The 576716-nt window shown below is 40.6% G+C and overlaps 22 protein-coding genes and 2 long non-coding RNA genes across 52 annotated transcripts in view; 13 read left to right on the top strand and 11 right to left on the bottom strand.

Annotated features, from left to right (window-relative positions):
• Window positions 1–26623, bottom strand: part of dock8 (dedicator of cytokinesis 8) — a 56888-nt gene extending 30265 nt beyond the window's left edge. For 4 of the 5 annotated variants that reach the window (XM_013271849.3, XM_005452124.4, XM_005452125.4 and 1 more), the window contains exons 1-8: window positions 26319–26623; window positions 13857–13956; window positions 9318–9493; window positions 8771–8842; window positions 8469–8577; window positions 4765–4974; window positions 3929–4014; window positions 3331–3397 (exon numbers count right to left, since the gene is read on the bottom strand). In XM_013271849.3, the coding sequence (XP_013127303.1) occupies window positions 3331–3397; window positions 3929–4014; window positions 4765–4974; window positions 8469–8577; window positions 8771–8842; window positions 9318–9493; window positions 13857–13956; window positions 26319–26371 (873 nt within the window). In that variant the 5' untranslated portion in view covers window positions 26372–26623. Of the gene's footprint in view, window positions 1–3330; window positions 3398–3928; window positions 4015–4764; window positions 4975–8468; window positions 8578–8770; window positions 8843–9317; window positions 9494–12018; window positions 12163–13856; window positions 13957–26318 lie in introns of those variants that run through there. The other variant, XM_013271850.3, reaches the window with a different exon arrangement.
• A 2780-nt stretch (window positions 26624–29403) lies between these two features.
• cbwd (COBW domain containing) lies at window positions 29404–47410 on the top strand. 3 transcript variants are annotated; one of them, XM_005452127.3, is made up of 16 exons: window positions 29404–29587; window positions 30639–30762; window positions 30920–31006; window positions 31402–31498; window positions 33325–33416; window positions 35228–35287; window positions 37725–37762; window positions 38929–38975; window positions 40454–40540; window positions 40634–40678; window positions 41237–41293; window positions 44110–44161; window positions 45801–45869; window positions 45963–46028; window positions 46148–46274; window positions 46918–47410. In XM_005452127.3, the coding sequence occupies exons 2-16, from the start codon at window positions 30657–30659 to the stop codon at window positions 46989–46991; spliced, it is 1104 nt and encodes a 367-aa protein (XP_005452184.1). In that variant the 5' UTR covers window positions 29404–29587; window positions 30639–30656; the 3' UTR covers window positions 46992–47410. The 3 variants fall into 3 exon arrangements, with proteins under 3 accessions (XP_005452184.1, XP_025752860.1, XP_013127305.1); XM_025897075.1 differs by having other exon boundaries at window positions 30616–30762; XM_013271851.3 differs by having other exon boundaries at window positions 29405–29587; window positions 30613–30762.
• Window positions 47411–48665: 1255 nt separating this feature from the next.
• On the top strand, window positions 48666–50086 carry foxd5 (forkhead box D5). Its single transcript, XM_003446073.4, has one exon. The coding sequence runs from the start codon at window positions 48808–48810 to the stop codon at window positions 49852–49854; it is 1047 nt and encodes a 348-aa protein (XP_003446121.1). The 5' UTR covers window positions 48666–48807; the 3' UTR covers window positions 49855–50086.
• Window positions 50087–50982: 896 nt separating this feature from the next.
• pgm5 (phosphoglucomutase 5) lies at window positions 50983–81812 on the top strand. The gene is made up of 11 exons (XM_003446072.5): window positions 50983–51606; window positions 53126–53288; window positions 53704–53850; window positions 54059–54184; window positions 54281–54471; window positions 56627–56781; window positions 64375–64490; window positions 69458–69593; window positions 70962–71145; window positions 77743–77880; window positions 81515–81812. Exons 1-11 carry the CDS (start codon window positions 51349–51351, stop codon window positions 81602–81604), a joined length of 1704 nt encoding a protein of 567 aa, XP_003446120.1. The 5' UTR covers window positions 50983–51348; the 3' UTR covers window positions 81605–81812.
• A 1188-nt stretch (window positions 81813–83000) lies between these two features.
• On the bottom strand, window positions 83001–86638 carry LOC102077824 (transmembrane protein 252). Its single transcript, XM_013271847.3, has 2 exons — window positions 85205–86638; window positions 83001–84917 (listed from the first exon to the last, which is right to left on the bottom strand). The coding sequence occupies exons 1-2, from the start codon at window positions 85474–85476 to the stop codon at window positions 84659–84661; spliced, it is 531 nt and encodes a 176-aa protein (XP_013127301.1). The 5' UTR covers window positions 85477–86638; the 3' UTR covers window positions 83001–84658.
• Window positions 86639–107752: 21114 nt separating this feature from the next.
• Window positions 107753–157132, bottom strand: LOC100703710 (zinc finger SWIM domain-containing protein 6). The gene is made up of 14 exons (XM_003446071.5): window positions 155870–157132; window positions 130279–130635; window positions 128704–128852; window positions 126893–127043; window positions 125206–125385; window positions 123352–123522; window positions 123057–123203; window positions 122287–122433; window positions 121342–121602; window positions 120002–120137; window positions 112451–112608; window positions 112139–112302; window positions 111104–111185; window positions 107753–110991 (listed from the first exon to the last, which is right to left on the bottom strand). Exons 1-14 carry the CDS (start codon window positions 156300–156302, stop codon window positions 110126–110128), a joined length of 3402 nt encoding a protein of 1133 aa, XP_003446119.1. The 5' UTR covers window positions 156303–157132; the 3' UTR covers window positions 107753–110125.
• A 2996-nt stretch (window positions 157133–160128) lies between these two features.
• smim15 (small integral membrane protein 15) lies at window positions 160129–163528 on the top strand. The gene is made up of 2 exons (XM_003446070.5): window positions 160129–160234; window positions 162852–163528. Exon 2 carries the CDS (start codon window positions 162879–162881, stop codon window positions 163101–163103), a length of 225 nt encoding a protein of 74 aa, XP_003446118.1. The 5' UTR covers window positions 160129–160234; window positions 162852–162878; the 3' UTR covers window positions 163104–163528.
• Window positions 163529–164439: 911 nt separating this feature from the next.
• ndufaf2 (NADH:ubiquinone oxidoreductase complex assembly factor 2) lies at window positions 164440–178315 on the bottom strand. Of its 2 annotated transcripts, none has more exons than XM_003446069.5 (4): window positions 178089–178315; window positions 169411–169500; window positions 168328–168368; window positions 164440–166215 (listed from the first exon to the last, which is right to left on the bottom strand). In XM_003446069.5, exons 1-4 carry the CDS (start codon window positions 178201–178203, stop codon window positions 165970–165972), a joined length of 492 nt encoding a protein of 163 aa, XP_003446117.1. In that variant the 5' UTR covers window positions 178204–178315; the 3' UTR covers window positions 164440–165969. The 2 variants fall into 2 exon arrangements, with proteins under 2 accessions (XP_003446117.1, XP_013127316.1); XM_013271862.3 differs by lacking the exon at window positions 178089–178315 and adding an exon at window positions 174575–174877.
• On the top strand, window positions 178096–191302 carry ercc8 (excision repair cross-complementation group 8). Its single transcript, XM_005452121.4, has 13 exons — window positions 178096–178231; window positions 178653–178755; window positions 179207–179302; window positions 180595–180696; window positions 181960–182083; window positions 183317–183398; window positions 184110–184178; window positions 184269–184335; window positions 184914–185017; window positions 185693–185817; window positions 187936–188133; window positions 190055–190150; window positions 190954–191302. The coding sequence occupies exons 2-13, from the start codon at window positions 178679–178681 to the stop codon at window positions 191017–191019; spliced, it is 1206 nt and encodes a 401-aa protein (XP_005452178.1). The 5' UTR covers window positions 178096–178231; window positions 178653–178678; the 3' UTR covers window positions 191020–191302.
• A 588-nt stretch (window positions 191303–191890) lies between these two features.
• elovl7a (ELOVL fatty acid elongase 7a) lies at window positions 191891–197471 on the top strand. The gene is made up of 8 exons (XM_003446137.5): window positions 191891–192039; window positions 193854–193943; window positions 194037–194227; window positions 195136–195216; window positions 195333–195389; window positions 195482–195587; window positions 195695–195831; window positions 195937–197471. Exons 2-8 carry the CDS (start codon window positions 193880–193882, stop codon window positions 196183–196185), a joined length of 885 nt encoding a protein of 294 aa, XP_003446185.1. The 5' UTR covers window positions 191891–192039; window positions 193854–193879; the 3' UTR covers window positions 196186–197471.
• An 8754-nt stretch (window positions 197472–206225) lies between these two features.
• On the top strand, window positions 206226–404750 carry pde4d (phosphodiesterase 4D, cAMP-specific). 9 transcript variants are annotated; one of them, XM_003446136.5, is made up of 17 exons: window positions 206226–206368; window positions 229669–229767; window positions 249277–249515; window positions 381566–381757; window positions 384402–384438; window positions 384522–384598; window positions 384967–385016; window positions 389095–389207; window positions 397553–397646; window positions 397749–397924; window positions 398044–398142; window positions 398262–398426; window positions 398662–398761; window positions 400431–400585; window positions 400718–400840; window positions 400955–401137; window positions 401227–404750. In XM_003446136.5, exons 2-17 carry the CDS (start codon window positions 229723–229725, stop codon window positions 401734–401736), a joined length of 2358 nt encoding a protein of 785 aa, XP_003446184.2. In that variant the 5' UTR covers window positions 206226–206368; window positions 229669–229722; the 3' UTR covers window positions 401737–404750. The 9 variants fall into 9 exon arrangements, with proteins under 9 accessions (XP_003446184.2, XP_005452165.1, XP_005452166.1 ...); XM_005452108.4 differs by lacking the exons at window positions 206226–206368; window positions 229669–229767; window positions 249277–249515 and adding an exon at window positions 258726–259111; XM_005452109.4 differs by lacking the exons at window positions 206226–206368; window positions 229669–229767; window positions 249277–249515 and adding an exon at window positions 306371–307448.
• On the bottom strand, window positions 311044–320681 carry LOC102076212 (uncharacterized). The gene is made up of 3 exons (XR_266180.3): window positions 320500–320681; window positions 317212–317423; window positions 311044–316444 (listed from the first exon to the last, which is right to left on the bottom strand). It is a non-coding gene; the product is annotated as an uncharacterized LOC102076212 (long non-coding RNA).
• A 2709-nt stretch (window positions 404751–407459) lies between the features above and the next one.
• On the bottom strand, window positions 407460–419349 carry rab3c (RAB3C, member RAS oncogene family). 2 transcript variants are annotated; one of them, XM_003446067.4, is made up of 5 exons: window positions 419181–419349; window positions 417284–417505; window positions 413627–413745; window positions 410026–410150; window positions 407460–409835 (listed from the first exon to the last, which is right to left on the bottom strand). In XM_003446067.4, exons 1-5 carry the CDS (start codon window positions 419196–419198, stop codon window positions 409645–409647), a joined length of 675 nt encoding a protein of 224 aa, XP_003446115.2. In that variant the 5' UTR covers window positions 419199–419349; the 3' UTR covers window positions 407460–409644. The 2 variants fall into 2 exon arrangements, with proteins under 2 accessions (XP_003446115.2, XP_005452164.1); XM_005452107.4 differs by lacking the exon at window positions 419181–419349 and adding an exon at window positions 418531–418783.
• A 420-nt stretch (window positions 419350–419769) lies between these two features.
• si:dkey-190g11.3 (protein N-lysine methyltransferase FAM173B) lies at window positions 419770–424141 on the top strand. 8 transcript variants are annotated; one of them, XM_003446135.5, is made up of 7 exons: window positions 419770–419910; window positions 421866–422039; window positions 422207–422215; window positions 422818–422922; window positions 423021–423161; window positions 423239–423289; window positions 423387–424129. In XM_003446135.5, the coding sequence occupies exons 2-7, from the start codon at window positions 421872–421874 to the stop codon at window positions 423573–423575; spliced, it is 663 nt and encodes a 220-aa protein (XP_003446183.1). In that variant the 5' UTR covers window positions 419770–419910; window positions 421866–421871; the 3' UTR covers window positions 423576–424129. The 8 variants fall into 8 exon arrangements, with proteins under 8 accessions (XP_003446183.1, XP_005452163.1, XP_025752677.1 ...); XM_025896892.1 differs by having other exon boundaries at window positions 419806–419910; window positions 421598–422039; XM_019365895.1 differs by lacking the exon at window positions 419770–419910 and adding an exon at window positions 419917–420291 and having other exon boundaries at window positions 423387–424141.
• A 1554-nt stretch (window positions 424142–425695) lies between these two features.
• On the top strand, window positions 425696–430874 carry plk2b (polo-like kinase 2b (Drosophila)). 2 transcript variants are annotated; one of them, XM_013271868.3, is made up of 14 exons: window positions 425696–425925; window positions 426028–426135; window positions 426235–426351; window positions 426665–426794; window positions 426966–427149; window positions 427366–427564; window positions 427663–427834; window positions 428036–428130; window positions 428423–428555; window positions 428717–428797; window positions 428930–429089; window positions 429240–429369; window positions 429521–429631; window positions 429798–430874. In XM_013271868.3, exons 1-14 carry the CDS (start codon window positions 425740–425742, stop codon window positions 429987–429989), a joined length of 1998 nt encoding a protein of 665 aa, XP_013127322.1. In that variant the 5' UTR covers window positions 425696–425739; the 3' UTR covers window positions 429990–430874. The 2 variants fall into 2 exon arrangements, with proteins under 2 accessions (XP_013127322.1, XP_005452157.1); XM_005452100.4 differs by having other exon boundaries at window positions 425697–425925; window positions 427687–427834.
• Window positions 430875–467167: 36293 nt separating this feature from the next.
• LOC109204539 (uncharacterized) lies at window positions 467168–476128 on the bottom strand. The gene is made up of 3 exons (XR_002064033.2): window positions 476051–476128; window positions 469903–470006; window positions 467168–467295 (listed from the first exon to the last, which is right to left on the bottom strand). It is a non-coding gene; the product is annotated as an uncharacterized LOC109204539 (long non-coding RNA).
• A 6798-nt stretch (window positions 476129–482926) lies between these two features.
• mier3b (mesoderm induction early response 1, family member 3 b) lies at window positions 482927–496864 on the top strand. Of its 4 annotated transcripts, XM_013271879.3 has the most exons (14): window positions 483516–483631; window positions 484443–484467; window positions 484671–484816; window positions 484971–485093; window positions 485249–485372; window positions 487259–487332; window positions 487447–487519; window positions 487664–487812; window positions 487985–488066; window positions 493152–493246; window positions 493344–493471; window positions 493582–493736; window positions 493822–494223; window positions 496043–496864. In XM_013271879.3, the coding sequence occupies exons 1-14, from the start codon at window positions 483623–483625 to the stop codon at window positions 496066–496068; spliced, it is 1611 nt and encodes a 536-aa protein (XP_013127333.1). In that variant the 5' UTR covers window positions 483516–483622; the 3' UTR covers window positions 496069–496864. The 4 variants fall into 4 exon arrangements, with proteins under 4 accessions (XP_005452155.1, XP_003446114.1, XP_013127333.1 ...); XM_005452098.4 differs by lacking the exon at window positions 483516–483631 and adding an exon at window positions 482927–482981 and having other exon boundaries at window positions 493822–496405; XM_003446066.5 differs by having other exon boundaries at window positions 483465–483631; window positions 493822–496405.
• elac1 (elaC ribonuclease Z 1) lies at window positions 495971–502321 on the bottom strand. The gene is made up of 5 exons (XM_003446133.4): window positions 502037–502321; window positions 501485–501691; window positions 500148–500206; window positions 498736–498946; window positions 495971–498553 (listed from the first exon to the last, which is right to left on the bottom strand). The coding sequence occupies exons 1-5, from the start codon at window positions 502257–502259 to the stop codon at window positions 498075–498077; spliced, it is 1179 nt and encodes a 392-aa protein (XP_003446181.2). The 5' UTR covers window positions 502260–502321; the 3' UTR covers window positions 495971–498074.
• Window positions 502322–503943: 1622 nt separating this feature from the next.
• Window positions 503944–518311, bottom strand: me2 (malic enzyme 2, NAD(+)-dependent, mitochondrial). The gene is made up of 15 exons (XM_003446132.5): window positions 518158–518311; window positions 514655–514826; window positions 511462–511595; window positions 511210–511359; window positions 510551–510626; window positions 510221–510382; window positions 509891–510104; window positions 509249–509346; window positions 508850–508963; window positions 508590–508701; window positions 508238–508380; window positions 507833–507935; window positions 507633–507703; window positions 506791–506889; window positions 503944–506553 (listed from the first exon to the last, which is right to left on the bottom strand). Exons 2-15 carry the CDS (start codon window positions 514766–514768, stop codon window positions 506392–506394), a joined length of 1752 nt encoding a protein of 583 aa, XP_003446180.1. The 5' UTR covers window positions 514769–514826; window positions 518158–518311; the 3' UTR covers window positions 503944–506391.
• A 1103-nt stretch (window positions 518312–519414) lies between these two features.
• On the bottom strand, window positions 519415–538352 carry mapk4 (mitogen-activated protein kinase 4). 2 transcript variants are annotated; one of them, XM_003446131.5, is made up of 9 exons: window positions 537633–538352; window positions 534478–536136; window positions 534001–534176; window positions 526531–526675; window positions 525101–525183; window positions 524505–524583; window positions 524062–524281; window positions 523663–523828; window positions 519415–523087 (listed from the first exon to the last, which is right to left on the bottom strand). In XM_003446131.5, the coding sequence occupies exons 2-9, from the start codon at window positions 534842–534844 to the stop codon at window positions 522116–522118; spliced, it is 2208 nt and encodes a 735-aa protein (XP_003446179.1). In that variant the 5' UTR covers window positions 534845–536136; window positions 537633–538352; the 3' UTR covers window positions 519415–522115. The 2 variants fall into 2 exon arrangements, with proteins under 2 accessions (XP_003446179.1, XP_019221368.1); XM_019365823.2 differs by having other exon boundaries at window positions 534478–536133.
• A 5689-nt stretch (window positions 538353–544041) lies between these two features.
• On the bottom strand, window positions 544042–550203 carry tspan36 (tetraspanin 36). The gene is made up of 7 exons (XM_003446065.5): window positions 549981–550203; window positions 547003–547194; window positions 546680–546754; window positions 546436–546534; window positions 545856–546005; window positions 545466–545549; window positions 544042–544869 (listed from the first exon to the last, which is right to left on the bottom strand). The coding sequence occupies exons 1-7, from the start codon at window positions 550032–550034 to the stop codon at window positions 544795–544797; spliced, it is 729 nt and encodes a 242-aa protein (XP_003446113.1). The 5' UTR covers window positions 550035–550203; the 3' UTR covers window positions 544042–544794.
• Window positions 550204–553210: 3007 nt separating this feature from the next.
• On the top strand, window positions 553211–554063 carry LOC100701823 (protamine-like protein). The gene has a single exon (XM_003446064.5). It carries the CDS (start codon window positions 553298–553300, stop codon window positions 553856–553858), a length of 561 nt encoding a protein of 186 aa, XP_003446112.1. The 5' UTR covers window positions 553211–553297; the 3' UTR covers window positions 553859–554063.
• A 5699-nt stretch (window positions 554064–559762) lies between these two features.
• Window positions 559763–564249, top strand: LOC100697252 (macrophage-expressed gene 1 protein). The gene is made up of 2 exons (XM_019365984.2): window positions 559763–560241; window positions 562140–564249. The coding sequence occupies exons 1-2, from the start codon at window positions 559789–559791 to the stop codon at window positions 563796–563798; spliced, it is 2112 nt and encodes a 703-aa protein (XP_019221529.1). The 5' UTR covers window positions 559763–559788; the 3' UTR covers window positions 563799–564249.
• Window positions 564250–570550: 6301 nt separating this feature from the next.
• On the top strand, window positions 570551–574075 carry LOC100697517 (macrophage-expressed gene 1 protein-like). Its single transcript, XM_019365985.1, has 2 exons — window positions 570551–571000; window positions 571350–574075. Exons 1-2 carry the CDS (start codon window positions 570551–570553, stop codon window positions 573003–573005), a joined length of 2106 nt encoding a protein of 701 aa, XP_019221530.1. The 3' UTR covers window positions 573006–574075.
• Window positions 574076–576716: the final 2641 nt, after the last annotated feature.

Genomic DNA, 576716 nt, shown 5'->3' with positions numbered 1-576716 from the left:
ATGATAATGATGACTTCTGGCATATTTCCATGCTTGTGTAACAAGCCAAAAGGACAAAACTCGGCACAGATTCTGAGACGGAAACGACCCAGTTAACTTAAAAAAAAGAAAAAAAGAGCCACACTCTACCTCTTACTGAAAAATGACTTCTTGGAATCAGAGAAATAATCTCGGTAATCAAAGCCAGCTGACTAAAATATCCTCTGCTCATAAAGAAAAATAAACCGGTCAAAGGACGAGTGTTAAATGAGTTAACATTTTCAGTAAATCATAATAGCATTCATTTGAGAAAACTTACAATTTTGATGTAATGAGACACAAGGAATGTAAAACCCCTCTTCAACATGATATTTTTAAACCCCAAACACCATGTCCGTGACTGACTGACACACACAAACACTAGCACACACTGTTTCAGGACAGATGATTAACATTTTCTGATGGGGAGCACTTGCAAACACCCTGTGCTGCCAATTTAGCAGCTGGACGCTACAATGACTCCTTTCGCAGCTTCATTCAAACACGGATCTGAATGGCAAATGTTCAGGCAGACATCTGACAGCCGCTTCCTTTACAAATATTAGACAATATAGCTCCATAAATCCATTAGACTGTTTACCAAGGCCTCTGCTTTTCTGAAGTCTTGCCAACTGTGGTTTCATTATTGCGTCCTCCCACTTGGCTCCAGTCAGTCGAGTAAAATGTGGCTTTACTTGTGTTGCAAAGTAACACCAAGAAAACAAACGAAGAAAAAAACCTAATGGATATTCCTTTTTGCTGAAAGGACATAATGTTTTGTTTTTTGCCTGCTCATAAACCTCTGCTTATATTCATGAATATTGCATCATAAGTAGGCCACTTGTTAGGTCAAATCCCATGTCTGCAACTTGGCTGATTGACCAGAGAGACGTCGATTTATATGAACATCTGCACAGATGTGAAACAATGAAAATGATGTTAACAAAACCAAACAAAACCTCCGTGACGCAGGGAGGGATGCGGGAAAACGAAGAATGGCAAGTAAGAAAACAGAAGATAAGACTCTCATAAAGAAAACAACTTGCACTGAGCACTGCAGAAGAAAGAGAAACCAAACAAGATAAAGTAAAACTGAACAGTTCAGAGATTAAAAAAAAAAAAGAGGCCTTAACAACGACTGACAAAACAAGCTTGACAGTTTCTCCTTTGTTCACAGACGCACTTTGTGTTTACAGTTCAAATTCATGTTTGCAGACACAGTTCATTAACTAGTGTTTAGTGAGTGTAACAAGCTGGAAGTTGTACTAACCTCTGCAAGAATACACTTCAGCTCAGCACATAATAAAAATCAGTCACCTTTAACAAAAATGCATGACACTGTCACACTTCAGCGCTGCCCTTTACGTCTTTCAACAGAACCAAAAACAAACCTCGTTTACGTCATATTCTTATGTATGTTTCATTACATGAAATATTTCATACACTGATTCTGACCCAAGACCAGGTTAGATATGGCCCAGTTTTGAAAATTGTGATGTATTAAATTGCCCTATCTCACCCAACAGAGTATCTTAGAGCTATTAGTCCTCCAGGCAAGCCAGAGTAAAGCAGGGCAGCACAGATGAGAGGGCAAACCCGGTGGCTAAAACCTCGTCTTATGTGAGAGATCCACGAGCACTTAATCCTTCCAACCCCTACTACTATCCAGCTGTGCAAATCCACAAAAAACAAACAAACAGCCACAGCTCAGAAATGCTTCACTGCAAAAATAATGTGCAGTATTAGTAGATACAAGGCCAAACATGACGACCCCCGAGGCTATAAATTCGTGAGGATGATGAGACATAAAACCTTATAGATTACAGTGATCCCTTACTACATGGCAGAGCTGATTTCCAAGGCCACTACAAGACCGCGCCAGATCAACAAAATGCAAATAATATGTAAAAGCTACCTTTAAAACTGTGATTTTTATTAAGTATACAATACTTGTAACTACTGGTTTTTGATATTCAGTCATGTTTTGTCCAGCTCGTGTTTTGTGAAAGTAGACCGTCTATCAATGTTGAGGACTGATATGTGACCAATAATGTTTTATTAAACATTAGCAGCAGGATTGTTACGGTGGTTGTTTTTCGTGTGATATCAAGCAGTCCCCAGCAGTGTGGCAAGTTACATTAGCAGTCTCTAATTTTATGGTAGTTTCTTTATTATTGGAAAGAGACAGAATATCAACCAAAAACCCAGAAAAAAACCCCCACATTACATAAAAGTATAATACGTATCAACCTATATTATCAATTATTGATTGAATAGCATGAGTAGCTATTGAGCATTGAGTGAAATAAGTATTTGATCCCCAAGCAAAACATGACTTATTTCATGGTAAGTTGTAAGATATTTCTTAAAGTAGGTCACCAGGTGTGCACTCAGGAGCGAAACTGGACCACTCCTCTTACAGTTTCCTGGCTTTCTCCAAACACAACGGTTTGAGCTGATGCCAAAGAACTCTAGCAAAGTTCAGAAGGCCTGTACATGTACGACCCCTCATGAGCAGAGGGACCTTGCAAGTGCTACAAGATTTCAATAGATTACGCTGTAGTTTGTCATCTGTGGTGTTCATGGTGCCTTCAGACCATTAACACGCAAGGAGCGTGTTTTGGCAGTTTTGGCAGTTCCACCATCTTTCTCACGATCATCATTAACCTGTGAGGAAAGATTTCACTTGGAGCTTCAGACTGAGGGTGATTGATGGTTATTTTATATTTCTTCCCTTTCCGAATCATTGCACCAAGGGTTGTCACCTTCTCACCGAGCTTCTTGTTGACAGCCTCATAGTCCATTCCAGCTTTGTGAAGGTCTACAGTCTTGTCCCTGACATTCTTTGACATTTCTTCGGTCTTGCCCAATCGTGATGGAGAGGTTGGAATGGAAGAAGCTGATTTTGTGGACAGGTGTGCTTTATACATATAACAAGCAACAGATGTAATGGACTGGTTGACTGTGGGAGCAGAATTCTGTCAGTGTGAGTTTCTTTTTTTTTTTTCGGGGGGGGGGGGATTTTTGGTTGATATTCAGTTTCTCTCCTAAAATTAAAACTAAAATTAAACTATCATAAGAATTAAAGATATCATTGCTTTTAAAGTGAGTAAACTGCTGTGTGTGAAAATGCTAAAATACACAGCAAGTATCCAAACAAGCAGAGAGTCCCAAGACTGAGGAAAGTGCTTTTTACTGTTATTGTTTGTTGTTTATCACACACACACACACACACACACACACACACACAAAATTTTATACAACATTTTAAAAAAAAATATGTGAATTTGACAGTGAAAAAAGTTTGCTCACCTTTTTCTTCTCTTTCAGATCATACAGTGCCATGGTGGCAAATATGGGTTCAATTTCTATTTCAAACCTATAAGGCCACACAAAGGAAAATTAAATTAGGAGTTTTATCGCAGGAGAAGATACAAATCCTGAATACAAATCCTCATTTTTTTTTCCTCAATTAGCTTTCCATCAGTTTTTGATTCTACTGATTTTTCAGGGATTTTCATTCCTGTTAGACCCAAGTTAGTTGGAGGAAGTGATGATGTGCTTGAACTGAGGGTTAAAAGGATTAGAAAAGTTGCCAAACCACTGCAAGCAGTTCAACTCAAATATTTGGCAACTGTACGAGTTATACAAGGATGACGAAGATCAAGACTGTAATGCAGGAAAAGTGCATTTGCGTGTGTTCGAATGAAAGAAGGAGCAAAAGAGATAGACAGAATCCCACAGAGAAAGGGAGGGACGGAGAGTTTCTGGAAAACAACCACCGCCGAGCAACACTCCTCCACCCTCACATAATCCTCCATCCATCACTTAAACAACTACTCAGCTATGCAGCTGTTTAAACTACAGGACTATTCTGCCTACTACAGTATAATGAAAACATATGACATACTTTATAGACAGGCATCTGATCATAACGCGCTCTCCAATGTGTTCTCTGGGGCAGTCGGGAACAGGACGGATTTCCACTGTATCATCCTGTAAGATATTTACAGAAATATGTCTTTAAAAAAAAATAAAGATTTAAATAAGCACAGATGTTTGTGGATGGAGAAGAAGTGATATTAAGCACACAAGCCGTGTCCACACAGGAAGCGATTTGCAGCAATGTAGCAACCAGAGACCATAGAAAGTCAATGATATTTGTGAACTTTAAGCAACTACAGGCAACTTCCCGGATAAACTCTTCTCAACCTCGAGACGGGGAACTAAAGTTATTACCAATGAGTGTGCAGGATACACTGATCATCATATAACCTGGTAGTAAATACACTAGAGAGTTACCTAGGCAACAGAGACCTGGAAAGTCCCCAAGCTCATTGCATATTGCTCCCTGTGTGGGCACTTTAGGTTTCAGATGTGTATTTAATATATTATGAAAAACAAGAAAGGGTTGCAACCCTTATTAGTTTCATTATAGATTATTTGTAACTTGCAGTCTATAAAATCTCAGTGAAAATGTGCATTACAATTTTCCAGAGCCCTATTTGATTAGTTTTTGTATTATTTATGAATTTGTGTAGTCAAAAAAACAAAACAAAAAACAGAGTAAGATATTCAGTTTTAGATGTCTTTAAAAAAAAAAAAAAAAACTTTCTATTTACTATCAGAAAGAAGTGGTTGTACATCCGTTAAATCTTTGGTAATTTTTTGCAAACCCCAACTATCATAAAGGCAAATGCAGCAGCTGAAAATATTAATGGAAAAAAAACAACTTTTATATCTCACCTCATCAGGTGGTGGGTAGAGCGCAAACAGCTCAGGGTGTCTGTTCCCTTGCCGTGTTTCCTGGTTGAAACGATCCAGCTCTTCATGGCTGCTGAAAGCCAGAAGACCCTCAACTCTCTTGTCTGGAGTCAGGCACCGCAAGTTAAAGTCAGAGGAGGTCAGCGTGTGGCCAGAGTCATCAGTCAATGTTGCTAGAGTTGGTGACTTGACCTGGAGCAATGACAGAATAAGAGCAGGGGTAAGGGTCATGTCATGGCCAGGAGGAGGGGAATTAAATAAAATGAAAACACAAGGAAGTGAAAAAAAAAGCAGGAAAGCAAAAGGAAAGGCAAATTACGGGGCTATAATATCCAGAGGGACAAGATTAGTAGTTCACTCTTGGTTTAAAGAAAAAGACAACCATGCATTTACCTCAAACCTTGTTTCTAACAACAGCATATCAACACCATGCTGGAAAAGCATTTTATCAACCATCATCAACATGCACTGTATTAAAAATAGAGCTTCCACTATTACGTGGTCAGCGGACACAACAAAACAGGCATTTAGTCAGTCTAGACAGCCTCTGTTTTAGATTGAGACAATGACAGGCTCTTGTACTTTTCTAAACAAGGCTTGCTCAGTGTAGAAGACACAGCATATAGCTATGCTTATGGTCACTGTATTTAAAAGAGAGTAAAATGACTTGAGTTACTTCACAGTATTCAGCAGGTGTGTATATCTAATCCTTAATTTTTTTAATGAACAAGAAGCTTTTGTTTGTTTTGTTTTTTTAATATTTGATACATAAAAACTGACCAGCCAATCAGTAACAAAGGGCCACAAAGTAATGAGGTATGAGTTACTCATCACTACTGATATGATATTGACATCATTTTACATGAGTTCATCAAATTCTGTAATCAGATCTCCCAACAGGCCTTTGGGTTTTTCAACAAAAGTGAGAACAGCAAAGAGGGTTGAGCTAACTGAGCTAACCCAGAGCTAGAAAAAGCGGCATAATTTTGACATGTAGATGTGATGATTCATAAATGTGCTCAGAAGCCTTTTGAAAAACCAGCATCTGAATATGTTGTCTCATTTTTAAAAAAAAAAATGAAGTGTATTAAAAATAATCTGATTTCAAAAGTGCTTTAATCCCGCCACCATTGACTAGTAATGATCGAAACACGTACTATCAGAACGAGTGGATTCTGGTAGATGGCATAAAAACAGCAATGGCTCCACTGACACCAGACTTGCTCACAAAAGTGTGTGATGAATTTGACTATTGTATGGACATATTCTGTGCATCCAGAGGGAGACCTATTGAGTAGTTGTGAGCAATGTTGTATGTAAAACTTTATATTCAGTCAAGTATTCTAAAATGTACCGCAAGCTTCTTCGTTTATTACTCCAAAAAGGGTCAACCTTGTTATGGTTTTTGTTTTTTAGCTGTTTTAATTGAAATATAAAAGATTCTTACATGTTAAAAACTCTTTAGGCATCAATGCGTCCAACTAAACCAGAATCAGAAAAAAATAACAAAAACAACCTGACTGCACAAGGAGATCACATGATCAGATTTTTTTCCCCCATTGAAATCATGTTTTTTGATCTGCTGTTATGGTTCAAGTAAGAAATCATAAGTGGGAGGTCTCTCAGAAAGGCACTGCACAATGAGGAAGTCCACCTACAAAAGTAACTAAATTTGGCGTATAACCTCTTCCAATGTATCAAATTCAAATCCAAATGTATCAATGACTTAATTTTTTTTTTTTTAAACCCAAAGAACTGAAAAAAAGCAACAACACAAGAACAACAAAAACAAACAATAAAAAACCCTGTTGCCAAGTAAATAACTGCAAAGAAATCAAATTTCCTAAAAGTAGCATTAGAGTGCCCGGGATATGAATCACTGCCTGTAGTCGGAATATTTACAAAAAAAACAGGATGGTGGGGCACCGCTGTAGCTAACTCAGTTGAGCAGGCAACCCATATGTCAAAAATCTGCAAGGGGCCTGGGTTTCATTCCACCCAGAACCATTTCCTGTGTCGAGATTTGTGAATTGTGCTTTTCACCTTGAGTTGAAGTGATAGCCTTTGTATCCAGGCAAGCACGTATGCACAACCATAATTATAATGACACGAGTTCAAGATTCTAACCCTAAAGATTGTCATATGACCCCTTAGCCAGATTGCAGGTCATAACCTCACTGCTCCCAAGCTGCATCCTGATCTGAACAGTCCCTCTTGCCACTCGCTCTCCTTGTCTCTTTCACTCCTATCATCCATCAAATTCATATCCCAGCTCTCACACCACAGGCTAGGACTGACTGAGTTTCCAGTCTGGTTAAGCTTCACAATGTTGAGGCTCCAAGAGTCCATCACGCCATGATTCCCGGGGCTATTGTTAAAGCAGACTGGTCCATAGAAGAGAACTATTAAGTGCTGAAGGACAATAGAGCTGTTCTTCCCCTCTCTGTCACTCTCATTCTGGCATGTAGATCATGGGAAGCTTACAGCAGTAATGAGGGCCTTTTGGTTTGGGTAATTAGTCAGAATTGGCAGGATGAAGCAACAAGAGACTGGCTGGTGCTAAGGGATGGCTGGGCCAGGAACTGGGAGTGGCACTGGCTGGGACTTGGATTGGCCAGGACTGTGTGATTCTGGGAGCTGGGATTTGGCCACTATAAGACAAATAAGCGACTGAGAGGGCACAGAGAGGATGTGAACTTGGCTCAGTGAAGGACTGAGGCAAGGATCCATAATGAAAGATCCAAACACTTGGATGGCAGCTACTGATCTGAAAAATGCTGAATATCATACAGGTTACATACAACAGGGCTGTGGTGCACTAAACTTAAAAGAGCCACTGTGTAGGGTAAAAAAAAAGAGTGATGTGAATAACAACACACTGTTGTGTTCTCTATTAAAGCAACCCCCACCCACCCCCCGCTCAGTCTCCCAACCCAGTCTCCCCCAGCCTCACATTTCACACCAACAATTGTCTCTCAAGCCTTAATCAGTATGTACTACCATACTGCTCTCACTACAATGTCTTTGCCTCACAGAAGTCACTTTATCTGAGTTCCAACACACTGTCATTCAAGGACAAGTTGTGGCAAGTAGCTTTTCTTGTAGTTCTGCTTAAAAATAGAGTTAAGCTGTTGGGGAAATCCACTTATTCCATTTCTTGTCAGTATTTAGATTGGAAAGTCATTAACTTTCTCGTATTCTAGCTTAGCTAGACAAAAACACAAAAACACCCACTAAACTAAACCATCTCTCACTGCTGGCTATTGTTCACCAAATAATAGTTACATCACAACTGCAGATAGACAAATTACACAGTTGTTCTGACCCTCTAAAGTGGTAATAACCAACAAACCAAAACAACACCATCTAGTCAAAAAACAGTTTCTACAATAACAAGCAAAATCAGATGTGACAACCTGACTGTAAACTGAGACTACAGCAACAATGCATGTGTGAAGCATCACACTGCACACAAGAGGCCGAAGAAGGAAATCAGTGAGGACTTGTTTCTTCATAGTATGCTGCACGCAACACTGAACAAGAGGAAGGCTCTTTCATTGAGTAACAGGGTGGTGGTTAAGACACAGGCTAAGTAAAAGGGTACTTACACTCAATATTTATTGGGTTATTTATCCAAACCTCTAAACTAAAACTTTAGCAGATGACTGTGTGTTTGTGTTTCTTACCGTTTTTTCTTGATTTTCTGGCTGAAAATCCGACTCAAAGGTCTGTTTCCGAAGAAGTTTGTGTAGGCCAGTTCGCTCTGAATACACACTCCAGCCATCCCCCTGGCATCTTCATGCATACACATAAGACAGAAAAGACACAAACACAAAAAAGGTCATTCATGGTTAACTAAAAGACCTCTGAACCAGTCTGGATAACAACACTGAAGCATTATGCAGTGCATGTGTGCAGTGTATATGCGAGTCTTTGTAGGAAACATGCAAACATAAGAATGTATCAGATAGGACACGCAGTCTTTTACCTTCTGGAGACGACAAGCCACGGCTGGGTGTAACTCTTTATGCAGTCTCTTACATGTGGATCTAGTTCCACTCTGTTAAGAGATAAGGATGAGGACAATGAGATATGCAGACACATGCAGGCAGCTGAAAACTTGGAATTCTTCTCCTGTTTTAATTTGCACTTCATGGTCACGTTGTGAATACTCTGAATAAGCAAAGATAACGTGCAGAAAGTTGTTTTACAATGAATTTGGGGAGACAGCCTAAATATTTATTTTCTTGATTATTCGGACACTGAATACCTTCTCCTAACTTGCATTTAAACCGACAGAACTATAGACCATTAATTGGACATGAATACAAGACAATCTGCTAAACTTCTTTGTAAGATGAATAAAGGCTTGTGACCAACCTCTGAACATCAGTTTAATCAATATTTTAAGACATTCAGAGAAACCTGTTAGTAAAAAAACACCATCCTTTTTGGCTTTTTGTGAGCTCTATAAAACCATGCAAATTGACTCATATATTATCCTCTTATTTAACAATCATTGGCCTGTAACATACCCATCCTCTGGGACAGAGTGTCGAATAGTGCGACACTCCTTTTCCACCTGCTCCACCTTCAGGTCATCATCAGGAAAGTCTCCAAATTCTTGCATCAGGGCAGAGTCTCCACTTTTTAACTGTGACATGAAGAATTCCTCCAGATCCAAGGGCTCCACTGCATCATACGTCTGAGGCTGGAGAATCGAAGAATGATGGAGAAATATTGGGAAAAAACATTAGAATTAAATATCTAGAAAATATCTAGAAAATACTGGCAACCACCAGTGCTACCCTCACAGTCTCCTAGTAGACACAGTATCCTACATCTCTGCATTCAAGTTATTGTATCCACAAACTTTTCATAAAACCTAACCTTTCACCTTGACCTTGAGGTCGAAGTCACTGAGATTTGAACTCGTCCAAGGTTTTTTGTAGCTGCACCTATGGTGTCAATTTGCCTCATGCACTTTATATTGTAAGGTAAAGACCCTACAATAACAGCAAATCACAACAATCAGATGACCCCAATAAGAGCAAACAGTTGGCAATAGAGGAAAGGAAAAACTCAGTTTAACAGGAACAACCTTCCGACAGAGCCAAGCTCAGGGACGGGCAGCCATCTGCCACAATAGGTTGGGGTGAAGGGAGTGAGACAAGACAAAGGGGACACTATGGAAGAGAGCCACAAATTAATAATAACTAATGATTACATGCAGAGTGATGTGTAAACTTATAGAGAGTCCTATTGCAGGAATACTGCAGTGCATCTAAACACTGGTTCACGGTTACCTGATCCAGCCCTAACTATAAGCTTTTACAAGAAGCAAAATGGAAAACCAAATACTTTTCATTTTACAGTTTATACAGCCATTCATCAAATTCAGACACACTACAGAGAAGAAAAAAGGGAAGCATAACCAAACATGTTGAATCATGAATATTTTCTAATACCTCATACCTGTCTGAGAACAAAAGACACAGGGACTTACATAAGTGGAAACCGGAACAAGCTGGCATTCAAGCTGTTTGTGTGTGTTTTTTTAAATCCTATTTTTAGACAGAAACTGTAACTCCATCTCTACTACATCAGATCATCACAAAAGCAAAGCTGTAGTGGTTTCAAAGTACAATATAAATGGGTTGAAAGTTTCATATTTAAGCCTTTTAACAAATCCCTACTCGGACACAGATGAGGTTTTATAATCATTAGAAAGTGTACTAAAAGGAAAAAAAAAGAAAAAGAGCACAACTGATGAGATAGCGCACCACACATCCTTTTTTATTGTGCATGGCTGACTGTGGTTGTTAAAAAATTTTTTTAAAAAAAAACAAAAAAAAGGAACCTGCATGGAGCAGGTGTCACTACAGCAAACTGGGCAGACCTCCAATCTGATAATCTGCAGGGGTTAGCTGAGGTAGGACAAAAGTTTAGAACCGTATCCTATAATGGCTACATTTTCCAGACCAATATTAAGCGTAGTCCTAGACGTAGCCTAGCCTAGCCTTTTTTTTTTTTCTTTTTTAAATTGAAATATTTTTAGTGACTGGGCTTAATCTGTGCCATGGAAATGGACTCAATGTCATAATGAAAAATTACTAAAAAGAAAAAAAAACCCAAAACTGATGAACAATAAAAGGAAGCCATCCTAAGAGATACAGTAAAAAGTATTAATAGCATGCATTTGAACTAGAGCAGTCAGACGTTTTTTAGAAGAATATTTCAGGTTTCAGTCACGTGGAGTGTCCCATACAGGTAAAATACAGATAGCCTGTAAAAAACTGTGAGAGAGTGTGTCTTCAGGTGACAGACAGGAAACAAGGAGTCAAACCAGCCACTGGCATTAGACAGTGAGATAGTATGTATACACACAAGAGGTGGAAATACCTGCAGAAAAACACGAGTCACTGCTGTGCTTAACTTTTAAAAGCTGTACAAATTCCATTTGCCTTCAGACATGTTTTTGCACATCAACCCACCCTAAGGGATATTTTTCCTCCACTAAGCAACGACGAGCATGTTGTTGCACACGGCCGATTATTAATGCTTAGCATGCAACACATGACAAAAGAATACACAGACAGCCAGAAGGAAACACTAACTCCTCCTCTCTACAGAGGAGAACCTCAGTAGTGCCATTATAGTAGCAAACTTCATCTTACTCCATGTGCATTTCTCTGGCTGCATGCCTCAAAGTTCAAAGAATCATTGTAACATGGCCTCTTTTTCTTGTTTGGTATGGAGGCTAACAAAAACAAATGAATGCAAATCTATGCATGCCTCTGATCAGTGCCTGCTGCTCTGTGGAGTCATCAGAGGTGCCAGCAAGAATCCATCTTTCCTTCCAAAGCCAACAGCCACCAGACGTTTTTGACAAACTTGCTCACAGGTGCAATAATTGCAGTGAAAAGCATGAACGGTTGGAAGATGTGACAAAACTCAATGAAGAATGTGCATAAATGATTAAATAAGACAAGCTTTTTTTAAAAAAAAAACAAATGTTCTACCAATTACAGTTTGTACAGCATTTTCATGTAAAAATGACCAATTTTAAAAGCACATTACTGCTGTCGATATACAGGAGGAACACAGAAAAAAAGTAACAGATGTAAAGAACCCAAGCGAAAATAAAGCTACAGTAAACATGACAGAAGATATGTGAGCAAAATCTCACTCTAGTCTGTCAAAAAGACTGAGCTCAAGCCGACATCGCAAACTTACCCTGCTGAAAACTGAACACCATAAAAAGGAAGTGTACAAAATGGCGCACTCCGGATATGGGGAACCTACACTGTGTACCTACTGGCGCTCAGTGCTTTTGAGTGAAACTCAGCCACAGTGCAATGCACAGAACCCCTTTAAAGTGGGCTTCATAGACCTAGAAGCTAAAAGGAAAGCATCAGCATTAGCAAAAATAAATCAGAAGCCACAGAGTCAATGCTTTAATTGGAGCCTGACTTTTTAGAGACCCACAAAAAGTTTAGACATCAGTTTTAGACATTACAGTTCTCAGCTGAAAGGGACAAAACCACAAAACATTGAAGGAAGTGACATCAGCAAGGCGTCCCTCCATCAACTGGTGTTTCAACAGACAGGAACAGAAACTACAGATACGCACATGTGCATGCTGCTCACACACACACACACACACACACGCACACGCACACGCACACAGACTGCAAGCTTTTATTTTTGTTAATGTCTCTGACCAGGCAACAGTTTGAATTTCAGGTTCAGTCAATATTAATGTAGTGATCCGCATCACAACTGCAGCAACAAGCACCCCTCCCTCATCCCTGTGCTAGACGGGACTGCTGAATAATGTAAAACTATCATCCCAGAGATTATAGTATTAAAAACCCTCTCCCGCATCCCAAATCCGGACATATTGAAGATTTGCCTGGGTAAGCTGCAAGGTAGGCAGCGTCCATCCCAGTGCCTGTCAGTACCCAAAGCACTGACCCATTTCTCAAGCAGGTTAGAGATTAACCATGCTGCATGCTACAAGCTGGGTTGGGACAGCTGGCTCAAGTACTTCTCCTCAAGGCCTGTCAGCCAAAAAGCTCAAGGATCATTACTAAAAAATAAATAAATAAATAAAAACAGCCCAAAAAAAAACATTATTGAAGGGTTTAAGCTCTGTCACTCAAACACAAATATATGTCACAAGACTTAACAACTGCAAGCTTTAGAGAACTTTACATGAGAGAAATGTAGGGCGACACAGAAGAAAAGATGCGAGGAAAAGACAGAAATAGAAGAAAAGCGAGAAGACTGAGAGCAGAACATATAAAGCTGGGAGGCAGAGACAGAGGTTCAGAGGGTACTACAGAGAGAGTGCAGTGGGAGCAAATCCCTGCAAAGGATTACTGTGCATCATTCTGTCTGTAGGCATTGGAGGGCAGGGATCGTTCTCTGTCACGCTTCAAATGAGGAGAGTAGAAAACAACCTGCCATAATGACATTCAAGTCTTTTCAGTATCTGCTACGTTTTTCAACGCATGTTAAGCCAAAGAGCAGCGTCAGGCCGGTCTAAACGGCTATGCAGGCAGCTCTCTTTGCAAAAGCAGCAGCTCATGCCGTAGAGGAACTGTTTCAGGATTCAAAGCATAATCTTCAAGGTGAGACACCACACTGAGTCAGACATTCCCAGAGCTAATGACAGCAAAGGCAGGATGTGAAAATGATACACTTATAACTCTCCAGTGGTATAAGCAGAAACACTAAAGCAGCATTAGAGGAAGCCACTCCACTGATGTTTTAGTCACAGCATGATTTTTGCCCCCTTCAACTAGGATTTCATCACTACTGCTCTGGTACAAGGGAAGTAATAATATATAGATGTAATATTACAGCACCCTTAACACGTTACGCATTTGAATAAGGAAATATGAGCATAACTGGGAAAAAATACTTAAAAAATTTTTTCGTATTGCTTACATTCCTTTCCTGAGACCTGCCTGCATTTCAAATCTGGATGATGTGACAATTTCCTGCTGAATAAAACAAAAGACTAAACTCCAAAAGCAAAAGCATTCTTTTAACAGAAGGAAACTCACCACAGTAAGCCACACTGTGGCCGAAGCGTTAGAGTTGGTTCGGCTGTGATGCAAGCCATGGTTCCCACTAAAGTGTTTTCTGATCTCTGCAGAAGAGTGCCTGAAACAAAATGTTAGAAAACACAGATTCATAAGGTTTTGTGTTCATGAGATTCATAGTGAGTATCATATTTTTGTGCTATTTTAAAGGGAATGTTTGCTTTAAAACAAGCATTAAAAACTCTACAACCTCATCTTCTGTGTATAATTCCAACCACATGCACACATAGTGTATCTTAATGACAGATGCAACAGCACCAATTCCGCAATTGTTCTTAGTCGAATTCATTTGAATTGGCCAGCCATGGTGTTTCTATTCAACTATTGTTCACTCTCTACAGAAGCCCACCGCTGCTGGCTGTGTAAAGGCTTTGTCATGCTTGCGTTGAATGATATGGTGTCCCGCTGTAAGGGTCAGACCAAGCAGGAAATCAACATGACACAAGAATGGAGTGCTATTCAAATATGTTGGGTAGATGGTGTTTGTGTTTGTGATTGCCTGTAGATTTTACCAATAAGAAGGGAGAACAGTGCCCCGATTTTTTCCACACATTCCATCTCCATGATACTGCCTCTAATACACTAGTGTGTGTCTTCTGTTAAATTTACTCAATTTTCTGTGTATTGTTGCATATGCAAGCGTCAGAAAGAGTTTATTGTAACACTGACGCACAGGGAAGCGTTAGAGGGCAAAGACTTGAGCAAATGGGTCACATTCCCGACTGCTTCGCCTGTGGTCAGTCTCACGGGTTCACTTAGTCCCCTTGGCCATTGTTACAACATCGCTGTTACTAATTATCACCGCAAACTAATAGCAAATGCTGTAAAGGAATGCCAGTATGTCAAAACCACTGAAGCTACAGAATCATGGAGCATGCACAATCTGATGAGCACTTTCATAGAAATATGGAAAAGAATTACAAAACAAGTAGAATTTTCAAAGCTTAAAAACAAACTGGCATAATATGAATACTAACAACACAGTATTGTGCAAAAGGCTTGAGCCAAGCCCCATTTCTTTATATTTCCTCAGAAAATGCAAAATGGGTGCAGGGATGTACTGAAACACATAAACATGCATGTAAATACAGTACATAAGGCAAAATCAGAGCTTGTACAGTTCTAATAAGCTTAAAAATCAATACTTGGCATGAAAACCTTTACTCAATAATGTTGATGTCTCGGCATTGGGGAGGCCAATCCATGACTGATGATGTTCTGTTGTGTATTTTTCTATCCATGTATGCTTTTACTATACTGGCAATGCATTTCATTGTGATCAAAAATGAAGTTGTTGCCAATCATATACTTTCAAGATGGCATTACATGATGGATCAAAATCTGATGGTACTTTTCTGTGTTCATAATTCCACCCCCAACACCGTGGCTGAAAAGCAACTCCAAACCATGACAGAGGCATCTCTCAGCCCCTCTTTGAGATCTTTACTAGATTTTTTCAGATTTCTTAAAGGAATGACTTTCAGATACTGTTCATCTGCTGCAGGTATTTCCCCCTAGGCCTGCCACTTCTTCTTTTGTCCTCCACTTGTCCAGTTTCCCCAAATATTTTAAGGAGGCGATGCACAATATGCCAAGCAACGCAAAAACTAAATTAATTTGTGATTCATCTGGTTTCCCCATCACCATCCCACTGAAAATCATCAGGTGGAAGCACTAGACTAAAAATGACTGCAAAACCAGACAATGTCCAACAAAAAAAACTTGGACAGCCTGGAGAACTATTGCTCAAGATCACTTTAAAAGTTACAAGAAAGTCTGGCTGCTTGGAAATAAGGGGCGGATTAAGACTTTTGAACTGTACTGAGCTAACAACATGACATACTATGATTATGAATGTGTTTACTATACTTGAGCCAGCCTGTTTCAGTCATGCTGTTTATAACACGTTCTCCTCCCCCTCTAAATCACATAATATGCTGAGTCAATAAAATAACTGAATGCCAGAAAAGGTCACGGCATGGGTGGGAAAACAGTATACAAATTTACACAAAGGCCAAAGTCCAGCACTGCAGCAGCATTTTTATTTAAAGCTATAGCTAGCTGCTCACAGTCATTAAAACAGAGTTTTAAGAAAGTGGTGCTGCACAATAAGTAAAAAAAATAATTGTGTACATTAAAAAACAAACACATATTGCAGCAATATGCTTGTAAAACAATCATACGAGGCAGATTAGAGGACACACACCCACACGAACAGGTACAGCTGATCAATTGACCAGATTAGCAACATCAATGAAATGCAAAAAAAAGCTTTGCATTCATGGTTTAAAATATATTTTAAACCACTATGCAAGTCAAAATACAGCTGCGGCCTGATTATAGCCTACAAAGTTACACACACATATCATAAAAACGCTCACACCTCATGTCTGCTCAGTATACGCACACAATCATATGGTGCTATCTACTGAACAAGTGTAGAGCAGTATGTTTGTCCCTCGCAAGATAACATGGTGGACACTGGTTGTGGAGGACTCTCGCATACACACCTTTACCCTGTACCTCCATATCAATAAACTAATCTCTGTTCGCTCTCCTTAAAGGGAATGTGCCAGGTTACAGTTTTTATTATGTAATGTGTCAGAACTGCATACACAGATGGGGTTTAAAAGGGGCTGCAGTATAATAAGCTTTAAAGAAAAAAAGCTCTTTGTAGAGACCTAAGTGACACACACACAAAAAGAAATCACCCACCTCATATGCCTCTTCTTCTGTCATGTTTTCTCTTTGAAATCAGAATGAGACACTGTTGAGATTTTCATGACTGTGAAGCACTAACAATACAAAACTAATAAAATCCAATAAGGCTAAGGCTTTTTTGTCCAAAAGCAGATTGTCTGGTGGGTGTATTGAGTTTATACCCAAGACAATATAAACTCTGTAATAACCCTTCTCATTACATGACACTTTATAAAGACATGCCCTTAACCACTCTAACTTGTGCCATTTCTACACATCTTCCATTGGTACTTTCTAGCTCATACAACCTAATAACACATACTGTACATAAAGTATATATGCACATGGGTCCATCTGCTACTACGCATTCACCGATACAGATTAAGTGCCCATCTATAAAAAGACAAGGCAAGTAAAACAGTATTCAGATCCAAGCAGGCATTTTTTTTTTTTACCACTACACAAACAGCTTGACACAGCAGACAGCATCTGTGTCTCTCTTCAGTGGTGATGTGTCTTGGCATCCTTTGCTACATAAAACCAAAGCTGCTTTTGTTAGGAAAGACAAAAACAGAGCTTTGGATTTTGGTCATTTAAGCAAAATAACACCAAAAACAGCTTGCATCACTGATCTAGCAAAAACTGGTATCTGATTGTGGTTTTAGTAAGAAGTCATAAAGACACAATTCCTGGAAAAAAGAATGGCTTTTCGTGGATCAACCCAGAGACAAAACTTCAAAAAGGGACAAATATTTGGTACTAGAAGCACTGCAAAGTTCATGAACAGGGTTGAATAAAAGTCAAGACTCTAAGAGCAAAAAATGTTCACTGTAGGACCTTTCATCAAATCTATCAGATCCTGCTGAGTAAAGAAAAGTACTGAAATAGCTTTGGTTTAAACCAGCTTCTCATACAGAACTGCAAGTCTGAGATCTCTGAGAATACCAACAGTGGTACTGCCAAACTTCCACTGTGCTCTTATGTCTTGCCCTAAAACAGTAACCAGACACTAGATCATCTTTAGACACTTTGTCACTAGCAGCCTATCATACAAACACATCATTTTTGCCCATTTTTTTGTGGAATCTATGGAAATGCCAAAAAATAAATAAATAATAGAGTTTGACGGGCAAAAAAAAAGGTATTTTCTTACTAACAACATGGTTCTCAAATATCCATTAGCTAAAAACCTGGCATATCAGTATGGTGTGCACTGTACTCTTAAAAGGAATTGAGGAAACTAGACAATTGGAGGACAAATGTGGCAGACATAAAACTACAACAGATGAACAGTATCTAAAATTCATGTCTTTAATAGGACTCAGACTATATCCGATGAAGCCGACGCGCCATCAGAAATAGTCTCAGTGGAAAAGTGACTGACAATCAGTGATGACAGGTTTTTATAAAGTTCTGAATGCATAATAATGACTTTTGGTTAAAGTCATTGTCAGTATGTACAGAGGAGGTGAGGAAAAAAGTAGATGCTAAGTGTCTACAGCCATCTGTATAATACAGTGCAGACTCTGTCATGGTTTGTGCATTTCAGCTAATGGTGCGAGATCTTGTCAAAATTATTGGGATTATGAACTCAGAAAAGCACCATCAGATTTGATCCACCGTGCAATACCAACAGGGAAGCATCTGATTGGCAACAGCTTAATTTTTTTGATACCAATGTAGGTTGCTAAATTAGTGTGGCCAAAATCTGCCCTAAGATGCAAGAAGAGTGAAAGTGTCTGCATATTGTGTGCTTATGTTTTATGTTGATGTGATTATTTTTATGTGGTGTGTACAAATGTCTGACTTCCACTGCAAGCCAATTTCCTCATAGGGACAAATATATGTATTACTCGATCAGAGCCCAAACCTCAACATTACTGAAGCAGTGATGATGGCTGAGAACGGAACAACAGGCAGCAAAGATGGTCATATCAAATATTGACTTTCCAAGTTCTTAGAATTGTACAATATGTTTATTTGCAGATGTTTCAATAAACCTCTGCACCCATTTCCCATTTTCCTAGTAAAGTTTAAAGAACTAAAGGCTGATTCAAGACCTTTCCACATTACTGTATATACCTACTTTTAACCTTAGCTAGATCTTTACAATACGTTTTCATTCACCTACTCACACAAACTCTCAGCCACCACCATCATGTAAGGTGCCTAGCTCCTACTGGGATGAATTTGTGGATGCCAGGAATCAAAAGCATGCAAAAACATGTCCAAAAATCACTCCAATGTTTAATCTTTCACCATTTCCTATTTAATCCACTCTTGGAGACATCACACACCTACAGTGGTGTGAAAAAGTGTTTGCCCCTTCCTGATTTCCTCTTTTTTGTATGTTTGTCACTCTTAAATGTTTCAGATCATCAAACAATACATGGGCCTGTGTGGAAAAAAGTGATTGCCCCCTAAACCTAATAGCTAGTTGGGCTACCCTTAACAACAACAACTGCAATCAAGCGTTTGCAATAACTGGCAATGAGTCTTTTACAGAGCTGTGGAGGAAATTTAGCCAACTCATCTTTGCAGAATTGTTGTAATTCAGCCACATTGGAAGGTTTTCGAGCGTGGACTGCCTTTTTAAGGTCATGCCACAGCATCTCAATCAGATTCAGGTCAGGACTTTGACTAGGCCACTCCAAAGTCTTTAATTTCTTTTTCTTAAGCTGTTCAGAGGTGGACTTGGTGGTTTGTCTTGGATCCTGCTGCAGAACCCAAGTGTGCTTCAGCTTGAGGTCACAAACGGATGGCCAGACATTCTCCTTCAGGATGTTTTGGTAGACAGCAGAATTCGGCAAGTCTTCCAGGTACTGACGCAGCAACACAGCCCCAGACCATCACACCACCAGCACCATATTTTACTTTTGGTATGATGTTCCTTTCCTCAAACCTTCCACAAAGTTCTGCTTTTTTTTTGTCAAATGTGAAACAAGCCTTTGTGTTCCTTTTGCTCAGCAATGTTTTGCGTCTTGGAAGCCATTTTTCCTCAGTCTCTCTCTTTTTTTCTTTTTTTTGTAAATTGTGGAACTATGAACTCTGACCTTAACAGATATGTGAAGCCTGCGGTTCTCTGATGTCATTCTGGGTTCTTTTGCAACCTCCTGGATGAGTCGTCATGGTCTTGGAGTAATTTTGGTAGGCCGGTCACTCCTGGAAAAAGCTTCACCACTCTTCCAAGTTTACTCCATTTGTGTATAATGGCTCTCACTTTGGTTCAATTGAGTCTCAAAGTTTTAGAAACTGATTTGTAACTCTTTCCAGACTGATAGAGAGTGACTTTGTTTCTCAGGTCTTTCTTCAGATCGTGGCATGATGTGTTGCTTTTCAAGATCTTTTAGCTTGTTTCACTTTGTCAGACAGGTTCTCTTTAAGCGATTTCTTGATTCAGCAGGTCTGCCAGTAATCAGGCCTGAGTGTGTTTAGGGAAACTCAGCCTTACAAAAATGTGGTTAATCAAATTCATGATTTAACAAGAGCGGGAGTTACTTTTTCACACAAGACCAGGTAGGTTTGGATAACTTTTCTCCCTTAATTAAATCATCATTTAAAAACTGCATTTTGTACTTACTCTGGCCATCTTTGTCTAAAATTTGTTTCAACTCAATTTCAATTCAATTCAATTTTATTTACAGTATTTAAGGCAGACCCTACAATAATAATACAGACAGAGAAAAGCCCAACAATCATATGAGCAAGCACTTTGGTGACAGTGGGAAGGAAAAACTCCCTTTTAACAGGAAGAAACCTCCAGCAGAACCAGGCTCAGGGAGGGGCGGCCATCTGCCGCAATCAGTTGGTGTGAGAGGAGGAAGACAGGACAAAAGACATGCTGTGGAAGAGATCCAGAGATTAATAACACCTACGATTCAATGGAGAGAGGTCTATTAACACATACTGAGCGAGAAAGGTGACTGAAGAAGAAACACTCAATGCATCATGGGAATTCCCCAGGAGCCTACGCCTTTTGCAACATAACTAAGGAAGGATTCAGAGTCAGTCGATCCAGCCCTAACTATATGCTTTATCAAAGAGGAGAGTTTTTTGATAAGCCTAATCTTAAAAGTAGAGACGGTGTCTGTGTCCCAAATCCAAACTGGAAGCTGGTTCGACAGATGATCTGAAACAAGTATGACAAATATGCAAAACACTAAGAAATCAGAAAGGGGGCTAATACTTTTTCACCACTGCTAATTTTGTCATCATTTTGCATAATTTTTGGCAACTCTGGGGTCATACACCTCCTTTACTCCACATTTCATTGTGTAATTATAAGCAAAAATGAAATAGAAAGCATTTCAGCTACAATGCAGTATAAAAAGCAGCAAAAAAGCAAGGTGGCAACTTTAAAAATAATTTAAAATATTATTTTTTTTTTAATCTAAAAGTAGCCTATGACTTCACCATTATATTGCCTGAATTACTGTATATATATTCAGTTTTACAATAACCAGGTTACCACAGTGCATATGAAAACATTGTTTGAGTTTCTATGTAACTTAATATCTTTGAGTAACCTTATTGTGTGTGTTTGTAGTGGTACTGACGGACACATAAAACATGCTTATGGGCTTTTTAGATCACGCTAAACCTCAATTAAAAATTCTCATAAATTCTCCTTTTGGGGACATGACATTTGAATCACTATTAAGAAAGCATTTTCCTAGCTGAACACAAAGCCCAAAGACAATCATTACCAGTAGTTTTCTTTGCCTGTTTTTTCTCCCCAAGTGATAATTTTAGAAAATTTAATCAACACTGATGAGGATGGCACTATCAAAACAGCTGCTCCCCAGGAGTCAACATGAAGCCACTGTTGAACTGCTGATGAGAGATCAGGTTCAGTGCTAAGACACAACAAGCCTCACACTATTCAGCACCATAATCATGTTATTTGTTAGTAAAAGGGCTTAAAATGCCTCACAAGTCATACTGTGCAGATGAAATAGTCCAATTACAATAAAACCCTAGCTTACCATCATTAATCACCTTTGATATTTTTCAATTATAAACACAGTTGATTAGTTCATACCTTATTAGACAACAAATTGGTGAATGATAACATGCTTGAATTATTAGACATTTATGTTCCTTGATGGATCAGCTGTTATGATATTGTCAGCATTATTTTCACTATCACACTATGACAATTACAGCGTTCATAAGAAAAAACATAAGAATCTCCTTTTCAAAGACACTGAGACTGGACAGCAAGGCTAAACATCTGATCATTTATCAGATGTAAATTATCAGGCGTTGTTGAAACTGCTTTGTGGGTTAAATATATACACAAGATGTCAGGTACGCCCCTCATTGGTCAGTAAACAATGGGTTAATTTTATCAGATGACACAGCGGAATTAGAAAGTACTGTAAAAAGTCTCGGGCTGCCCCTGTTTTCTTTATATTTAGCTTCCAAGGAAGCAGACTTTCTTGCAGTTTTTTTGAAAGTCGTCTTGAAAAATAGCTCTAGGCTTTCTGAAGGTCTTTTAAACCTTTTCTTTGGACATTATCTGCTTTTTCACCAGTTTTCAATCTATTTCTTGTATCTGAACATTTTCAGCAGAAAGTTTTATTTGTTGACCCACTTAACACTGATGTATGAATCATTCAAACATAAAAACATACCTAACTCAAGAGACCTTAAGTTGTGCCTTCACATAATAGACAACTTAGGAAAGACTCAATTTTAAATTGTATCTTTTGGGTTCTTTATTACTCACAGCCTGTCTAAAAAACAAATTTTTTCCAGTTCTTTAGTTGAATCTCTCAAAAGCATAACAGAAAAAGCATTTAAAACTGTTTAAGTCCTTGAGTAATAGGAAATAAAATTCAGCAGTCAAGAAGTCATTCTTAAGGAAGGGAAACAAGGAGAAAAGGCCAAGTGATGACTCTAGGTTTAAAAGGTGTGGTTCAAATTGTCAATATGCACAATATGTACAACAGTGAGTGTCTGTAAAACATGGTGGAGGCTCTGTCATGATTTGGGGCTGAATTTCAGCTGGTGTTAGAGATCTTGTCAAAATTGATGGAATTATGAACACAGAAAAGCCCCATCAGATTTTGATTCACCATGCAGTACCATCTGGGAAGCATCTGATTGGCGACAGCTTGATTTATCAGCTTTGACAATGATACCAAACAAATAGAAAACTCTGAGTCATGGATTGGCCTCCCCAGAGCCCAGACCTCAACATTTTTGAAGCAGTGTGTGATAATCTTGACAAAGAACAGAATAAGAGACAACATCCAAAGAAGAGCTTCGAATGTCCTTCAAGAAGCCTGAAGAACTTTTCCCGAAGACTGCTAAACAAAATGGCAAGAAAGCTTGCTAAAGTAAGTTCAGGCTGTGTTGAAGAATAAAGGTGGACATACTAAATATTGACTTGTTAAGCTTAAGCTTAAATAAATTACTGTCCCCATTTTCCTAGCAAAATGAGGCTTGGCTCAAGACTTTTGTATAGTTATATTAGATCATGCTGTGGGAGAATTTCCTTATCTGTGGGCACAACAGTTGTGTAATTCTTGTGTGGTTCTGAGGTCCAGTGTTTGAAGGGAACCCTCACAAGCATAGGGAGAACATGCCAACTCCACACAGGACAGGTGGTGGAAACCCAGGACCGTCTTGCTGTGAGGAAATACTGTTAATCCCCACACCACACCTACTTATAGAGCAAGAACCCTTTACCCCAAAGAAGTAGGCCCCTTTTTTGTTATATCATACATTGCAGGCCTCCACTTGCCATGTGTGCATATGGTGCATTCCTTCCAGCTTTTTAGAAATCAATACCCAAGTGTTTCTCAGACAGAGTCTGCTTCTACCCCCCTCCTCACAGCAACGTCTCTGATCAATAAGCCCCAGAGATGGCAAATTTATAGGTCTTATCATGATTACTCCCACCAAGCATAAAATTATCTATATTAGCAAGACATAGGTAGATCCTTGAACCTTTAAACCCCTCTCTCTCCTATCAGAGTCTTTTTCCTTAATCTGAGCAGGGGAGGAAACACAGGAAAACAGACAGAAGTGTGGTATAAATGACAAGAGCAGGAAAGCAGACCAAAGGGATGCCCCCAGTGTGCATCTCATACTATCATATGTCTCCAGACTTAATGGGCCTTAGTGCTATCAGCACAATCACGACTCAGCTTCCTGTCAAAGGGAGGCACGCACAAACACAGCAGTCATTTAGCAAGGCTCAGGTCACAGGCAGGCTCAAAGCAAGAAAAACTGGCTGTAAGGAATTATAATTTCCAGCTTAGTCTGACTGCTTTATCTGCACACATTTAGCCAAAGTTTCTAGGAAACTGCTTTCTTTGACACTCCACTGCCTCATAACTCAGTGGCCCACCAACAGACAGGCAGGTTCACAGATGTCATTAGCTAAAAAACCCAGAGGAAATCAGATGAAATTCAATCTAGATCCCCCCCTCCTCACTTAAGAGTATTGAAAGACAGAGGCCCAGCATCTACAGCTGTCCTCACACCTGTTACCATATGCTCTTCAGTCCAATCACATTCAATCTCAGAATATTAAATGTCCGGCAGCTACCTAGAGTCTACGCAACAAAACTGGACACTCAGCTCGTGTTATATTTTTGACTGACATATTTTCACTGCAGTTTTCCATTCCTCTTTTTTATATGCTTATGAAGAAACACACATTTCCTGATTTTAAACTGCCATTGGCAAAAAGTGAAGTAAAACCAGTGAGTGACTTAGTGTTCCCAGTTTGCAGGATTTCCTTCGCACTCCATCCCGATAAGAGGTGCCAAGGAAGGAAGTCTTCATAATTAATATATAAAATACTTGAACTCAGGACATACAAGAACTCAGTAAATATGGATTTGATTTGTTGACATGGAAAATAACAGGTCTTACAGCTTACTATGCGCAGAGAGCATAGACCAGGTTCATCTTGTGACAACTGTTCCTCTTTGTTCATGTGAGCTGCTTATGTATGGACTGTGTTGCCTTGCATGGCTCTCTAGGTTTTTTCCCCTTTGACATCTGACATTAGCTTGCACTTTTCCAAACAAGTGCATTTGAACTTTAATTTCTCCAACAATTGTCCAAACAACTTTAAGTGTCATGGTAGCCACAATTAGAGCAGTAGTTTGTACTCCTTATCAGGTTTTAAAGCCAACTCGATTAGCAGCCAGGATACTTTTAACACAAATCTATGAGGAGCTCAATCTTCATCAGTGTTTTCAGCATTTACTTGCCATCCATTCAAAAGCATTTTCCCCTCATTATGCAAACGATTTTCCACCATTATCAATTTCCATGATCGACTTTGCTGTTCTCTTTTTCACTTGCATTGAGCACCTGTTTAGTCTGTATACTGACATCAGCACCAACTCAATCCCAGTGCCCCCCCTTTTAACTACAAGCACTTGAAAGCAAACATAATAACAGATATTTAAAGTATCTGCATCAGTGCCTTCAGTCTCTACAACAATAAGATTCTTTCAGGAGGATACAACCCTTAAGTATAATATGGGTTATAAATCAATGTGGTTATCATGTCACATTGAATAGCAGCAGAATATCCTAAATCTAATCACAGTGAGTGTTAATCTATTCCATCGTTGCTCTTTTACTATGAAAAGGTGCTACAGTACAGCAGCCACTGATCAGTGCCTCTCTGCTGGCTCATCAGTGGATTCAGGCTGTGACCCAAGATCTCTCACATCCCTTAGCAGCTGAGCTCAGCTCTGCTCAGCACATCACAGCAAGTCGTCATGATTCCTCCTGGCTATTAAAAACAAGAGCATGGATTTTCCTGACTAAGTGACTTATCAATCGACAGTATCAAACATTTGGTGTAACCAGTTTGCTCATCTTCCACAAAATACGTCATACTATATGGCTCTTTAAGCGTTACACATATGAAAACTTCTAAAAGCTGTATATGACCAAAAAAAAAAATTATCTTCCCACCAACTCTGCCCCTCACCACCTTTTCAGGGTTAAACTGATCCACACAAACTGACCTCATCTACCATTTCAAAGGGGGTCCTACAGAACCATATCACAGTAGATAAATAGTGTATTTTTGTTAAATGACCCTACTGCACAGGAGGCATGGTACACAATAGACTTCCATGTACATACTTCCTGCACACCTGCTCAAGTGTCACAGCAGGAACTATGACCACATCCCTAGTCATTTATACAAGCTCTATGAGCTAGTCAGCCCTCCAAAAATACAGGAAATGGTCACATTAGTAACAGCAGATATATATATTCAGCATCCTCACGAGGAGGAAGTGACATAAATATTGTGCAAATCGTTTAGCTTGGTGATAAAAGTTGAGCATGCTGCTCAAATCTGACATGTATGTAAATAAAGAGCAAGAAATAAACAAATTCACGCATGACCGACTGACCACATGGCTGCCACTATAAGCTTAACACAAGTTAATCATAACCCGCCATAAATTCTCTGAGCACTTAAAGTTGCAGTAAAGTTGGCTGTTTATAATCCTCCAGGCTGCCTTCTTTTCTCTTTTTTTCCCCGGGACACAGTGAATCAACCTGCAGCATTGACATTCACAACATGTGGCTGCCTGCTCCACTCTGGATTTCCCTGGAGGGGAAGTAAGACTTCACATTCACTCCTAAATTAAACCAAACCAAACCAAACCAAACCAAGTCAAACCAAGTCAAACCAGTGCTCCCAGTACTATATTATAATTTCTTTACATTTACCTGTTGATTTTCAGAGCGAAAGCCCGCCGATCTGCGCTGCCCAGAGAAGCCATACGCGAGTCTGAAGTCCAGTCCGGCGGCGGCGTCGCTGGTGGCTTTGGTGTTTTCTCGCGGTTTGGCACCGTCGCTCTCTCCGACGCACCGCTCCTCCAGCTTCGCTAGAGCTCAACTGTCACACCAACGCTCATCTTGGTTGCGGCGGCAGCAGCTTAACTGGGTGTAAACTTCCGCATTTAATGAGAGCCATCCCGTGGAGACAGAGGGGAGAGAGAGGGAGGTAGACATCGACGGCGCGAGAGTGGGAGGGGATGTGATGGGACAGGCTGGATGAGGCGCGCGCGCTCCCTCGCTGCCGAGGTGAGCTTTAACAAGCGCTTTCCTTCAGTCCGTGTGTGTGTGTGTGTGTGTGTGTGTGTGTGTTAAATAGAAAAGCGCTGACCACTTTCGGCGTGACACTCAGACTGAGAGAGAAACCAAATAAATACACTTGTTTGATAGGTTGGCTCTGTCTGCCAAAAACGTCAGATTCACTTTTAACCACAACCGTAACCACATGAAGATGCTTCAACCCAAACCCTGGCTGTGAAACCCTGAACCAAACAGAGGTGTAGATGATCTCTGCTATGCATCGTGCCACCAGTATGGTGGTGCACAGATTAGATCATCTGCTAAAAAAAATAGATAAATAGATTGCTGGTATATAAACTGTTATAAATGCCTTGCAGGCCTGTAACTTGTTCAAAAAAAGACCATATTGGTTTTAATGAAGAATACTGAGTAGGGGCAATAATGTAGACTCATAAGGATACAGGAAAAACAAGTCATGCCTTTATATTATGTATAACTCCATAAATCATGTTGATTACAGCCTATTTACCAAAAATGAACAAAGACATTGGACATTAACAAACTAAAAAAAACAAATGTAAACATCAGGAGTTTGGGAGCTAATTAAACAGGTGGGAACAAACTGTTTGATCATTCATTAATTGTCAAAAGTTAAAAAGTCTGCAGACAATGTTTAAAACTAAATAAAGAGCCATCTTAATGAAACCTTAGTAAGTTAAAGAATAAGTTGTTTATTGTGACAGAAAGGGTTCCATTAACTATACTGCTTCAGTGTAACCAAGCTCAGTGCACTGCACCTACTGTTCAAAAAGCAAAAACCCCCAAACAAAAACAACAACAACAAAAAAAACCACTGCATACACTCACATACAAAACAGCAAAAAATAGGACAATAGGTCATGGGTTGACATTCAAAATAAACCAAAATTGTCCATAAAATAAAAACTTCTGCCACCCCACATTATTAGCTTAAATCTGATAACAGTGCTTTTTTTCCAACCTTTTCTCTCCCACTTCTTTCTGAAGTCTTATTGTATATCTCAAGTGTTCCTGAGTAAGTAATCTCTAAAAAGTGTAAAAAAATTTTAACAAGATATTTTTCACTATTCTCCGCGTTTCATGCAGTGTTTAGCCACAAAAACAAGAAATTAATGAACAGCTGAACAACAACAGTGACTGAACACAATCCAGAAGTTATAAGTTCCTATGGGAGTCTATGCGATGGTGCCCTTTTGCTTGGTCTAAGCCTCACAAACACTGGAAAACACATACACACACACACACAAAGAAAAGAAAAGAAAAGAAAATCTAAACAGAACATAACTGTCTTGTTTTGGAGTGTAGCAGAGCTCAGCGGCAGAGTGCAGGAACAAAAGATGAGCTGTTTATTTTAGACTGTTACAAAGCCCATAATAACATAAATCCAAAATGGAAACAAAATATGGTCCACAACTGCCAAGAAACCGACTCCAAACAAGCACAGGGAAACACAGAGAGAAGCAGATGGACAGGTAGCAGTATAAGTACAAAAAGGCTTTAATTATGCATACAGGAGCAATCACAATCAAAGAAGAGGGGAAACACTTGGGTAACCAAAAACAGCTGTTGCTAATCAAGGACAAGAAGCTACAGGAAGTAAAAGTAAATAGAAGAGAGGAGGGGGCGAATCAAAATAAAACAGATACTAATCTAAAAGACATCACTTTTCAAGTGTCTCACACAGACACTTGACAATACAAGAATATAACACAGTGAGACTACACAAAACCATGAATGACTCCCAACCAGAATCAAAAACCAAACTTAGAATGTGAGAAGAATCATAGAAATAAACACTAACAAAACTCAGTCCACACAAGGAATCATAGTTAAGGCTCGGGAATAACAATTAAATATTGTCAAAAAACTCACAATCATGAAATACATACCATGGATTATAACCAAATGAAGAATACTTAACAATAACAAAAAACAAACAAACTCAGGACTCAAAACGGACAACCATGACAATAACTGAAATAGTGAAGACAAAACTACTAAATGAAGTCTTTAGCGTTAAAATTGTGTGTAACTATTGCTTACTGTCTTCAAACAACAGGTAAATTTTGCATAAGAAGAAAGTTTTAAGGTTTAATGATCTGGAGTAGTTAAAGTACTTGTATTGTGGCTTTAAATCTTTAGTTGTAATATCTGTTTTCTGTCGTGTATCTGTAACACAGGGGATCACATTGTGATCCTGGGTGATGTCTGATATTTAGCCTCTCTACAAATTTCACAAACTCATTAGCATTTAGCACATATTTAAATGTCAGACTTATTAAGACAGTTGATAAACGAAAAATAAAGGTGGGAAGATGTTGCAGCTGACTCCATATTCCGTATACAGGGGCCTTTTATAGAAGACTAAAACAGTATTAATCCAATATACAGAATCATAAATGTGTTGCACTGTATTAATGCTACTATTATATGTTATATCTAATAGTTTCCTTTATAAACATCTGCCCATGTGACACGCTTTGCCATAAACTGTTTTTTGTCCCCACCGTGTGGTTGTTTGCCAGCATCAATCAGGACCAGGTCCGTGCAGAGAAACTGCACGTTAGCGTATTTATTTTTATGAAAAAAGTTTTGATTTTTTTTTTAATTTCTTTGTAATTTATTCTTTGTAATTTCCACCTTTAGCGTTTACTCTGCCTGTTGAGCTCATCGCTGGTAGCGAAAGCGGAACTGTTGTCTTTGCTTCAGGATTTGAGCGGAGTGTAGACGGTGTAACACGCTGTCTAAGCAGCAGCAGTGGACAGGAGTGCTTTTCTGAGGAAACTTCAAGTGTTTGCAGTTTTATGAAGAACAGCCTTTTAATTAATTTATAGCAACTTGAAGGAAGTGCGGTTGTTTCTGTTGTCGTTGAGATTCAGCAGGTAGGAGAGACAACGGTTCCTCCTCGTTATTCTTCATTATGTTATACAGGCGATTCTGGTGGCTCGTACAATTGTGGACAGATCCACTCATCATGGGCATGAATGTAGCAGTAATTTTAGATTTTTGATGATTTCTTGGAAGGGTTTTTTGTATTTATTTATTCATTTTTTAAGGTTGAATGATTACACAGCATACGTTTTTAGTAACTTTAACAAAGAACAATTGGTTGCACAAGTATGAATTTATTTGGGATTTTCTCTGATCCACACAAATATATACATGCACTGACTTCAGTCTGTTAGTAAGTTGTGCTGAAGGCTCTAAAATGTCTTAACCTGACCAGACCAAGGCCTGTTAACTTCTCATCAGTAATCATGACTCATTATAAGTGGTAGAAGTGTCAGGAAACCAACAAATTTAAATAAACTGCCAATTCTGCCAAGAAGAGTAGTCAAATATAGGAACTGTGGCAGAACTTTGTTGATGGCTAACAAAAAATCTGGTCAAGTGCAACTTGCTAAGGGTTATTTTAAAATAGTAGTTTGGGTACACGTATATATTTAAATCTATATGTATAATTCTTTTCCCTGTATGGATTTGAGAAATTCCTAAATAAACTTAAACTTGTGCACCTACTTCTTGTGTTTTAAAGTAATTGGTGATGTATGTTGAACAATCATGATGAGCGTATGTAAACTTTTGATCACAACTGTATAATTCAGTGAATGTCACTTTTGCTGTTCTGGTAAAACTGTGGAGAACATTGCATCTGCTGGTTTGTTTAGACTTGTAAACATTTCTCTATTATACAGTAAGTCCTTTTTTAAAAATTTCTCATAGGCCTGTTCAGTCATGTGTTATGACACAACTGAAGAAAATGTGCCTGATTTATGTTTTTATTCATGGATTTCTTCAGCATATTGTTTAACTAATGTCATTAACCTTTTTCTCCAGATGTCCTAAGTTAATATTATTATTTATTGTGCATATCTTCAGCGATATGTGTTTTGTGCTTATTGGTCAGGCCAGATAAACCTTGTGTACCTGTAGACAAACATAATTTCCGGCATGATGTTGGATGAGGATGATGATTGCCCGGAGTTGGTGCCCATCGACACACAGCCTGGTCCTCCTGTAGGGCAAATACCGGTCACTATCATCACAGGCTATCTTGGTGAGCGAGATCTGTATTATGAGCGGCTTTAATGAGCTTATAAAAGAGTTATAATCTGAGACTAAGCTGCAGGGTATTGTTTACTCAGCCTGTGTTGCATCATAAAGATGGTACTACTATCACTCCTTATAGTTTTTTTGTATTTATTTATTCATAGGTGCTGGAAAAACTACACTCCTGAACTATATCCTTACAGAACAACACAACAAGCGGATTGCTGTCATATTAAATGAATTTGGAGAAGGTAAACCGTTAATATGCCTCAGAGAAATCAAAAGCAGCCGTTATTTTTGCCTGTTTTGTTCTGTTTTCTTGGTGACAGGTGAATGATTGTTGTTGTTATTTCCTCTGATTTTCACTAGAGGGCAGCACAGTAACAAACTTTGACTAATATACAAAAAGCCAAAGTTTTTCATCCAGAGTTTAGAAGTTATAAACTGCATTTGAACTGCATTGCCTTCATTTATGTTCAGTCAAGCAGGGGACAGTTTTGTAGTTTAGCCTATTTACATTTCTGTTTTTATTAGTTTGATTGGTGTGGAAACCTCATTTATTTGACATCTTTATAGAGCTTGTAAATGTTGAACGTATTGGTATAAATTTCTAGGTGTGGATCGCTCATCTTTCCTCTTCTTGCAGGCAGTGCCCTTGAGAAGTCCCTTGCAGTGAGTCAGGCAGGAGAGCTATACGAGGAGTGGCTAGAACTGAGGAACGGCTGCCTCTGCTGCTCTGTCAAGTACGTAGAGTAGCTAAAGCCCATTTAGCGTTGTGTTAGCGTTAAGAATATACATTTTGACTCATTCCTATTTCCAATAAGGCATTATAATACTACTACTGTGGTAATAATTAGTGCATTTTTTATGTGGGATTGGAACAGAATGAGATTTCTTTTCAGTGTGACAGCCATCTCAGATAAAACTCATAGTTTCACTCAGATTTTTCAGGGATATTATTATGATCAGGTGCAATGATTTTTAAACACACGTATAATTTCTGGCACTATGGGTCCCACGATCAAAATTATGAAAAAAATAATTATCCTCTCATTCACATTTTGTCAAATATAGAGGAATATACTGAAGATATTGAAATATGAAATACTACAAAGAGAATCATGTCATGAAAAAAGTGTATACGAAGAAAAAATGTTACAAATTTTGAATTTCTGAAGACGTCACCTGTTACATTACATTTAACAGCTTCTTAACCAGCTACATAAAATATTCATAGGAAATAATTACTAGATATGTGCTATATGTAGTTTTTTAGTGTGATTTCTTACGATCAAAATGTTCTTTAGACCATCAGCATGATGTGTGGGTTTACAGCGAACAGCCTTTTTCAAGTTTCCAGCTTCATTAGTCCCCAGTTATTGCAGTCTTAGATCAGAGCCCACATCAATGCCTGCAACGTCCGGTCAGCGTCACCTTAACATAAACTTGCGAGAGGATGCTCTGTGAATCATGCCTTCATCATCAAACTGTCGCAAAGAAACTAGGACATTAGACCTGTGGAAACCTGGACTTTGGTCTGATGAATTACCTTCAGTTGTGGTTTCTTTGTGAGTCACAAAGTGTGCGTTTCCGACCACAAATCGTGAAGGAGGATGTGGGACTGGTTTGTGCGTACAGTGAGGGTATAATTTGAGAGCATCAATTTTTAAATAGGCTAAAACACATCTGTTGTGTCTGTAAAGCTTATTTGACCAACAGGAAGAGTGAGTTGAGACTGAACGCTGTATCACATGACCAGTTTTAATCATTTTATATATTTATTGTTACTTTTTGCAAAAGTATTTATTGAGAGTGACCAACATGGACAGGATTAGGAATGGGTTTTAGAGTTAAAGTTAGAGAGGTGACGCTGACATGGTTTGGAAATGTGCAGAGGAGGGATAGTAGATCTGTTGGATTAAGGATATTGAATTTGTAGCTGCCAGGCAGGAGGAAAAGAGGAAGATCACTGAGAAAATTCATGGATGTAGTGAAGGAGGACATGTAGAGGGTTGGTGTGACAGAGGCGGATGGTAGGGTTGGGTGAGATGTAGGCAGATGATCTGCTGAGGAGACCCCTAAAGGGAAAAACCTAAAGAAGAAGAGGAAGTGATATATGTTTCATATATTTTCTATTTGAACTTACCTTACATCCTACATTCATAATTTTATGTATCTAGTATTGGTCTATAACAGGGGTGTCCAGTGAATTTTCCCAGTTGGCCTCCGTTGGGGCCTGATCAGAGCATCTTATCAGTGGCAGTTTATAAAAAGATAAAATGACTATTGAGCAGAACTGAGTTCCCCATTTTTGGTGTGGCCCTCCACAGCAAAACCCAGTTTCCCATGTGGCTTCCACTGCTCTGTAATGTAGAGACAATTGAAAATATATATTAAAAAAAAATAAACTTAAATGAGCGGGTATTCAGTCCTTGATTTTGGCTGTTTTGTCAAATAAGAGTTTGTATTGTGTTTTCTTAGGTAAGATGATCAGATGTAAGTTGGGATGTTAAATATAAGCTGTCTTTAGTTATTGGTCCTTGGGGGTTTTTTTGTTTTTTGTTTTCAGGGACAATGGACTCAAAGCCATTGAAAACCTGATGGAGAAGAAAGGAAAGTTTGACTACATCTTGTTAGAAACCACTGGACTTGCTGATCCAGGTAACATACTTTTTTCTTTTTTGGATAAGTTAGAATATGTTGAGCAACCACATATATGTGTGTTTGTTTATAGCTGATTTTAATCTGCAGCACAGGGAGCAAACATTCAGTTATTTGCTGGTTCTGTGAAACCTCAGTCACCAGCTGCTCCACCAGGTGGTGTGTGTGGGCTGGAAGCAGTGAGGTGACTTGGTTTTTACAGCCCAACACACACACACTCAAACACACAAACAGATGACATGTCATAAACATCACATCTTACTTTTTCACAGTCTCTGTGTCTGCCAGTCGGTTATTTTACAGTCTTGATTTTTAGCATGAATCTTGAATTCACCATTTCAGCTGCTACGTTTTATATCCTGAATGTCAGAAAAAGTTGAACACACCAATTGAAGTTTTTCAAGTCATCCCTGCTTACAGTTAAAGAGTGGTGCAAACTAGAATCAACAAGTGATGATGGTTGATTCTAGTGTCTCGGCCAGCTCGGGCCTATCTCTGCGGTTTTTGTCCTTCCTCAACTTGCGTGGGTTTCCTCTGGCTTGCACAGATTTATTCTGTGTTTGAATGCACTGTTTGCATGTATGGTTAAATATGGCTTTGGTCAGTAAGGCTAGAGTAGTGCTAAATTAATGCCAGTCTACTTCCAGTACTGTTTTGACAGGCTAAACGATCTGTTTTAGTGAGATGAAATTCTTGCTTAGAAGTTTTAAAATGTGGACAACCTGATTGACATAATGTTAAAATTTCATAGTATTTCCACTGTGGGCTTCATGTAAGTGTTTTCTCATATGAAATTAACCAGGGCCACTAACTATCTGGCACTCAGATAGTAAACATAACGTGAACCATAATTCTTTATTTAGGTTTCTGTGCCGTTATGGTAATAGTGTCTCTCTCTGCCTTCCTACACCACATCTCCTTCCTGATGCAACCCCAATTGAACCAGCTTCTTCTGTTCACCCAGCAAATGTATTAACCACTGCACTAAGACGTTTACTAGGGATGTTCTGACAATATCATCACAAGTTTACCATTTTATAACTAACTGCTGTGATAGTATTGCTATCCATTCATCCCTTAGGCTTGAATCACAAAATCAGTGTTAGGCTATAACAAGGTGAGTGCTATAACATTTGGGATGTGCCACTAAGTGACAGGTGTCACGAGCTAATGGCCTACATAAAAGACAGAACCAACTGAGCACGCTCAGAGTGGGTCCAGGGCTCGCGTCTCTGCCATGTCATTGGCTTGTTACGGACGAGGACAGGTCCGTCATTGGCTCTGGCAGTGCTGTCAGTCATAAAGACTCCCAAGGGGATTATCTCATTTCTTTCAAGAAGAGGCCGGATGAGTTATGTGAAACATGCCACTCAAAAACAGTGTTTTCATTACGCAGCCATCAAATATTTACAATGCTTTCTTATTCTGGCTTGGCACTTAGACAAAGGGAGCTATGTGAACAAGCGGTGGCTGGCATGGTAACAGAGGGTCTTGTAATAACCACGTCCTCAGGAAAATAGAAACAAGTCAAATGTACGAGGAGGACACGAACAACTGAAAGCTTCAGATATTGGTTTTGTTTAAAACACAGACAAAAAATGCATGAAAGGTTTGTGAGAATAATTAAAGTGTTTGCTACATATTTGCTGGTTCTTTTGTTCAAATAAAAGACGTACTATTAAGATGTCTTGGATTTGGGAAAATTGTGATAGCTAAAGTATTTTAAAATAAATCAGAAAGAAAATTGTCAGTGCCAGTGTCAACCCTTGATATCAGACACTTTGCATTTAACGTACCGACTCCTCCGACAGGAGCTGTGGCCTCCATGTTCTGGGTTGATGCAGAGCTTGGCAGCGACATCTATCTGGACGGTAAGAGATATGTAATGATGTGAGTTTGTACTTTGGCGCTTTTGCTGTGTGTGTCAGGTTTTTGACTTTGCAGCTGTAAAGCCCATCACACATCTACTTCCTATGTAGCGATAAACAGAGATAATGGCATCTTTGGCGAGGCGTGAAATCACATTTCAAATGTTTACGTTTTATTGCATCCTTCTCTGGTTGCGTGCACATATTGTAAGTCTTTCCATTTGAATGTGTTTGCCTTTATTGTGTTTGTAAAGGTGGCGGATTAAAAGTATAAAGCAACAGTTTAAAAAACAAATAGTTTAAGAAACATATTATTCATCAGATGTATGCACAGTTGCGTCATGTAAGGTAAATGTGAAAGCCTCCACTCTTAACACTCTTTATCAATTGCAACTTTTTTCACTGCAGAGTTGATTAATTTGAAAATCCCAGCACAAATCGTGTTATTCTGTACAAATAATATGATAATAGTGGTGTCAGTATAAAGATCCTAATGTAAACTCTGGTGTATTTACTCAAGCTTCTCTGGTCCCTTATGTGTATAACGACTACTACTACTACCTGTTCTGTACCATTAAAAACAACATTTGAATGCAATTAAAATAGTTTTAAAGGGCTAAAATTTAGGTTTTCTATTTTGGATCTGTCAAGCTCAAATTGCAGAATAAATTTGATTTTAAAAAACATGATCACACTTGCTTAAATTTTCGTTGTTTTTTTTGTAGCGATGACGTACATTCGACAAACGTATTGGGCCACACCTTTTAATCCTTGAATTCTAGTCTTCTCAGTTCTTTTTTTTTTTTTTTTTTTTTGTACATTCCAATTTCCATTTATTTTATTTTTTTCATTTGATCATCTTTGATACATGCTCCTGGTTGGGTTTTTGGTTGTTACAGAAAGACATAATGACTAAGCATTAAAAGACCATACAGTTGTAAATGTGCACATAAAGCAGCAGTAGCTACATTGTTTTACATTCCCACAGATGAGCTTTTAACTAGATTTGTCAGCTACACTTACAAAACACTAGACTTTAAATAATTCTTTGTGTACTTGAAGAATAAACTGAGCATTTCACATCAAAAGAGTGTAATACATACAGTAATGTATAACAGGTCAGTAAATATTAGATGCATCAGATGAGACAAAATTGACCTAACGGGCCTAATCTTTGGTTTAATCCAAAGGATATGAATTACGGGTGTGAACACAGACCACACATAAGTACATGTAATCGGCAATATTTATTATTATTATTGTTATTATCATTATTATTATTATTATTGTTATTTTATTGGACTTTAGAGATACTAGTCTTCAGCAGTTCTCCACAATGAAAACATAGTTCCTAAAAATACAGTGACTGCTATGATATAGCAAATTAAGAAAACCCTGTTGATGACTTTAACCATTCTGGTCCAGTAGCCGGATTTCTCCTCTTTGCTCCCGTTGCTGTTGAGCAGATTCATCGTTTTCTCAATCTTCTCCAGCTCATCTGAGATCTTTTCCATATCAAATGACACGTCCATCAGTTTGTTGGTGCTACCCTCTTTGGTCACAGGTGGTGCTTCATCAGTAGCTGCATCATAGACAGATGCACAGTGAATGAATTTTGTCATGTATTTCTTCAATAGTTAGATCCGGCATCCACAAAAGCTTGGTAGGAACTAATATATGATCAAGTCCACAGAACTCATCTGGATCCCACCAAATGTGCTCATTGTCCCATCTCAAATAAACCCAAATGTAAGAAATGAAGGTCTGATCAGTTTCTCTCACATCTAGGATGGCAAAAATTTTCATTTCAACAAATATCCATGTAAGATGATTGTGGCGTTTAACAGGCCGGCTCAGAGTGTATTTATGTAGTCTTCTCAGTTCTATTTTCAAAAGTATATAAATATATGCTGTCTGCCTTTACAAACATTAGTGAAAGAATGAGTCGTTCTAAAGAGCGCACTGAATTCATTCATTCATATGTGGTGTTATTGCAAAGTGGAACTGCTTAACAACCACAGCAACTCGTCTACCAACTGGCAGCAGGTCAGCGAGTGCTGAGTTGGATGCAGCCTCAATAACTGACATTAACATCAGCATGAAACCTGTGCACCGGGAGCTTCACGGCATGGGTTTTCACGGGTGAGCAGTTCCTGTAGGTGTTATATTTGGGTGGAGCTGTACTTTTGTCCATGTAGTGTATCTGACTTGGCCAAATTGTGTCTACTTTAAATGGTACCTTGGTTCTCACGCTCAATACTCAGCTGTCTACTCTGTTGTTACAGGCTACAAGACCAAAAGTGTTCTCTAAATAATTCAGAGAAAGTAGCTCAGACAGACAAAACCAAACACCAAAAGGCAGCTGCTGTACAGAGAGGGCAAGCACAAGTTGTGGTTTAACTCACTAATCCTCAATATGTGGTGTTTTTGTCCCTTCTAGGCATCGTCACTGTCATTGATGCCAAGTATGGACTGCAGGTTTGTGTTGTGTACTTTTGAGTAGTTTTGAGACGTTTAGTACTAAAATAATTACTCAAGAGAGACGAGATGTTCAAGAAACGGTCTGCAATGAGAATTTGAGTTTAATAATTTGGGAGATTTTGGACTGTTTAGTAAGTTCACTTTGAATTGTGGGGACATTCTGATTGATCTTTCACATACTGAATAATTAATAATAGGAAGAAAATAACTGTTAGTTGTAGTCTTGACCATGTCAGTTAGCTTCAGTGCAAATTCGCAGTATTGGTTTCTGAGCAGTATGTAAACTCATTTAGTGACTTTTTGGTGCTAAACTTATGCTTGTTAACCTGCAGTAAACAGCAATAGATACGCAGTCACATCCTGCCCCCTTTGTGCTACTTAAAAGGAGTGGGGCAAGTGACATCTAGATAATGGGCTCTAATTTGAAGGTGTCATACTCACTGAGGTGCCACATTTCATGGCCTAGGCACCGTCCTCTCCTCAAAGGCAACGTGAAGAAAATCCTGACAGAAAGACAGGGGATTTAAATCTTAGTGAAAGAGTAATGGATATCAGAGATGTGACCATGTAATAGGAATGTCACATCCACTCACCTGTCTCTCCTTTCATCTATCTCATCAAATATCTGTCTGTCCAAAAATATATCTAAATCTATCTGCCCCTGACTTTTCAGTCCCAGTAGAGAGGATGTCAGATAAAAGCAGCAATTGGTCATTCTATTAGGTTTTATTTAATACATTTTTTGTCATTCGGTCCTCTAGAGACAAAGCTGTGGTGATTCAGCCGATGACAGATTAATGTCAGACTGGCACTAAGGGTCAGGACCCAGATTAACACCGCCTGCTCTCCCTGTTATTACATATTAAACTGTTTTGGAAAATGCAGCACCCCCAGTGCAGTCTTTTGTGTCCCATCCAGCAAGAACGGGACACAAAAGAAATGGAAAGTGATCTCCCGGGGCTCCACGTGTTAAGAAAATCACTTAATTTGCAGCTATTAAACGCAGGCCTTTCTTATCTATCTCAGTTTGACATTTTTGTACATATTAGCTCTTCGGATTCTTTAAAGAACGCGTAAAGCATGAGCAATGCAGCCCCTTTAAATTATTATTATTATTTGTCATTTTGACGTTGCATTTGTAACTTATCTCCACTTTTTGTTAGCAACTAGCAGAGGAAAAAGCAGATGGACTTGTCAATGAAGCAGCCAGGTAAGTTGGCTGTATTTTTTTTTTTAAATAATTTCTTTGGAAGCAGGAGCCATTTATTGTCTTTGCAAAGCTATGCTAACAAGCTTTATAATTACTGTGCAGACATGAATAGGGTGGATTTCCCAAAATTACAGACAGAACCAACCGCACAGTATCGCCATCATCAAGCTTTTATGACTCAATGTGGACTCTGCTCTCGTCGCGGCTCTGTGTTTGTCTCCCAGCTTGTGTCTTACAGCAGCTGTGTGCTGTTGTCGTTGAACAAATATGCTGATGACAAAAGAGCAGTTGCGTGACCTTTTGCATCCTTTGTCTTTGCTTGTGTATTCACCTCTAAACTAAACAGTGCTCAAGTCTCACTTGAGTTTGCTGTGCATTTCACGTTGCTACACATTAAGACTTACTAATACATGCCCATGCTCCTGTATTATTTAGCCTCTTTTTTCCGCTGGAAAATTGACACACTTAATCACAATGAAAAGAGGTGCGGTAGATGGTTGCCAGTCATGTATAACTTAACTTTTGTGGTTGTCAGTGTCGGTTTTATTTCTGTTGCACACTTGAAAGCAACAAGGTTGGTCAAAGTGCTTTACAAGTTAGTTTCAAACAAACAAGATAAAACCACATATCAATAAAATAAATAAAATAAAACAAACAAAACCAGTCAAACGGACTAAAAACAAGTCGGAAAAAAACCCCCAAACGCCACAGCGTAAAACACCTGATGGGAAAATGAGCTTGAAAAAATGCCAAGGTAAAAACATTCATTTTAAGATGGGATTTAAACGACAATATGAGTTTCAAGTGGCGGTTCCAGAGTACAGGGGCTGTGGATGAAAGCCTGATATCTCGATTAGATGTTCTAAATGCTGTTTTAGGATTAAATAAGTCGAGCAGCTTGGTTAAGAAGTAGCACCAAAAGTAAGTAAAAGAATCCTAAAATCAATTAAAAAATGGACAGGGTCCTTTGTAAACCTGCTAAGACTGGAGTGATGTGATCGTGTTAAAGAGATGTGCAGCAATATTTAGGACTAACTGGAAGCAAAGGAGAGATTAGTGTGCACGATCAAATTACAGAGAGTTGCAGTAGTTTAATCCAGAGGTGATGATGCAATGATAAATTGGAGGAAGTTGAGATTTTGCTTTGGCAATTTGAGATAACTAATAAGAACTGGTCTTAACAACTGTGTTGACTTGACTGTCTAAAACTTTTGTAGATGTACATCAAATGTTAATGTTGTGAAAGGTGTTGCAGGTGCATAAATACTAGAAATGCTCTTTTAGCCAGTTGCCAGGCAAAATCATGATTGCATAATATCTGATTATAGATAAGAACCTTCATGGGACTGAGATGTACCTGTGTGTCAGGTTTTTTACACTTCTTTGTGGGTTTTGTTTTGTTTTTTGGATGTTGTTGGTGTCATAGAAAATTTAAAGTGCTTGTTCACTTGTCACCTAAAGTCAGCATTATCTTTCAGACAGATTGCTGTTGCTGACTTGACCATTATCAACAAAACAGACTTGGTGACGGAGGAGGAACTGAAGGAAGTCAAAGACACTGTCAGGTCAGCATCCAATATTTTGTCCTGCTTGTCATCTCCCTGTTTAGGTGTCTGTAGAGTGGATATGTGTAAAGTTTATGGTTTCTCTGACTTCAGGTCTATAAATGGGCTCGTCAAGATCATAGAAACCCAAAGATCAAGGTAAGTGGTACGATATAGGGAATCATGTTGTGAGAAAAGGTTAAGTGGCTTCTCTGTGGCCAGGTCCCCTGCTGTGTTTGGTGTGACTCCTGCTCAGATCTTTGTGTCAAAGATAAAGCTGTTCAGACGTGACTTGCACATGTACAAACACAAACTGCTGTGACCTGAGTAAACACCAAACCCCTGAGTGGTGTCCAGTTTCCCACAAGGCTTTGCTCTCTGACCCCAGCTCTGCATATGTGCGAATGCGCATGCATCCAAATATGTGTGCGCACGCACCCTGCTGTGCGTTATTGAACCCAGGTAGCATCTGGGTAACACAAGCATAACTCCTTCAGAGTTCAGAACTGGGTGAGCAGATGAAAGACGCCGTGCAGCGAGGGGTTAATCGAAAAAACATTGTCAAAACTTTTGGGGGTTTTGTGCCTAATTCAGCTGACTTTGTTACTTTGTTTTAGAAAAGTTTAAATGTCTGGCTTGATTTATTGATTTATTACTCAACTTGGTGTGGATTTTAAATTAAACTAAAATAAAGTAAGTGGTGATTCTTGTCTGCAGGGTTGATCTCTCTGAAGTGTTGGATCTACATTCCTTCGACAGTAAGGACGGAGCAAAGTGAGTCAGTTTAATCTAACTCAAGTTATTATTGAAAGCCAAACATAACATCAGTGTAGATAACTGGTACACATGTAAGTGCTGCATGATTATTGACATCCTCATATGAAGAAACAGATTTTCAAAATAAAGCTCAAACTAAAGATGATACAAGTATTTATATTGAGGTGTTTAAGCCATGTTACTGAGAATAAGAACTGATATGAAACCCTAAAGAAATTCAAGAAAATATTTTGACATAAAAGCATTTCAGAGCTGAAATCTTTCTTTGGCACTTGCATTGTCCAGTTTATGTGCTGCTCACTACTTATATCTGTTGTCCTCATCTCAAAAACTTGCAGTCCAAAGATAAAGAAATAATAATTTTGATTCCACTGATGGCCTCTGCTGCTGCTTTGAACTGTCTACCCAGCAGTCCTGATACTGTGGTGACCATGTTTCTCCCTAATTAACAGACTCTTTTATTGAGCGTCCCTCTGTTACACCACAGGATGATCATCACATTGTATCCCCTGTAGAATTCCATTATAATGAAAAGAATCGGTGTTCATCCCTTCATGTGAATGTGTTAAAGCTCTCTTACATGCCCCGAGTCACTGTCTCTGGGCCAGCTGCAGAGGATTAGAGCTGTGTGTGTCCATTGGCTCCCGAGGAGTTTCCCTTGTCCCAAAAGATAGCTCCTTTCCCCCTGCCTTTGAGATCACGGGCCCCGCCTCCCCTCAATCCCATGCTGGCTGTTTGAAGCGGCCCCCCGCCGCTCAGCCTGTGTGGTACTAACAGCACGCAGGGCTCAAGCAGCTGGACACAACATTTAGCCTCCTTGTGAGGTCAGGGAGAAGTGGGGGCACAAGGGCTGTAGTTTGTTTGGAAGTGTTGGTGGGTGTTCTGTAGGATTTAATTGGCATTTCTAAAGCCTTTGCAAGTCTGTTTAGAGTTGTAATTAAGCACAGCATACATTGCATTATACTTTGAGATCAAACGCAAAGAAGAAATCTCTAAAGTCCACTTCTTTTCTGTAGAAGATTAGGAGGAAACAGATAAAAGTCATCAGTAGGGTCAAGTACATTTGTAGTAGGTTAACCTTTATTTAATAATGAAGGTCATAATGATAATGTTTTTTTGCAATAGGCAGTAATACATAAAAGTGAACATACCACAAAATCAGAATTAAACTTTTCAGCTTTCGAGACAACGAAGATGGCTCATCGCATTTTTCCAGATGCCATTTTTAGATAGAAGCTTAAACCTGTCTGGCTGGTTAACCTAAAAACAAAGCAGTGGCTTCTTATGAGCTCAGCATCAGTGTTTGGTTGTTATTGATCACTCCTGACCAAATCTGGAGGAAAAAGTGAATTCTTTTTTCTGCTTGTTTTTTTTTTATTTTTAATTTTTAATTTTTATGAAATGAAATGAAATAATTCCAGGTATAGCAGCAAACTTCATAACTTGTGCTTTATCTTAAAGTCCATTGAGGGGATCCCGCTGTCCACAGTAAGAAGCACTGCAAAAAGCAATAAACCCCTTAGAATAACTGTTACCAATTTAAAATAATAACAGTGTGAGATCAACACAAACAGGTTCTTAAATGTCCCGCGACGTCAGCTATCAGAGAAGAGGACACACAGTACAAAAATAGTAAAGGCAGCTCCAAAGGCACAAAATGTAATTGGTGGTCAGTCTAACATAACATAATATGCAAAGAGCATACATATATAATTAGATTAAATTAGATATTTTTTTTTTGCAGTTTTGCTTCTGTACACCACCGCAGTGGGTTTTAAATCAAAACAATGGGGTTAAACTATTGCTTTAACTGTTTAGGAATTACAGATATTATTATCCACAATCTCTCATTTTCAGAGGCCCAAATGTAATTGGACTAAGAAATAATTTTTTAAGTAGTTACTTTTTAAATTTTTATTTAACCTCCCAAGACCTGAACTCTTTCATGGCATGGATTTTTAATTTCTCTTTGCTATTTGGGCTGATTGGGATCTAATGAATGTAAAAATAAAGAATTACCTGATATTTGTTTTTTGGGTTTTTTACCAGATTGTTGTTTCTGAGAAAAATGAGATCCACATATGAGGACATTTGTTTTAAATTTCGATAGATATAGGCAGTATAATGTCCTCGTAAGTGGACCTTAGACCCTTGTAGAGCAAAATTTTGTATTTTGGTCTAGACAACCCAAAATGTGATGTCCACATATGTGGACACCAGGTCCTAGGAGGTTAAAGAACACATTTTCTTTGTAGTCAATGACTCCCAACACTGTTTCTCCTCGTGCTCTGCTTACCTTCAGTTGGATTTTTCTGCCTTCAGCAGCTCTGGATGCTCTGTTAGGTTGAAACCAGGTTACTGACATGCACTTTGGACCTCATAGAGTTCCAGTGTACAGTTACCAAGTACCAAAGTTCAACACTTGGAATCATCTTCAGATCTTTTAGCTGCTTAATCTGTCACGTAATAATAAGAAAACAGGTCTCACCTGGCTGTGAAACTACTTGACAGTCCAATTATGTTTAAGCCTCTGAAAAACAGGAGGCTGTGTAAAAAAATAAAAGAAAATAAAAAAAATAAAAGAAAATGTCTGTAATTCCTAAATAGTTCATGATGTAGTTTCTTACACCCTTTGAATCAACGCTGAAAGTCTGCACTTCAACCATTTCATTTAAAATCCAATGGGGGTGGCGTACAGAGGCAAAACTGCAAATACTCTACTGTAATATTTTAAAAATGAGGTTGATTTACTTGATCTGTTTTTTATGTCACAAAAAAATCTATGTAAAACCATAATTGCTCTTATCTCACAGTCTTGCAGAGAAGCTCCAACTTGTCAAACCTACAAGAGCACATCTTGACAAGGTATTGTCTCTTTCAGTTGATTTATTTCCTGTTCTTGAGCTTTGTGCACCACTGGGAGTTTTTCTTGTTTTATTTGCTAATTTATTTCAACACATCATTTCCTACGGGATAAAGAGGGCTTCATTGTCCTCGGGCTAAAACTCTGCCCTGCATTCCCCTGGGCTGTCTCACTGTAGTGAAAAATCCCTCCCCGCAATGCTTTTTGTGATTAGATCAACTTGAGGCTTTTGATGTTTTTTAATGACATTTTAAACAAAGCCTGACTGAGTCATACACAACTTAACATTCACAACTGACAGACTTGCAGTACTGAGCAAAAGTTTAGAGTCAGTCTTTGTTTCTTTATATTTTGGTAGGAAAATCCCACTATACTTTCCTGCATTTGTAATTCCATCAATTTTGACATGATGCCCAACACCACTGGCTGAAAAGTAGCTCCAAACCATGACGGAGCCTCCATCGTGTAAACACTCACTGTTGCACCTCTCTCCTGACCTCTGCCTTATACACTGATGAGAATTTGTACCAAAGCTTCATCACGCCATCAGACCTGTTGCCACTTGTTTTTCAGCCCAGTTCTTTCTATTTGGCACATCACAGCCATTTGCAACCCTTTTAGAAAGCCTGAAGAACTAAATATATAGAGAACTTGAGGGTCGCTCAAGAATTTTACACAATATTGTGTGTTGACTGGATGATCACGACACTGGCAAGAATCTTCTCTGCATTTTGTGGCGTTATAGTTGTTTAAACAGAATCCATTTATGAATCCAGGATGTTGGATATGAATACAAAGTATAGAGTGCAACTCTAATCATAAAATTGTCTCTTGAGCTGATTTCTTTTCATATTAAATAATATTTGGCAAAACTTTGTTCCTTCCAGGATTAGTTTCACATGGATATGCTCATCAGTTAATCGATCGTATGCCTCCTTTAAGCAATTAGGTCTCTTTCTGTTGTCACTTGTGCTTTATACCCATGAACTTTTATCACAGGATGAGGAGAGATTAGGGTTATTCGTGTGGGTAAATCACAGCATTGTTGTCTTTTTCTCTCAGGTTTCCTTTCCCGCATGAAGCTCAACAGACACACTCTCAATCCCCTCCACCTCTTCTCCCCCCATGTTGCTCTTTTCATGTAAATGAGAATGCTCTTATTCTGTTGTTATACTAAAAGACAAGGAAGTATATAACTTTAACACTTTGACACAAAACCCCTCAAATATCTGCAAAGTGCCCTTTAAATGCTGTAAGGAAGTATGGAGGGGAGGGACTGTGTTTCTGTGTGTGAGAGAGAGGAAAAGAGAGGGGGTGGGTGTGGGATGATTTAAAAAAAAAAGGACTGGAGCTGGGTTTCAGGTGCCACGTGGGGTCGTGTTGTTTCTCCCGTTCATTTACAAAGTCATCAGTCAGGGTGCTAGAAAAACACTTCTTTTGTTTAGCTTTCATTACGACTTTGCTAGTTTCAGTAAACTGAAAATTTATGTGAATTTGTGTTTTAAGTAAATCCCATCAGTTCCGCTCAGGGCACAAACATATAGAAACCGAGCATGTTTGAAGTATGTACTTTTAATTTTAAAAGTAATAATATTTTTCTAATTTTATGTTTCATTTTGATATTGTATGTTGTATCCTCAGAGTATTTTAACTGTGACGTTTGAAATTGCTGGGGATTTGTCTGAGGACGCCTTGAACGCCTTCATCCAGGTGAACACGCTCTTCATCATTCATATCTCTGCTGTTATTGCTAATTATATCCAAAACAGCAACGTCCTTTGAATTTATTTCCCTCCGTTTCAGGATCTGCTGTGGGAAAAGATTTTCTGTAACAAAGAAGGGCAGCCGATGAGCGTCATCCGCTTAAAGGTACAGCACAACACAATAGACACCCCGGTGGCGGCAGTGATCAATAATGTCAGCCTTATTAAGTACTGTAATCAGTTCCAAATGTGTGGTTAATGTGTCACTGGTGTGTTTTTTTACAGGGCATAGTATCGTTTGCGGATAAAGGCCACCAAGTGATGCTGCAGGGGGTTCACGAGCTGTACGAGCTGAATGAGACGCAACAGCTCTGGGAGGAGAACCCGCGAATAAACCGGCTTGTCTTTATAGGTGAAGACGCACACACACTTTTTTGTGTTTATGCACCTCGTAGCACTCTGGAACAGTATCACACTCGAGCTGCGTTTGGCTGACTCTGCGGATTGCTTTGAAAAGCTGTAAAAACAACTGAATGTTGAGAATTTTGCTCATAGAAACTATTTTTAAACTACCATTTTACTTTATTCTGTGTTGTAACTTGATTTTGTATTAACAGCACTTTAATTTACTGTGATTCCTCCTGCTTTTGATTTATTTATCTCTATTTTGTTGTACAGCACTTTGACTGCATATCAGTGAAAAACACAATTTTTGCTTGCTTACTACTTAAAATTCAGCATGTTGCATTAAACGATTAAAATGGTCTTTTGTTATAGATTTTTAAACCATTCTCTGTGCCAGTATTGACTACATGGAGATAGTTTACTAACATTTATTCACCATTGTAAAATTATTTTTCTGGTTATAAAAAAAAAAAATCATTATTTTTCTTTGCATCCTAGTTTTCTGTGTAGCTTACTTATTGGTCATTAATAACCAATTTATCTTTATTTGGCATTTTATCTGCTGGGAAAAAAAAACTTCCTACACTTTTCATATCTGTGTGTGGCCAAACTTTATTAAAATGCACTTTGGTCTCCACTCTATTTTGCAGGGAGGAACCTGGACAAGGACATTCTGCAGGAAAAGTTTGTTTCTACAGTGCTACTCGGCTCAGAGAAAAATTAGCTTCAAGGCCTTTTTTCCTCGTCTTCACTTCAGATTTTGACTCTGGAACAAAAGCGTTGGCACTGGCCATCCTGTGATTGTCATTTAGACTCCTTTTCTACATGAAGACTTGGTAGATCAGAGGGCGGATAAAGTGTTTAGGCTCTAGTGTCCATCACAGCCTGCTTTAAAAGCTAGATTGTAGATTCTGACCCTGAAAAATTACCCAAAACAAGTCCAGTAATTTAAATAATCCATAGCATTTTTAGAAAGTGGGATTAATAAAATAAACATATTTACAAAGTTAGGAGCCAACCCAGCAATACACATGCTCTGCTACTTGGGGAATGGATGGTACTTGAAGTGGTCTTACCTATGTTTCCCACTTTGAATATGTGGATTTTAAATTATTCAAAATAAACGTTTGTTTTTCTTCTGAAGGATGTATTCTACTGATTTCCTGATAAACCTACTCAAAACAATTTTTTTTCATCAGTTTGCTAATAAAATGGCATCACTGCTTGTAAATATTGTTCTGAATAGATAAATGTAAGTAGCACGGTTTTCTTTAAATTAATTTCTTTTAAAAAAACACTGTGTCATTTATTTTCTTTTGAATAATGCAGTTATTGGACCTCACAGTATTGTCAAATAACAGCGCTTGCAGCTTTAGTTGATGATTGTAACACTTGACAAATTAGCCCTTGACAAATACAGCTACTCTATTTTTATTTTTTATTTTTGGTATTTGTTACTTAAGCCTTCATTGATACAGGTATATGAGAACCATCTCTTGCGCACACAGTAGGTCCTGTCAGGTAAGGAAATGGGTGGAGTTTCCCCAACGTAGTCATTTGCAATGGAGATGCTACAGCAGCGCTGTTTTAGCACATGTCTGATGTCGGCCAGATTTGCTTTAAGAACGGCTTTGCATTACATTTGTCGCGATTGTAAAACCGAGGTGCGCGCAAACACAAAGCGCACCGTGCAGCTGTGCCGTTTCCGAATGCGATTCTGATGCTGATGGCCTCGTTAAGGCGACTGCTGCAGCTTTTCTTAACTGGCTGCGGGAAGCCCTACCATGGCCATTTTCATGGTCAAACCACCCACGGGCATCCAGAGGTGGCAAACTAAACGAACCCACAGGGGGTTCCGAGTGAGAAAGCCTTGATTTCTTATCACGTGCTAGGCCTGGTGTTAAAATTCTCAAGACCCCTCCCCAACGCACACACACCACTCTGCTGCTGTGCGATTTGTAATATAAAATGTAAGTTTTAACTTGTTATTTGTTTCTTAGAACAAGACAGTTACAGGTCAATGCAGACTCAAAGATTTCGATACCGGCGACCATAAAGCGAAAAAGAAACCCCAAACCCAACAACTAATAAATCGCATGCAATGTTTTTTGTATAAGTGTGTGTGTGTGTGTGTGTGTGTGATTTTACTTGTCTCCGGTTCCAGGATTTGTATAACTGAAATAAAACGCGTAATAAACACAATAACATACTGGCACCGTGGTGTTTCTATGTATTGTATGAATAGGCCTTACGCACATCAGGACCACGCAATCCCCCCTTCCTCATTTGTTTGCTTGCCGGGGCTCCCAGCGGTGTGAGGCTACTCTGATAGGTCCAGAGGGTTAATGGGACTGGCCTGCAGGGCAGCAGCTTACTAGGATATAAAGCCACAGCTCCCATCACGATAGCACAAGAAGTATCAATAGATGCGCTTTTACGCACAGTCGAGGGGCCTGTTGGTTTTTACGCACGGCAAACCATTAAGGCCTCTTTGGCACAGTTGAGTTTTTACGCGTTTGTGAGAAATCTTAGGTGTGACTATGACTCTCTCAAGTGAATTTGAAGCTTCACAACATGCCGGATTGCCTATACAAGAGGATGCGATTGACATAGTAGGCGAGGATGTCCACTATCGAAATGAGTGCTCTACGGGTTCCTCAGCAGAATCTGGTGCGGAATTTGACTCTTCAGAACCAGAATCGTCGGGGGAAAGCGAGAACAGTTTCTGCGCAGACGCACCGCCGTCAAGGAAAGCCCAGAGCAGCTCGGTAAAGCCCCCGTACTCCTACATTGCTCTCATCACCATGGCTATCCTGCAGAGCCCGCTGAAGAAGCTGACGCTTAGTGGCATATGTGACTTCATTAGCAACAAGTTTCCCTACTACAGAGACAAGTTCCCCGCTTGGCAGAACTCGATCAGGCACAACCTCTCCCTTAACGACTGTTTCATCAAGATTCCGCGGGAGCCCGGAAACCCGGGAAAAGGCAACTACTGGTCTCTGGACCCTGCTTCGGAGGACATGTTCGACAACGGCAGTTTCCTTCGCCGGAGGAAGCGGTTCAAGAGAAACCAGCCCGAGTTCGGCAAAGACGGACTGATGTTTTATTCCAGCTTGAACTGCTACCGGCCGTACGGACACCCATATAGCATAACTGGCCAGGTAAGCCCCACGGCTGCCTCTTCTGTTCGTTACATGCCCCTGCAGGAAAGCATCGTGATGCCTTCCTCTTCCTACCACCTCCTACCACAACCCCTGAACAGCCACGGAAAGTGCGTTGGGCCTAAAGACTTCAGAGCGCAGCTTTGCGCAGCAGAACCAGCTGAGCCGAAGTCCGGCCCACAGGCAAAGTGCTCCTTCAGCATCGACAGCATCATGAGCAGACCCTCTTCCATCAGTCAGCACAACTCAAACCGACAGCTAGGCCCGCACGGTGCTCTCGGTTACGGTCAACTCATGCCTGGCCCTGCTGCCTGTTTGGTTCCGACCCTCCTGCAGCCTTCAAGGAATCAGTTCTGCCCTCCTCCCATCCTGAGCACTGCTCCTTTTATAAACGAGCACCTCAGACTGTCGTACCCTCGCTGCTGAACCCTTTGAAAACACTTTACAGTGTCTATATGTTTGGCGTAGCTCATTTCTTAAAGAAATGTTTTTTATTGCATGATATTTATGTGTGTTATGTCTGTAAATAAGATGTGTTGTAATATATTTGTCAAGGTTGCTTCAGGGGAAAACTTCGTCAATGTGAATGTGTTTTTTTATTAAGTAACGTGGCAAAATAAAATGAATATGTGGGAAACGATTGCAAGTTTTGTTATAATTTGAGTCAGTGCACAGTGCTCCTAAGAGCTGTAGGTGGATTTACTCAGAGCAGGAATTATTGTTTGTGTGTAAGTTTGAAAATCACTTAGATTTTCTATATTTTCTGTAGTCTTTATTTAATATTTGTACCTGAAGTACTGGTGATGCCAAACATTTATTTTAGCAACAGCAAAAATGACTTAGTATAATTTCACTGACAGTATTTACTGTAAGGGTTCAACATTGTGTTGGCCTGCTTCCTCTTGATCACCTTAACTCACTTGTAGTCTACAGGCTACAAGAATGATGAAAAAAATCAGATTTTACTAAAGTCATTGTCAAATTATAAAAACACATTTCCAACCAGGAAATGAATAAAAGCTTTACAAACGCAGGCCTTAAACTCGCACTGGCCATTGCTGATTAAATAATGAAACTCACTCAAATGAGAGTGAAGCAGCAGGTTTTAGAAATGAAACTCTGTATCCCTAATTGGTACTCTCACATTTACGTGTTTCATCAAGTATACAAAATAATAATGATAATTAAAAGTCACTTTTTCCATTCTGCCTCAAGGTCGCACTGTTTCCAAAATATTGGAGCAGACGTAAGCGCACTGAAGTTGGTCCGTGTTATGGGATGGGCTACTAAAGAATTTACAGAACACACAGAAGTCAAGATCTATTAAAACATTTTCAGTTCAGAAAATAATAATAGTTAAATAAAAACGGGACACTAAGATACTTCCAGATTTTTGTAACTGACTATAGTAATGGCCTGTGGGTTAGTGTGAAAAGCACACACACACACACAGGCGTGTCCGGTTGCAGACCGGTGCCGACACAATTCCCTTTTGCCATCAGTCAGATGTCTATTTTTGGCCGGAGGCTCAGCTGATTGTGAGTCTTGACGAGTCCACCCCTCCCTGATTCTTTTTCTTCATAGTCAGTTGTTCAGGCTTATTAGAAGAGGGAGTTGTCCGCCAGCAGAGGAGGAGAGTGCTGGTGGCTGCTTAGCTCAGCCAGTACTATAGGATGCGACTCCTGGCTTGGGTCGAGGTGAAAACATTTTTGATTGGCTGTTTCTTGTCACTATAGCCACTTCGTCCCTGCTGTCATCGCTTTTTTCCTCGACGGGGGGGAAAACAACCTTTACTTCACCCTAGACTGACAAATTGCATCTTTGAGCGAACTTATTTTTTTACTCAGTGGTGTAAAATCCTACAAAACAAAACAAAACAAAACAAAAACTCCACCAAACTTGCTTGATCGGTTAAGGAGGATGGAGACGAGCCCGATCCCGGTGGTGACGGTCCAAACCGCCCCCTTCGAGGACCAGCGGCCCGGTACCAATGGACTGCGGAGGAAGACTGCGGTGTTCGAGGGGAAGAAAAACTACTTGCAGAACTACATCCAGAGCGTGCTGTCCTCCATCGACCTGCGGGACCGACAGGGTTGCACCATGGTGGTGGGCAGCGACGGCCGCTACTTCAGCCGAGCTGCAATCGAGGTGATAGTGCAAATGGCAGCTGCCAACGGGGTAAGAATAGGGCGACCACCAGTGTCATGCATTTGTTCCTCTCTGTCAGCATGCAGGAGTCACTTGTAACCAGCAGTAATGTCACTGATCTGCTCTGCGTTGGTGTAAGAGTTACTACAAGCAGGCTTAAACGCTTTTAGAAAAACATTCTTGTTGCAATGGAAGATCAGCGGGTTCATAAACGGAATAATTAATACACTTTACCAACAAGTTCAGGATGTTAATGTGGCCTATGGCTTCTTTTGACCTGCACATATATTTAAATCATTAACACAGAGCTGGAACAATTCACTGGGCTGGGAAATTTAGGGTCATCAGAGGTTATTCTGCTACTTCTGGTGGGACTTTGGGAGTTTTATAATAAACCAGAATTGTGCAGTTGCTTACAGTTGTTTCACATTTGCAGTAATTGTTGATACTGATACATACAAATCTGCTGAGTTGAATTTAACAAGCTGCAAATAGGTTAAAATAAGAGGACAAAGTGAGGCACTGAGGAGGAAAATCCCTGCAGCTCTTAGGCTGTGAGATGTTTGCAGTTGGCTTGAAAAAGTTCCAAAGGAAAATTGGAAAGGAATATAATTTGTTTTGGGGATCAGTGCGTTAAAAAAAAAATTCTTTCTGCTGGTCCAGCCAAATGTCTTCTGGTGTCAGCCTTATCAGCACTTCCATCCATCCTGCTCTATTTTCCTGCCTACGTCTGCCCCCCACCACCGCCAACACACTGCCCACACCTCTCTGTTCAATCTATCAAGGGCTAAGTCTACATGGTGGGGATCCCCTGTCATACTGCAAGGAAAAGAACCAGAAGGATAATAGAAACACTTGCCAACTACCCACCCAGTGCATGTGCTATCCTTCTCGACGCTGGTTACTGAGAAGATTCCATTTGTTAGGGCTTTCCCTCACTTTCTGATCAGTCCTTTATATACACATGCAACATCCCGGATGTTTAGAGGATGCCAGGAGAGCAAATTCCTCTCCAGTGAGGACAATTTTATTTAGAGAAGCTGGTATGCAGGAGAATTATGTTGGTGGTATTACCACTTTAGTATAAATAGAGGCGTAGTTCTGTTATTTAGGCATCCTTCTAGGGGGGGATCATTTGCCTTTTAAAGCAGGCAGCCAATTAGTCGCCCGCAGAATGACAAGATTCTCTGGGACAGGAAGCTTTTGGTCCACTTTTTGCTGTGATTTTTAACTTTTTGAGATCAGGAGAGAAACAAATATGTTGGTTTTTTTTTTAACAACGCAATATCCAAAAAGGTTGCAAAGCTGTATAAAATGTTAATTAAAAACAATATTATGTGGATTTCAAAAAAATTCAAAGCATATGTTTGATTGAAAATGGAACAAAAATTTGTAACTTTTTTACAAATATGTTGCATTCTGTTTTTATAAAGCATTATGACTCTTTTTGAAACACAAAGACATTATATTATATTATGATTTTAGACCAGGTGATATCTGGAATGATATGAAAGCATTAATGCCTCTCAATAATATTGGTGATGCACAGATTGGTCGTCTGGTAATTGGCCACAGTGGGCTCCTGTCCACCCCTGCAGTTTCCTGCATCATCAGGAAGATCAAGGCCATTGGAGGGATTATCCTTACGGCAAGTCACAATCCTGGAGGCCCTGGAGGAGACTTTGGAATCAAGTTCAATGTGGCAAACGGAGGTGAGGATTTAGAAAATATATTTGCTTTTCCATCTGATTCTTATTTAGAAATTTTAAAGTCAAACATAGAAGTTTAAGACAATTTGATTTAAAAAAGTATATATTTTGAGGCAAAAATTAATGCTAATGTTACAACTTGGCTCCTAGGCCATGATATAAAATGGAGTGTGATATCAGAATTGACAAATACAGGTGATTTGTTCCAATCACTACATCCATAAGTTAAAAAATCTAGAGCACCAAATACAACTTTAATAACATTACAAGTTTCTCTAAGCATGCCTTTGTGCCACACCTTCTCGTGGATGGGCAGTTAAGTAAACCCATACATGTATCCAAAGACTCTTGCACAGCCAAGAGTTGTAACACCAGTGAGGGATACATTTTTCATTGTCTTTGTTTCTCTGTCTGGCAGGGCCCTCTCCAGACACAGTGATGGAGAGGATCTACCAGGTGAGCCGGACACTCGAGGAGTACGCCATATGCCCTGATCTCCGCATTGATCTCTCTAGGCTAGGAAGACAGGAGTTTGACCTCGAGAACAAATTCAAACCTTTCAGAGGTACAACATTCGTGCATGTTTAGTTAAAAAGCTTCTCTGCATCATTCTGAATTCTTCAGTATTATCCACAAGCGTGGATTTTTCCCCACATTGCTACAAACCTTCCTGTTGTGTGATGCTAGTAGAACCCCTCTTTCTTTCACTCAAAATGCACAGAAAAAAAACATACTCTCATCCAGTACTAACAGGTTCTTCTGTCTCTATCCAGTGGAGATTGTAGACTCGGTTGAAGTGTATCTACAAATGCTACGAAACATCTTTGACTTCACTGCCATTAAAAGTCTCCTCACAGGACCAGATCAGCTTAAAATACACATAGATGCCATGAACGGAGGTCAGTTCATCATCATACGTCCTGTAAGCCCTGCACTGCAGTTAATGTTATTCATATTATTCTGCTAACTTCTACTCACCTTTTGCTTTGTTACAGTGATGGGCCCCTATGTACGTAGGATTCTGTGTGATGAGTTGGGAGCCCCTGCTAACTCTGCTGTAAACTGTGTACCTCTGGAGGACTTTGGTGGCCGACCTCCTGAGCCCAACCTGACTTATGCCACCTCTCTGGTAGAGTCCATGAAAGGAGGCGACTTTGGCTTTGGGGCGGCATTTGATGCAGATGGGGTAAGCCATTTGCTAGAAGTCCTACTCCAGAATGTGCAATCATTTATTCAAGACATCCATGCTCTGATACTTTTCAAGTGTACCATATAATAGTGGTTTACACATTTTCTTCACAAATGAAAGGGAACAGCCGGAAGTGGCTTTTAATGTAATTCAGTAATCACAGAGTGTATCGTGTACCTCTGTTAATGTTTGGTTACTGCAGTAAACGCTTTATACAAACAAGATTTCCTGTTTCAAATTAAAAGCCCTCTATTATATCAGGAAACAGAAAGGCTTCACTGCTTATATTGTGAAACATGCGCAGGACCTAAAAAACTCAAACTCAAAGTTTTATTAAAGTAAAATCGTAATCTTAAGATTACCTATGCCCAGGACATTCATCCTTTGACAACTGGCTACTAATTTACACTGGAAAAAAGGGGGCAGGGAGAAAGTTACATAACCTTAGAACCAATTTCTTAGGTATAGATAATTATTTTCTGCACAGTGACAAAAGTCTTGTAGGATGTCTTCTGGGCTGTCTTGAGGGGAAAGCTGCTTCAGTACTGTTTGCCTTAAAAAACAAACAACCGTGAAAAACATCAGAATTAAAGCGACATTTGAAACGTTTACACAGACCCCCAAGTTATTCAAAAACTGGATAAAATAACAAATAACTGCAAACACTCTTATTAAGCAGGACAAAGGAAGAAGTGCACAAAAAAGTAAATGCAAAAATTAATAGGTAATACTCGAAATCACTTACTATACATTTTAGGGATGTTTGTCTTTTATTTATGTCTCTTATTAATCTGTACTGCACAGGAGGATGTTCCTAAAGAATATTATGAGCTGTCTGCTGTGAATTGCCCAGTATTCCTTCAACTGGATTTGGCTTAAAAGGAAATTAAAATACAGGGATTGGAAAATGCATTAAGAGATCTTTAGTAACTTAGACTCCTGCAGATGATGGTGATATATATCCTTCAAAATTTGGTTTAATAAGTCATTTAAAAAAATATTTTTAAAAAGAAACAGAAAATACTGACCTATGTGTGCGCTGGGATCATATTTAAGAACATATTTAAGTGGCTGTGGCTGTTTTAGTCCTCATACATCCATAATATCGCTAATAATCCAAAATATTAAATAATTAAATAGATCCTTTTTGTGGTATTTACATACCACGTCGCTCCACAATCTATTCATTCATTTCTTTAAGCCTAGCTGACTTTTATTGCTATAAAAGCTACATCCAAGATATTGACTCCAGCCAGAGACGGCAGAGAAATCCTTATTTATTTTTTATTTGTTTATAATTGCACGTTGATATCAGGAGTGAAGGCAATGGGCGCGAAGTTGCAGTGCATCCACAATAATCCAATGGCCGTCTCACTTTTTCCACAATGTCATCCAATAGACATTTATTCCGCATAAACAGACACAGGCACACACTGTTTGCTTAGTAGTGTAACATCAGGAGAATTACATCACATCTGCTCTGTTTCTCCCCCAAGGATCGGTATCTCCACTGTGATTAGCACCGGTGGTTATTATCATACTGGGTGGATGTTTCTTTTTTGGGGATATATAGTAACCGATATCTTCCACGCTCCCCACAGTAATAATGAATCCTGTGGGGTGGTGGGGGGATTGTACTGAGAATTTGTTACTTGTACTGTTCTGTTTTGTAACCCTCTACTAAAGATCATTTATAGTAACATGAATGTTTGTGTTACAACCACTCTTTGTCCTTAAAGGATGTTGTTTCATATGTTTCTTCATTATCAGTAACGCTCATAAAAAGACCAACAATGTTCTAATCAGTGTCTTAAAACGTGACAGATTCCCTATCCCTTCAGCAGAATTCAGCTCATTACTATTTAAGTCATTATTTGGTGAGTTCAAAAGTATTTACGGCAGCAGGATGGCGTGCTGGGGACTGATTTAAAATAAACTAGAGGGGCTATATTCATTGTAATGAAGGGACATTAGCTTTACAACAACAGTGGTGGCCTGAGGAGGATTAAGCAATTCGTTTTGGTCTTTTTGTGGGGTTTGTAGGCAATACATGTACTATAAAAGGGTTAATTAATGCAGTTAGGCTACATTTAAAGCTATAACTAACTACACAGGACTCACAAAGCACTTTATGTTTTTGTGATGTTCTCAGGACCGATACATGATCCTTGGAGAAAATGGCTTCTTTGTGAACCCATCAGACTCAGTGGCCATCATGGGTGCTAACCTCTCCACCATCCCCTACTTCAGACAGTACGGCGTCAAAGGGTTTGCTCGAAGTATGGCCACCAGTGCTGCCCTTGATAGGTACAACACACACACACACACACACACACACACACACACACACACACACACGCACACACGCACACACACACACACACACACACACACACAAACACACACACACACACACACACACACACACAATCAGTAGATCTAAGAAGTTCTATAACACCGCCCACTCTCTTCCTTCAAACTCCTGCATCGACCCAGTCTCTGGAGAGGGACGACACCCACTATGAATAAAGCTGTGAGATCACCCCCCACACACACACACACACACACACACACACACACACACGCGCGCAGACACCAAAAACACACACCAAACACACACACACATTTACTCACCCCCCTATAAATACTGTGTGTTGCGTAAGAGCAAAGCTAAGCAGAGGGTGCTGAGTGAGAGGACGTGATCACCGCCAAAGTCATCTCCGTTAACATTGTTCCAGCAGGAGAGATCCCGGCACAGCACCTCGCTGACGCTTCTGCAGAATGCTGCTCAAGGGAGCCGTTTGATGAATGATGAATCTACTATAGTTGCTAAAGACTATGTATATGGATGGCAGTCATGACGTTTAGCTGTTCAAAATGTGCTACCTAACTACATTAAAAAATTTAACAGACTGATTTAATATTTTATAAATAATAGACCTTATAGAAGTGCAAAGATTTCATCCTCCCCTTTAGTAACTTTCAACACAACCTCCCTTTGACCCCTACCTATATTTATTTAATCTGACCCTCTGTTTTCTACTACCAGAAGAAGCGTATAGGTGCATATTTATTTGTGTCTATGAACTAGACACATTAAAGATGCACTAATAATAATGGACTTCCAAAAGCATTTGGATGAGATTAAGAAAGTAAATCACTATTTTCCATATTTTACATTATCCAGACGAAGTTACTCTCAGCTCAAAGGACTCCTTCCTAAAAGAATACTTGATGAAGAGAGGCCTGTGGTGGGCAGTGATGTGTCACACTGTCTTCTTAAACCACCATGTGTGATTTAAAATCCAAACAGCATCCGTCAAATTTATTTCAATTATCCATGTGTATCTTTATGTGTGCGAAAGAACTAATCCCTTACTGTTTGTAAGTGCTGGAAGTCACAGAAAGTGATGCTACTACCAACCCTGATCCATCTGAGTTTCACAGTTGTGAGAAATGCTTAGAGGCACTAAGAGAAACAATTATTTGATCGCCCTCCTGAACTTGTAAGTTTGCTCACTTACAAAAAAATGATCTGTCTGTAGTTTTTTTTTTTTTTTTTGGAAAGAGACAGAACATCAACCAAAGATTAATAAAAGGCTTAAAATAAAACTTATAAATGGATTTGCTTGTCATCGAGTTAAATAAGTATTTGATCGCCCTCAACCCAGCAAGAATTCTGGCTCCCACAGATTGTAATTGATAGATTACAATTCATATAAAACACACCTGTCCACAGTTTCTTTGATATCGGCCTCTCAGTCTGAACCTCCATGCAAGATCTTGCCTCATGGAGTGAGGATGATCATGAGAAAGATAATGGATCAGCTCAAACTGCTGGGGAAGACCTTGTTAATGATCTGAAGGCAGTTGGGACCACTGGTAACACACTATGCTGTAATGTATTTAAATCAGATGGCCACCCCTTTCTGACCTGGGTTGTGCCAGAGGTTTCTTCCCCTTAAAAGGGAGTTTTTCCTTCCCACTGTCGCCAAGTGCTTCCACATAGGAGGTCCTCTGATTGTTAAGGTTTGCTCTGTATTAATGGAGGGTGTTTACCTTACAGTATAAAGCGCCTTTAGGCAACTTCTGTTGTGATTTGGTGCTATGTAAATAAAATTGAATTGAATTATATTGAATGTTCAGGTCCATCTTAAGTTTGCCAGTGAACATCTAAATGATTCAGAGAAGGCTTGGAAGAAAGTGCTGTGCTCAGATGAAACCAAAATCAAGCTCTGTGGCATCAATTTAATCTTCTGTGTTTGGAGGAAGCTGAATGCTGAGTGTGACTCAAAGAACACCACATCGGTTCCACAGTCAAGCACGGTGGTGGACAAAATTATGCTTTGAGGCTTTTTCTGCTAAGGGTACAATGGCGAGGCCAATGGAGGGGGGACATGCACTGCAAAATCTTGCACTAGACCTCAACCCTATAGAAAATGAGTGGAGGGAGCTGAACCTGTGAGCTGCCAAGCAGCAGCAAATAAATCTGGTGACCAAAGGTTTCTTCACTAAGTACTGAGTCATTTTTACTTTTGGATAACACTTATTTCACTCAGTGACATTTAAATCAATTTCTAACTGTTATGTAATGCTTTCTTTTCTGGATCTTTGGTTGATATTCTGTCACTCTCCATTAAAATGAAACTACAATAAAAATTAGAGAATGATCATTTTTTGCGAGCAAACTTACAAATTCAACAGGGGATCAAATAATTATTTCCCCATTGTATGCGAATTGGAATGTTACATCACAGAATTGCTGGTTATCTTTATTCACATGGTGCTGTTGCACACTAAGGCAGACAAACACACACACACACAGACTGTATCCCTTGATATTGCACTACTCCTTGCCTAAGGCCATGTCTTATGATGTTGAGCCCTAATAATCACAGTGAATGAGTTGCTTGAAAGGTTTGCGTACACTGGCTCCCCAGTCAGCTTGGCCTCATCACACACATGCACACACACACACACAGGCTGAGACCCAAGACACAAATGTCACATGTCCCACTGCAACCCTGAAGCGCGAAGCAATGCCTCCAACACACGCTTTTCAGTTCTTCTTCTAATATTATCTTTATCTCTCGTTGTCTACTTTCTGAGCACTTGCCCTTTTGTATTGATGATAGTATGCATTTATCTACTGGAAACTCTAATTTAGTTGGGAAGTAGAAGCAACCTTATATATAATACTTAACCCACTGATAATATCATGCATAATAAACTGCATAACACAGGCTTTTCATTTTTTCACGTTTAACATGATTTCAATTCATTACTTGATGCTATGAGGTCCTAAAGTCTTACTACATCTGCAAATCTGTGACCACTTAACTGGTAATTAATGACTAATGTTGCTGAACAGTGTCACTTTGTTCCACTCTTAGTTTCACAACTGCCACTCGTATGAGCGTGACACGAGTTCGTCATGTCACACTCATGTTATGTATATAACGGCATGAACCTGATAAACTCAAGAAAGTGTTGAAGTGCTTAGTAGTGTGAAGTCGGACCCTGGAGTCTGTCCAAGTGTGGGCTGTTTTAGGAGACCGTGTGTATCTGTGTTCTGAGTGTTTAGACTGAGGTTCCCTCCCTGCTATGTGTTTAAAGTCAAGCAAACTGTGTTATAAAAGCTGTGATAAATGCGATGGTGTATATACTCTGTGCGCTGATGTGTATGTTAGTGTGTGTTAACAGAAAAGACAGAGAGAAAGTGAATGCAACTGTTTTCAGATAAGCAAAGGAAACGGACTGGATTCAGGTGGACAGGAGGCTGGATTTAAATCTATCACTTTGGTTGGAGTGTGTGCGTGGGTGATTTTATGTCTCTGTGCACATGCTACGCAAGACGCAGTGAGGGAGGAAGGGAAAGTGGGTGGGAAATGTTGGTAAAGGAAACATCTGCCTCTCTTTTCACAGTTCCAGGGATGGAAGGATGTAGGGTTGAGCCACTGGTGTGCCTGTTACCATCATGAAATGTGAGCTCTTGCACTGATTAGCACGGCAAAGTAGAAAGGTCAAATATTTGATGTTGTGCTGTAGCTAAACAGTCACAGAAAGCTATTAATGACTGTTGGTGTTGTGGTCATCGGGATTGTTTTCATGCTGAGGAAAGAATTAGTAATTAAACCAAGCCACTAATTCTCCCTAGTGGTATTGGATGATGAATAAGAATCTAAAGTGATTAAAACCTTTACGCAGTACCTTTTATATTTACTTTGACAGAGAACATTAGGAGTGATTGACCTCAACGCTGTGCCGGGTAACACCATACAAGGCCACTTAAATCAGGTCAGGCAGGGAGAGCAGCATCAAGAACACAGAACTAGGCAGGCAAAGATAAACATTGCTCTAATAAGCACATTTATCGCCTGATTTACTATGATCAGATAGGAAATATATTCTTGACACAGCTTTGCAAAATCCTAGAAAACTGTTTTGACATTATGTCACAAAGGTATGTTGAGATTGGCACTCCAAAATAGCTATGACCACTTCCAATAATTATGCTAAAATTAATTTTAAAGTATGTTCGGCTCTGACTCGTAGAGAACTTCTAGAAAAATCATGGGATAAAATGCCAAGAGAGGAAGGTAGGGAGAGACAGATGGCTTCAGGGTCGGGGTGGGATTACATCAGGGAGTGACTCAAGATCCCGTCTTGTTTCCAGTGATTATGGACAGGTTGACAGAGAAGGATTCCCATGGACTATGATGTTCACAGATAACATTGTGACTTGCAGTGAGAGTAGGGTGAAGGTGGAGGAGGGACTGGAGGGGTGGAGGTGGAGGAATGAAAGCAACAGAATCTGTGTACAACTGAGACAGAGGAGGGTGGAAACGTGAATATACAGTATGTACTGAGTGTCAGGGGGGATTTATGACTGATAGTAGTAGTAAGAGTGAAAGGGAAGGTTTACAACATGGTTGTAGCACCTACTATGATATATGGTGTGGAGGTGGTAGTGCTGCCAAAAACAGGAGGCAGAGCTGGAGGTGGCAGAGCTGAAGATTCTTAGATTTTTGTTGGGAGTGACCAGGATGGATGGATAGGATTAGAAATGAGTAGATCAGAAAGACAGCTCAGATTAAGTGATTTGGAGACAAAGTAACAGAGCTAAAGTTTAGATGGTTTGAAGATCTGAGAAGATGGACAGTAAATACATTGGACAAAGGATGTCGATAGGCGGAGAAGAATAAGATCACAGAGACGATCGTGTGATTGCTAGGGATAGGGATATGGAAGCAAATGATCTGCTGTGGTGTCCCCTGAAGAGAGCAGCATAAAGAAGAACAAAAAGAAGTTCAGCGTTGACTTTCGTGGCAGCATTATCAGCTATTAACATTGCATTTCTGCTTTGACTACTAAGGGTTATTGGTTCAGGTCAAGCTCAAGTAATACTCCAGCATTGCTGCTCTTTTAGCCTGAGCCCTAAATCCAAACTGAGACGTGAGGGTGCTGAAGGCTATGTTTGGTAAAATGTCAAGCCAAAGCCAAAAGCTGGCCTTATTTTACTTCACGGATGTAGAGAAACATCTTCACTCATTGTACTTTCCCCCTCCGCTGGGATTTACTGAGGTGCAAGACAAAGGTTACTTAGTGGGGTCATATCGTAAGCGTGTGTGCAACAGAGAGGTTCCAGAGAGTTGAGATGAAGGGAAGTGGACATACCTCCTACCTGCTCAGTTATGAAATTTCTTTCCAGCTCTAATCTTGTCGGGGCAGAGCTTCCAAACCATTCAGGATAGACCTGCTCTAACTTTCACATGCTAAAAAGAAGATTTTTAGGTTTGTTCATACATGCAAGGCTGGACTTGCTCATCACTTCATGTGTATTAGAAGATTAAATGTAAGTAAAAGAGAGACAATAAACGTCAAAGTAATCAACATCCAAAAATAGAACTTCCTTAATAACCTAAAGAAGGTATTCACAGGGAAGGATAATATAGCCTTTAATTGATTGATACTAACCATTTAAAAAGACTGTATATTATGTGACCGACTTTAGCTTCCTTGCATGTAAATTGTCAACACTAGTGTGAGAAAATGAACTTTGACTGGAGAGCATTACAGTTTACGGCTCACACCTACACACGAGGGGATTGCAGCCCTAAATAGGCCTTCCAATTTCATTCCTTGTGTCTCCAGACATATTAATCTGCCAGCTTTTTTTTTTTTTGAAATCTCGTCAAAAGAATCCAACATCCTGGTTACCCTGAGACATTTTATTATATCTGTTTAAATATACTTGTACATTCATTCTAGCACTGTGTGTATTTAGTCCCCCTGCTTAACTTCAAGAAGTTTTTTTCTTAGTGGAACTGGAAATTAATACGTTTTGGTCTCAAAACCTGTTCTTGTTTGTGCTGTATCCCTGAGGATGTATGGATGTGAATGCTATGCATGGGTGCGTGTGCAAAGCTCTGTTGGTGCAATCATCAAACTTGAGAAAGCACGATTTGCTTTATTCTCACACTGTTTGGACGCTACATTTCTGCAACGTTGCTTGAAAGCCGAGTACTGCTACAGTCAGTGTCAGTGCTTATGTTGGCCGTGGACGTGCCGTTCAAAACATCAAATGCTTGTCAGAAGTTCAGAGTTTCTGTTTTCTTTTAGGAACGCCAGGCTTTCCATTCCAGCACTTTCTTCCCCAGGGTGGGGGAATAAAGCTGGTTTACTCTTATTTGGTCATTTATCCCATCCTCTTGTAAACAGCTGTGGAGGGCACTGGGGGTTTTATGCATGTGTATATGTATAAAACCACTTAAAAATTTTGAAACTCACCCATATTCACATTTATGGTATTGCACCATGAACTCCCACCACATCCCACAGTACGAGCATTTGAGATGCTGGTGTCCATGTATTTGTTCCCTTGGCTGCAATATCTGTTTTGTTGGTTGAAATATTTGGTTCTGCAGTTTTTAGACTTCTCCTGTAAATTGTTTGTATATTATGCAATGATTGCCCTGGAGATGTTTGTTGCAAACTAAACATTAAAACTAAAACTAAACTAAGCAGGATTGAGCTGGTAACTTTTCTAATATAGGATCAAAGACCGAACCTTTTCTTCATGCGATATTTATATCAAGCTGTAAGCAAGAACGCAAATATTAAATTATCTTAACCCTGCTAACTGAAATGGTCGAATGAAAGCTCAAGGTTCAAAAGTCAGTGTCAGTGTGTCGATCCCCGCCCCCCCAGTCTGAGTGGTAACGCATCCTCGGGTAAGATACTGAACCATGAGTTTAAAGTGCTGTATGAATGTGTAGCAGAAAGTGCTTTGGGTGCTCAAACTGAGTAGAAAAGCAGTGTATAAGTACTGATCCATTTACCATAAAGTGTAAATTTTTCTTCTTATCACATCACTGCATTTCCAGTAAATCAATTAGTTACTCTTTATTTTGTAATCTGGAACTGGGAAGTTTTATTAGACTTTCTCTTTGCTCTTTTCCACTTTGGCTCTTTGCACTCCCTTTCCTCCCACATATTGGACTGTTGGCATCTTTTTTCCCCTCCACGTGACCCCAACATACACATGTATTCACACACACACTCACGCACACACGCACTCCATCTTCTCCTCTCACTATGCTAGCACACGGCTGAGGTTCTAAGTAAACATGAACTAAAAGGTTAACTCACTTTGTTCCTGCTCCCTTTGCCTTATTAAGTTATTGGATGAGCTGCTGGCAGATTGCGCTTGTCATACAGCATTTGGTTTGTTTTATTTCAAAGGTCAGAGTTTTTGTGTGTAAGCTAGTTTCTATATCAGACCTGGGATGTTAGATGTTAGATTTTATTAGATATTAGTTGAATACATTGTGTGTATGTGAGCAAATACATCGCGTGTACAGGCAGTTTTTCTGACTTTTCTCCTCTGCGTGTTTGTAGGGTTGCCAAAGCAATGAAACTGGCCTTGTATGAGACTCCCACGGGCTGGAGATACTTCGGGAACCTGATGGATTCTGGGCGTTGTTCCGTCTGTGGGGAGGAAAGCTTTGGGACAGGTATGACCTAGCACATTCACTCACTATCCAAACAGAAAAAAAGCACTGCCTTTATAAAGAGAGATTTGAAATTGCTGAATATTATGAGTACAGATCTCTACTGAATGCAAATGCAAGGCAGGATCAGCCGGTTAGACTGTGAAAAGAGGATCGCTCATTCAAATCCCCGGACTGTCTTTGAAAATGTGAGTGGGAGTATGTGCATCCTTTCCCCTCAGCAACAACTGGTGCCTGCAAACAAAGCTGTCACTAGAGGACTGCAGTGGCCAGCTGCTGCTGTTACTAAATGTGCAGCGAGAACTTGCTGAAACAGTCACCACCACCCTACGATTTTGGTCTTTTTTGCTACTTTTGTCTGCCAATCGGCTACTATTATAGTCTAAGTTTGCCAAAAAAGCTGAGCTGTAGGAAGTCAACAAAATCCAGACTAACAGGGTAAGACACGTGACACGTTATTACTTTGCATATTTACATTTTTAAGTAAGTCAAGTCAATTAATATTTTTATAATGTTAGGGTTTGTTTAAAAGCTTTATGGTCATCTGGTTCGTAATATTTCTTGCTCTGTATTGTTTTCTTTGTAAGTGTTATTTTTAAAGACGATATTTTTATTTTTTGGCATTTTGGCCACTCCGATGGATGCATCGGGGAATTCATGGTTTAGTAGCTTGCTCAAGGATAATTCAACATGCAGACTGGCGTAGCTGATCTACTAACCTTCTGACTGCTAGACGACCAACTCCCCCTCCTAAGCCATAACAACCCCAGCAGCTCAACAGCTGATTCCTTAGCTTCCCAGCAAACATGGTCGAAGACCAGAGAGAATCTCTCTGGTCAAAACTGGTCGGGGTACGACGTCAAAAACTGAACCTCAGATGGACGCATGTTGACGCTGTTTCCATGTAGAGTAAAGGTTGTGTGTTACAAAGATTAGAAACATAGATCAGATTATTATAAAGAAGAAATTAAATAGATTTGTCTTTGTTCTTTTAAACAGTAACAACTAATATGGCGTGCAAACGGTTTATTAAGTGTTCCTGTATATTAGTTATTACTGTAACACTTTAAAGCTATTTATGGTTTTGCCCTTTTAAATTCAATTTAATTTGTTGCTTGGTGACTTTAGCACATGGGACTCTTACAGTCGTCCCCTCTTTGTTCACAGTGTCCCTATTAAAAACTCAGGAATGCTTTCATTCTAATGTGAAATCAAATCCTCATTGTCACAGCAGGTGGACCCAAACTGCAAAAGTTCTCTTGATAGGAAGTCTAACGAGGACATCCTATAACTCCAACTGATGTCGTGGTAACCTCGGCGACCATGGTTAAGCTTTTATTTTGGAACTATTTTGCTTGCTGGGATGCAACCAAAAGACAAAACACTACCAACCTGTCACCTCTAAGAATAGGTGAACTATTTGTATGAGAGCTGGAATAATATCATCAAATAACCCTGGGTAAAAAACGTGATTTATAATCAGGGGTGCACATAAGTGGTCCGCAGGTGCGCATTCGCTGTCAAAATAAAAGACGCGCACCAGATAAGAAGTTGCAACGCGCGTTTGCGTACATAAGATTTTCTGGAGGAGGACAGACATTTGTTTAGAACTCTTAACGATGTCGAAGAAGCAAGCTCCTTTAAGCAAGTACTTTGGTGTTCCTCCACCTCCAAAGAAATGTCAGGAGTCCGAACCGCAAAAGAAGCGCGTATTCTTGGAAAAGTGGTTGCAGGAGGCGAGTTTGCTTCAAACAAATGATGAACGCACAGAGATGTGGTGCAGAATATGCCGTGAAAATCCCACTCTAGCGGACAAAAACAGTGCCTTGTATATGTACGCAAAAGCGCGTTGCAACTTCTTATCTGGTGCGCGTCTTTTATTTTGACAGCGCATGCGCACCTGCGTACCACTTATGTGCACCCGTTTATAATGTGACTCCAGTTGTCACAACTGTCATTTTTATTTTTATTTTTTGCTGGTTATAAACATGTTTATTTCTTATCTTTTTACTTTTTATTGTTCCTATTGTCTTGGAGCAACCGTAACCACATCATTTCCTTAGGGGTTAATAAAGTATTCTGATTCTGATTCTGATTTAAACATGGGCCTCTGTGGGATTGAAGCACTCAAGTGGACATTACAGGAACTGCAGTTTCTGCCACTGCGTTGGCGTCATTTTTTCAGTCCCTGAGGGTCCTGCTTGGTTCATTCGTTCCAGATCTTTAGTAACTAGCATGCTGTGTGTAATAATATTGATGAGAGATGAGATTGCTTAAAAGGAAACAAACAAAAAGAGAACATTCAACTATTTATGAAATCATCATTTTCCTTTAAAGGTGAAAACCTCTCACTATTTCCCTATTCCGTTCTCTTCCAGTCTGTTCAAGGTCTACGTTTATAAGCAGTGCATCCTGCCTGCTCATAGCTCCATTCAGAGTCAACTAATAGATGAGAGGGCTGTGACCCTGACTGCATGTGTAAATAATCCCCATTCTTCTGCTATAAAAGGAGACAGGGGCTCCCTGAATCACAGCAACAAACCGGCACTCCTCCAGTGGTAGCGTTTTGTGAATACTAATGCAGACACGCACTTACACCAGAAAGTAGAAACAATTCATAAAAATACAGTATGGGCTTGCATTTTAGATGCGTGTCCATCTTGTTACAGTCCGAACCTCACCCAAAGTTTAGTCGTTGTTCTCTAATTCCTTGTGACTTCCTCTGCTTCTTTTTCTTTCAACTACTCAACCCTTTGTATTCACTAGAGAGGACACATTTAACATTTTATAACTTGAAGTAAAAAGAAAACATGCCAATGGGTGTGAACAGAAGAGAAAAGACCCTTGATTGTTGCAAACGGAGGAGAAGATGGCGAGCAAATCCAAATATGAGAAGTATCGACAAGGAGGAGAGAAAGGGAAGGAGCTGAGGCTCAGAGAGGACTATGGGAGCTTACTCGTTATCTATCCATGTAAGGCAAAAAAGCTCAGAGGGAGCCCTGGATAGTAAATCATCAGAGCTGCACACCAGTCTTGCTCTCTCTGAGACACACAGCAAGAACAGTGTTAATTTAGAGAGCTATGTCAAACTTTGCGGGTTTTATTGGTGTCACTTTGAAAACAAAGGCACATCAGGTTAAGCTGTGTTGACATAGATATTAGATGTCTTTTATTAGGTGTCAATCTCCGCCACCTTTTCTGTTAAGATGAATGACGAAGACACAGAGAATGAGGCAGGGACTTAACAATAACAACTGCCAGTTTCCTAATGTGCCTGACATAAAGCTTTAGGTTCTTATTTTTAGTGTAGATGTTGAGAGGAATAGTAAAACAGACGCAGTAATGCTTTTTGGTTTTTATTTTTTTTCTGATTTATAAAATATATATAAATCCAGCTTAAAATAACAGCTCACTTTCCATTTAAAGCTCAAGCAGGGGAACGTTTCTAACACATGCTTAACCTCAACACATACCTTTACAGTGCAGCTGTCTCTGAGAACAGAGCGAAAGCTCCCCAGTGAAGGAGACTGTGGGTGCGATGTGCTCCTCTGTTTGAGTTTATGTTTGCTCTGGGCGGGCAGGAAAGATTGTTTGTCTTGCAACTTTTTGTACGTTTCCAAGAGCCAGCGTCCCGAGGCAACTGTTGTGAATTGGATCTGTGAATGAATTCAGTTGAATGTTGTAGATTAAAATTAACCCACCATTATACATTTACTTTAATAATTGGTCAATACAATAAACCTTCCCTTTAGTTAAATTGCAGATGAAAGTATTGTTCCCTTTCTTTGATAAAGTAACAGTTCATAATTTTTAATTCATCGTTATTGTAACAAGATTCAGATAGTAAAATCAAGTCGAACATGCAGCTATTACTAGGAGATGGTTAGCTGAGGTGGTATAAAAAATGAGAAGCTACAGTAGATGAAACAGCTAGCTTAACTCCAAACTAACATGTTTTTTCTACCTTGGTACCGTATATCTGGATTTAGTGGAAGTCATGTGCTAGGTATTGGCACTTATGTAGGGCTTTTCTACTGAATTTGAGCCTTACATTCTACTGCAAAGCTCATTCACCTAATCATAGAAACCTATTCATATAGCACTTTTATCTATACCTTGAGATTGAGATTCAGCATCTTGTCCAAAGATAAATTGAAACATGTACTGGAGGAGCTGGTGACAAATCTGCCGAACTTCAGCTTGGTAGACCACCTGCGCTACCATACGGAAACGTAGAGCTGCCACCCAGGCAAAAGAAAAAAAGAAGTATATCACGTTATAACGTGAAAAGTTTATTGTTCTAACAAGATACTTTTCACGTTTGTACAATATACTATCATGTTTGTACAATATACTTTTCACGTTTGAACAATATAATATCACGTTATTACAATATGCATAAATATCACGTTCGTACAATATATTTATATTGTACGAACGTGATATTTATATTGTACGAACGTGATATTTATATTGTACGAACGTGATATTTATATTGTACGAACGTGATATTTATATTGTAATAACGTGATATTTATGCATATTGTAATAACGTGATATTATATTGTTCAAACGTGAAAAGTATATTGTACAAACATGATAGTATATTGTACAAACGTGAAAAGTATCTTGTTAGAACAATAAACTTTTCACGTTATAACGTGATATACTTCTTTTTTTCTTTTGCCTGGGTGGCAGCTCTACGTTTCCGTACTACCATGTAAGCCACAGTGCAGAAAATATAAACAACTTCTTATACAGACCCATGCTAACTGCTTATCCTTGTTTCTAGTGTTTGTGTTACGCTGAGCTAAAGGGCTAATCATAATTTCCAAAATTAAAATAATCTTCGATGCCTTGCATGAGGCCAAATTTAGCTCCACTGCAGATTTTCATGGAAGTTTAATCCCAATAACTAAGAGAAGTTTACAAAGAGATGTTGAATTTTGCACGCTTTCCTTCTCTTCCAGGTTCTGACCACATTCGTGAGAAGGACGGTTTGTGGTCTGTGTTGGTGTGGTTGTCCATTATGGCAGCCAAGAAACAAGGTGTTGAGCAGATTGTCAGAGAACACTGGGCCAGGTTTGGGCGTAACTACTTCTGCAGGTAAACGGCTAAGTAATCAAAACATTGTGTATCTATTGAGGTTTCTCATGTGATGTCATGTGCACATTGCTCAAGATTCGTCCGCCATATTATGGTGCGATGCAACCACACGTTGCTATTAAAAAAGGTTTATTCCCCAAGTAGTTGATAGTGGCTCCCGGAGGCTGATGTGGTATTGCTGTCAATGCGATAACTTCAAAATGAGATGATGTATCGTTTTCAAAATGATACCATGCAAATACGTGCATGTACTAAAACTCTGGGGTGAGTTTGAATCTCAGTCACCTTGACCTTAAGAGGTCAGAGGTCAGTTTTTCTGAAAATCTTATGAATGCAATTTCTCAAGAACGAGTCACCTAGGATTTTGAAATTGATAACACATGTGCATCTACTAGAAGGCTAGGGGGCAGCACTGGTAGCCACAAGCATTCTCATGTTGGGCTTTGAATACTAGTAAATTACACGCCAAGCAGTAGTAAAACTTGACAAAGTGTGACACAGAAATAGAGACGATTTGCCTTCAAAGTAAAAGTCGTTTAGAAATCTTTTACTTTGAAAGTTAATGGTTCCTGTTTCCATTTTGCGTTGCATTTTTACAGTTTCACAGCAGCTCAAAAAGTAGCTGGATGGTGTTTGTAGGCAAGCCTGTAACTTCCATTCAGACTACGGACAGCCCACGATGAGTGGTTGATAGATGGTCACCGACTGGCCTCTAAGCCGGTGTGACTGAAACCTTACTCACTTGATCCTACATCGTCACCGTGATTGTCACACATCCAAAATAGCCTACAAGCTAATGCGGTGTGGTTACCTCAAATCTTTTCTCACTCCTTTACTAGTTTTCGTCAGAACCTTCATCATGATTGTGTGAATACATGCTGTCTAACTTCAGTAATAACTTCTCTTCACCTCGTCTTAGTCCCTACCAACTCTGCATATGCCTCGCAGGCTTTCACCTTAATCCACCCCCCTCCCTCCAGTCCTTCTCACTCGTTCTTATTTTAACTTCTCCCCTGTGAGAGGCACAGATAGCTGCCACAGTCAGTCTTCCCACTGATAGCTGCAGCAGTTTTTATGTTCCCACAGAGAGCTTCTCTAAACTGATGTTTCCCACAACACATAAAGTAGATGGACAGGATATACAGGACAAGTCCCCAGAATTTCTGTGGTACATTTGTTATGCAATCAGTCACAATGACAAAGTAGCTTTCTTGCAATTTAGAGCCCTTTTCGGTAACAAAAGTAAGATGATGAGGCATTAGAAAACTGAACATACCTAACATAAGCAAACTCTCCCTTTTCTGCTTTCATGACCCCATTGAGTCTTGCATGTGGTCATGATTCTTGTGTGCATCTTATGATTGTCAGGTTTGACTATGAAGGTCTGGACCCACGTGCAGCCTTTTACCTAATGAGAGATCTGGAGGCAGTAATCTCAGACAAAGCATTCACCAGCCAGAAGTTTGCTGTAGGGGACCACATGTACAGCGTGGAGAAGGCTGACAACTTCGAGTACATTGACCCCGTGGATGGAACAGTGGCTCGAAACCAGGTCAGTGTAAGGAAGGCTGTAACAGCAGGATGTTGCATGACACGTTATTATTTGGCAATTCACACTACAGCCCTTTTCCAAAGAATCCCAAATGGGAATATACAGCCCACCATGGGAAACACTCCAGTAGATAAGGTGTGTACTGACTTCTATCGTCCAGCTGCAGAACAAAGTCCAGCTGTCAGCATAAGCACCCTGAAAAAGGAAAAAAAATATCCAAACAAATTAAACGGCAGCTTCCGTTCAGCTCCCACAGTACCACCACCGTACCATATAAGGTTAATTACACGCTAGGAGGGAATCCCAAGACCAATTTATAAATTGCACACAAGGAAAAAAAATTTCTTCAAGAATTTCCCAAATATGGGATAAATAAAGTGTTTCTTATCTTATCATGGCCCACCAAAGCAGCCAATGCTGGATGTTCTGACAAATGTGAAATGCACGTAACACAAAACTTAACATGGTGACAGCTAGACTTGTAGTCAAGACCGCCTAAACCAAGACCAAGACAATACCAAGACCAAGACCAAGACAGACCGAGTCAAGACCAAGACAAAGTCGAGACCAAGACCGAGACCGAGACAAAAAAGTCTTTAAACTGCAGTTTACGGGTGTCAGGCATATTTATGTGTTTTTGCGATGCACTCGCACAGCCCTCTTCACCGCTGTCTACTGTCTCACTCACTTACTGAGAGGACAGTAGCACGCTCCACTTGACTGTCGCGTCTCTCACCCTCTCTGTTTTTCACATAATGATATTATCCTATATCCTCGCATGTGATTGGCCACAATATGGAGGGATTGAAGCATAGCTGAGCCACTGTGTGAGAGCTGAGCAGCAAAAGGAAATTAAGTGAGGAGCCGGCTCTCGCTCGATGGGAGTAGACTCTTCTGATTCACAACAAAGCACTCTCTAAGCACGGCTCTTAGAGCTGATGCTTTTGCGCATGACACATTATCGAACGTTACGTTGTGTGTCATGGATACTGTTAACTCCAAATCTCCCAACCACTATGTCGATCTGAGACAGCAAGACTGAGACAGCGAGACCAAGACAAGACCAAGACCACGTAAAAGTGGTCTCGAGACCGGTCTCAAGACCAAGATCGGTCTTGAGACATCCAACTCACAGCACAGGCATCACTACAGGTGAAGGGAGCACAGGTCAACAGGAAGGCAGAGTTTAAAAAGCCCTGGGTAACTGGCTAGGTGTTTTACATTATGACCAATCCCACTCTGCTAAACTCAGGACCCGCTGCAACAACGAAAAAGAACATGTCAGGTGACGCTGGCTGTGTGAGGCAGGCAGGACTAGACCCAAAGCGCAGACTCACAGGCAAGACCGAACTTTACAAAAGCCTTATTGTTGAATTTATAGATACATAACAAAACTGAGAAGGCTAAGGGCAGACACTAAACCGACAGTGAGAGATTTATCACAACGGGCAGGACACACGGCAAGAGGGAGTTCACAACACACACAGGACAAAAGACTGTCAAAATAAAACAGGAAGCACAATAAGCACACAATAAGACGCAGACTGACTACTACATGAAAGACGAGAGAGCCGAGGGACAGGAGAGGGCGAGAGAGAGTTAGGGGCGAGAGAGCGAGAGATGAGAGAGACACACCGAGAAACGACTGGGAAAACAGGAAACTAAACTGGGAGTGTGACAGGCAAACAAACATGAGGACAAGACTGACTTAACTGGGAGATGCTGAGGGAAGGACACAGAGACAAGACAAGGACCTAAAAGGGACCACAAAACAAACAAGACAACCTAAACTAGAAATACAGAAAAACTCAAGAGTGGGAGAAAACGAAACTAGGAAGCATAAGTCACACCCCTTCCCTTTCCTAACTCACCTGTAAACCAATCAACATTCAACCAACATAAATTAAGCATAAAAGAACCTTAAGCTGTAACAAGACAGATCAGTAGATCCTTTTGTGCAAAAAAAGATTGTTTTAAATAGTTGCCACTTAGGCTAAAGTTACTCTTAGAAGTTTTCTGTGTTTCAGTATAAAACTGGATAGCTGGATGCTATTAGTGTCCTGTTTGCTTTACTTATCTCTTGAACCTGCTGTTTCTGGTGAGTTGTAATTGTTTTAGTAAAGTACTACACATCACTCGTAACACAGCACTTTACTTAATTACTCGCTGGAGAAAGTGCTTCATGACACTACTGTTTACATCACTTAAGTGTTGGATTCTTCACTGGCTTGGTGTCAGCATGCTGTGCGTGCAGATGCGTGCAAAGAGCAGAAGTTGTGTAGAATGCAGCAGAACATAGTCGTTTCTGTCATGGACTCAATAAGATTAAAAACAACCAGAACAACTTTGAAGTCATTTATTAGTTCCAGTCTCCAAACTGGTTACCTTAAACTGAGATTGACAATAAGTTGACCAACCAAAAACCACAGACCTGTTTGTTCAACCCAACATCAAATTGCATTGCATTAGAAAAGTGACTGAAAAGCTGCTTCACATCAGGTCACACACTCTCTCTTCCCCTTGTTCATATACATGTACTCAGCCTGGTGTAAGCCAGACCACCCACTAAGCTTCAGTCCCGTCTGATCAGCAAGGCTCCATGTTTGGACATGACAGTCTGTCTTCCTTTTGAAATTATAAACATATGCATACAGGCACATAACATACAGCGCGTATCACTACAAACACCTATAACTCGCTAGGTTAATTTAACCTTCCTTCCTTCCCTTCTTCCTTCCTCTTCGTGTCTGTGACTTTCACCCAGCTGACTTTCCTGTCCTGCCCAGAAATTTGTGGAAATTTGTCAACACTTCTTAGCTTCTGCCCCACCTCACAAACACACACACAAACACACACACATTGTGCATTTTGGTGTGTACATCCGTCCAGTTGTCCATGAGCGTAAGTGTGAACACATGCGTACCCTTCCACTGCCGATCCTTGTTCGCACTTGTGTTTTCCACTCTGACCACCGGCTTCACCTTGTCTATCTTAGCACCGTGAAGGAGTCTTTTGTTATCCTGCTGTGACTATTCCACTGTGTCACCATGGATACAGCAGGCCAACAGCTTTTTAGTCAGTCACCCCAAAATACTGATAAATCCTCAGCATCCCAGTCGCCCCAGTGAATGTTATTACAACACACATTCCTCCCAGGACAGAATTATGTCAGCTGTCGTCTCACTTTGCAGTCTCTCCATTGCAAGTGTGTTTGAAGGGGGAAGAGCTGGCACACGAGAGACGCAAACACACTCAAACACAATACACAAACACACAAGACAAAGCTTGGGGGATTTACACAGCAGTGGCATGGCGGCCTTTTGTAGCTGGCTACTGAATACATTCCACGTCGTCTGCATATCAGATGATGGAACAATTTGTGCGCTAAATGTAGATACTGCCTTTTGGATAATTTGGTATTATGTGAAATTTGTTTAGTAAAAGACCTCTACCAACGAAAAGAAGCAAAGGTTTCTGTTAAACTAGTAAGAAACTTGTCTTCTTTATGTTGGTGAAGATTTTTTTTTTTTATCTATGACTGATTTTATAAAATGTTGCTTTAAGTCATACTTATGTCTAAATGATAAAGACGGCAACTCACTAAAAGAATAAATTTGATTGTATCTTTAGCTAAGGCTGGCTGTGGCTGTATCTCCTAAGATAGCTATAGAATTAGCAGTGCCTTGATAGCTTTTTGACTGTAAGTGGCTCAGAGTGTGGAAAGCAGGGCTGTAGTAACACAAATGTTTTTGTTCTAAGATGTCCGCTGTGAGGCACACGTTTCAAGCACTTACACTCGGGAGAGTGTAGATAGACAGACTTTTTAAGATCAAGTCTGATCTACAGTTCTGTGTAAAAGCCTTATCTTTGTTTTATTATTTTATCTTATTTTGTTTTATTTTTAGGAACTAGACTTTAGCGCCTTTTTTGAAATTGGTTTTGTGCAATAGATTTTTATTTTCATGCTTTGTCTTGAAAACTGATTATTTTTTCCCATTTGCTTACTCAAATCTGTTAAGAAATGCCAATGATAACACAGTTTGATAGGCATGAAATTTTGCACTAACAAGGTGATTCTTAAAGAACTATTAGAAACTTGACATATCTCACCATGGCGTGCTGAATATCCTTAAAGAGCTAAAAAATCAGAGGAAACTAGATAAATGGAGGAACAAAGAAGAACTGCCAGGCGTGAAAAATAATCTACAGGAGATAAACAGTATCTGAAAATCATGTCCTTAAGAAATAGGCAGAAATGCTGATAAAGGACCTTAGAGTGTCATCCGATCCTTAAGCTGATGCATCTACTGTTCACTGAAGCCTCATCAGAAATGGCCTCAGTGGAAGGATGGCTGGGAAGAAGCCATCCTTAAATAAGGGAAGCAGGGAGAAAAAACTGAGATAAATTACACGAGAATTGGATTGAAAATTAGTGGCAACAGGTCTTATAGAGTGATGGATACAAGTTTGAAATTTTTGGTTCACATTGTTGTCAGTGGAGGTCAGAGAGGTAAGAGGTAAACAGTGAGTGTCTATACCCACCTGTAAAATATGATGGACGCTCTGTCATGGTTTCAGGCTATAATTCAGTGAGTGGTGTTGAGGATCTTGTCAAAACTGATGGGATTATGAATACACAAAAGTACTATAAGATTCTGATCTACCATGTAATGGTAGGAAGAAGGCATCAGTTTGGCAACAGCTTGACTTTTTGGGAGTGATCTCAAAGACACTCCCTATGCAGGATAGAAAAACACATAGTGGAACACTGTCAGTCATAGATTGGCCTCCCCAGAGTCTCGACAATACTAAAGCAGTGCAGGGTCATTTTGACAAAGAACAGAACAAAAGGCAGCCAAGATCCAGGTTGTGTTCACTATTATTTGCCCTTATATTATAGCCCATATGGCACTGGCAATGTGCTAATGTATGCTGATTTATCACATAGGAACTGACAACAGGACATCCTAACTTTACTGCACTGTTTCAATAACTACAATAGACATATGAGGCTGAGCTAAATTAAAAAAAAAAACCTGATGTGTTTATAAGAAGCATTTGATTACGATGGTCAGTGCTGACCTGCGTAGAGATGCTCTGCTGCAGCTCATTTCATGTGTGAAATCAAAATGCAAATGAAGAGCCATGAGTAGTTTCCCCTCTTGTGTGAGTGGGACTTTATTGTGCTCTGTCTCTATGCACACAGCTCATCTTAACTTTCTTTCCCCACATTTCCACACCAACATTAGTCCATGAATAATTCCACACAGTTGCAGAGCAACAGCAGTTGGCATGGATGCTGGCAGGTGGCAGGGAGGCTCAGACAAAGACCTCTCCAAAATCTCTAAGCACCTTTAGGCTGCTAGATGAACAAATGGATTGATAGATGAATAAAGATGAACACACATGCACGAACTCATGAGTTATGGCTGGTATGTGCTCCACTCGGGGCCTCTGAGCTCTGCATTGGCAAGTGTTTTTAACAAGCATTAGTCAGCCTTCTGATAACTGCCACTCTATTGTTAGAGATGAGTTGACAGACTCGCAGATAGAGAGACAGACAGCTGGACGGACGGACGTCTCTCATTATCGCCGTCTCTCTTCACCTGGACTCTGGCATGTTATCCTTCATTCCCAGAGTGGTCCGGATATTTCCATTTAGTACTGTGTTCTGTAAACAATAATGCTGAGCCACGGTTAACTAATAGGCTCACAGCCATTTGTCTGAGACTGGCTGCTTTGAAACTGGGACAGTGCATCCACTTGACTTTTACTACTATACAAAACTTTTGTTTACTATAGTTGCAATAACATTTGTCAGTATCGAGACATCTAGTACAGCTTAACGCCTGAGGTGGGGATACTTTGACAATACAGTTTGGAGTCCTGTTTTTTCTCATAACATGTTGCTGTCACCTCCCTTGAACTCGCACTCTAATCGAATAATGAAGGAGAGACTGTGGAATTCAGGACAGATAAGCGCTACACAGATGCATTAGTCGAAAAGTTTCTTCCTTACGTCAGTCAGCAGGGGATATATTTGCTTGGTCCCAATGCAGTGATATCCTGGGATTAAGTTTGAAGAGTCACACACAGAGTTTAGTTATGAACCTTAGCGAGAATGTTATCTGCTGTCAGAGTCAGGAGATTCTTGGAAAGTGCAGCTGTAGTTATAACCTTATGCAACTTTATAGCCAAAATCATGAGGAATGTGAGTGCGCTGCATGCATCAAGAGTACAGTTGGAATCATGCGCCAACAAAACACACAGTAACAGTGACATCTAGTGGATGTTGGCCTTTACTGCAACACTAATTACAGGATTGAATGTTTTAACACAGGTCTGATGATACAAGATTTGTACTTTTGTGGGCTGTAAAGTTACAATTTGTGAATTTGTGAATTCAAATGATTTTTATCCCATTTTCGCTCAATTACATGACCATTTATTTGTCTTTTGCTTTTGGCCATTTACTTGTGTTTTTTAAATATGTTTATATAATTTTTAATATTTAAAAGAGTAAGAGAATAGTCAGTCATGAAACGGTAGACAAAAGTCAATTGATAAAAATTAAGAAAATGGTTTCTTTGTTTCCAGGGTTTGAGGATTATCTTTAATGATGCGTCCCGCCTGGTGTTTCGAATGAGCGGGAGCGGAGGAGGGATGGGGACCACCATCCGCATTTATGCTGAGAGCTTTGAGAGAGACCCGGAGAGACACAACAGAGAGACACAGGTACGCAGATGGGTTTGATGGTGTTTATGTACCTTCTTTTCATGATATATATGCTTATATCAATTACCTCTCACCTTTCAGTGGAAAAATCTTGACCTAAATCCCTTCATGAATGGCATCTAACCAAGGTTGAACGTTTGAACCTCTTTGTCTGGCTCTGGGGCCTTTCTGTGTTTTAGTTTCCCTCTGGGTTCTAAAAAGATGCATGTGAGGTTAACTCACAATTCTAAATTGTCCGGAGAGAGTGTGTGGTTGTCTGTCTCTCTGTGTTTTCCCCTGAGATAGACTGTGACTATCCCAGGGTGTACCCACCTCTTTCCCCATGACAGCAGGGATGGGCTCCACCCAAATCACGACCCAAAGAAAATAGAGGACTGTATAGATCCTTATCTTGAACTATGGTGTGGCAATTTGTTTGCCATTGACAAATTCTTCCAGCATTATTATTGTATCATTATTATGTCATCTTTAGCCAGTTTTACCACCACAGGAAAGCTTTGTTAGCAGACATTAGCAGAAATGATGCTTCATGATGAGCTTTTTCAACATATTAAATGCATGATATGTATCTGTGTGATACGTAGAAGATATTCTATCATTTGAATGTTCAGAAACTTTTAATTATATACATATATACTCCTAAACTACTACTTGAGTCTGTGATTTAGCAAACATAAAATGAAATAAAGTCCAAACTTATGTATGCAAGTAAGCGTAATAAAATAGATTAAATATATGCACAAGATGAATGGAGTAATATACAGTCATTGTTGGTACAGAATTAAAATAACCAATAACATAGTTCCACTTTTGGGATAAAAATAGAAGCTCTGAAATTCATCTTATTTCCAGTTGACATCATGTCTTTAAGCAACAAAGAAATGGATGCAGGAATTAGATGACTTGCAGAAGGAGGAGGAGGAAATTTAACAGGGATGTAAAGGAAAATATTTGTGCTGCGAAAGGAACAAGTGGAACCCCCAAAATAGGAATGAAAAGAGCCCATATTTATCCGGGTCCCTTAAAACCTTCAACATAATTATGAAGCAGTCGTTCCAAAACTTGTGACATTTATAGCTGAAATAAAACATATGGCTGAGAGTGCAAGAGGAATAATGTTGGAATACCTTATCTGGACGTTGAGAAACAGACTCTATTTAATATCTTAAACCTAGCACAGGGTGTACCATCGATCTGTCAGCCTGATTACAAGCTCCTGCTCCCAGGCAGTTTTGTTTTTGAGTATTCAGGGCCGCGACTTTTAATTGAGTCTAAAGGCCAGAAGACCGTTCCACGGCTGTTCAGCAGGGAGCAGGGGAAAACGCTCCCGCTGTGGTTTATTTAGTAATTGTTTACATGTTACTTCTGACATACTATAATTCACTACATATTAGCAGAGTAAATACTCAGTAGTGACACAGTGTCTAAGGGTTTCATCACTTGTTGTCTTGAGCTCACTTCTTCAGACAATAATTGATGAAGTATGGTTAAATTTTGATCCGAGGTTTATATCAGGCTGAGCAATTAAAAAAAGGATACAGCCTGTACTGTGGTTGTATTGTGATTATGTATTATAACTTTCATTCAAACTGTTAAAGACGACTGACCTGTAGACTTTGGAGTGTTTAGCAATGAAAGCTTGTTGTGTGGCTACCGATGTTTGGGATAGGTAGTGTACTTTAAACATCCCCGGGAGTTATAAAGCTACCTTCGCAACGGCTTGACAGCCTTATTTAGAGCAGTGTGTGTGTGTGTGTGTGTTGTTCAGATTAACGACATTTCAATTCTTACTTTGCCACATAAAAAAGCAAAGAAAAGCAACAGAGTTTGTATTTGAGAATTACTTTTTGGTCTTTATTATTAAAATGCAGGTGCAGTAATTCAAAACGTATAGGGCAGCATGACGTTATGTCCCAATGTTGCATCCCCCTTTTTATTCATGAAAATAAAAAATCATCCTCGCTAAACTGCTGTTGCGATAAGCATACCTGAACTGTGATTTAGCTGCTGTGTTTATTCAGCCAATAAAAATGTGTTATTTGTAGCGTTACACTGAACCTACACTGAACCCTTGGATCATCCATCATTAGATCATAAATTCAGCATCTAATCATTCTGCCCCCTACCCAGCGCACATGAATTATCAGAGACGACATACATGATTACACGCCATGCTTACTCAGCTAGTTTAGAGGGACAGATTTTATGTACAAGATTCTCAGCCAAGCTGAAAAGCCACATGTTTGTGTGCAGCCTTAGTAAAATCTGTGCTTTCAGTGTAATACATGTTTTTTGCATGTAGCAGTTTTTGGATGAGAATATCATACAATGTAGAGTGTTGTGGAAAAGTCTTGAGATCACCAGAAAATGGTAAATAGTGATTTACTGAAACTCATAAATATACTTGGGAATACAGTTTACAATATACTGCCTTACAATTCTAAGCTTGAAAGTCAATCTTTGATATGATCACCTTTATTCTTCAACACATCCTGAACTGTGTTAGCCAGCTTTCTTATAATTTCTTCAGGAATAGTTCTCCAGGAATCTTGAAGAACACTTTAAGCTCTTCTTTGGATGTTGGCTGGTTTTTCTTTTGTTCTTTGTCAATAATATTGAAGTTCAGGGGAAGAGGAAGTTCCGCTCTGGGGAGGCCAGTCCGTAACTGATTGTGTTTTATTGTGTGTTTATCTATCCACGTATGTTTTTACCGGACTGGGAGTGTATGTCGGATCATTGTCATGCTGAAAAATGCGTTTGTTGCCTATCAGTGGCCTTCCGTGTGGTAGTATGTGATAGATTAAAATCTTTCTGTACTTTCCTGCATTTATAATTCCATGCATTTTGACAAGATCCGGCTGAAATTCAGTGTGTAATTTGGCATACCTCAGCCTTTTCTCCTTGTTTCCCTTCCTTAACAATGGCTTTTTGACAGCCACTCTTCCACTGAGACCATTTCTGATGAGGCTTCAGTGAGCAGTAGATGGATCAGCCCAAGGCTCAGATGCATCTCTCAGGTCCTGTGACAGGTCCTTGCTGGATTTTTTTAAAGACAAGGTTTGGCTACTTTTAACCAAAATATAAAGAAGTGAGGGGTGTCTCAAGGCTTTTGCACGGTGCTGTACATGTCTGCTGTTTTCCATCATGCAATGCTGTGCAGTAAAGGGTTCAAATTAACATTGCCCCAACAGCAAACCTGTGAGTCATAATGTCATAATTATTAAGCAATGTGTACATGTGCAGCGTACACAATCAAAGCAAGTGTCATACTTTTCTCAAAGTTTGTGGCATGTTGTCATTATTTGTTGTCTCATGCTCACTTTGTGTGCATTTTCTGAATGTAAAAATAAACAAGAACTGGTTGACTAACTAGGTTAAAGCTCCTATAAAATCCCCTTGATGTGGATGTTGAAACAGTTTTAAAGGTCTAGACTTACGTAAGTCTAACTCGGTTATCTGCTCTGGAATCTGTTTAAGTAACACGTGATGTCTATAACTGCCAACCTTGCACAGCAAAACCAACCAAAAAGCTCACGAAATTCTCAAGAAGTCGACAATAACTTGAATGCGGAAGATTTAAAGATCTGATTGAGTTTCAAAGCACTGCCTTCAGCTGTCTTTGCTTTGTCTTCAGGTGGTGCTGGGTCCTCTCATTGCCATTGCCCTGAAGATCTCTAACATTCACGAGAGGACAGGACGCCGTGGCCCAAATGTAATCACATGAGCAAGTGAAAAAAACCAACCAACCAAAAAACACTCTCACAGTCATATGCAAACACATGAAAAATATCCTCAAAGCACCCTTTCCTGTACTTTCTTGGTTTCATCTTTAAAATATCTCTGTAGTTTCAGCCTCATTTTTCATTTCTCTTTTGACTCAGATGCTTACTGCTGAAATTCGTCTCTCAAAAATAAAGTTAAAGTCGCATACAGTTGTCTCTGTTCTTTATTGATGACTATCATCAGTCACATATTAAAAATGCTGAATACTTAGTGGGTAAACGTGGCAGGCGTGATTATGTTGTTGATATATAATGAAGAAAAGGTCAACAGCGAACAGATTATGAGCGTGCAAACTCACATTTCAGATTGCTCGAACCTGTCACAGCATGTTTTCAACTATTTGACCTTTTAAAAACCTGAACACGGAAATAATTGCCAGAAAATTCACATTTTTGTGTTTAGTTAACCTTCAGTTTAAACCTTAAAACAAAATTAAATATTGATTTGCATATATCAGGTAAAATTTGCATCATATTTGTCTAAACCTAAACCTAAATATTTGTTAACTTTATTAAAGCCATAAAATTAAAAGATATTTTTTCTATCAATACTTTGTAAGTAACCACAATCTTCTTTGAAACTTACATAAGTTAAAAAGAAAATTGTACTCCAAACAGATTTTCAGCTTTTATTCTTTAATTTAGGATTTGAAAATGTTGTATGATCATGTTTGAATTCATTATTTCTTCTTTTTTTTTAAATCCAAATAAAATATTTGTGTGTAATTCTTGTCCTTTTCATTTAGTCAGATGGGTCTAAGGACAAAAAGAAGAAAAAAAAACAGACTTAGTGAAGTATGTTGCTCTTAGGTGTTTTGTTGCGCTGACACCGTACATCAGCTGATGTATGAATGTCCTTTCGTTATTCGAGGAAAGAGCGTGCTTTTAAGCATAAAGTGTGTTGAGGCTGTTGTGTTGAGACAAAAAAATGAAGAGGGTTGATCTTTATATGGCCTGAATGAGACAAGCAGAACAGGAACTCATAAACAGCCTGATTGGTGTCTTTATCAGTTGAGGATATGCCAGTGGATATCCGTAAGGATGTGTTCACTCAGCCAGCCAGACATTACCAGCCAGCCATAGCAGGTTATTGCCCCATACAACAGTTTTATAGGATCAGGTGTTATTTCTTAAGCTGGACGGGGATAGGGGGCACTTTATCAACTTCGGACAAGTGGCTAAAAACACAATTTAGTTAAAATTGTTTAAGCTTTAGCATATTATTGCTAAAAGCATGATTGCACCAATAAATACCACCAATAGTCTAATTAGAAAAACGGCAACAACCACTCTTTTCCTCTTTATATTGTGTATAAAAATGGATAAGCTGCAATGCTGCAGTTTGTGCTCGACCGGCCTTTTTATTGTGATGAAGTGTGCTGTCAGGTGTACTCTTCATGTGTTGAAATACTTTATTAGGACATCTTACAGTGTCATACACAGAAAGCATGTGCACATTCAGCAAAGGCAGAAAAGACGTAACAGTCAGACAGTATTGGCATTCACAGTATATAGTTAAGTCACATTAATGTACCCAAAGGATTAGACAATACTTTACAGTGCTGAATAATTTGTTAGATCACCTGTCATACAAACAAAAAATATTTCAAAAAACTTGTTTAAAACTAAAACTGATAGTTTTATTTATTAGGCAGTTCTCCAACTTTGAGCTGGCACGCTGGACTTCTCTGAGAAGTCAAAAAATAATTTGTTATTCAGAAATGCAAGAAAAAAACTGTAATTTGGCATCTTAATAAAAAAATAATAATGTTCTTTAATATGTTATTTTTTGTAAAAGAGAAATTTTTTAATTTATGGATAACAGCAATAATTGAATTTCAAAATTAAAAATCCAACTTTGATTAAAGTGCGTGCACACACTGGTGGAATAACTTGCAGAAAGATTAAAAAAAAATGGTCTGGGTAATTACAAACACAATTTAGGGAAGCTGTGGCATAAACCTTACACTGGGTGATGGCATAATAAATTTGTTAAACACTGCAGGTTTGCAGCAAATTAAAAACCACTCATCAATGCACTCTCCATTTTCTGTCCATCTCTGCAAGATGATCTTGCAATCAGTAGATCAGATCACTTAATCCATTTTTTAAAAATGGATTAAGTGGATAAAAGACTTTGTAAAAGACTTTAAATTAATACGTCTTATAAAAATTTCATATGAAATGCAATAATTTTGTAGCGTAAAAACTGTAAAAGTAGCCACGTCGTTCAGCATTGGAATCTACACATTCCAATACTGTTAGGTGAAAAGAGGTTTTCAGAATTTCTATTAAGAGCCCAGCTGAATAAAGGTGATTAGCAAACAACAAATATTTATATAAATTATGGTGGACTGAGATTGAGAGGTAATTGATAACTGGATGTTATTCTGTTTGCAATAGGCAGGGCATTTGTTACTTTACACTGCAGTGTAAATATTGTTAGAAATGTAATAAAGACATTTTATTTCCATGAACAAACACACTATAAAGACAGTGAGCTTACCTGTTTGCTATGCTGAGTAAAGTTCATCCAACTCTGAGAATATATCAGGCTTCAAAGATTAACCTTTAAAAACTAGTTTATGCATTTTCTAATACATAAATCATCCAACACAGTGGCTGTTGGATGAAGGGCAGATAAAAGTAAGTTCTCCGTTTTAAATGAAACCTTCATGTGTCCACCTGGATTAATGCTACCCCTGCTTATTTGTCACAGCTTAAAACTGAGGCTCATTCTGCTCGTACCCGTGTAAAGACTCTCAGGCCTGTCAGACGATAGATGACAGACACTAGGTTGTAGATTCATGGCAGAAGGATGATGTCAGCACATCTCTGCTGTCCATCTTTTGGCACTTGAGCGATCCAGTGACATAAAAACATTTCCAGTTGTTCTGGAACTTTCTCACTCAGCTTGGTGTAGAAGTCATTCACTTCTACAATCTGCATTCCTCCCTTTTTTTCTCTCAACCAGTCAGGCAAAAACTGTTCTTCCCTCAGTGTCCAGACAAGCGCTCCCTCGGCTCCTCTGCATCCATCTGTCCCTGCTGAATACGTTCAACTTCACTGTATGGTGGAGGTTGCTCCCAGCTAAACCTGCAGTCTGGGGCCTCTGAGCTGTCCTGGCTGTACAACGGAGGAGCCAGGCTCATCACCATGTCCGTGCTATCGACTATGACCATAAACTCAGGAGACGCATCAGGGCAGACTCGACTTTCCTGGGACTCTTCATATGAAGGTGGAAAAGAACTCGGTCTGTAAGAGAAAATAGATATTTGGTGTATTGTTTTATGTATATATATATATATATATATATATATATATATATATATATATATATGTATGTACTTATTTATTTTAAAACCGTCATTGTGATTGTTTTAGTTCAAAAAACAAACAAACAAAGAATTGAGATATTGAATATTTAATATTAGGGGATAATGTTCTATGTAAAATTCTACTCAAACACTTTTTATGGTACACAAACATTTTTTTCTGCATTTGTTTTTTGCATTAAATGCTTGCAAAAAACATGGATTTACCTTTCAATAGTGAAGACCTGGATGTGTCGCTCACGTCCAATTCTCTTGGTCTTTATGCCTGAGCAGAGGCCCCAGCAGACCCCAATGACCATAGCCAGAAGGCCACAGCCAATCATGATATAGACAAAAATGACCCTCAGGGCGTCCTCATGCACGTTCTCCTGGGACAACAGGTAGATCCCAGTACACATCAACACAAGTCCCACAGAAGGCAGAAGAAAACAGAATAAGGACAACAACTGCTTCTTCACATTCATGGTCACTTGTTGCATTTTACCGCAGTCCTCTTTGTCTATTCTGTCCTGTGATTGAAAGATGCTCTTTCACAAGTTGTAATGAAGTATCTCTTTGGTGCCTTTCAGGATGACATGCGTGTAGACTTGCCAGTAAAAGAAAAATCCTGACTACGTTTGAGTACTGAAATGTAGCTGAGACTGTCAGCCTGCTAAAGCTGCCCTGCCTCTTCAGACATACCGGGAAGGGCCTGCCCTCCTCTCGGTTGTATATTAACACAGTATTATTCTAAGGTCAGACGAATGAGAGCGATACTGCAGGGCAGGCACACAGCCAGAGGAACGTCTTTTGGCTGAGCTCTGAAAAGACAACAACTGAAGCTTATTAGACAGGTATCAGCACGGCATGTAGACAGGCTTGATTGTGATTCAGGATTGGAGGAGAAGATGAAGACTCGGTGGTTACGTATCATGTAAAAATCTGAGTTACCAAGATGTGTAATGGTATAAACAAAAAAGAAAATGAAAAGCTGCTTTTGTTCTTCTGAAACACCAGATAAAATAGTCCCAGCAAAATATCACAAAATAAAAGGAAAACAAAGACATCAACCCTGTTTCTGAAGCATTTTAAGGCTTTATAAGCTTAAAAAGGTTGTAAAGATAGAACATAATGCATGTGCACACTTAGCAAATGTTCTTTAAAATATGATATATATAAATGCAAGTTAATTCTTCGTAATTATCACATAATTATTAACTGAGCTTGATAAAAATCCTCCAAAATATTGCAGTTAAACACTACCAATGAGCAAATGCAGACATTAAAGAGGCAGTGGTTATTTTCTGATCCCTTTAGATAGTCTGCAAGTAAAAATACACACATAAAAGTACAGTACTCATTTCCTTCATATATTCCGCCTTTCTAAGTGCAGTGGCAGTTTTTAGTACCATTTTTAAGTTTATACCCCGGATGCATAGCTTCAAGGACATTATTTAAAATGCCTGAAACACAAATACTGCTTAACTTTAAATGTTTTGGTTTAGTAAATATAGTTTTTTGTTTACTTTTTAAAAAATTACTATTTAACCTGCTCAACATTGGAGCCAAAAAAAAACTGGATACAAGCCAGTAGTTTAGGTGTTTTTTTTGTTTTACTGTTTTGAAAAATTGTAACAGTGGAATGAAGCTGAAGGGAAAAAAAGCTGTCTTTTAATAAAAATAAAGCTAGTTATAAATCTGAGTCCATTTTGTGAAATAGATTTGTTTGACACACACATAAGAATAAAGATGGTAATTTCCCAATAAACCTCTAGACCTGTTTTTCCTAACTGGAGAACTGATTTACATACTGAATAACCGTCACTCGTGCATTCGTTCGTGTTTCATGTCACTCTATACATATTCATCTTTTATGTTTTTCCTCTCGTTCTTCTTAAATCTGCTCCTGGATAGATCTTATCCTTGAATTCTCTGCATGTGCTTTGGCCTTGTTGCTGACAACATCCTGTAATGTTTAAGCCTATTATAAGAAAATGAAAGTATTAATTCGCTGTCACATAAAGAGGAATAACAAACTCTGTCTTTACAGTTTCTACTGACGCAAAGGCTTTTTTCACTGAAAACAAAAATCTGTTCAAATTTGTGCAAATGCTTACATCCCCAGGTATAAATCCCAGACTTTTTTTTAGTAGCTTTGCTTGTTTTAAATGTGCAAACATTTCAGAGGTAAGAGACAAAGAGAGTTTCATGTTTTGCTATGTGACATTCATGGCTGCCTCTCCTTTCTGTTTGTCCCTGAGCATTGCACCTTGCCCTTGTTTATTTGTCATCATCATCATAAGTCACCTATTTATAAAAGGCACATAAGCTACTTTTGAATGATATTATGAATGAGAGCTGTCCACACCCCCTAATTCTAATGAATGCAGCACAGTCATCAGATCTCTTATTCATACTTTCTGAGTGTAATGGTTTTATGGACCTTATCAGAGTGTCTTATCAGCGCGGCGTTAACTCCCTCAGTTCAACGTGTATCTAGATGTTGCACCACGGCCATGTTTTTGCAACACCATGTTTGTATGTGACGGTCGTGTTATGTATCAGCTTGTTGGTATGCTGGAATTATCAAGTGATCAGCATTCAAAGTGGCTCCTATGAATCAGTAACAGGAATTCAGGATCCTGACACAGGGCCCAGCGCCCTGTGAGATTTCATTAGCAGTACAGAAACTTTACTCTGACCATTTTGGCTGAATTTGGAGAGGATGACTAAAAAAAACTAAGTGTTTACCTCTAACACTATTGTTACAAATTGGCATGACTGATAGTATGAATAGGCTGACCTGCAAGAAATAAATGACACGCAATTTGCCGCCTGTACATAGCAGACAGCCAGGAAATAATCAGGAACAAGTGCTGCTGTGTGTAATTTTCATCTGGGAATGCATCATTGCCCATGGGGATTTCAGTGTCTGTGCCATTACAACAGCTTGACTGTAGGTGAGAAATAATATCTCAGTGTACCTCCAACTTTCTTCTTCTGTGTGTGTACAGTGACACGAAAAGGTATTTGCTCTCTTCCTGATTTCCTAGTTAGTTTTTTTTCCTATTCCTCACATTTATTAGAAAAAATAACCCAAGTAAATACATTACACAGTTTTTAAATGATGATTTCATTTATTACGGAAAAAACAATGCTCACCAAAACCTATCTGCCACCATGTGAAAACTGATCATGCTACCCATGACAGCAAGTACTGCAATCAAGTGTTTGCAATATCTGGCAATGAGTCTTTCAGGCCACTGTGGAGGATTTTTGGCCCACTTTTCTTTGCAGAATTGTTTTAATTCAGCCACATTGGAGGGTTTTCAAGCATGAATGTCCGATCTGGGTTTCAGATCATTGTCCACTGGTCTTTCGGGATTTTCTGGTAGGGAGCAGAATTCATGGTTCCACCAAATATAGCAAGTCATCCTCAAGCAGCAAAGCAGCCCCAGTCCGTCACACTACCCCCACCATGTTTTTTACTGTTGGCATGATGTTGTTTTTATGAAACGCTGTGTTAGTTTAATGTCAGATGTAACGAGACTCAAACCTTCCAAAAAGTTAAGTTCAGTCCACAATACATTTTTCTAAAAGTCTTCCCCTTAATAAAATAGATCACCATTTAAAAGCTGCATTTTGTATTTATTTAAAACTAAAAAATCAGGCAGGGGGCAAATGCTTTTTCACAGCAATATAACACCAGACACAGCATAACAGCTGTTTCGTTGCAAGGGCCCCTATCATTAACTGAGTAGCTGATATTATCTGTTGTCATATTATGGTGGTTCCATGGTAACTACAGTAGCTTTTCACACATTCAGTTATCATTGATCCCTATACCATTAACTTACAGTCATATACGCAACTATCTCTCTCACATGACTGTAAACATTCAGTTCACCCACATTTAAAGAAGGCCAACAGTACTTGTCATTTATAATATACTTTCAGATCAGTAATTGAATGAAGGTTAATCCTAAAACAACATTTCTTCAGAAGAGCTTTAGTAGTCATTTGTGGAGCTGCAACAAAATTCCTCAAAAATATAATCTTTTTGGTGCGGTAGGAGTATAGGTGGAGAGGACGGACACTGATGTGATTATCAGTGGTAAGTGTGCAGGCAGGTTTTGATCTGATGACTTCAAAGGTCAAAGGAACTAAGTTATATCATTTTCATACTGATCAGGAAATTCAGTGATCCTTTCCAACCCTGTACTGAAGCCTCTGTTTTTGTTGCTTCTTCCCTCCTCATCTTTTTGGTCACATACTAGAATTCCCACTATTGATATTTCCCTTCAATGCTCTCTTTTCTCTTTTTCTGCACAGAGTCGACCATCAACTTAGTGTTGAAAACTTCTATTTTTAAAGAGGTGATCACACTTCCCGATGATCAGTTAATGATTATAAACACCTGGCTGCTACTTACTCTTTTTAATTGCCATGGAAGCAGTAAAGGTGTGCTTAGTTTTTCACTAGACTGTACATCTGTAAAGATCATGTAGTCAGTAGTCAGAGGTCGGTGTACTCGTGCAGAAAAATGTCCCCTGTGAATCTCAACAGTTAGTAATCACTGACCCATCGGGGTGTCCGCGGAGGTAAATGTAACTACTTTATATGTGACTTAATATCAGATCTATAAGTTTGTCAAGTTTGTCAAATACAGAGTAAATAAATATAGTTACATTTCATCACATCAAGAGATTTTAGATATGCAAATATCTGATAAACCTCTCTCTTTCACACACACACACACACTGACACACACACACACACAAGCACACACACCTTCTTTTAGATCTCATTATTGAGTGATAATAATAGACAGCGAGACAGAGAGCCATTAGTTGTGAGGGAAGGACTGAAGGGCCGGTTATTAATCAGATGGACTCTGATGAGGACCTGCCATCCCCTGTCATTAATCAGGGTCACGCTGCACACTCAGCAGTACACAACTGCGCTTTTTATACAGTTATTCGCTCAATCAATAATGTTATTATCAATAATAAGACTGTTTTGATGACCCTCCTGAAATACAAGAGGGTAGTTTATGCATAAACAAAAAAAGGTGTGTACTAGATTGACAGTTTGTTGCAGAAGCAGTACCACAACAAGCCCACTGGGGGCAATGCTGTATTATTCTCTATTACCAGAGCTACAGAGTGAAAGTCCTGCAGCTCTGCTTGGTAATCTCAGGATGAAGAAAGGTTTGAAATATATACATAAAAAATCCCTTTCATCTACAAAAACAAATCTGATGGGTTCGTCATGTGGAGCAAATGTATGTCTTATTCCTTTAGTCACATATGTAACTTTAATATGACCCAGCTTGAAGCAGGATGAAGGCTCCAGGCTGCCTGGTTTCAATAACCATGTTGATGCTCTATCACACTGGGGATTGTGGCTAAGTTTCTTTGCTATTTTGTCACAGATTATAAATCTCAGCGAAAAGTTAACGTCTTTACACTGTGAAACCATGCACTTCACTCTTTAGGGATGATGTAATTTTATCCTGTAGACAATGCACGAAAGGAAAAAGTGAACTAAAAGCTTGTTCTTAAGAAAAGTGGGAAAAAAGGGGAAGTAAAAAAGGTGAGGAGAGGAAGGTTTGAAGCTTTTTAAGTGACTCTTTTGCTTCTCTTTTCATGTCGGTCCTCAGCTGTTACATTGTGCTCTTAACCTGTAGAGTTTCACTGCTCTTTCCTGGAGTAACTGTATAAACCCGCACAGTAGTCTGAACCAGCCAAGGCAGGAGGGGATCAATGAGGAGATCGATAGGGTCCCTGAGAGTCCTAATAGCCCTGTTACTGCTCCCTGACTCCCTGCCTGACTGCCCGATATAGCAGCACGGTGGGAGGTGAGAAGTGTGTGTTTCTGTATATGTGTGTGTGTGTGTGTATGTGGCATCCAGATCTTGTCTACCACCCCCCGTTGAGTCTGTACTTACACTTAGGACATGATACAACACAACAAGTTCTGTAATTGTGCCCATCGGTGGAGCTGATGGCTTTGTACGTGCTGGCTTTCTGCCTTGTAAGCTACGAGAAAGTACTGCACTACAATAAATGCCATTCACACAAAAACAAAAAACTGTACATTTGTAGTGTAACTATATCAGTTTTCAGGTACCTGTACTTTATATTTTGGGCAACTTTTCCAATCCCAGTACAGTCTCCTAAAGATTATATTATTGCAATGTATACTATTTATAAAACAAAAAATGTGATGTGAATGTCAAGACCTTTATCCATGAGACTGTGTGCATCAGATTGCAAGCCTTTAATTAGTATTTCTTTTTTGCTGTAACCAAATCCTTTCCCACAAATTTCGAAATGTGTACATTTACATCTCTGTCACTGGCAAAAACATTTGGTCCCTGAATGTAATCCAGTCTTGCAGATGAGTCCAATACTGACGCTCTTATTTGGCAGCAGGCGTGGATTTCATACATGTTAGTCAGTTCACTTGGTTTGGGTGGTGCTTCTCAGCCACAGAAAACAGCTGCTCGGTAAAGAGTTTCTAAGGTCTGAAAGATTATGTCTTGATGTATGCTTTAGAAGCTTGAGGTGTGGAGGCTCAAAGATATACACTGTAGACAGGAAGGGCCTGATGAAACATGTTACTGAGTTGCACGATGGGAATTGCTGGGCCAGCTGTTTTGGAGCATGACTCATACTACTGACTAAAAGTTTGGAGATCTTCATCTCTGCCGTATTGATTTTGACCATTCTGTTTTATTATCTGTCTCTGGTGAGATTACAAAACTTTATAGCAGTATTTGCTGGAGGACCCCTTCAAAGATCAGGTCTGGTGTTATTATTTCTTGCTGTCAACAAGTTTCCCGAAAAGACTGAAGCCAGCAATGTCCAACTCTCTGTACTTTCTGGCTTCTCTGACTTCTCCGTTCTACTGATCCCTGCGGTTCTTATTAAAATGTTTAACACTGGCTCAGTAATCTCTTACAAAAAAATTATCCTTTACTTTTAAGATTTTGTTTTCCAAGATGAGCAAATAATAGATTTTCACATACAATCAGCTGACACTTTATTAGGTACACCTGTAAAGCTGCTGATTAAGAAAAATAGCCAGTCACAGGGCAGCAAGTTAGCCATGCAGACACTGTCAAGACGACCTGAGGATGGTAGAGGAAGAGTGACTGGGATTTTCCCACACAACCATCTCTAAGGTTTATCGAGAAAAATCTGACAGCTGACAAGAAGGCAACAGTAACTCAAATAACCACTCGTTAAAACCAAAGTATGCAGAAGAGCATCTCTGAATGTAAAACTCATCAAACCTTGAAGCAGATGAGCTACAGCAGCAGAGGACCACAACCAGTGCTGGTCTTTGATTTATTAGACTACCAGTACTGGCAACAAAGATCCACCAAACCAGTCTGTCCAGTTCCATGGTGTGTGAATCGGTTTGCTTTCAATAGGTCTTGGATGTTTCTGGTACAGAGAAAGTACACTTTAGATAAACAGTTAAGTTATAAGAAAAAGCAAATATTTTCATCCTCCTGTTTTTTAGGATTTTTTTACTCTTTCTTATAGTTTGCTGCCTTTCAGAGTGTAATATGATGGATTTTTATATGACATACATTAACCTTATAAACTCGATCCACAACATCTGGCAAAATTAGAAACCTGGATCAGCTGAAGCAATACAATATTGTTCATTCAAATTTATGGCCATTTGGGGGCTTTCTCTTGCACTTCTCTTGAACTGCACTAATATCAATTTATTCTCATAAATGGAAAGAACCTAATGGTTGAAACACAAGATTGTTTGTGACTTTGATGTGTAATGCTATTACAGATCTGATTATGTCTGCAGCTTCAAGCCAAATGACACATTTCCAGCTGGATAACACAATTCAGAAAAAGTTGGGATGCTGTGTAAAATCTGAATAGAGGGCCATGTTTACCACTGTGTGGCATTTCCTCAACTTTTAACAATAGTCTGTAAACATCTGGGAACTGAGGAGGCAGCTGCAATGCCTCATTTTTGTCTAATATAGTCCTGCGATTTCTTGGTTAGTTCTGGTCTGTAGGCACTCTAGTTCAACACCTGGATTCTTCTACCAAAAAGCCATTCTATTAAACTAGATGCAGTATGAATATTACAGCTTTGTCTTGCTAAAATATGCAAGGCTGAGGTCACACAGAGATTTCTTCAGATAATCTGAATCTTTTATTTACTGTAGATGATGAGATATTCAAACTCTTTGCAATTTGAAGAAGGCGTTACACCAGTTTTTGCTGATTGGTGAACCTCTGAACCATCTTTACTTCTGAGAAACTCTTGCTCTTATTATACCTATTTAATTTTAGTAAAACTTACTTTCCCAGTCTGGTCCTAACTTTTCTATAATGAGTTGCTGCCATCACACTTAAAATGAGCTAATATTTTTCATGAAAATCTCCCAGTTTAAACACTTGATGTTTTCAGTGTTCTAAATAAGGGTTTATGACATTTGCAAATCATTGCGTTCTATTTTTATCTACATTTTACCCAGCATCTCAACATTTTCAGAATTGGGCTTGTAACTCTACTTCTGGCTCCGCCTGGTGTGCATTTGCATCCACAGAGGTTTCACTAGAGCAGAAGAATTTGTTTCTCTGTCTCTGATATTACAGAAAGATATCTGTAAGGCAAAACTTTTGCAAAACCCCTGAGAAATACTTCTGATTTGCAGCCTAGATGATGAAGTGTGCTGCAGTGTATGTGTCATCCAGTCCTTGTCTATTACCCCCCTCTGTGCCTGCACTGATATTTACACCAAGATTCAGCACAGGTTCTCTCAGCGCGCCCACTCGAAAATGACTTGTGAAAAAGTAGAGTATATCAAGACTGCTGCTATCTGAACACCCTGCTGATTTCTCAGATTATCGAGCTTCACACTGGCAACTAAGTTGTGGTACTAAACATCTGCAGTGACACTGTTGGTGAGGAGAGGAACAATATCAACAGGAGTCCAAACTAAGTGTTTTTATACAGTGCGAATTTCCAGGATTTTGTCATTTGCAAACTCAATGAGAGTGAGCATTTAGTTTAGTAACGTGATTTCTTTGCAGTTGGGTCATTGCTGCATTTTCCCCTAAACATCAAAACCAGATGGGAAGAAAATAAGCATGTGGAAGCTGCTGCTTCTTGGGAAAATGCTCTACAAAATGCAGGCTGCACGCCCAAATACTACATTGCAGATAGTTACAATTGAGGTGCTGTGTATCTTTTGAAGAGCATGCGGTCTAAGTCAGTCAAAGGACTCGGAACAACAGTGGGTGGGTTTCCACTTTAGCATCAGAAGGAATATCCTCTTATTTCAAGTCATGTGGTGATGAGTAATTAAACCTACAGAATATATACAGCATGGCATCCCACACCCGCAGCAGGCGATGTGTCTCTGCAGCCCATTATAGCTCCCCACAAATAAACCAGTGAGCCCAGTCGCACACCACATACATCACATACTGTGAATGTAGAGATCTAAAGTTCAAAGATTCGCAGTGGAGTCATGTTGGAGGCAGATGTTGCGCTATATATCCAGGGTTCCCTATATTACGTTCCTCCTGGGTAAGCCGAGAAGATGATAAGGCCAGGGCCGTCCTGCATAGGCCGGGGGGAGAGGTAATAATCGTAGCGTATAATTCAGGGTAATGAAGGCTCCGCCACGATAGATCAGCCATAAAGAATGATAGGGGAGGCAGACGGGAAGCTGCTCACGCATTTGACCTCCACTGGCATCCCTCCACCTCCTATAAATTTGTGCTGTGGTCTGACTCCAGGCAAGTGGAAGGGAAGGAGGAAAAGACAGGAAGGAGATAGACAGATGTGGAGAAAATAGAGGAGGGGGGGAGAAAAGAGATGAGTGACAGGCTAAATGAGAGAGAAGGACTGCTTGATTTAGCCTCAGCCAAGACACGGAGGTCAAATCTTTTCCTCTGATCTTTAGAGAAATATACTGTACTTCTTGTGTCATTCGGGACTACTGGAGCCAGAACAGTGCTCAATAACGTGTCGAGCAATGTTGGAGCTCCTGTGAGCACAGAGAAAGAAAAAAGAAAGTCTCTTTCTTTTTAATTTTCTATTGATTGCAACAGTTTGTCAGGATTCTGTCGTCTATGAGCGACTTATGAAAACATCCCCAAAAGTAAGCCATAGCATCTATTACAGTCTCCTAACCCTCTCCCAGCCAGTGCATCCCTACCCCTCTCTGTTTTGCCTCCAGTTCATCGGTATGCAGGGAGTGTGGTGGTATATTGTGGGCAGACTGGGCTGCGCTGCTCTCCTCTACATGTCTGCTAAATGACAGTAATTATTTTCCTGGGCTGCAGGCGACTCATGCATGTTTTATTTCCACCTCCACCTCCCCCATCTGCCTTCATGGCAATGCATGGCATACACCGTGGCGGAATGAAAGAAGGAGAAAAAAAAACACAGCAGATAATTTTATTTCTCTCCATACCTTCCGATGGGTCCCCACTGGGTTCTCTAGCCTCAGTTCTTTTAGCGAGGGGGCCCGGTCTTTTATGGTACCCAGGGAGTTTTTGCAGGGACTGACAGATGCTGTAAGCCTGGTCTCATGATGGTCTAGACACAGATAAAGACACCTAATGGTGGCTGCTGGTGCAGGCATTTTCCTTCAAAATGGCTACCACTTTTCAAATGGAGACTTTTCTTTCATAAAAAAAACTAACCAAATGGTTTTTTGATCAAGCGTCTCATTACAACCAGTGGTAAGGCTACACTTCACTGTAACAGCGCCCTAAAGTAGCCATAGTACTTATGATTAAAAAGAATTGTATTGTTAAACCATATGGTCTGCATGGAAGACTGTGGTGTGGATGGATGAGTGGATAAAACACAGAACCTTAACATCAAAAGCCAATGTTCATTTCCTTTTCAAGCTGATAGTCCACGTTACCTTGACTGTGGCCTTTTTGCATGTTTGTTGTCCTAACAATGACAACAAAGTCCCAAACCCTGATCCTTACCTGCACTTAACCTCGGATTTCTATGCCAAATACAGCCAAACAGAGATAGGAAAAATATCTGTGCTATATTTCTAGTAGAGGGCTGGGACACTTTTCAGTAGCTGGTCCACTAGCTGTACTTAAAGTAGCCCAAGCAGACTTCATTTTGCATTGTGGGCTTGTGAGCATCTTTTAATACCTTTAGAATGACTACAAATCGTGGAAACATTAAGGTTAAATGATTGGTTAATTCGAGTGATAGTATCCAGGCTTTTGTTGTTTATTTGCACAGAGCTGAATGAATACAGTCAGCTGGGACTACAAATGACATGTCAAAGCCCAAAATGCTACCAATAACGTGGAAAAACTGGCTTGTTATTCATTCGCCATTTCATGATACTAGCTTGTCACATGAAGCGCAGGTGTTCCCAGGTGCTGGTAGTCGTATCCATCAGTGTACTTCCCAAACAACCTGGCCATACTGTATGTATTCAGCTGTGACTGAACAGTGAATCATTGTTGAAACAAAAGAAAACGAACCCTGTCAGAGCCCAGTCAAGGTTGCCTGATGAATGCATCCTATTAAATCCGGAGAAGGTTGTGTCTTTCCCACCCCCCCCTTCATGGCACCATGTTGTGTGTCACACCATCCTGTGACATGCAGCTCGTTTGGCGCGACTCAGGGGATCTCTAATACCCCTGCAGCTTTCATAATGAACATGTGGCTTCTCTCTCTTGGGCACAATTTAGCGTAATTCATAAGCCGAGGACGGGGCATTAGCCAGATGGTGCTGTGGGTGGCATCCTTTCTCTGGCCATCCATTAGAACTGCGTTGGTGACAAAATTCCAATGTGAGGAGACAGACAAGGTATCCGCTTTCAGTACCCATCCAACTGTTTGTTTTGGTGTTTGTGCAGTGAGGTTGCAATAAGTGGATAACTGAGATCTCTTGAACGCTGGCTCTCTCAGGGGAGACAAGTTAAATTAGAGAAATGAATAAATTCAAGAATATATTTAGATACAGTGAAACTATGCTGAAATTTATGATCAGTTCCTAGCTAACCTACAAAATGTTCCTAAAAGAAAACTAAAGACTGCAAGCCACAGGGACTTAGAGAAAGCTGGAAATATAAATACATATCACATTAATTTGTTATGTCTCCCCTCTTTAATTACTGCAACTAAACAAAAAACAAATTAATCTTTCACTGACCCTTTTTGTCACAGGAATATCTGCATTCTCATAAAGACTTGCAACATTTCTCTCACTAATACAAACAGCAAGCACAATGAGAATGGGATTTGCCAAAGAGCTGATTCGTAATGCTGTGGAAATCAATGATTTCATATGAAAAATAGATCCAAAAAAGTACAAAAAGATCACAAACAAGTGGTAGAGGTCACTCACAGCGATAAACCTTGAGTATTCAGTCAAATCTGCCTATCCCATCCCTTCAGTTCTAATGGATTTGTGTTTTTAAAATCATTGTTCACTTTACTGTTTTGTTAAAATGGGACATAACTACATTCTGAATCGCTTGCTGCACTTAATGATTTGCAGGAATATGATGGTGAATGGCAGATATACATCTCCCCTGCAGTCTGTTGTTAAGGTCAGGCAACAAAAAGACATTAGTCTAAGGTTCTGCAACCAAAGTCCAATCATTCCCTGAAAATTCAAGTGGTATGCTTTCACTGAATATTTTAATTAATTCATCTTTATTATTTCAGACATTTAAACTCATTAAAAACATTGGAAAAGAGTTGTTTTACTTGTACCTTTACTTTTCAGATTGCAGATAAAAAGGATCATACCTGTGTTTTATGATCTCAGAAGGGATCCCCGCGCATCACCAAAGAAATACCATCCTCTTCCTCCTCACCTCACACCTCATCTCCTGAGCTGAAGTCACAGCTGTGATACGTGACAATGTGCATAAACATGCTTATTTATTACTGGTACTCATTACAGTTACTTATTATCAGCAGATTAGACATGCAACCCTCCAGTCTTCAGACTGCTGACAACGAGCTGGCTAAACATCAACAGCTGGTTAAAAGCTAACTTTCCACCATCTAATGTTAACCTTGAGTGTCCTACTGTCTGATAAACAGTCTGATGGCCTTCTCATATTGTATTGTATGAAAGTTTATTTGTAAAATGTCCAAGTCCAACAATGTCAGACCCACTTCAAGGAAAGTTTCACTAGTGCTGGGTAACAGGCTAACAGAGGCTAACACCAACTAACAATAGCAAATAACAAAACGTTCAGGTTATCCCGAACAATTCACCTCAGCATCGTTTTCACTGGTCAGAAATGAACCCTAATGACTCATCAAGGATAAGAAAACAGAATTCAGTCGACTGCACTCTGCAATCTACTAATATGTAAAGGTGAGAGTTTATATAACTAAATTTACTTTGTGGATTCAGTCGCAAATTGAATTATATTTAAATATTTAATTCTAGAAGATTGTTTCATTACCTTTCCAAAACCAAATAACAGCCATACAAAGTTTGATGTTAGTAGAGAAGACAGCAGAAAAAAACCAAAATTGAGGTAAAAGCAAAGTGAACATTGAACTTACATCCTCCAAAGTCAACATGAATAACAATATATAAATATTTCTTGAACACATTAGATATTTAAACTTTATAAAGCAATTTTTTTAGAAACGTCACCAACTCTATGAAAATATTTTGAGACATTATTTGATCATTGTTATTGTCTTAAAAACACTTTAATAACCTGAAAATAAATTGAAAATGTCAGACCTGAGTGAGAAACCTCTTGTACCGTTGCTGTAATAGCTTAAGGCAAAGATCTTTCGGGTGTACTTGACCCTTCTTAGATGTAAAAAGAACCACAGTGCTTTAAAATCCAGGCTCAGACTATACAATATCTATGCTGAGATGATTACAGCCCTGTGTTGATCAGCCCATAACTGGGCTTGTCATTAATCTTGCATTTTACTAATTCATCAAATTTATCTGAACTTCTAGTCTATGTTTGACATCAAATCAGTTTATAAATAATTGACAGGACAGCAGAACAAGAGGGTTGCAACGTTATATTTCAGTGGAAATGAAAAATAACATATTCTAATATTCTAAATATAATGGGCACCTACAGGGTATGTCCGAAATAAGGAAAAAGTACACTGGAAGTACTATGTAAGTACACGGTACCTACCTTTTATATGCAGGTGCTGACTCAGATTGAGTGCTTGTTAAAAAATAATATATTAAGTACGTCTATTCTATTCTATTCTATTGAGTGGCTGACATTTTTAAGTGTAGATTATGACAATAGATAAACATTATACAGCTGAATGAAAAAAGAAAAGTCAAACCTAATCTTTTAGCCAGGCTTAAACTGCTGGTGTAAGACCTGATTTCCTCATTAAAATTAAATGGCATTGCGATTAGTCTGGATTTCACATGGCATTGATAGTTGTGATGAAAGTGCTTCATATGGATAGCTATACAATATCTTTTCCAGTGTTATTTGGGCTTTAAACATATCAAATGTTACTCAAACCTGGTGCCTCTTTATCATTTAAAGTAACTTCTCGACATTAGCATGTCAACTTTGAAATAATTCTATATATGCCATCTGGGTAAGCCCCAATGGGTTTTTTTTATTCACAAACAGTTTTCTCAGTTCAAAAGTTCATTGATGTTTTCCAACCTACGCTGTGATTGCTTACTAAGTGGGTTTGGTACATCTGTCTGTGTATTATTAGCTTAGTTAGACTGTTTGTTTATAAAGTGGTGTAGGTGAAGAGCAACGCTGTAAAATGAAAAAGTCAGTAAAAACACAGTACAATTTCAAAATAAAGGAATTTTATTGCAATTTTATTATGTATTTTTTATGTATGTTTTAACCGTACATTGATTTTTATTTACTATTTCTAGAATATTTTTAATTCAGGTTGCTGGCTGCTAGGCATCCTGATAAGGTCACAGTATCTGATATAGACACAAACCTTCAGGATGTATGTTTTGTCTAAGTTTTAATGCTGAACTCCTGATCGTGTCAGAGAGCCAGTGTATTATAGTAATACACCTGATTGTATTATCCAGTGTGTTTTCAGCTTTGTGATCTTTTCCGTTCATTAACAACTCCTTTGAACACATACTGAAAGTTCCCATTGACAGCTACCAGATATAATTTCAACACTTCTTTTGCTTTGAATGAGAAAACAGGCTGCGTCTCCTAAAAACGTTAATGCAATATTTTGTTGAACACCCTGAATTAAAGCTACAAGTTTTAATCAGATATAAAATAATTTCTTTTAAATCCATTGTGCTGATGTTTAGAGGCATAATCAGTTTTCCCTCTTTTGGATGTATAGAAAAGCCCCCAGTTCTCTCAAACACGTTTGAGAGAATAGATACACATATCAGTAACAAACATAAAGACATTTGTACGCTCACAAAAGACACACACGCACATACACACACACGCATTCTGATCAGCAACTCAGCCTTGCGTGGCTCTCACTTCGTCAGCGGAGGTGTCAGGGTCCCCATGGCAACTGTATAATGGGGCAGGCCTAATTCAATCCCAGGGGCGAATGGTGGGTCTGGCGGGGACGCAGAGGGAGAATTGGTCTAGGTCTGAAACCTATTCAAGTCAGGGCTGATGCACTTTAGCTGCTGCCTGCTCAGTCACCGAGGAGAAAACATTCTGTCGACAACTGCACCCAACTTTTGCATCTACTCTAAAAATCTTTGCTTTCCTCTCCGCTCGTCTTCCTTTCAGCCTGCCTCTAATTTATTTTATTTTTGAACTCCTCTGTTTATTCACTTACTTTTCACCAACTACGCTTCCTTGCTTTTCTCTTCCTCTTCACTTCCCCCTTTATCTTTCTCTTGCTTTGGTCTCTATTCAATCAATACCTCATACACTCTCAGTCCCCCCCGCCCCCTCTCTGACATTCAGGAACCTGATAGGATTTCATTAGTACCTCTGGATCTTGTTGTATTATTGTTATCCCTCCCTGAAGTAGACAGGGATTAGCGCTGGGGCTGGAGACAACTTAAAGTAATAAGCTTGGATCCAGCAGTCCACATTCACACACACACACATGCGCACACACACTCATGCATGCACGACTGCGAGCAGGGAAAGGCTTCACATGCAAAAAAGGCAGAGGGTGGGGGCGTGGGCATCGCACTATTCCCATATTGTTACCATACCAAACCAATCACACAGCTTCATACATGCAGCCCAGAGAGAGAGCGCATGGCTCGCAGCTTGTTACTGAGGGAACTTACAGGGGGGAGAATAGTGTGTAACTCCTGTCACTGGTTCTGCATATAGAAAGGTCTGGGACTGGCCTGGGGCTATCTATGTTTGCAGGTGGGGGAGGGAAGGAAGGAAGTGGGTAGATTTGCATCCCTTTGACTCTATATCTCTAAGAACCGAGTGGAGAAGAGAGGCTGTGTGAAAACACACACACACACCAAAAAAAAAACTATACAGAGAAAGCTGTTGGTAGGTAGGTGTTGCTGATTGGTGTTGTCAGGCTCAACTCATGCAAGCGTTTAATCCAATCTGATTTACATACTGTAGTGTTCACCACAGTTGCACTTGACGTAAAGTGTTTTTCAGTAATACAAGCCCGGCCACACTCATGAGAGGGAAAAATGTAGAGGCGAGGCAGCGCTGTTCACACAACTGTGCACAGGCTCAGAGACTGGCCATTACACTGACTTGAATAGATTTCTTGTGTGCATGAATGGCCCAGTGAGAAGTAAAAAAAAAAAAGTGTTTCCTCTCCATGGGTTCATATTGATATTCATAGTGCCTCTCCACACCGAGAGCACAAATGTCAGTGAAAACGGCCTTGATATATGCTCTAATTCTCTCCTCTTCCTGTCGCTCCATCCTTCTTTTTCTCTGTCTCTCTTCCCCTTCCTTTGTTCCCATTCGCCGGACGCATGGTGCCTGCCGCTGCCGGATAGGGAAAAAAAAAAAATGAAGAAGAAGAAGCAGCAGTGAACGGATGATGGAAGGAGTGGGAACATTATGCTGTTACTCATTTAGGCTTTTAATCAAGCACCAGTGAAATGTTAAAGCTATCTCTTCCTGTGAAGCCTGCCTCACCTTTATGTGGAGTTGTTCACTCTCTCAGCGCGCAACCCCAGATCCTCCGAGCATGTTGCACATCCTATTAAATGTCACATTACCTAGAAGCTGAAACTCTCTTTGGCTCTGAGGGTTTTTTTCCTGCAAGCCCAAAAGAATGTGGCTCAGATTCTTTCCCCTTGGCATCTTTATCAAAGTCTGCACATTTTTCTCCCCCCATTGTGGTACCACTGAATATCCAATTCACATGCCTTGTGAGCATGGTGTCCTCTTACATGTGTGTCTTATGTCAGTGAAATATATAAGAAGAGGAAAAGAGAAGTCAAGTGGGTTTCCCCCCATTTCCCGGCAATCGCTGTGATGTTATAAACACTTTCAGGGAGATTTAGAGCCTTTTGGACAGGCATCCGGCAGAGTGTTGGAAAAAACTGTGAGAACTTAAGGAAAAATATTCCTGGGGTGGGAACAGCTGGGGCACAGGTGCATAAATCTCTGTATATTTGTTAATTGTCTTTGGAAATCACTGGATGACAGCACTTTTGGCTTATTTGTGTTGCTTTGGCTGCCAGGTAGGAACAGTGTTGTTTTTTGTTATCAGTGTGACATTTTGTTTCAACATCCTGACGTGTTCCCAAAAAGCTACCTTAACAGCAACATGTTTGCTCTTAGGTGCTGGGAAAGTTTATCATTCATGAGTCATGAAATGCAATTCAGTAAAAATCATAAGGATAAAACAAACACCAGATGAGGCCCTGCAGAGCAGTTGCATATTCCAGGGCACAGCTTCCCCCAATCTGGTGGTAGTTCAAATGACATTTGGCTGACTTGTTATACATAGCTCAATATATTCCAATAGCTTATAATGATTACCGATATTGGAACCAATAAAACATTTGTGGGCCAGAAATTGTGAAAGAATAAAATTAAATGATGTGTGTAACTTTGTTCTAACATTTTATGTCCCTCCGAGGCTCGTTCCGCTCTGCCTGAAAACGGCGGGAATGTCAAAAGAGGTAAAAAAGATGGCACCGCAGTGTGTGCTCAGGGTGTAAGTTATGGCTGTAACTTTCTCACTCTGTCAGGCGCTTTAACCGTCTGTCCTGGAGGACACATTAACTTGGTATCCTTAAATAAAGTCCTTTAAATAAAGCTGGGGGAGTTAAATAATGAGAAAGCTGCTCCCACTGTCCTTTCTGCTTTTAAATGAACCTCTGCCTTTCTTATTAATGTCCCCTTATCGCTCATCATGGCCACTGACCCGCTGCTGTAACCCCTTCCCACTCAACCACATGAGAAGCTCCGGCAAGTGGTCGGCACAGAAGTAATTGAGGGCAATTTTCAAATTAAAATTTAAACCCCTCGTCCATCTTTGCGCGATGGGAGAGGGGTGGTGGAGGAGAGGGGGTTTGGGGGGAGGTGGTGGCTGATGACTTGATCAGGTTTTGCGAGCCGGGCAGGTACTCAGGCTGGGAGAGGTGGGATGATGAACGAGGGACATTAATCTCTGTGACAGAGAGAGAGGAGTTAGCAGCGGTGATAGCACCGCTAACGGCTTTAATTAGCATTTAATCAGATGCCTCGGGGCCGATGGAGGGGGAGAAGGGAGATCAAAATCCAACGGCCTTCTGTAAGAAGAGGAGGAAAGGAAGTCAGTCCCTGTGGTAGCGCGGCCGATGCTGAAGGCTGTGCTGAAGAACACATGTCTGTGATCCTCTTTTTGTACTCCTGTAATGATGGCAAGCTCAGTGCACCACAAAGGCCCCAGACCCTGTGCAGAATAAGGTAGTGAGTAGGAATACAGAATGCACTCTCATATACTGTAAATGCTCAGCCTGTGAGCTTTTACTAGACAGATGCTGGAAGTGCTGAAAAGATCACGAAAAGCGTACTATTTGCAGAGATATTAAAGATACAAGGATCAAATTCTGGGGGTCTTAAGGCATTTTCATATATCCTTCTGCATGAATGTGCTTTGAGTCACAGATATACAAGCAAATAAAGATAATAAAGACTTGCATAATTTTATGTGACTTTCAGTCTTTCAAGGGCTGGATGGGTGTGAAGCTCAGTTTTCCAATAATGCTAATAAACATTGAAAAGCCCATAAAATGTAGGAAAAATCAAAGATCAAGAAACATTTCAGTAAGAAACATCCAGCCATTGCTTTTGCAGGTCACTTTTAGATCCTGGATGAGTTCTGTGAGTTGAATTGTGAGTTTTGTTGCCTGAGAAATGAAGGTTTTTGAAGCTGCTGCTGCAGCTCCTGTTCACACTCGTTTCTTCTCCATTGCAGTGGTGCTACAAGCTCAAGGATCTTAAAGTGTTCAGAGCCATCTGCAATAGTAAACTATACAACATTTCTGTCACCCACAAAAGTCAACTATGTGCCTGCAAGGATAACATGTGAGGCCAATGGAAAAAACAAAGCAATGCCTTTTAAACCTAATAATATAACAGCATCTTTCCACATCTAAACAGTGCACTCAAAATTATGTGAAAATTCCACGTAAAAGCTGTAGACATAAAGATATAGACAGATTACAGTAACCCCAAATCAAAGGAAAATAACTTAGTTTGGAGCTGTTCACCACGTGCCATTAGAGATGCTTTAGTGTGCTTTTGAAGTGATTCTCTAGTTTTTTTGTGAGGTGTCACGGTGCTACAGTGGCTAGCATTGGTGTCTCAAAACAAGAAGTTCCTGGATTCAACTCCAGGCTAGGGCCTTTCTGTGTTTTGGCACATACAACTGAAAATCCTATAAAATTGTTATCAAACTCATTAAAACTGAAACCATACAATTCATTGAACCTTTCGTGCTTTCTGGATCGGTGCACTCAGATCAGAACGCAAATAAATCATCATAGGAAAAATGTGACTGCCCAGAAAAAATTTGCAATAATTTGCAGTGACTGTTACCTTTAAAGCAGGAGGGAGTAATTCATTTTCCCAAAGGACATGAGAAACTGGGACTGTCGTATAGGGTGTGCACCAATAAACTGAACTCAATTCAATTTACTTTAATTCAACTGTATTTAAATAGTACGAAACAGCAGTCACCTCAACATGGTTTATATTGTAAGGCAAGATGCTACAGCAATATAAAAAAAAACAACAACAACAACAATCGAACATCACTCTATTAGCAAGCACTTGGTGACAGTGGGAAGGAAAAACTCCCCTTTAACAGGGAGAAATCTCCAGCAGAACCAGGCTCAGATAGGGGCAGCCATCTACCACGACTGTTGGGGGTGAGGGGAGGAAGACAGGACAAGAGACACACTGTGGAAGAGAGCTAGTTGTATGAAATACGAATTTATGTCTTATTGGTGCAGCCCAGTTTTTAATGTGGCCTGTTGGGAAAATGAATTGCCCACCCCTCATCTAAAGGAACAACTGGAGGTTGTTCCAGGTTTTCCCTTTATTTTGTCACTTGTCTGCTGGACAACAGGTAAGAAACTGTCCATTTTTCCTACAAGACCGGGATGATTTGTGAGCAACTCATGGTGTAACATGCTGCTGTCAGTGTTCTCTACTGGGAAGCTGTACAGAAGCATCCTTGTCTGCAGGTTACGACTTTAATATAAAGTGTACAATTTTTTGCTTGGCAGCGATCGCCCGCAACTATAAGCTGTCTTACACAGCACATTTAAAACTCAGAAACAGTTGAGGTTTGACTTTCTATAGGTGAAAATATAAAGCATATTGAATTTACAGTCTGACCAAAAAAAAAGCCACGGCCTTGTCAAAGTCTTGATGTGTTGTGAAGTCGTGGCGCAGCGTGTGTGTGTGAGAGAGAGATGGGGAGAAAGACAGAATTAATACCCTAGATGGGATTTTTGATGGTGATGGTGAGGAAGAGGGCTTTTGGCATGAAAGGGGCCAGCGTGTGATCATGATGTCATTAGAAGTATACAGTGAGACAGACTGGAGGAGGCTGCTGTAACGTGCTACACCCAAGGGACGTCATTACCAGCTGAAACTGAGCAGGGACCTGAGCACAGGTCAGGCACACAGGAAGCGTGTATCTCCTACAAACGCATGCAAGCAAGTGTATTCTTACTCGCATGTGTACACACTTGCATGAGTGCGTTTTTCCTTCAGCGCACACACCATTTCTCGCAGGATGGCATCCATAAGATAACAAATGGACAGCGCTGTCTGGCCTCTGACAGCAGACCGGTGCTTTTGTTGGCGAACCTGACGAATTCCTCAATATCTAAGTGGACACCTCTACAGACAAATGCACCTCATTAATGAGCACACACAGATGGACAACACACACAAACGCACACACAGATGCGGACTGCAAGCTCGTGCTGTGCTAAGTTGCAGTGTGTATACCAGTGTAGCCGTCTGCGCTTCATTACTGTTCACACACAGACAGTTGCAGTGTTTTTGTGTCAATGTTTAATGAGGGGCTGGGAGTCTGGGGACCTTACTGCTGTCAGGAGCTCCTGTAGTCTGGAGCTACCACCTGTTCCCATCCGCTCCCTAAAGACCTTAACACACACACACACACACACACGTGCGCACACATGCACATTAAAATACATGCAGACACGCAGAGGCATGCAAACAAGGAGCAGCACACACCAAAACATGCCTGCACAAACGCACACACTTGACAAACTGCATACACTGATTTAGTCATCCTGTGGCACCACTGTCAGTGTTGGATACATGTAAACAGGTTATTGTGGTTGGCTGAGCCTGGCTGCCTGACAGAAGCTACAAAGACCATGGGAATATCAATTGATACATTTCATATTCTTCGTCAGCTCGCCCGGGATGACAGCGTGAAAGCTGCTGCCAGCGAGAGTGATCCCTCTCTGCCTTTTTCTGACATCGCCGTTTGATGGAGATCTGAACCGTCCTGACTGATCGTCTCTCGCCGATACGCCGAGCAGCGCGCGCCGTCAAGCTCAGGGACCGCGTCACATAATGATCTACGACAGACCTTCTCAGACAAAAGTGCAGCTGTAAAAAATAAATAAAAATATTAAAGAAATAGATAAAAGAAATGCTTCCCGTTTTTGGCAGGGTGTATGTATAAAAAAAAAAAAAAATCAACTTTGAGAGGAAATAAATATACATTTCAAAAAACTAACTTTTATTAAAACAAAAAAACAAAAAACAAAAGAATCAATTATTGACTCATTAACAAGATTATAAAACAGTGATTTAGTTACATAAATAAATTGATATCGGTGTATCAAATCTTAATTTCATAAGCATGTATACATGGGTCATTGTAATAAATAAAATGGGAGAGCAGAACATTCCTACACGAACAAAAAAAGAAAAAAAAAAAACCAAGAAAATTAAAATAAAATAAAACAAACAGCTAGAAAGACTCAGAGGAAATTGTTTCTGAAGAGAACAAGAGACACTGGACAACTTTTCCACCAAACACACGTGAGGAATTGCTTTGTTAAAGCATGAGTTACACAGCCATTCACTTACTAATTAAGGACACTAAAGCTGGGACCAAGGTTGGTTGTCTCTCCCCTCTTAGAACGCGTTTGGTTGTTAGATAGATCTTCTGTTTGGTTACTTTAAAGCGTTAAGACAAGGCAAGAGAAAAGGCTGCTTTTATCTTTAATCAACACAAGATAGAAAAAAGACGCAGAGAAAATGATATTAAAAAAAAGAAGAAGAAGAAAAAGAGGGAGAGAGAGAGAAGGTAAAAGGCAGGTAATGATGGGACAGCTTGAACTTTGCAGTGGAGACACTGGAAAATCTGCAGGGAATGAAGGAGAGAGCTGAGGAGACTCATTTGTCCATGTGCAGAATTGTCAAGTTTGATGACTAATAAGTTACTTGCATGGTTATTATATATATTACTGGAACACAAGGCAGGTTCTCAGCAAAATATGTCCTTTTAAATGTACGACTGTAAGGCTGGACACATAATGCACGCTCTGTTCGCCAATTAGCTCCTGTATAAAGCACATTATAGTATTTTTCCAATAGTATCCCATGGAAATCTAGGCTACTACAACAGCTTGCATGCATAACTAAGTATGAAATCACGTATCGAGTTTTTAAACATTTATCCACCACTGGAGTGGAGTAGTCTACCTCTCTTCCCATTCTACACATCGCTCAGCAGGAACAACATTTCTGACAGGATCCAGCGTCTCGTGCGTGAACACATGCGAGTCCAAAAAGCTGTCAACAAGGTCAACAAGGTCAGTCGAGTCCTTCTGATATGTTCTGTTTTTTTGTTGTTGTTTTTTTTAACGAAAGAGCGGAGGGGAGGGAGGAAAGCCCACACCCCCAAAATAAGAAAAAATAAGAAAAAAGAGGGCAAAAAGGGAGAAAGAGATGAAGAGCGAGAGAGGCAGAGAGAGCAAACTACAGCGGCTTCAAGTATTTCACATTACATAGAATACTCTGTATAAATTAGTTAACATATACTTTCAGATCCTCCATATTCAGACATATACTATGGCATATATACAGAGTACAATAAATGCTCGCTCATGTTGTGTCGTGTTTTTGTCTTTTTTTTTCCTTTCTTTCTTTTTTTCCTCGAAGTTCAGTTGTTCGTATGTTCCGCCTTTTTTTGTTGTTGTTTCTTCCTGTGTAGAGAAATCCCTGAGAACGTTCTGGCTGACAATTACTGAAGGTTCCACACAATCAACTATAACAGTAGAAAGTCTAATTTCTATGATTCACATGCACAGAGGGAGGTGACACTGGCCGAGTCGGAAAACACCACGATGATGGCGGCTGTATATAGATGAGAGTGGACTGATATACTGACACATCTTGTGTGTGTGCACGTGTGTGTGTTGAAGCTTTTTGGAGAGGGGGGTGCAAGTACCGATGCCAGGGCAGTGACGTACAGCAGAGCCAAGGGCAGAAACACTTAGCGGGAATCTGAAGCTTCCTCATAACCTCGGTCTCACTGGTGAATCCCCCTGTTTAATTAACACTGTCAGCTATCATAGACGATAACAATCACGATAGCAAATAAAAAAAGAAGAAGAAGAAAAATAAATCTGGGAGCAGTTCAATACCGTATCATGAGGTAGTCGTCTGCCTCTGGGGTTCTGCTTCAGCTTGAAGTAGCTGAAGCTGAAGCTATAACAAGAATACTCATTATCTTTGTCTATAGCGCCTGCATTACTGTCTTCTGTCTGGAACAGGTACTCATTATGGAAGTGGGTGAGATTATAACAATATCAACAACACGAATTAGCTGAGAGCATTGTTGTGTATAATGAAGCTAATGCCTGGAACCCAGAGAAAACTAATGGCTGCTCCAGTGCTGCTGCTTCTGCTGCTACTGCTGCTGTGTCTGGAGAAAATGCTGATGGCGGCTTTTCTTTCAGTGCTAACCCAAGCTGTGCCGAGCCGAGCTAAGCTGTGCAGTGCTGGCCAGCGCCCGCCGGTGAGGGCGTGGACAGAGGGAGGTGCTCTGTGTGTTTTGAGTGTGTTTTTTTAAAGCCTTAGTTTCTCTTTGAGGATACCAAGTTTTCTTTTTCTTTTTTTTGTTGTTGTTGTGTTTTTTCCTCTTTTTTTTCCTTTTTTTTTAAACATGAGCGCCATTGTAGAAGGGCTTCAGCCACTTGACAACATGTAACTCAATATACACTGAAACGGGAGGGGGGGAAAAAGATGCTTTAAATCATTAGAGGAACGAAAAGGAACGGAAAGAAAAAAAAAAGCCGTTTCGCTTTCGTTTTCGTCTCGCACACATGTAGAGAAACACACACAACATTCACAATGTGACAAATTTCCTCTCTTCTGAAAAATAAAAACACTTCTGTACACATAGTAGTAATAATATTATTATTAATAATAATAATAGTAATAATGTTTATGACAATAACAACAGCAAGAACAATAATACCGCGTGTGGCTCTGTTGATTTTTTTGTCATCTTTTCCTTTCTCTTTTTTGCTTCATTCTACAAGTCGCATCCCTCTTTTTTTTACTTGTCTATTTTTAATCAGTCCAAAAAGAAGTTCAAAAGGCAGACTCAAGTTAATAGAAAAGTACTAGAGCGGGAGGAGGGCGGGGAGGGGTGGGCTTTTTCACGACCTCCCCCTCGGCCTCACCCTCAGCCGAACCTCTCCCTCACTAGCATCATTAGTTTCTTTTTGCCCTTGTAGATCTGTTTCAGGTTGTCTATGAATTGGGTGAACTGAATGTGTCCGTCGTGAGCCATCATGAAAGTCTCCCGGGCCTTCCCCAGGAACTCGATGAACTCGCTATAGTGGCGCGGGCTGATGTGCGTGAGCCGTGAGTGCGTGGTGTTGATGTAGGCCCCAATGGTTGCGTCCAGCAGCTGCCTGAGCGGCGCCTTGTCCAGCGACATCAGCTTCCCAGAGTTCCTGCGGCTGTGCAGTGCCGACACCATGCCCGGCGTGGTCAGCGTGCACCGCCGCAAAATGTCAGAGAGCACGGTGGCGCACTTGACGCTCTTGACCACCAGGGGGATTACAGCCGCCAGCTCGTTCTTCCCCAGCGAGTGGCTAAGCGCGCAGGCCCACAGCACGTCGTTGATGGCCGGGTGCGTGTCCTGGTTGTAACTGAGGTTCAGGTGGGCCATCGCTAACGTCGCCAGCTTGTACGCTCTCATTGGATAACCGCGGTGTTCCATGTAGCGTGCAATAGTGAACAGCTGCGTGTAGCTCATTCCTGTCGCCGCCGCGTCCAGTACAATCTGGTAGGCTGTCTCAAAGGCAATGTGGTCCTTTTCGCAGAGCGTGAGAGCGGAGAGGGCGCAGTTCTGGGGGTCCTTCATGGCACACTGTAGGGCGAGGGTGCGAGCAGATGAAGCCAGGTTCTCCTGCTGGTGGCAGTCCAGGTGCAGGCGGACGATAGTGCTGTTGGACATGACAGTGGTGGCCACGATACTGGTGGCTTCCGTGGGGGTGAAGAGGGTGAACCAGCTCTGCATGATGCTGTCCAGTGCATACACACCTGGGGCACACAGAGGCATGAATAGATGTGAAGAGAGATATAGAGCGGAAGCTAAAAATAATAATACTTAAAACAGCTGAAAAACACCAATTAAGCGAACGGCGTGGCTTACCAACTTCAGTGGCACATGTGACTAACCAGCGAACCATCTCTCTCCTCCTCCAGTTTAATGTGGACAGAGTTATTCTCATCACCTGAGGAAGGGGGGAATGAAAGGTGAGTTACTGATCAGACATGTAAAGCATTAAAATGCACAGGGAAGATGAGCTATATCTACTATTACCGCTGAAGAGTATTATAAATATTCCTGTAACCAGTTCAACTGTAACTTCAACGACGCGCTAGAACTGTGGCGGAAAAAGACTGTGGTACATTTTGCAACAGCCTTGGGGGAAAAGGCCCACAGGAAAACCATCAAAGTGAATACCTTTACAAATATATAATCCAAGGTAAATCTGTAAATAATTTATTAAAGTCTGCAAAGGCGAAAAAGGTGAAAAAACATAATGAACAATATTGTGACATTTACCAAGCATCACCTCTCAAAAGCTCATTCTCCTCCCTGAGGTGCACAAAATAAAGGCCCCTTAGAAAGAAAATAGCATTGCAGTGCTGTCCCATCTAGAATTAAATATTCAGGAAGCCAAAGGATCCACAGATACAGATCCATTACAGTATCTTTTCTGATTCCTCTGCAGTCGTCATATAATGGAGCTATTTTACGGGATTAAGAGCACCCTATAGTGTAAATGCCGTTTCCTGGTAATCTTCCTGTATTCCAAGACAATAATGTCAAATTCAGTTTCATGAACATCAGGGTAAAATCCTTTTACTGACCCAAGAGACACCAGCATAACTGAACCCCTGTGATGTACAGGGTAAATGTCGTCCTCCAGAGCTATAAGCTTTTCTTGTAAGAAAATGATCCCATATATCGCTACTCAAAGATACAAGTGAACAGCGGCTTGGTATAAGTAGAATATTAGCTTCACACACACATGCGGATGTATTATTAGGCTTTTTTTTTTTAAACAAAGGTCATGGAAATTTACAACCTGACTTCCACTAAAAGGTGAAAATAAATTCACAGAAGTACACTTTTTCTTTCTTCTTTTTTTTTTTTTTTTTTTTTTTTTTTAATGCATACCTGCAGTCCTAACTCCAGAGAGACTTTGAGAAGTGTTATATCAGGCAGGCTGTCCATGAGCGTGGCAATCTTAAACGCGTCCTGTGCCAGTTTGAAGATGTGAGACGAGGAGTGAATGTTTTTCTGGATGGACTCCAGGACCGTCTCCAGCCTGCGACTGTCGCCTGTGGTACAAACACAGGAATAGTTTAGAATTGCACAGATATTACTGCTACCCCTATCTGTATACATGCAAACGCACGTGTTACTAATAGTACGTCAACATTAGAAAAGTTAATGGCGGGATCTGTAATTGTGCAAATATCTGTGCACCTTTGGCAGCAGTGAGCATGGTAGAGGCCAGCTCACACTGCTGGGACTCTATGTGGCTCAGGGTGAACCAGCGCGGGTAGCGGTTGGGCACTACGGACACGATGTGGTGAGGTCGCGACAGGTCACCGGATGATGCCGTCGACTCCAACACAGGCAACCTGACGGAGAAACAGACCCACAGCACATTAGTAAAGATATTCTGTGGAGAATTATGTACTTCAATTATAAATACATACAGAAATATTAAGTAATGTGCAAAAGTCTTGAGCCATCCCTCATTTCTTTATATTTTGCTTCCAAGGAGCCAGACGTGTAATTTTTCCAGAGTGGTCTTGAGCAATATTTCTCCAGGTTTCTGAACATCTTTCAAAGTTTTTCTTTGGACGCTGGCTGCTTTTTCACTCAAATTTAGTCCATCCTTGTACCCAACCATTTTTAGAAGAAACTTAGCAAAGAGCCAGTTTCAACTGTATCGTTAATCTATTGCAAAAGAACACACAGTGTGTTCACATATCTTTAGTTGAATCTACAAAAAAATATCAAAGTTAAAAAAGTTTTACGGGAACAAAACAGTACATTTGTAGTAACAAGACAATCTGCAAAAAACTTGGCATATATTGGCAAGGAGTACAGTGTGCCTTTAAAAAAGTGGAGAACAATTGAAGAAGCAGTAGATGAACACTATCATCACTGACACGAGACCCAGAGGTGGGTTTCTGGCAGTCACCCTGTCAAGAAGCAATTCCTAAGGAAAGGAAACAGGAAGAAAAGGCTGTTCTTTGCCAAAGTACCAAAGAAGAAGTGGACCAAAAAATCAGTGGCAACAGGTTTTATAGAGCGATGAGTTTCAAATCATTGATGGTATATATGGAGGACAACAGTGAGTCTGCAGCCATCTGTAAAACATGTAGGAGGCTCTGTCATGATTTGGGGCTGCATTTTAGCCAGTGGTGCTGGGGATCTTATCAAAAATGGTGAAATTATGAACACAGAAAAGTACCATCAGGTTTTAATCCTCCATGCAATACCATCTGGAAAGCCTGTGACTGACAGCAGCTTTACTTTCCAGCATGACAATGATCCCAAACACACTGCCAATGCAATAACGGCATGCATGGAATGAAAAACAAACAATGGGACACTATCAGTCATGGACTGACCTCCGCAGAGCCCGGACCTCAACATTACTGAAACAGTGTAGGATCATCTTGACAGAAAACGGACCAAAAGACAGCCAACATCCAAAGAGGAGCTTTGAATGTCCTTCAAGAAGTCTGGAGAACTAAGTGTATTTCAGTTAATTAAGAATATTAAACTCAAAAACATCAAATTAAAGAAATACAAGACAACAAAGGTCTGTGAATCATCATCAGTGATACCCCTTTTTTTCCTCCATACTGTAACAAGCAAACAGAATACTGTACTGAGAGAAAAAAAGGCTTCATTATGAATGCCTGAAAGTCACTTCAAAATCAAAATGACTTCAGTCGACACAGGGGGATTACAGTTAGCCTCTCCCAGCAATTTACTTTCTACCTAGTATTTAATCACCTAGAAACCATGGTATAATTAGTATTTTCTTCATTCTAATTGGTCATAATGAAGTCAGAGCCGTGCAACACCTGCTAGTGGATGGAGGAGCTTCACTAGTTTCTGTCTCTCATTATAATAATACTGACAGGGCCAAGTCTTCACAAGAGCCACGAGCACAACACAGTTACCACTGTGGCCGGCTCATCTCCTATTCTGCTTCACTTCTCTTCCCTCCGCTCCCACCTCAGTTTCAAAGGTCTTCTTTCCTTCAGAAGACAGCGCAACCTGGCCTTCTCTCAGCCAATCACAAAGCTAATTGAGTCCATGGGGAAATTAAGGAATTCACCTTCTAGCCCCGTAAGGCTGGACACACATCAAACAAATACCAACACACATCAATGAAAAAACCCAAAGCATACACATGCACGCGTGCACACACAAGATCAGATACACACACACACACACACACACACACCCCTGCCCTTTTGAAAACACATCAAAGCAGCCCAGTAAAAGCAATGTAATGCTAAATGCCAGTTTCAATTTCAGAGCAAGGTGCATGTGATACTGCTGCCACCCGAGTAAAGGCATGTACAAAAACAGCCTCGTCTTCGCTCCGTTTCGCCCAAGAGGGCACCGGCGGAGCTCGTTTCTCAGAGACAGAAGGTGTCAAAAACCCAGTTGAGATGCGTGCAAGTGTGAACGCTGACACTTGGTGCAAAATGGAGATGTTTGGAAGCCCTAGCAACAGCCGGATTCATTCCACACAAAGCTTAAGAGCTGCTAAAAGCTTTTGCCACACTGGGACCTTCTGGAAGATTCCTGGGGTGCAGCAAAGCAAAGCAAAAAAAAAAAAAATGCCTTGGATAAAGATGGAGGCCTCATCAACATTCCTGCTTTTGTTTGGTGTTCACCAGAGAGCCGAGCACTTGTATCGGATGGGTGCTTGAGGACCTGGATTTGCTGAAGAATACCTCAATGTAGGAGAGGTAAATGAACCCTCATGAACTTCTCCAAAGTATTCAATCCAACCACAAGTACAGTTTAATCCCAGCCAGCTAATATAATTAATGCAAAATGCTACTGCAAAATGCTAAACCCAGCACCAATTTACTGTGTGCTTACAGTATAACAAGAAACTGTAACAAATGGTTCTTTACAGGTTTGTCATGGTTTGAAGTAATTGCGTATAAATATATTATCTAAAAAGAAAGTGATCTGTAAGAGGCAATCAATTCCTGTGAGGGTCAGTGAGAAGGATTTGTCTCTCTGGTGTCAAATGCCTCCTGCGGCACTGTAGCACGCTGTCACATCTGAAAGGGGCAGAAATATGCAATATTGTCAGTGTGGAGGCAGCTGGCAACAGATTACAGAAGAGGAGCCTGTGATGAGGCAGTGATGGGTAAACCAGCGTTTAGGGTCACACATTCACTTGCCCACGTAAGAAGAATGAAATGCGTAACGCTTTGCAAAAAAGCTGCAAGGATACGATGATAAAAAGCAGTGCGAGCAGGTTTTACCTAAATCCTGAGGCCCTTTGGGTTTCTGGTCTGCATCACCATGACTACTGACCTCTTTACCTCTTTCTCTGTTCCCCCTTTGACTGTAAACACCCTTCACTTCCATAATTTATCAAGCGCACATCTATCAGCTAAGTGACACATCCGGTGGAAGACCATACACAAACTCCTGTGGGATAAAACCTGCAGAACACCTGGCAGCAGTGATCAAGTCATACGTGAACGAGATGAGCGGATATTTTAGCCGTCGGGAGCCTAGGATGCTAAAAACGACATTTGCTTTGAGTGATGCTTTTTGAGGAACACGTACTACATTAAAGTCATCACTGTCGCAGTCACATGAAAATCTGTGTTTAAAATATAATTCTCGAGAGGTTTGTTTATTTCCGTGCACTCGAAGGTGCACTTGGATTTTCTGCAACTCACAGACGAGCATGCTTATTTATATTGTTCAATAAATTTCATATAATACAATAAACACATGTGCATGAGCAAAGTGATTGCAAATACACTTTCTGTACGTGTGTAAGAGTTTGTGTAGTGGTGATTCTTTATAGCTTTGTGTGGACAGACAGTAAAATACTATACGCAGAGGTAGAAGGCAACAAGGGACAGACTTAAAGATTTCACTGACTGATAGTAAAATTGTATTGCATAAAACAATATATTTCAAAGGGAAATCAACCCATTACATTACTAGTATTTCTTTTGGCAGTGTGGTTTACGTCCATTTCTTTCACTGGGACCAGCACAATAGTATTGTGCTGTTTACATGTCCCACATCAATGATTCCCAGCATCTTAATTTGAAAGTCATGTAAAAAAAAAAATGAGAGACTAGATAAGGGTTTTACTATGAGACTAAAGAAAAAAGCCACCAAAGAATTGGGTAAGGCACACTAGCTCTTAACAGTAGATCTCAGTGTCACGCGACATCAGCTGATACGCTTCTGTGTGTCCTACTGAAACATCTAGAGGTGGGCGGATCTAACCAAATATCCATAGTATGGTATCGGATCAATACCAGCCATAGGATTAATACTTTGTCTCTATACTCCAAGTTTAGTATGAATTGTGTCATTTAAAAACAACAACAACAACAACAACAACAACAAAAAACCATTCCATCCAACCTTTTTGCGCTGACTGTCAGAAGCAGAAGCTGACCCAAAGTGTTTTAGAGACAGGCACATTCACATTCCAGGTCACAGTCATGATCAGTGCTTTATAGGTTTAAAGTATCGGTAATAGTATCGGCATTGGTATCGGTAATACTGGCCGTGTATTCACTTGTTATCAGACCTATACCAAAATTTGCATTATCACACAGCGCTAACAGAATCTCATATAGGGTATACAATTTAAACTGCTTGAACTTTCTGTCAACTGTTGCTCGTGCAAGCCGCTTTGCAGCCCGCTTTGATCCCAGCTCGTCTTTATCATGCCGTGTCTGACAATGTCATAACACCGATGCCTGCTGTGTTGTGCACCACAGGTCTTTCTCCTTCCCCCGTCTGGAAATGATAATCTTCTTTTGAATGAAGTGGTCCCGACTGAAATGATGGCTGCTACCTGTGTGCACTGGTGATGTATCAGTCTCATCTTATCCTCAGACGGCAATCGTGATATAGAGTACTTTATATTCAAAGATTATGGATTATGCAGAGGATCAAAGGTTGTGGATTACAGCGAAGATCCAGAGTCATTAGCATTGGAAGGCTCATATCTCATATGGAAATCACATATGATAACAGGCGACTGGGATTTGTTTCTTTGGCTTCCAAAAGAGTTGAGATAAGCACCGTCTCTGGAGAGGCAGTGAGCTTCTTCTTCTCCTTCTTCTTCTTCTTCTTCCTCTGTGGCTGCAGTCAAATTCTGGGCAGCCCCTGAACTAGTAGGCAGCTTCTCTGTTTTTGTGTTGGCCGCTCACATCGAGCCATTGCACGGCATATGCTGCTCTTACACACTTTAATTAACCTCATCCAAGACACATAAACTCCCAGGCACTTTAAAATACTCTCATGGATATGCATGCACACATGGAGGCAGTCTGACTTCCTCTCATTTGCAAAAAAGCCGTTTTAAGAGCAACTGTGACAGAGGAGAAAAATCGAGAATGCAAGTAGAAAGAAAAAAGTGTGTGAGAGAGAGTGTGTGTGTACAAGAGAGCGAGAGAGAGAGAGAGCTAGACTTTCTTTCTCTCTCCTTGTATCAATGATAGTGTTATAATAGGTCCATTAAAATAGCCCTGGTTACTTTACCTCCTCCTCTATATTTAACTGTCCACCGTCCCGTGGGAGCGGGGAGGTATATGCTATCACATTACACTACGCTACATTACACACATTCATTATGTGCTGAGTAGACACCCCTGGCTCCCAGGAGCACCCATAAGTGGCCGTATTATTCTAAATCGACGCATTCACGCCAAAGGAGTGAGGATGGAGGAGCAGAGGGGAAGGAAACAAAAAAAAAAAGAGGTGAAGGGAAGTAGCAAGGGAGGGAAGGGAGTGGCTGACTCAGGGAAAACAGGCTTGGGACATGGGTTTAGAGGGAATGGAAGGGACACACCAGCTGGATTTGCAACCTTGAAACCACACTGAGAAATCCAAACCAACTCGTTTTGGTTTTGTAAGTGTGTTATTTACATCCTGACGCCTCCTAAATGGTTAACTGTAGGAAGGTGCAAGGGATGCGCTTCTTGTCTTTTTGTTCTCCGTTCGTCCAACTGTGACACATCACGAGAACCCGAAAAAATTAAAAAGAAGGAGAAGAATCGCTTCATTTTTAGTCGTTCACAAATCATTTGCTAGTTTTACAGTGACGGACTTCGCAAAGCTTAGCTTTGTAGAAACACAACAAACATCTTCCTCCTCTGTGGCCTCTCCCCGTTGGCTCGGCACATGCATGTGTTTGTGTGTGCGTGTGTGTGAATCCTCCTCATTACAGCCACACTAATTATACTCTCATTAATGTAATTAATATTCACTGATCCAGCTCCCACTAGTCACAACATCAAAACACAGCAGCGCAGACTGATTAACGTACATACACATGTCCACATTGTCCACAGATGAATACACACAGGAGCTTAATATAGAGAGATCACACGGACAACGCACAGGCCAGCAAACAGCGTGGCATTCCCTTCAAAACACAGACGCACACTGAGCTGCAGACATTGCAAGCTTTAAAGCTTGAAGACAAGCTTGCACAAATAGGAGAGATCTTAAACTTGGGGAGATTAATTTTTTTTTTTTTTCAAATCGCTTAAATCCTCACTCAGATTTTAAGCGAGGATGACCAAGTCATCTACGAATCAGAAGGTTGGTGAATCGCTGGCTCATGCAGTTTGCATCCTCATATCCTCGGGGAGGTTAGTGAACACCAAATCGCACGTTACAGCTTCAGACTGACAGACCAACAACAGCACAAACAAGAGTATCCTGCAGAGCAGTTACGCCACATATTTTTGACACTGCCCCCATCTGACAACAGATGCTCTATGCAGGTAGACGGGCAGCCAACGCCAATGCACTACCACAGCTGAACCGTAATTTCCCCCACCAGTGTGTGTGTGATCGTCAGACAGGGCTTAGAATAGAGCGCTATATGGGTGTGTGTGTGTGTGTGTGTGAATGGATAAGAGTGGCTTGTAGTAAAAAGTGCTTTGAGTCCGCAGAGTAGAAAAGTGTTACATAAGCATCAGTCCATTTTACCATTTATAAGCCGCACGTAAATATTTTATGGTTATACAGGATGCGAGGATATATCATATAGTGGGTTGGGGCGCGCATACCAATATTCAGCTGTTCACACATTAGTGTGCTGCACAGGTAAGCCCATTTGTTTTTCAGAAATCTGTAAAACACACTCAGGATCATCACTGTTCAGTTGTCTGCACTGGTGGTAACTTTGTGACCATGGATGCTAACATGGATGCTACTGCTTCACGATCACCAGTTTTTCTCTTCCACAACAGCTCCTATTAGAGCGTGAGGCACTGCTCTATCTCTGATTGTTTTACTCATTACTTCATAGTTAACTTATGTGTGGTTATTTTGCTTACAATGCAGCTGATTGTAAGCAAATGATTACCAGATGATTACCAGGAAATCTCCAAAGCTCAAAAAAGTTTTATTTGAGAGTCCTAACAGGGCCTCTCTACATCTAGAGCCTTTTCCTCAATAGTCATAGACCTTAACTACACCTGTAACGTTTCATAGCTGTCCCTTGCATGTTTATGACACCATCATGTTGACAAAACCCATCCACAGACAGACATATAAACACCTGCCAAGCTTTGGTAATAGTTAAAGAAGGTGCCCAGGATCACATTCTGCCATGATGACACACAGACGGAGACACGCACACATGCACGCGCGCAGACGCACAAAGTGAAAACAAAGCGAGACCTGCTGTCACAGCTGGTAAAAATCTGATTTACAAGGTTTTGACATGATTACGGAAACAAGCCCACACAAACACAGGAGACCTACCGCATGGCTCTCAGTGCAATTTTGTACGCCAGTTCAGCGTCGTGAGGTAGGAGAGAGGTGAAGAGATAGCGGGCGAAGGTGTGCATGGGGACACTTTCTCTGTGGACGATCTCTCCGAGGCCAGAGTACGGACCAGCTGTAACAAAAAGCACATGAAAACAATATAAACACACCGAGACAAGTGGGTCCTTTTTAGCTATGGAACACACAGGAGGAAGAAGTGTGTCCTCAAGTTATTATATTTTATAATATATACCATACAATTAACACATTCTGGTATTGCTGCACATTAAGTCATTATTTTCCTGTTGCACACTGACGAGTGATTTATCTGGTCTGTCCCTCGTAGCCAGGAAGCACCGAAGCCACGCGGCATTAAAACAAACTTTGACGTCAAAAACCATATGGCCGTGTGTGCAGCCTTGGCCTCACACTCTTCCTTCCCTCCCCCTCTTCCTGTGCTTCCCCCCTCATCTCTGGTGGGTTATTTTAAACCCCAACAGGCTTCTAAGCCACAGACCACATCACACAGTGGCGCGGCTGCAGTCTCCAGGGACCCGCAGAGGCCTCGGAGCCCGGTGCTCTATTAGTAACGGAGCCAGAGGTGGGTGGTCGCGCCAGGGATGAGGCAGGGTTGGGGTTTGGGTGGGGATTGGAGTAGAGTTTGACTGGGCTGGGCCCTCGGGAATGAGCCACCACCGCACCCCTCCTCCTCTCTTCCTCCTTCTCGTTTTCCCATAACCAAAGCCCATTCTGCCCTAGCTCCACTCCTGTAAATGTACACACTGCTGTGCGTGCACGCATATATGTGTGCTGACACAATACCCCTGGTGTTACTGTGTAAAGAGCTCATTTTGGTCTGGCCCAGGGCAGCTCAGCCTCTATTTGCACCACAAAATGAAAGGATAATAAATAGTGAGACAGAGTCAAAAGTGTTTTTCCTGTTTTAGCAGGAATGTGTAGGCTCTTGGTGTGTGGGAGGTAGAGGAAGAACAGGGAGGAGGTGTGTCTATATATAGATAGATAGATTTAAATATATATTATATATAAAGAGAGAGGGAGAGAGAGAAAGAGAGCTATAGGGAAATATGGTGAAAAAAAAAGTAAACTGTAAACAGGTTACACTTATGAAATTTTAATTGGGGAAGAGCTTTAGACTTTATCTCTCATTCACCCATACAGCATGTTGGAGTTCAGTGCTGCCCCAGCACACTTTATCATGTGGACAGGAGGAGCACACACCCACTCGACCACGCTGGGAGCAACCATTTAAATGTAAATTTGAAAAAAACAAACCAAAACAAAAGTATAGTTGGAATATATTCTGTTATCTCTCTTACCCTCCAGCAAGAAGACGGCCTGTTTACGGAAGATTTTGACCAGGGAGTCGTCCAGTTCCACTTCCTGCAGCTTGGCCAAGAGCTGCTCTTCATTGCGACACACCTTTTCTTGAGCGTACAGCCCATCGGGCATCACCCGCTGCTGGCCTAGGCCGATCAGAGCGGTCTCCACGGCCAGCGCCACGTACGATTCGCCGTCCCCCAGCAATCGCTGCACGGGCATCCGCTGGAGGTCCGCTCGGCTTACGACGCTGGAGCAATCTACGAAGAGGAAAAAGGAGACGACAAAGAGGCAGATGAGAAGTGAGTCAGCATAAACTGGCTGGGAACGTCTGTGTAATTCTCTGAGGCACTGGACAATAGAGGAGTCCGTCTCCTGTGAAAAACACACTGTGTCCGTCACACAGTGCAGGTCTGAATCCAGTGACCACCCAAAATAAAGATCAACCCCTTAGGAGCATTCCTCTGTTCGCTGCTCTTCCTCAGAGGAGTGGGCTATTTCTGTAAGCAGGAGACGCACCGAGGGACGGAGCAATCGCAGAGTAGGCGAGGAGAATTTGAAAAACATGGTGAAGAATAAGACAAAGAGTGAAGGTGAAGCTACACTTAAACTATGCTTTGTATAGACTAAAAATTCCTCTACTATAATCGTTGAGATATAAATATACATGGAGAGTATAAATTTCCTATCTCATGTTAAAAATCAGTCCCATAGAATTGTATAAATCAAACATCTGTGCTAAATTACACAAAAACATCTGTATTTTCATGACTTCTTTGTGTGTAGTAGCTGATTTTTCCACGTAGATATATAAAGACAGACCCATGAATCACTTTGTAAAAGGGTGTGGGATGAATAAAGAATACGATAAAGTTGCATATTGATGTGTGTATGGGGTTTTTTGGAAGCTATTTAAGAGGCCAGTTTCCATAAACCAGCAGTACCTGAGAGGTCTAAGCAGGTGTTAGAGCCCTCCTCGCCCACTCGTCCTGACTCTGTTAGGGTGCTGAACAGGGTGCCAATGGGATCCAGGGGATGTCCCACCCAGCCCTCCATGTTGGTTATGGAAGTGTGGCCTTTATGGAGCAACTCTAGAAAAGGACAAAGCAAACGGGGACACGTCTCAGTGCAAAAACTGACAACATCTTAAAGTAATAATGCACATCATTAGCCTCTGCAAGCTGAACAGCGTATTAACACAAACACAGATACACACAAATAACCACTGTCTGTCCCAGCAAGACCTCATCTTAATTCTTCCACCCCTTAAAGTCGACCCCCTCCGCCAGTGAAATGCGCAAGGGTATGAAAACTAATATGCACAGAGCTGTCATCCATACCTGATTAAGAAACAGCAGCGATAGGCCCCATAAACTACCAAAAATCAATGCCGACCATATCTCAGCGATGGCATGAGTATTTGTCATTTTTCAGTACCTTGCATGAAGTGCTCATCTACTCTGAAGTTTGGTAAGAGTAATGAGATGTTTAGAAGTAACAGTTTATGGATGCAAAAGGATTCACGGGAACTGAAAGCATTTCTGGCTTGTTCCTTTTTAAATGTTCCTTTGAGATTATTAGGCATTATATATTATATCACAGTGAGCTGGTGTTGTTTGGAGGTAATTAGTGAGTTTCCAAGAATGGTTTGCTGCCAAAATGGATTCTAAGAATAAAAAACAAATAAGGCTTGAATACCGCAATTTAGTTTCACCTTTCTTGTGCCGACGAAAGTGCTCCAGTTGCCTCTGCTGCTGCCTTCGTAACGTGTTGACCACGGCGATGGCCAGACGGAGGGCTTCTCTCGGGTAACCGTGGGAACGCAGGGCGTCCACCCTGGCGCAGGCTGTTGGGACATGCTCTGAGGGAAAGACAGAAGTTTTAAAGCCAGCGTTCTTCTCTCACCTCCTGGACAATCTCAGTTCAGCTCACTGTGTATTAATAACTTTTCTGGCACGTGCTCACTCACACCTCCACACACACACACACACACACACACACAGACTCACCGTGCCATAAGGGCCAACCACGTGAGTCGAAGAGAGAACCCTCCTGGTTGTCATGGTAACAGTAGTTGGCGTAGAGGTCACTGGCGATGATGTGCTGGAGGTGTCGGTCCTGCCAGTGCAGGTCGCAGGCCTCGATGGCCCGTGTGAACACAGTCCTGTGGGGGCGCATCTCTGAAGGAGAAGGAAAGGTGAGGTGAGGTGAGAAAAAGATGGATAAAAGCCAAACGCTCGATAATTCGTTGATTTTTTTTGTCTTAAAAGACAGCCCTAGCATTTCAATATCTTAAATTTTTGACATTAGCATAACTGCTCCAAAAAACAACAAAAAAAAAAAACATCACTTGGAAGATTGGCAGCTTGAACTGGCTTGTGTACCACAGAAAATCTGCTGTGGTGTTTTAAAGCCGGAAAGCAAACAGCAATCTAAGCGGCCTCCTCTCGACTCCAGCAGACCGGATTCACACAGCAATTATGTGGGGCAGGAAAATTATTGTGTTTTTGCAGTTGTTGGGTTAATGTATGGAATTGTACTTCTCATTGTTGTGTTAAGATTTATCGTCGATGTGGTTTTTCTCTGTTTCTTTTGTTTTGTCCATCTTGTAAGAAAATAAAATGTGTATGAAAACAAACAGGAAAAAAAGAGAAAAAGAATGGAAATCTGTTGATTTATCTCCGGCACATGCCTGGCTCTTTTAGCTTGGAATTGTTGCCTGTGTAAAATTATCTTTTAGGACAAATACTGGATAGAGACAGACTGATAAGCGAACACACACATACGCCCACCCTGTAGCCAAAGCTCCTGAGCCCTTTCACAGTGAGGCAACAATTCTTTGATTTACAATTTTTAATTCATTTTTAATAAACCGAATATGAGCCGCATCAATATGAAACTGAACTTCTCTGGTGACGTCATGATTTAAAAAAAACAATTATTTTGTTTTCTCGTTCATTTTTGAATCGATCGTTAAAAGAAAGCATCTTCTTCTCCTTGTCCGAATCAGGGTCACGGAGGGGCGAGAGGCAAGGCCGTGTTCATTTTGACAGCAAACTTAAGTTGATTCAGTAAAAAAAGTAAAGTGTAGAATTTTGTCGTGTTTTTATCAGTGAGAGTTGCTCCACACGGTTTAACAAAGCGTCTTATTTGCCTTAACATCTAATGTGGAATGTATCCATATGCCTACTTTTCTCTTCCTTCCAAGTTTTGACATTTTGTGTTTTCATGAAAAACAGAGAACCGTTTCCCACGGACAGATCAATTGTGTGCATCTAACCTCACTGCACCGCAGATCACATTCCTGCCTTTCTAAACAAATTAATTAGTTCTTACTGGATCTCGTCAATGCATTTCAGCATATCTTCTGTCCTTGTGCTTTGATTTCTATGTAATTATTGTCTGAAATACACAAAAAATGAAGGTAATTATTGGTCAACAAAATTAATTAGCTGGCCGCCGGGCAAACACACAGAGGTAGACATCCAGTCACACTCATATTCACACCTATGGCCAATCAGCAATCAGCAACCTAACCCCTTCCCCATGTTTCTGAACTGTGGGAGGAAGCCAGAGAAGAGCCACACAAACATGGAGAGAACACACAAAGGTTGGACTCAAACCTTGGACCTTCTTGGTGAGAGGCGATGTTGCTAACAGCACCACCGTGATTGGACTAAATCTATGGGAAAGAAATGTACCAAAACAGTTCTTTGGGTGCTCGCTATTCATTCCTGCACAGCACATCTTGGAAGTGCCACAGCTGTGACGAGTGTCACCTCTCACCTGCTACAACTGCCAGACACGTGTCACGACCAATAACTACGTTATTGACAGACATACAAAACCTGTCAATGTCTTACCTTGGTTGCCATGGGCGCCCTGAGGCAGTGAGTGGGTGAGGTTGGGCAGCTCGTTGCCATGGTTACCGTCCTCCCAGGGGCAAACATCCACACTGTTCCATCTGCGCAGCTGGCGCAGCCATGATGACTTCTGCTCCGGTTTACAGTGGGGGTTCAGTACGATGCACATCCACAGGGCACCTGGACACACACACACACACACACACACACACACACACACACACACACACACACACACACACACACACACACACTTCAGTTACCTGCCCTACTTCTCAATTTGTAACAGTGATGTAAGCAATGAGTCATACAAAAGCCATAAAGTGTGTCTTTTGAGATTTAAAATACCTTTAATACAGATATCATGTGAGATTGAAAGCTCGGGGCTGTTTTTACACCCTAACACTGTTTCTTGTTCTTTTAGGAGCACATTTTACGTGCTGCCGCCATCTTGCACTGGAATACAAAACTCTGTGAAAACAGAGAACTTGACTAGTCCCGAGGCAACGCTGACTGCACACACATCATTTTAGAGTAAATTGGAACAAACAGAATATGAAAAGTGGCTATGTCTCTGGGGATACAAGCACAATCGGGGATTTTACTCTCCAGACTCCAAGAGATATGTATACACTCACATTGTGTGTGTGTGTGGGTGTGTGAGAGCGAGACTGTGTGCGACTGTATTCTACAGATGCATATGTGTGCAGACAGAGTTTGGGAGGAAGGACGAAGGCAAGGACATAGAATAAGAAGGGAGAAGAAAACAGGGGAGAACAGAGAGAAAGTGTAAAAAGGAGGGGGTGAGGGGAGAAAATGAAATGGGAGCGCGGATGATGTGGACGAGAAGACACGGGTGAGGACAAGTGAATGAGGCAAGGCTTTGTGTCTGGAGGAGAGGAGTAGCTGCAACTCAAAGAGGAGCAAGACAAAAGAGGGAGCGAGGGGGAGAGAGAGCGAGAGAGAGAGAGGGAGAAAGAGAGCGGCGCCAAGAGGCAGCATTTACCACACATCAGGGGGAGTGATAAGGACTTGGGAAGAAGGTTTTGAAGTGTGGACTTCAAAGAGACCGTGCACACACACACACTTCCAAAAATACGTGGGATTGAAACAGATGAGATCACTGCGCTGTCCTCGCAAAGTGCAGAACAAGACCAAAGGGAGAAAACGAACATCATCAACAACAACAAAAACAACAACAACAGCAGCGACCAAGACATTAGAGAAAGAACAACAAAGACGCGGAGACAACACGGCTGCTGTCCTGGTGATGAGCCTGCTGGTTTTGCGGCTTGTGAGGATGTGCTTTGCTGGAGGTACAGCACGTCTGTCAGAAGAACTACAGGCTGTATCAAGCCGAGCGAGAGCACGGCGAGCAGCGCTCTGTCACATCAGCTTAATATGTAATGAGATGAGTCTGAAAACACTGCAGAGGTTATAACATTTAGGGTTTCAGCGCGATGCATTAAATAGCTTGTGATTCACAAAGACACTTTTATACACCACCAGTCACAGTGAGAAAGTGACTGGGCTGTCAGTGACAAGTGTGTGTGGGACAAAAACAAAAAAATAACACCTTTGTGTCGATTTTTGCTAAATCCGTCTAGGCAAAGAGGTGTGTGCATCCGTATATGCGTGCACATTTATAGGACAGCATGTGCGTGTGCAGTGTGTTTCTCGCTCTCACCCAGCTCATCCCAGAGCTGTCTGTACTTGTCGGTCATGGTGGTGCCCTGCTGTCTCCACAGCGCCAGCCGAGGGTCTGCCATGAACTGTTCTGTGATCAGTGTTAACATCCTCGCTCCGTTGGAGTCACGCATCTTCAGCATCTCCCTCACCTAAAGGAGGACACAAGAGGGACAGGCCCGCGCACACATGTAGTTTATAGCAGCTGAGGAACAAAGAGCAGCGATAACATGAGCGGCACGTTGTTCTAACATCGGGGGCGCGCTGAAATATTTATGGCACGTACGCAGGCTTAAATCAATGAAGAAAACAACTTTTATGCCTCGGGATGGCGCAAAACATGTGTAGCACGTTTAAAGATGGCCGGGCATGTTTTCATATCTACTGTGTGTAATCTGTTGATCTTGGTGGCAGAGGTAAATACAGTGGCAGCAATCGTTTCCATTCTAATCTTGCAGCTACTGCATTTGTACTGCAAATCTCACCCTGTCAAATCACGTTTGAGTGTAGCAAACACAGCTGGTCGGATGACGAAATTCCTCTCATTCTCGCCACGTTTTGTTTCCTTAAAACGCTGTTTTAAGTACTTAATGTGCTTGTCCTTTAAAAAAATAAAAAAATAAAAATCCAGTTCTTGACACAGAAACTGAATAATCATGTATGTTTTCTAAATAGTTCTGCGATTTCATTTAGGGGTTTTAATATTCTTCAAAACTAGAGGTCACAAAGAAAATCCATTAATTACATTACATATAATACGGCATCATTAAAAAAATTAAAAAGAATGAGAATCCAACTTCAAGAAAATCAGTTACAAGAAGAAAAATGTAAACATTTTTCCTTGTGCATAAACAGCAGCGAGTGTTTTCTCTTCTCTACTTCACTTTTTGTGAGAAGCGCTAATCACAAGAGGGACTGGTTTATTGTAAACTACGGTGGTCAGCAACTTCTAGAAGGAGGCATAAACACTCTTGGGTTTGCAGGAATATCAAATATTAATCTGATTTGCTACTTCTTTAAAGACAGGGGAGGGGATTTTTCAGTGAAATGCCATAAAAACAGAAAACAGTAAATTTCAACTTTGCTACACGTGCGGAGACAACACTCACGCACACGCACGCACACACATGCACACACATGCACGGACACTTGCAGTAGATTCACAAGTTGAAATGCAGTGGATGTGTATTTTAGATTTAAGGGCAGCTCTGCATAAGCACAAGTGTGTACATGACTCTCGATGTGGGCGTGCACGTCTGTGTAAGCATATACGCGGCTGTTAGTGGGCGTGTGCGCGCACTGAAATGAATATAACAGGCAACAAAGAGCATGAAGCCGAGAGATATTCTAAAAGCCAGGCGGGCTGGATGATAATGGCCTTGGCTTGCAGTCTTTACATAGCACACAGCGCATTAATGCTGGTCTAGCTCTGCCACTGTAATACCAGGCAACGGAGCGAACGGCACGTCTCTCATGTAATCATTTAATCATGGGTACAGAGGAGCATACAGCACGAGCTTTCGCCTTCCGATACCTCTCTCTTTCTTTATCTCACAGTGTCTGTCCCTCCTGCAATTAGCTCAAGCATGACTTTCAGTGTATGTGCTCTCTGTATTATGTTTTTTTACTCCTGCTTCTTATAAATGTTCACTAACAATAGGGAGAAAATATTTATTCAAAGTAGCTGTTTGTTCTTGTGAGAAATACAAAAGGGAGAAACGTGAACGTGTCCGTGACTGGCAGGGCTGGTATGTACTGCATGAGAGCTGGTGTGTTTTGTACGTGTATGTGGGAGTGTTCCTGGGTCTTGACCTTGCTGAAGAGCAGGTTGAGCTGCTTGCCCGAGCCGTGGTATCCTCCCTGGGACAGGAAGAGCTTGACCTGCTCCTGAACCTGCTCCTCATCCAGGTGCCAGCAGTTCTCATCATCCACACTAGCTCCCGCTGTGGGGTCCGGGGCCCCTACACACACACACACACACACACACACACACACACACACACACACACACACACACTTCATAACTTATATGTGCATAAGGCCATAACATTTTTTCCCTTATTATCTCTTATCCTAATTAATACAGTGGCATTATTGGTATAGGATATTTGTGAATATATATTTGTCAAATAAAACCCGTGCAGATTTTATATTCTAGGGAATGAGATGAAAGTCAGTTTAATTTTGTTCATGAAAAGCACAAAAACAGTGCACTTTGATCTTAGCAAACACAGTTAAAAGCTAAGTCTACAAAAAAACATCTCTTTCCAAGTTCGTTTGCCCTTCCTTTTAAGAAAAAGATCAAAAATTTCTCCATAAATAGCCAGGAAATTAAAAAAAAGACTGACAGTGTAACTCATCTTTCTACACCTTTATGTCCTATGACTACGGCAAGTGCACTACTCGTACTGCAGGCAGCAATGCGGTGTTTTGTTTCTATAACATTACCATGAGCACATCAGCAAAGCCATTTAGCTCTTTGATCTTAACAATAGACAAACATGCTGCCATTGCATCTTAATAAAACTAATTTTAATATAACATAACGTCATTATTTCAGTGCCGCCCTCAATAATTAAACTGCATTACTGATTAAGCAAATGAACTGCTTTCACTGAGATTGATTTTTGTTAAAAGCATGCAATAACAAACTGAGTTTTAAAGATGTCTTTCCGAAGACTCGCTGAGGAGACGCTCAAACTGAGAAGCTGAACAGGAGTAACTCTGCTAACAAGAGTTAGTTTACATTTCTAGAGCTATCGATGGCTCGTCGACAGGTCTCTTCATTCTCAAAAGACTCTGTCTCTTCTGTTCTGCGTCTTCTTTTTTTGGCCCTCCTTCTCAGTTTCTTTTGCTCAAGTCTGTTTCCTGTGTCCCGTTATTTTTGGACACCTCTCCATAACTTCTTTTTTGCTTCCTTCATCACTTCTCCAGTTACAAAGCAGCAACACACACACACACACACACACACACACAAAAAAACGCATCCAGACTCTTTCATGCCTTTTTATGCTTCCTGGTTTCCTTGGTTTCTCTTCCCGAGTTGTTTGCCCTTCTATTTGTACTTGCTGCTTACCTCTTCTGGGTAAGCAGCAAGTACAGCATTGATAACAAGAGATAAACAAATCTGTCTAGTAACCTCTTGATCTGTATCTCTGCATTGTTATCTCTCTCTCTCACAGAGGTAAAGAACAGCTCTATAGTGTGGATTGCAGCCACAGAATCTGTCCTTACTGTCTGGCTCTTATTAATGAGTAACATTGATCCTGCCACACTTCACCTTCCCCTCGCAGTCAATACGTGTGCACGTAGAGGCTGTTAAAACCCACATGCGATCTTAAACATGCCCATTACCTCACAAAGACACTAACACACAGGTTTCCTCACCGTGGACCTGATTGATCTCAGAGTTCTGTGACAGAATCTCGTCTGCCAGTTTCTGCGCAGTAGGCAGAACCTCAGTGTGGTGGACTGATATCAGATACTGGACGAACTTCTGCAGCTGGTCTCTGCTCATCTGGAAGAGCGTTTCCGAGATGGGCAGGTGCAGCTTGACCTGTTCCGGTTTCCGTACTCTGTAAAGCGACAGCGCCACTACATGGGCGCAATAGAAGATGTCCTTGTTTCCACAAGTGCACGTTACCGCCGTGATCTTGCAACGATCAAAGCTCACGCTGACGCTGCAAACGAGCTCTGGTGACGAGGGGGTGGCGGGGTCCGTCACTGTGCCGCTCAGGTGGAAGCCTGAAAATGTTAGAAACAAAAGAGAGCGTGCTTTGTTTTAGGAACGTTTTTGTTAAATCCTTCATTTCTTTCCATTTGTCTTTGCAACTAAAACAACAAGTCAAGCTACAGAAACAGCAGACAACTAAGCAACGTCTTATATAATACAGGGACATAACCACCATCAGCCACTAGTTAACAGTGCTTACACTCTTCTTTGTAGAATTGTTTTAATTCAGCCACATTGGAGGGTCTTTAAGCATGAAAGGTCTGTTTAGGGTGACGCTAATAGATCTCAGCTGGAGATGGTCCAGGTCCATGACACTACCACCGCCATGTTTGACTGTTGGTATGTTGCTCTTTTTATGAAATACTGTGTTACTTTTATGCCAGATGTAAGAATATACAAATGAGCACAACTGTTAGCATTGCTGAATCATGAAAGCTGACCTTAACTGAGACAAGTAAGGCCTGCAGTTCTTTAGAGCATACCCTGGGTTCTTTTGTGACCTCCCCGATGAATCATCGATGCACTCTTAGAGCTCATTATGGCCATTCTTGGATAGGTTCACCACTATTCCAAGTTTTCTCTATTTGTGCCTCTCACTGTGGTTCGCTTGAGTAAAAATGGCCAATCTAAGGTAGCCACATGAGGTAGTGCAGCGTTTGAAGCTTCTGCATTGGATTCAGTCAAGAAGGTTGCTGCTTGGTCTACAGATCTACAGACACACAGAGGCAACAAGACGTTTTGTACTACAGCAGCTAGTTCACCAAGTGTGCTCTTTATTAAATGACACTACTGCGCACATTGTCTACAAGAATGAATAAACTTAGGATGGAGTTATGTTAAACAGACTCACTCGGCCGCAGTCACCTGCCAAAGGCCCCGTGTTCTCTTATCAGTATGATCAGGACCAGCTGCAGTCTACTACCATTACTGTGAGTGAGAGTAAATGAGCCTGACAGAAATCTAGATGCAGGAAACTGCTGATCCACGGCAAAAGGAATTGAGAAAGAGATAAGGAAGTGAGCAGCGTGCTTGACTTTTCCAGTATGAATTATACAGGCTCTCATTTGAATATAATGTTTGATCTTGTCCTGACTGCACCATCCAGAGGCGTGGCTAGTCATTATTCGAGAATACATATGAATGAACCAGGTGGGGATTCCCAGCAGTGGCCTAAAACACACACTTATGAGCATATGAAAGAGACACAAGTGTGTGCGTGCACACACACATATTGAGGCACAGCATGCGATCATGCATTTATTAATAATGGGAGTGGTTAGCAGAGGCCAGGAGTAGCTTATGAATGCATTTAGGCGCTCAAGAGAGAACTGTGAAATTCATGTGGACCATGCAAAGACATACATATCTTTAATATGTTTATCAAAGGACCGAGCGCATACATCGATGTGATATCAAGCATGTATTAACGCATATATCAAAGTGTTTTCTGGGCCACTACATTTGGTATGAAGGGAGGGGCAGGAGTTGAATATTTTATAGGATATAGATGGAAATGAGTGGATGATTATTCAGGAAAGCTAAACAGAGGTCAAAATAGACACCCTTCTTTCTTTGTCCTCATTGAGTGGAATAAGAAAGCGGGTGACTAAAATAATGATAGTATAAAATGTCAGCATTGTCCCTAAAGCAGCTTATAGAAAAGCATAGTTGGAAACTTCATTTAAATATCTTGCATATCACAAGACTTTCACTACTTTCCACTTGCCATAGCTATTGCACTCAGCTTATATAGGCTCAGTTATGATTAGTGAACTCTCCCAACTAGTTGTCAATAGCTGTTGTCTTACAGTTTTAATAATTTGCCAACAAGTTTTAGTTAGTCCTGCATTTAATAGCATTTCATACTTGGTGACCACTTTCATTGGTTTATTCCTTCTTTTTAGCCAACAATTTCAAGCATTTATTTATACATTTATATCCTTTTAATAGTTACTATCTTAATAACATGGTATGCTTTCAGCTAGTCATTTTAAACTCTTAATCCAGACATTTTAGTTTATTTCACTTTTATCTCACCATTTCAACTGTTAATCAATACATCTAGCTAAATATTTCAGTAGCAAGCCATACAATTAGCTTCTCATTTCAAAGACTTCATTTACAATTTTACTGAGCTAATTTAAATGTTTATTCATTATTTTTAGTTAACAATTAGCTAACAAACAGTGGATACTTTTCTCAATATTTAAGCTGTTAATATATTAAGGAAACAATTTCAATTGCAACCAATTTTTAACTATTAATTTCAAACTTTTCATTAATTTAGCATGGAATAGCATACTTAGCATAGCATACATACATAGAACAAATAAAAGTCAAAGTATGCTAACAGGTAGCTAACAATTTCACTTACAAGGCATGCCTTTGGGTAATCATTTTAAACCAATTTAAACTATTTAGTTATAGTTTAACAGTTTAAGTAGTGAGAAGAATCATTTTAACAGTTAGCTAACAATTATTTACACAGTTTAACAATTAGCTAACTACAAACTCTTAATTTATAATTTTAGCTAACCATTTATATGAAAAGATAACCTTTTGCTTAACTAACAATTTTATTTCTTTATCTATATTTTTAGTTAACAAACTTAACTTCTAGCTTTACTTTGAGTAAACTTTAGATAACCACTTCACATGTTTATCTAAACTGTGAATAAACTATGTGTTCCTATTTATTTTGACTGTCTGTTTTCTGCTTCACATCCATTAACTTCAATTAGCAGTTAACTTTTCTTCTCAAGCCTCTTCAGGCCCCTCAATTCTTAAATTACTTTGAATTTTTTTCCCCCCCTTTTTGGATTAGTTGAGCATTTGTGTCCATTCAATGCTTGTTGCCTTGGATGAGAATAGTTACAATCGCTTTTATTAGATGGATGCTTAATATAAATCTATCAATACAACATTCAAAAAGCACCATCAGCTTGAATGTAATTGGAGTTTGTAAAACAGAAAGAGCAATGAATTATGATATTTACCCTTTCGCTTAGCATTATCTGCAAACCAAGAAATGCTGGCTGCAAAAACCTAACACTGCCATGGAGATATGCGTTTCCATTCTGAAAGCCAGCTGGCAGAGGAAACACATGTTTGTTAACAATATCCACAGTAGATTGAGTGTGGATCAAATATGGCAGCCACTCGCATCTGCAGTGATCAAAGCCTATATATCTCCAGCTGTGGGAGACTCCAGCACTGAGACAATCTAACTAGACAAAGACGCTGACATGGTGCACCTGGTTGTAGAGCAGAAAGCTAGCTTATTAAGCCGTAAAAAACATACAAATGAGCAAAGGTTTGTAACTCTTGCTGCTACATTTAGTCTGTCGGTACACGTGTGTGTGTGTGTGTGTGTGTGTGTGTGTGTGTGTGTGTGTGTGCGCGCGCGTGCGCGCGCGTGCATGTCAAGCTTGTGTTTCGAGAGCGGCCCCTGGTCCACAGAGGGGGGAGAAAGAGAGAACATCAAAAACATGTGGGGCTTAGAGAGCCCAAAAAAATGAACCTTTGATACAATTGCACACACTCTTACACACAAATTTGCACACACACACACACACATATTTATCAGACAGTTGTAAAACCAGCTGCACTTTAAAAACCAAAACTATTTTTCTTTCTCATAGAGAAAATGAACAGGGATACTTCTTGGATTCAGAACACATGGAGTATGAAACACTGAACAGTGATAAAAGACTTGCGTATTTAAAAAGCTAAATTCTGTCGTGTTTCCCTTGCTTTAATAGGCATTCTCACTCTCTCCCCTTCCAAGCCCTTTTCATCCATCCATCCCTCCCTCCATCCACATTCCCACAGCTCTTTCTCTCTCACTCTCTGACAGATGGGTAGGTAATGAGTTTCGCCTTTCCCCGTCCAATCGTCTGGGCACCAAAACCTGCCCCCCACGCCAAAAATGCCCTTTTAATTTAGCCAAGCGCTGAGTACAGGGATATTACTGTTTAGATACACACACTAACACGCACTAGCACACACACACACATACACACAAACACACCTCCCCTGACTCCTGGTTGGGTGGGTATGAAACCTTCAATGTCTCATGTGCTAGCTATTAAAGAGCCTGGTTTCCCCCTCACCCAGTCCACCCAGCTTTCCTCCCCAAGTGGTACTCAGGGCTCTTTTCTGTGCATGTTCAAGAGGCCAGTGTTGGCTTTCAAAGTAACCATGGCGGCCATTTTTAGAACAAGGCCTCTGTGAGGTTGCCCTAGAAACCCCTTCTGACCGCCCTGGTGAAATCACACTTGGCCCAAAACACAGAGGAAGCAGGCAAGGACAGTGTGTGAAAGAGTGAGTGAGAATGAGTGTGTGTGTGTGTGTGTGTGTGTGTGTGTGTGTGTGTGTGTGTGTGTGTGTGTGTGTGTGTGTGTGTGTATAAAGCTAGCTAGATAGCTAGACAGCTAGATAGATAGATAGATAAATATCCACAAATGACCACCCACACTCTTTGGGTGACCCACATCAAAGCATTCCTTCATATTGCACTTCGATCTTTCATTCTCAAATTGTGTAAGTGCAGATTAGCCATTATGTGACGTCTTGACCAGCTACGACCACTTCTGCTTATTCCAAAAACAAGGGGGCCCCTGAAATGCCAGATTTGTGCTCTTATTTCAGGGAGGAAAGACCTGGGCTAAGACCTGCAACTCCTTCAACGTACGTCTGCTGTGACGGAAGAATGCCACCTTTATATGCTCCCTACGAAACAGGATTTAGCTTCCCACATGAAGGCAGTTGGTGGGGAGAGGGGGTTTGCTTCGCTAAGCACAAAAGTGCCCAGTGTTCCAAAATCAGTGAACTAAATTAGATTGAGCAACATACATATATTTCCGCAATCAAATTAAGATTCCAAGTCAATGGAGAAAATTCAGGCCCAGCAGTGGGAAGGTCATTAAGTTTATTGGCTGAATTGGTCCATGAGTGACTGTCACCTAAATCTAATATGGCACCCTGCAGTTCAGACAGCACTCATCCTTTCTGTGTGTGTGTGTGTGTGTGTGTGTGTGTGTGTGTGTGTGTGTGTGTGTGTGTGTGTGTGTGTGTGTGTGTGTGTGTGTGTGAGAAAGAGTTTGTTTGTGTGTCATTTATTCTGAATACATGATGCATTTGAATGAAAAAACAAAGAACAACAAACAAAACCAAAAAAATAAAAAGAACCAAGATTAAACAAATGGGCCGGTATGAAAGCAAGTCAACAAAGGCAAAGAGGGAGAAACAGCCAGAGCAAATATTTAGGGCCCATTCGCCTGCACAGATTCACTTTAGCCTTGCACATTAATCAAATTACCTCGTGGGCTGTAGACAGAGAGAGAGCAACACCTAAATCCGACTCTGCCCTGCTAGAGCTTCTCTGATCCAGAGGGGACCACCTGCAGCAGTCTGAGCTTTAACATGGGATCCTATTTTATGTTGACCAAAGATAGCCTGCTTAAACCTAACAGAGAAAAGGCTATTGGACTGGAATCCAATCCATTTGGTCGGACTGAACTGAGAGGCCCTGCTGAAAGGAGATCTGAACTGCTACAAGGCTGGAAAAGGGACAAGAACTGATGAGTAACCCCCACCCTGTAACACTCCATCCCACCCACAGCTAAAGGAGCATTTCCTTCGTCGCAGCTCCTTGAACTGGCCCGATTAATAAGGCTACAAAGACGTACACAAGGCTATGCGGCATTTAAAAGGGTAGGTCTGTGTGAGTAACAATAAGTGCATGCGTGTGTGGTCCTATAAGGAAGAACCCATACAGAGACTATAAACAGACATCACAGCTATTCTGCAGGAGACCTTGCTCCAGGCATGTGTTTGTGTTTGTGTGTGTGTGTGTGTCCTAGGTATGGGACAGGCTAGAATAGCACAACTGAGCTCCAGGGGCAGCCATATTCATGCCTTAAACCCACTGGTGAACCAAAAAAAAAAAAAAAAAGTCTTTTTCCTCCCTGGGTGTGTTTTCATCACCCACACATTTACACATGCATATTTGTACGCCAACACACACAAACACACACACACGCTCCCAGTCCGAATGCTTATCCTGACAAGACACACATAAGCATAAATTAATGTTCTGAGATATTCTATGAATTTCAATGCATTTACTTCCGTTTGAGATTCTGACAGCAAAATCTGAATGTTAATCATAGGGACGGGAGGGAAAGTATACGTGTATGTCTGTGTGTTTGTGTCTACGTGCGAGTGTGCGCGCACGCTGACGGATGTGTGGGTGATTGGAGTTGTCATCAGCTGGCGGTTGAAATGACAGTCGACTACTGGGCTGCTGCCACTTCGTTGCCACGCGGTACATCAGGAATGACTTGCAATTTTCTAACTATCACTTTCAAAATGGATTCTAATTTTGCTGGATTGGGCCTGTCAGACAGAGATGGTGTTACTGCTCTGCTGACGGATCCCAAAGGTTGGCGTTCAGGAAAATGACCAGTATAGGAAGACAGTGAAGCCTCTCGTCATGGACGGGCTTGAGACAAGAGAGAAACAAAAAATCAGTTTAAGGGATATTCATTAGAAATTGTTGGGGAACAGGGATAACCAGCTAGCCTGACTCTATATAAAAAGATACATAAAAGTCTGTAAAAGTTTGTTAGGCCTCAGTCACACAGGCCTAGAGACTGATTGACCATCATCTGAGAACCACCAGTTGAGATTGAAAAACCTGGCAACCCAACTGTTTGGTAAGTGGTAGCTGACAGTTGCTAGAAGAGGATGGTCACAAAAACTTGTAATTGCTTCACTCCCTGAAAAGTCACCAGTATTTTGCATGGGAGATGCCAGCTTGACTGCAAATACTCTATCCAACCAGTGGAAGTAGAAGGTACTTTCAGCTACTTCCCACAGCGGATGGATCCACATATCGATTTGGCACAGATTTTATGGCGGATGCTCTTCCTGACACAATCCTCCAGTTTATCTGGGCTTATGATGGGCCACTAGGAGAACACTAGCTGATGGCATCCTGAGGCGTTCATTGCCTTCAGTCAGACCAGAAAGCATAAAAAGTGAATGACGTTCCACGACTTCAAGTTATGGGAAATGAGCAGCAGCATAAACATTGTTGAAATTCCATGCAAACGACTGAAATAATCACTTATAAGAAGAATACAGCCGACTGACATATGATCAGTATTAGGAGGCTGCTTAGGCGACCAGAGCCTGGAATGGAGGCAAGTGACCGGCAGTCAGCTGCAAACCTATAGCTGACAAGCAAATCACCTCCAGTGTGTACTGAGCACAAAAGTTCCTCACAGCTGCAGCTAACACATTTCAAGGGCCACAAATTTTCCTTTGAGGCAAACATTTTCAATTTCCGGTTTGTGTTGCACTTCTCAGTTTCACTACTGCATGAAGACTCGATGGCGAGTGTTTGCAGTCGAGTTAGTGTCTCCCATTCCAAAAATGGGCAACTGAAGCAATCTGCTAGTAATCAAAACAATCATAACTGTACACTGTACACTTCCGATGACCAACAACCTGGTCAGGAAACACATATTTATCCCTAATTACCTGTGGTTGCCAGGAGGTCACTAACCAGTCTCTAGGCCTGGGTGCCTAGGATTTTAGGTATCAGTTTCATAGTGACTACCTGCAACCACTCACCAACTGGTTAGGGAAATCTACATTTTTTCCTTACAACCATTGATTGCCAGGTGAACATGGCTGGCATTCAGACCTGTGTGACTGTGAGAAACTAAAATTGTGGTCTACCAAAACGTGCTAGGTTAGTCGTATTTAAGTATTTAACGCTCAAGTCTAAAATTACTATTAGGTGTAATTTCACCTGTGTGGTATTGGGTGAACTGTTCCTTTAGTTGGTATGCAACAAATTTCTGTCACTTGATAAGTTAGCAGCCTGCTAATTCTTTCTCCCATCTGTACATTAACTATACATTATCCCAATCCATGTGCAAGGTTCATTAGTGTGAATGAAATTACAGATGGCTGGAAATGAATGCGTGTAATTAGCAGAGGTCTGTCCCAGAAGACCCACGCAAGCGATAGATGAAGGTAAAGGGATCCATTGAAAAGCCATTGTCGGCTACTACAGCACTTGAGTATCTTTCTGGTGGCAAACCTATAGAGTACTTTGAGACAATAAAGCGCTAGTCATGTTCACAATGAGCTGGTCTGTTCAGTAGACAAAGTAAAAAGAATAAACGGGGATTATTGTAAAGTGTGTTTTTCATCTTTTATGCAAAATCTGCATGCAGAAACTCCCAGATTGACATGCAAAATAGATTGTAGATGTGTTCGTTCACTTAATCTGAACTTTGACCCAGAAAGTGTTTGGCGATAATGCAGCTTTTAGAAGTTTGTCGAGCCACTAAAGCTCAAATATTAAAATCGATAATAAAAAAAAATTAAAAAAAATGAGCAAGTGTGGTTGAAAAAAAAGATTCTGTAAATGCAGCACACAGACAAAAAGCCACTGTGAAAGTTAATGCTGCTGAAAGTGAACAGAATTTATTTGCATATGAAAATAGCTGGGCACTAATGGCACTGGACTGAAAACTGCAGCATGACTGCGAGCGCACATGCGTGGGTTATGTGTGTGTTTTTAGGTTCACTTCTCCACGCCAGGAAATAACCTTACTCTCTTTACCCTTCCCATTTCATTTGGAAAGTCACCCGACACACACACACACACACACACACACACACACACACACACACAACCCCACCCCTTGACACACACTCATGATTCCTTCATGCATGCACGCATACTGGCTTCAGTGACTCCCTGCAGTCAACCTCCTTCTGCTCACAAACAGCCCCTCCTCTTTCCTTTTTCTCTCTCCAATAACTGACTCCTCCCCTGTTCCCCCTCCCATGACACGCACACTCACACTCACACACACACACACACACACGCAGAATGTTGCCTAGCCCTAAGCTGACCTGTTGTGTGTGTACTGACGTCACACTATAGACAAGGAGAGGCATCATTCCAGACAGACACGAACACGTGCGCACACACACACTCACACATACACACATGCACATACACACAGGCCCCAGCCGAGGGGGAAGCTGCATTCCAGCACAGGCCCACAGACACACAAACACACATCACCACGCCTGGCGGTGGGAAGCATGGGGAGCACTCAGCTGTAGCGGGGAGGAGGGGGAGGATGGCGGGTAGGGGTGGGAGGTAAAGGGGGGGGTTTCAGAGGAGGGAGGAGGGAGTGATGGCTCTGAGCCAGTGTTCCTCTGAGCTCAGCACTTCCCCTTTCAGCTCCAGCCAGCCGCCAGTTTGCGTAACGCAGCCAATGTAGCCATGCTGGCTTTTTTTTAACCCCTTCTTTCCTGGAGTCACTGAGGTCACACTGGCTGTTCTCTGTTCGCTGGCGCGTGCTGCATCCTACCATAAAGCTGCCTCTGCCTGGCACCCCCCACCCCCCATCTCGGACCGTCCTGTTAGAGCATCAGGCCCGCTGGCATGCTACTCGTGCTTCTGCCTTACCTGGCAGAGATGGCAGCAGGTGCACATGTGTGTTAGCGCCACAGTGAAATGTACAAAAAAGTTATTTATCGTCTTCCTGCACAAAGAAAATAAACAAATCTACATGGAACAATTAAACAGGTGGGCAGTCTATCGGAAAGTGACCTGGATTCATCAGCGGCACCCCAGATAAGACAAAACTGTGCAACAGCTACAGCAGTAGTTTTCAAACACCATAACTGACAAATATGTAGCTTCCACAATAACCAGTTTAACCATTAAAAAGGGAAAAACCTGACACAGGTAAGGTGTCTGTGCACTGCATCTATTCCTCTGTGTATCTGCTGACCTTCTCTCCACTCTATACCCGAAGTGATGTGAGGCTTCATGCATCAGATGTGCCGCCTACCCCCCTCCCTAAAAAGACAAAAAAAAAGACCCAGTGGAAAGTGTCATAGCTCACACTAACCACAGCAGACACAGTCCACGGTGGCAGGATGGGCAGAGTGGGGGTTTGGGGAGTGGGGGATGGGACGGAGGAGGAAAGGAGGGGAGGTTCTCTCACATTTAATATCACTTGACACGCGTCATCCAGCATCTCTCAAACAGTAGCTGAGCCTGTGTCAAAGCCGTGGCCCTGTCAAAGATCCTGCGCATACAGGACGCACCTTGTGCTCACACATACACACACACACACAAACACAAAACAAAGGCAACCCAAAGACAAATAACTCAGCCACCTGGCGCCTTGATCGACGGGCTGTTGCAGAGAACGGGAATAGCTAGGATGAAGACAAGTGAGGGAAAGAAGAGAGCGGGCAGGAAGGAGGGGGAGCACGAGAAAGGTTGATGTCTCTGCTGAATCGAGGTGGTCGATTCGCTTGCCTGCGGGCTATTCCTGTAAATATTGACGTTGATGTTAGCACCACTCTCTTAAGGATAAGCTATAAAGCAAAGGGGGGTGGGAGAGAGTCAGATTTACTCTGCGCAAACTGTAAGCATCTGAAATCACACGCTACGCTCGGCCTTCAGAAAGCATGTCGAAGGGGAAAGGATGAGAGACTTTTCAGGGCGAGGACCTGAAACACATGGGGGAACTGAGATCTCTCTCGGTAGGTTTACAACTCACTCCTCTCCCCTCTCTCGCTCGCTCGCTCTCTCTCTGGATGGTTAAGGTTTCCATTCTTGGACTAAAAGCAGGCAGCTGACATCAAAACCTTCAGAGAGACCCTTATTTCCCAGAAACAGCTCTTGTTTCATGTAAATAGCTGCCTTTCATGGCTACATTGAGATAAATTGCACCCTGCTGGACAAGAGGGGGGACAATATTCACCCTGGAGCCTCTTTTGTTGACATCCGTGTGTGTTGCCATGACAATGTGTGTCTGTCCGGTGTTGGGTCTATATGCATGTACATTCAGTGCAAAATATGCAGGCAATAAAAATATAAACACAAGTAGCTTCTTTGTCAAACACACAAAACACCGGCTGCACAAAATATCACAAAGACTAATAACACAAGCGCTACCGAAACACAGTTTCAAGCTAGACTTCACTCTAACCATCATGTCCTTGTGAAGGCCTGTAGGCAAAGAAGTCTATTACTAATCATCCTCACATTAAAAAAAAATGGGAAAAAAACTAATCCAAGAATGACAACACCCTTTCCAAAACCCTCCAGAGGACCTCGTCCAGTTGACTGGGAATTAATCTGCCAGAGGAATGCAATGATGCTTGAATTCATTTTTAGCACATTAACAGACTAATTCTCAGATTGCTCAATAGGCACATAGTCCGTATCGTTCAAACTTTAAAAAATGAATTACTGTGATTGCCAGTACACCCAAAGTACCTCCAGATTATTTGATCGAATTACCTCAAATTAGCATTTTCATAAATGACAGAAGAATAATCGTATCCTTACACAATTATGCTGATTACATCTCTTCAGAGACTAGTGAAGTGAAGCGCTATGTCACCTCTGAGACCACATCAAACAGAGGCCAACTGCTTTGTTTATATTTTACTATGCGCTCGCACTTTGATATCCTCATTATGTTCATTTGGGATGCCAGACTGCTGAAGGAGGAGAGGATAGAAGGGAGTTTGATTGGGGAACAAGGGGGTGAGCTGAGGGGGGTCACTTGCCCACCACCACATTCACTGTACGGGACATCGAGGGGCCTGCATGTTAACCGTAAGGATAGAAAAGATTATGTGTGCATGTGTGTGAGAGAATCACCTCCCGTGGGCAAGTCAGCATTCACCCATGAAGTAGGTCAGTGAAATTTGCCCAAATTAGGTCAGAGGCAGTCAATGGGTGCCATCCTGAACAAGAGAAAGGATAAAAGGGAGGGAGTGAGAGAGACACACACAGAAAGAGAGGGTTGGGGGGGGACGGGGGTCTATAAGGTTAGGAGAGCAGAACCAAGCGGCTTACTTCATCTCAGCTTTAACACTTAGTTAATTACTGTTGCACTGGTCCACACACAAAAAACATGCACACCAAAAAAAGAAAGCAGCCTCAAAGTGAGGGCCCAAAGCAGAGTTCTTCATAACTTCAAGCCTGTCACTATTTCTCTATTCAAACATCGCTGGTATCAGAATCAGTGCACATCAAAAGCCCGTTTTGATTGAAAATGCTCTTGAAAAGCAGTCCGATTCAGTTACAGCGCTTAGGTTTGATTATTTAGCGCCCCCACCTCCTGACTCTGCCCCCTCAAGCTGTTTGGACGGTAGGTTCTTTTGTCATATGCCTCCACGTCTTGCAGCTCCTTCCGCGCCCCACCCGCCCCTGCTTCCCTCCCTGTTTTGAGGAATCCACGCCGGGTTGTTGTGCATTGATGCCAATAAGTGAGGGAAGACAGGAACCTTTGATGTCTGTGGCACTTTGCGATTCGCTTTCATCATCCCGCGTCTGTCAGTCAGCAAGAGAAAACGTGACTCCAAAGGAAACTTTTGCTGCTCTCCCACCCCTCCACCCCCACCCAGCAAATCACTCTCCACGCATACATGCAAAATTAAAACATAACAACAAAAGCTGACAACAAATGCAACAAGAGAGAGGGGGGGGGATGCTGTGGGCATTAGACAGACAGGAATGGGTTGAATAATAAGCGAAGAATGGCAAGTTTTTCCACAGGAGAGACTATTTTTCTTCCTGCCTGGGCTTCACTGGCCCACTTCCACTCAAAGGGAAAGTGTATCCCAGTGTAGCTGCAGGCTGCACTCTGAACTTTACCCTGTCAGTCCCTACAGTCGCCCTTTCAGAATTGCTCGTGTCAGGAAGGAAGAAGCGTATTGGCATGTGTCTTCTGTGGGCAATGTCTGTTCAGAAGAGTGATGATGGAACCTGGGCCTGCACCTAATCACACAAGCCTGCACCCTTCGCTCTGACAGCCTCAGAGGTTAGGGAGGAGGCGGGCGGGGGGAGGGAACAAAGGCTCCCTTTCCCTGGGCAGCGATCAAACTTGAGCCCCCGGCTTGTCTAGAATTGTGACAAGGCCCACTTCCCCTTTCGCTGCTTTTCCCCATCCTCCCCCTACTGCCAATCATGTGTCATATGCTTCACACTCTCGCACGACGCATGCTTTCGTGCGCCTGCCTTGTGTGTCTGTGCCGGGGCCCGAGCCAGAGCCCGTCTACACAACTTAAAGACACGCACGGAAACTGGAGTCGAGGAGACGGAGGAGACACACGACGAGTCTGAGAGCTTCACGGGAAGTGTTAAGCCAGAAACAACCGAATGTACAAGCCGAGTGTGGCTTGGAGTAAAGCGAGCCACATTGAGTTACAGTGACTAACGTTATAGCCAGAGAGAGGAAGATGCCTGGCAATGGATGCTGGGCAAAAGAGCCAGAGAACTGAACTGCAGCCAACCTGGATGAGGCCTCAGTCCAGATATGTTGGGACAGTACCAGGGGCCCAGCTACAGCCTGTCAGAGCAGGGAGGAGGGTGAGCAAATGAAGTAGCAAGAAATACACAATTAAAAAAAACAAAACAAAAAAGACAACACACACACGCGAAAAAGAGAAAGCAAAACAGCAGGCTTATAGGCAAAACAGAGAGAAAGAGAGAGAGAAGGGTTTTGAGGCTTTTCAGCTCCAAAGTGGGATGGAGGGGGATGGTTGGAAGGAACCACTGAGAGTCAGGCAAAACTGGAGCCGAGGTTCAGAGGCAGGGCCAGGGCTGAGCTGGGGCTGCTGAGAGAGGAGCCAGGGCTAGAGGCCAGAGAGAAGAGGGAGGGCTGGAGGAAGGGAAAAGGGGGGGCTGAGAATAGGAGGAGGCTATGGCAGAGCTGGGGCTGGGGCCAGGTCCAGAGCCAGAGCCAGAGCCAGGGGCCCCAGCTTTAGATTTAGTCAGCTGTTCCCCTGGCCAGCAGCTGGAAGGACACAGGGAGAGAGAGGGAGGGGAGGTAGCAAGGGAAGACAGCACAGGGACTTTGCTGGAGAATTTTAACTGGGAAAGTGAGAGATGGAGAGGAATTAGAAAGAAAAAAATGGAGAGAGAGAAAGGGGTAAGAGTAGAGAGAAGGGGGTGAGGAGGGGAGGTGTGGAGGTTTGGAAAGAGGACAGTGGAAAAGCCATTAGATTCCGAGGAGAGAGAAAACAGCACCGAGACCAGACAGACTGACAGAAGGTGGTTAAGGCTCACTGGCTTCGCAACCACTCTTCCCTTCCTCCCTTACTGGTCCTCTCGCTCCGTCATTCCTTTCTTTCTTTCCTCCCTCCATCTATCCGTCCATCCTCCTCCTCTCCTTCCGTCACTGGTGAGCTATTCTCTGGCTACCTCGTTCCCCGACCAGTTGTGCTTCGCCAACAGCTCTGCTATTCATTACGCACGACCTGCAGGCGTGACCCTGAACACACACCGAGATCCCAAACAGGTGCCCCACACACAAAATACACACACGCAGACACACGGCAGCGGCAGCAGCACAGGGATCACACTTAACTAGAGGGGGAAGATATGCAGGGAGTGTGGACAGAAGGGCTGTAGCGGGGAGAGAGAGAGAAAGCTCAGTGTTGCTGCCAGAAAAGCACTGCAGGAGGAACAACATGGAAAGATGGAAAGAAGAACAAAAATATATAGAAAAAACAACAATGTAATTAAAGCTAAGCACACTTTCTTTCCATGAAAGTGGCAAAATGAGATTTGGAGAAGGGTGAGTGAGAGCGAGGGGCAAGGGTTTGCCATGGGGCAAGCAGCCGCTGCTAGCAAAGCACTTTACGGCCTATTATATTCCATTCAGATGGACGAAGCGTCTGGGATAAAAGCATTTAGTCTGTGCGTTAGTGAGTGACTCAGCACTTGGAGCCTTCACAGGTGGACCCCCTCATAACTACACAATGCATATCAATGAAGTGGCCCACTCACTGCATATGGATCGCTCACTCCCACGCCTCTGCCTCTCTCTTTTTTGCCCATCCTCCTCCTCCTCCACCACCTACGTCGCCCTTTTCCTCCTCAACCTTTCACACCTCCTTGTGGAAACACTCTACCTCTCTGTTGTTTATTGTCGGATTGAAGTAATTCCACCTGCTCCTCTATACGAAAGACTTGAATTGGGACTGCATCCAATAAAGCAGGAAATAAAAGGAGCTGCAGAGTTCAAAATAAATAAATAAATCTGTGCATATTTCTTTTGCTGCACTTTCCCCTAAATTATTAGGAGCAATTTCTGCCATGTCTGGAATAGCTGACCCACCTCCTTGCCTGCCTTTTCCCTCTTATTTAGCGCTGATACGGTAGACAGCTACCCCTCCTCCTCCTCCTTCTATTGCTTCCTCTCCATCACTCTCTTGTCTCTCTACAGCTCTACCTCCACCCATCTGCCCTTTCCTCTTAGTTCTACCTCTGCGCCGCTCCATCCCCTGCTCTCCTCCCCTTGGTAGTGGTTAATGGCACAGGGATCCAGCGTGGAATATAGATCAGTGCGAGATGGATGGGGCACCAGGAGCTCCGGCCAGTCCCGTAGGTCCCAGACCAAAGATTAACTAAATATTAGCTGACAGGAAGAGAGAGGCAGGGACACAGCTGCAGCTGCTAGTGCCACTGCTGGCAGAACAAACGACAGAGACCGTTTTTAACCCCTATTGCTCTTGGGAGAGAGACAAACACATGCGATAAACACACCGAGATGCAAAAATACACACAACGCACAGGGCCAAGTGCACCGCCATGCACGTATACACACATGCTATCAGAAGCACCCTGGGAGAAGAAGTCCACTAATCACATTCTCTCTCCCCCCCCCCTCGTCTGCCCTGCCAAGGCGGATGGCGAGGGGGGGGGAAAAAAAGGAATAAATCTTTATTAGGCAATGTGTCCCTGCTTTATCGATCGCTTCGCTCCTTCCCTCCCCTTCTCTCCTTTCCACCCCCTCTCTTTCGCTCCCCTCCTTTTGTTATTTTAGGCGTGTGTCTGCCATCCAGTTCAATTGAGTCGGGGTGTACATCAGAGAGGACCATTACCTATGTCTCCCTGGGCTGGGCTGTCACTGGCTGTGAGGAGGGTATAGGATGAGGTGATGTAGCCACCCAGGAGGGACAGCTAGCCTACTAGCAGCTAGCCAGGCCAGACAGCCAGGCAGACAGATAGTGGAGTCTCAGCTAGAATGCAGACAGACAGGTTGGCAGTGACACACAATGGCATACAATTATCCTCAACAATGCCAGGCAATAATGTTAGCGTCAATACTTCACCCACACTATACCTGTGCCGTTCAATGAGCAGAGCGTGGGACAGGCATAGACCGGTTTCAGTCAAAATAAGATTATTATTTCCACATTTCGCTCTGCTTGGGAACCTGCATCCCATTTCATGTTCAGACATGGAAAGTGGGAAGAGGGGAGAGAAGCGGCAAAAACCCCAGCAGAGAACAGAGCAGGCATCATCACAGCAGATTTGATTGAGAAAGAGCAGTGAAAAGAGGAACTGCAGTGGAGGTGGGTTGCAAAGGAGCTTGCAGATGCCCGCAGAAGTCACTGTGGGTTGTGTAAAGCATCTTAAACAGCACACTGTGTATGACATTTGCCATTTGCATGTGTAGAAGTTTATCAGCTATTGTGGGCTAGCATTCAGATCAGCACATCGCTCAGGATTTTTAGCTAGTTTTATGTTTGTGGCCTGGCAGAAGTGTTGTGATCAGTGCAATAAACAAGTGTCATTCATCAGTGTCGACCTAAAAAGGTTCCAGGATGGTCTGCCATGCCTAAAAAAACAACAACATCAGACTGAGGATCATTTAAAAACTTCAGACAAATACACATCACAGCAAGTAGGCCAAGTCTTGTTTCTCTCATAAATCCTGTAGTAAACAGAGAGCTTGTGAATGTAGAAACAGCGACTGCCCCTGAGACCTGGACGCAGACTGGTAGCTCTAGCAAAGCACAGAGAGGAGGAATTAGAAAGCTTGTTAGCCTTCTTTTGGGACTTTAGACACAGGAAGCTTGATGGAAACATGCTGTATCTAGACAGGAGCTGTGTAAAATACAACATGGGTGTCTTTAGCCTGGCTTGGGAATTGAAACTTGAAAATCAGGAAGTAGAGAAACAGAGACAATGGGAGCTTAGAAGCACAGAGACGGAGTGCAAGTATGGAGGTATGGAGTGTAGAAGACCAAGAAAACAGGCTGGCAAGAAGAAGGAAAACAGGAATGAAATATGAAAAAAAAAAAAACTAAGCAAGCAAAAACAAAAACAAAAACAAAAAGAGCATAGAAGTGAGAGAAAAGAAAGAAAGAAAAAAACCTCTTTAGAAGGGCAAACGAAATTCCATAGTCATTTGAAAGCCTTCTACTCCTTCCCTCTGAATCTCTCTCATTCTCTTTCTTTGTCTCTCTGTCTCTCACGCCTGGAGAGCCTTTCCAGCTCTATTCAGCCCTGCTCTGCCACAAAGCAATGAATGCATGTCTCACATGCCACACCGCCACGACATCGTTGGACCAGGCACAGCCAGAGGCACCTTGCACTCTCAAAACCTCCTCCTCTACATAGCTCACACGGCACTTGAGCCTGCCAGGCAAGAAGAGAGAAGGGGATAACCCCCCTCGTCTCAATCTGGCTCAGATTCCCGATTGTTCCACAAAAGGGACAACAAAAGTGGGCATACTCTTTGTCTCCTCCTGGACCATTCTCTCGGGTGAGAAATTGCTTATTGGGACGTGCAAAAGACGCATGCACACATTCAATCAAGCAAGCAGCCTTTTCCTTTGGTCAGGTGCTATTTATTGGAAAACAATAATGCGAGCAGGGGCCTGTCTTTCAAGGAAGGCAATCAGCCACTGGAGGGACAGCCTGACCAGATTGACCTTTGACTTTGGTAAATCCCTGGAGATCAGATGAAGGGGTCAACACTGGGCCAGCTTAGTGATGGGGGAGGGACCAGTCAATGAGTGAACACCTCTATCAGTATGTATGTGTGTGAGCAACAGGGGTCAGTGGCAGGTAAACCCTCATCCTCTGCTGTTGTTTATTCAAAGGCGCCTAGTCACCGGCACCCCAGCACTGTGAGGTAAATGTGTGTGTGTGCACATGCAAGAGTGGAAACGAGATAGGGTGGGAATGATGACAGACGGGAATGTCATCCACCCTCTTATCATTAACATGCCTCACCTTTATTCAGCCTGACACACACAGCCATAAACACGCTCAGCGAGCCATTAACACACAAAGTCACACACGTACATTCGCCTATTCATACAAAGTTAAATAGACTGAAAGAATCCTGCCTTTACTTATAAGCTGTGCAGGAATTTGGGCGAGCTGTCTCGGAAGTAGCTTTACAAGGCAGATCCACCCGAGTTAAAGTCCAAGTCCAAATCTTTATGGCCTTGACTGCATTCTTATTAGAAAGCCCTGGGCTGTTCGTTTGATATAGACGAACATGATGCAAGAATTATACACTCACTACAAGCGAAAGTTGTGTTATTATTATTATGCTGTGTATTTGTTTAGGATAGACCAAAGTAATTGTTCTTAATATTGGACCGCAGAAGGTAGCTTTCTACTTTCTGAGCAAAGCACACAGTGATTATGTACGCACACAGACACACACAAAAACCCCAAAACGTTTGGCTTCTGAGGTGACAACAGCTGTTGACCAAACCACATGGAGAAGCTTTGGATTGTGGTAACAGTGAAGACGTGTGCAAAGTCTTTAATACAGATGTACATGCATGCATGCAAGGCAGAAAGACAGGCATCCATGCACAAGAAATATATACACATTTAGCTCTCCACTGCAGTAAGCACAGACTTGGACTGCTTTTGTGCTTATTTCAGCAGCACATTGGTGCAAAGTGGAATTCATTAAAAAGAAAAAAAAAAGTGAAAGGGAGAATCAGATAGGATAACGCTGAGTGCTGCATTCCCCTGTTGTTATTATTGCCAAATCGAAGCGAGAGGGGCGGCTGGTAATAAAAGTCATTAAATGAAATAGAAAAAACGTCTTTTAATAGGGCCTTGTCATTGTGGATTTAGTACCCTTTCTATCGCCTGCTCCCTGTGCTTCATTCCCTCTGCTGACAGAGAAGAGAGGGGCAGGATCTGTGTGGAGGAAGGACTGGATTCCTAGACAGAGTCAGCCAGCCGAGGAGCTGTGCTGACGCACACCCAGCAGCCACAGTCTGGGACAGGAGACAAGTCAAGCTGGAACGGGGACTGGGGCAGACGTTACAGAGCTCATGCTGGAACTTTATTACTTTAGCTGGTTTATTTTAACAAGCACCAACACACGCTGATCTTAAACGCTGAGCATCTCTGAATATATGCTTCTATTAGTGTGCAGGGTCATTTTGAAAAGAGGTCTTTGGGCTACTTGCGATAGGTCTGGCAGTGTGGCAGATACAGTGCAGCTATGGTTGGAACTGGGAACGGTGATTTAAGAGGGGCAGGGAGGAAACGGCTATGTCTGGGACTGAGAGTGAGACAGAGGCTGGCTCCAGTCAGGTAGAAGGACTGGAAACAGGGCACACAGACATTAGTCCAAGCTTGAAATGACAGGACTGTCTACAGGTATAGGCATTGGAAATGGGAGGAGCAGGGGGACAGTTAAAGCCAAGTTTAGGAGATGGAACATGGCTGGCTACAGGAAGTTATGGTCTGTGGTGGGAAAAATCTATCTAAAGGCACATCTGGGAACGGGGTTGGTTAGAGTTTGGAGCTAAGGCTGTGACAAGCATTAGGGACCTTCTGGAAAAATCTGACATGATGGGATCGAGGCACAGCTAGCAGAGGAACCAGTGGTCATCTATCACTTAGTGGCTGCAGCATGGCATTGTTTCTTTATAGGGTATATCCTTAAGGAGGCCACCCACATTGCTTTTAAGCGATATAAAGCGGAAACTGAGATCGAGCTGAAACTTATTATTGCAGAATTAAAGTAATTATCATGCAAACACATTTTGGATTTACTGTGACGCTTACGCAACTTTTGCTTTAGATGGAAAATATTCTGCTCAGCTGGAAACATAAAAAAAACAGAAGTAATTTTCCTGGATGCTTTGCCAATCTAGGAATTATCTCTCATCAAGTAATATTATGAAATAAACAATAGCGAGATCAAAAGATAAACACAAAACACAATCTGTTGTCTAACCAAACGACTGCAAAGCCGCATTTGCATGTGCACACACTCACACGCGGAGGTACTAAGCGAACGTGTTTCCATTACACGACAGCTGAAAGGTATCCTATCTTCTTTCCATTCGGCCAACATAATGAGACAAGGCCCTGGAATCTCCTTCTCCCAGGCTCAGATACACAAAGCCAGACGGAGAGAGAGAGCGCTCTCTTTAAAGACTCCACTTCTCTTCACATGGACGCAGTTGCTGCCCCTCTCGCTCCCTCTTGGACAGCCAGATGTTTACACTAGCTCTAGGCTCAGGCATGTTTCCATGACGATACAAGCCCAGGGTTAGTCATATGCCTAGGGGTAGACCTGATGCACCGGATCCTGGATCACTGCTCCCTCGTCGCTATCACCTTCAAGCTTGATCTACAGACATCTGATAACCCTGACTTTCACAGAATCCTCTAAAAGAACTTTTGCTTTATAGGAAAGCACAAAACCTTCACGGGGAATTATTTTGAAAAGCCTCTGAATTCTATTGTGACAGCATTTCTTTAAGTCCGGCATCGCAATTTCTGCCTCTTTACAGCAGTATGGCCTCCCAGAATATTCGAATAATGCTCCGTCTCGCTCTCTCTCTAGCTCTCCCTGTCTTCAGCGGTGGGCATGTGGGCTCATTCTCGACGGGCATTGTAAAAAAGATAAAGGAACTCTCTAACCTAACAGGAAAATAAAACCAGATCCACCCACATGAAAAGAAACAGCCCACACACAAACAAAAAGAATAAGCCCTCACCCAACAAAAACAGCCTTAACGCTCAGCCCGATAGCGTCTCGCAGACGACATGCTCCTGCAAGATTTGCGTTGCGCATCTTAAATTCTGCACCTTTGTGGACAAAATGTTTGAATGCCTGTCGATGTGGGCCCCGAAGAAGCTCTTTGAAAAAGCCTCGTGAATCCTTAGCTCAAAAGAAGTGCAGAGGGGGAAGAAGAAAAAAAAAAGAAAAAAAGATGTGGATCCATGAGTCTGTTCTTGCACAAACAAGCTTGTGTTCCTTCAACTTTGTAAAATATTTCTCCTTGGCATTTTGCACTGACTGCTTTGTCATACCAGCAATAACTTAACAATGTGTGCAAACCTTCATTGTTTTTACCAAGCCTTTTGTTTAAATGCTGTTCTCTGTATGTTGTATTGTTGTCTCATATTGGCCGAATGTTAAATAAAGTTTTCGTGCAGCATCTCCACTAACACACCCATGGTGCACAATAATGGAGCCACACAGACAATTTAAGCAGAGTCTGTGTTATGATTTTCTCCATGTGTCAAATAGGAAGAGGTTTAAAAAAACAAACAAACAAAAAACAGGGAACCACCCGCCTGGTTGTTATTTCACTGTTTCATTGACATCATGATTTATTTATTTTTTTTAAAAGAAGAAGGAAGAAAACGGAGCGTTGGTGAAAGCAGATGACGCAGAAACCTAATTAAGATTCTCCAGAGCGTGAACAAATTAACCTGAGTTATGAGCATGCAGAAGCAAAAGACAAGACACACATATATGCAAACATACCCACAGACACACACACACACACCTAACAGTTTATCTCTGGAATAGGTGGAGTCGGGGAGGATGACATTCACACTTACACCGGCATGATTGCCATGGACACTCAGTGATATTTTTGGCAGGGCCAAGGCAAAATATTACAGGCCATCTAGTCCAATAACACCACCATGGAAAACACACCAAAATGGTCCACAGGTTATGGCGCATCGACTTTCGTTCAACTTTAATTTAAAGCGCCCTCAAAGTGTCCGCCTCATCACTCAGATTTGGGGCAGTAAGGATGATAAAAATGACATGTAGCTTCATGTGGAAGGAAAAAAAATTAGCCTAACAAGCGGAGCTGGATAAACAGGCTGTCCCGCATAGACTATGCTAATGACGACGCAGAGAGCGACATATGCCAGGCATCAGTATGTCACTCCTCGGGGACATGGGGGCTTACGGTAACAGGATAGAAAGGTGGTGGTGTGTACGGTGGTGAGAGTTATGGGGTTTTTCCTTTTAAACTCTTAGCGCAAAGCACTGGAGGCAGACGGGGGTTGGGAGGGTTTAGAAACACAGGGACGAGAGGTCAAGGGAAAGGTGCAAGTCTTGAATAAATGACAGCAGCGGGGATGAACTTGACCCATGCTGGAGGACTAAAACAGGAAGGAGGGTAATGAAGTGCAAACATGCTTTGTCATGCCATGTTACAGCCATAGGATTAGAATTCTATAATTAGAGGATGGGGCACAATAACACTAGCCTTCCTTTTCAGGAAGATGAGCCGCTGAGTCTAAATTACACAAGGGGACCAGAGAACAGATGCTGTGATCAGAACAGGCTGGTCTAGAAGTGTTCTATACCGGTAAATGATGTTCAGTTGCCACACGGTACAGTGTGATTGACAAGCTAAAAAAAGATTCAAAATTTGGCACCACTGGTGAGATTTACTGAGATTCTGTGATCACCTCATGACAATGTAATTTTTTACGACAGACAGCTGCTGTTAGGGGGACTGCTCTCCAAAGCAAGATGCATATTTAATGCTGTTCGTTTGCAGTTTTTCATGTATTATTACACACAGAAGCCTTTAGAGGTTAAGGTTAGGTATGTGGTCCGACACCTGCTCGGTGGCTGACCTGAACATCAGCGAAGAGCGCAAAAGTACCGAAGCTGGGTTGTTATAACGCTGCTATAACCGAGGAGCAGTGGACCGCCAAGATAACGCCTGAATTTCGTATATGAAAATTTATCTCAGAGGCTGGCATTGGAACAGATGAGCCCGCATGGGAGAGAGAGCGAGCCATCCATCTCACTCTCTCCCCCTTTTTCCGCACTTCATTCTTTACTTTCATGCATCTCCCTTCTCTTGCAATCACCATTTCAATGCTTCTTTCCTCTTTTGCATTTTCCACCCACATTTTCCCTCTAGGCTTCCCCTCTTTTTCTTGATATCACCCGATCTATTGCTCTTCCCCTTAAGCGCCATCCCCCTATCCATTCTCTCCATAGCACTGATGTATGGAAAGAGATGGAGGGACTCAAAAAAAAAAGGAAAAAGGCTTGTGATTAATGTCTTTGAGAAAAAGATAAATAATCACAGGAGACTGGGGGCTGGTAGTTGGCCTTAGGGGAGTAAATATGGAGAGTTTTATAGCTGCTCACTTGGGAGAGAGGGAGGTGGAGGACGGGATGGGAGGGGAAGGAGCGGAATACAGCGACAGCAGATCCATTCAAGTATATTAGCTCCCCCCCAACCCCCATACACAATAACCTCTGCATCTATTCTACTGCTCTACTGTCTTTCATCATCAACACTGAATCCCATCCCACTGACAGCACACACATTTGCACACAAGAAGCCACACAAAGTCATGCATGCATATACGCTTGTGTGCGCACACATACACGCCCTAACAGCCACCCTGCACTGTGTTCCAGGCCAGACCCACTGTATGTGTTTGATGGGCCAATACATGTGGTGTGTGATGTGGCTGACAGCCTCCCCCCTCCCACGCTGCCCTGCTTTTAAGCCCTCATCCTCCAGTGGCTGCCTGTCCCCTGGAGTAGATTGCATCTTTTATTTATCATTTTCTCTTCCTTGGCTTTATCTTCCCAAGCTTTAAAAAAATGAAAAAATTCTGGGGCGAAAATTGCAATCAGCATAACATGCCCTCCTCCTGCTGTGTACTCGCCTGTCATTCTCCACTCTCTGTGAGCATGCGGGATGAGACTGACAGCCCATGCAGACTCAGACACACACACACACACACAGAGGGAGAGAGAGAGGGAGAGAGAGAGAGACGCATGTACAATTTCCCTCTGTGTTTATCAAGCCCACACACACACTCTGACACACTTTTCCATCTCTTTAACGCAGACAGAAGCACATGCATGGCCACAGTAAATGACCCCGTTACCCTGCCTGTCACTATTTCTAAGTATTTCCCAAAGCACATGCGCACACACACACACACACACACACACACATTGCTTACATATACCTCGCTGACGCCTCGCGCTTTTTATTTAACCCTGAGCTGAGTGCTTTGCTTCCTAAAGCCCCAAATGACCGAGCCCATAAATGAGACTAATGCTGGGGAATCTGGTAAACAGGCCAGAGAGAGGGAGGGAGAGCTGCCTTCCTGTCTGCCTACTCCATGGCTACTATTGTGCACTGCACATTCTCTGAGCCCACAAGAGCTGAAGCCATCTCCACACAGATTCTTTGGAGGGATAGTAAGCCAAGAAGTGAGAGAGGAAGAGGGAACAAGGAGGGGGAAGAGAGAGAGATGGAGAGGGAGGGAGGGAGGAGGAAGAAGATCATGCATAAAATCTTGTTTGCAGAATGCATTAAGATTCAGATGAACTGGGGAGGGTAATGGGATTAGAATCCTGAACCGTTTCCAAGGGTGGGGAGTCGGATTGACAGCTGAGTCTATTGCACTGACGATTGCAGTGAAATATTGTGGCTCTGGCAAAGGCAGCCAGCCAGCCAGCCAGCCAGGGGGTTGCTGAGCCTATAGCACCTCTAATTACCCCGAGCTTTACCAAAAATAATGCCGCCAAGGGAAAAAACATATTTGTCATTACCCCGTGCATATAGCTTGGGCTTTAAGTGAATATTGGAAAGGCAGAAAGAAAGACTTCAGTCCGCCTCACAAAGGTGTTTGGCAAACAAAACAGAAGCACTGTGGCTTTAAATCACCGTCCCTCCCACCCTTTCTAAATATCGTCTATTTAGCCAGCGGTGAAAAGATATAGGGGGCTTTTGTCTGCGTACCCATCGGTGGGGGCATAGAGAGCTAGAAAGACACAAAAATAGGAACAAAGTGCTAAGCTTCCAATTGGGATGGCTGTGGGCCATTCAATGCGCGCAGCTCAGTGGGTAAAAACAAGAAGAAGTGGGCTACTATTACGGGCTTGTCTGAAAATAGGCTGCTCTCACACACAGCTATAGGGTAGACTGGTGTGGAAATACCCTGCATTGTTTATAATAGACGAGACTAAGGGAGGCAAACACGAGCCCTTTAAAAGTCTGGCATGGCTCCAATGGAAAAGGCAAACAGTGCTAGTTGGGTGTTTTGTTGGTTATATGCTGTTTTCCTGCGTTACTCTAACGCTATGGTCCACTCACCGACTTGCAATACGTTGTCCACCCAGCCACCCTCCAACAGAGTGACACCCCGTAGGAAAGGCAGCTGGGTCTCGTCATTATTGTCCCCGCTAGTTCCACTTTCCTCTCCTCCAGCGTTGAAAGAGGAATACATACAGATCTCCTTCTCGCTTCTCGGGAAAGACCAATATACGATCCTCCGCTGGACGGGCTCCGGGATCCTCTCGAACCGCTCCTCCACCCTCTGGAACGGCCACTTCTCCGCGACTCTGCGAGCCGCGATATCGAGCAACGACTCGGGGTTGTGCGTTTTCCCATTTCCCGACCCTCCCGGAGCGGACCCCGCACCGCCACACAGGACACCTCCAGCCCGCTGCCCCTGCCTGCACGCCGGGTTGTAGCCGGGCCGGCAGCAGAGCCTCTTGGCTGGGGGCTGCTGGACTCGCTCGGCCATGTTCGCACCGCTTCCAACCTGAAGCGCAGTTCCTCTCCGATCATATAAACGGGATAAGGAAGAGAAAAGGGCAATCTCGCACCGATTGTTTGCCGTACATGGAGAGACTGCCCTTATTTGGAAAAGTGGGCGGAGCTTGTGAGTTCCGTGAAGTCCTTTGTGTTGTCAAAGTAACCGGATGGGCGGGATTCTGGAGAGCTGCCAGCGCACGAGTGGCGCTATAAAAGGAACTGGAGGCGGAATTCCCGAACGTCGGCAAATCCTTTGTGAAGCTGTTCGGGAGCGCGAGGGTGGAGCCCCGGCGGCCGACGGCCTTTGAAGTTTCCTTCTTATTTGAGTTTAAAGGCGGGGACTTAATCCAGGGGCGGCCTCGCAGTTTCCCACAGGGGTAAAAGGGGGCAAGAAAACTGACTTTTTTTTTTTTCCTTTGGAGCCTCAGCTACCACCCCGGGCTCCAGCTTCTTCAATAACAACTTGATCGTTGTTTTTGCGGCTTTTTAGTCCAAAAGTGGTTTCAGCTGTCAGGCCGGGAAGGGGAAGAACATATGAAGGTGGACATGCCTGTCCTCTGTAGCCACATCAGCTTTTATATGGTGCAGCCAATTGACAAGTAATCATAGCACTCATGAAAGACAAGCTTTTTGCCTATATTATTTATTTTAAGGGGCGACTCTGTTGATGTTTTACTTGGAGATCAGTATAATTGGTACTGCGTGTAGCTTGGATACATAAAGTCTGAGAAAATAAGTCCAAAAGCTTGGCTGAGGTAACTTGAGATACTACCAGGTATACGGGTCATTGATGTCATCAAGGTAGTGTTTTTAGAGTTATAGTTCGAAGTAGAAGTTTCATCCTGGCAACAGATGTAGTGGTAATTTGGGGCTTTTAACAGTTTCTTTGAACTGTTCTTTTTTCCAGGTTGGAATGATTCCACTGCATGAATCTTTGAAGACTTCAAAACAACAAAAATTGTCTGCTCAAGTTTCAGTTTGTTTTGGATTTTGTCTAATCCACACAGGGTCAAAAGTAAACATAGAGGTTCAAATATATTCATACACTCACATCAATATTTTAATAAGTGGTTCTGAAAGTTCTACAGTGTCTTTTAACTTGACAATTCCAAGCTCTATTGGCTTCTCATTAGTGATCATGATTGTCTACAACTGGTAGTTTCTTTTTGTCTGGATCAAAAGGATTTGTTTGACACAGCAGTACTCAAAACTATAGGAAAGTCCAAGGTCCTCAGTTAATATCCAATTTAAACAAATTGGGAAGGTCTCATAGGGCAATTTCTTAACAACCACAGATGATCCAATGATGATCCAAGATCATCAATTCCAACAACTGTACGTAAGCACAAATTATTCAGACATGTCAACACTTTGTCAAGGACTGGAAAGACCCAAACTGCCACCCTCAGATGGCAGAAAATTTGTTAGGATGTTCAGAAACAACCCAGGAACCACCAAGGCTCAAGCCTGCCATGAACTGGAAACTGCTGGAATACCAGCATCACTGCCCAAAGTGAACCCAGTTTTACATCACTATGGACCACAAGTGCACCGACAAAGAAAGAACTCCCTGTTCCAAAATCTATACCTTCAAGCTTGACTGAAATTTGTAGCTGTCCACATGTCAAAGCACAACAACTCCACAATTACAAAAAGTAGGTTCGCAGAGTAAAGGTGAAACATTCAAACCTATTCACTCTCCCAAGCATGGTGGTAGTAGCATCATGCTCTGGGATGCTGAAGGTGACACTAGTACATTGCACAAAGTGGATGGAATAATTAAGGAGGGCTACTTCCAAATTCTTGAACTTCACCTCAAATCAACAGCTGGACAGTTAAAACTTGCATACAATTGGGTGTTCCAACAGGGCAATGATCGAAAACACAAATCAAAACTGGTTTTGGAGTAGATAAATCAAACTCTGGAATGGCCTTTGTAAGGCCCTGACCTCAACTCTATTAAAAAACTGTGCTTAAAACCTGGGTCTATTCCAGGAAATCAACCAAATTAAACAATCTCTACAAATTCTTTCTAGAAGAGTTGTCAAATATCCACAAAGACTTATACCAGAAGCTTTTTGACAGCTACCAGAAACATCTGCTCAAGGTGCTAAGGGGTATTTCACAAAATTTAATGGCATTAACCCATTAAGGGTTTTGACCCTGTGTGGACTGGAAACAAACCTAAATAATTTCAAACGTGTGCAGTTCTTGTTTTATTCCACCCTGGGAAAAAAGTACAGTTCAAAGAAGTCATTGAAAGCCTCACATTACCAAGACAGCACTGGTCACAACTGTAGTATATAGCTACAGGTATAAATTTTAGGCTTTTGAGGTTTTTTAACGTTCTCGTAGCCCATCATGTTTTCTTCTTTTTACTCTTTCCCGTATTTCAATCTCTCGTTCTGCCAAACAAAAAAAGGAAAAGAAATGCTAGAAAATTCTCACAGCAGAGCCAGACGTAGTGTGTTTCTTTCTTGCAACACTTATGACACATGGATTAGTGGAGCCAGTTAACCACAAACTGTGGTACACTCATTTTTACAGGCCCCCACCCTGTCTGTTGATAATGCTAGTTCCATGTCTGTGTGTCATGAAAGGGGCCCCCCAATTCTATAGGGGTAGAATACTCATCAGGGGTTAGGGTGTGGCTGCTGTTGCCCCCTGGTTTTTCCTGTGTGGTGAGCCACTACAGAAGTTAATTATTATAAGCAAGTAACAAAGAAAAGCTGCCAGGTTGGGGTATGTTTTTCTAAATTGTCTATAAAAGTTGGCTCAAAACTACACTGGTATACCAGAATGTGTGTTTGCAATGTGTCTGCCTGCCGCATGTGTTCCCAGCTGCCCCTCTCCTTCCTCTGTGAGTAAGTCTAAAAGGCTGGCCTTTGAACTGCTCTGAAAGTGATCCATGCCGTATGGACGGAGCAGATGTGGCCTAACCTGATTTGGTTTCAATACTTCCCCACAGGAAGTTCACAAAGCCAGCAGGTCCTCCTTTGTTATGTTAGTCATCTTTCTCAGAGGGCCAATGAAGCCTTTTTTATTTTATTTTATTTTAACACAGTTATCATTTGCTATATTCTCCAGACAGAACAGCTCCACATACAATCAGACATTTCAGCTTATATATATATATATATATATATATATATATATATATATATGTAGGAAGGAGACTATTTATTAAAAATGAAATTGTTATCGCCCTTCTATATTAATTGTTTTACATGTATTTATTGCATAGTCTACTGCGTTTCTGTGTTTCTTGTGAGAAATTTGATACTGATGGACATAACAGGCAACCTCAAACTACAGTATAAATAAGGTAATCTAAACTAAATCTTCCTTAATTTTGTATTAAATATATTTAGATTTTCGAGTCGCTTGATGGTACAGAGGACTACGTATCCCAATATCCAAGGAATCTCGTCATATCCAACCACAAGCGAGAACTCATGGTGCATTCAAATAATACTGATTAAAGTGTAATTTCGAAAACTTCTAGCGGGGAAACAGAAGAAATTACAAATTAGACAATTCCATACCCTTTTTAAGTAAAGATAAAAAAAAAACAACAACATTAAGCTGAAATTACGTTCTGAATTATATTTGAACGATTTGGCTAGTTCTACATAAATTATACCCGTGTATTTTTGGTATTGACCGTCTGCAAACGCAACAAAGAAGGGTATTTATCGTATCTATATTTAGATATTTATTTATATTTGGCATCTAATATTAGTGCAAGTGTTACACATTTAGAATAATTCACGAAGACAAACAAAAACCCGTGTTTTTTTCTTGTTTTTACATTTTGCCAATATGACCTGAATGCCTCATTGCCAAACCAGTTCCACTTCCCGGAACAAGGAGGAGCTGGTAGTTTATCGCGGATACACACAGAAATCTCCGTTCATTTTGGTAAGTTGGTGTATTTTATGCCACTCGGAGTTTTATCAGGACTAACTGTTTTGAAAACATAAATTAGGCGGTTTGTTGCGTTCACTTAGACGGTTGTTTTACTGTTTAACCGAGAGTAAGTGCTCTTGTATCGAAAAGTCAGGCCTTAATGCACGGGTGGGCTAGCTAGCGGCAGTAGAAATGAAACTAAATCTTTCATCCGCGTCTAAGAAATGCATATATGTTCCTATATGCATACACATTAAAATCGCTCTTATAACTTGATGTCTTAAGGTTGTAGCTAGAGACTGTGGTTAGTAAGTTAGGTAATTAGTTAGCCGTTGGTCATTAGCTGCTTGTGTGGCGCTGGTCGGAGCGCTTCACAAATGACTCCTGTTGAATGGCGCCCTAAATCCTTTTCACTGTCATAGGGGCGATACACAAAAACTGTGGGAACTGAAGTCTTTGGGGGTAACTTCAGTTATCTAACTGATCATCTAAGTCCATTTGACGTTTGTAACTGTAATCAGACATTTAAAAAAAAAAAAAAAAGACTTCACTATACTTCCTTGCTCTGAATGATCCTTTGGGGCTAAGCTAACTACAGCCCAGCTGGTCCGTGTGCAGCGAAAGAAGTGCGTCTCTGTTGTCTTGTTTGACAAAGTTCGTCTGTTGTCCTCTTATTTATTATACCGCAATTAAACTAATAATAATGTTGTCATTGCACATGTACAACGAAATCGGGTGCAGTGCAAAGGTCTGAAGGAAAAAAAAAAGGCTTAAAAGTATTCCCATTGAAATTATTTATAAAAGGTCTATAAATACACACAGAAATTTCTAAAAGTAATGATAAAAAAGAAGGTAAAACACACATATCACACATGCAAAACAATTGTCTTGTATTCACTGCAAGGATAGGTTTCAGCAGTGTTTAGTGCTGCTGTAGCTTTTGGGTAAAAGCTTTTTTTCTATGTTTGTTCTTGTTTTCAATGTACTTAAACATCTGCACGAGGACAGCAGTTCAACAGTGTCCAGATGGATCTTTCAGATGTTTTGGGAATATTATGTTAAACAAATGTGTAAGTGAGGTGTTTTTCCACCAAGATCGGACGTGCTTGCGAGGATCGGCACTAAATGAGACTGTATGGTTCCAGTTTGATCTGGTATCAAGCTTAGGATCGCTAAAGTAACAGAATTAGACTTTCCTCCTTATCAGTGTGTTAGAAATATGTAATTCTAGAGCCCTAAATTTTGAGAAACTGTTTTTCTCAAGATAATCAAGTTTGGATAATTCAGTTTTAGAGACGTTAAGTAGTTAAGTATGTAGATAAGATGACTTTATTATCTCCCACAGGAGAAAAATCATCCTGGATCAGGCAACTGTTGCATGAAAAAAAACAAAAAAACCTCAGCCCAGATCACAACAATAAATAACAGTTAATTAATAGTTAAAAACCTCAATAGTTAGGTGTCTGGGCTTATCACTCCCTGCAAATATGTGTGGTGTGTACACATCCTCTGGGACCCTGCAGGTGGATGCTGGGAGGTTGTGTTTGGTATATGACAGGAGGAGAGTGAGACATGTTTTTGTGTTATAATGCAGTTGCTGCTTGAGTTATCTGCTTGAACAAGTCCCAGGTTTCTCTCCATTTATTCAGTTCTAGATTTTTTTTCTTGCTACAATTTTAAAAAGTACCTCACATTGTTAGGTGATATACACTGATCAGACATAACATTATGACCACCTAATATTGCGTTGAGCACCCTTTTGTTGCCAAAACAGTCCTGACCTGTTGAGACCCCTGTGCTGTGGTATCTGGCATAAAGATGTTCGCAACAGATCTTTTAGGTCCCATAAATTACGAGGTGGGGCCTCGAGGTGCAGCATGGATTGGACTTGTCCTGCTTAAAGAGGCCACAGCTGTCAGAGAATACCGTTTCCATGAAGTGGTGTTCATGGTCTGCAACAATGCTTAGGCAGGCGGTATGTGCCAAAGTAACATCCACCCAGTGTTTCCCAGCAGAACATTCCCCACCACTGGTTCACCATTTTTCCTTCCTTGGACCACTTTTGATAGATACTGACCAATGCAGACCAGGAACACCCCACAAGAGCTGCAGTTTTGGAGATGAACTGACGCAGTCGTCTAGCTGTCACAGTTTGGCCCTTGGAAAAAAAACTCGCCCATTTTTCCTGCTACTAACACTACTAACACATAAACCTTGAGGAGACGATGTTCATTTATTCCCTAATATATCCCGACCAACAACAGGTGCCATGATGAAGATGTAATCAGTTTTATTCACTTCACCTGCTAGTGGCCATAATGGTATCCCTGATCAGTGTATTTACTAGTTAATACAACATTTAGTTAATCTTACCTTTCAGAAAATGAAATGATATCTGTTGCTTTTTGGGGAACCAACAGTTTGCAAACCAAAGATATATGATGATATAAAAGAGCAACTAAGACTATAACCTATAAACAATTTTATATTTAACTTTCCTTTAAGTGCATTCTGAAAGTTGTCCATAAAGCATACTCCTCCTTTTGTAGTATTTTAATATACACATGTATGTTTTGAATATGACATATCGCAGATATTCACAGCTTTCTCTCGTGGCCATCTTTCTCAGGTCTGAGCTTCATCGTTCCTGAACAGGATGATCGACGTGCAAGCATGGGCAGAGTATGTGGTGGAGTGGGCTGCCAAAGACCCCTATGGTTTTCTCACAACTATCATACTGGCTCTCACCCCTCTCTTCATTGCCAGCGCTCTGCTGTCCTGGAAGCTGGCCAAGATGATCGAGGCACGTGACCGGGAACAGAAGAAGAAGCAGAAACGTCAGGAAAACATAGCCAAGGCCAAGAGGACCAAGAAAGACTGAGCCGGCGAGGGCTAGGATGGGGGCATTGCAAAGGACGAGCAAACCATCACGCTCACAGGCCTCCTTTTCTAAATAATGACACGGTGCCCTTCCTTGTCCCAGCCCTACTATCAGCACAGGGCCACTATGCCCCATGTCCAGGGTAGGAGGAGGGACGCTGGCCCCACAGACTTAACAGTGCTGATGGACAGTACTGCCCGGAGGAAGCTTGTCCCAGTGGGACTTTGGTCAGCAACAGCACAGTTGTCATCTGTATAACGTTTTTATACAGTGACCTGCTGTTATATCGTGCAGCTGTTGCAACACCTTGCATTCCATTGTTGGCATCCCCGTTTTGCTGAAATGATGACATAATGAGAATAATGGAACTTTTTAAGCTTGGTAACTTGCAAGCTATCCAAATGATTACTTTCTGATCAATAAAATTTTCATGGTTGCTAAGAAAGCTTCTTTTTTTGGATTTAATATTGTGCTGTGTACTTATTTACCCATAAACACTGAATCAGAGGGCTGGTAATAAAATACACTACCACAAATTAAAAAAAGTAGGCTTGCAATGTTCAGTAAGGTGACAGCAAGTGCATTTAAGGGTATGTGCAAGGTCTTATTGTTGATTATGGAGTTCTAAAATATAAAAGCATCCAAACAGATCAGCATGATGTATGGTACAGGAAGGTGAAAAGTAATATTTAACAGGTGTGCCTTTAGTAAATATCAATTCAAAAATAGTAAACCAGGATTACATATTATTACATATTGCACTGTATGCGTTTAATTTGGATGCAGACCTTTGCTCATTTTATTAGACATTTTTTATTGTAGTTTATAAGTAGAAAGTGAATTACCTTCACCTTGATTCAGTGTTGTAAAATAAAACATTCAAAAGTCCACAGGGGTTGGTATTTTTATGGATGGCGACTGACTTTCTTGAGTACTCGTGAGCCAGTAAAGAGGCAGTCAAAGCAGTTTAGTGTAACTGTTTTCTGTTTCTTAGTTTTACTTCCCTGCGTTCAGAGAACTGATGTCTCATGACAGCGTTTAGAATGACAGACATGAGAATGAAGACTGTTTTAAGCTAACATTAGACCTTACTGCTCTTTTAACTAGTACAGTACAGTGCAAAAATCTTGTCTTCCCCTGTCTTTCTCCCCAATTTCCTGTCAATCTCTACTTAGTATCCAATATAAAAAGCAAAAATATATCCCTGACCATTTCAGAGGATTTTTAAAAATTTGGTAAGCCACTGACCACTAACTTAACAACGAACCCTCCAAGCATTAAAAAGACTCCTAACTGTTGTGTCTACACATAACAAAGAAAAAAAAAAACAATTTCAAATTGTACCTCTAGGCACTTTATTACTAGCAGCCTGTCACAAAAATACATAATTACCATTTCTGTAGTAGAATCTATGAAAACTGCCAAAGATAACAGTTTGGAGAGGTGTAAAATAGTATTTTTGCAAGAACAGGGTGAAAAATTGGAATATTTTGGCATGCTGAGCAGTTTGCCCTTAAAAAATTTAAAGAATCTGGACAAAAGAAGAAGTGACAGCCTTAAACAAAACTATCTATCGAAGATGAACGGTATCTGAAAGTCATGTCCTTAAGAAATGGGGAAAAAAAATGCAGCAAAGATCTGACACAGATGCAAAAGTCTCATCATAAATGGTCTCAGTGGAAGGGTGACTGTGAGGAATCTATGCTTAAAGAGAAAAAGGAAGAAAAGGCTGAGTTATTCTACAAGAACTAGACTGAAAATTCAGTGATGAATGCAAATTTGACATTTTTGGGTTAAATCGTCATGAGCATTGTACGGAGGAGGTCAGGAGAGAGATACAACAGTGAACATCTACAGCCATCTGCAAAACACAGCACAGGCTCTGTCATGGTTTGGAGCTGCATTTCAACCAGTGATGTTGGAGATCTTGATAAAACTGATGGAATTACGAACATCAGATTATGATCCTCCATGCAATACCATTGTTCAGCATGAAAATCATCCCAAATGCATTTCAAATGCAGTAAAAATATATGTGGATAGAAAAAACACACAATGGAACAATCTCAGTCATGGATTGAACCTCAATATTACTGAAGCAGGGTGGGCTCATCAGGACAGAAAACAGAACAAAAAGCAGCCAACATCCAAAGAAGAGCTTTAAATGTCCTTCAAGAAGTATTCCTGTAGAATAATTAAAGAAATTACAAGGAAAACCTGCCTAAAAGAGTTCAGGCTGTTCTGAAGAATAAAGGCAGGGATACCAAATATTGACTTTTTTGCCTAGTTTACTGTATTTTTATAGGTTTGCACATTTCAGATAAATTGCTGCATCTATTTCCCATTTTCCAAGCAAAACAAAGAAATCAGGAGTAGCTCAAGACTTTGCACAGAACCGTGTGTCTGCCCAACATATACTGTCAAACTAAGTGAGAGAAGAATGTCTTTAAATCCATAAACTGCAACATTATTATTATTTGTGATCTTCAAATCAATATTCTCTAACAAAGAGACATTAACAGTTCATTTAATGTAACCACATTTAATTAATTATACTTATTTCACTTTCCCTGAAAGATGTTTCTAGTTGTGCTCAGTGCAATTTATTCATTTTGTTTTGTTTCTTATCATTCAGTCTTTCACCAGCACGAACTTAGTTTAATTCAGCTTCAAGATAAGTGATGGATACTCTTGTGTGTGTATATATAATAGAGACACAAGCAGCAAGAAAAGAAGAACCCCCGTAATGCAGTCTGGCAACGCAAACACCCAAAATTTATGGGGACGTTGACTACATTATACTGGAAGGAATTTCCAATATTAAATCTCAAGTAATTTTATTGTAGGGCCCCTTTTGTTGATTGGATTAGTCTTTCTTGGAAGTGGGCATCCAGGAGCCAGGCTGGAACGTGTTTGCAGTGCTGGTTGGTTCTTCGTTGAATTCTTGCTTTCCGAAGCTGGTGGCAGCTGCATGGCCCTTGGCCACAGTCCTCGCAGGAGTCGCCACCAGACCCTCCTTGTACTCTTTAGCCAGCAGAGCCAGATCTTTCTCCTCCACCTCCTTGGCTTTTGTTTTTATCTGCTCCCTGCTGGACTCATTCTTCAGCAGCTCCTATAAAATGCACAAACATACGTGGATACTCAGGGTTTCTGCAGCCATCGACAAATCTAAGATCTTTTCAATGCTGCACACAATGCAGCTGAACACCATTTTAAATGTCACAGAATAATGTAAATCCCATGAGGATATTTCTGACTAATAATAATAATTCAAATAATACTTGTATCAGTGGTTTCTAGATATAGACTATAACAATAATAATTAGAAGCAATAATTCCCCTGACCTGGACTCAGATAAATGTCATAAGCTTATTCATTTATTATATAATTATGCTTTTAGAGAGGCTGAGGCTCCAAGTTTTGTATATGGATAAGCAGTCTGAAGTCTGAGACTGCACTTATGTCTCCATTTCTTACAGTTTTTTTGTGATTCTCGGCTCTCTATGATGTCAGCGAGAGCGGGTATCCTGGATGCAGTGAGTTTAGGCAAACAGCTCTGTCTTTAAGCCCAGAAGCCACAAACACTTTTAACATTTACTTGTTTGCAAGCAGCAACCAATCACAAGAAAGCTGGCTTTAACAAAGGAAATAGATTAACTTCAGTCAACATTTTCAGGACTAGCTGACAAGCAGTGTTTTCTGCAAGTTTCAGCTCAGTGAAACTCAACAGAGAAAGAGAAGATTAAAAATAGACCACTTCTGCTTTGTGAATGTATAACACTGCACTCTTTGGAACCTCTTAACAATAAGTTACAGTGAGCTCCTGAGATCACGAGGGCACGCAACATCTCTGACACTTGATCCATTTGCATCACCCACCCAGCTGGACATTATCTGATTGTGGTGTTGGAAATCTTGAGCTGGCAGTTTCGTGAAGATTGGAAAATCTGAGTATGTCCTACTTGCTGGAAACTCCAAACTCTCCTGCAAAACTCAAGCGGTGATAATTTCCACTCCTTAATCGACTATCTCTGTTTCGTCTTAGAGCATCAGCTGCTCACCAGTCAAAGTTAAAGGAGAAATTAAGCTGCACTGGGAAGCTTCCAGGAACAAATGTGTGCACGTGTCCAGTATGAAGTAGGGCATTCACCAGAAGAATAACAAACGTGTTCAGTTAACCTGGATTGGTCCAATAAAACCTGGTTAAAAATGTAGTACTTGGAACACATCGGTAAGCTAACATGACAGGAGGCATTCGCAATATAAACCACTCCATGGAAACAGTTATAAACTGGTCACAGTCCACTGGTGGAATAGTTACCCACTTGAGCCGCCGTTAGTGTCCAGTGATGTTAGCCTCGCCCTAGCTCAAGGAGCCAGAAAGGAAGGGAGGAATGGGCATAATGCTGTTGTGTGCTGGCTGAAATGAAGGACTGGAAAAGAGAGGGGAGAGCTGTGGCCAAAAAGCCCTGCTTTGGGGAGGGAGACAAACATACTGAGCTGCTTTTCCAGCCTGTTAATGACAGGATTTAATCCAATCAATTTATGTCGGCTTGGACCGGGAAAAGAGGGAGCGTGACAAGGGGTAGGGTAATGTGCTGGGAGTGAAGCCTTGGCCACATCAACACTGTCCAGCTGTCGATGGCAGCTATTGGGCAGACGCGAGGCAGAAAATTGGAAGAGAATGTTCTGGCAGTAGAGGCAGGGGATGGCATTGGCTACTGGCAGGCAGAGTGGACAGAGAGATAGAAAGAGTGCCTGGGTATCGGCCTTCCAAGGGATTTCCTATAGACCTACATTTCACAGGCCAAATAATTTCCAGCATTCTCACATTTAAAGAGCAATAAACCCAGTGAGAGGTACACAAGGGGGAAAAACTGCACTCCTTCACCATTCCCATCTCACAGGCTGCCAGAAATAAAACACAAAAAGGCGAGATGCAGGCTTCTGCTGGAAAAAAAAAGAGAAAGAAAGTAAACTAGGACATGGTGTCAGTGAGCCCCTTGTTCAGAGGCTGATTTTGCTCTCAGCCTCACCATCAATGCACTTCAGCTGCTGTTTATTTTAACACCTGTCCCCCAAAGTTCCCGGATTCAGTTCGAGACTGTAAGATAAAACAAATCAAAGCCGTTCTCCTTCCCATCTTTGCTTCTTTCCCTCCCTTGTAACCAGTCCCCCAGAGTCCAACCATCAGCACAGCGGGGAGGCTGGGTGGAGACGTACCTCGATGGAGGGGGGCTCCTTCCGTCTGCCTCGGATCCAAGCTGGAGGAGAAGCAGGAGGAGGAGAGAGCAGAAATAAGACGAGTGAGAACACCCACACAAACATATGCTGCACAAACACAACCTGCAGTCATATTTAAAAGCTGCAACTATAGCATCACAGAGTTTCAGGGGCACTTCAGTAGCTCAGCGTAACTACCGGGTAACCAAACTAGCTCGGGGACTGTATGCAGGGTTTTTTTTGGTTTGTTTTGTTTCATTTTACTTAGCACACTATAGGGAAAAGATCCAGAGTTATACACATGGCAAACTCAAAACACTAATACTGCTTTAGTGTCGGCAGAACAGGGCCATCGGGCTCTGCGTCTCAGAGGGGAAAGAGGGGATCTGCTCTGATCTTTGAATTTGAAAGTACACACTCTGTCATTCTTCATCAATACCTCTGTCCTTCTTCTTCCTCCCAAGCAGAACTGTGTCTGTCTGTCACCCCCCCCCTCCACTTCTTCTTTTTAAGAAGCTCTATTTTGGCTGAGCTGGCTGCACAGCACAGAAGGGTAAAGGGAGCCAGCAAGAAAGAGCGAGAGAGATTTTGTAACTCTTCCTCCAGCTAGCACGGGGATTCTGGGCCTCTTTTATCCCTTTCTTATTTGCATCCTGATGAAAATGCATGAGGGATGGGGCGAAGCAGGATGAGGGGTTTAAGGTGGATAAAGCCAGTCTGAGACAGAGGGAACAGTTTGTATCCAGTTGTAAGAAATTTGAAACACTACTTTATGGTACGGTTGTATAACACCAGCAGAAGGCATCTTTGATAAACTCATGAATACCCTTTTCACAACCCCGCCCCCCAACTCCATCTTGCAGTTTGGGGGAAAAGAAAAAAACCAAAAAAAACCATGAAAAGCCAGTGGATTAGCCGAGGCCCCAAAAGATGCAACCATGAATATGTCATTCCAGTTTATTTGTGCAGCACTTTTTTCTCTTTTATATAAACTCTGCCGGATAGCTCTTTTGTAAACACTGCCATTTATCCGTCTTAGTGATAGTTAAAATATGTAACAGTGATGCTGCTGCCCAGACTTACCGTCCCACTCCATCGGAATGCTGCCTTCCATATATTCATATTCTTTAGCATTGGCTGCTTCTACTATCCGCTTGGCACGGACAATCCTTCCTGGAAAAAAACAAAAAAACAAAAACAAAGAAAAAAAAGACAGCATGAGGAAACAAGAGTGAGATAGAGACGCCCAATAACGATGCATACAAAACGCGCAGACACAATGCTCTCAGTCTCCTGCTCACGCAGACGCACAGATACAGACAGACACACAAATACGCAGAGGGATGACAGCGCCGTGACAGGCCATGGATGATTACCTCGCGGCCCTCGGGCCCTTCTCCTCAGATCTTGCTGAGTGGCTCCAAATCTGGGCTAAGCCTTTATGCAAATCAGCCTTCCTTTAAACCGACCAACCACAGCCCCCCTCACTGACAACCTCTTCCAATCACAGCTCTCCGGCTAACAATGCCCTCCAAAATCAACATCAAGCCGAGCGGGAGACAAAAGAGGTCAGATATGACAGAGAACAGGAGAGGCACGAGCTGCGTGGAATATTAAGTGCTCCTTTCCCTATCTGTATACAGCACGACGCTCGCTAGCAGCAAGGCCAACGCCAATTATTTTGGACAAATCTGCTGATTAGACAAGTCGGGCTGGCACACAATGACACGGAGATGGTGGCAGGAGCAAAGGAGAGCGATATAGACAGAATAAAAGAGAGAGAGAGAGCAAGAGAATTTAAAAAAAAAAAAAAAAAAAAAAGACCCAGTTGTGTGTTATGTCTTTGGGTGGTGCTACAGAGCGTCACACAGTGTTCACTAATAACAAGCGCTGTGTTTCCATAGTTTCTCCTCACAGGTAGCCGGGTGTCTATCCTATCGCTTCCATCCCTCTGAGAAATGATGAGGCAAAAGAAGGAGGAGGTGGAAGGAGGGAGAGGGAGAGTGATGATGCATGGCAAACATGGCTAGAAGGAGAGAAATGGATGGGCAAGGAAAAACAACACGCTCCAAAACACAGACAATCTGTCAGGAATCCATCACAGTTTCTCCGCAGCTGACTGGACATGGACAAATGGAGGCAACCACCTCCATGCACACTGCAGACTGATGGCCTTAATGTTTACTTCAGCCATAACAGATAGCTATGGCACTGGGACGGATAAATGATGGCATCCTGGAAAAAAAAAAAAAGAGAAAGAAGAAGAAGAACAAAGTGTCGACTGTGTGGTTGCTTCACTTGTGTCACTGAAATGTATTTGTCCCGCTCAAGTTCGTTTTGGGGAAGACAAAAGCATTTTTCATCCATGTTCCCTTCTGTAATTACTTCTTATGAGGATGATTCCTTTCCATACTTTATCCAGCCTATATAGTAATCAGGTCATCTAATTAGGCTACTATTGCGTTGGTTCTGCCTTGGTTCCCACTAGATTGTCACTATAGGGCCCCACAGGCTCCAGTTTTGCAGCTTTATTTTAGTGGTATCCGGGTCTGACAAAACACTGGATACTTTCAACCCCCAAAACTGCAAAATAGGCCGAGCAATGTGCAAAAAACATTGTCACTTATTTACATGTATGCCTTAAAATGTCTTCTGAGAAATACTTTCCTCGAAACCCCCCCCCCCACGCGATAGCACAACAAAAACAACTGCCAGCAAGCAAAAATGCTGTGCTCTCCAGGCAATACTAACAAATGCATTTAACAGGTATGCTAATTATGAACAGATCATATCCATATTTGCATGGGGTGTGGGTGGCAGCAGACAAAAATGGTACAATTATATTACAGTCCCCACAAGCAATGTGCTTAGCTGCAGCTAATGCCTGGCTAATAAGCATAAAGAGAGGCACCCACTTTGTCTCTCTCTGTCTCCATCGCTCTTCACTGGGTTGCATCCTCCCCCTTTACTCTCCGTCACACTCCAACATGGCTGTCCTCTTGTCTTGTTGATTTTTGCAGCATGACTAAACCCTTTCCACCACGGCCTTTATCCCCGCATTTAAATAACAAATACAGTATGTACATATATTTATGAAACACGACCGATCCTCCCACCACATACGCGTTGGGTGGAGGTGTGTCAGTCTGATATGGTGACTCTCCCTCTGTAGGTAATTGCTGTTCTTGTACGGCTATGAAATGAAACATGCACACACACAGAGACACGGGCCCTAACCATACTGCCGTACTGCTTCTACAACAGCTGATATAAGAATACGCAGAATTAGAACTACAATTAGTGCATACAGCCTTACTTTTTAATTAATGTAGCATAACCAAACTGCCAACAACAATGAAAATGACCATATTTACAAATCATCTCTCTTCATATCATCCAAGTCGTTCATATTGTTCTAAAATATCTCAGTTATATATCGTTAGTGTGTGCTTTACTGGAGTCTATAGACTTTAGGATTCCTGACACATACAGTCATCAGATCAGGTGTAAGCCATCTTTCTGCTTCGCACTTCAGCCTTGCACACACCTACTCCCCCACCTTTAGAGAGAGCGAGAGAGCGGTGGGAGAGAGAAAGTGAGGTATGAAGGGTGTTAGGAGCTCTCCATCTCGGCAGGCCCCCTTGTGACAGGTCTGCCTTCTCATCACTCACTAGGGGAAACCTACTTACCAGTCAAATGCGCACACCCACGGACGCGCGCGCATACGCACAACTGGCTGGAGAGCAGGCAGATTAACCTGAGGGACAGGAGCGAGGACGCTGCCTCTTACCGTGAAGGACAAACGCAGTGCTGCGTCGGAGAAGGGGAGGGGCCAGCGGCAACAGGAATGAAATCCCACCGCATAAATATTCATGAGCCATCTCACCTGTCTGAACGCGACTCATCTGTGAGCCTAGCTGTGGAACCTGTGGGGGAGGGATGGGAGAGGAAAAGGAAGGAAGGAAAGAAGGAAGGGAGGTGACAGAGGGGGGTTGCTGTGGCAGCCACACTTCAATCCTTCCCACTCGTTAAAATAAGACATGATGCGCTCTGAGGGCTGCTCTTTGAACCCCGAACACACCCCGCTAAACTCCATCACCTGCTTCAACACACACACACACACCCAACTTCACACATCAGCTCCCAGGTGAGTACCGCTGAGGGCGACCTGAGAGGTTTTTCACCTCCACAATGTCATTCCAGGCATCTTGCGCTGTCGCCTCCACTGCACACTTTTCTCCTGCACTCCGTTTTTCATTACAGACGCGGATGTCAAGGGAACGCACTTCGATCAGCAACATCCGGGTAATGAGAGTCCTTTAACGTAGACAGGATGCAGCTGAATGAGCTCTCTGCATCTGACCCCGGCTTGGTGGGTCTGAATAGATTGCAATGCAGACTTTCAAAGAGGCTTGTTTTTTTTGTTGTTGTTTTTTTCCCTCCTAGTCCTCGTGCTTGTGGGAGGCGAACCAGAGATTTTTAGGCTTGGTTCAGTGCAGAAACAAAAAAAGCCACCCTGAAGCAGCGAGCAGTATTTGAGTCTTGTTTATTCCTCTCTGTGCTGCTGGAGAGGAATGGGCGACCAGTACGTGCATCGTAATGGACAGCTTTATGAAGATGGAGTGATCCGATAAGCATCGGGAATACAAGGGCAAGCAGGTAACAATATGGACAGCCCCCACAACTCCCTCACTCCAATGTCTTTCCCTGGGAAAAAAAATGGAGGGGATGTGTGAGGCCTGTAACCATGGTTACCCATTAGCCCACAGCCAAGTGATGCAGGATGCGGTTTAGAGGGAAAAGGCCAGTCGCTGTTTTGCATCAGTTCTGCTGGGAGGAGGAGCTTAGGTCTAAAGTAGGCTTCCTGCCGCTGCTTTCAGTTCCATTCAGCCCTCGTTCTGTTTGTCCCTGTTGCCGTCGATCCCGCTGAGGCTTGGAGCGCCTCACTGCAGGAACAGGGGAGAACAACTCATATCGAAGTAGTAGCGCTTTAAGAGGAATACTTGGATTTCCCCTGTGTTTTTACTTTTAACTAAAAGCTTAAGGCTAGTGGAGATACCCCGTCTGCCCAAGACCACCCAAATTCAAGTTTCCTTCCTGCCCAGTGGGTTATAAAAAAGGAATGTAGTGAGCCAGGAAGTCAGCGTCCTTTGTGAGGCTGTGGAGCGGCGTGGACCCCCTTGCTACCTCAGCGGCTCCTAAGAGGCCCATCTGTGTGATGTCCATACACCAAGCTGTCCACCCCTTTCTATTCACCTGCATCACTCCCATCCAGCCCCCTTCCTTTTCCCTCCATTGCACCTTGAGTCCCCCCACTGTTTCTCCGCATTAACCTATCCCCACCTTCCCTCTCTCCCCCTCTATCTGCCCGCCTGTTCCACCCACTCATTTCACCCTCTTTCTGTCAGGATACCCTTCTTTCACTTTTACTCTCTCCATTCTCCCCACACTCTATAATTTCACCCCATATGTCAGCTTTCCCTTTGTTCTTTGTCACTCACTTTCCCGTTACCCACCTTCTTCTCCACCCTCCGCGAGTCTCCCTCGCCCTTATCTTTTCTCCCATACTCCTCGCCTTATTTCTCTCTGCCTGTCTGCTTTATTAAAATATTCTGAATTGAATGAGCAGTGGCAGGCTGCTCGTGCGCTGGCCTGTCTGTCAGCCTTCCTGGTTGAGTTTCTGACCGACAAAGACCCCCGAGGTGTCAAAACACCTCGCTGGCTATCTTATCGCCGCGCAGAGCTGTGACCGTGCTGGATGTGAATCACATCTGGGTCATCTGGCAACATTTCTTTAAATCCGTTTTGCTGTCTTTCTTCTTCTGTTGGCAAGATGTCAGTTTGGAAGATGTGAAAACAATGCAATTGATATTCAGACTTAATGTATTACAGATACAGGCCTACTGTAGATAGGCAGTGGTTAATGGACCTGCGAAATGCCACTTAAACCCCTAATATTGGATCGAGGCCCACTTGAAATGTTCCGCCATAGAAAATAAATGTTCCCATCTCTCATTTTCAGCCTCTATCCTTTCAAATGCCTTTTTAATGAAGTAGTTAAGCCACTCCATGATGTACAACCAGATACACATACAAATACACACTTGGCAGCCATTTTTAGAGACATTAAAATGCCTAGAAGGACCCTGCCAGTATACACCAAGATGAGCTAAAGCCTATAATGATTAAACAACCTTCATTTAAACCGCGAGCATTGCAAAGCTGCTGATCAATTAGCGTGATTTACTGTGGCGTCTCTGGACGTAGCTGCACCGTGGCAAACGCCGACTTGGTGTCCTACTGTAGGGTAGACCTTCCTTCATCACACCCTGGGGATGAGTCGTGGCAGAATAAACAGCCATTTGGACCCTCGTCGCTCTCCGCTGTGACTCCTTTCCGTGGAAATATGTGGCTTGAATCAACGCTCTGATGACACACAGCCATCTGTTGTTGTCTTAAGTGTGTTAGGGCATGAAGTGGAGAGAAAACACACAAGGCAGATCTTCTTCTTCTTCTTCCTTTTTTTTAAAAAATACAAAGCTGATAGTACACAAAGTGTGTAGCTGTCATTTCACTTAAAGACATCCACACACAATCAAACACGCGTACGCCAGTGCAAAAAGCGCACACCTCCTCCCTCGGTCCCCAGAGTCGCCCATCCTGAAATAGCAGAACTGAGGCCTTTTCAGTTTTTCACTTCATAGAACAGAGCCGTGGAATCAAATAAATAATAGACAAAGAAAGAGGGATAGTGATAGGACGACAAGTCAATGCATCTTTTCTCTGCAACAGCGTGGCGCACCTCTGAATCTCTTCCATTCTCCGTGCAGCGTAGAGGACCAATAGATTAAAACTGCATGGCACACACTGCGAAAATGAATAGCGCTAAAAATACATCCTTTTCACTGAGACATGAAAGGAAACTGCCTTTCCCCTGTCCAGTATTGAGCAGCCATTGATTCCAAGACAAAGGCTACACCTCCTCAAAGAGGTAAGAAAAATAGCAATCATACAGGCAATTATTTTCAAATGTGCCTGCAGCGGCCGATAATGTCAGCGCGCCTCTCTTACTAAATAAAGGGAGGGAAGGCAGGCGTCAAAGCTGCAGGCCCACTGCCGAAGACAAATGAGCCCATCCACAGAATGCTTTGCTTTCATCTGGGCAGCATGACATGGAGCCCCATGCAGCGTGAGGAAGAGCCAGGCCCGGGGGAGAGACGCACACAGAAAGAAAGAATATAGATTCTCTATTTAGCTCTGTGGAGACAACACCGAAGCAAAGACCTTCTAAGACCAATGGCCAGATTGCCAGTAGCTCTGCCACAGACAACAATCGCTGGGCCTCCACAGCCTATAGCGCATTTCTTTCTATGAAGCAGCAGCACACGGTAGGCCTTTATAGCCCGACCTTTTTTATAAAGACAGAGACTCTCGCTCTTTCTCTCTCTCAAGGCAAGTGCTTCAGACGAAGGCTTTTTCATTTTGATGAAGAGCAGCATCTGAGGAGAAGGGGTTAGAAAGCTCTCTGCTGGGTCTAGCCCTCCTCGCTGCTGAAATACTCCACTGTTTTGAATAGAAATCTTCACTGGAAATACTTCAAAGGAGGAAAAATCCAGTGGCAGCGATGAAAGGGAGGAGCGAGGGAAGGAAGGGCTACGTGAACGCAAATAAGAAGGGCAACCTAAGAAGAAGTTGTTGAAATCAGATAGGACAGATGCACACAAAAAAGACATTGTTTCCTTTTTCTTCTGCGTCTTAGAAACCATTACCGTCCTACTATGTAAACCACCCCTGGCTGTCAGGATTACTTATGCCCCAGATTTCTAAAGATAACAGACTGAGAGAGAGGTAGAAAATGGAACCAGGAAAGCATGGATAAAGGTAGAGGTGGATGGAAAGAGCACTAGGGGTGAACAAAATGAAGCAAAGAGGAAGGCGGAGGATGACCACCTCACCTGCATCGACTGCTACTCATGTGCTGCAGTGGAAAGCCCTGGGGTCCATGCCTAAAGAACCTAAAGCCCATGCTTGGCCTATCAGTTTAAGATCAAAAAGAGCTCGCTTTAGCGAGACATATGGACTGAATAATGCATCTGCTTTAGTTCCACAAGGCTGGACAGGCTGAGTGCCAGAAATAAAAGGAAGCAAATGTGTCTGCCATATATTCCTTTATGTTTATTATGAATGTATATATATGAGACTGTATACGTGCCTGTCTGGCAGTCATGATGGTGTCTGCTAGGGACCAGTTTTCCTATAAGCCAACTAGCCTCTCTACTCTGTCAGTCATTGTGATGGGACAGTGAACACTTTTTCCTGTAGCGTGCCAAAAAAATGGGCTGCTGTGATGTCTCATTTGAATAGTCTGACAGCTGGGGGTAGAGAAGCGGCCTTGTAATGAATTATAAATACAAGGTGGGTGCAGGTTTCCCTGCAAACTGCTGAGAAAAGGTGAAGCACAAAGTCAAGTTCAGTCGAGAAAGAAAGCAGGCTTGCATCCTGCCAGGTATTCGCTCCTCTTCAGCAAAACAAAAAACGCAGACAAACAAGCAGTTCGGGTTTTTTTGTTTTGTTTTTTCTTTACAGCACCTCGGTGTTTAATGACTATTCACCTGCTGCAAGTGAAAGAAAAACTTTATCTAGCCTGTAAAATGTGGGACCAAGAGAGGGAGACAAACACAAGCTTGTGTAGGAGAGCAAATCCTGCTCACATGCAGTGATTCTAGAAAAATCCTTTGGAATCAATAAGCCAGATGTCTGTGATGTTTTATAAGCAGTATCATGTCCAAGGGAGACAAAGGTCCTGCTCTGTGACCTGCAAGGCATGTTGTTGCCCTTTTAAGTCAGTCAGAGAGGGTGTGAAGGACACCACTGGCATCCCACAGGCCTGACACAGTTCTACTGCTTGGCTTGAGCGTTACATACCGTAGAACTGCCACGTCTCAGAAGGGACATATGACCTTATAAATCCTCACCACAGAGTTGAGTAACAATTTCATCTGCAACAGTGGAACAGCCAAAAACCTCACTGCACTGTCTGCCTCGTCTTCTTTTATGTCTTCTTTCGGCCGCTCCCTTCAGGGGTCGCCTCCATTTCATTCTTTATCTAGTAACCTCCTCTGTCACACCACCCCTCACACGAGATCTCACTACCATCTTGTAAACCTTCCCTTTCACGCTTGCTGCTATCCTTCTATCACAAATCAACCCTTGACAGGCGCCTCCACCCATTCCACCCTGCCTGCATTCCCTCCTTCACCTGTCTTGTCCACTGTCCATTGCTTTGCATGGTTGACCGCAGGTATTTAAACTAATCCAGGTATTTAAACCTCATCACAGAAAACTTCACTGCCAAAAAACCTTAAATGCAGTTGCAGCATGGACATCTTCTTTTTCTTCTGCTTCTTTCGGCTGCTCTCTTCAGGAGTCATCACAGCGAATCATCTGCCTGCATCTCACCCAATCCGTAACTATCCTCCACTGTCAACGCATCTTTGTGCAGGTCCTCCACGATATCCATTAAATCTTCCATCCAATACGACAATGTCGTTATTAAGACTGATGCACCATCTAGTGGCAATCGCATGACACTACAGGGCTAACATGCATATGACAAACTTCTCAATACAGAGAAAGAAGACATGTCACATGCAGGGGCACTGAACTAGCATTAATTTATGATAACTATTTAAAAGCAAAAGAAGCAGGGAGGACAGTAGTTTAAGATGTAGATGCTAATGTTAGCACACATGTTAGTTTACCTGTCCATGTCTTCTGCTCTGGGATTAAGTAATATTTGTTCCCCAAATGATCGGTCCCGACGTGCTCGCGTACTACTCCGAAGCCACGCCGTAGGATTGCAGCAATCCTGCTCATCTTATAGGGCTACCCAAAGCCCCTGTGTGTGAGTATGTATATATAAATATAGTTTAATGCAGCTCTGTCCGCTGTTTGTCCTCTCACGGTGGTGGTTTATGCAATGGTTCATGGGTTGGGAACAGAATGAACAAACTATTTTGTGATTGGATGACGGTATCAGACCCACCAATCATCGCATCTGTAGTTGAATACTTTACAATCCAACATGGCGGCGACTTGTTTTGAATTCTTGAGAGGCCACTTGAATTTCTTTGAATTATAAGCAATGAATTGTAAAAATATTGCGATGGAAGTATTTAAGTTGGATATTTTCCGATTTCATATCATGTAATGTTTTACAGGATGTCCCGAGACTTACTTTGGATTAAAAAAGTCACTACATTGTGGCTAACATGTTAGCTTTTGAACTGTAACGCGGTTTAAATACTGGCTAACTGTTAAAACAGAAAGAAGTTATCTTGATGTTGAAGCAATGTTGGGCTTTCTGACAGCCAGGCGGGCTGGTCTGGATGACCCTCTGAGACTGAGACGAGCGGAATCAACGAGAAGGTGAGAGAGGAGCTCTTATAAACATAACTAGCAAAAAGAAGTCCACAGCAAGCTCTGGACTAATAAAACTATGAAATCGAAATTATACCGGTACTATGTGAACATTATGTAACATAACAAGCATCTTAGTTAATACATATACATGAGGTTTTGTTTATAAAATGTGTGTAATACAGCAATGTAATACAACATTGCTGTATTACACACGACTGTGGAATCTGTACCAGACTTATTATGTTTAGGGAATTGCCACAAACTGAAAAGTTATTTATTTTAACAAAAGAAAGGAACACTAACTCAAGATTTAAGCGCCTTAGTCTGGCCAGTGTTTGTTAATTTATCTCTAACGTTTTAGAGTTAACTACCTTGGTTTCACTTTGCCTACATACATTTTTACATTATAATATGTGTGACTCACTTAAGAGACCCAACGATCTCTCTCTTTCCAAAGGGTCCTCGGCCTGCAGTTGAATCCCGACAGAGATGTGGACCGAATCCATGGAAATGGCATTAATACCATTGACATTGAAGCAGTTGAGGGAAGATAGTAAGTCTGTTTGAGTGACATAGTAAACAAAGCTTAATCTATCCATTTTCTTAATCGGTTATATAGTTCTTACATACAAACTCCAGATAGAAAGAGCCCCATTCGGCCAGTGGATTCGAACCCAGACTGTGCCATTCCCATGTGCCATACAGGTTCATAAAATAATTCATTAATATTCCCCCTTGGAATGATAATACTTGCAATATTGCAGTGATTGGGATGTTGCATAAAAACAACAAAAAAATAAACTCTATTGGAAAAATCATGCAGCAAAGTAAAATTATCTGACTAAATAACTTGCTGTCCTGACACAGAGATAAATATCTTAACAATAGGTTGTGAAAGTTGTAATATTTAATTTCTACACACACTTGCGATCTTTCGGAGGACAATTTTTACTGATGCTGATCCCGCTCCCCTCTGAGATCCACCAAACGTCTCTGGACATTTTCATAAAATAGTTGAAATGCCAACTATTCACTGAGGCTTTGACCTTAAACTTTTGTGTGTAAAGCAACCTTGGGTTTTCTGAAAAGGTCTGAGTTATTATTATTATTATTACTATTATTATTATTATTATTATTATTATTATTGTTATTATCATTGTAGGTAACTATCAGAACGATTGAGTACTGAGTTCTTGTATATGTACACTACTGTATATTTTTGAAATGCTGCAGAATCACTGTCAGTGGTTCAATGATAAGTATGTAAGTAAGTAAAAGTAATTTATTTTGGTGCTTTTTAAGACAAGAACCAAAGTACTTTACAGAGGTATTACAAAAGATGGTCAAAATACAGACCAGAATCAAGTAAAACAACACAAAAACATTACTCAAGTGCTTGATGTTTTTAAATCTGTTTAAGGCCTTTGTAGCTGTAAAAAATATAGGTAATAAGTCTTAAGATCCCAAAGGGGCAATTTATTTCAGCAAGACAGATTAACATATAAAAGCAGTGGCAACAAAGCAAAACCCAATAAAATTCCTGAGTAGAAGTAAAAATAACAATGTAAGTATATTTACGTCACATTAAACACTCATTTAACCCTTAGATGAAAGAACAATTATTCATAGTATTGAAACGTTCCTGCACTGTGACTTGACTGCTCTGGAATTAAATTGATATTTTTAACAATTAGCCCCAATCTTTGTTAGTTAGTAGAGTGAGTATGAAGGCAGAAGTCTGGATTCAGAGGCTGAGCTTGATGATTGAATCTATGTGTGTATATTTTACAAGGTTTGTAAGACAAAGTAAAAAAGTATTTCAGATGACATTTTCCTGCTGTTCAGCATGCTGTCTGGAGGTGCAGACGGAGTAATCGTCATCTATGACCTGGAGAACTTCAGTGGGAAACTACAGTACACCTGCAAGGCAGTCTGCACAATAGGAAGGTAAATGTTAGCCCATTTACTAATTCCATCCACTAGAGAGTAGCATTCTGTTGTGGGCTGTACACACAGTTCTGTCCCCAACTACCTACAGCTTTGCGTTTTGGTTATAAAATATACACAGAAACTAGAAGAGATCTACCACAGTAAATCTGAAGTGAAATAATCAAGATGCAATCAAAATGCAGACTTTCATCCATTAACCACTGAGAAATTACAGCTGTTGTTTAATCCCTTCACATAATTTTAGGAGCTCAAATGGATATGGATAAATTAGCGTAATCTTAACTAAAATGAATGAGTGTTGAATGGGCTTTGAGAATGGTTTCCTTTTGTGAAGTTTTGCCAGGCTTTTACAACAGCTGTCTGCAGTTGTTTTGTCTTTAGCAAATAAAACACATCTTTAATTGTGTTGAGATTAGGGGACTCACTTTGCTACTACAGGATACTCCTCTTATAAATAAACTTCCAGCTTGCTTTAATAGTTTTTAGGGAACTGCACATCTGTAACGTGAAGTATCATTGACTTAGCGTTGCTGCATTTGATTTAATCTGAACAGTAATCATATCTGTGCAATACCATTCAAGATTTTATCAATCTGCTTCTGTCTTCAATAAACGCCAATACAGAGTGCTATTGGAAACCACCCATTCCCATGGATCTCACTGCAGAAGTTGTTCTATGCTTCAGATTCCAATACCTACAGAACGTTCTTCTTGCATGAAACTCAGGTTAATCTGAGTTTCATGCTCAGGTCATGAGCATGAAACTCAGGGCCATGCTCATTTGCATAATGAGCATGGCTGGTTTCACTTTCACTGAAAACTATTGAGGCTTCACAGAAAGCCTTGGAGTCAACTTCCCATCTTTTGCCTGCATAACTGATTAGGAAATAAAGACATAGCCTACAGCCATCCATGATACAGGTTTTAAGCAACTTGTTTAATTGTGTGTATAAAAATGTCTATAGTTCTTCAGTCCAACATTTTTATTCATCCATTTCAGTTTAAGGTTTTAAAGTCTGCATTTCAGGTTCATCTTGATTATTTTATTTCAGTTTCAGCTGTTGGAGTTAAGAGCCAAAAATGTGAAAATTGTACCAGCTTCCAAACATTTATAGAACTAACCTTACATGAGAAATTTTTCTCATGTATTACAGAAAACATCCTGCGCTATCTGGTTTTGTCAATCCCAAATCAATAACCTGACACACGTTGGCTTTCACCCTATGTTTTATTTATTTATTTTTTTGTTCTTGTTTTTAGGTCTAGCCGCTATGTCCACAAATTTAGCGTAGAGACAGTCCAGTGGTATCCTTATGACACAGGAATGTTTGTGTCCAGTTCCTTTGACAAGACCATGAAAGTCTGGGACACAGAGACATTAAAGGTAAGGCATATCAACTACTGTATCGCCTGGTTATCAAGCCACTAGGTAAAATGGAGACTGACAGCAGAGGTTAGAAAAATGATGGTTTAAGATCAGCCAGAAGACCAAGAGGAGGTCTTGCAAGGAGTTGCGGCCTTCCCTAAGCTAAATCAGTCATGCTTTTATACATAAGTTAACAGCTGTGGACAGCGAACAGTTAAACACATGTGCCAGCTAAAGGCTCTTGCACTGGCACTGCAAAGCCAGTAGGGGTTGCAGAGAGGCTTTATGCCTTACAAGTTTATTACCTAGCTTAGTTTTTTCAGGCACACCTGTAAAATGTGTGTGAAGTGGCATGAACCAAGATAGAGATACTGGAAGCTTTACAGTGTCACCCAACATAAACTCAGTAATACCAGAGCTAAATCAACACCTCTCTGTGCAGCCTCAATAAATACTGAGTGTTGTATTAAAACTTCACAAAGGTGGGATTTATTGTAGAGCTCACAGAGAGTGTGTTGCATTTCATTATCAAATTCTAATTTATAGCTCCTCCACCCCCCACCCCCGCCTTTTGTTCTTTTCATTTTCTCTTCCCCTCGCTTTCTTATTTTCTGCTTCATGCTTTCTACCTTTCTATGCCACATTGTCCCATATGGCAGGCTCTGAACTGTGCTAGAGTTACACTGGCACCACAGTTGCTTTAAAAGGTCAGGGAAGGGACAGAAAAGAACCTGTCAACCTTTCACTTGGTTTAACCTGTGTGTTTCTGTCTCTCGCACAAACACACACACAGTTGTATCTATTAAATTCCTAATTGCTCATGGCTGTTTGTCCATTAGTGTGTGTTTTGCATTATTGTGGATGCATTTTTATGCAAACAGAGCTTCCTCTGTGTGTGCAGCCAGTGGTTTAGTCCATGCGGGTGCTGGCGCACACTTACAGATGGAGCACAGAGAGGCTTTTTATGTTTGCTGAAGAATTTGCATTGTAACCGCCACTGGTGCTCAGGCGATCTGCCTTCTGAGCTCTGATCTGCATTGCCCTTTTATTTTTACTTAAAGCTGGGAGCTCCTTCCCTTCGCAGAGTGACTTTCTAAAACTGTTAAATGTTAAGACTGTGGTTGTATATTTCTATAGATTGTCACTGAGGCAAACATAAGCAAATACACACAGGTCTAAATATGGAGATTGCTGTATTTCTACCATAACTGGCGTTTTTCTTTCTCTCTGTCTCCTTCTTTGATTATGCAGCCTGCTGAAGTGTTTCAGTTTGAAGGCAACGTCTACTGTCACCACCTGTCCCCAATCGCCAGGAAGCACAGTCTCATTGCAGGTGCGTGCATGATCCCAGTGAGTTTTTGCTGATCTCAGTGACACAGAATAAACCAGCTGCACTAGCTGCTTGCATTTCTGTCATTGTGTTTTCAAAGGCATTGAACAAAAATCTCAGTAGTTATCCTGTCACTGCTTTGTCATACTCAGCAAGGTGCTATGTGCTTTCCCAGGAAAACAACATGTATGAAGGGGGGGTGGGGGTGCATAAGTGGGTCAGCAGAAGTCTTCTTGTTTCACTGAGCTGGACCAACAGGTTGTTAATGCCTACTGGAGAATGTGTTCCATGTCCTTTACACAAATAGTCCCTTTGACACACCTGTTTCTAGTTCAGAGACAATCACAGTGTCAATCTCTTTTATTTTCTTTGGTTTCTTAACAATTCCTTCCTCCTTAGAGGTTTTACGGATGCTCGTCAAACAAGTTTTGAACAAATCCTCTCCCCCTCTTCCCTCCCCCTCCCCCAATACCTTCTGTTTTATCTAGAAAGACACTAACACAGGGGAATCTGTTTTAAGGGAATCTGTTCCTAAACAGCAATATTTACAGTATCATATGCATTCTCTTAGAACCTCAAATTCCTGTTTTCACCCTGATAACGCACCTTTTACACATTGATAACGATAATTGGGGATTTTGTACCCCTATTCACTATTTACATTATCCTTATAAGTCTAATCTTTGAACTATGTCTGTGTCTCTGTGTTTCCAGTGGGCACCACAAATCCTAAAATCCAACTGTGTGACCTCAAGTCCGGTTCACGGATTCATATTCTTCAGGGTTAGTTGATCACAGTGCTTTTACTCTGTTCTGTCTGTTGTTTTCATCCAACCGCGCAAAAGAAAGAAAACAACGTATTTGCCATTGCAGGTCACAGAGCAGAGGTCCTGTCTGTGCGGTGGTCACCCAGATACGAGCATATCTTAGCCACTGCCAGGTAAGCTCTCTTTGCCGCCATTCTTGGCTACCCTAGTTTGCCCTCAGAGCCACATCAAAGTAAAACGCCAGCTACAGGACAATCTCCTCTATGTAATTTCCCAGCAGTTCTTGTCATCTCACTTCCCAGCCATCTGGCCACATCGCAACCCCGCATCAAGGATAATGGCACCAGAACACTACTAGATAGCACTGTGGCACTCTAGCAGGCCTGCCAGTTTAGCATATGGTAGATACAGTCCCCACCTGTTTTATGCCACATTAGACCTGCTAATTAACCCACTGGGATCACTGTGCTTCTGTCCCCAAAGAGTGTAAGTGATTTTGAAAACAACTGGCACGGAGACACACACACACGTGTATGATATTCTAATATGGAGGAGCGTTTTAATTCCCTACAGAAAACTGACCTTTAAAAACAAACACTAGGGTACACAAACCGGCTCGTCTGTAGTGCTTCAGCCTCAGCTTGTATCCTGTTAATGGAATATTTAAACACAAATCATGTTTTTGTTAAGTACCTATATTTTTTGGAGCATAGAAAGTAAACAAGTCATTTCCCTGGTTTTCCTTCTTAAGTGCTGACAGCAAGGTGAAAGTATGGGATGTGCGCCGTGCTTCAGGTAGTCTCTTCACTCTGGACCAACACAATGGAGACAAGTCGAAAGCCTCCTCTGAGGCAGGTATTGTTGGCGTTTTTCTTTTCATTAATTTTTTTTTTCATTTTTCCTGAGTGGAGCTGACTTCAAGGAGATCTTGTTGTGTTATTATGTCATTGACAGAGAAACAGTTCCAGTTCAGTGCCTCAGTACCACATTTATCCATCTTTCGCCCCATAATGTAGTATTTATTGTATAGTGGTGCTGTATATACGGTTTACATGCAGTAGATAAATGGGAGCTGAGGTGTATCCTGTTACTAAACTAGTTCAACGGAAGAATTTTGGATGGGAGACCTCAGAGCTTTGACATGAACCAATCCGATTGCTGATGCTTTAAATTAGAAATAAATTTCTAATTTATATGAACCACGACAGCTTTGTTTTCCTCCGAACTGTCATGTCTAATGACTTCCAAGATATTCAGGGTAGAGCTGAGTTTGGCTCACTTGGGAAAAGGTCAACAATCTGCATAAATAGTATCTGTTTTTCCTGTTTGAAGTGCCTTTGCATTCAAACCAGGGGGTCAGAAGCTCAGAGAACAGCCGATTACAATTAAACCAGTTTTTCTGGGAGACATATGGTTTTGATGGACACTAAAAATTTATCATTGATGGATCGTCACTGTATAAGAAAAATATTTCTTAAAGTCTTTAGGTGACAAATACACTGCTACCATATCTAATCTGTCTTTAACCAGTAAACACCGCCCATAACGGCAGAGTGAATGGCCTGTGCTTCACTGGTGATGGCCTCTACCTGCTCACTACTGGAACTGATGACCGTATGAGGCTTTGGAATAGTGCCACTGGGGAGAATACACTGGTAAGGTGTATGAAGGTTTTGTCCTCACAGCCTGTGTAAAAAAGAACTTCATGTAATGTTGTTACAACAAACCAGTTTGTCTTTTGCTGAACAGAGGCTCAGTCATAATCTAGTCAGGACTATCCTACTACTATATCCTTCCAACCGGTTCCTTAAGGGCTTATCCAGTTTATGGCCATGGAGGGGCCTGAGGCCTGTCCCAGCTTAGCAACATAGTGAGACAGACATTCATGTACTTGCACATCCAGACCAATTTAGCATGTTTTTGAACTGTGGGAAGATGCTCAAGTACCTGTAGAGAACACACAGAAAACACAGAGGCTCAAACTGGTCAGTAGATTTGAACCCAGATCCTTCCTGCAGACAGTGACTGCACCACCGTGCTGCCCTGCAGTTCTTTGATGACACTGATATCAACTGAGCTGCTGAGATTGCGGCTGAGCTCGATAGAAGTGATACTATGCTCAGTTTTAGCTACAAAAGGCCGCATACATGAAGCCGGATATCCTATCAGTGAGCTAAATAACACAACAAATAGTATATCTACAGGCTGGGTGCTGATTATCTGATTATATATTATATCAGTATAATACTGATAAGAATAGGTGTAAGAATTGATGAAATCAATATTGATGACTATTACAAGTGTTCTTGGTTCTTGGCCAGTTGTAGTAACGCCATTCAAAAAGTCAAACTTGAAAGGAGTAAACAGAATTTTAGAATTTAGATCCTAGAAGGGTGTGAATTAAGTTACTGTAGTGCCTTCTCTTCAGGGCTTTCTTAAGACTATGAACTACCTGAGCAAGAATGCTGCTACACAGGCTTTAACTAGAACAGACGCACTTCACGGGCTTTCTTAATGTTTCCACGTCATAAATGTTAGACCCAGTTTTACTAAAATTCAGATCCAAAGATGCTTCAATGGCATCTCAGATTCTAAAAACAATATTGCTGAAGCATCAAAATACAATATAGTGAAACCCAGGTAAACAAACAGATTAAACATTTTCTTATTATAAGTATTATAAATGTTTGTTGTTTATAGGCTACTAAAATTCACATAATGTACTTCTGAAAAAAATCTGTTTTTGAATAATTTGCCTTTTTTGTTCTGTTTTACCCAAAATAATTGATCTGCCAGGAACAATGAACCTGTGCCATCAGATTTTTAAACAGGTAAAACAGGAATCCCTAACAAGTTGACAATCCCCAACTGGTTACCAACGATCAGAAAATGTTAGTGTTTCTAAAGACCAGGTTTACCTGTTAGGTCTCACAGCCTCAAAGATTGAATATTCGACTTTTGCTCTTAGTTTTGCCCAGAAATCAGAGAAATCAGAGCAAAAAAAAGAGCATAAAATAAAAAAGGGGGTTGTTTTTTGCTTTGTTCTTTTCTTTTCTTTTCTTTTCTTTTCTTTTTTTTTTGTCCAGATAAAATGGATACCAGAAAATTGAGTACCCCGGTACTTACAAAAGTGTGTTTGCATGCAAAACTTGTGGAAAAATACAAGTTATTCTCTGCCTTCAAGGAGACATAGCTGCCCTATTTAAAGTTCTGTTTGTCTTCATTTCGGAAACTCTGCCAAGTCCTGGAAAATAGTGACACAGTTATAAAAAAATCTAGCATCTTTTGCAAGAACAAGGATATCAAACAAAAACAGTGTTAAATAATTGAAATAAAATAGCTAATGCAATCAGTTATAAAAGCCTACGATATGAATGAGTTTTATACTGATAAATTAAATAGTTAAATAATTTAGACCAAAAAGCAATACAGAAGAGTCAGCTACATTAATGGAAATGTCATGATATATAAAGCCTTTAAAGGAATTGTGTCCAAGCTTTATGTCCACAGTTAAGCTTTAGAAGCCTTTAAATATTAGTGTCTTTTTAATGGGCTCTTTGGATAATCTTATTTTCATTTTCAAGAATTAATTGAAGTATTTTTTTGTCAAATACAAGTGCAGAAAATGTCTAATCTTCCAGAATGTTTTGCAACATCTTGGCATTCGATTAAAAGTGGCTTAATCCTTATGCAGAAAATGCCTGAGGTTTATGTTTGGACTTTTTATTCGGATGTCATCTGAACCGTGTGCCCCTTCACTTGTTATCCCTCAGGTAAATTATGGGAAGGTCTGCAACGAGAGTCGGAAAAGGCTACAGTTCACAGTGTCACGTGGCTGCAGCCCAGAGTTTGTGTTTGTGCCATGCGGCAGCTCTGTTGCAGTGTACACCCTTCACACGGGAGAGCTGGTCACTATGCTCAGGGGTCACTATAACAATGTGGACTGCTGTGAGTTCCACCCAGACTACCAGGTGAGTTCATCTGATTTATCACCTAACAGTCAAGAGTGGTTTGTCCCCCGCATGCTTACAGTAACGCTGCTGGATTCTCTCTGTTCCTCATATTTTTGTTTTATCTCATCAGCTCTGCAGTAGTACCTGTAAGTAAATTGCAGTCACAATGGTAGTCTCAAATGAGTTACTTCCTCCTGACAGATAGCAGGGTAGAGTCAATACTGACTTGTATAAATGCAAATGCAGGTGTTCCTTTTGTGAAACTCAGGTTTGTGCTCTTAGTCTGCATGTTTACCATGTGTGAAAATTAATGCCATCACCTTTATCTCTGCTTTATCAGATCTAGGAGCACAAGCAGTGAAGTTTGTCTTACTGTTGTTTTGCTGTTGTCTTGTAAAACACTCTGCTTGTGTTGACAGAATTGGAAGCAGCTAGTTACATGTGACATTTGTGCTTTATCACTGCCATCTTGGCTAAATAAATTCTTGACTCTTTAGTTGTCAGTGTTATCAGATATGCTGCAAAAGCTTTTTCTTTCATTTGCGCCTCAATGAATTACGTAATCGAGGCAATGAGTGAATGAAGAGTTTCATGTTAAAGTCTGTGTATTTGGACATATGTGCTAACCAACAGGCAACAAGTGGTTCAGGATTACTTCACAGGTGTCACCGGTCCAAAATGTGATAGAATCATCGACTGTATATAAAAAAGTTATGCATCTGAAAAGTGAACCCATTACTTTTTTCTTAAGGCAAGCAGGAAGTGACACCTCTGGTTGTCAGAAGAAAACAACCATACTCCTATCATGCAGTGGTGGTGCAGTGGTTCTCTCCTCTCTTTACAGTGTTATTAAAGCAGTGTACGCTCTAGCGTAGGGCTACGTTGTGACTGACGGGTTACTTCCTTGTTAGCATGCAACATTGTCGGTTTCTCAGATAAATTCACTCTCCCGCTCAAGTCAAAATGTGACTTCATAATCAATGGGTGATCTCATGGTGGCTATTGTCATCTTTTCTGTACAGTGTGCCTGAGAAGAAACATGTAAATATAAGAATAAATGTACAAAGGTACAGTTATTGATTACATAATATATTTCAATATAATATTGATAAGAATAGGTGTAATATGTGTCAAAGTTCACGCAGGCTCATCAAACTTGGACAATAGAAGACTTGAAAATGCTGTCTGTACTAATGAGTTCTTTGTGATATTTGGATTGTAGGGTCAGAATTTGGTTTAACAACATGAAAGTGTGGATACAATAATCTACAGCTAATGGTTTCCCTGCCTATTCTTTGTGATTCCAGTAACTACATTCTATTTTTGTTAAATAAGTATTAATTGTAAGATTATTCTTCAGATAGGTTGTATTCATTTTATTTTAAGAGTAATATTTTAGTGAAAACAGTGCTTGTTTTCATTCAAGATGGGTTTTTTTTGTTTAGTACTTCAGTTATGTATTTCTACTCCAGTGTTCTTTAATTAATTTAAATCATAGTTTTGTTTATTTAGCCAGTCCTTTGTGCTGAGAAACAGGCTATTATGTATCTGCACAAATGGAGAAGGCCGTCTAACCTGTGCACTCCTTATTAGGAGTTACTGCATCCGGTGACACTTATTTTCTGTGTTTGACAGACATAAGAATGCAGTTTGGCGGCTTGTCACTCTGAAGAGTCCCCGGAAGGGACGCATTGTTCTGAAAAACTTTGTGTTTTATGCTTCCTGTATGATATAATGACCCGCAGTCATTAAACTGTTCCCTGTGACATCACATGTTGTACATGGACAGTTTTAAGTGTGTTCATTACTTTGCTTTTGGTACCAGTTATGCTTGTTGACACTGGTATTCTCCCTGCTCTGATGTCATTGGAAGTACTGTGAGGTTTGCTGAAAAGGTTGATGTGTACATTATTGTCCCTGTTGTTTGTGCTGTATGTAGGAGGTGTACAGTGGAGGTAAAGACTGTAACATTCTGGCATGGGTCCCTGTCCTCCGTCCCTCAGGTGTGGAGGAAGACTCAGACCATGAAGTAAAGGTAAAAGGTCATAACAACAGGAAACTATAGTAGATGGAAGAATCTGAAAAGTTGTGGAATCCAAATACCGTGGAACTTTGCTTCCACCACTGAAAAAAACAAAACAAAATAATAATATAATAATAATAACTGCTATGCATGAGTCAAAATTTTGTGGTATTGTCTCAAAATTGCAGTTTAGATATCCCAGAATTTCAACTTTGAGAGAAAAGTTGAAATTCTGAGATAGCGACCCAAAACATTTGACGATAATCCAATTTTTGACGTGGCTCTACCTGCCTTTTTATTCGGTGGTGGAGAAGAGCTTCCATAAAGTGCCCTTGATGATATAACAGATTTTATCTTTCTTCTTTTGTAGTGGTGTATTTTGTACAGAAAGGCCGACAATGTTACATCATCATACCCAGTGCAAACAAGAATAATGATTATAGTCTGCAAACCTGTTTTAATCTTCATATATATAAATATATATGTTTTAAGCTAATCTTCAATAATTGTGGTCATTTACTATAAATTAACATCCTTTGAACTTTCTGGATTTTTCGTTTTTCCTTCCAGAAACGTGATCATAGATAAGCACGTGTCATCTGAAGAATTTAACTTATGAAACCTCAGTGTTATCTTCATGTTAGTGAATAATGTTTACATAGTTGTCAATCACACTTGATGGAAACTGCGGGTACTTGTATTTTTCCTTAGTTATATAATCATACATGTGACATGTGCATATATATTATGTACTTTTCATAGAAGTGAGTTTTCTTCATTGTATAAACTGAGTTAAATGTTTTGGTCTCTCACAGGGTGCTGCTGGCCAGTCTTCGGTGAACCCTGCCTTTCAGGATGCGTGGAGTAGTGATGAAGACTAATGCTGGATTTGTTTTGAACATGTGGAACAGTAATTGTGATTATTCACAATTACTGTAAAACAAATACTCCAAAAGCCTTAAAACGTAAAGGTGTTAACAACGATATGACTTTGTAAATGTTTTTGTACGTTTCATAAATCATTGTTACTTTTTTTTTTTTTAATTTAAAGTTGTAAAACCAACATGGTTCTTATTTAGTATTTTCAGTAAGTCTCTTTTAGTCTTAGGCAGTATCTGCTATTGTTAAAGGAAGCTGAATAAATCCTTACTGTCACAATGCTGATACTACATTTACATTATTGAAATGAAACCTTTACCTAGACATCTGCAGGCCATTTAAAAAGGTGTGGTTTCAGTCTACACCTGATTTTTAAAAGACCTTACCCATATTGGTTACGTGGGAGTAACCAGGTGGCATTCAAAAACACAGATTGTCCTGTTGTCATTACTAAAAAAATTTGCATTTGTTGTGCTGTCAGGCCTTAGTAAAGAAGCGATGGCGAAACCTTTGTTAGACACACCCCCTACAAATTTTACACATTGGTTTTGTTGCCATATAAACATCTGAGACATCACTGTCATAAACATTAGGGATAATTGTCCGTCTGCTGTATTAAAATCAGAGAAAATGCCACTGTTATTGTGATTATAGTGGAAAATTACAATCTAGCAGTTTTCCAACTGAAACAAATGATTAATTACGTGTAAAGATGGACATGTCTCATTGTTAAAAAATGTGACGTCGCTTCGGATGAGCCATTGCTCAAGAATTAAACTGGGTCCAGTTGAACCACAACTGCTCCAATCAGCGAGCGCGGGGGGCGTGGTGTGAGGCAGAACCCCGCCTCCGGCTCTCCGGCATAAGGGACCGAGCAGCGCGTGCACTGTTAGCGGGTGACAGAAGAGCGAAGCGTACACCTGTTGGAGGGCTGCAGGTGAAAACGGGAGTTTGGATACCAACGGTTCGGCGGTTGAAGGGGGATTGTCGTTGAGTTTCAGCTGCCGTGGCGCTGAGGACTGGTGAGTTTTCTTTCTAATAGGGGTTAAAATACAAAGAGGAAAAGGATGTAAAAACACCGGCGCAACGACCAAAAACCTGCCCATGATTACTTATACATTTCCGGTCACTGTGACACGCATGATAGCTGCTTCTTCTTCTTCTTCTTCTTTTTTTTTTCTTCAGAAAACAGACGAAGAAATCTAAACTTTCCACCTGGATACTTAAAATCTTGAGCTTATAGATATAGAATGTTAAGTATAGGCTATACATTGATGGACGTTTTTATACAGCACATTTTAAACTTGCTGTGATGTTGTTTGAAACGAAGTGGCTATCTAGTAAGTTCATCTTAAGTTTTTTTTTTTTTTTTTTTTAATTGACAACTAAATCCCCGTCTGGGCTTAATACTGTCACTCACTCTATGCGGCACATTTGTTTTCAATATGAATATTATTAAATGTTTTATTTTGTGGTCTATAAAAAGCTAATAATTGAGGGTGGTAGCCACCTCTCACCTGAAAGTGCATTTCTGCCTTAGTAACCTGCGGAAGTTGACGTTGCACAAATGAGGAGCCACGCCATGGGAGTAGCACCTTTCACATCATCATCTCTGACTATAACGTTAATTGGCGTGTCAAGGCTTGCCGTGTCTTGATTAGTGAGGAGAATCCAGACGGCCATGCCTTTTATCACTTTAGCCAGTTACGTTCCTGTGTCACACAGGTAGACACACCTCGAAAACCTGTCATGTAGGGTTAGGTTCCACAGCAGACGAGGGATGATGTGTTTTACTTGTTGCTTTCGCAAATGTATTGCTATTTCTTTACAAACTACAACCAACAGGTTAGCCAACCTGTTGGTTTGTGCTCTACAGTTGGCTCACTTCTGCTTTGTCAGCATGACAGATTGAGCATTTCCCTTTAGCAAACTTTATATAGTATCACTTAGGTTAAAACCTGTCTGATCACTCACTGCTTACCTTCACTTGGTTTAGCACTAGTCCTGAATCCATTGTACAGATGGGATGTTTTCACTCATCAGGAACAGTCTTTAAATACAGTTCAGTGTCATAAAAGCAACAGCGCCCAGTATCTGCATGTAGATTACTGTCAACAATGCCTACTAAGAGTCTGTGTGACATGGACTATGTTGAAGTTGGGTTTTGATTCATTACTGAATGAATTCTGGTCACACAGTGGCCTGTTTTTTGACAAGAGAGAGAGGCTGCTACTCATTGTACTCCCATCACACTCTCGCTTTGTCTGCCTCAGAAGGGCAGCCAAGAATAGCTGAGTGGTCTTTTTTTTTTTTTCTTTTCTTTTCTTTTTTTTCCCCTCCCTCAAACAGTCCAGTCTTTGAGATTTTGTAGTTGACTGTAGTTCAGTGTGCCCTAACCCAAAGTGTAACGGCAACATGGTTCATGGTTTTTTGTTTTTGTTTTTTTATTTTGAACGTGTTAAAGTTTCATCCTGCAATAATGCATCTCGAGGAATTTGTCTCAGTGAGCAGTCCTGTTGCACTTGTTTTTCCTTCTCCCTCCCCCTAGATAAACCGATCTAGTTCCTCTGTGCATTTTGTATAAAACATTCAAGAGGTAGTAACAATTACCACCCTTAATGGCTCTTTTTAAATTATAAAAAAAACTGTTTTAAAATCACTTTAATATTTTTGTTTACTGAAGTCTTCATACATATTCAAAAGCCCCTACATACGTGGGTTGAAGTTGCTAGATACAAATATCACCGAGCCTGCTTCTGTGCTCTGCTTTTCATCCAAATGCCACTGAACTTTTAGTCTAAACTGACACTGTAACCTTTGCCTCTACTCCTTCTAGGTGAATTACAAGCAGCTTGTCTGAAAATGGAGTTTGGAAGCATAAAGTCCACTGTTGGGCTCATTTATGATGAGTTCATGCAAAATGCAGGTGAGTCTTTGACCAAAACTAACTCTGTGCTATCACTTTTGGTTTTCTGTCTGCATATTTTATTTCAAACCACTCTACATGTTTCTTTTGCAGATACACGGACTGCGAATTGGCTGCTCATGTCGTCTCCTCTCCCCCAAACCATCATCATCGCAGCATACATTTACTTTGTGACATCACTGGGGCCTCGAATCATGGAGAATCGCAAAGCCTTTGACCTCAAAGGAGTTCTTGTAGTCTACAATTTCAGCGTGGTGGCCCTGTCACTCTACATGTGCTATGAGGTGAGTCCTCATACTTGTATTTTTTGACTTCAGTTGGTGCTGACGGGAATCTTTAAACTGAAATTCTTTCCTGGAAGTTTTCCACGGCATACCGTACAGGGAGTGAACGTCTTGCATTGTTTCAAATTGCTGTGACACATGCCCTCTTGTGAAATGCACTTTTTTTTTTTTTTTTTTTTTTTTTTTTTTTTTTTTCTCCCCTTCATGGACTGGTTATTTGAGGTTAAACCAGATCAGCAGGTGTCATTTCCTTATTAAAATGCTTTGTATTCAGCAAATGCTTCTCTGGTCCCACATAACTTTGGTTTCACTGCTTTCCAATGAGCCATGAATGAACCTGAGTAACAGAATTTATTTTTACACCAGAGATTAGACACATTCAGGTGAACTTGAAGGAAAACATTACAGCATTGGGTGGATGGAAGCCAACCTCTAAGTTGTAAATTACTTACACTGAATGTTCAGCCACAGACACGCTGCTGTTTGTTGTGTTCATGTCTGTTTGGAAAGCTGTGATTTGCAGCTAGATTTAATTGTAGACATGTGGCGTGCCGTTTGGGTGGAGCAGGTGATGCAAGTCAAAAAATTAACCTGCAGACATGCGATTCAGCAGCATGATTTGAGTTACAGTGAAGGGGAAAAGGAAGGAAGGAAGTAAGAAGAGATGAGAAAGAAGTGGATGAAATGGTTTGGCAGAATTAGAAATTCCAACCGCATGTCCTACAATAGGGTTTGGTTTGGGTGGTGCACACTAGCTGTCAGAACTGCTTTTGTTTCTATTTGTATAAAAATCAGTTTTTAAATGAAAAGGTGGTGGAAAATGAATGACTGTGAGAAGCTGATAAATTGAACTTTCCTGCTTGTCTTGTTTGTTCATGTAACTGAAACTTCCACCGTTTGTGTCATAGTTTGTGATGTCAGGATGGGGAACCGGATATTCCTTTCGCTGTGACTTGGTGGACTACTCTGACTCGCCACAAGCCGTGAGGGTAAGTCACTATTTTTAAGTTCAGATGATCTGATTACATTTTGTAACAAACGAGTAGTTCAAGGTTTTGATGTATGTGGGTGTGGCGCTAAAGTTTTCTCACTTATTCTCCTCCAGATGGCAGCAACGTGCTGGCTTTACTACTTCTCAAAGTTCATTGAGATGTTAGACACAGTAAGTGGGGGGAAAGTTGCATACCTATGTCTTTGTAATATCCACCCAGGCCTCACCCAGTTTATTCTAAAGCACTGTGTGTCTCTTTTCAGGTTTTCTTTGTGCTGAGGAAGAAGAACAGCCAGGTGACTTTCCTTCATGTCTACCATCACTCCATCATGCCATTCACCTGGTGGTTCGGAGTCCGCTTTGCTGCAGGTAAAAACCACCACCTCCTCTTCTTCGATCCATATACTGTCATCCATGACCGTATATGAACTCCTTGACATTTTCTTTCGCAATTCCTCATCCACTCCCTGTTACAGGTGGAATGGGAACATTCCACGCCCTGCTTAATTGTGTCGTTCACGTGATCATGTACACATACTATGGGCTGACTGCCATGGGACCCAAGTACCAGAAGTACCTGTGGTGGAAGAAGTACCTCACAACCATCCAGCTGGTATGTCAAATGGCTTTTTATATTTATTTTTGCTCTTCTTTACAAAGACCTGGGTTAAACTTTGGCACTATAAGTCAACCACTCTATCCTTTATTTGCTTTGTAGATTCAGTTTGTTATGGTGACCAGCCACATCTCCCAGTATTTCTTCATAAAGGACTGCCCATACCAGTTCCCAATCTTCATCTACATCATCGGCCTGTACGGCCTGATTTTCTTGTTTCTCTTCCTCAACTTCTGGTACCATGCATACACTAAGGGCAAGAGACTGCCGAAAGTCCTTCAGGCTCAGACATGGTCGCACCACACCAACGGCGTCATGAATGGAAACGCCAATCATGACAAGGATGAGTGACGCAGCAGCTTCTCAGGGGTTTGGGGTTGAGTAAAATAAGGAAACTACTGTGGTAGTCTGCAATGCAACCCCAGTTTGTCAGGACTTTATATATATTTTTTTATTTTTTGATAACTCCTCTACTTACAAACCGCAAAAGACAATCTTTAAATTATAAGCGAAACTATATTTAAGGTTACTGAACCAAACCGAAAGTTTTAGCTTTTCTGATTTCTACTGAAGGTAAGGCCAAAGTTCTCCCACAGAGATGTCGACACTTAAGAAATGAATAAAATAAAGTCTTAGAAACTGACCACCTGCTCTATAGGGCTCTTCCAGTGAGAGCCTGAGCTGTGCAGGAATACTGGCTTCCTTACAAAGCTTCTAAAACAGATCTTCCTTTTTTCTTTTTTTTCTTTTTTTTTAAGATTTGATCTTACTTCTCAGAATACTTTGTTTTGTTTTGTTTTTTAAACTGTGCACTGAAATCAAGGGTTGTTTATTTCACTCTACCTAAAAGAACGACCGTTCAGAAGCCACGCGTCCTGTTTTTCAGGTCTTTGTTCAAAGGGCTACAAGCAAGCACAACCGGGTTTAGGTTTTTGAGAGCGCACGTCCACTTCTCTGCTGCTTGATTCACAGCTGCTGCTCGTGGTGTAGACATTCATTGAAAATAAAGTCTTTAAACGACATCAGTTTACGCTCCTGACTTGAGTCTCCTACGAACCGTTGCTGTGACACATGCCAGGGAGGGCAGACGAAGTTCTTGTAGGATCCAGAGCAGAGCTTTAGCGAGAGTTTATTTTGCTGCTTCCTTGCAGAGACATAATGCAAAAATTAAGACTATTACAAGACTTGCACAATATGCACAACTTAGCCATTCAGTTGGAAGATATGAGCAGCTTTGCTTGACTGCTACACTTCATGTGTTGAAATTCTGTGGCTAACGGGGTCTTCACATAGCTGGAGTTGGCCTTTTTGGACTTAATTCTTGAATAGTTCTTGTATGTTATGATGACCTTTTAACCTGAAGTGAATATAACACTCTGCGTCTCTGGTGACCGAGGACACAGGATTGAGCTTTGGGTGGAAAGATTTACACTCGTTTTTTGTTTTTTTGTTTTTTTTTGTTTTTTCTCTTCCCCCATGTGCAAACGCACAACACAAAATATTTACAGATATGTAATATAGCTTTTTTCCCCAGACCCCGCCTTGTATTAATGGAGAAAAATGCAACAAAAATGAAATGTTTATATTGTATTTTATATGTATTTATATAAATAAATGATGGACTTCAGAAAATGTAATCTTGCTTTTGGCCTGTTATTTCAACTCTGGATATTTGATACTTCTGACAACTTCATAGATACAACACCATTAACAGGCTAATGTCCCGTTTGACTGTTTCAGATGAGTGAGTTGGCCTTAATTAGGTAGATGGAGGACATCAAGACACAACTACATTTACAGTTAAACTTTTTTTTTTTTAAGGACAAACTCCAGTGTAGATGGTCTCCACACAGACTGTGAAATTGCTTTGGCCAGATTGTAATGAGCAGTTGTCACCAGCAGGGACTGCTGTTTAACTGAGGTTGCCCATGGCCTGTTTGTTTTAATCATATTATAAAACTGACCATCACAGATTTATAATTCAGAAAGATTGACAGGCCCTCCTAAAAGTCCCTCTGAACAATACAGTGGAAAAGTTGAGACAGTCATAATTTCTGTTTTGCATCAAAAATTGACTACATGCATGGAAAAAGCACAAATAAGGCAAAAACTGTTGTACAAAACTAATAAGCTTGAATGTCAGTACTTGGTTTGGTCACCTTTACTCTTTTACTCAGCCTGAGCACTCTCGAAGCTTTCTTGGGATTTCTGAGTAGTTTTCAGGAACAGTTTTCCAGGTTTTAAAGCTCTTCTTTGGCTATTGGTTGCTTTTGTTACTACTTAAAAAAAATGTTGCTGTGTGGGGGCTTGAGGAGGACAATCTGATCGATTTTATTGTATCTAGGTATTCTTTTACTGCACCGATGGTGTGTTTGAGATCATTGTCATGCTGAAAAATGAAATTATTGTTAATGAGATGCTTTCCCAATGGTATTGGTAGATGGTGGGTCAAAATCAGATGGTATTTTTATGGTACTTTTGATCAGTTTTGACAAGATTTATCACCTCTGGCTAAAATGCACTCTCAATGTTGTACTTCTCTCCTGACCTCCATACATACTGATGGCAATTTGAACCTCTGGACATTTTCAGTCCACATTTGTTTAATTTGGCATACCTCAGCCTTTTCTCACTGCTTCCCTTCCTTAAAAATGTCTTTTGACAGCCATCCTCCCACCGATCATTTCTGATAAAGTGTCAGTGAACGGTAGGATCGACTGAAGGGCCAGATGCATCTGTCAGCATAGACCTGTGTCTGGTCTTTGCTGGGGGGTTTTTTTTTTTGTTTTTTTTTTTCTTAAGGGCATGACATTTAGATACTTCTCATCTGCACTTATCTAGTTTCCTCATAATTTTAAAGACATACTGCGCACCACGCCAAGATATGCCAAGTTTTCAGCTAATAGATCTCTGGAAATCATCTTGGTGCCTTTCAAACTGTAGATTAAACTCAAAGTTTGTTATGTGTAGACACTGGTTCCTCCTGTGAGTTGGGTGCCTTTTTTATGATTTAATAGTTCATAAGTCAGTGTCAACAAAAAAAAACATTCTTCTGAAAATGGTCAGATACAAGCCCTGGACTGAAAATAAGTGAAAAAACAACTGCTGTCCAAAGAAAAACTTCGAAATACCATCAAAAAGCCTAAATAACTATTGTTCAAGACTGCTTTAAAAATCCAACAGAGTCCAACTCCTTGGACGCTAAAAATAAAAAAGTAAAGGGTGACTTAAAATTGTATTTTTAACATTTTACTCAGATCTTTGCTTGTGCCTCTGTGTGAGTCTATGCAAGATAACAAACTGTGCTGGGTGAAGGACTCAGTTCTATAAACTGTGTTTCTAAAACAGGAACAGATTTTTTTTCTTCCGCTGACTGACCAAAAAAAGATATTAATGTGCTGCAGCTGAAATTATTGCTGCACTTCAAAAAGAATTCATTCAGCATCTCAATCCAGCCTGTCAGATTTTTAAGAAGCATGCTACGGATGGAAAAAATCCTAAAGTCTGCTGTGCATAAATATGTTTAAAACTGTGGCATATGAGTGCTGAAACAACCCGGTTGAATGAATAAAATGAGGAAAAAGCAGCAGGACAGACCAACGCTGGAAGGCCATGCATGATTGCTCTGCTCTGTGACGATTTCCAACAACCCCTGTCTGTCTCCAAGCCACCCTCGCAGGTCCTTCCCTGGTTTCAGTGTAGGAGACCCTGTGATAGAGGATGACTATGTGAAGTGGCTTATCACTGGAAATGCGTGAAAAAGAAATAAAATAAATCAAGCGTGAGTTATTCCTGTCTTTCACTGCAAGATACAAGCACGAACAATTCAAATTGTTAATTGGTTTAATTAGTGTTGTCATGTTTACTGTTGCATTGAAACACTCATACTCATATTTTCTTAATGAGGAACAACAGAAGTGGAAAAAATAGAATCAGATGTATGGATAGTGTCTGCATTTTAAACATTAGGAATAAAACAAACAAACAAAATCCTGATATGCCCAATTAAACATGGACCATTAAATAACTGTCAGTTAGGTCTGATAATGGAAATGAGCACTCTTCCCAACAACAGTTTTTGTGCCACAGTGGTTTAATATATGAGTTCCAGAAGCTCTAATTGCATCTGTGCAGTGCCACTTATTTTAATAGTATTACATTTTAAATGGATCGTTGAATATGCTATTACAGTCCATCGCTTTGTAGCATTTCTGTCCCTGTTAATCACATAGATGTACAGTAGGCCAGTAAGCAATACATATTAACTAAGTAGTTCCGATGTTATAAAATATTTGTGAAGATTGATTTTAGAAATTAGATTAGTGCATTACTTCTGTCTTGAAGACATAGTGTGTTTTTCCTTTACTGGGCTCTTACAGCCCTGATGAAGCACATGACAAGGATTTTCAAGTTAACCTCTGAATAGTTTAACCATTATTATTATTTAAAGATGCATCCATGCAACATTTTCCACCACTTTTCCTGGTCATCCTTTCTGGGTGCAGCAGTCTAAGCAGAGGCACCGATGCCTCCCTCTCCCCAGCCACCACCTCCAGCTATTCTGGGTGGATACCAAGGTGCTCCCATGGCAGCAGAGAGGCATAATCTCTTCAGCATATTACAGGTTAGTGCCAGGGTCTCATCCCAATTGGACATGCCTGAAACACCTCACCTAAGAGGTGTCCAAGAAGCATCTTAATCAGCTCTCTGGGATTTCTGCACATCGTTGGAGTACGTGAATGGTAAATGGTAAATGGCCTGTATTTGTATAGCGTTTTTACTAGTCCCTAAGGACCCCAAAGCGCTTTACACAACCAGTCATCCACCCATTCACACACACATTCACACACTGGTGATGGCAAGCTACATTGTAGCCACAGCCACCCTGGGGCGCACTGACAGAGGTGAGGCTGCCGGACACTGGCACCACCGGGCCCTCTGACCACCACCAGTAGGCAACGGGTGAAGTGTCTTGCCCAAGGACACAACGACCGAGACTGTCCAAGCCGGGGCTCCAACCAGCAACCTTCCGATTACAAGGTGAACACCCAACTCTTGAGCCATGAAAACATGAAGTCAAATAATTATATAAGAACTGAGTGGGTCTGAACAAGTTTGAGAAGAAAGATTAAGAGATATCTAAAATAACTGAGAAATGCTTAAATGATCAAAAGAGATAAATAATAGTGAAAAGGTGAATGACTACTGTGGATACTACTTATACAGAGAAATTCACATAGATCTGAAACTGAAACTCAGATATTCTTGCCTAAATAGTGTCATAGATGTTGCAGGATAGCGATTTAACTGCAAAACCTCACAGGTGGTGAGCAAGCTGGCTTTATACAACCAGAACACAACCAGCTGGCAACCAGTTGAGTCAAGTCTCCTACTGCAAAGTAGGTGTGTCCACTCGTTGTGCATACTGATTGCAACTGATTGCAGTTTCTTGGCAATCTGTCTGAGAGTGAATCCTGTCAGTCTGAACTGCAACCACATCTGTTTGGAGACAGGTTGTGGAAAAATTGAATGCAGCCGGCAGCCGGCAACCACCGATTTTTTTCTTGGTGCAAGAAGGTTGGTATCCTTTTTTTGCTCTATTGTGAGTTCAGCCATCAAATAAGGTCATGTAGAAGTAGCCAAAAACCTTATAAACAGCTACAATTCAGAAATGTTAAGCTGTAAGTTCTCCAGTTTCAAATGAATTCAGCTGACCTCATATGAACATGAGGTGATTTGAGAGGAAGGATTTTTGAAACCACCAGGCGTGGCTGTGGGGGATATATCCATGTACATAAAAGATGGAGACAGCCACCTTGGATGACACAATGCGGTCTTGCCCACTGCGGTGGTGACTGTCAGGAGAATAACGAGACTTTTATAAAGGCAGAGACTGTAATGGTAACTGTTTTCTTTGTGGGCTCTATAATTCACCAGATCAGGATGCTTCCAGGCATCATGTGCAACAGCAACAAGATCTGAGCATGTCTGCTTTTTTAATGCTAGTCCTGACCACTGTTTGGAAAGCATATAACCCGTCTTCTTCAGGAGCGACAGCACCTTGGAAACTTTCCAGAGGACAACAATGAACAAATAAAAAAAACAAATCGTGGCTGTATCGGGGAGAACAGAGGCTGCTGGAGGGGAGGAGTGACCACAGAAAGAACAAGAGGATGAACAGAAGAGATGAGGCGAAAAGTCACTCTTTGACATAAACCTCTGTGACACGAGAAGTTTATGCGCAGTGCAGTTTAATGAAGGTGAATCAAACCGAGCGATGTGACCGGAACAAATGTGTGTGCTTGTGCGTGCTTGTGTGTCTACTGCTGAGTCTGTCAGCAGAGAGCAGATGGTTCTCTGTCAGTTATTAGTGTTTTGGGTTTTTTTTTTTACTAATTACAACATAATCTTCTCTGCCCCCTTTCCTCATCATCCTAAGCTCCCTTTAGGTTAAAGATAGGTACGATATGGCTGATCAAAATTTAAATAACAGATATAAATGTGCTCTCACCTTTACAGGTTTCATTTGTAATGTTTTCAAACTGATATGCTCATTAAAAATGAAGCCTGGTGGGGGGGTTTGTAACTGATGGAGCTGACAGAGGTGATGCTCTACAGGAAGACATGGTTTTCGACACCTTGTAATCACGTTATGTTTTTAACGTCACTCACCGCAAAGATAATCTCCCGCGATGAAGCTGTCTCTTCAAAGCCAAACACAATGTTTATTTATGTCCGGATCCTTTGTTACTCATCTTTGTCCAAGTATTGGAGAAAAATGACAGCTGATGGAATGATCTCTTGCTTGCATTTAGGAAAACACTGGAACACAGTGTTTACTTTCTTTACTTTCCTCCGTGTGTTTGTCCCCTTGGAAACATTTTTTTTTTTTTTTTTACACAGGACTGAGTCTTAATTCTTAACACCATGAAGAGCACCTTTCCCCCACAGAGATGGTTCCTGTGAACAGCTTTTGCGATACTTCTCCGTGCAATGCAGTGGAACAAATGTGGTGTGTTTTGGCGAGGGGGCTGTTATGCAGTTATGTATCTACTCAGCAGCGGTGTATTACCCATCCCAAAGCAGACTTATCGATTGCCGTTTTGTCTTTCAATAAGGCTTCTGCAGACGGAGTCTGGCACACTGTGTGTGTTTGTCAGCTGCTGCCTCTGTGCTTGTAAACCTGTCATGTCTGCTCAGGGAGAGGCAGCAGAGAATGAACGCTTATTTCCCAGTTTCTCCTGTCTTCAAGGAATTCCCGCTCTTTGGGGTTTACAGGTTAAACTCAAAACAATTTTCCTTTCCTCTGACAAATTGCAGTTGTAAATTTGTGTTCATTTCCTGCTGTTTACTCGGTGTATGATGTTTTGATGCCACAGTGCAAAAGAAGAACAAAGTGTTCACCCTTTGCACAGTATTAGCATAACCCTTCCACTCCCGTGAGTTTGACAAACCTTGGGGCCAGACAGCTTTGTGTAGTAGCACTCTGCTTTCTTTGCTGAAGCCCAGCCTGGATGCCTGGCTGTTCTCTGAGGGCTTGCCAGCTCTGCTGCATGTATCCCTGCCTGCCTTTTTGCATGCTTGTCATAAAACTGAACCGCCATTTTGATATTTACCACAAAGTTACTCCCGAAAGAGAATTTGACTTTTTAGGTAATACATGAATTTTAGTGGAAAGATCACCCGAATGCAAACACCAGAGTAAGCTGCAACTACGGTAATAACCCCCCCCCCAAAAAACAGTTCACATAACTGATATAACAAAACAGAAATCCACTGAGGAGGTTAAACAGAGGGAAGGGGGGGGGAATACATAAACTGACACTGAGAGTGACACTGTTGTACACACACGGCTGATTGGACACAGGTGATAACAGTTGAACACAATGACCCTGCTAAGGGTGGGGTAGATGGTTACAAAGGAAGGAAATCAAAGGATGCAATGTAACAAGAGACAAACCAGGAAAACTGCAACTAAAATACTGGGCGGGAAAAACCACAGGGACACAGAATACAAATTTTAAACAAAGGAAGGCAAAGGTGAGCAACACTGGAAACAAGGAAATATGAAATATGAACATGGAGAAACACGAGAAGGAATACAAGTTCATATCTACTCAACAACATGGATAAATGAAAGTATCATCAGCAATCATACAGCTTGATAGTAACGTGTTGATCTCCCCATTTGCCTACAGAACTGCTTTAATTCTCCATGTCACAGATTCAACAAGGTGCTGGAAACAAGTTAGCGTGCAATGCTAAGATTTTGAGATCTGGTCACCTTGGAGCATTGGCGTAACTTCGTGCTGAACACTGGGGGGGGGGGGGGGTCATAACCCCCTCACCCCCCTGGAAATTACGCCCCTGCCTTGGAGGCCATTTGAGTATAGTGAATGCTCAGTTTGAGCTTGAGATGATTTGAGCTCTGTGCTGTGTTATCCTGCTGGAAGCAGCCATTAGAAGATGGGTACACTGTGGTCATAAAAGGATGGACATATTTCATGTTGTTTACACCAAATGCTGATCCCACTTTCCAAATGTCGCAACAGAAACTGAGACTCATCAGACCGGGCAACATTTTTCTTTCCAAATCTTCTGTACTTCTGTCTTATAAACTATAGCCTCAGTGTCCAAAGGTGGATTATCATTTGTTCCTATCAGCTCAAAGCTGTCTGGCCATTCTCATCTGACTTCTGGCATCAACAGAAATCTGGCACTCACTGGATATTTTTTTTCTTTTTTTCTCTATAGACGGTTGAATGAGAAAATCCAAGGAGATAAGCAGTTTCTGAAATATTCAATCCAGCCCGTCTGTTACCAACAACCACGACACCTTCAAAGTCACTTAAATCCCCTTTCTTCTTCATTCTGGTGCTCGCTTTGATCTCTAGCAGGTTGTCCTGATCATGTCTACATGCCTAAATGCATGTTATTAGTTGATTAGATGTTTGCATTGATGAGCAGGTGTACCCAGTGAAGCTGCTGGTAAAGTGTATGCACTCTATGGCCAGAGTTACACTAAAGGAAAATCTGTCTATAGACATAAAGATCATATTTCAATAGAGAGTCTTAATAGGCATCAAACAAACTGTAGCTTTTAATCATTAATAAAGTCATACCCTCATTTATGAACACAGGCTCGAAGGTGAGACCTGTTTAACCTTAAATAAAAGACTGTGTTTGAAAATGTGTTTTAATATGCATGACTTTCATATGTAATACCATTTTGTTTATGATTTTACTTTTTCTTCCTCTTTTCCATTATTTTCCTGGAATTGCATTCTTTTGGAAATTGAAAAAATAAAGTACTTTCATCTTGCGCCTCAGATGGATGAGACTGGGTGAAAACGCAGTTTGATTCAAATATCATCGTTATTATCTACCCTGTGAAAAAGGACTCTCTGCTACTGCTGCTCATGCTTTTGCCCGAAGACTTGCTGGAGTAAAAGCAACCTGACTAATTCCACCTCTTGACTGAAGTGAGAATCCCTCTTGACCAAACACCATGGCTCCAGCCCCTCGGGGGCAAAAAGAAAGAGGTCTGAGTGTGCATGTTATCAAGTGAGTTGTTATCAGTACCACTGATAGCTAGAGAGGCTTCCGTGGTATACAAGCAGAGCAGATGCTCACTGGCCCTGCAACACAAGCCATATCTGTCCGTGTGTTGTTGGGAGCATTTGCAATTCATGCCTTTCGGAGCATGCTATATATTCCCTCTGGCCACTGAAGCAATAGGGTGTCACGTCATCTGTAGAACTGCAGCTATGTAGTAAAACATGTCAAACACGATTCAGTCTTTGTCGCTGTTTGCGTCACAGTCCTTATTTTCATGTGAACAGATGCTAAAAAGATAAGCAGATAATCTAGCGTAAGGATGGAGTGACCCGTCAACCCCCATCATAATTCTTTTATTACAATCCATGTAATAATTAAACATGTCAGCGCCTGAGCTAAGTTAAAAAAAAACGGAGCAGGATTGTAGGCTACTATTTTAAACTAATAATCCATGCTGATAAATCACCCTTTAAAAAAATAGAAAAGCATCCTGACAGATTAAAACCAACCACTATAATTAATCTCTGGCTTCTTTATCTGTCCACTTGTTCGCCGCTCTTTCGTAATGGAAATCTTCCTCACCGCTGCTCTATTCTTATTCTCTCACACTGTAAATACTACAGTAATTCCTCCTACTCTGTCATACTCCACAACTATGAGTTTGTCCACAATCATGAGAAGCTTCAGCAGCAGGAGGAAGAGGAGGGGGGTCGGGGAGGGCCGGAGAATGAGAAGCACGCCATTGGCCAAGAGTCAGAAAGAGCTTTAACAGGATTGGCTGTAAGCCTGGGAGCTGGCAACAGAGTTCCCTCCTTATCCCAGAGAACATCAGTGAGCAGTGGAGTGGGACTTGCGGTGTGTGAGATGCACACAAGACACTTTTGTTTGTTTTTGATCTTTCATTTGGACTCAGAGAGGAAACAGAAGATTAGAGGACAAATAATCTCTTTCTGGAACTTTCTGAGAAGGATTTAAAGTAAGTTCTCACATTGCCCTGCCTTTTCTGTCTGTCACCCCTCTGTATTGATAACAGTAGCTGTAGGACAGTGGCTTATCTTTCTATGGACTTGGCAGTGGAGCTAAAGTCACACACGTGCGATTGTAATATGACATCAGAGCAAATACTGATACAGTGTGACAGCGGTTATAGTAAACACTCAGACCATCATCACCAGCTCATCACCACAGCTAATCAAATACTAGAAGCCATCTACATGTGTGTCCAAGTAAGTGCGTGCGGTGGATTTATGTGTAAATGCATGCACATGCGCTGGAGCGTATGTACTTAGATTCAGTGTGTTGGAAGGATGCATAGAAAGCAGGCTTGTGCTTTAGGGGAGGGACCGGTGCAGTGCGACTTCACAGTCACCAACCTCATCAGCAAACTTGTCACTGCAATGCTTCGCATTGACAGAGGAGCTCAAGGACTCCCCTCCCAAAATCTCCTGGTGTGACTTTCAGGCTGCGGGGTGGTTGTGGCGGTAGTCGGCTATAAATAGGCCTGCTCCAAATTGTGCTGCAGTCACACATAAATTCAGGGGGGGGGGAGAAAGAACACAGTCATTGTTTCTTCTTCTTCTTTTTTTGTTAGATTTTTTGTTTAGGAAAACTTTGTTCCTTCCAGAATATGATTGATACTACACACTGCAGGATAACCTGTTACCCATCTTTCATCTGTTTAATCATAACAGCAACAGCCTTATGAATGGGAAAAGAAGGAGAGGAAGGCAAACAAACAGTGTTTCCTGACAGTCTGTCTCCCAGTGTGGACTGACTCAGTTAACGCACAGGGTGTGAAAAGTGTCAGAGTTTGTCATGTTAAACTGTCACATGCTTTGCTCTCTTGATTTCCATAGACGTGCCTATCAAATTTCCAGTCAAACCAGCTTGCTATATTGTTAAACAGGCGTGTTAGAGCCTATACAAGGAGCTGGGCTTTGTCTCGGGATAATGTGTGTTCGCTTGTGTGAACACAGGAAAAGTTTCAAAAGTTAGATCATATTCACACAGCGTTACACTTTCATTGGATCCAGGAGGCTTTAATGCGGCACCAGATGACCAGCTAACAAACATGTGGACCTGTTTATGTGTTGTATCTCACAGATGGAGACTGTGATTCATGACCGTGACCGTTGTTGTGATGTCACGGTGACTCTTCAGCACACCTTATTTGTGAAGCCAGTTAAAAGTTGTGGAAATGATGACACTCCTTGTCTCTTTTGTAGTTTCTAACTGGTGCGATTTTTAATACCTTCCTGTCTGTCTGCTTAAGCTCCTTGTTTTTATCGTGCTGAACACAGCGAGCCCTGTGTTGTACCTGACCTCTACTATGCAAATATATACAGCCAGACAACTGGAGAGTGCCGCACTCCACCTCCACATGGATTAATCACCGAGATGCAAGCAACACACTAAGCCCATTGTTTCACCTGTGCAGCACCTGAGTGCGTCGATAGTGGCTGAAACGGCAAGCTAAACTCTGACCTACATATAGGAGTGTTTGTGCTCTTTTCCACTTTGCAGAGATCAGAACAAGTCAGATTAGGATGAATAATGAATAACTGTGCTCACTAGACAATGACTGCGTTAAAACCACCAACATGATTACTGAGCTTACATGAAAATGTTTAATCTTACGAGCCTCTTTCTTTATCCCTGGTGTTATGTTGAGCTGGGTCTCTTTTCTGAATGAGTGCTGCTGCTGCTGCCCAGTGTGAATGCAGAGTAATGAGCTTGGCTCAGTGCACTGCGTGTGTAGTGTGCAGGGACAAGAGGCATCTGCACTGCTGCTGATGTCTTTTGTATCAGTCTTGTAATGAAGGATCTCTGCAGGTGTTGGCGAACTGTCTGCACACACTGCATGTGGACAGCCGTGATGATGCTTAAGACCTTAACTTAGAGTGACATTGTCAACTCAAGTGTTTATCAGACTTTGTTGTTCTCGGATGGCTCAATTAGCATGAGAGGCTTTGAGTTAAATAGCGATGTAAGTCTTGTGAGTTTTCAGAAGTCAGGGGTCAGGGGTCAAGCAATAGCGGAGTACCGCAGTGTTTGTGCCAGTAAAGTCAAATGTCACAGGCTTCCCTGAGCCATTCTTGGCTGTTTATGAGTGGGAGTTAATGGAAAATTATATCATTTGCTTCCCAAAGCATATTCATTATTGTAATAAAGGCAGTGTTTATTTTCTTCTGTTCTACTGGCAAGGAAGAGCATGCTAAAGTCCTCCAAAGCTCTCAAGCAAAAGCACTGCAATATGCATACGTACTCGCTGACACGCACGCAGAAGAACATATAAGCAGGCAAAGCCAACGGCATTTAAGTGCCTTTTTATTGGAAACTGTTTTCTCATAACCATAAGCAGGAAAATCTCTGTGTCCTCTGGATGTTAGGAGTCATTTTGGGACTATCCAGTTTTTTTGGTGGAGCTTGCAGATAGTTAAAGTCAGGTCATAATCTCTCGCCTTATCCTTGTTGTGAGATCACCAGCAAAAAAATAAACTCTCAGCAATTAATGTTACATCTGTTTTCCATTTCAAGGTGACATGACACACGCTTTTTGAGTCATGAATTGTTTGCTGCTTATTCAGAGGGTGTTTCTCTGACTCCAGATGTTTGGCAACATTGTAGCGATTCCAGTACAAAGCGCGCTGTCTGATATTAAGTCCAAGAACAAATGTGACATGTAATAACGATATCCCTTGGCGTGTAAAGACTTAGACAGACACGTGTTTAACAGTGTAGACAGAAACTTACAAGAAGATCGATTCTCCACCATTCGACCTCAATGAAGCTAATAAAAAAAACCAAGAGCATTCAGCACAGCTGGAAAGCACCAAAAGAACCGCAACATAAAGTCTTACTACTAAACCACACTGTTATGACCAGCAGTAGGGCAGATTTAGTCTTTAATTGGAGTCATGTACACAGACATAAGCAGGGACTCACAAACCAGATGACATTTCTTAAGGATCTCTGCCTCTGCAGCTTTTGTGTGTGATGACTTTGCTGCGTTGAACAGGAAGAATGACCTTTGAGGGACACGAGAGAGGAGAAGAAGAGAGAAGCATCTGGGGCCTGCAGCTTGCTTGTACTTCCCTTTCCCTTTGTCACTCTGGAAGTCCTGTCATTGTGCTTGTTGGCTTTCTTTTTTTTTTTAAAATAAAGTTCAAGAGCTTAAACTACTTTTATAGAAACACAACTAGGGATTTGGGAACTGCCCCGGGACTTAATTGTGGAGAGAGTGGGGGTGGTGGGGGTTGGATGGGCTTGATGATGTCTCTAGAGGGTGGTGGTATGTGCTCGTTATGTTTTGGTCATCTCCTTCACAGCACATCCCCGAGCTTTATTTAACAAATACAAAATACTTTGTTTTCCTGAACCTCGGAGAACTTTCCGTAAACAAATGTTGACATTTTCCAGTGTTTGGACTGGGTCACAACGATGCTGCTCCTGGTCCAGGAGACCAGAAAGGCTTTGTGCTTCTGGAGACTTGAATAGTGTTTTCTTTGAAACTCGACTCGTTTTTTGTTGTTATTCCACATTGGGTTGCTGTGTCACACAGACACACACATACACAGAGAGTCTACGTCCAAGATTAACAGCGAAACGAGAGCGTTCAGCATTTAATGATCGTTCCCGTCCCACCACAACGTCTCCAGCACAGTCAAACAACTGGATTGAGTTCCACTGTAACATGTCAAATCGTTTCTCACTGAGAACTGATTGCACTGCTTGGAGTGAGCACAACCCACAGAGTAATTGGAGTTAAGTGCCTTTGACAGCTAGTGTTTGTACAAGGAAGGGATGAATAAACATCAAGGGTGGCAAATGGATTACTTGACTTTTTTTTGTCTGGCAAGAAAACACAAAATGACCCCCTTTAGCTCATAATAACTAGCCTCCACCCACAGCTAAATTATATCTCGTATATGAGCAGCTTATCAGTAGAGATGGCCTGCCAGTTGGTTAGCGAGTTTATAATTGGTCATTTGGTCAGGTGTTGTGTAGTATTTGTCAGGTCATGACCCTGATAAGAATCCTGCTTGGTGCAGGACATTATGAACAGAGTGATATCTGCTTGCCACGATTTGCTTATCCTGCTGCAGCATTTAGCACTGTCTTCACTAAGCACAGCTGTCTATTTAAACTGGCTAAGCTCCACCAAACTGTGTTGGGAACAGTCCAATCATGTTGCAGGACAGAGTAATCCTGTTTTCACTGGGTTCATACGGTTGGTGCATTGAATTCTGCCTCTCCTGCATTAACAGCATGGTATGCTACAATAACACTTGTTATCCAACATTTTCCCACCCATGGAACTTTGGGAATAATGCCCCCATGCAGTCATGAACTCTCAAGTAGCTTGCCTCTTCAGAAGAAAAGTGATAGGAAATAACACGAGTGGTAGATTTTCAGGTTTTGCAAAGTTATAAAAAATTACAAGATAAATTGCGTGTGTGTTGTTTGCTGGTTTCTACTTTTAAACTGTCCATATAAACATTCATCCAATATTTGCTTTTGTACTTATTATATATGTTTATCGTTTTAATGGTTGTGTTAAAATGTTTGTTCTGCAGATGGCTTTGCTTTAAGCTTATGTAAGATCATCTATAACTGTTCAATATTGACATTCATAAAAACTCTTACCATCCATGAGAATATAATTTGTCTTTTGGCGTGGCTTATGGGTAACTAAACAAAACAAAGAGAAAATGAGGCTTTCTCCCCCAAGGCTCTTTCCTTATTCTGGGGAGTGCTTCCTGTTGATACAGCAGGCTCGGGTCAGCAGTGAAGGTAATCTTGTAATTAGGCCATTCGCATTGCAAGAATCTTCCTGTTATATTAGCTTCTTGGGAACTATAACTTGGCTTGCGTCACAGTGATGCATTTTCCTCACTAATCATGTGGAGAATGTTTCCGCGTAGAAGTGAAAGGTTAGTGTGACAGCTTTCTTCTTCTGTTTCGCATCATCGTGACATCCAGTGGGCTGAGCTTTTTGATTTATATTGCTGTTGACACGCTCATTGCAAATATGTGTATTAATATCCATCCATCTGATGTGATGTCACAAGTGGTGGCTGACTTGTCCAACAGGGGTTTTTGTTAGTTTAAACGGAGAAGAAACATTTATCTGTTTTGTTAGTGACATGTGTTAGCCAGCTGAAGCACAGAAGAAGGATTTATGCACTCAGATCAATTGATCTCACTTTGTAGAGCGCTGGGAAATATTTACTGGAGATGAAAAAGTAGACTTCTGCTCTGTACTGAACTCAGTGTCAACTATAGGGACAAAAGTATTGGGCCAGATCTCTTAATCTTTGAAATCAGGTGTTTTCATTTCCATTGTTGCAGGTGTATAAAATCAAGCACCTAACTATGCAGTATGGTTTTGCAAACATTTGTGAAAGAATTAGTTATTTTAGAGCGCTCACTTAATTTGAGTGCGGTACTGTAATAGGAAGCCACAGCTGCAGCAATCAGATTATTAAAGTCTTTGCACAATCTATATATGACCTCGGCAAGTGGGTGATGTTGTTGGCAGCATTAATACTTGTGCATCATAATACATTATATGTTAATTAGCTTGTGGTTGTGTCCTGTTTTTTATATGGATACAAACGGATTAAAAGCTGGGACTTTATTTTCTGCCTGTGTCCCCAACCTTTGTTGTCATCAGCTATTTTTATCTTCATACATCGTCTCGTGCCCATTCTGATTTTGAACTCTTGCTGATATCTGTTATTTTTTTTTATCTAGGCTGTTATTAAAATTCTTTATATTGAGGCAATGATTTTTATGCTGTCACTGATAAATTCAAAATCTGTGTGAAAAAGTAGCTGGAAGTGCACAGGAGGAATCGACAGTACTGAACAGGCCACTCACAGTAGTTTTACAGACTGCGCCGTGCGATGTATAGTTTGGGGAGGTGCACATCAGCCGTAGGTTACATAAGTTTCAGTGGCGTTACTTACAGCGTGTAAACGCCCTGTAATGTAGGTGTAGGCGGTCCAGTACTTAACTTAGTGTATTTTGAGTTACATATTTTTATTGCAAGGGTACTGAGGAACTCAATGTGGTACTCATGTATGCAACATACAGCAAGCTACTCACTTAACCCTCATTTACTCTGGTGAGTGAGTAATTGGAAATGCCAGCTATCAGCTCTGTCACAGATAATCAACTCATGTGAAAACTCTTCTTCCCATGCGGCTGGCTAAAACAGGAGGGTATCCACTAATCTGTTCTCTCTTTCTCCCTCTATGGTGGAGGGAGGCTGGAGCATATTTCAGCTAATTTTGGACATGAGACAGAGTAGACCTTGGACAGATTCATGCTCAGATCCTCACCTACAGGACATTTAGAAACGCTAACATAATATAGATGTCTCCGGATGCAGTTGAAACCCACGAACAGGCCAACACCACAGTCCTTACTTTCTTAATCAAGTTGGGAATCACTCAGTAAGTCACAGTCTTGCTACTACAGTGCAATAGTAAAGCCCCAATAAAACTCTCTATCATTTACAGATATCTGTATGCATCACCGCACTCTTATCTGTCCTCAGCCTATCCTTATTCTAATAGTCCCTCACACAGATATGAGATTGCACTAAAATGAAATGTTCTTATTCCAACAACACGGACTCTCATGCGAAGTAAAAAGCGACATTGTTTATCAGCAGTTTTTCTCTTGGTTCAAATGCTTTCTGTCCTAAAATGTCACTCATGCTTTGCTTTCTCACTCCCACTTTCCTTTTTTTCCCACCATAGTTGGTGGAACAGAATTACATGAAGTCTCAGGGTTTAATGCCATGAGACCGTTTAAGGATGCTGGTTCACAGGTCTCAGAGAGACCTAAATGAATTTCATATCTCACAACATGTTGTCTTATAACATAAAGGTGGGTCACTTATGTAGTTGCAGAGTTTTGAACAGTGAGTTGTGCCAAAAAGTATTGAAATAGTGCTTTGATGCCTGCAGAGGTCAGGCCAGGTGTTTATGACATGTCTATGAAAATGAGCTTTTCTAACTCTTCTGGTCTTGTGTACGATTGGCTTGCTATGCCCCTCTTAAATGGTTAAAAAGAGAATTCAGGGGATTGTGATCAGTCTCTTGTCCTGTTTCACTTTGAAACACCAAAAATGACTTACAGTGTTAATTAATGGCAAATGTTTTCTCTTGATGAACCAGTTGTGTAAGCATATCTGCTGGAAAGTATTTGGGTTCATAGCTGACAGTTATTACGTAGACAATATGGCAACATTTCTCTGTGGTTTTTGGTGCTGCTTCAAATTGGCAAATCTGATTATCACGGGAGGTTTGTTGGAAAAAAAAATATGAGCCCTGCTCTGTATTTCTGCCACTGGAAATGTTTTTATAAAAATAAGATTACAGATATGTAATCAGCTTTCTGGCTCTCCTGATATAATCCAAGGCTAGACTAAGCCTCAGAGGGTGGGTCTTCTTTACATAACATGACGAGAAATCAGAAACACGAAATCACAGCGGAGCAGCAGAATTTTGCTGCTCTCATTGGTTTGCCAGCTATAATTAACCCATGGTGACCTTAACACAGCTTTCCCAAGGGAGGAAACTCCTCCAGTATACAGAAGCCATCATTTCTCTGAACCGTGTAGTTCAGGACAGCTCAGCCGATTAGAATCACTTATTTGTACAATGGTACCACAGAATGCAATTACTTGGAGTAAAGTTTGTAAGAGATTAAATGGTAAATGGTAAATGGCCTGCATTCGTATAGCGCTTTACTCAGTCCCTAAGGACCCCAAAGCGCTTTACACTACATTCAGTCATTCACACACTGGCAATGGCAAGCTACATTGTAGCCACAGCTGCCCTGGGGCGCACTGACAGAGGCGAGGCTGCCGGACACTGGCGCCACCGGGCCCTCTGACCACCACCAGTAGGCAAACATGGGGTTAGTATCTTGCCCAAGGATATTTGGCATGCAGCCAGGAGGCAGCCTGGGATCGAACCACCGACCTTCTGATTAGTGGCTGACCTGATATGAAAGGTTTTGTTGCTGTATATAATTTTTGATATAGAATGCTAGATAATGGTAGATTGAATCAACAGGGGTGCCATGAATAAGATGCAGAAGAGGACTTGTAGATTAAAGGAAGACTCAAAAAACACATAGGATCAAAATGGGGAAAAAAAATGATATCTATACTGATACGGACTGGGTAATGTGTTAGGTACAATGAAAATGATAAACCTACAGACGGCTGACTGAAATCATGCAGCTGGCTAATCCATTTGGGCAAAACTTCATTGCAGCAACTCATAATGGTACTTAGCAGTTTGAATGGCCCCTCGTGCTTGTATGCATGCCTGACAACGTCAGGGCCTGCTTCTAGTGAGATGATAGATGATGTCTTGGAGATCTTCTCTCAGATCTGGACTAGGGCATCCCGTCCTTCTGGACAGTTTGAGGTGCAACCTGGCGGCGTTCTTGGTAGCGTTCTATGGATTTAGGTCAGGCGAGTATGCTCCTACCTGCATATTGAGGTTGGGTGCTGTGGTGCACCAGGAGGATCCCAGGATCTTCTGTATCAGCGTAGGGTCTGACAACAGGTCCAAGGATTTCATCCCACAATTGCAGGGTGCCGTTGCCTAGCCTGTAGAGGTCTGTGCATCCCTCCATGGACATGTCTCCCCAGACCATCACTGATCCACTGCCAAACCAGTCATGCTGAATGATGTCACGGCACCATAATGGTCTTCATGGCTTCATGAGAGTCTTTCACGTTTGTCATATCCGCTCAGGGTGAACCTGTGCTCATCTGTGAAAAGCACAGGGTGCCAGGAGTGGACCTGCAATTCTGGTATTCTATGGTAAATTCCAATTGGGCTCTGGTGCCAGGCAATGAGCACAGTGCTGACTAGAGAACATCAGGCCCTCAGGCTGCCCTCATTAAGTCTTTTTCTGATTGTCTGGTCAGAGGCATTAACACCAGTGATACGCTGGAGATAATCTTCTAGGGCTCTGGTAATGCTCATCCTGTTCCTCCTTGCACAGTGGAGTAGATACCGGTACTTCTGATGGGTTAAGGACCTTCTACGAGCTGGACTGCGTGTCCAGCTCTCCGAGAGTAACTGCCTGGAATCTCGTCCATGCTCTTGAGACTGTGCTCACAGACACAGCAAACCTTACAGCAACAGCATGTATTGTGCCATCCTACCTACCTGTGCTACCTCTTTAGGTTCCAGGTATCCTCTCATGCTACCAGTAGAGACACTGAGCCTAGGCAAATGCAAAAAACAGTCAGAAAAAAATGAGGAGGGAAAAAAATGTTAGTGGCCTTAACCTGTAAACCCATTCCTGTTTTGGGGTTTGTCTCATTGTTGCCCCTCTAGTGAGTCTGTTGTTAATATCATTAACACAAAAGCAGCTGTAACTGATCAACAACCTCTTCTGATACATCATTGACCAGATCAGTATCCCAGAAGTTTAACTGACTTCCTGCTATACTCTGATTTTAAAGTTTTTCTTCCCAGGAGACCTGGTTAACCCAAAAAGAGTAAGATAAATGTAGCTGCAGTAGTGTAGTGGAAGACTACTCCCCCTAGTCCTCAATCTCATTTTGAACATGAACAAGAATAAGCTAGTGAGCTAGTCCATTTAGTCTTTTGTATGTAAGCATGAAAACTTTAAATGCATTTTAAAATCAACTGGGAACCAATCTAAAGACTATAAAATGCAAGCTTGCTTGCTAGAATCCATTAGGATTGTGGCTGCATAATTTCATATTGCTTATAAAGAAAGAAAAAAATGATCATATTAAATTTACAGGTGTTGTATATTTTAACTTCCTTTTAGTGTTACATCTGGCTCTAGACAAAAGTCATTGCTCGATATGAGCGTTAAGCTGTAAAAGCCTTTTATTTCATCAGAGTTTGATTTATGACCGGACCAAATAACAAACGAATTAATTAAATATTGGGAAATGCTGCTGTCATAAGCAGTGTTGGCCAACAAAGGTTTTCCAGTTTAATGTAAACTGAGGGTATATGATTAGCAATAAAGCATGACAACATAACCAAATGTATTTTTGCATGAGGTCAGGGTCAGAATCAGCAAACAAATGTTTCTCCCCAGCCTTACAAAATAAAGGAGCAGATTGGATCACTGTCTTCCTTAAATTATGTAAATAGTAATGAGCACTGACGTAACCTGTAGAGATGGCTGTTTGGATTTTATAGTTTTAACAACCAGTAACAACTGACTGAATGGAGCCAGTGGGGTGATATTTTTAATTGTAAAAATATTTCCTACGATGGCATTTTCCTTTTACACTCTTACTGTCCTACTTTTACTATTTTTACCTAACTTAATTGTTTACTTTTCTTGTACTTTTTATTTCAACTGTTAGTTATTTGTTGTTTATTGTAAATGCTGTAGCACAAAGCAGCGGTCCCCAACCTTTTTTGCGACAGGGACCGGTTTATGTCTGACAATATTTTCACGGACTGGCCTTCAAGGTGTCGTGGATAAATACAACAAAATAAAACCAGTACCAGTACCAGTACCAAAAAAAAGATTTATTCATTACACACGGGAAAAGACCCAGGGAAACCGAGTTAACGATAAAAACAACAAAAAATAACAATAAAAAACGATAAAAACCCTGAAAACCATAAATTTCACAACCGAGCCTCAACTCTTGCAGCCCAGTACCAAACTGGTCCGTGGCCCGGGTGTTGGGGACCGCTGCTCTACAGAAACTGATGTAGCCATTGAAAGTATTCCTGTGTAAAATGAAATTAAAAATGACCTCATTCAGTTATGATAGCTTGGTCACTTGAGGATTAAAGGCATTTAGTGTATTATTTATCACCTGTAGGCCTAACTTGCATCTAGATACACAGGACTACATAAGTGCCATTAGAGTTCACACACACACAGTTAACTCCAGATATTTCTGAATGTTTGCTAGCTAGCTAGTTAGCTAACAAAAGCACTCTCCCCTTCAAAGCTAAGCTAGCACATGAAGAGCAAGTCTTCTCCCTGCAGGCACAAATGATGAAACACATATCACCAAACTCGAGGGAAAAACTATAGTTTGAATTTTAAATGCTCACAATTATGTGTAAAAATTGTGGTACTGTAGGTAGTGTAACTATACAGTCAGTTAGTATATCAGTTTATGGAAACATATGCTAACTCACATGTGAATGCAGTATATAAGGCAAAAATAGAATTTTTACAACTCTTAACAAGCTTGAATGTGCTTTTTGTTCGGTGCTCTGTCAGGATGATCCCACACTGTTTCAATAATGTCGAGGTCTAGACTCTGGGGAAACCAAACCATGACTAACACTGTTCCATTGTGTGTTTTTCTATCCAGGTATTAAAATGCACCATCCTCACCCCACATTAGAAAACCCATAACAGAAAAAAAAATCCTAAATGACATATTTTGTCTGAATAAGCTCAAGTATACATCTGAAAATCAATGATTATCTCCAAACCATTACATGGAACTACAATAGTCAGTCTCTATACAGGTGGTAGGATCTTTAATAAGAACTACAGATGTGGACAATGACAGTTCATCATTGAATCCTTCAGAATACACTGTTTGCAGATGATATATGAAATAGGCCTCCCTATTGTAGAAGTTTCCGTTCCCTATCACCACCCCTTTTCATCAGTGCAGCCACACATGCTGATTTCATTCCCAGCTGAGTGAAAATGTCTGCCTGTAGGGGACCAATCACCATTATTTCTGATATTACTCTAATGCTCAACTCCTTCTCAGTCTAGACCTCAACATAACAAAATCCACAAGGGCATCTGCCAGTTTTGTTTGCTTGTTTTTTGTTTGCTTGCTTTATGGCAATTTTGACCTGAAGCGTTGGAGTGTGCAGAAGACCAGCACTAACACTGCTTAAATTAAGGATCAAGCCAAGAAATTACCAACTAAATGTAATATTGTATATTTTAAAAAGTTTTTCATTTGTACTACAGCTAGAAAAACACAAGCCTAGGCACTCGGCAGAGCTGTGTTCATTCAGTTGGAATAAAAATTGCCTGTTAAAATATTGTGGGGCAGAAAAGGTGTAACACTAACACTGCAGAAATTCGCACGAGATAAAGCTACAGAGCCAAGAGAAATACCATGAAAAGCCTCGGGTGAAAATGCTTTAATGTGCTTTGACACATTTGTTTTCCCCCTGAAGTGTGTATTCGTGCGTATGTGTGTGTGTGGAACAGTTTGTGTATCGCACCTCTGATAAGAAGACTGTCGCCTGTGATGTTTACAGTAAGTGACAATCCATTTAAAGGTTCTTTTAATTAATTGTATGACTTAATAAAATAATTACATTAAAGTACAACAGCTTGCGGTTCAAGTTTAAAATCAACTGGATGTGATTATGAAAGGCTACTCTCATATTTAGCTTGCAGAATTTTACCCATGAGCTCTTGTCAAAGCATGGAAAAAGATTTCCGAGTTGTCAGGCTAGCCGGGTCATTACATGGAAAAAAACCAACAGACACGGGTTCGTGACCTTGCTTCATTTCTTTGTCCAGCTGGTCATCAGCGTGCATATCGAATCACATCTGATGAAAGAGATGCAAGTTGCAATACAGCTCACCACTGTGTGTCTGCTGCTTTTTACTGGCCTGTACCGACAGGAGTGACTCATCACCAGCTCTGCAGGGCCTTCTAATGCCTGGGGTCGATGATGTCATTAGGGCTAGTGCCATGTGTTTAGGGGGGACATTGGATAGCAGACTTTTTAGTGTGCAAGGGTATCACAGCTCAGGGAAAAAACACAAATATTTACAACTCTGCAATTTTATATTAGCAGAAATAGAAGAAGAACATGTTCTAGAAACAGTATATAGTGATTATATATCGCTGCTTTGTATGCAAAAAGCATATTGTTTTGCAGCATGTCTTATAATATCATTAAATTTGTCATTTTAAGATTTATACAGAGTAGAAGGCAGAAAATAAACCTTGGTTCTCTGGGAGCCTCTGCTGGCAGTTTAAGGCAAAACATTCCTTCCATGCATCTGCAAAATTGGACGGTATCAGCCAGTAAAATAGATATAAATATATACACATTTATATACAGAATCTGCAATGATTGTTTGCATAAATGTAATATTATCCTATGCTGTTAATGACACTATATCAATATCAGCCCAGCCTCATTTCATATGTATATATTCTGGCCACCAGGGGTCAGCAAAACAAGCCGCAAACACAACATTAGCACTTAAAGTATACATCATGAAGTTTCTGGTAAACTGCAACTAACAAATGAAGACAAGGGGACAGCAATGTAACAGCAAAGCTGCTTATCAGCAGATTATTTGGGTTTGCATGTGTGTATCTGATAAAGTAGTAGGTTTATTTATATAGTGCTTTTCAAGACAACGAGCAGTCACAAAGTGTTTTATAGATGCACCAATGAAAACCAAAACAACACAAAACAAAACACAAAGACTGCTCAAATGCCCGACTGAGCAAATGAGCCAGGGGTGCAAAGTGTGAATGGTCAGTTGTTCCAAAGTTTTTTAGCTAAGGAGCTTTTAACATGGGTATAGAGAATCAGAAGAAGGCCCTGATCTGAGATCTTGAGAACCTGGCTTGGAGAATAAGTGTGGAGGAGTTTGATAATGTAGGTGGAGGCCTCAAAACTAAGAACCAAGGAGATGAAACCATAGGAAAGCATCTCCAATTCACATTTTAATACAGCAGTCCTGAGATCATCAATACTTTGTAAAGAGAGAAACAAAAGAGTTCTACTGTATTGTACTGTAATCTCCAGCTAAATTTGTCTGAAATAGGATGACATACATTTTATCTGATCCAAGTTTACAGCATGCAAATTCAATACAACACTTTGTAAATACAGTACAGGAAGATAATACTGTCTATGGCAGTAGCACACAAGGGGTTTCTCTGTGCATTATTCCTGACAACAGCTGCCCTCTGAGGCTGTATGCGAGGCTGATGAAAACTGAACCAAGCAGTGAAAGTGCACAAAAGTGCACCGTTCAGTCACTGGTGCATTTATCAGAACGTTTACTCACAAATTTTGACAGAGGACCATTAAACCATTATCTGCAATTGCTGAGAGCAATGGGAAATGTTCTTTAAACATTTATTAAGTCATATACATAATGTACTAATGGGGTACACCACTTGTGCTTACATGAAGCTAATTGACCTGTGATAGGGAGCACGCAAAAAATAAGTCAAGCCAATAGACTCTAAGCTATCCCATTAGTTCCCAACAGTCTCCAAAATTGCTTGACTGCAGCTCTGCAGTTTTACTCAGCATTATCTTCCAATAGACACCACTTACCTGGTAATGGTCTCAGGCTTTAGAAAGCTCCCCTCTGAGACCCAGAACATTTTCTGCTCTTTTCACAAGAATTGCAGTGCAGTGGATAAAACTGAACCTAATGAGCAAAATCCTGTATGAAGAGAGGGGGGGATCAGCCCTCTGATTAGAGTGGTTTAATGAGACGGTTAGTGCTTTATTAACTATGATAAATTGGAGAAGTTGCCAGGAGCGAGAGGTTAGATATGAAAGGTCAAAGGGTTTGAAAACGGTCATGAATTCAAGGACTTCTTAAACTGAAGAGGTGATCTTTGGTGAAAATGGAAGCTTGACAGCAACTGTAGCAGTTTTTCGTTAAAACTGTAAAGTTATATACATTTACAGCACATAACCTTCCACACTGTATATTCCAACTCATGGTTTATAACAGTCTTTAAGGCAGTTTGTGAGGTAAATGGACTACTAATGCTTATAATGCTTTTCTACTGTTTCAATAGAAAGAGCTTTCTTACTACAAACCAAGCACTTTCTTATGCACTTCTAGAGACTTTTAGCCAAGCATTCCCACACTCACATGGGTGCATCAGGGGCAACTCAGGGTTCAGTATCTTGGTGTAGTATGAATAGCAGTGGGGGAGGTCTGTATCAATAGAAAAAACACCTGTAAAAATCATGAAAATATAGTTCAAAGTTCAAAATCTATGCACTTCTTCACACTTTTTAAAGTCTTTCACTGTGTTTGCTCTAATCGATGGATTTTTTTAAAAATCGGTTTCCTGGAGACAAATCTTCCACCTTTAATTTTCCAGGTTTTCCATCCACATTTGGAGTCTGGAGGGCGTGGTGGTGGTGGTGGTGGTGATTGCATCAGTAATGGAAAGGTTTAGCCATTGTTTAGAGTTAAGCAATAAAACAAAATGATTGGTTAGGGTGAGAAAAAATGATCGTTTGAGATAAAACACAACAGTTGCCACTTTTTCATAGCCAGGGTGACGTGTATGTGTGTGTCTGTCCATTAAATTATGGGTCTGCCTGTATACCTGCTATTAAAATACATTCATTTCAAAGTTGTGCAAAGAAAAATCAAAACATATTTTTTCATGACTATTTCATGCTTTGCTATAAGACCAGGTTGTATTTTAGTGCTTTACTAGGAAAGATCTCAATGACTCTAAAGTTGGTCTTCAAATGATCTCGGAAATGCATTGTCTTCTTTTAAGCGTTTAACAATTTTTAAAAATATAACACCAATCAAATTTTTTTTAGCTGTGAGCGATCCAATACGTGTGTCGGAATTGCCTGAAATTGAAGAAAATTCAATCAGATGGCACTTCGTTGTCACGGCGCAGCTGAATATCAAATTGTTTTCGAAATACTCCCACATGTGACGACCTCAATTTCACTACACAACAAGAAAACAGTGTAGTGTCTGAGTCACGCCTGGGTCTGTCAGACAATAGGTGGAATAGAAGACAATTATTTTTAAGGAGGCTTGAGGGGTGAGAGCCAATTTACATTTCAGGTAAAATGTTATTGTATTTTCACGGTCGACTTGCTGTGGAATTGTTTCGAGCTGCCGCAAAGACTTCATCACTGTCAACAGAGCGCTGCAATAATGAATAAAAGGAAATTTGTGCTGTTCTGCCAGATACGGCTTTATTACAGACACTTTCCACTTGTCCGTGCATGACAGTGAATTGGAGCTTTGCATAAGATAAAGTGTATATTTCTGAAGTAGAGAATAAGGACTGTCACAATCCCTCCTAAAGTGGAGAGCCTGTACAAAATGACAGCACACATCTATCATTTGTGTGTTGTGTTCCAAGGGCGGGTGTTTGTAAATCTACAGTGGCATGCCTTTGAGTATAAGAGAGTGTTTGTGTGTGTGTGTGTGTGTGTGTGTGTGTGTGTGTGTGTGTGTGTGTGTGTGTGTGTGTGCGTGTGTGCCCTTCAGTGGTTTGCTCGTAGCTGACATATGTGATGAATGGATTGTTGTGGCAGTAAATGGCTGCCCTTAGTTTAAAGGACAAGACAAGGTCAGGCAAATAAAGGCGTCGCCATCGCCGTTTCCTTACAAGTTCAGCCTCATCTTTTCTGCTTTTTACTGTCATAACTAACAATCAGAGCACCACTTGGAGGAGCCACTGCCATGTTTCAGCTCATGTTTTAGTCAGTGGGTGGGGAGACAGCTGCTTGCTGCTCAGCACTTAGAAGCCAGGCTTCTTCTTCTTCTACTTCTTTTTTTTAAATCTGTTTATTCTTCTGTGCAAGAGCTCATCTTACTTCAAAAGGGGTTCAACAGTGATCTTAAAGCAGCAATCAGTGACCAAAATCAAATGACTAAATCAACAGGATAATATTTGTTTTGCCATCTTCAGATAAGTGGAGGAACTACATGAGGCGGGGAAAAAACCCCTCTCTTCTGTCAATGGCTGAGAAATGAGACCCATAATTGGATGGCATGTGGGGAGCTTTTAGTGCGCATCAAACACGTTTCCTTGCCTATTTACCCAGCAAACACTTTAATGTACCTCATAATGGGTTGTAATTTATTTTAATTTGAAGAGTCTAATATGAAGCTTTGCCACAGCTTTGACTGATTTGTTTACTGATTTGTCCCACTTCAGCGTTTCCCATCTAAGGTTGAATATTAATATTTTATATATGACTTCCCTGCGGCTTCTCGACAAAATATTAGCTTGACAAATTGTACAAAAAGACTGGCGGCTAATAGAGTCTAGGCAGATCAGCCTACAAAGAGAATAAAAGCGACCGGCTATTTCAACAAAAGCCGCAGTGTCTGCTCATCTCAGCTGATTGAACGGCTACAATAAAAGGCTGAGCTACTTTTGAGGGATTATTCAATAAGCGGCTGTGAGCTCTCAACAAGAGAAAAGACACATTTCAAACAGCAGTTAAAATTTAGAGCATATTAGACAGCCGTGACCTTCTACTACTGAGTTGGGTGTGGGGAGGGGGGCCATACAGTACCTCATCGTATTTTTACTCTCTCGCCTAATGTGATCATACAGGATAAACTCTCATTGCTCTCCTAAAGGTGGCAGGAAGTTAATTGAAAAAGCCAACAGAGGATGTATCAAGGGGACATGGGAAGAAATAGCACCAGCAGCGGGCAGTTCTCATGTCTGGATTTGGGGATGTGTAAGTCTAATCGTGCCTTGTGTAACTAATGCTTGAGCTCAGACAGAAATCAGCCCCCTGTGGTTGCGGTGCAGGCGCATGCTCTGCTGCGCTGATCCAGCACTCAGACACACAAGCAAGAAGGGCCTTTTGTCTTCAAAACAAAAATAACAAAAGGATTCGTTTTAATGCACAAACTCTGGCGCTGCTGACTCGCATGTCCGTGAGAGATCAGTAAGACAAGTAAATTGTCGGGGAAGTGTTGCTGTTTCCGGAAGAGAGTGTGCCATTGTTATTATTATTATTTTTGACTTTTTATATACACCCAAAAAAGAGGCTTTCTGTCAGGAGTGCACACATGCATGACCAATCCTTATAGCACAGTTCAGATAACTGTAATTATTGTCTGCACTTTTAATTGAGAATTTACATGCTGGTATTCTTCTCATCCACTTAGTGTAGCTCCCAACAGCGTGTTGTAACAAGGTGAATAATAATAGCTGGCTGAGATGTAGAGTGTGATGCCGTTTATCCTTCTATTTCTCCCTCTGTGTATTTGTAGCTGAGCCATGTCTCCTGTTGATTCAGTTTTTGTTAAATTAGCCCTGTGCTTTCAAGGCTGAAATTCTTCTGATTATTTTGAGGAATCATCAGATTTGGGCTCCCGGCCAGGACCAGAGAGACTTCGAGAGATGGCGAGGGAAGAGAAGTCTGCTTCATTCTCCTTAAGAGCCTCTTCCCCTTAAAAGCTAAAACAGTGCGGCTGTTTTCGACTTGTGTGTGTTGTCATGGCAAAATAAGTACTTTGAAAGATGTACAGATGTCATGTATCTGTGCAGATATTTTTTGTGATTACTGGATGGATGGATTGTCTGACTCATGAGCGCTGCACAATGTCCATATTGCACATGATACAACCTCTCGTGTTTATACAACATCACCAGCAAGGTGGGCATAATGTCACGTGAGAAAACGCCACAGAAATCCAAGTTAAAAAGCCCAAATTTACCTGCCTTGTTGTGGCTGCCTTGTTTGACTGGTGTTCCAATAGTAGCAGCTAGCTAGCTGCTGCAACCTTCAGGGTTTCATATCTCTAGATCACTCTGGATTTCAGAGTACTTTTAATGCCACTATGTGACAAACTGTCAGTACAGAGCTGTGTTACTAATTGGACTAAAGCCCCTTCCAAGAAGTCCAGAATTCCCTTGTGTTGAACATAATTCCAGTATACCCTGGAGCGGCTGGTCCGGCTCAGCTTCGGCACCTGGTGAGCTCATCACTGGACCCACTTCAGTTTGCCTACCAGCCTGGCATTGGAGCGGATGATGCCGTCATTCACCTCCTACATCGTTCCCTCGCTCACCTGGAGACCGCTGGGAGCACTGTGAGAATCATGTTCTTTGATTTTTTCAGTGCCTTCAACACTATTCTTCCCTTGGTCCTGAAGGACAAGCTGGAGAACTCTGGAGTGGACCATCACCTCACTACCTGGATTTTGGACTACCTCACCGGCCGACCACAGTATGTGAGGACTCAGGGCTGTGTGTCGGACAGGGTCGTCTGCAGGATGGGGGCCCCACAGGGAACGGTTCTGGTTCCGTTCCTCTTCACCATCTACACTGCAGACTTCTCCCACAACTCCACCCAGTGCTTCCTGCAGAAGTTCTCTGATGACTCTGCAATAGTCGGCCTCATCACTGATGGGGACGACAAGGAGTACAGAGAACTGACCCAAGACTTTGTGGACTGGTGCCAGCTGAACTACCTCCAGATCAACGCCAGTAAAACCAAGGAGCTGGTGGTAGACTTCCGCAGGCACAAGCATCCTCCACTGCAACCACTGAACATCCAAGGTATGGACATCGAGGCTGTGGACAGCTACAGGTACCTTGGTGTTCATCTGAACAACAAACTGGACTGGACTCATAACTCAGACGCCCTCTACAGGAAAGGGCAGAGCAGACTGTACCTGCTGCGGAGACTCAGGTCGTTTGGAGTAGAGGGCCCACTCCTGAAGACCTTCTATGACTCTGTGGTGGCCTCGGCCATCTTTTACGGTGTGGTCTGCTGGGGTGGCAACCAGGGACAGGAAGAGACTGAACAGGCTGATTAGAAGGGCCAGCTCTGTTCTAGGATGCCCTCTGGACCCAGTGGAGGTGGTGAGTGACAGGAGAATGGTGGCTAAGCTGTCATCCCTGTTGGACAACATCTCCCACCCCATGCAGGAGACTGTGACAGCACTGAGCAGCTCCTTCAGTGGCAGGCTGCGGCACCCACGGTGTGGGACGGAGAGATTTCGCAGGTCTTTCCTCCCCACTGCTGTCAGACTCCACAACAAAGACTTTAACTGATCAAACACACACACCCACACATGTGCAATAATACTAAGTGTAATATTCTTTTTCTGACATAGTTGTATTTTTACTCAGTTGTATAAAGCATTTGCATTCTATTTTTATCCTATTGTATATTTTATTCTATTTATTCTACTGTATATAGTATTTTATTTTATTCTATTCTGTACAGTTGTGTACTGTATTTATTCTTATTGTATTCTAATTTTGCTATATAACTTTTGCACTGTCCACTTCCTGCTGTGACAAAACAAATTTCCCACGTGTGGGACTAATAAAGGTTATCTTATCTTATCTTATCTTATCTTACATATTTAGGTTTTTCACCTCATGTGCACATTGCTCAAGAGCTGTCCACCATATTGAACATGATACAGCCACTGCTTGCTAGGGAGTCGTGTATTGCCCAACTGCTTGGAGGTGGTTCCCGGGATGTTACTGGTTGTCACTGGGTGAAATTGGTTGCAAACTACGCCCTGCACCCAAATCCTCCTACTAATTCCTTTGGTTGCTAGCAAATTGATACCATATATGTACGTACTAAAAGTCTCTGACAAGTTCAAATCTCAGTCTCCTTGTCCTCGAGGTCAAGGTCAGAGGTCAAGTGTTCTGAAAATGTTATGAATGAAATAACTCAAGAACAAAGCAAAGTGGGATTTTGAAATTGATAGCATAGGTGTGTCTGTTAGGCGGCTGAGGGGTAGCACTGGTGGTTCCCAGTATATTTTATATTTGTCTGCAAGCACTTGCTAACTATTAGACGAGTGGTAGTAATACTTGAAAACGTGACTTCAAAGTAAAAGTTGAGTCTTTTGAAACTTGTTGAGTCGAAACTTTTACTTTGAAGTCAAACCTTCCTCGTGTCCATGTTGTTTTGGACTTTTCACTGTTTCACTGCAACACTGCAACACTGTAGACACGTCTGTCACTTCCATTCAAACTGTGATTACAGCAATATACTAACTATCAAAGCAGTCACAAGGAGGTTTTTGGGGGCGGGTTGAGGAGTACATGTTTTAGCATAGGTAGTTAATGACCAGGGTGTTGGTGACCAGCCCGAAGCCCTGTTTGACTGGCACTGTAGCCACTCACAACCTGTCAGCGAATACACATTTTTCCCTCACAACTGGTGGTGACAAGATGGCTAAAGACCGATCTCTAAGCCTCTGTTGCTGTGACTCTACAGATGCATTTAGCTAATTCTCTCATTAAAAAACAAACAAACAAAACCCCAAACAAATTTCTCCACTCAATCTTCATAAACCAATGGATGATGTCACTGTTGCTATCTCCATTTTTAAATACAGGCCCACTTTACATTCTTGCCATACACTCTCTTACATTTGTTATATGAAGTATTTTTTTCTGGTGTGTAAGCACAAAAATAACACAGCTGGTGTGTGTTTGTGCAATAATGGGAAAATCTGGTCCTGGAGACACCCGCTGTTGCAGTGACTACCCCAAAGGCCATTTTGAGCTCTTTGGCAGGTATTTATATGTCTGTCTGTGGATGGGTTTTGTCAGATGATGGTATCTCAACTCTTCAGGTTACAATTTTGAAACTTTACAGAAAGTTTTTGCCAATTTGTCTGTCAGAGTTTTTCCAGCATTGTCAGTCTGGTAGCATTGAGCTGCACTGACTGATAAATAGCTGCATAGTGTTGCCAAACTGCAACGTAAACAAATTCAAAATAATTGACTGGGTTTTCCAGACGGGCACTGGTAGAACATGCAGACAGCATAAACACAGGCGCTTGCATTGTCATGAAAGAGGTGACTGTAGAGGAAAAGTAAAATAAGGGATTCAAACAAATATTTATTTGCATCTTTGTTGTAACAATGAAGTTTATTCATTTATGGCACTGAACACTGAAGCAAAACAGTTGAAATGCATGACCTGTAGTAAATGTGGGGAAGTGTATGGGTTCATAACAGTTAACAAATAAACAAATAGTTGATCATGAGCCTTCGACAGAGGTCAAGGCGGTGGTTTGCCCCGAGGTTGTGTTGTGCTCTCCATGCATTATTATCTGCCTTGTGTGCCTTACAATACATTGTTGTGTGTTTGTTACATCGTTTGAATGCAACTTGTCTATGAAAATGTCTGAGTATTTTAGACATTCTCTTCTCTTCTCTTCTCTTCTCTTCTCTTCTCTTCTCTTCTCTTCTCTTCTCTTCGGAGACTAATCGATGAAGTCCGTCCAGCCCTTCTGTTTTTCTGTCTGTGGTGATTAATTGACCATCCTGTCACTCCACATGTTTTTAGTGGACATGCGCCTGGTCTGATGGACCAGACAGGAGGATAATGTCTGACCTTTTTGGCTGATCTCTCTCTTAGAGTACATCCAGTGTTTCTGCTGAGTCCTGTCAGGCAGGGACAGAATGGAGTTGGTGTTGTACCCGGGCTCGTGGGCCATGGAAACAAAGGATTATATAATAAATAAGAAGTGACGTGCAGGTATATAGGTTGCTTTATATGGCTGATAAAAATTCATTGCTTGGCTGGGTACCACTGATGCGGAACACAGACGGAAGAAGTTGCTGTTGGAGAAATCCACATATGGATTCGCACTAGCCTTGACAGAAATATAGGCAGAACCGCAGGAGAGAGTGAAACGAGGAATTCTGAATTGTCTGATTACTTTCTTGATGCTTCTCGCAGGTTGATAAAAACAAGAGAAGACAATAATGCTAAAACTCAAATAGACTATTTATAGATTATTTATCCATACCAATTAGATTATTCATTTCTTTGAAGCTACACCGGATTTTGTGCATGTGTCAAAGCACTTTAGGCTCTGGGAATGGTTCTGGACATCCATTTAAACACAGTTGGTCCTATCTGTGTGTGTGTGTGTGTGTGTGTGTGTGTGTGTGTGTGTGTGTGTGGCAGAGAGAGAAAGAAAGTGAAGAAGAGAGAGAATGAGACAGGTGTAGGCTCTGGGTTATTAGGCCAGGTAAACAGAAAAGGGTTGTGCAACTCTGGATGATAATTCACTGACCTTTACATTTTACACTCTAATGCATCCTAATAGGCCAGTGGATCCCAGCATGACTCCTTTCTTACCAACACACTCAGGCATTATGTTCCCCATTTACCACGCACACATACATGCACATGTATGCACAAGTACCTGGTTGTCTGGGAGATCAAAGCTTTCATATTCTGAAACCACAAAGCTGCCAGGAGGTGGAAGAGCCTCAGCCTGTCAAATGACTGCTTTCTTACCTGAAAATAATAAGTAGCACATTTTAGAAACTCCACACTCAGCGTATAAATTCTTTAAATATTCATCTGTTTTTTTCCATTTAGTTAAATCTTTACAAAGAACAAGCAGAACTTTGGATTTTTATACCACTTTATATCACCAGTTTGATAATGAGATAAGGTTAATACAAATGTGTGAGATGGGTACAAATAATACTTATATCTTTTTTATTTCTTATTGTTTTGTTAGCCCACTTTCTGATTAACTCTGCGTGACTGAGCCCTGCCAGAGGTGGCCCGCACCATGCAAAAGGATGACCGGTCCGGGGACGACAGCCAGCGGGACAGCGTGAGTAAACACCAGCTTTGTATTGATTTTTTTTCCTTTTTACGTACATTTACATCTCAGTGGTCTTTATTTTCTCTCTTCACAAGCCAAAAACATTCTTATGTCTACAATGTTGTACAAGTTCAGTGTCTTGAAAAACATTTCTAATCTTTGTTTTAAATCCATTTCTTGGTCTATCATTGTTATTTCTTTGAAAAGCCAAATATGTTCGGGAAGTAGTTTTTGGTTAATGGTGGGATTTTGTGCACTTGGAAACCACAGTGTATGCACAGCCTAGCCATCTCTGAAGTTGACCGAGGCTGGGCTATTGGGATTTTCAATGTTGGTATATGTGTTGGAGTTGTTGCTGAAGGTTTGCATCCATGCGAGCACCGTATCTGCTTGTTCTTGGTGCAAATCTGACTGGACAGAGGTATCGAGGTGCTCGAGCCTGTACTTGTGCTATTCTCACTGCAGCACACTGCCCTGCAGCTGTTTCAGCAGGACAGTGCACACCCACATACTGCCAGATCCTTGCTGGATCAGAAGCATAATCAGAGACTTCGTTAGCCTGCATTTAGTCCTGATATGTCCACTATGTTCTGAGCATGCCTAGAACATAGTGGGTCAACATGTTTATCCGAGGCAGCTACTACCATTGCACAGCTGCAGGCTGCACTCGTTCAGGAACAGAGAGCAATTCCTCAACAACAGATCTGGACACGTGTACAGTCCGTGCTCAAATGGGTAACTGCTTGGATCACATTGAGAGGAGGACATACCTCAAATTAAATGTACTAAATATGCACATTTTATACGGTTGGTCTGTAAAATCCAGTAAAAAAAACAAACTTGTGATTTTAAAAAAATAAGAGGTCTATTTTTGTAAGGGTTAGGAAGATAGTGCATTTTATTTTTTATTTTTGAAAACATTTTAGTCTTCATAATGTGTTAATAAAACACAAATTCCCTTGCATGCCCAGACGAAAATGGCATTTTAATGTTTGCTATAAACCTGCAATATGAGCATGATGTCTTTTAAATGAACCTCATATAAAATGTAGTCCAGCCTCAAAGATCTCCATATGTACACCTTTGCCTTCATGTATGTTAACATTAGCTTTATAAATAGCAGAGTCAATGTTTTTCCTACACAAATTAAATCTTTTTGTTCATCACTCGGTGATTAAAGGCCAGTGGTTTCTTTTAGATGATGATAAAGAGCTTGGGTTACTTTAGAGCCTGGGACTGTTATACGTAAAAAGCTGTGCTGTTGACTGACAAATGTTTTTCACCTCGGCAATCATGTTTTTAGGGTTTAATTAGTCATGCAGTCATCATCAGCAGTGACTAATTTTATTTTTAATTTTCCTTGATGATTATTTTCATTCCAAAGTAATTGGTTGGTTCATTGAATGTAAAACCCCCCCCCAAAAAACTCTTCAAGAGCCTGACCTGATGTGACATTTCTCTTTATCCATTACAAAGCAAAGACATACTGTGAGATTCTCTCTTAGCATAACAAAGCAAATTTTCACAAGTGAATATTAATTTAGATTCTGTTTGCAAATTGTTCCTTAAAATGGTTTCAAACCAGTTTTCAGAATATTTGGCAATTATTTTTCCCTCAGTCGACTAACTGATAATCAACTGATTAGTTTTGCACCACTTGGAACAATAAATACAGCACAACTAACAAGCTTACTGCAGACTGGATATAAAACACATTAGTGGTCTTGAGCAATAGTTCTCCAGGCTTGCTGAAGGTCATCCAAAGATTCTCTTTGGACATCAGCTGCTTTTTCACATTTGCTTTTTTTTTCAGTCCACTCCTTGAACCAGACCATTTTCAGGGTAATGTTTTTTTTGTTTGTTTGTTAAGCCATTTAACACCAACCTATGAATCATAAAAAGGCACCTAACAACACAAAGTTGCTGATCTAAAAAACTATCTACAGCAGATGAACAGTATCTGAAAGTCATGCTGTGAAAAGATCCAGCGAAGACCTGACCAATCACAGAAGCTTCATCAGAAATGGTCTCAGTGGAAGGGTGGCTGTGAAGAAGCCATTCCTAAATAAGGGAAATAGGGAGATAGTATGCCAAATGACACAAGCACTGAACAGAAAATCAGTGGCAACAGATTTTAAGAAATGGCGAATCCAAAGTTGGATTTTTGGACACTGTCAGTATGTACAGAGGAGCTCTGGAGAGAGGTACAGTATTAGGTGTCTACAGCCATCATCTCGGACATAGGTTGGGACTGTGTTTCAGCCAGTGTTAGTGTCAAAATTAATGGTATTATGAACATGAAATATAGGGTGAGATTTTAAACCATCATTAAATACCATCATTTTGCATCATGACAGTGATCCCAAACACATTACCAATGCAGTAAAAAACACACAGTGCAACACTATCAGTCATGGATTGGCTTCCCCAGAGCCCAGACCTCAACTTTATTGAAGCAGGGATCATCTTGACAGAGAATGGAACAAAAGGAGGCCAACATCCAAAGAAGAGCTTTGAATCCCCTTCATGAAGCCTGCAGAACTATTCCTGAAGACTACTGAAAGAAATCCCGAGAAAGCCTGTAATAAAGAAAAAAGGTGGTCATACCAAATATTGTCTTTCAAGCGTGTTAGAATGGTACAAACTCTGCTTTTGTCTTATATGCTGCATTCCCATTTATGTTTGCCTGTTTGCAAATGATGGGAGGCTCAAGACTTTTGCACAATACTGTATATGCACACGACATTTGTATTCATTAAGAGAAACCAGCAAATAAGATATAAGCAAATCGATTCATACCTAATGTTTACCGAGGTCATCAAGCGGACAAATGAGCTGCAAGGTCATTTTCCAATAGGCTTTCATACAGTCTGACCTTTTTTTGCAACCACAGGAGTCGCCCTCTGCTGGCCATTACAGAGACTGCAGCTTTTATGATTTTTTTTTGCTTTTCAGACGGAAAAGCTAGGCCCATCTTTTACATACAGCCAGCGAAGCTAACTCATAGCTGTATGCTCTTTGAGCATACATTAAATCCTTATTGGCTGTCATGTATGCTCAGACAGCATCAATGATTTCATTTCTTATTTAGACATCCTGAAGTATTTATACTTTACAACACAAACTCTACACATTTCAAAACTGGAATTTTTATTTCATTGCATATCTCCTTCATCACCCATCCCCCACGACAGCTACACTACCACCTAAACGGAATATGTCTGTGCTCTCACATAATGTTCCCTGAGCTATGTGCAAGCTGCCCATCACTGACCGCTGTCCATCTGGATTTTTAACTGGCAGCTTTCTGGTAATCCTGAAAAACAAGAGAGGTCAGAGATCAGAGATCCCATATAGCAGGAGCAATAAGGCAAGGCAAGGCAAGGCAAGGCAAGTTTATTTATATAGCACAATTCAACAACAAGGTGATTCAAAGTGCTTTACAGAGACATTAAAAACAAAAACAAATAAAAAGCATGATTTAAATTTGATTAAAACAAGCAAACAAACAAACAAACAAACAAACAAACAAAACAGTATATAAAATCAAATATCAAAACAGTAGATAAAATCAGAACAGTAGATAAAATCAGTAGTTAAAAAGTAGGTTTTGAAATTTAAACTTAAGTGTGGATTTGGTGCTTTATTCAAATGCAGCTGAGAACAGGTGAGTCTTCAACCTGGATTTAAATAAACTGAGTGTTTCAGCTGATCTGAGGCTTTCTGGGAGTTTGTTCCAGATATAAGGAGCATAAAAGCTGAATGCAGCTTCTCCGTGTCTGGTTCTGACTCTGGGGACTGATAACAGACCGGATCCAGATGACCTGAGGGATCTGGAAGGTTCATACTGGGTCAGGAGGTCACTGATGTATTTCGGTCCTAAACCATTCAGAGCTTTATAGACCAGCATCAGAACTTTAAAGTCTATCCTCTGACGGACAGGCAGCCAGTGTAAAGACCTCAGAGCTGGACTGATGTGGTCCACTTTTTTGGTCTTAGTGAGGACTCTAGCAGCAGAGTTCTGAATGAGCTGTAGTTGTCACTTGACTGATTTTTTAGGTAGACCTGTAAAGATGCTGTTACAATAATCAAGCCTACTAAAGATGAATGCATGGACTAGTTTTTCCAGGTCCTGTTGAGACATCAGATCTTTTATCCTTGAAATATTCTTGAGGTGATAGTAAGATAGTAATCTTATTAATAAGTAATAAGAGGTTAGATAGCATTGCATAGCAGCAAACAGTAGCAGGATTACCCTCATATGTATTAATGAAATATGCAATCATATAGATGATAGATTGGCTCATATCCTTAAAAATCACAGAGACCTGTGACACTTGTTTTAGTAACAAATTATTTTCTATTAATTTCATTTTTTAAATCAGCCTGAAGATATTTCTCTCTGAATTTTTTCTATTATTGCTGTGTTTGAAAATAAGAAAGAAAAATTACTGATGCTATATATCAAGTCATACACTTGAACTTGGGTTGAGGTTCAAATGTTGGGCCACGTCTTGGCTCTTTAAAACATCAGAGAGGAAAATACAAACGGAACATTTCTCTTCATAAAACACTGTAGTGGGATTATTAGCCAAAATATAAATGACAGGTTTCAGCTGAGTAAAAAAATGATACTTTCATCCCTGTTGTAAATCTGCCACATGGTTTTCATTTCTGTGTGAATCATAGTGAAAGATTAGATAGAAATGTCAAAATGGCTATTACAGCCTGGCGCTTATAGGTTCCCACACATTTCCAATCTGTCTTGGTGTGTATTATTATCTACCTTACAGTTCCAACGACATGATGTGGGCTGCGAATGCATGTCCATAATAAATACAGCTTTCTGCACTAAACTGTGGACTTTAGTCTGCAAACTGCAAGCTTTGCTTCACTTGAAGGTCAGTGCGCTCTGATGAGCTCCCTGCATCTCCTTTTGGGAGATCTAAGGTCAAAGGTCATCATCTTAACAACATCCAAAGGAACAGCTGCCTGCAAGATAGATCGCTCCAACTGATTCATAATATTGTATTGAATCAAGGAAAGCATATTGTCCCATTGGCACACTATTTAAAAGGGTTATTGGAAAAACTGATAATGACAAGAGCAAATGACCTTTGAAATGGAATAAAATAACACTACTAATGGGACAAAAACTGGCTGATGAGTCACATTTGGTGTCTCTGGTGGGGCTGTAAAACTGCGCTTTACTAAAAACAAAAACATATCCAGGGGAAATATGATTAAATTATTTTTTTTCTCCCTTTGTTATTAGTCAGAAAGTACTCCGATGTTATTGCGGTGATTAAATAACCTGTGTGAGATACGTGCAAGGTTTCTAAGTAGCAGCAAGGGACAGGGCGAGATGAGCAAGAGTTCATGTCACATGTGCATGTGATTAATGTCTTCATCAACTGAGACAGAGCGAAGAGAGCAGACCACTGGGTTAGAGACGAGAGAGAGACCGTTGGGAGACGTATGGGTGGGACGTGAAGAGAGGACAGGTAATTAGAGGGGAGAGGTGGGAGGTGAGGTGAAGACAAGAAGCGAGTGTTAAAAACAAACAGAAGCAGAGATGCTTCCTCATCATCCTGAGGGGCATATTGAGGTAGAGCAGGGACACAGGCTGCGCTGATGAATACGTTTTGCAAGGCTCTCGGGGGCTGTCCAATCAGGCGGCGCCATTGATGAATAGTCATGAGTCACCTTATCAGCATCACCATGGTTACGCAGATGTGACTGTGGTCCTGTGAATGTGATGAGGGAATAGAAATGGGCCAAACGCTGCTCCCGTCTCCTTCCCGCGCACATCTTGATCGCCAATTAGAGCCCAGCAGGGGAGCTTCCAGGCCATGTGCTTGTATCGAGGACAAGGTAAACAGGTTTGCAGTGGGGTGAACGGACAAAGGGGCGCGGTGAAGGTAACGGTTAGAAATTTAATGTGTCTGGAAGAGTGGTAACAGGGGAGGGGAGGTACATTTCAATTCAAGCCTAAATCATTTGGCGATTTAAAAAATCACATTAAAGCCAGTTGTCACACAGCGCGTACAGGTGAGAGCTGGCAGGACGAGCAGAGGGGAAGTGGATGACAAGATGTTTAATGAAAAGAGCCGGGAAATTAAATTGAACAGGATCAGAGGAGGAGAAGCGGAAAAGTGACTGAAGGATGAGCACGGCAAGAGACAGCTGCAGGATATGAAATAAAGAAAATGGACAACAATGTAATGGAATAAAAGGATCGGACAGCACGTAATGATTTATTTAATTCTCCGTCCTCTTTCGCCGGCGTCTCACGAAAGGCAGCGGCGCTTTGAAGTGCAGTTTCAAGAGATCATCAGTTGACAAAAGCTGAAAAAACAAAGCCACTGCTCTGACACTTGTTGGAATCCCTCTCATGATTAAAGAGTAGAGGTTACCCACCAAAGTAATTCAAGCAGTGTTTTGTTTTTAATGTTTAGCACATTAGCACAATGGCAGTTTCTCTTTGCGTTTAAACCACTTTCAACAAATATTTTCACTTAAATGAATATTTTATTGCATCATGCACAGCAGGGGTCACTGACACACCTGACACTAGCGGTCTCCTTATCTCTGATTTGTCTGGCCGAGTGCAAACGATGTTAATTGATTTCGAGCCACTGCTTATCTACCTGTTTATTTATTTATGAGCAAGGGGAGCAATCTCCTGCATATTTGAACATGTAATTAGATTAGCAGCTCAATACAAAGGGGACATACTCGAGCACTCAGGGAAATTATGTCTGTTTTCCTCTCAACCCTGCCAAAACTTGGCTTAGGTGAATTTGTTTTATCTGTCTGAAGCCTCATTTATAAAACAGTGCATTGGAAGCATACTAAAAGTGGACATGTGCACAAAAGCTGAAAATGGCGTGCCCCAAAAAGGAATAATCACATTTCTGAAACGTGTGCTCATGCACACCTGCATGCAATGTTCCCTTTATAAACCGCAATCCACCTGGAAATGTGCTCATGTTGGTCCGCCTGATGTTCTGCCTTCTTGATCCCTGTAATCAACCATAAATGGTCAAGGCAAAGCACCTGGTGAATACTGATGAACTGAAATAAGCCTGCTGATCAATGGCTCTTCCAGTTCATTTATACTCCGGTAGTGCCCACGTCCCTCATGCAGCTTTGCAAGCAGTATTTCCAGGTTTATTTATACAGCACCAACTGACAACCATCTTAAGGTGCTTTGTATTATAAGGTAAAAATCCTACAATGATGGAGAGAATCTGATTCTCTGATGCTTTGTGACTAATCACTCAGTGACCGTGGGGAGGAAAAACTTTTATCTAACAGGAAGTGACATCCAATAGAAGCGGGTTAAGAAGGGACAGCCAACTAGTGGGCTGAAGGAAAGGGGAGCAGAGAAAAGAAGATGTTGAAGCTGCAGATTTAGACAATTCATATGTGCATCTACAGGGTGTGGTGACTGGAAGAGGAACAGAGTGTGTCGCAGAGTTTTCAGTGCACTCTGTACGCTGCACGACACAGTTGTGTTTACAGACACAATTTTAAACTCAAAAACTGAGCCACAACTAATCAGACTAGTTATACATGCACAGAATTAGGGGATTAAAGCTACCGAGACTTTGATCTGCTGTTATTTCATGCACTTTCTTGTCTTGAATTTCTACAACTGACAGTCACGAGTTTAAATGGAGTCGGCCTGTGTTCACACTTTATAGGCAAAGTCAGGCAAAACCTTCCTAAATCCACATGCCGCGTCACGCAACTGCAACTGCTCCACAGCTAACCACAGGTGTGAGTGAGGCACCATACAGGCTGACTTGCTCTCCAGTCCTCCGGGAGTGGGAAATGTGATAGTGAGACGGCGCTGATGAAATATTGAGTGGAATTTGATTTGAGATTTCATATATTTTACAGTTAAAAGGTGCTTGCCTAATCCCACACACGCGAATAAGACTGCAGGTTTGACTGTTAAACTGGCTCTGAAGTGACGTGCAGTTAAAAGTGAGACTAAGTGTATGAGTCAGGCTTTTATATATGTGTGCTGATTTCCTTTTATTCACAAATGCACCATCTGCCTTGTCAGTTTCCTCTGCCTCTCAGACATTTGTGCACATGAATGGATCAGAGTTTCCGCCCAGGTGCGCACATTCTCCCATCAAGTTTGGTTTTGTAGGCACCAACATGTGCGTGGAAAGCGGCAATGACACTTTCAGGCCTTGTTTATGTTTTTTTACATTGCATTTGAGGCCTCTGGTCTTTATGTTAGCTAGGCAGGCTTGACATTTATTTAGTCTTCTACACTGTGTGTAAAGAAACATTACCACCTGCTCGCCATTCTCATTTCACAGCCTGTTGACTGCATTTTAAGTGTGATTAATCTTGCATAAGATGTTTGGCAGCGTGCTAGTTCCGGATGTGGGTTTGATGCATGAAGGGTGTATAAACTCTGCCAGGGGAGGTCGGCACAGTGGCTGCATGGAGTGATGAATCTTGAATCTGTTAAGTGTCAAAATTTACCAATATTTAATTCATGGATGACACATTGATCATGTTTGCGTCAAAGAAAACGCTCAAGACATTAATGCTTAATCTTCAGAACAGCATTATTGTGCACAGATACAAAAACTGCAATAATACTCGGTTATATTACTGTAGAGTGACCTTTGCCCTTTGCACAGGTAAGGAAACGCGTTTTGGATTTCAAGTATCTTGACCCTATCTCTTCCAGTTTTCAGTTTTATCAAGCTTTGCCTTCTTGACTTTTCTGCAAAGTTTTCTCCTCCCAGTAGGTTTCAGGCACTTCCAGGGTATTTCATCTCATTTTATTATTCTCAGGCCAGAGCATCACAGAGCCACGCTTGAAGCCAAGAAAAATCTGGTCTTGTCCCTCCCAGACATTTATTCTTCTGCCTTGAGGCTACCAGATAGGGGGCTCTTTGAAACAAACTGATTCATCTCCCTCACCTTCAGGGTGACATGTCAGTACAGCCAGGCTGTGGCTTCTTTATCACCCTCCTTCTAGTTTTCTCTCAGTAATCTTTTTTTTTTTGCACATCCTGTTTTGTCCAAAATGCTGCTGTGATAGCAAGTAAACAAAAGGATGCACCGCTGCTATGTGTCTGTTTTGCTTTTACAACCTACGGTCTTAGTGATGTTGCAAAGTTGTAGACTTGAATCCTTGTGCAATGTCTCAATAAAATATACATGTTTATTTGAACTGAACTGAAATGTTTACTTGAAATAGAAAGAAAAAGAAATCCTGTGGCTTCATGTATGACATGAATGTCTAAGAATAGAAAGACAATTTGCATATAACAGCAGCTGCGGATGCCTAGCAGGGAGGGAGGTGTTTCAGAACTTGCCCCCCGCCACCCTCTTCACAATTGCAAGTATAGTAAGAAGGAGGTATGATGTACTATTAACGCCATCTTTGTGCAGCTGCTTTCACACTCTGCATTTCACAAAGAAATGTCAGTCATTTTCTAATGAGTGATCGAGCCTCAAGGCCTTCACAGAATCCCTAGAGATGTACACATTTTCTCTTTCAATAAAAACCTCGATGTCAGCGTACAATAAAGCACGTCTAGTCTCGAATGTACTCTAATATCCTGGTACTGTAAATCCCCAGAAATCCCATGATGTCACCTGTTGTCTGCATCCAGTTGGAATCCCTTTGTGTTTTGTTGTTTTTCCTTGTGCAGCTTCTTTTAATATTATTAATAAAGGTGCTAAATATAAATAATACAGATTTGACAAGTGTAGACGATCCCAGACCACTGCACCCCTTCTTCATTTTCAGAATATAATACAGGGAAAACTGCTGTGATCACTGTGTACTGTGGAAGATGAACTGAAGTTAATTTTTATTACCCCACGGGATGCTGTGTTTTACAGCTACATTAACCACTAGGCCAAGCAGTAAAAACACACCTGGTTGTAAATGCCAGTAACTCTCACCATGGAGCCAAAGATAAACCTGCGTTGTTACAGCGACCCTTTTACCGAGCAGACAAACCTGTAAGTGAGGCTTTCATATTGTAGAGTAACATACTGTAAGCTGTGGTTATTACAGTATCCAAAATAGCCGCGGTTGCAAACAGTATGCATTCTGCATTCAGAGCCAGAGTAGATAAAACCTTTCTGTTTTTTGCTTCAAATGTGTTGGTGACTTCCTGAAAGCTGAATATGCTTTCAGATAAATTTGAACTTAACTGTTTTTTTGTTTGTTTGTTTGTTTTCTTTTTTTTTTTAACCAGGAGATTTACTGCATCTTCTGCAGATATCTCTCTTCCTTCATCTCCTCTCTCAGTCCCCTGCTCTCTTCCTCCATTTGTGTTAAGTTCTTCCCACTTCTGAGACTTCTCTCATTCCCCTCTGGGCTTCACCCAGAATCCATTTAAGATTTATTCTCCGATAAAAACCAATTGCTAAATTCTGAGCACAGAGATGAATGATGTGACTGAAGATGAGGGGTTGCACATACTGAGTATAGTGCAGGCTACCTCGGGCTTGAAATTGTAATGGCGCATCCCTGTATTTTATTCCAGCTGCTGATCACAGCCGCTTTGTTAAGTACCTTATAGCAAAGCCACTCTGCTGACAACCTAAAGTGCCGACGGCTCTGCGACCCGATTCAAGATCACACACCTGTTATTTTAGCACACATCGTTCCACACGAGTGACCCTTTTTAGTCCTTGAATGTCAAATGAAATAGCATATATTAATAAGCTGACATCGGAAGCTGAAAAGGTAATGACTTCTTCATCTTCTTCTTTTCTTTTAATAGAGAAAATAAGGAAATGGCCCTCAGTTTGCCTTTGGCAATGCTCAGACACTTTCTGCAGATGGTGTTGCAGGAAGACAAAGAAAGCAGCATCAAGGAACAGATGCAAAACAAACTAAATCCACAAAAAAAAAAGAAAAAGGCCTGTTTAGATACCACTTTCAGCTGTTTCTACAAAAGCCATGCCAACTGTTTTTTTGGTCCGTCTTAATCTTCCAAAAAGGTCAACCAATAAAAAAAAGGGAGGCTAATGAAAAATTCTGTTTATGAAAAAGGGATGGCTTCCTGTTTGCTGTGGCCTAATTGACATGTATTAATTAATAAATTATGCACACGAAAGGGGGAGGAACAGTTTGAATCCTCAGTGATGTTACTAGAAATCTGAACTGCATGGAAATGTGTAATGTTTGATGTGCGGCAGGACCATTACTAATATGTAGCAGTGATAAAGAGTCCGTATCATCTGACTTATTCACAGCGCCAGAGGAAAAGACAGGAAGAGGACAGAATTAGCATGAAGGAAATGATATCAAATGAGAGTATGTGGCTATCCTTACGTGAATAAATGAGACTTGCATGTGGGCAAAATAACTGAATAGTGCCAAAATTGAGCCACCTGCATATCTAAGAAGACTCACATCAATAGTCGTCATCAAAGGCTTCAACATCCTGCAGAAAAGATGAGTTTTTCTGTTTTTGTTAGATAAATTTCAATTCACATGCATTTTTGATCATTTCCATAATAAAAAAGCATAAAATCAAAGCAGAGCGTGAGCTGTGTATTCTCGACTATATTGCACAGGATGTTGATTGGTATCCAGATTACCCAGCTGGAGGGATTTCCATTGGTGATACATACTGATGCACCTGTGTGGTCAAAGCATCCTTCAGACTGGATGAACATTTCCTCTGTTTCTTGCAGATAGCTCCTCTGTCAGCTGTAAGCTTAGGGCTCGAGTTGGAATATGACCCATTTTGTATTGATTTTTCTACTCCCTCTGTCACCAAAACCAAATTAAGTGAATTAAGTACTTTTACTAGCAAGAAGAAGGGAGCATGTTACTTTGTCACGAGGCTGAAGTGGGCTGATAAAATATAAGTATTTCTAAGAGTTTCTCTGAATGGGATTTTTTTTCTTATAGTTTATGAAAGAAAGTAAATTTGCCAACTATGGAAATTCAAAACACCTGAACATGTAACCATGCTGATGTAACTATATTTAGGCTGTAGTTTTACCAATCCTCTATCCAAATGAATAGGGAGGTGGGGATAAGTGTAATTTTAGTTAAGTGCCACCACATGGTTGAAACTCAAAAAACTCAAAGTTACTTCTGTAGTATAATTGGCTTATATACACTTATTGAACACTTTGTTAGGTACACTCTTGTACCCTTTGTGCCTTCAGAAATCTTTGTGATAGCTTTATCAAGGTCCTGGAAACACTCCTCAGAGATTTTGCTCCATATTGACACAATAGCGTCACATAAATGCTTCAGATTTGTTGGCTGCACATCCATGATTTGAATCTTCCAATAAATCCCAAAGGTGCTCTATTGGAATGAGCTCTGGTGACTCCGGAGGCCATTTGAGTAGAGTGTCATCTTCAAAAAAATAGTTTGATTTGAGCTTTGTGATAAGGTGTATTTCCTGCTGGAAGCGGCCATCAAAAGATGGGTACGCTTGGGTCATAAAGAGATGGACATGGTCATCAACGATACTCAGGTAGGCTGATGTTCACTTGGTACTAAGAGGCCTGAAGTGCACCTATAAAATATCCCCCTCACCGTTATACCACTAGCCTGAAACGTTGATAGAAGGCAGGATCCATGCTTTCATGTTGTTTTTGCCAAATTCTGACCCTACCATCTGAATGTCAAGGCAGAAATTGAGACTCATCAGACCAGACAGACTAGTCTTTTACTGTCTGGTTCTAATGAAGCTCTTGTTTTCTGTTCTCAGCTGAAAGGAGGCACCGGGTGTGGTTTTCTACTGCTGTAGCTCACCTGCTTTGAAGTTTGACACATTGTGCATTCAGAGATGCTCTTTTGCAAAATTTTGTTGTAATAAGTGGGTTACTATTTCAGTTACTGTTGCCAGCTCGAAGCAGTCTGACCATGCTCCTCTGATCTCTGGCATCAACAAGGCATTTTCACCCAGAGAACCGCTGCTCAGTGGATAGTTCCTCTTTTTTGGAACATGCTCTGTAAACTGTAGTAGTGGCTGTGTGGGAAAATCCCAGTAGATCAGCGGTTTGTGAAATACTTAGACCAGCCTGTCTGTCACCAACATGCCACATTCAAACTCACTTAAATTGCCTTTCCTTCCCATTCTCATGCTCAGTTTTAGCTTTAAGAAGTCATCTTGACCGTGTCTGCATACCTAAATGCTTGCTTCCATGTGACTGGCTCATTAGATATTTAGTTTAACAGCTGAACAGGTGTACCTAATAAAGTGGTTAGTGAGTTTTATATTGACTGATTTTAACTTTTGGCTGGGACAAACATCTTTGATGTTTGATTGGACTTTTAGATACGCACCTTTCCAAGAGCACAGCTGTTACACATGGATTTATGTGCTAACTTTCTGCCTAGACTGCGTCAAATTTACTATGCTTTTCTGCCACTGCTCTTGTTATTAACTCCCTGAGAGAACTGAAGGCTGGAGTAGCGATAGGGTTAGTGGCAAATCAGTTCTCTTCATTATGTATTTACTATCAGACCCCTCATCACCTTCACTGTTTCCTACAGAATGAATTAAAAACCTGGCACATCTTGGTTGTTTACCAGAAACTGTTCACTGATTTTCACACTCAAGCAGTTTGACTTGACCATCAATGGGTTGGCATATGAAGTGTGCAGAGAACCCAGGAGAGTCACAGCAGACCAATTAACCTTTCGCTGATCCCACTTATCATAAAGAGCCACTTCAGGCATCAGGAGAGACAGCACAAGTGACTGAAAATGAAGTACTGTGTCCATAATCATGCACACATGTTTCAAAAGTCTCATAACCTCAGTCACTTTTATACTACCTCTCACCCATGGCTTTTTAATTACACTAAAATCATCGTGATCACTCGTGTGCCCTCCAGTTTTACTTTGAATTTCTCGTCTTCCTTTGTTTATAATTTACACGTTATTTTGTTTCATTTTTCTTTTCTCAGTATTTGTCTGTTTGTCTGATTACACTGTCATGATGAAGATTAACGGTCTTTTAGATACTTGTTGTAAGCATTAGTGACAGCATGTCAAATAAAAAAACAAAAAAAACCCCCAAATACGAATCAAAGGAATTTAATTTCACAGGACTCTGATAGAGCACTACAATAAGGCTGAAGCATATTACATAAAGTGCAAGTGCAAATATAATAGCACTAGACTGTATCGCTTTAACAAAAGACTGAATGACTATTACATAAATTGCTTAAAGGACTCTGAATGTACTGTTGGAGGAATGGTTAATCCTGACTGGACCCCATTGATTCATTTGAGCCTGCTTTACATTTAGCCTGCAGAAAAGTGAGGGTTAAGCATGCCAGCTCCCCTCGTTTCCCTCTGCAAGCCACCGTCTGTGGCAACGAGTCTAATACAGGTAATTATGTAGGAATGAAAGGCTCAATAGCTTCACGGATGAAGATTGGCATCTTGATTAATGCAAGCGTGGACGGGTGGGAGGGTGAGGTGTTTGCGCTGTACACTGGAGGGTGAGGCAGAACAGTCACGACAGAGGTGGAGAGGGGAGTCAACCACACACACACACACACAAGTCACTGATGTGAAAGTTTATTCTGGGGTAATATGTATGTAATGCTTTAGAGCGATCTGCTAGGAAAATGTACTTTTCGTAGTTGAAAGGTGAACATGTGTTTTTATCCAGCAAATTACCTCAGGCTACGTTGAGCAGGGCAAATCAATAAGCTGCATGAAAATCTGCAAAACACACACATAGAATAGGACAAAACAAATAAAAAAGGAATTCATTTGAGCGTTCTGTTATTACATTGGCAATCAGAGGGAGAAAAATCGTGTGTCTGTAGGGAGGGCCGGGGGGGTGTCAAGCACAGATGCAGGACACAGACTAAAAGTTCAAACGACAGCAGCTTCTTTGAAGCCGTGAGGTAATGGAGGGAAGCGGGTAGTGGTGAGTACAGGCAGAGGCCGGGGAGAGCTGGTGGCTTAGAGGGGCTGAGGAGGAAGGCTGGTGGAGTGGGCAGAGCAGGGACGTAGGGAAGAGAGTGAGTGTGGATGAGAGGATGGAGTGGCAGGCAAGCTAGTGGCTGGAGAGGCAGGGCTGAGTAGCGTGAAGGAAGGGAAAGATTAAGTGGCCAGTAAGCAGCTGTTTAGGTAATAGGATGACTTTCTGTGCCAACCCTAACTTTGATATTGGCCCTAAGATTGCTGCAACATCGCATAAACATGCATGTCCTTTTATGTCCTCTGTCACATGTTGTGTTGTAGCTCAGAAAGCATAAGGCTTAGGTTGCATGCAGGTAGATTCTGCCTTGTAATGGGCAGGAACCGAGTCCAAACACAGGACTCGAAAACCAAGTTTAAACTAAAAGACAGCTTTATTGCAGAAGTTATCCAAAGTACAAATTAATCCGGGTCCAAAAAACTAGGAAACCAAACACGGAGTAATCTTAAAGGAACACAAACTGCAAAGGAGGATCCAACCCCGAGGGAGAATACAACAAAGAACAGAAGCAAACTGAGGGTCTAAATAAACACAAGGAGATTAAAGCAGAGTGGAGACACCTGGGAAAACAGCTGAACAGAATCCAACCGGTGAAACAGGGGAAGCAAAACGAAACACAACACACACGAGATGACTATAAAAATAAGATGGGAAAGTAACCAAAAACCACATAACCAGGGAGACAATATAGAATATAGAACCAAGAATAATCAAACATACAAAACCAGAGAAACCCCAAAACATCCCAAAACTCAAAACAGAGACCATGATAGAAATACAGATTTAGTTTATCTCCATCTCCTTCTGCCTCCTAACATTATGGGCAAGCAGGCAAACACACGAAGGGGCACTGGACCGTGCTAACTGAACAAACTAGCCTAGAGTGGGTGGAAATCTGGGCCTGATGTGCTGCTGGGTTCTTTTGATCATCAATCAAAAGAAGTCAGATAGTCTTTTTTTCTGTTTGCTAAGGAAAGCTCCTTACAGAGTTAAATGGCCTGGAAGTATCTAAAGTAGAAGCCATGATTAGCGCTAGTCACATTTTCTAAATGCTAAATAAAGGTGCTGTTAAGCTTCCTTTCCTATCTGTAAGCATAGGCTGCACAGTGCCAGCTTTTATGAAAAGATGGCACTGTGCATCCAGTTTGACCGCAGCCGTAGAGGACGAGAAGAATGCCAAACCGAAAACAGAAATATACAGAGGGCAGAGGAGACACGAGAAAGGGAAGAACACCAGGAATACATGGTGTGAATAAGGACCTCAACAGCTGAATTATTTTAAGTAGGTCTAATTTATTGAGTTCACAAAATGGGCAACTCGCCTCAGGTCTTAGTCCCCATGGGTGCTACAAAAAGCTCCTGGTCTGCTGGTCGAGTTAATTGTTTGATTAGCAGCAAACCTGTGCGGGAATTTTCACAATTAAAGTATAAAATCAGCTAATGAGCATTATTATTAGTTAATTTTATCGCTATGGAAGAAACCCTTCCCCACTAAAACACAAATTTTGGGTTAATTCACTTAAGGAGTACTGCTTGCTCTGGCAAAAGAGAACATCTGCATTTTTTCCTCCTGCTGTTTCTTCCTGGTCCACTTGCAGCTTAACTCAAACATGATACGTTGGCACTCAGGGGCCTTTTAACCGCACAATGATTCTGTGTTGTTCCTGTATAGATGAATGAAAAGTCACGTTCACTTTAAAGGCTTGTAATGTAGGGAGTAATCACCTGTAAAAGAATAATGGCTGACCCTTACTTTAATAGGAAACCCTTGTTATTCATGCAGAGCAAAAACTCCTCGTGGTTGCTGTAAGATTAATGGCACAGAATCAGCCTTGATTTATCATGCCGCCTCACAAACCCACTCTGCGTGTGTGTGTGCAATCAAGTGTGTCGTGTATCAGAGATTGTCCTGGAGCCACTCAATACACAAATAACTGATCACCTCCTTCCTGTCCATGAGGAGAGCGTACCTAAGAAGAATTCAAACTTCTTTAGTGGTCGTGCTTTGTGTTCAATGAGAGGGGGCGGGGGGGAGGCTTTTTCTGCTAAACTCTAATATAGCCGATGATGGTGCTAACCGCTGCAGCTGTGCAACCCAAAATTGATAGCAATATTATTAAAAAAAAGTAATTTGCATGATTTCTTGAGAAGATGGGCTCTAATGCAGGAAAGCTTGCTTAAAACAGTTCTGTTTTTAAAACAGAGGCTCTGCTGCTGCCATCAAAGCAGTAGAATCAACTTTTCTGATAACTCCTTAATGGTACATTGACCACCTGATGTGTTTCCTCCAGGTTAGCTTGCTGCTGTAAATGACTTTCTGTCCCCTCTCACTTCGTCTCACCACAGACACACACAGTTTTTCAGATAGCTCTTGCCCCCCCGCCGAACTTCTTATCAGTTCTTTTTTTCCCTTCTGTCTTGACCCCATGTGCTATGTCATTTTCACTTTGAGCTTCCTCTATTTCTTAAGCGAGCAACTTCCTATTTGAACCTTTGTTAAATCCAACAGATTGCCCTTCAGAAATTGTATTTCATTGTGTTTAATCAATCTTGATTTTTGTTAGATTTTTTGTAATTATAACCTACCATCATGGGGTTTTTTAGGTTTCAGAGAAAGCAATTATTTTTTTTTCACCTCTGTTATGTTTAATACTAAACTAAGAAAACAATTTTCAGAAGTTTGCGGTGGATAAATTAATCATTCAGATGCATTCAAATGTATACTTTTTTTTTTACGCAGAATACAGAAGTGTATAGTGTTATATGAAAACAGACACTGGAGGTCACCTGTATAACAGTAGGAAGTGAGCTCTATTTAACTAAACAAATTTGACTGCAGGTTGCGGTGTTAAATTTGCTAAATTGTTAAGAAAGTGAATGAATGGATGATGGAATTTGGTCCAAATATCCACAGGCTAGTTTATGCAGACCCACAGGAGATATTTAACCCTCCAATAAAAACTATAATAAAAACACAGGCAACAGATCTAAGCTGGCTTTAAGGACTTGGCATATTTATGAATTTGGCTGACAAATATAGGTTCAGTATTATTTCTGTTTTGCCATCACTTCTTGAGAAATAGCCCATCGCTGGGCCCCTGAACGAGTCACGTATTGTGTCTTGAAGTGAACCGAAAGATAAAAAAGGTGACCTGAGCAATGCTTTTCACAAATGACCTAGGGACCTTTTTTTCACACTTGTCACAGTTGAAAAAGCACTGATGGAATTTCTGAAAGCTCACTTCTGTTAGTGTTTCGAGTGAGCCATGACTGTGAGAAGCACACACAAAAGCAGAACCTCTGTAAGTGAAATCAAGCCACCATTAATACACCTGCACTTTCCCTATAATTATAAAACTACTGTTCGCACAGATGTAAACACTACCATTCAATAAACATGCTTTAACTTTAAAGCTCAGCTAGTTAGCATTTTATCAATATGGAAAACCTAACAAGGAGTCCCAAGATATATTCTCCCTATTTACATGGGCAGTGTAGAGTGGCAGGTCTACTGGGGACACCTTTGTTATGGCAGCCGCTTTTCCTCTTTAAACATTTTCTTTTCTTTGTCCCTCAGCCCGGCCTGAAAGGTTAAGTCTGGTTCTCAAAGGGGTTTGTTCCTGCTAAAAGAGAGTTTGAGTCTTTATGATATTGTGAGAAAGTAAGCAAGTAATGTAAATTGCCCTGAGAGAAGACTGCAAACGAACACAAAATGAATAAAAGTGAACTGAACTTTTTAAAAGCTATGGCGTCTGAGAGACTTGTAATAAATTCAGTGTAATCAGTTTTCATAAAAACTGCTAAGAGAGCCGATGATTCAACTTTATGATAATTTTAGAAGCTGTAGTTTGTTGGTTATTGCATTATACTGACTGGAAATTTTATCATTTCTGCCCACCCTCTCTCTGTCAGGGATTAGGATCTATTGCAGGACAGTTGTATTAGACTGCTTTAGGTTTAGCAAAGTGTACTTAATAAAATGTGATTTTTTAAAAGTCAGAGTTAAGGATGCTCTAGATCTCAAGAAAAGCCTGGTTTTCCTTTTTTTTTTTTTTTTTTTTTCCTTATCAGATTGTGCTTTTCATCAATAAACAGTCAAGTGAAAGCTTGTACCAGTGGTGCTGCATGAAAGGTCTGGCCACATATTGAAGGCTTAGAGAGCAAGATGTCTTTTAATGGACTTTTCTGGACAGGAGTAATCTTTGGCTTTGAGCACAAGGCAAAATTGTGCTAAGAGAGGCATCAGAAGGCTAAAACACACAGTACATTGGTTTTTATGCCCTTTGATGGACATAACTACCAACCAAACACTGCACGCCTTAAGTAAAGGAAAGAAAGAGAGATTCTGTATTTACCAAACCACCTGACTGCCATTTTACTCCAAGCTGCTACCAGAATTCAGTCACTCTGTCTTCCCTTTGTTTCTGATCCTGCTTTTCCCTCTTTTTTTGTATTATGTTTCACCCTCGTTAGGATGAACTCTGTTATCTGTGAAGCATTTTCGCAGCATTTTCAATTTACCTGCTTTTCTATCATCCCCCTCCAGGTGTCCGATGACTCGTCCGACTCCCCAGAGCCGGGGCCAGTCACCTGCATGGAGCCCTTCATGGTGCGGAGGCTTTCCTGCAGGACGGTCCAGTTGCCCCCTTTAGCCTTTCGACAGGCAGAGCAGTACTACTGTGATCGCAAGCCGGAGCCGGACACAGTGACAGTCCCACCACGGCCCACAACACTGCCACTGCGCACACCGCCACTCATCGCTATAACCGCGGCTGATACCAGCAGGTAGGACGATGTGGGTGTGCTGCTTTTCCTAAAAGTGTTTTTTTAAGTCCTCCAAGTAACTTCGATTCTACATACAGTTTCAAATCAATGTGTTCAAACTTTACTGGTGGCTGAGCTCTGATCGTTAAATACTCATTGTAAATAATTTACATGATTTAAACCATTTACCAAAGATTTACTCAGTTTTTCAGATTTTTTTGCCTTTGCTTAAAAGTCTGTTCCTGGAAAAATAGTCCCACTTCAGTTAGGAACTTGACAGCTTTATGCCGTGAGTTAAGGGAACTATATCTACCTCTAAAGAGATGCACATATAGCATCAGAAGTTTTATTAGTCACTACAAGCCAGGAATTGTTATCCTCAGACTCAGATAATCAGGGTTGCTAAAGGCCTTTTATGTGGTACAAAAACAGGTTTCAGCAGATACATACAAGTTTTTGCCCACTCATAGACATTACCTGAATGTCTATCAGCACAAGGGCTGTCAAAAGAAGACTGTTGGTGTTAAGACAAGCAGCAGTCTCACTGCCTAACAAGCTCAAATTCTTCAGGTAGGTGAAGAAATACCAGCATTTCACAGATGACTATTTACTGATTAAATAAAGCGTTTGTTATTTACAAATCTGAGGATGTTTTCACTTCTCTGGAGTTGTACACCTGCAATGAGCTAAGTCTACCCAGGCTGAGCTGATGGCACCACTTCAGCCGTCAGAGACAAATCTTTCCAGAGAAGGATTCATGCTCTGCACGGCGAGGACACAAAGATCAAAGACAACTCCTCACCCAACCTCAACCCAGCTGAACTTTTGTGGGGACTCTTGAAGTCTGAGAAAAACCAAGAAGAAAATCTTTGGAATAGTGTTAAATCATGGTGGGTGAACACAGGCAATCAGAGTTTTGCACCGCCACTGAGTTCACGCCAGCTTGAGTGTATGCTGTCATTACGGCAAAGAAGGGCCCGAATGATGGCGAGACATTTTGTGATTTAAGTGTGTTTTACGCAGAGATCCAGCTTTTCACTGAAATTGTCAAGCTAGTATTTGGAAAATAGTCCATCTATTCTCCAATTGAAGGTAGCGAGGAGGGACTACCAGAGGGAAAGACGCAGGGCACACAGCGCTAACGCAGAGACAGACTATCATTGACACCTTTGGGTAATTTAGAATCACCAGTTAACCTAACCCACTAAATACATGTGGGTGCCCCATGTCTTTGTCTGCAAACTCCACACAGAAAAGGCCTCAGCCAGTTGGTGCTTTGAACCCAGGATCTTCTTACTGTGAGGCAGCGTTGCTAACCACTGAGCCACCATGGCATCCCTTTGGAAAACAGTGTTTTATTGTATTTTAGAATCAAATGACAGACATAGTTAAAGTCCTTCCTGTGAAACAGGACTCATATGCTGTAAGTAAAGAACCCAGAGGACAAAAGTAGCTAAAAATAGCTGCTGGCAGTGAGGTTTGTGCATCAATCAAACTGAAAAAGGTTGTCATTGGACAGCCAACTCTCACTTTGTAGATGCCTGTGTATACTAAACATAGCAACAATATGAGCTTTCAGATCAGTCACATTATTTTAGCCTAACTAGATAATATGATAACTATGATAATACAAAAACTAAAGATATGAATACAGCTCCTTATTGTGACAGATTACCTGCTTCTCACAGCTTTAAGGTGTCTTTAAGTTGAGTTTCATGGTGTGGCGAAATGAATAGAAACAATCAGAAAGGTAAGAAATCAAATACAGCATGATTTGGCAGCAGTGCAGAGTGTGCTTGTTGTTTAGTGGATAAATAACATGCAAACCATTGGCATTTAAATTATTCCTGTCGGCTACATGCTGTTAAGAACGTGACTCATCAGACGTCGAGGTCTAATAGAGTTCTGTTTGTCAGCACCGACACTCACTAATCTTAAAAGAGTGAATGTAATTTACCGTGTGAAACATGCTAAACAAGTTAAAAGCAGGGACTGAACCGTGGATTTGATTGATCTATTGTGTAGTGCGCCGAGTCCTTTTAGGTGGCGTTTATTTTTAATCCTCTGTTCTTTAACATATTGTACAGTCTGTAGTGTAGCCTCGCAGCCTCTCCGTGATTGGAAAACAAGATTGCACCACAACTAAGAAAAGAATCGCAGCCTCTCCGGAGAATGTTGGAGAATGAGCGCCTCAGATGAAATGAGGTTTGGCACAGACAAACACCAAGCCTCCAACCAGCTTGCTCTGAGGGGAGAGAGGAACAATGTACCAAACAGCATTCTGTATCAGAGCCAGTGGTCTAGTGGGGAAGTCATAATTTAACTCAGAAAAGGAAATATATTCAGGCAGTTTGAAGAAGCATATAATTTCAGTGGTCAAACCTATCTGTCAGTGGAAAATCCCCATTGTCTTGGGTTAGTATCGCACTTAGAAACGTGACAAGGGGAAAGTGGCACTCTTCTGACTCGTCTTTGATCACCTTGGCATGCTTCACAAAGCTCGGTATTTCACACACACGCATTGTGCTACCTGCATAACATTGTTCGGTGGCTCATCGCATGCCAGATGTGAAAGTAAATGGATCGTCCTGCTCTGATTTTCCCTTTGGTGCCCCTGATTTGTCCTTTTCCCTTTCTCTCTTTGCCAAGTTTGACTCCAAACGACGAACAACCAGCAGAGAAATGAGCAGCTCTTATTAAGCCTAAGATTGAGGAGTTTGTTATAGGGTGCTGTGAACACACTTTAGCAAGAAGACAGTGCCGCTGACTTGTAGACTTCTATTGTAAGGAAGCGTGAGAAGCTGGTGACACTCAGTTGTGTCTAAATTACATTTTCAGGCAGGCAGAGCAATTTTCAAGGCAACTCTGATTCACAATAGTGCTGAAAGGCTTTCTTTATCTTCAAAATTGCTGTTACACGTCAAGAGCATCTTCATTGTAGGAAATACAGTATATTTTTGTTTTTGTTTCTGGCGGTGTCGTCTGCAGCTTGATGTGTCACACATTGTCAGCTGCACTGTATAAGCAGCAGAAACTGCTACCCATAATACAGAAACATAGTCAATACTGAATAATTTATTATGGCACTGTGATAATGCCAAAAAGTGTCAAATATTAGATACAGAGACAGCCTGTCCTCTCTGAATCACGGTCATCAAACTTTTATTTGAACTTCACAAAAGGGCAGACTATTCCCAAGTGTGGGCTGCTGACCACTCTTTGAAAAGCGTGTTGCATTTGTGAGACAGGGATTTGGTATTTTTAAAGATGGTTTGAGTGATTATTATAGAAGACAAAGGCAGGAGGGGGCCTGTCAGCTCTTTTTCTACTTCACGTAGCTGTATTGACTTCTCTGTGCTGCCCCAATGAGCCTTTTCTTAAGGAGAACATGAAAGGGGGAACATTTTTTGTCATCTTTCTGTAAATTAATCTGCCAGCAGTACCAAAAATACTGTTACATGTTAAATCAGTGTTTTGTGGTGTAATATATTACACGCTTGTCAACATTTCGATTATGTTACTGATTATTTTTAAGATTAATTGTCACTCAGCTTTGACCGACTCAAAATCGCAATCCATTATTTTAAACCCATTTCCAGTCAATTTGACTACTTTCACAACTGAACATAGAATGATCAATTAAAGACAAAAAAAAGAGGCATAGGGAGGAAATGGATGCTGGGAAGAGTTTTAACAAAGGTCATATGTCTTAACGTTGCTTCGAGCTCCGTTCATTCATAATTCAGCACAGCAGCGTGGAAGAAATATACAGTGGGGAAGCATTAGGGTTGAAAGGCGTGCCATTTTAAATGCTCCAACTGCAGTGTTTTAGTAAAATTTAGTGACATTAACTTTGTATGCTGCCAAATGAGACTGTCTTCAGTATTAATGAAATGGTCAAAAAGTGGTGCGCTGTCTTTCCATTAGATGCCCTCACATAATTAATATAAAAGACTGATTTCCATGAAACAGTTTCAGTATTTTTGTCTTTGCTTCCCTTCTACGACTAGCAGAACCACCAGTATTTACCTGCTGCATAACAGCTAAAAAATCTGAGTCTCCCCAAAGCCTTGCAATATATAAACACACGCTTATTGTAATAGAGAAGCTGATTTGCTGATATTATAAATAATGTAACAGTGGAAAACAGGGGATGAAAATCTGCTCAGTTTAAATAACAGCCAACAATCTCCAGAGCTGAAAAATTAAGCTGCCACAGAAGCGCCAAAAGCTGCAGTTACTTGAACTGGGCTACTTCATGCATCCTCCAAAAATGAATCATAGACCTGTTGGACTTTATGTTATCTTCATCACAAATATACAGGGTGTTTTTTGTTGTTCTTTTTGAATAGCTCAGCTAACAAGATACAGTGGGTCATCTACTAGGTATCCTTGGGCAAATACTGAATTTCCCCTGATGTATTCATTGGTGTGTGAGTGTGTGCTTACATTTTATACAAGGTGCTTAGGCATAGAATAAAGTGCTGTATGAATGTGTGTGTGATTGGCTGAGTGAGGTTTTTGTGCTCAATCAGCGCTATCCAAATACCAATCCATTTATCACCACTTTGACTGACAGGTGCTACAGGGGGCTTTAGACCATAGCTGTCTGATGTGTCACTTCTACTACTTCCAGTGGCTGGAACTGGAGTTTTTGTCCAAGGAGTAAAGGTAATGAAGTTAGATGAGTTTAAATACCTGGGGTCAAACATCCGAAGCACTGGACAGTGAACAACACAGGAGAAGACCTTGGTGCAGTCAGGGTCCAGAGGGGTGATTTATAACAAAAGGATAGCAAGAGTGAAGGGGAAGCTTTAAATGATGGTTTGGCATCTGCGATGCTAACAAAAAGACTGGGGTACGAGGTGGAAGCAGAGTTGTAGGAGTTAAAATTTTTGTTGGGGGTGACCAGAGTGGGCGGGATTAAAAATGAGTAAGTCAGTGGGACAGCTCAGGTTGAGATGGTTTGGAAATGCTAAGAGGACGGACAGTGGATATATTGGATAAAGGATAAAGGATGTTGAATATGGAGCTCTCAGTCAGGAGAAAAAGAGAAAGACCACAGAGGAGATTCACAAATGTAGTGAAGGAGGACATTTAAAGAGTTGGTGTGAGAGAGGAGGATGCTAGGGTTCGGTTGAGCTGAAGACAGATGATCCCCTAAAGGGAGGAGCTGAAAGAAGAAGAAGAGGAAGAAGGAACCTGAGCTCTTGATTCTCCCTTTTTGTCATGTTGGTGCCTATTGAAGCATTTCAGTTGAGTCATCTGACCAATAATATGGCTTCACATGTGTGGCTGATTGTATTAACACACTTACCAAGAACGCCTCAGTGAGAATTTTATTCGGCTGCTACTTAGCCCTGATTGTCAGTGTGTTATTTTGCAGCAGTTCGGCCCATCTTTTGTATACAGTTTAAATTAAATACAAATTAGTGTGCATGGATTTCTTTCGCACATGAGCCCAATACGTTACGAGCAAATCAACAGAAGAGCTCAAACACCAGCTAACAGGTATTAATTAACTTATTAATATGAGAAAATAAGTGTCTCAAAAGACATTAACTGAGAACAGCAGAACAATAACAGCGCTGGATATTAACTCAATACTGGATCAAATCAGCTACCACTCTATTGATTTTCCAAACACTAAAATGTCATCTCTGGAGTGTTATGTGAGAGATCAGCTGGAAATAAACACTTATTTATTTTTCATTATATATAAACACACACACACACACACACACACACACACACACACACACACACACACACACACACACACACAGGTTATAGATACAGGCTAGAGATTCCACTTTCTCTCCCTTGATAACAATCCAATAGCAGTTCTGTTTTTTTCTTTCTTCGTTAAAAGTCTGTACAGCTCACTGCGAGGAACTGATTGAGTTCATTCTCCTGTATGTGAGGAAACATAAGCCTGCTACTTGACTTATTCCCCCCCCCCAAAAAAAAAAACCATTTAAATGCAAATATTTTTTAGGTTAGCGCCAAATATAGTTATTATAGGAAGCTTAGACAATCGTGTGGTGATTAAAAAAACGACTTAATGTAAATCAGCAAAGTGTGTCTGATAGAATCCTCCAGTACTAATAAGATCAGTATTGGAGCAATCAGGTGTAATCACTAATTATTGACTGCACTATACTTATCTCGTTCCCATTATGTCCTTGCGGTTTAATTCAGCACGAACAGAAAAGAAACATATATTGGGGGAAAACTGGTGTGACACATTAAATCAACTAAGGATTCTAAATGTGCTCTAAAAAATGAAGGGAACGCTTGAACACAGTATAACAGAACGTCAGTTAAACTTCAGAGATAAAAACTACTTTCACCTGCTTTGGTGGAAATCCAAGCAGGTGAACAGGTACACTGGTAGGCAACCACAAGATAGCCCTCAAAAAGGGAGAATTTTCTTCTCCAGTTTTGCTTTTTGTCGTGTCCTTTTAACTGCCGATAGCATGAGATGGTACATGCAGCCCATTCAGGTTGCACAGGTAGTCCATCTCTTACCTTCCGGAGGGCACACCCACGCTTGCGATCTTAAAAAGGGTTGCTGTGTCTCCCACCACAGTCTCAAGATTGTGGAGGAGATACTATGATACTATGAGACAGGCTCTTACATGAGGAGAGCTGGGCAGGGTTATAGAAGGGTTCAACCCAGCAGCAGGAGGAGAAACAGAAGGAGCTACCAGAGCGCTAGAAAAATGACCTCCAGCGGGCTACTCGTGCGTGTTTCTGACTAAACTGTCAGAAATAGAACAAAGAAGGTGGAATTAAGGCCTGTACTCACAGCCCACTACCATTTGTCCAAGAACATGTCATTTTATTTCTTTATTTTTGAGCACTGTATATATAAAAACATATATAAGATATTTAAACACTCGTGACCTGTGTGTATCCTGTGCCAGAAATGGCGCAGTGTGGTTATTGAGGTGGACGGCCAGAGGGGGACATTGTTTCCACATCTAATTGTCACTCAATCAGACCCTCGCTTGCAAACCAGTAAAAAGAAAAAGAAATCATATTTCTATTGTTAGGGACATTTCAGTACAAAGCCATTGCCATGTAGCATTCAATTCATAGACTAATATTAATGGAAGACAGTTTTTTTTATTAATACAAAAACAAATTTGTGCCAAATGTGTCACAGTGCATAACAATTACCTCTCTGCTTTTCTCTTTTAAGCATTATAATAAACCTCTGTGTGTATGACTCATCCATCGTGCTACATTAAAAAAAAAATCTTACTAATAAAAGAATAATATACAAAAATTCTTCTGAACAAGATCCACTTTGCTAAAACGTCCATCAAACATTCATGAAGGAGGTCAAGCAGGCGGCCAGTTAATGTCACAGATGTTTCAAGAGTGACAGCTGGGATAAACATTGATTCAGTTACAGTTATTTGACTTTAAAATCTTCTGCTGTGTCTGTATTTTCATTATATTGATCAAAGGTTTTGTGTTGCTATGTGCAGCTCAGAGCTAAAGGGTTAAAAAAAAGAAGATGAAATCGAGCGTACGGTGTTATAAGCATTAGAGCATTGCGTATAATCCCTCTTTTCACAATTAAAACCACCCCGCCCTATAACTTGTAGCTTTTTAATATTTTTAATAACAGAGCATGAAGAAGATTACACATGGCTGTGCTGGCTACTGACAGATTTATGTGTCAACTGATGTTTGCAACATTAGGGGGAATTTTATAGAGGGTTTGCTTATATTAAACAAGTAGTCGGCATTGTGTTTGTTTAAGGTGACCCCAAATGCATGTTGGGATACTCTTATACCTATGACCCTGTTTAGCAACAAAGCAATGGAAAGTAAATGAAATGGCTATAGCCTGTGGTTTAAGTTTCAGGTCAGTTCTTAGAGTGTATGTAGAGTATTTGGTTCTGCCGTGCGTGTTGTTGTAGGGCGTTTGGTTGGCTTAAGTAGGTAAACTTGGACGCGTACAAAGTAAACACATGAGCTTCTTGTGTATGCATAAATGGCAGGCATGCACTCTTTATTCTCCTTCCTCTGTCCTGCTACCAATACTCTTACTCGCCACTTCAGTCTTCTCTCACCTCGTTTCTCAGATTACATTTCTGCGCTTAAGACTGGAGAGATGACATTCCCCACACTGTTATTTTCTTGAGTAATGGGCTTGAGCTGCAAGGGAAGTGTGAGGAGAGGAAGGAAATAAAGCACTCTTCCCTGATAGTCCCCCTTTCCCTGAAAATGAAGACAAACAGAAGAGAGTCGGGGGGGATTTAACAAGGTGGCTGGATGTTTGCGCTCCCCTGTACCCTGTGGACATCACAGGAACGGTTTAATTAATTAGTGTGAAGGTGAACTTGTTTTACCTGCAGTGTGTTTAATGTCAGCTGCTATAAAAATGCTTCTCATTTTCTCATTCCATCCAGTGCATCTCCACAAAAACTGTTTCTTTTTGTGTGTGTGTGTTAAACCTAAATTTTATTTGGACTATTGTGTCATAAAACTGGTTCAGTGGTATTATATGATATAGAGGCTCTGCCCAATCCCACCCCCTGATTTTCTTTCTTTTTTTTCTCCAATCATGGAGGTTTTTAGGGGAGGTACTTTGGGTGGGTCCCTCATGTTTAATGTATTATCCTGTTCCCTATATCCTGTCGCCGCTTTTTTCCTGCAGGGGACATGAAGACGGGAGACAGTGTTGTCAGATCCGGATGCTTTTACGCATAACTCTGCGCCAAGTTACCTTGAACTGGTTTTGCACAAGTTTGCATCATTTGGGGAGACCATCCGTCCGTTTGGACCATCCTGTGCTGAACATCTCGCACTGCCGCAGCAATACAAGCACCTTGCAGAAATGGGCGTGTGCGGAGGAAGTGGGGAGCACTTGGAAACCAGACTGACCTGAGAGTTCTTTCTCGTAGCTTTACTCAGGGACACATCCCCAAAACTGCAGTTTAAAGGTCTTCCTCGTGATGCGTAAATGGATTCGTTTTTATCTCACTGCTTCAGTGTGTTTGCGCATGGTGTCAGCGATAAAGTTGATGGAGTTAAGCTTATTACGTGAGCTAAAAATCAAAAACTGGACGTGAAGCACCCAGAATAACTAAAAAAAAGCAAAACAAAACAACAAAGTTGTCTAATTACTTGTATTATTTAATTTTGTTTTATTAAAAAAACCCAAACAAAAACAAAACACCTGAACTCGCAGTTGTTAGTCAACCTCCTGTAAGCTTTCCTGACTCATTCAACTTAAATGCTCCCAAAGTGTAGATTTAGTTTTTAAAAAACAATTTTATAACCAGCGTGGGGAGGAGGATGGATCCCGCCTGTGGGAAAGTGGGGACGGCGCCTCTGGTCGCTGGCGGCGGAACCGGCTTGAGTGCAAAGGCGCCCAAACATCTGTGGAGGCAGCAGAATCAGGCAGCGCTCTCTCCGCTCCACCACGCGCTGGTAGTGCGCAAGAACGACCGTGTAAGACAAAGAGGCTTTTCGGACACCGAGAGATACCTTAACCCGAGGAACATGGACCGGACTTACGCAGTGGACACGGGGCACCGACCCGGGCTGAAGAAATCAAGGATGTCGTGGCCGTCGTCCTTTCAAGGTCTTCGACGGTAAGGACAAAATATAAAAGGAAACTGCTTTTCCTCGGCTTGTTTCCTTTTAATTCCCCCTCGATGAAGATGGGCGTTGTGTGGCTGACTGAGCGAAGAAGTGTTTCGGTTCTTATTTAGTCCTAACTTTGAGAGGGTTACAGTACATCTTTCTGCTTAGGCTGTGCTCGACCTCTGTTTTACATCACTTTTTTTTGTAACATATGGTCCCAAACATTTACTGCGCTGTAACGAGGAAGAAGATGATGAATAAACTATATGCTATATGCCGTGCAGCGCTAAAGGGTTAAAAATAAAGAACGGACACAGTCGGTATAAACCCTATTTCGCAATTATAAAACCACCTCATCCCATAACTTGTGTCTTTTAAATATGCTTTAATAACAGAGAGTACGGAAGATTACGCATAGCTGTTTCATTTGGGTCAGAAAGATGTGTCATACTGGAGAGAAGAAAAGCAAGAATAATGATTCAAAGTGAAAGAGTTTTTTTTTTTAGTTATCACAAGCCATTCTCTGTGTTAATATCAATTAGGTGGTCTATATTTGGCACACTTGTCATTGTGTAGAATGACAAGAGTCTTGTGGGAGTCAGAGGCAGGATTTAACCAAAGGAAGGTCACAGGAATTATTCATATGTGATGTATCCTGAATATGTAACACATATGCAACCTCCTTGTATCCTAAGGATAGTGTTTAGGGGTCTTGAGGGATGGGCTCCACTTAGTTTTAGTATCTCCAAGAAGCTCAGCGTTCATGTCTGCATTTGGCACTACACTCTGCTCTCGATAAGCAAAGTAGATATAGTAGGAGGTCTTTGCTATATGGTCACCACATCTTCTGAAATGACTCACTGCATGTGACAATATGGATAATCACAACGCACATGCTCTCGACAACTGCTGTGTTTTCACAGTCTATCCGCTATCCAGAGGAGCTACTGTAACAATGTTTGCCATAACAATAGTTTTAGTGAATCTCGTCTGCATACAGACAGAGACACAAAAGCACCTCCGTGCTCAGACAGCCAGCCTGGGTGTGTGAGGGAAATGTTTCTGCTCTAATTACTCACATGTTCTGGGAAAGAGGGAGGAAAAAAAAAGACCAAATGAAATGAAATCTGAGAAGGTCACCTCAGCTCTCAGGCTTAAGTGACTGCTGTGGATGTAAGTTTCTGTCAAATGGCTCGCTGTTTCCCTTTTTTTTTTCTTCTTTCCTCCTCCTTTCTTTTATAAATGTTGGTTTAGATATGAGTGATACTCGCCTGCAGGGTCCAGTCACCAGTCAGCTATAGAAAGGACACTGGCTCGTCTGGCCAGCCGAATGGTTCCTGTCACAAAGAGGAGAGGCTAAAGAGAAGGAGAGAGAGAAAGCGAGAGAGAGAGAGAGGGGGAAGGAAGCAGGGAGTGGTGAGAGGTGGTGGTGTGTGGGGCTAGTAAAACAACCATGCAATGCTATGTTGAAAATATATTGATTTCAATTGCAAAAGAAGATGCAAGCGCACATTTGAAGATCGTTTATGCACCTCATACATTTGCTTCAGAAGGAAAATTAAAATTGGATTAACCCAAAGAAATCGAATTTCACACGGGAGGCTAATTACGCAAGAGGCACATTGCACTCCAGCACATATGCAGGAACACTAACACAAAACCAAATCAATGTTGGCCCTTGAACACCGCAGCCCATTGGACTGTTATTTGTACTTGGTCAATAGGCTCATGTAATTGGTTGTTGATTTTTATGTGCTCTCGATGGGTTGCATGTTTTAGTAATTCCTGATTTCAGTGTCTTCAGGAACTGCCCCCCACAGGGACCTTCATCCAGTGAACATGTCAATAGATGAACATCAGTTAGAAATCTAGATATATAATCGTATTATTACACCGTTTTCCAAGAGTTGGGCTTATTGTGTGACACAAAATATGTTACAAAACACTCAGAAGACCAGCTAGATGTACTAGAGCACAAACAAATCTAATATAATTGTGCGCAATGAACATGAGATCTTGTTGCCTTTGAAATGGTTGCTTTAAAGACGGGGATCGGGTCTACGACCACTCACAGTCAGTTGCCATCTTCAAACAACTGCATCAAAACAGTGATAAAATGGCAATAACACGGAGTTGGTCTCCCATCAGTACATAAATATTTGTGATAATACAATAATTAACTCTGAATACATTGGCGAAAACTGCAAATTCGTTGCCAATACACAGAAATTCTCATCAAACAGAAATTCATATTAACTACTTATTTTTAGAGTCCTGTCACAAGGTCAGATTGGAATCACAAATAATGAAATAATAGTGATGTAACTGCTGCCGGACGGCGATTTAACTGCAAAATGACATCCTGCAGCAGTATATAGTGGAGTCATCTATTGTAAAGAGACACGTCGCAGATAGTGGTGGTGGTTAGCACTGTTGCTTCACAGCAAGGTCCTGGGTTTGAATCCATGTTGGCATATTTTCTGTGTGCATTCTTTCTGGGTCCTGTGGCCTCCTTGACAAGAAACACAGCTTATTTCTCCTGCAGGCTTAAAAGCTTTTTATCTTTCAGATACACTTATTGCTACTTAGTGTTCATGTGTGATGCATGCATTATTTACCTATTTGATTGACGGTTTTAATTAACAAGGCTCCAGAAGGTCACAGAAATTCACATGAAAATTCAGCAATCAAGTTGTTGCTGCAAGTCAGCTAAACAAGACGTGTTTCCTGATTGTAACAGACAGACATAAACAACTTCTGCGGCAGTGCCCCAGTAGAAAACTAATAAGAAGTGCCAGCTACTTGCTCAACACGTACAATTGATGTCAATCTTATGCAGAGAAAGAGACAGCAAATCTTTCAGTGAGAGGACTGTCGATGTGGCTGCGTGTGCCTGAGTAGCTGGTTTGGTGCGAGGTCAATCAGCCCCAAGGTAAAAGACATCACCCAAATGTGTCACAATCTAGGCTGGGCCTGGATGCTGCTCAGGGCTTCTGTGAGACCTCAGCTAAAATCTGGAGCATTCTTTGATGAGGAGATGGCATCTCTCCCATTCCTCTCCTGCTGCTTGCCTGTCCCTGCCATGGGGACGCTACAGGGGGGGTTATCTTTATCTTTAGAGATGTCAGTGAAGAGGAGGATAATGGTGCCTTCTCGCTGTACAATCACACAATTTAAGATTTGATGATTCAGTGGGTGGAAAAGCAAATGTCAAAACTGAAAGAAAAAAATCCCCCCAAAAAACAAAACAGAAACATCTGAAGAGGGAAGTGAGAAAGGATGAAAAGTGCTTAATTTGGATATTTAGTTACTTCATCACTGGCTGGCAGATTGGAAACTCTATCTCTGTCCTCTACCTTTGCATTGTACTTAAAGGCCGCTGATTTTTCTCCAGCCAGTCTTCCTACTGTGAATGCCATTTCCAGAGTGAGGTTTTTAGCCACGATGAAGCATAACCGCCTGGCTGTGTCATTAGATCCCATGGGTGTTAGAGAGTGAAGACGGAACTGCTTTTCTGTACGTGGCTATATATAACCCCACTCACAGCCATAATCACAGGCATACAGTATTGTGCAGAAATTTTGAGTCACTCCTCATTTTTTTAAATATTTTGCTAGGAAAGTGGGAGTAGGTGCAGCGATTTGAAATGGAAATGCAGCATATAAGGTAAAAACAGTACATTTGTACATTTCTAATGAGCATATTAAAAGTTAATATTTGGGATAGGGTTAATCTTTATTCTTCATCTCAGCCTGAACTCTCTTAGACAAGCTTTCCTGTAGTTTTTTTAAGTAGTCTTCAGGACTTCCTGGAGGACATTCAACTCTCTTCTATGTATTTTGGCTTCCTTTTGGTCCGTTCTATGTCAGGATGATCCCACACTGCTTTAAGAATGTTGAGGTCCAGACTCTGCGAGGACAAGCCGTGACTCATAGTATTTCATAGCATTAGTGTTTTTCCAGGTATGCTTTTACTGCTTTAGTTGTGTGTCTGGGATCATTTTCATGGTCTCCTGATGTCCTCCGTACCTGCTGAGAATGATTTGAACCAAAAATTTCAAATTTGGACTCTTCATAAGACATCATGTTCAGTCCAGTTGCGCAATCTGGCATACCTCAGCTTTTTCTGTTTCCCTTCCTTAAAAATCCTTCCACTGAGAACATTTCTGATGAGACTTCAGTGAACAGGTGAAGTATTAAATAAGAGAGTTGCATCTCTCAGGTCCTGTGTCAGGTTTTTGTCAGGTTTTTTCTGTTTCTTAAGGCCATGACTTTCAGATACTGTTCATCTGCTGTAGATAGTTTTTTAGGCCGGCCACTTGATCTTTTATCCCCCACTTGTCCAGCTTTCTCTGATTTTATAAGGACACACTGTAAACCATGTTTTCAGCTAATAGCTCTTTGAGAATCATCTTGTTGGTGCAAAAAAAATTATGCTTGTGAAACTGTGCTATCTTTGTCAGATTTTATAGATTCGATGAAACAAATGGTGACAATTTGTTTTTTTGTTACAGACTGCTAAAGATATAATTTAAAACTAGTTCTTTATTAAGTTGTCTATTGTGTGTAGACACAAGAGTGGTTAATTTCTTGAGTTAGGTGCCTTTTTTTATTCTCGAATCATTTGTAGGTCAGGGTTAAGCGGCTTTACATACAAAGAAAAACATTCTTCTGAAAATGGTCAAGGCCGGGATTAAAATAATTAAAAAGCATGGTTTTCACTCTGTTTCTCAAAACCATTTTAAAAATTACAAGAAAGTCTGGCTTATTGAAAGCAAAATATAAAGAAATAAGGGGTGATTCAAGACTTTTGCACAGAACTTTACTGCACATGCTGTTGTATTGTCACAGTAGACATCTACTGCAAGGCTTTTGTCATCCAGGAAGATATCTAGAACATGTTAATAAACACACTAGGAACTGGGTAGTAAACTTTCCATTAGCAGAGATCAGCATCAGACATGGCGTGTCTTGGGTAATTAAATGGGGCATGAGTGAAATGTACTCTGTACGATTTTCTGCTGTGTTTCATGTCCCAGAATGAAAGGCAGGCAGAGCTGGTAATTACACGAACGCTAAGCCCTTGTCTGTGACTTGCCGACCTACTCATTCGTACAGAAATGGAAGGTGTATTGAGTTTGCCCTTCGGATCAGCTTTGTGACTTACCAAGGCTTTGGAGGCTGAGTATGTGCATTAGGATCTTATATAATGAAATATCTCAGACAGCCCTTTGCATGCATATAGAGCAGGTTTCCTAACACATGCAGTCACATGCATGCTTAATTAAAGGAATGTAGTGAATCCTTTCTAAATGCATCCAAATAGTCATAAAACCATAGGAAATTGTAATTAAGGTGGAGATTTTCCTTACCACCAGTTTTCTCTCATATACACTTTCAACCCATATCTAAGTCATGTTATTTGTGTAAGCGTGAAGTGAATAATGCCGGAATTTCACTGCTGTTTTCCACAAGTGTTTGGGATTATACTTAGGCCTACATTTTTAACCTCTTCCTCCACAGAGCTCAGTGTTGTGGCTCCCAGCTGTTTGTTATAAAAATGCATCTGCATTAATTAAAAGTTGCCAAGCAGGAAACGTACTAAACATGCCAACTTCTACTATTCTGTATAAAATAGATGTAGGATTTGTTGTCACAATAATAGAATTATTATAAACTTGATATAGACATTCAGGAAAATGCTGAGGATATAGGATTATTTTCGATACTTCAGGGGAAAAATGACAAATTAAGAGGTATAATTGTTTTAAAATCAAGATTAGAACAATGCTGGTTCGTAAAAATTTACTCAGCTGTAGCCCTGTTTATTACCTGTGCCTCTGGTGACTTGGCACCAGACTTTCATTGCTGATCAAATATTTGCTGAGGTGGACTGCTGCCACTTCTTCTGGTAGACTGTCCTCGAATTCAGTCAGGAACATAAAACTTTTCAGAAACATGTAATTAAAACTGACGATCAACATTACAGATGGGCAGGACTGATAAGATTTGCTATAACTTTACCATTTTATTCGTCACCATAACATTTATTATACCTGTTTAATACTTTAATACTGACTCATGAAATCCCTCATGAAGACAGGGGTGTCAGTCTTTAAGATGCTTCTTCCGGTTTGTTGTGCTGGTGTTTGTGTGTTCAGCGGCTAGTGAGGGGCGAATCATCAGTTCTGTTGCAAACGAGCCTCTAAATCAGTCGGTAGGTTTTAGCTTAGATTAGTATCTGAGTAATATTTGTTTGATAACAGGACTCAGTAGATACACTGCTTACGGTACCTACGAGACTAAAAACAAAGTACTAAAAAATTATAGATTCTTGTGGCATCTCTAATTTGTTGGGCTTTTTTTCTGATGATAAGATATATTGATATGCTGATAAGATATTCAGCTGAAAGAGTAGCTAGATGGAGTTTTGCTTTCTCAGCTGATTATAGACAAAATGAGACTTTATTTTAAAATTTTCCCTACTGCTTCTCATCCATATAGCACGAGTCTTCCCATTTCCATCTCAGTGTCTCGTAGCTGTTACTGACTAAAATTTGGAGATTTCTTTTAGGCGAAATTGCAAATCTAGTCTAGGGCTTAATGGATGTCTTGGAGACCTGCAAAAAAAAGGCTAGTCTCAAAGCCTCATGATGTCATGATATTTGCATGTGTGTCTTTTTCTCTTCTTGCGTAACTCTTTAACAAGGCTGACAATAGAGGGGTACATTACAAGTCTAGTGGCTGTTGCATTTTTTCTAGGTTTTAAGGCAATATATATTTTCTTTTCTTTGGACTTTAATATGAAATGGCGTGTTGATTCCAGCATACTGTATTTTTGTCCCTACAGTAGATGCTTTATTTAATAACAGGATGGAGCTCTGAAGCATCCAAATGCAGCGATTTTTGCACTGACAAATGACCGATCAGCCTCCTCTGATGCTTTCATTTTCATGACAACAAAAAACTGTTTCAGTATGTGCAAGCGATTTTGATGTCACAATAAGTGGTTGCGGGAATTGCTTTCTGTGTTTTGAGGTTAAGACCAACATTTCTGAATAAAACATAATCCATCTATGTCTAATCAAGCCTGCAGTTTTGGAGGAAAAGTGGAAAAGTCTGTTTATTTTTTCTTTACCAAAGCAAATGATGTTTAACATTAGCAGGAAAAACTGGAAACATGAATATTAAATGCAAACATCCATTGTGGAAATGAATGATAAACACGTCCCGCTTAAGGAAAATCATTTTTTTATGGTTTTGACACTGGACAATGTTCAGATCGTGGCTCTGGGGGGAAAAAATGCTTTGTAAAGCTGAGGAGATTTGCTGAAATGCTGAAACTCAAACACAAGCAGAGCTCCAACAGTGTATGTGAAGTGGAGGACACTGGTCATCTAATTTTTACCAGCAGGAACGGGCGTTTGTTATTCATAGCCCTCCCCTGGCTCTTTTGCCTTCGCTGGTCATCTGCTAGGCTAATAAAATGCTTGAAACCCATTTTTGAAGGACAGCCTTGTAAGGGGTTACAAGCCAAAGCCACTCCAGACTGCCGGCTTGATGCTGGGTGATTTCCTGAGCACTTGGCTGGCTGTGCTGTGCTGATCATGTTACACATAACAGGGTAATAAAGAGTGTTGCTGGGCTAGCAACTGCTCTAGTCTAAGATATGCTGATTGCTTTTAGACGGCCTGTGCAGAATTTTCACTTCATTATTTCTATCAGGATGCAGTTTTAAATGTTGAATTTTAATAGAATGCATGACAGCAAAGCGTTTTTAAATGTTAGTAATTCCTTAAATAAAGACTAAAAAGATGCATTTTCATCAAACGATGTTTCAAGTTGTGGTGACCAGATTCTCTGTGGTTGCAGTGAGATGCTTATCATCAGTGAGTATGACAGCAGTGTTGTTTAGAGCTCTAATCTAACACAGCTCCATTGGCAAAATAACTCACATTCAGTGATTTTCTTGGTGATCTCACTTATTGTATTTGCAGCAGTGAAGCTGAGTTTAGGCCCCTGCCTGGCGTACTGGTCACTTTTGGTGTTTCGGTTGGTTGTGCACCTCCAAAGTTTTTCACACAGTAGCTCATCTGGTTCATATGCAACACTGACAGACTGGAGGCACCAGTGTGTGAGCAGGTCAGTCTCCGGGGGGCATCTGTGTCATCTGCAGGGATTTGTTCGTACTCGCGCTGCACTACTGCATTAGCTCTCATCAAATTACTCCACAGTAAGGGACAGTAAGAAATTTTTGGAAACTTTAACAGCAATTTTGAAACCAATAATGAGCATACGGATTTCCAGATGGCACAAAACTCATGGAGGGAGATTGTTGCGACAACTCGCAAAAGTCATTTTGTGGAACAAACCCCAACTGTGATTCGATGACGTGCGCCGACACCTGTCATTAGAAGACGACTCCGGCAAGTGTCTAAAGTTGAAGTGTAAAGGGTACAGCACTGTGTTGTTGGCAAAGTTTGCATGTGCAGTGACCACGTTGTGACAGATAGTAAGATGGCAGTTACCATCTGCTTGAGAAAATGGATTTTAACTAAACAAGGGCAGGGGCACATCTGCCATGGGCACACTCACAAATGCTGCTGCTTTAAGGACATAGCTTCACCACGATTTACAGTTAGTCTCCTGTTTTCATATCTTCGTCTTTCCTCTTGTTATGTGTCTCTTGCTCCACACATGCTGTGTCTATACATGTATATACATCTATATATTGTTTTTCCCCTTCTTTTTTTAGCATCTTTTTCTTGACTGATATGCCTCTGAGCTCCACATGTCTCCTGTCACATCTGTCAACTTTTATCAGTAAGCCTGCCACAGACACGTGAACTAACCCGCAATTGTCATGAAATATGAAAGTAGCCCTGCAGTCGCTCTTTGCCATCTTAACAACCAGCTTCCACTAGCTCTACTTTAATCTTAACAAAGGATAAATAAATGAGCCACATTTTCTTCTAAATAGCTTGGGTACTTCTCTATTTGCATTATGGGAACCACTGTGGGTAAATTTTCCAATAAAAAAACTCCTCCATTTCTCTTTTGAGCCAAATCAATTTCATCATCAAGAAGCAATTTGAGGTATTTTTATGTATTTTATTTGATATTCTGAGTAGGAGGCAGGAAATGAGAGGCGAAATAGAGAGAGGGAAAAATAGGGAACGACATGCATAAATGTCACTGACCGGGCTTGAACTGGTATTTTATTTATTTATTCGTTTACTTTTATCGTTTGGTTTTATAGAGACACTGGACAATTAAAAGTAATTGCACCAGAGTTAGCGTCCTGGTAATTTGCATCCATTGTACCTGGTCAGGTAGAAGAAAAAAGCAGCAGAATAACTACAGCTATATATTAACATAAACAGCACAATGAGAAAAATACATCAGTGCACATCCATGAATGAAATCCATATGATAAATACAAAAGATGCAAAGCAATCAGCTTGACGATTCTCAAATTTCTGTTGGTATGAACTTCCACATCATCATCCCTGAATAAGACTCAGTAATATGAAGAAATCCACTGGCCAGTTACTGGTCACTTCTTCAGCTATGCTATAATAGGGTTGGTCACCTTTTTGCTTTTAAAACTGGTTTACATTTTTCGTGGCAAAGATTCAATACGGAGATGGAAACTTTCCTATGAGATTTCGGTCCATATTGACATGATATCATCACATAAATGCTTCAGATTTGTTGGTTCCACGTCCATTATGCATTTCTCCCGAGATCTGGTGACTGTGAAGACCGTTTGAGGACAGTAAACTCTCGGCTATGTTCAAAAAAACAGTCTGAGATGATATGAGCTTTGAGCTTTGAGGTATTATCCCCCTACCTTGGCTGTAAACAAGTGGCTATTTGAGTTACTGTTGCCTTTCTATCAACTTAAAGCAATCAGGCATTTTTCCTCTGACCTCTGGCATCAACAACATTTTTTGTCCAGAGAACTGCTGCTCACTGGAAAAAATCCCAGTAGATCAGCACTTTCTGAAACACTCAGACCAGCATGTCTGGCACCAGCAAGCATGCCATGATCAAAGTCACTTAAATCACCCATATTCTTCATTCTAATGCTCAGTTTGAACTTCACCAGGTAGCTTTGACCATGTCGATGTGCCTTAATGCTGCTATGTTATTGGCTGATTAGATATTTGCTTTAATGAGCAGTTGAACACCTAATGAGTACCTAATGAAGCATCCAGTGAGTGTATATTACTCTGTTTATTACCCATAAAAGTCAGTTCACTATGAATCACACATTTCACTTATGTTCAGAAGCCATTTGTGGGCTCCCTCTGACCTCGCCTAAACTCTGAAAGCTAAACATGGCAAACTCTTGCTATTGATTAGATGCTGAGTAGTTGAAATTAGGTTGCATTTATAGATTTTAACATAAGCATCTTAATAAGATCAGAGCCACAAGATAGAGGAAGGGAAGCCTGCGTCCTCCTAATCCAGGCTTCCATTCATGTTATTCAGACCCTTGAGGCCACATGGCTATTGTCGAGGCGTAAATTCAATGTATTACCTCTTTTGTGGTACACAGTATAGTTTATATAGTCACAAAGTAAATGAATTAAATTTCCAATTGGGGGTGGCAGTAGGGGGGGATCAACAGTCAAGTGACCGCCAAGGCTGGCTAGCAGGTGTGCCGCAGTTTTTTCGGTGTACAGTCTAACAACCCTGAAGAAAAACAAGGTCATCTGCTATTTGCATTTTAGTTTCCTTGAGACAGAGAAAAAAGCAGCCCATCTGAGTAGCATGCATAATTCATGATTCATCACTAGTGGCAGTGATAGTGGTCGTCTTCCGGGAAGGGAATGTAACCACTGGTTTGAAAACTAAAAATAAATAATTAAAGTTTAAAATTTTTTTTTTTTTCTTCTTGGAACACGAACAGAAACGTTTCCGATATGTGTCATATGCAAAATTATGGCTGTGACCTCTAAAGCGGTATTCCATTTAGAAATGATGTTTCATTTTCAGATTTCACATTTATTCATTTCATTTATTTGTTCATTTCAGGCACAACAAAAATACCTATATTGAACATAAAGTGCACAAAACAAAAAACAAAAATTGCCTGAAAAAGGAGTGGGACGAAGAAAACTTATTAAATCCCACCCCTATACTCACTCAAATTTAACTTCATTTAACTTGAATCTTTGCAATATGACTGTGACATGCTTTCTGTAATGGATACTGGCTTTTGGGTTTAACTTTCAAGCTTATAATGTGTCTCTGCTTTAAACTGTAAAGGTTTTTTGGTGCAGTTTAAAACTGTGACTCATGAATTGGATTTGAATTCATGTCACTTGGGGGATTTGACTGGCTAATGAATGGCCCGGGACAACGTGCTTATTAATGGGAGATGGATTTCATAGAAGTCCATGGGGAAGGATGGAAATGCTGGCCTTGACCGCTCCTATTACAGAGCCATTAGTGGATCTCTTCACATTTTGTACAATCTCTGCACTTACATCATCATCAGAGACAAAATGTGACCCAGTAGGATTATTCAGCTTTCCGGTGTTAGAGCCTTTTATGAGTTAGCTGAAATTATCTTTACAAAATCGTTGTCTTTGCAGATCTAAATCTGAAAAAGTGTCACTGTTGTAAATGAGTTGTACATTTTAACTGTTAATAAGGTTTAATTTTGCCGAGTGTAAAGGATAGTTTCTGCAGGAAGGTGATTTAAAAAAATATCTTCAATGTGGTCAGTGCAGGCATGAAATAACATTTACTGATACCAAATTTAGCCATTTAAACGATGTTCTGCTGGCAACCTTGCTTCTGTGAACTCCTTGAGTGCAGCCCCCTCCCAAACCCCCTTGCAAATACTGCTTGAATAACATGACGAACAGCCGGAGGTTGGTTGACACGGGGTGTGAACACCCCAATTCCCAATCCGAGCAAGCATCCGTCAGATGCGCTCGAATAATTCTGATCCATCCATTTGCGGCCGTGACCTCCTTGACATCAGTCTGATCCATGCTTTTTGAAGTCTAACTCCAAAGATAGGTATTTTGTCATATCAAAACATGTCAGTGTCACTCCCGCAGAGGGTGGCTAAAAACCACAAAAGGGCTTTAGCATTCACCTTTCACAGACTTGACACTTGACAGGACGCCATCAGCCGCCTGTTCACAGGCAAGCTGAAAGCTAGGCCCTGTCTGTCAAACTTATAGGATGTCAGTATTATGAATATTGATGAAAAATCTTTAAAAATGAGTGAAGCCTGCAAGCCATGTTACACATACTACTGACACAGAGGTCCAATTGTGCATTAAATATCATTCTGTAGTATGAAATAGATCTATCCTATTTAAGGTGAATTATAATCTGCTTGTATTTTTCCTGGATGCATTCACTGAAGGTCACCTTGCTCATTTGGGAAATAGTCACCATGGCTACATTAGTTAGAGGGGTGCGCTGATTTCATTAGAGATGAGATCTCATGAGGATGCTTGGAGGACAGTGAGCACAGTGCTGGAAAGAGGAATATGGGGAAATTATCTGTTGGAGAGTAGGCGAAGATGGGCAAGTTTTCATCTCTTTTACCCTGTGCTAGCATTTTAAATATGCTCAACCTTCAAGTTTTTCAACTTTAAGACTCGGAAAGGGATGCCAGCAGCAGTCTTCAGGGTTTAGCATTTTTGGGTCTGCAACTAAATTATTTTTTTCCCCCATGTAACCATACCCTGTGCCAACAGAGTTTTAATTAAGTTGCTCAGGTTATCATTTTCTCCAACAGCAGGAACACAGGAACATGAGTCAGAGCTGTTCAAGCCAAAAATGAAATCTACAAAAGGTACTCTGCAGAGGCTTGAAACACTGATAGTGTTGTGGAGTGATGTTTTTACCAGTAGGTCCCCACTTTGTTTTTACTGTGTAACTGCTCAAGGGCATATGCACATCCACATTTTGAGCTTGCAAAACACTCGCTGGCCTTGCATTTCATGTTATTCTACTTATCAGCATTGGTGCCTGTGATGTACAAAGAAGCATCAGTGAAAGCAAGAAATCTCAAAGTGGAAGTTTTTTTATGAGGAAAACAAAGTCTGGGTTCACTGAAATCATACCTGCTCTTGAACCAAAACATTAGTTCTGGGAATTGCATTTTTTTAAAATAAATTCTTACTTTAGTCTTTGTAATGAAGGTGTGCTGCTTTGCTACAAAGGAGAGAAACAAAGCAGAGAGCAGTTAAGCAGGGAGAAACTAGTTTGACCGTACATTAAAACCATTGTGGAGACTGCTGAGCTGAAAGTAAGCAATTTGTTCATAGACAACATCAGCTCTTAACTTAACAACATTATTAAAGAGCTAATGATTTGTTGCTGTTGTTAAATAGTCTTCATTCAAGGTTGTCAGTTCTGACTGCATTATTTCCTGAGGTTTGTTGTAAAATGTTTTTCCCAAATCTGTGTTTTTAAGATTGGCTGCTGCAGTGCTGTTCCAAGGAAAAAAAACTCTTAGCAAAGGCAATGAATTCGGTTAAGATATAGAGGGATAAGAAGGAAGTATCCAAAAGGACCAAAAAAGCTGGAAGAAGAAGAAGAAGTGGATGATTACAGGATTCTTTCCTTGGTTAAAAAAAAACAAACCCCTTCACAACATCTAGCCAAGACAAAAACACTGTCAAGGAGGTAGATGTGTCATTGTCAAAGATCAAGAGATGCCTTCATGAATATAAATAGAGTGTTTACAACACAAGTAGCAAACCACTGGTTACACTCAAGAACAGGAAAGAGATATTAGACTTTGCTGGAAAACAAAGATTAACTTGTATCAGGATGATGGCAAGAGAGAGGTATGTGGGAGGAACATGCCACATCACCACATCATCAGACACGATGGAGCCAACGTTATGGCATGGACATGTATGGCTGCTAGTTGAGCCGGTATTTATTGATGATGTGACTGTAGACAGAAGTAGCAGGATGAATTGTGAAGTGTACAGAGCCATAGTGTCTGATCAGATCAAGTCAAAAAAATGCAGAACTGATCAGTGTTCATAGTGCAAGTAGATAATGACCCAAAGCACAAGAGTTTCCCAAGGCAAAGAAATAGGATATCTTTCAATGGCCAAGTCATCTGATATCAACTCAACAGAGCATGCTTTTCAGTTACTGAAGACAAAACTGAATGCAGGGTGACCCACAAATGAGCAGCAGCTGAAAGTGGCTGCAGTAAAGGCCTAGCAGAGCATCTCAAGGGAGGAAGCACAGCCTTTGGTGATGCCCATGGGTTGTAAACTTGAGGCAATTACAGAAACTGTGCAGTTGTTGAAATACTTTTAGTCTTAAATGTACGTCTGCTAACATTAAATAGCTTAAAAACCCGATCTCTCTTATGGCCAGTTTGCCAAGCTGTGGTTTTCATGCAAGCAGGGATTCCCTGTTATTTTTGCCATACTCAATTGTTCTTCCATGTATGGCTGCGTACACGGCTAGGGAAGTATTCAGTCACAGTTGACTTCATTATTTTCTAAATGCAGCAGCATTAAAAAAATAGTCACGCATCTGCAGGGCATCTTAGGGAACTGGATGACCGTGGCCTACTTCCTTGCTTTCCCTCTGGAGTTCCCTACTTGCCTGTATGCATCTACGTCATTTTGCGCAAGATGACTCAAGGATTAACTGTACCTTACCAGATATATTTCAGGAGCTGCAGGGGTCGAAAAATGTAAAAAAGAAAGCTGGAAATGCTTCATTTATCTTGACAACGTGAGACACAACTCAGTTTTCTCCACTGTTCATTTGACTAAATATGATATTTAAATGAATCCGAATATTTATCTATACATTTTTGTTTTCTGTGACCAATGGTATTCATAAATATATATGTACAGGTATCAGGAGAAAGCACAATACTCTGACTCATTACTTGTAACCTGTATGAGGTGCGTGGTGGTGTATTTACTCTTTCATTTCATCTTATTTTTGTGGTCTTCAGGAAGTTTCTGGGCTGCAGCTTTTCGTCATGAGCCAAATCCCGCGCGCGGGCAGTCAGGGTTTTATAAAAAATTAACAACCAGAATTCAGAATTTATCACTTCTGGTCTCTCATTCACACTCACATGCACACGTGTAGACACACACGACGTACAGGGTGAAGTGTGTTTTTCAGCTGCATTCACACAAATTCTGGCACGCAGTAGCTTCCCGCAGGGTAGAGTGTGAAGGTGCGAGTTTGTTTATTCGCGCCTCAGAACGTAACCGCTGCAAAACAATTGGAAGATGTTCAAGCTAACGAAGATCCCTCATCATTCAGTCTTCAGCTGTGCGCTCGCTAAATGGAAATGGACTGGTGTCTCTATAGCTTTTTTTTAAGTTATGCTGACCAATCAATGTGCTTTAGACTCCAGATTAAATTCGCCATAGTCCTGGAATGTATCCCAGCTGACGGCAGGCGAGAGGTGGAATATATTTTGGACAGCTTGCAAGTCCATCACTGTGCAAACAGAGAGACAGAGAACCGCACACACACTCGCATCCACATTATGGCCCATTTAAAATCATTAATTAACCTAACATGCATGCAAGTCTTTGGAGTGTGGGAGGAAGCCAGAGTGCCTGGAGAGAATCCAGGCAAGCACAGGAAGAACCTAGAAGTGTTGTGAAGTGACAGGGCTAAACACACCACTATCATGCTGCTTTGTGTTTTTAAAGGTGGAGTGGAATATGACCTTAAAGTACCTTAACGATATTTCGTCCCTGAGCGTTTTCTGCACTCACACAGCAAGCTTCTGCTTGATGTTATGGATGAGTTGACAGTCTGAAACCACACTATTCTCATACACTGGAAGTGCTATAACAGACTTAAATGTCACCTATTTTTCTTCTTTTGTCATCCTCCATCTGTCTTTTGTCCTTACTATCAGGACTCACAATAGCCACAAATGGATGACGTGAACGTTAAAGAAGAGGCAGTGTAAAAAGAGAGCAAATCATTTTTATGCCCATCACATTGTTAAAAATCCAGTACATACCCTGTAAATCAGCGATAGTAGATCTTACAGGACGCTTTAGTACATTTCAGAACTTCAGACAGCTTTGCTATATCTACAATCAAATAAATGCTTCAGTTGTGCACTGCAGTGCGTTCTTAAATCTGTGAGCAGCACAGTTTTCAAATAATACATAGAAAGTGTGCCATAATGAGTGAGGTATATCCTCTAGCATATTTCCCCTGAGCTAGTATTTAATAAGGCTGTAGGTCTGAGCATCATATTGAATAACTGTTTGCCATCATCAGATGGGATTCTCTGATGATATAAAAACTGCAAACTCGGCCATACTCCTGCACTAAAGGTGCTTCCACCAGACCACCTTCAAAGGTAGTGCTGACTTTCTGGCCTGCTCTCCCAGGTGAAAGTCCTCTGCTTTACGCATTGTGCCACCACGTATTAGTTCTTCATTCAGTTTCTTTTAGCCTTTATGCTGCATTTCTGAAGAGACCAGTGGAAGTCTTTTGTCATGTCCTCAATTTCCCTCAAGAGGTGCAAGAGTCTACCTTCCTCTGAACGCGGTGGGATTACAGTATGCTAAAAGGTTATTATGGATTTCTCGTCTAATAATGTCAAAAAAATACATGATTCTCACACCAGCTTTAATATCATGGACTCATGCATTGTCGTGACTGGAATGAGTAGCTATAAAAATGCAACCTTATATTTCCTTCCTTTCACTCCAGAGATAAATTTCAACAGTAGTATAAAAAAGAAAACCTCTGAAGCACAGACTGTGCAGTGGGATAAAAAACCCACCAATTCTTGACTTATTTTATTGTGGCGGATATGACCATCTTCTTTGTTTTTGTGGCGAAATCAGATCTGTTTTTACCGCATCACTGATCCATTTATGGCAGAGACCGATTGGGTGATGTTTAATGTGCATTCCATTTAACTTTTGTTTTTCCACAAATAAGTAGTTTAATATATCATAATCTGAAATCGCATACCAAATTAGGGGGGAAATTATGCGTGCGGTATTTCTGGTTGTGGCTCAATTGGACTTGAAAGTGAATGTGCAGACAGTTTGATGATGACTGAGATTTACTGAGCTCTAAATCGGGTGATAGAGTGGTGGTGCTATTGCTACTTTAATAAGCACATTTTGTCCGTGCTTTGATGATTCAGAAAGTGGCGTGCTTTTCTCTTTTTTGGTGGTGAGTTACATACCAAAAGAAATTGCAAGACTCTTGTCCGGAAGAGCCGTGTTAGAAGTTCTCTAAATTCAAAAGTCAGGGTTGACAGCTTTCAGGTGAGGAAAGAATGTACTCACAACAGAGCTGAAGACAGGAAAGAGCTGTCTTAGTTAAAATTTTGTTACTTTTATCCAGATTTCTGCCGTCTGCTTTAATTGGGAGCATGTCTGAACAGTGGCAAATGCTCTCTATTGTAGACAGCCGAAATATAAAAAATTAAGAAGGTCAGATATTGATTTAATAAATGTGTTGTTTCATGCTGGCAAAGTGAAAGAACCACTGGAGGGGTGTCTGGGTTCTGTAATTGGAAATTGCCTTGTCAGTGGTGTTGCTGCACAGAGGGAGGAACATAACACAGCTGATGGTAAAACTTTGGTTCTTTTCATACAAAGAGCACCTTGTGCTTGTGTTGCACATTTAATGTGCCACTTGGTAACTTGTTTATGGCTCCTGAGAGAAAGACAAGTTCATAGATGTTTCCTATGAAAAGGCATGTAACCATTTGTCTTGATGCATGCTCAATCATCCAGGTAAGGAAACATCACAATCTGTTCTTCTGTCTCCAGTAGCCTCACTTTTCCACAGTATTTGTATTCTGGTTATATCGAGAAATAATTACGTCGTTCTAAAATTACGCCCAGAATATTGTATCAAGTAGGTATTAATTACTAAAGATCAGGCAATGGGACAAAACTGTTTTGGACTTCAGACTCTGTTTGTCACAGTTAGCTGTGTGGAGTGTAGAGGACCAAAATAATCCATCGACTGGCAAACTTTAAAGCTGATAATCCAGTCCAATATATAAAAATGTAACACAGAAACAGAAGAAACAGAAAGTCCAGAAATCACTAAGGAGCTAGAGAGTTGGAGATCTGATACTCTATGAATCCATGCAAGTGTATATATTCAAAGAATAAACCAAGTACCTACGCGGATGCGACAGAGGACAAAGGAAACACAGCACTATACTGTATATATAATTTATACAGTATAGTGCACCTGGTGTGTACACGAGGTGTGAAAGGAGAATGAAACTGAACATAAAAAAACACAGGCGAGAACTATCAGGATAGCCATGCAATAAGAAGTAAAGCACGGACACACAGGAAACTATCCTTGACAGCAAAACAGAAAATGACCAAAAGAGACACATTAGGAAACACGGAGACGAGAAAAGTCACACCAAATGTGAAGACAGAGGCAAGGGATCACTGGAGGACGAAGGCATAAACACTGAAAGACTAGACAGGAAGTAATACATAGGGAAACACTGAGGGAACTAAGCATACAGGAAATGACCAATTCAAACATAAGCTGAAGCTAAATAAAGACTAAGGACTCAAAACTAGGACTAGAAGATCCTTTACAGGGAGTGCAGAATTATTAGGCAAGTTGTATTTTTGAGGAATAATTTTATTATTGAACAACAACCATGTTCTCAATGAACCCAAAAAACTCATTAATATCAAAGCTGAATGTTTCTGGAAGTAGTTTTTAGTTTTAGCTATTGTAGGGGGATATCTGTGTGTGCAGGTGACTATTACTGTGCATAATTATTAGGCAACTTAACAAAAAACAAATATATACCTATTTCAATTATTTATTTTTACCAGTGACACCAATATAACATCTCCACATTCACAAATATACATTTCTGACATTCAAAAACAAAACAAAAACAAATCAGCGACCAATATAGCCACCTTTCTTTGCAAGGACACTAAAAAGCCTGCCATCCATGGATTCTGTCAGTGTTTTGATCTGTTCACCATCAACATTGCGTGCAGCAGCAACCACAGCCTCCCAGACACTGTTCAGAGAGGTGTACTGTTTTCCCTCCTTGTAAATCTCACATTTGATGATGGACCACAGTTTCTCAATGGGGTTCAGATCAGGTGAACAAGGAGGCCATGTCATTAGTTTTTCTTCTTTTATACCCTTTCTTGCCAGCCACGCTGTGGAGTACTTGGACGCGTGTGATGGAGCATTGTCCTGCATGAAAATCATGTTTTTCTTGAAGGATGCAGACTTCTTCCTGTACCACTGCTTGAAGAAGGTGTCTTCCAGAAACTGGCAGTAGGACTGGGAGTTGAGCTTGACTCCATCCTCAACCCGAAAAGGCCCCACAAGCTCATCTTTGATGATACCAGCCCAAACCAGTACTCCACCTCCACCTTGCTGGCGTCTGAGTGGGACTGGAGCTCTCTGCCCTTTACCAATCCAGCCACGGGCCCATCCATCTGGCCCATCAAGACTCACTCTCATTTCATCAGTCCATAAAACCTTAGAAAAATCAGTCTTGAGATATTTCTTGGCCCAGTCTTGACGTTTCAGCTTGTGTGTCTTGTTCAGTGGTGGTCGTCTTTCAGCCTTTCTTACCTTGGCCATGTCTCTGAGTATTGCACACCTTGTGCTTTTGGGCACTCCAGTGATGTTGCAGCTCTGAAATATGGCCAAACTGGTGGCAAGTGGCATCTTGGCAGCTGCACGCTTGACTTTTCTCAGTTCATGAGCAGTTATTTTGCACCTTGGTTTTTCCACACGCTTCTTGCGACCCTGTTGACTATTTTGAATGAAACGCTTGATTGTTCGATGATCACGCTTCAGAAGCTTTACAATTTTAAGACTGCTGCATCCCTCTGCAAGATATCTCACTATTTTTGACTTTTCTGAGCCTGTCAAGTCCTTCTTTTGACCCATTTTGCCAAAGGAAAGGAAGTTGCCTAATAATTATGCACACCTGATATAGGGTGTTGATGTCATTAGACCACACCCCTTCTCATTACAGAGATGCACATCACCTAATATGCTTAATTGGTAGTAGGCTTTCGAGCCTATACAGCTTGGAGTAAGACAACATGCATGAAGAGGATGATGTGGACAAAGTACTCATTTGCCTAATAATTCTGCACTCCCTGTAAACTCTCTAAATAACATAAATACCAAACAATGAATAAAACTCACATGAAAAACTCTCTGAATATTGTCCACAATTGCTCAACCTACCAACCCCCCCCCCCCCCCCCCCAAAAACCTTAAAGCTGTAGTGTGTAGGATAACCTAAACAGAAACCCTAAGATATATTAACAAATGACTTACAGCTCAAGGACAGCAAAACACTGTTTAAAGCACCTTTAGTGGCAGTGAAATTCTCTCATCTGAAAACTGGGACAAAGTGAAGAACATTCAGTAGAAGAGGAAGAGGTGAAATGCACCAATACTGAGACAGATTAATTATTAAGAGGCAAATTCAGTCACAATACTCAAATCTGAAATTTGTCATCCATTTTAATGATTAAACACAGGAATAGTGGTTGAGTGGGTGTGAATGAGATTATATGTCATGTTTTTTTTAGATTTAATATGAGCAGAATTGCCCTCATGAACTACTTGAGTTTCTAGAATTATGAACAAAGCCCAAATTTCATTATAGTAGGTAATTTAAAAAAAAAAAAAAGTCTGTAAAACAAATAACATTGTTAGGAGGTGACATTGATAAAATATTTTGCCAGATGGCAGGGAGCAATATATTCTAATAAATCGAATATATATTGAATATATTCGATTGAATATTATTGTTTTTGGTTCCAGTGCTTGGCTCACCCACCATAAGTTACTGCCTGTGATATGCTGCAGATAGTGGTAGTGCTTAAGATTGAAATCACTGCTAACCGATCTAAAATGAATCCAGACGTGTGGCTACATACACACGTAAGCATGCACTTTGGCGCTCTATCTACACGTAAACGGTGTTTTGGATCACTGAAATCTCAGGTATGAAAAACTCCTGGCAGGATGGGCCGTGAACGTTTGAGACGTGCTCTGACATTGCTTCATATCCTTTGTTGACGTCAGACTGCGTTATATCACTGCCTGTTGCCTTGGCATGTTCTTGATAATGCTTTTTGAGTTTTCATGTGGACGGGCATATTTAGTCTCATGGTCCCATGACTAAAAACCTAAAAACTGTAGGATAAATCCTCTGTTATTTTGGAGAGATGCACAAATAAATTGCCCCATGACACTTAAAATGTCACAAAAGGCTTCAGGCACTTTATACAGCCGTAGTGCCTTTGAAATGAACTTAATGAGCTAATGTTGTTTGTTTATAAGTCGAAAAGCATATTAAATGCATTTGGTATTCTAATTGCAATTTACATTCAAGTGTTTTAAAATTCCAACAGCGTGGTTTATGAACTGTTTTTGTTATCCGACAGGTTTTTCTCTTTATCCGTGACATTTTTTTTTTTCCAGTTTCTAAGTGGTCTCTGTGGGGGTCAACCTGTCCCTGCCATCTGGCTAGAGTAGTTCAAGTGTTACGAGGTCCACTCCTCTGCAGATGTCTGTTACCTGATATGTACTCCACTAATGAGAGAGAGCTACTAAAATTAACAGGCTTTCTGCATCTTCCCGCAGCTGAATAACAAAAGCACCAAGGGCCTGTTTTGTCCTGCAACTAGTAAGACATATGGACTGAGCAGAAATGGAATATGCTACTGTGCTGTGCTTTAGTCTGCTCCAAGTGGCTTTAAATCAAATAGATAATGCATGAAGCCGAGGCTAATGAGCCTGGGGTTTTAAACTCTGTGCAGTCCAACACAATTGTTAACCATTTCCTCTGTATCAGAAACGGTAAGACAAATCATCGGCACGTATTTCAGCTGTAGACATTTTATCTTTACACACCAGTAGTGTAATGCTGCAATAATTTGTTTGCAGTAAAACACAGATGCAAACGGACTTCCTAATTTAATGTGGGCCCCCATAAAATGGCGCACAGACACAGCTTTTTCCTTTTGCTGGTGACCTCAGCCGTCTGTCATTGCTTTGTTACAGACTGATTATGTTGTAAGCGGGATGGATTCCTTAGGGGCTGTAGTTATATATTAAAACCCCTCTGGGGATATAGTTGTTAAATGTCATCAAAAAGCAGCTGTGAAACTAAAAGCTTGTTGGGTTCCCTGAAAAGCTAGTGCTCTACAAACAAACACAGCAGTGCAATTAGTCTCTCTGTTTCCTTCAGCCATTATTGAAAAAAAGAATAGCATTAAAATCAGCAATTCAATTATGTGCATCTCAGTGAAAGACATTACGCAACTGCATTCAAAACTTTATTTTGAAAAGTTATGAAATAATTTGAATGACAAAGCATTTTTAAGAATGCAAACCACAGTAAACAAGGATGCAACTCTCTTAATCAAGTCTCGGTCTCCCTTTGGTTCATGAATACTGTAAAAGGCAAAACACGTAATTAGCATGAATACTTAATATGTTTTGAGTTATCCTGCGTGCATTCAGATCCACTAAAAAAACATGGATGAAAACAGAATTGTGCTGTAGGACAATTACTGTATTCACGGTATACACATTTTATAGCATTGGTATATTTTGTGGTAGCTTCTTTTTTCAGAATAAGGTGACATTCTTACATGTTTAGTGCTACAAAAAGCTTTGTAGTGTTGGCTGAAAAGGTGATAAAGTGCATCTGTGCACAAGGAGATGTTGTAGCTTGCAGTGTTGAGGTCAACAGAGGTCATTTCACAGAGGTAATGTGGTGCTTTGCTTATTGGTGATGCATATCAATGCGGTGTGAGATGTAATAGTGTTTTACTTGACCAACACGAATCAATCGGAGCCATTGATTGTGCTTGGGCCTCTTGAACACTTACGTCTGCGTTCATTCCAGCTGAATGGATTGCTCTCAGTCAGTGCACCAGTGCACAGACCGACATTTCACATCCATGGCATTTTCAAATACTTAATCATTAGATATCACTGTATTTATGATGAAAACAATGAGTGCAGTGTGAGGCTCACATCAGCTGACATGAACAAATGAGTGTCATATCCCTGAGCAAAATTAAAACGCGTTATCATAGACAGGAAAATGTAATGTTGACTTTTTGTTGACACTGTCACTGAGGTGTTGACCTTATTTATTATAGATATTGTAGGGACGAGTTAAATGTGAGCTTAATTAATAAACAAAGCCCTTGGTGTGCATTAGAGAGAGAAAGTGAGCATCTGCCAAATTCTATATTAAATGTAAAAACTGCTCGATCTAGTTTTGAACAGATATTTTAACCAGATGTTAAATGAGTGGTTATTTTCAGCTGCTGATGAACGAACACATGGCAGCGACATGCAGGCGCACCTGCTGGGTGCTACCATCTGGTTGAACCTACCTGCTTGTTAAGTGATGACGTATCAACTCTGTGGTGGTTTTCTCTCTATTACTGTAGGGTCTTTACCTTATACTATAAAGCACTAGAGGCAACTGTTATTGTGATTTGGTGCTGTATAAATAAAATTCTATTGAAAATTAATCAAAATAAATCAGGACTTTTAATAACAGGTAATCCAAACCACAGAGTAAAATATTATATTATAGCTGGATCATGAAGTTTGTCTTTTAGGGTTAGCATTGTTTTCCTGCTGGTTAATGGTTGTTGTCTCCGCTTGTCTCGGGTGCAATTAAAACAAAATTTTATTAACAACAATTCAACTGATGTCCCATATCTTTGTTGCCAAATGTGACATTGTTTAGTTCTCTTTCTCTTTTTTGTGTCTAAAATTATAGCACTGTTATATTTGTTAGGTTTTTTTAGCTAGCAGTTCTACCAGCTAGCAGAAATTCCAACGCTGCCAAAACTTCTAGATCCTCCTTCACGGATAGTTAGCCGTTAAACTTTCTTGTGACTCCTCGGAGAACAGCCACAATGATAGTTTAAATGGAGCTGAAAGAATTTGAACTTTTTACTGTAAAAACATCTGGACTCACAAATGGCTAATGAAGTCAGACGATATAAAAAACAGACACGGACAAGGCATGTTGGAAGATAGCGAGAGAGAATGAAAGGCAGGAGTGTAGAGGTGAGAGTAGGGATTTTAAATATAGGGACTAGTAAAGGGAGAGGGCTAGCTTATATGATCCTGATATCATTTATTATGATAATAATTACTAGAGACAAGGAGACAAACTATTTCTGTTTCTTGCTAGAGCTTTCTGAATTTAATGTCCACAATCTGCTTTTTTATGTCTGTTTTGTTTTTGTTTTTTATTAGAATATGTGCACACTAAAAGCTTTGCCATTTCAATAAGCTGATTTTAAAATTCCTGCCATAGGGTATGTTTTACTTTCTTCCTATTAGCGGCAAAGCCTGTCTAAGCATTTAGCTCGGGACTGAAAGGTTCCACTCCTGGTTCTGAAAATACCATTATGGTATGGGGCTTAGCAAACACACAAGGAGGATAAAAAAGGAAGGTTTTTTCTTTCTCTGTTCATCTTTTTAAAAAAAGAAGAAAAATTGAAAAACTTTTTTTGAAGACTTTGCTGGGGAAAAAGGAGTTTCAGCCCTGAACATGAAGCTCCCTGCAGTTTAAGACAAGTAAAGCTTGATATATTTTTCACTATACTATGTAAGACATTCTACTCTACAGTAATGATAGACAGCAACCTCAAAACAATTTTTGTCGTAGATGTAACGAGCAATTCAGTGACAAACACGCAGACGTAATGTACATGATATCACAAAGACAGTCTCATTAAAATGTAGTTTATCTTAGAATTAATTTATCCATTGCATTATGTGTCTCAGGCCCTCATTAATAACAGCCTGCAAAGCTGAGTATGGTAACTGAAGAAGAAGGTTAACTGTGTATGTGTTTATGTTCTGGGCAGCTTTCCTCTTAGTAACAGAAGGTTGGCCAGCAGACCAGTCTGCCAGGCAGCCATATAACCAATTCCCCAGCCAGAGAATGATAGAAACAGCAGCCAGTTATTGAGCCGGAGTAGAATATGGCCGATATTTTGGTAAAAGAGTATCATTTTTGTGTTTCTGTGTTATCACATAGTTTGTCCATGCAAGCATATTCTCACGCTGTTGTGGGGAGTCGATGCACAGTCAAACGGCGTTTCACATTAAGCTGATTAATAGTTTTTACCAAACATTTTATTATAATTTTTCTTCTTCATAGAAATCAGTTTCGGCATCCGTCCCAAAACTCTAGAATCCGTTGGGCTCTAAACCAAATTTTCATTCGGAAAGCAAGCTGCTCCTCAGGTTATCCACCATCTGCCTGCCACATCTATTAGTTATTCAGTCAATCATCCATACATTCCTCCGTCTTTCACTGTGTAACAAAATAAAAATCTCTAGTGTTGCTCCTGGGTCCATTTGGACGCCACAAATGAGGGGCCATTATTGTGCTCTTTTCCTCTGCTCGGCTACCCTGTCACTGCTCTTGCATGCTAAATTCCCTTTTACCTATGTTTTTTTTTTCAGTGCCACACATATAGGCACAGCTGCTTTTATCCGTCTGTTTCTGTTCTTGTTTGTATTGCTTTTGATGTGTGAGCATGACCGGGGGCACGACTCATGGTCTGGCTGAGAGATTGAACAAATATATTTGTTTGAATCCCAGACACGTTAGCACTGCAATGAAACGGTAGACTCCCTTCTCTTTTTCCCAATGTATAAGATGCTTTCTGAATGAATGTTTTCATGTTTTTTAGAACTGTTGAATGAAATGGTACCCTCTTTTTGTGTAGTGCAGTTCTCAGAGATCTGCTTTGTGGATCTTTTTTGCCCTTACTGCAGGGTGGTTACTTTCCAAGCACGAGAGCAACCTTTGACTTGCTTAATTACGGTGATTTGTCAGAACAGAAATGTGTACCTTGTCTGGTTGAACAAATGAATGCAGATGCTGCAGATGCTCAGAGGAAAGGTGGTCAGGGATCTAAAGGAGGCGGGAGAGACACTCAAGTTTATTTAATATGAAGCAAATATCAGCCAATAATTATTTTAGATGCACATGTTGAAATATGGTAATTGCCAGGCTGGAGCTTTTCTGTAATCTGAAAATCACGCAGCACTTTGTACTTTCATTTGATCCGTGTAAATTTGATTTGGTGCTGTGAATGTAATCACCCAGGGCTAAAAGGAATGAAATTGTAAAAGAATCAGTCAGAAATAACATTAATATATGTGTGGGAGATGTCCGCACAGCATATTCTACAAACGCAGTTAAGAGCAAGTCATGAATAAGTTATGACCCCGGCAAACCTTGCATACTGTACATGAAGGTGCTAATAGGCTATACATCACAGAGGCCCAATGAGAAATGCAGGTGTTATTTGAAGTTCGAACAGACTGCGTAATGTCTTTACACCAGAAGAGACAAAAGTGGAGCCGTTTTAAGTGGCTGCTCTGTAACAAGCAGTTGTAAAAAAGCAGGACATATTTGAGCAGCTCCACTCTTTCTCTGTGCAACATGAGTGTGAACTCTCGACTTCCCCAGAATCTTTTCAACTCTGTGCCTCGGTCTCTTCGCGTTTTATTTTACCTCACATAAAAATGATCCCCCCCCCCCCCCCCCCGAAACACTTTTGCACTTTTATTTAACGTGATTTTGTTTCACATAAAATATTAGTTCAAAAGACCAAGAAAAGAAACCAATTCTTACTTGTCAGTGCATTTCAAAAGAGTTATTTTTTTTTCATTTTTTTTTTTTAGGACAACTTCTCACATTTTCGTCGTAGTTTTTAATGTCTGGGTAGCCATTTAAAAAGTCTTTATAGAAGGAAAAAGAGAACTTTAATGTAGTTGGTAGAAGACATTAGTAGGATTCCTGGTTTGACGAGGGAGACTCAGTGCCACAGGAGGCATGTGTGTGTAAGAGACCCCTGCATGCTTCAGTAAGTGCTTTTGCAACAAGATGATTGTACTGCCAAAAGTGTGCATATTAAATCCTAACTGATGCCGGGTAACCCAGTGTGGGTATTTTTTTAAAAAGATAGGAAAGTTTTGACATTTTGAGAAACACACTTACTCACTTTATTACCTAGTTACATGAGAAGATTGAGGCCACTCTCGCATATCTCTTCTAAATATGAGGTTAGTGAGCCTATCAACAAGACTGGATGCAGGGGGAAGCAGCAAGTCTGTCCAAACACAATCTGCCTATTTGTGAGGCTTGTTGTCACTGTGAGGTTGCTAGGCAACTCTAGGAGACTCCAGGAAGTCACTGTGCCTGGTCAAAAAATAGTGTCACAAACTGGCTCGAACAAAAGTGAGAAGTAGGGAGTCCACACAAGAGACTGGCTTGGATCAAATTAAATTTAATATAAAAATGAGCCAAAAGGCTGGAGGGTGGAAGTTAGCAAAATCAGCAGATCAAGTAGCAAATATGTGTCGTGTGTGCTGTGGAGTTGTTTAAGATCGTATAGATCGAAACAAGGTTGATACTCGGTAGACACACAGAGGGGAATGCAGGGGGCAGGTTAGCTGAGCAAAGCTTGATTTACAGGCACTGGTGTCCATATACTCAGATCTACGGCTACTTAGATAGACAAATGATACAAAAAACCCCCCAAAAATCGGAGATACTACATCAATGCACATGTGTGCAGTCCCTCAAGCCTGTGTGCACTACACTATGCATAGATCCGAGGCTGACTGACAGCCACAGTGGCAGGACTAAAGCAGTAACAGTCATATAAACAGTTATTCCACTTCTTTGTAAGAAGCTATGTTGATGTGTGATTAAGACCTGAGCAAATGCGGTATCATGTTGCAGCTGTTTGCTAACAACCATCCCATAGCTGCCATTGCACTCCATGATACACTATGACAAGGTCCAAATTACTGTGAGGAGTATTTCTTAAGTCTGAGCAACGCTACATGACTGTAGCGTAATGTTTAGTGCATGTTCATAAGAGCTGGAAAGATGCTCTCATCTGACTCCTAGCAAAAGCAGATAAGCATATTTTATTATTTTTAAGCATTTAAACATGCCTTATTTTTAAAAAGCGCTATGAACAGGGCTTTAAGAGTGAATTTTATGGCTCATTGGTGTAAAGTGTGCACAGGCTGGTGTTGCAAAGTCAGCATGTTTTCTGCATTTAGACATCAATGTATATGAGCCTCATCTAAAGACACCTAACGTTTTACCAGCCCACTGTGAAAAACACCCACTGCTAACTCTAGCTCAGCAAGGAATCAGAAGTAGAAGAGCCCAGCAGGTATGAGCAGTAAATATTCTGTGGTTGTAGATGGATCGTGCGGATGTGAGCAAAAACACTGGACGTGCGCGGTGTCCCTGAACATGATTCTCTTAAAGAGACCACAGAGGAGTGAAGAGGGACAACACCAGAGAGGACAAAGAGCCCGTCCCCTCACCCCCCACTCTTCCTCCTCCTCCTCCATCAGGTTCAGACAGGGTCATACTGACCATGTCCTCTGGGGCCACAAGAATGACAGAGCACATGTTGGGAGGGGAACGAGGATGGAGGAAAGGGGAGAGGATCAGTGGGAGGCAGAGTGGATGATGCTGCTCTCTGAGGCTCAGAGGAGTCAAAGGCTAGAACAGATATTGTAATGCTCTGTGATAAAGCAGAGAGCAGGACAGCTGCGTCTCGAAAAGTAACGTGATGATGTGAGGATATCGGACATAAAGCTATCACTGCAGCGAGCATGTGTGCTCACGATTAGATTAAAACCACTGTGCTGACTCTTCAGATGTTATCATGTTAAAAAAAATTAACAAAATCCAAAACAGAGTATGCTTGATGAGTTGATGATTGGTCTTTGAGTAGGCAAACAATACATATGTTACTGTATTTCTGCCTGAGGAGAAATCTGATGATCTGAAGTGGGTGGAAGAAAACCTGTTTTGTTCCAGACATCCCAGCCAGCCAATTCATTTTATGGATTATTCTCCCTTGACAGCAGGCACAACACACACCATTAGCTACCACGTGACCCCTCACACACTTCATGGCATGGCCTCTTTCATCTTTCTTGCAGGCAAAAACACAACTATTAAAGGCTAAAAATAATAATGAGCGCAGACAGTAGTGCTATTCAAAAAAATCAGCAAATTTCCACAGCGCTGTGATAAAACGGTTGCTGTCAATAGGTCTAGTAAGGAATGAATTTTATTCTTACATTATCATGAGAGTAAAAGCGTGGCTAGTGTGTATTACACATCAGTGTGCCAAGTTTTTTTCGTTTTTTTATTACTAGTCATATGCAAAAATAGGCAAATTGTCACCTCACCAGCCTCCTCTTGTCTGTCCCAAGTCCTTCAGCCTGATTTGGAAGTCTCAATATCCCGTGTTGATGGATGTCTCATTTCTTAAAATGCATCTGGAAGAGACAGGACAGAGGAGCTATAAACAGCTGTTTTCACAGCTGGAATAGTCAAAACGCAGTGGGTGGAGGATACAACTCATCCCTTTTATTTATTAGATGATTCAGTTATTTCACGGTGATCAAACTCACTGTCCTTCACTGTCTGTGTGCGTTTAACAAAAAAAGTGTGATATCTTGTCACATTGAATAGCTTTGTGAATTTAATTTAAAAGTGGCTGTGAAGGATTAAAAAAAAGTAGTGAGCACTTTTACATCTGAGATCATAAAATACACCAATAATTGGGCTATAACAAAGCAATTTATGGTGTGCAGCTGTGTTAAACGTCGTGTTCAATTGACAACGCTTAAAAATGACAGCTCTGAGACAAGGATGTCTCATTTTTCTAAGTGCCCGTCACCTCAACTCCTCCCTCCCTCTGGTGGGAAGGACTAAGATATGAAAAAAAGGAAGTAAGGAGAGAAATGAAGGATCTACCAAACTCCCTTTCTCATTTCCCAAATTGCACACCCTGCATCTCTCTCCTCGCCGGTTTAGTCTCTCCCTCAATACATGTGAGTGAAGAAGTCGAGGCAACATGCATTTAATGAAATGAGACATCCTTCTTCTGAGCTCTCATTTTAAAGCAATGTCAGTTAAATATGACATTTTGCACATCTGCATCATAAATATTTGGGCGGGTTTTTATAGCCCTAGTGCAGCTGTGTTTTATTGTCTCAGGTGCAACAGTGTTCATAACATGTTTATAACATGATCTATTGTTAGGGTAACTTTTTTATTAAATTCACAACATGATAGCATGTGATATACTTTTTTTTTTACTCACACAAAGAGAAAACCAGATAAGGACAGAAACATCCCAGCATCTTAAATTACAGGAACAACATATGAATAAAAAAGGATGAGTTGTTTAAAGAGTTCTCCTCCTGCTACGGTTTGTAAATTCTACTTGTGTACCACGCCTTTCTTATACTCTGAATATAAAAACACTTCCACATAGGATACACCTGTGCATCCTCTGTCCTTTGTTCTCTATCCTTCAGATGCCTTTTAGGAGCAGAGATATCCTTAATAATGGAGTACTGGGACTAACTGTGTGCATTTGTTTATATGCTATTTATACATGTGACAAAGATGGTGATATCCATCTGACAACCATCGGATGTTAGTACAAAATGTGTGTTCCTCGACTCTTTGCCGAGTGGTAGAGGTTGATATCCTGAGTCACACAGGCCAAGAGACTGGTCAGTGGCACAGTCGCAGCTACTGGACACTAGAGAAATGTGTATACCCTGACCAGTTGGCAATCTCCCTGAGATTGCTCTGGTTTGTAGGAGATTGATTTGGTGTCTGAGTGGTAGTCAAACTGTCAAAAGAGCAACAAAAACCAGAAACAAATATTGTTCACCTTCAAGGAAAAAATTGCATCTTTTGAAAAGTGTTGGTTTCAGTGCTTTTACTTTGAAGGCAGACCTTCTCCACTTCCAGTTTGCATTGCATTTGTTTAAGTTTCGTTACCACTCAGCGGTTAGTAAGTTAGTGACCGATTGCAGCAGCATTCTGACTGATTTCACTTAGCGATAGCCAGCCAACCACTTGCTAACTGGTCAGGAAACACATATCCTCTTTTTTGTCTCTAGTGGTTGCATCACGTCCAATATGGCAGACAGCTTTCAGGCAGTGTGTGCATGATGTCACATGAGAAACCTCTATAAAGCAGCCCAGTCAGGTCCTCTCACTCTCTTGTCCTCTAGGTGGCAGACTGACAAACCGGTTAGTTGCCTTTTTTGTTTAACATGTATACAATCGCTTAGAACTCACCACACATTCAGAGTCTACACATACTTCCTTGTATGTGTTGGGTTTCTTTACTTTACCTAACACCTGACGTAATGCACTAACACACATCAGTTTAATAGACCGTAGACAGACAGCCTTTCTTTCCAGGTGACTCTTGTGACCTCCCAAGGTGTCTGTCCATGCATCCATTTTTTTTTCTGTTTATCCAATTCAGGGTCATGTGGTGCTGGAGCCTATCCCAGCTGTCTTAGTGTGGCAGGGTACACCCTGGAGAAGTTGCCAGTCAGTCGCAGAGCTAACACAGGGACTCCGACAACCTTTAGCACTCATATTCACGCCTGTGGCCAATATAGAATTACCTTTAAACCTAACCCCATGAATATGTTTGGACTGTAAGAAAATGCCAGAAAGAGAATCCATGCAAACATGTGGAGAGGTAAGCAGCAATACTCCTAACCGCTGTGTGTTTAAAGTTGCATTTAACAATCCAGGGTGTGTGTACAGTCATATATCAAGAGCTGGAGCCCTATTAAAAATTTCATGATGATGCAGAAAATTAATGTCTTCACTGGGCTCATTTGGCAAGAGAAACAGTTCCCTTTTTAGGCAACCTGGTATTTAATATGTTATGTCATTATCTTAGTAACTAAGATAATGAAATTTTCTCAGCCCCTAATTGAAACTAATCGAAACTGAATAATGACTATTCTGACACACACGTATTTTACCATTAAATTTGACTGTTTTAATATCTACCCTCCAGATTTATTCACAAAGCAATATTAATATCTAATCAGGTCATGTTCTCCATGTGAGCTACCTGTGTAATGATTTCTTTGTGATTCTTGAGTCACCATGTTCACAAGAATGTGTACCAAGTCACAGAGGATGCAAGCATGACCTATGATATGCTGTGACATATGAGCTTGACATTTACCAGTTTCAGTTCATCTCAACAAGAGGAAGGACATTTATTTTTTCTGGAAGTTAAGACAGTTGAAAACTTTTCTTTTTTACTAAGTATGCTCAGGAGTCAGCTATTCTAATAAAGTAATATGGGAACTAGAGTAGTCTTATATGCTCTGAAGCCTGATAGAGTGTTTCTCATTTATTACTGCCCAATGTATCATCTATAGAATAATCATAAACTTCAGGGTCATCTGAGGCGTGTTGGTCCTCTTTTACCTCCATGCGCAAATCTCCAGGCAGGGAAGGAGGTGGCCATGCTGCGTTTACTGAAATTAACAGCAGATGTTTGGACATTGAAATCCAGTAAATATCTGAAAATGACTCCGCTCTATAATACGTTTTGCACCATCATGGACTGGAGGTTCTAACTTGTGAATGATGCAGTGGATTGCGGTCAGGCATGGCTGCAGCATCAGTTGCAAAGTCAACAAATCATGTGCATAACATTTCTTCAGAGACTCCCCTGGCTGGTGTACAAGACCTGGTGCATAAGTGCATTTCAACAATTTGAAATAAGAATCTGCAGATGTCACATTTGTGGTTAGATTTAAAAATAATATTTAACTGAGGTTGGGATATGTAGACCAGAAAAGCAGTAGTAAAATCCACCAAATCCCGAGTACACCAAAAGGCCATTTTTGCAGTTGCAAATGAATTTTATTTCTTTGTAATTTTAAACTTGTGTTCGTCTTCTCGACGGCCATCATTTTGTATTCCGATGAGATCTTTGAACTTTGAATATTTCAGTTTGCCTCAATTTTATTTCCATCACTTAGTAGTTCACACAGTCTCACTGTGCATCTTTGTTATGCCAGTGTGGCCCGGAAACTGGATGGAAGTGCTTTGCTTTAGCTGGTGTTAAAACATGTGCCACGCTGCTATGTGGGTGTGTGAAAGATTAATTTATTGGCTTCAGATTCAAGATTTTCTCTCTGTAACTTTACTAGAGGAGTGAGAGCATAAAGAAGCCGGTAGCTGAGCTGGACAGTAAAAAAAAGTGAGGTCTGACTCTAAAAGTATATCAAACCAAGCCAGTTTAGCCTCAGTGCAAGCTTTAAAATAAGATTTTGAACAGCTTAAATGACTCAGCCCATTTTATTTGATGGCCTGCAGCACACAGAAGTCCACTGTAAAGTCACGTTAAAGGGATTATATATTTTAAAAAAAGATTTACTTTCTATAGAAAAGTTAAAAACATTTAAACCTTTAAGCAAATTCAGTCGTGTGCTGTTTTGCAAGTGCAATTTTATTGAATATGTTAAAAATGTTTGGCTTTGATATTGTGATGAGCCTTTAACTGACCTCTTGAAAAGTATTGATAATCAAGTACTAATTAATATACAAGTTGCTCTCTACTCAACAGCAACTTAAGGAGTTGATGTTCACAATGCTAAACAACCCTTTCGAGCAGTCAGTAAAGCTCCGCTTTCAAAAACGTTGAAGTGTATAAATACTTTAATATTAGCTGTTTAAACATTAGCAATCACAGGATACAAACCCAGCCTCAGGTGGTCACAGGCTAGTGTGCTTCTAATGCCAAGACCCCTTGGGAAATAAGGGCCAGATTATCCATTGTTAAGTTTATAATTAAGGTAGAGCTAATAATAAAAATGATGACATTAATATAGGAGCTAGGCAGCAAACATTATCCGTCCTGCTCATTAGTAATTTTAATAGATGGTGTTAATTTAACATCATAACACAGTTATTTGTGTGTCTTTTCTTCGTTGTTTCTTTTGAAGATTTAAGCAGGGAAACGTCGACTAGCAACTAGACAAAAAAACTTTATTTTTTGTCTTTGTTTTTACCCCCAAGGTGATGAAAATGGTATCAAGTCTTTTTCTGGGTATCTCAAGGTCATAATCCTTCCCTATGTCCATTTTCTTAACCTCTTGTCCAGTTCAGGGTCACTCCAGGTACTGGAGCATATCCCATCTGACTTTAAGCAAGAGGCAGGGTACAGAAGAAAATATTTTTTTTAATAAAAGTCTTTTCCCTGAAATCGGTTTCACAGCAGGAAAACAGCCCGTATAGGACAATACAACACTTCTTTTGCCTGCTTCTTGTGCTCTTTTGGGTAAATGTCAGCTGAGTTTCGGTACTGTTGACTTATAGTTCACATATCCACCAGCTGAAACTGTCCTGAAACTGTCCACAACTTCTTATTTGAAGTTGTGATACAAACTGGATACTTGCTGGCTCTGAGCTTGGAAACTGGGCTTGGTAATATAAATGTTAATAAGCTGAAAAGTATTTCAACCCTATATTTGACTAGAAAATAGATGCTATTGGTTTTTGAAAAGAAAAAGTCTGCCTTTGATGACAGGAGCGAAAAATAGAAGAGGCCTGGTGGGACGTCTCATGACTTATGGGATTAATCGTAACAGGAGTGAAAGAACACCCTGGAGAGGCTGACTCTTTCAGACAGCTTTGTAATATCAGACAGGCCTGAGTATTGAGAAGAAGTTGACTGTAGTTCCTTCTTGTAGTGAAACAGAGCAACTTTCCGCTCTTATATTTATTCTGTTCACATTGAAGCGTCTCATCAAATGTGCTGTTTTGCTGTTCTTGGCAGCGCTTCCCTTTTGCATATTGCATTGTATGCTATTTGCATCAAGTCTGATAAAATGGAGCCATACTTTCCGTCTCTTGGACTTATTTACTGCTACTATGTGACTCACCCTGTGGTCAAGCCTCAGAACACAATGAAAACACATGAACCATATCTCTGTTCAGCATGCTTCTGACATGTGTTTGTAATATTGCATAATGTAAGAGAGCCTGCGACAGCTGGTTTTTATTTTTGAAGGTATCAAAGTTAAGTTCCAAGTCCTAATGCTGGTTTATTTTTGCCACTTAGGATTAGTTAAAGGAGTTGGTATTTTTAAATCATGACATCAGTGCGATCTAGTTTGTCTTGAACAATAGCTTTGTTCAGGTGTTCCAGTTGCAGATGGTACAAAACAGAAAAATGAGGCTGTTGCTGCATTCTATCTGAAGGTCACCAGATGGAGATGGCAATGGTTGCAAGAAGACTTCTGGTCCTATAGAAGGCAATAGGTCCTTTCACATAGGTAACGCAGTGCATTCCAATGCACTCTCAAACCCATTCTCTTCTTTTGCTTGTCCTGCACAATAACGGTTTCCTGCATGCAAATGAGATACAGGCAGAGCACAGTGGACAGCTCAACACAAATTTTGGGTGATTCGCTCAGTCTAGCGGTCAATGCAGCGCATTCTGCTTCCAGTGTGAAAGGGCCATGTAGATGTATGTAGATGACTTTCTGTCCTGACCTCTTTTAAGTTTATGTGCTCAGTCACTCGCGTTGGGCCATATTGCCAGATAAATAAAATAAACCCAGCTTGTAATTAATGGCCATACTGTGCTTCATGAAAGAGAATTTTTTGTTTTTTCTCACAACAACTTATGATTGACATGTGATTAGCCAATGAGGAAGCAGCTTCACAGGAGGAGAAAACTAATCTCAAGGCCAATGGAGAATGTCACAGTAGCTATGGCCACCTTTTATTTTCTCTTTGGTTCCATTTAGTTATGACAGTGTAACAGATTACCTACACGTATAAAACCACAACCCTAAGCCTAAATGGAATTCAGCCATCATAGGTTTCTGCTTTTTTTCCCCCTTTTATGTCACATGATGCCGTTTCTGCTTGAGGCTAGCCTCAGGCTAACAGCTTGAGGATGCGTTAGCCATGTTTATCACAACAAACCTGAAATTCACACACTGAACTGCCCGTGGGTGAGTTGCATCATGGATAATCGTGATGGTGTAATAATTTGCCAGGGAAAAATAATGCTTTCAATACATTTATGATCATCACAGTTACAGATGTTACACTGGCTGTTATGCTATGCAACGCTAACACGGTGCACTTTTAAATGTGCAGCGCATTGATATAGTTGTAAAAAAAATTGTATAGAACTAACATAATTATTCAGTATTGTGATAAATGTTTAGTGTGACAATGCCTTTAATCATCTAATGTTTCTTTCTTTTTTCTCTCTCTTGTCGTGATTCTGTAGCTGATTTTATTTTTCCTTATATGTTAATTTAAAAAACAGAGGTATTGTATAAGCTACCTACACTCTTTAGGTTTTGTCATTTATGTTATTTTTTGAGATGTAAATGAACCAGATAAAGATGGAGATAAAAATAAAATCTATAATTATTGGCAATAATACAATAAGAACCCTTCAGCCTTTGCTGCGAGGTGTTAAGTCACAGCACAAAATTGAGCCCATATCACTTAAAAAACTCCCTTATTTTAATTCTACCTAATGTTTTTCACCCAGGTGTTATTTTGCAAATAATTCACTGTCATTAATTATTCATTGTCACTTCCCATCTCATTATCCACCAGTGGCCACTCCACATCCAAGTCCCAACATTATCACGCTAGTATTCCCCTCCTGTGCGAGCCATATTCTAGTACACTCTGAGTGCTTATATCATTTCTTTGCTTGGGTTTATTTGAAACACTTTCTCTCATGTATATGTATATTTATATGGAATGGAAGTGTGAATTGTGGCCCATGCACTTTTAACAGAGTATGAGTGAGGTGAAAAAATGAGATTTTCACCTAAATCTCTTACACTGAATTTTACATTAGTACAAAAACACTGACAAACACAGCTTTTACTCCTAAATCTGTTGCATTACAAAGTACACATAAACTGGCCTGTGCATGTATTATACGCACTGGTCAATGTATACAAACATGTCCGCAAGTAAGCAAATGTGCTCTTCCTTCCAGGTATACACCGCTCACACGGAGACACACAGGAAGTTCAGACTTCCTGGGACCACCGTGTTTACAACCACTGCTTATTTCTGGAACCACCCTGATCTTTGTGTCCTACTCTTCCCCTCTCATTCCCTCGCGATCCCTCTTTCTTATCCCCGTGGTCATTTGTATTCATCCACTTTCATTTACTGTCACCCTGCATCAGTTACAGCCTGCTCTGACTCTCTCTCTCACTTGGCAAGCCGTTCCTCTAGTTTTCTCCCCTCACTTCCATCAGTCCCTCACTTTTGACCGCCTCCCCTTCCCCCTTCCCATTTCCTCTCATCATGGCAGGCTGCATGCAGTGCCGCTCATAAAATAACAACTATTACCGCGCTCCAAAATAAGCACAACTGAACATGAGACGTCTGCACAAGGGTAGTTATTCAACGGCATGCACACTCACATGCACGCTTTTAATCAAACGTTCCAGTGGAGTGTTCTCATGGATCCTGACCAGGGTCTATATTACTTCTTTCCTTTGGCAGTGAACCCAGTAATAACCAAAGACTCCCTGAAGTTTTAGCTTACTGGGTTATTATTCAGTCCTGACGCACATCGACTTTGACTCATAATGCTTTGAGAATTGCAGCGCCGGTCAGTTAAAAAAAATAATTCTAATAGATTCTTATTCACCATTTGTTTTTGTTCAGTTTTCTTTCCTTTTTCCACCCTTCTTCTGGTTTTGAAATTGGATGTCGCAAAACAGTTGGGAAAGAGCCATGTTTACCACCACGCTCCATCACCTCTTTCCTTTTTTTTCTCTACAGCACTCTGTAAGCATTTGAGGGCAATTTTTGCAATTTAGAAAGCAAAATGCTTTCCTATTATTGCTTCAGAAGGGATTTCAGCTGTACACCATTTCTCATTTCATAACGCACCAAATGTTTTCAGTAAGTGACAGGTCTGAACTGCAGCCAGGCCAGTTTAGCAAGGCAAGGAAGTTCTTTTATTTTTTTAAGCATATTTTCACATCCAAAGCTAGAGTCAAGCACAGAGAAGTGCAGTGATTTGAAAAACATAAACATAAAGCATCCTGATTCTTGGAACGCACCAAAACATGCGCAAGTCATTTAGCCATAATGGTGCTTTCACAAATTTATAAGCTACCCATAGCATGTGCATCATTTAAAGTCTTCCTGTCACAAGTACTGTGTTCACTGACGGTGCTTGTCAGAGGTGTTCCTGAGCACTTTTAGTGATTTCCACTATAGAGTCGTGTGTGTTTTTAATCCAGCTCTGCCTAAGGGCCTAAAAATCGTAGCCATCAAGTTCAATTCTTATCTTTTGTGCACAGAGTTAGTTGGATTCTCTGTATTTTAAATGATATATTCATTAGATGATGAAATGCCACATTTCTTTTGCAATTAAAACATTTTATTCTTAAGTTGTTTTTGCTCACTTAGTCTTTTTATTTTCAATTAACCTAACCAGTTGTGTTTTTGTGCATGCTTTGTCGACTTTCCCTTGTAGCATCTAAATTGAAGGGAAAAAAACCCCAAATATTTCCTGCAAAAAAGAAAAATCTCACTTTCAACATTTAATAAGTTGCCTTGGTATTATTTTTAATAATACTCTTGCATATTACATATTTACAGTGTTGTTCCTGGCACTGAAACACTTCTACACACTTGATTTCATAATGATACGTTGAAAAGCAAATCCTATAGCTTACTTAGTACTTGCAGGCAGAAGGAAGATAATTAACAATCGGATGATCTGATCTTTCACTTCAAACTGAAACATTCACAGCCCATTACACGTAGAGTTTGGAAGCAGCAAAATAATCTAGTTCTAGCACAGCCATCCTGTTGGATTCAGATTCTTATCTTTCTGTATTCCCCAGCAGTCTGTGTTTGCTTTCAGACCATGAGGCAGGAGCGTGTGACCTTCTACTATCAGTGGGGTTGAGGGAATTAGACCACAGTCCCTGCCAGGGTCACCATGACAGCTTTTCTGACCATGAAATATTCTCACTGTGCATGAGACACCAGCTGCACAGGACAGCAGGAAAACGGGTGGAAGATCATGGAAACTATTCTCCAAGCATTGCTCTAGTGGGTCCCAAAGAATTTGTTTTAATCATATTCATATCTGCTCGTGAACATTTTGTTTTGTTGCCTTCAGTATTTTTTCTCTCTCGTGAGGCAGCAGTGAGTTATTTGACTCTTTCTCAAGAGACGCTGATAATTCAAACCTAATCTATAGTTTGCGTTCCTTTCCTTTTTCTGGGGAAAAGCACTTCATAAGGTATGAGATCAAGCCTCTCCAGTGGACTGTGATGTACGCTGCAGTCGGGGGGAGAAACGCTGAGAAAACTGTACACAACATTAGAACTATCATATCTTTTTTGCTCTACAGTGTCCTTAGCAAGAGAGGCGTTGATAATTCATACTTAATATACAGTTCATGTCCCACTTTCTTTTCCATAAGAGCGGACTGGCTCCATTTTGCATTCACTAGGCTTACTGTTTTCACCGCAGGCTGTGAGTCATCTAAAGCGAGAGCTCTTTAAATGTTAAAACTATAAAGAAAAATGTCACTGCCCATAAAGTAGAAAATTGTAGCGCTTCGCAGTCGTGCTGAAAAAGACAGTTGGTATAACAGATCTTCAGGAAATTACAGCTCTGAGCACCCCTGCATGGCCTCAGTTGGGCAACACACAGTGGAAAGTCTGACATATATGGAGCTGTGTTTCTGTCTAGGACACACAAAGATGCCTCTGAATGGTTTATATGAACTGCCGTGTGTGGTCTTGCTTTATGTCTTCATGTTTCTGAGAAAATGCTGCCATCTATTGGTTCAATAAACAAAATGAACAAAATGAACAAAAAGAACTCGGTGGTTCGCATCAGATTCTCCATCAGCCGCTACTCTATTTTCATAATGTCCTTATATGTATATGGTACTACACGAAAGAGCCTGGTGACCAGAAATATAGATGGAAGTGTAAAAACCAGGAGTCGTTTTCACAGTGAGATTTCACATCTGTGTCATCTGCAACTGCCTTCAAAATAATCTGCTTTTATAGAAAACAAAGAATCTCTATCACTTTATGCGCAGCAAACAGTGCATTTTTATGTATAGACATCATGTACGCCACAAAATATTTCAGCATTAAAGAAAAATCAATAAAAATTCACATTTTAAATAAATGTTTCATTTAATATTAGATTTACAACAATGCATGGATATTTCATCCCACATCAGGGTGGTATAGCTGATGCTAAAATGCAGACATTTACAGGGCTAAGACTTTATTATGTGTCTTGGCTGGAAACAAGATTAGAGTAAATTGAAAAATTTGTTTGTATTGCGTCATATTTCTCTCTGCTGTGCCTTTTTAAAAACATATCGCCAAGCACTGGGATTAATGTTCATCTGGTGTGATGGAGGTGATTTCAGTATATTAGTGATATATACAGTCGAAGTGTGTTCTCGGCTATTTACTGGCTCACACAGTAATATGAGATATCCACTTGGGGGAGACAGAGCTGCATTAAGGTTTTGGCTGTATTGTGCCATTAATATTGCAGCTGGTAGTTGCTACGTGGAATTGCTCAGAAATTCTTGATGAAATCAGTCTTTGGTGAGCCGGGTCGTCTCGTTTGCTTTTAAACTGCCTGGTGCACCAGCTCCATGTATTTCATCTCTGCTTCCTCCCCATTCATATGTCTGCTACACAATGGCAGTAATCCGAGTTATAACTATGATAAAAGGTTAATTTAATAAGCCTAAGTCACCTTTGACATTCTTATAACGTATTAAGAAATATGGTGCACTGATTTGATTCTCTAGTGTCTTGCGGAGGCCCTTTTGCCAGTACCAAGCCAGACTCCAGGCTGCAGTCTGGGAGGTGACAGCATGCTGTGTCCTGCCAAAAGAAACACATCCAATCTGTCAAGATTACCCCCGCTTTTTTTTTTTCAAGGAGTGGAGACACAAAGATTTGATTTATTAGTTTGTTTTGCAAAGAATAGAAATGGGAAATTAAAATGTTGACAAGAGTTAAAATATGTATGAATGTGAATGCAAACAAAGCTACACTCTGTAATATCTGGTTTCCTTCGAGGTGTGGTGAACTCTATTTTCTGCTCTGCTATCTTGGATATCAATCATTTGTTTAATATAAGGCTAATATATAATGCACAAGCCTTCGGATGACATAATATTTTTTTGAGATTCTTCGGGGCAGTGTTTACCGCTCTTTTATCACACTGCATTACTGCTAGACTACATTACACTGAGTAAAGTATCTTTCCGGGGCGATCGTGGCTCAAGAGTTGGGAGTTCGCCTTGTAATCGGAAGGTTGCAGGTTCGAGCCCCGGCTCGGACAGTCTTGGTCATTGTGTCCTTGGGCAAGACACTTCACCCGTTGCCTACTGGTGGCGGTCAGAGGGCCCGGTGGCGCCAGTGTCCGGCAGCCTCGCCTCTGTCAGTGCGCCCCAGGGTGGCTGTGGCTACAATGTAGCTTGCCATCACCAGTGTGTGAATGGGTCAATGTAAAGCGCTTTGGGGTCCTTAGGGACTAGAAAAGCGCTATATAAATACAGGCCATTTTCATTACTTGATTTAGTAAATAAATCTACTTATCTACTTAGTCCTTGCCATACCTTTCTTTATCGCTTTTTTGTTGCTTTAATGAAGGTGGTTTTGTGCTTTACGCTGAGGTGTCATATATGTGCACCACAGTGGTGTGTTGTGGTGTTTGCAGCAACTGAGTCTGTTTTTGTGCGTGATGCACTTGAGTTTCGTCTTGTAGATTGGCTTCCATTTTCTTGCTTTTGTTCCTCCAGCCACTGGTTCTTGAAAAATCTACTTGTCCCTCTCCAGCCATGTTGCCCCTGGTAACCAGGGGGAAACGCACACAGACGTCACGCGCGGCAAGGGGAAGTAATCGCTGAAAAAAGAAATGTTTTACAAAGCGTTGAAGATGAGGCGTAAGAAAGGTAGCACGAGAAGAGAAACAAAAGTGTGGGCAGGAACAATGACAGCAATTACTGTATGTGAGTCCGTCAGAGGAAAACAAATAAAACATTTTTTCACCGAGTGGCGTTCATCCCTTTCGACTGTTGTAAGGTGATGATGAATTGCGAGCCGTCAACCGAAGGCCAACAGCTCTCCACTGTCATCATGGCTGGAAGTGTCTTACTGACTGCATCAGCTTGCCTGTAGTAGAGGTTGCTCTGTGATGGTGTTGAAAGGCCAAATGCCCCAACCATTACAGCTTCCAAAATGTCAAATATTTAGCAACTAAAGGTTTTTGAAATTAATTTAAAAAAGATTTTAAAAGCCATTATTCCAAGTATGCATAGATGATGACATTTATGATGATATTTAACACACAGCAGGCTGGAGGCACTGCTAATGAGGAAACCCTCCCTGCTGTGGTTTCATTTTCCTTTTTTCATCATGTGTGAGAAGTTCACTGCTGAACCATGAGTCAGAAGGATCCATTGACCATGACTTAGTTTTGCCTTTGTCTAATTTTTGCATTGCTGTCTTAAATGTATGTTACTATCATGTCCTCTGTAAATATATGTGAAATATTATTCAAACCTGCAAAAATTAAATAGTTAGCCCATATCATGCACGTTATCAAAACATGCATCCTCTTAATTTGATCTTAAAGAAAATCTGCTTTCCCTGACCTTTTTTTTTGCTGTAGTTGATGCAATATTGTAGCTAGCTAAAAGAAATTATTGACTGCATTCTCTGATCTTTTGGCAGCCAGTGCGCTGCTTTTGTTCATAGGGAAAGCTGATTTTAGACAGATGGATCCAAAGTGCCTGTAGTGGTCATCGGGTTGTATTTGCATGTCTGCAAGTGTTATATATGATTATTGCCAAGGTATGGTTAGAATTTATTGGAATTAGAGCCAGACTGATATATTGGCTGTCTAATGTTATCGGCCCTTGTTGGCTATATAGCAATATATGAGCATCAGCATTTACAACAGGCAATAAATGAGAATTTAACAAAGTAAAGAAAGTACAGGATAAACAGAGATAGTGTCAGGCAGAGTGTTAACAACTAATCCACAGCTTGCTATGACAATAAAAAGAGTTTATTTTTAAACCGACAGGTCATGTTGTCTTAGTAAAGATTCATAAACCTGCACATAACAAAGGTTCAGGAAATCAGCTTTTTTCGTGTGCTTTAAAGAAAAAATATGGGTCCATATGTCAGATTTTTAAATTGCTGAATATCTGTATCGGTACTGGTCTCAAAAATCCTATATTTGTTGGTTCTAATAGTAATATTCAAGGTTTTTCAGCTTCAAAAGTGGTTTTCCAGAAAAGACAATGTTCTCTTTTTCCCTATTTCCCAGAAATCTGTACAAGTTCCAGTCTTTTTTTCTTCTGACCATAGAAAGGCTTAAACAGTAATCTGTGGCATAGAAGTGATAATTAAAAGAAGGAATCATAAACGCGATAGATGTGCAAAAGATAATATCCGAAAATTTGACATCCCAAATGATGAAAACATTCAGTGGGTATTATAGTCAGCCTTCTATATAGTCGTCTTTTGATTGTCCTTTTTGTCTAGTGGGAAAAGAACAGCATCCAAACAGCTTGAGTTTGTTAGTTTTGTATTTCCTGATTTGAAATCTTCCTCTGGGTACCATTACATACTCACGTAATAAATATCAGCTGAGCAATCAAAATTTTTTATTCCCACAGACAAAAAGAAGAAATAATAAAGTGTTCTCTTCTGTTTCCTCGCAGGATTTGATTCTATTTGTGGTGGTAGAGTTAAAGCGCACGCACCCGTACGTGGAAATGTGCGCGCGCATGTGTGTGAAAGGAGGTTCTCCCACGCCTATTATTAAATAAAGTTATAAATACTGTGCCAATAAATAACAATAAATACAGTGACAACGTGGAACTAAATACCAGAGCAATGACTATCTTCCCTTTTCACTGAGTCCACTGTCCAGGACGTGGGCGAGACGTTCAGGGAACCACTGCTTTTTTCTGTTACTGTACTCTGAGGTATCATAATATATAAAAAGGAACTTTTGCTTTAGATTGTGACACTTGGCAGGACTGGATATAAAACTGGTTAGATCTTAAAGTAAAGTTTAGCAGGACTTCAAAATATGTACTAAAGTTATTGTACAAAATAATGTCAGCTGATTCTGTGATGGTCAGGTGGGAACTTTTCTGATTTTATACACAGAATGATTCAGCTGGTGGCGCTAGTCTTCTTGCTTTGCACTGCAGCCAAGATAAGCTTGGTATTGCTGCAGTTTCAGGTTAGATTGGCCCTCCAGCTCACAGAGGAGCTTGAGAAAGGCAAGAACTACTGACACCAAATGCTGCTTGTAACAGCAGCACGAGTTAGTTCAACCATTGGACCAAAGATTCCCTATAGAGAGACAGGTAAATAATGGCCGGGACTGTTACAACAGCAGCCTGGAGAGCCTGCTAGTAAGGAAATACTGGATAGAAAGTGCTGGGGTGTTAGCTTCACTGTAGAATGTTATGTTCCAGAAAAGGCTGGCTTATCAATGGGAAAGCGTAGTTACAGTTATGATTGCTGGAAGTCAAACGTTTCTATTTCAGTTTGTCTGAAAAAATGTTGATATTAGCTAAAACTTCTCTGGGAGATGTCAAATAGGTAGCCTGTGGTAGTGTTTTTGTTTTTTGTTTTTTTTCTCTGGTGTCAGATGGTTTCTGCCTGGTGGTATTTGACTGTGTTTTTAATTTTTTAATTTGTTTTTAAAAAATGTGAGTACACTGTGTCTGCAGAACACAACTGGGCACTCCTCCAACGTGGTTGACTGGAATCATTTGCATATCCTTGCTCTCAGTCTTTGAGGAGCACCCACTCTTTTTGAAATACTAAAGCTAGTGTTGCTACAGTGTTTGTGAGTGCATGCTGGGTTCCAATTGTGCGTTTAATACTATGCTTGCAATGTTTGATATTGCAATGTATTTATATAATAATACACAGAGCATAAATTGAGCATAGTACATAGTAGTATAGTATTCTGATCAAAAATTCAAAATTATTCAGAATAATCATTATACATATTTGGAACACATCTACATGTTCACATTGTCACTGTGAGCAATGATGCTAACACCACATCGTACCTCTACAGCGTCACTGTTGTGTAGGAATATCACACTTGTTTCCTTACATCTCAAGAATGCAATCTGTAGCCAGAGGTGCTGTGTGTGTCTTTATTCTTTTAGTTACTGTATATCTGGAATGTCTTCATGGAGTTCACATAATAGTTACAGGTGGGTCCATGAGTATTTGTACAATAGCGCAATATTTGTGATTTTGCGTCTGTACACCAGCATTTTCAATCATACATTTAAGATCTGATTGTTGTAGTATTGCATTACCTGTTTAGGACTTACAGCCATTTTCTTCTATTTTCAGAGGTTTGAAAGTAGTCGACCAAGATAACATAATTTTAAATATAAGGATTGGTTTTGATACTTGGATGAAAATGCTGGAAATCTAGAATCTGTGAATGTCACCAAGTGCTGTGTTTCCTCCTTGCAGAAGCTCTGCCAGGCTTTTGGTGCAGTTGCCTTCAGATCCTTGAGAAGCTTTTTCTCATTTCTATCAGCAGTTCCACCATCAAACATTGGTGGCCACTATCAGCCATGCATGCCTGTAGAATAACATGGTCTCGACCATGTTTGACAGATGATGTGACCTGCTTTGGATCAGCTGAGCTGTTCCTTTCCTTCTCCATACTTTTCTCCTCCAATCATTCTGCTACAAAGGAGACTTTCTGTCATCTGTCCAAAGATGTTTTTTACTCCAAAACTATTCAAGCACTGTTCAGTCTAATCTAGCCTTCCTGTTCTTGAATGTAACCAGAGGTTTGAACCGTGCTGTAAAGTCGCTGTATTTTTATTCATGAAGCTTTGTGTTGTTTGTAGACTTTGACAATGATACACCGACCCCTTAAGCATGTTACTGAGATGGTTAGATGTTATTAAGGTGTAATTCTTAATCATGGAAATAATTCTGTCATTATGCACTTTGTCTTCTGTGAGCTGCCCGGGGCATTCATTCTTTTTAAGAATGTACAGATTGTTTTTGCTATCTAAAATAGATTTTTCAGCATATTTCACTTGCATTAACATCTCTCTGGCCCTCAAATTGAAAGTTAAGTGAAAAGCTATCAAATGGTAGTTTAACAACTCAAAAATCTTTGGACTAACAACAGAACAGGTCTCACCTATACTGCTTTTTAATTCTCCATTTACTTTGGAACTGCTGAAAATGGGGGACTATGTATAAAAATGGCTGAAATTCCCAAACAGTCAATATAATACTTTTGCCAAACCCTTTGAATTAAAGCAAAAAGTCAGTCACAGTGCACTTCAATCACAACTTGACTGCTTATTTTAAAATCCACTGTGGTGAGGTAAAATTACAAAATTTGTGTCATCGTTCAAAGACTTGTGCAACTAACTCTGAGTATGCCATACAAGTATAGGCTATCAACATGTAACAGCAAAAACCAAACTAATAATGCTTTTTAATTGTATATCTTTCTATTTGTATTAGGGTGATTTGAAAATCTTAAGAAGAAACATTGAAGTCGTAGCACACATGTTGTCGTAGATTTGTTGCTGGGCTAGTTAAAGCTAAAGTATATTTAAGTATGTGGGTCGCTTGGAAGAAGCTGGACATGTAAGCATAGTAGGATGAAATAGTTGACATAAGGTTTAAATGAGAATGGCTAGAAGCTTGTTGGAGGCAGTTATTAATCACTAGGCGGAGGAGGATTAAGGCTAGGTGGCTACCTATTAAATTCAGCAGACAATACTGACAAAAATAAAACTGAGTCTGTCCTGATTGAAAGAAATCACAGCTAGTGGCAGAAGATGTTTAGCTGGTTGCAATCCTCTCCTAGTTTTTTTTTGTTGTTTTTTGTTTTTTTTCCCCTCGGGTGTGCAAATGTTAGTAAAATGGAAATGCAAATTTGTGCACATGCGCACACACAGCTGTACTCATGGGATTGTTTGCTTTTAGAGGGGATGTCCCCTGAAGCTCAGTCTGGATTGAGGGTTACTCAGTAGCAAAAGTGTGACTTAAGTGCGGTCTGCTGCATCGGGAAATGCACCCTTGCAGAGGTGCGTGCGCCTCGACTCGAGCGCAAGCATGCAAACAGCACCATTACCTCAACCTCTTTCTGCTTCTCCCTCTCTCTCTTTCTCTCTGCCTCTCTCTCTCTCTCTCTCTCTCCCTCCATACCTCTCTGTTTTCTCTTCTCTATTGTGTACACACTCCCCATCTCTCCCTCTCGCTCTCACTCTCAAACAGTCACACATACTCACGCTCTGCTCAGCTCTGAAGGATCAGTAGCTTATAAACTGGCTGCACTCAGCAGTCACTCTATGTAGGAAGAGGAAGAAAGGATAAATTGCTGTGACTGGATGGAACAGAATTCCTTTCTGGATTGAGTCATACTGGGCTGGGGCTTTTTAGTGAAGTGAACCACCACAGGTTCCCCGTTGGCTTTAGCCAGACAAAACCGGGCTGTTCTGTGCTCAAACCGACTGAATTATTTCTGAATTATTTCAACTCTGGCTGGCTTGGTTTCACTGGACTGTGTTGAGTTTGCCTGCAGGCCTGGGGGATAAAGGGCTGGAATGGAATTCCCTTTTTTTTTTTTTTTTTTACCTCCAAGATTTTGCATCACGCCCTCCCTCTCTCCTGCTTTCGTGCTGCGCTCATCTTCTCCTTTGCACTTTCACAGCAGATATTCAGTGTTGCAGAGCAGACAAAGGCAGCAGCTCTCAGTCCTGTTCTTGTGCTTGCTCCTTTAAAGACAAAAAAGGAGTGGGGGATTTTTCTTCTATTTCCCCTCGCTTTTGCACAGAGGGAGCTGCTATCGTGACAAATTACCTTCAGAGCTTTTTGTAGTTTGTTATCCACAGGATTTTTGGATGTCATTTCTTTTTTTCCGCCTGCTTTTTTTTCTTTCTTTTTTTTTTGCTCTGCACATTGCTAAACTCTGACTGTGACAAAGGAGCGGCACATATTTAACCTGTGTTTATTGCATTACCTCTGATTTATCTTGGCTGCCTTCACTATTCATTCATTTGGCTGGTGGTGGTGCTTTTTGTGGTGAAGCCGGGGTAGGCATGGCCCAGCAGGCAGGCATGGGGGTGACCCACCAGGACACCCTGGCAGTGCCCCCCATGCCGAAACACTCCGGCCTGAACGAAGACCTGGTGAAGATCCTGCGGGAGAACCTGCTGCAGCCGGAGAGGCCGCGAGGACACCGGCGATCGCCCTCCTCCATCTCCCCCCGCCTTTCTCCGCGCAACTCGCCGCGACTGCTTCGCCGCATGTTGCTCAACAACAACATCCACAAACAGAGGCGCTTCACTGTTGCACATACATGGTGAGGGCTAAACAGACAGGTGTTCAGTGTGCTGGCGGCTGTAGATGTGGAGCTGATAAATGGGAGGCTGATAAAGGGAATGTGTCTTGTTTGTTTTTTTATCAGACAACATGTGGTCTAAACCACACCCGTGGCAAACTTTCAAGGTCGGAACTGTGTTTGTTGAGTGCTGTGTGCGCGGTGGGAGGCGGCAGTGTGATAAGCCATTTGTGTAATTAAACTTTGTTTGCGGTTCGACTTGAATGCTTTTCCTCTTGCAGAAATGCCAGGTATGTGTGTGAGCGAATCACCCTGTTAGCTTTTCTTCACGTCTAAACCCTCTTCCCACCTTTAGATAATGAGCTCTTGTCTGCCTTTTCCTCACTGTAGCGCTTGTCCCCCTCTTCTTCCTGTGTATGCCTCTTACCCATTCTTACTTCTCTCTTTCCCCAGTGTCCCTCTGCACTATGCATCCCTCCCATCCGCCTCCCTGCGCTGTTGCTGCTTTTATCTCTCTGCGATGTATAGTCATGCAATATGTCACGAGATAAACCCCAAAGCTGCCTGTCTTGTTAGGTAGTCAAGGCAGGAGAAGCCATCCATCTCTATGTTTATTCCCTCCTGCTGTGGGTTTCTCTGCACACCTGCCTGCCTCCCTGCAGTTTTTGACTATTAATTAGACTTCTCTTCCTGGCTGTCTATCAGCCTCTGTTGCATTCACCTCATCCCTTCCCTTCAAGTCGTTTCCAGTCTCCAGCCTCTCTCTCCCATTGCGCCTTTTCGCCTCCTCCCCACTCTCATTGTTTCTCCCCCTTAATCAATTTCACCCCCTCCGCTACACCCCGTCCCCTCCTCCTCCGCCTCACCCTCTCCATTTTTTACGACTCATCTCTCTTTCTCTTCCCTCTCCATTTTTCTTCCATTTTTCTCCTGCCTCTTTTCTTCTTTCTTTTTCAGAATGTCTTCTGTCCCACTTCCTCTACTCTCAATCTCTTCAGTGATTTGTCTCCCTTCTGGCATTTGGATCTGGCTCATGATCAAAAACTCATATTCTTATAAAGAAAATCACATATCAGGATTTTTTTACTCCCCGATCTGTTATTTATTTCGCCCTTTGATTCTACGTCAAGGTGTGTTTTATCCAGTCTTCTGCCTTTCGCTCTCCCTTTATACTCTTTTGAATTTTATCGTCATTTTTTTCTTTTTCTCTGTTAATTTATAAATCTGCCATTATTGGGCATTTGTCTTGTGCTCTCTCTTCTTTTTCTTTGCTCCTTGTAGCCGATGGCACAAATACCTGATAAAAGATGTACAGTATCTCATGGCTTCTTGCTATTTTAGTGCAGCCTCCTGCGTGTTTGTACCATTTACATTTTGTGAATTAACTATCCATGTGCAGATTCATACACTTTCTGCGTGTGTACATGCAAATGTGGGTGTCTGTATGTGATTATTAATTAAGCTTATGTAACATTCGACACCATCTCTCCCGAGTGCCACTCTAAAAAGGAAGCTATTTCTCGCTCTTCCATATTAAGAAGCAGAAATGTGTTTATTCTTGGATTGGATTTTCCTTTTTTTCCTCATTTTTTTCTAAATGACGCTCAGTCTTGTGGGGCAAATCGACTCGATTTCCTAGAAAGGTATATATCTTTAACAGGTGAAAGTACGAGAGGTGCAAAAAGAAAGGAAGTGACACTGGTGGCGTGATGAGTCATTTATTATAGATGAGAAAATAGCAACGATGTTTAAAAAAACCCATCATGACGAGTTAGCTGTTCTATTTTTGGTGACTGTCGCTCAGCTGATTTTCTTACTTTGCTTAAGATGTATATGGAAAAAGTCTTATTGGATTGTCATGCCCGGATCTATCAGGAATTACTGCACTCTTATTATTAAGGAAGAGGAATTGTGAGAGTATTTTTTATTGTTATTGGAACATCCCATAAAAAGACCAGTATTGTCTGCACAGCCACACCCTGATAGAAATAATGTCTCCTGCAATCCAATAAATATTGAATACCCATAAAATAACCACAAGCCTGAGAGATGGTCATGCAACATCCACAAATAGATGTACTCTCCTGAGACTGATAAAAGAAACGCAGAAGTGTTTCAGCTTGAACTGCACAAAAAATGTGGATTATGACACAGAGGAGTAGAGTCAGGTTGTGGCTTAAGATATAGTATTTTTTATTTCATCTTTGGTTCATTTCTTATGGGGGATTTTTATTATTTATTACATCTCATCCATCTATTTTTTCCAATCCATCCATCCTTTTGTTTGCTTATCCAGTTCAGGATAGCAGTGGGGCCTAACCTATCCCATCATAGGGTGAGAGGTGAGGTACTCCCTGGGCAGATTGCCAGTCTAACACATAGAGACAAACAAGCATTCATGCTCACAATGTAGAATCACCAGTTAACCAAACATGGATGTGTTTGAACTTTGGGAGGAGGTCAGAAAACCTGGTGGGAACCCATGCAAGCACAGGGAGAATATGCAAACTCTGCACAGACAGCCACAGCTGGGTGGTGGATTTGAACTCAGGACATTTTGCTGTAAGACACCATAGAGCTGTTTTTATGTGTCTGTGTCTTTGAATAAAACACTTTTAAAATTCATAATTGATGTTTGAAGAAGCTCTGCAATGGATTGGCCATTACAGAGACTCTCTGCCTTTGACAGTTGGGTTACCTGCAACCTGAGTAGGGTAATTAGGATGGATAGATGGATGAATGAATGTTTAATTAGTTTTTTTTCTTTCACCTGATCCTGCTGAAGAAAACATCTCTGTCCTCGAAATGGAGAGACCAAACATGTTTGCTTCAGGGTGACTGTATGGATCTGTGAAGTGTGTATTTGGTTAGACACTGGTATTTGGATCATGACATTTGGGGTGAGAGAAGAACAAGAGCATGAAAGAAGAATGGCCACTTAATAACTAACTTGTTGGTCATGTACCTGTGTTGTGTCTTGACATTTGAAAAAAGGCAGCAGACAGAATATCAGACAGAGATAAAGAGAGTGTGGGAGGAAAGCAGAAGAATGGCTGTTTGTGTGTGCATGTGCGAGCCAGGGAACGGGAGAGAAACAATTTGTTTCTAAGAGGGAGACACCATAAAATGGCTGTGAGCGGTCCGGAGGTTGACAACTGCAGTGTAATTTACTCCAATCACCTCCTCATTGTTTTACAGCTGCAGGGAATCACAGACCACTGTGGTGTAAATCTGGTGACATACACAGTCCTCCGTGGCGCCACTCCACACTTCATTAACAAGACAATCCTCCTCCACGGGCCGATTGGTATGATGTACAGCGTCGCTGTTCTTAGGGACTCGACATTGTGAAAACCATTCACAAATTGTTTTACAGTCACTTTGAGAACACTTTAGAGAATGTATCCCAAATGCTGATTGGCTTCTTTGTGCTGAATGAATTTGATTGGCGTAATTATTTGCAAAGACATAAAAAAGGTATTACCGGGGATTTTATGGAATTTAATGGTTTACAGAGTTCCTCAAAAAAAGGGTTTGGCCTCAGTATATGGCGACACTTTTAAAGTCCCAGTTCATGGGAAGATACAGCGATGATATAATAGAATTTTGAAAGAAGTAAATATTTGAGCTGGATTTCATTTAGCTGAGAGGATTTTAAGTAGAGTGCGGTAGTTCTTATTTAATTGTTGCCGGCATTATCGCAACCTAAGCCGCAGGAGTACCTCCAACAGCAGCAGACGCATTAGTGTGGCTTTCTTTATGGAATTAGGTGGTATCTACAAAATGGGGTGTGCTGACAACAGACTTAAGACTCAGATTGGCACTGTGCCCTGCAATAAAGGGATATATTACTTTGAGATCCACCAGAGTCGGTTGGTTGGGATTGAATTAACGGGAGAGCAGTTGCCAAATTAAATGTATGTGGGGGTTTTTTGTGGGGTTTTTTTGTTACATACGGACAAATTGATCACCAAAAGGCAACCGCTTCTCTACCAATTTGGTCGTGCGATACAGCGTGACCAGAGGTTAATCGCTTTCAAGAGTCACGTCCCATGTCCTGACACTGCGCTTGCAGACCCCCGCGATGGCTATGGTTGAAATGTGCCTGTGCTCTCTCTGAGGTGCTCGTCGATATCCCCTCTCAGCTCTTCTGCTGAAGAGTGCACACAAAGGGAGCGTCGAATGGTGTGCTCTCACCTTCGAGTGACAGACACACTCACGACTCAGTTTTTTCTTTTTTTCTTTTTTTTGCATTCTCTCCACCAGAATATCTCTGATGATATCCTGTTTTCAACTTTCCTCCTCACTGACCCTGAGGTATTTTTAATGCTGTTGCACAACACCGTCTGATGCTGCATTGCAACAGTGTAAGTGTCTCTTTATGTAAGAGGAGAGTGGGGTTTCAGCGAGGGGAGAACAGGTGGCTTCAGCTGGTGGTGCTGATGCCGGGGCTTCTTCCCCTGGCTGAGTGGTCCGACTGCGGGGGTTTAGGTGGGGATAGCGGTTGGACGGTTGAGGAGAGATGGATGTCGAATTGATGGATGCGTGATTGATGTGTGGATAAATGCGGTAAGGGTGGTATGGAGGGAGGGAGGCAAGGTAGAAGAGAGGAAGAGCGTGGGAGTAGAGGACCTGAAGCTAAACACAGTGGTGCTAATCTAGGCAGAGCATGACTCTCTTCACTTCTCACTTGGTTATATCATCTCTCTTTGTATGTCTGTCTTGCTTTCTCTCCCTCGCTATTTATTATTTATTTATTTACTTTTTCATTTTTATCTTAACGCGGCTGACAAACTTCCTACAGTAATTGTTGGTCAAGGTTTCACTTTTTGTTCACAACTTATCCGTACAGCTTAACAGCCTCATGACTCAGAGTTGGTGATGGTTGGAGTCTAACAAAACATGCATTTCTTTTTTAAAGAATTAGTTTGACAGTAGCTCCAGCTAGTCAGTGCTTCAGGCGTGAAACCTTCAATTTTTTGTTTCGTGTCGATAAAACAACACCCTGTATAATGTGTTATGTAAGACGCGCTGGTAGGCAGATATGCTGAGGCGCAGTATCCAGCTAATGGCAGTAGTTTTATATTTACTATACAGACATGAGAGATGCATCGCTCCTGTGAGACAGTTCTGCCAGAAAATGGATACGTGAAAGCATATTTCTCAAAAACGAACACGTTAATTTAGCACAGTTTTCAAACGCGAGGTTGGTCATGCTTGATTTGTTGTGGATATTAATGCTGAAATCATCTGTTTACTATCTGAAATAACATCAAAGCAAACTGCAGATAATGTGACATCCTCTGAGTTTTGCTCCTTTTCCTTGTCTGGCATGATAATATCCAATTCATGCTCCACACATTCCTAACAAATTTTGTTTTAAGGATGTAGCTTCTACCTTCGATTCGTTTTTTAGCTTGCAGCTTTCATCCTGCTGTGCAGTAAGACGGATTCTACAGGTTTTATCAGCCCAAACACCGCTCCCCTCCCAGGAGAATAGAGCGCCTGTGATTTGCATACATATGAGCATTTGAGCAATGCTGCTGTGGCTACTCTGCTAACAGTCCTGGCTGCACGACACATCGGCACAGTGCAGGCTTTTCATTTCATCACCAGTCAGGTTTAGAACAATCAATAGCATGTACACGACTTTGCATGGATTCACACAAACGTACACAAATAGATACGCGCACGCTTATTCTGTGTCATTCTCTCACTGTCAGAGATTAGACAGGACCCCGGTTATATGACTCAGCTTTGACTTTGTATTCGGAGGTAGTGGCCGAGTCAGTGTTGGCTGAGATGAATAAGAAACCTAAGATTATATAACTGTGTGACAGAGAGAGACTGTGAAAGAGGCAACGATAAGTACGGCACAGAGTAATAAAGAAAGTGTATTTTTTTACGTTTTATACACTGTATTTCATAACTTACCAGAAATAATATTTTACTAATGAAATGCCCTCTAGAACAGCAGTAATCCCATCATCCCATTTCCTATACCGTTTTAGAACATAACTGCATTGTTTGAGAAATTATTAATACATCAGTGGCTCATTGCCTCGATATAAATAGAATTGGTCATGCTACACTCTGTGCTATCAGCTGACCTGGAGTAACTGCAGAGTGGCCATTCATTAAACAGATTACAGGAAGGCTTTTCGGCAAAGTGACCTTTACCTATAACCACCTACCTCACTTGCTGCTGAACACGTAATACAAATGATCTTAAAAAATGTAATTTTGTATCAGGAATCACTGCTTTATGAAATGCCAAATTAGTATTCAAACAGATCTTTTGAGGCTACAAAATAAATTCTAGTCAGGTAATCCGAGTCGGACTACCTGATCTTGGGTCAGGTACAGGTTGAACTGTGTAATTTAGTTTTATGATCAACATGAATACTTGCCGAGACGATGTGATAAAGTAGAAGGTGATACACTGGGAGAATTGCAATAATAATAATTAGAGTTTAGTCTGGTTTTTTTTCAGCCCCACGTGTGGGGAATGCAGCCGATGCAGGTTAGGGTATGGATGACCAAAGGAAACCCAGGATGTGAAACTAACATCAATAAAGGGCTTTTTTGAATGGAAAGTAAACAAAAGGAATTTGCTGATGCTATCGTGCTGACCATTATTTCACAGAAACTGAAATTGAATTCTTGTTTTATAGTTGATGATTTATTGTGGGAAGAAAACTGTTTTCAGCTTCTGAAATGGGGCGTGTCAGTGAAAGGTTTGACAGCCACCATAGCGTAACTCTAATTATTTACTTAAGGCTGAAGTTGATGGCTCAGTCATACAAGAGTGAAAATAGGGTGGCAAAAAGAGTTGTTGCCTGTGGGTTACATTTAATTTTTTTTCTCATTTTATAACTGATTGGAAGTTGTTGCAGTGACCAATCGGTCACCCAACCTCAATCTCTGGGTGACCACCTTCAATCGCAAGATGATTGCATAGATCGCTTTGTGGGAAGCAGCCTGTCTCCAAACAATCCAAGTCAGTCCACGTCCAAGTCAGACTGACTGCAGTCTCTCTCAGGCAGACTGTCAAAGGCTTGTAAAAAATCGCCAACTTATTTATAAACAAAGACAGATTGCCGGCACGTTCCGATTAGTCACAGTTAGTCTTCACCAGTGAGTGCAATTTGTCTGCAGTGCGTTGTTTTACAGCAGGAGACTTGACATGACTGGTTATATTTCCATGTAATAGCAAGGTTGTTGAGCGCCTATATTTTTTCAGTTAAATTATTGTCCTGCAGCATCTGCATCACTATCTGTGGTGGGATCTCTGTTCCAAATCTGTGATCTGGACTTTGAAGTGACTAATGTGAATTTCTGTTTAATATAATTTTCTTTCATTTTGCTGATTTTCTGCAATTAGTCAAAAAAAGAAAGAAAAAAGAAAAATGGTGTGCTTAACTTCAAACAATTAAATAATCAAAATGCCAAATTGTTAATATTGACTTTGAAACTCGAATTTCAAAATGACGTTATATGTAATTTAATGTATTCAATATTCCATGGCAGTAATAAAAAAGCACATGTGTTTCCTCAACATTTCTGATACATGTGTGAGCATAACCTGCAATAAAGCACCAACTGGACCTAATTTGTGATGGTCAAAGGCGGCAACAATCATATTAACAAAAGTAGACTGTCAAAGTATTTTAAAAGCAAAAATGTTAAATTATCTTTCTTCTGGAAGTTTTGCTAATTTTAGCTGTTTCAGTAATCACTGTACTGTCACAAACAGATTGGATGTAACTGCCCCATTCATTTGGAAACAGACTGACTCTTATTGCTGTTTAGCACTCAAAGCTGCTTAGAAGATAGCAAATGATTGAGAATGCTTGCAGGGCTGGTCCCCATTTAAAGACAGTGAGATCACAAGTTCATTGCCCCCAGTCGCAGTCACAAACCACCTCTTGCAGTTTTCTAAATATTGAAATAAGTGGATGTTTCTATATTTGTCCACCTGAGCCTGTCCAAGCTTCTGAGAGTTCCCATTGCCCTCGGTCCCCTTCCTTCACCTTCCATGTTTTTTACATCAAGCCAGAATTCAGTGCCAGCATTAATAAGGTTCACATCTATTACATGTAAAATTTCTATCACGGCTCTGAAAACCAAAAGAGACTGACACGGCCTCAGATTCTGCTTGCTGATGTGTATTTTCAGCCGTTAAAAGTCATGATGCCACCCAGGCTAAACATTATAATTTCCCTGAAGCACAGTGATCCATCTGACAGTTAGCCGCAGGTCTACAGTGATCCGTAATGAAGGGGGGGTTATGTGCATATTGATAATTATTTGAATCCAACAGGTCCAGACACATGAAGGTGTTTTAGCAGCTGTTACTGCACTACCAGATTTAATTAAACGATGACCAGAATTAATCTGCATTGAAGAGGCCACAGCTGCGGGGCTTCATCAAAGGCCTTTTGATATGTTGATGTGTTTTTGATTCAACCAAATTACTGAAAGATTCTGCCTGTGCTTGGTCCAACATGTCAGCCATTCATATGCTTTTGTTTTCATCTTATTTTGTGCAGTCCGCATCTATCTGCCTCTAGATTCATCGGCGTATCCACGTCAGAGTCTACATGTTGGACATTGCGGTTCTCATCCATTGCCCCTTTAACGCCTTCCCACTTGTTTTCTTTAGTTTTCTTGCCGCACCTTCGTTATCTTTTCGAGCCATGTTATATTTCGGTTGATTTCACCATCAGAACTTTGACTTGAATGCTAAGGGAGAATTCAGCCACTGATGAGGGGGCTGTACTGATAACTGCAGCTGCACCAGGGCCTCACCAGAATAGCCTGAGGACTGAGAGCCTTGAGAAGAGGAGTGGCGATGTAAGGGGAAGCTGTTAATCGCTTTGAGTATCTTTGTAACAGACTGCAGATGGCCGTGCACTCTTTTAGGCGTATCTGATGCAGCTACTGTGTAGGTTGAGAGGTGCTGGCTAAATTTCCATCTCTTTCACAGCTCCATTCCCACCACAGTCGAGACGTTCCTAAATGTAAAAAAAGGGGAGGAAAAAAAAGAAAGAGAAGATTTTCAAAACTCAAAGAGACACTTGAATGTGGCCTAAAGCTTTCTTTATCATTTTTCTTTGAGCGAGCCTTATTAGCCTGAGGTGAGAGCCATTAATGATGCATGGATGTGGTAAATCCATTGGTCATGTGTGATTATAGTTGGCAGGCTCAGCTCATTAAACAATAATTGAAAGTAGCACCCTCTCCATTCATAATGCCCATTTTCTCGACTTAGAAACCATTAGTTTAAGGCCTTCTTTTTGTTCAGGTCAACTCACCTCTTCAAAAGAATATTGAACCTGCACACTAGTTGTATGATAGATAGAAAAGTTCTCTAATATTTGGATTTTGAGATACAGGACTCAACTGTTTTAGGTACAGTTGAGTCCACTCAACTGTTTTAGGTACAGTTGAGTCCACGTTATATTTGGAAAACATCTGAAGATGCTTGAAACAGTCTGGTTTTGGTTTATCAGCATATTATTAAGACACAGATCTTTTGGGGATTGCATCGAGAGGCATGTGACTTAAAAATCAAATATGTGGAGCTGTGAAAACACTTGTGAATAAGGCGGCAGCTGAAAGTAGTTTTAGATATTGTAACATTGCAACAAAAAGCTGCTTTGGTTTGACACTGTGAGCTGCGCATACACTGGACTCGTTGCAGATCACTTTGAAACTGATGGCTGGTTGCTTACACACATCCTGGGCACCAGTTGCCTAGGTGACCCTCTAATGTACTTACTTTAATGCCAATCAACAGTGTTGTTCACTCTCACGGGTAGATGCTTCAGTCGCTTTGAAGTTTATCTCATATCCCAACCACTTCGCACCGCCAGCAGTTATTTCGGCCGTAGTTGCTTGAAGTTGCCAAATATCATTCATTTTCTGTGGTCTCACGAATCACTTCTGGTATTTATGAAGAGGGCTGCTGAGCGATAACGATTGCACAGACATCTGGTAAAACATTGGGGGTATAAATATAAATGGGGGAAAAAAGTTGTGCAAATTTTTTCTACATTTTTTTTTCTACACTGTGCTCTTTCACTCTTCATTTTGCTTAGGCTGGCACTCACAGAATAGTCATCTTGTCTGTATCAGACTTTTAAGACCTGGTTTGATATTTTAAAAAAGGAGACATGAGCTCACGGTGTTGCACAGCTTCTATTACCTGATCAGTTATCTCCACTTATATATTGACAGGGAAAACTGGCATTTCTAGGTTGATCCCTAATCCTGTTGGTGAAACACCTTTGTGACCCAGCCATTTTCTTTCACCTTTTCTTTTTTATCTACCCGAATGGGGCCTTGGTCCACCTCTAGCAGTTCTAATGAGGTGCATGTCCAATTAAGATGCAGCTGCCTCATGTGTTGTGAGAGCCATTCTGTTATTGATGTCATCCCTTGATCATTTTTCACAGCTGCTTCCAATATCCTGCTCTTTATGAGAGCCTGTTTTCATCTTTTATGTGCTAGCATTTGTGTGCATATGTGTGCAAATATAGACTGTGCAAATACATCTGGTGGCTTTGTGTTTGTGCAATATGTATACGCGCATATTCAAATTTCTGTGTGCGTGTCTTCCTGCGTGCATCCTTTTTAAAAATGTTTCTTGTGTGTGTGTGTGTGTATGTGTGTACTTGTCGGTGTCTGTTCCTATCCTGATTACCAGTCTTCCGCTGCCTGTCTGACCACTAGGGTTGTCTCCTTTGATTGCATTGATTTAGTGCCTGCTGCATGCTGTAATGAAAGATGAAAAATGAACAGCATGCTCTGACTATGAGGTAATTGGCCTGCACCTTGCTTCTCATCGCTCTCATGAGACTGAGGGTGAGGATGTTAGGAGACATTAGTGTGTGAGGGAATCATGCGAGTGCTGCTTTGTGCGAGCATCTCTGTCTTTTGCTTTTTTGGGGGCGGGGATAATAGGAAATATTTAAGGCTTGTGATCTTCATGCTTCTGTGGGATTTCAGTGGCAAGAGCATTAAAATTAGACGTGTGTTCTGACAGCCCGTGTTCTCATTTTGCGTGAAAATGTTGCTCATGCATTGCTAACACTATAGCACAGTTGGCTGTCTATTAAGCACACGTGGCTAAACGGGGTACAGTCTTATGCAGCTTTCTTGCAATAAATTGCACTTTCATGAACAGAAATTTATTTGCAGGGCTCCATTATATTTCAGCTGAATTTCAATTGGTTTTAGTTCTCCACCCAATTATGTGGTGAAGGCTAGATGCAGTAGGTGGGATTCACTGCAGGACTGTTTTATTGGACTGCATTAGTTTTAGCTAGTTCTACATAATGGGTGTTTGTGTGTGTGTGTGTGTGTGTGTGTGTGTGTGTGTGTGTGTGTGTGTGTGTGTGTTTTGTGGAAAGCAGCACCATAAAAAAGAAGCTGATATTTGCATTGCAGAGCCACTTTGCTGTGTGGGCCAGATGCTTGACTGGCAGGGTTGTCTGTGAGTGAGCAGATGGTTTGGAAGAATAAGTCTCGTCAGAAAGTGGATGGCGGCCATGCGATGATCACTCTCACAGCAGACACTAGCTTTCGCATCCAGATTTCTGTCTTTGATTTGGTTTGGAAACAAAACGCTTTGGTTAAGGTCAGGTAAATCTAACTGGTCTGAATGTGAGTCACTGACCTTTTTTTTCAAAGCAGAACAAAATAATTTCATCGCTTTTATCAGCTTCTGCCAGTGCATATTTGGTAAATGGACTGGTTGTTATATAGCGCTTTTTTACTCTATTTAAGCACTCTGTACAACATGCCTCATGACTGCAACAGTCAGGAATCAAACCACCAACCTTCCAATTAGCAGATGACTCGCTATACTTCCTGAGCTACAGTCACCCCTAAGACAAGACTCACCCATAGTTTACTACAAAGTACTTCAGCAGAAAAATGTGTTATGTGTGATTGGCTCACTAAGGGCTCAGTCACACAGGCCTAGGAACTGGTTCATGGCCCCGGGAATCCTCTGGTTGCTAAGGAAAGATGTTTATTCACTGACCGATTGGTGAGAATTGCTGTTGCTGGGTGAAATCTGTGACAAAGAGGGTGCTGCATCACAAACCTTCTTGTTTTTGTCTTCAAAAACTCACAAACTAACCAGCTGAATGAGTTGAAGGAGTTTGATGTTAAAGTAAAAGTTTTGTTGTTGACACCAACATATTTTTAAAGACACAACTTTTACTTTGAAAGGGATCAGTCACCGTTCCTGGTTTGCATTCCCTACTTCAAAGAGGCTAGGTGGTGAGGATTTGCAGTCAAATTGGTGTTTAGCAGTTTGCAGATAACCAATAAAGCAACTGGAAAGAGGATTTCAGTGCAGCACTGCATACGTCTTTGTGACCAATAGCAAATAACCGCTCACCAAATGGTCAGGTATTACACACCTTTCCCTAGCGACCAGTGGTTGCCATGGGCTCACCTTCCAGTCACTAGCCCTGCGTGACTGGGGCTTGAGTAATTTCACAGGGACTGCCGGGAAACCTCCAGCAGCCACTTGAATTTGGCTGGGGAATACATATGCCTAATCGCTTAGTAAATAATATATTTGCAATCAAGTAAATATTTCATCATTGCAGTAAAAGAAAATGAATGGTGCATGCTGTCCAGTAAATGTCGAGATTTGTGAATGCATTGTAGACCCAGCTCCGTGCATTGTGTCCAGCTACATTAACTAGCCTTTGTGCTGGGTTTTAGGGAGTGCCTGACTAATGGCCTGGAGGGAAAAGATTAGTTCAGGGTGCTTAAAACAGATCTTAAAACAGCTTCAAATGGATGCTCATTGCAACTGTCAAACCACAGGAGAGTGAAAAAATGGTGTATAGCATATGTAAGATATCTGGTGGGTGGACAGGTTTTAGACATTTTAGTCCCTATTTCCCCACCAATTTTTTTGGATTTAAAGCCAACCATATTCACAAATTTAACAATAGGTACTCAGCATAATAAGTTGCTTGACATAGCGTTACTCTCAGTTGCTCAGTAAACCTAGCTTGGATTGTATACAGCAGAGTCTTATTACCTCTTAGTAGATGGCGCAGTAAGCTGAAAAATGTCTGCTCTTCAGTCCCAAAGGCTCACTTGCTTGGCAACACACAGTGCAGTAATGCCCACACACAGTGTAAACAGGGAAACAGGAAACACACTGGAAAATAGTTACATCACACTTCCCCCACAGCACACAAAAGCACACGGACACACTCATACGCACAAACTCCAAAAGTCTGCAGGTTTACTTCAGCCAAATCTACTTTTTTTTTCTTCGAAGTGTCAGACACGAGTGTTTCCCTCCCTGTTAACATGCTTTCAGGATCTTGTAACGCAAGATATGTAAATGCTGTCACACTAATGAGATATATTTGTGATACAAGCTGTTAGCCTTGCTTTTAGCTCGTCGTCAGTTCATGCGGTGAATTTTTTGAAAAGGTTTTATTAATTCAGTGCTGTTTGTAGGTGGAAATGGTCAGGCAACATCCACTTCAGACAGATGAATGACAAGAGAATTACAAATTACCTCTGATCAGACGGCTAGTATAAATACAAAGGATAGTGCAGTGAGTTAATGCTGCCTCGTAATGCAGATAAAAGTGTTTTTTTTTATCAAAAGCTATCCGCACGGTTTGATGAGCACAGTCGCTGTTTAAGGCTTTGAAAGTATAAAATCATTTCTGCAGAAAAAGCTTTGTTAGTCATGTCTGCGTACTGTACTGTAGATAAGTCTGATTAAACACTGCAATCTGCAGCACTGCAACAGGAACCTCTTCTGTTCAAAACATCCTCCCCTGGCTTCAGCATAGGAAGAGTTGTCCTTGTATTTTTTTTAAAAGCCTGCATTCACTGATGGTTGCTGAATGTGGTCCTCCTCCAAGTGCCTAAACTTCCATGACTTTTTGTGCTGTTCCTGGAAAACCTTCATCTCTTTCCTTAGACTACCTGTAGCAAGCTTAGAAAGTTAGGAGGCCTTAAAAAAAACACCAAAAAATTAAAACAGATGGTCAACTTTTTCCGGGCTGTAAATTAATTTTGCTGCACAATCGTGTTGGTTCTGCTGCTCTAATATTTGAATACACTGTGGCATTAGGCTGTGTTGTTTGCTCATCCCAGCAAACGATGGTTTTCATCAATATAATATTGCAATATCAATATAATATTGCAGCATTAGACTGACTTTAAAAGATAAAAAAAATCATTTCGCTTACAGTGAATACAAATGTCTTTTATATCAGATAGTAAGCTAGCTAACAATGAGGGATCACAGGTCGGTGTGCATTCTGATCCGTGGGGTAATAGTTGCTATAAACAATTTCAAGGTAAAACAGTTAAGGGATGGTTGGTGTTAGAAGTGATGGGAGTTAACTGGCTGTAGCTTCGTATTCAGTGTGCACACACGATCACTGACAGTCAAGGTAATGTGTAATGGCTCTTCTTTCATGTTTTGTATTATATTCTCTCCTTTTTACACTGTCTTGCTATTTTCTGACTACACAACTACTACTGCCAGTAAAAGGATTACTGATGACATGCATGATTACGTTACAGTGGATGAATACTGGTGAGCATAATCATGCTCCTAAATGTCGACAGTTTAGGAGTAGACAGCTATTTGCCTGACAAAACTGTAATGTTATTACAATTCCACCCATCTTTCCAGTGACATTGCATGGCCATGCAGTCGCTATATACAGTATGTAATTGGCAGTAACAGCACAGCTTCATCAAGAAAATAATACTTTCAATCCAGGATGTAGCCTGTCCAGCACTTGAACGTTGCCACAGGATGAGAGCGAGGTGAGGAAGAGTGATTCACACGATATGAACTCTGAATGACCTGTTCTGGCTGAAAAGCGCCTGCACTTCAAGAAGCCTGCATTCAGCGTGTATTACATTACGATGTTTTTTTTTTTAAATCTTCAATAAGCAGATATAAGGCTCAGTCTGAGTGAATTAATTTTGCAGTCCTGGTAGCTGTACTCATATTTCCATAATGTTTGAAGCTGTTAAATTTCCTTTTTTATGTCATCATCTTTTTTTCTGTCTTAGCTACTGTAGTACAAACAAATTTGGGTCAGTGAAACTTTTCAGTTCAGTAGTTCTTAATTGTTATCAAAAGAAACATGAACATATTAGGTGTAAAGTGCAGGTAATGATTACTGGTTTTAATTAACAAGTGTCCAGACCAGAAATGCTTATTTGTGCAACTTTAGAGGTTACCTGAGTAATCAATGAGTGCACCAGCTGGAAGGCAGGTGTCTGACTGATGGATGCACACAAATACAAATATATACATTACCAACGATACTTTCCTCCACTTTCTCACAGTATTATAGAATTATAAGAACAGTATTATGTATTTTGGTTTCTGAATGTTGATTTTGCTGCCATGTAATTTTTAAAAAATGATATTTTATTCTGATTTTGTATTAAAAGTAAACTATCATTTTTTTTTGTTAACTAAACTAGGTTTCTCCCTAAGCTAACTTTTTCTTACAGCTTCTTCCAGTCATGTAATTGGTAGCCTGTAAAGCTGCGCTTTCAAACTAGTTTCCCCATCACTGCATACATACTGAAAGTACACTTAAGAATGCATTAAGCCTCAGAAAAAATATAGCTGTTGATTTTAGAAAGCTGTCAGAGGACCTTGTCACATCTGAATTGCTCATTGATTTATGAGAAAAGGTCCTTCCTTCGACTGGTCACTGAAAAATATACCCACTGGTTTCCGTGACAACAGGGAGCTCACCTGGAAATGAACTCTTCATGCCAACAGTGCTGAGGCAGTGCTGTGTTTCCAAGGATGTTGAAAGGCTTTGTGATCAAACGCCCTCTTGCTTTCTTAACGTTTGTGGAAATATTACTCTTCTGTTTCACTGTTGCTTTGCTCGACCTGATATGAGCTTTGATTGCTTGTCTTGTATTTTCTAGAGTGTGCAACCTAAATTTCAGCACTCATTTACACTCACTTTTGGACTGTAACTCCGCAGAGTAGGTGGCACCTTGGTGGAGGTCATATTTTCCCATCTGTCAGTTTGTAAGCAGGATTACACAAAAACCACCTGACTGATTTTGATTAGATTTGGTGGAGAGGTAGAGCAAAGGCTGGGCAAAGGAGGGGCCAAGATCATTTTGACCTGGGTCATTTTTGTTTTTGTTTGTTTGTTTCTTTCTTTCTTTTTGGGGGGGCTGGGGGCTTTCCTTCATGAGTGCCCCCTTTGTTCTACCTGTTTAATAAAGTTTCACTGTAAATAGACTGTTTTACTGGTCGGTCACATTAGAGTTAAGATAAGATGGCAACTAGGAATAATTGCTGATTTAATTCTTTTGCACTCTGTAACTGATTCCAAGTAGCTGTTTTGACCGAAATCACAGATTTGAGAGACAGATGAAGGCTTGCAAATAATTGCCATCTAACAGTTAAATCCCTGGCCTGCTGTAACTATCTCTATGTTTGCAGAGGAATTTCTGAATTTCTGTTTAAAATCTATGATGTTTTGTCTGGAATCTGAGTGTAAATGCTTAATGTGAATTTGTGACTATCAATCTGTATTATCACAATTAGATTGCATGGACATAAATGCTGACTTGCCCCATTCAATTACAAACTAATAGCAGACTGACTCAGTTTTATTGCCATTTTATCACCGGCTTGACACAGAAAAACTGCTTTGAGGATGACAGCTGACTGCGAGTGGTCATTTTAATGGAAAAAGGATCTAAATTCATTGCAAGAATTTTGTTCAAGCCATAGTCTTCAACCACTGCTTTCCTTTCCTTCCTTATCTAATAAATGATTTATTTTGTATAAAAGGTGGAAAAGGTTCTGTGTCAAGGAGGAGAAACTAGTTGTTTATTTGGCTTAGATCACAATAGAAATGTTATTGCGTGTGTGTTACAGCTCCGAGCTGTCACTGGACTTAAAAAACACTCTGCTAGACTCCAACCTCATTGTGCTCTGGCATATTGAATAAGCTGGAAATAAGGAGCTAATTTTAGAATCCAATGTACCTTGATGTTTGACTAAAGAAATAGTGGCCATCATGCCACAGCGTCTCTTAATTACTTCTGTTGTGGGTTTGATTAAGGCGCCGCGGTGCCGTGTCGTCTCTCAGGAATGAAATGTGTGTTGATATCTCGGTGTGCTGGCCCTTATGTGCTGGTGTGTATTTATGTGTATGCACTTGTCTTCATGTTGCAGTGGGGGGTAAAATTGATTTGAGAGCCAGAACTACTTAATCTTCTTTTAAAATTGGTATTTGACAGAAAGCTTATCTCACATGCCAGAGAGGAGGACGTGGAGGACCGACGGGAAGGGGAGGGGGGAATGGAAGAAAATGAAAGTGCGATTGGTGTCTTTTGCATCAGTGGCCTGCTTCTGCATTGGCCTCTTTGTTTAGACTCTAACTTGTTTCTGCTGCATAAAGCGAGGGACTTGCAATCTGTGTTTCTTTTTTTTCTTCTTGTATGCAGAGGGACACACAATATATCGAAGCCAGATGTCTTAAAGCAGTATTCATCCATATTAAAAGTCCATCCAAGAAGCACACATAGTTTTTCTTCCTCTTCTGAAAGAAGTATATTGTGGTTTAGTGTGAGAGAAATCTGATTTCTCAAGCTGTTAAAACGAATTTCACTCTCCTGGTGTTTGGGCTGACACGCAGAGATTGAACAAGGGCTCTACTGGAATTTTGCTATGAAAGAACCAAAGGTGCTCTTTGCCTCTCGTGAATGTTTCCAACAGAGGTTATAAGGTACGTCCAACTGGGAGAAGACCTGGTACACATTGAATTCGGTTTGCAGACTCCCACGGGAGAGGCTGATGGATATAGCTGAGGAAAAGGATGTCTGCATTGTTTAGCCTTCTTCGGCTGCATCTCGAGCTCTCCGACTACCCCGCTGGATTTGAAAAGTGAAGGTGTTGGCTTGGAGCTTTGTTTGATGGGAGCAATTAAAGCTGTAAAGTAATTAACCATTTAAAAGCTACACTTTTTTTAAAGTAATCCCCCCAAAAGCTTAAAAGTTATTGCAAAAACTGAATTATCTTTAATACTTGAATGCAAATCCTTCACAGTCAATGATTGCCTGGGAGTCTGGAACACCACCAAATGCTGGGTTTGCTGCAGTGTGATGCTTGGCGAAGCCTTTAATGCACTCACCTTCAGTTTAGTGAAAAGCATACTTGATGAGACTTTTAATAACATTTAATGTTTTGCCTTAGGAAGCGAATGCTTTGCTTTCGTGGTATGTTTTAAGTGACTCTCGGTCAGCACTGGAGTGGCCCATCCTGACAGTTTTGCAGCAAAATCTGAGCAGAAAGTTCTACATGCTTCAGAATTAATGCTTTCAATCAGCAATCATATCATCAATAGATCCAGTTCAGTTGCCAGCAATAAATGCCCCAGAGCGCAATTGCTTCGACGTTACGGCATCCTGGGGTAGCACAGTGGTGTCGTCCGTTGCCTCACAGTAAGAAGGTCCTGGGTTTGAATCCACCATCTGCCTGGGAGTTTCTCCCCTTGTCTGGGTGGTGTGGGTTCTCCTGGTGTACTCTTGCTTTCCCCCCACAGTTCAAGGAAATCCAGGGAGTGGTATTAGATTCCTGATGATTCTAAAATTGCCCATAGGTGTGAATGTGTGTGCAAATTGTGTCTGTCTCTGTCTTAGCCCTGCGACAGACTATTGACACGTACAGGGTGTACCTAAGCCCCCGTCACCCTGAATCGGATAGGTGGATGGATTGTTTCTTCACTTTCCGGTACAAGTTAATTGTGGTTTCATTGCAGCTAATTTAGCTTTTTATTTTAGCCGTGCTTTGCATACTGAAGGAAACCCTCTCAACAGGAGACATTCATAAGGTACGTTTTTGATTGTAGATGCTGATAATAACACACCTACCTTGTCCAAAGTGTTCCTTACTCTGCATTGGCTTTTTTCACACAGGAAGGCAGTTTAGTTTACTTCTGTGGTCTCAAAGGCCTTTTTTGGGTTGCTGAGCTGGCCAGTGCAAGCCCTCTTTTTAACAATGCCCCAGGCTGTTGATATGGCACCTCCTAAAGTTTCTATCCAGGGCTGCATATAAAACAAAATAGGCACCCGCTAAAGAGATTTTGGTCTTTCCTCAAACAAAAATCACCATTAGTGTGACAAAATTGTTTTGTGGGGTTTCATTTACTTGCGCATAAAATACACTTTTGCTCTTCAAATATCCAGAAATAACAGGAAAACACATAGACCGCTGTTAGGTAAGATGACACAGACTCTTTGTCTTAAATGCATAAAGATTTATGTGTGTAGTAACCTCCCAAAGGCCCATTTTAGCTTGGCAAAAAAACCAAACCAAACCAAACAAACCCTCTGTCTTTCTATGAGGTGTTATAGTACTCAAGCCTAAGCAGAGACATAAATAAGAAAACCTCATCCATTTATCTTTAAGAGATGATGAAATAAGTGATGAAAGAGCCACCATATATTACAAAGTTGATTTTTGGCACGCATCAGCAAGTTAACCTCCAGAGGCCCTTTTCTTAGATTGCTGATAAACATGTTTACGTGTGATTCAGCAACTAGCACTTGATCTTGAGCCAAGTAATGCGATGCAAGACATGCAACTGCTGTCACATCCTCCTGTTGTATTAAAAATCATCGCCTTTGTGATCACAAAAACACACTACAGTCTAAATGAGTGCACTGGAACTGAAATCTAAAAAAATGTATGAAATTTGAAAGTGATGCAGAGCTTGTTTAAGATTTAATGTTTGAATATTATCATAGAGGGCTTAAATTTTCATTTTGTACAACCTAATTTATAATCTTGGCATTCGGAGGCTGATTCCACATGAGGAGAGGAAGCCTGCATTATTCATTGAGATGGAAAAGACCGTAACAAGATGCAAGAGTAATTTGATGATCGTGACGATGATATCTTTATTGTCCGCTGGGAGGAATCCATTTCACGTGACAGACTGTTACTCGACGTATAACACTGCAAAACAAACAACCATATAACTGCACGTGAACAGACCTCTGTAGCCCAACCGTGCAAGTAAATAATAAATATAATGGAACCCTAATGTATACTGACAGGCAGAGTATCCTCGGCATAATTCCTATAAGGCTTCAGCTCCATGTACAGCCTACAGCAGCTTGTGTTTTCCTTTTGGAATATATGCTAGGTCATTCATGCCGTGAATCCCTTCCTAATTAGTCAAGTCTAAGTAAAATTGTAGACGTCACCTTGCTTAGAGATGCTGGCAGCATTCCTACTTTAATTTATTTTCGTTGCTTAGTATTGGGAGTGAAAACAAGGCAAGAAGCTACGCAGATGAGCAATGCAATGTCATTAATGTTTCTCTATCAGCTATAATTTGTTGCCCTGTCTGGATGTTTGTTCCTGTCCTCTGAAATTATTGACAAAATCTCTGCCTTCAGAAGGTTTGTAGAGGAAAGGGAGGACAACAGCTTTCGCTTTGCGTACGGTTTATAATAGGGCTGCATGACTGGGAGGCAGATCACAATTACTTGTCACAATTATTTATTGATTTTAGTGGCAAAAAATGTTTTTCTTGCATCATCATGGCAACGCTGCTTTTGCAATTGTTCAAATGTTTGCATCAAAATAAAATTGTTCCTCCTTATTCACCTAAATTCAGCTAATTTCTCGGAAGAATAATTAAATTAAATTACATTAAATGAAAAAAACAAAAACAAACAAACTGTATCATAACATGTGAGGCACCTTTTGAATAGTTCAGTTTTATTGCTTTCCATTGCAGACACAACTTACCACTCTTTGCGCATGATTTTATTTTTAATTACTTGCAGTAAATCCAAAGTATTTCCCAACAATGGATGATGAGACGCTTTGAGGGACGAGCTCTTCACCTTCGGTTGTGCCACACATTTGATTTTTGCTGCGTATCTGCCTTTAACCTAGTGTTACTCAACCATACTACTTCAGGAAACGTCACGCTACAGGAACGGCCTTGATTGGCACATGCTGGCACATTCTCAGGTGCTGATTTAAATATCATGGAGTCATGCTCATTTAATTGTTGGAAGCCAAAATAGTGATCAAGATGAAAATTAATTTAATTGTGCAATATTAGTATGAATTATAGTATATAAATCCAATGCACAACTGCCTTAAACCTGCATTCTTTCTGTTTGCCAGCAGGGGGCGACTCACCAAACTGCAGTAAGAAGCCAATTTGTGTAGAAGTCTATGGGAAATAACCCGACCTTTTAATTCATTTATGAACTCAGTAACCACTTTGTTGATGAAGTGATGATCATGGAGTATGATAAAGTAACGTATTAACTGGCATTTATTGTCTATTTATAAATAACATATGATGACGTCCATTCCATGAATTGTTGTGGGGACGTACATAAACAGGCTCTTGGGTTCATTCGGCTTTGCTTATGACTGATGAATTTTAGAGGTTGATTTTGCAAAAGTGTCTCTAGAAAATACTGGTGGGCTACAAGGCCAAACTATTCCTCATGTTAATTATTTCTGACAGCTCAGCAACAGTGTTGTTTTTACATGAAAATAACTTTGGTATAGACTTTGCAAACCTTTTCTATGTGCAGCTAGGAGCGTTCAAGAAACAGTACAAGTAAAGCATTGGAGAAAATCTCAAAAATGTAATATTGGTAATTTTTCCTTTGTTCGGCCATCCTTGCTTCTTATTCGGTGCACGTACATGCACATAATTCCTGCTTCAGTTTCACCACCGAGAGAAAATGTGAAAAACAGCAGAGTAAGATCAATGATTTGAACTGAACTAAAGGCATTTGTTATGATGACCAGGCCTAAGAACTCCACTTTAACTCTAATCCATTACATTGATCGCTAAATCACACAAATTTTCTCTATTCTTTCCAAAATTTAGCAGCCAGTGCTCGGACCGAGTCTAATGTGTATTTACTGATAGTGCATGCAGGGCTTGTACAGTGTAGTTATATATTGCGAGTGGGTGGCTGAGCAGACAGAATTTGTTGATAAACTGAATGTGCAACACTTCCAATGCATGCATTTGTTTTTTAAGTGCGCTTTTTTCTCCTCTGCCTGTGCACTTTATGTAATGTTTGTGTACAAGCCTGCAGGTGAAGGGATCCGCAATACTTGCTCAGGGTGGGAAAGCAGCTATCGGTGGGTTCCCAATTTTAGACCGAGACATGAGGAATAAGCTGCTATGATTAATTAGAGCTCTGTTATTTCTGTTTATTGCGGAGCTTAAGTTCTTAAGTGTTGCTCAGAGGTGAAACCTCAATATTGGAGACCTTCTTTTTCCTCTCTCTTTTTTTGCCTTTATACCACCCTCACCTTCCTTTCTAGTCCTGATTATTCTTCACTCTTGAGCTTAAGAAAGGAGAGGGAAAAGACACGATAACAGGGTTTTAATCCACACTACAACATGGAGACAATGCTTTGCAGTTTGTGGAAAAGCGGCATGTGGCCCTCGTACTATTTGCGTCATTGCTTTCTTGCTTGGTGCTTTCATTTTGGAATTGCCCATAAAAAAAAGCAAGTATTTTCTGGGGAGAGGATGCTTGTGCTTGTATCCTATTACCGGTTGATTTTTCTCTTTCATTATCCATCCCCTCTCACACAAGCGCTCACAGAACACAGATACACATGTACAGAATTGCACTTGAAAAGACATGCAAATCTCTCTACAAATCCTTCATGAAAGGTGCAAACATGCACTTCCAATGCAACTAGGCACATGTCCATGAACATAAAACACATACAAAGCTAAGAATCTTCACGCTCTCCTACATGCACGCACGCACGCAGTCTCGTATCTTGGGCTAGTGATTAAAAAGCATCATTATCTCGCTATGGCCGTAATGAGAAGCACACACCTGTTTTCCACAGCTGTTCCCAATCACAAGCTGTCGCCCTTCACTCTAGGACCAGAAGCTCTGGAGGTGATGACTACGCAGTGCCATAAATCACCTGCTGAGAATCCAGTCACCACGGAAACATGCCTCATTAGAATCTGCTAACTGAAGAGAGTTGTCCTTTACCCCTTCACTCGAAGTCCTGGAGCAGAATGGGCTTTAGTCACTGTAGCTTTCAGCCTACCCTTTGGCACTGGCTCCATGCAGGACATGTATAGCATGAGCTCATGGTGTGTGCAGTCCAAGGCACCGGTGATGCCTGGTTTCATGAGTCATGGGGCTTTTGCGGAGCTTACATACGGGCTGAAGCATAGCTGATATGAAATACATAATATCCTCCCTTTTCTCCCAGTGCAGTCAAGTGTGCACATTCATTTGTAGAAAATAAAAGGCTTTGAACTGATGATTCTACATGGGTGCTATTTCCCAGTTTTATCTTTCAGTTCAAGTAATGTGCAGTCAGGTCTGGGCTGCCATACTGAGAAATGAGTCTGAAAGTATGTGTATTCTTTAAAGCCTGGTGTCTTTGCTGCCCGCAAACCTTCTGCCTCTCCATAAATGTCACCAATGACAATTTGCGAATGGATAGTGTTATGTCCCCAGCAGGTTCTCCCTTTAAAAGGCTCTTCTTTGTCCCTTGAGCAAGACATTTCAAAGATGTTCCTGAATAATGACTGACAGAGTAGACTGAGACGGTTATGCAAGGGCCGTCAATGTTACATTTATGTCTTTCTCAAATTGTCGGTGGAATAAATCACGCATGCTTTAAGGACAAAAAAAAAAATGTCTAGGTGGTAGGTGGTTCCTTTCTGAAAGGAAAGCAAGTTTTCATTTTATTAGCAGTTAGAATATTTCTAATACTCTTGAATATTCAGTAAATAAGGATTTAAAAATTTCCTTGAGGCTATTTCTCACTGTCTTGAATGATGCAGAGTGACATTTTAAGTGTTTATCAGTAGTTTGGGATATAAATTTGATTTCAATGGCTGGAAGAAGAAAGCCGGTTTTCATTTGCCATCCTGCCTGTGTGTCTGGCCTTTTCATTTAGGGCGCTGCTTACTGTCATATCTCTGGATCTAGATTTCGTTCTGTGTTGCAGTTTGCCTTATTTCTTCTGAGCATAACTCTGCAAGATACATTTTAGTTTCATGTCCTTTGAGTCTGCCTTTTTGATTGTTACACCAGCCATTCACTTTGGTTGGTGTGCCTCTTCTAGATGTTTGACATTTCAATTTAAACGTGCTACAAACCTTTTTGGGCCAAGAGGGAGGATGCCGGGAAGGAAGACGTGTGGGGGATGGGAGTTGATGGATGGAAATCAAAAGGCCCACTGGTGGGTTGTAGTCTTGTCAGTATGACCGAATATTGACTTTGATAGTAATATTGTGTTTTATTGTTAATTAAGCACCGAGGTAGTAATTAAAAAAAAAAAAAAGCTTTAAAACTTCAAATTTTTAAAGATAGTGCCCCTTCAGATATTAACATGATAGCTTTTACAGTATAAACAGTATAAATGCAGTCTGACAGCTGCAGGACATAAACACATTTATATGATTCTATAACATATATTTTAATATTGCTCTACAGTACTGCAGTGCAGTAGAGCAGTAGTGACTTTACCTATACTAAAAAGTGGTCGTTTATGTGGATGCTGCTTGCTCATTGTTTAGGTTTAGTGTTTCTTTTGTGTCACAGTTTTTAAAATTGATCCAAGTTTTGCTCCAGTTATCTAATAAAAGAAAAATGTAGTGATGATTAGTACCGTCATGATACTGGAATTTCAAAGAGACAGGATAGATTGATAACATTTCTAGTGCCCACATTAACGTGTAATTATTAGCTGCTACCTTGCTGATAACTTAACAGACAGCTAATATGAGTAAATGGTGTATCTGATAGCCAGGTGCGGGTGTTGTTTCTGCATCCTTTGCCATAATAATGTTAGTCCAGGATAAGCTATGTGACTGACCAAATTTAGGCTACTCATGTTGGTTTGCTAGTGATAGTTTTTAATAACATTAGCTTGCTAATTAGGAGTTGACGTCTTGGCTAATGCTAACTGAATGCTTAGCCAATGTCACTGGTCAGTTGCAATGTTGATCCTGGACCAATGTCATTATGATGATGTAGAAACAACGCCAACACAAGGATATCAGATCATGCGCCTGCTAGTTAAATGGCTAAAGTTAATGTGCACACGAACCAGGTTAATGTTTATGCTAACTGTTTACTACTTAAGTGTTGTTGAGACGCTTAAGCTTTATACTTTGTGAAGCACTTTGTGATCTTTTATCTAGAAATGTGCTATATAAATAAAATTTTACTTACTTACTTACTTACCTTTTGAAATTCACCTTTACAACTAAACAATCATGTTGTTTGGGATGTCATAGCTTTGTAATGTGGGTAAAAAAAAAAAAGTAATGCCATTCTTTATACAAAACTCTCTTATGGAACAAGTTTTTCAAGTGTTTTCTTCATAAATTATACAATATAATAAATATGTTATCAAGTAAGGTTTGATATTAGCCAAATTTAGGTTACTGTTGTTGGTTTGCTAGTGATACTTTTTAGCATTAGCTAACTTCTTTGCTAATGCTAACTGAAGACTCTAACATTAATCCACACATGAGCCAGATCAAGGTTTATATTAACTGTTTATGTTAACTGCTTCTGTTGTTGGAACAAGAGCTTGACTGACCTTTTGAAATTAATCATAAAAACTGGTGTGTCTAATAATTTACTATTATGCTCGTTATAGTCACCCTGGTGAATAGTGCCACCTGACAAAAGTGACCTCACACAAGTGCCATTCAGTCAGTCTTGCACCTCTTGACTTTTTATAAAAGTGTTGTGCTGTTGCTGACGCAGCCAGGTGGAAGGCACAAGTGTATGATTCTGTGTGTGTGTGTGTGTGTGTGTGTGTGTGTGTGTTTTAACCACCATTTTAATGATATAGTACTAGTATAATTTATTACTTAAAATTTTCATTTGCTCAAATTTTTATTTTGTTGAAGTATTCTTTCATCTCTGTTATCCAAAGGGCAGGCTGCTCTCCCCCAGTTTCCTAAACTACATCAGTTTACTAGTGATATGTGCTTCTTGCAGCACCTGTGACATCACTATAATTATACAGGCATTTTAATCAGTTCTGGACACAGATAACAAAGGGGGGCAGGTATGGGAAGCTGAATATGGGAGGCTCGACTCAGATCAATTTCTTGCATTGGGATGGAGAAAGATAAGGAGAGAGCGGCTTTCTCACCACTGCAGTGTATTGATATACAATCCCAGCCTTTCTCATTTCTCCAGCTTGTGTGTATTTGAGTGAAAAGAAGCAGGTGGAGTAACATACAATATACCCTGCTACCTGTTTAAGCACAAATTACAACTCAGGGCAGTCAACAGATTATCCTGATAACTATTATTCTTTTGTCTCCCCACCTTCTCTCTCCCCTTCTGTCTCCCTTCTGTTTCGGTTCTCTTTTTTAGGTAAGTGACAAAACAGCATGGATTATATGTGAACATAAGATGCCTCAAAAGGTAATGTGGCTGTTTTTTTCTGTTTTGTGATGTGAATAAATTTTTTATTATAGTTAAAAACTGAAAAACAACCCAATTAAAACACCTTCACCATCAAATTACTGCTACTTCTAGTGCATTAAGCACTAATCCCTAACACGATGATAATAACGCAAAGGGAATCTTTCTGGGAGGAACATCAGCAGCCTCATTCTGTTTTTATGTTCATTACTAATTGTTAGTTTGCCAGTGTGTGTAATGGGCCTATCATGAGCAGTGTGCATCTGCACTCCCTTCACCTAATGGTGGTGGTGTGTTTTGCTGCTAATCTGTTTATCTAATCAGATGCTGAGGTTAGGGGGTCTATCTCATTAACTTGCAGGATATTGATTTCCTGCGTTTAGGGCAAAGCGCTCTACAGCAGCCTGCTTCTACATTCCCAGATGGGAGGAATGCAGGTTCCTCAAGCTCATCAGTTGATCTCACCTATGCGTGTGTGTGTGTGTGTGTGTGTGTGTGTGTGTGTGTGTGTGTGTGTGTGTGTGTGTGTGTGTGCTCGGATTTAAAAATAGCTACCAAAGCAGCGTGATTGCCACAGAATCAAATTGTATTTTTAAAGACAATGTGAAAAAGATCTAACACAAAGATGGGCTTGAAAATGAACACTGTTTCATAAACATCAGTAAAATATTCATGTATTTTGAAATGTATCAACGCTTGAAACTGTCTCCCCGTATCTGGTTCTGCAGAGATTTCTTCCTGTTAAAAGTGAGTTTTTCTTTTCCACCGTCACCAAGCGTTTGAGCCCCCAAAGAGGGTCATGTGATTGTTGGTGTTTTCTCTGTGTTTTTGTAGGGTCTTTACCTTTAGGGCTGTTCGATATGACGATGTATATCGGATGACGATATGAAAACATCTATCGTTTCATATTATGCGCTAAATAAATGTCGCAAAATAAACTGTTTAGAGCAGTGTTTTTTCATCTTTTTGATGGTCACTGTAGTGGCTATATTAATTTCTTAAAGTTCTCTTTCTCTTATATTTAAAATAACCACACTACAGATGAACAAGCAATATTTTTACATGTACTTTCTTTAGCAACTACGGCGGTAAAACCATTGTGTGGCTCCGCAGTCCCCTCGTTTTTTTTCCACATAAACCTTTCACAATAAAAGCTCAAGATCCTGTTGAGACTTTTCAAAATAAACTGAAATGATATACAGTATTCTTAAACATCAAATTTCAGAATATGCATAAAGGTAATTACCTTAAATAAAAACATGAAGTAACTATAAATGGTGCTTACAGTCACCACATGGATGCAGGCACAGAGAAAGGCACCAGAAAACTGTACTATGCAAATTATGCCGCAAACCGGTCCCCACCACAGACTCAGACACGGTAAACCTCTTCAGCCACCTACGCAAGAAACACGTGAAAGAGTTTACGGATGAAAAGCAAAAAAGAGCCGTTAGAACAGGCTTTTCCCTGCAGCACACCATGTAATAAATACTCACAGAGAAAACGGTGGCCATTACTACTTGTGTCTAAAAAGGTGTAGCTTCATGCATTGGTCAAAACACACGACTCCAGGTACACAATGCCCAGCTGAAAACATTCCACACAAGTCGAGTTGCCCGAAAGTCACAGAATTTACAGAAAATGTACTATTTTGCAATATATATCGTTATCGGGATAAGAAATGTTTATATCGGGATATGAGATTTTGGTCATATCGCACAGCCTTATTTACCTTACAACAGAAAGTGACTTGAGATGACTACTGTAGTGATTTTATGCGATATAAATAAAATTGAATTGAAAGATTAAATTAAGTAGATATTAAGTTTGCTGATTGCAAAATTTCCTGCTTTATAGATCTTAGAAAAAAAAGGTTAGCTCCATCAGTCATCTATTTCTGCCTAGGCTCAAAATCTGACATTTAGCAGCTGAGCTACACTTGATAAATCTCACCATTTATTATCAGTCAGACTGCATGCAGAGGTATGAAGCAGCTTTAGTGGCTGGGAAAAGCCAAAATATCAGTTAGGGACCCCATACAAGAAGAGTGGGTGGATATAAGGCTACTTATTATTTTATTGGCTCGTGGCTGCTGTACCCTGTGGTCTCCTAATAGTACATGGATTGAACTGATTGTAAATATTGTATTTCTGCTCCTCTGCTGCTAGGCAGTGTTATAGTAAGTGTATTGTCACTCCTGCTGTCGTGAGCTAGATTGTGATAAATGTGTGGGTGTGGCTTCTCTTGCATAGAGCACATGGGTGTGAATGTGTGCCATTTACGGCACTGAGAGTGGTTTGTGTGTGCGTGTGTGTATGCATTCGTAAAAATCTGTGTGAGTATGTGAGGGCAATGCGTCATTCTGCAACTCGCAGAAGCCCAGGAGCTACCCTATGGTAGCTCCCATGCTGCTTCTATCTCTTATGTAACTATGTTGTTGTCATGTTCTCACACTATTGGCCTTTCTCTCACTCTCTCTTCTCTTTTTCTCCTCAATCCCTTTCTACTTTTTTTGTTTGGTTGTTTTTTTTTGCATTTGTACATGTACTGCTTGTACGGAGTATAGCAATTTTTGGAGATGTGGAGTTTGGTTGGGATTTAAGGGATCTTTTGTGCTGATACGGAGCTCATAAGAGTGTACCACAATGCAACAGACAACAACTTGTAGAGGCATTCAAATCAGCATTCTGTTTGTTCTCTCGTTGTTTTTCTGTCTTTGCTTTGCTCTGTGCCTCGTTCTGCTTGTGCCTTCCTTATAATATAACTGTATTCTCTTCGTTGGTGTATTCATGCATCCATCCCCACCCACTCTGCAGCATACTTCCTGTGATACAGCTGCAGTCACGGTCAGAGAAAGCAAGAATTTTTATGAGTACTCCCTTTATACCAGTCACTTTGAAGAGAATTCATTTCTGCTCTTAGGGACCTATTATATTCCTCATAAAGAAAAAAATACAGAGATTCTTTTTTGTTTTCTTCTGTTTTTAGGAGATGAGAAGAAGGTACGATAAAGACATTCATATCTTGACTATTGAACCGTTCAGTTGCAAAATATAAACCAGGTAATTATTTGTTTTTAAAGCATCTTGTTATCTTTATACTAAACATCTACTAAATCTGAAATACTCCTTGCAGCAACAGCTGACTGACTGATGCCATGCCAGGCTTGCTAAGTAGATGTTCCACTGTCCATAACTCAGCTGTGGGAATTAGCCACTACTCAGTCAGTAGCAGTCAATAGCAGTAACATAATGCTTTGTTATTGTCTGTGGCTGACACTGTCAGGTGCATAGACTATATATTAAAGATAGCTGCCGTAATGAGATTCATTCATTTGTGAAGCGATTTTCATGCTATTTGAGCATTTTCACCGTTGCCGTCTTTTTTCTCAAACTCAACTTGACAATCGTCCATTGAGTTTCTTAACTGCTTGTCCAGTTCAGGGTCATGGATGGACTGGAGTTTATTCCAGCTTCCACAGAGCAAAGAGCAGGGTGCACCCTAGACAGGTTGTCAGTCTATTGCAGGGCTAACATGTAGAAAGAGACAGCCATTCACACTCACAGTCCAACCTATGGACATATGTATATGCATATCTTTGTACTACGCAAGGAATCTAGAGTACCTTAAAAGAACCCATGGAAACGCAGGGGGACATATGATACAACCAGCTCGCTGGTGTGTTAGAATCCAGGACAATCTCGTGAAGTGACATTTTAAACCCCCGCACCACTGTGCTGGCCTGGGCTTGACGAGCGAGTGGGAAATGTAGCTGAGAAACCGAGGCACACTTCGTGCTTACGCAGTTGTGACTTGTCAATCACAAGGTAGCCACACAATAAATCGTACTTTGCAATCTCTTTTCATCTAAATTAAACCATAATTGAACATCATGTTGTATTCATTAAGACATGAAACTGATGATTGAGACTACAACAGCAAAGTAATACGATCAAGTAAACACGAGGGGCATCCATCCATGGTTGTTCAGGTCCAGACTTCCCTCTACACAGTGAGATGTTCTCAAGCCAGTATGTCCTGGTTCTACCCCAGTGCATGCCTGAAACACCTCACAGAGGAGGCATCCTAGTCAGTTGCCTGAATCACCTCAACTGGCTCCTTCCGATGTGGAAGACTATTGGCTCTCCCCTCAGGCCCTCCCTCTTCAAAGGGAGATTCCACCATTATGAGGAACCACATTTCATTTGAGTCCATGATATCATTCTTTTGGTCACTGCCCAGAGCTCAGAGCCTTATGTCAGGGTAGGAACATAAAGCAACTGGTATATAAACAGCTTTGCTTTCCCTCTAATGTGGGTCTTAATGCAGGTTTAAGGCACTTCCACGTTAGCTTCATTTCTGTACACCTTGGAGGCTTTATCCTTCTTCTATATATAGTCTATGGTTGCCTCACCTGTAAAGAAAAACATCCTACCTTTATCTTTTGGATATGCCCATTTACCCCTCTGTGTAAATGTTAACATTAGGCAAATGGGCTTTCTCCTTTCCTTTTCAATTCAGCCAGCCAGTGCACAGAATTTGAAAGAAAACATCTGTAGTTATTTAAGAGGAAGGCATTTACATCTGCTTCCGCAGGACTGTGTTGGTGAGATTAGATTTTCAGTGGCCTGGTAAGAGAACCAGTGTTACAATTAAAAGGTACCCTGTTGACCTCCAGTAGCATTATGAAATACAGCCTGTTTCATTTGTCTCATTCACACACACAAGTACCCTCGAACACATGGCTGATGCCGCATATTGCATCTGCATTTTAAAAAAGAGTAGTGGCAATGTCTACAGGTGGTATTAACACAGCAGCTAGAAATGTTTTCATTTAACTGTAAGAGCAAAAAAGAAGGGTGCTAAGCGCCACTACCAAGACTTTATTTATTTTCTCCCTTAACAAAATCATGTTTTTCACTTCATGACTGTTTTTTTCCTCCTTTTGTTCCTTTTAATCAAGCAAATCATTAGAAAGCTAAAGTTTCTCTCTGTGTCAGAGCTGTGATCCATACTTAAGCTCTTATAATACAGGAAATATTTTCTGTTCGTCTATAATCAGATTTATTAATTGCATGTCTTTGAGGCATCAAAACATAAAGTGTGATCAATGTTAGTGTCCACTACTCGCATTTTCCTCTAACATTTAACAGTCTTAGAGGAATTAAAATCCAATACAGAGAAGCCATCTGCATTCTTTTTTCTACTGACATAGGCCTTGTCATGCTTGAAGATGCACTTTGACTAAGTGGAATGACTTCACACTTTTATTGACTGGGAAAACTCATTAGGCTGTCATTTTCACATTGATTCCTCCACCCACATGTACAGCACAACTGCAATACAGAGTGTTCAGAAATGTTCCCTGGAGCCTGTTGAAAATTCATCCTGGAACTGTAGAAAACCAAGTGGATGATGCAGGTTAGGAGAGAGCGGATATAACACTTGATTACAAAATAATTCCTACAATGCAGCGAGCATCAGGGAGCTTTATATAACATATCTGAGGGAGGAATTTTACTTGAACTGGAGTGAATATTTGTCAGTGAGCAGAGTCACCTTGTTGGATGAGATATACTTATTGGAACGATACACCCCTCTGTGTCAGTCTACCCGTAAGTTAAATTTTTGAAACCGTTTTCCGCAAATATGATCAACAAGATGTTTTATGGCTCCCAGTAAAGCAGTAGGCTCTTCCTTTGATCTCATGTTAAAACAGTTGAGAGTTGTGATTTCTTCTCCGGTTACAATTTTGAAGCCCACAGCTATATCAAGTGCACGCATGTGTGCCAAAAGGTATACCCCTAACACAAATATCTAGTCAGTCAGTCACATAGCAACAACTCAGGAATGTAGATATGGTCGAGATGACCTGCTAAAGTTTAAACTGAGTATCTGAGTGGGGAAGAAAGGTGACTTAAGTAACTTTGAACATGTCATGGTTGTTGGTGCCAGATGGGCTGGTCTAAGTATTTTAGAAACTCCTGAGCTGCTCAGATTTTCTCACACAGCCATCTCAGAAAAGAGAGAAAATATCCAGTGAGGAGCAATTTCCTGGACCCAAATCGCTTGTGGATGTCAGAGGTCAGAGAAGAATGGCCAGACCGCTTCCAGCTGACGGGAAGGCAACAGTGACTCAAATAACAACTCGATACAACCAAGGTGCTCAGAAGAGCATCTCAAACCGTGAAGCAGTTGGACTACAGCAGCAGAAAACCACAAAGGTGCCCCTCCAAAGAGCTAAGAACAGGAAACTGAGCCTTCAGTTTACATGTACTCACTTAAATAGTACAAAATAAGATATGAAAAACATTGTTTGCTCTGCTGCAACGTTTAAGGCAAAATATAAGGCTAGAATTTTGTGTAATAAAAAAACATGTAAGCATAGATCCATCCTAGTCTGTATCAGGCTGCTGCTGGTGGTGTAATGGTGTGGGGGATATTTTCTTGGCATTTTGTGGGCTGCTACCCCCTGACCATCATTTTTGATGCGTCCCTGATTAAATCCAAAGTCTGAATTTCCAAGTTCCCAGTTGGAATTAGAATCTGAAACACATCCTCAACTAGAAATGTCCTACCTGAAAAGCAACCCAACCAAGTTAACAGTCCAAGATGTCGACAGTGAACCTAAATAGTAAAACGGCGCCTTAAGGCAACTCTTGTGATTTGGGGTTATATAAATAAAATTGAATTGAATTAAAAATACTAATCTCTTCTGCCACTGTTGTGTATTGTGCAGCGTTTTTTTAAGCGCAAACATAAAAGTATTTTGCTGTATTGTTGGTGATACCTGAAAGGCTCTACCTTTCTGAAGAACCAGGACAAATCCAGGTTTTCCTGAAGTCACTCTGGCATCTGAATTCCAAGGTGCCAGGACCGTACCATAAAGCACCACAGGCCACCACGGCCCCTGAATATTGTTGCTCAGCTTCCTGCTTCCAGCAGGATAAAACACCATATCATCATCTCAAATTGATATCTTGAACATAACAATAAGTTCACTTTACACTGTAAGAAAAAGTCCTAATATAAAAAGTATTTTACTGTGTATTTTACAGTTTTGTTCTGTTCTTCTAGAATATCATTAAATTTACATAAATAGACTGTGATTTCACATTTCAAATGTAAATTAACGTAAAATCACTGTAATGTAATAAAAAATAATTTTCTTGTTTTTTAAATGTATTTGTCTGTACATATGCATATTTAGATTGTTAAAATACATTCACAAATGTATCATGATGTCACAAATATCTGTCTGTTATTTAAAAGATTGAACTGTTAAATTCAAATGTAATGCTATGGAAAAATATATGAAATGATTCTCATAAACGTTTTTAACATCAAATAATTATTACTATTATTGCTCTTTAGGGCGATCGTGGCTCAAGAGTTGGCAGTTCGCCTTGTAATCAGAAGGTTGCCGGTTCGAGCCCCGGCTCGGACACTTTCGGTTGTTGTGTCCTTGGTTAAGACACTTCACCTGCCGCCTACTGGTGATGGCCAGAGGGGCCGATGGTGCGATATGGCAGCCTCGCCTCTGTCAGTCTGTCCCAGAGCATGCAATCCATTATTATTTAAACCAACTGTTAACTGTATATTTCTGTACATCTAAGTATTATTATTCATATTGCCGCATTCATTGACCTTGTTTATAGGTAATTTCATTGTTTAATCACGTTAAAATGTTCCTAATTTAATGTTTAAAAGCACTTGTAAAAGGCAAAATCCCATGTAAAATTAGGGCAACAAACTGTATTGTCATTACTGAAAATAACCGTATTTTTATGAGAAAGTTATTTTCTGTTGTTTTCTGGTATTATTTTGGCGCCCCAGCTGCCGGAATATTACTGTTTTTCTAGGATTTTTTTTTTAACAGTGTACTTTACTTTATTCCACCACACTTCAAGTAGCTCTCACTCTTTATTTCTCAAACCAACACTTTTGACAAAAAGCGCAAAAATGTCTTTACTTTTGAGGCAGAGAGTATGCCTGAGACTCAGTGAGCTACTTCCAGATGATGTCAAAAGTTCACCACACCCCACCAGCCTCACGTAGATTTCACAAAAATGTAACAAGCCTTACACAGATCTCCTCTCACCCACACGCTGACTTTTACAGAATCTTTACACATCTTAAAACTCCATTTACCCTCCCATCCCATCCCCAATTGCAACACTGCATCTTATAAAACATTTAGTGGATCTCTCGCCACATAATGCTCTTCTCTTCTCTTCTCTTCTCTTCTCTTCTCTTCTCTTCTCTTCTCTTCTCTTCTCTTCGTCTCATCATAGCATCTGTTTCACATTAAATGTTGTTCTGCCATTATTAGTGTCAGTATTCTCTCACCAGCCGTCTCCAACTTGAACCCACCTGCGGAGCATTTCCTAGTGTGCTGGCAGGTTTCAAGTGGTGATGTTGAGGTGTGGTAGAAAGGAAGGTGAAAGTTTGACTTTTAAATGTCATAGTAGAGAGAAGACAGGGGTGGCATGGCCATTGCTGTCTGCTCCTCAGCTTTTCCTGTCAGATTTAGTCAAGAAGCAATGCTGAATGTGTACTATGCTACTGATTACAGAAACAAAAGTTAATGCAATCATAATGGGACTTATTGTTTTGCAGTCTATGTTTAATGTTATATTTCAGAGGGTAATAGAGGTCATTTTATCACATTTATTATTGTTGTGAAAAAAAAAAAGATTTTATTTATCTGAATATTGTCAATATACTGTGCAAAGACTAGGAAATAAAGTCACTGTATTCCACTAATAATGACTATATAGTGGTCAAAATTCCAAAATGGAATATCAGTATGGTTACAACATTGTAGTCACAACCTTATTCAGGATAATGGAAATCATTTTTTCTATCCAGTCACACAACAATGACTCATTTTAACAGGAACTACAGTACCGTGTAAACGTCTCATTTCTTTATATTTTGCTTCAAGACTTTTTTTTGTAAGTGGTATTGAGTAATAGTTCTCCAGGGTTTCTGAAGGTCTTTCAGAGATACTCTTTGGACAGTGGCTCATTTTCAGAACAGTCCTTGTACCTGCCGATTTCCAGACTAATGTTTTATTTTCTTTTTTGAACCACTTAACACTGACCTATGAATCATTCCAGCATTAAAAAGGGACCTAATCCAAGGGATGAACCAATGTTGCCTGCACATAACAGACAACTTACCAAAGAACCAGTTTTACAGGGTGTCTTTGGACACACCTGTCACAAAAAGACACATTGTTATTCCTTTTTCTTTTAATTGAATCTGTAAAAAATGCAAAATTAGCATTGTTGCACCAATAAGGTGAATCCCAGCTACTTGCCAAAAAAGTGTGCTGTGCAGTGTGTCCTTGAAGGATTTAAAGAAACTGGACAAGTGGAGGACAAAAGAAGATGTGGCCTAAAAAACAATCTACGGCAGATGAACAGTAAAGTTATGTTCTTAAGGAGCAGGGGAAAAGAAAATCCAGCAAAGACCTAACATAGGACCTGGGAGATGTGCCTGGATCCATCTACCCTTCACTGAAGCCTATCAAAAAGGGTCTAAGCTGAAGGGTCAAGAAGCCAGTCTTAAGAAAGGAAAACGGAGAAAATGCTGAGGTAATTATATGATAATTGGACTGAAAATCAGTGGCAAATGGTCTCATGGATTCAGTAATACAAATTTGAAATTTTTGGTTCGAATCATAGTCAATCATGGTCTACAGCCATCTATAAAAAGTGGTGGAGGCTCTGTCATGACAGTGATCCCAAACACACTGCCAGTACAGTAAAAGCATACCTGAATAGAGCAACATACAGTAGACACTAGCGGTGCATTGTCAGCTTCCCTAGAGCCCAGACCTCAACAATATTCAAGCAGTGTGGGATATCTTGACAGAAAATGGAAGAAAAGGCAGCCAATATCCAAAGAAAATTTTTGAATGTCCTTGAAGAAGCCTTGAGAACTATTTCTCCAATAGAACCTCCAATAGAACCAGGCTCAGGGAGGGGTGTCCATCTGCCGCGAGCGGTTGGGGTGAGAGAACGAAGACAGGATAAAAGACATGCTGTGAAAGAGAGGCAGAGATTAATAATAACTAATGATTAAATGCAGAGGTCTATAGTGAGTGGACAAGGTGACTGAAGAAAAATTACTCAATGCATCATGGGAATTCCCCAGCACCCTACACCTATTGCAGTTTAACTAAGGGAGGATTCAGGGTCACCTGGTCCAGCCTAACTATATGTTTTATCATATGGAAAGTTTTAAGCCTAATCTTAAAAGTAGAGAGGATGTCTCCCAAATCCAATCTGGGAGCTGGTGTCACAGAAGAGGGGCCTGAAAGCTGAAGAGTCTGCCTCCCATTCTACTTTTAAATACTCTAGGAACAACAAGTAAGCCTGCAGTCTGAGAGCAAAGTGCTCTAATGTGGTGATATGGTACTATAAGGTCATCAAGATAAGATGGGGCCTGAATATTCAAGATCTGGTATGTGATGAGAAGGATTTTAAATTTGATTCTGGATTTAACAGGGAGCCAATGGAAAGAAGCCAATATAATATAGAGAACAATGCTCTCTCTTTCTAGTTCCTGTTAGTACTCTTGCTGCAGCATTTTGGATCAATTGAAGGCTTTTCAGGGAGTTTTTAGGAGATCCTGATAATAATGAATTACAGTAGTCCAGCCAAGAAGTAATAAATGAATGAACTAGTTTTGCAGCATCACTCTGTGTCAGGATGTTTCTAATTTTAGGGCCGAGTACAATAACCTCAGTTTTATCTGAATTTAAAAGCAGAACATTAGAGGTCATCCAGGTCTTTATGTCTTTAAGACATTACCGCAGCTAATTGGTAAAGCACTGCATCTATTTACCATTTTCCTACAAGGTATAAATAAAAAAGGGGTAACTCAAGAGTTCTTCACAGTGCTATAACTCAAGACAGATACAGTATTTATTATTGTGCAAGTTTTAAAAAAATAATATTTCTGGCCACTAGCATATACACTGTTGTTTCCCACGTATAGTATTCTGTAAATCTAAGAAATAGCATACTGATTTTTGAGTGACTCAAGGAATAAATATGCAACACATTTGTATCACACACCTTATTTTCTATTTAACACCTTTTTTTTAACTGTATACTTGATGAGGCACCCTGCTGGTTTTGCTGCACATTTTAAAATGTATCTGTCCATATGATGATGCCTTTAATATGATACTTCAGAGGTTTATGATTATTGTGAACCAGCAGGTTATGCCTAGAATTGTCTAGAATTTTTTATTGTTACTAGTTCCTAGATTTTTATCTTTTATATTAGCTCTGGCCCTTTGCTTAACATTTATTGCTGTGTATCTAAACTTAAAATGTGAGCCCGTTATACAAGTATTTGGAAGGGCGTGTGCTCCTCTGTGTGAACAGAGTTCAGTGGTTTCCTCTTCAGTTTGCAGACAGAATGTCACAGACAGCCATTTTCAGAGTAAGATAATTTTACAGCCTGCAAGCCTCCTCCTAACGTGTAATTACTTTAACAGTTTAATGTCACACAAGTCCCCCACAGTGCTCTTTCCTACATGCTGCTGCTCCTTCATAATTCATGCCCTTTAATGGAATTTAGGACAGTCAGAGAACACATGAGAGGGAGATGCCTTGCAACTAATTTCCATTACACAAATTTCCTTCAGTATAGTCATTCCCATGTTTAAGCCATACGTACCATTTCGTCTTTCAAGGAATTTTCTGGTTTAGCTCATTGGCTTGAAGGGGTATACTCTTCCTTATTCTCGTCTTTCTTTTCTCCCTGACTGTTTTTAGCCATGAGTCTGGAATTGGTGGCCACCACGTCAGTGGTTCCCAGATGACGCATTTTAGTGTGGATCTCGGTGAATGTGGTGATTCTGTCAATTCTTCTAGTCCCACCATAAAGTTGACATTGACAGTTGACACAGTTGAAATTTTCTCATGTGATCTAATGGTACAGTTGGAGCAAATTTTCAGTGTCTTTGGTTTTGAACAAATACTTTCAAAAGCCATTGTCAGTTTTAGTTGTGCAATGGCTTTTGTGCTCATAAGAAGCCAACAAGATAAACCAAGATGGTAGCAGTAAGCTAGCTATTTTATTATATGTGAGATATGCTAGCTTAGTGCACAGATAACTTGGCTAACAAGGTTAAGTACAGCATCACAGAGATAAAAGTACTGATCAAAGAAACAGTTTATCTGATTTGAATTTGTTTCTTTTTGATAAACTTACACGAAAGCAAAGAGGCTTTGGAGCCTCGTGCAGATGAGTTATGTATGGCTGCAGTCCTGTCACTGTTTACTACCCTATCTGTTTCTTTCAAAATCGTTTTAAATATTTCAGCTACAGCCGGCAGCCACATGGTACAATATCAGGGGCAGATTATGCTGCTAGAGAACACAAATGCTTCTTTGTCTTGGATATGATGTATAAATCATAAAACTATCACTCTACCCTCCAGTGGCATACTGACACACATGTTCGAGCCAAGTGAAAGCAAACAGTGTGGATTAAAGCAGTCTTAGTCTACAGGGTATCAGACAGTTCATAAAAGATATCATATGTCTATCAAAATCTCTTTCGAATGCCTGTCTTTTGAGTTGAAAGAAGTTAAAAATACTTTGAAAATAAAAATCTCATCTTATGAGAAATGAAATGTGCATTTTAATGTGGTAGATTAATGAAACGAACAGATGCACAAATTCCAGGAGGCTTTGGTGTCACATTAAAAGCTTTCGCGTGCAAAAAATAACTGGACAAAACAGTCATACTTTCTAAAACGATTTTTTGCTGCTGCTGATAATAAACAGACTAGGCTGAATGGTATCTAAGTAACAGCCACCTGAATTTTCCCCTGAGCCTACAGTAATTAGCATATCAGAGGAGGTCATCATTGGGTCATATAATCCCTCAGAGGAACTACTAATCACACCCAGACACTGGGTTCATCCAGTGCTGTGATTAAGGCACAGACAATGCAGGGGGAGCCAGCCGAATGCTTTGGCTGCAACTGTGACACAACGTTGGTGCAATGCAGGAGAAGTCTATTTTTGGAGGAGTTCAGCAACAGAGCTGACACCAAGGCTGGTAATGGAGGTACGGGGAATATTGGATAGGATATACACAGATGGTAATGCGGTGTGACCCTGGGCAAACTGTATACCTATGACAGCAATATACAGTACAAGCTATTTTAACGTATCTGCGAACAGTATGTAGAGTAGACACCTTTCTACATCATTAAGCCTAGAGAGAACCACAACATTAAAAACAACAGAGACAGTTCAAGCCAAACGGATAATTAAATTGAACAATTTGCATTTGTGAGAAGGATGTTCTAACACATGGTATCTCATTTGAATGACAAAGTAACACGTTACTGAAACTTTATATTTTTTTTGTAAGACAGTAATCTCTGTGTTTATTAAAATCAGTAATAATGCTAAATTGACTGTTTTCTATCTGGATGATTTATTTTAAAATTTAATTAAGTATTTAATTAATTTTTACATTTTCTACAAACTTGTGCAGCAAGCAGTTAGGCCTCAGTCACACAGAGTACTACAGACTAGCGACTCCCCCCACTCCCCTACAGTTGCTAGGGAAAAATATCTTATCTCCAACTTGTTTCTTGTGATTTCTTTAGTTGCCTATAGTTGCTGACTTGTCTGCAAACACTAAACAACCACCAAGTGGTAGTGAAACTTGAATAAGTGGGCCATAAACCAAAAACCAAGAATATTGACATTTGAAGTAAAAGTTGTGACTTACTGCTATAACCAACACGTTTCAAAAGATACACTTTCACTAACGGCTGACTTACCCACACAAGTAGTTCTGGCTTCTGCACTATTCCTTACTATTCTTTCAACCATCCACTCAAAAGCCGTTGTTAAAAATTAGCTGGAAATGCACAGGAGAAATCGACGATATCGAACAGAGCAAAATTTGCAGGCTCTGTTGACGCATTGCATTTCCAGAGATGTGCACATCAGGTTGTGGCATAGGCCAAAGCCAAGCAGCTAACACTTGGTTTTCCCGGGTAACAAAAGCAGTGAGGAGGAGTCAGGTCCTCATTTCTACAGTTAAATCACTGTGACCACAACATTTTTGTTAAGTGCTCTTTGGGCTGGTTTTCCCCAACTTAGCAGTTGGCTTTGTGTTAATATTTAAACACTAAAAGAAAGGCAGACAAAGTGGGCGAGATAGATTTTTGTTATGTACATTGGCATTTAGAGCACTCTCCAACGCCATTATTTTTCATAGTGAGCTGAGAAAGTCAGATAGAAGCATGTACAGTTGGAATCATGCTCCTGCTTATCCATTAATGCAGTTGTGCACTGCTCAGTCTTGTTTCATATTGAAAGTGATATGTAAATGTTAAATGTCCAATCTAGTGAGATTGCCATTGCTACTTTTTAAGGCAAAGTGACTATTATGGTCGCTCAGGCATGAAATGTGTTTGAATGTCATCTGAGTGCATGCTCGACAGGAGCTTTAGACAGCTTCATATATCCCACAGAGGACTTTTTATTCTCTATATGCTAGATTTACTCTCTATATTCTCTATATTTAAAGAAGACTTGTTGTAGTAGGATAAAAACAGGCGCATATTACTATTAAACTATAATTATAATGTACACAATTTCAGCATCTAATCCTGACAAAATTGCATAAAGAGCATACCTTAAATTCAAACTGTCTGATCCGTAGCAGTGAGTGGTAGGAGCAACAATGCACCCTTGCATTTTAAAGTGGATACAAAACAGTCATCTGACTGTAGAGCAGTGAAATTTTATTTGCTCCCACAGTCACCAGCCTCCAAAATGTACTTACCCCTGTGGGGTGAGTGGGTGATCTTAATTTGATGTCCGTGGTACAAAGCTGTCCTTGAAATGTGCAGTGCAGCATTTATTCTCTGATGGCAACAGATCAAAAGCGCAATGCCGCCAGTTGACACAACACGTTGAAAGTACTGTGATCTGTAGGCTGCACATGGACATTTACATACGCATGACAGTTTAGGGCTGAAGAGACTTGTCATTTTGGACATACTGTGTGACTCCAATCACCGCATGAAACCACCGAGGTTGAACAACAATCTCACAAATGCTGCACGGGACAAGTCACAGAAAAACTATCCAGAGAATTTTCTAATAATTTTCAAAAATATCCTATATCTTCATGTAGCAGTCAGTGGGCAATTACAGGTAAATAATCACACAGCCATACCTAGTGTAGTGCTCTGTATTTAAGCAGTTGTGTGCTCTTTGTTCTTTAAACCTTCTTTAAATGTGGTTTCTTAGCAGGTTTTCTGTAATAAATTACAATAAGCATGTTAACTTTTATTCCACTATTGGCACTTTAAAGCAGTAACATTTACGTTTTCTCTAAGTAGTGGGATAATGAAGGTATCAGAGAGAAGAGCGGAGTTGATTGCACCAACTGTTAGTGAGAGCCATCCTCACCAGATGGTGTTGTAGCGAGGATTGCCTCTGGTAATGGACCGCTGATATTTCAGTACGATCCCATCTGTACCTGCTCTCAGAGAACGGCCTTGCGAAGCAGTCAAAATAGACGTAACCGTTTACAACGGTGGTTTCGAACGGGATGTTCGTGAAGCTTTTAACCGCGCTGTCTGGCCCACCGTCTCATTGAGATGACTTATTAATTGAGGCAGATTTCGCCTCGTGTCTGTTCGCTTTGAATCTTCCCTTTGAATTATTTATTTCAGTCATGTTTGCTTAAGTGTGACTCTTCAGATGTTAGGCCTGAGCTTTGTTAAACTCCTATTTTGTATTGGGGATAGTGATGAGAACATCCATGGATTAACTATCTGTGTGCGTGTGTGTGTGTGTGTGTGGTAGATTGACACAGTGTTAGAGTCTAACTCTCACTTATGCATAGATATTTTTGTTGTGTAATTAGGCACATTATAAGCCTGTCAAATTTAGCTTAATCCATTTTTTTTGTTTGCTAAGGAACATTTATTTTTTTTTGTTTGTTAGTCTCGTCACATTGTACTTAAACTGTTTTGCCGAGCAGATGCAGTCATAATATTGGCACAGATATAAGCTTAAATAAAACACATTGAAGGATAATCTTTACTGTGGCAGATTTGTGCTGTTAGTCATCTTTCACTCACTTTCATTATAGGCCTGAATTTGATGTGTTTTCAATTTTTAGTTACCTAAATGTATGCAGCCTAGTTTTCATCACTGTGAGTGAGCTATCTGATTGAGTTTGCACAGCACACGTTCTGCGTCACTTACCACAGCTGCTGCTTTGTTGTAACGCTGCATATTTTCCTAATAGATTAAGCCCCTCCCTTCAGTCTGTTGGTCTGCCTTAAGAATCAAAGAGTTGTAAAACCTCTCCATTGCACAAGTGAGTGATTTTTGTGGCTACTTAAACATTCTTCACATTTTTTAAACGGCCCTTGAAACCTCCGTGTCCCCATTAGATGTGGGAATCTAATTACAAATATCTGATTTGAAGGGGGAATGAGTTAACCTTTGCTGAAATGCCACTGCATAACCATCTTTGAATGGCAAGGGGGGAGGAGCAAGGCATTTCCAGGGTGACACTCAGAGTGATGGACAGTTGGCTTACCTCAGAGGAACAATGCACACCAGGCCCAGTTTTCTGTCAGCCTCTAGAGAGATTTGCTCTGATATTTGAATGTAAAATAGGTGGAATTTTTTCATACAGATGCCTCGATTGAGTTGCTAAACTGCCAGATCCGTGGGCTGGTATTGATATAATTCTCCTTTTAATTTGTTAATTGAATGTCACAGCATGTTTATTAGGCATTACTGCTTAACACAGTATTGATTCCACTGTTATAAATTTCGTCTTACATTTCTTGAGGGTTATTTAGAGCATCAAGAGTCAAAGGAGTGTTGGTTTGCAAACACCTGGAGCAGTTATGCTGCTGGCAGGCCATGCTGTTGGGCCAGCTCTATGACTAGACTGCAGAGGTTGTTCAGCTTGGGCTCTCTGGACAATCGATTTGCAGCAAACTAAAGAAAAGTACTTTGCTAAATGTCAGTACATCATGCAATCGATACGCACTTGTTCCGTTGTGTAATCCGGCCCTTTCCCCCCCGATGCCCAGTTATAGACGCAGACCGCTAATGTAATGGAAAAGGCCTGATTCAAATATGATGTGATGTTTTGTAGATGGAAAATACATTGTTCTGCTTACAAGCAGAGGTCACCGATGATGATACGTTAATACTGTTCCAGTACTTTATGCCAACAACATGTAATTGTACTAGCCTTAGGTTGTTTCAAGGTTTCCGCGCCCCTGCGTCACCGCTGCATTTCATGTATAGCTCATCGGTCTTTCCTAGATCTGTCACTGGTGCACTTTTTACATAGTACAATTGTGTGTGTATATATATATATATGTATATGTATACATATATATATATATATTAAAGATGCTGGCATTTATATTTATTTCTGCTTCAACCCTGCGCCATACCTCTGCTTTCTGTTTCTCTTTCGCTGTCACTATCTCTCTTGTATCTATTTGTTTCTGCTTTTACACTCGCTTTATTTTTTTCCTCTCTCCTCCAGTTTCTCCGTGATGAGTCATGACAGCTCACCAGTATTGTGCAGAACAGGGACCAACAGTCCCCAAAGCAGTGACTTGGGTTATGCAATAACGCACACACATTTATGCTGGGACAGTGCGTATATATATATATATATATATATATATATATATATATATATATATATATATATATATATGTATTAGACTTCTGACTTTGCTTTCCGTTTGTAGACATGATTTCTGTAACAATATGACTGTTTCGGGAATAAAGAAGAAAGACAGATGGAGATTTAATGTTTTTCTGTATGTGTACATAATGAATAACAGGTGCTTCAGTGCTTTCTAGCTGCTCCCCTGTTTAACTTTTAAAGACACTTAAATTTTATTTTTACTCCCAGTTGCTGCCTAAGCTGTCAACCCGGCCCCGTCCACGCACACAGACTTCCCACATTTCCCAAACGAGCCGCATTTCTTCAGCATTCATTTTCCTACAAGCGAGATTCCTCAACATACAGCACTCCTCCACCCTGTTTAAGAGTGGCTGTTGTGGCTGAAGGTGCAGACTTAGAGAGGCTGCGAGGTGGTTTGACTCTTGGCAGGAGTTGAGAAGCTGCTGACGTGTGTGTTGGGCAGGATGTGTGTAAGAAGCAGCGCTGGATCCTGTTTTTCAGACCGCAGCAACTGGAGCTTAGCCACAGCTATGGCTTTTAATAAAACACACACATACACAAGCATGTACACACACAACCTTAGCAGGCTAACGCCAACCTCGACTCAACTTCCTTGCCAACACCAATTGCACATAAATGCGCAAATTGATATGCAGACACACACACACACACACACACGCACAAACACGCAGGCAGACTGCTGCACCCGACAGACATGTACTCTTAGTGACACGGAAATTAATCCACTGTAGATATGCTGTGATTTATCTGGTTATTGTTGTAACCAAGTACACATAAAAGACAGCATGACATTTACTTTTTTTAATTCCTTACAGTCAGAATTAAAGAGTCCATCTGGAGCCGCTGGTGTAAGAACAGAGGAATGCATTATATTGCATTAAAGGCAGTGACATCCTGCACGTCAAGTTTTCTGAGACAAACCTGCCTGGAAGGCCCCCTGTATGCTTTTGTAGGCACCAGTTACACTCTATACACACAAATATGTGCAAGGGAAAGAAAAAGCAAAACAAAACAATGGTTTTTCTTTATGTGGTTCGAAATTTCATGGTTCACCGGCATGCACGCAGACGCCAGAAACAGACAGAGGGTGTGCTTAGAGTGGCAAAAGTCAAAAACAAACTGACAGGGCAGCAGCAGCGCTTGCGTTGTTATGACGAAGGAGGGCTCCAACAGAGACAAACACACATTACTATGAAACGTAAAGCAGCTGATTTAAGGGGAGGAAATGAAAGGGATTACTTCTGTCAACACTTTGACTATGCAGTGAGGTTTTCTGTGTGTGTGTAAGTTGTACATGTGCTGTCTTGTTCCTCCCTTGAATGAAGTGTTAAGAGGATCCATAGGTTTAGCTGACTGGATAGGGCAGGCACACCTATTACACAGGGTCAGGACATCCCACTGACTGGAGGGAGGAGGGAGGCGGGAAGAAGGAGGGCAGAGACGATCAGCAGCGAGACAGAGAGAGACGGCGAGATACTGAAGAGACGCTTCTCTGCTTTGTTTTGTTTTTTTCTTCTCTCTCCCTCTCTACTTCCTCACTTCGCTCCCTGGGAGGTTGTGAAAGGGCAGAACAGAGAGGGAGACGCAAAATAATAGAGACAAAGGGGGCAAAGCCGAGAGGATGAAAGCAAATGTGAATGTGTGAGTGACTCTGTGTGTAACATGCTCTGTCATGCTGGTGTGACTACCGCTGCCTCCCCAACCGGCGTCGTTTGGCTGTCAGGAAAAGGAATGCTTTCCGGAGGAATGAGTCCCTGAACCGGTTCACCATGTGGATGTGGGACAGTAATTTCCAAACCTTTGCCGGAAGAATCCCACGGAAAAAAGAGCAGCGGCCGGAGAGCTTAGCTGGTCCTGCTGGGTGGCCGCCTGTGTGCTCGCTCTGCTGAAACTCTCACTTAAAAACTGAGTTCACACTGGGCTTAAGTCTGCTTTTCAGTTTCTTCCAGTTTACGTTTCTTTTCTTTTAAGCCGTCACATTTAGCAGGATTTTTATCTTCCTTAAGGATCTCAATGGATTTTATGGTGCTGTATAGTTTGATTTGTGAAACTGCCTTGTTACAAGCTGGCGCTTTTGGTAATGATGCCCTAGGACCTAACAAGTGAAGCTGGAAACTCAGAAAGAGCTCTTTCTTTACTTGAGAACTGTTCCGAATGCACGCATCACAACAGTGAACTTTACCATGGGACACTACATTATGTGCCGCGGCCCACGTACACTGTGGGGCAGTGTTTGTGGATATATAGCTAAATAGATTTTTTAAAAAAGGGGTGCTCAAGGGGTGAAAGGTTAACAGGAAGCGGGACCAGCGCTGACACAGCTTTGGTATGAAGCCTGGACAATGCCCAGGTGCTCCCACTGACAGGTCCATGATGCACCTCAGTCATTTTCCTTTTAGAAGGCACTCCTGGATATGGTGAGTATTTGTAGTGGTGACGGTTTTAAACATGCAGCTGAAACTGTTTGTTTGTGGTTTTATCTTCAAGTGGGTTTACTGTTTTGTTCTGTTTTTTTCCCAGAAGTTAATTTAAAACACATGAAGTTGTGTATTAGCACGCGCACGGTTTGTGCACATGTTTGTTGATTTTATAGCATGGTTAGAGTTCCCTTAGGTCTAGCCTAGCCCAGCCTTGTGGCATTTTTTTCCCGAGCTTGGCTCAGATGTGTTTGGGGAAATTTATTGTTTAATGGGCCAGACATTTCCTGTCATTTTCTCCCACACTAAATGCTTCAGTTGATCCATAAATGTGAGAGCGAGTCAGGAATAGTGCACGCACACACACACACACACACGCTCGCAGTGGGTGCTGTAACACTTAGACCCCTTTTCGAGTGCTGGAAAAATATTTTGATAAAAGGGCCGTGCTGTTAGGTTTTTATTGCTGTTGTTTTGATTAGTCATACTTAGGATGGATATCTTATGGGAATAGTTGCCTCCCAGCTATGTTCAAACTGGGAGGGACACAGCAGTCAGTGATGTCATCAGAGCGGGCTGTTGGGATATGAGCAGCATTCTTATTTCCAGTGGTTTGACTTTCTCATGCTAATCATGCAAAAGAGATTTAATGTCAGTGCACTCAGAAAAGGACTGATGTCTTATTTATTTATTTATTTATCTTCTAGCCTCACCATGTTTTTGGTATGGCGCACAGTATTTTAGGATTATTCTGGTGTAAACTGGTGCATGATGCATGTAAAAGCAGAGGGATAATTCAGCTGACATATCTGCTTATTTTGCACAGCATGTGCATGATAAATGCATGAAATAGATGTCGAATCTAAAACCCCGCCATGAACTGAGTGTATTGTTCGGCTGAATATTGCAAATACAGGACCATTTAGTGACATTTCCAGCAGAGACAGTGAAAATTCTGTAGACGTGGAAAGAGCACAGAAGAATAAATGTGATGAAGCAGATGGATGCGATACACGCAAGCGTGTCCACCCAGCTAGTGAGACATACGTATACAAACACACACATGCATGCACACACACACACACACACACAGGGTTTACCTTTCAGTCAGGTAGCGGATTACAAAAGCAATACCTCCTTGGTAACACTGTACATGCACATACTGTAAACAGATACACAGCAAAACATCCTGGTTCCTTCTTCTTCTTTCCACATACACTGCAGGGATTATCATGCATGCAATGTCAGGTTGTATAAACATAGCCTGGGGCTATGGGGGCCTATTGTGTAAAGATTAAGTAAATTAGCCTGTAAGTGGTAAGTCATTGTATGTTACCATCCAAGCCTGTCTTAGGTTTTTGCATTTTCATTTGCACCTAGTTTACTTTCTTGTTGCTTCACCTGAAATTCACAAGCCACAAATGATAAACGATAAATAATCAAAGCTATTACAGGTATTTGTATAATCTCCCATGCATGAGATTCTTTGATTTATTTGAGCAAAATCTCACTAAGATGCGGTTCACAGTCTGCTGGAATGCACTGCAGTGCTGAATTGGATGGATGTAGCAAATATCGTGACAGTGTTGGACAATTCACGCCTGTCACAGTTGTCAGAGACTTGTCTCTGGAAATGGGCGATGTGCTTGTCAGACTCGGTTTATACCTCAGGCAGGATTCCCCCCCCCCCCCCCCCTCTCTCTCTTTCTCTACAGCAGTAAATCTATTTGACTGATATGTTGGTGTGTGAGTGAAGAGGAGCTTTCAGGAGGAGCTATTCATTGCACCGTGATAATGGACACATCCCCTTCTCTGCGTGTTAAACCTGTGGCATACGAGTCAAGAAGCACTGAGAGAAGAAGGCTGATAAAGATTAAAAAGATAAATCCATGCCTGTCTAAAATATGAATTCATATATGCACTCACCCACACGCGAATACGTAACTGGATTTGTTGAACCTTTAAAAGCTAAAATAACGCATTTGAGCAGATGCGACTCACTGCACAAGCCATGGAAGAACATTATGCACCCTCTCTTTCTCTCTCCCTCTTTCTGCCTCCTCACTGCATTATTGTCAGGTTATTTTTACTTTTTGCATCTGTATCGATCACCGTGCTTCCAGCCTCTGTATACCTGAAGTTAAAATACCCAGGCTCTCAAGAGCTTTGCAACAACCGCTCCGTCCTGCAATGTTTGACTGGGCTGGGTGTTGCCCACAGGCCCACAATGAATAAACTGAGATGTATGATTGTCTAAACTTCATTAAACACTAACCAGAAAGGAAATGAAAAGTGTGTGTAGTAATCCAATTAAGTGAATCCAGCGCCTCACAGGCTGGGGAGAGAGAATAGACAAGGCTATATTTAGAACATGGGCTGGAAATGCATTGCTGCATCGCTTTTCTCTGTTCCTCCCTCTGCTTTACATTGGTGGTGTGTACTGTCACTGTCAAATATTACTGTACTGTCAAATATTACATTTTTGAGGGGTATTAAAAAAAAAGTAAGCAGTTGGAGGACATCAGGTCTCATTCCCTTCCTTTTCTCCCTCCTGTCCTTAACTGTCGTTGGCCCCGAGGGTGGCTACCTCAGATGTACCGCATTTTGTCAGTAAGATAACAAGACACAAGACATTGTTATCTCATTTCTTTGAGGCCTTCTCCCACTGCACATTGTCATTGATTCTGGGCCAATCTCAGCCAAACTTTAGATTGCTTTCTATCACTCTGAGTTACTTTGCTGGGACTGAGGCGGAGATTTTAAAATGGGCTTTTTGGAGGCTGCAGAGACCTGCTGTCACTTTTGGGGAGACAAAGTCATCAGTCACTGGCGTCCCGGAGAACAGGAGTATATGTATGTATGTGTGTGTGGGAGAGAGAGAGAGAAATACAGCATTACAGTTCACCTACAGCATCAATCTTTGCCAGCCTACTGTGCAGTGTGATGCTGATATATTCAGCCTTATTAAAAGCGCTCCCAATTCACTCCCCCCCTGAAAAGGCCACACAGTTTAACACGGTTTCTTCTTCACACATTTTCTTACGCCGCATTCTTTCTACCTGCTTTGGATGGGTGTATGGTGAATGAAATGATTGATAACTGCTCTTGGCTTGTATGCAACTCAGATTATTGTACAGTGCAAATCAGAGCATCATGAAAAGAAAAATACTAGCTATAATTTGTGCCAAGAAAGCTGCGACCCAGCAGTGTAACAGGATATTATTGAATAGTGTGTCTTGAAGCAGAAATCTGCCGGGTTCTTCTCTGCACTGCTGGTTATATATTTTAATGATATTGGCTGCTACAGTTTACATACACAAATGCATCTTAAATCGATTGTAAATTTTGAGCTTAGCTGGTCTACAGGGTGCTTTGCAGCACGGTTGCCATTCATGCACAGACACACTCACGTACCAGCGCCTACAGAGCTGCCATGTAAGGTGCTTGCCTGCCATTAGGATCAACTGGGCCTTTCCTTAAGGACACTTGGATGCATGTGGATGGGTAGGGGGGGAGCCAACCTTGCGATTAGTGGACACGCTGCTCCACCACCTGAGCCACGTCTGCCTCGGAGCAAAAAATAAAATAACCAATTTCAAACTCATCAAGTCAACGTGATGACCTGTTATAACTTGTCTGCACTCTCAGCCATACAGAGAAGCCAGCAGCTGCATATCTGACAGCCCAGTCAGGTCAAAAGATCTATGACTATTTAATTAATCTTCAGTGGAAAAGCAGATCGGTTGGTAAACACCTATGACAAAAGGGTTGAGCTATTATTGCATCTTTAGTCCCTGCTCATATAAATGTCATCCTTACATTGTGCAAGCATTTCTTTAGTAAGAATTTCGTTGGAGCTTTGCCATCCCAGCTTGAATATAAACTTCGTTGAACCCTGGCCTACATGTTTTTACTGATATGTTTGAGGTTCTCTGTTTGGCACGTGCCGCTGTGGAGATAAAGACTCAACAGCAGTGTTTCCTTCTCTCTGTTGGAGAAATTTCATTTAGCCCCTCTTTTGAATTGCTAAATGATCATTATTTCACAGCCATTTTCCCAGGACATCTTGCTGTTGGTGCGTGTTTGTCAGAGCACACACAGTGACTCAGTCAGTACTGGCAGTCTTGAGATTTTCTTTTTCCCCAGCCTTCCACTTGCTTCATCATCCAATGTATCTTTCACACATTGCTGCTCCTGGATTTCTCATTGTGTTATGCTGCCTCTTATTCACGGTTGATCCCTTTCTCCTGTGTGTAATACAGCAACCCCTCATGTGTTACATGAAATATACCCAAAGAGATGCAGTCCATGACAACTAGCGTCCAAAGGCGCTCTTGTTGTTGTTCATTACAGCGTTGCACAGCCAAAAGCACGCCTTCACTTTGGCAGACAACAATGGGCTAACACATTTTAGCTGGATTGGCAGTATTAAAATTATTTAATCAATTATCAATTTTTTTTCCAGGCCAGACAAATAAAACGAGTCAACCTTTGTCTGTTTGCTGAGTTAATGATGGACTGCTTTCAGCATTTAAAAAATGATTGAATAATCATATGCCATTTGTATCTTTGCATTATTATTCTGGTGGGTGATAAAACAAAAAATGCACTCACAGTATTTAGTGTGTTGGTCTTTTCAGCTTTGAACTTTAAATACAGCTCTCAACTGGAAATATACACAGATATGATTTTAATAGACACAGATCAAGGGACAGGGAGATGCATTTCACTCAGCGCCACTGTCTTTGACAGGTACGACTGTACGGCGCCATAGTTACATAACTCTCCCAATGAATTGCAGATGAGATTATTACTAGCACTTCAGTTCCTCATAAAGTTACAGCTTTATGAGGTAGAGTGGATATGAAGTCAAAGCTTTAGGTAGCTTTGACGTCATATTCACTTTAAATGTCCTTTATCTGTAATAATGGATAGTGTGCATTTAGCCTTTGCTGTCTTTCTCTGCTGTCAGCACAGCAGCTGCTAAATAGGGTATTTTAGTGTTGTTTGGTTCTGGAGGCAGGAAGATGGACACATCAGTTAGAATACACTGTGGCAGCCAGGAGACAGGGGACAGCTTGAAACAAAAGCTGTGGTTAAGGGCGCTGGGACTTCCTGTGCAGCGGCACACTGTGACAGATTTTTGTGTTAGTTAAATGTAAAGTGATTAGCTGGTAAATTACAACACGGGTTTTTGCCTGGGTTTGTTTACTCTGTCCAGCTGGCTGCTTGCTGTAGTTTGATATTGTAATTAAGTCTCTATTATAGTATCTATCTATCTATCTATCTATCTATCTATCTATCTATCTAGACTCTTTTGTTTTGGCCTGTTGACTGTACAAAAGATGGAATGTTAAGATTTGGGCTCAAGGCAACTATAATCAGCACTTTCTTACTTCCGTTGTCCTTCATGGTACACAGCCTATTGACAAAGGTCCTTCACCGCTCGCTGTTCCATGATCATTTTTTTTCTTGACATTCAAATGTCATTGCTGATTCAAAAGTGCTGATGGCAAAAAACAAAGAAATTAGGAAATATCATTATAGCTTTGTACGTCACTGTTTGACCTAAACAAAACCTCTCTTTTGCCAGCAGATGTTATCGGGCCCAGGCCCTTTCCTGGATGAACAAAGCCGCCCTCTGCGGCAGCTCGTTATAAACTCTCAGCGCAGCTAAAAACAAACACTTGTAATGAAAGAAAAAGATGTGGAGAATAGAAGGTGGGCTGGGGGGAGGGTCATATGGCTTCCATTTCTTGGCTGCTTGTTTCTGTTATTTAATGATTGACCCCTTGTAGGTTTTCATTGCCAAGCAGGTGTTTAGTAATCCATAAAAGTTATGCTCATTTTTTTAACAGTTCTTATTCACCCCCATCAGCCGGGTCTAATTCGGACACCTCCCTTGCGATGCGTACGTAGACATAGGAGACGGACACATCACACACGTACTGGGAGTTACCTCATATTAGCAGAAAAACATGTTGATGACGGAGTTTGTCTCTGGGGGGAACTGCTTGTGACGATGATGGGGATTAGGATTGCCATGATGACGGCAGTATTTATGAGGAGGCATAGAAACAGATTAGGAGGACTTAGGCTGAGAGGGAGTCCCCTCACACTCACCATCACTCACACACATTCTTGCTTGCGCACATACCTGACTGGATTTGGAAATATTACAGGCACAAGAAGTTTTGTTATTTCAACTAATTCCAATCCCAAGACAAAGGAAGGGGATGTTAGTTGTTGAGATGTATTTCTGGGTTGTTTTTTGTGGGGGGGGGTGTATTATGAAGTTGAGCGGGAGCATACGGGACCATACCAAACCACTAACCTGAACAGTCAAAATGTTCCTGCACTGACTTGTTACAGATTTTCGGTTTCAGTTTTATTGGTGCATTGAATCAGAGATCCTTTTCAGGTGCTGCACATCCATTCTCTTTTTATTACCAGTGTTTAGTCTACGTAATGCGCCCTTCTCGGTATTCTCGTAAGCGCTGGCATTTTATGAATGTATTTGTTGAGTGCTTCCTTTGAGGGAACTCCCACTTGCACAATCCAAACTGTTACACTTCTCATCCATCCTGTAAGACAGACTCTCACTCACGGGGTGGAGATTAACACTCTCGCAGCAGGAAAGGAATGAACACGGACACTGAGCGAATTTGTGACAACACTACCTGCACGTATTCTCTATTTAACTTGGTACACAGGGCTAGCGCTGAAGCTGTCTGTTAGAGACTTTCTGCCTTTGTGTCTTCTCTAAATAAGTAAAAATCAGGCTAGTTTCTCTGTGCCCTGACAGTATTTACTAAGCCATTAAAGAAGCCTATGTAAGCATTATGCATTTGCATTAGTACCACTACAGACTTGTAATTTTTGACAGTACAGCTCAGCAGTCTTTACTGTGAGAGGGACAAAGTAAAGGCAGGGACATGTTCAAGAGAAGAGCCTGTTTTTTTAATTGTAGGCTTTGGAAGTTTTATGCTTTGAACTGGAGCAAATTTGGGTTTGTGTTAAAAACGTGTTTAAAATAATTGAAGATCCAGGCAGTCTGTTGCTCTGCTAGTCTTAGAATTAGGAATAGTTGAACTAATAAAGCTGTTAAATTAGTTCATGCTCCCAGATGTGGTGACTGTTTCCTCCCTGTTAATTCAGTTGTTGTTATTTAGGAGATTTGCAACAGCCTAAATCAGAAACTGTCCAGCAGCATTATTGTTGTGTGTACTAGAAGTGTATGAATAGCTGTTTCAGTATTTCAGGTTTCATTTGCTTTAACTGCATTATCACATAAGCCATTTTCTGCCATGCAAACTGCCAGTTAAACTTGAGTGAGCTGAGTGAGGCTTGCAATCCTGCACAGTGGACAACACCTGGATAGATCCATGCTGCTGACTCTAAATTTAGACCTTAATATCCAAGTCTTTGGCCTGGCAACACACTGTTGAGTTGTCCCATTTTGAGCCTGTCCTTAAATGACCCTTGCATTATATTTCTCTTCACTAATCAAAGCAATCTTCTTCACACAACTGTTTCCTTTCCTTTTTTTCAATATCTTTGTGGCTTACCTATCAGCAGTGATCACACACTGTTGTGCAGGAGTGCACGTATTCTGATGATGCAATAAGAACATATGACTACAGAAATCAGTCGACTTTGCACATTTTGCTGATCCAAGCCTGGATACTGGGTTGTCTTCAAAGCATGGTTTAGTTAAAGTATTTACTTTGCTAATTTTAAGCTGCAACATAACTCACAGAAGCTTTTCAAGACAAGGCTTAGTTCCTTTTGTCTTGCTGAATTTGAAGTGGTAGTCCTTATTGTTCGCTATTTGAACTGCAAACACAGTCGTGGTCTGCAGTTCATTAACCCTTCATGTAAGGTTAACAAGATCCCATCAACCATTTCTGGAGATTAGAGCTGTTTGTGTGAAAGAGAAGGCGTACCTAATAAACTGCATATGAGGAGAGACTATAATTAAGGTAGCCGCTCTGACGCTAGTGTTCCCTGGGTATGTTTTGAGGAACAGCTTAACCTGGATAATCTCTTACGGAGGGCATCCTTGGCGTATACTGGCAGGGTATCCCTTACATACGTAAATATGTGGCCTCGGCTCTTACTTACTCTCAACAGCGTAGTGATGTCATCAAGGTTTTAATGAGGGATTACTCTGACATCACCGGGACTGCTGCCAAGTTAAGCCTATTAGCCTCACCATGTGCTTGAGGTGCGCTAGAGCTGGAGTTGTGACCCTCTGTGTGTGTGTGTGTGTGTGTGTGTTCGTGTGTGTGTGTGTGTGTGTGTGTGTGTGTGTGTGTGTGTGTGATATGTAGGAGCTTATTGAGCAAGCTGTGCAGGACATGGGCATTTGCATTATCCTCCATCTATTCATCTTCCCATTAATGTGTCCTTCAAAAAACTGCCTCAGCTTGCCAGCCAAAACAGTATCTGTGATGTCCATAGCTGAGTCTCTACTGAGTGGTTTTGAATTAACAACATAGCTGGTCAACAGCCGTGACAATGAAAAGCACTTCAAGACCCATATCATAATATTATTACTCAATATGTATTGTCAGTACACACTGGCATACTGCCCAAAGCACACAAAGGCTCATGGAAGTCATACCCAAAACAAATTTTATGTCAGCGCTTTGTTCTATTGTTCTAATGCGCGGCAGCAAGCGTCACTGAGAAAAACCACTTTTGAGATTAATGGTTAGTGCTGTGATCACATTTGGACTGTACAAGCAGAGGCTACTTAAACTGTTTTTTTTCCAGATTATAAAACCGTTAAATAGCATCAGCCTTAACTGTAAACAGTTGTCTTTGTTGGGGTTGTAGCCAACAGTCTAGTGACTAAGTCTGTGCACCACAGCTGTTTCTAACAATGGAATATTAAAACCCCTGATGATACATCAACAACAGCTCCATGCTTAGAAGCCTAACCCCAAAATGTTTGTGGAACTTTTTTATAGAGACAGTGTATTACAAATATATGCGATATAAGCTTATATAAGCTTATAAATCTTTATCCTTCCTCAGTCGGCAATGTGTGGGAGCACATGTTAAAAGAAAATTAAAAGTTTTGCCTGTGAAAAAAGAATTAAAGAAATCATCCTACATAGGCAAATGTTTTATTTTACAGAGGTGGAGCATGTAACTAACCCACAGCAATGAGTAATCTGTGTCCTGAACATATTAGACTGCCCCATTTTTCTTAAACTGTAATACACGCACGATGTCAGTCATTGTGCACACCGGCTCCCTACTTTAAGCCCCTTTACATTTAGATTAGACACTTCTTTTGTTTCATTACACTGAACAAGAAGATCCTTTGTCTTAAATGGAGACTACAGGTAAACTGACACTTCATTTAGAACTACCATCTTAAAGCAAGTGGCAGTTCATCCAAGTGTTAGTACCCTAACCTTTCAGGACAATATACGTTACCCATAAGATCAGCTTCCAAAAAGATAAAGATTGGGCTAGTTTAAGAGCAGCGTGCATTCATAGCAAGACAATACATTTTCGGGGTGTCTACACTAACTGTTATCGTGTGCATTAGACATTGTTCATTGCACGTTGTCTTTTGTTTATTTGCAAAAGTCAAAACATGTATTGCAAAACTGCAACATTGCGAAACACGATATGATGGTAATGTTGCGATGGTGGTGTCAAAACCTGTATACCACCCACCCCTGCCTGAAGGAAGAGTAGTATTTGTTGTCCTTGCAGGTGTTAAATGTATAAATTTGCCTGTTTCAGATATAGTTTGGACGCTGAGACACAAATTAGTCAGTCTACATGAAATCATAAGAAAAGACCTTCTGATATCCCCCTCCATCATGATGATGTTGACCATGTAAAGCATTCAAAATTTGGTTTTTTATAAACTAAACCGTGAACAAAAAAATGAAATTGGCAGATTCAGGAGGAATGAGTGTTAGTGGTTACTTGAAGCCATTTATGATTCTGGTCCGCCAACTTTCTGATGTGACTCTGAGAGCTGTGCTGACACAAGTGTTTTTATGCCTCTGAGACAAAATCCTTCATGCTGGTCTCAGTACACGGTTCTCACATTCATAATGTCCGGCTTCGCTTCAGCTTTAACACATCACGACATCTCTCTCTCGCCACTCGCGCTCTCAGTACTGCATGCAGCAGAATGCATCTGCACTTACAGAGAGCACATTGCACAGCATAACTAAGAGCTTTTGTTGGTCTTATCTTAAGCAGTCACGCTTCTCCAGCCTTTTATTTCTCCCTCCGGTCTGCGCTGCATGTGCTTTCTATTCTCCTCTGTACTCTGGTGAGTTTCTGACCTAAACAATAGGTGAGAAAGCTTAAATCCTCCCCAGCCTGTGACTCAGCTGGACATATAAATAGATCACAGGTAACTCATGCATGGCGGCTGTCACACACATTAGGTGGCTGCTGTTTAGAACGAACTTCTTGGCAATAGACGTCCTTTCCCTGAGTGGACCTTAACAGGTAAAATATTAACTCTCCTAAATGGTCTCACTGGCTTGACCCTGTCAATTCTCCTTTTCTCATTACACACTCTGCCACCGTGTCCTTAGCAACTGATGCCTGATTGGCTGCGAGGACCTACCTGTCCCTTTTGAATTCTGCCAGGTCACCATAGCAACCACATTATAAACATGAATCTAGCAGGGGGACCGTGAAGGCAGGCGGGAAGAGTGAGTCGAGCTGAGGCGAAGGAATTGCTCCTTGACACACATGACAGCTGCTTTTAATGCGGCGTGACTGGCAGAGAGCTGCAAATACAGTACCGCCTGAAGCTCAATTACCATTCGTCTCTTAATCACATTACCTTTGGTGATTTATCTACTTGAAAACAAATATCCAATCACTCTAATCATATTCAGTTTTCTTGCAACGGCAGGTGCAGTTGCCATGGCCCTGAGCTGCATCAGTAGCTTTAATTCATAGTTACGACTCTCTTTTTCTTCTTATATCACACTACTGCCGTTCGGTTAGCTCAAATGGAGATGCTTTCTTCATTAGCACAGCTCCACAAACCTGGTGGGTAGAAAGCAAAAGCCCTTCTTCTCCTCTCGTTCCCTGTCCTTGTATATAGAAAAAGCTTGGCAACAGAGGGCCAACTAATAAAGCCCTTTCCCTTTCTTATGCCTATTCCTCACAGCCCATCTTAATAATTGTCTTCTGAGCGCATTAATAAGATTATCTTACTAATCTGCTGCCCTATAATCATTAAATCATTGAAGAAGCCATGAGTCAGAGAGCAGTGAGAAGAGTATCTTTGCTGTTGCCCAAACTCTAGCGATACTCACTAAAAAGGCAGAGCTGTGAAGAAATAGTAGTTGCACAAGATAACAAAATATTACAAAAACTGCAAGGTACTGCATACTAGTCAGTGTTTTTTTGCTTTCTGGATCTCATTGGAAGATTGAAACAGCAGCCAATTAAGTGTAAATCAGTCCAGGCAATGAGAAAAAATGTTTATAATGGTACTACTCAGTTTTGTGAAGTCTAAAGCCTGAGTTTTTTTGCCACATTATTTGAAACTTTTGCCTTGTTTAACATGAGAATACACCTTTTCAGCGGTATTTATGACATGAAATGAAAGAAACGAATAATAATTTTAGTGACTTGATGTCATACAGTGTGTCCTGCGGATTGCTTAATGCTTCTGTTTCTGTCCTCCCTCTGCCTCCTTCCCTCTCCCACTCCCAGGCTGCATTGTCCCTGCCAGTCATGAGAGGACGCAGTAAATCAAAGCCCTCCTTGTCTCTCTGGCACACAGCCAGTTTGTTAGCCATGTACTGTATTCACCTTTGTACTAACCTGTAGAGCTCTGCAACCCTGTCACCTGGCCCCGTCATTGATTACACTATTCAGCTTTTCCCTCCACTGTTTTCTTTTCACTTTTCTTCTTCTGTGGCTCTGCGATATTTTTTTTTCCACCCTCTTTCCAGAGTTTAGTCACAGCACAGTCACGGTGATTAAATCCCTTTAAGTATGATTTACAGTGTACTGTTGAAAACAATTTGTATAACACACACCTTTGGTTTGAAAAGGTGTTGCAGCTTGCATGTAGCGTTCAGATACAGTAGTTCCAGTTTTATAGCTCTGAGCCTCAGGGACACTGAGTGACGACAGTCAAACCGTCACCTGGCGCTCTGTCACAGCATGTCGCTGGCACTGATGGTGTGTGGCTGACTAGGCAGCTAAGCAAACATACGCTTGTGTTACAGGTTGTGTTTGTGAGAATACACAAGAGATGTAGAGGTTTGTATCACGTTGGTGTAATGACCCGTGTGTGTTTTATGTCTGTATATGTTGTGGCGTGTGTATTTATAATACTTGCAGTCAGACAGCGTTGTGTAGGTGTGTGTATGTCTGTGTAGGTGTGCTCATATGGTGCCGGCTCAGTACGAGTGAAGAAGCCTGTTGTGTCTGTCATCGCGTCTGTGACTTTGACAGCCTCCTTGTCCACCCAGGAGCTGTTGTCACATGCTGGCTGCTTTTGTCAGAGCTGAGCTGAAGCTGCAACCCCACAGAGGTTTACCGCTCTGTGGGTTTGGGCTGCTTTGTGTTTGCCTTCTTTACCCACCTGTGCATACATTTTCCCTGCAGAGCAGACTGCCCCCTGCTGGCAGCTAAGTAACAAAACACTCCAGTGATTTAGAGCTCTTTGTCTTTATAGCAGCGAAGTATCCGAAAATTATATAACATAATAAATGATAGTTGTCTCTTTTAAAGGCCATGAATCTCCTTGCTTAGTGGATCCCATTCCAGTCGCAGCTCTAATCATGACACCTTATCTTGCAAAACCACCCGTAAGCTTCATTTGAAATAAAATTGAAATAAAATAATAAACATGTCTTTCCATAATTCGTTTACAAGTGTTCTGGCTCAAACTTAAGTTACTACTGTACATTTTACATGTGTTATTTTGTAATATAGTGTAAGGCATGTTTTGTGCTGCTCTGCTGCCATCAACAGGTAAAATATAGGAACTACCAGGGTGAAACGTAGTTCCTATATGGGATGAGGTACTTTACTTCTTTTGTTGCTGTTATTTTTCATGTCATCATATTATGTGTAAATGTGCATTGCACAGTCATAGTTGTGCTCCCCCCCCTAAAAAAAATTGAATTCAAAAGCTACTGTTTGCCTTTGTGCTAACTAGCATCTGGTTTAACATATATTAAAGTATATTATAGCAACGTTATAAACAACCTTCCTCCTGTTTTGTGTAATGCTTACTTGGAATACTTGGAAAGTATTATTTTACACATCGTGTGAGCTAGTGTGAGCTAATTTCATAGCCCATAATAAGTGGCTTAAGAACTCTTAAAAAACTGAGAGAGAGTTTAACATTAAAACACTCATTAGAAGCTGGTTGTTTTATTTTTCCTCTATTTCCAAAATGGATTGGTTAAATGCATGCAAGCCAGTGTGCAATTATAACACCCAGTTTCTTGCACATTTTTAAAAATCTTCTAGTGGTTTGCATGCAGAAGAAATCAACATGGAAGAAACAAATTCAAGCATTGCTTTGCTCAATTTCATTTTCTGAAAGAAAAGCTTCATTAGCTCGCTCTTCCTCATGTGCGTCTCCCCTTCCTCAGTCTCCATATTTCTCCATCCTTTCCTCTTTTCAAGTCAAACCCATACTGAGCCCTCTGCTCGCCTCTCCTCCCCTCTTCATCTGCCTATCTCTCCTCACACACTCCTCCCTCCTTCCTTTCGAGATAGCTTTATCAGGCGTGCCGCTCTGTCTCTTCTCCCTTTTTCTCTGTCCACATCTGTCTGTGACGTGAGTCTATGTTCATCACCGATTAAGAACCGCATCAAAATGAGTTTGCCAGTGAATTATCTGTCTTTGGAAAGGATAGCCCGGTACCGGCACGCCTGCTCCACCGGGTCGCCCTGTGCTACAAACAAGCCCATCGACATCAAACCTCGTGGCAGGAGAGGGTATGGCTCATCTTAGAAACTGAAACTATGTCGCGGAGGGTATGCCAGAGAAGGGACCTAATAAACTCATTTTTTTCATCTGCATGTTTTGAGTTGTTGGATATTCAATGTATTCTGCTTTTTTTTCTCTCTTTTACTTTTTCTTTTCTTTTGTGTGTCGAAATTATGGAGTAAATAAGAAAATAAGAAGTGGTAAGAGAAGGGAGATTTAGTGACTCTCTAGGGTAGTTAAGCTTCAGAGTAATTTCTCTTTATTGCTTTGTGTGTATATTGAGACTATGTTATGTGCATGTGTTTTAATTTGTGTTTGTACTACTTCTATAAATGTACACAAAGTCTGTGTGTTCTCTGTTATCAGAGCATTAACTGATAAATAGTTTCACCTGGACAACACAGACCTGGAGCAGTGTTCACACCCAAGTGTTGTGTAAATGGTCGTTGCTTGGTGGCTGCTTGTGTTGTTAGAGTTTAGTTCTGCTTTTTTTTTTCTTGGCTCTGCTAAACCTTTAGTGCTGGCCTGAATTGTGTGTGTGTGCATTTTTGCGTGTCATTGCATCTCCATGAGGAAAAATGTCTTCTGCTTTTACAAAACATGGTTGCGAGCAAGGTAAATGAAAAATATGCAGGTCCAATCAAGCCATTACGGAAAGCTTCAAGTCCTTCTGCAGGACAGGTCCCTTCACTAACTAGACCCGAGCGTAAGCCAGTCGTTGGAGCACTCTGTCCATTAAAGCTCACACAGAACTGTTAGGACCTTGTTAGGCCAATTTTCCAGCTGCATCTCTCTGACAAACATGTATTGCACAAACCCCTGAAACTAAATGTGCTCATCAACCTGTGTGTGTGTGTGCGCGCGCCTCTCTAGCATTTAAATATTAAGCAACAGTAATAGCTGGTGGTGACTGTAAACATATAGATATGGATGGAGCCCTGTCAATACTGTGACCTGCCATCTGTGCTTCACTCCCTTAGTTAAGTGCTATTTATGTCAGCATTGGCTCGGTGTGTTTGTCGGCACCATATACTGAACACCGTCCATGAGAGAGGCTCTTTTTAAAAAAAAAGAGAGAGCGAGAGAAGAAGAAGTCAATAATGCTGTCAATTAATGAGGTTGCCTCATCCATGTTACTGGTTTCATAAGAGGAATATACACATTTCAACACTAGGTGGCATTAGTGTTTCTCTGAGTTGCATTGAATTGCAGAGTCTGCTATGCAGTTGGTTTAAAGCCAGTAATTTAATGTGCTTATTAGATAGTAGTTAAAGTATATACAGTATATTCTGAAAATGTATGTATACATGTTATAGTAATTGGTTATGCATGTGTTATACATAGCTTACTTATCTCTTAAACAAGTGCTAATAGCAAATAAAATGTAAAAATCCCCCAAGGGTACAAGAGTACAGCAAGTAAGACCCTCACTTCACGCATATGTAAACCACCCACTCCCTCCTCAAACGACCACACCCCACTCTCTTCTTAAGCAGGATAATTTGGTTCTTGATCTTTGTGTCTTGCACCTCTGCGCCCCGGGGATAACAGCTTAGTATAGACTAAATACTCACTATGTGTAAATATGTGTTCGTGTGAATGGATGCGTTTGCTTGTGGGTTACATTTTTATTCACAAGAGACAGTAGGGAGGGGAGCCTGTATTGGTTATGGTCAGAGGGATTTGGGACTCGTGCGGTTTTAACGTAGAAGAGAAGCTGCCAGTTTTCTGAGGAAAGTCTTTTGTTGTTCTTTCTCTGACCACATGGAATGTGCAGACCGTGGTAATAGGATTAGTTTCACCACTTTGGCCATTTTATAAAGTACATCATTCTGCCATGCTACACTGAAAGCTTTAGATGTGCCTATTACAATTACTTGTGAATCACATGACCACATTTTTTAACTGTATAAAAAACTGCCAACCCTTAAAGGCACTGCTTATAGAGGCAGAGGCACCGAGATATCCATCAGAGTGAAAGCTCTCAAAGTGTTCATTTTTGGTCTCCCATGAAATTTTAAGTGGATAGTATGTAAACCTAAACACAGGGCCTCAGCATGTGATTTAAGACAAGCAGGCTAGTGCTTAGTAACTGTGCACATATACGTTTTTAGTGGGAATTAATTTGTTACATGTATACATGTACGGTTAGTGGACCATGTCAATACTGTGACACTTTCACTTTCCTCAGGTCCTCATGGTTCTTCCCTCCTGTGCATTGGAAGCAGATCCTTTTTATATAAACTCTCTATTGTATTGAATTGTATATCTAAGTCCTTTTTCTGGTGCTTTTTATCTCTTGCTCTATTTCCACGTTTGCACAAAAGACGAGGATAACTCAACTGATGTCACTCGCACTGCGGGGGACAAAGAAAATCTTCTCGGCGCTTTCAAAATAAAAGTGCTCAAATAATGTTTTTTCCCTTTGATCCCAAATTTAGAGCATTTTTGATTAAAATTAAATTAAATAAGATAAAAAAATTTTAAATCAGACTCTCAATAAATGCAGCATACTTGCATCTGAATATTCCCTGTGTTGTCTGCTGGAAGGTGCCATATTTCTTTTGGGATCACATGCTGCAGATGCTGAATGACTGGTGTGACAGACAGCTGTCTGTTTGAGTCTGGTAGAACCAGTTGAGCTTCTTATATATGTATCTTGAGTGTGAGTGCTGAAATGAGATCACTTAATGTTAAAAGATTTAAGGTAATAGTGGAAAAAAATGTATTTTCCTGAATACAACAAGGCAGCTTCATAAAGGGAGTCACACTTTATCTTGTTGCCATTTTTAGAGGTTTAGAGGTGAATAAGTAAATTTTAATATTTATTTATATATATATATATATATAAACCCAATTTTATCTCTTAATTACTTAATTATTACAACATTTGGCTTTATTTTTGTAGCGTTTGAACAGGCAAGTGACAAGTTACTTCATTACTCCAGAAATATTATTACACCCATTGTTAGATGCCATTACATATCTTAGCAGTTTATTCCCTCAGTGTTTGCTCTCAATTTGAGTGATGAGTCTTCACAGCAGTATATTTTTAACACCTGTTTAGTGTGGTTGTACCTTTCTGTATCAGACTATTGACCAGTGGCATTCATAGCTGCTGGTTTCAGATTACTGTGATAGCAGAGTGATTGACACTTGAGACTATTGTTTGAATTGCCTGGGGATACAAGCCCCGCCCTTTAAAGAATTACTACTACCAAAACAACTCCTCCCACCCAGGACATAGCCCATAGCCACTGCTCAGGGAAGCAGACAGAGTGGGGAGTCATGTAACTCTTTGACAGGGACACATATAAAAGACAGAGCAAGGGAGACAGAGGTAAGGGGCGGGAGGGGGGGGGAGAAACGTAGGATTAGGAGGAGATCTTATTTCAATCAGTCAGGGGGGGAAAAAAAGAGTGAAAAAGAGTAACAGAGCGAGTGCATGGCTGGATTAGGAAAGTGGAAGATCACATGCTGATCTGGCAAGAAAGATAAGAGCAATTGAGTGAGAGGGAGAGGGAGAGCAGGGTAACAAGCCGCCTACTTTCAAATGATCTGAGCTCGACGAGGAGCAGCGGCGTGGTATTGTGCCGGGACGGAGGTTTTGCTGTTGAACAGCTCGGCAGACCTAACCACTCCACCGGACTGTGGGAAGCGAGCTCTCTCTGGATCTCTTCAGACCAGAGAGGACTTTAGGAGCACAGCGGAGGCTGGCCAGTGGGCTCCAGGTGGCCCAGAGGGAGGGTGTGTGTTTGGTTCTATGTGCATGTGGACTGCGCATATGTTTTGTGTTTGGATGTGGAAAGAAAAGCGGGACCATGAGTATCATTCTTAAGCCACGGTCACGCTCCACCAGCTCATTGAAGAACACAGAGGGAATATGGTAAATAGACCAGAAACTTTTTCCCTTTTGGCTGCATTTCCACGTTAATCCTGCTGCATGTGTTTGTGTGTTTTTTGTGGTTTGTGTGTGTGTGTAGGTGTGTGTATTGCTCTATTGTTCTCCATCTGCCTGTTTGTTTCTGTCGCAAATATTTTTTGCTCTTCCTTGCTGGAACAGTCAAAAATCCTTCCTTTCATTTTTTTGTCAGTGATGCTTTACTGTGTGGTGTGTAGCATCATTCCTCTCCAATCAAAACTTCTCCCATATGTCAGTTACGTGTTTCAGGGACAGTTTTCTGTGGCTTCCTCTGAGATCATGAACCTTGCTTAGTGCTAGACTGCATCAGACTACTTCATTGACATGAGTCTGGCTCGAAGTGATCCCAGAGTCTTACCCTGAGTATGCTCTTCCCAACTCTCATCTATTCAGCCGAGGAGATTATTTAAAACACAAGACAGCAAAGGAATCATTCATCGAGGATCGTGTCATGTTTCACCATGCGCTCTCATGTATGCACATGGCTCCCATTAAAATCAGGATGCAGAATGCAGTGCCAGAAGCGCAACTTGTCCTGGCGTCCCCGGCTTGTCTCCTTCCCCCTCCTGCCTGAGCTTGTCTTTGCCTGTTAGCATTCATGTCTGTATAAGAAACTGCCCCGTGGCTTGAGCTTTGGCAGTTAAAATTCACTTTTTTCACATGGATAATGGATCAGAACAACCTTAGACAAGTGTATAATGTGCTGAAATGTCAGAGGTGATGGCGGGGCTTGTGTGGCCCAGCAGCATGTGTTTTAAACCTGACGGACCTCGCATCAGTCTTCTCACACTGGTATATTTTAAACTGCTCTACAACCTCCCCAGCAGGAAAATAAGGCTCAAATGAAGTGAAGACATGCAGCAGTAATTAGGTCTTCCACTGCACTAGTTTCTCCAAATAGTCCTCATAACAGTCATTACTGTACCTGATACGGTTTGAGAGGGTGTAAAACTCACAGTGTGGCCGTGCATAAAACTGACACTGGTGCTAGTGGTGACTGCAGCATGTAGCTTTCTCTCAATAAAGCCGAGAATCTGGCAGTGCTAGGTTTGTATGAGCCATCTTTTTGAACAACTACCAAAAGCAGCACTCAGCTGGACGAAGCATGCCGCCTCCTCAGTCTGTCCTGCCCTCCTCTCTTCTGTTATTTACTGTTATATGAAGGGTTCTTTCACTAATTCACAGCACTGCTTCTCTTTCATGGTTGTTATTGCTACACTTAGAAGGCAAACATAGATTTGTGACTAATAATGGCACTTTAAATATCTGAATTGTAGGTCTGGATCGTTAGCGTTGTTTCAAGTTACGGGTGACTGTAGGCTTTTTTTAGCTATATGGTTATGGCGACAGAGTGTGTGTCTGTATGCTCGATTGAATGCTCATGTGATTGCGTGTGTGAGTCTGTATAACACTGTTCTGCGGCCTGGATGTGCGATCTGTCCCCTGACCTGAACAAACTCAAACAGACCCCTCTCCACCCAACCTTGCAAATGCAGGTTTGTGTACATGGACTTTTGGTATCCATCAGAGTGTTAGCTCAGTAAACATGGCTTGAGTTTTGGAGGTGATGGATAAGGAAATGGGAAGGATCGGATGTTTGTGATATCTGGTTAACTTCATACCTGAAGAAGCGTTTTTTTTCCCTTTCCCACCCACTTTATAATCATCAGTAATATCCGGTGTGATCCGATAAAGAATGATAGAGCAGGAAATGTGTGATTTTAAACTCGAGCGTTTGCATCTGGCCTTTGTCAGTCCCCCGTTGAGCATTTCAGGCAGGCAGTAAATGCTGAAGGTTACATGTCTGGCCTCTCATAGGGCCTGAAAATGTACAAGTTATCTAACATTTTTCCCAGGTTTGACCTTTAGCAAGCCAGTCCTAAGATGATGCATTAGACTAAAAATAGGTCTATATTTAAGTGGAGCTCAATGTATGTAGGAGCAGAGCTGTGTTGCTTTGCTTTGAAATATGTGAACCGAGATGACGCAGCATTGCCATGGTGACCTCCGTCTTTGTCGGTCTCTCATGATTGACTGAGTTTTCTGAATGGTGCAGAGAGTGTGCGCTAAGGTAGTGTCACAACTTAAAGTGAAGGATTGGCATTATTGTATTTGACAGGGCAAGAAAAACCAGATGGAAGAAGGGGGAAAACAAGAGACTGCAAAAAGCTGGGAATTAAATTCACACAACATAAAGCTTTACTGAAAACAAGGACATTACGATTTGTTTTCTTCTATGTTAGAGTTACACTTAAATAAACTGCTATATAAGATGTTACCATCACTAAAATTCACTAGTCAATGACACAGTGAATTTCAGTGATGATTTTAAATTCCAAAGACAGATTTTTGAGGCATTTGCCAACTGATGGGTGCTAATTTCATGTAATGTGTGTGTATTTGCAAAGCTGCTTGTGCCAATGAATGTGTGACAGTGAAGGGGTGTGCATGAGTACGGGGCAGATAGACGACGAGTGTCTTGGTTATCAGCGAGTGGTCTGCCACTTATCAGCCTGACCTAATGCCTTTAGGGTTTTGGCCTCCTCATAGTCTGTTTTTTCAGTTACTCCTGTTGTTGTTGTTGTTGTTGTTTTTTAATGTAGTCTGAAAGTAACCTTTGCTGTCATTTTTAATAAAGATGACAGAGAAAGTGCTGAGCATTACCATGGTACAGTATTTTGGCCAGGTCTCTTAGTATAAAAGCGGAACAGCAGACGTGAGGGAGCCATTCTCCCGTTATTAGGTTCACCATTGTGTTTATAAGCCTGTGCAGAGAAGAAGGTTGAGCCCCAGATGCACACACAGCTAAATTTCTTTCTTTTAGAGTCGGAGTCGTTTCACTGAATTTCCTTTTTGTAGACTCATCACAACTTCGTCTTAGAAGTATCATAACACTGTGACACAATAAATGCGTGTTCACCGGTCAGAAATTTGCTACTCTGAGGAGTATGTTCTTTAAAAATGTTAGCGAGTTGCTACAGCAACAATAGCTAGTTATAAGCTAACATTATACCAGCTAACATTAGGTTCAAGTGTCCAAAACAATCAAACTTTCCTTCTGATAAAGAATTTAATTATATTCTCACATCATGTTTCTTTGCTAATTATTCAAGACTGAAAACTTCTATGTTCATATGCTGATTTTTATGTTTCAACACTTTGACAGTGTCATCTTTGCCTCAAGATGGGACTTCACTAATCCGCGGGTGATGTCTCTGTGGTTACATCCAACTTTTGTAGACAGTTTTTTAATATTATTTTATAATAGTTTCAGTTTACTAAAACATACAATATCAGTACCAAAACAGCTCTTTTTGTACTTCAGAATGAAGAATTTAGACATAATTTTAAAACCTCAAAAAAATTGTTGCTTTTATTTTAAGTATGCAAAATAGTCAAGTCACTGTTTTTAGTTTGGAAACAGAACAGCCACTGTCTAGCATTAAATACCAGTTAAAACATCAAATTTAGTGCTTGAAACAATCCTCATTGGATTGATTTAAAAAGCTCTGTACTGTACTGTACTTGCATTACATACAGTGTTACCTTTAACAACTAACTATTCAAAAAGTTTGCATTCATAGAAACTAAAATCAAGCCAGGTGCACACGTACTACCCAACAACATGGTCATGTTCCAAGACAGGTTCTAAACTATCATAATGTTAGTTTCAGACATATGCTACTTTTTTTTATCAGAGCACATTGTGTTTAGCCTGTGTGTTTTTCAGTGGTGAAAAATCACAAAATAAACGCGTACGGTTAGGACTGATGATACCATCAAGCAGAGGTGTTGGCTCTGCAGTATCTCCAGCAAACAAACATAGCTTTTCTGTTATTCAACATATGCCTGCAACAAATGTGTCATCCGTGCCCACTCTTCCATCTGTGGATGTTACAGTTCTGTGGGTTTTTTTTCTTCTTATCTTAAGTCATGGGTGGTTGTTTTGCATTTAGAGCAGGGCCAGGTTTACCACACACTTCAGGATCACGTACCTCACACCTACAAACATGCAAGGGATCACAATCCTCTTAAATACATACATATTTGAATGCTTATACACGCGCAGTTCTTTCCTTGTCCAACTCTGCTGCCTGCTCCCCTCTGTGCCCTCGGCTTTCTAAAATAAATCCAGTGTCATCTTTCCTCTGTCTGCTTCAACACATCTCTGTTCTAATCCGCACAACTGCACACTTTCCACACTTTCCACATTTAAATATGCATCAATTTGATTATTTATATATTTTTTAAAAATGATCCCTTTCACTTTTTTTCAGTTTATGAGATCTTTTTAGACACTGTGCATAAACTCAAAGGAAAACATTGTGTCTCCATTACGTATTGTGTGTCTGGTACTGGTGCAGATTTTCTTGTCCAACAGCTCTGAATGACTGTTGGAAAAACAGAGCCTCACTATCTGCAACTCGGCTTATTATTTGTCAAAGACACTTGTGCACTGACCTCTTTCTCCAGTGCATCTCCCCGCAGCTCTGTCACGTCATCTCCCGTGGTGTTTGTAATTGCTCAAGTGACCCAGGGCTAAAAATGAATGAGTCAGTGATCTATGCCATTTAGAGTGTGTGCGGGAGACGGACAGACAGAATGGGAGAACTGACGGAGACAAAAATGATGGAGAGCCAGACACAAAAAGAGAGGGGATAAAAGAGCCGTGCAGTGTCCTTAGGCATGTATGTGACCCAGCCACGTCCTGCAGTAGAAAGTCACAGCAGCCACTATTCATCTATCTCAGTGCACTTAAAGTTTCTTATTTTTAAATGGACCACTGCTTTGCTACAGTAAATTTGAAAGGTTTTTGGCAACAATCCACCCTTCCTTTTTTTCCCATGCAACCCAAACTCAAGCATGAAACTCCACTCCTGTGAAAAACTTTGCTCCAAATCTTCATGTATGCTCTTGTAGCTGCGCACTGTTGATGCCACACACTCTTTAGGATACTTTTATCTTAGCATGTGTGTCCTCTTCTCCTTTTTCTCAGTGAATCATTTTCTCACACAGGCCTGATGTTGAGCTTTAAGTGTAATAGAGAGACACTGCCATTCATTCCTGTTCTCCAAAATATAGACTTCTTGCAAATTGTTTGCAAAATATTTCCTTCTGACTGAAAGTATTTGATATAAATTAATAGGTTCATCATGGAAAAGGGTATTTAATGAAGTTTGTGTTATAAATTTGTGTATAACTACAGCTATTTGCCATTTTAGCCCCAATTGACAAAGCTATTCCAAGGAACCTTTCTGACCATGTGCAAAAAAGGAAAGGCCTGTGCAAAACTAGCCTGGACTCTTATTATCTATTCTTCTCTCCCTTATTTTTTCCAAGACAAAATAGTGAGGCGACCTTCAACTTTTCAATGTGGAACAAGACAAGTGTTATCCTTATGATGTTCAGCAGATGGGATGTCTGGAACTCTATTAAAGAGCTTTCTGTCATCAATCTAGTGCTTGCAGATCAGATGTTTATTTCCTTGCCTATTATATATATCTCAGTCCTGGATCACTCCTTTTTGGGTAAACAGAGGTTTTCCATTCTCTTAAGCCCTGAGGTAACACAGGGTTTTTTCCCCCTGTTTTTTAAACAGTAATTCTCATGCATTTACTCGTGTGTTGTTGTTGATTGTCACAACATAGTCATAGTCATAGGGGTGTTGACGTTATTCTGTTTTCCTGTTTTTCTGTTTTCTGCTTGCTGAACGCAGAAAAAAACTATATATTCCCACTATGATGTCACTGCCCGTTCAATACCCCACTAATTCAAGCACATAGATCCATTGTGTCATTCCTGAAGAGGGTGTGTCTGTGGAATGACACTGTACACATACCCTCGCATGCTGTGAGAGGGGTTACGTGTCTCTGGTTTGAGGCGCAAATGGGAGTAGACGGTGACGTCAAAGTAGGTGCGATAATGAATCGCTCGTTAAGCATATGCTGAGTTTTCTGTTTCAACACTTTCACGGTGTCATCTTTGTCCTGTTTGCACACATGAGCCGCACACCCATTAACACTTCACTACAGAGCAGCTGGAGAACGGACCGACTTGTGCAAGGAATGCCAACTTATCAGTCACTTGTGTGAGCATGTGTTTTCACACCTGCAGTGAGGAAAACAGATGGATTACCTGACGTGATAAAAGAGTGTGTGGAAAAGGGGGTTGTGTGTGTGAGTGAAGATAAAACTGGTTTAGAGTGACACACTTCTAAAAGAGGAGTACTTTGGGAAGGAGATGGGGGTGATATGCAAGCCAAGAGCTGCTATAAGAGTTTGAGTAGGCATGTGTTTGTATGTGTGTGTTTGTGTGTGTGTGAGAGAGAGAGATAGACATAGTCATGTACCATGACTGCAAACTACTTTGCAAGGTGACAAGGGCAATACCGTTGCCTTTTCTTGCATAAGGCAGATAGCCAAACTATCAAATTCCACAATCAAAGTTTGCACTTGTTTATCTTTCTTCCACTCCATGAGATTACAGCGGCGGCATTTAGCCATTTAATTACTGTAGAAAATATGCCCAGCATGTCCTGTGTATTACCTTGGGTATCTGACCATTTAGATGCACAGATTACAAAGTAACTGCACTGCAAACTTAATCTGTTTTATTGTGTTCTTATTTCTATACCATGTATGCAATTCATACATTGTGCATCAAATGGATATCAGTGACACTTGGATTATAACATGTAACAGAGAGAGTGAGTGGGAGAGAGAGACAGCCCATCCATAATGAATGGTCCTAGGAGTGTAAGGCTGATACTTGGACTGTGTCAGCGATATTGCTCTGGGGGAGGAAAATTCAGCATAATGACTTGTTCTTCCTCACAAAGTCCCTCGTGTTCACAAACAAAAATCCAGATTTTTTCATTATAAAGTCATTAGATGTAGCTCTTGGGTCAGTGAGTTGTCTGTTGCTTAACCCCCTTTTTTTGTAACCATCGACCCGGCAGCGGGCCCATTTTATAAGCAGTCTTCAAACAACTGTAACACCTATACCATTTGTGCTAGAGACAAAACTCAAAAGAAGAGAAAATGAGCTTTGTGAAGATATTCGGTGTATCACGGTAGCACAAAGCACTCACATGGCACTGCTGTCTAAACAGTTCAAAAAATCAGCGCTTCCTAGATTTTACTATGTGTTTCAGGTTACCGTAACTCCTCAACCAATTTGGGCTAGAGAGAACATTAAAATGGTTCCTGAAAGATGAGAATTATGACTCTATGATACTTATGAAGGGTTAAGTTGGGAAATAAACTGCAGAAATCATACAAGATCAATAATTTGTCATTTTGTAGTGAGAAAGAATGTTTCAGTAATGTTTTAGGGACATGCTTTCTACACTATGCAAGCATGTATTTGTGCACGCTTGCGGTGCTCGCTCTGTTCTTGGACATCCTGTGCTCTTCCACATGGAAGATGATCGAGTACTGGCACCGACACCACTGACAGGTTAAATCTGTGGTAGTTTTATTTCAGAGGATGCTGATAATCAAGAAGATAAGAATTATAATGATAGGGACGTCATTCTTATGTGCATTGAGCAGCTTCCTGAGGGGAATCCCCCCTGACCTTTGCATTTACACCAGACAAGATTATGGGACTGCTTAGTAGCTGCAGCGATGGGGCAGATATCCCTGATGATAAGCGTTAGTCATCACCTGGTGAACAATCACCTAGGAGACTAAGAAGCTCACCATGACGTCCCAGCAGGAAATGGTGTCACCGGTTAAGAAATACCTCTCAGCTATGAGTCAGTGGCGTTATTAGAGCAGGGGTATTCCCAGTGGCTCTGTGCAGTCTTTAAACAAAGGTTAATGTCTGTAGTTGTATGTTTGATGGCTCTGTATCCTGCAACATTTTGTCGTTTACTGTTAATGATGTGCTAATTAGCCTGCCACCAATCATAATCAGCCACATAATAAATGAATGGCTCATTATAATTGTAATAGATGAAACTCGTGAGTAATTTAATATCAGCCAACAGTCCACGAGTAGCGTGGACCCTATGGGGCTGACATACCTATGGAGTAGACGTGCGTTATGCTTTTTCACAGCTCATCACCTTGGGTAATGGCTGAGCATGTTATCCCTAGAGCTGCGGAAGTCAAATGCAGCAGCATGTAAGGGAGAACAACGGAGGGATTGTGTGACTGTGTGTTGAACTATTTCTTTAAGAGCACATTTTGTGTTGGTGGACAGGGCACATGTAAGAATATAAGATGAATAACAGCATTATGTAATAATGTGCTAATTAGCCATATGCTCATGTTGCTCATGCTAGTTAGCCAAGTGGAGCTGGTAACGACTTGTTAAGGCAAGCTAGTCTCTACAAAGCTAATGTGTAAGGCTCATTCAGATAAAGAGAACTAAAAATGCGTCAGAATTACGCAGCTTATTTTATGTTGATGATCCAATCTTAAATTAATTAAGCGATTTTGTGATTGGGGTGATAAGATACTTTTATCTCTCCCTTAAACTCGTTTGGAATCATCGACTGTATAGAAAAAAATAAGGACATTTTTTGTCTGTCACCGTCTTAGATTTTAAAGTGTGATGTGGATCTGATGGTGAAAATCCAGAACATGTGAGTAACAAAGTAGGCCAGCTCTAATAGGTACGTTGGATTACTACCCTCATGGGCACTAGCAGGTACCATAATATACAAAATGATTATCTTATTCCATTTAATAAGTTTTTACTGTGGTAATTATCCAAGGGGAACATAAATTTCTTTTCACATTGACCTTTCTACAGCTGGATTTCTTTTTTGGGGCCACATTATTTGCTTCCTGCTGGCAAAAAAAAAAGAATGCAGGTTGTATGCTCTGCTTTTCAGACCTGGAAGCTAAGCCTCACAAAGACATTATTTAAAAGTTTCATTAGGGTGGAAAATAAGTCCAGCATGTTATGCACATAAGATTGGGCAGATTAAGAAAAAACTGCACATCAAACTTCTTCTGTTTTATTTTATTCCTATACCATGTATGCAATTCCTACACTGCGCATCACGTGGATATCAGTGACACTTGGATTATAACATATAACGGAGAGAGTGAGTGGGAAAGATACAGCCCATCCATAATGAATGGTCCTAGGAGTGTAAGGCTGATACTTGGGCTGTGTCAGCGGTATTGCTCTGGGGGAGGAAAACTGAGCGTAATGGCTTAGTCTTGCTCACAAAGTCCCCCAACCAAAAATCAAAAAAATTTTATTATAAAGACCTTCTTTTCTATACGGTCTATGTTAATAATTAAAACCATGTCTGGTATGAACCTAACTATGGATTTGGAGAATTACGAAACCAACCAGTGGACATGAGAGCCTGGTGCTGCAATGAAAAGTCATCAGCAAAACTAACATGTGACTAATGTGTGCATAAATCCTGTGTTTTCAGGAAGCATGGATAATTAGGTTTTATTCTGGAAACTTCCCTTACTTTTTTTCCACCATTGAACTTTGGAAATGTTGCTTGAATCTGTCAGTGGTAAAAATCTCAGTTTGCAAGATCAAATAACTTTTTTCACATACTGACTCTGATATTTGTTCTTTTCTCTTTCTCTAATTTTCTCTACAGTTTCGATGTGGACAATGGCACATCATCAGGTCGAAGCCCCCTGGACCCAATGGCCAGCCCGGGCTCAGGCCTCATCCTGCAGGCCAATTTTGTCCACAGTCAACGGAGAGAGTCGTTCCTCTACCGCTCTGACAGCGACTATGACCTCTCGCCCAAGTCCATGTCGCGAAACTCCTCCATTGCCAGTGACATGTGAGTACATGGTATCTTCTGCTTCCATCCCAACTTTCATAAAATGAAAACTAATCCTGTTGAATCCTGATAAATGTCTTCTTCTTCAGCTTGAACTTGAGACCGGTAGATTTTAGGATTAGTGAGATAACTTTAGTTTTAAATCTGGGTTTGCAAAGTTATGTTGGTTTACTTCTAAAAGAGTTATATAAAGATGATAATTCAATCATAACTGGCATCAGAGCACATTAGGTTGGGTATAACAGATCACAGAAAACCATGACCAGCTGACCAACCCGTTCTCTAAAAAAATAGCAGCACAACTTTTTAGAAGATCCTGTGTTGCTCAGTGCAGGGATAGTGTGAGTGTCTCCAGTTTTCAGAGGAACCTGGATTCTCGGTCATGGTTCCAGCTGAAGGAATAAGGATAAACATGTCCTAAACACCTTTTGAATGCATATAAGAAACACCTTTTATATCATACACAGATGTAGTTGCAGAAATATCTTCTTCTACTTTAATGACAGGACAGAGTGTGCAGTCTTTCCTTTCTGGCTTTGCCTGCAGTATCTGTATTGCTTTGAGCCTGTATAATGTTCTTTTAATTCGTCATACTATTCATAGATTAAAGTTTATTCTTCATATGAAAAAATGTGCAGCTGTCCGTGTCTGCGATTTGTCATCTGGCGACAGCACCAAGCTTTTTACATGAACTTGCACACAGCTAAGCCACAAAAATGTGGATTGACTTACTGTGTTTATAAGCAGTGTCAGGGTCACTGTGAAGGCTTAGCATTGTTGTGGCTGTTAGGCTTAGTGGAGCCATGTAACAGAAAGATGTCCCAGGTATTTTCAACTCGCCCTGTAATACAGTCCCCAGGTCTCAAAGCTTCCATCCTTTGGGCCTTATGGAACGTGTGCATGGCCTGCAGATGATTCTGGTGTCATATCTATTCTTGGCCACATTCAGCAGCACAGAAAGGGCACTGTGTAACAAACCATTCACAAGCATCTGTCTATAGGTTTGTTTTCTCAGAGTTACTGGTTTGTGTCTCCTAAAGATAATGGGAAGGATTTGTGCTCTGAAATGTTTACTTTTGTGTCTTTGTTTTATCATTTATCTTTTATAAAATGATTTTACATTATCTTACAGCTGTAGCAAAGAACTCAGACTTCCCAGTAACACACAAATCAGCTGGTATCTCCAGGGTCAGAGTATATATTGATAGCTCTTTCCTATTTCCCACACAATGGTGCCTATCCAGTTACATGTACTGTACACTTTGTGCTACAGGAAATAAAAATATTGACAGAAAAGAGCACTTGGATCTGCCTGAAGGAAAGACAAATAGACAAAAGGATGAATAATAATGAGTTGCAGTAACCTTAGACCTTGTTCTTGCTGCTGCTTTTAGCTCTGTGGTTTTACACTAGTTACCATGTTTAAAAAAAAATCTGCATGTTTCTCTCTTTTACATCTTACAGGATGAAATTTGGAAGTACAATAAGAAAGCTTTATGAAATACTTAATAGCATAGCTTTATAAACATAAATCCAGGTCAAGTCAATGGAAGGAAATTATTTTCAGTGACCTCTAAAGTTCAGAATTCTCCAGAAATGTTAGGAAAACTCAAAATTCCATCCATCCATTATCTCCCGCTTATCTTTATTACGGTCACAGGGGGCTGGAGCCTATCCCAGCTTCTCTCAAAATAGAGGTAGGACAGGATGTATGCCCCCACCCCGTCGCACCCCTGCCTGTTACATTTAAACAACAGAAGTTGACTCAAAGTGCTTTTTTTTTGTGGAATTTGCAAATTGATGATGTTTTGCCTTATAAATCAAGATAGACTGCTTTCCCCTAAACTGCCTTTATAGGTTAAAACTACTGGTATCAGTATTGGTATTGCCATTACTGGCCTTGTATTTGCTATCAGATCGATACCAAAATTTGCAGTATTTACTGCACTGGTGCTGCCAGGTGTTCGCAGAGCAGAGCCGTGGGGTTGTTCAGCAGAGCTCTGTGACACTAATCATCACCTGAAGCTGTTTATGGTGTTCACATAACTTGGAGGTCAGCAGGTACTGACTCAAAGTTTACTGATTAAATTTATTTTACCTCGGTTGACTGAGAAATGCTTTTCTCTCCCTTAACAGTGTTCACTGAGGTGTCCTTAAGCAAGGCTCATAAACCCCAGCTCCAGGAGCAGCGTGTCTAGCAGCAATAAAAAAAATGGGGGCAATCAGTGGAGACAAGACAGAAATGTGCTTAGCTAACTTTTACCTGGATAAATAAAGTCAGTAAAAACATGAAAGAACTTCATGATCCCTATAGGTGTAGTTAGGGGCAAAGAAATGGAAAGAAGAGGTGCAAAAACAGCTTCCATGTATTACATTATCCAGTACCATGAGAATAGGTTTGGTAGTTACTGCAAATGTCATTGAGCTACCTTACGTGTACAGTTACACAACAATAAAGCCCCTCAGTTCTCTCACTGAAGCCTGATACTGCCTTTAAACTATTGAACATTGTGAAGTATATGGCCTCCTCTGATTTGTGAACATAAAGACAAAGGCATGGAAATGAATCACCCTTCTGCTGCTGAATCTTTATCATTATACTGTGAGTCTGCGTCTAATATAAATCTCTCTCTGTTTCTTCCAGTCATGGTGACGACATGATTGTAACGCCCTTTGCACAGGTGAGCGGTTGCACCAGTTTTCATGTCTTGATGTCTTACATACTGCCATAATGTGACGTTCAATTCTGTCATGTCCCCCTCAGGTTCTTGCAAGCTTGAGAACTGTACGAAACAACTTTGGTGCATTAACTAACCTACAGCAAGACAGAACATCCAATAAGTAAGTTTGGAAGGCCGTAAAGCTTTACTGAAACAAAACCTTGCTGTAGTGAGAGGACTCTAATAATCAGTGTGACCAGCTTATGATATCTGATCACAGTCACCTTCTGGCTGAGTTGTTCTACTCTGCATGTGGCAGTAATTTGTCATTCACATCCTTCACCTGCCTGCACTGTCTCCAGTGCTCACACATAGTCGGGCTTTGCTCGCCCTCTGCTGGTTATATTCAGTACTACAACAACAGTGTGACTGGTTCAGGAACCCTACACCACAGAAACCAGCAAAAGGAGATTACGTTTCTTTACTTATTGTTATTTTTAAAGTTAATAACCCATGGTTTCGTGTGGCTCTTTGTTTCCCCTATGACAGAAGATCACCCATGTGTAACCCACCACCTATCACCAAGACCACCTTCACAGGTACGTAGACAGAAGAGCGGCATGACTTGATGATCTTTGTCTACTGTGTGTACGCGTGTGTACGCGTGTGTTTACATGAGTATGTATGTGATGATGGTTCACAGCACTTTGTGAAGCAGTATTTACCTCACTTTGGCACACAGGGATCTCTAGTGTGGAAGCAGACGATAAACAACGATAGTAAAATACAGATAATAACTTAAAATATGTCATAAATGGCTCATTCATTGTCTATAAGCTGGTGATCAGTTCTGAGCAGAACTAAAAGATGAACCTTACCAGATTTGTTTGAGTAGTCTCATCCATACTTGAAACTTGGGATTAAATAGTTTATAGTAACAAAGAGGAAGCGCTATCATTATCATGGTGTCTTTATCAGTTTTAAGACGCTAATATGACAACAATGAAGGGCTGTCAAGTACACAAAAAGTTGTGCAATAAGCCTCCCCCCCCAAAAAAACATGAGCCACAATATAAATATGAACTGTATATTTCGCAGAGAATTGGTTCACAGCAACAATAATTAGACTGTCCGATAGTATGGTGGAGTGTTTGTTTTTATTTGGTAACACGTCTCTATTCTAAGAAGCACTCATGAGGCTGTAGCAACAGACATATCACTGTTCCCATAACAGATTAATAGGTTGTGTGTGTGTGTATATATATAGTAATACTTGTCTTGGATAACCTAATGTGTTGAACACATTGGACAGATACCCTGTACTGCACAGACTGTCTGGTCTGCTTTAAGTGTTTTTGTTGTGAGGAAGACATGGCACAGACAGTGTTAGCTGGCTAGAATAGACTTGCCCTTGACAGTCACTTTGCTTTTTAGCAGTGTCAATGGCTGCGACCTAGCTCGTATTTGCAGGAAAGACCAAATAACCTTCACCATTAATAAATAATTTCACTGTGCATTGCTCGGTAAAATGATCATGAGCGTGTGCACACAATCACATGGACATAGTCATGCGTAATAAAAGGACAAAAATATATATTGTTCTATATATTTATAATACTCATATATTAAGGGAGCCAAATTTTTGCTTTCTCTTGTATTTGTGGGCCATTCTTACAGATGTTAAAATCGAAATCTCGAGACTTACCAACCTGCTTATATATTAAGAACCACTGACATCGTGCTATATTTAGAAAATAATCTGGTGCACAGCCCTGCCATAAACTGGTGACAGCTGTGAGTCATGAGCATAATTATTTGAGACTATTGACTGATACTTGTAACGCAAAGGCTTATTGAGCCTGCAACAAGTCGCGTTGCAGAGAAAGACAATAAAGGGAGTATAATTAAAATTAAGTCGGTAAATCAGTCAAGGAGAAGATGCTGGTCAATAAAAGTGAGATTGCATGTAGGGCTCTTTGCCCCTTCCTCTGCTTGTCTTTCCATCTTTAGCTTCCTGCCCCTGCTTGCCAGAGCCGTGCTTTTTTCTTCTGTTATGGGAAGTATGCACTAATAGTTCCTTGACCTTTTACCTGTTGTGGATGAGAATAGTTGCTGGTTAAAGTAAAGAGAGAAAGAGAGAGAGAGACAATGATTTCAATAATCTAAAACTGGTAAAGTAACAAGGCTAAAAATGAAAGTTTCAAGCAATGCAGGCAGGCAGTAATTTGCATAATCGATTCAAACGGTTATGGCAGCTTTTTAAACGTTCAGGCACTGAGGTGAGTTTAAAGAGATGCACGTGTCACTCGCATTCAGTAGACCTATGTTAGAATTATGTTTTTGGTTACATTAATTTTTTTTTTTTAATTGCACGTGATGCCGCCTGAAGCTATTTTCAAAGCCGATGCTAAACTCAGCGTCACACGAGCTGTCCTTCCTCACGAGCTCTGCGTTCTCCTTCCTTTTCCTCCTCGCTGCTCCTCGTCCTCTCTCCTCTTCTCATCGTCTCCCACTCCAACTTCACCGTCAAGCTGTTCCGGTACATAGTTTGGCTGCAGCCCTGCGTCTGTGCAGCAGAGTGGCCTCTCTGAGCGCCGGTGTCTGATGTCGCACTAAGCATGAGAAGAATGTCATTGACGTCAGTGCAGTTGCTGTCAGAAAGAGTAGCACCCCAGCCACTGACACCACACCAGGGAGAGAGACACCGAGAGAGAAAAGGAGACTGAGGGGAAGCGAAGCGAGAGACAAAAAAAGAGAGAGAGGGAGACAAAGAGGGGAAGGATGATCAGTGGAGAAGTGTGGGAGAGGAAGGGGACTAATGGAAGCAGGATGGGAAAGATTTGTCAAAGACAATGAAGCGGGATAGGGGTTCAGAGTATGGGTCACAGAAAGGCATTGTTGTGCACAAAACAGACCCATATGGTAACAAAATTAGTGTGCATCTCTTCCAAATATAAAGCATGAGATATTAATATAATTTACTGATCTTGTCCTACTTGTGCAATTGAGAGCTATGAACTTGAAAACTTAATTGTGCACATTTATATCAGTAAAGCCAATATGAAGACAGAACAGTGTTTCCCAAAGGCTTTAAGGCACTTTAAACACTTCCTACAAATGTTAAGTTGATATGGCATCACGAAATTAAATTTAGTCCTCGTGTGTTTTAATCTGCCGCTGCCTTGTCTGTGTAACTGAATTATGGCTTTAGTGACCACACATCACAGATCACATTGCATCAAACCCCTGTGTGCTTTCCGAAATTAGTTAAGGCATCAATATTAATTGGCTTCTGACAAGGTGACATTTTCTGCTAACATAGGCTGACTTTGAGAGGGGCATGTCTTTGATTTCAAATGAAAAGAAAATGATACCGTGGCACTGCGATGTCGGGCTCATCACGCTAAACCGCTGCCATCTTCACCATATGGTCTGCCATCTATTTGTTTACCTCTCTCTTTTGGTGTATTTGTATGCTGAGCACATATTGGCATGCATGCACACTCAGTATAGGGAGCTCCCAGCTCTGGCTTCTCACCTCCAGCAGTCCAGTCCATGTTTTGATGATCTCCCTTCCCCATCCACAGTGCGGTCCTCTCAGGCTTTAGGTACAGCTTGGGGAGAGCAGCACGTTTGGCTACCAGGGACGCTGAAGCAACAGCAGCCCACCCCCTATACACACACACACACACACACACAGCATCCATAGGAAACACTGTCCAGCGTACACACACAGCACTGGATTATACCCTTTGCTTCCCGGATACCATGGATGTTTTCATTGGCAGAGAGGCTAAGGAGACAAAATCATGATGTGTTATGGTTAGCATTTCGTCTGGTGTGAGTGTGCATGTGTATGCATGTGTGCGTCTGTTGGTGTCCGTGTATTTGTATGTGTGTGTGTGTGTGAGATGTATTTCTTAACCATGTCAAGATGCTGTGAACGATCTTGTGTTTGTTCCACCCTGGACAATACTGACATGGATCTTGCCTGGTTCTGAGCCTCTCACTGGATCCTCTTTTCCCTGATCCCTGTCTTCGCTCCATCCCTCCTATGGCAGACATGGGCCTGCTAAGCAGACTGTTGTTCATCTTGCTACATGACTGGAATTATACTTCTCTTATGAATCATAGAGTAAACCCTATACACCCAGATCACTGAGTAGAATATGTGTGCTGTGTATGGGTGATAGTGAGGAAGTCTGTTTTTCTGCTGTTGCTCCGTTTGCTCTGTGGTTTACGTCTCTATTCTCTGCCGATGTTTCCTTACTGTTAACGAGCATCTGGACACACTGAATTGACTCGGGGTGGCTGTTTGCCATCCATCTCTCACAGCCATACTCCCAGGGATTGTATCTGACCTAAAAGGAAGAAGCCGGGAACTGTGGGACTGCAGTGAAGGTTCCTTTTCTCCATGGGGAATCAATGAGCTTGGCTACAGCTGACCTGTGCTCATCTGTGGGTTAGGATACGGGACATAAAGGCCCTGCTCCCACGCCCCCCACCCCTACCCCCCTCTGCTGGCTCACCTGTCCAGTATGAAGAGTCACCCATGTGTCTACTCGGGGTATCCCAGCTTAGCTGTTTGTGGGGTGGGAGACCCCGGGCCTGGACCGTCCACTAGCCCTCTGAAGCGGGCCCTTACTGATCCCTTGCCCTCCTGTCTTGCCCCTGCAGAGGAGGCCTACCAGAAACTGGCCACTGAGACCCTGGAGGAGCTGGACTGGTGCCTGGACCAGCTGGAGACGCTGCAGACGAGACACTCAGTCAGTGAGATGGCTTCAAACAAGGTAAGAATAGCTAAAAAGTTGTTGTTGTGCTTTTTTTTATTCATGGCAATATATGTTATAAGTATTGATACTTTTTTGTTATGATTTCAGATTCAGAGTTGCTGCAATGCTCTGTCTCTGTTATGTGGAAGTTGCTTCCTGGGTTTCACTTGAGTGTTTGTCTGCTTTGTTTTAATTTTGTGGCTTTTGAGTAAAATATAGTGCAGTGCTGATGCTGTGTGGGACATGCAGTACACTGTATGTGCTAAACTCTACTTAAAGTTAGACTTTTACAAGTATTTACAGTATATACAGAGTTTCCTGCAGATTGAAAGTGATAAGAAGCTAAACTATTAAATGAAGCTTGACTGCTTAACAGAACTGTGTTCAATGATTAACTTTATATATTTTTTAAAAGAAATTGTGCAGCACACTTAATGGGAGTTGTCAGCTAACCCACACCTGTATTTTTACACGTCCATCTAAAAGAAAAAGAAATGTAAAAATACAGTCATTTTTACTCATCTTATACAAAACTCTTATATAAAATGTAAATGCCATAATTGCTTGTTTTGTTCTTGGACAAAGCGTATGTCACTTTTAGCACTACATTAGCAAACTAGCAAACAATAGTGAGATCCATTGTATCACAGGCTGTCGATGTAGTTGATTTTAAACATAATTCCTTTGTCTTTAGATCTCCTCATCCCTAATAATAAGTCCTTATGAACCCACTGTAAAAGCAGCACTGTAGAAACTTGATTCTTCTACATTTTGTTTGTTTGTGTGTGTGTGTGGTTGATCTATGTGCTGCTTAATTATGTGGTTTAATGTCTTTCTCAGTACTCATCAGTCATTACACCGCACATTGGTCTGTTTATGTTGTATGGTCTATATATGTTAGCGATAGCATCGTCATGCAAGCGAGGAGTTTTGGTATGAGCATGCTCAGTCGCTTCCACTGTGTGTGTGTGTGTCCGTGTGTGTGAGAGAGGGAGAGAGGCCGCCGTGCTGCTCTGAATGCTGATCAGCTCTGGGCTGTGGTGATGTCACACACTGTGATGTCACACGAGGTGGGATGAACCAAGAGGAGAGACAGACAAAGGAATCAAACAAAAAAGCACAGGTTCACCCCTGATGTTAGTGCGATCACACACATCACCCTGCACATCTGCCTCATTTAAATGTTCAAAAATCACTTCTTTAAAAAGAGAGAGAGAGAGGGAGGGAGGAAAAAGAAAAACTGTAACATGCTCTCTTTTACCAGCACAGCTATCTTTGGTCGTCATGGCAACAGCCACAGGCTCAGCCGCCCTGCTATCTCACTCCAGCAATGCACACATACACACTCACACACGTACAGACAAAGACATCACATGTAATACAGTCGCTACGTCTCCCACACATGGCCATTACTTTATGTGTGGAGCCCGCAGACTTTAACGTCGGCGTTTAAAGCTATCCTCAGCTCATCATCGAGATAAATAAAAGAAACCAAAAAAAAAAGATTGAATTCATTTGAGGAAAATGACATAAAATTACAGCAAAATCACTTCTCCTCTCAATGTTTGGGACCATTGTGAAAACTCACCACCCATAAGTACAGTTCCTTGTGCGTTCCCATTCATCATCTCTGACCTCAAATCAGGTCACAATATATTCTGGTAAAATAATGCACGTCACATTGGAATACCACTATTCCCAAGGTTACTCTGTTAGGCTCAGAGGCTGCTGTGACAGTAGGTTAGGCAAGGTCAGTTTGCCCTCCAGGACATTCGTACTGCCATTCTTCTTAATGCACTTTCACACAGTAGCTAAAAACACACACAGCACACACACCCATTGTACACCAAATGAAACAAGTTGTTTGCAATTGTAACACCTTCTTTGACATTAAAAGTGCACACGTCTCTGCAACCCAGTATCATGGCAAAACTTGTAATGATCCACTGGCATAGCTTGTCCATTTCAAGCTTTGACTCTTAGACATTATTAACACAGTTACACGGACAGTATGTACATATTAGCCACCCAGCTTAATCGTTTCTACTGATTAAGGATCCTGTAATGTACTTCATATGTTTTTTACTCACTACTGACTTCTTGGCTTTTTTTATTATTATTATTATTATTACATATTATTATCTATTATTTCCCCTTGCTGGTAATTCAACTTCTGCATGTGTGTCTATTTCACCCTTTTGCAGAGGCAAAGCGTGAAATGGACACACGTCTAACAGACAGCGTGTCTATTAGACGCTTTGCCGTGATGTCGTATGGGTCTCTGAGGTGACACTCGTTGGTTCTGTGTGGGTTCAAGTTCAGGATACTCCCGTGGTTAGATGTTTTTCCTTTGTGTGTGATTAAGTATTTCTGGGATTCTTTTGCTCTTCTGTAAGATTGATGTGTACTAGTCAAGTCTGATTAGCGTTGGCAGTTTTCTCATTTGAAATATCAGGGTGTCACGCTTGGATGTTCAGGGTTGAAGGAGTCCTTTTTACTAAAGGCAAGATCTCTTTCCCCCTTTTGGACTCCTACTAGGGGCAACTCTTGTTACTCTTTTCTGAACTGAGCGGTTTCTTCCAGGACAAAATGACAAGGTGTGAATCAGAAGTTAGTGAGGGTGATGTTTTTGTATACAGCTTACTAGGGCGTCCCTTGGAAAAACCTAGAACCTATTCTGATGGTCGTCAAACAACGTCTTTATTGATGTTTACTGAGGTCTCAAAACTCGTCATTAAGGGTACTGGGGAGGTGATCAAATGTCTTTTTATGTGGGAAGGAGTTAAGACTTGTGTATTTTGGTTGTGTCGTGATCTCATCTGCTGATCTTCTAGCATATGGCAAGTGACTCATTAAAACTTTCTTTCTGTTTTTCTGGTGTCACCGTTTTAGTAAGTCTGATTCACTTGCAGTGCGACTGGTGCGACACCTGAACAAGAATCTGGATCGTGTCACTTCTCTTTTTAACCTAAACCTGTAAGGTTGAGCTTCCCTGTCTTTTGCAAATCAGCAGCAGCCAGTGGGTGTTGGTGGATATCTTCTGTTTTTATAATGACTCTCTAATTGTTGCAGCAGGTAAAGTAAATACCAAAGTCTGTAATATGGACCTGTGCTAAATGATGCTTTTCCTGTTATATATGTACACTGCTATAATGGCAGGTGCTGTTATTGAATGTGGCCAAAGTTTCAATTAATGAGGCCAACAGACAATATGTGCAAGTATAACCAGTAACCACTGATTATAGCTCCTCCACTTGTTGCAGTGATACTTTTAAATTATTAAAAGTATTATTCTTTTGATATTTCACTATTTTCAAATTAGTGTTTCTTAGCAGCTCATTTCAAGAAAGTCTCACATCACTGATCTCAGATCTGTGCGAGGAGATGTTTCTGCTTTTCCTGAATAAGATGTAGCTTCTCTTTAGTATCAGTATCAAATTCAAAAAAAGAAGTTACATTCACATTTTGCACCTTTTCTGTGCTCGAGTGTTGTTGATGTTTTCCAACAAACTGTCTTGTCCCTAAAATTTGGATCTAGTTCAGCGAGGAGGGCTTACACATGTGGGTCAGACTCATTCTTCAGTGGCTGAATTAGTGGCTAGTTCTCTTTGCTTTTGCATCTTGCTGCTGATCTTAGTTTTCATAGGTATACTCTGTGCTATAAATGGTACATGGACTAGTATTTGTGTGGTACAGCCCTTTTCCTAACAGTCATGCACATGCATGTATTGGCCCTGTGACACATTTTTACGTGTGGATTGGAGGAGCCGGGGGATCGAACCACCAACCTTTTTATGATAGTCTTACCGTTACCTGTTTGTAGCCTTCCTACATATGGATTTCCTCCTTGGTGTCTTCTGTATGTCATGAATGGGTGACAGACCCATTTCATCTACAACACTAGCAACAATTGAAGTGTTCCTGCTCCCTCTGCGGAGAGGGGGCGTCTGCTGCCCGAATAAATGCAGAATGTGAGAAACGAAAAAAATGCATTGATCTGGAGGTGTTGCAAGCTATATATACAGCAGGAACAGATATTTTTGGTCACAACACACATCTATGCTCGGTGTGACACTTTCCAATTTTTACCCAATAGTTTGAGTTCACACCTCTTGGCTAAGCTATTGCCTTGTGTGTGTTCGCGTGACAGCGAGTGGGAGTTTGTGTGGATCGGTGAGGTGTCAGTGGGCGTTGTGTAAACACTCCACCTGAGAGGAGACCATGTGTTGTGCGTGCACACATGTGCGCGTGTGTTGGGCCTGTGCTGGCCTGCTTGGCTGCGAGTCAATCAAAGCGACTGGATCTCGGCTAGCCGGTGGGCTCATCTGCTCCAGTGTAGCTGTAAATTACTCACAGTGCCAAACAGGCTGTGGAAGTGGGGTGTAAAGTAATCAGAGACAGGTTCGGTCCCTTTTCAATCAATGTAAACACTCGACCCATGCATGCACACATGTGCGTTTACACACACAACAAGAAAAAGAAAGAACAGACTCTAAACCTAAAGAAACACAGGGGCTGTGGATGTTTTGTGTGGGTGTGAGCAAGTTTCAATATTCCTGATTATGGTTCAAATTAAAAGCACTGTTGTCACTGTTTTTTAAAGATTCTAATTTTTAAAAAGAAGTTTATAATAATAATACTAGAATAATCTTTTTAACTTTGACAATTGTAGTTTTATATTCTGTTTATTAATGCACATCAGCATTACTGAGGCCTTTTGCAGGCAGCCATTGCAGTGCTTTCGACGTTACCTATGTTAGTGGCCGACATCATCCCCGACATTTATGCTTGTGTGTCATGGATTACGTGTTAATTACCGTGCGGTCGTGTTCCACTGTTTTATATGTGGTGCCACCTGATAGAAATAAATAAAATGCTGGGCCTTTTTTCCCTCATCTCCCAGATGTTTGATGTGGCCCTTTTTTCAGGGGCAAACATGCTGTTCTCTCAAGTTTTATCTCTTCATTTTATCTCTGCCCTGCAACAGACTGGCCATCTGTCCAGGGTGTACCCTGCCTCTCGCCCTATGGTAGCTGGGATAGGCTCCAACCACTCCCACAACCCTGATAAGGATAGGACCATGTGTTAGACATCCCTTGTTTATGGGGTAGGGTAATTTAGATGGTGGTGATGATTAGAAAAATGATCCATCATCATCACTGCAATATTTATTAGTGAAGCTGTAATATCAAAACTTGCACACTGTCTGAACTCTGAACATTGATTGGAAATGTTTTTGGACCAGAACCTCAACAGGTAATTTGAAGAGCATAAACAAGTGTTTCTACTAAAACATTTCTTTAAATAAACCAAACTCCAAAGTAAACATGTTTATAGCCAAAGTTTGGTTCTGCTTTTCTTAGAAATACCCCCTGTCCAGATCCTAAGAATAGTATCGCAGTTCAGAATTTTCCACACCTGCAATTACAAGAAGCAGTCCAGTAATTATTTGAGCTTACACATCTAATATCACGAATTTTGGTAGGACAAAATTCAGATGCCCTGCACATTTTAATTGCAGCAAACTGCAAACAGCTCTCTGTCAATGCCCTCTGAGAATTTTAAGCTTAATTATGAGGAATATCTTCAGAGCTTTGTAATGATTTTTATTTGTTTGCATTGGGACATCATTGGTGAGCTGACTCGACATGGGTTTTCCTGTAAAATTTCAAATTTAAGAGATAATTTGAGATTATCGGCGGATAATTCAATGATGCTGGATGTCAACATTAAAAAATGACTGCTGGAGACATGAAATGCACTCATAAAGCATTAGGTGGATATACTCACTTTGGAGGTGTTTGTCGCTTGGCGCTGCTTCAGACAGAAAAACAAAAACTCTTGCTTGAATAAGGTTTGATCTTTTGCTTTCAATTAAAGCGACAACCTCCCGAGCTTGCTGACATGCACACGGAGCAGCCTGTGTGGCTGCAGCACTTTCAGTTTCTGTCCTATTGAGCCCACTTCAGATAACTGTGACGCTCATTCTTTTTGTAAGACTAATGATGGTTTTTTTTGTGTGTTTACATCATCTCATCAGTGATGCTGCTGTGACTCACCTCGCTTGAATACCGGGGTGGAAGGTGACCTCAGTTTTTTTAAATATTATATCATGTTGGATGAGGTAACCTGCACTTGTATAGCAAGCTGTGCAGAAGGTTAGAACAGTCGGCCACGCATCTTATATGAACGTGTTTTGCATACACACAAATGTAGGTATGTACTGTACACACACACATGCATACACAAACTAACATCCCCCTTGCACCGCAGGAATTAAAGGAAAGGGAAGGGGTAGATTTTTCCACTGACCTCAGTCCCAGCCAATCAAACAGCAGGCAGTCTCAGGTCTGTTCCAATCCAAACCAATCAGAGATGATGATGAGCTCACACTTCTTTCATATCTGGGCCCTGATTCGCTGCTGTCGTACGACCGTGTGAGGGAGGCAGCCTGTGCGCTTCACATGGGAGCTTGTGTCACACATACAGAAGCAGCCAGGCAGTCCTGTTTGGGAGCTGCTGAGAGAAAAATTTTGCTGTCCTGGTGCTTTGGCATCTACTAAGCATCCGCACCATCATCAATTATTCACAGACTCAGCAGTGCATCCCTGTGCTTGACTCGGTGTGTGTGTGTTCACATGCCAATCTGTGTCACCGTGTGTGGTCACAATATGCTCGCATCGGATCTTTGGGGAGACACGTTTCTTCCGCTTCTCTGTCAGAATCTGTTTTTCTTCGGCTCGGTTCTTTGGTTATTTGCAGGACAAGAACGCAATGCTTCACTTACGGACTCTGCACAGCTGATTTACTTGGAATCGAGCTCCGCGGGCTCCTCAGGTTGAGGTCTTTTAACTGGCGGGAACTGCTTTTGTTTTACTAGCTGTCTAGTGTTTTCATCGACTGAGCAGTATACCGGGCTGCACCTTTTCTGGTTCTGGATCGGTTTGCTTGATTTGTCAAAATGCCTGAAGCAAATTATTTGCTCTCTGTGTCCTGGGGATACATAAAGGTAAGATCCCTTCTTATATTAGTGTAGTTTATTTATATATTCATGTGCTTCACACCTAGTTTGATGTGATCGCTTGAATTAATTTTCATCGAGCAGAGGTGGTTTTTTTAACTTAGGTTCATCCCTCAGACCAGTTGAGATATACGAAGCACGTCATATGTCTCCTTGAACTGTTGCTGCATTGGTGTGAGATTTCTGTGTCAGTTATCCATTTTGATGCATTTGTGATGTGAAGAGCCGATGTTGTGCTCGCACGGTGCTGCCTGGGTGTAATGCACAGAAAACAAAAAAATTTAGGTGACTTTGGATTCAAGAGCACAGATGTTTTCACAAAATCTGTGGATCGTTATTTCCATTCTGGTCATTTCAAAGGTTAAACGGCACAAGTGGCCTCTTAGGTCAAAGAAAACAGCAACTCTTAGGTCTCTCCTTTTTTTTAGGTCCGTAATCTTTTAATTTTAGGTTATACAGAAATCTGGAAATCTTGTAGGTTGCATTTTTATTTATATTTTGCTATTTTTATATGTTTGTAATTATTGTATTTGTCGCTTTTCTGCTACAATGGCTGCAAGTGGCTCGCAGCCTCTGGTGTCATCATTATAAAAAAGCCTGTGGGTGTTCTTAAATCAGGCTGAGCTGTAAGGAGTTTGCTGTGTTGTTATGGCTTGCTTAAAGTGATCAGTATGGCTTTATATAATTCATTAATATACACTGTGCATTTTACAATTTATATTCATAATTAAAAAATTATTTTTTTTAAATATCTGTTTTGTAACTTTGTGGTTTGGAACATCAGTGATTTAAAGCTTTTGCCTCCACATCAATCAATTTGATCTTCAAACCCAAAGCTGCAGCTAAATTTGGGCCTGCCACTTCAATTAGGCACAGGAGAGCTAAGAGCAAATGAGGAAATCGAGAGAGAAAGAGGGCGGGAGAGACTGGCAGGGTAGCGAAAAAAACAAACAAAAAAACCCTCATTTAAAAAAAACTGATAAATTTGGTCAGTTTTTCCAGGGCAGTAGCCCTCTAAATCTGTGTGTGTGTGTGTGTGTGTGTGTGTGTTCTGTGAGGAAAGGTGACATTTCTGGGAATAACTACTGTATTGTTCCTTGAAATTTTAAAAATCTGTCTGCAAAAGGCTGCTGCTATTAGGAATGTGTATGCCATCAAATCATCTGTTTTCTTTACGTGCATAGATTTTTTTTTTCCACGTTCTGGAACTTCTGTTCTCTACTTGAAAATGACATTATTAAGTGCCTCTGAACTCCTCTGACCTGAAAAACCAAGTAATTGTGATTATGCCTTTTTCCGAGACACTGAACCCATTATTCATATACGTGTGCTCCGCTTTCAGTTCAAGAGGATGTTGAATAGAGAGCTCACGCACCTCTCGGAGATGAGCCGCTCTGGGAACCAAGTCTCTGAGTTCATCTCCAACACCTTCCTGGGTGAGTGATGACACGGGTAGATAGACTCGCCCTCCTTCCTGCATCGTGACAATCTTTGTATTCACTTTTCTTTTCTTTTTTTTCTGCGCTGTGTCTCTCCAGACAAGCAGCATGAAGTCGAGATGCCATCCCCTCAAACGCAAAAGGAGAAGGAGAAGAAGAACAAGCCCATGTCTCAGATCAGTGGGGTGAAAAAGCTGCAGCACTCATCCAGCCTCACAAACTCTAACATCCCTCGATTTGGGGTCAAGACCGAGACCGAAGATGAACTTGCTAAGGTGTGTTTGTGTGCATTTTACATAAATATAGTGCACAGCGTGTGCAATTTGCTGTATATAGTAGAGGGAATTTATTTCTGATCTTATCTCATTGTTTTTTGGGGTTTTGATTTTTTCAGGAGTTGGAGCATGTGAATAAATGGGGCCTTAATGTTTTTAAAATCTCCGAATTTTCTGGGAATCGACCACTGACAGTCATGATGTACACAATATTCCAGGTAAAGACTTCCTTCTTCTGTTTTTCTGGCTCTTTTGCTGCTTGATGAATCCCCAAATTGTCCAAATTGTCTAAATTTTAATAACACCCCCCCCCCACTTTGTTATTTCTCATTTGCAGGAGAGAGACTTGTTAAAAACTTTTAAAATTCCACTTGACACCTTTATAACCTACCTGATGACCTTAGAAGACCATTACCATGCCGATGTGGCCTATCATAACAACATCCATGCTGCTGACGTCACCCAGTCAACTCACGTGCTGCTATCCACCCCTGCCCTTGAGGTGAGGTGCAAGTGCACACACACACACAAAGACGTGGAACGCTCTTGTACACATGCATTGACATACATATACTCACAAACACGTAGGCCATGCTTCCACAATCAGCTTCAATCAAACTCCTTCTTCACGTCCAATCAATGGCTCTAAACTTGAAAGGGTATTTTTATCCAGCGAGCTGACTCTCGCATCAGTGCCCTCCGCTCTCCCTTCAACACTTGCTTCTTCTTCTTTCCAGGCTGTGTTCACAGACCTTGAGATCCTCGCTGCCATCTTCGCCAGTGCAATTCATGACGTGGACCATCCCGGAGTCTCGAACCAGTTCCTCATTAACACCAGTAAGCCTGAATATGAGTGTTAGCAACTGTGTCATTACCAAGTATTCACAAACGCACACACTCTGGCACAAAGGTGAGAACATGCACATTGATGCCTCTGCTTCGTTAGCACACATACATATGCACAAACACTGCATTATAAATATAATTTCTCTCATAAATCACATTTCATAATTAATCCAAACTCTGAATTGATTCTTGCATCAACTCCAGTTGTGCAGGTTGGGCTTAAACACTTAGTGCCTGCACACATGCACATGTTTACCAGCATGTTTTTTGCAGGCACGTGTGATGGCTTTGACATGTGATTCCAAAGCAGAGGAGTTCAAAGAGACGATCAATAATCGCCCTAATCCCTGTACTCAACATCATTCAGGATTCTTAGGAAAACGTCCTCCTGAGGACAAATGTAGCCACACTATATGTGCTGACCTAAATATTTTCTTGTTTACATCAAGTGGTAGCTAATCAACACTGCGAGTCTTATTTCTTCTTATAGGCCATTGCATTTTGGTTGCTAAATTCCAGTCATCTCCATTGTTGAGTGAACGGTAGACATCACAAAGACAGATTTATCAAAACCTAAAGAAATAAAAGCCAGACAATCTGCGTGACACGCTAACACCAAGAGTAGTGCTAGAAGCATCTGAACTGAGTTTTAACCAAGCCAGACTTGCATGCCTGCTTCATGTTGTTGTGTTTGTTAATGTATCCCTGAGCTAGACACTAAACCCCTGTTATCTCACTTTAACTGACTCACTTGCTTATGGTTAGAGGTACCACAAATATCACTTTAATTTGGCAGTTTAGAGGAAAACTCAAACAAAAGCAGTTTATATCCACTGGGCACAAAAGCATAAGAGTATTACTAACACCAGCCTCAGAACAGAAGGCACACTATGCAGTCGCATACACGTAACACACACATAAAATGTGTAGTGCTTACCATAAGCCCCAAATGGGGAATCCCTGCAGTAAAGGCAGTGTGAGTCATCCTTGTTAAGTGCCACCAGAATGATCTGCTGTCAGCCAGAGAGCAACGGAGCAGGATCCCCTTTCTCTGTTCTGCTGCTCGGTTTCACTGTGGCCAAGACTAATGCATCTTAATGGAAAATCTAAATACAGCTAGAGGTCCTTCAAATGACCGCGAGTGGGAAATCTCTCAGCGGTAAACATGATGGGACTTTCTTCTGCTGCTCATTCACCAAGGAATCCATAGCAGCACACATAAAATTCAGGAAGACACCATTAGAGAAATTTGTTGCACTAATAGGCAATTGTTGCACATTTATTGTCTTATGGATCTAATTAAACTGAAATGCACAGTTTAGAATTGCTGTTCCCATCTATGGTAATTTGTATTTGGCAGTATGGTTTTGGCACATGCACATGTGTGGAAAGCACAAGGCACTGAGAGCAGCAGCAACACCTCCAGAACAGAACAAGAGCAGGCATGCATGACTGCAGACACCGATTTAACAGGACAAAGCATGAAAAGGAAGAGATGGGGCGGGTTACAAAGTGGCTTGCAGCGTGTATCAACTTAAGCTTAGCCTAAAAGCAACTTGAAAAGAATTTCCAGTTGGATGAACAGAAGTGTACCAGCAGACGTATCAGCTTCCTGCTAAGTTTCTGCAAACTAAACTAACCAACTGTTTCCCCCCTGCAGATTCAGAGTTGGCGCTGATGTACAATGACTCGTCTGTCTTGGAGAACCATCATCTAGCAGTCGGTTTCAAGCTCCTGCAAGAGGAGAACTGTGACATCTTCCAAAACTTGACCAAAAAACAAAGACAATCACTGCGAAAGATGGTCATTGACATCGTAAGTGAAAAGAGTTTCATCTCTTGTAATAAAGTCTGAGTAGAAAGCGTGGTGTGTAGTATATTACGTACAAATTAAGCGACAGTGTTCTTTGCTGAGTACTAGTAACAGTTTGTTGTTGGTCTTTCTAAGGTGCTAGCTACAGACATGTCCAAGCACATGAATCTGCTGGCTGATCTGAAAACAATGGTGGAAACTAAGAAAGTGACCAGCTCTGGTGTCTTACTGCTGGATAACTATTCTGACAGGATACAGGTAAAACTGGTTGTCTAATATCCACATCTCTGTTGTGGTATTTACTGCTGCTATCTATATTGTCTTTTGGGACATTGGCGCTGTGTTTTAGACTGTGTTACCCGTCACATTCAGGTTCTCCAGAACATGGTGCACTGTGCAGATTTGAGCAACCCCACCAAGCCTCTGCAGCTGTACCGGCAGTGGACGGATCGCATCATGGAAGAGTTTTTCAGCCAAGGTGACCGAGAACGGGAGAGGGGCATGGAGATCAGCCCCATGTGTGACAAACACAATGCCTCAGTGGAAAAGAGCCAGGTAACACACACAGGCAGATAAGCGTACTGTACGTGTGTACTGTGCAGACACACACTGAGAGTCATGTTTTCCCTGCGTGTCCTCTGTAGGTTGGATTCATAGACTATATCGTCCACCCTTTGTGGGAGACGTGGGCTGACCTGGTCCATCCGGATGCCCAGGACATCCTGGACACGTTGGAAGACAACAGAGAGTGGTACCAAAGCACCATCCCCCAAAGTCCCTCCCCTGCGTTGGACGAGCCTGAGGACAGCACTCGACCTCCGGGAGGGGACAAGTTCCAATTCGAGCTCACCCTGGAGGAGGACGGGGAGTCGGACACTGAGAAAGACAGCGGCAGCCAGCCAGAGGAGGAGGAGGAGGAGGAAGAGGAGGAGGAGGAAAACAGCTGTACTGATTCTAAAACACTCTGTACGCAGGACTCTGAATCAACAGAGATACCTTTGGACGAACAGGTGGGGGAGGACGATGATGACGATGATGAGGTAGTAGAAGAGGGAGAAACACCCTGCTCACAATCATGTGTTGTCGAGGAAGAGGTAGCAGAAGAGGAGGAGGAAGAGGAGGAAGAGGAGAAAGCGAAATCCCCTGACACATAGCAGTTTATGGACAGCATCTGATTAACTCTTCTTCTTAGTAATGACAGATAATTATTTATAGAATATTTTTTGGGTTTTGTTGAATCTGTGTGTGTTTTTTATACATCCATGTTTCTGGTTCCAAAGCGTGCGCTGCTCCCCACCTTGGCCACTCCTCCCTGCCCGCTTTGTTCAGACACGCCCACCGGTACTACTTCAAGTTTTTTTGCACTCAGGAAAACTCCTTTCCATTCCCATTTGTACTGAAGTGGTGTGTCTTTATTTCACCTTTACAGCCCCCCCTCCCTTTTACAGGGTTAAGTTTAGGATGTGGACCAGCAGTTCACAGTCTGCTCCGTGCTGTTCTTACCGTACGTAACATCACGTTTTCCTCCTTTTCTGCTTCGTCTCAGCCTCGCCCGAAAGTTTTCCAGTGTTTCCGTGTTTTATTAAGTGCCCATACTCTACAGAGACAGTTGTTGGCGTGTTCAAGGAGAACCTCCCTCTCGGTTAGGTCATATCCCCCCCTCCCGCTACAAATTAGGAGGCACGTTATGCTGTCATCCGGTCGAGAAAACCTGACGGGGCGCCGCAGAGATGAAAGCTGCAGCACACCGGGGAGCTTTTGGAGACACATTTCTGCTGTGGAAGTCTTCCTTGAAAACCTGACTGACACCAAGCTCAAATCGAAACGGCTGTGTCGCTGTCCTAGACCTCTTTAATTTTTTTGTATCGTACTGTATGTAAGATTCAGATATTTTCTAGAATTTACTTTTGCAATCTTAGGCTCTGTTTTGTTAGAAATAAAGAAAACGAGGGAACTTTTGGAAACCAATGGGGGAGAAACGTGTCGAAGATATTCAGTGTTTTTTTGTTTTGTTTTGTTTTTTTTCTCGAAGGGGATATCTTTATAGCTGGGTTACATTGAGTGTTCTGAGCTGTTTGCACTTGCTCCAATAGCATTTATACTACTATTTCCATGCCACTGTACTCATATTTGGTTTGTCCTGTGAGTTTGAATTTTGGAATTCATTCATAATAACTATTGTTTTTGGTGAGCGTCTTCACCGAGAAGGAAGCGTGAAAGCCGAGGTTTTCACGCTTCAGTTACATTGTTACAAGCCTTTAAATTTAATTGTCGTTGCCTGCAGTTCTTTTGAACACATCCTAAGACAATGCAATGCTTTGTAGTTGATACAAACAGCACCTTTTTTAGAAGCTTGTTTAGTGCTCCAAGTATACAGAAATAGAAATGGTATTATAGGGTGATTTTATACAAATGCTACAAAAGCTTTTTATCGTCCTTCTTTTCATTTTCTTGCCCTTATTTGACGCGCACATCAAGAACTGCTGCTTTTTTTTCCGGTCACGGTGTTTTCTTTTACGTGTTGTAAATGTGCTTTTCATCACAAACACGTTTTTGTTTTTATTGGGTTTTCTTTGCCTACACGACATTAACTCCAGTTACTGTCTTTGTTTTCGACAAGACAATCAGCTCCATCGTGCAGTCGTCAGATATCCTCTACATAGATACTCTTGCACAGATACATGTATTCGTTTATGATTGCATTTATTGTTTTATTTAAACTTGCCAAAACACATGCGCACATAGGCTTGAACGTTGTCGCCCTACATCACAGCCAAAACTCTTCACTTTTTTCTATCATATTTTACGCCTCAATTTATTATTTATTGCTTGATTCTTTTTTTTCCTCTTTGTGTGTGTGTTTAGTTTTTTTTTTTTTTGCATTATGAAGATGGTACAGTAAATATTTCACTGTAGCGTAGACCACATCGCAGGCTTGCAGGTTACAATATCCAAATATACTTTTTAACCCCAGTGTACATAAAATATTTAAAAGAAAATCCACCTCTTTAAAGAAAAAAAAACACTTGAAGTACTGCACACCGCTTTTTAAAGAGTGCTCGTTTTGATTACGTGTCATTTTAAAACTTTTTATTTAATCTTTCATTTTGTGCCAATACTTTTCTTTCTTACTTTTTTCCCCCCCATCCTCACCCAGAGCCCTTACCTGTAATAAAAAATTTTCTGGTTTTATCGCTGTTTACAAACATATATTTATTGTGCTGTACATAATATATAATTATTAATGTTATTACTATCATAATGCAGTTTGCTGTAAATGGTTGATTCTTATCATCCCTTTTGGTGATGGCGTGGCTGTATTATGTACCTCTTGTTGAGAGAATGTTTATTACACATGAGCTTCGGTGTAAAAAAAACAACAAAAAAGGAAAAAAAAAACAAAAACCGATCCATCGACATGTTGCTTAGCTGAGAAGTAGCTCAGTGAAGAGAGAGGGAAAGCCAAATTGTTTTTTTTAAGAAAAAAAAAGAAACTGTTCCTTGGCCCATGGGCTGTGCCTTAAATTCAACACGTCATTTACTTTTAGCCTTTTTATTTTTTTGAATTCTCTAGTTCTCTTTTTGCTGCAGTGGTGAATCTTTTTGGCTTGGGTCGGCCCGATCTCCTGCTGAGAAAAGTTGCCTTTTCCACAATCACAGCCAAACACGGTTTGCTCTCTCTCGCAGCTACGGCGCTGCTTTGAAAATACGCCGTCGGTGCGGACGTGTGCGGAGATTCGGTTCGACCGCAAGCCTGAGATTTACCACATGAGTGATGTGTGGCCTATAGCCAGCCGGATGTCCCAAGAGTCGAGTTTGCTGTAGACCTGGTCTGAACAGCTCACACTTCCTTTACGCTCTGCCTCTACACTCACAGATGTGACTCAGCCTGTCAGAAGGAAACGTGATGCGGGAGTCGCTTTTTTGGCTCCCGCATCACCTGCTTCTGCGTGGCTGTCTCGCAGCTACAGAAACACTGAATGGGGCGCAACAGTAGTGTATAGCTGTTGCTTGACTACGACCCTACAAAGCACAGAGGCTTCGAGACACATCTGCATGTTCAGCCACTGCTGCATTAATTATGGCTGAAACACTGGCGGTGTGTTGCTTATCTATGCTCTGCCCGCACTACCACTCACATTACTTGCAATATCCAAAACCACTGACATCTCTCTGCCTGCACAGGAGAAGGGTTTATTATATTTGTGTAGTGAAGGGAGAGGTGGGGTGGGGGTATGGGGTGGGGGGGGTGGGATTCAAGGGGTTTGGGCGACTGCATCATTGTCCTGAAACATGGACTCTTATTTTGACACACATACTGTAGATTCTAAACAGCCCTGGACCAATGGAAATAGTGGGTTCTTTTCTCATTATGTGTTCTATTTTTTTATGGTATGAAAGGAGAATACAAACTGTAACTTTAAGACAAAAAAAAAAGAAGAAAAAAAGGTCTTTGGGACAATTATATTTTGGGTTATGTCTTTAGAATGCCAACTTGTCTGGACGTTTCACAGGACAATTAAAATGTTATTTTAATGGATTCCTTGTTAATTGCAGTCTATTGGATAGCACTGTAGATCATACAACTTTATGTAAAAAACAAATAAAAAGAATGAAAAAAGTTTTTATATGCAATGGATTAAATAAAAGCATGGGTTGATTCTGCCTAATCATTTCTTGCTTGGATTGTTTTTAAAGGTATTGAAGAATTGAGTCACAGTTTCCTCATAAAATAATCCCTTCAGACCTGCTTCAAAAGAGCCCGGATACTAATCAGGGTTCAGCAAGACCACTTGTTGAACTCTGAAAGTGTCTCATAAGGTGATTGAGGCATAAGTTTTGACACTTTTGCTGTGAAAAAAAATCACTTTCTGCTGATATGAATATAAGCGGTGCCTTGAAATTGTGGCTTGCCCTTTGGTGTGCAAAATAATAAGGCAGACCACTGCTGTAGAGCACGTGTCTCTCAGCAATTATGAATGCACAAATTGCTTTGAAATGCTCAAGAGGAAGAGCCAAGACAAATGAAAGCAGCTGTACATCTGAGTGGCATGTTGTCTTTGAGGCAAAGACATGGGTATTAGGGTAATTCGTGATTCTTAATTGGCCATAGGTGTGAAAGATTCCCTGCATCTATGTGTTAGCCCTGACAGACTGGCGTCCTGTCCAGGATGTACCCCAGAGTTTGCCCTGTGACAACTAGGATAGGCTCCTGCTGTGACCCAGTAAAGAAGAAGCAGCAAAGAAGGTGGATGAATGATGTCTTTTGATGTTAATGTTTATATTTTTCAGATTGGCCTGTTCAACTTTGTGACAATTTAGGACAAACAACATTTGCATCATATCAATGCGAATATCTAAAAAAACCAATCACGTGGCAGCAATTTGGTGCATTTGGGTAGATACGTAGGTAGACATGGTCAAGATGACCTACTGAAGTTCAATTGGAGCATTAGAGTGGGGAAGAACAGTGAATTAAGCAACTTTACATGGCAGTATTTCAGAAGCTGCTGATCTACTGCAATTTTTCCTCACAACCATCTCTGGGGTTTACAGAGAACGGTCTGAAAAAGAAAAAATATCCAGTGAGCAACAGTTTTCAGGGTGAAAATGCCTCGTTGATGCCAGAGGTCAGAGTAGAATGACCTGACTGCTTCGAGCTGATCAGAAGGCAACATTAAATAAATGAAATAATCAACCAAAGTATGCACAAGAGAACAGGGAACACACAACATGTTGAACACTAAAGCAGTTGGAATGAAGCAGCAGAAGACCACACTGGGTGACACTCCTGTCAACTAAGAACTGTCAAAAGTGTTAGACAGTGTGGTCTACAATTCACACAGGCTCACCAGATTAGGACAGCAAGAGATGAATCTGAATTTCTCAATTTCTGCTGCAACATTTGGATTGTAGAGTCAGAATTTGGTGGATTCCTCCTGCATCAACAGTTCAGGTTGTTGGTGGTAATGTAATTGTGTCGGATTATTTACTTGGGGCAGTTTGGGCTCTTTAGTACCAAGTGAGCATTGCTTAAATGGTAAGTGGACTGGTTCTTATATAGTACTTGAAGCGCTTTACATTCACTTTCCTCATTCGCACAAGCACTATGGTCTTTCTTTCCAACATTCCAGCATTTCCAGTTTGGGATTAGTATCAACCACCAAGCAGCCACCCAAAAGTACACCACAGCCTACCTACAAAACTGTTTATGTCACAAAGCTCAAATAATCTCAAACTGTTGTCTTAAAAATGACAACTGTACTCAAGTGGCTTCGACAGTCACTGGATCTAAATCCAACAGAGCACCTTTGGGATGTGGTAGAAGGGGAGATTTGCATCATGGATGTGCAGTAACTGTCCGATGCTATCATGTCAATATGGACCAAAATCTCTAAAGAATGTTTCCAGCACTTCGTCATGAAGAATGAAGCAAAGCTTGACCCAACCCAGTACTAACAAAGTGTACCTAATAAAATGTCTGGTGACTGTATACTTAAAGTAGCTTCACAATTGTGTTTTTACTTGCACCGCCAATGGAGTTAGAGCTAGTATGACAGCTAAATAGTTTTTACCTGTGACAATGCCTATCAGGTAAAACTATAGTAAAAAATAAATAAAATGATAAATACAACATTTTCTACTCAAAATAAGTGTGATAAAAGTACAACGTTCAAATGTACATTATAGTCATAGTGGGTTCTACTCACCATAAATTCGTCACTTCCGCTCTGGTGCTAATCCAGCATTGTGTCACTAGGTGGCGCACTTTGCCTTAAAATGGAACCAGAGCAATTTCACTGAAACATCAGGTGCGGGTTGGAGGGCAATCTTCACGCTTTCATGGAGTGAACAAAGAGTCACGAAGGACACAAACGCCCGCAGATAGAATTGGATTTATTTCCTATAATCTCAAAAACATACTTCTTAGTTTGCTTGCACTCCAACAAATAAATATATTCAGTTATATGTAAAGACATAGTGTTTTAAAATGACATTTTTACTAGAGTGACTGTTGGGCTGAGGCTAACCATCCCTCTATGAAATGAATGCGATCATTACAGTAATTTATTTCATGGCTACTGGCATCAAATCATAATGTCACACACATACACAGATGTGTACACACAGGCGCTTTGAACTAGTTCATGTGTTTTCCTATTCTTGGCATTAGTAAAACAGTATGGCATATGTCATGGACTAAGTTTTCTCCCTGACTATCTGTCACAACAACACTGCATTTTGACATGATAATACAAGTTCGGTCAACAACCAACAGTTAGCAGGAACAGCATATAGTATGTGAATACATTTGTACAAAAGGTATACACAAACAGTACACTATATTACGTAATTTGTCTCTTCAATATGGCAGGTACACGCACACATACACACTTACAGTCACACATTCAGTGGCCGCAGTTACTGAATGAAGCACATCCTCGGGTTTTACGAGTTATTCTGACCTACTGTCACTCACATACGGCAGCTAGGGTCATTGTACTCGAGGACGGGAGAAACTATGTACAGGGTATATTTCATAAAATATTGCACTTATTGGCCCATTGCATCTCACGGCGAACGCCATGACAATGCTCCTAAATCTGTAACACAGCGTGATATATACAGTATCTTATCATATAAATCTACACAGGTATATCAGGACTGACTTCATGCAATTGTTTAGAGCTTTTATTCAACTATGTGACAAACAACCGACGATGTGAAAAGAACTGTAATGTTTTGGCACAATTTTTTTTCTTCTAAGACTAGCAGAACTGAAACTTTTCTGGCTTTTCAAACAACCTACGACGTTTCTATTACATGGAATTAACATTAAGACACTAGAGTACGGTATATGCCCGCTATGAGAAGTTTCCCTTTTTACATTGTTGTCAATTTTTTCAGGGGGTGGGGTAGGATGGAGGACTTCATTTTATCATACAAACATGGAATTTAAGCATGCTGAGTCAAAACTTAAACATATTTTAATATATGGCTGTTTATTCCATGACAGAGCTGATCATTTGTTGTGTATCACACACACTGAGCTGTGCTTTGACAGTAAGAGATTTTTCCTTTAATGGAATGCTAAATTATTGTTTTCATACGGAGCAGGGGATGGTTAGGTTCGGGTAAGGCCTATCTTAAAATAAAACAGCACACATTATTGAGTTTTTGGCAGCATGCTCATTGGATCGAACTATAAAAGGGTGTCTCGGAGGCTAAGCACAAGGAAATGGTTGCTTAAGATATACTTATTAGATATACTTAGAGGAATCACATCTACAGACAGCGGAGGGTGGAACAGTACTCACGTCAACGTTACACATACTCAATTCACTCCAACAGTAAAGCAGGACAGAGGGACTTACAGAGGCCGTATTGGAGATGCTAAAAGGCCACTTTTTTCCAAGGTAGATGATTTTAAGTTGGCGAAGTTGCAGTCGGACATGATACTCGCATTCACGCAAACCCGCAGTCACTTAGCGTGCAGTCACACAACAGCCATACGCACACACGTTACACAAAAGAAAGCCGCTACATCCTATAGTGCACTAAATCATAGATTTGGCAGCTTCAGGAACCTATAAAAGGAAAAAACATACTGTACAAAAACATAAAAAATAAAAAGCTTATTAAAGCACTCACTGACTATCCTTCAAGGTATTATTATTATCATCATTATTATTATAGGTTTTAAAGGTCTTAAGGATTAAGTGTACAGTGTGAACTATTTGCAGCCTATCAAACATACTTGGTTTGTAACCACACTAACTAGCCAAAGAATGAGAATATGGTGTCTGTGTATTCAAGTTATACTGTAATGTTATGCATCTTACAACAGCCACGCTTGTTTTCCTGGTTATTTGCTCTTGATATAAGGTGATAAAGTTAAGAGATAATAGGACAGCTTTTTGTAATTCTACTACTAAACGGGGTTTGAAGTGTAGTCCAGGGGAAAGCAGCACTATAGCAGGAGTGATAACGCTGAGGGAGAACAATTTTTTACCACCTTACAGGACCTGTGCTGCTCTCCTTCTGCTCCCTGACGTGGCTCACTAACAATTGCAGCCGGGCTGCTGGAGGGGTGGAGCGCTGTCTGTGAGTTTGGCAGTGGGCGCTCCCGTGGTGACAGCCGGATCAGCGTCCAAACTCTCAGACATCTTGTCGCAAATTAGGTCGACGAGACGCTCAAAGGTCTGCTTCACGTTGATGTTGTCCTTGGCGCTTGTCTCAAAAAACTCGAAACCTTGGGATCAGAATGTAGAAATAACCGATTAATGATCACAAGATAAATGTGGGGTGTTTTTGTTTGTTTAGAACAAGCTTTGACTGTCTGTACAAAACAAATAATTGTCAAAGGTTTTTCTGCAAAAACCCGACTGTGATGCAACCCAATTTAAAAAACACCAAGTGCTGAATGTTGCTCTGAGACCCACCCAACTGCTCCGCCAGCAGTCTGCCATTATCCACCGAGACCACTCTCTCTTCTTCCATATCACACTTATTCCCAGCCAGCACCACCTGCGCGTTATCCCACGAGTAGGTTTTTATCTGGGTTGACCTGCACGTAATCAGAAAGAAAACACAACAAAAATACATCACATTCACATTAGTGCTGTTTGCCGGGTTTCTTAACAGAAAGTGCTAGAAACAGATTCTGTGCCACTTTTTTATTGGACAGGAAGAAAGGGCATGATGTAAATCTGTCCACCATTTGGGCCGGTCATGAACAGTGATTGCATCTCCTTTTGTTTAGCATCGCGTCATATCTGAGTCACTGATGGCATTGGGGAAAAGTGGGTCAGTGAGAGCTCTGTTCTGAAAACTTGTAGTCACTGTTGCTGTAATGTAGGTCATTATTTCTATTTTCTAGATATTTACAATTTATATTTAGAAAGCTATATAGCTTTTTGGCTTTAGTCACAAACACACACACGGGAAACATGGTTTCCATTGTTAAAATAGTTTCGTGAACTGTGTCAAGTGTTAATATCATTACATGCTAATAACAGCATCCACATGAACAAGGATTTCACAGCAAATCAGTGAGCTGCTTGAATGGCTCTAACCTCTGCAGGCTGCTTGCAATCTGGGAAGGAATTTAAGGAACAAATTCCTCCCGTGGTGTTGCAGTTTTGACAGAAAGTAGGGCAGTAAACACACCACAGGCTGAAAACAGGAGAGAAGGAGCCAGCCATAGAAAAAGGAAGAAACAACATCTCAGAGAGAGAGAGAGAGGGAGAGAAAGCAGCGTGATGTCGGCACGCCGCTGCTCTCTGTCCACTTCTGTCTTGTTTTATTGCTTCAGATGTGGGTCAGTCTGAATCTACGTGCAGGTATTATTCACCGACCAAGAAAAAAAATAGCACTTGTCTTTGTATCGCATTTAACGAAGCAACACAAGTAATTAAGAGGTGTTAAATTAAACAGGTAAGTGCCTTTTTTCCTATTGCTGTCCAATAATTATTTTATTGGATTCTTAACCAGTTGATGTCAATCTCACATTTTCCCTCATTTTCCTATGACACAGGCAGGAAATGAGCGCGTCACAAGCTTTAGTCAGCCACTGTCAGGGAAGCAGCCGTTGCCTTGGCAACCTCTATTTTTTTCCTCCAACCTTGTCACAAGGAACAAGGGAAAGAGAAATCAGAGCTGAGGCCTGTGGTAAAGGCAAAAAAAAAGGATTCTGGTTATGTGGCAGCTAAAAAAAAGAAAAGAAAAGGAGCCTCTTCTTTTGTGTACGGCTGATGGATTTGTGCACCGTCTGGTGAACAAGTTCACAGGTGACTCTCCTGGATGGTTGCTGCGAGTGACACACTTGGCTCCATTAATTGAGATACCCATCACAGACAGTGCTCAGACTGCAGCACTCTATTAAAGTGTCAAGCAGGCCTTAAAAGAATAATAGGTGTGTCTGGCTCTGAGCTCTCTTTACAAGAAAGCCTTTCTTGCTTACAGTAACAGAAAAATCGCTTGAATACCAATCAGGCAGATGATATGAAGCGGTTCCTGCTGAAGTACAGAACCCCAGCAGATTTTTTAAAAACATTTCATTTCCAGTTAAACAACAAATATGTGTTTTTTTAGATTAAACACTTAACAGCTGAGTGACAGGGGCGGAGAAGACAGCGGCCTTACAGTAATGGTGTTTATCATACAAGTCACACAAAGCCACACAGAATTTCTCATGCACCCCACATAAAAGTGGGGTGCATGAGAATTTTGTATAGCCCAGCTGAATATGATTTAAACCTTTGTACTGTAGTTCCTTTAATTCCAACAACATGATCCAACTGAGAGACCGGAGATGAAGACTTTCTCCAGGACCTTGGAAATTAAAGAGAGTTTAGAGATGAAGTTTGAAGTTGGATCAACTGCAAAAGTGCTGCAATATTTATAACTCAGTGCAGCTGCTACAACGTTTACATCAAACGCATAAGCCTCTAATGATTCACAAATCTTCCCTCTCAAAAATGCACAGTTTGAGTTCCCGTAATCTCTTTTGGCTGGCAGTGGGAGAGGCTGGGAAAGTGCAAGAAACAGTGTAAATAAACTACAAGATGTTTCCCATCCCAACATTTTTGTACAGTCAAGAGGAAGGATCAGCAAAATGTAAACCAAAAGACATGTCAGGGGCGGTGGATCTGATGTTTCAATGCATCTTTGATGCTGTTGTGCTGTAATGGTTAGGCTAAGGAGAACTTCTTCTTGCTAGAGTGAAAATTCTAACCCAAAAACCCACTTCCTGATTCGACGAAGCCTTCTGAGTCCTGTTTTAGACATGGGTGCATCATCATAAATCACAGATATTTGGACTTGGCTCAGACTTACTGTTACACCCCGCAGACACTTGAGTGACTCATGAATGGACCGCAGCCATGACCTTGACAAGTTCCCTTCCTTGATTCTTAAATCTGACAACAGCGCTGCAAACACTACATAACAAGCCTGTCAAATCTGAGACAGTGCTGTGGCCACTGCGAGGCCTTAGGAAAGGTAAAACAGCTCAGACTCACAAGGAACTCGAACTATCTCCACTAACAAGTTAGGTTAAGTTTATATCCATGACTATGTCACAGTCTTATCTGCTATTCCACAGTTGCGGTGTTGAATAATGGCAAGGAAAATGTCCCAAAATATGAATAAACAAAGTAAAGGTGAGACTTGACCTACGTCAGTGTCCTAAAAGCAAGACCACCAGAATTTAATCAGTCCATGCAAACAGTTGCTGCACACTCAAAGAAAGCGGCATTGCAAATGCATTGATATTCACAAGAGAGGAACAGAAGAAGTATCGATCATGTACAACATTAAGTCAAGTTTAGTTTATAGCACACTTAAAAGCAGCTGCTGACCAAAGTGTTGTACAGTTAAAAGAAGCAAATGACATAAAACACTGAACAAAAAGACAAGAATTTAAAAAGGAAAACATTTAGTGAGAAAACATGAGTAAAACAACACAAATAAAAATACTCAGAACTCAGTTTGATTTAAAATCTCAAGAATAAAAACGGATTTTCAAATGAAGCATTTATCTATTTATCAGAAGTTAGAGATAACTCCCAGGTCCTTGCAAAGGGCTTTTTATAAAATGTTAAAAAAGGTCAAAGTGGTGGAGGTGAGGGTTTCTAAACAGAATGGGAACATTAAAGGGACCCCACATAAAAGTGGGGTGCATGAGAATTTTGTATAGCCCAGCTGAATATGATTTAAACCTTTGTACTGTAGTTCCTTTAATTCCAACAACATGATCCAACTGGAGATGAAGACTTTCTCCAGGATCTCGGAAATTAAAGAGAGTTTAGAAACGAAGTTTGAAGTTGGATCATTTTTAGGAACAGGCTCCATGACAGCATGTTTAAAATCAGACTAAAGACTGCCATTACTCACATCAGCCTCAACACATATGAACTGCATGCATTATGAAAACAAACAGGCCTGATATGCTGATGTGATGCAAATGATATCCAGAATAAAAAGGACCTAGAGATAACACCTGTCACACAAAACTGACAAATATGGGCGGCCATAACTCACCAGTCCTGCACAGCACCAAAGGACTCCTCATTGGTGATGTCGTACATGAGGATGAAGCCCATGGCCCCACGGTAATAGGCAGTGGTGATGGTCCTGTAGCGCTCTTGGCCTGCTGTGTCCTGCGCACAGAAAACAAGATTTATCACTGCTGTGAGCAGCTAACTGCACTTTACACTGTCAGGTTCAGCCACATGCAACATATGAATAAGCCGATTGCGCAAACATGATTCAAACCGAGACACTTGCTTGGTTTAAATCAGATCAAGTTTGGAACATTATATACACGTGTTCACGGCTTCATTTACTGTGCCCATGATGCAGAAACAATCATTATACTAATTGCCTCACTGGTGATGCATTGATGAAGTGCCAAAAAAGAGCAATTCAGTTTTGGCTGATGTGATTGATTCTTTTCTCTCCTCAGTAATAATAGATAATCGCTCAGTAGTGTTGAATACTCAGTGGTGCAGGATTAAAAGCTCAGCTTTGTGACATATATTTCTTAGAAAAAGGGGGTTAAATATAGAAGTACAATGATCTGAACCTCAAGAAACCTGCTCGCTGTTTGTGAGTCTGGACCAAATGCTCAGAAGCAAAGCGAGTGATTGCACAGCATTTGAGGAGCAGCACACTGCACACAGATCGCCCTGGCAAAAGCAAGCGCTTGCTGCAGGCTTTGCTGTGAGATGTCAATACAGACAGATGAAGTTTGTTGTTCATGAGAAACAAAGAAAAACAGATCCGGACAGCTTTATCACGATAAATGTTCCTGTGATTGCTTAAATATGTGCAGACCAATTTTACACAAAGTTACATAACCAGAAATCCCAGTAAGATACTGTATGTTTACTGAGCTGTTGTTACACCCACAACAAGTGTGCTCACAGCCGTCTGTGAAACATGACAGAGGACTTCTGGCTGATCTATTTGGCTCTTGTTAAACAGAAGCCCAGAAGGCAGCAGTGGATTGTATTTGCCACAGTACTTTTGCTTTCTGTCATACCGCACATGACCGCAACAGTGCGCCTGTTATAGCCAGAGGACAGCTCTGACCTTCACTCCACAAAGACAGAGCTCGCAGCCTGCCGAGCTTCCACACACACCACAGCTCGGACCTTTTGTCAGTTGACAATGCTGCAAAAACGAATGCATGCAAACATGTGCATTTTTAATGTCAGCAGCTAGTCTGTGTGGTTCTGCATAAACAGCTTATTTTGACTGACTAACATAAAAAGGGGAAGATATGTTTCAGAAACTTGTTCACTCTCACTGTGCATATATGAAGTTATCCTCCAGTCGTATGAATGCTGGTGTAACCACAGTCTTGTTCCTTTCTTTCAATTCGAAGTGTTTTAGAAGCCTTTTGATTCTTGGCCGAGTGCTTGACAATGACCTTTGCATTTCAAGGATGTTTTAGTGAGTTGCTTAAAAAGATGGAGCGAGAGAGGGAAAAAAATCTGCTTGAGTACAGAGAATTTGAGCTCCTTGAAAAGCTTCGCTTGTAGTCTGCAATTCACCAGAAATCAATCCAACAAGCTGACTGCTTCAAGTGGAGAGGGAGCCCGACTCTCTTCTTCATTGAGTGAAGTGAGTTTCTGTTTTTCCACTATGATGACGCTGCCAGCACTCTTGGTTTCATTCAGCTCAGCCTAATGCGACAGCAGGGACAGCTCTGTGATGCAACATGCAGTTTTATCCCTCAGCAGATTAAGGATGTGCATACCGCAGTGACATTAGCCAATACCCATCACCTTAGATGGGCACTTAGTGTGTGTCACAGCTCTTTCTTAGCCCAATTAAAAGCAACAGGCTGATTACATGAACGCGAGGCCAGTGATTTTCTCTCTGAATATGCTTGTCTGTGCTTATGATGGAAACACATTAACTCGATTAGCCAATTATTTGACTGTTCAAAGTCCGTTTCCACATCCTGACGAAGCGACTTTGCTTTGTCTCGCTATGTGATTTGCAGACGCCGAATGTCTGGGGGATCGCTAATTGCTGAGAAAGTCAGCTATGATGACAAACAAGAGAGCAGAACCTCTGAAGGAAAGCTGGCACTTGTGGCAATACAGAAAGAAGACAGAAAGTGAGTGAGAGGAAAGGAAGTCAAAGAAACAGAAAGAGAGCAAGAAGCTTTCTGCTTCTCCCCACTATCTCAGAGGTGTATTGAGACAATCTGGTTTCACAGCTCAGATGAACTCCTAATTAAACAAACTCAGACATTCTTCAGTTTCCCACACGTTCTAGAGAAGGTGTTGCTTCTGTTTCCTCTCCCACTGGGCGGCAAACTAACACTTACTAGTATCTTGTCAATGATGTTGAAGCTTCCATCTGTCTCAGTGCTTACACTAGAGTGTCAAACACATTATAGCCTTTCCTGAAGCTTTATGGAGTTAATTAAGCGACCAGCTTAATGCACCACACGTTTTCTAAGATCGTCTTCACACCTAAATTCTCCATGTTCTCCAATAGTCTAGAGCACAGCACCTTCTTCCTGTATTTACTTTTGCTGCGTCGTCCTCAGTCACATCTGGCCAGTAAACAGATTGACCATTCTCACGTGGTTTGCAGTGACGCATTTTGGTTCACTTGGAGTTCACTTGGATTTTTCTCTGTGTGAAAAGACATCAGTCACGGGGAAAATTTTACAAACTCATCAACTGATTTGGGAGAGTGTAAACAAATTAGAGAGAAATGTGAGAAATCTGTAAGAATGATGAAGAAATCACTAGAGATATGTTTCGGTGTGAATTGAGATGATAAAATTCAAACACAGAGCTGAAGCGGTTATGTTCTATCCAATATCTCAATTAATACCTTTGTGCACAGTTGTGTTTTTTTTTACTTTGCCAAATATAAAGCAATCGAATCCTCGAAACACAAGAAGATATGGACAGAGGTCAGGACAAAGTGATAGACTGACAGCCTTTTACAAACAGGGGTCATTCAGCAGGAAGACAAAGGTGTAGGGAAACGAGAGATTGTTGTATAGTTTTCATTTTGTATTTCCTTATGCTTATGAGTTTTGCCTCCTTCTGATGCTCGGGATTGGTTCTTTATTGTTTTGTTATTTGTGTCTTTAGTTGTAGTTTAGGTATAGATGACTTTAGGTTTATTAGTTCCCTTTAATGTTCCCATTCTGTTCCGTCAGTCTCATCTTTGTGTTGGTCTTTTTGTTTTTATCAGTTCAGTTGTGGCTCTTCCTGTTTTATTTTGCTAAGTGTTGCTCTCTGTGTCTTGTGTTGACAGCTGTGTTCCTCGCAGTTTCCACTTCCTGTATTACCATTTATATATTTTATCTCAGTCTCCCCTTATCCTTTGTCGAGTAGTCCTACTTGGCTGATGTTCCTAGTGATTACTAAGTTTTGGAACTCCTATTTTGCAATTCGGTTTATAGATTCTGGACTTTGTTTATGCCCTGGACTATCACCATTAAAGCTTGCTTTGGTGTTATTTCAGGTCTCCTGCGTCCTCACACAGCCTCAAATATGACACAAACTTTTGCCTGTGCTCAGATGGCATTACCTAGGAACCGGGTTCTCGAAGAGCGTTCCTGCTCAACAAAATTCGTCAAGTTGCTTCTTCTGGCTAGGTCGTCAGTGAAATATTTTGTGGCTCATTTCTAAATGTTTAATGCGTTTGAATATTTCATACCCAGATCTGCAGTTTGATCCTCTTGTCATTCTTGTACACAGTCTTCACTTTGAAGTCGATGCCCACGGTGCTGACGAAAGCTGAGGTGAAGGCATCGTCGGCGTAGCGGAACAGGAAAGACGTTTTGCCCACGCTGCTGTTACCAATAATCAGCAGCTTAAACATATAGTCAAAATTTTCCCCTCCCTCTCCCTTTCCTTTCGCATCCTGAGTGGTAGCCATCTGCAAAAACAAGGAAAGAGATTGGGGAAGGGGGGTTAATGCAAAGGGTCGGAAACATTTTTAGAAAAGTGCTTTACAAGATGGTTCGTATCTATTGACCAGAAAGTGAAAGAGAGTGCTGCAGACAGATGCAGAGTAAAAAGTGCAAGCTTGTTCTACGAGGCCAGATCAGAGGTGACAGAAGGCTGTGTAAGGCAAACCAGCATGAGCAGCACCACAAGCTGTTGTATCGATGACTGTTAGATAACCAGGACTTTAAAAAGCCTGATTTTTTCTGAAAATACTTTCTTTAACATATGAAGACATTGATGTTATGACAGAGAGAGCGAGGGCAATATTTCAGATTCAGATCTTTTAATGTTTAATTTTACACAACTCTGAGCTATTTAAACCTCAAGACTCACTGATTTTTTCTTCTATGAAGTTTTCTTCTAGAAATTCACCCCTGTTTGATAAAAACGTCAAATCTCATCCCATATTACCACACACTGGTGTTATACAAAGGGCAGAGCACACATGGATCTTTCACCTTAGCAGAGCATCTACCCAAACCGTTTCAGTGCAAGCTGTCAGCAGCCAGCGACCTCCGAGGACGAGAGTACTACGAACAGGACGACACCAGCACAGTCATATCCGCCTCCAAGGTGAATGTTCCGACAAAGCCTCTGTGCCAAACCTGTGCAGTTAATAAATGATGCCGGACCTCCATCACGCACAAGATCAGGGCTTCCGTTCGCTTCCGCGTATGAAACAACACCACCGAGGAGTGTTTTTGCAAGGACACAGTTTTGAAAATATCGCTGCAACGATGTCATTTACACGCACCGCATAAAGCAAGAAGCTCTGCTATAAAATTACACCCCGCGGATGAGCGAGAAGCCGCATGCCAGCTAGTGTTTCGGCGACCAATTCTGGGCAGGTCATTTTTATCTATCAATGAAATTCTTCCACACAGTTACGACTATAAGCTACAGAAAAAAAGAGAAGAAGAAGAAGAAGCGTTGAGGACATTTATGTGAACAAACCTGTTTTTGGAGGCCTCGGTTCTATCTGTATCTGGCCCTGTTTTTTTGTTTTATTTTTTATTTTAGCAGAATACGTTTTCTTTTAAATCTATATTTATATATGTATATATCTGAATCTAATGCGGGCGCTGGTTTTCTTCCCCCCTCTGCCTCTCGCTTTCTCTCTGTGGAGCTCCGAACAATTTCAGCACCTGGGAGCTGTCCCCTCCGATCTGGCACGCGCCCGCCTCTCCCCCTCCCCTCCACCCGCGAGCTGACGAAAAAGGCTGGCTCGCGTGAGCCGAGCAAGAGCACACGAGGAGGGTGGAAAAGCGGGTTTCGTGCGTGTCTGTGACGTCACCGTCACCCCATAGACGGGGGTTGTAGTTTTTGCTACGGAAGAGAGCGGAGGAAAACTGCAGCATCAAAAGAAGAGATTTGACTACATTACTCAGCATGCAGCTCAGTCCAACTGTCAACAACTGAAATATTTAGAGAAAGACAGAAAACCTTTGTAGTTCACCCTTTGACGGGCGTCAGAATAACAGATAACAGTAGGCTATGTCGTGTACAGACGCTCCCTGCCATGCAAAAGCAAGAGTGCCGGGATAAAAACCTTTTATGTGTATCTGCTATAGTTTGCCTATATATTTAAAAATGGAGAATCTTACCTTCCCATACAAGTCCATTCTATTATCAGTATTTATTCAAATCTTTGTTTTACAGCTCTCTCTTGCATCCAATAAACTCCCGGCTCAGGAGCATAATTTCGTCTTTTTTTTTTTCAGGAAGCAAATATAATAGCCTCTCCTTTTGCGTCACTGTCGGTCGGTTTTTCTGCCGTCCCCCCGCCCATGAAGCAAAAAAGCCCCACTTCAGAGAACAAGCGGCTGTGCAAATAAGAGCCGGCCGCTGAATGCTGATGAATATTGTTATTGTGGACCTTTCGGCTCAATGCGTCTGGGATGAGGCCGCGGCGGAAATGAACAACAAAAATCTTTGCAATTATAATCGCGCCTATAATTAGATGGAGCAGAGAGATTCACAGCTGAAATGTAGGATCGTAATTAAACACCTGTTTGAAGCATTTTAAACACATTTATTTTTATATAACAGCCTTAATTAGAGGCTTTTTTACGCGTTCACACCTGAATCCTAAGTGGCTTATCTTATACTATTGCGCCATGCGATAAGCAGCACAGACCCAGGAGGCATGAAATTACTGTGGAGTACAACTCGGATTCAGTCAGAGTTCATTTGTCAGGCAGTAAGCAGACGTTTGATAGGGCGTGCGTGAAGTGCGTGAAGCGAGAGGGCGGGACATGCTGACTGAGCGCTGTTTGACTGGACGATCTGTGCGTGCGTGCTGCTGAGTGCGCAGGAGACGAGGGGGAGGGTCAGGTAAGGTAGACAGACTTAACTGTCAACAATATTTGAGTTTTTCAGGTATTGTTAGAACTTTACACATTTCTCCAGTCTACATACACACAAACACACGAACTGTTTCTGTCTGTCCTGCTGTGAGTGGGTTAACTGTGCATGCGCTTGCACCGACTTCATCCAGAATCTAAAACTCTTCTAATATATCTGCGTGTCTGAAAGTAGCTCTTTCGGGATAGTTTGCACCGGTAAAACTCCTTGTTGTCGAGAATAAACAGGATTGTTGCTTCGAGTAGTTTCGATGCATGACCTAAATGTTGTCAATATTTTTTTTCTAGAAGGTTTGTGGGCGAGTAAAAGGTCACTGTAGCCCCACCTGCTGTCGGAAACGCTGCTCTGGTGGTATGTGGTGTGGAAATCAGCTTGCTTTATAATCTTAATAGTGATACGAGGAATTAAGTCGTTTACAAAGAGAGAATTTGAAATTATTCTTTATGTTGCTTTCGTGAAATACAAGAGGTCGATAGTAAGATTTTTTTTATCATTTTATTTTTTTAACAAATTCTTTTTAGATTGTGTAAAATATATAGTTTAAAACATATAAAGATTTTTGCTGTAAAAGCTGAATTCTGTGTTTTAAGGCAAACTCACACCATGATCATTTACATACCCACATGGTAACCAGTTTCTTTAAAAAGGTGCCTGATTAATACACATATGTACACTCGATGTATATATGGAGCATTTCAGAATCCAGCAGGTAAGCTGGGTCAGGATGATGGTCACTACTGGTCTTAAGTTTTATTGTCCAATGAGAAACTGCAGTACAGAAAGGAAGTCATTTAAATTAGAAACAGTCTGTTTATTATATAGAATATTTATTTATGAAATGGAAAATGTCGAGCCAGATAATCACAGTGAATTTATTTAACTATTTAACAATTTGTGTTGTCTCTAACTGCTCTGATAACCACAGTGCTGCGCAAAAGCCTTGAGCCACTCCTTTTTCCTTTATATTTTGCTTGGAAAATGGAAAATAGACACTGCAATTTGTTGAAACGTGTGCAAACATGTATGAAAATGCAGTATATAAGGCAAAAACAGGAGTTTGTACAATTCTAATGGGCTTGAAAGTCCATGTTTGGCATGTCTTCTTTTATTTTTCAGCATATACTGAACTCTTGTAGATGAGCTTTCTGGTAATTTGATTACATAGTCTTGAAGTCTTAATAGTTTTCCAGGCTTCTTGAAACGCTCAAAGCTCTTCTTTCAATGTTCGCTGCATTTTGTTCTGTTCTCTGTCAAGATGATCCCACACTCATTAAGTAATGTTGAGGTCCGGGCTCTGGGGAAACCAATTCATGACTGACAGTGATCCACTGTGTGTCTTTTTCTATTCATGCTTGCTTTTACTTTATTAGCAGTGTGTTTGGGATCATTGTGATGCTGAAAAATGAAGCTGTCACCAATCAGATTCTTTCCAGAATGTGTTGCACGGTGGATCAAAGTCTAACAGGACTTTTCTGCATTCATAATTTAAGATTCTGACACAATTCCCAGCATCACAGGCTGTAAATGCAGCTCCAAACCATGGCAGAGTTTCCACCATGTTTTTTTTTAGATGGCTGTAGACACTCACTGTTCTCCTGATCTCCTCTTGTGTAATTTGTCATACCTCAGCCTTTTCTTGCTCTTTTCCTTCCTTAAGAATTGCTTCTAGACAGCCACCCTTCCACTGAGACAATTTCTGATGAGGCTGAAGGACCAAACCACTATCACAAAAATTCTTCTGAAACCCTGTATCTTTATCTGTGTTTAAAATAATCAGTATTACTTAACATGAATAAATCTGTTTCCTTCTATTACAACAAAGAGTAAGTTACTCAGACTATCTCACATACAAGTAGCATTTTTTTTCATACAGGCTGCCGTAATATTTCCACTTATTTGCTGTATTTTAACCCCTCCTGCCACAGTTTGCCATGGAAGACTCCATTGAAGTAATCCTGCAAAACTATAGCGGGGTCTTCCCTACCAACAAACCTCATCCCATCTTCTCAGCCTGCACAGGCGCTCTGCTTTCAAGCCTGTACGGATTATGGAGCCTCTTCACCCTACCGGGCTTCCGCAAAATCCCATGGAGGCTCAAGGTACCCGAGATCGCCCTGAGGTTTAGGGTTTTATCTACCTGCTCTGACTCACATATCAAATGTTGCATGTGTGAAATCAGATCAGTTCATCATGAAACATAACTTGCACATTAACATTGATTTGCTTGCTTTGGAGCATAAAGCTCCATGCAACAAATGTGGAAAAGAAGACAGCGGTAAGTCTAATCATGATTGCCTTCTATGGAGAACTGCACCGTGATCTTTTGTTAATCTGAATATGCTATATTTTAAATTGCTTTTACCAGTTTACCTCTTATATACGAGTGTGTGTATGCATGTGTGTGGTTTGGATTAATGCCATGACTCCAGCTATAGCTCAAATAAAACATGTTATGCTAGGAGAAAAATGGTTTTGTACATTGGGCAGATTTAAAGTGTTTACCATAACTGGAAACCAGAGAGTCCTGCTGAAATTGTAATTTGGAAGATTATTGTGAAGCAGTTAAACTAACAGTGAGTGGGAGAGCTGACTCAAGGTTATACTCACAGCAGGCTTGACTGTTGTGAAGAGAAGTACATTTAATTTGGAGCTTTAACAACTGATGGAAGCGAATTTGTATTTTATTTGGGATATTTCCATGTCAATTACTTTGTAATGCATGCTGTCAGTTGTGCAATAGGGCAGCGTTGAAAAGGACAGTCTTGAGACATCATTATCCTCCCTGTTCAAGCTTTTATATTAATTTAATAGTCCTGGAAAAATACCCTCCTGCCTATCATGTGTACTGACTCACTGCACGTTTGCACTGTTGTCCAGGTGCCCTATTTGCCCTCCAGTAAAGATCAGACAGTGAACGTGATGAAGCTGCTTGAGGGTAGATCAGGTCGCTTGGCAGATCTGGGATCAGGAGATGGAAGACTGGTGAGTGAGTGTACCTGTCTTAGAGAAAAAGGTATCTGCAAATATGCTGTGAGTTGAATCAGTGAGTGTTTTGGAAATACCTCCTGTTTGCTTGCTAGGTATTTGCGGCCTCTGCTGCTGGTTTCCAGTCCACAGGCTTTGAAATAAACTCCATTTTAGTGGCATATGCCAGGAGCAAGGCCTGCTGGACAGGAGTCCCCTCCAGTCAGGCAGTCTTTGTTAAAAAAGATTTCTGGAAGGTAAGACTGCCATGGAAATATAGTCTTTTATACTTGGTAATAGCTGTAATTTGACCATGTTTGTCTCTTGCTTTTAGACCGATTTGTCTTCATACAATAATGTGACAGCGTTCCTTGCTCCGGGAGTAGTGAGTGTTTTTTTTTTTTCCCGTGAAGAATGATTTCTTTCCTTTGCTTTCGGTCATTTGATGCTGTGCTAATTTGGCTTTTCTCGCTGGTTTACAGATGGAGGTGCTCGGAGAGAAGCTGTTGAAAGAGCTTTCAGATGACGCGCTTGTTATCGCTTGTCGCTTTCCTTTCCCTAACTGGCCACAGCAGTCATTCGCTGGCTTCGGACTTGATCAGACCTTTGCTTACGACATCAGCACCGTGCGCTCGTACCTTAGAAGCGAAGCAAAAACAGCAGTGCAATAAAATTACAGCACTTTCTAGAATTGTCACTCAAAACAGCACTGTACCCTCCTGGGACTTTGTTCTTTGACAGTAAGTGCAAAATAATATGATAAGAATCCCAGACAAAGAGAGCATAAATTGGTAGTCTGGCAGTTATAAACACTGACCAGGAGAGATCGTTCAAAGAAGTCTTTGAACATGGAAGGACTCTGACTAGGCAGCAAAATGTCAGGATGATTTCACCTGACGCGTGTACTATTTTTTTAAAAGTCTTTGCACTTTCAGAGCCAATAGAGTTTAAGCCATAATGCTGAAGCCCTTGTTGTAAATGTTATCATGCTTCACTATAAACAATATGTTTGTGACTGACTGCACCTCTTCTCGAGAGCTCTCACACTGCAAGCCATTTATTTCCAGCATCAGCACTAATAAATGTCCTCACTGGGATGCTGCAGGAGAGAGACTGTGAATAGTTTTGTTTCATTTTGGTTTTGTGACACTGACATTAAATTCAAATGCTGTGGTTTCTTGTGTGTGTAGCTTTTCTAAAATAAATGTGTGCGGCCACAGCTGGAGGTCAGGTTTAAGATTGGTTTGTTGGGTCTTTCGACACTGCACCTAGTTGTTATGGTCCGCACAGGCACGCCATAACTGCAAGTGGTAATTTGAGCCCTTTGCAATACATGGGTGCATGCACTTTGTCTGTTTGTTTACAGCAATCTGAACAACATGTGTTGGAGTATTTCACTTTTAGGCAGAGAAGAGGTGACGTTTATGTACTTGTCTTTTCCGGTCTTTCTGCTTTTGTTTCAATTCAATTCAGTTTTATTTATTTAGTTTTCACAACAACAGTCACCTCAGTAGTATTAGAAAGAAAACCCAACAATCGTGTGACATCCCCCCCTCACGAACAAGCACTTGGTGACAGTGGAAAGAAAAACCTCCCTTTTAACAGGAAGAAACCTGCAAAATCAGGCTCAGGGAGGAGCTGGCCATCTGCCATGACCAGTTAGGATTTGAGGGGAACTGAGGGAAATGGGACAGAAAGGCAAACTATGGGAGAGAGAGCCAGAGTAACAATTGATAATGATAACTAAGAAGGATTCAGGGTCACCTCTTCCAGCCTTAACTAAAAGCTTTATCAAAAAAGAAAGTTTTAAGCATAACCTTAAAAGAGAGGGTGCCCTCTTAATCCAATCTGGGAGCTGGTTCCACAGAAGCGGGACTGAAAGCTGAAGGCTCTGGCTCCTATTCTACTTTTAAAACCTCTAGGAACCACAAGTGAGCCTCCAGTCAGAGATTGAAGTGCTCTGCTGGGGTGTGTGCTGTGAGGTCTTTAAGATAAGACAGGACCTGATTACTTAACAATTTGCTTGTGAGAAGGATTTTAAATTGAATTCTGAATTTAACAAGGAACCAATGAAGAGAAGACCGGAATGGATACACATGAGGTTGGGTTTTTCAGCCTTGCACATGGATGAATCTGGTCTTTCTACTGCCACAGGCAAATGACTCTGAAAACAACATTTTCTACATCTACAGATACAACCGCTAACCAACTGAGTGAAGTCCCACGTGTCACTGCTCAGCTGGCATGCACTACATTGATAAGCATACTGCAGGTCCCAAAGGCATGTCTGAAACCCGCATTTTAATCTGAATAGTGTCCAAAATCTCCACCCGAGGGCGCTCGTGCTCCAACCTGACCTCGGTGCAGAAAGCGGATGGTGTGAGCCTGAAGAGAATACAAATGATTCTCCTCAGCATAGTGGATATGTGCAAGTATATGTTTTTAAAGGGGCTGTTTATTCGATGAATTCGGATTTGATGAATTAAATACTTAACCTACAGCACGATTCTGTCTTCATTATCAAACCGTATGCGACTGCTTATTAATATATCTATATATCTATCTATCTATCTATCTATCTATCTCTCTCTCTCTATATATATATTAGTTAAAAACCCAAGTTTCGCACGGCGCTTTACATATTTCCATATCTGTGCCACCACCAACACAAACGTACATGTGAGGTAATCGATAACAGCCAGACCCCGTTCTCTCATGCCCGTGACGTCAGAGAGAGGGCGGCAGACAGGGGGAGGGTTGAGTGCCAGAGTATAAAGACTCCTGGCCGAGCTCTCCGGGCTCCATTCTGAGTTTTGTACGACAGACCTATAACTGATGGAAGTACAGAGAAGCGTCGGGCCCCAACAGACAAACGGCAGCGCCATGTGTGAATCCACGCAGAGGTCCTGCGAGCCTCGCCGAAAGAAAATGGATGAGCGCAGTGCACCCTCAGAAATGGCCAGGATAATCACTGATCCTGCCACGGGGAAGTGCTACTGCCGTGGAAAAGTTTTGGGAAAGGTAGCGCAAGCATTCCACCGTTTTTTCTTGTTACTTTTTCCCTCCTTGGGATTTGCCTAACCCGAAGACAAAACATGTTAACAGTGTTTTTCCTTTTTCCAGGGAGGATTTGCTAAATGTTATGAGATGACCGACCTCTCCACCAGCAAAGTTTACGCAGCCAAAATCATCCCTCATGCGCGCGTCTCCAAACCTCACCAACGGGAGAAGGTAAGCGCGCAACTCCGATCCTTGAGCGCAGTGATGTTCAACTTATATGTGTTTATATATATCTATATTTAAAACATGCTTTGTCTTTCCTTTCGCTAGATTGACAGAGAAATTGAGCTGCACAGATTACTGCACCATAAACACATCGTGCACTTTTATCACCATTTTGAGGACAAGGAGAACATCTACATCCTGCTGGAGTACTGCAGCAGAAAAGTAAGTGCTGTTTTTTCCACATGCTAAATTTGAAATGACTTTACTGCCGCCGTGTTTCTAATGTGAACAAGACCTGCATTGCACCCAAAATCCAGCGAGGCACTACTTGGTATTCAGAATGTGCCCCACTCTATAAAGAGCTTTACTGTTTTAATTAACTGTCGAAAGTAGAAAACTTTAATGTGTTACCACGGGGTTTGAAATTAAGGGAAGTAGTCAAGTGTGATAAGCTTTTCTGCACAGAGGACAGTGCTTATATCTTGGGAAAGCTCTATAATTATTTTCATCTCTATGCTTTGTTTTTTTTTCGCAGTCATTAGCCCATATCCTGAAGGTCCGCAAAGTGCTTACTGAGCCAGAGGTGCGTTATTACCTGAGACAGATTGTGTCTGGACTGAAGTACCTGCATGAACAAGAAATCCTTCACAGAGACCTGAAACTTGGTTAGTGATACTACAGTGCTGTGCATGCTCTTTCATTGTGTGCAGGGAGAACATCATTCCTTGTAACTAAACTTCAGTCTGTACATCTAAAGAGGATCTGTACTGTGCTCATGCTTTGATCCTGGCTTGAATATCAAATGTTCATCATCTCATTCCCTTTCTTCCCGACAGGTAACTTTTTTGTGAACGAGACGATGGAGCTGAAGGTCGGGGACTTTGGTCTGGCTGCCAAGTTGGAGCCAGCGGGAAACAGGAGGAAGACGATCTGCGGGACTCCCAACTACCTGTCCCCTGAGGTTCTCAACAAGCAGGGCCACGGCTGTGAATCAGACATCTGGGCCTTAGGCTGTGTAATGTGAGTCGGATATCTATAAATCGAGCATTAGGGAACTTCAAAAGGTTTAGTAATAAATTATTAAGAAACTATCTATATTGGCATTGGGTATCATGGACAGGCATATTCTTGTCTTACTTCTTTCACTTAGAAATATGTGATATGTGTGATAAACTACCCATGCATCTCCTAAGGCATAAATAGCTCCCTCACTCAATGCCCTCTATCCTCCTCCAGGTACACTATGCTGCTGGGCAGACCTCCTTTCGAAACCACCAACCTGAAGGAGACATACAGGTGTATTAGAGAAGCCCGCTACTCCCTCCCCTCGTCCCTGTCACCACAGGCTAAGCAGCTAATCGCCAGCCTGCTTGCCAAGATGCCAGAGGACAGGCCCAACCTGGACCACATTCTGAGGCATGACTTCTTCACACAGGTTAGACACCATTGCCAACTCTATGTCACTCTATGTTCAACACTGTAAATGTCACAGCGTAGGAGTTTAACAATTACACCCCCCACACTTCCCACCAGATGACCCACTTTGGTTCTTCACAGGGCTTCAGTCCAGAACGTCTGCCTGCTAGCTGCTGCCATTCAGCACCAGATTTCCACGTCTCTAGCCCTGCCAAGAGTTTCTTCAAGAAAGCTGCTGCTGCGCTGTTTGGTGGGAAGAGGGACAAGGTCAAGTACTACGAGACTCTGAGTGAGTATTGCAACAGCATTTAAGTTCTCATTGTATCACTCGTCACACTAAGAGTTTGTATTTGAGTCTGAATTTATGCTCGAAGCACGGGCATCATTACACCTAGCGTTAAGACTGAGTGTGCATGACACATTTTATCACCCTTAACCTAGTCATGGAGGTCATCCTCTCATTGTTCTGCACTCCTTTTGTCCTTCATAGATAAGTTAACCAAAGAGGAAGAGGAGATCTACAAGTTGCAGCATGACTTGGAGAGAACTGCCATCAGCCAACAGCACAGCAAAAAGGTGTCTGAGGTAAGAATTGAAGACAGGATATTTGCAAGAGTGTGGGTGATGTTGCAGGTAGATTAATCATAACGGCAGTTAAATAGATCTGAGATATCACATTGAGGAGAATCCAGTGAGTCATTCTGGGGCTGTGCCGAAACTTTATAACGAGCACATTTTTCCTGAACACGCTAAAAGCACTTATTTTCAACCTTTAAGCCAACCTCTTTGCATCTGTGGGTGATCACTGAGTCATAGTAGGAAGGGATGATCTAAACTCACAGATTCTAAACCCTGTCGTCACTCATTCCCACCTCAGAATGGAAGTCTACTTCCGCCATCTGCCGAGAGCCCCGTTGCCCCGGCAACAGAGAGCCAGTCCCCGACGACGCAAGACACCATCCGTCTGATCGTCAGGGGGAGTCTGGGAAGCTGCAGCAGCAGTAGTGAATGTAAGTTCACCCACACATTTAACAGATCGCAGACAGACTGGAATTATTCTTTGATGTATTATGGAAAAGAAATCAGTGTTACAGAGAGCTGCTGCCATAGCTAGAGTGTTCAGTACCGTTGTCATGTCAAGCTGACTGAGCACCTGTTATTGCTCCAAAAGGCCTGGAAGACAGCACGACAGGGAGTGTGGCTGAGACTGTTGCAAGTGTGCTGAGGGGGTGTCTGGAGAATATGCCTAAAGGTGAGCGAACTAACAAAGCCTTGACCTCTACATGCATGCCTTAGCTGCAATTAATAGATACATTTAAGCTCACTGTTTCATTATACTTTTAACTGTATTCTAATCCTCCTCCTCTTTCTGTTCACCCTGCAGCCAGTGACATTCCTCAGGGCTCAACCAGCTGCAGTCTTCAATGGGTGACCAAATGGGTGGATTACTCCAACAAGTACGGTTTTGGATACCAGTTATCTGATCACACCGTGGGAGTTCTCTTCAACAATGGCACTCACATGAGCCTCCTACCCGACCGAAAGTATGTATTCTTTCTCAACGCCCTCCCTTAAATTTCAAAGTTATTAGTCACAACATTTACTTGTCTAAGCATGCTGCGGTTATCATGTCAAATCTTTCAAAAATGTCACCTAACCGAATCTGGCCTTTTTTGTTTTCTTTTGGGTTTCAGGACCATCCATTACTACGCAGAGCTGGGCCAGCGCTCCGTCTTTCCCACCTGTGAGGTTCCTGAACACTTTGTTGGGCAGGTCACTGTGCTTAAGTACTTCTCCCATTACATGGAGGAAAATCTTATGGATGTAAGTAAAAAATCGTTGTTCCTCCTCTTCTTTATCTATTTTTTAAGATTTGTTATGTTGCTGTTATGTTCCTTTTGTCGTTCCACACCCTGTAGCCTTAGAGACGTTGCAGCTTGTCTAAACCTGATGTGCTACTCTTTTGCTTTCTCAGGGCGGGGACCTTGGCACTATAACAGACTCACACATGCCCAGACTTTACCTGCTGCAGTGGCTCAAGTCAGACCGCGCCCTCATGATGCTGTTTAATGACGGCACTTTCCAGGTAAACACACATTATCACAGGAGCTTAGCCGCTGCTGGGCATGCTCAGTAGAAGCGTAGTTACAAGTGCGATGCATGGCACCAAGGAGCTTTAAACCACAAATCAAATAGCCAAAAAGATTGTACTCCAAACTTATCAGTTTTCTTGTTTGTTTTTATCTTCAAAGGTCAACTTTTACCACGATCACACCAAGATCATCCTGTGTTGCCAGAGGGACGAGTACATGCTGACATACATTAACGAAGACCGCGTCTCCAAAACCTTCAAACTTAGCTCCCTGTTGAAGTCTGGCTGCTCTACTGACCTGCGGGAGCGCATGGTGTATTCCCTCAACATGCTTCTGCAGAGATGCAGCTAAACCCACACAGAGCGTGTGCTGGACAGACGAGCAAACCTACCGAACGTGTTACTGCGGTGGAATAAGGATGCCGAAAGAATCCGTGGAAGACGAGTGGATTTCAAGGATGGATTTGAGCAGAGTAAATTAATCCAGCGGTGCGGTGTCATAATCACTCGGGCACCAGTGTGAGATGTGGAAAAAAATAAAAAAGCAAGAGACTGAAAGACTGAGAAACTGAAATGTAGCACAATAACTGTGGATGGAAAAGGGCTGACTTGTATGTGGATTGTTGGAAGGAGAGAAAGGAGGGCGTATGTTGGTACGAATGCGACCCCCAAGTGTTTTATGGGGATGGGGAAAGAGGGATATTTGGGAAGTAGAGAGAAATGCTGGGCTGGCACCAGCTTCACTGTATAGAGTATAGCTGAATTAATCCAGAGGGAATCCATATATTGATGCTCTGAATGTCAGAGCCTGACAGTGGAATAATGTAAATGTTGTACAGCTTATGTCGCGGCCAACTCACCAGTGCAAAGGAATTACTGGCTAATATGTGAGGATGCTACAGAGTTTGGCTGCGTGTATGAGTGAGTGTGTGTCTGAGTGGGAAGGGTGTAATGTCACACTAACTTTAAAAACTGTGATTTGTTCTCTTTACTGACAGATGGGTTCAGCTTATTAAGCTGAGAACCAAAGGGGTGATATGGGGGAAGGGGGCAGGAGGAGAGAATGACATTAAAAAACCAACAACAAAAAAACAACTAAAAAACTAGTACCATACATCCTCTGAGGATCCCTTAAGAGCCATTATCACCTGGGTAAAAAATGTCCTGCATAACTTATTGTGTAAAAAAGTGCAGTATTTATTTATTTAATAAACAAGCTTTTTCTATTAAAAAAAAAGAGTACTTGTCCTTTTTTTGGGGTGTGGCCACAGTCAAAGATGTTCCCAACATCAGCCAGTAGGTTGAATGTAAGCTTCACCCCACTGCCGTGCATGTGCATGGGTGAATGTGAAGTGCTGTAAATTGATTTTTAGAGCCTTGCTACGTTAAAAGATAGTATACAAGTGCAGACCTTTCACTGTTGTTATTTTCAAACTCCCTGAAGATCTTCAGATGTTTCGTGCCGCTACTCTTTCTGAGAGTGGCCTTAATAATAGATTAGGGACATGCCATGTATTAGGTTTATTCTCAAACATACTTGGGGGAGCGGGGGCTGCCCTTGTTTCATAAAAAAATAAGCGGTTCCTGTTCAGTGTGGCGAGAATTAGATTCAAACTAATTATGCCCATATCTGTGCAGTGGTTTGGGTCAAAGCAAGTATTTTATCTTCCCTATGTTTAAACTTGCAGCAGGAAATGGGTGCAGTGAGAGAGATGGGTTGATAGAGGTTGTGTTTACAGCGCAGTTGTTTATACCGTGGTTCAAGGCCTCTCATTTGCTGAGTTTTCTTCTGCAGTGATAAATGAAAGATGGCAAAGACTGTGCAATATGGCTGGCATGTTTCAGAAACACATGGGTTTGTTGGATTGTTCAGAGGAAGAGAAGGAGGGAAGACATTGACAGTGACATAAAGCTACGAGGCGAGACGCAGAATAGAGTTGGCCCAACTATGTCAGCGATTGCATCACAGCTTTTAAGGCAAAGTGGCTTCAGTGGTTCTTGGACATCCTTTCACGTTCACTGGCTGTAACCATAGAAACAAGCCGGCACGGACCAATTTTGCTCGAGTCGGAAATCGATGAGGGCTTCGTGTAAGACACCCGGCACGGCGTCTCCTCGATGAGAGTCAGAGCTTGTGTCATCACACAGTTGTGATAAAATTGTGTAACTTGTGTCTTTTGGTCAGGCTTTTCGCCGCTTTCTTTGTTCTGCACCGCGAGTATTTGATTTAGCTGTCTGCTGAGCACCTCTTCACCTTCCCGGCTTATGTAATGATGGAAGTTGAACATGGACGCTTGAGTCATCCCTTTGGATGCTATCTCAGAATATCTGTGCTCTTCAGAGTTCAATAATGAATGCCTCATGCATAAACATACCCACACAGACAGAACCAGAACAGGAAGTAGCCTGCAAGAGTTGCTCAGGAATTATTCATGACGACACCTCCGGGTCTGAGTGTGTGTTTTTTGACAGTAATGGCCTCTGAAATGGATGCATCTGTCAGACAGAAATAGATCCCATTGTCGATGTAAAGTTTTTTTGCTCTTCAAGGGCATTTACCGCTGGTCCTAACATCTTAACATGAGTGCAGCATCTCTGTCTGATGGATACACTGGGCACAGCTAAATTGACAACAGGATGGTAACTCTTTCCTAGCAGGGTAGAGGGGCACTTACTCTGAGGTTGTTTGATCGAAAACAAAGCGACAGCCCGTGGGGACGAAGAAAGAAGTCAATGCGAAAGCATCTTAAATATTGAGCAGGAGATGACTTCACTTGCTGCAAAAGACATTCTGCTTAGCTCCTTTGCTCCAGTAAACACTTACCTATTACGACATTGTGATTTCAAGTTATACTGACACTTTTGAATTTAGTTATACCCACAGTATGACTATGAATATGCAGTATCCCTTGATCTCCTGGCTAGATTCGCTCCTCACTCATCACAGTGAAAGAATAGTAAAATAATTCAGGTCAGGGGTTCATCACAAAACTTCGATAACCAATTGGTGATGCTATGACGGCTATGTCCATCTTTTATATACAGTATACACTCCAAAAGTAAGTTCATATCCACTTCCTGGGATGTTAAGCTTATTTTATGTCATGGGCCGCATGCAAGCCACTTTTATCTAAAGTGGGCCAGACCAGTGAAACTACCCTTTCAGTCAGTGTCAAGACAATTATTTATCTTAAAATCTCTGTGATGTCTTAAGGAAAAGATGAGCAATTTAAATAGTAACAGTTTTTGTAGATGATGGAGAAATGTTGCTGTAGTAAATGAAAGAAATCTACCAGCACAAATAAATAAATGTGTAAAATTACAGAACGTTCCTGAAGGTTTTTGTTTATTCACAGAAAATGTTCTGCTTTTTTTTCTTTTTACTGGGAACACATAAAAAAAACAAAAAACAAAACAAAACTTATAGTATATAGTAGTGAAAAAACAACAACTTTTACCTTTTTTTTAACCTATTACTTAATTACTTTAGTGTAGTATGAACTGCCGTGGGGAAGTTCTTTGTCAGTAGGAAAATCTGTAAAACTTATTTAAATGCATTTTTAAAAAGGCCAAAATGTTCTTCACATTGTCCAAAGCTGTCTTTTGGGCTGGACTGGAATTGTTTCCAGGCTGATTCTGGCCCCTGGACCTTATTAAGCCTTGTCCCATCCCAAAGGGAGGGAGTGTGCAATCTGTTCCATGTGTTTGTCTACTTGCTAGCAGTCTAGCATCCACAGTTTTCAAGATATTGCATTCAAATTTGTATGACGGTAGATGCTACTAACAGCTTTTTAAGATTTTGGTGGTCAAGGTCAAGGTCACATGAAATTTGAAAATCAGTAAAAACTTTATATTTCTTACATTATTTATGGATCATCTTCAAACTTCACTGTATATTGATATACTAGGACTTGGGCGACATGAGTAACTAGGCTAAGCCTTTGACCTTGACCTTCATTGTTAGTGCCCAAGGTCAAAGTTGACCTTGACATTTTTTTTTCAAAAAACCATATCGAGAAAAAAAACAAACGAAAGAGCAAGGTGACAACTATACAGCACATGTTTTGTTTTGTTTTTCAATATGATGCCCTCTTATGTGACAATGATGCCATAACAGGCTGACATCATTGTACTAATAAAAAATATCAAAGTTTTGGTAAGGCCTTTGCCCTTCGTGGGGAGTTGAGCTCTCTGAGTGCTCTTATTAAGGTTTAGTTAGGAGCATATCCACTTTGACGCACAGATGCTTTTTCAAATTAACTGAAGCATACATAGCTACTACCTGCTCCAAAAAAATCCAACATGTTGATGGCCATCAAGCTTATATTAAGGGTTCAGCACGCAGAGTCCTGAAACTAGTGGGTGATGTTATGGTGGCTAGATCATACATATAAATGATATTCTGCCAGTGAGTCAGCAAATGTTACCCGACTGGCTGCATTAGCTTTTTGTGAGTTGAGCACTTAACCCTGCAGAGTTCAAAAAGCAAAGCAGTGCAAGCTTATTTGATGTTCTTAGTGTCACTGCTGTTTGGAGGGAAAATGTTTAGACTTGCTAGTTTTCAGTGTCACCCACACAAAGCTGCTACTCTGCTATGTCACGTTGACAGTGGGAAATGTCTTGTGCACGCGGGCAGGCTTAGCTCTGGAACGAGTCTAAGCTGAAATGACAAAGGCGATCTTTATACCTCAGCGTCTATGATGAAGTTCTCTGCAGGCCAAAGAATGAGTCAGTTTGGTATTAAAAGTGATAGTAGGCATATTTTGCTTGAAGAGAAAGCACTCTTTCATATACGTACACACTGGGTTGCACTCGAGGGATTAGAAGGCCTTTGCATATGAAATGTCAGCGCTCCTCCTCCTACTATGTGTACAAAAACAGATGTACTGTAGAAGGAACTGGGATGACTGTAGCTTTGCCCATTCTCTGCTGTAGCCTACATTATTGAACGGAGCGATGAGCAATGCTCAGCAGTCATACTTGCAAAGTTGACAGAGCAAACTCCAGCTAATTACTGTAATCTTATTAAGAAAATGTGCTTCCTGAGTGTGCTCAAGCATGCCAAAAATTTGTGTGCACGTGATTGCTTGTCAGTATGTTTCCTTTCAGGTGTTCAAAGACGTATAATGTTCCAAATGAGTCACCCTGCACGATGCAGTGGCCGTTCAGTGGCTCAGTAGAGTGACGTTCATGTTCTCCCATCTGAATCCTATAATTTCCTACAATCAACTCTCGGAAAAGGTCTTTTACTCCGGCTGAAAATAGAACCTTCTTGAGTCTAAAATACTTTCTGCTCTATTCATGGATCACAGAGTTGTCCAGCTCAATTTTAGAGAATGTAAGTAGGATAAAAGCAGATTTCATGAGCAAAAGCAAACATCACTGGATCACTGCTTGTGTTTTATTCCAATAAAGGTTAGTTTCTTTCACTTGCAGCATGTCTTTAGAGACGGGAATCAAAAACTGGTACTAAATTGTGTAATTTCATGTAAAATGCATATCACATGCAAAATGTTTTTAGCTACATGCAAGCCTGTTTCCCACTGATTCTACTCTGATGTTGAAAACACGCATCAGTAATCAATAAGGGTATTGGTAAAGATCTAACCTTTCACCAGAACCAGTAACACAACTGGTAAATCAGCAGTTTTCATTACTATCCAGTCATTCACAGTTTCCACAAGATAATGATTTTATCTGCTGCAGTTCTTCCTGTTCTCAAACGCACTCTATTAGTTAAATGCTTGAGCTTCGTCTTTTATTAAATGCATCTAATTACCACATAATTACATGGGGAGGGGGTTCTTTATTCAGATATTAGTCACATGTGTCAGACTAACTATACTGGAATGAACCGAGATGAACCACTGCAGACAGCCTGCGTAACAAGGCTGTTGGATTGTCGTACACCGTCACATGCAGTGGATGAGCATCACAGGCTGATCATTATATTTCAGTGACTGATTTCCTTTTATTTCTTGTGGGTCCCTTTCTAAGGACAGATTGTCTTACGTCTTCGCTGACTCTGCCAGCATCCTCCTGCGTGATGTCAGTAGAGAATGTGACTTGCTGGTGATTTCTATAGACACATCACATGAACGTGTGGGCAGACCTCTGACAAAAGGGAAAAGATGAAACTAAAAGGGGGAAATTAACAGAAAAAAGTTTAAAAATCTGCAAGAGCTTTATCTGAAATGAAAAATTCTGCCACATAGAAGTTTTAATCCATTATTGCTAGCAGAAAATAGCACACAATTAACTGGGATGATTCAATTCGCTTCTGCCTGTGGGAACTGAATTGCTTTTAGAGCCTGCATTAAAAGAGGGGCAACCTCTGGGGGTGAGAAATAAAGCCAGCGCAACTTCCTAAAACTGCAGTTCCTCTAAAAGCAGCTCAGTCCCTGGAGACTTTCATGTTAAAATACCCAACTCTGCAGCAGATGTTTACATCTTGGTCAGTGAAATCAATCAATAAATAAACTTTTGCTTTTCATTAGCGTCAGTTCTGCTAGAAGTCTCAAGCATCTGTGTTGTGTCTGTGCTTTTTGGAGCACTGTAAATGCAGTTGTGTTACCAAAAAAATGACTTGCTGTTTAGCTAATTCCACCAAGAAGCCAACCGAGAAGCCTGTGCTTCTGTTTTGGGGAGTGAAACTGTGGTATTTTAATCGTCTATTACTTACCATGAATTATTTGGTCTGGCACGGACCCATGCAGTGTCCATGGAAGCATTATCCAATTAGTTACAAGTGTGCGCTCTTGTCCTCAAACATGTGGCTACCATTATCTTTCACATACCCTCTATGGCATTACCACATAAAACACGATACATAATACAGATTATTCTGTAGACTGTTGATTAGGATAGCACAATCAGTCAGACCTGTCTCTGTCCCCAGCATTATAGGAGTTTGGTTGCAATTCCTGTGGAAACTAAAGCTCGTCCAAAAGTCCTGCAGCATCCTCCCATCCGTTTCATTATAGCGTTGTGGTTTTACACATGATCACTGAAATGCATCGGGTTGGGAGATAATTATGGTTTGGTATCGCTAAGTAAAAATTCCATCCATACCAGCACGTAAAAGGATGTGCTGTGAGGCTTTCTAAAAGTCCCTTTCTCATTATTTAAATTCTTGCATTTGCAAAGTTTCAACATGTCTGGGAGTTACAGCTGAGTCACTTGCAATTTTATTTGTTCCAGCTATCACCTCAAGCTGTCATTTTGAAGGTCAGCTTAGTGAATTTTTTTCAAAAGCTGCCACAGTAGTTTGTAAAAGTACAATCCGGCTAAGTAATACAATACGACTGAAAACAAATACAAAATAAATCAAAAATTAAAAAGCAAACTGACTGGTTACTGTACTGCTCACACTGTGTGAGCCCTCGTGGTCCTCTCTCCATGATTCTGTTACGCCAAATAATACAGACACACGGATCAAAGGGTATTTAAGGAAAGCAGTGTTAATGTCACAAAGTGTGGAAAGCTTTTAGTAACGATCTGCAACGTGTGGCAAGTGTTGAAACACAGCCCTGCTTTGTGGAGGGAGGAAACTCCCGAGGCTTCAAAGCAGCATTTCAATCCGGTGATTCACATTGGAGACACATGGACAAAGCAAATCCTGCAAGGCACTCACATGCACACACGCTTACAGGTGGGGCTGGGTTGCTCAACAAGTTCACACTTTAATGTTAACCTGCCTTTCTAGAGTTGCGCTGAAGCTGCTTATGTGCTGCAAAGATTAAACATAATATAAATCTTCTATGTTTATGTAAATATATGTCAGAGTCACTGAATCTAGCCGATTCAGCATTGTTGATACAAAGAGCTTTGATTCAGTGCTGCACCTTTCAAATTGTCATAACTTGCCCACACACTTAAGTGCCAGTAAAACTGCTCGATACAGAGGACTGTGTACTCTTTAAGCTCTTCAGAAGCTCTTGTGTTTTCCTAATATCGCTGTAGGAATGTCAACTTGCTGTAACAAGATCCGAACTTCAAGGAGTTTAGACCTCTGACTCAGTAATAAAGTTTGTTCAGCTATTCTAACTGAAAAGTCTGTGTCAAAAAGCCATGGACCTTTGGCATTTCTCCATGCCCACATTAACACGCCTTCGTCTGGTAAATGCCAAAAGTACTGTTACCCAGATTGCCATTCTCCCAGCATGCACTAGGCAAGTGCAGGGGTGGACAAATGGACTGTGGTGCTGGATGGAGGAGGACTCTCTCCATGATGACGGCTGGGGGAAGATGAATCTCCACAGGGCTAGTGCTTACACACTCAAGGGAAAACATTTTTAAAGTTATATTTAAGTTGCGATTTTTCAAATCTAAATTTCTGTTTGAGAGTAGCTACAACCTAAACTGTATTTGCATGCTGTTAAATATAGGGTATCAGGTGCAAATATTCACTGAAGGGAAGAAAAGAAGCTGTCATTATATAGCCGAAACTGCCTTTTGTTGATGCTCTTGCTCTCTTCTTTGTCTACGCTCACTCATTCATGAAAAAATCAGCTTTGGCATAGAAATAGCAAGAGAGAGAAAAATTGAAATGCCAGGACAGAGAGGAAACGGGAGAGTCAGGTATGAGGTTCGCGTGGTCAAGATAAATGTTTCCGGCGGCTTGCCTGACGGCCCCATCAATGAGCCAATCAATGCATCATCTGCAATAATAGATCTGCAGTGTGCACTTGCTCTGCTATTGAGCTGAGTGGGAGACACTACTGTTCCTATGGCAACTGGCACTCTCATCCTCGCCCGCACGTAAACATCCAGCTGTTATTAATTTGGCTGCTCTGTTAGTCATCCTGAATTGCGTGCACACCTCCTTGGTTAAACATTGCGATAATATTATTTCATAGACTGATAACCAAGTCTCACAGGGTAGAAATGCGAAAGCATTATATCTAAACTGAGCTCTTTTCCTACACATCATTTAAAACATTCAACCGAAGAAAAAAAATGGGCTCATAATGATTTAAAGAGCAAAAGTTATACAGTTAAAAATGTGTATTGCTCATAGAAAGTATGTATGTAGTTGCTGTGATGTCATGCACTGACTTGTGAAAGTCCTGTTTTGAAGTCTTAAGATGAGATATTTCTTGTATATTCAATATACCTGAAACAAGTAACTGAAAGCACAAATTAATCAGGAACGTGTTTACTGAGGTCAGTTCAGAAAGCTGTTTTCCTGTAGACGTCTGTGGGACCGAAACCCTTTTTGTAATCACAGTTATCACCATCTGATGGCCTTCATATACGATGCAAGTACACTTTTGCATTGGGTTAATGTTTCCAAGCAACATCCATGTTTTATACATATTTCATGGCTGGTGGGTGAGTGTTTGCTAGTAGTTGCTAGGTGAATTCTGTTATAAAGAAGTACACATCAGTACACCAGAAACCTCTGTGTGATTGCTTTGATTGTAGGCAGGTTACTGCGGTCGCCCATAGTTTGTATAGCAGTAGCGAAACTGCACACAGTGAAAGTGCCGCACAAACCTGAAATTGAGAACGTTCACTTTCAAAGTAATAGTTTTGCCATCCCTGCTGCTACGACTAAGGTGTTCCAAAACGTGCAACTGCATTACATTTTTCCCAGCTTCACTCACACTTGGCGAATAGTTTTGGTAAGTGTTTGCCAACGACGACTTTCCATACACACTAAAGGCAACCATGACAATCTGCTCGTGACCAAAGCAATTACAAGGATTTGTTTCTGGCAACACGCTCTTTGTGACTGATTTCACCCAGCAACAGCCAGAAACCTCCAACAACCACTTGCCAACCAGTTGGAGAATAGTTTTATCTAGTGATCAATAGGTGATAGGTGGTCATTGACCCTTGGACTGTGTCACTGAGGCCATAGTAAAGATGTAAGTAAATGAACTTATCATTTTTTCTTGGCTTACTGTAGACATAATATAAATTAGATTTAATCAGTGATAATATATAAACAATATTTATGTCCTAGTGACCAAAAAAAGTAAGGTCGTGAACTTCACATTGTTGCATGACCTTATCAAAAATGACTCTCCTAATCACAGCCTTGTTCTTTTCTCTCATTGCTTTCAGCTTACTAGTAACTTGCTCATGATGCATGCAACAGTATTTTCAGACTGTCTTTGTCTTAGCTTTTTGCCAAAGCTTATCTTCCTTATCACCATGCTTTTACTTTACACTTGTGTTTATTTAGTGTTAATCACCTGACACCCACAGGAAGTATCCACCCAGATAAAACCTTCTGCATAAACAAGTTAAATAGATGTTTTACTTGGACCATTTGACAATAAGAGCTAAGTTTAGGTATTTTAAAACAGACAAAAACATGCCAAGTAAATATGCTATATAAGATATAAAATAAAAACCCATATGATATGGGTAATTTGAGAGCCATAATCACTGCATTACAAATCAGTTTCGCTTGTTATACAACAAATGGGGAGCAGCTGCTGCAATGGCTCTTCTAAATGATTGAAACTGACTGAGACAGGAGTGATAGACAGTGACAGTCACTGAGGTACATGCGTTCATGAATAAATTTTCAGCTAGCCAAATGTGACACGATAATTGTTGACGAACTGTCATGCCATTTACTGTTAACGAAGCAGCAGGACAATAGCAGTTGTCACTGTTTGTATTCCTTACAGAGGAAGTGAACAGGAACACATCCTACTGGATATCCTCTGTTTAGTTTAGCAGATGAAATGGGAACAATAAGGCACATGAATTTAGAGCTGGAAGGAGAATGACGAGCTGGACTCTAACCCAACAATCGTGTTGAAATAGCAGGATGAGTGTGTGATGATGCTGGATTTTGATAGTAGATAAGGGAAGAAAGGTTATTAAGCAGACCTATAAATTATTAAAGCAAAATACAGCCAGTGGGGTAAATAGAGGGGAAATCCAAGACATCACTCACAAACTGAATGTTCAAAGATGCAGGTGGAGTAGCTTGTGTTTCATAAGTGATGTCACTTAGATTATGTCATGTCCGATTTTGTAGGGGAGGGTTTCCCTTGAGGGGTCTCGGGATAAGGCTAAGGGGTAACAAGTAGATACAGTCAAAACAAAACAAAGCAAAAAAGAAAAGAAGAAAAAAATTCTTTTTTGCTTTATCTTTATCCCCAAAGTTAAAATGCATTTACAGCCACCTTAACTAAATTTATAAGACTGAGGGTTTCAAATCATTTTAAACCAAGTTTTAAACAAAAATTACATTTTCAAGAACAAGGGTGATGTGCAGAGCTGTAGTCGTTCCAGAGGGATAAAGTTGATAAGCCATACCATGCTGCAAAGAGTTGTGGAAGATAGACTAAGAAGAGATGTGATGAACAGTTACCAGCACTGTGGCTTCACACTGAGAAAGATGCAATGTTTACTTTGAGACAGTTGTTGAAGAAGTACAGAGAAGGAAAGGTACTGCATGAGGAAATCAGGAGCGGCAAGGAAGCATGTGAGGGTGGTGTACCACATGTATGAAGACAACAAGACAGTGGTGAGGTGTGCGGTAGGAGTGTCGTGTGGTTTCAAGGCGGGGGTGGGATATATGAAGGTAAATATATTGCAAAAAGTGGGATTTCACCAGACGTCAGGTCTGAGTTGCTTTTTGTGTACAGTGGTGATGAACAAGCTGACAGATGAAGTCCAGCAGGAGTTTCTGTGGACTGTGACTATTTTTGCAGATGACATTGTACAGTGTACTGAGGGTAGGAAGCAGGTGGAAGAGAGTCTGGAGAGGTGGAGGTATGCTCAGGAGGAAGATGAATAAAAGTAAGGAGATGCAAGACAGAACACATGTGTGTCAATGGGATGGACACAGGTGTCACAGTGAAGCTGCAAGGAGCGGAGGTAGTGAAGGTGGATGAGTAACCATCCAATGTTACAGACACTGAACAAGAGAGGTGAAGAAGAGAGTGCAGGCAGAATGGAGCCAGTGGAACTAATGGCCACAGGAGGCAGAGCTGGAGGTGGCAGACTGAAAGATGCTAAGATATTCACTGTGACTGACCAGAAACGACAGAAACTAATGTGGCAGTGGGATAGCTCAGGTTTACTGGTTTGTCAACAAAGGTAGAAAAGTAAGGCTGAAATGAATTGGACACATACACATATTTATAATCATGTATTCAGATTCTAAAACAGCACAAAGAAATTCACAACCCTATGTATATGTTTTGGACTTTGCATTGTGACTTCCATATAAGGACTGTCTGGCTTTCTTTCAGATACCTTTACACGTGCTGAGGAGGAGGTGTCATCATGTACTCTGAGGCTCTCCTGAGGTCACCTGTGTGACTACACCAGCTAAGTGCAGAAACACAGACAAACAGCTTTACTCACTCTCCTTTCAGAGTGATGCGATGACTGTAATTGCGAGTTGTGTCTGTGCATCTGTGTGTGCGTCAACTAAAAGCCCACCCGCAGGCCCGTATCCATGCTTGACTAACACCTTTTAAATGCATCTACGGTGGCAAGTTCACCGCTGCACAGCAGGTCAGGGGATTTAAATCTCACACTTGTAGCAGTGTTTGTTTTTTGTGTATGGGTTTTCCCCTGCTGGCACAAAAACAGACTCTGAGCTATAGAGTGTAAATATCCTGCAATGCTCTGATGACCTCTTTTAAGGATGACTGTGACTGTGTGAAGTGCTATGATTCCTTGCAATTTTATACTTGTACTCTACTCTGATATATCATTTCTTGTTATGTGTTTATTAAGGAGTCTGTGGGATTGCTTTGCTTTTAGAGCCACTACACACACACATATTTTTTAATGCAATTATCTGCCAGATAATATGTCTTGCTGTGTGGTTTATTTTCTTAACAGCCCACCAAAGTCCTCCAGTTTTACTGAGTGAAATGAAAGTATTTCACTCATACAGTTTATGGATACATTTAGCTGTTACCACCCTCTGATCATTTTTGGCTCCAAACAAGGATAAAATTAAAGCTTCAAACCAGAGTCCCAAAACACATGGCTGACACCACAGTGTCTATGAAAACTTTGGATATGGTTGGACTTGTGTCTCTGTTGTTTGTCACTGTACATACAAGCTATGGCCTAACCACTATGCCCTGAATACAAATCAGAGGAGGCACGGGAAAAATAGAAACAGGATTTTGCTCATTACCAGCCTGTCAGTTTTGTTGGATACAGTCTACAGCGCCTTGCAAAAAGAATTTCACCTCTATCAGCTATCAGCAAATTGATAAGAGTGATGGAAAAAGGTCTCCTTGACTATCCTTTCAAAACAAACATGAGGTAACTCTTTGCAAGAGTATGAACAAGTCTGGGCATGCTTCTTAGTCCAATGTTCAAACCTATCAGGAATGAGGAAGATATTTTATGTAGTTAGACAATAAAAACGCCTTCCGGTGGTTTATCTTCTATCTGCCTCTGCAATCTCACTCTGCAAGTGGTAGCTTTTGTTTATTGTTCCTTAAGTTTCTTAATGTGAGGATCCATTGTCCAAAATCAAAGAATGATAAGGAAACCTACATACTATGTGGAGATGCAGGTTTCTAAGCTGGCATCAGATATCTTCTTTGATGGAAAACTGATAAGTCAATCAGTGGTGTTTAGTCAGGGCAAGTAAGGCAAGCAGTGTTTGTCCAGTGAAATCTAAAAGAACTCAATTAAAAGTTGCCATAGTGAAAGCTACTATTCTCCTAAATTACTGCCATCTTGTGGCCAGTCTTGTGGCTATTGTCTCTGGAAGCAGGCTTAAGTCTCCTTGACAAGGAGCCATTGCAATATCGAAACCCCCCATTATGAAACACAGTATGACCAAGATTAATTTTTATTCAGTATGACCACAAATGATTCAATAAACTCAGCAGGAAAGCAGTTACAGATATCAAGGTATAGAATTCCTATAGACTTCCATAGAACCAAAAGTCTTTTTGTAACTATCGCTATCACCATCTGGTGGCCTTACAATTGCAAGTTGAAGTTACTGTATTTTACTGTCCAATTGTCTAACTAATAAGCTGTGAGGCCAGAAGCTTTTTCTGGTTAGATGAGATGTGCAGTGTGAATAAACCTTTGGTGGTCTTTGATGGGAGACTGATGGGAAACTAGCTCGATAGACAAGCTGCTGCTGGCTCTGCCTTCGCTGGTGTGAGATCGATTATGATATGAGTTTTGTGTGGAAACAAAGCCAACATCAGCAAGTAAATTAATGTTCTGTCATTTATCATTTTAACAGATGAATTTTCTGTTATTAACCACCCTGGCCAGAAACTCCTTCAGCACATTAGCAAGGAAAGCTTTGATGATGACCCAACTTCTGCCATGCTGGGGTTAATGAAACAGGCAAGCTCAACAGGTGCAGGCCCCAGTATAACCTTCAGATTAGTTCTGAGAAATAATTTAAATGTACTGAATTTAACAGCTGATTTGCTAATACGCCACCTTAATTTTTAATTATTAGTGCTATTTTTATCCCCTGTAGATAGAAAGAGCTAATCACATTACGCACAAAATTCCTCCAGTGCTCATCATTGCCAGCTAATGATAAATATTGTGATGAGAACGAGCCAGGAAGACAGGAAAGAGTGCAGAAAGGTGGAGATGTCTAGGAATCTCACATGAAATACACATACTAATACACACACAGAAAAACGCACATGTTAAGGGTTTTCCAAAACTCTATTTGTAAGTATTTGCAAACTTCCAGGAAGCACTCACAAGGCAGTGGAATAGACACAGTAATTCAAGTCATTTTATTTTTGTCTTTATCACTGAAATTCAAGTCGACTGAGTAACTCAAGTAGAAGATTCTCAGTGTTTCTCTTGCTGATTCACCACCTGGAAATGAAAGCTGCCACGGTGCACATTTCTATTAACTTCATTAAAACAGCCTGTCAGGTATTTTCATCGATCTCTCTGTTTCCAGATTTTGAGTCAGTCCTCATGCATTTTTCTCAGAGCGTTTCATTACATGAAAAATCTGTCAGTGTCTCATGTCTTTGCCTCTACTGATGATGATGTCATTTCTTGCCGATCACAAGATACACACAAAATCAGATCACATGTTTACACAGCCTGTCGTGGGAGGTAGACAAGATGAGCTCACTTGTTCACCCACCCCCCCAAAATCTCCCTTCTGACACAGTGACTAGACAAGAGTCCTGTGCGACTTCACTGACTTCAGCATCAGTGCCTCGGCTCAGACATTTTACTGCCAAGGACCTCAAGAAAGTGATGTCTTTAAAAATTCATTAAGCTTAAACTCCTCGAAGATTATGCAACACAGAGGAGACAAGTTGTTTTCAGCAGCTGTATTTCACTGATGTCTAAACCCTTAAAGTGGAATGCATCACTGAAAAAAGTGAGGATGACAGTACAGAACCCCGTTTCATTTACAGTTAGTCCGTGTGACTTTTATATCTGAATAGATTTACTTGCTGTGGTGTTTATATAACATGCAGATAGATGGAAACTTTTCCCCAGGGGGCTTGGTGGAGTTTTCCTCTCTGCTTCATTAGATACTACTCTAAAGGTCTTCTGCGTCGATCCAGTCATCCATGACAATAGACTACATAACCCAGAGTGTTATTTTTATTCTCAAAATTTCCCATTTTGACTAAAAACTGATAGGTCATACAAGGCTCTCTGTTGCTGTTTATAACACTCATGTGACTTTTCTGGTAATTAATGCAGATGGCTCATTTCTGGGTCTTCTGATGTTACATGCATGACTTATGTTTAACAGTAAAAAAAAAAAAAAAAAGACTCACAGTAAATTAAAAAGTGACCCCAGCATCATATTCAGATTACTTTCATATTGCTAAATGACTCACTTTAGTCTCAAATACATAATATTACATTATTAGGTTGATTTTAGAAGCACTATAATTAACACATTTAGGGCAATTTAATCTATAATAAAACACAGTTATTATAATGTAATTATTATATAACATAGTTATTTTAGAGTTGTGTGCTAAAGTACTGCCATGTTTTAGCCAAAGACTTTTAAATACTGGTAAACATTGTATATCTGTGAATCCAGGCTGGGGTGTTTTTGTGTGTTTGCAGGTTCACCCCCTTATGTGAACCTCCATCGTCCTCCTACAGTCCAAAGACAGATAGGTTCAGGTTAACTGGTGATTCAAAATTGGCCATAGGTGTGAATCTGTGTGTGTCTGAATGGCTGCCTCTATGTAGGTGTTAGCTCTGTGACACATTGTGACCTGTCCAATTCCTTTGACAATTCCTTGCATCTCACCGTATGGCAGCTGGGACAGGCTTCAGTCCCCTGAACTGGAAAGTAAAAATAATGGAAAGAAGCAAAAAATAGAAAGAAAAAATATGTTTGTTTTTTCCAGTTTTGAATTAAACTGCCTTCGTGTTTTATCCCGCTTTAAACAATGATAAAAAACTCTACATCTGTGAAGTGATGAAACTGTCAGTGTAAATGATCTTATTTGCAGCATCATGTCACCTACAGTGCAGTGACAAAAGAGTCAGGAGGTTGTTTACTTAGTATGAAGGGTTTTGTTTTCCTGTGTCAAAGGTGCAGGAAGACTGAAAAAAAAATTAGGCTGGCAGGAGAGCTGATTTGTTAGTCATTACCGGTAGAAGAAAAATCACCTAATGGTGGAATTAGGTGCTGAAAAGATTTGGTGGAAGAGTGAGGCATTGGCTGTTACAGTAGGGGATCTGGAATGACGATGAGGTGACGCAGCAGCCTCACAGCAGGACCCATAGTTTCAGTCCATTAGCAATCAACTGTCACAGCACTGTGGAGAATGCCGGCTACATATATAGCAAACCAATTAGTGCAAAGCCTGTGTGTATGGCAGCATGTGTGTCACATGGTTGTGTTTCTCTGTGGACCCTAGAAAAAGGAAATAAAGTGCTGCATGGCAACATTTAATTAAGAGAAAGCTTTTCTGCAGGAATAGAAAGTAGTTGTGTGATTCCTAAGAAATACAAAGTACTACTGCCCCAGAAAGGGCAGTTTGGGATTCTCGGTGCTCATAGGTAAATGCAACCAAATCATAAGAGAGCTGCCATTTGCTTGCCAAATATCCACGCTAAAGAGAAACATTGCTCGCTGAAGTTTTTAAGTCAGTGGGGACCTTGTGAATATTAACTAGGTTTGTTCCTTTTGTTTCCTGGAATAGACTTGCCGAGATAAAGTTCACAAAAAGTGCAGCACTGAGCAGCTTGTGCAAAGCTCTGAAAGACGTCAGCAGAAATGACAGCTCATTATTCAGCTGTGGGAGAGCTGTTAAACTCTTCTTCACAACTTCAATGGCTTTGTCTCATGTTTATGCTGAATCATTTTGACTGCCCAGGAATGGGATAAGGACTGAACTGCCAGCTAACAGATAAGCACATTTATGCATCACCACCCAAAGCAATCGCATTTTCTGCTGTTTAACAATAAATCGACATATGAAACATGTATACCCTTTAATGCAGACTTTAGGTACTTGTTGATTTGCCAGTTGGCGATCAGGTGGACCATTTCATTGGCAGAGCCATGACAAAAAAAAAAAAAAGGCTAATAGTGCTTTATGTTTGCTGATTCTCTTCTTCTGTGAATAATTTAACAAAAGCTGTCAGACTGTATACTGAGATGAACATTATAATAAGGTGTTACCTAGATGTTTTCCAACAAAAGGCACGTCACCAAATCCATAGCAGACCTTAGTGCTCATAATAAAACGAAAGCACCATATTCCTGAGGACTGTGCTGTTAGATACCCACACATTTTTTCAGAAGATAAGGAAGTCATTCTCACTGCTGAGCATTGGCATTTTGTTGTTATGTGTCACACAGCTTGCATGTGGTTATTTTCACTGACTTACAGTTAGATAAAAAAAAAAGGTTTCCACATGACTCTATCCAGTCATGTGGAAAAAATGAACACACCTCATGATCCAGTAGATTGTGGAACCATATTCAGCAGCAGTATCTGTATGACTTTCTGTAGGACTTCAGTCACTATCACTATCTGGATTCTTTTCTTTTTCAGCCATTCTTTTGAAGACTTCCTGGCGATCGTGGGTCCTGTTGGATGGCTCAGTTTCAGCCAAGCTCACATTTGACTCTTTGACATACAGAGGACATTATTTATGAGCTGTTTGTGCTGATATTGTAATAAATGTTACAGTTATGGGCCAAACATCACGACTTTGGTCTCATCTGGCCAGTTTCTCTAGAGATCTTATAATTTGATCAGACAAAGGTTTGTTTTTTTTAACTACGCCTTCATGAACTTTAACATTGATAGAGCTGGGATGTGATTCTCATGCTTTTTCTGTGTCATATGTCAGTTAAAAAGCAGTGGCAATCACACAAAATGAAGGGCTTATTAATTAAGAGTGAAGAACCTTCAGATATGGATGTAAACAGTGGCATGTGTGTGTGCGGAGCAATGATCAGTATGCAAAAGTCGCACACAGAATGATTCTATGAATGCGTTGGTGGTATCTTCGCCTAACATTGGTAACATGCCGTTTGCATACACACTGTGCACTGTGCTGGTGCCCCTGCTGATGTCATTCGCTTAGGCTTATAACTTGAAAACGTATTTAATGGCTATATTGAAGAAACGACAGCTAACTGTGTACGTATTGTGTAAAGACCTCTCTAATGGCAGCATTTGTTTTTCCACTTAGCATATATAACAGAGGAATGTTAGTTTTATATACAAAGGTCTGCAGCTGCAGATCAGAGAGTGCATCAATGATCACACCTTTCCTTCCAGCAGGAAAGAGAGGGCTGTCTAAGCACAAGGCTTCCTGCAGCCTAATTTAACCCAACAGTACTTTTCCTGCCAGACTGTTTCCTGAGTTAATGAACCGTTGCTAGCCTCTTACAATGAAAATGTGCAGCTGCAAAGAGCTTTCTTTGTGGGTTGCATTCAGTAAATCTGCTTTAATGCTCTGAAGGTTCTTTTAATGTCACCTTCTTCAAATGCATTAACTCTGACTTCAGTTGATCTATTTAGTGATCCAAACTCAGGTAATATGAGATTTGGTTGTCAGTCACGCACCCCTGCTTTGTATCTCTGTCCCACACAGTGTTTAGCCTTCTAACCAGTGGGTGGAGCAGATACAGCTACGCTTCCTGCACAACAGGAAACAGAGATCAGGGCGAGCGAGATGGGAAGGGCTCAGAGGAGTTGATGGATGAGCTCGTTTTACCCCATTGTCTCCGCTTCCCTCGGCAGGTGCAGCAAAGCCTTTGGTGGGATAACAAAAAGTGGCTTTTCTGTTAAAACTGTGTCTCTTAAACTTCTTATGCAACAAAAACTAAAAAGTTCCCATTGGGCTGAAGAGTACTCATGTCCACTCAGTTTTTCCAAATTCAGAACGACTGACTACTGTGTGTACTTTATTTGGGACCCTGAGCTAATTATAATAACTGATTAACACAATTAGTATTGCTAATTTGAACACATTACTTTGATCTCTGTGTGAAAATTCCCCTGCCTCACATAAATACAATTTTCATGAGTTTTCTCACAACTAAAAAAAGACACAACTAGTCAACAAATTAGTTTGCAGAAACTTGTTTTGCACTTGGATTTATGATAAGTTGCAAGGAAGGGCTTGGAAATTGTATCCTTAAAAAATGTGTTACATTCATTTGCATTAGAATCAGTGTTTGTGCAAACGTATTTTAATCTGATACTATATCTAAGAAGTATGTTTTTATAAATAATGGTTTAATGACATTTAGCACTCTGGTGGCGTGAAGAACTCTTTTAATAACAAAGCTGTAATCAGTACCAACTTTATTTTTTTCAGACTTTAAAGATCATATCAGCACTTCTGCAATCCTCTATTGGATACTTTGGGAGTTACTCATATGCCAGAGTTGAAGAGGTGGCATTAAATAACACCAACACCAAGATATTTTAAAGTATGCACATGACACAGTTACACACATTATTTGAGGTTAAACACCAATAAGACCAAGAAGATGGTTACTGATTTTAGGAAGAGTGCAATTTGTTCTTACCTATTAACCATCCAACCAGCCCAAATATCTGAGCACTATTATTAATAATAAATTTCGATGCCAACACTCAGTCAAGTCTGCAAATTTTCTGTAAAAAAAGGCCACCAAAGATTATAGGTCTGACAAAGATTGCACGTCTTCAGTGTTGACAGGAAAATTATGACACTGTTTTATAAGCCTATTTATTGAACCTGTGCTTTCTTGTTCTCTAATTGCATGGTTTGGAACCTTGAGTGTGCGAAACGGGCACAGATTACAGAATGTTGTGAAACAAGCAAATAAAGACATTCGGTGAACAGTGTAGTCTCAGAACTGTTTTTGACCAAAGGCCACTTTGGAAAGCATTTAGTTATCTTCATGATGAAGGTTTAAACTAAGCATCACAGGCAACACAGATCTGGATTTTGTATTTTGCAGGTTTAGATGGCATGTAGTGACTGAAAGGGCAGCGGCCCCTAAATTGCATCAGCTGCTCACCAACAGTGACATTATGGCAAGGATTGTTCAACAATGGAAGGCGGTGCACACACACGATCCTGAGCCAGTCTGTCATTTCAGTTATCAAAACAGATAACTAGATACAGTGTAAATGTTTTCCAGAGATATTACGTTATGGAAAAGTTGTCTGCCAGTTTTTGCATCTCATTGGGATTCTGTGGATTCTCCTTTAGATGTGAAAACTCCAGCAAGATTAAAAAGCCCAAACTATGCATGTAAATGGGTTCGATCCATCTTCTTCCACTTTTTTCCCTATACATTATTGCGATCTAGAACGATTAGATAGATGTCCTGGATGTGTTGGCCCTGGTTATATCTTTGTTACACTGACAGCACTGCAGTGCGACACTGTCTTTGTCAAACAGATCATTCAATTTCACAGTTTTTTAACATTCATATTCATCTACTTCCTGTCTTTTGATGGGCTGGCTGCTGACCAGCTTGTTTTGCTCAAGGTCAATTGCATCCTCATCCTGAAACTCACTATCAGACTCTGAAGTGCCAGAAATGTGATCTTCAAATTCTGACAACTCATCCTCTTCATTATCTCCTGCAGCTTCACTCTTTTTGAAAATCATCTCTAAAGTCTTGTGAACAGAGACCTTTTTTGCCATCTTAACTGTGATGCACAGATAAAGCTATTTATTTGGCATGCCTCACCTCCTGGTTTGCTGAGTATGAGGAAATATAGAATGGTTCTCTCAGGACAGTCAGTACAAGACAAGGCAGCACAGTTTTATGCAATTAAAAATTTGTTGTTTCATATCACAGGAAATTGGCCAAGGCCCGGACGTCACAGGTTGAAATCATACTAAACTGAATTGTTTACCTGAGCACCACAAAAGTTTAATCGACAACATGTTTAAACACATCAGTATCTATCGGCTTCTTTCTGATGTGACAGTTAAATGTTTAAAGCTCAGTGCTTGTTGTGTTGTAACAGGATCAGGAGACGGCTCTGCTAAGGCTTAATTTTGAGCCACAATTACAGAGGAGGCCCAGGCATGTCTCACATAAAGTTTAAGAGCATGAAAGCAAGAGCGAATACCGAAACTGCAGGTTTTGCAGATTTTATCTATTGTCTTTATAATAACCTGGCCTTCCTGCTGTCAGCTGCAGGTTTGGACTGATGAGTGATTTTGGCACAAACTAAAGATTATTTAGTAAAGGAAGAATACCATGGTGTTTCCTGCAGGACTGTTCCTTTGAAAGCTTTTAGCTTGTTCATACCAGTTATTAGTTGCTCAATGGCATACCAACCTTCCCAAAGCTGACTCACCTGTTTATTGCAGGCAGTGAGGTGAGAATTAAGGTGGGGTTGCATCAGTGTTTACCTGCAGTGTCTTAATATTTCAAAAGTAAAATGGCTCACACACACACACACACACACACACACACACACACACACACACACACACACACACACACACACACACACACACACACACACACACACACACATCAAAGCCCACATTACTGACAGTGCAGGACTGTGTTTTTTCTACAAATGAAGAGATAGCATCAGCATGCCAGAAGTGTTGCTTAAACCCGAGGCTTCATGCAGAGGACAGTGTGATTTGTCCTTGAATTTCACTGCACTCTCACAGGGCCACAGACTGAAATGTCTTTGTCATGGTGCTCTTGCGTGGGAATACAAAAAGAGAAAGGTCTTCATGTGAAGAAGCAGTTCCGCCGTGCTATGCTCAACCAAATAAGTACAATTTCAAAATAAAGAGTAACTGGGGTCATACAGTGCATGCAGGCAGCTAGCTTTAATCTGATGGCAAAAATAGGTTTTCCTACCATCTGTATTAAGTTGTCTTTGTGTGATACCAGTCAGCATTTCCAACTAGACTATCTTTATAACTGAGAAGGACGACATGCACATATAAGACACACAAGCAGCACTTGAACTCAATGTCAAAGAATTGAACAGAAGGAAGCATTGCTAAGCAGCAAGAGAATGAAGTTTATCGGGTACTTTGTATTGATTCTTCAGGGTTGCAGAGCAGGATGTTGGCTGAGTAGGCTGCATCATGTGACTAAAAAACAGAGCTAAGAGAGCTCCGTATTTTTTCTTGCCTGTACTGAGACTCATTCATCTATATTGTTTTATTATGTGTTTCCTAGTTTTTACAGCTACTGGCTGTAAAGAGGTGTCCATTCTCTGGAATATAATGGAACTAAATGGAACTTGTCTTACGGTGCTAAAATACACTGCAATAATGTGTGACTGAAGAGTTCTTCCTATAAAATTTAAAGAACATAATGTAAATATTAATAAAATTACAAAAATAGTATGTGAGTAAAAATTTTATTTTAAAAAAATATCCGTTGGGCAATAACATGAATAACTGTGAACAACTATAAAATTTTATTTATTTATTTATTTACTACAGAAAAAGATTGTAAAATACAGTTGTGAATATAACTTAATTTTCCATATATACAGATACTTAATGTTACAATATATGTACCATTTTCATTATTGGTTTTGGTTGTGTGGGGGGTCATTGTAGCAATGTGGCCAAAGGTCCTGCTCAGTGTATGGCTTTTTGTCAGACTCTGTGGTGTTGTTTGTTGTGCAGCCATTTCTCTCATTGGCAGGTTTTAAAAAATGGCGATTTTGATTTTCGTGAGGGAGACGCACTCATGACTAATCGAATGATGCCATATACTAGCCAATCAGTGTCATGCATGACACTGATTGGCGACCATGGTGACCGTGGCTCAGGAGGTTGGGAAGCGTATCTGCAACCGGAAGGTCGCCGGTTCGATCCCCAAGCTCTCTGTCCTGGTCGTTGTGTCCTTGGGCAAGACACTTTACCATACCGCCTACTGGTGTTGGCCAGAGGGGCCGATGGCGCGATATGGCAGCCTCGCCTCTGTCAGTCTGCCCCAGGGCAGCTGTGGCTACAACAGTGGCTTGCCTCCACCAGTGTGTGACTGTGAGAGTGAATGAATAGTGGCATTGTAAAGCGCTTTGGGTGCCTTGAAAAGCGCTATATGAAATCCAATCCATTACTATGCACTCTGTTGATGACACATTTTTGGATGGTCTCAGATCACAGTTACCAGTAAAGAAAAGTTTACTAGTTTGTGATAAACATAGCACCTACACATAAATGACAACACCCAACACTCTTTGATTAATAAGACATATTCAATTTAAGATGTTTACTCATCAAATTTACTCACTGAATATGTCTGATTTAAATCCTACGTTGTATTCATTTCCTCTTTTTTAACAGTGTTTAGCTGCTGAGGTTACTCCTAACAAAGATTTAAGCCTTCTTCTTCCTCTTCTGTTGAAATTTACAGTAAGCTAGGCACAAATGCTCGCTGCTTCCTGCTTTTGGTCAATTGAAGATTAATTGGAGAAAATTGATTCCAGTATGCGTTTTACAATGCTGAATACAGTTTTTGATGTATGTTTGATGGGATTTGATGTGAGGCTTCATTTTGGGTGCAGAATCTGTCGTCCCATAGCTTAATTAGTCAATGTGCAAGCAGCTGCACAGCTAAATACAGAAAGTGCTAACTTAACTATACCAAGTCTTCAGTGTCAGTAGGTGAATTCATATTCATATCAATTTTTAGCTTAAGTGATCCTTAACCTTTTTTTTTTTTTTTGCTGTTTTTTGTTATCTCCCTGTAGTTGAGCTATAACAATGCAATCTAGATTTAAACAACAAGTATTTCAAGTATTTAAATAATTTAACATACAATGCCTCATCAGGGTTCGGTGTTAGGTGTGTTAATTCCTATTGTTATCGCATGCTCTTCACAAGCCTCTGTAACAATGTTTACATTTTACATAACTGTTACAACTACTACTAATACAGGTCTGGTCACTAAGTCGTATAACAAAGGTTGGCTATTACCACTAGTTTCATAAGGACATTTGCTGATTCATTTATTAATTTTTTTTTTTTTGAATGTGGTTTGTGTAACACGTGTTAACTGCAGTGACTGAGACAGTCACTGGCTATGCTGTTCTTATTTGACTCACGTCTTGCACATCATATTATAGGAGTGCCAAACACCACTACAAAATATTTAAAGAATTTTAACAGTTATAATCATTTTCCCATAATGTGATCAAATAACAGCAAAACACCACTAAGATATGACACAAGCAGCAAAGCAGTGGCATATCATCACAGTGACATATGTCAATATGAAAAAGAATTTGCACGTGAGATGTAGTTTATGAAACTGGAATAAGTAGAGGATAGAAGATTTTTTTCCATCACTCACAATTGAGAGATTGTTTAAAAGACGCTGCTGATCATGGTGCGATGGGAAAAGGTAATATTTAGTATGTTTATTGTTAGATTGTACTTTATGAAGTGGCCAGAAACCACAGATGGTGCCAAATTAGTGACAAACTTAAATGCATCTCTCCTCTCTAATGTTGTACTCTTAAAATGATTCAGCTGAAAATCTTGAGCAGCATTCAACTTACAAGTATGTGTTGAATATGTGAAGACCACATGGCTTGTGTGGGGTCAGTGTCATGGTCCCAGGTTTGAGTATGAGAATATATCTGAACATATTTGATTTTGGGTTCCTGTTTGGGATTTATTATTTCTGAAGCTTTGAAACTTTGTGTTCCTGATTTCATTTATCATTCTATTAGATCGTGACTTTCATTTCTGGCGATATCATTACTGAGTTTTTTATTCCTTCCCTTCGTCCCTTATTCGGGTGATTAGTTTTATGATCCTGTGTTTTGGTTTTTGTCTTGAATTTTATTACCAGAAGTAAATTACCCGTAGCAGCTTCAGTTCCTTCAGTGTTTCCCTGTTTATTCCTCCCTTGCTCTCTTCTTTCTGTGCCTGTTCCCCTGTCCACCTCTTGTCTCTGTGATTAATATTTCTCCTTTGTTTGGTTTAATTTCCTTCAATATCTTGCAATATTTTTACTTCCTTTCCCCTCTGTGTGGTTTACATCATGATTTTGTTGTATTTCCTGTTTTATTTTGGCAGTTTTCTCTTGTGTCTTGTTTTGCTTCCTCCCTGTCTGATGGTCTCAATCAGCTTCCCCTGTGTCTCATTCACCGCCTTTCTTTACTCGTCAACTCTCAGCATATATAACTAGTCCAGTATTCTTTTCCCTGTTTGTTTCTTTGGACCTCAGTTTATTTTCTTCTTTCATGCACATCACACAGTTTATCCTGCCAGGTCTCTGCAGTGCCTTTTGCTCATATCTGTTGTCAATAAAACTCTGCCATCCAAAGATTCAGCACAATGTGTTTGAGTTTTCTTCCAAATACAGCCTTTGACAGTGAGATGTGATATCTGCAGATCTGAGCACAGGGCTGTGAAGTGGGACTGGGACAGACTTGTTCTGTGTTTGTTCTACATGTCCACATTTTTTCCTGTAATAGATCCCAAGGACAACATCAAACCTTTGATACCTCTTCACAGTGTTGCCCGAGGGCCAAAACGCTGCCTTTATTTCTCTGAGCAGCCCTTGTGTGCAATAAATAGTGAAAAGAGAGTGGAAAAACATGAAGGTTTGGATGTTGTAGCAACACTGAAATTATGACATTTTTCCAGCAGGGGCTGAAGCACTCTTCTTTGCTTGAGTTGGCATTGAAGTGTGAATTACCATATTCTGCTTCAGTGGATATTTGAATGTCTTTACAAATGCCATCTGGGTTGCTAAGATGCAGCAGGTATTCAGTGAGAAAAAGAAATAAGTCACAGCATGGTGCGGCCCAGTCCCTCAAGGGTGTAGTGTTTATATTATGTGCACAGACATCACGTGGAATGATTAAACTTGCATACTTGCACCACGCACATTCATCTATGATTGGTGGTAAATGAAAAAGCTGTTGCTATCGACTCTGAAAATTCAAGGTGACTATGCCACACTATGCCCCCCCCTCCCCCTCCCCCACCCACTCTCTTCTTTTGCTTTGTCATGCTGTATTGTAGCGTGCTGTTGAACACTGTGTTGTGTGTCGTGATGTCTCAGGTCTGCATTGTCCTTAAGGACTTATCACAGGCAGAGACTGAGACAGGCTGCATTACAGCTCTAATGAAATCTGTCAGAGCAGACTGCACTCAGGGGCAGCTTGCAGCAGCAGCAGCAGCACTACTTACCACCACGCAGGGGAGTGAGAAAGATAGCAGGGTGGGTGTGGGGGGACAGGATGACAAACAAAGCTGGGTAGATATTTAGCAAGTTTTTTTTTTTTTTTTTGTGAGGTTATTTGTTTGTTTGTGTGTCTCTTTCAGTAATTAAATTCTGATGAATAAAGCATTCTGCCATGCCGGGGTGCCTCACTCCAGTGGCTTCAAACTAGAGGAGCAGACACCCACAGCCTCCCCGCTTAGACCGACTGGGACTGAACTGAATACTAATGCGAACAGGAGGCAGAGAGAAAAAGAGATAGAAGAAGCCGGATGCTGGAGTTAGTGGGGAGGGAAGGAGAGAGAGCTGGTGTGACAGGAAAAACACAGGGAGGGATGTTAAAGAGTGGGTGCGAAGAGAAATCCTTAAGACCTGAAGACTATGAAGGGATTGTGGACAGAAGATGTGACGTGTGAAGGTCAAGAATGTGAAGCATGACTCATGAATTATAGCAGCAAAACGGGAGAGTTCAGGATGATGAGAACAGAACGCAGTGATGGGAGGACACGTCTTTCTTAACGTCAGTGATAGAGAGCGTTAGTTATACAAAAAAAGCGTTCTCAGGATAATCTCTGTCCTCTGTTACACCGAGATGGGTGGTCCTCATTCAGTATGCACCTTTATGGTATTTTAATGATCTGTTGTAGTTTATATAACGTACAAGACAGATTGTTAAAAAAAAGTGCAGCTTTCTCTAAAAATCTGTCATGGCAGAGGGAATACTGTTGGAATTTGAAGAATATCTTGGTATGAATCATGATTATAGCCCAAACTGATTGAAACCATGTGATAACAAAACAATGGTGAGTACTGAATGGGAGCAAAGCAGCCTGGGGTAATGCTGCTGAATTCAAATTCTGATGCAGTGTCTGCTTCTTCTCTATTTACAACCTTAAGCAGCAGCTTAAATTTCGAGCAGCTATAACACACACGCACACACGCAAATATTTCCATTAGAGCACATGAATGAAATATGACATCATCCCTGCTCGCCACATAATCTTTAAGGTTCATTAATATTCATTTTTCACTTCAGCACTGATCGCTGAATGGGAAAGCAGGTGCTCTCTGTTCCTCATCTGGTGCATTTCCCCCATTTTCATACAGAGAGTTTGCATCGTGTTTGCAGGCACAAGTGCTTTTTTTGTGATGATGATTCTCTGGCTCCCATGACATCTTATGCCCTATTACCAAAAGCAGTCTTTCATTTTTAATCTGGATGGCTGTGATTTGATTTAACCACCTTTCGTTTCTGTTTTCTTGCTTTTGTCTCAGTTGCATCCTGTTCTTGCTCCTGTAGCGATCAGCGCCCCTCACCACAAAGGTTACGTTGCACACGTTATGCAACCACAAAGAAACACTATAAATGAATAGAGATCTTTCCCAGGGTCCATTAGAAGCTCTGAAATTGAACTTAGAAGCTTTCCCTGTTGAGTTATTCAGCATTATTGAAGGCTGACAAAATTGCAGAACCCTACAAATGCTGATAAATGAATTCAAAATATTTGTTGTATTTTTGTTCAGACACAGCTGAAACACCAATATCAAAATATGCTAAAGGGCATGTCAGCATTATTAGACAGAGTGTCCCTAAATCAAGGCACAGAGAGCTTCCATCCCTATCCACAAAGCTATTCTTCTGTTAGACGTGTTAAAATTATTTGCTTGGTAGTGTATTATTTTGTAGTGAAAAAAGCATACTGAGATAAATATATTATAATAGTAATAAAAAAACCTGTTGGAATACTCTTTTGGTGAAGTGATCTTTAGCACTGGCTTTTCCTGTGCCATGCTGTGCATTAACAGGTGAAGCACGTGTAACACTAAATCAGAATTGTTTAGCCTCATAGCAAACCTCATAGAAAAGCATTTTCTTTGTTATTGTGACCACTCTTAACCAAATGGCAGTCACTGAGGCTGAAAAATTATGATTGCATGGAAGTGCCAAAAACTGCTGTTCGTCATATTGCTAGTCATCGCCCCAGAGACTCATATGTTAAAATACCCAATCTTACCATGCAGTTTTCAGTATAGCTATTTCCATGCAAATTGTACAGGGTAAATTTTAAGACTCATTTGTTCCAGTTTTGTTAAACTTGGGCTGTGGCTGCTTTGAGTGACAGACCCAAACCAGATGCTAGCTGTTTGCTAGGTGTTAGCTTAAGTCCCTGAACTGGCCCTCTTGACTCTTTTAGTGTGTTAAAATAATAATAATAATAATATGGTCATGCAGATAATTGTCCTGACATACTATCCAAGGAGTATGTGCTCTGGCATAGAGAGTCACCTTGGAGGGGGTTTGATATAGTTAATATAAGTGTTAGCTTATCAAAATATACTCAATTTTGATGTCAAAAACCAAGATGCTCAATTCAAGAGTTTCCACAAATCAAGGGGGTTACATCACAGTGATTACATATCTATCTATCCTTCTATATATATCTACTGTCTATCTTCTATCTATCAATCGGTTAGGAACTCAGGCCACTGCATGTTCCTGTGTGTTCATTTGCTAGTTTTGCTGGTCAGTCATTATAAAGCTAACGATCAGTCAGCAGCTAACTCCAGTCATATATTTGCACTGTTTTGCAGTTATGCGACCTAACATGGGTAGAGAATATAATGGTAAGTGATGTAAAAAGATATATAACATGATATATTTGTAATTGTTCCATGAGAAATGAATAGACTAAGTTTTAAAGCCCTTTACAACTTGATTATGATGTTTAATAGAATTTAATCCACCATCGTTATTATGGCTTCTTATGACCACAAAAGAAATGCCAACCTTCACCAAAGTTGAAAGCTTTAAATAACAATAAAATCAGGCATAGGTTTTGAGCACCCAAAGCTTAAAACATGCCTAGAAAACATTTTATGCAATGTACTCATTGCACACAATGGTATTCCTGTCTCTTCTTTTTCTATCTCAAATGTTGGTCTAGAGAAACTGTTAAATAGTTGCACTTGTAACATCTTGCCATGATATCATATCCTTCCCTTGTTAACAAAGCGCCACTTATACTGGCATAATGCTCCAATCTGTTCTTTTACTGTGTGCAGTGACTGAATTATTACTGTCCATTAAACTCAATTACACGCAGAAATTTGGGCAATGTAGAAATGTCATTATTCCTGAAAAATCTTGCCTCACTTAGCACAGCTGGCACATTCATAGCATTATTGGACTGAAAATTAAAACTACCAAACAAGGCCATTCAGTCGCCAAGATGCATCACGTTGGTTTTAGATCATCGTAGCTTAAGTTTGGCCTGGTTCCCGTTGTGGTATCCATGGTGATGCACAGATGATGTGTCAAGGAGATGTTTATTCTTAAGGTCATCCCCATCAACTACGATTCCTTTCCTTGCTTGGATGAGTCACTGCTAGTGCTGACATTGCAGCAGTTCAACTAAAACAATATAACTATAGTACTCATATAAAATTATATAATATTTTATAGACACAATCTAAACCATATATGTCTGTATGTATATCTCTTAGCAAGTTAATGGGGTTCCAAAACCAAATATATGTAGCAAAATGTACATAACATCTTCTGATAGGACAGAACACAAACAGGAAGTTAGCATGATGATTATTCATTAGTAAATCATGGAGAAAATAACATAAATAAAAACAATAATATAGAGAAATATTTGCTTGGTAAGAATGATACTAACATCAACTAAATTATCTGTAATGCAGAAGGCATAGCTGAGATAATGAAGATTAGTATTTACTAGGTGTCTAATTTATTGGGTTTGACAAATACTTGGGTGTCAAAAGTGCTAAAAATGGGCCTTTGAGCAGGTGTTAACCCACATGTGTCTGCCCTGATATCGTCCTTGTCGATGCTGCTGAGAAAGACAAGATTTTCTTTTGAAAGTCATTTTCAGTCTCTTCATGTCTGTGCAAAGCCTCTGTTAATGCTGGGGGTGAAGTTCAGACAAAGAAGCTTGGAGTTACTGTCAGCTCCACTGGAGCCTTGGTCCCTGCAGCCACACACAAACACTTTCATGTAGAAACACAACCACACAGACACTTTGTCAAGAATCATCATGTCCAACCAACCACCAAGCAACACTAGCCACCCTTACCCCATGTGGCCATTATTTAACACTTTTGGGTAACATACATACACACAAGCACAGACACACAGTAGCGCTCACACGCACAGATGCATCCTGTCACGCATTTACAGAACATCCTGCCCTTCCTTCTTTCTCTTGCACTAAAACACTTGCATATGTAGCACATAAAGTACTGAAATTACTCCACACCTACATTTAATATGCTTAGTTCAAGGCAAGTGACTTGGAGAAAAAAAAACACCCAAAAAATGAGAAAAAAAAATTGGCTCAATGTATGAACTCGTATTAATTTTGTGTGCAAGAAACATGCAGATCACAGGTCTACACAAATCAAAACAAGCAGGTTAATGCGCCAATTTAACATTTTGAAAAGGGGTATTGCAGAATAAACACTTGAACATTTAGGGCTTAGTTGAAGTACATTTTGCTGCCAAATTTAATTATAGACTAGAGTAGTTTTGCACACAGTGCCAGTCACTCCAACTCACTTGCCCTAGCTGACTGCTCTGTCCTCTCATCTAGATGGACTAACATGTAATTACAATGAGTTAAGCACCCAGAATCCTCTCTGGCTCTTCAGAGAGCTGGAAAAGATTGTGCTGCTCTTTCCAAACTACAGACTGTCTACTAAAGGTCACACACTGTCTCCTCTTCCTTTCTCCGTGTTCTTCTATAGCATGCTTTCTGCATGGTAACGGCATATAAGACAGTTTGAAGACTGACCTTTACTACACACAAAATCAGATGTTTTTTTTCCTCAATAAAACATCTAAGTGGGTGTTTTTTTTTCTTTTTTTCCCCATCGACTTGAATACCATTGCCATGTGGCTGTGAAAGGGAAAGCTTCTTACAATGGGTACACCATGTACTGCTGTTAGCACTGTGGTATGACTGACAGGTCAATGGTGTTTAACTCGCGGCTTTCAGATGTGGTGAACTTCCCCTTACTAACCAGAGTTCAGGGCAACAACTGCCCCCGCGTTGTCCAAGCAGCTGCACTCCACTTTTTAATGAGGACCCAGATGATGGGTTGAGGGTATATAGAGGAGGCTCTCTTGCTCGAGTGCATAGGTAAACAGGATGGGAAACAGCACTGGAGAGGGGCTACGTCAGGCATAGTGAGGCAAATATTTATGAACTCAAGCTGACCCTCAGTCCAAGAAATGTCTTACTATAGCATGTCACATTTATACCGCTCTCCACGGTTTGTTGTGGGGACATCTAACAAATAAATGAATGTAATTTCAGCACTACTCTGTTTTAACTATGAGGCATTATGTCAGCAAATGATTCTGGGTTGCTGCAATCAGTGAGTGCTGGACTGAATATGCAGATGAGAGACCCCTTCACAGATGATGCAACACATGTCAGATTTTTGCAATTATTTTTCAGAAACCTGCATGCAAGAGTATCTTGATGCATCAAGATTTATATGTGTCTTCTCTCTGACTACAAAATGTGTTTTAGCCTCTCGTGCTGGCTCCTCACTCATTACAAAGGTGATGCAATGTTTCATCCAGAGGGCTAGAATAATTAAATTTTGCATGCTGCGACCAAAATGAAATCAATCTGTGGCTAAAAAAACAACAAAAAAATAGCAATTGCAGCTCATGAATAAGCATGATAGACTACAGAGAGTAGAACAATAACTGACAAAATAAAAATAACCACTTTTCAATGTTGGATGCCAAGAACATTGCATACCACCCCTCTCGTTCACTTATTTTCAGTCTTTCTGATGACTCAGAGGACACTGGAAGCTTAGAGCGGTGTTAACTGATAATAACAAGAACAATGGACGTTAATTAAGCTTTACTTCAGCTGATTTTCATTGAAATATAGCACATGTAATTGGGGATGTTTATATTCAAAATTATTTTATGATTTCTTTTGTTGTAATCTTCCAAAGTCAGGTTGTGATAGCAGCAGACTAAGTCCCAGTCACACTTTCCTGTTCCTCTTGAGGGATCCCAAGGCATTCCTAGGCTAGATGACCTATATAATCTCTCCAGTGGTTATGGGTCTACCCTGGGGTCTGCTCCCAGTTGGGCTGGATAACCTCCAAAGCAGGTGCCCAGAAGGCATCCTAACCATCCTAACTAGGTTGTACCTCAACCAACTGCTTTAGACAGTCTGCCTGACAGTTTATTTATAATTCATGCAATAAAACGTCCTGCTTGTCTAACTGAAGTCAGCAGCCTCAGTACCTCTGTAAGGCTGCACTTACAGGCACAGCAGTGTTTTGAGGTAAGTGCTAACATAGTAATCTGGGAATCTGACATCAAAGTTAAATGTTAGAATATGAACATGTGTCACTGGCTCCAAGCTGATTTGAACCACCACAGCTGTCCTCGCCTACATAAGGGGTGGAAATTGGCACCATTTTAACCTAGTGTATTTTTAACCAACACAATGATGCCTAAGTCTAACCGAGTGGTGCCGGTGCCTAAACCTAACCAAACAACATTTGAAAGCTGGGTGTGTTTTTGCTACTACTGCCCAGCCCAACTCCTTAAGGGGACTTTCTGGTTCCTTTAATGTTGGTTCATTGTGAATGTTTAGTTTGGGGATTTATTAGAAAAGTGTCAAAATGTATCCAGAGACAGAAAAGGTCTCAATCTAACTTTATGGTAAGTCATCTAATTAATAACGGGCTCACTGTAAACATCATACCTCATCCTCTTAGGATCAATATTGTCTGTGTAATGGTAATTTAGACTCACCGGTCACTTTGTCAGGTACACTGTGCTAGTACCTAGTATCTTTACAAGGCCTTAATTCCAAATGGCATAGATTCAACAAAGTACTGAACATATTCTAAGATTTTGGTCCATGTTGACATGATAGCATCACACACCTCCTGCAGATTTGTTAGCTGATAATGTGGATCTCCCGTTCCACCACAACCCAAAGGTGCTCTCTTTAACTGTGAACTGGTGACTGTGGAGGCCATTTGAGTCCAGTGAACTCTCAGTTTAAGTTTGAGATGATTTGTGCTTGTTGACCTCATGTGTTATCCTGCTGAAACCATGTGCAAGGCACATGATCAGGTAGGTAGTGGTGTTTAAACAATACTCAGATTGACATTGACGTTACTTTCCTTAGAGACATGCTTCTAGCAAGGACGCTAAAAATGTACAGCTTTCTTAGCTTAGCAATAAAAATGGACACCGGACCATCTGGTTGCCTGTGCTTTCTCATCCAAACTGACTTTGAAGTTAATTATTTCTGATGTCATGACAGCTTCAAGTGATGGTAGTGCCTTAATCACAGGCTGTCATATTATCCTCCAGGTACCAGAGGGGCTTTCCTGAGGGAGAGGTCATATTTATTCCTTTCACTGTTTGTTTCACATTATTGTTTCGCTCCTGCAGCTGCACACATCGAGAGCCAAGGCCTACAAGGTCCTCCCCTTCCTCTCCTGCCTCCCCACTTACAATGCCCGCCCCTATCCTGTGTGTTCAAAACATCCCTAGAAGACTTTTTGCCAGCAGAAATTACCTCATCCATTATTTCCGGGCTTAGTAATTTAGCTCTAAACACTGATACAGATGACATCGACCTTAGACTGTATTTTGTAAACAGCCAGGGGGGGAAACTCCTCAGTGTTTGTTGATAGAAAACACTGTGCCTGAATCAGATTAAGTTCAGAGCCGAGGAATCAGTACCACTTAATCACTTAAGACTTTGACATATTCAGTGTGAAACTGTAAAGCTAATGATGATAATGTTCCAGAGTGTTATATGTTTAGAAAAAAGATTTTGATTTTGATTAGCTCTTTACATTTTGATATTCAGAAATATTTCTCATGAGAGAAAAAAATCCAGTGAGGAAGCTCTTTCCACATCCTGCCTTGATCCACGCCTTTTCGATTGAGGAAGTTCAGTTCAAGATAAGTAAGTTTCACACTATAATTCATAATTTTGCAGTAGTAGCATTCCTTAGGAGTTGACCAAAACAATAGTTAACATTACTACAAATAGAGTTTGTAAGATTGGTAATATTAACTTTGCAGATGGGCTTTAGTGCAGGCCTTTCAAGCTCTCTCTATGTCAAAGAAAATTTGCAAAGTTGGAATTTCCTAAAGGGGTAAATGTCAGTGTGGGTGATATTTGGGATTATTATATAAAGGACTGTCTGCCCATGCACCTCAAATGCCATGTGCAGCCACTGGGCTTTTGGGGAAGATTTGAAATACAGTAAAACTCACATATTTTATATATATATATATATATATATATATATATATATATATATATATATATATATATATATATATATATGTATGTATCTTTGACAGCCTGTTTCTTTGATCAGTCAGCAGGCCAACATGAAGCTGATATCTTATCTTACTTAGATGGCAGAAATAGGACATTTCCTTTAACCACAAAAAATATCCCTAATTGAGCAGTACCCCACCTAGCTAAGTGTTGTCATATAAGCTCTCACTGGGAATGGTAACATAGCTAACAGAGGAAGTACAAGAATAACAGAAAATCACAACAAACATTTAGTAAACAGTTTCTGTTATTATACTGAAGAATGTGTTAGCGGTGATAAACTAAAAATACAAATCCAGCTGACTTCCAGTGCTTCACTACTTCCTGTACAGAAGCCCATCTCTTAGCGGTACCCTCTTTAAATCCTACTTCAACTTCTAATGATAATTGTGGTGCTGTGCTTGAAATAGCTCTGGTGGTTCCATTTGAACAATTTCCTATCAGATTAAATAGTCAGTACAGTATTGCTAAGCAGCAAACTCTGGACCCAAACTGCAGTGTCCAGCTCAGTCTGACTCCAAAAGTAAGTTAGTCCCCAGTGACTCCCATGTTAAATTGCCTTATTAAGCAGCATTAAAAAGCTGCATACAGCCAGGTACAAAATACAGTTTGGGCCTTCTGGAATTGAAAATTAAAGTACGTTATTTTCAAACTTGCTATTAATGAATGGGTATATGCGCATGTGTGTGTGGGTAGCATCTATTAAGTCTATGGATGAAGCTTGCTAATGTTAGCTGATAATTCTCCACCTTTCTTGTCCAAATATTGCAACTTCTGTCTAAAAAAATGAACCCCAACATAGCAATGGGCTAAATGCTAACACTGAGGCTGAAAAATGCATCACGATGTCGGTCGGTCCATCTTTTATCTACAGTCTATACGTCATGATAAGCTTTGTGTCTTTTTGTTTCCTTGTAACTAAAAATAGAATGCATAGTTTTATTTTCGAACAGGAAACCAAATGGTACTTTTTTCACACAGTAGTTGAACTACATGTAGAGCATGGAGTCATTTCTAATAAAGTTTTTGAACAATACTTCCTCTTATAACAGGGCTTTGAATATATTGTTACCTTAAATATGTCATACCACTAGTTGTAACTGTGCCACTTGAATGACATACTTTTCATGCCATGCTAAGGCATGCCTCACCTACTGAAATTAATTCAACGGGCACAAAGGTTATTTAACTAGAGTAGAATTTAACTCTGTTTGCCACATTTTAGAGGTATTTTCATGTATTTCATATAACATGCATCACAGGATTTACTCTTCTGTTGCTGTGTCCTGCTGGATGTTCACATCAAAAATTCTGTTTGCAAGTTGAGATTGCTGAAAGTGCTAATGACATGAATTCCGGCTTACTACATAACCACGCACAGGTGGGTGAAAACTACGTATTCACACATGTGGCAGTTTTGCAAGCCAGGGCACATTCACAGGGACATTCCTACACACGTGTGAAAAATCAGCATAAGCCTTTCAGAGGCTATGAAGCAACATTTTAAATATGCCAGAAATGTAGACGAGTAGCCTTTGACAAATTGGGGAAATGTGGGCATGCATTAATTTTCTTGAAGGCAGGACTTGAAGGACTCAAATGCCTTTTAAGTGAGTTGAAAGCACCCAGCATTAATCTTTAATTACTCTGAACAGGAAGTGGGCTGGCAGTGGGCTTCAGGTGTTTTACAGCATCCAGGGATTCCGATACTGCTTGATCTGAGTGATCCCAACTTTATTCACACCTTTTCATCTTCAGATGGCCGAACTTTGAAGTTGAGGTGAGCGCTCCCCTGCAGGAGGAAGCTCACTAGTTCTCGCATATTTGCCCTTTGGGAGAGTCTTCCTCTGACACTGATATGAGGGAGGCTTCACCAACCTGCGCACTCATGGAATCCCAGTGATGACTCACTAACCTTCCTTGGTCTCGAGCATATTATCCTCTCCTCTCTTTGCCTGTTTTCACTTTTCACTCCTCCTCTTTCCCTTTAGTCAGAAAGCCTTTCCTTCTTTTTATTTTCAGTGAGTCACAAGTAAATCCACGGATATAGATGCCCTGTGTGGGCAGATGGTGCCCCTTGTGCTCGACTGCTGTTATTGCAACTGCAAGCCTCATCCAGCCATCTCTGAAAAAGAAAGCTCCCCCACATTGTCCTCATTTCCACTGAAATATGCTTCGCATGAATTGTCTGCAATATGAAGTTATGTTGTTCTTCTAGTGTGTCAATAAACCAGTTATTGCTTTCCAAGTTGAATCACATACCAATGCAGAGATTTAATTCCTTAAACAACATATCCTGATCCCTGGAGTGCTACGGCTTAGTGTTACATTATAAAATCCAGGCTATGTTGCACAAGCTTACAGAAGAACTTCATATAAAATGTCTCAAATTGGATTTTCTTTTGATTTTTCTTGAACTACTTATGACTTTCCCAGATTGTTTAAACAGCCCCTTGCACACAAAGCACACATATTTCCCATTCACTCAAAAAATGCACAGGCACACACCCATAATTAACACAGATGTGATCAGGATTTAATGTATGAAACAATGCATTACTTAATACTTGACACCCAATCCAGGCTCACTGGGTCAAGGGTCTTAAGTGAGGAAAGGGTGGAACCCTCAGAGTGGAAGAGGTGTGAGTGGCATCCTCCTATAAAGGAAACACATGGATGGTGCTGAAGAGGAAGCAAGTTTCTCCAGAGGGTAAAACAAAGGATATGGAGAGGAAGTCCAATTAATTATTGGAATGTGAGGGATCCATTTTCATTTTTCTTGAAGTCAGCAAGTATTTTAAACACAGCAGCTTTCTTTTATGAAGGACGTGCTTGAATAATACCTTGCAGTACACACTTACTTAGATGCAAAAGAGAAATATGAACAACACTTGAAGAGTAATTTGATTTCATTAGTCACCATTGTTGCTCATCACCTAATACTGCCAGTGATGGCTGGTTAATTGTGTACTTGTACTCAAATGTACTCAGCCTTTGTGTTCTTTGCAAAGGAAAAGCCACAGATGAAGTATTTGTCTGCATTCTTGTTTTTGTTAGTCCTGAGTGCTCGTCTCTAATGGCCCCGTTGTAATTTGTCACTTTTTGAAAACACCAATGTGGGCAGATGAGAATCAGGAAGTGAAATAAACGTTATAATAAAAATTTCCACTGATGAACTTTTACATATAGTTACACTGATTTTTTTTCTTTAAATATGCTACACATCATATGTCATATTGCAACCATAGAGAAAAAAATGTTCATTCAGTTTCAAATGTCTTTTATGCAGCGTTTTTCTTATACCGTGAGTAATCATGCATACTACTCAAGGACAGAATAATGCCAGTGTTAATTAACATCAAACCTCCTACTTACATTTTGCAATGGGACCTTTAAAATTATGTAAAGTCTCATGCATCTATCTTTTTTTAATGGGTTCCCTCCAAACCTTTATTTCTCCTCCCACTCAAACGGACTGCAGCCTAAATTTTCCCTCAGGTATAGGAGAGGATGTAAAGCCTGATGGATTAACAAGATGTCCAGGGTATTTTCCTGCCTCCCACCCTATAAATGTGCTGATAAGCTCAAGTCCCCTGTGACCCTGGGAAAAGTGGGCCAGCGAGGACCGATATCAATGCAAATATTAACTCTGTCATGGGAACTGATGCAACTAGGCAATGGATAAATAAAGAATTTAAGTGGGGTTTTTTAGTGTTGGAGAGCTATTTACTCCAATTTAACTTTAAGGGAGGATTTTCTTTAAAAGCCGGTGTTGATATACAGAGTGCAGTGTCGTACTCTGTGAATAACAAAATACAGTGCTGATTTCACAGGATCTCATTAGTGTTACTTTGAGCATTCTTTGAGACAATGTGTCTCTGGACCAGTATGTAATGAGGCTATTCTACAGCACTATAGTTGTGTAGTACATTTGTGTTACTGGTCTTCACACCTCTACAGAGTTCCTCATAGCTTACAGTTGCCATTCATGAAGAATTTATTTTCTACCATGAGTGAAGGGGCATTAATGGTATAAAAGCAGTAAGCTACTTTCGCAGCACAGCATGTGTTTCCAGGGTGTACCCAGCTTTTCGTCCAGTGACACTTGATAGGCTCCACCCCTCCTGCAGCCATAAATTTGATGTGTGGTTAAGAAAATGGATGGATGGACATTCTCCCAGCTCTGTTTCATGCAATTTTGCTTGAAGTACAAACTTTTTTGCAGTAATATTCTACTGTGCGTGGTAGTTGACCTTATAGTGTTTGAAATGTCAATCAGTGCTACAAGACTTAAAAATAAGACTTCAATAAGTCACATTTCCAGCTCCTTAATTTTAATATGGCAGAGTCGTGGTTAGCGTTAAAAATAAATGATGACGGTGTTAATGTTTGCTAAAACACGCTCATCTTGCATAACGTCAATCTTGACCCGTGTTAAGAAGTGTTACATTTCAGTTATTAAGGAAGTCTCTGCAGCTGTCATGGTGTAAAGTATCTGACACATTTTTAGATGTGTAGTTTTAACTCTATATGGTGTGGACCAAACTTTCAAAGTGATGAATTTAACTCTACTGGTGCTAAATGAACAATGCTGCACATTTCCAGCTGATTTTTGCTCTTATGTTACAATAAATAACAGATTGGCAGCCGGCTGCAGAATCAAGAATTCTGTGTCTGTATTTGGTACTTTTACCTAAAAAGCCAAAAACATGCATTTATGCTTGTGAAGGCTGCTCATCAGCATCAAATAGTCTATGTGATCTTTATGTGCTGAAAGAATGTGAGTGCTTGCAAACTGTATGGTTAAAGACTGGAAGACAAAAAGGGTTATCAGAGTCAGTGCAAATGATGTGTCTGAACAATTGTACGATGTAGTTGTTGATGCCAAGCTAATATCAACATCCATTCTCCAGGAACCTTTTCAGCATGAAGACTTGAGGGCATCAGCTTCTCAGTAAGAACAAGGTCATTAGATGTTTTCCCACGGTTGTAAAATTGCCCTCATTCTGTGTTATTGAGAAGGATCACGGTTTCATTTACATTTTCACGCTGCGAGAAATACTAAATACAAAAGTAATGATTCTGAGAACACATTCCGAGATAAATGAGAGATTCCTGGAAAGATCCTACAACATAATGCGCTTTGTTTTATACTCACCGTTACATTACTCTAACTGCTAATATTCCTAGTGTTGGAGCTAGTTCAGAAGTACCTGTATGTTGCAATATTTTTACAAGCTTTTGCACACGTAGCGCTTACGTACAAGAAGCGATGCTGTCCTCAAAAGAAAAGCATACATGCGTTTGGCCTCATCCCATCATTCCTGGGGGTCATCTTCACATCTGAGAAGGGCATCCTGAGCACAGGCTGAGGGGAAGCACAAAGGAAGGGGATGTGTGTTTACTGTTGTGTTTTAGTGTGTGTGTTTTTGCCTGCAAAGCTCTTTAGTTCGCAATGCTGGGAACAGCTGCAAGCAGGACTTCCTGACCTGCACAGGAAACAAAATGGCGGAGAATGGGAGGCTTGGAACAATGCTGTGAAAGTCAGCCACCACCCAGGTTAGGGGGTGAGGTGCTTGTGAATCAGAAAGCAGAGAGGTGAACGGAGCACGTCCCTTCACTGCTGCATAACCACGTGTTGGAACACCTATCGTCTAATAACCTTTGAAGAGAATTCAAAGATGTCTGTTTCCATGGTTTGTACAACATAAACACAGACTGGGACCATTTTCCACCTCAGACTTGACAAATCTTCAGTTAGAGATATTTTTAGGGGGAAAAAATAAAAACACCACAAATGTTTAAAAAAATAAAATTAAGTGTAAATGTAATTTTTTTATATTACTAAGGTATCATTAAAACACGGCTAGTCCAAACCTTCATGCTTTTAAATTACATTATGTTCAACATTACAGCACATTACAGTTAAGCTGCTCAGCAGTCAAACTAAGACCAAAATAATGAAACTGGTCCCACACACTTGCTAAAAATTTCCGTTTACTGCCGCTGAGCGTCCGAGAATCCAGGCTATCTGCCAAAAAGACTTTTGTCATGAGCATTCTCACGTTTCAAAACTGATCAGAATAGCAAGGAAGGTGGAAGTTTACAGCCACGTACGTCTTTGTTTGCAGGATGTTTCACAGGCACTATATTTAGTGTCGTTGGGATATAACGATCTCCTTTGTGCCTGTTTTGTGTCTTTTGTGGATGACAAACCGGCTTTGACACTCTTCTGTGACTGTTGTCAAAAGACTGATATTAATAGCAACAGCAAACAAGCTGATGCACTTGAATGCTGAATTTGGAGCATCATTAGATATCTTTATTTCCAGCGGTTCATTACTAGGGCTGTACAGAGGAAGAGATGGAGGCGATACACGGTACAAGCTGGTGTACAGCTTAGAAAACTGAACTATTATGTAATGTAACACTAAATGCTACTCCACCAGGGAGTTCCAGCCTTTATTCCTTTTCCAATTTAACCACCTACGGTCTCCCAATAAAGCCCCTGAAAATAGAGGTGTGATAAAAGCAGGATTCACACATTTTGAACACGTACGTGTAACTTCAAAGACTCCATTCTTCAGAGGTATCAATGAGCTAACGCTCGCCAGTTATGAAAAACAGAATTGTACAGCAAAATATATTCTTTGATGGGCACTTTGATAGAATTTCTCAGTTGTTAAAGTTTGGGGACACTCTAAACTCGTGTATTTTAGAGCTACTCTCCTGGGAGCCAGTGTTTCAAAAAAGAAATCCCTTATCATTTCTTCTCACTAAGTTCCTTTTTTAACCATTTCTTTTGGCTCTTTTCTTCCTCTTTTACCAAATTTAGAGCAGTGTCAAAAGTCTGACAAGTGAATAGAGATATTTAACAATCAGATATCTGCACTGCTTTTTCGTCACCCATCAGATTTCTTTGTGAAGCAGCACAAAAGGCAGGAACACTGTCTGCCTTGGCTGAGAACCCATGGGATAAAAATTTTCAGGTGAGGAAATAGTAGTAGATATATATATTATCCTCTTATCACACTTTGCAGATGGCTTTTACATAAAGACACACAACTCTGGATACAGCTGAGCGCTCTTTAAATGACGGGCTTCTGTTTGAAGATAGCAACAATTATTTCTACTTCCTTCCAAGTCAAATTCATTAGTTTTTCAATTTAATTAGGCACCACAGGTGATTCCTATCAGTATAACTGACAACATCAGAAGACAGTCTTACTTTTAGTGAGTGATAATGACAATCTTCTAAGTTTATTTTTAAGAAAAAGTCCTCCCACAGCTTGGCTTTCATCCTTTAATCACAACTTAATAGAGAACCAGGGCCAGATGGCTGGACATCAAAAGATATAGTCACTCAGAACTAATTGTTGACCTAAATTTAGGTCATAATGTTCTCTTCCAAATTTAACTTGCATATAGTACTGTGCAAAAGTATTGAAACGCCACTAATATTTTTATATTTTGTAGGAAAATGGGAAATAGGTGTAGCAATTTACTGACGTGTATAGAAATACATAGAAACACAGTATACACAAAAAAGTCAATGTTTGCTATGACCACTTTTATTCTTTAACACAACCTGAACTCTTTAAAACATTAATTTTTTAGAAATAGTTCCCCAGGCTTCTCAAAGGACATCTAAAACTCTACTTTGATCATTGTCATCTTAAAAAAATGAAGCCACTGGGAATCAGATGGTATTGCATGGTGGATCAGAATCTGATGGTGCTTTTCTGCAGCAATTTTGACAAGAACCCCCACACCACTGGCTAGATTATGACCCCAAACCATGACAGAGCTCCCGCTGGGTTTTACAGGTTGCTGTAGACTCTCACTTTTGTACCTCTCTCCTGACGTCCTCCATACATACTGACAACGATTTGAACCAACAATTTCAAATATTGATCATCAAAAAAATTCAAATTTGTACTCAACACTCCTGTTGCCACTGATTTTTACTCCAGTTCTTGTGTAATTTGGCATGCCTCAGTATTTTCTCCCTGTTTTCCTTCCTTGAGAATGCCTTTTTGACAGCAATGACAGCTGAGACCATTTCTAATGAGGTTTTGGTGAACAGTAGATAGATCAGCTGTGCCAGACGTCTCAGTTCCTATGTCAGGTCTATATAGATAGCTCTGCCACTTCTTATGCTTCACTTCACTTGTCCAGTTCCCTCACATTTTTTAAGGACGCAGTGCACACCATATACAAACACAAAGACATAGTTAGATTTTGCAAAAGAAATGGGAACAAATGATGGAATATTATGTTAAGCATGAACATAAAGTACAAATACTGTTATGGAAATGTTGCTATCATAGTCAACAAATCTTTTCTGTACTAAACAATAACATCATCTTAGGATGTGCATGCATGTGTGTCTTCTTGGATAAAGAAACTATCGCAAGCAAAATATAACAAAAAGAAAAGTTATACTCTGTACAACCAAAAATGAAAGATTCAGAAACAGCCCAAATAGTTAATTATAAGTGCACAGCTTCTTTGTGGAGTTATCAAAAGAAACCTTTTTCCCATTCACACAGTAATTTTCTCCTTTCTTGTTAGAAAAGAAGTGATTAATATTACTTTGAGAATTAAAGTAATCTAAAGCAGCAGCTCTCAAATTTCTAAAGGCTTGTTCCCCCTTCAAAAGTATTTGGTATTTTCTGGGTTGTATATGGCTTTCATAGACATGAAAATTAGTCAAAGAGTAGTAGTTCAAACCATTTCACTTGTTCCCTTAATCGAAAAGCCAGCCGTGTCCTTAAGGCAAAAGACACAATTGTCTAATTAGTCTCTTTTTCTACAATCATTTGGGAACGATCGAGTAGGTGGCTAAGCGCGACAGCAGACCATTGTAATAAAGAAACTGTAAAAATGTCTCTGTTAGGAGTGGGAGTTGTATGTGTGATATCTGAATGAAATTATACTCAAAGAAAGGAAAAGAAAAAAAGTTCAAAAATGTCCCAAGTTTTCAGCCTCAGCATCTTCTGTTCTCCTCCTTTCACAAACTGTTCTAGTGGTTGAATCTTGGGTTGCCATGGAGACAGAATCACTCACATGTCTCATCATGAGGATGCTCTTATCCATGACAACACAGCTGTTTCCTCTATCCTTCACATTTGGTACGTTGCTCATCACTTTGCATATTCTGCACAATACTCAAATTAAAGGATCGTTTAGAGCCCGACATCCTGCTCACGCTAAAAACCTTATCCACTGGTGAGAACTGGCGCTTAGTAATGTTCACAGTTATAGCTGAAGAAATACTTTCATGGGGAGCATAAATATAAGAAAACAGACATTACACGAGTCTACTGCTGGATCCAATACCTCGTTTTCTCTTCTCCACTTCGTGTTTTTTCAGATTGGAAATTCTCTCAAGCGTTTAATGCCCATCATTCTTACAAATATGGGCATTTCCATAACTGCTATTTAAAAGAAGACTTTGAAAGAAGTAATCTCATATTAAAGCATGTGAGTACACAGTATGACGCAGGTTATGGATATATACAAACACCTCCACAACTGCGTCTGACTACAGAAAGAGAGGAAATTGCAGTGCCCACTCACTGTTACTCCGCCTTGAAGTGAGCTCTCACTACTCAGTGTTCCAGCATTTGCAAAAATGAAGAGAGCACACGCTGAACTGCCAAGCTTTTACTACCGGATTTATTCAACATTTGCAACCTCTTACACTGACTGTGCACTGATAAACAGTGTAGTAGGACAGATTTAAAGCACTTCTCTCTGTTAGATTAGACTGCATTCATACATGATGTTTTAAGTTAAATCAAATCAGACAGTTAAAGATGAACTCTGTGGTGTGCTGCTGTGGAGCTCAGCATGGGTCCAGAGATGGAGCTCTGCTAATACTCTCAGTTAATGCATGCCTCAAATTCCCAACCACACCATCACCTGAAAATATATAACAGATACCCAACAAACTGGAGAAGTCCGTGTACCAGCCCATGATGGCTGCATTAAAGTAGTGTCAGTGGGTGCTTTAAGGGCTGATTTAATGAAAAATCTCTCAGTCTGTCAGTCTCAGTTTCTACCATCTGGTACAGTCCACTTAATTGTGAATGAAATGCCAATTTTCACAAATTGTTTGATGCTGACTGAACTAATATAAGCAATAATGATAAGGTAAGGACAGCCATTAGCAAAGTCTGTGATCGTAATCATGCTATTTCTGACCACTTAAGGTAATTTTCAACTATGCCTTACATTTTTAATAATCTGTACTGAGCTAAAGTGTCGCATCTCAGGCACAGACAGCGATGTAAAACAGAGTATTCTTTCATTTTCAAAGACCCCGCTGCACCTGTATGTACCAACTGCTGCTAATGTCCCCTTAATATAATCAAAATCCTCCTCAGAGACTGAAAGGGTTCATTTAAATTTACACAAATTAATATTTCCAGAAGCATTTCCCTTTTTGCACATAAACCCATTTTGCATTTGTGCTTTGTGCAGACAAATTCGAGGTAGAAAAAAATGAGCCAAAGTCAATATTTCAGTAAGACGAATTTGTTAATACATCTTTTAAAAAGAAAAAAAGTCCTGGATTTAGAAGGCTGAGCGCTGAGAGCTATGACACAGAGCAATATTTAGTAATAACCATGCTCAAATCTTGGGTAGACAAACACGTGTTGTTATGTTACAGCACCACTGACTCAGTTTTGTACCTAAAAATAAAACATCGAACACTTCAGTACCAAAAAACAGAACTGCTTGAGCCTAATAGGCCTTTGAATGTCCCAGTAAAAAAACCTGTTTTTTTAAAACACACTTTTCCATGTTGCATGTAATGTGCAATAACATCCCTGAACAAATGACCTCATTAAGTGGGACATAATAGATGTGCTAAAGGATTACAGTATGTTTATGGCATTTATAAAACATAATAATCTCCCAGTGAGTATGTTAAGATTTCCTTCATATCTTCCTAAAAGAGCATCTGACGGCACTAAAATAATGGTTGCAACAGTCTTGCAACAACAGTTACATTTGGGCTATTCTAGCAAGCAAAAGCCGTTGATAGAGTTAAATTTAGTTGCCTGTTTGCTTGCATTTGTAGCCACTTCATGTCATACTATTTTACAATTATTAACGTGCGCAATCAGTATTACAGGATTTCATGGAAATTGCAAAATACTACAGGAAAGAAAGCAGCTTGTTTGTGTTACTGGTGAATAATATAAACGTTTGAAATGGCCGAGTACTACAAAAAATTTATTGATGCTATAGAACTTGCTCTGCAGCTGCTAACTGTTTAGTGAGCAGCATGTGGGAATAAATACTGCACTTCCAAACAAAGCTGTGTCATTGCACATGCTGGAGTTTTACATGATTCATGCTAAAATATCAACACAACACATAGTCAGTGCTCACACTCACTGTTGAAGCCTGAAGGATGGTGTTTGGGGCACAGAGGAAATGGAAAAGGCTAAAGCTGAGTCATGAGGAAGACAAATCTGTCACATATTGCCACCTGGTGGTGCATAAATGTATTACCTCAACTCATTCCACTTAAGTAAACAATGAATTGTTACAGCGTTTTCTATAAAAGAACAGCTCATATATGATGTATGTATTTTTATAATTCTGAAAATACATGATTATGAACACATTTAATTTAACAAGTGTGCAGCCACTTTGAATTTAGATTTAAAAGACCATAATGTACAAACCCCACTTCCAAATAAACTTGGCTCATTTTGAATTTAATGGACCAAATGTTCTCACCTAGTGATGATCTGGACTGCAGGCAGGCGAGTAACGAATTTCAGATTTTTATACATTTGAACATATAACCGTTTTCCAGTTGTCCTCAGTTCATTTAAAATGAATTTGAAAGAAGACAGTTACTTTCTGCATCAGTGTTCATGTATGGCTTCTTCAGCTTGAACCAGCATTTGTGGAAGGCACAGGGAACTGTGTCCACAGAGCGTGATTTCATGCAGTGTTCCCGAATCCATGCAGTGATTTCCATGGCAGAATCATGCCTGTTTTTCATGCAGTGCTGCTGGAACAACCATCCAGTATTGATTTTCTGTCTTGTCTCTTGTCTCCACATTCATTGAAATTTTTGATATTATGTACTTTAGATGATGAGATATTCAAAGCCTGTGCAATTTTATGCTGAGGATGATAATTTTGTCCCAGTTTGCAGATTTTTTTGTTTTGCTTCGTTTGCAAGAAGGTGAACCACTGCTCATCTTTGCTTCTGAGAAAAAATGTGTTTTTTGGTACCCAGTTATGTTACTGACCTGTTATGAATAAAATATGTGTTTCATAAATTTGCAAATTACTGTTATTCTGTTTTTATTTGTAGGGTCTTTACCTTATAATATAAAGTACCTCGATTGTGATTTGTCTTCTTATACTGTAATTAAAATTGAATTGAACTGAATTTGCATTTTACACAGCATCCCAATTGGGATTGTAATCTGTGTACAATTAAAGGTATTGCATGTGCTGCATTTTCTACCTTTCATTATGCAGTTTCAGTATGCAAAATAATATTGTTGTTCTCATACAGTACGTGCAAAAGTCTTGAGCCGAATAATTCAATAAAAAAGTCAAAAACAACCAAACACAAGAGATGAACCAGTTTTGTGCCCACAAATAACACACACACCTTTTATCATTAGGTACTTTGGGGCCTGAAAACACATAATTTGTTCCTATTTTCTTTGTTTAATCTATGAAAAATACCAAAGATAACTGTATTTGTATACTGTGTTTTTGCGTCAATAATTATGAACACAGAAAAGTACCATCAGACTTTGATCTACCATGCAATATCACCTGGGAAGTGTGTAATTGGCAACAGCTTCATTTCTCAGCATGACATTAACCCCAAACACACTCCCAATGTGGTAAAAGCATATCTAGATAGAAAAACACACAATTGAGCACTGTCAGTCATGGATTGTCCTCCTCTCATAGCCCAGGCATCAAAATTATTGAACCATTGCTGCATCATCAAAACACCAACAAGCCAACATCCAAAGAAGAGCTTTGGATGTCCTTCAAGAAGGCTGGAAAACTATTCCCGAAGACTTCATAAAGAAATGCCCAAAAAAGTTTGGGCTTTGTGAAAGAATAAAGGTGGTCAAACCAAATATTGACTGTAAAGCTTTTTAGAATTGTATAAACTTAAAGTTATTTGCATGCATGTTTGCACGTATATAAATGAGGGGTGGCTTGACACTTTTGCACAGTAGTGATTTAATGGTCTTCTTGACAAAACTGAGGAGTCTGTTCCTGTCCTGCTACATTTGCAGAGAAGCATGGTTATCTAACACATTATACTGCGTTAGATAACCATGCAAATTAGATTACAATTTTTTTTAGTGCTTTAGGGTACAGAATCAAAAAATAATAAGACTAAAATTTTTCAAGACTAACAGTTCATTCAGTGCAATATCCTCCAGTGACGTCTAAATCACAGAATATGTGGTTGATGTTTTCAGATGACCTGAAATATAATAGATAATTATGCGTTATTAGAGTTACAATGTATTGAATAGCACATCAGTAGAGTGGGCATTTGCCGGGAAGCTGAAAAACCGGTGTAGGTTAGCGTCTGTGTTAATTAGCCACATCCGTTTTTACTCTGTAACAATGTACTGTGACCCTTTATCACCGCCTCCCCATAACCTACGTCAGAGGATAACTTGTTGACCTGACAGCTTCACTCATTGGGTAAGGGCCCACATCTTCCTGGCTTCATTGTTGTGGTTTTAAAACTGGGCTTTCAAATAATTATGGCAATCATAAATTATCTACAGAGTAGAGAAGGAAGAAAGACATTTTACCCTGCTTTAATTATTTACTCTACTTAGTATGCACATCCAAACATGACCACCTGTGCAAAGAGAAACACAAAAAAGACAAATCTGCTTTTAGGAAGAATCGGCTGCCGGATATGATGACCTAAAACTTTTGGGGAGGTTATTCATTTATTTAAGATGTCAACTCAATGCAGTGTATGCATCAGTGGTTGTTTAACTTCTAGTGGTCTAAAGTAGCTTAGATAATTAGCAGATGTGGTGGCCTACAGAGAGATGTGTTTCTGAACTCTCCGAAAAACAGTGACTCATCTGTTTGTAAAGTCCTCCAAACGAAGCCCACGCTGCCCTCTTCCTACGCCTTACTGGGGATTCTGGTTTGCAGACACAGAGGTGTTTACTTGCTACAATAAGTTTAAAACACCCACCACTTGAAACCCACAAATCAGTGTTTATTAGTTAGATATTACGTCTGGTTTGCATCACAAGGTTAAAATGTGTTTATCCGAGTGTAGTCTTTGTATATATACTAACCACCTCCAATGAATACAAGGTTTTTGGTCAAACAGCAACACCATTGCAACTCTGTGTCATCTAATTCAGTGCTGGCAACCATTACGAGCACAATCAAGCAGTTCGAGCCTCTTCTACCTGTAATGTGGATTTTAATGTCACATCACTCCTGTGGAAACTGTTGTTTGTGCTCTGAATGGCTGAACGGGACAAGCAGAAACTGGAATATTACCTTTTTTAATCCTTTTTTTGTTCTTGTTCTTTAAAACAAACTGAAATCATACAGACACAAAACCCCTTCCCCAGCTTTTGACACAAAAACATGTATTCACGTCCCCAGTCTAAGACAAATGTAGTCTGTTGACATGGCAAAAGCACACAGATAACTTTGTTATACTGCAGGAAGGCCCCTCACCTCCTGCTCTGAATCTGACCCGACCAGGAAATAAGCTTCTTTATCTCTGACGTGCTGTGTACAAACATTTGAAGGCTTTAATAGCAAAAACTCAAGTTACAACTTTAAGAAACCTTGTTTACTGGCCTGTGAACCCAGGTCAGGAGCTTGAAATGCCTAAATAAATACAGAAATAACGACAACAACTGCCTGTTACCTTATAGATTGAAATCTGGATTCTCCAACATACACCACTCCTTGCAAAAACTGTCAGTTTGTTTTTATATGTGACTGCATGAACAAATAGGATAAGAGCTTTCACGACTCTTATCCCATTTCCCTCTTTTCCAAAACAGGAAAAGAGGGAAGATTGCATGGGGAGCTCAGTTTTGTGAACAAAGTCCTATATATTGTATGATCAGGCTACCCCCTGTTGGCCTGTACAGTACATTTTATATTGTTTTAGTATTTCCTAAAAGTAATTCTCTGGTATGCAGAACTCTTGCCTTAAAGGATTAGTTCACATTTTATGCCATACAGAAATAATTACAACAGCTATTCAGGCAAAATTTGACAGCAGCGTATCAAACAAAATTCACACTCTAGTATTTAGGCGAGCAGACACGCCCAATACAACCTGCCGAAGTGAATTGAAATTTTGAGGTGAAGTTGTTTGAACTTGGGAAAAGTTGTTAAAGCCAGATGGACTGGTCTGAGTATTTCAGCATCTGAACCCCAACAACTCTAGGGTTCACGGAGAAGAGTCTGAAAAATAAAATACCCAGTGAGTGAGTGAAAATGCCTTGTTGATACCAGAAATCTGGAGAGAATGGCTTGTCTACTTCAAGCCGATAGGAAGGCAACAGTCAATCGAATAATCACACCTCAATCACTGACGTAGATGAACTGCAGCAGAAAGCCACAACAGCAGTCAGTCCTGAACAGGAAACTGAGGCTACAGTGCAAACAGACTCACCACATTTGGACAAAAGAAGGCTTAAAAAACATTGTCTGGTCTGATGAGTCTTGATTTCTGATCCAGCCTTGCTGATCATGTCCCTCTCTTTATGACCACAGCCTAATGTTCAGATGACTGCTTTCAGCAAGATAATCTACCATGTCACAAAGATCAAATAATCTTAAAGTTGTTTCTTGAACCTGTCACTGAGTTCATCTTAGTCAGATTGTCTCCACAGTCACTTGATCTCAATCCTATAGAGCACCTTTGGGATGTAGCGGTGCAGAAGATTCATATCACGGTATGCAGCTAATAAATCTGCAGCAACTATTTGGCCAAAAATCTCAAGAGAAATGTTTCCAGCACCTTCTTGAATCTGTAGTATTAAGGCAGCTTTAAAAGAAAAGGTGGGCCCAACACAGTGTTAGCAAAGCGTTGTTAATAAAGTGTCTTGTAAGTGTAACCAGTGTCAGTGCTGGGCATTGTACAGCCTGGAGGCCACATCCAGCCCACTGGTAGTCCCTTACCAGCCCACGTGATGTAAATGGGAAATTGGCATTTAAAAGTAAATATAAGTATTAACTCACTGATCCAAATTGTTGAATTCAGGTTTTTCAGTTAATGCCATGGTCTCTGGTTTATGAAATCAAGCACCTAGCATGCAGACTGAAGCTGTTATAGGTGAAAAGGGTGGGTTGACATCATATTCAACCCCATGGTTTAAAAATGGAAAACATCATGCAGTTTGTCCCATTTTAGCCCCCAAACACTCCATAATGATCCCCCATAAGAAAATGGTTTACTGGTTTTTGTGATTTTGTGGGAAATCATTATACAAATTTATTGCTTTTGTTTTAAAGTTGCCGGCTATTATTTTTTAAATTTACATACAAGTGAATGCAGCTTCATGTTTGAGAGATGTGAGTTTGCCAGCGCCGAAAGATGCCAGCTCACACTAAACAAAGAAAGACCGATGCAGAATGTGGACTTTTTAACAAGACTTGGACTTGTAAGAATGCGTTTACTCAAATCAGAGGCAAAACCGCATGCTTAGTTTGTGGAGAGCCGATTGTGTGTATAACGATTACAATCGCATTCGCCATTATGAAAGTAAGCACACACCGACATACAAGCTCTTGACTGATGCAGAGGGCGGACAGACATCTGAACCTCTGCTAGCAAAGCTGGAAAAAAAGCAACAAGGACTTTTTACCAAGCTTTACACATCCAGGGATGGAACTTTCAAGACCGGTTTTGTGATTTCCCACAAAATTGCAAGTTTATCAAAGAATGTTTGGTGGCGCTTAACTTAAAAAAACAGCAGACAGTTTAGTCTGTTTTCTCCTTGGCTCCAGATGAGAGCTCTGATGCTCACCACACACCTCAGTTACTCATCTTTGTACATGTGGTAACGAAAGAGTCTGAGATTACAGAGAAGCTGGCAGCAATGCACTCAGTGAAACAGACTCCGATAGTAACCTCATGGAGGTTGAAAATGGACAAACTGGTATTGCAGCCAATGGCTGTCCAAATCTGACAGGGAAAATTTTCAGACTTTTGAAGTGGATGCAAGATAAAGAGACATGAAATGACTGCAGGACTGAAACTGGAGGTGTTGTGTGAGTCAGTGCTAAATAATAACCATGTTGTTGATGTGGTAACAAAAATAGTTACCTTTACCACAAGCACTTTTGATTCACTTCTGGCAGATAACTTTCCACACATGGTCAGAGACATGCTCAGAAGATGTTGGTTCTCTTTGGATCTACCTTCATATGAGAACAAACGATACAGATCCTTTCTCAGCGGTGAGCATGTGTCCACCGTCTTTAAAATTCCCGCCCAAGCAAAACAGCAATAGCACTTTGGATAAAGTTAAAAGTCTCTGAAATTTTGCAAAAATATGCACATTTTATTCATAATTGTTTGGGGGAATGTTGATTAAATAACAATACAATGCTGGGAGACTTCAACGCTCATGTGGGCAACAGCAATGAGACCTGGAGGGGTGTGATTGAGAGGAACGGCCTCCTGGATCTGAACCTAAGTGGTGTTTTGTGGTTGGACTTATGTGCAAACCACAGTTTGTCCATAACGAACACCCTTATGTTGAACATAAGGGTGTCCATAAGTGCACGTGGCACCAGGACACCCTAGGCCACAGGTCAATGATCGACTGGGAACGCCTTGGTGTTCCCTCGGACAAGCTGGAGGAGGTGGCCGGGGAGAGGGAGGTCTGGGCTTCACTGCTTAAGCTGCTGCTCCCGTGACCTGGCCCTGGATAAGCGGAAGAAGACAGATGGATGGATAAAATGCTGCTACTATTTATTTCACATTTTCATTGCCTAATTGTAACGTCTAATTTACTCTTACCAGTAGGTATTTATAAAGAAAGAAAAAGAGATATAAAAGAGATAAAACAATTATTGAGCCGAATTAAGTTTAGCTTCTCATGAGAAAATTAAATGCCCACCCTTGTTATATACCAACAGTACAACATATCATCACATAAAAAATTAAAATGATTAAAAACATACTTAAACTGTAATTATTGCTATGTTTATCTCTAAAATAATTAGTATGAGTATTGTATTGTCTTTCAAATAGAAACACAACAAATTGCTCTTTCAACAGTTTGAGGAATGTGCAGACCAAGGAGTTTGATTGGTAAGGGATCAAAATTCAAGTAAAATAATTTTATGATAAATAAACAGTCAACTTAATAAAAACATGTTTTATCTATAGCTAAATTATGCATTGTTTTTATTTAAGTAAAAAAAAGACAGGTGTGTTAGCAGGAATATTACAGTAGCATGCAGGTTGCGTGAAAAATGACGGGCTAAAACAAATTACTGTCCTAATATCCAGTACAGCTGGAAAACCTTAAATTATTTCTATTTGAATTCCGCATTGGACTCTTCTTTCAGAAATAGAGCGAAAAACAAGACGGTGTTGAAAACACAGTAGTTTAGATGCCATAGCTGCGATAAATACGGTAAGAAGAACAGGAAATCAGCTGGGATGTACTGGGAATGTTCTAGTAAACCGTCTTTGTGTAAGGCACCGGCAGGGCCAACGCCATGACACCGATATGTTGTAGGTAGACTGTGAATCGGCAATTTGACTTGTAATTCTGTTTTTCAATTTTTTATACCGTAAATTACCCGTTTATTAGTAATTACCGTTAGTCTGACCAGTAGATGGTTTTAACGGCGTCACGACTCAAGCAGTCACCTGGATCTCTGATTGGCTCAGAGCGCTGATCCGGGTACTGCGCTAGAAGGAGCCCATTAGCTAAAGGTACCAATATGGCGGAGGTAAGAGGGAAAACAGGGGAGAAGCAATCGATCTTAAATCGACATTTTAAAAATTTGTGTGCTGTATTTTTCATTTTTACGCAATCGATTGAAGAAACAATGCTTTTTGCCTTGTGTGTAGCGTGTTTCGTCTCATAATTGTTGTTTTTATTTCTCTTAAATATGCTTAAATGTCTGGACTGATCCTTCACTACGAGGCCTCTGCGCCTTCGCTCTCAGCTGCTTCGGTGTAGAGGCTGTGTAAATTGATACGTAAATTTAACGTTAGCTTGCTGGTTCAAGTAAATTGCAGACCATATAATATTTATGGTGAATGGAAAAATATTTTTTAATGTTCAGGCTGGAGTAGCGGCACCTACGTTTAAAAGGTTGCTCGACTTTATCGATTGCAGTACCGCGCAAACGAAATTAGTGTTTACATTTTTCGGTGGACAGCGTTAACATTTGGATTTGGAAATAGCTTTCCGGCTAGCTAAGCAGTACTGGATCTGCAATCACATATACAACCGATTATAGAAGGGTTTTTTTATTCAGTCCTCTGGGGAAATTTTTGTATTCCAGCGTTTAAAAAACGTATCTTTCCCTCAGTGTACAGCTCGGCTAGCGTTGTATTAGCCACCTATATCAGGTAATGTTAGCGACAATTGCAGTTTTCCTGCCCGGCTATTTTTTTGGGTCATATTACACACAACGTAAAAATGTTTTATTGGTCATCTTGTTTTAATATTTGAGATTAAAGCCCCCGAGTAATTTTTTTAATTCAAATTTTCTGTCTTGCACCAATTTATGGTAATTTTTTCTTCTTTTCCAGGCTTCCCTAGGGAGTTCAAGTCCAGGTAATACAATTTACTATGTAATCTATATTAAGGTGTGCTTTCAAAACTCTGTTTTTACTTTTCACAAATAATAGTAAACGGAAATATCGAGATGAATTTCTGAAAATGTTATGAGTTTGTAATAAAGTAAGGTTTTGCTTATTGCACGATAACAATTTGGTATTTATAATTCTTTTATTTTTCTTTCCATTTTTCTCATTCAGTTGGCTCTTTATCATCAGAGGACCATGACTTTGATCCAACAGCAGAAATGTTAGTTCATGAGTATGATGATGAGAGGACTCTGGAGGAGGAAGAGTCTCTGGAAGGCGGAACAAATTTCAGATCTGAAATTGCAGATCTGGAAAAGGTATTATAATAAATCAGTAAATCCAAATGCCATATGATAGGTGCAGTGTATAAATTTGTCCAACTTGAACATCTTGTTGTACTTCGTACATGAAAATGGTATAACCCTGTGAAATGGAATTGATATATTTTTCCATTCATTTTTCTTTTGACAGGAAGGGAACATGCCTTTAGAGGAACTGTTGGCCATTTATCGCTATGAGGCCTCAGCAGGCTCCAGTATAGACAGCTCCTCTGGAGACCTGACTGATGAGCTCCCCGACATGACTTTGGATAAGGTAAGGAGTTGCTGTTATTTGGTAGTTATACAGTTGCTAAGTAGATTTGTGAGAAGCAATTGGCAATAAATATAGTGTTAATTTGTAAAACAATGCTATATTTGTAAGTTATGGTTTTTGTATGGTGTACAATTTATATTCCTTTTACTCACTAGGAGGAAATAGCTAAAGACCTTCTGTCTGGAGATTATGAGGAGGAGACCCAGTCCTCAGCTGATGATCTGACTCCTTCAGTTACCTCCCACGAGGCAACTGATTTCTTCCCAAGAACACTTAGATGTAAGTGATAGATTACTACTTTTAGATTAAAAGTATTTTATGTTTGCAACTGTCAGAATTAAATCATTTTATTGTGTGCAATACAGTGATTAATGTGCTCATTATTTTTTTTATATTAATACAGTAAATCTAAAACGTCCAGAACTCAAACATGCTCTATTATGAGACTACTGAGAATACTAAGATGTGTAGTATTGCTGCACGATTTTGCATAAAATGAGAATCACGATTTTTTTGCTTAGAATTGAGATCACGATTCTCTCACGATTTTCTTTTCCAGTATAAATATTTATTGCACTTATTAACTGCACATCAACTTCGTAACAGTTGAGACTGAACATAAAAACAATAAATGAACATAAAAACAATAAATGTCTCACATTTTGTGGTTGCCGCAAAATGTTGTACTGCTTGTAATTCCGTCTCCACCGTTGCTCGACACTGCGTGTATAGAGCAGGTAGTGCAACATTTGAAAAATAGTTGCAGGATGGCACTGTGTAGCGTTTGTCTAGGGTGTTGATCATTTTCCTAAATCCCTCGTTTTGCACAGTGTTGATGGGAGCCATATCTTTAGTCAGGTGATAAGTGATAGCCTCCGTAATTTCTTTGTGCCTGCGGGAGTTCGACGGTTATGGGGAAGCGCTGTATAAAGTTCCCGTTATTGATGTGGTTGACCGGGATGGATTTTCTCCTGTCACTTTCTTGGCCTTTACAGCTTCGTCATCTCTCACGTGCTCTCCGTTGTTTTTTCCCTGCCAGCTGGCTTCGGTATTACGTGGTATAAGGCTCCGCCCTCGTCATTTGTTGAGCAGGAAGAATGAGCGCTTGTTTTCATGCAGATTAGGTCCCGGATCAAAATGCGGTACAATCGTCATCTTTTTTTAAAAATTTTTTTTAAATCGTTGTCATTTGGAAATGAAATCGCACATAAGTATGAATTGAGATCGCGATTTTCTAACGATTAATTGTGCAGCCCTAATGTGTAGTCCACTAAATTTCAAATTTAGATTTTGGTTGTGAATGCTAAATGTAGTAGCAGTACACTTCTTTTTATCACAGATATTTGGTGCAGCTGACTAGTTTTAATTATTTTAAAACCTAGTGTGTAATATGTCACACAATAAAACAGAAATTCTACTGTGAATCTTGGTGTCATAAAGGAGGGTCACTTACTGTTGTGCACTGTGAGATATTCACTTCTCCCACTCAGCTGTTAATGACAAAGTTACTGTTAAGGTTACAAATTTTGAGAAGGCTCGTTGTCTAACAAAAAATTTAGATAAAGATGTGTTAAGTATGCAGCTAATGTAGTTATTTGTGTAAGTTAAGCCAATTGCATTAATGTGGACATTAATGCAATTAGCTTATCTGTCTCTGACTGCTGTTCTCAAGTCCATTTAAGACTAAATTAAATTTTTAGCATGTCCGAATAGATCCAGAATCAAGAAAAGTACAAATAGGTTGGATTGAAAAAAAGTAACTCAAACAAAACCATAATTATAACACTGTAAAATAAAGACAAACAGCTGGGATTTGTTATGCAGTTTGCATAACAAAAATAAATCATTAGCTCAGTCATTTTACTGGAAAAATATTTTTGTCATAAATTCGTTTTCACAGCTGTGTTACTTTGCCAACTTACAGTGGGTTTGTGGTTTGAAACTGTTGGTTCTTTACACATAACTTTACCTAAATTCTTTGGAAAGCTTCAAGTATGTTTGAGGTGATCTTACAACCTTTAGCAGAAAAACTTGGAAAAACACTTTTTTGGTAAAACATCAGGCTTCGGCATTAAGCAGCTGCCATTTAAATTCAGGGTGTGCTAAAGTATTTAAGATTTACTCATTTTTAAACATTTTTTTCTTTTTTTAAAAAAATTCCCCAGCCAACGCTATTTCTGACGGTGATAAAGAGTCAGAGTGTGATGAAGACGGCCCAAGCCCAGAGGACTCAAGAAAGGTAAATGATTTGTTTCATTTGGAGACATGTAAAGGATATAGTTTACTCACTGTTTGTTAAGTTAGAGTCAAGTTGCTTGTGAATTCAGACATGCCCTCTTATGCTTTGTAATAGGAAATAATGGTGGGATTGGAATACCAAGCAGAAGTTCCTTCTTGCCTCTGTCACTACAAAGATGAGGAGAAAGGTGAATACTACTTTTTTTTGCTTTCATCACGCATTCCTAATCTATTCTTTAATGTGGCTGCTTGCACTGTTCTTAACCATTCAATTCAGAATAGCTGATGTACACCTGGTGATTAATTTTAACATCATGTATTTGGTTGTGTAGCATATGAAGATGAAGACGAGTTACTGTGGAGTCCAGGTGTATTATCAGAAAACAAGGTTAGAAGTTTCCTGTGCGAAGTATTGTCACGGACGACAGATGAAAAGACGGGGTGTGACAAACCAGGAATGCATGTGCGAGACAATGAGCAGGTCAGTCATGTCTTACTCAGTCCTTTACGTGGTTTGATAAAATGATGAATGTGTTATTAGCAGTGCACCTCAAGAAAGGCATTTTCTCTGACATTCATATCTGTTTGTTTAATTATTTCTGATCAATTTTGGCAAATGCTATAATTTTTACTCTTTCATTCTTTCAATGTAGGCTTTACGTGAGCTTGTAAAATGCAACTACAACACCCGCGAAGCACTAGAAAGATATTGCAACCATGTAAAGTCCTCAAAAGGTAAGCAAATGACTTCTCATAGGAAATGTCATTGTGATTCGTTTGCACCTCAAGACACTCAAGATGCTTCACATGTAGATTTCACTTTCATTCAAAGTCATTATTATACATGGGGCCCCCCATTTTCAGGAATTAGACAAATGAGAATTGATGAACAGTTTCTTGATCATGTGAGGTCGAGCTGATTGCAAGTATTGGACTTGGTAGCTGTTCACTGACATCAAAATATGAGAGATGTTAATGCAAATGTAGGAAGCCATCATTAGGAGAGCTGATTATTAGCTCATCAAAGTACAAAAAAACCCAAAATAAACCTTTAGGACTAGACAAATTAGATGTCTCTGAAGAAGGAAAACATTGCTGCTCAGCAACACCAAAAGACTACATAAGACAACTAAAGCTTGGATTATAATCTGTTGCGGACACGGACAGCTGGAGGCCTGATGCCCGAGTAGTCATTCCTGTTATACTTCTTTAAAGACAACTTGAAGTCCGCTGCTTGAGCGCATGCATGGTTGTATTGTAATGTAATCTCTCAGCACACAAGTCTGTGCGGTCACAAAAAACAGGCAGGCACGCATACTCTCACGTTCACTGTCTGATGACGACATTTACAAACCACTAGTTTCACTGAATAACAAGAAAGCCTGATTAGGCTTGCCAAGGAATCCTCTGCCTAAAAACATTTAGACAGATGAAACCAAGATGAACTTGTACCATAATGATTAGAAGTGAAAAGTATGGGGAAGGAAAGAAACGACTCGTGATGCCACATAAGGCTACCAAATCATCTGTTAAACATGAGGCAGTGTTATGGCATGAGTATGCATGGCTGCCAGTGGAACTGGGCTACCAGTGTTTATTGATGATGAGACTGCAACAAGATTTTCTCAAGGCAAAGAAATGGGATATTCTTCAGTTGCCAAGTCAGTGACCTGATCTTAAACCAACGGGGTATGCCTTAAGGACCCATTGTGGTCATTACATTGTGTATTTTTGCCTTCAGTCTGGCCAAGCCACCCGTTTGAGGTTACAAAAATTGAGAGGTGAACAACGAGTCGAAATAATGTCAATGTGTGACGCAGGACTGAGGGATGTAACTAGAGATGGACTGACCTGATATACAGTATTGGTCCGATCCTGACCTAAATTACTGGATCGGATATCGAGGAGAAATAAAAAATGTAATCCGATCCATTAAACATCACAAAAGCACCTCACAAAACTTGTGACATGCTCGAGACGTTAGCACGTCGGAGCAGTATGCGTCACGTGATAGAGTGGCTGTTGTGTGCGAGACCTGTCGGTGGTCTGGAGTTACTTCACACTGAAAGTATCTGGAGCCTCGTTACGTGCTGCCAAACCGGCATTTCATCTCTGAGTAGGCTATCCCAGAGAAGTAAAGCAAGTGTGTAAGTTCATCTCTGAATGTTGGTAAAGCATTACCATGTTAAGCTTAACAACCGATATATGGAGCTCGGACGTCTGTGTGTTGTCATTGCTAAGTCTGACCGTACAATGGATAGACTCAAGTTTTACAAAATGTAGTGTTGCTGACTAAACAGTTTTATGGTTGGGGGGGAAAAAAAACAAATTAAGGAAAACACTTTTTTTTTTTTCCCCATACATGTGTTAAGTTTTGTACAGAAATTGCACAAAATTAAGTCTCAGGTTAAATGTGATAGAAATGGCTTACACTGACATCCATCTTGATCACAGCTGGACTGGCCATCGTTTTTATGAGCCATTGTACTTGTTTGTTTGTTTGGGGTTTATTTTTTTGTTTGTTTTGTTTTGTTTTTTTTGGTGGTGGTGGATTGGTCAGTTGGTCATGATCGACTCTGAGCTGGACCAATTACAAGACATGCGTATTGAGGTGAAAAGGAACGCGATTTGTCCCGTACTTCAGCTAGAATGGAAAAAAAGACACAAAGGTGGAGTTATTCTGTGTCTTTACGCTGCACAGCTGCCTCTTCTCTCATTCTCCCCCTCCCTCTCCTGTTGCTACTTCAATCATGAAACTGATCAATGATCAGCTGTTTGGCTTTTCTGTTGGAAGTCCCGTCTCTCTTGTTTGTTTATCGCCCACTTTGCGCCAGAAAGAGGAAACCAGCGGATGTCGCGCTAAACAACAACAGCACGTTTAACCCTCTGGGGTCGACGGACGCGCCGGCGCGCCAAAATCACATGACCAATTTAAGACGACACAGCTACAAGATGCAGCGACTCAGTCTCCATTTTAACTTGGGTCGAAAGTGCGGACTTCAAACTATATACCAGTTTTTTAATTGTGTTGATGGGCCACGTAAAACCAAAGTTATGATAAAAAATACATGCGATGTTTTTTTTCTGAACAAAACAGTGATGTTTACAGCGGGAAGAACGGTAAAAACAGCATTTTCTAAAGACAGCGCTAGCAAACACTCTCCGCTTGCGAGTGAAAAAAGAAAAAGAAAAACACCCCTTCCCTATTGGTGTTAAAGTTTACCATGTCAGTCAATGGAAAAAATGATATGGCAACATGTGGCACTTGGTTGTTTAGGGAGAAAGGGCAGTTTTAGGAGTGACACCTGCGACAGAAAGCGGGCGAGCGAAAGAGAGAGAGCGAGTTCTCACATGTGAGACATTAGTGACGTTTAGCGTGTTTGGAGGCTATAGTTAGTGTGTTGTCTAGTTATTGTTTTGTATCGTGTGTCAGTTATACTGCTGAATGTCACATTTGCTCCAAAAAAGCCATCAAAGGCAGATTCCAGTGTAAATGCTGTCTCCACATGGAAAACTGGACTGATACACCACCTGTTGTCAGACCTGCAGGGTTTAGGCCTGTGCTGTTCTCCTTACAGTCTTGTCTTATAGTGGACAGAAACTATTTATTTGGAGTGGCACAAATAATTTGTGTGCCTTCTTATTTGATGCAGAACACCTGATTGTTCTGTAAATAGATTTAAATGGTTATATAAAAAACGCCTGAGGCTGCATTTTTAGGTAAATAGTACCATATAACTTTGTTGTTTGCAAAACGTGTGCATAATTTTTAGAAGTGTACAATTTCTATTTGCATTTCAAGTTATGAAAATGATTCGTTCAACATGTTTGTGGGTTTTACAGTAAAAAAATATAACTTTTTTTCTACTCGGATTTTGAATTTTTTGTCTGATTTTAGATCAATTGTACTAATATAGTATGCCAAAATGAAAAAATAACTCAAATTTCAGATATTTGAGGTTGTGCTGAAAATAATGATACCAAACAAGGCAAGATAAACAGTTTTTAAAGGTGAAATATAGAGGTAAAATCAAAAGTAGTCAAAAACGGCCAATTATACCCTGGACCCCAGAGGGTTAAGCTTGATAAGCTGTTGTCAGAATTTATTTAACATTACTTTCTAGTATCAGCTGATGTTTGCTGGAGCCACAGCCATAAAAGGTCATAATATCGGTTTGGATATCTGGTGAGAGGGAAACATGAAGATGAAACCAGGAAATATCCTTACTGAATTATCAGAGCTGAACAGGTGATGGAGAAACAGGTTTACCTTTTAGGTCACATGAATGAGTTGAAGGGAAGTTATGAACTGTTTCTGAGAGACAAATAACACCAGGATCCTTTTCTATGTAGCTGACCGCTTGTAACTGTGCAGGGGCGGGTCTAGCAAAGTTTTACCAAGGGGGGCAGGTAGGGCATTAACAGGGAAAGGGGGGCACAAAGAAATGCTTTACTTTCTTATTCTCATTTAAAATGTCTAGCTTTTAATAAATAATTATCTGAATCTTACAACCAAAGTGGTCATCTGATGTAAAATGTATAGAAATCATACATATACCAACAAGACCGTGTACATCACTGTCACAACAGTGTTTGTTTTCATTCGCAGGCTTTATGGCTTTTCCTACAAATACCTGGTGGCCCGGTCTCTAGTCAAAATGCCTGGGCCGATTTATTTTGTGTCATGAAGCCGTGTTTGCATTTATTTGCACTGCTTTCCACTCTGGATGTCTATTTATGTTAAGCTTTAAGTATAAAAGGGTCCATTCTACATTAAGTTGTTGAATATAAACATTATTTTGTGCTGATATTGCACACTTTTTTTCAGAACAAGAGTTTTTGAAATCTGCATAAAATTGCATTTTAAATTACTTTTTGAGTATTGCTTTAAATATTATATATTAAATATTACCTTAAAGTTCTGCTAAAAGTTTAAATAAAAAGGGTGTTTTGTTTTTTAAAATTGTAGTATGAACTTGTACAAAAAGCAGCAAGGCGTTTAAAACAAACAAACAAACAAACAAACAAAAAAGTTGTATTGATTATAAAATAGACTATCGGATTCATATCGGTATCGGCAGATATAAGATAAGATAAGATAACCTTTATTAGTCCCACACGTGGGAAATTTGTTTTGTCACAGCAGGAAGTGGACAGTGCAAAAGTTATGAAGCAAAAATTAGAATAAAATAAAATAAGAATAAATACAGTACACAACTGTACAGAATAGAATAAAATAAAATACTATATACAGTAGAATAAAATAGAATAAAATATACAATGAGATAAAAATAGAGTACAAATGCTATATACAATTGAGTAAAAATACAACAATGCCAGAAAAGATTATTGCACATTAGTGTTATTGCACATTTGTGGATGTGTGTGTTTGATCAGTTAAAGTCTTTATTGTGGAGTCTGACAGCAGTGGGGAGGAAAGACCTGCGAAATCTCTCCGTCCCACACCATATCCAAATGGAGCTGAAGGCAGAAGATCCACGAACAAATAGAAATTGAACACGGCTTCAATGAAGGGATCACGACAGGAAACAATACATTTGGTATTGTCCACGGGTGCTAGATCTGAAGCAAACGTCAACATTTGTTAAAAATATTAGTTTGTCCAATTACTTTTGAACCCTTGGAATATGGGAGACTGTATAAAAATGCCTGTTATTCCTAAATGGTTGATACTAAGTTTGGAATAATGGACTATTCAGTTGGGCTGAATTTTATTGGTGGGGCATGTCTTGGTTTAGACATGGCCTGTGGTTACCTTTGCACACCCATTGTTAAAATGGATTCATGGTTTCATTGCAGAAAAATCACCTCCATGGTCTGAAGAGGAATGTAAGAACTTTGAACATGCTCTTCAGATGTATGACAAGAATTTTCACCTCATTCAGAAACACAAAGTGAGTGTTAATTTATGGTTCCTTTCACAAGTGTATGCAATTAAAAATGTATACAAACAAAGTTTTGTAAACTCTGTCCTCCCCCCCATCCTCTCAGGTCACAACAAGAACAGTAGCAGAATGTGTGGCGTTTTATTACATGTGGAAAAAGTCAGAGCGCTTTGACTTCTTTGTGCAGCAGAATCGGTTCGGGAAGAAAAAGTTCAGCAACTATCCTGGAGTAACGTAAGTGAAATGAAACGGAGTGTCTGTCTTTATTGCTTTGCTTCAATAAAATGGAAAAAAGTTCACATAATATGGAAGAAACAAACCCAGTGATATTTCTTTGTTTCTAGTGACCTGATGGACAGGCTGGTGGATGAAGCGGAGGGGTTAGCTGTGGACAGTTCCTCCTCCGTGTGTTCAGGTGCTGGTGGTGGTGGAAGGCTGGAAACGACCACAGAACAGCAGCTTAGCCTGCTCAACTCCATCACTGCCAGCGACCTCACGGGTTAGTTACAGACCTTAGTTGTGCAGTGATGGATTAAAAAAAGAAATTACTCCTTCTTGTTGTTAACTGTTTTGTGTCTTTGCAGCTTTGAGCAACACTGTAGCCACAGTATGCAGTCCTGCAGAGGTTAGCTGCCTGGACTCCTACAGCTTTCCTCCACTGGACAGTCTCCATCGAGGTTCCCTGAACCACGAGGAATCCCTTGGGTTCCCTGCTAATGGTGCAGAACCTGACTGCCTCAATATGCTTGAGGCTGGCTTCTACCACTCAGATCTGGGCCAGCTGGGAGGCGTGTGCGTCAACAAGGACTGTGAGCGACCCTCCAAGAGACTCAAGATGGCGCTGCCTGACTCCTTTATCAATGACGTGTCCGTGGGTAACCTCGGAGTGGACTTTGATGCACGACGGACGACGACGCATCACCACCGAATCACCGGCGCCAAAATGGCAGTATCTGTCACAGACTTTGGGAGCTTGGCTGGGAGCGGTGAGCCCAACGGGTTTCTGGGAGCACATGCACGGCACCACACACAGCACACTGCAGCACTTCAGTCAGAGTGATCTTCCTCATCTTCTTCCCTGTTCTTCCCTTTTAAGATCCCTTTTTTTTTCCTGCTTGTACATAAGACTGACCTCACTGGAAAATTCAATTTGTTTAAATTCTATTATATATATATATATATCTATATATATGTATATGACTATACTTTTTGTTTTCGTTTTTTGTGTAATATGACATCAGTGATGTCTATCATATAGAACTAAAATCTTGATTTCTCTCAAGAGTTTATATAGCCATTTATTTTATTTTTGTTTTGCGGTCTTGAGATGTGTAACGTCCATGTACAGCAGGGCCCAGGGGCTGCAGTAGGAGAGATGTGTCTCTTCCTCCTTCACATCTACACCCACCATCTTCAGAGCTTCAGTACCTTATCCTGCCATTCTTCTAGCTGCCAAAAATTTAGTTTCCCCAGCTCTGGTGTTAGCATTTAGTTGCCTGTATTTGTTGTTTGAAGTGGTACTATTTTTTTTTTTCTTTCTTTTTTTTGTTTACAGGTACTTTTCAGTAACCCATCTTGTGCAAATGGTTTTTATGTGATTTGAATCTACCTGGGTACATAACTGTACGAAGAGCAACACTAGCATGGAGATTAGCTTGGAAACCAGGAAGTGTCGTGGCTTAAGCTGCTAAGGCCATCTTGTTTGGGTTTCTTCTCTTTATGTTCTCCTGTGCTTTGTAGTCTGTCTGCTTATTTACCTTTGTTCAAAGTGGCCAATACTGGAGGGGCTTTTTTCATTTTCTTTTAATAATGCCCATGTAGTCAAACCCAAATGAATGGCCTTGTTTTGTTTTTTTTTCCTTTACATTTTAAAATAGGTGATTGAAAAATACCGGAGCAAGTTAATATACTGGGAGTCACCTTGTTTTACTGTTGAGTATATAAATATATTTTTAAAATCCTGCTACTTGCTAGAATATCAACGAACCATAACAGCAATATTGCAATGCAAAGATTTTTGGTTGGGTTAATAGCCATTTAAACCTCGACACAGTAAAGTATGTATTTATTGCATATACTTTTCTTTCTAAAGTTTTATCTCATCCTTTCAGTTCATGCTTTCACTCACGCTACTCTTAGGCAAGTTAAGCTGTGTGTGTGTCCTAGTTAAGTGGATATGTTCCTAAATCAAGTAGCGCCTTTTTTTTTTTGTTGTTTTTTTTTCTTTCCCCAACCTGCTAGCAGTATTATATCTTTAAAGCTTCTCTGAGTTTGTATTGAACCTCTGCCTAGCCTGTACTGCCTAGTTATGCCTTTTTGAAATCTGGTTGACAATATTTTGGAGCCTAGTAGCAGAAATGGAGCTGTTTTTCGCTTGACTGAAGTCCATAATTGTGAGTTGTAAAACGTTTAGCAGGTCGGTGTCAGTTGATTGGATGCAGTAGTAGTGTTTACTTAATTTATCTATGCATTGTGCTATGACTATTTAGTTTGTTTCAGGGGTACATCATGTTTGTTGTGTCCATTCATGCCTAATAATCAAGTTATAAGTTTAATCAAGCAGTTCAGTTTCAACGGCCAGCATCAGAGAGGATAATCACATCTGTGTTTCATGTAAATAATTAGCAAATAGCCTTTAAAAAGTCTATTAACTGACCTCTTACACTTGTGAATCTGTGTTGATAAAAAGGTTTTACTTTGATTCCTTGTCAGAAAGGCAATAATTTGTAGATATGTACAGATATTTTGGGTTTTGCATTTTACTGGTTGACTTGGTGTTTTCATTTCTTTTCTCTCCTTGGAAAGTCACCCAGACACCAGGACACGGCTGAAACCACGCATGCCAGCTGTGCCCTGTTTCAAGTGTACCACTGAAAACGGCTTTACCTGAAGACGTATTGATATTACTCAATGTTGCAATTTTTGCATTCAAAACATGCAGCCATGTGTAAAAGACACTCATGTTTCTTTCCTTAAAAAAGTTTTTACATGTTGTCGTCGTCTATATTTGTCTCGATGGTAAAGGGATGGCTGCTGCTGTAAGTGTGTGGAGAGCTAGTTTCTCTTTTAATGCAATGTGCATAATGCAGTAGGTCCTCCAAGCTCTTCTAGCTTTAGCAGTGCAGTGATATTTATTTCACCTGTGGTTTGTACAAAGACTCAGAAAAACTGTCAGAATGTAAAGGCCATTAAGTAGTAGAAGTAGGTTTTTCACCACCCTGTGAACTCTCGAAAATGTGATATTTTATTGATATCTCTGGTATGAGACTTGTGTGTGCAAGCAAGCACTAAACAAATTTATTTTATATTTTGTATTGTGTTTTGAAGTTTAAAAAAGAAAAAAAATATAGCAGTTGTGGTTTTGAAGAAGGAAAAAAAGTCCTTTGATGAAAATAAAAACACCTTTGTGAATAAAAACCTACAAAACTTAAAAATGTATATCCAGAAATATAGACAATCAAAAACTTCACTATGAGAAATGTTCAAGAAGCTATCTTTATTGTTTATAAAAATTGTACATAAACATTGAGTTTTCGTTTTTTTTTTTTCTTTTGTTAAACATTATTTTGTATTTTATGTTGTACTTTAATACCTTGTGTACAGATCCAGAAATAAAGCTCTGGAAAAGGTTTGAAGATTATTGCTGCATCTTTATCATTACATTTACTCTTTACATGAGAGCTGCAGTTTAACAAAACTCAAGGCTTAAATTCCTCGTGACATAAAAAAAAAAATAGTTTTAGTCATTAGTTTTTGGGACAAGTATTATTTACAGCGCCCCCAAAACCATTCTTTAAACTGACAAAATCTCAGCTCAAGTTTTGCTTACTGCCTGTTCCATCTGAACTGGCCTTAAATCCTTGCAACCACAAGTTAGTAGGGAAAATGTATTGCCTGATTGGTTAGCAAGCAGTTGCTGATTGTTGCTGGGTGAACTTGGTCACAAAGCAAGTGCTATACCAAAATAAAACCTTGCACTTGCTTTGGTCTCTATCAGAATGCTGCAGGTGCCCACAGTTTGCATGGAAGACAGCAACTTGTCTGCAAACACTTGTCAATTATTAAGTAGTAAATGAAAACATTTGCCTACAAAATAAAAGCTATCCAATCAACACAAAGGTGCAACCTTTACTTTGTAGGCAAAGTACTAAAAAGTACTTTTCCTAGTCACACTAGGGAAAACTGGCTAGAGATTGAATAACGAACAACATTATTGGGACTGCGTGCAATAAATTTGCTGTCTTTTTCTTTTTAAATTGTTCCTTCCTTGATATGAGATCAGGTCTGCAACCACTCACTGCCTGTTTGTAATTCATTCATTAGTTAGCTGTTAAAAATCAGCAAAATAGCCACAGACATTCTCAACAACTACTTATATTCAGCCAGAACCTTACAGGGACATTCCTCCACAGCCAGTGACATAGTTGCTGGAGGACAGTGATTTAACTGCAAAGTGACATTGACACTCAGCAATTTTGCTTTTAGGAACCAGAATATAAGACTTGAATAAAGCAAATTAATCAAGCCTGAGATGAAGTGTTTTTGCCACTGCAAAAACTGCCATTGCCAAGCTGAGGTTCAGAGCCAACATGTATTACAAGTAATAAAATTCCCTAAAATAGAAATCTGTTAATGATAATATAGATTATCAACGTAGATTGCAAACAAGAGGACCTTGAGCTTGATTTTTTTGTCAGTTCATTAATTTGACTTTTAATAATAAAAACAAGTTAGACAAAGAGCAGACAATTTCACCTTACATCATAAAATATACAGACAATTCCTCTGCTTTTAGCCAAAACACTACCAGCTTTATACACACTAAACCAGCTGCTTATTACCTTGATCTTCTGAGAGAGATCTGTAGCGTGAGAAAGTCCTCTGCCAGAATCACTTCTACCCCAGTGCCCTGCAAAGCCTCTTCAGCCTGTCTCTTTAACTCTGAAACATGGTCTTCGTCTCCTTCCTTCACCATAGCGCTGGGTTTGTACCGCTGACTGAAGTGGTTTAGCACCAGCCTCCGTGCGCAGCAAGCCCGTGCTACTGCCGCTGCCATCTCAGGTGTGCTGTGCCCATGGTCCACTGCTTTCTCTCTGTGCTCGTTCCCAAGGGTGGCCTCATGAACCAGAATGTCTGCTCCGCTGCACAACCTCTGCGGCCCTTCCCCAAGCACCGAGCTACAGTCCCCTAAAATGCAGACTTTCCTCCCAGGAATAGCTTCTTCTAGCACCTCACTAGGCTGCACCACACGCCCGCTTTCAAGAGTTACTGACTCCCCAGCTTTGAGGCGCCCATAGAGAGGGCCTGGTTTCAGGCCTGAGGGATACAAAATGACACCAGCTGCAAGGGCTGCTTTTCTGAAATTGTTTCTTGCATTAATAAATGCCAAATAATTGGTGACGACAGTTATTTCCATCTACTTTATATGCAGGGAATTTATATTTTTAATATTACAGAAATAATGAAGAGATATCAAAAGAACAGAAAATACCTCTCACCTAGTTCCTTCAGTAGTTCTGTTTTCAACCTTCCAGGTCGATCTCGCTCCTGAATGCAAAAACCAAAGGAAGGGATGCGGTGAAACAACCTGAAGGCTTTGACCACAAACTTCTGGTCTTCAAAGAGAAGATAAGTGTCACTGGAGACATCCAAGGAGATCGTTCTGCCTGGTTGCTCCTGAGGATGGAGAGGACCGCACTCTGCTGTCATCTGGGGAGACAGAGAGGTGCTAGTACTCGGCAGAAAAAAACAACATACGAGTGGACACAATACAAAATGTAAATGCACAGGTGGAAACTGCCATAACTGGTGAGCTAAGGAGATATGCTCAAACATGTACCAAAGCAAGTCAAAGGAGGCATATCAGCAACACTTTGCACACTGATGCCTTTTAAATAAACAACTATCATGCACAGTAATAAAAAAACAGAAAAAAGCTACAATTTAAAGATGACCCTAAACACATCACACACAGGGAAGTGATCATGTAAAGAGGAAAGCTGTGAAGATGCACTTTCTCTGGAGGAAGAGTATGACTGTCCTGCATGACAGGAAATCGTATATATTTTTATAAAAACATAAATGAAATGATGAACCCACAAAAAGGGAATTTTTAAAATCTTTTTGGCCAACATGGACTTTTTCATACCTCTTCAAAGTCGTTGTTTTAGGGCTAAGATCAACTTTTAAAGTAAAAGTTAGAATTAGGCTTAGATTGAGGGTTTAGCACACAGTTAAACCTAGGGGTAAGAATCTTAAGAAGGTATTACTGTCAGTGAATGTCCTCACAAATATAACCTGCACCTCCTAAACCAAAATTAGTAGCAACAACTGCAATTAAGCATTTGCAATAACTGGCAATGAGTCTTTTACAGCGCTGTGGTGGAATTTTGGCCCAGTCATCTTTGCAGAATTGTTGTAATTTAGCCACACTGGAGGGCTACGTGTTTCTTTTTGGTCAGCAGTGGTTTTCTCTTTGAACTGCCCATGGATGCCATTGTATACAGAGTTTTTTAATAACACCTAAGTGAAGCATGTATTATGTGAAAGGTATTGGTCCCAGCACAGAACCCTGTGGAACTCCATGACTACCTTTGATGGGTCACTGTTTACACTTACAGAAAATGTAACTCTGTCAGATCAACATGATTCAATACCAATAGTGTATTTAAGTCCGTATTAAAATGTTGTGATGAGCAGTACTGAAAGCTGCACTGAGGTCTAGCAGGACAAGGACAAAGACAAGATAGAGGCCATAAGATCACTAGTAACTTTCACTACATCTTTATCATTTTCTAAATAGAAAATATGGATTCCAGATTTCATCATTTAGTAAAAACACGGACTGACAGCAGGGAGGTCTGATATTCTACAACACAGGAACATCAAAACAACAAAATCAACTACTTACCTCTGGGTTAAGTTTTCCCTCTTCTGGACTCTGGTCAGGTGTGGGCTCCAATTCATGCACTAAAAACCAAGAGAAAAGATGTGAACTATTATATCTTTAAGCCAGGGTATAACTCAGGTATAACTTGAATTATTTGATCAGTGTCAAATAATTCAGCATATCTAAGCCATCTACTGGGTTTCTTTTTTTAAATGATGCAGCTGCATTAAAAAAAAAAAACAGCAGCAAATTATAAATAACTCAGGGAACAAGATTCAGACTCAGAGAAACTGTAGTAAACAGGCATAACATTATGACCATGTGCAGGGGAAGTCAATAACACTGACAAACCCATCATGCCACATGGTAATCAGCGGGATATATTAAGGAACAGCTGAACATTTTGTCTTCAAAGTTGATGTGTTAATCGCAGGAGAAATGGGCAAGTGTAAGGATTTGAGTGAGTTTGGGAGCCAAACTGTGATGGCTAGATGACTAGGTCAGACCATCTCCAAAACTGTAGCTCCAGTGGAGTGTTCCTGGTCTGCATTTGTCAGTTTCTATTAAAAGTGCTCCAAGTAAGGAACAGTGGTTAACCAGCATATGGGTCATGGCTGGTCTAGGCTCACTGATGCACGTGGGGAGCAAAGGCTGTGTATAGGGCTGCATAGCTGCAGACCAGTCAGGGTGCCCATGCTGACCCCCGTCCACTGCCAAAAGCGCCAACAATAGGAATCTGAGCATCAGAACTGGACCACAGAAGTTGGCCTGGTGTGATGAATCACATTTTCTTTGACATCATGTGGATGGCTGGGGTGTGTGTGAATGAAAAACCTGGGAAACACCTGGCACCAAAATGCACTGCAGAAGGCAGCGTGATGCTTTGGCCAATTGGAAACAATGAGTCCTGCCATCATGTGAATGTTACTTTAACAGGTACCACCTACTTAATCACTGTAGCAGACCATGTACACCCATATAGCTTCTGTATTGAGCTTCCAGTTCATGGAAATGGTATACCCTGATGGCTGTGGCCTCTTTCAGCAGGATAATATGCACTGCCAAAAAGCAAAAATGGTTCAGGAACAATTTGAGGAGTTTGATGTGTTGACTTGGTTTCCAAATTCTCCAGATCTCAATCCAATTGAATCTGATCCATGGATGCCCACTTCGCAAGTTACAGACTTAAAGGATCTGTTACTGACACCTTGACGCCACCACAGCACACCTTCAGTGGTCTAGGGGAGTCTTTGTCTCGATGGGTCAGGGCTGTTTTGGCAGCAGAACGGGGGCAAACGTAATATCAGGCAGGTGGTCATAATGTTGTGCCTGATCCATTTATTAGGCCTTGGTCCTGCCTGCATAAGGGAAGAGCAGCTGTGATCCAGTGATGCCAAGAGTGACTCTGAGAAAGTGTCTGAGACCCCGTGGCCCGTAGATTTCCACACAGTTCAGGTCCTGCTGAGATTCAGAGCTGGTGTTGAGGCTCACAGTGCAGAGGAGACCAGGTAAACCAAACAGGTGATCTCCATGCAAGTGGGAGATGAAAACCTTGGTGATTCGCCCTGTGTAAAAAAAACATCCCATTTTTACACCTTCATATCAAGTCAGGCATTTTGCTGTAAACTGAATGAAACGATATGCACTTAAAACAGGTTCATGTCACGATAGAGATGAGGAATTTTTTTTAAATAAACAACACTGTGCACTGTTTTGTCTGTTTCATATTTATGAGCACTTATAAAAGGAAGTCTTAATTAGCCTACAAACAAATGATTTGGGGTATGGAAAGCCATGAACAGATTTGTTTCAATGACTGGACGTTTATTCAGGGGAAAACTTTGTTTTATTTTTCCAGAAATATTTAAAGTACAGACGGACTGTGTGTGTGAGGATCTGAAGTGGCACACCGGCTCTGAGCTGGCTCTTCATTAGCTGGGTCTGGGTTCCCTCTCCGCAGTCAAACAGCCAGCACTCCCCGTCCGTCCGCAGCACCAGAGCCGAGGCACCGCGGTGAGGGGACGGGTACGCCGAGCCCGTCCCGAGGAAAGTCAAATCCATGGTCATCCTCCCGGAGTTACAGAAAAACTGCAGAAAACTGTTAACTACTATCTGCCACAAAGTAGCAAGCATGCCATGTCAATGAAAATACTGTCGCCCGCTGATGACGTAGGATGCGTGACGTGTCCGGTTAGGTACGATTAGTCGTAATTTTAAGATCACATGTCAAATACGATGTTATATTCTCTCTGTATCCTATTGGAACAACTGCGGGGAGAAATTGAACTGGGTAAAAATATGACCTCTTCCACAAAATTTCTTATTTCTTATTAAGTTAAAAAAGTTTTTTTTATCCAACCAAACACTTCCTTCGGAAATATAAAGCTTATGTAGATATATCCTACTCTTTCTGTAAGCTTTATCCATGGACATGTATTCATTTTTTTATTTTTTATTTTTGAAAATGTACCCGTTCACAGAACTTTCGGAAGACATTGCTTCTCTGATCTATTAATGTCCAACCTGATTTTCTGCTGTTTGTTTTTTTAAGTTTTGGTTGGAATCACAGAACTCAATGTGAAAGACTCATCTGTAGTATTTTTTATCAGTCTGATTTTGTTTCATGCAAAATTGCTATATCTATAAAAGCAAAACAATGAATGGGAAACAGCTTTTTGACCTCTTTGTAAAGGATCTGTCTGGTAAGTGGTGCAGAGGGTGTTCATGATGGATAAGTTAGCTCAGTGTCCTCCTTTCCACCACAGCTTCAGAAGTGTCCATTTTGCAGTGAATCACAGAGCCACCCTTCCTGATCACTGTATTTAGTCTATTGGTGTCACCAGCTCCAACCCACCTCCAGCAGACCACAGCAGAGTGTGCTGGGCCCACCACGACTGAGTGATAAGAGTATCACCATCATTTCTGCAGTTTACTTCTCACCCCCTTTTGGTATACAGCCTCTGTATTGGTTTTCCAGTTCAGCTTGTTGTTAGTATGGATGCCCATGTACCTGTACTTCTTCACCACAAAGGACGTCACAGCCTCGGGTCTGATGCTGTCAGGGCCAGCGGCCTTGCTTTGGTCTCAGGCTGTCTCCTAATCTGGCCAGAAGTCACACTCAAACAGAAGGTGTTTAACCGATGTAGGGGTGTTATCTACAGAATTCACTTGAAGGAAGAAGTGCAAATTAGTGAGGATAGTCAGGGTGTGTGGAGGCCAGAGTGTGTGGTAGAGAAGGCAGTAGAAAGCTGTGAACTAAGGAATCGGTGTAGCTCTTTGCTCTCTTCATAGAGAGAGCTCACTGGCTGGCTGTCACCTTAAACCCAGAGATCTTCTTTCCACAGCCTCCAGCTTCCCCCCTTAGGTCATGCTGCACTCTCCTCAGTTCTCCTCTTTCAGGTTTCTTCTTTTTATTAAGCAGTTAAGATCAGTAGTGATCCAAGTCTTATTGTTCTCAAAGCAGCATGCAGTCCTGGGCTGATAAGTTGGCATGTTTACAATTTGATGCATTCTGTGATGCAGCCATGAAAACTGTTAATGTCCTCTTTAAGTGGTCCACAAAATATATTCCAGTTGTTGACTCAAAGCAGACTCATGCATCGTCCTCCTAACAACTGGACACAGGTAGCTGTTTAGATGAACGTACTTTGGTATCAGCAGGATTAAATTATAGTGAGAATATAGAGAGAATTCAATAAGGGTTCAAAAAGAAGGTCACTGTAGTGAACTGCCTGTTAAAAGAAGTTTAACAGATGAATCTGTTAAGAAAGAAAAAGAAGAAAAATAAATGGGATAAAAAAATTTGAAAGACAAGGGAGCCGATGTAAAAATAGGTTTATTCTGGAGTTTTCACACCTCAAGTACAATAAAGCATCACAAACATACTGCACTCTGGTATACAAACGTGACTGCACCAAAAATAAGTGTCAGACTGCATGAGAATACTTATGAATACTGAAACCATTAAGAGTCACATGAACTAACCACTCATCTGACAAAACAGCAATTACAGTCAACAACATCTCAACAAACACGTGAGCAACACAGCGATGGCATTACAGTGTTTACATATCTTAAAACCATTGAAAAGTTTGCATTAAATCTAACATTTATTAGAGAAAGCACTGTATGCTGAATGCTACAGTTACACCATTTCATAACAAAACAATAATGTCAATAATTATAGTGTGGCTATCTGTATGTTATGAGGTTAACATAATGAGGCATGGGAGTGACTATGAAGGGACACTGTAATTTGTGCAGGCACTTCAATGTATGCGGTTGGAAGGTCCTCGAGTTAAAATTTTACAGTGTAAATCGATGGATGACAATTTAAAGGAAAAAGAAGAAGGCTTTTTGCTGGTATGGTTACAGGGAGCAATCACTGCATATGAACCATGAAGCATTTCTATCCTGATGTAGGTGCTCTCTCCTTGTAAAAATACTCCTTTTCTTTCTTTAACCTGTCAACCATCTCCATTTTTACACACATCTCTGAAGACCAATGTGCAATGCTGCCAATGCCCCTGTCGTAAAGAAGTTTAAAGTCTTATGAATATGATCAGAGCATAGATTGAATCCTGCATTTTACATGAAATACTGTGTGGTATACCTTTAGTTTATTTGCTATTACAATGCAGCAATCTGTCAAAGAACTGAGCAAAAACAAAGAGCTAACAGAGAACCTCAGCAGGTTAACGGTCAGCAGTATGTCCTACTGGTGTTAGGTCAATACATCAAACTGACACGTGGATTTGTACACAGTATAGCCGACTTGCACTTTATCACAAAAATATTTTGCCAGTCTATACAATGCGCTTAGGCACCATTACTATTCAGTACGAAGAACTTAATCAACCAGGGCTTTTCAGTCACTATTTTCTAATGCCAAAATTATTTTCAAACAGTTCACAGTTTACATCACTTGGCTGAGTCAAAACAGACTTATTACACGAGGAACACTTGTGTTAAAATACATAACCTGTGTTTTAACCTCGAGGTGGATGTTAACATTGGAGAGAAGCTTGGCCTGTGAGTTTGTACAGTCTGCTCAGACAAAACCAACATACCTCAATGCCACACACTACGCATGAGTATTCAGCTGTGTGCAAAACACAACTGAATACTCAGACCAAAAAAGTACATTTAACAACATAAATGAGTATCTAATGATTTTATACTGCACATATTTTCTTAAGTATTCATATAACACTTAAGCAAAAGTGTTCATTTTATGGGATACATTCTTCAGAAGACCATTCCTTAAGGAGTGTTGACCAGAGGCTTTTCAAAACAGTTGAATACAAAATAACATGAATTCAAAGAAATAAATATTAGGTGACACGATTTATCAAACAAATAAAAGGCTGGAGTGGATGTTAAAAGGTTGTCTGCCTACATTTTTTTTAATATATAACTTTAATGTATTTTCCCTTCAGAAAATCTCAATTTTAGTTAATCGGTCTTTGTTTGTCTCTAACAGAAAGGCTCTCCTCTTTAGTCCTCTGCTCTGCTAGATGTCTTATACTGGGTATTAATGAGAAGAAGAAAACTGACAGAGCCTTATTTAAGGTGGACAAAGGCAATACACAAATACATACTGGATATTACTAAATGTTATGAAATTGAGGTAATTTCTTGCAAGCTTGTAAGAATACTAGAAGACGGAGTACAAGTAAAGAATGGAGTTTGTGCGTGCTAACTGAAGACAGCTATATATCAGAAATGTACACAACAAAAATGACATCAGATTAGTCATTATTAGGTTACAGATACAGTGAAACAATAAGATCTTAAAATTGATGGGAAAAAAATTCATGAAATTTGCTAAAAACCTTCAGGAGTGGCCCAAATGTCCCTGCAGACTTTGGTTTATAATGCAGCATAACATCATTTACCTATCCTTATATATACTTTATGCAAATTTAGTGCTGAGTTTTCGCTGGAGCAGCATGGAAAATAGATGTAACCACTGCCCATTTCCACCACCAGGTGGCCATCTGGCTTTGTGCAGGTTTCTACATGATGCACATAATGGAGAAGTTTAATTTAAAATGAGAATGCCCTTCTCTTCACTTTCCACTTTGACTGTTCACAGATCCAATAAGACTGGTTTGGTGAAAATGTAGCAGCATGGCTACTGTGGTCTATTTTTAAGCATATGTTTAAAGTAAGGCAATCTTACAAAATCTGTGATTAGGTATAAAGCAGAAAAAAAGGAAGAGAAGGCCATTATGACATGAGCCACAGTGAGTGTGCCCTATTTCTAGATGGACTTGGGGCTAAAGTTGACACCTGGCCAATCATAGGTGTCCGGCAGGAAAGATTCATAGTCGGTCTTCCAGACAGTAGCCCGCACAAAGGCGTCCTTGTCCACTGGCTCAGGGTAGTGGAACGCCATGCCTTTAGCATAGAGATACTCCACCACCTTTAGTGGGAAAGAGAAAATTTATCACTAACCAAAAGTAAGAGGTGACGCAGGAACAACAAGACAACTTTGACCAAAAGTAGAACAGTGTTTGAGAGGTTATGTTATGGTTTATCTGGATGCAGGGCATGAATTTATTTTTCAAAAATCCGCTGAACACAGAGATTATTACTTGGAGACTGTTAATATGTAAACTGACCTTGACAATAACCAAAATTTAAACTGGAGGAGGCTTACCTTGACAGCCATCTGGATAGAGACCTCCCTGATGTTGGACAGAGGAGGGTAGAGTCTGCCTTCTGCGAGCTCTTTATCCGTCAGCTGCTCTGCAAGTGTCTGAAAGGAACATAAGATTGCTTTTACAATAAAGAATAATATCTAGGTTACAAGAAACAGACAAAACTACTACTACTACTGTTTGTCTACCCACACTAGTCATGTGCTTTTGGCCAGTTGTAATTACAAAATTAATCAAACCCCTTCTAGTACTATTAACACCATGCAAATCACAGTGTTTCTGACACTGAACAGTAACAAAAACACTGGCAACAAAGCACAGTGTGATCATCTGTTGCACTGATCAGTGTTAATATATCAAATGCAGCCCAGCAAAGAGAAGCTCTTCATCTGTTATGCCAGTCTAGAAAGAGAGAGAGGGAAGAGGAGACATCAAAGGGTTAAACAGGGCTGTGATGAGCATATAGGGAATATAGAATAGAAGAATAGAATGCCTTTATTGTCACTATACAGATGTACAATGAGATACAGAGCATCTCCTACTCAGTGCAAACATGCTGGGGGGGTCAGTTCTGCAGCACTATATACATATGAACAGTATTAACAGAGAAAAAATATATAAAATGTAACAATATACAAACCCGTGTAAAAAAGTAAATATGTAATAAATAGTGTTATGTATATATGGATGGATATAAGGGTGGTTATGGCCTTTGGGAAGAAACTGTATGAAGAATATGCATACATGAAAGAGTCAGCAAGACAATACAGGACGGAGTGAGGGAAAAGGTAAAGATGAACTTAAAGAACAGGTAGAAAAATACTTAGTAGTGTCTTCAGACCTTGGCTGCCTCTAAGAAAACCGTGTCACTGATGTGTCTCACTCCACTCAGGATCACAGCCAGGCCCACGCCTGAAATGCATGAAGACCAATTACAACATACTGCATTCAAATTTGCATGTTGTAATGCAATTCATACCATCTTAAGAGTGCTGCATTTAATGTAAATAATGAATAATCAATATTTTTTTTTCCTCTCACCTGGAAAAATGTAAGCGTTGTTCCCTTGTCCTGGTGTAAGGACGCGACCATCGCTCAGAGTCACTGGACCAAAAGGGCTGCCGCTCGCAAAAAGACATCTTCCCTGTGACAAACAGAATGGTAAATGGTAAATGGTAAATGGCCTGTATTTATACAGTGCCTTAATAGTCCCTGAGGACCCCAAAGCGCTTTACATATCCAGTCATCCACCCATTCACACACGCATTCACACACTGGTGATGGCAAGCTACATTGTAGCCACAGCCACCCTGGGGAGCACTGACAGAGGCGAAACAAAGCTTGAGAGGTGATGAGGACGAAAAACACAATTTGAATGCATAACTTAAGAGTTTGTCAAAAAAGACAAAAAACAGAAAAAAAGTTAAGCCTAGAAAAAACGTGTACATCTGTCAGAGTGTAGGCCTCCTCTGCTGTGCACTCTGCTTTATTGGTTGGGTTGCTCAGGGCAAAGATGATTGGCCGTTCATTCAGGGTTCCCATGGCCTTGATGACATCATGGGTAAACAGACGTCCAGCTCCTGCCACACCTGAAAAAAAAAGGAGAGACTGATCTATTATTACTGTTTAAAGAAGGTCTGAAATAAGACTACAACCTTTTTGTAACTGACTACAGTTTATTGTTTATATTAACAAACAATATTTTAATCAAATAGATATTTGTATAATTCTTTCTGGTTGGCAAGCAGTGCTACAAGGCTACAATTACATGAATACAAAAAAAATTAAAGGTCCACACCAATGATAGCTGTAGGTTTGATGGCATTGACAGCATCTAGGAAGCTCTGTACATCCCCTGGACTCTCATGGATAAATGCTTCCTGGTTAGAGTCCGTTTCCTGCTGTCTGCCCTGGAGTCACATGTGACACAATAGACACAATTACTAATCAACACTTGTTCAGTGAAAATGCTGTTGACCGTTTAGACCGTGGACCGGCCAGGAAAGTAGACAAAATTGTATCATTTTCTTATTATCAATTCCTGTGTCACACACTTACCTTTACAAGTAAGCCATCTTTATCATACATCCAGATTTTCTTCCTGGCCTCAGCTTGGGTCATCCCCGTCTCCATCATGGCCATCACAATCAGATTGGCAATTCCAAGGGCAGCCTACCAAATAATAAATAAAAAAATGAATAAACAATAAAATAAAAACACACGAAAAGTTTTACACAAAGAAAACATGAACGATTATTCTCTAAATAGACAATGGAGCAACTCCTTAGGTTTTTTGTTCTGTTTGTGGTCAGTCGGGAACAGTATGCTTCTTCCAATTGTGCCTTTTTTGCCATTTTCAAATATGTGACTTTCATATAGCAAAGTCAAGAGAACTAAACAAAAAACAAAGAAAATCTTGAGAAGTTCAATTGATTAAAAGGATGAATATCAGCTTACCTCTCCTGCTCCCAGAAACAGCACCCGGTGTTCAGTGATGGGTTTGCCAACTGCTCTCTGAGCTGCTAACAGACCGGCAAGAGCTACAGACGCAGTGCCTGGAAACATGTAGACAAACAGAAGAGTAAATAATTGAGTCTCTGCCTCAAAGACATCCAAATGCTCACGATAATTTGTCTAAAATCACAAAGGTTTTCAAACAAAACAACTCATGGATGCATCTTATTTCAGCATCACTCATAACAGATGATTTTTGAAATGCTCCAGCACTAACTTAACTCACAATACTACAATAAAAATTGACATTGAGTTTCAGGTGGACTCTAATAAAGCAGCGATCCTTTTCTAAACAGCTCCAGTAACTTAACAATTAAGGCTGTAAGCCATTTTTATGGATGGGCCTAAACTTGCAAATCTTCTAGAACTGTTCTTAGGAAATACTCTGATCTGTAAATGCTGCTAAACTTTGAGCCTTTGAGTCAGCTGGAAAAACATATAAACATAAAACTGTAAGTTAAGCACTTTGTGTGGTGCAACCTGAATGTGAATTAGGACGACAGAGTCATACAACAAGGTAGACATTATCTGCACATATTTAACAACAGTAGTCTCAAAGTGCTGTGTCAGGGATTATGTGTGAACCTTGGATGTCATCGTTGAAGGTGCAGTACTTCTCCCTGTACTTTCTAAGGAAGCGGAACGCGTTGTGGTTCCCAAAGTCTTCAAACTGGATCAGCGTGTCCTGCCCGTATTTGTCCACAACAGCTTCCATGAACTCATCAATGAGATCATCATATGCTTGGGAGCGATCTCGCTTCTGGTACAACCCCATGTAAAACGGATCCTTAAGGAGAGTCTGATGGGAGGACAAGGGCAAGCATGAGAAGCCAAAGTAAACACAGTTATTATATTTCTCTTCTCTCACACATGCAATAAACAGAAAGAAAAAAAAACAACACCTAGCCTTCCTACCTCATTATCCGTCCCAACGTCGATCACCACAGGCAAACATTTCTCAGGTCTGATGCCAGCACAGGCAGTGTACAGGCAAAGTTTCCCAACAGGTATTCCCATTCCATAAACACCCAGGTCCCCTAATCCCAAGATACGCTCTCCATCAGTTACTACTACTACCTACACAAAGAAGAGATGGAGGAAGCACATTAGTTGGAAAACTGAAGATTAAAATTTGCACGAGCACATATTTATAAGCAACTGTCATATCTTTATGACATATTTTTATACTTTTCTCCAATGTAATATCTGAAAAGGTTTTACTATAGTGAGGATTTTGAGACTTACTGCAACATTAGTGTCTGGCCAGTTGTCGAGGATGGAGCGGATATGTCCTCTGTCCAGAATGGAGATAAACAGGCCTCTAGAAAGATAAACAGGATGACAGTTTAGCTATTGCAGAAATCGCGATAAAATCATAACTTTAACTAAGCAGAAAAAGAAAATGCATCTTCAGCATAAAACCACTTTTTAACATTAGTAAGGTGACGCAAATTTATGCTATTCCTTATGTGCATAAGATTCAAGACGCCTGCCGTCAAAAATAAAACATGTCTAAAGCAGGTCCCCCTTCACTCGGTAAGGTCTCAAAGGTCTCGCCTGAAAGGAGCCTCTGTCCTAATTTTAGAAGAATCAATAGGATCTTGCATACATAACATTCCTGCTCCTTTATACTGAAGATAAGAGCTGTGTTAGCCATATTTGGATAGATACGTAGATGCTGACAATCTCAGACATGAACACAGTATTATTTGTCCTTGTTAGGATATAGCCTTCAGAACTGGCTGTCAATATGCTGTGTCAAGACATGTAGCAATCTCTCTTCTCTTCCATATCAAGCTTTTCTGCACACCTCTGCAAAATTTTCTCCCAGTGCAAACCTGGCGGTGTAGGACTGGAGCAACAAAACCTACATTAAAAACTCAAATTATCTGCTAAGGCCTTACTTTGGTCTTCTAAAGATATGTCCATACTGCGTACAGGCAAGCCCTACAGTGGGAGTGTAAACAATCGGCATCAGCGCCTCTATGTCTTCCATCAACACCCTATAGAAAAGCTTCTCATTCCTTTCCTGGATGCCCATCAGGTAGATGTACCTGTATGGAAAAAGAAAAGTTAAGCTGTGTACAGGAAGACAAATGCTCGGTTTTTATTTAAAAACATGTTTACGCAGTACAACAAGAAAAATGCATCCCTACTTCTCCAGGGGATCATGCAGCTTTTTGAGATTTTTCTGAAAGCGCAGGGCCTGAATTTCCTGAGTCTCCACTTTGGGAGGCAGCAGACCATGTACCCCCAAAATCTGACGCTCCTGCAGGGAAAAGGCCATACCCTGTGGAGGAACACAAAAACATGACATTTTAGTTTCTTCAGCTCTGCCTTTCTTTTTCTGACTGCCACCGTCTCCAAACCACACACAGCAGGTCTCACCACCATCTTGGAAACCTTCCCTTTCACTCTTACTGCTATCCTTCTGTCACAAATCACCTCTGACACTTGCCTCCACCCGCTCCACCCTGCCTGCACTCTCATGAATAATATGAGGGGTATTTGTAATGTGTGTGGCCAGGGTTTTTATTCTTCAGACAACTTAAAGAAATTGGAAGAAAACTTGTCTGAGAGTTCAGCCTGTATTATAGAATAAAAGGTGGCCCTGTGTTTAAAAGACATGTTTATATAAATCTGCACATGCTTCAATAAATTGTTCCACCTAGTTCCCATTTTTTTAGCAAAATATTAAGAAATAATGGGTGAGTCCAGATTTTTGCACACTACTGTATATTGTGTCTATTATGTCAATCTCTACTTGGGACACTAAAAGTACTAACGCAACACTTCCTGTAACCGTCTGACATCAAAATCTGCTGTAGCCATTTGTTAACAGGACCGTTTTTGTGAAATTTACAGGCAAACCATAAAAAACAGGACTTCTCCTGCGACCTGTCGTTGGGGGCAGGGCTTTATTTGTTTATGTCAACCATCCCCCTACTCATGACTAAAGCATACCACAGTTTTGTCTTGTTCTTTATAAAGTATAGCAGTTTCTGGACTAACTGTTCATGTACTGTAATGTAGTTTGTTTAGACAGTGCACTGCCTCATTATGGGACCTTTAACTGAGTTTACCTATTCAGCGTTTACAAAAATAAATTCAGGCTGAGTGAATGAAGAAAAACCAAACGAAAGCAATTTGCAGCAGGACAAAGACGAACGGAAAGTGGGGGTAGTAGTGGAGGAGGAGGAGTAGCCTCAAAGAAACCAATGAAGACCACTGTGGGCTGAAACACCCCAATTTTTAAATGAGAGGATGGGGGAGGTGAGAGGTAGATTCACTGTGTTTGCATGTCCCTGCAGTGTACAACAGCATGTGTGCATGCATTTATAAGCCCCTATCTGACTGAAATATGGGCGTAACAAAGAGGCCGCCATGCCTGGGGCTGCAGAAGGGGGCTGATTATTTTGTCAGTATGATGAATGCTGGGGCTCCCCTCGAAAAATGCTGAGTCATGCTGATAGAGCATTTCACTTCACACAGCTCTACCAATCAGTTGCTTTCAGCGCAATGCCACATGCTGCAAACATCTTAATCTAGTATTTGTCCTTTTGCATAAAATTGAAAGTAACATTTTTGTAAGATTTCAGCAGCTGAGCACTTCCCTATGAAAGACCATCTTGAGCGACCCGATGATTAGCACTTCAGAAATGCAATTTCAACACTTCTAAGACAGGAATATACTGGATAAAGGTATTAATACATTCTGTACAGTGAACACTTGTCCTGCACAGCTCATACCTACATTTAGGGCGAAGGAATTTGAGATCCTAGCCCTTTTAACAAAGTCATACCAGACTATATTTCAAACACAGTGACCTTTTACTGTTACAGTACACTGCTGATGCAAGTCACATCAAGTACTGCTCTTATATTTTTATATTTGTAATCTAGAACTAGCTGGTATGCTCTCGTTTAGAAACTGAGACTTTGAGACTTTGAATGCAAGAAGAATTTCAAGAGTTTACCTTAAATTTAAAGGGGAAAAAAACGCTCCACCAAACCCTGGAATTAGGCTGTGCCTCTTTCTTGAGTGCAAGCACATAAACTCAATTTGTAGAGAATTATTATAATACATTAATTTTAATTTGAGCAAATAAAAAATTGCATTTTAAAGTTTTATATGATGCTGTTTACTTATTATCTCAGTTATGTATGTGAGTGTCCTTTTCCTGGACGCCTGCAAACTCTCGGACTCCCACTCAGGATTTTTAATGGGTGCCAATTACAGTCATTTTGGCCATGCCTTTAACTTTAGATAACAGTGTGCCATATAATGTCTGGCAGTGTGGTTGCTAGTTGTATTGTGAGTTAGTCAGGGAGGATGGGAGTCCTGACAGACCTGAAAGCAGCTCTTTTATATCAGTGTTTTTCTATATACAGTTTTCATTGCAAGCCTGCTTTTACAAACCATTATTAAATCAAGTATGGAGCTATGCAGGAGCTCAAAAAACTGGCTGAAAAAACAGTAGTTGAAATCACAGTTTGTGGGACCAATTGTCAGCTGGTCTGTGTCCAGTTTGCATGTAGGTTGGAATTTCTATATTTATCCGGTATGGGCTAAATTTAGCACAAGGTCAAATCACCTCAAGCAGCAAAATGTTCGTGTTACAAATATCATTTGTAACTCTCAGTAGCTGGAAACCTCCTGAAAAATCAGACCCTACAAACCAAATGCTTCACAGACTCATTTCAATTTAGCAAATACACGACACTTCAGTTGTCTCACTTGTATGCGCACTGCTAGATACCCTGCTGTGAACACTTTAAAACCGACAGCGAAACTTCACAAATACCTTAAAGAAAAATTCAGAGAGCAGCCAAATAACCATGTGCTGGAAAGGCATTGACAGACAGGCACCATTCACCATAAATAATCAATAACTACAGATGTGGGAATTCAAATAACTGAAGCATAAACTTCTTTTACAACTTTTATATTTTGGTTGCAGACTACTAAAAATGGTTAAGTCAGTTTATATCAGTCACACTGCAACCAAGCTTAGCTCCCCACTATTCTTTGTCTGAGATATAAACAGATATTGGCATCTGCAGTGGGATAGAGTATGGTATTTAAAAGTGTGGGAAATATGCAGGCCTAAAATTTAAAACCTTACATTATAACCACCGTTATGACATGTCTCACAGTAAATTTCTACCCATTTCTGGACACTGTAACCAAACAATAACATTTCAACAATTCATTATAGTCATTTTCTGTCCAGGCACACAGAGAAAAATAATTCTTCTTCACATAATGACATAATTAACATTGATCAAGACAAAAACGAGCTGACATCACTGTGTCTTAAAATCCCAACACAAGGTAGGTCCACCTACTTTGTTGGTGCGAGGGCTGAGCATGAGGGGCTTGCCCTTTTCTTTGGTGTGGACCCATCTGCAAAGAGAGACGCACGGCCTCAGAGACCAGGTTGTCCTTAATCTGGACAACATGGTAGACAGTCACTGGTGTGGGAGGTCCACTGGTGCTTTCTAGAAGATCCACTGGTTTCTAAGGGAGACAAGACAGGGAAAGATGAAAAAATACTGACCATGTGCAAATGATTTGCACAACCTGGCTGTAGAAATGATTATAGCTTTACTGACAAAAATATTGATGTGCAACACAGTGATTACATCACCATGGTGACACATTTCAGATTTTAAGTTGTTAAGTCTTAACTGTCTCCATGGTGCATTACAATTTGATTCTAACCTGCCAAAAAGCCCAAAGACTTAATATTATTCTTGTTTCTGACAGTCAAACCGTGCAGTGCACTGTTACCAAAGCCTTTTAATATGACAGTATCAGATTATCACATCTTAATACGATATAAAGCTAACCGCAGTCAGTGCTGTCAGCTTACAGACACACACACTTATTCACAGTAGCCAACGAATCCTCTTTGTGTGCATGGACAGCACTTGAGGATTACAAATGCTGGAAGCAGTGGCCAACATTAATCTGGACGTGGCCTGAAGTGATTTAGTGTGCACTCTAAGAAACAAAGCTTTGACAGATTGTCATAATCCCTTTCGTGATGAGCTCTGCATGAAGACACAGAACAAGATAAATCGCTATGGCATCATCCAGCAATGGACCGATGGGAAAGACAGGCAAACAACAGGGATCACATGACAGAAAGCAAGACTCCAACTAATAACTGCAGAAATTACCTGGCACATGGACTGCAAACAAGAAGGAAGGCAAAGAGTTTCACTACTTTTAGACTAAAGCAGACGAAAAAAACAGTAAAGAACTTGGAAAGAAAGCGATTGGACTTCTTTAAATTTTGTGAAGATGTTCAAAGACATGTAAACCACCTCTTACAAATTTTTCGTATCTAGCAAAATTCCTGTTAGCCTTCCTTAATGTCAGAGGAAACGCAATTTGACAGCATTGCAGTTTCTATATCAGTTCCTTTTAAATAAGCAGTCAAGGCTTGCATTTCTGCAAAAACATACTGAACTGAAATGCAAGACACACAAGGAAACCATAGCGGATGATTAGGAATAAGGATAGACAAAGTGTATTTTTCCATTGCAATTTAATCCCAGTGAGGCTTGAAATAGAATTTGTATTCATTTCTTGGCCTGGAACAACATGCAGCTGAGCTCAGCTGGCAAAAGAACAAAGTTGGTGTCAGTTAATGTGACAAAAGGCAATCATGTGTGCGGTCAGTATTATCCTGCCCCCTTCCTTTACTTGTTCATCCACATTTTATCATAGTTAAAAATTACCAACACAAAATGAAGTTGTATTAAGCTAAACAAATATTAAAAATATCACATGTGTTCAACTATGCTACGCTGATGAGCAGCTATATCAAAACAAGAAAACAACTGAAAAGCAAATTAGCCTATCCTTTTCTGATCAACAAATCCAGGGGAAGTACTTCACACTGAATTATGTATTGCTCTATTTGACCATAATAAGAGATAAGATAAGAGATAAGATAAAACTTTATTAATCCCTCGGGTGGGTTCCTCTGGGAAATTCGGTTTCCAAAAGCACAGCACCGACAGAAGTTACAGAGCGTGAGCAGAATATTATATATACACACATATATAAATACAGAGACATATATAAATAAAATATACAAAGGGGATAAATAGAATAAATAGGAATAAAAATACAAGTGAATTGCACATTTCAAGTATATGTCTGGATTAAGGAAACAACAAGTGCAGCCAGCTGGACGAGATGCTGCTTAGAAAGCAGCATTAAAGCGGCAGACTGTATAAGCAGCTCCAACAACCAGCAGACATTTTAATGATCTGTCGATTTGATATCAAAGAGGAAGCCGTCTCGATGCAGCGTCTGTGAAATTACAGTCTTTGTGACTCAATCTGTACAAAGATATTTTCTTGTCCACAGGTTAGGTTTGCAACCTCTTTTTGAAGCAAAAAAGGCCCGGCTAATGAGAAGGATAATGTTTGATGCGGTGTAGATACTAAATTATTTTTCCATTTCTAGTCGCTCTTGATTTTCAGCTTGTTTAGAAAATCAAACGCGCCTCAACGGCCTCTAGTTGCTTGTTTGGTACTTTTGATCTCTGCCAGCAAACAAGGTAATCTTTGTACATGTGCCAGCTTTGTATCATTATTGTAACACAGAGCATGGATGCACACTATTACAGCCAGAAAGTGCTTGGGACTTTTTGTAGGAGTAATTGTCTGCAAACAGAGTATGAATGGAGACAAGAAACCCGCCTATAATTATGCACTTGGACTGCTCTAAATGGGAATCAAAATGATAGCAAAATTGTGCTGAGATCAGAAAGTGTACAGTATGAGCTCACCAGTACCACAGCTAGATACAGATGCTCTGTAAGTTTAGAAACCATAACTTAGAAACGTTTAATTAAATGCCATTCAAAATCAGGCATCTCACTTGCCATCTGTCTTCCTGTGGAGTACTGGTAATTTAATTTCTTTGTAAACAGGTGAGACAAATAAGGCAGTACAATCTAAACTGCTAATAAATCTTTTCTTAATGGTTCTGGAATAATAACTGGTGCAAACAACAACTGTTAACTAAACCAGTCATAATGTAATAACATACATTCAATCCACTCTCTTGTGCACACTGGGCACCTTTTTTCAAGCTTCGAATCTCACCCATATGCATGATGTTAAGTGTAAACCTTTTATGGTCTCACATAATCAGGGTAAAGTGGTTTGAAGACAGATGATACTTTAGGTTATTAGTTTCCTCAACTGACCAGACACAGACTTAACACAGCTGTTAGGTGTGGCCTTACTAACAGGTTATTGTTCTCAGTCTCTCTCACTCACCTTGTCAGTGTGTCTGATCACTGAACGTAAAAAAATCCACCTGTGGAGGTTAAATATTAGCAGAACCTGCATTCTTTTCTTGCAATAAAAGGCAAGGAAATACTCAACTGTCCCAAGCTTTAACACTAAAGGGAATGAGAAGATAGTTGGAGGCATGTTACTCCTAAATGTGACCTTATAACATGTTGGAGATCTTTCAAAAACAAAAAACAAAAAAACAAAACAAAACCCAAAACTGATATCCGCCAGCAAGCCATTAGCCACACAACCACAGCAGCTACAAGCTAACCTTTTGCTAGCTTTAAGTTAAAATAAATCAGAGGGTGTCGTCATTTCAACACCTTTGTCACCGAAGTCTTAATGTCTGAAGCTGCTAAACGGATTACGCACACCGACACTAGGCACTTTTCATTCAAATGACTTAGCTAAATGCTGTCACTTACTCATCACAACCCTGCTTGTTGCCATCTCTCTTGGCTCAGTAAGCAGGAAGTTATCAAATGACACAGACTTTCTACAATTTAGAGAACAACGACTCCGCTTACCTGCTCTTAAGTAATATAATACTGCCGTTCAATGTCGGTTAGGCACAACTCTTATGATGTTCGCTGTGCCTAACGTCTGTGGACTGACCCTGGGATTTGTCTGCCTGCCAGCACACATAAACCAGAGTGAAGTGGAAGTCGCGAGGAGACGACACGCTGTAGAAGAACCCGGCCGCTCGACCAATCAGATGCTGGGGTTCCCCCTCTCGATTACCGTAAATACTCCAACACGCGCATTTTATTTTGCGCATGTTATTATGTCATATTACTATCTTATCCTAAGCTGTGGTACTATATTGAGTAGAAAATTTGTTTGTGGCTATGTGGTGCGTGTGTGGTTTACATATTTATCTAAGAAGCAAAACATCTCTGTTCAGTCTTAGGAGAAGACATCTCTTTTGGGATGTGTCAGGAAGTTCATCCAGGGTAAAGTCTGCCAAATCAGACATGCGGAGCTACCAACTGTGAATACCCCTTGTGAATAAGGAAGTATCTACCATATATTTATTTGAAGGCTACACAGAAACTGGTAGATGATGATGAACTGAGTTTAATAGTGCCTATGCTCTGAGTAAACACTCATTGCTCCCTTAAACTAACCTACAATAATATTAACAACAGATGTAAGGATATTGCTTGAGGGCTTAACAGGAGAATGCAAAAAGATCACGAAAGGCATATTTATATATTTATCTGAAAGCAACAAAAATGGAATGTATATTTATTGCTATGATTTAATGAATGATAATGATAAATGTAGATTGTACAAAAAAACTGACAGTGTCTTTCAGTCAATATGTATGCTGATGTTGTTTTTAACACGCTATTTCATACAAGAGAATGCATTTACATTTTAAATGCAATCAAATCAAAATGTATCACATGAAAATGTAGTGAAACAAGTCAATTTTCTAACAGTGTGTTCACCCCACCCCCCCATCAAAAAAAACATGCAAGTGCATTATCACTTTATCATATCATCAACCGAGTAACGTAATATATATTCTGTACTCTGATTAGTCATAACATTTCCCCCTCATGTTGCCAAAACAACTCTAACATGTAGACATAGAAACTATGGGGGCTTCCTGTGAACGCTGGCACATCGTTTGGAGTCTGTGGATTTTGGGCTGAGACTCCCATCTGTGCTTGACAGAGTTAGGATTGGAGTTGTGTTTCCTGCTAGGGAGTGTTGCTGCCTGAGTTTCCCCACCACTACATTGTTATACCAGTGCAGTCAAATATGACATCAAAAAATAGTTTTAGTACTGTTTTATTAATTTTCCAGCAAGAACAGAAACTCCAAAAGAGATACTGCAATATAGAGAGAATTAAAAACGTCACAGATTCTCCCAAATGAAAAGCTGAGGCCTCCTTGATGCATGGATACAACATAAATAGGCGCCCACAGAAACATGACTCTTATCACAAAGTGACACATGATGAAAACAACAACCTTTGAGCTTTTTGAAGAGCCATGCAGAAGGAAAGGGACACATTACATTCAGCAAGCTGGAAGTATTGAGGTGTACCGAGGCACATTTTCTACATTGCTTGAAACACTTAAAATAATTAACTTCGGCTCAGTACCGACATGTGTTACAGATACTTTTCAGTGACGTTATTGCTGGCTTTGCTCTACCTGCAGCTCAGAAGAAATTTACTAACGCAAAATATGATCCTGTGTGTTTGACTTAAAGCAAAATTCCTTTTGATTAGGTTGACTGCAGCTAAAAAGTTTACTGGCAAAAAAAGAGGGTGGAATCCTGTATTTCTGTATGTGCTAGTGACACTACCTGTGCTTCATTGTGATGTTTAAAAAAACCGACTCGGCTTTGCTGTCTCATAGGTTGTACTTATGGCAAATCTCATGTATGGCTCAATTCTTTGGAAGTCATACTAAGTTGTGCAAGTGAAAATGTGCCTACAGCATCTGTATGTAGGCTACAGCATGCATCACAGGTGCAGACAGTATGAGAGTCAACAGTTTTAGAACAACTTACATCTGCACAGTTAACAGCTGACACTCGAGAGAACTTCGACCTGTGTGTAGCTTGTATGGATTTTAAGGAAGGATTCAACGTATTATTTGATAGCACGAAAGGAATAAAACATTCTTATTCTGTTGTGTTGCTGGCAGTATGTTTCATGCACACTATATGGACAAAAGTGACAGGCCACACTTTTTAATCTTTGAATTTAGGTGTTTTAAGTCCTGTGGAGTATAAAATTAAGCATCTATGTAGTATACCTGTACAAACATATGTGAAGGAAGTAATAGGATGCTAAACACACAGTTACACAGTAAGGATGCCACTGTTGTAATGCCAGTTTGTATTTATGTGTGTCTGTGGATGGATTTTGTCAAAATCCATCCAACCTCCTCTGGCATTCACATCAGGACAAAAACTGTGCACTGGGAGCTTCATGGAATTGGTTTCCATCCCAGCTCCTGTAGGGGTAATATATAGGTGCCCCAGTACTTCTATCCATATAGTGTATTTCAGCATTACAACTCGACTCGTACATTCTTTGATCAGTTAACAGCAGAATATCACATTTCAAACAGTGACATTTGAGATGGAGGGATTGAGGCCACAGAATACAGGGAATGTTAAATTAACTGGGTTACGTTTTGGCACTAGCGTTGAAGAGTTTTGTAATGCCAGTTTTACCTCCACAGTTCAAGAGAATGTGAGAAGCTCTTGACTAACAGACTATGAGGCACAAGCTAGCAGCCTTCACCTACTGCTTGTGTACACCTGCCATTTAGCCGGTCTATTTTTTAAATTCTTTTTATTTGAGTTTCATGTATTAATCTGGCTGCTGCAAAGCACTAAAAAGTTTTGAGTACAAATAATTTCCTGCAAAGGTTGTAAAGTATCCATATACTTCAAAATATAGTATACCATTAAAGCTTTCTGTGGCTTACATTTAAGCAATAGACATGTGGCTGTATGGAATGAGAGGATAGTATATGTTCAGTGAAAAGCAGACCTTGCTTGGTGCATCAAGCAAACAAGAAACCATAGCTGTCTGATAGTCAAAAATTACTACCACAGAGCATTCCACATTCAAAAAGAACACAACTCACTCCAAATAACGTGAACATGGGTCGTAGCAATTAACAAAGAGCACAAGAATAATACAAACACAAAAATACTAGTATAAGTCTTGAGAAATATACTATGTAATTAAATCTGACTGTATTTTTTACAAGTTGACAGGCCGTTTGGAGCAGTGACAAAACAAAGCTGCTGTTGGAGTGTTAAACTCCTTATGGGTCATCGTGTAGCATAATATGATGGATTATTTTTCCAGTAAATACATTCAGAGACACACCGGAAAAACACCTTCTGTGTCACTATTATTAGCTGGTGAAACTCACCGCTGGAAGACCACTTGAATTTTTGTTCCGAAAAGGATTACAAACAGTAAGAAGTAGAGAATAAGTACAGAATCTTGTAAGAAAAACAAATTGAAAGCAAGCCTAAAACAGGCTTAAGCTATCAGTTATTAATAGCGTGGGGAGGTGATGCCAGCTGACTGTTCCTTCTTTTGTCATTTGCAAATGTTTGTGGCACAAAATGAAATTGTTGTCTGATCGATCAGAGCAAACCCCAGTAATAAGGGATGTCAGCTGATTGCTTTAAAATATACTCATGTAAATCAAATCTTTGCTGCTTGCAGTAGCAAATGTGGTCCACATTTCTGACCTCTAACTGCCTGAGAACATCTCATGACGAAGCTGGAAGATTGCTTGCTTAGGGGGTTGTTTTATCACAGCATATAGTGCGTCATTGCAATAGTACCAAAAAGACAAAAGCTGCTAACACTATGGTCTAATGTTTAAGCAGCCTATTAAACCACGGGCACCGCTCACAATGTAAAGCACTATGAGCATTTGGTAGTGCTACCCGGTATGATGCTGTGGTGTACCTGCAGTTGAAATTCAACATCAAGAGTTGGGAGTCTGTGGCGTCTGTGGTGGTGGAGTCCTGTGCTCTGGGAAGCTGGGTACTTTTCGGTTAATGTTTGGCTGTTTGCTTTCTTCCATCCATCCTCCTTCTTTTGCTTTCTTCCCGTTTGCTTTCTCCTTTCTCTGCCTGCACAGTTTCAGTGCTCGGGATATAAACACATCTAGGTCAAACAGACGCTCTTTTTGTTTGACAGGAAGAGACTCCAGGGAGTCAGCGTTTACTGGCTGAGAAAGGGAAGAAGTGGAAGAAAGCGGCTGAGATTCTGTGGGCTGGAAAAATTGTGTGGTGGTGGTGGGGGAAGACACCGTTTGATATGACTGAGGAGGATGTAGGGAGGTGGGAGATGAAGGAAGAAGTAATGGGAGGGCATTAGAGGAAGACATGATAGGGCGAAATGGGCTTAGTCTGCCTTCATCGTACTCTGATGGTTGCCGCACAACCTCCGTGTAGCGGAAGACTGGAGTTGGGAGGTCAGTAGGGGACAGAGGGAGAGGTGGCGAGGAAGTGTAGCAGGAAGGTGACTGCTGCTCCAAAGAAGGACTGGGACTGGGTGAGTGCAGACGAGACTGGGTGCTCTCAACCCAGCGAGAGATTTCCTGGAACAAATCCCCCGTCTCCTTGTCTTCCTCTTCCTTCTCTGCCTCCTCCTCCTTCATCTCTCCCAGGTCCTCCATGCTGCCACCAATAGGCTCAGGAGGCACAAGGAGGCTGTTAATGTTACGCTTCCAGTGTGACAGATCAAGGATCAGCTTAGGCTCTGAGTAGTGTTGAGGTTTTCCCTCTCGCCAGGCAATTTTATCCAGATATGAAGGAGAGCCCACTTTGTAATCACAGGAGCGGCCACAGTCCACCTCCCCGTATCCCAAACCGCAGGCACGTTCCAGAGAGGAGTGAGAGTTTTCCAGGAAGCGCTCCGCTGAGCTGCTGTGGGAATATTTGCGTGGATCAACCTATATGAGACAGTTGGTGAGGGAAAAGTAATTAATTTCAATAAGCAATTAATTCTAGTTGTGTTGACTCATATCCCATGTGTTCAATGAAACTTAAGCTCATGACAGAATAAATAATAGAGACAGGGGAACAACAAAAGCATGGTCAAGTGTGACACAGTCAAACAGACCCGATCAGGAGAGGCCAGTTGCTACAATAAGTTATCAGCAGGTCTGAAATATACTCAGAAGCCTGGCCATGTAGGGCTTTATATGTAATTAATAACATTTTAAATGAATTCTGAATCTCTGTGGAAGCCAATGAGAGGAAGCAAGAAGAGGGGGGAATTATAGGAACTGAGACAATATGGTCATCTCACTGTGACAAGAGCCAACAGGGTTACAAGAACTGCTGACACTTGCAGTATCCCTGCTTTAAAATGTAGGCAAATTATCGAGCTTATTTATGCACCCCTAACCTATTTAGTTTGACCAAAATCTTCACATATGTCTTTGCATAACAAAGACATTACAGTACTAGTAGTGCTAGTACAGTAGTCTCCTAGTATGTAGAAAATAGAGAAAGCATATCGAACCTGAGCCTCCTCTAAAAGTGAGCTGGAACTGGCCCGGGGGTCTCTCTGCACCTCCTCTTCCTCTGTAGTGTCTCCCAGGTCAGAGGTAATGTGACAAGGGGGCACGCAGCGACACCTCCCACCTGATTGTTGCCAGCACATAACTGTTGATAAACTGTTTTCGTACCTGCAGAAAGGCAGAAATTACAAGTCAGGAGTAAATAATTTGTGCTCAAACATACATTTGAATTCTAATCCAAAAATACATGAATGTACAGCTGAGATTGGTAGTTGATTTGATGAGAAAATGATCAACAGATAATTTTTAGTAGTATTTTTTATTATTAAAACTTACTAAGAATGAATAGGAAAACATGATCCAATTTTCCCCACTGGTGATTAAAAAAAAAATCCACACACCTGTCCCACTGGATGCTGGAGGCCTGACTATTGCTGTTGCTGAGGCTCTGCTCAGTGATGAGGCTGTCCTCCAACTCATCCTCAATGCGGAAGGGATGTGATGAAGTGGGCTCGTCCTCTGGACAAGAGTACTGCTGAAGGAAGGGGTGAGACAGCGCCGCTTCAGCTGTCAGGCGATCCATGGGGTTAAAGGTCAAGATACGCTCAAGGAAGTCCACAGCTGGGAGGGGAAAGGAAGGTGTGGGAGTAAAGCCTGAATTATATGTGTTAGACCTCCAAACATCTTCACACGACTCCAGCATCACTTCATCTGTCACAGGTCAGAAGAGCTGTGGTTTTCTATATTTTTTTTCTCCCTTCTAACACTTCCATTATTTGTTCCCTTTATACTTTAAAGTCCTTGACCTTCCCCTTCTCCCCATCACTCAGTCCCCATCACTCACCCTGAGTATCCACTTCAGGCAGCAGTTCAGAAAAGGGTTTCTTCACCTTCCACTCATGACTGACATATGAAGGCATCACCTAGAAATGCATGGTTAAAATATTACTTATGTTTCATTATTTTATTTATTTATTTTTTTACATTTAAGCCATTCCACGCTGGAAAAACTTGCAGACACATTTAACCTTGTACAAAATTAAGCCTTTCACAACATCAGAGTTTAATAACTTGATTAATAAAAATGATAATATCTCACTATTTAAAGAAAATTTGGGGAAAAAGTAAAAGCAATAAAATCATCGGGCGAATGAAACATATATTTTGTTTATCATGTGTCTTTTTTGGTAGATTTATTAAATTCAAAATGCAAGTTCACAGAGGTGAAGCGACGTAGTCTTTAGTCTACATTCATAACAAAAACAGGGCAGAGTGCATGATTATTTCAGATATTATAATATGTGCAGTTCTTGACATGATCAATATTTCATTCATTTTTAAATAAATTGCTCTCTAAAGCAGGGAACATGAATGTCAGGCTTAATAATCAGTCAGACATTATACTGCTAATATGACTTGCAGCAGCCTCTGATGTTTGACCTGTAGCAGATCCTGCCTGTCCTCCTCTCTCAGCACCGGCACTGTGTTGAGAATCAGCTGCATCTGCTCCAGCTCATGAGCTCCTGGGAGCAAGACACAACCAATCAGAAGCAAGTTCAGAAGAGACAGAGGATCAGTTACATAAGCTAAAAGAAATGGGAGGGAAAAAAACGTCAACTTTAAGAGTCAAACATGAATATCTGGGAGATGGAAGCTGTCAATTTAAAGACACAGTAAGTTAAGGAAATTCAATTGTAACAGCTATGTGGAAATTACTACTAAAGCATTCAAATTTCACACCACACCCTGCGGAATCAGTAAACTTGAAACTTTGGGCACACTGTTCTTCTGGCCACACTCACATTAAGGAATAAACATCCTGCAACCCATTTACACTGGCAGACATTTACTCTAACTACCCTAGCTTGTTGCTGTGCCTGCATCAACTGGGAGGAATCAGTTGTCGTAAGTTTCCACTCAGTTATAGGTCACAAAGTGCATTTTACCTCTGACAGCTGGAGGGAAAATTCAGTAACCAGAAGTGTAGCATGCTTCTGTGGCATGCAAGTCTTCTTCTAACACAGAGCAGCAAAGCAACATTTTCAGCTCATCTGACACATGGTGAAGTTCCCTTTTAAATGTTTCATAAAGCCAATGGACACCAGCAGGTGGAGCTATATCAACACAGTCGCAGCTGCAAGAAATATGCAAGTGGTGGTAGTTTGTTTGGAAGGGAGAATGCAGTCTCCTCTCTGGTAAACAAATATATGCAGTTTACCAGAGATTTTTATGCACTCTAGTCTGCGGGTTAAGTAAAAGCCAAGGAAAACATCTCAAACACCTGATGTGTGAATTAAAAAAAATGCTGGAACACTAGGGAACAAAGAACACCTATGTGTTTATGATGCCAGCCCTGTGGTGTAGAGGGCTGATGGAGGTCAAACCAGCCTGTCAGGAAGAACTACATCTACTCTGGAGAGTGAGAATTTCTCTATCATCATTGTCATTCCGGTCAGGCAAAGAAGTAGTGTGCAGAAAGAGAGCAAAGTGTCTTTGGTGGAGGACACTGTCAAAGGAAAAGACAAAAAAACTCTCCTTGCTCTAACTGGATGGCATCACTAGTGTGATGTAATTATTATAATTATGTTCAGTTCAGTTCAGTTCAATGATAACAACAGTTGCCTCAAGGTGCTTTATATTTTAGAGTAAATGCAAAACAAACAAACCAACAAACAAACCCCAAACAACAATCAGATGACCCCCTATGAGCAAGCACTTTGGCAACAGTGGGAAGGAAAAACTCCCTTTTAAGAGGAAGAAACCTCAAGCTCAGGGAGGGGCAGTTATCTGCAGTTTGGGGTGATATATTAGTGATAAGGTTGAAAATGACAGTACTTAAACAGTGAATGCATTAAAAACAGTAGAGGTACCTGCAAACAGCATGCGTCCAGTGAGCATCTCAACCAGTATGCAGCCCGCAGCCCACATGTCTATGGCCTTGGTATAATTGTTGGGTGACAGCAGCAGACGTGGGGAGCAATACCATTTAGTTACCAAACCTTCCGACAGATAGCCCTGGATAAGTAAAGCAGAGGGATAAAATTGTTGAAAGTGAGAAATACAGAAAATGAAAGCTCCGAGAATCTCAATAAGTTATTTTCATATACGATGGGCATGCATCAGATTGGACTGTTTGCAGGCTGCATGTACTTGAATACGTATAAAGTTTGCTGGTAGTTGTTTGTCTTTAAAATGGATTGCCCAGAATTTCCACCGAAGCAACAACATAAGTCCTCATTAGTGCTGCTCTGACAGGATTCAGAGGATTCTATCTAATTCTCTAAATATTCATCTTTGTGAATAATGATGTTATGCACAGAGATAAGCCAGTCACCACAGAGATAAGTCCGCATATTCCCATGCAAACCTGATGTAGAGATAATGAGATGTTTCTGTCTGTTGCTATCATTAACACTTTCACCACCTCTTGTATATCACCCCACCTCTCACTCTCCAGCCTTGTAAAATCTCAAAATACCTTCACTTACTACATCATATTTCTATTCCCCACCTTGCATTTCTCCCGAGCCAAATCTTGCTGCCCCGGGCTCTTAAACTTCTTCACAGCCCAGCTTAAAAAGAGAGCAGACTGCATGCGAAAATACGGTTATATTTCCCCTCACACATTTTTAGATTTCTTGGCAGGAAAAGGCAGATGTAGTTTTCACTACTTTTCCACTCAGCTGCTGTGGATTGTTTTATAATGACTGACATCACTCACATAAACTTTTCATTGTGCTGGGATGCTATTTTGTTGTCCATCTGTCAGGCTAATTTGAATTTGATGATTAACTGGCAAAGATCAGAAATAGAAAATAAACCCCACAATGGCACATGGCATGCATGTCTAATCTGCCTCTTAGCACTATTGTCTTATCCTTTCTGCCTCTCTAGCCCTCATTTTTTATCCTTCTTGCTCTTCTTCCCTTCTATCGTCCCCTCTCCTAAAGTAATCCTTTTCATCAGTCACCTATCTTCTTCTCTATTTTTTTTGGGGGGGGGGATTACTCTATTTAAGCCAATGAAATACGGACAGCTTGAATGTTTTCCTCATTCAGATAAGCTATCACACTTAAAATGAATGCCAGAGACTGCTCTTCACACCATTAAATCATCTGGGGGTACCATGCAAAAAAAGGGGCAGGCCCGCTTTCTCACGTTTTTGATGCGTCCCAAAACGGCTTCATATTTTCGACAGCTTAAAGATAAGTGCCTTCTCGATAGGAAAAAGAAAAAGGGTAATTTTTCTTGATCAGCAGGTTATGAGTATGACTCAGAGTCTTCTTCACTGTGGGCCACCCACACCAAGGTTCCCACTTATACATCGCTGTATGTGGTGTGCCTGGCCGAAGTAGTTTTTTTTTTTACATGTCAAAACGACTGTACGACTCTGTTTTTTTAAAAGTTAGACTACTCCTACGTGCATTAAATGTAACTGCTAAGTCACTGCCTGTTCTCTTCTTTGTGGCAGGAGACAGTGCAAAAAATGATGCTGACTGCTCAGTGACCTTATCTTCTATCTGTCTGGCCCTCTGTTGCCTTTTCATATCTGAGCTCTTGTTTACGCTCCCTGGTGAGAGTTTGATAGATGTTTCAAAAGTACCAAAGTACATTTCTTTTAGGGCCAACCCAACCCTGGACACAGTTTTTAAGGGAAAAGCAAATTTAGGCCTCAGTTTTATAAAACAATGCATAGATTTGGTCACATATGTCATTTGTAGCTGTGTTTGCTTTGTTTTAGTGTTTTTGCTACTCTTTAAGATTACGGGGTGATTTCCCCCATCTTTGCTTCCTCTTTCTCCCCACTGACCTTCTTCCTTCTGCCTTTTTCCTCCCACTTTCTTTATCATCCATTCTTCCCAACCTCCCACCTCAGTATTTCTCTGCGTCATCATTAGCTGCGCCTGTTCCCCTTCCCTTCCTCTTTTCTTCACACTTATTCCCTTTCTTCTAGTCTTCAGTGCATCTCACCAAGCTTCCTTTACCTCCTTTCTCATCTGTTTCTTCCCTCCTTCTCTTCTCTCCAGGTACTTTTAAACACTCTGTCCTTATTCACCTGTCTTTCCCCTTCCTCCGCTCTGACCTTCATCCAGGTAATGAATAATTTCTGGGCAGATCCAGCACTGCCTCAGCAGGTGGCATTCACACATACACATTCACAGAAGCACCAAGATCTTACCGGTGTAGACTGTAAATAACATCACAAATAATGTTGTTTTCCCCCTCTGTTTTCTGCCTCTCTCCTCTCAGCCCTTCTGTCATCTCTCTCTGCCTGAGTAAATGTTTGCTCTGTGTAGTCAGAAACACACTTCCAGACAACTTCAAACAACCTCATTTCAATGCATGGACTGAGATACACTACAAGTATTAAAAGGTATGGCTAATACAGAGAAGAAGTCTGTCAGGGGATTGATCATTGAGTGGGAAGAATTACACGTCACAACTTTCTTTCAAAAACAGCATGATATAAAATCTTCATAAGTTCTTCTGTGATACTAGAGCCTTAACCAGTCTTATTTAAAGTTAACACCATTTGTGAATTTCCGTCACAGCTGAGGTTAATGCGGCCTACGCCCATTAACAGAAACTGTCTGAAAAGGCACTTTTGCTTTGCATTATTGAATAACAGCAACAGAGAGAGGATGCTATTGTATTCACTGAAAGCATCTGCTTTGGTATCAAAACTGCATCACAAATAGCCCAAACAGCATCACACGTTATCCATCCATAATAATTTGAGAAATCCTTTGCAGCATTGTCTAACTTATGAATGAGATTATTCATCTTTTCTTGAATATTTTGCAAAAATCTTTTTTAATTTGTGTGAGCTGTCATGTGAAGATTAGTCCATGTTGTTGTCAAAATCTGCTGAGTCCATTTAAAGCATATTTATAGAGCTTAAGTGCAACACAGATACAGCACTTTGTGAACATGCTGGATTGTGCCTAGATAAACATTCATGGGGGTAATAACCAACCGCCTTGAAGATGAAGGATGTGATGTGGGTAGAATACAGAAGACATCCCCCTGTTGCAGTACTAGGAAGGGTATTAAATGCTTGGTCATGTAGCCAAACAGAGGGACAGAATGTCCACTGGTTCCTAAGACTATTTTGCTACTGTAATAAAGCCTATTTTTGGCATTGACAGTCTGCATGCCATTGTTCTGTTTTTATCTTTTTCTTTTTTCTTTTGTACTGCTGTATTTCACTTCATTGTCCATTATAGGATTCTTTTTCTACAACAAATACTAATCTTTTGCTTCATAAGGTAGAATTTAAAACCTTGAAAACAACATCCAAAGAGTATTAGCTTTGATTCGTATCAGCAGTCAGTTATTCTCAGCAAATCAATAGTCTGATACAATAATATCAGTCATGATACGTAGGACAAGAAACAGTCATGTGAAAAAGAAGAGACACCCTGTTTCAGTGCTGAGGACAATAAACATAATTTAGAACATTGTCTGTAGTCTAAATTATTTAAATACAACTCAGATGTTAAACAACAAAACATATTACACCATGTCATTATTTATTAAAAACTAAAGCTAAGCCAAATATAGAAGCAGTGTGTGAAAAACTAATTACACCCCATCATTCGGTGGTTTGAGGAAGCACCTTTGGCAGCAATAACTTGAAGTAAGCATTTTCTGTCTGACTTTATGAGTTTTGTTGTGGAGGATTCCACTCAAATTTGAAATATTGCTTCAGTTTATTGAGGTTTGCGGGCATTTGTTTATGCACGGTTCTCTTAAAGTCATACTACAGCATTTCAGTCAGGTTGGGGCCTGGACTTTGATTGGGCCATTTGATTCTTGTCGTTGTGAGTCATTCTAATGTAGATTTGGTGGTTTGTCTGAGATCATAGCCTTGTTGCATGACCCAGTTTCAGCCAAGTTTTACCTAACGAACAGATGCCCTCACATTTGACTCTAGAATACTTTGGCAAACAGAGGATGTCATGACTGACTCGATAACTGTAAGGTGCCCAGTTCCTGTGGCTGCAGAACAAGCCCAAATCATCATCCCTCCACCACCATGCTTGACAGTTGGTATGAAGTGCATGCGTTGATATGCTGTGTTTGGTTTTCTCCAAAAATCTGCTGTGTATTATAGCCATGCATTTCCACCTGCGTCTCATCTGTCCAAAGGAAATGTTCCAGTAGTCTTGTAATGTGGTGAGATGCAGCTTTTCAAATCTAAGCCATGCTGCCCTGGTCTTTCTTAGAGAGAAGATGCTTTCTCTTGTCTCCTGGCAACCCTTCCAAACAAGCCATACTTGTTCAGCTTTTTTCTAATTGTATTTCCATGAACTTTAACATTTAACACGCTAACTGAACTCTGTAGAGTCTGAGATGTAGCTGGTGGATTTCTTTTGCTTTTTTTTGCAGGTTCTCTGAGCAATGCACAGTTTGACCTTGGGGTGAATCTACTGTGACGTGCATTCCTGGGAAGACTAGCAACTGACTTGAATATTTTCCACTTGTGAATAATCTTTCTCACTGTAAAATCATGAGCTTCAAATTGTTTAGAAATGGATTTATAACAGCAGCAACAGTTACTTGTCTAAGATCATTGCTGATGTCTTTGCATTGTGTTAACAGGCACTCAAATGCTGCAGACCAGCAAACTGACAAAACCTCTGCTTTATAAATGTGCTCAGTTAATCGGGTCCATTTGATTAGCAGCACCTGCCTGTTACTTACTCTCTTAATTCCTATGGAAGTTGGTGGGTGTTGGAAGAGAAAGGTGAAAGAGTCTTTTTCCACACACTGCTTCTGCATTTAGGCTTAATATTTGTTAAATAAATAATGAGATGTGACATGGTGTAATGTGACATGTAATATGTCTGAGGTTCCATTTATCTAATTGTAAGCCCTGATAAGGACAAAATTTTTTTTAAATTGTATCTTGATAATAAAAAAAAAATCTTAGAACCAAAAGCGAGTGTACTTCACATTCACATGACTGTGTGAGTTGTGTTGGAAAATACTTTTTCAGTACTGAAATAGTGTTTTGGAGAAATGTGTTTGAAAAAATGTAGGCTCTGACTTTTTCTCGCCCTTGTCTGACGTCTCCGCTTTGAGCTTTTCTCCACGTTCTTTCTTTTTCTCCCTGCCTCTGCTTTCATACTTTTTTACAAAGCTTTTTAGCTCTTTCGCTCTGCCTTCCCTGACTCAAAATTTCTCACCCTTGCTTCTCATCTGTTCTTTCTCTCCCTTCTCCTCTTCCCTTCCACCCCCCCTCTCCGAATGCACCCCTGTGTCTGCACCCAGCTGATCCCCAGTCCCGTGCTCTGAGCTGACAAAGATCGCCTTTCACAAGAGCTCCTCTTCACAAGCACAAACCCCCAAAAAACCCACACAAACATATAAGCTTGCACACATGTTCAGTCCCGCTAGTGTTACAGTGTGGCTTTGGGATCTTTGCACATAATAAAGCTGAACAATAGAGCAGTAAATCTTCACACTAATCTTTCAGAAGTCTTTATATGCCATTGCCAGACTATCCACAGAGTTTAATTAGTGAAAAACTTGATATCAGCTCTGGGAAGAAGACATAAATAGCTGGGTTCGGGGTGAAGGGGAAGCTTCTTGTGAAAAACACAGGTTGGCAATATCAAACAGGGAAATGTGTAATTAGAGAATATATGAAAAAAACATTAGCCTGCACCGCAACGTGTAAGGAGAGATACATCAGTTACACACTTCTCAATATTGGAGATTATGAAATTCTGGCTGCTTGGTCGACATGTGCAGGATCAGATTAGTGATAAGCATCCAGTTGTAAAATAAAATTAAAACCTGATAGATTCCTCATTGCAAATTGAAATATAGAAAGAATACGCAAACTGATTTTCTTTGAAAGGATTCTTTTAGAGCACTACACTATTTATTGTGTGTGATCAGCTGCCTGATAACCACATAGGGTTTGAGGAATTGGTGTCTCTTCCCTAATAACAACTCTACCATAATGAGATGGAGCAGAGATAATGTTTGATATTACAATGTGCTGCCTAGATGTAGCCATCAGCAGTTGAATGGCATACGGTGCTTCAGAGAAATGAGAAGAGAGGGAAAAAAAATCCCCCGCAAGTTGGCTGAAATGATTGGTATGATTAGTTTTTGTAGAACAACATTTCATTTTTCATTTTTTGATTTTGATTTCAAAATCAGTGTGGCCAACAGAGCCCTTCGTGGTTGATCAGGGATTTAAAAATTTATGTAAAAACATGAAAAGAGGCATTAATTAGCTTCCAGTCAAAATAGATCTTGGCACTCTGGCTTCATTCATGCCCTACAAAACATTAAGTGAGAATAATTGGGATACATCTGGGAATGTTTGTGCACATATCACAATCTCTTCTTTGGTCATCAGACCAGTATTTTCCTATAGACATGCACTTAAATAAAGACTTCCAAAAACTACAGTACTGTGCAAAAGGCTTGAGCACTTCTTATTTCATCATCCATCCATCCAGTTCTGGGTCACAGGGGGGCTGGAGCATATCTCAGCTGTCATAAGGCAAGAGGAAATGATCAATCAAATTTGAAAATTTTGTTTCGAATCGTTGTCAATGATGTATGGAGGAGGTCCAGATAGAGGTACAACAATACGTCAAAACTGATGGAATTATGAACGCAGAAAGTACAGTCAGACTTTGATCCACCATTCAATTCAATCTGGAAAGCATCTGCTTGGCAGCAGCTTCATTTTTCAGTGTGACAGTGATTCCAAACACAATGCCAGTGCAGTAAAAACATGCCCTGATAGAAAAACACACTGAAACACTATCATAGATTGGCCTCCCCAGAGCCTGGATCTCAACATTATTGAATCAGTGTGTGATCATCTTGACAGAGGATGGAACAAAAGGCAGCCAACATCCAAAGAAGAGCTTTGAAAAGAACTTAAGAAAGCCTGGAGAACTATTCCTGAAGACTACCTGAAGAAATGACAATAAAATTTGCCTTAGAGAGTTCAGGCTGTGTTGGAGGATGAAGCTGGTAACACTAAATATTGACATTCAAGCTTCTTAGAATTGTACAAACTCATGTGTTTTAATAAATCGATGCACCAATTTCCAGTTTTCCTTGCAAAATATAAAGAAATGAGGGTTGGCTCAAGACTTTTGCACAGTACTGCTGTAATATGACTCATCCATTTACCAATTTGAAAAGACACTGTAGGTCATTTGGAAAACTTTTTTGAGCGAGCTCTCCATGCTATGAGTTGCCACCTTGTCAGCATGAGTCTCCCTGCAGATCATGCCTGTGTGTGTTTGTGTGCCTGTGTGTGCGTGGGTCCTTCAGTGGTCCTTGTGCGTCTTCACGCTTACCTTATGAGAATAATGAGGGTCGACTATTCTGGCCAGCCCGAAGTCTCCGATCTTGAGCAGCAGTTGGTCCGTGTTGATAAATATGTTGGCCGGCTTCAGGTCTCTGTGCAGAACGTTGGCAGAGTGGATAAACTTCAGTCCCCTCAGCAGCTGGTAGAACAGCAGAGTAGCATGACCTGCTCAAGGGCAAAAATCAAATCAACACATCACGATGCACCCCAACGTCCATATGCAATGTATAAGCACATATTTCCTTCTTTAAAAAACATCTATTATCATGTCTGGATATAGGCAATAGTAAAAAATAAATACGTTTCCCTCTGGCCTGTACTGCTGTTTATCCATCTTAACTGTTTTGATGTGAGATTTCTGCCTTGCCAATTGTCTGCCTTGCCAAATTGTTATAAAAAAACTGCTTTGTTTATAACTTTGTGGTGATTTGCTGGGCAAGTTTTCTCTATTCTTCCTTTTATTTACCTGTAGGTAGCGGCCCTTGCTCCAGCAGCCGAGCCAGATCAGTCTCCATGCACTCCTGGACAATGTAGAGGGCGCTGAGCTGGGTTGGATCTCGGGGCAAGGGCCGTCCATACGGAGCTAAAACCTCGTGGACCCTCACCACATTTTCATGGTGCAGCCGTCGGGTGATCTTTACCTCCCGCAGGGCATGTTTCACCGTCACCGTGTCTCGCATCACCAGCTTTTTAATTGCTACACGCTTTCCAGTCCGCTGGTCCACAGCTGACAGGACCAAGCCTGTGACACCTGTACCGAGAGGTCGAGGGTCGACAAAGTGACCACCGAGGTCGAAGCCATGGAGAAAGTGCGGTGTGTCCTGTGTGGCCATCGCTGCTCACTCTGGAGGTAACAGGGATGTATGATTCTAGGTACCAGACGGTAGATTTAATCTCTTGATTAACAATGATTGTATCACTGTTTTATGCACACATGTTACATCTTGCTGGTGAGTGGAGACCTGAATTTTATTTACTTAGCTGCTGCATTTAGATACATGTAGATAGATGTTTCCTTGTAGACAAAAGCACAACGCAGGACTATTCCTACGGAAAATGGTGACAATTCAAGAGACCAACCAAAACTTAAAAAGGGATTATTAAGAAATGCTTGTGCTGAATTTCAGAGCTATTCTTAGTATTGCAAGAAAAGAAATGATCTCCATGGGATCTAAAGAATAAGATTTTGTGCGTCATTTGACCTCTTCATTTAGTACAGTGTGGAGCAATTCAAGTTGTACTTCACCATCTGTTGCCTGTGTGTCCCAAACTAAGGACAAAGAAGATGAACTCTGATGCCTTTGAGAAAAGGTGCAACTGAGCAAAACATCAAACCCAGTACAGATAAAAATATGCAAAACTGTAATGTTCGGCTTTAGTCAGTGATCACACAGGGACACTTTTAACATGCTGGTAAAGCCTCTACAGTGGATGTTTAAAAATAACTTATTTTTTTCCTTCAGCATCTTCCTCTTGACTCTTGACGGTGATGATGTCTGTCTCTCCCTCACAGATGTTTTATTTTAGAGCTGACGTCTGCTGCAGGGGTGCACTTCTAATCTCTGCCTGTATCTTCATGCACAGATAGTCAGAATATCAGGGAGCCTTATTAATACTACTCAGGGCATGGGGTATCCATAGAAACAACCCTCCGTGTGGCTGATTCTTGACTTGATGTATCATGGGACAGCAGCAGCAGCAGCAGCAGCAGGCGGATGGTCGGCTCTGCACTCTTCTCTGTTTCTGCACGCTCCGCTGTTTGTTACAAGTCATCAAGCAGCCTTTGATGGCGAGGCAGGAAAAAAAAAGGGAGGAGGGGTCATGTGTTTTACATTCAATAAGACTCTGTTGGCTCCTCCTCTTCTTCCATGATACCAGTGAGTGCCTCTATCAGTCACGCGAGTTCATTCAAAGGGAGCTCCACACCTGGGCGCCAGCCAAGTCCTGGAGCTGTGGTATCCGCTCAGTATTCATATGTGTACATGTGCTTGGGTGTAATCCCTCAGAAATCTGCTTCCTGTTGCCTTTTCATGAATGTAGGGATTTCAGCAGCATCAGCATCAAGGCCAGTATAGGAAGACACCACCATTAGCTGCGTCGCTCAGCACATCTGCTGCTCCTGCTGCTGGGGAGGGAAAGAGGAAATGGGGTGAAAGCTTGGAGACGAGGAAGATAACAAGGAAAGTTAGACGGCAGCAGAGCCTGGGTGTTAACAGGGTCTGTTGCGGCAGAGTTACCATTACATAACACCGAATGGCAGTGTAACCTAATCTATGCAAGTAACTTTGAGTGCATAGAGAGAGGATGATCAATTTTATGGTGCTTTAATATGCGCTATATGAAACTGTTATCACATCAAAGCAAAAAGTCTATTTGACAGGGTGGACTAGATCGACATGATGGCAGTTTCTTGTTCATCCTTTCAGCTTTAGACAATTTTAGTTGCAATTTCTAACCCAGGAAGGTCACATAGAGGTAGCAAACAAAAGAATTGACTTTCTCCTTCTCTTCAGCCCCAGAGGTGAAGTCATCAATCTATAAAACAAATCTCTTTGCTACCAGAAGCCTCAGGGCACGGTTGTGAATGAACTCTTCCCTCTTTCAGCTCTTTCTTACTTGAAATGGAGAGCATGCACCCTGTAACTGAACTGGACTGCAGGTGCTTTTATCCCCCCCCCTCCCCATTTCCACAGCCTTTAAAATACTTACACACTCATGTTAAGCTCAGTCAGGCTGACTGTCAGAGGCTGCAAGAGTGTAAGGTGAGAACAGAGAGACTAGAGAGGCAGCACTGACAGTGGTGCTGGGTGGGAGGTGCAGCACTGGGGTAACTTTATAAATAATGCATAACCACTAGAGACGTCGTTGGTGCTCTCTCTCTCTCTCTCTCACACACGAACTGAGCATTTATTCTCTATATTTCTTCAGGTTATGCAACATAGCTATATATTATGAATAACAATGCAGTGTCTTTATCCAGTCCAAAAAATGTTTAGCGTCTTATATTCAAATTCAGAGTGCATACCTTTAAAAGAATATAACGTAGTCTTTCATTCACATTTAAGAGGAGGGAAATAAAAGTGAACTCTTGGCATGAGCCAATATGATGTTACCAAATTTGTCGGTGATAGCAGATATGAGCAAACAAGGGCACATCTGTCATACTCCCGGCTTTGTGCTGATGCCTTTCTGTCCCAGAGGAACCTCTGTAGCTTTGTTTTCTACTCTCGCTTTTCCATCTTCCTCTCTCTCTCTGTCGCTCTCTCTTTTATACTCGGTTTACTTCTCAATAAGCGTAAAGGCAGTTTTAGCCCACTTTACATCATGGGAAACACTGCATGTTCTTCCTCTGCGCACGCTGGCTTGATGCAGCTGCCTTTGTGTGTCTACACACACTCTAGAAACGCCCCTCTGACAGAACAAAAACAATGTAATGGAAGTGCATGTAATAAAACATAAAGCCCAGTTTATAAGGGGGGGAAAAGTATTCCAACCATAAACAACCCTATGTCAGACACATATCTCAGATATCTTATCAGAGCATCTGTTCTGTGGCAAACAACAAGAGGAAGAAGAAAGAAATATACGCAAAGATAACACCAGGAACCATCCAGCACTCACCGGGGCATTACACAGCCGCAGCCTGCCGTCCAGAAACAAAGATCCGGGGAAAAGATGCGAGCTCCGTGCAAGCAAAGAAAGTGAAACACGACCGCAGCTCTGCCTCTATGGTGCGTCGGGGAGATTCAGTTGATAGAGAAGGGAACAGTCGGTGCGGGTCGGCACCGGGCGGGGGGGAGATGAGATAAGCCGGAGGCTGCTACAGAGCCGGTTATTGTGAGCGACTGTCCGCTCTCTGTCAGCGCTTTAGAGCGGTGATCTGAGAGAGGGGGAGGAGAGGAAGCGATCACCCCGATTCAGGTGCATCTAGCAGACCTGAGTGTCCTCGTAGGATCTCTCACACACTGCACCACACATGATTAAGTACTAATCTCTCTCTCTCCCTCTCCCTCACTTTCACATCTCTCCCTCATATCTCCGTGACTCCCAGCAGCTGCTCCCAGACCTTAGTTTCCACGAGTGTCACAGTTACTGGTCTCCAAACCCACTGAGGGCTAAACAATGGGAAAATTATAATTCAGACATCCATCTTTCTCATCCCTTCGCCCCTCCATCTCACTCCAGTTTCGTTATTATAGCTTGATGATTACCACGGCCATCTATCATCCTGACAGGCGCAACATCTGCGGGTCTGAGATCCCCCAAGACAGGAAGCCAGAGAGGAGCCTTTGTTGACTGTGGGTTCTGCAGAACATCTACCTGGTGGGGAGCTGGTGAGGAGAGTGAAAATGAAAAACACAAGGCTTTTGTGAGCATGGCATTGGCTAGTGTTTAAAAGAAGAACAGAAGAAAATGGCTGCTGATGAGCTAAAGTGTGCCAGTTTTATTATATAAATTATGATGAAATTAGTCTATTTCACAAGCCAGCTGAACCATGCTGTTGTTCCTAAAAAACAGAGGGGAAAAAACAGTGATCTACAGCTATAGTTGGATAAACGCAGTGTGATTGGTTCCTCATTCTCTAGCTATATTAAGATATGATTTCTTGCTTTCCTAAACCCTTTTCTGACAACTCCAGAAAACTGCGTGAGCTCAAAGTGTGTGGGTTGTTGACCTTTATGAAGACTAACAGAGCGGAAAAAACAGGAAAAAAGCAAAGTTTCTTCAGCTTCTGCAGCATCTCAATAATCTGTTGACTTACAAACTTCAGCAGCCGCTGGAAGGTCACGGTGAGCGTAATAATTATGCAGGGTTGCTTCAGCTGGAGGGATTAATAAAGAGGAGAGAGGCTCCGCAGAGAACAGATCCATGAGTCACCTAATGTAATGAACTGTGTGTGATGCTGTTATGATGTTGTGGGTTTGTCAAGAAGAAGAGACAGTTACAGATACACTTCTAGATTTTGTGTTCCATTTCTGCCTCATTAGTGTACGGATATCTAAGCTAATGGGGATTCATGGCATGAGAGCACAGATGAAGATGTCTTTCTCACCTCTAATCTGAAACATCGTGGCATAAAACAGTTTGGGAAACAAAACTTTATTAGGTCTTCAGACTGCAGAAAGTATCTGACAACTTTTGGCTGAGTTATGTTTCGGGGATGAATCATTTGCTAAACACAGACCGTAAGTGGGTCTGTGGTTTCTTTGTGATTACAAAAGGAGGTTTGAAATCAGAGAGCCGCTGCTATCGCTAAGATGAAAAGTGACAAGAAATATTTCCAACAACAGGATTTCTGTCTCTCGCTCTCCTTTTTTTTTTTTTTTTGATGTATCTAAAGGGAATCTTGGTCTAGTCTATCAAATTTTCATCTTACAGAAGCATATCTGCTCTTTGTCCTGCAAAAATAGAACAAGTTTACAAATGGAAGGTAGAAAACTGTCAAATGCTTTGATTGCAATTGCACCCAAAGAGTCTTCCTCTAAGGATGCTTTTATTCAGTAGCAGGAAAAGCATCAGAATACATGGTGAAAACCATCCTGACTGATATCCCAGCTAACCTATCCCAGCTACCATAGGGCAAGAGGTAAGTTACATCCTGGACAGGTCAGCAGTGTGACACAGAGGAACAGGCAACCATTTGCACTCACATTCACAGTTACAGGCAATTTAGAGTCACCATATAACCTAACCCTACCAACTGCATATCCTTGGACTGTGGAAGGAAGCCGGAGTACCCGGAGAGAACCCACACAGACACAGAGAGAACATGCAAACTCCACACACAGGTGGTGGAGGCGACTCAGTAGAACCTTCTTGCTGTGAGGCAACAGTACCACTACACCACCCCCTTGTTTTAAAGCCTGTTTCTAGTCCATTGAATCCTTGTAAATGTAAAACAGAGATGGACACCTTTTGCTACATTATGCAACTGGTGACCAGACATTTCAAAAACATATCTGTCTGCAGATTTTGTTTCTCCTGTGCATATTTTCTGCAACAAACTTAAATGACAAAAATGTAAAATACTGATATAGAAAAGCTGGATTAAAATAACCCTTTGTTTGGGGATATATTTTTTTTAATTCATTCTGCATTTCTGTTCTGTTCGTTCATGTGGCAAATCAGATTCTTTGTTGGGCAACATAAGCAGGGTGTAAAGGAAATGAGGTAAATAAATAAATAAATAAATGAAAGGAGGAGATGATGGAAAGATGAGAAAAAGGGCAAAGGAATATAGCAAAAAAAAGGAGCTAGAAGACACGGATATCTCCTTCAACAATTCATGCTGTGAAGATACACAATTATAGGTAATATGGACAGAGCTGTGACCTGCTGCTTCTCATGTGGTCTATTTCAGCCTCTGTTCTCTGTCCTGTGTGTCTGGGCCTCTTCTCTGGCTGCCCTCTCTAATTAACACTGATGCCGTAGAACAAATGGAGACATCACAGCGTTGGTTGTGGGTGACTATTTAGAGAAGCACACATAAACAGTAGCGTGCATGCTTGCTGTCAGTAGCACCTGCTCTTGGTCCTGACGGTGCATATTTAATATTTGGTCTCAAAGGATGGTGAAAGGTTGGAAAATCAAATAAACCTCGACACTACTACAACCCTATTTGTTTGTATTATTTTTTAATAAAAAGGAGACAAATCCCACTCTATTTCCCCGCCATACCTATAAGAAAGCAAACATCTCTCTAATCCACCATGTGATACACTTCAAGCCATGTTCTTTGTTAAACCTTTGATGGTAAAGCTGACAAAGGCAGCAGTTATGAAACAAATTCAGAAAAGACACTTAGTAGCTGAATAGCTGTGCACAACATGAAGGAATTCTTCAGGTAAGTGTCCTCAAATCTCCACAAAGAGGAAGAAAAACAGCCCTTCTGAATTTTTTCTCCATCTTCCTGCAGGAAGTGAGCAGCAGCACCGCATGTGCGCCCTCCTCAGGTTAGCTCCTGTCAAAAATTAAATAAATAAAAGCAAAGATCCCTCTCTAAGTAGGAAAGGAAATAAATAAATTAGAGGTCAGGCGGAAATCTTCTTGTGATGACATTAGGCATGTGCGCTTGGCTTGTGAGGAATTTCTTCCTGTGAGTTGATGGCCCAAATTGGAGCGCGAGTGAGAGAGAGAGAAAGGGGCCACATCTGGAGGTGTCCAAATAAGACAACAGAAAATGCCACAGTAATAAATTATCCACACAAGTGACTCATAGCCTCATGAATTCATCGCTCTCTGGTTGTTTTTTTTTATCTTTAAAGTGAACACGATACTGTCTATCTGTCAGATTCTGAATTCATGGGATACAAGTCTACTGTTTTCCTCCAGTATGCAATCAGGATTCCTAAAAAAAAGTGTTTGGTTTGTGTAAATTAATATATATAAATATAAATATAATATTTTATTTATAACAGAATACAGACAACATGTCAGATGTTTAAGATGAATCTCAGAGAGATTATGTTTGCCAGCAACTCCTCTTCTAAACATCTGGGAACTGAGGAGACCAAAAGTTCAGATGGAGGATTTGTGGCAGAGGGATGTTGTCTCGTTCTCCTCTGATGCACGATTCTTGCTGCTCAACAGTTCTTTGTCACATTTGGTCCCTCTCTTCCTTAGGCCACAGAATGCAACGTCCATGTTTTCCAAAATGATTTTCAAATTTTGATTTGTCTGTCCGCATAACATTTTTCCACTCTGCGTTTCCGGATTATGTTCATATTTGGCTTCTTCTTTGCACGATAGAGCTTTAACTTGCATTTGAGACTGGCACGATGAACCGTGTTTATAGCAGTGATTTCTGGAAGTGTTCCTGAGCCCCCACATCGATTTCCATGACAGAATCGTACCTGTTTTAAATGTAGCGCTGCCTGAGGGCCCCCATCCAATCCAATATTGATTTTTGTCCCTTGTGCACAGAAATTTCTCCATATTCTCTGAATCCTTTGATGTTATTATTTACTGTAGATGCGATATTCAAAGTCTTTGCATTTTAACACTGAGGAATATTGTTGCAACATTTGTAGATTTGTAGTTTTTTTTACAGATGGGTGAACATCTGCCCATCTCTACTTCTGAGAAACTCTGCATCTCTGAGATGCTCTTTTTAAACCCAATCATGTTACTGACCTGTTCCCAATTAACCTAATTAGTTGCAAAATATTCCTCCTGTCGTTTCTTTTTAGTACCCCCCTAAAAAGCCTTTTGCAACCTTCTGCTGCAATAAAATTCAAAATGAGCTAATATTTTTCATGAAATAGAAAGAGTGTTTTCTCTGTTCTATAATAAAACATGCATTCATCAGATTTCCATATCATTTGGTTCTGTTTTTATTTACATTTTACACAGCCTCCTAAACTTTTATATTTATACAAACCCAGTTTCCAAAGAGTATAGCACTGTTTTTACACAGGAGTTTTATTCTAATGTGTATTTTATGCACTGATTAGACAACATTTAAATAGATTTGCTTAATATTGTTAAGCAAGTGCTTAATTCAAATTAACACCTTTTTAGTTCTTGATTTTAATTAACTGACCTACTTTTTATAGACAGCTGCTGTGTTGACAACGATTGGTATTATTCGCAGTATTCAGCAAGAGTGAGTGAGAAAGAGCACTATCTTCGTTGCTGCACCAGCTGATATGATAAGGGTTAACACTTGTGAGAGAAGTTCAGAAAAACAAGAAGACATAGCAGAAAACAGATGGGTGCTCCAGGTGTGAGATAGAGATGGAAATACACTTTTTTAAATGTCAATAAAAAGAAAAAAATAAATAAGAGTAAACAACAATGTATGACAAGAAAGAAGAAGGTGAGGCTAGGGAAATGGCACAAACACACAAGAAGAACCTGCCATGAAAGCAAGAGAGAGAGGAGAAAAAAGCAGTTTGAGGAACAGGCAAGTCTCGGAGCTGACAAGGTTATCTAGGAGTGTGCGTGCCAACAGTTCTCTCTGAAAAGGAACAGCCTGTCTAAATGTCAACACAGCCTGGGGCAGTGGGGATGTGCACGGCATAAGATATGCAGCCAGGAGATATGAGAGGGACCCAGAATGACACGCAGCAGCAGGGTCATTTACATCAGTCGATGTCATTAATACAGCAGCAACCACAGAAAGATCCCAGGCAGAGGAAGAGCAACTAATCGAAACTTTGGCAAATCTCACATCTCTGATAGTGTAAATGTAACGGTTAAAAAAATTCAGATGTCTCTTTAGGCTCTAAAACATCACATCTTACCTTTCAAGTAATTACTGACAAATTATGAACTATCTTCCACAGAAGTCAATGTTTTGAGGACCCCGTCAAAGCTACAGCTGATGGTTTAAACTTTAAACTCAGATAAAAGGTTCTCTAGCACCACATACAGCATTTTATATGTTATTGCAACTAAATACACAGCATCCAACATGACTATGCATTATCAAATGTCACAGCTGCAAATTGAAAAATTGAAGGGAAAAAAATAGGGAAACAAATAAGGATTGAAGTGTGAATAGCTTGCATGTGTCATTAATTTCAAAAACGTAGGACAGGGGATCATTTGAGATTAAATGGTTGAAATTACTTTTATCTACAGCTTCATCAGTGACTGATATATCAGTTTCCTCTTGCAACTTGATTGAATAACGATCTCCTAGACAGAAGTCTGTATTATTTATCTATTTGAACACTAACTTTGCTTATGCAATATGAATACTCCTATCTTCTGTATGTGCCACACTAAGGGGCCTCTTTATCAGCAGAGTCAGGAGGTAACAGATAAACGCTTTGGGTCACGTTTAATAGGATGCTCTGAACACCGTGCAGCAGTGAAAAGTAAAGCTAGAAGGCACTAAAGTGGCCAGAGGAGTAGACAACTGCTCCCTCTGCCCTCAGTTCAGAACAACAGCAACAGAAACAAGAAATGGGATACTTGCCATTTCTATAAAAAAAATAAAATAAAATAAATCATTGAATGTTGCAAATAAGTTGACAAAAAAAAAGGAAAAAAAAGAAAAGAAAGTGACACAACCACACCAAACTCTTGTGAGATATTCACCTTTTTTAATTTAGAAATATAATAAACACAATAAAAGTCAAAGTGGAACTACAACTCAATTTACCAGAGTTAACTGACCATAAAGTGTTGCATGTATTCAGTCGTGCAGGTGGTTATAAACTCTGCAGTCCTAGATAAGGCATATAACTGCTGTCTTTTTGGTTACGATCACATACAGCTTAAAAAAGGACAGAGGTCATTCATTAAAGTACAGTGGAAATGCAAAGCGTAATTTCCTCTTAACAAGTATCTACAAGATGCAGCAGGGCAGGAAGGGCCCGGCAGGATTTACAAGCACATGAGTAAGTGTTCATATTAGTTCTCTTTTGTGTGATCTTTTTTTCCCCCTTTGATGTAATGGCAGCTATGACGATGGCCTGCGCTGGAAGCACAATCGAGCTGCGAGCAACATTTATGATTATTTAAACTATTTTGAAAACGATGCCCAAAAAAAATGGAGAAAAAAAAATTCCAAGCCAAAGCTGGAAAACAAAAACACAACTACGAATAAAGAGCTGCGTTCACATTAACCAAAAAGATTCACCAAAATTTCTTTCGTGCAGGAATGTTCCGGTATGACCCCATTAAGACCCAGACAATGATCGTCATGTAATTACTTAAATAGAACTAGAAGAGCACAACGAACAGATGTTTCCGTGCAATGTAGAGCAAGCACTCAGAAATCCCAGTGGAGCTAAATGAGGAGGAGGTACAGTGGGAGGTTGCGGGAACTGTTTCAAGCGTAGAGGGGTTCGTAACCACTCCTTCGGCTTTTACAGAATATCGCACACACGCTCACCATCCCAAAGAACTGGAAAAGGAAAAAATAAAAATCAGAGACACAATTAAAATACGTTTTCTTTTTAGGTTACATGAACCGACTAATAAGGGGGATGAAATTTTTTCTCTTACAAACCTATCACAAAGTTTGGCTTCCTGAGTGAAAAAAAAAACCCCTTGAAATACATAATTCAATTTTATATATAACTATATAGCACCCTACAATGATACAGGCAAGCAAGCACTTGGTGACAGTGGGAAGTAAAAACTCCCTTTTAACAGGAAGAAACCTCTGGCAAAACCAGGCTCAGTTAGGGGAAGCCATCTGCCACGAACAGTTGGGGGGAGGAGACAAAGGAAATACTGAAATAAACAGGATCATACACCAACCTCTTCTATTTCAATTACTAGCTTTCAGCAGCGCTGTCACCGTTCACTTACAGGAAATGGTTTTTTTTTTTAGAATTTCTTTTTTTTAACAATTCATCTTTTTTTCTTCACACAGAAGACAAAATGATCACACAAGTAGTGCTAAGTTAACAAATCCATGCACTTCAGAGTTTGAAAGATGCAGGTAAATGACATATCCTCATTTACCTGCCGAACCGCATTTCAGCTTGGTCTTACCTTGATGATGGCAAAAGCAACAACGACCAGCATGGCGTAGGTCAGAACGTCCTGTATGAACTTCTCCAGCTTGGGCTCACAACCCTAAAACACACACACACACACAATCGCTGAGTACACATACAGCACTTGCACATCAAAGGTATTTACTTGACTTTAGCTCCTTTTTTGTTGCCTTTACTGCTGGGAGATTTTGCAGATTTAATAACTGTCATAATAACATTTTTTTAAATCATTAAAAAAAATAAATAAATCTGAGACTGAATGACAGAAGGTTCCAAACTGCAGGTGAACATGCAGTCAAAGTAAACATCGTACAGTCCAGAGAAAGACAAACACGTGTGACCACAGGGACACGGAAAGAGCAAAGTTGGCTCAAGTGTGATTTACCTCAGTGTTAAACTGGTCCGGTTGGTCCGGTTTGCCATTGCACTGTGGTGATGAGGAGTTTTTACAGCAGGACAAAGGCAGCGTTTTGTTTCTAGAAAAATAGGTGGTGTTGGTCCAGTCGCTGTAATTCTTGACACCGCAGCACTTTAACTGCAAAAAGTCAAAGAGAAAAGGGTCATGTGCAAACGGAAACTATGATAAAGACAGCGATAAAGGTAGACACTACAAGAAGTTGAGCTAAGGGTAATATGGTACTGCGGCTGTGTTGCAGTGTTTCAAGTTTTGCACAGACTGGATCGGTTTCTTCTTCTAATCCAGTTATCAGTTTCCCACAGTTACGTTTGGCAGACACAGGAGAAGTAAAAGTGGTGCATGTAGGTCATGTAGATGTAAAGTGCAACGGCTTCCTATGAACTTCATTTTAATATTTATTGTTGTCTTATGAAGACAAAATTGGAGGAAGAAGAGGAAGTGAAACCATGTGAGAGAGAGAGAAGGCGCACAACAGCACAAGAGACAATGGAGAATGAAAGTAGAATCAAGAAAACAAATCTATTATCAAAGTAGAAAATACACTAACCAAAGTCTGCATGCTGTCCACTGCTTCAGTCTCAGAGTTCTTCTCCCCATTATACTTGGAAAGAGACTCTCTTATGGGGCTCTCAAACTGTCCATTGATCTGTTGAGAAACGCACAAATCCCCCCCACATGTAAGCAGTCATGTGAGCTAACGACAAGTATATTTTCCATAGCATACTTAAAATAAATAACTAAACACAGATTAATATGTATTATTTAGAACACCTGAAGCGTCCGTGACTCACCTTGCTGCGATAGATGAAGCTAAACACCAAAGCAGTCACTTCAGCCGCAAAGATCAACATGATGATCAGAAAGAACTAAAACGAAGGGAAAAAAAAGGAAAAGAGAGATGTTAATTTTGGATCCTAAAACAGAGCGAAGGATCAACAGAAACAAACATAAAAGTAACAGAAAGGATGTAAGTAGCATCGTAGCTGAGGTGATAAGGGTTTGCTCTTGGGCTTCTACCTTCAGATTTTACAGATGAACATATAAACATTAAGGAACTGGGAATATGAGTGAAGCACAAATCACCTCCTGTCCTCATTCCCTCACACACACTTACACAGCTTAGGCCACATTTGGACTCGCGGAGGGTTGAGCAGCATCCCACGATCCCGACAACGAACATCACCGCACTGATTCCGATGATGATGGCTGCTGGAATTAGATTTGACTTATTCTCAATCAGATTCTCAAAGCTGCCAAAGGACTTGATCACGTAGTGACCGACATAGGCCAGTGCTGCTCCTGCAACCTGAAGGAAAGAGGGACAGAATAAAAAAAGATTCCACTATAAATAAACACAGGTTACAATAGATGCTAAATCATCTGCACCTTCACAAGTCATTCTGCTGATTTCATGAAGAAACTTTTTAAATTTCGGTTTCTAGACATGAAGTTGCTAGAAACCAGACTGCAACCTGTTTTTAAAGCTTACACTGTTAAAATTCGAGTCAGTCACATGATCCTTGCTTTGTCAACACAACATCAAAACCAGACACACCGCATCATACTTCCTCCTCTGCAACACTTCTGTTTCTGACATGTAACACTGGACAACTTATAACCAAAATTATCAATTATTTGTTTTAGTTCCATTTTTTGTACTGATTTTAAATCTCTGTGTTAAAACTGAGCACAAAGATGTTTGTTCTTATTTTTCTGTCCTACTGGCTCTCATGTGATTAACATACTCTGTGGGGGTTACTGATAGTCTGCCCCATTGAACTTTGATGCATATCTGGCGTTAAGTCACACTGTCATCACGACCTTTCTGCTAGTCATGCTTTAGTAGTGAGATCACCAGTCATATGAGCGCAGGTATGAGTGCCAAGTTTGTGCATAGGAAGTTCACGCCTAAAAACAAAGGGGGAAAAGGGAAAAAAGAAGAAAAGAATCACACTGATTCTTCACACTGAAATAAAAAAAAAAACAACAACTACTGTAGCAAGGGAAAAAAAGACATTTAAAAAAAAAAGTTTAATTAACTAATAAGCTAACATTTTCGTATCTAGTCTATGAAAGATTCTTTCTTTCTTCATACGTTGGTGATGTCAGTCAGAACACAGGAACAGAGGAGGTGTTAACCAGCAACGTTTTCATTTCTGTAGCAGACGGAAAGTCTCAGACACAAAGTTTCCCCTAGGTAAGTCATTCATGCAATTTTCAGTTTTACTTCCCCTCAGAGTTGAGCAACTTATACATTGGTTGCTTGTGTTTAGCGCATCCTAACAATTCACTTTGTAGCTCAGCCCCATGACTCACTTTTCTTGATCACTTCACGGTCACGGGATCCCTGTGGGTTTGTTACGGTGTGCCCCCCCTTCCAGTGCTCACCCCCTAATCCCTCCAGAATCTCAGATCCTGGGGCTGAGAAGCAGCACAAAGAGGCTTACACAACGTAAAACACAACCTCTCTGGAATGTAACTAGCTCTCTGAGGCCGCGAGGGGTTCACTTAAGGTCCATCTTCAGTCTGATTCCAGGAAAAGACAAGACTTACTGTAAATTTTGCAAATCAGGAACCATTTTACTTTTGGTTTTCTTAAATCAGATACATGAACTTTATTGCTGTGAAGCAGAAGAAATTCTGTTTTATAAAAGCAAACTATGAACATGTTCACTAAATTTAACCATGAAATATCAGAAACTGTTTAAAACACACGTCTGAGGATCTGTTTAACGTTTATCACTGTAAAATGAAAGCGAGGCCAATAAGTGGGTCATAGTTCAGTTCAATCTCTTGAATGATTTTCTTTAAACAATCCCCCAGAATGAAACTGGCTGTTTATCATTTACAAAATGTTCACTTTCCCACAGAAAGCTGAAACTCCTTAATTTATCAAATTGCTTGGTTTATCATGAAGGCCAATAGTTAATTCAACTGGATACGTGATTTCTTCATCAACTCACGTCTAATCAGGGCTCTTGCTCTGATAAATCAGTAACAAAAAAACATCAAACTTGCACATTCACCCTGAAGCTCAAACACACGAACGCTGTTTGTTGGCTGAACAATCTCAGCATGTTTGACTAACTCCACATGTGAGCTGTGCAACAAAGGGAAAAATAGCAGAGGTGTTTTTAAAATATGTAGTGATTTGTTGTCTGTAATGCTCACATGCTGGGAGGGAGTGAACATTACTGAACACGGCAGGAAAAGGAAAAAAAAAAAGAAAAAAAAAAAGAGTGATCCTGAAATAAAGTGAAGGTCAGAGAAATGCAATAACACCTTCATTTGATTCAAAGAGGCTCGGTAATCCAAGTGTTAAGTGTGGCATAGAAAGAGAAAGTATACAGGCTGGAATGGTAGATAGGAAAACTAGGAAGTGGAGAGGAGAGGAAAAAAAGGATTTGAATACTCAAATTAAAGCACGTCCATGTTGTCTGTGTTAAACATTTACACACACAGGCTGTTTCTGTCTTACAGTTATCCAATTAGACACACACACACACACTTTAGCCACGGAAGGGACAGGCTGGGAAATTTACCCAGTCCTTTCAAAAGCCTTCGTAAGGTCACTGAAGAGGATACAGGCGGAGAAGCTTGGGTTATTGAGTCAACATTAACGAGCACACACAACTGAAAGTACTCGGACACAAAGACAGATATGGCTGCACGAGGGAGTGAATGGCCGGAAAAATAAGAGCAGAGTCTGGCAGGTCAGTGATCTCATGAAAATTCCCCAGGCCTTTTTATTTCAGAGCTACATACGTTAGAAGTCTATTAAAGGGTAGGTGGGGTGAAATGAGGAAGTGCTCTGTAATGCTGCGACTGTGCTAGAATAAAAAAAAAAGGAGGGCGGGGGGGTGACTACTGGGATCTTTATCAAACCACAATACTGATTTGTTTACTCCCTAAACAGCACAATTCACACAGGAGGAGTAAAGAGAAAACAATTAGCGGCAGATTTTTTTTTTGAGAAACACAAATAGAAAAGCCCCCACATATTTATTTTCCTCTTTCCGCATCACAGACCGTCGTCAGTAGGAAATCAAATCTCTGCAGGTGGACGAACGACAGAATTACACAGCGACTCACCCAAAATATCAAGCTGATAAACAGGAGGATGATCTTGGCGACTCCGCAGTCCATGGCGTCTCAGTGGATGGTGGAGGAGAGAAAGAAAAAGACCGAATGTCCAGCTTTTTATGTCGCTTTTTATGTACGCCGAGTTTCTCCAGCTGCCCGCCCGCTTTGGTCACAAGTTTTCGCTGTCTGACTGTACTGACTGATCACCTGGTCACATGATGATGGGAGGAGAGCAAAGCTACGCAGCAGGTCCTGCAGCTCCCCCTCCCACTCCAACCCCGTGCATCACGTCATACATCTCACACGAGGAAGACCGAGACTCTATCGAGCTATTTGATATCGCACGCGTTTTTATTTTGGTTAAAGCATTGTAACATAATTTTGTACGGACTTTTGGCATTTAAAAATGTATTTTTATTCATTTTTTTCCCATTTAATTCAACATGCAGTTCAGTTAAGTTCCATTATAAAGCCAAAGATCTTGTAAATTTGTAGAGAAATAAAATTACCTATGACCAATTTGCAGTTTGTGACAGCGAGTAGAAAAATAAAAATAAAAAACAAATACACAAAGGATGGAACTTCCACTGCTCGAGGAGCCGGATAAGAGAGGCAAAGAAGAGTGCACATAAACAGCATGCTTTTCATATCACTGCATGAGGAAGGTGTGTTTAAGCTTGAATTTTTTTGAAGGTGATGTTTCAAATTTGCATATTGGAGTGGTTTTAATCCCACCGATGCGCTCCAGTAAGTGTAATTTAATGTTGGCATCAATGATACAGTCATTGGTTGTGAAATGCAGCACAAGATCTAACACGTCCATTGTCTAAGGAGGTGAGATGATAGGGGGGTCACATTTCTTTTCTTTTTTTTATTGTTATTAATAACAGAAAAAAATATGTATTTTAGTCGTGTGAAGCATGCTTAAGACTCTTTTTGCAGTAACTCTGAGGACAATAGGCAGCTATTCTTTCGGATTGAGTCAAAAGGTTATGTGGATGGGAGTTATAGAAAGAGAAAACCACAACACAGACAATTTGCAGCGACAAAAACAATTGTTTTATTCAGAGTAGCTCAGCAGAAGGCTCTGTTTGACCTTTATGCGCTCAGTTCTGTATCACTGCAAGAGATTAAAGCAACTGACACATTTAGATTAAAGCAATTGACACTCATTTAAATGAATGCGGGAGCGGCAGAAATATTCAGTTGCTCTTCCGACTGTGACATGGGTTATAACTCTTAAACCATGGCTGCACGACTGCAGTCATTCCTCAGAGGAACACGTAGAAGCCTCGGAGTAGGTCTCTTTGCCTATAGAAGTAAAGGTTTTGTACTGATAATGAGGCCAAGATGACCAACAACTGCAAAATCAGTCTAGGCTTTGTTGTTAAAGAGGATGAAAGTCCAGCATCTGCCAGGGAGTTTCTCGCGCTCTGGGTCCAAATTCCAAGAGTTTATTGCAGCCTTATCAGACGTGCTGCAGTATATCTGCATCATCCTGCTCTGCATACAAGCCCACGATTAAAAGCTTCCACACGCGAGAAATGGAAACAAAAACTACACATCTGAGGCTTTCAGTGGCCACTTCAAGCTGGTCTCCCGTGACAACACTCTCACCACCTACAGGTCTCCATCAGAACTGCACTTCCAGCCAAACAAAACTCCAGTGTGTTTGTGAGGAGGCGCTATCAGCGCACTACAGAAGGCACGGAAACGTTTGCCAATCTTTTCCCTCGCGCGCACGCATACACAAGTACATACCTTATCTCACATTAATAATAAGAAAACAAACAAAAGTAGCGCGAGAAAGCACGAAGAAGAGAAAAACATCCCTCTTTCACTGGAGACGTTTTTGATGGATTGCACTAAGAGCGTAATATTTAAACATTCCCAGCAGTATGTCTAATAATTGCATTCATTTTAAAACTGATATAGAAATAATATAAAGTTAATATAAAACAAAGACTCAAATGTTGGACTACATGATTTAGTTTTTTTCTGGTTTATTTTCCCGCTGTTTGGCTCCACCTGTGGCAGATTTTATTGTTGGTTTTTGTAAACAAATATCACAAAAACACACAGTGTTTGTAACAATCCTGTAAAAACCAATAAAACGGATGGTTTATCAGTAAAAGGTCAAACAGCTAAGCCGCGTAAAGCGCGTCAGAGTGCCTGAAGTTTGTTTTGGTTTCACAGATGCGCAAGTAAAGGATGGTATTTGTACACTCGTGTGTGCTGTGCTGTTTTACCAAAATCAACACAGAGGACCTGACCCGAGGACATTTAAGTGCAGTGTAATGAAACATGATTCTTTTTGCATTTATATGCGCAGACCTGTTGTGATCTCATAAGTGAAGTTATTTTTGCACAATTTTTACGCAGCACTTTCTCATAACAGTTAACTGATGCCTAAATAAGAAATGATCTAAATTGAAATTAAATAAAATTTATATTTCTGTACATGCACCCCACTGGAATCATTCCACAAAGTGTCTCGTTAAAAAGAAAACCCGGGAAATTAATCAGAAGTTCGTTTCTTGGGCTGCCCCTCCTCACAGGCTGATAACTCGGACTCTGGCTTTGGTCCATCTCCACACAGTGAATACATAATGTAGCCTTAATTTCACTTTCATGTTACATATATTCAAATCAAAAATAATTTTCTGTTAATTATACTTTAACACGTCATCCCCAACTCAAAGACCGCCCTTGCTTTTGCTTCCAAGTTGAGTATAGTTCCTCAGAAGTCTCTCTGTGGTTACCTCAAAATAGAATCAAGACAAGTGTGTTTCTTTAGTCTTCTTTATGTGAAAATATTTCGCAATAACGGCGGAAATAAAACTAAATTTTGGGCTCGGTGTACTAGACACGTCGCTATGTTAGAGCTTATTTAATTGTAAAACTTTTTTCTTACTTATTTGGGAAATATAACATCCTCAAAATGTTCAAAGCATGATTCTCAGATTGCATTCTTCATCTGTCAGCTTCTAATCGCTCAACAGGCGCTATTATATTTGAAAACATGCTGAATAAAAACACACAGACAGACAGTTCACATTGCGCTGTTTGCTGTGAGGTGATTCTTATATGGTTATATGACACTTCACGTTGGAATTTTAAAGAATTATCTAGTTGAAGAAAACACAAATTTGATCAAGTGGCGGAGGAGGAGAAGAGGCGCACTGTGGCAGTGGGACTGACTCTACACGGTTCTCATTGGGGTTTTATAAAGCCTCAACCAGCCAAGAGGGCAAGCAGAGATATCACTCTCTACTAATTCTGTCTGTGGCCCACACTGACTTCATCTCGGTATCAGAGCTGTTACAATGTCTTCTGCTGCGATTGCTTTACCTCCGCCAGCTCCGGCCAAATCTCCTAAAAAGAGAGCCAAGTCTCCGAGGAAGAAAACAGGCCCGACTGTGTCAGACTTGATACTGAAGGCTCTGTCCACATCCACACAGCGTGGCGGTGTGTCTCTGGCAGCCCTGAAGAAGGCTCTGAAGGCCGGTGGATATGATGTGGTGAAAAACAATGCCAGGATTCTCATCGCCGTGAAGCGCTTGGTGACCAAAAAGTCTCTGGTCCAGACCAAGGGCAGCGGGGCTTCGGGCTCTTTCAAGCTAAACAAAAAGCCCCCCACACCTAGGAAGAGGAAGGTGGTGAGAAAGAAGAAGCCAAAGGCGAAAAAGGTCAAGCGGGCCAGCGTCAAGAAAGCAGCAGCAGGAGGAGCCACTCCTGCAGCCAAGAAGTCCCCCAAGAAAAGGAGAAAGTCAAAGAGCCCGAAGAAAGCCAAGAGACCCACTGCGGCCAAGAAGCCCAAGAAGCCAAAGAGCCCAAAGAAGACCAAACGCAGAGTCTCCAAGACCAGGTCTGCTGCCAAGAAGTGAATGCTCTTCCACTGAACACTAAATGCCGGTCTTTGTGGACTCTAAGCGGACTGAGCTGCATTCAAGTCAAGCTTTAAGTAGTTTTTTTTTCTAAAGTAGAAAAAATGAACTCGCAGTTTGTACAAGCCTTTCTTTCCTGCTTCCTGTCATGATGTTCTAATGAACTGAATAGCACTTGCTTGAAATAAAATTATTTTCATTTACAGAGCGTGCAGTGTGCTTTTATCTGAAAAAGAAATTCTCTAGCCTGCTAAAATTTAATTGAAAAAACAAACAATAGCGGAAAAAGAAAAAAAATTGATGTTTTCTGGACGGCAGTTAACTTTTTTTGGTGCGTGACGCCTTAACAGCTGATTTGCCTGACTCATAGGAGTGCGTTAGGGAGGAGTGCGTATTACGCGCAATTACGCACAGGGACCTAGTTTCCCAGAGTTATATAGTTTTCAACTCTATGAAATCCGTTTCTTGGGAAGTGGTAGATGATCTTTTTGAGTCCCACAGTTTCAACTGATTTTATGGAAGCTCGTAAGTAGTAAAACAAACAAACAAACAAACAAACACAAAACTCTGGGCCATCCTTATCCATATGTCACAACGTCGGGTTATTATCTCAAAATTTCTACTTAGTAGAATTTAGTAAGTAGATTAGACTTAGTAAATTTCAATGTCAAGTTTTTTTCTCAGAAGTTTGAGTTATTAAATTAAATTGTTGAGATACGTATCCAAAGTTTTCACTTTCCCTATTTTCTATGGTATTCCACATTGATTTAAAAAGAAAGAAAGAAAAGAAACCTGTTAGATACTCATATAAATGTGAAAAAAGAAAAATCGACAGGAAGTGACAGCCGTAAGAGCTCACCAATACTAAGAAGAGTGAGTCTTCATGGGCGTATCACAACATGGTTTCCGCTTATCTCCCAAAAGGGGCTTATTCTCTCACACTCATTACCGCAGTTTATGACTGAATGTACACAGCAGAGGACAGCTGTTACTCTGAGTTTAGCATGAGAACGTGATAGGGATGAAGGGGTGATATTATTGTTAATTATTATATTCTGACTTCATGAGGTTTTAAACTAATGCGAAATAATTCATATAAAACCATTCACACCAGGGGGTACCCCAAAAATAATTCTTTAACTGCTCAGAAATTACATCCAGTTTCACAAAGGTTTAAATACAAATAGACAGTTGACTAAAAACCAAGCTCAAAGCTTGACCAATGAAAGACACGTGATACAAGTAAGATAAAATGACAAAACCATCTACAGTAGATTTCTATTAAGCCTCTCAAACTAAAGCCTACATTTAAAATCACACATTGATTGCTTTTTAAAGGTGCTTTACAGAAGCAAAACGAAGAAAGACTGTAGGTATCCAAACAGCAGTGACTCGCGCCACTGTGCGATTCATTAGCTGAGTGGTTTAGTGTTGCCACCTGCTGGCGGGATTAATTAACAACTGTTAACTGGAAATGTAGGCAAGGTTTATCTGGGGTCAGATGCATAGACTGTGTGTGGTTTAATTTCACTGTAACGTGCAGATTACTGAAGAAAAATGTAACCAACTAAGTATTTTATAGAACCCTATTGCACAAATACAAGCTGGCATCCCTCTCACCCAAAAATATGTCATTAAACCGAGTGAGGGTTTTTTTTTTTTTTAATTAAATAACAGATGAAAAATGTTAAAATTGTTTAAAATGGAGACAGTGCCCATGCTACTGTAATGTATTTCCTGTAATTCTGGGAGTTTTACTCTGTTTGTCAGTGGCAGAGCATGAGAGAGGAAATGAGAGAAAAGTGTGAACATATTGATTTATTCAGTGCTAAACATTAACCCAAAATACACTGAAAAAAATAACAATCAGTTGTTCTCCCTTTGCTATTTTGAATTGATGCATTAATTGAAATTCTGCAGTTTATTCATACAAATTGTTTTCTTTTTGTTTAATTTTTCCATCAAAATATGTAGTTTGCTAAAGATTAGAACTTGATTGTTGGGCTCAGAAAGTACCAGGAGATTATTGGCCATGTAAAGTGGTGCGTCTGAGTTTATGAACTGTTTTCAATTGTCTGCATTTCTTTATGAATATGACCTAAATCATCATCAGGTCTGCACCCAAGTAGGGGAATTGGATTTTGTGGAACCGCATGTGTGAAAACAAAGCACATCTATACATTTACTTCCTGTTTTCTGTTTAATAATAACACTGACACTGTGCTAGTCTTAGCTTAGACTAAGAATAAATGTTAGTTCCCTTTTCTGCTGCATACTTCCTCACTTTTATTTGAACAGGTAGCAGTTTTTGTGTTTGTAAATACTAATAAAAAAGAAAGTAGTGAGTTACTTTTGAAATGAATAAAAAAGATTTGACAGAAGAAAGCAAAGGTCCCTCATTTACTTGCAACTCTCCTAAGTGGCTTCTCATGTTGTCCACATGGAACTTTCCTTTTCAAATTCAGCTAAAACTGAACTTAGACCATTAAAAAACACAAATCACTGCGTTATCTGGTAGTCCAATTGCACAATAGATTCAGCTTCATGGCTGTTACCTAAACACTTAACCCAATAATCTCTAATTGTGGTTTTTCTGACACTAGATTTTAATCTAGTCTGCTTGAAGTAATTTTTCTGTGACTGGAAATAGTCTCATTCTTCAGGTCTAATCCTTATACTGGTAGTCATGTGTACCTGTATGTAATTAAGCAGCGTGGCATGTCATAACCTGACAACATAGGACGAGGGATGAACACACAGCTAAGACAGAGAATGCGACAAAGGGCATGGAAAAACACAGGGCTTAAATACATACTGGCGTAATAAGGGAATGCGAGACAGGAGGGAGACACAGCTGGGACAATGCAGGCACGATGAGACACGGGGAAGCAACACTGAAACCAGAAACATTCGACAAGCATGACCAAAATAAAACAGGAAACTGAGAATAACACCATGACGCAGACTCGGCACTAAAAAATGGAACATTGGAACATGAAGCACTATCAAGAACTATCAACGATAAACCCAATAATAATAAACTCAAGGCACTGGGTCCATGACCCAGTACCGTGACACTTTTAGGACATGAATAGCTTTTTCACGCATTTTATAAACAGCAAATATATACAATTTTATTTACATAGCACCTTTCTAGACAGAATCACGAAATGCTGCACAAAAGATAACAAGTCATGAAAGGTAAAACAGACAATATAAAAAAGGCAAAAATTAACCAAAAGCTATTTTAAAAAAGGTGAGTTTTGAGTTGTTTTTTAAAAACAATTAAGGTTCTTAAGATAGACTGAGAGAGGACCAAGGGCTTTCACTATCTGGGGTAGAAATCTGTCAGGAGTGCATACAAGGATTTCAGTTTTCCTCTTATTAATTTGGAGGAACCCAGCCATCCAACATTTGATAGAGTCTGCAGTCATTCAGAAGCTGGAGCTTAAAAGATCTTGGGGCTTAAAAGAAATGTACAACTGAATGTCAGCATAACAGTGATAAGAAATGTTCTTGAAGGAGCCCATTATATGCTGGAGGGGGAGAAGATATATTAAAAACAATAAAGGCCCCAAGACTGAACCTTGAGGGACACCATAAGTAAGGGAGGTAGAGGATGACCTAAAATCAGAGACCCCACAGAAAAACATCAGTGATGTAAATATGAGGAGAACCACTCTAAGGCAGTTCCACATACACCCACCCAAAGTTTTAGCCTTTCAAGCAGGATATGGTGGTCAACTGTGTCAAACACCGACATGAGGTCCAACATAAGCAGAACAGAGCATTTTCCTGCATCATTACTCATCAAAATGTCACTAGAGACCCTAAGAAGGGCTGTTTGCGTGGAGTGAACTCTACGAAAGCCGGACTGAAACTTATCAAAAAAACTATCTTTGTCCAGAGCCTGTATAAATTGCTTAACCACAATCTTTTCTAGAAGCTTAGCAATTAACGGTAATTTAGAGATTGGCCTGTAACTGCTCCAAAGAGAAGGTTCTGGCTGGGATTTTTTTAAAAGTGGGAGAATAGCAGCATTTTTTAAATAAACCAGAACTATACCAGATGCCAGTGAAGAGTTGATTAAAGTGAGCACACATGGACCAATAGACTGGAAGACATTTTTGAATAATGATGCAGGTACAACAACAACAAGAGGAGCTTTCACTGAATTCACTAGTTTTACCAGCTCAGGTAGTGAGAGAGGAGAGAAAGTATTCATGATGACGGGCCGAGATGGGGTAGGGACAGACTAAACAGGTACTGATTGTAAAAAAATCATTCTTACGTTATTAATTTTTGCAAGCAGAAAAGAAAGAAAATGTTCACAATCTTCATTAGAGGAAATAGGGGCTGCAGGTAGAGCAGGAGTAACATGTCACTAACGGTGTTGAATAACACCTTAGGATTACCTCTGCTCTTTGTAACCAAGTGTGAGAAATAGGCAGCCCTTGCATCTCTGATAGCATTATTAAAAGAAGCTAAAAATAATTCAGTTCAGAACATGTACCTGTGCACGGTACAAGCCTGTTGCAAAAACACACCATATGTTCACATTTCTTTAGCTGAGTCTAAAGAGGTTTTTATGTCAAAGACAACACTTTTGCAGATGTAAGAAAGTATTTGTGCACAAACAAAATGATTCCCAAAGACCTATTAACCAAAAAATGTTTTTGCATAAGCAAAACTCAGCATGTGGTGCAATTTAAAATAAAAAATAAAAAAGGGAAATAGACAATCACAGGACAAAAGAAGAAGTTGCAGGCCTAAAAAAAAAAACTATCAACAGCAGATGAACAGTATCTAAAAGTCCTGTCCTTAAGAAACAGGAAAGACTCTCAAAGACCTCGCACGGGACCTGAAAAATGCATCTGGGCCTTGAGTCAAAAGCTAAAAATGATGTCATCAAAAGGGCGGCTGTCAAGCCATTCTTAAGGAACGGAAACAGGAAAAAAAGCCAGAGGTATGCCAAATTACACAAGAACTGGAGTGAAAATCAGGTTTTATGAAGTGATGAACCCAAACTTGACCTTTTTTTGTTGATATTGCATGTGTGGAGGAGGTTAGGAAAGAGGTAGAACAGTGAGGTGTTGCATTTCAGATAGTAGTGTGGGGGATCTTGTCAAAACTGAGGTCACAATTAAGGCTTTTTCCATACAGCAGACAGGAAACAAGAGCTGAATGTGTGGAGAGTGTTCTTGCCCCCCCGCCCCTTTTTTTTCACATAACCTAATGAAGTCACACATTAACCCAAAATAAACTATTGGAAATGAGGTAGACATCCCCATGTATGTAAGAGGAAACATGGCAACCACGGTTTGCAGAGAGCTTATTATCAACTTCTGGGTAGAAACTGAGAAATTTTCAGGAAAAACCCAGTGACGTGTACTCATGAGACTGACTTGCAAATACGTGTGAAAATAGAGACAATGTTTTCAGATCCACTTTCAGTTCCTATTACTATGAGGAAGACTTTAACCAGTCTACCCATTTCTGGTGCAGAGGTTTTTGATTTTACTTCTCTTATTATTTTTTTCTTTTGCCAGATTATTGTGTACTTTTGCAAGTTTAATAATATTTTTTTTTCCTCCTAGGAGCTCTCATTTACCCAACTAACTGCACTTTCCTATGAATTCATTCATCTTTGAGTTCATTTCAGCACACTTTGGCACTGACTGATGAAATAACAGCTTTAAATGACCTGAAACATTAGATAAATCACTGCAGGTCTATGTGCAGTAGGTAAATAAAAAGTTTGGTGCCTTTACTGTGGCTACATTTTACTGATAAGACATTTTTCTGTGAGGGAATAAGCTAATAAAGTTGTTGAAAAAGATGTTCCTCTTTGTCATATGATAAACTGCCCAAAAGTAGGAGGGGCTTAGGGTTTATAGTCAGTGGTGTCAGCACTCACTTTTGACACAGTCATGATGGAAACTGCAGTGACCCTCCTGGCTCTCTCTTTCCTTCATGTCTGCTCTTCAGCACCTGTGAGCCGTCCAACAAACTGGCTCAGACAATGCCGTGAGTCTACCAACCTCTCCATCACAGCACTGGAGGTGCTGCCAGGTGGAGGCTGGGACAACCTCCGGAACATGGACATGGGTCGAGTTATGAACCTCAGCTACTCCCAGTGCCAGACCACTGAGGACGGGCTCTACCTCATTCCAGATGAAGTGTTTGTCATCCCCCAAAAACAGACAGGTGTGGAGACCAGCTCAGAGATCATCAGTTCCTGGCTTGAGCAGAAAAGCTCGACATCTCACTCCATTAATGCTGACATATCCTTCCTCACGGTGCTCAATGGTAAATTTTCTGTTGAGAACACTAGAATGAAAACCCATCAGGTCAGAGACTCAGCAACCACAGCCAGGGTGCAGGTAAGTTTTCAGATGTTTTGAATAAATAACATTAAAGGTAATGGAAAATGCACAGTACTGATGTTGAGACATTTTTTTTATATTAAGCAATTTACCATTTATTAATCATACAGTGTTTGTACAGTATGCTAAGACATTATATTTAGAATAGAATAGAATAGAATAAACCTTTATTATCCCACGAATGAGAAATTTGGGTGTTATACAGCTCTTACAGCAAGAGGAATATAGACACAAAGTAGTCCTATATACATAAGCAACTGAGATATGCATAAAAGTGTACAGAGACATGTATAAAATCTACAGAGACATGTACACAAGTGTGTGTGTGTGTGTGTTGGGGGGGGTTATGAATACTCCTGGTGAAATATACAGTGTACAAACAAGATGCAAATGAGTAACATTTCACAACAAAAATGTCAAAAACCATTGCTATTCTCTACAAAACAAAGCATGTCCTGAACAAAAAGTCATTATACACACTTTATTGTTCTCTGTTGCTTCCATATATGAGTTATTGTCTGGAGATATGGGGTAATGCATATAAAACAAATACTCTTCCTATTTTCAAGTTACAAAAAAGAGCTATAAGAATTATAAATCAATCAAACTATATAGAACCAACTAACATTTTGTTTATTAATCTGAATACCCTAAAATTTTATGATTTAGTCGAATATAAAATGGCACAGATAATGTATAAAGCACAAAATAACTTGCTTTGCTGCAGTACTCAGAAGCTGTTTAAAGTCAGAGAGAGTCAATATGACTTAAGGGGAACAGATGTCTTTAAAAAAAAAAACAAGATAAGGACAAACATAAAGCAGAGATGTGTTTCTGTTAGAGGAGTTAACCTGTGGAATAGTTATGACAGTGATTTAAAAAGGTGTAGTTCATTTTCCTTGTTTAAAAACATGTTTAAAAATAGAGTATTAGAAAAATATATAAATCAAGAATGAAAAGAGCAAAAATAATAATTCTGAAACTCTTGATTGTTTTGCTTTGATGTAGTTATCTAAGGTGGAAAGTTTTTTGTTTGTTTGTTTGTTTGTTTGTTTGTTTTTGCTTTGCTTTGTTCTATTCTTTGCTTCGAGCCCTGTGCACAGGAGCTGCATGCAAAAGATTTTTTGTTAAAAGGGTTGGCGTAATAAGCAAATGCTTCAGCCAGTACCTTTTGATTAGCCTTGTCTCATGATTTTTTGCTTTGTGGTAATCTTTATTCTGTATTCTGTATTCACTGAGATATTTGAATGCTAATCAATCAAATCAAATCAAATCAAATCAAATCAAATCAAATCAAATCAAATCAAATCAAACAGCAATTAAAAACATGTGATATGTCAATTAAACCCGTAATGAATAAGACAACCATGTTAAACTGTGTTATAGATTCTGACAGCTGCTGGTAAGAATGGCCTGTGGTCAGTCTACTGCTGAACGAGCTGCTCAGTGCTCGTACAGTCTCATGCAGGGGGTGGGAGGTATTGTCCAAGATGGATGTTAGCTTAGACAACATCCTCTCCTCGCCAACCTGCTCGATGGACTTCAGTGGACAGTCCAGGGCAGAGTTGGCCCTCTTGACCAGTTTGTTATGTTTCCCCATGTCCCTCTCTGCCATTCCACCACACCAGCAGACCACAACATAAAAAATAGCAGACACCACCACAGTGTCGTAGAACGTCCTTAGGAATTTAGCTTTAGTTTTTTATTCCTTTATGATTCTATATAATGCACTTTTAAAATCACAGTAAAAATATTAGAGTTAGCCAAAAAAAGCTTTTTTAACTGTAGTCCCAGCACATATATTAAAGGTAATTTTATTTACAGAAAATAAAGAAGAGATTGAGATACACAGTGATGTAAAAGAGTAATTAATCTTATAATCCTCTCTTTCAAAGGTTCGTAACTTCCTCTACACAGCTAAGGCTTATCCAGACTTCACTCTGGACACACGATTCGTTCAGCAAGTCAGAGACATTGCTGATGCAATTGAGAACAACCAGACGAGAAGTGCAGACTATCTCTCGGAGAAGATGGTGCTGGACTATGGAACTCATGTCATCACTAGTGTGGATGCTGGGGCGGCTTTGGTGCAGGAGGACTATCTCCGTTCCTCTTATGTGTCAGACAGCCAGTCACAAAGTTCTTCTGTGAAAGCACAGGCTGGATTAAACTTCTTTGATAAGCTAAAGTTTGACATTAGCAGTCAAAGTGCCCAACAGAGCTCATCACTTCATACATATCAGTCCAACATTACATACTCTCTCATTCAAAGCCACGGAGGCACAACTTTCTATCCTGGCATCACTCTGCAGAAGTGGCAGGAAAGTACCAGAAACAACCTTGTTGCCATCGATCGCTCAGGATTTCCTCTGCACTATTTCATAAACACCAACACTCTCACTGATCTGCCACACCCTACGATTGGAAAAGTTGCTGTTAAAGTCAGTCAGGCTGTAGAGCGCTACTACAAGATCAATACTCGCCCTGGGTGTGTTGACGTCAACTCCAAGAACTTCAACTTCCAGGCTAACATGGATGATAATTCCTGTGGAGGTCCAGCTACAAACCTCAGTTTTGGTGGTGTCTACCAAGAGTGTGTTAAAATCAGTTCAGATGCAGATCCACTTTGTGATTCTCTGGCCCAGAAAAACCCAGATACAGGTGCCTTCTCCTGTCGTCCACCTTACTCACCAACTTTACTCAGATCAGAGGTGAGACTTCAGAGTTACTCTAAGTATGAATGTCATAGGGAAAGTCATTCCTGTTGGGGTTTTTTCACCTGTCACAAAACGCGTTGTCAAGACAACAACTATGTTCGTTCTGCTCGCATCAACACCTACTGGTGCTCTGTAAATGGACAGGCTCCAGAAAACTCAGGGTATCTGTTTGGAGGCATATACAGCCCCTCGCTCCTGAACCCCCTCACGAAAAGCAAAAGTTGTCCCCCAAATTTCATTCCAGTAAATTTTTTCTCAGATGGTGAGGTGATCTGTATGAGTAAAGACTATGAGGCAGGTACCAGATTCTCAGTACCATTCGGAGGTCTCTTCAGCTGTCAGTCAACCAACCCAGTGGCAAACAATCAACGCAGGTGCCCTCCCAAGTTCAGTCAGCACCTTGCTGCAATCAGTGATGGCTGTGAAATCCTCTACTGTGTTCAGTCTGGACTGTTCACAGGTGGAGAGCTCCAACCAATTCGTCTGCCTCCGTTCACAAAACGCCCACTTATCAGCATGCAAGCCACCAACACAGTAATGGTGATGACTGAAGGAGAAAACAGCTGGGTGAGAGTGGGCCGGACCAAAATGTGGAAACCTGCCAAACCAGAAGAAATTCAGAAAATTGTTCAAGGCCTTAACCCTGAACTCAGTCAAATGTCTAATGGAGAAAAGGCAGGTGTAGCTTTTGGTGTGATGGGTGTGATGCTGATGGTGGCCATAGTGGGAGTGGTCCTATTCAAGAGGAGGAGGAGGATGTCAGGGTTTAGAAGTAGAGGTTATGAGGAAATACGTGAAGAAGTTGAAGAAGAAGCTCCCGAGCAGAACACAGCTTAGAAGCTTGATCACTCACATTGAGAAATTAAACCAGTGTGGCAGGTTTAGCTTTGAACTTCTCTTTTGATTGTCTCCACATTCATGCTTCTTACAGCACTGGAAAATATTGACATTTAAGAGCTTTAATTTCAATCAGTCTTTGCATTACTTTAGTTTATTATGCTCCACATTTTGTACTTAAACCTGTAGACTATTAACATATATGCAGGGAGAAATTACTTTGCAGCAGTCTGCCTCTGAAATCATCAGATGGAGCCATCAAAAAGGGAAAGCAGAGGTGATTTTTATACTAAGGCCCAAGATGCATAAGACCATGCTGTAAAAAATTTTGTACATATCTAAGCACTATATGCATGACTTTGTTTGCAAATACTTTTAAGAAAAACATGTATAATAGATAATCTTCATTTTTCCCACAATATATTCTAATAAACAATCAAAGAAAAAGACAGTTTTCTGTTTTGTGTAATTTCTTGCACACCTTTTCTGTTATGTATCTTAAGCTGATTAAAATGAAAACTGTTTTTATTGTGCACATTACTAATATTATGCATATGCTTCTAGCCCTGTAGCCCTTTTTAAAATCACTTACACTTACAATAAAATACAATCCGCGCCGAATTCAAGACTTTTGCTGTAAGTCGATAGCGGCACAGAGAAGATTGTGCTATGGAGATCACATCATCATCAGTCTTGATGCCGGATGTGTTTGATGCAGGAGGAAGTGGCTATCTTTGGTTTGTACTGTTCCTATCTTGATCTTAACTTCTACTTCCAAACTCTACATGTGGTGAGGCTGACGAGAGACTGTCTTGTGCATCTTTGCCAACAATGGTTTGTCAACCATGCCGTCTTATTTTTGGGTACCGTATATGTGGACAGATAGCTTTGTGGCACACCATCTTTGAAAGTACTAAGTGGTGATTTTAAAACAGAAATCAGAGATTTTCAAACTCCACATTGAACCAATACTGCCCTCTTCAGGCACAGCTGCAGAATTCCATGTTGGTTAAAAATAATTTGGTACAAATATTAAGAAGTTGCATGAAACTTTGTTTAAAACTACTTTAAATAAAACATGCATAACCAGAGAGTGGGAAGTAACAATGTACAAATACATATTTTACTTAAGTACAATTATCAGGTATCTGTAGTTTACTTGTTTACTTTATGTTAACTTTTTACTTTTACTCATTTTTTAAACAAATATCTGTAATTTCTACTCCTTATGTTTTTAAAACAGGCTCGTTACTTTTGGTTTGACGCATTTGCCTTATTATTTCGTCACTATGGGCCTTTAAACATCAAACTAATTATCCTAAAAGTAACAAGTGAAAGGCAATCCTGTTCCTGTATTAATCACCAGAGGATGTCGCATAAAAAGAGATGAAAGAGGCAAAAGTGTGTGCTATAGGGGTTTAAGTGGGGATGTTTTTCCTTTTTCCTTTTATTTATTTATTTTTTGGTTGAACACCGGAACAACTGTAGGTGTCCATAAATTGCGGTTGCGGTACTTCAGTATCTAGCTAGCCATCAGCTCAACAAACATCAGCAAAGAAACAAACTGCTTGTATGCAGTTTGCACAGTGTGTTGCTAGCTAAAGGCCCAGCTGCTGTATTGCACAGGGAGATTAGTAACATATCTAATTACTAATCTCCCTACGGTGGCCCTGAGAGGCCAAACGGACTGCAACTTAAGAAAACACCAGCAATAAGAAAAACGCTGCAAAAGCACACAAAGCACAACGGAAATAGGAAAAACGAAGTCGGAAATAGGAAAAAATAAAACAGAAATCACATGGTGTGGGTCACAATTAGCCAGGGTTTCGGGTGAGCTCATTGTGAAACCTAGCCCAACCCTATCATGTGATTTCCTGAGGTCAGATGGCCCAGGGTGTGAGTGGGTGTTAAGGAGTCTGGGGAGGGATCTCAAAATTGGATTGTAGATGGCAGTTGGTGTCGTAAGCCACCGCCTCTGTTCAAAGATGGTCACTCACAGTGGACATAAATGGCTTCTTTCACTCCTCTTTCAAACCATCTTCTTTTCTGTGCATCTTTTCTGACTTTATAAACGCCCAATTAGGATAACCGCATAACGGCAATATGTCTGTGAAGGTTCTCAGTCATCCAGGTCATCGTAGTCTAAGGAGCTTGGAAAGAAAAGCGTCTGGACTTCTTTAAGTTGCTTGAAGACGTTTCACCTCTCATCCGAGAAGCTTCTACAGTTCTAGGGTCAAATGGCCGAGAGTCCCAGATGGTTTGTACAGCATTCACACTCCACCTATAGAACATCTCCACACCCTGTTGCCAATGATGGGGATTCATTTAGCCTTCCAGTAGGTGGCGCATGAGTGTTCTCGCAAGTAGTGTGGACGTGGAACTTAAAAAAGTCTTATAATGTCAGAGTAAACCCAACAAGCTGCCTGTTGACTCCCTCAGCTCGCTGACAATCAGAGCTTCTAATCACCCCATGACACATATTGGTTAAACTATATCCATGCATGTAAAAGAACAAAAATACTTGGATATTGCATTTCACTAAAAATGTCAGACTTGATGTTCAATCAGGATGACCTGCAGTAGCACTGTGAAACACCCTGGAGTCATTTTTGACCAGGACATATCCTTTAGTGCACAAATTAATCAAATGTCATTCACACGTGAAGGCTGGATGACTGGGGGAACAAGGTAGCACGGTGATTAGCACTGTTGTCTCACAGCAAGAAGGTCCTAATGTCTAATCCATAATCTGGCCTTTCTCAGTGGAGTTTGATGTTCTCCCCGTGTCTGTGTGGGTTCTCATTGTGTACTCCGGCTTCCTTCCACAGTCCAAAAACATGCGCTTAGTGAGGCTAGGATAACAGGTGATTTTAAACTGGCCAATGTGAGTGTAAGTGGTTGTCTGTCACTCTGTGTTAGCCCTGCAACAGACTGGCAACCTGTCCAGGTAATCTTGTATGCTTCACATTGTGAACCTCATTATACCAGTAAATAAAGTGTTGCAAGTGAATGGTGTCACTTTGGCAGTAGAGGGCAGCAGAGTGTCTTGGAACTCAGTTGCTCACATAGCCGTCTTAAACTTGCCATTCTGGCGAACAGCAGCGTGCTTCCTCAGCTTATTATCTCTCCTGTTTTACAGGATTGTAATCTGTCTTCACATCCACTGTATTTGAGTATGTACAGCACTCTGAAAATGTGTTTTCTTATTTCCTCTTCCTTATTTATTACACTTGTCACACTTATATGTTTCAGATCATTAAACAAATTTTACTATTATAGATACTATATACTATAGATAAAGAAAAATATATAAAATGCTGTTTTTTTTTAATGATACTTTTATTTATTGAGGAGAAAAAAACTACCTGTCCCTATGTGAAAATATACAGCCCATTATGTCATCACCATGACAGTGAATAGAAGACTAATGATACTAACAGTCGTGCAATACCAAAAACAAGAACTACACAGCTAGTATACCACAAAGTGAAACAGGGGAACATCAAAACGTGGAAGAAATGTAAACACTACGAGTATTAATTGAGTTACTGAGTTTGTGGAACCCATCTAATTCTTTAAAACATCAAGTTTCTGAGGCATGTCTCGTGGGACCCAGCACAACCAGCAGCCGGCAGTAAAAAGAATAACAAAACAAAAGGGAAAGGTGGAGTAAGGAAGGGGGTTAGTGTGTTAAATGGCAAACAGGAAATCAGGGTGGCAGCTGTGACAAGAAGAATTGTCCGTAGTTTCCATAAATGAATAAGCTAAACACTGGATTTTGCTACTAAATAAAGGAACTAAGGCATAACAATCTTGCAGCAGACAGGAGCTGTGGTTTCAAACAGTAGAACCTGGCTTCAACGCTAATACATGACCTGATGATGACTCTAGGCCAAAGATCAAAGTTCTTCTTCATGTTAAGCAGTTCACTCTCACCCTTGTAGGAGGTCAAACAATGGAAGATAGAAATGGAATGGAACCAGGCATAGACGTGTTATATCATTATCCACAAATGGAGAAAACTTGGAACAGTGGTGATCCTTCCCAGGAGTGACTAGCCTTCCAAAAATGTTTTAAGAGCACATCAGTGACTCATCCAGGAGGTCACAAAAGAACCCAGATAACATCTAAAGAACTGCAGGCCTCATTTGCCTAAGTTAAGACCAGTGTTTGTAAATCAACAATAAGAAAGGAGAAAAAACCACTGCTGACAAAAAAGAACAGAAAGGCTCGTCTCACATTTGGCGGTTACACACAGTTCAGTCATCCACGTGACAGACAGGCGTATCTGAGCGAGTGTGTCTGTGTGTGTGTGTGTGTGTGTGTGTGTGTGTGTCTGTGTATGTGAGGGTGTGTGTGTGTGTGTGGCCCCTCGCCATAACATACAAGGCATGACTTTTATCAACCTCTCCAGTCGCCCCCATACAGAGCAACGGAAAATTACAGTGAAGAGACAGCTTCCTTCATCTTATGCATGCAACAGAAGCTGCAAGAAACATTTTGCAAGCAATGGTTATGTATTCTTGCACAAATGACAATTTTAAAAGACTTCACTCTAACAAAATGTAAATAAAAACATAATGCAATGATTTTCAATTGTCATAAACCCATATTTTCTTAACAATGGAGCATAAAAAACATCAAGTGTTTAAAATGAGAAAATGTTCCACCATTGGTGCCACTGTAGCAATGGTGGTACATTTGAATTTTTGATGGCAGCAATATATCACAAAAAAGCTGGAACAGGGCCATATTTACCACTGGGTAGTATCTTTTAAGTCAGTAAATGTCTGGGAACTGAGGAGGCCAGCTGCTGGATTTTTGGGAGAGGACTGTTGTCCTATGTTTGTGGGGGATTCCAGCTGCTCAACACTCCTGTATATGTTTTCAGTTGGTGAAAGGTTCAACTCAGAGAAAGCTTATTCAGTTATTCAGTTTATTTGGGGGTGAGCACAATTACGTTTCTGGGATTTTCTTACCTGGATGATCGACCATGCACTGAGACAAAAATCTCGACTTGTGAACCTTTGCCCATCTTTACTTCTGTGAAAGTCTGCCTCTTTAAAATCCTCTTTTTATACTGAAATAAAATAATAACCGTGTTTCAAAAGTATAAATAAGTAGAAAGTACAGATATGTGTCTGAAAATGTAAGCAGTAGGCCTAAAGCAAAAAACTGCCAGAAAAAAAAAGATTAAATAAATTAAGATACCTGAAAATTCTACGTAACTGCTGTTACTTCTCACCTCCTGTTAACTGAAGGCACCAGCACACCATTTGGGATGGTTCTGCCTAGTTTAACCCTGATTTGACTTGTTGGTACCAGAAAAGTTGATATCGCTGTTGATATCACTCACTGTTCAAAATAAATGATAGCAGCATTTTGCATAATGTGCTAGAGCAGGATGACACCTTTATCCTCCCATGTACTGAAAAGTCAGTGCCTGGATTATTCCATGCTGGTGTTATTAAACCCCGATCCTTTTGTCCCCATGATAGAACAGAGAAAACCGACTCATAGTGTGTTAAAACATTTATATTTCTTTTTATTCAATCATCTTCCGGAAGAGAGAGACCCCTGCATAGCTCAAACGCCAGTTGCAAGAGCTCTAACATTAGAATCATAAGCTGTGTCTCATATAGGTGTTATTTTGGTACTTTACACGTCACACAGTCTCAAACATTGCTTATATGGAAAGTTCCTCTTTTCTGTGTCTTATCTATTAACATGCCTGTGCACTAAAACTTCCTGTTTTTCAGTCTGGCTGAGCACTTAGTTTGTGAGTGAAAGGTGGCCTTGCTCTACAAGCCTTCATTATTAAAGTACATAAAACAATATAATAGGAAAATAAGGATACTAAGGATATTGATTTCCTGACAGTGTGTATTTGGATAGAATTGTATGAAGTGCTTTCAGTCAAGCTAGCAGAGCTGTGGCTATGATGAAGTTATCAAAGCACTTCATTCTCCGAATGAAAGCGTCATTGTGTTTCCCAGATTTCTCAAACATAGAATGGTAAGCTTTAGTGATAAAGAATTTCTTGTCCACTGGCCTTGACCACATACTTTTAGAGAAAAAGAGTATTATTATAGAGTATTTTCACTCTTCAGCAGCCAGTGTTTTTGTTCTGGTTTTGTTCACCAACTTTCTTTGTGTTTTTCTGCTCAACTCGTTCCCCTCACCCACCCCAGCCACAGAAGGTTCTTGAAAGGAGGTTTTGCCATACAAGCCTAGGCTTGACTGTTGGAGTCTCAAAAATTCCCTGGGACTTTCCAGTGAGGCACACTCACGTGACTGTTCAGATGTTAACAGACTGTTTTCATCTGCACTTTTACATGAGGACAACAAAGACGCTACCTTAAGGTGTCTGTCTGTTAATATTTTTAAGATTAAGACTGTCTTACTGTAGAGGCAGGTTCTCTGAAGTTAATTTTAGGACACCATACACTTTGAATATGCTTTGATTGAGAAACAGTCAAAGCATAAAAACAATAATAATCAAAAAAATTTATAACATAAAACTGCAGAAACATGCAAAAGTTTCAGGTGTACAAGAACGGTTTCTGGGGTAAAAAAACCCAAACTATTGCAGACATGGGAATGAACACAAAACTTCAACCGACAGATATTAGTTGAACAAGATGTCTGTTATTGTAATATGATACAGTAAGGTAAGTATATGATAAGAGTAGGAGGGACTTGGCTAAAGGTGTATATATGCAGTGGTGCTGGTGCTCAAGTTGACAGTCATCATGAAAGCAGCAGCAGCCCCGCTGGTGATCTTTTTCTTTCATGTCTGCTCTTCAGCACCTGTGAGCCGTCCAACAAACTGGCTCAGACAATGCCGTGCCTCTGTCAACCTCTCCATCACAGCACTGGAGGTGCTGCCAGGTGGAGGATGGGACAATCTGCGAAACATGGACATGGGTCGAGTCATGAACCTCAGCTACTTCCAGTGCCAGACTACTGAGGACGGGCTCTACCTCATTCCAGATGAAGTGTTTGTTATCCCTCACAAAGAGACAGGTGTGGAGACCAGCTCAGAGATAATCAGGTCCTGGCTTGAGCAGAAAAGCTCGACCTCTGAAAGCATTAATGCAGACATATCCTTCCTCCCAGTTCTCAATGGTAAATTTTCTAGTGACAACAAGAGAATGAAAACCCATCAGGTCAGAGACCTGTCAACCACAGCCAGAGTGCAGGTAAGTTTATTTTCAGATGTTTTAGTGTAAAATGAAACACAAGTGCGACAGTTGGGGTACTTCTTCATTAAAGCACTTTTAAACATTTTTTGTTTTTGCGCAAGAAGTACTCTGCCTTTAAAATTTAGTTGATAAATGGCAAAATATGATAAATGGCATTACATATTTTTTCTTTATTAGTCTCTTTAAACCAATGAATGCTAAAAATATTTTTTGTGTTAGGAAGAAATAAATTATGACATTCAAGATTTATTCAAAAACATATGGCATATGGAAAATTAGTTATATATTAATGATAAAAAAAATACTGCAGTTAAAAATAATAATATTGTAATCCTTTCTTTCAAAGGTTCGTAACTTCCTCTACACAGTTAAGGCTTATCCAGACTTCACTCTGGACACACGATTCGTTCAGCAAGTCAGAGACATCGCTGATGCAATTGAAAACAACCAGACTAAGAATGCGGACTATCTTGCAGAGATGATGGTGCTGGACTATGGAACTCATGTCATCACTAGTGTGGATGCTGGGGCTGCTTTGGTGCAGGAGGACTATCTCCGTTCCTCTTATGTGTCAGACAGTGAGTCAGAAAGTTCTTCTGTGAAAGCACAGGCTGGATTAAACTTCTTCGATAAGCTGAAGTTTGACATTAGCAGTCAAAGTGCCCAACAGAGCTCATCACTTCAAACATATCAATCCAACATTACATACTCTCTCATTCAAAGCCATGGAGGTGCACCTTTTTATCCTGGCATCACTCTGCAGAAGTGGCAGGAAAGTACCAGAAACAACCTTGTTGCCATCGATCGCTCAGGATTTCCTCTCCACTATTTTATAAACACCAACACTCTCACTGATCTGCCACACCCTACGATTGGAAAAGTTGCTCTTAAAGTCAGTCAGGCTGTAGAGCGCTACTACAAGATCAATACTCGCCCCGGATGTGTTGATGTCAACTCCAAAAACTTCAACTTCCAGGCTAACAAGGATGATAATTCCTGTGAAGGTCCAGCTACCAACCTCAGTTTTGGTGGTGTCTACCAAGAGTGTGTAAAACTCAGTTCAGATGCAGATGCACTTTGTGATTCTCTGGCCCAGAAAAACCCAGATACAGGTGATTTCTCCTGTCGTCCACCTTACTCACCAACTTTACTAAGATCAGAGGTGAGACAACAAAGTTACTCTAAGTATGAATGTCATGTAGAAAGTCATTCCTGTTGGTTTATTTTTAACTGTGATGAAACACGCTGTCAGGACAACAACTATGTTCGTTCTGCTCGCATCAACACCTACTGGTGCTCTGTAAATGGACAGGCTCCAGAAAACTCAGGATATCTGTTTGGAGGAATATACAGCCCCTCGCTCCTGAACCCCCTCACGAAAAGCAAAAGCTGTCCCCCAAATTTCATTCCAGTAAAGTTCCTCTCAGATGGTGAGGTGATCTGTGTGAGTAATGACTATGAGACAGGTACCAGATTCTCAGTACCATTCGGAGGTCTCTTCAGCTGTCAGTCAACCAACCCACTGGCAAGGAATCAACGCAGGTGCCCTCCCAAGTTCAGTCAGCACCTTGCTGCAATCAGTGATGGCTGTGAAATCCTCTACTGTGTTCAGTCTGGACTGTTCACAGGTGGAGAGCTCCAACCAATTCGTCTGCCTCCGTTCACAAAACCTCCACTTATCAGCATGCAAGCCACCAACACAGTAATGGTGATGACTGAAGGAGAAAACAGCTGGGTGAGAGTGGGCCAGACCAAGAAGTGGAAACTTGCCAAACCAGAAGAAATCAAGGAAATTGTTCGTGGCCTTAATCCTGAAGTCAATCAAATGTCTAATGGAGAAAAGGCAGGTGTAGCTTTTGGGGTGATGGGTTTGATGCTGATTGTGGTCATAGTGGGAGTGGTCCTATTCAAGAGGAGGAGGAGGATGTCAGGGTTCAGATCTAGAGGTTATGAGGAAATACGTGTTGAAGTAGAGAGGGATTCACAACAAGATGAGGCCTGAGAACAGAATATAGCTTAGGGAATGGCCACCAAGATACAAACATTAAACTGGTGCAAGGGAATCTGACATTTATTTCTGTTCTTTGTTTGTCATCTTACTTGTGCTTCCAACATTTCTGGAAAATGTTCACATTGAAGAGTTTCTATTTTAATTCAGTCTTGTATTACTGTAGTATAGTAAACGTACAAACCTTACACTGTAAAACTGTAGATCGGGAGTAGCAGTCTTACTCTGAAATCACCAGATGGACCCATTAAACAGAAAGCAGAGGTAATTTTCAGACTACATTGTGGATCAATGCTGCTCTCTTGAGGCCAAGAAGCACAATACTGTATATATTTTAGTACATAAACATAAACCACATGTATGAAGTGCTTTTAGTAAACCACATATAATCAATACTGTAAGAAGATTTATATAATTTTTTAAATGTATACCATAAGACAAAGAACACATTTGTCTTTTGTCTATTTTTTTGAATACTTTGTAGATAGTACTTTAGTTTCCTGCTAAAGAATAATGTGGTCATAAGGTGGAAATAAGAAGGTAATACTGCAAAAAATGTGTTATTATTACTTAATTACCAAAGTAATATGCAACTAATAACCAAGTAATATGTCTTAAAAATGGCTATACCTGAATAATATTGAGCTGAAATATATGTAAAAGACTAAGGGGCCAGAATCTGGGACTAATAATGTGGAAGCAAATGTTAGCTTATTATTGCAAAATTAGTCAGTAATATATAAGTAACCATGTGATCACCTGCTAGCAATAACATACTAAGATCTGTGTATATACTTACTTTAAAGTAGAAGTAATGCCATAATAACAAGCTAATGTTGGTTGATGTTTTAACATATTAGGATACTAATACAATATCAGGATGATTTAATCAATGTTACCTTTTATCCTCTGCATTCTCCTTTGTTTGAAGGTAACAATGTATTGTTCTTTTCTAATTTTCATGTAAATTCCTACTTTTAACAACCACAAATATGGGACTGAAAAGGGATTTTCTTTTATGTATCTGTGCCAACAATAATAAAACAACAGTGTTGCTCCACCAATCAGCCTGTCTATCTTTTAGGCTATCATACTGCAGACACAGACACAAAGCTTTGTGACATGCCAACTTTGAATTCACCAAGTGGTTATTTTCCAACAAAAAGCAGATTAAAGTCTTGAACTCTTTTAGTGAGTGCACATTACTAATGTTATGCATGGTATGTTTCTAGTCATGTACACTCCGTGAACACCAGAACACCTTTTCAAAGGTTTTCTGTTTCTGTTTTCACATTGCACACATTATACATCTGTCTTTTAAAAAACACACAAAAAAGTTACAATTAAATACAATTCAACCTGAATTTAAAGGTACAGTCAATATATGTTTTTTGGTTGTTTTTTTTTTTTGTTATTTATTGAGAGTCGAATGGGTCAATGTATTTTTTATTCTTCAAGTGCCATTGTGCAATGGCCCTATAAGCATTGACAGCTCCCATCTCCTGAACTGAGTTTAGTGCTTTAAGACATTAAAACATTCATTAATCTGTGCATTTATTCCTGATCTTGTCACAATTGCTTATTGTAAGCAGATTAGACATGCCAGCAAATTTTAGGCTCAGGTGTCCTAAAAATTGTATCTTCCGTTTGATTAACTGGTTGATAACATTCTCACATCATATGAGAGTTTGTTCACTAAGTGTCAGAGTCCAACATTAGATCCACTTCAAAGACAGTTACCTTAACACAGGAGAACAGCAGCTAACATAGGCTAATAATACAGTGGCTTGCAAAAGTATTCGGCCCCCTTGAACTTTTCCACATTTTGTCACATTACAGCCACAAACATGAATCAATTTTATTGGAATTCCACGTGAAAGACCAATACAAAGTGGTGTACACGTGAGAAGTGGAACGAAAATCATACATGATTCCAAACATTTTTTACAAATAAATAACTGCAAAGTGGGGTGTGCGTAATTATTCAGCCCCCTGAGTCAATACTTTGTAGAACCACCTTTTGCTGCAATTAACAGCTGCCAGTCTTTTAGGGTATGTCTCTACCAGCTTCGCACATCTGCAGACTGAAATCCTTGCCCATTCTTCTTTGCAAAACAGCTCCACAACTGCCCTGTGACAGCCTCAGAGGTTGTGTAAGAGAATATTGGGAGCAACAACACCATGAAGTCCAAAGAACACACCAGACAGGTCAGGCATAAAGTTATTGAGAAATTTAAAGCAGGCTTAGGCTACAAAAAGATTTCCCAAGCCTTGAACATCCCACGGAGCACTGTTCAAGCCATCATTCAGAAATGGAAGGAGTATGGCACAACTGTAAACCTACCAAGACAAGGCCGTCCACCTAAACTCACAGGCCGAACAAGGAGAGCGCTGATCAGAAATGCAGCCAAGAGGCCCATGGTGACTCTGGACGAGCTGCAGAGATCTACAGCTCAGGTGGGGGAATCTGTCCATAGGACAACTATTAGTTGTGCACTGCACAAAGTTGGCCTTTATGGAAGAGTGGCAAGAAGAAAGCCATTGTTAACAGAAAACCATAAGAAGTCCCGTTTGCAGTTTGCCACAAGCCATGTGGGGGACACAGCAAACATGTGGAAGAAGGTGCTCTGGTCAGATGAGACCAAAATTGGACTTTTTGGCCAGAATGCAAAACGCTATGTGTGGCAGAAAACTAACACTGCACATCACTCTGAACACACCATCCCCACTGTCAAATATGGTGGTGGCAGCATCATGCTCTGGGGGTGCTTCTCTTCAGCAGGGACAGGGAAGCTGGTCAGAGTTGATGGGACGATGGACGGAGCCAAATACAGGGCAATCTTGGAAGAAAACCTCTTGGAGTCTGCAAAAGACTTGAGACTGGGGCGGAGGTTCACCTTCCAGCAGGACAACGACCCTAAACATAAAGCCAGGGCAACAATGGAATGGTTTAAAACAAAACATATCCATGTGTTAGAATGGCCCAGTCAAAGTCCAGATCTAAATCCAATCGAGAATCTGTGGAAAGATCTGAAAACTGCTGTTCACAAACGCTGTCCATCTAATCTGACTGAGCTGGAGCTGTTTTGCAAAGAAGAATGGGCAAGGATTTCAGTCTCTAGATGTGCAACACTGGTAGAGACATACCCTAAAAGACTGGCAGTTGGAATTGCAGCAAAAGGTGGTTCTACAAAGTATTGACTCAGGGGGCTGAATAATTACGCACACCCCACTTTTCAGTTATTTATTTGTAAAAAATGTTTGGAATCATGTATGATTTTCGTTCCACTTCTCACGTGTACACCACTTTGTATTGGTCTTTCACCTGGAATTCCAATAAAACGGATTCATGTTTGTGGCTGTAACGTGACAAAATGTGGAAAAGTTCAAGGGGGCCGAATACTTTTGCAAGCCACTGTAGATAAGAGGCTAACAGGGCAAGAACAGCAGCGATTACTAACAGAAAACTTCAACCACTCACCCCGTATATCATAGACATTAATTAATGTTGGTTGGGGTCATTACTCAAAAAAAGTAATCATTAAATATATTACCCACAACACTTTTTCTTAGTTACTCCAAGATGAAAGTAATTAATTATACTACTCGTTACATTACTTTCTTGTTACACTGCCAAGCAGCTGAAACACACTACCTCATAATCACCATTTAACATTATAATCTTGAGGCTACAGGCCCAGACAC

This window comes from Oreochromis niloticus, linkage group LG12 (assembly GCF_001858045.2).
Source record: "Oreochromis niloticus isolate F11D_XX linkage group LG12, O_niloticus_UMD_NMBU, whole genome shotgun sequence".
Classification (NCBI taxonomy): Eukaryota; Metazoa; Chordata; class Actinopteri; order Cichliformes; family Cichlidae; genus Oreochromis; species Oreochromis niloticus.
This window is presented reverse-complemented; position numbering and strand designations above follow the sequence as displayed.

Coding starts and splice junctions, on each gene's coding strand:
- cbwd (XM_005452127.3), top strand. CDS start 30,657: ATGATGTTGGATGAGGATGATGATTGCCCGGAGTTGGTGCCCATCGAC. Junction 40,679..41,236: donor ATAGAAACCCAAAGATCAAG/GTAAGTGGTACG, acceptor TCTTGTCTGCAG/GGTTGATCTCTCTGAAGTGT. Junction 46,029..46,147: donor TGAGCGTCATCCGCTTAAAG/GTACAGCACAAC, acceptor GTTTTTTTACAG/GGCATAGTATCGTTTGCGGA.
- foxd5 (XM_003446073.4), top strand. CDS start 48,808: ATGACTCTCTCAAGTGAATTTGAAGCTTCACAACATGCCGGATTGCCT.
- pgm5 (XM_003446072.5), top strand. CDS start 51,349: ATGGAGACGAGCCCGATCCCGGTGGTGACGGTCCAAACCGCCCCCTTC. Junction 51,607..53,125: donor AAATGGCAGCTGCCAACGGG/GTAAGAATAGGG, acceptor GGTGATGCACAG/ATTGGTCGTCTGGTAATTGG. Junction 56,782..64,374: donor ACCAGTGCTGCCCTTGATAG/GTACAACACACA, acceptor GCGTGTTTGTAG/GGTTGCCAAAGCAATGAAAC.
- LOC102077824 (XM_013271847.3), bottom strand. CDS start 85,476: ATGCAACAAGTGACCATGAATGTGAAGAAGCAGTTGTTGTCCTTATTC. Junction 84,918..85,204: donor CAGGTCTTCACTATTGAAAG/GTAAATCCATGT, acceptor TTTCTCTTACAG/ACCGAGTTCTTTTCCACCTT.
- LOC100703710 (XM_003446071.5), bottom strand. CDS start 156,302: ATGGCCGAGCGAGTCCAGCAGCCCCCAGCCAAGAGGCTCTGCTGCCGG. Junction 128,853..130,278: donor TGAGATCAATCAGGTCCACG/GTGAGGAAACCT, acceptor GTGTGTGTGTAG/GGGCCCCGGACCCCACAGCG. Junction 120,138..121,341: donor GGCCGTCTTCTTGCTGGAGG/GTAAGAGAGATA, acceptor TTTTTGTTACAG/CTGGTCCGTACTCTGGCCTC.
- smim15 (XM_003446070.5), top strand. CDS start 162,879: ATGATCGACGTGCAAGCATGGGCAGAGTATGTGGTGGAGTGGGCTGCC.
- ndufaf2 (XM_003446069.5), bottom strand. CDS start 178,203: ATGAGCAGGATTGCTGCAATCCTACGGCGTGGCTTCGGAGTAGTACGC. Junction 169,501..178,088: donor AGAGCAGAAGACATGGACAG/GTAAACTAACAT, acceptor GTTTTTTTCCAG/GAAGGATTGTCCGTGCCAAG. Junction 166,216..168,327: donor AGGAGCCCCCCTCCATCGAG/GTACGTCTCCAC, acceptor TGCATTTTATAG/GAGCTGCTGAAGAATGAGTC.
- ercc8 (XM_005452121.4), top strand. CDS start 178,679: ATGTTGGGCTTTCTGACAGCCAGGCGGGCTGGTCTGGATGACCCTCTG. Junction 183,399..184,109: donor GAAGCACAGTCTCATTGCAG/GTGCGTGCATGA, acceptor CTGTGTTTCCAG/TGGGCACCACAAATCCTAAA. Junction 184,336..184,913: donor CATATCTTAGCCACTGCCAG/GTAAGCTCTCTT, acceptor TTCCTTCTTAAG/TGCTGACAGCAAGGTGAAAG.
- elovl7a (XM_003446137.5), top strand. CDS start 193,880: ATGGAGTTTGGAAGCATAAAGTCCACTGTTGGGCTCATTTATGATGAG. Junction 195,390..195,481: donor TCATTGAGATGTTAGACACA/GTAAGTGGGGGG, acceptor GTCTCTTTTCAG/GTTTTCTTTGTGCTGAGGAA. Junction 195,832..195,936: donor ACCTCACAACCATCCAGCTG/GTATGTCAAATG, acceptor TTTGCTTTGTAG/ATTCAGTTTGTTATGGTGAC.
- pde4d (XM_005452108.4), top strand. CDS start 258,813: ATGGATCCCGCCTGTGGGAAAGTGGGGACGGCGCCTCTGGTCGCTGGC. Junction 397,925..398,043: donor CCGAAGATGAACTTGCTAAG/GTGTGTTTGTGT, acceptor TGATTTTTTCAG/GAGTTGGAGCATGTGAATAA. Junction 400,841..400,954: donor ACTATTCTGACAGGATACAG/GTAAAACTGGTT, acceptor CGTCACATTCAG/GTTCTCCAGAACATGGTGCA.
- rab3c (XM_003446067.4), bottom strand. Junction 413,746..417,283: donor GGATCAAACTGCAGATCTGG/GTATGAAATATT, acceptor TTCTGTGCGCAG/GACACAGCAGGCCAAGAGCG. Junction 410,151..413,626: donor TTTGGTGCTGTGCAGGACTG/GTGAGTTATGGC, acceptor GATTACGTGCAG/GTCAACCCAGATAAAAACCT.
- si:dkey-190g11.3 (XM_019365895.1), top strand. CDS start 421,872: ATGGAAGACTCCATTGAAGTAATCCTGCAAAACTATAGCGGGGTCTTC. Junction 422,923..423,020: donor GATCAGGAGATGGAAGACTG/GTGAGTGAGTGT, acceptor TTTGCTTGCTAG/GTATTTGCGGCCTCTGCTGC. Junction 423,162..423,238: donor TTAAAAAAGATTTCTGGAAG/GTAAGACTGCCA, acceptor TCTTGCTTTTAG/ACCGATTTGTCTTCATACAA.
- plk2b (XM_013271868.3), top strand. CDS start 425,740: ATGGAAGTACAGAGAAGCGTCGGGCCCCAACAGACAAACGGCAGCGCC. Junction 428,131..428,422: donor ACAGCAAAAAGGTGTCTGAG/GTAAGAATTGAA, acceptor TTCCCACCTCAG/AATGGAAGTCTACTTCCGCC. Junction 428,798..428,929: donor TCTGGAGAATATGCCTAAAG/GTGAGCGAACTA, acceptor TTCACCCTGCAG/CCAGTGACATTCCTCAGGGC.
- mier3b (XM_003446066.5), top strand. Junction 485,094..485,248: donor CCGACATGACTTTGGATAAG/GTAAGGAGTTGC, acceptor TTTACTCACTAG/GAGGAAATAGCTAAAGACCT. Junction 488,067..493,151: donor CCATGTAAAGTCCTCAAAAG/GTAAGCAAATGA, acceptor GTTTCATTGCAG/AAAAATCACCTCCATGGTCT.
- elac1 (XM_003446133.4), bottom strand. CDS start 502,259: ATGCTTGCTACTTTGTGGCAGATAGTAGTTAACAGTTTTCTGCAGTTT. Junction 501,692..502,036: donor GAAGAGCCAGCTCAGAGCCG/GTGTGCCACTTC, acceptor TTTTTTACACAG/GGCGAATCACCAAGGTTTTC. Junction 500,207..501,484: donor GCTGCTCTTCCCTTATGCAG/GCAGGACCAAGG, acceptor CTTGGTTTTTAG/TGCATGAATTGGAGCCCACA.
- me2 (XM_003446132.5), bottom strand. CDS start 514,768: ATGTTGTCCAGATTAAGGACAACCTGGTCTCTGAGGCCGTGCGTCTCT. Junction 511,596..514,654: donor TCAGCCCTCGCACCAACAAA/GTAGGTGGACCT, acceptor GTTCCTCCACAG/GGTATGGCCTTTTCCCTGCA. Junction 510,105..510,220: donor ACGTTGGGACGGATAATGAG/GTAGGAAGGCTA, acceptor TCCTCCCATCAG/ACTCTCCTTAAGGATCCGTT.
- mapk4 (XM_003446131.5), bottom strand. CDS start 534,844: ATGGCCACACAGGACACACCGCACTTTCTCCATGGCTTCGACCTCGGT. Junction 524,584..525,100: donor ACAGGCAGGATCTGCTACAG/GTCAAACATCAG, acceptor ATGCATTTCTAG/GTGATGCCTTCATATGTCAG. Junction 524,282..524,504: donor GCCTGAAGTGGATACTCAGG/GTGAGTGATGGG, acceptor TTCCCCTCCCAG/CTGTGGACTTCCTTGAGCGT.
- tspan36 (XM_003446065.5), bottom strand. CDS start 550,034: ATGGACTGCGGAGTCGCCAAGATCATCCTCCTGTTTATCAGCTTGATA. Junction 546,755..547,002: donor CCAAATGTGGCCTAAGCTGT/GTAAGTGTGTGT, acceptor CCTTCGTTTTAG/TTCTTTCTGATCATCATGTT. Junction 545,550..545,855: donor CGGACCAGTTTAACACTGAG/GTAAATCACACT, acceptor TGTGTGTTTTAG/GGTTGTGAGCCCAAGCTGGA.
- LOC100701823 (XM_003446064.5), top strand. CDS start 553,298: ATGTCTTCTGCTGCGATTGCTTTACCTCCGCCAGCTCCGGCCAAATCT.
- LOC100697252 (XM_019365984.2), top strand. CDS start 559,789: ATGATGGAAACTGCAGTGACCCTCCTGGCTCTCTCTTTCCTTCATGTC. Junction 560,242..562,139: donor CAACCACAGCCAGGGTGCAG/GTAAGTTTTCAG, acceptor TCTCTTTCAAAG/GTTCGTAACTTCCTCTACAC.
- LOC100697517 (XM_019365985.1), top strand. CDS start 570,551: ATGAAAGCAGCAGCAGCCCCGCTGGTGATCTTTTTCTTTCATGTCTGC. Junction 571,001..571,349: donor CAACCACAGCCAGAGTGCAG/GTAAGTTTATTT, acceptor TTTCTTTCAAAG/GTTCGTAACTTCCTCTACAC.